Here is a 576,716-nt window from a genome sequence, read left to right as displayed (position 1 = left end):
ATTGCATCTAAGCCCTTTACTCCTTCTAGCACATTAATGCTGTGAAACGTAACAAATTCCTTATGGTCAAAATGCTCAGTTTTCCTTCACTGGATCTTTAGTTAATACGTTTTGTCCTGTTTTGCTCAAACTCAATAGAGTATTGTAGTAGAAAAGTACTTTTTCCCTGATACAGAAAGCAGACAACTAAATACATATTGCATCTGACTCCCTGAAAATTTCCCCGACATGTGGTGAATAAATCCTGTGGTGCCACAGCTAATCTCCCACAACCCTACGGATGGTAGATTGGAAGCCCTGGAGCCCTTCTACTCACTCTTAGACCAGCAGCACCCAGGTTCCTCTATGCCCTGGTCTACACTAGGAGTTGAGGTCGAATTTAGCAGCGTTAAATCAATTTAACCCTGCATCCGTCCACACGACGAAGCCCTTTTTTTTGACTTAAAGGGCTCTTAAACTTGATTTCCTTACTCCACCCCCGACAAGGGGATTAGCGCTGAAATCGGCCTTGCTGGGTCGAATTTGGGGTACTGTGGACACAATTAGATGGTATTGGCCTCCGTGAGCTGTCCCAGAGTGCTCCATTGTGACTGCTCTGGACAGCACTCTCAACTCAGATGCACTGGCCAGGTAGACAGGAAAAGAACCGCGAACTTTTGAATCTCATTTCCTGTTTGGCCAGCGTGGCAAGCTGCAGGTGACCATGCAGAGCTCATCAGCACAGGTGACCATGATGGAGTCCCAGAATCGCAAAAGAGCTCCAGCATAGACCGAACGGGAGGTACGGGATCTGATCGCTGTATGGGGAGAGGAATCCGTGCTATCAGAACTATGTTTTAGTTTTCGAAATGCCAAAACATTTGTCAAAATCTCCCAGGACATGAAGGACAGAGGCCATAACAGGGACCCTAAGCAGTGCTGCGTGAAACTTAAGGAGCTGAGGCAAGCCTACCAGACAACCAGAGAGGCGAACGGCTGCTCTGGGTCCTAGCTCAAAACATGCTGCTTCTATGATGAGCTGCATGCCATTTTAGGGGGTTCAGCCACCACTACCCCAGCCGTGTTGTTTGACTCCTTCAATGGAGACGGAGGCAACACGGAAGCAGGTTTTGGGGATGAGGAAGATGATGATGATGAGGTTGCAGATAGCTCACAGCAAGCAAGCAGAGAAATCCGTTTTCCCGACAGCCAGAAACTGTTTCTCACCCTGGACCTGGAGCCAATACCCCCCGAACCCACCCAAGGCTGCCTCCCGGACCTGCCAGGTGGAGAAGGGACCTCTGGTGAGTGTACCTTTTAAAATACTATACATGGTTTAAAAGCAAGCATGTTTAATGATTAATTTGCCCTGGCATTCGCGGCTCTCCTGGATATACTCTCAAAGCCTTTGCAAAAGGTTTTTGGGGAGGGCAGCCTTATTCCATCCACCATGGTAGGACACTTTACCACTCCAGGCCAGTAGCACATACTCGGGAATCATTGTAGAACAAAGCATTGCAGTGTATGTTTGCTGGTGTTCAAACAACATCCGTTCTTTATCTCTCTGTGTTATCCTCAGGAGAGTGATATCATTCATGATCACCTGGTTGAAATAGGGTGCTTTTCTTAAGGGGACATTCAGAGGTGCCCGTTCCTGCTGGGCGGTTTGCCTGTGGCTGAACAGAAATGTTCCCCGCTGTTAGCCATGGGGAGGGGGAAGGTGCTAGCCATGCGGTCGGGGGAGGCAAAATACGACCTTGGAACGAAAGCACATGTGCTATATATGTAATGTTAACAGCAAGGTTTACTGTGAAAGAGTGTGCCCATTGTTCTAGAAAATGTGTCTTTTTAAATACCACTGTCCCTTTTTTTTTCTCCATCAGCTGCATATGTTTCAAGGATCACAGGATCTTCTCCTTCCCAGAGGCTAGCGAAGATCAGAAGGTGAAAAAAACGTACTCGCGATGAAATGTTCTCTGAGCTTATGCTGTCCTCCCACACTGACAGAGCACAGACGAATGCATGCAGGCAGACAATGTCAGAGCGCAGGAAAACACAAAATAACCGGGAGGAGAGGTGGCGGGCTGAAGAGAGTAAGTGGAGGGCTGAAGAGAGGGCCGAAGCTGAAAGGTGGCAGCAGCGTGATGAGAGGAGGCAGGACTCAGTGCTGAGGCTGCTGGAGGATCAAACTAATATGCTCCAGTGTATGGTTGAGCTGCAGGAAAGGCAGCAGGAGCAACAATGACTTTATTGCCTCTGCAAGTGGTGATCGAAGGGAGGAGAGGAGGGGGATTAGCTTACAGGGAAGTAGAGTGAACCAAGGGGCGGGGGTTTCATCAAGGAGAAACAAACAGAACTTTCACAGCGTAGCCTGGCCAGTCATTTAACTGGTTTTCTAAACTTCTCTGATGCGCACCGCGCCCTCCTGTGCTCTTCTAACCGCCCTGGTGTCTGGCTGCATGTAACCAGCAGCCAGGTGATTTGCCTCAACCTCCCACCCCGCCATAAACGTCTCCCCCTTACTGTCATAGATATTGTGGAGCACACAGCAAGCCGTAATAATAGTGGGAATATTGGTTTCACTGAGGTCTAACCGAGTCCGTAAACTGCGCCAACGCGCTTTTAAATGTCCAAATGCACATTCTACCACCATTCTGCACTTGCTCAGCCTGTAGTTGAACAGCTCCTGACTACTGTCTAGCTGCTTGTGTACAGCTTCATGAGCCACGGCATTAAGGGGTAGGCTGGGTCCCTAAGGATACATATAGGCATTTCAACATCCCCAACAATTATTTTCTGGTCTGGGAATAAAGTCCCTTCCTGCAGCTTTTGAAACAGACCAGAGTTCCTGAAGATGCGAGCATCATGTACCTTTCCCGGCCATCCCACGCTGATGTTGATGAAACGTCCCTTGTGATCCACCAGAGCTTGCAGCACTATTGAAAAGTACCCCTTGCGGTTTATGCACTCGCCGGCTTGGTGCTCCGGTGCCAAGATAGGGATATGGGTTCCGTCTATGGCCCCACCACAGTTAGGAAATCCCATTGCAGCAAAGCCATCCACTATGACTTGCACATTTCCCAGGGTCACTACCTTTGATATCAGCAGATCTTTGATTGCATTGGCTACTTGCATCACAGCAGCCCCCACAGTAGATTTGGCCACTCCAAATTGATTCCCGACTGACCGGCAGCTGTCTGGTGTTGCAAGCTTCCACAGGGCTATTGCCACTCACTTCTCAACTGTGAGGGCTGCTCTCATCTTGGTATTCTTGCGCCTCAGGGCAGGGGAAAGCAAGTCACAAAGTTCCATGAAAGTGCCCTTACGCATGCGAAAGTTTCGCAGCCACTGGGAATCATCCCAGACCCGCAACACTATGCTGTCCCACCAGTCTGTGCTTGTTTCCCGAGCCCAGAATCGGCATTCCACCGCATGAAGCTGCCCATTAGCATCATGATGCCCATGTTGCCAGGGCCCGTGCTTTGAGAGAAGTCTGTGTCCATGTCCTCATCACTCTCGTCACCGTGCTGACATCGCCTACTCACCCGGTTTCGCTTTGCCAGGTTCTGGTGCTGCATATACTGCTGGATAATGCATGTGGCATTTAATGTGCTTCTAATTGCCAAAGTGATCTGAGCGGGCTCCATGCTTGTCATGGTATGGCGTCTGCACAGAAAAAAGGTGCGGAACGATTGTCTGCTGTTGCCCTGATGGAGGGAGGGGTGACTGATGACATTGCTTACAGGGTTGGCTTACAGGGAATTAAAATCAACAAAGGGGGTGGCTTTGCGAGAAACTGAATGGCCCCCTCAAGGATAGAACTCAAAACCTCAAGGACAGAACTCAAAACTGGGTTTAGCAGGTCGTTGATTTCACGGAGGGAGGGAGGAGAAAATGAATACAAAACAAATCTGATCTATTTCTTGTTTTGGGCCACTTCATCTATCTTTATACATCTTGCTGGGAGCAGACTGTGCAGTACGACCGCTAGCCATCGTCATCTCCTGGGTGCTCGGCAGAAGACAGTGCAGTATGACTACTGGTCATCATCTTCTGCTGGCTGCTGATTAAAAGACAGTGCACTGCGGGTAGGACTGAATCACCATGAGACAAAACTTAAAAGGGAAATGACTTGGCTGAGTCACTCCCATGTTTACCCAGGCGCCCCTGACCTCATCGAGGTCGGTTAAAAGAGCACCCAGGAATACGTCGACGACGGCTACCAGTCATACTGCACTGTCTGCTGCCAAAAGGCAATAAACTGCTGCTGTGTAGCAATGCAGTACCGCGTCTGCCAGCACCCAGGAGACATACGGTGACGGTTAGCTGAGCGGGCTCCATGCTTGCCATGGTATGGCGTCTGCACAGGTAACTCAAGAAAAAAGGCGCAAAATGATTGTCTGCCCTTGCTTTCATGGAAGGAGGAAGGGAAGGGGGGCCTGACGATATGTACCCAGAACCACCCGCGACAATGTTTTAGCCCCATCAGGCACTGGGATTTCTACCCAGAATTCAAATGGGCGGGAGAGACTGCGGGAACTGTGGGATAGTCACCCACAGTGCAACGCTCCGGAAGTCGACAGTTGCCTCGGTACTGTGGACACACTCCGGCAACTACATGCACTTAAAGCATTTGTGTGGGGGGACACACAATCAACTGTATAAAAACGCTTTCTACAAAACTGACTTCTATAAATTCAACCTAATTTCGTAGTGTAGACATACCCTTAGGTCTTTCCCTCAGAGGGACACACTGTGGTGTTAGTTTGAGGTTAGGCAAGATTTTGGTGTAGAGACAGCTTAAGGAGAGAGGGAGCTGTGTAAGAAGTAGAGTTTACTCTCTGCCTTGGGATCTGATGAGTATTAATTTCTGAGGCAGAGTTGCTTCTTAGGAACTCAGCATTGGTTTGGGGCTGAGATTCCAGGAAGGAGGGATTGCTCTGCATGCTGGTTTGATTTCTTCTTTTCCAGGACTGGTGTATCTACATGTGTAAATAAAACAAATTCCCATTTTGAATATATCCAGACTCCACATATGCTCCCCTGGGAAGTCAATCTGCAAGGCCCTGGATGGCTGCTGCTGCTAAGCCAAGGGGAAATGCTGATAGGGTTGCCACCTGTCCAGGTTTTTCCAGGATTTTCTTTTTTTAGGTACCTGTCCTGGGAAATCTCTAAGGGTGCTCAGTACACACTGCTAGTGGTCCAGTTTTGTGAGCTCAGGATCATCCCGAATGTCTTGGTTTTTTGTACCTGAGAGTAGGATTGCTAATTTTGTTGGATGTATTCCTGGAAGTTTCATCACATGACATAATCTTTAATTAAAGATTAATTCCTGGAGACTCCAGGACCATCCGGAGGGTTGACAACCTTACCTGAGAGGTGGCAACCCTAGATGCTGGTGTCAGAATGGGTCACTGGTATCAGAAGAAGGGGCAACAATACGATAAAAAAGTAGAGGTAGAAGTCAGCTCTGAAGTTTGGATCTGGATCCAGAATAGTTTAAGCAAATTCAAGTTTTGGTTTGGGCTCATCTCATTCGCTGTCAGCAACCCTCTCACTAAATCTCAAATTTTATTTTCAGTGAAGAGAATTGCTTTTTCCTGCAATTAGTTGGTGACCACATTTGCAAAAGCATTTCCCCCAGTATCTAAAAGAGCTCCAGAAAAAAAAAATCAGTAGTTCTGCAAAATATTTTTGAAGAGCTTCAGTTTAGCCAACTGTGGCCTTGTCTTCATTAGGAAAAAAAAGTGTTATCTGAGACATGGTAACTAATCTGAGGTAAACTCCTGGAAAGACAAGGCAGTTTGTAGTTTTCATGTGTTAGCAGGTTGAGGTAAAGGCTGTGAGGGAGCCACGGGTTTACTTTGACATGTTAATACATGTGAACACTATAAACTATCTTGTCTTTACTAGCATTTTGCCTCATGTTGGTTATCATGTGCTAGCTAAATTGAGCTAAGAAAATACTTTTTTCCTTGTGAAGATCCACTCTGAGGCTTGGAAGGAGAGAGAGAGAGAGACATAGGGCTTGAGACTGTTACACTAAGGTCCGTACATTGTTGCAGTCTAAGTGGCCTTAAAGTTGGTGGAAATGGCCCTCTGAGAACAGTGGCTTTGTAGAACACCCCCACATCCCTGATCAGTATAGAGCAGTTTAAGGGCTCTGTGTCAGCCCTGCTCCAGTCTTACACATAAGGCCATGTGAGGGAATTATGAAGCAAACAGTGGTGTAGGCTGGACACAGTGGAGCTATGAAAACAACTGATTTTTCAGTTCATTGGCTGCACCAATAAATAAATAAAAATTGTTTCTGGTTGACCCAAAATGAATAAAAAAAAAAAGTTCAGCAAACTGGAAAAAAATATTGTTTTGGGTCAAACTAAACATTGTATTTTTCAGCCAAAAAAATGGTGCCCAGCTTTAGGTCACAGTGCATTGCATTGTGACTCTTTAGTGCTTCCTAGTCCTATGGGTAGCCAAGCATATGGGCAGCCCTGGGTTTGCTCTAACTTATAGCCCCCTCTTTCCCTTTCCTCCCATTTCTGCCCTAAGAAAAGGGATGGGGGAAATGAGGCACAGACCCAGCCCCTAAATTATTTATTTAGGGACATAAGCTTCCAAAAAGTATGTATGCTGCTTTATTTTGATCTTTAAAAGAATCTTCACTAAAACACATGCTATTTTTAGGGATGTCTGAGTCTGCTATTTTTGTAGCATTCTGCTTAATTTAAAAGAAAGGGAAGGCCTGCATTTTCCCAACTTTCATGTTAATAGAGAACAGTTGGAAACTTTAAAAAGCCTGAAGTGGAAAAATATGGTTGCTTTGCTTCACCCTATTAATCTGGGTGCCAGCTGGGCTAGAATTCAAGAGAGAGAGAATTAACTCTTTTTGGCCTCACATAAGGCCACTTGTACATTTTCATGCAGATGTTTCCAGGGAGCATCTTTGTAGTGGGAGGGACAGCATTGGAGAAAGCACAAAAGTGATTTTCTGAAAACCCAACAAGTGGGCAATGGAGGCTGACATTCTGAGCTGGTCAGAGGCAAGAGTCGACATCTCAGTAGCAAATGAGGAAATGATTCACGTGGTCAAGTTTCTCAGGGTCACATGACTAGTGAACCATTGACTAGGGAAGATGTTTCCCTATAAAAAGAATGATTTACGGTTCTATTGTTATTATTTTAATTATTCTTCTTTTCGGATGCCGGAGCCTGCCAAGTCAGTTTGCAGCAGTCTCATCAGTGAAGTGCAGAATCCTCGGAACACTACCAAATCTGACCACGAGGCAGTCGTCAGTGATATGACATTGTCTGTCTTTGACCACAGCCACATGTGGGATCATTTTGTTGGTCCCAGGTGTGAAGGCTGGCTGCACATTAACCCTGGCACATTCAAAATTGGTTCAACAGAGCCCATGAGTAGTACAGCAAATCAAAGCCGAGTACACACGTGGTTGGGTCAGTTATAAGAGACTGGTCGTGGGTGTCACCTGCAGACCAACAAATCAATGTTGCAGAGAAATCTGGGCAGGGCAAGTGCACCCACAACAGGTGCCTCGATGACAGGCATGCTCTTGGGTGGTTGAAGAGGTCTGCATATAGCGGTAGGTAGGTTTGCCCTGATCTTCTCAACCATTCTGGTCAAAACATCCCTATGACAGATGTGGGGGGAAGTGATCTTGCTTAATAATGGGTGCAATGGTACTGGAGTGGGTCAAATTGTCCCAGTTATGATGTGCCTGGTTGAATGTAGTTGTGTGTCAATCAACTTGATGCGAGATGAATAGAGCCAGACCGGAACACAGTATCCTGCTGCACAGTATGACAGAGTTAAACCAGCTGATCAAAGGATTTGAGCATTTGCTTTCCATGCAGTGCCAGCCGCTTTGCTTAGAAGGTTGTTATGCATCCTCACCTTAGCCACAGTTTTCCACAGATGGTTAAGATATGTGTGGGATTTATGTAGGGTTCATTTAAGAGAGACTATGGGGTTCATGTTTCAGTTATTAACACCATTGTGCTTTGCAAACAGAAGAAAAGGTGTAGTTCAGCTACAAGTAGTCAGGCTAGACCAAGAAATCACAGGGTGCTCGGACTTGGTGCAGGGAGAAGCCCCGCACGGAGCTACACCAGGAGCAAGGAGAGCATCAAGTCACCTTTGCATATACACCCCTCATGAGCACTTTCTTCCTATCAGCCTGCCCTCAGGGACTGGCCTAGGATTTTTCTCACCTACAATACCAAGTTCTTAGGGCTAGAGTAAGACTTTACTCAGAGCTCTGAGCATGAAGTGATGCCTAGCTCTGCCAGTCCAGGAGTAGCACCAAAAATGAATTGTAACTCAGGCAACTCCGAGTGACAGTTTCCCCTGAGCTCCTGTGTTGCACAAGATGAAAGAGAGGAATTCCGTGCTTTGGCCCATTGCCAGATGCAATATGTACCTTCCCTCATGCCCAGCATGGAGGAGCAGTGGCCTGACTGAGCCTGCTCTTCCCATCCATGCCCCAATTCCTGATCCAGACAACCCCCACACAGCTTTAGGGGAGGATCAGATGGAGTGGGGCTTACTGCTTTTATTTACCTCGTGCCATGTTACAATCAGGCCTATACTTTTTATTTTAAAACCTCCAGTGTACACTGTTTCATTTCAGCCAAACTTTATTTTCATTGATGTTTTTCAAATTTGAATTGTTTACATTTTCATTAAAAATCTACTCAAGCTAAAAAAAAAAATTAATCTTTTGCTTCTTCCAAAGTCCTGCTGTTACTCCCCAGTGTTCATGTCTGACTTAAAGAGTAATTAAATATCAAGTGCTACTGAAATTATTAATAAATTATACAATTTACATTCAATTGTAAGTGGAAGAATGCTTGCACTTCCCTTTTAAAAAAGCAGCATGGTACCAGACGGGAAGGAAGTGTGCTAATTACAGTGCCTTCATGAAGCTTTAGAATTCATGACTGAAAAGTTGATCACAAGATGCAAAGGAGGCAAAGTAAGCATTTACATTTTTTATACCTCAGCATTTCTAATCCCAAAGCTTGCTATTAAAATATATAACAAAATTTGCCTCATGCATTTTCAACATTTTGGTATTTCATTATCTTTTCCATGTAGATGAGTTATAGACATTTAGGGCCAGATTCTGATCTCACAGTTTTCATTGGGATAATTCCATTGACTTTACTGGAGTTACTCCGAATTTATACCGGTTTAACTGAGATCAGGGGTTTTTTTTAAAAAAAATCGTAACATTTAATTGCTTTTTATCCATATCATGTCTTTTTGAACCAATGACTGTGCAACTTGAACACTGGAATTCCAGCCAACAATGATTTGAGCATACAGGACAAAAAGCAGAAGTTTCTTCATAAAATTAAGAGGCAACAGAACCAGAGTATGCTTCTCTCCAGTGATTCTGTCCATTGTTACATCTGAGAGTGAATGTGAAGGTATTCATCCATCTTCTTTTTGTCGGGATGTTGCTACTTAATTTGGAAATTATAGTGTCCTTTAATAAAAGACTGAGAAGAACACCAGTGTAATATATGAAGATATAATTCTTAGCCAGTTTCTGTACAATTTTGCTGTAGCAGATATATTTAACTAGCATATAATTAACTCTTCCAAGGACATGCTTCCTATATGTGTGTAGTTATAGCCAAAAAGCCAGTTCCCCATAGTTGCCCTTGTCTGTCTTGTCCCCCGCCTGCTCCCCAGTTCATACTCCGTTCCTCTCCAGGCTTCGGTCCCCCTGCCCTGTATCTCTTCTCCTCACCCCTATTCCTCACCCATCTGCATTCAAATCAAGCTACTTCCTCCTTCATGCTCCTTTGGCTCCAGCCACAAGAGCACTGAGAGCACAGGTGAGACAGTCTCCCCCCTCTCAGTCTTCGTGCCAAAGTGGCCCCCGGTGGCTGGGAAAACCAATTGCAGTAAAACCCCTGCTCAGCCCTGGAAGCCCTAGGCAGGAGCTTACTCATTCACTCTGCGGTGATGGTGCATTCACAGTTCGGTCAGCACTGGCAGCTGTGAGGGGATGGAGCATGCCCAGTGAGAATGGACTCTTCAGAGAATTTAACAGCAAATTCTAAGAAGTCTTTATTTTGAGGTCCCTGCAATAGAAATAGATTCATATTGTTTATATTTAGTAATAATTTAAATATTTATTATTGTGTGTATTGAGAAAAATGGGAACTGCCCCTGTCTGAATAGGGTGGGGGCACAGTGAGTGAGCTGCACAGTCTAGAGCAGAGATATCAAACGTATGGCCTGCAGGCTGGATCTGTCCCATGAAACACTTTCATTCAGCCTGCAGACTTCTACAAGCTTGTCGGTATGACCCCAGAGTTTGCACTACAGGGGCATGGTTTGCAGAGCATACTGGTGTGTTGCGCTCTAACTCCCCTGTGTAGTCCAGGCTAGCATGCACTGTGGTAGTCCTGTTTCAAGCAGGGCCACATCAATGTGCACTGGGGCATGTTTAGTGTGCGCCTGCAGGGTCCACACAAAGGTAATTCGAGTGCAACTTTGGTGCGCTCTAGTCCAGACTCTGGTGCAGCAATCCGGTGAAACCTCGCATACAGGTGTAGAACCACTTGGTCCTGTTTAAGAGGCACAGGAGAGGCATATGTCTGATGGAAACTGGTGCATGTCCAGATGAGGGGAAATGACACTGGGGAGCACTTGCCCACCAACTGCAGAGTAGATACCCCAACTTGGCAAGTCAAAGAAAACTAGTACTTGTAGCACCTTAGAGACTAACCAATTTATTTGAGCATGAGCTTTCGTGAGCTACAGCTCACTTCATCGGATGCATACCATGGAAACTGCAGCAGACTTTATATACACCCAGAGATCATGAAACAATACCTCCTCCCACCCCACTGTCCTGCTGGTAATAGCTTATCTAAAGTGATCATCAAGTTGGGCCGTTTCCAGCACAAATCCAGGTTTTCTCACCCTCCACACCCCCCACACAGAAACTCACTCTCCTGCTGGTAATAGCCCATCCAAAGTGACAACTCTCTTCACAATGTGTATGATAATCAAGGTGGGCCATTTCCTGCACAAATCCAGGTTCTCTCACCCCCTCACCCCCCTCCAAAAACCACACACACAAACTCACTCTCTTGCTGGTACATTGTAGGGAGAGTGGTCACTTTGGATAAGCTATTACCAGCAGGAGAGTGAGTTTGTGTGTGTGGTTTTTGGAGGGGGGTGAGAGAACTTGGATTTGTGCAGGAAATGGCCCACCTTGATTATCATACGCATTGTGAAGAGAGTTGTCACTTTGGATGGGCTATTACCAGCAGGAGAGTGAGTTTGTGTGTGTGTGGTGGGGGGGGGGGCGGAGGGTGAGAAAACCTGGATTTGTGCTGGAAATGGCCCAACTTGATGATCACTTTAGATAAGCTATTACCAGCAGGACAGTGGGGTGGGAGGAGGTATTGTTTCATATTCTCTGTGTGTATATAAAGTCTGCTGCAGTTTCCACGGTATGCATCCAATGAAGTGAGCTGTAGCTCACGAAAGCTCATGCTCAAATAAATTGGTTAGTCTCTAAGGTGCCACAAGTCCTCCTTTTCTTTTTGCGAATATAGACTAACACGGCTGTTACTCTGAAACCTGTCAAAGAAAACTAAGTTTCAAATAAGTCAAAGGGTGAATGTAAGTAATTACTAATATGGTTTATCTTAATGTAGATTTATTTGAATAATTGTTGCTGACTGTGACCTGTACCAAGTATCAGGGTATCAGATCAAACCTGCTGTATGAAATGAGCTTGACACCCTCGGTCTAGAGTGTTCAGAGTATATGCTACTGCTGCAAGAGGAGGCTAGCCTGTTTCTGTGTCCTGAGGTCTCTGCCTACAAGAAGCTCCTAAAGAAAAAGACTTGAACTCCCAGAATAAACCATGTTCTCTTTGAACAGATGGGTGTTACGACTGAGGGTGTAACATTGACTGAACATGTGCAAACTGTGATTTGTCAAAGGCTAATAGTTTGACCAGGTTTGGGCAGATATCCACAAGGGAGGCAAGAGGCACATTCCTGACACAAACTCCACCATCCTGCTAAATTTCAAATCCCTTCTCCAAAGCATAGTGGCGCTAGAACTTCTCCGTAAAATAGTTATAAGATTTTTTTTTAACATGGGCAAAACAGGGTATTTTTCCCTAATCTTGTTCTCTGAAATGGGTGAACCATTTTAGCTTTAAGTTTCCAAAAATTTCTGAGGCAGACATCAGTATGGACAATGGCAGCCCAAATGTCTGAAGTGCGGCAAAGTTATAAACAACTGAAATGGTTTTATAGTGGTAAATGTCCGGCAATCTCATCTGTAGGTGGTTCTAGCGGCAATCTCATCTGTAGTAACACACAGGAAGAGTTTGAGGCTTTTGTTTGAAGAAAAATTAAAACAATAAAATTTCATTTAATTATAATCAGGGACAAACTAATACAATCCAGAGCCCTATCCATGTCATTACACAACCTCCCTCCCATACAACTCAGGGCTTTGTCTCAGTGGCCTCACGTTGTGCCCCCACCCACTCTTGGAATGGCAGAAGACCCCAGTCCCTCAAGGTGGGGCAATATCAAAGGCCAGCTTTGGGACAGCAGGGGTTTTCTTACATCAGTATCTCCAGGAGGAAGCACAATGAATGTGTCCCATGCTTATCACAGCAGCTAGGGTGGGAGGGCAGGGCCTGCTGCATTCTTCTCTTCCTGTCACACATGCAGTCCTCTGCTGGGATGGTATTGGCATGTGGTCTAGACAGTGGTCTTGGAGTAAACACCTGAGTGAGATTCATGGGGCCGTTCACACTTCCCAGAGCTCGTGTTTCAGGCTGTTTGCAGACTCAAGATACATCACTGCATCGGCTATGCACTCTTCACATATTTGAGCTTTTTTTTTTTTAACAAACATTAGGTCTCAAAAGCTGGGTTTTTTCTTTTCTTTTTTTTTTTTAATGAAAGCTGAGGCATGGACATATAGTTCCTTTGTGGTTATCCAGCCCTGATTATCATTCTTCATTAAGAGTTACATCCTTAATAAAGAGTTCTTATAGCTTATTACACCACATTGTCAGGCTTACAGTTCCATAGAAAACTTTCCCTTTCTTACATGCTCCTACTTGTAAACTTAAAAAACATGAACACTTCCTCAGTGATTCCTGGAAGCAGCTTGTGAATGGGAGCATTCCTAAACTCTCTTGGTTTCTTTTGGAGGTGCATTCACTTTATAGATTATATATCTCTCTTTCCCACTCCTAAATTGCTTAATATTATAGTGCTGTGAGATGCAACCAAAAATATTGTCTTATGAGCAACACAGATATCTATTCAGAAAGAGTATCTGGGATAATGGCCAGTGCTGGATGTTCATGAAGGGCCCCATAATGCACTTAATTGTCCTACATATTAATCTGTTTAGTGCCATGAATCATGAGGTTTTATAACGTTTACTCTTTTGTATTTAGACATGGTTACTAAATGTATTTCTTTTATCTCTCTTTTTACCCCCCGTTAGGCCACTAACAGTTTTTTGAAACATAAAGTATTTTGCTTTTTCTAAATATAAGACAAAATAATCCCTTCCTATATTTTGGAAAATTCAAAGATAAACAGAAGATAAATAGCAAAGCATGTAACCATTTGTGGATATAAATGTTTCTAAGGTTATTAATCTCTATGAAACATTTTCTTCTTTAAACCGTTTTAACTTCAGAAGAGCAAAATTTCTTCTTGTCCAGAAGCAGCAGTCGCGAACTGAGAATACATCTAGACAAATAATCATGTCTGACTTAATATTGTTGGCGCCTACTGTTTATTTTTACCTAGAGGGGCATTAACCTTAGTTCCAAAGAGCTTATCTAAAAGTTTCAGAATTTATATTGAGAGTGGGAGAGGATGTGGAATTTTGAACATTTTTGGAACTTCACTGGTTCTGCATTTAGAACAGATTGACCTTTCTCAGGCTCGGGTTCTGTGCTGAATGTTCACAAGACCATTTAAATGAAGAAAAAAGAAAAAGAAGAAAAAACTCTTCTGCCCTTGACTGAGAATATTTGGCATCCTCATTTTTCATATTGCTAAACTATTCCTGCCAGAAAACGATCATTGCTTTGCTGTTCCTATGGTAAACATCATGAAAAGTGTGTTCTGTTGCTTGACTGTTCTGTGTAGCATATTCATGTGATGGTGCTTGTGAGCCTGTTTTTGAAATCGTTTAAGTGAATTCCACTGTGCCCCTCCATTGTGAAGAAAGGGTTGGAAAGACAATATTTTTCTTATGATTTTTCCTTCCTTTTCTTTGATTTTAAGCTCTTGCTCTAGTTGTGGTGTTACAGATAAGACCCAAGTGAGGCCAAAATGGATGTTATCTCCAACCCTGCAAGTGAGGCCCTTGTTAAGTCAATGTACAGTAATTTAGGACAGCCTTGATTATCCATATATAATGAGGAAATACTCAAATTCTGATAATTCAAAGTTTCTGATGAGTAGATTTTCGAATTTCAGAGTAGCAGCAGTGTTAGTCTATATTCGCAAAAAGAAAAGGAGTACTAGTGGCACCTTAGAGACTAACCAATTTATCTGACCATAAGCTTTCGTGAGCTACAGCTCACTTCATCGGATGCATTCAGTGGAAAATACAGTGAGGAGATTTATATACACACAGAACATGAAAAAATGGGTGTTATCATACACACTGTAAGGAGAGTGATCACTTAAGATGAGCTATTACCAGCAGGAGAGCGGGCGGGGGGGGAGGGGTAGAAAACCTTTTGTAGTGATAATCAAGGTGGGCCATTTCCAGCAGTTAACAGGAACGTCTGAGAAACAGTGGGGGTGTGTGCGAGGGAATAAACATGGGGAAATAGTTTTACTTTGTGTAATGACACATCCACTCCCAGTCTCTATTCAAGCCTAAGTTAATTGTATCCAGTTTGTAAATTAATTCCAATTCAGCAGTCTCTCATTGGAATCTGTTTTTGAAGTCTTTTTGTTGTAATATTGCGACCTTTAGGTCTGTAATAGAGTGACCAGAGAGATTAAAGTGTTCTCCAACTGGTTTATGAATGTTATAATTCTTGACATCTGGTTTGTGTCCTTCCTACCAACACTACAAAAAGAAGGATTCTAGGTGGACTCCTCCTGAAGGTTGAAACAACAGACTGGACCTCTACATAGAGTGCTTCCGCCGATGTGCACGGGCTGAAATTGTGGAAAAGCAGCATCACTTGCCCCATAACATCAGCCATGCAGAACACAATGCCATCCACAGCCTCAGAAACAACTCTGACATCGTAATCAAAAAGGCTGACAAAGGAGGTGCTGTCGTCATCATGAATAGGTTGGAATATGAACAAGAGGCTGCTAGGCAGCTCTCCAACACCACTTTCTACAAGCCATTACCCTCTGATCCCACTGAGGATTACCAAAAGAAACTACAGCATTTGCTCAAGAAACTCCCTGAAAAAGCACAAGAACAAATCCGCACAGACACACCCCTGGAACCCCGACCTGGGGTATTCTATCTGATACCCAAGATCCATAAACACCACCCTATACCGGAAACTTACTGACTGCTATTCCTACCTACATGCCTCCAGCTTTCACCCAGACCACACCACACGATCCATCGTCTACAGCCAACCGCATTTGCTCCAACTGCTCAGACAGAGACAAACACCTACAAGATCTCTATCAAGCATTTTTACAACTACAATACCCACCTGCTGAAGTGAAGAAACAGATTGACAGAGCCAGAAGAGTACCCAGAAGTCACCTACTACAGGACAGGCCCAACAAAGAAAATAACAGAACGCCACTAGCCATCACCTTCAGCCCCCAACTAAAACCTCTCCAATACATTATCAAGGATCTACAACCTATCCTGAAGGATGACCCATCACTCTCACAAATCTTGGGAGACAGGCCAGTCCTTGCCTACAGACAGCCCCCCAACCTGAAGCAAATACTCACCAGCAACCACACACCACACAACAGAACCACTAACCTAGGAACCCATCCTTTCAACAAAGCCAGTTGCCAGCTGTGCCCACATATCTATTCAGGGGACACCATCATAGGGCCTAATCACATCCCACACTATCAGAGGCTCGTTCACCTGCACATCTACGCATGTGATATATGCCATCATGTGCCAGCAATGCCCCTCTGCCATGTACATTGGTCAAACTGGACAGTCTCTATGTAAAAGAATAAATGGACACAAATCAGATGTCAAGAATTATAACATTCATAAACCAGTCGGAGAACACTTCAATCTCTCTGGTCACTCGATTACAGACCTAAAGGTCGCAATATTACAATAAAAAGACTTCAGAAACAGACTCCAATGAGAGTCTGCTGAATTGGAATTAATTTGCAAACTGGATACAATTAACTTAGGCTTGAATAAAGACTGGGAGTGGATGTGTCATTACACAAAGTAAAACTATTTCCCCATGTTTACTCCCTCCCCACCCCCACCCCCACTGTTTCTCAGACGTTCCTGTTAACTGCTGGAAATGGCCCATCTTGATTATCACTAAAAAAGGTTTTCTTCCCCTCCCCCCCACCCCGCCCGCTCTCCTGCTGGTAATAGCTCATCTTAAGTGATCACTCTCCTTACAGTGTGTATGATAACACCCATTTTTTCATGTTCTGTGTGTATATAAATCTCCTCACTGTATCTTCCACTGAATGCATCCGATGAAGTGAGCTGTAGCTCACAAAAGCTTATGGTCAAATAAATTGGTTAGTCTCTAAGGTGCCACTAGTATTCCTTTAGATTTTCAAAGTAATTCATAGAATTTACAGCTAGAAGTGACCACCAGATCATCTAGAATTTTCTTCATATATGTGGTGTACACAGCCCTTTTTAGGATCATTGAGATTTTGATATTAGAAGCTGGACTATATCATGATTCACCCATCCTGGTACATTTGGGATCATTGAATGTTATCTCCCAGTAGGCCCAATTCCACCAAGCCTTAACCATGTGTGCAGTCCCATGGATGAAATAAAATAACAAAGTAAAACATCATTCTTCTGTTTAGTTCATCCATTGACTTAAGATAAAAATGTTCGAAAATGCCTTAGGAGCCTGAGACTCATTTTCAAAAATGTCATAATGCCAAATTTACAAAGGTATTTAGGTGTATAAAGATGCAGATAGGCATCTCTATACCACTGTAAATTTGGCTTTTAGGCAATTAGTATCTTAAATTCCATTGATTTTTTAAAAATGACAGTTATGCTCCTAAGTGAATTAGGTTCTTTGAAAGTTTTATTATTAATGTAAAAAAGCTGCCATCCTGATAGTGTGTTCCAGGCAAGAAACCTGGAGTACAAATTAATGATAATGGACCAAATTGTGCTTTGTGACACTATTATTAATCAGACGTAATTCCACAGGTTTCAGAGGAGCTACTCCCACTTTATGTTGGTGTAGCTGAAAATAAAATTTGGCCTGTATTTAGTATAAAATCACTAAATTCTCAATTATAATGTTATATTAAACTGAAACTGCAATCTAATGCAATACCTGTGTAAGAGATAATCATATAATCTGGTTATAAAAGAACACAGTTATAAATGGTTTATACCTTAAATATTAAATAAACAAAGGAATAATTATCAATCAAGTGAGAAGTCACCATCTTGATGGTCTACTACCATTAACAACAGCACAACAGAGCATTTTGGACTCTATCCAGTAGAGAGTAATGGTGCACATACCCACTATCCTGTTCATTATGCTAAACGAGGGAGAGTGAACTTCTTGCCTCAGTGATGTCAATGACAAACCTACTATTGGTTTCAGTAGGGCCAGTGTTTCCCCTGGCGAGTTTTATATTTTTAAAGTAAAGTCTAATTAATTAGCATATCATCCTGCCCTCTACCTGAAATTCCCAAAGACAGAAATGTCAAATAACCATGGTTATCTTTGAATAAGATAAAATATTCAGTTATTAGTTTGAGAAAAGGCAGTTCTTATTTTTGTGTACTGTGGTGAAATACAGAACTTAAAAGCTTGCAATTCTCCAAAATGCATGATCAGAGCTTGTGGCAATGGATGGAAAAAAAGAGGTGTGTTTAAACAGAAGTAGTTACAAACACAAGCTGAACAGGACTGGTTTTTGGGTTTTTTTTAATGTGTAAGGATTGTGTTGACTCACAGGTTTTTCATCATAAATATGTAGCATTCTTAGTTTAAAAGATACAAATAAACCCTTAACCAAGTTGGTTTTGCCACAACAGAATTTAATATCTATCTCTGTTCAAAAAATTATTCTGCAGGTAATGCTTTAAATAAAGTAGAATATGTAAGTATTTTAATGAGTTTGTGCCCATTCATTTCTCTAATAAAACAGACATATCTTGAGTCCAAAACTTCCCGAACATTGAGAAGTAGAATGGGCATCAGCCACAAAGTGTAGGTCTGGATCTTAATATCAACTCTTTCAAAGTCCACTGATGTTTGGGTCCAGGATTTTGGAAATGTTGATCTGGGTTCAGCATTTTCAAGGGACATTTGGGAACCTATCACTACTTGGAGGTTGTGACAATATCAAAAGTGTGCATCTTTAGTTAATTCACTCCCTACAAGTTTCATCTAACTGATCCCAAGTTCTTTTTTTTTTTTTAAGTCAAACATTCACTACCCAAAGCAGTACATCTCGGCAAATAACCCTTCATTATGTTCACATCTGCTGAACAAATTCCAAGTTCAAAATGAGTTGCAAGAAAACTATTTCCTGGAAAGAAATAAGACTTATGAGAAAACTCTTCCTTAAGAATAAAGGTTTGCTTTCTCATAACAGTTTAAATGGCGTAAGTTATTTCATGTTCTTTTAACCTGGGCTTGTGTATATTTTAAACTGCTTAATAGCACACATTATAATGCCTGAAAGTTGTGAAATCCTTTTTGCACCTTGGTATGAAGAAGCACCATTCAAGATAAGTAATCAAAGCTGTCTGCCAAGCTGACTGGACTGGGAACCATGAATCTGAACATCCCTGAACTTTGGGAAAACTCAGATACAGATCTAGTTCTAAACTAGATGGGCTCACACCTATCACTGCTCGGAAGATAAGGCCACAATTTTCACAACTGGCCACTGATTTTCAAGTGTTTCATTTTTCTGGGTGCCCAACCTGAGACTCAGTGAGGCCTGAGTTTTCAGAACTGTTGTACACTAAAAATTCCAGTTGAAATCAATAGAAACTATAAAAATCAGGCCCGTTCTCAAGTTAGGCATAAAAATGAGACACACAAAATCCGTGGCTGCTTTTGAAAATATTGCCTTAAAATAGCCTGAATTAGGGTTAGCAAAATGGTTCAGTAGAAATAAGAACCAACTGAAGCTTTCCTTAAAACTCAAACCCAAATTTAAACCTTCCTGAATACTGGAAGAAGCTACATTAACTTTATAACACCCTCATTTTGGTTTGGTTTGCATTTTTGGTTCAAAGGCAAAATGCTGAAACACCTTGGGAGAGGCTGCTGTCCTGAGCCCCTGGATTCTACAAACACTTAGGTTTATGCTTAATGAAAGGTCCCATTGGAAGTGAATGCATGCATAAGTGTTTGTAATATAGGAGCTCTAATATTTATGGTCCAGCTGGATGCAAGAATTACTGGAAATCTTATAAGAGCCTGCTCTCTTAGGTCAGATTTTGCCATGCTTACCTCAAGCTGAGTAACATTTTACTTTGTGAGTAACTTTTAGTTAAATTAACCTAAGGTAAGAGTGGCAGAACCTGGCCCATAGATAATCAGTGCAAGTTTGTGGTTGTTTTAAACTGAAAAATTTTGGATCAGCCTGTCAGCTCTTGGGTGTTTACACAGTCCTGCAAATTTCCTGTGGTTTGTCTGTTACTAGTTTCAGTTTTAGGGATCAGACATGAGAATGGTTTTAATTGTAAGTAACTGAGGTGGCTTTACTTTTCCTTAATAAAAGGTAAGAAGCGTGGTCTAGTGGCTAATGCACACAAGTGGGAGTCCAGAGAGGAGTTCTGAGTTCTAGTCTATTCTTTACTATAGACTTACTGCGGGTGTTTGTAGTGCTTTGAGATCCTCAAAGAAAAGGAACTTACAAAAGTGTAAATTAATTGTTATTTTATTATAATGGCACAGGGGCTTCAGAATAGATGAGCATCAATCAAATAATGCTTCATTGAGAGAGCATTTCAAGAGTTTTTTTTTTTTTCTCGCAATTTATCTTTCTGGCTCCCTCTAATTAGTGTTGAAGGGAATCACTGCTATGTATTGAGAGAGAAATATATATCCAGCTTATTGTTTGGAGCATGACCAAACCCCAAACTATAACATACTGTGCTAGATTAATTCCAAAAGCAACAATTCATCCATTAAAGACTTAGAAAAAATCCATCAATCCATGAAAAAATATTTAGAATTCAGGCAGTGAAAGTATTTCCTACCAGAAATGATGTATTGTTTTAAGAATGCATTTTTAAACTACGGGCCTGATTTAGTTCTTGCATACAGCAATTTTACAATGGCGTAATTCCACTGACTTCAGCAGTATTACACTCACGTTGCGATCATGATAAGTGAATGGAGAAGTAGGCCCCATGTATTTAACAGTGGCATGTTACTGAAATCTAGAAAAGCTTTAGTATGTTATTCCTGCATTATGTGATTTAAACTTAGTTGCTAAACTAGCAGAATATGGTGGTACCCTAAAACAATGTGGAAGAAAATATTGACCAGGGATGGTGGTAACAGCATATTAAGTGGGAGTATTAGGAAGGCTGAACTTCAGATTTAATAGGTTTAGCAGCATCCTTTTAAAGGTGATAAAGGGCCTAATTCTGCAATGTAGTGAATGTGAGTTTGCTCAGCACAATACAGAAGCCACTTGGGTTTCTTGCATCAGTTCTGTTGGCACATGCGGTCCATCTTACAGTGTGTGGCTGAAGTTTATTTTTCCTGCAAGTTAGTGTCAAAGGCCACACGATCATTTGACAGCCAGTTGATTAATGTTTTGATAATCACAACCATGTTTTGTTCCAGTTCATCTTCATGACAGTTTAAATTCTTGAAAGCTGCTAGCCGTTCTTTGCTATAGTTTAGGAAAAGAAATAGATACGTCTGCTAGTGTAAATGATTCATATTTCTCTATTTTATTATGTTGGACGTCCTATAGTACAGACATCACCCTATACATTTTCATAAGTATACTAAGCTGAATATGATTAATGCTTATACTACAGCCATGAGTCCTTTTCAAATGCATTGCTCTGCACCAAATTATACGGTGGAAAACTGCTGAGATAGGGAGCAATGGGCCCAGTGTATTTGAGCACTGGCAGACAAGGAGTTAATTCCCTGCTCATGTCTTCTGCAACAAACCCCTCTACAGGTGACTAGGTGCAGTAATTAGGAAGGCTTGGTGGATCATTCAGGAGCTCAAGGTAAAACCAGAGAACTCTGCAGAGATAGTCTGCTAGCAATTACACGGAGGACTTCCTTAACATAGGAGGGTTTTGTATGGCTGGATGTGTTTTTAAAAGATACACAGTAATTCAAACAGAAGTTATGGGCTTGATGCAGAAATTACTGGGTGAGGTTCTATGATCTGTGTTATGCAGGAGGTCAGACTAGAGACTCACAATGCTCCCTTCTGGCCTTAAAATCTATTGATATCTCATAGCTAAGGGATCATATATTCCTGTTGCTGGAGCAAAGCTATTTTTGTGCAGATGTAAAAAACATTTTTTTATGTTTTTGATTTTACAGATGGGCTTAAAGTGGAAGAGTGGATCCACTCTTCCCCAAAGCATAAGGGATCTGTGGGTTTTGCTGTGGCTTATCCCTAATTATTATGGGGGAGAGGCAAGGGGAACAGGCTTTTGGGTTGGATGGGAAAGGTTGTTGTGGTAAAAATCTGTTGCTCTTGAAGTATGATAAGAAAATATTTTATATCTTGTGGGACTGGGTTGGTTTGAACCATGAGCCTTTGTTTAAACAGTTGCAGGAATAATTTTCTGAAATAGCTTGAGTTTAAAGGTTCCCTCAACATTAACTTTTTTGGTGATTTGTACTGGATTTGGCTAATGTGGGTGTTAATGTTATGCTTGTAGATAGGAGAGTTTTTTGAGAGCCAGAAAGTTCACCCTGGGCTTCTCTGGTGATTGTCACAGGTGAAATAGCACTAACAAATTACTCAGTCAATTAACAGGTGGAGGCAGCCTTGGCCTGTTGCATGTACACGTTTACTGTTCTCTCTCTTTTACAGGAAGACTGAGCCCCTGTTGTGAACCAAAGTGGTCTTCCTAATTTGAGGTGACCATTTATTACAGACTTTTTAGTAGAAACCTGCTGCTCCTGAAACATAAGTATCTTAAGTAAAAGGCAACCGAAATTTAATTGCACTTAGCTTTGTAAAATCAAACTTCTTTGAGGTTTTGTGAAAACAAAAATCCTCTCATTTGCCTTGGGTAGAGAGAGGGCGATTTCAGAGCTAGTTGGTGAAAAAAATAGCAAAATAATCTGGTGAAAATATTCAAAGTTGTTTGTCTTACAGGGTTCAATATAGACCTTTTTCTACATCTTAACTGCAGTTTTCATTTACAAAAAGCTTGTGTCTTTTGGTAAGAAAATGCACTTTCTCAGTAAATGAGAGCTTGTGATAACCAAAGTTAAAAATTTTGCAGAAAATGAACATTTTGATGTGGAACTTCAAATGAACGTTTTGTGGAAAAGTTTCAGCTCAGGGCATATTTGCCCCTTTTTAGACCCACCCTCCCACTCACACGCTTTTTTTTTACGTACAGAACTTTGACCAGCTGTACTCGGTTACTGTTTCTGAAGCTGTTGCTTTACGTGTATTTTGACTGGAAACTCTTTGTGTACCCTGGGAAAGCTTCATGCAGAATTGTAGTCTTGGAAACAGCAGTCCTCTTTCAACAGAAACACTACAGCACAGGAAATAGGGATATAAGTTCCCCATCCTGGTATTTTGCTTCATCTCTGACCTTGAGGGACCACCTCCATGGGTGAGAGGGTAAATCATTCTCAAAGACCTGTCAGTCTTCAGCATCATTTGAAAAGAAGGATTCAACTGATTTCAATTGTAAAAGCATTTTAATTTTTTTTTCCCCAGAAAGCATCTACCTGGTAACTGGGAGCTGGGTTTAGACTGACTCTGTGTCATATAGGCCACTAACTAAGGCAGTACATTGTAACGGCTTTAGTGACTGGCAAACCTTTAAATTGTTCATGTTGGATCTTGATAAAGAATCAGAAATTCAGATGGTCATCTGACACAGTTCTGCACAGCTGCCTATGGTCATGTAAAAGCAGACTTCCTCTCAGGACTTTTTCATTTCTGGTTCCAAACCCAACCAGAACAGGGAAGTGTAGTTAGCCAAAGAGGGGGAAAAACTTTTTTTTTTTCAGTGTCTGAGGGTATGTCTACACTACAGAATAAGGTCGAATTTATAGAAGTCGGTTTTTTAGAAATCGGTTTTATATATTCGAGTGTGTGTGTCCCCACAGAAAATGCTCTAAGTGCATTAAGTGCATTAACTCGGCGGAGTGCCTCCACAGTACCGAGGCTAGAGTCGACTTCCGGAGCGTTGCACTGTGGGTAGCTATCCCACAGTTCCCTCAGTCTCCGCTGCCCATTGGAATTCTGGGTTGAGATCCCAATGCCTGATGGGGCTAAAACATTGTCGCGGGTGGTTCTGGGTACATATCGTCAGGCCCCCGTTCCCTCCCTCCCTCCGTGAAAGCAAGGGCAGACAATCGTTTCGCGCCTTTTTTCCTGAGTTACCTGTGCAGACGCCATACCACGGCAAGCATGGAGCCCGCTCAGGTAACCGTCACCCTATGTCTCCTGGGTGCTGGCAGACGCGGTACGGCTTTGCTGCACAGTAGCAGCAACCCATTGCCTTCTGGCAGCAGACGGTGCAATACGACTGGTAGTCGTCCTCGTCGTGTCCGAGGTGCTCCTGGCCACGTCGGCTGCGAGCGCCTGGGCAGACATGGGCGGAGGGACTAAATTTGGAGTGACTTGACCAGGTCATTCTCTTTAGTCCTGCAGTCAGTCCTATTGAACCGTCTTATGGTGAGCGGGCAGGCGATACGGACTGCTAGCAGTCGTACTGTACCATCTTCTGCCAGGCAGGCAAGAGATGAGGATGGCTAGCAGTCGTACTGTACCATCTTCTGCCAGGCAGGCAAGAGATGAGGATGGCTAGCAGTCGTACTGTACCATCTTCTGCCGAGCAGCCATGAGATGTGGATGGCATGCAGTCCTTCTGCACCGTCTGCTGCCAGCCAAAGATGTAAAAGATAGATGGAGTGGGTCAGAACTAGAAATAGACCAGATTTGTTTTGTACTCATTTGCCTCCTCCCCTGTCTAGGGGACTCATTCCTCTAGATCACACTGCAGTCACTCACAGAGAAGGTGCAGCGAGGTAAATCTAGCCATGTATCAATCAGAGGCCAGGCTAACCTCCTTGTTCCAATAAGAACGATAACTTAGGTGCACCATTTCTTATTGGAACCCTCCGTGCAGTCCTGCCTGAAATACTCCTTGATGTACAGGCACCCGCTTTGTTGATTTTAGCTCCCTGAAGCCAACCCTGTAAGCCGTGTCATCAGTCGCCCCTCCCTCCGTCAGAGCAACTGCAGACAATCGTTCCGCACCTTTTTTCTGTGCGGATGCCATACCAAGGCAAGCATGGAGGCCGCTCAGCTCACTTTGGCAATTAGGAGCACATTAAACACCACACGCATTATCCAGCAGTATATGCAGCACCAGAACCTGGCAAAGCGATACCGGGCGAGGAGGCGACGTCAGCGCAGTCATGTGAGTGATCAGGACATGGATACAGATTTCTCTGAAAGCATGGGCCCTGCCAATGCATGCATCATGGTGCTAATGGGGCAGGTTCATGCTGTGGAACGCCGATTCTGGGCTCGGGAAACAAGCACAGACTGGTGGGAACGCATAGTGTTGCAGGTCTGGGACGATTCCCAGTGGCTGCGAAACTTTCGCATGCGTAAGGGCACTTTCATGGAACTTTGTGACTTGCTTTCCCCTGCCCTGAGGCGCATGAATACCAAGATGAGAGCAGACCTCACAGTTGAGAAGCGAGTGGCGATAGCCCTGTGGAAGCTTGCAATGCCAGACAGCTACCAGTCAGTTGGGAATCAATTTGGAGTGGGCAAATCTACTGTGGGGGCTGCTGTGATGCAAGTAGCCCACGCAATCAAAGATCTGCTGATATCAAGGGTAGTGACCCTGGGAAATGTGCAGGTCATAGTGAATGGCTTTGCTGCAATGGGATTCCCTAACTGTGGTGGGGCCATAGACGGAACCCATATCCCTATCTTGGCACCGGAGCACCAAGCCGCCGAGTACATAAACCGCAAGGGGTACTTTTCAATAGTGCTGCAAGCTCTGGTGGATCACAAGGGACGTTTCATCAACATCAGCGTGGGATGGCCGGGAAAGGTGCATGATGCTCGCATCTTCAGGAACTCTGGTCTGTTTCAAAAGCTGCAGGAAGGGACTTTATTCCCAGACCAGAAAATAACTGTTGGGGATGTTGAAATGCCTATATGTATCCTTGGGGACCCAGCCTACCCCTTAATGCCATGGCTCATGAAGCCGTACACAGGCAGTCTGGACAGTAGTCAGGAGCTGTTCAGCTACAGGCTGAGCAAGTGCAGAATGGTGGTAGAATGTGCATTTGGACGTTTAAAGGCGCGCTGGCGCAGTTTACTGACTCGCTTAGACCTCAGCAAAACCAATATTCCCACTGTTATTACTGCTTGCTGTGTGCTCCACAATATCTGTGAGAGTAAGGGGGAGACGTTTATGGCGGGGTGGGAGGTTGAGGCAAATCGCCTGGCTGCTGGTTACGCGCAGCCAGACACCAGGGCGGTTAGAAGAGCACAGGAGGTTGCGGTACGCATCAGAGAAGCTTTGAAAACCAGTTTCACGACTGGCCAGGCTACGGTGTGAAAGTTCTGTTTGTTTCTCCTTGATGAAACCCCCCGCCCCTTTGTTCACTCTACTTCCCTGTAAGCTAACCACCCACCCCTCCTCCCTTCAATCACTGCTTGCAGAGGCAATAAAGTCATTGTTGCTTCACATTCATGCATTCTTTATTCATTCATCACACAAATAGGGGGATGACTACCAAGGTAGCCCAGGAGGGGTGGTGGAGGAGGGAAGGAAAATGCCGCACAGCACTTTAAAAGTTTACAACTTTAAAATTTATTGAATGCCAGCCTTCTTTTTTTTCTGCAATCCTCTGTGGTGGAGTGGCTGGTTGGCTGGAGGCCCTCCCACCACGTTCTTGGGCGTCTGGGTGTGGAGGCTATGGAACTTGGGGAGGAGGGCGGTTGGTTACAGAGGGGCAGCAGTGGCAGTCTGTGCTCCAGCTGCCTTTGCTGCAGCTCAACCATACACTGGAGCATACTGGTTTGGTCCTGCAGCAGCCTCAGCATTGAATCCTGCCTCCTCTCATCACGCTGCTGCCACATTTGAGCTTCAGCCCTCTCTTCAGCCCGCCACCTCTCCTCCCGGTCATTTTGTGCTTTCCTGCACTCTGACATTATTTGCCTCCACGCATTCGTCTGTGCTCTGTCAGTGTTGGAGGACAGCATGAGCTCGGAGAACATTTCATCGTGAGTGCATTTTTTTTCTTTCTAAGCTTCACTAGCCTCTGGGAAGGAGAAGATTCTGTGATCATTGAAACACATGCAGCTGGTGGAGAAAAAAAAAGGGACAGCGGTATTTAAAAAGACACATTTGATAAAACAGTGGCTACACTCTTTCAGGGTAAACCTTGCTGTTAACATTACATACATAGCACATGTGCTTTCGTTACAAGGTCGCATTTTGCCTCCTCCCACCGCGTGACTACCCCCTCAACCTTCCCCCCTCCCTGTGGCTAACAGCGGGGAACATTTCTGTTTAGCCACAGGCAAACAGCCCAGCAGGAATGGGCTCCTCTGAGTGTCCACTGAAGAAAAGCACTCTATTTCAACCAGGTGACCATGAATTATATCTCACTCTCCTGAGGATAACACAGAGAGATAAAGAACGGATGTTGTTTGAATGCCAGCAAACATACACTGCAATGCTTTGTTCTACAATGATTCCCGAGTACGTGTTACTGGCCTGGAGTGGTAAAGTGTCCTACCATGAAGGACGCAATAAGGCTGCCCTCCCCAGAAACCTTTTGCAAAGGCTTTAGGACTACATCTAGGAGAACCGCAAATGCCAGGGCAAAGTAATCCTTTCACATGCTTGCTTTTAAACCATGTATAGTATTTTAAAAGGTACACTCACCAGAGGTCCCTTCTCCGCCTGCTGGGTCCAGGAGGCAGCCTTGGGTGGGTTCGGGGGGTATTGGCTCCAGGTCTAGGGTGAGAAACAGTTCCTGGCTGTTGGGAAAACCGGTTTCTCCGCTTGCTTGCTGTGAGCTATCATCTGCTTCGTTCCCAAAACCTGCTTCCGTATTGCCTCCATCTCCATTGAAGGAGTCAAACAACACGGCTGGGGTAGTGGTGGCTGAACCCCCTAAAATGGCATGCAGCTCATCATAGAAGCGGCATGTTTGTGGCTCTGACCCAGAGCGGCTGTTTGACTCTCTGGTTTTCTGGTAGGCTTGCCTCAGCTCCTTCAGTTTCACGCGGCACTGCTTCGGGTCCCTGTTATGGCCTCTGTCCTTCATGCCCTGGGAGATTTTGACAAAGGTTTTGGCATTTCGAAAACTGGAACGGAGTTCTGATAGCACGGATTCCTCTCCCCAAACAGCGATCAGATCCCGTACCTCCCGTTCGGTCCATGCTGGAGCTCTTTTGCGATTCTGGGACTCCATCATGGTCACCTGTGCTGATGAGCTCTGCATGGTCACCTGCAGCTTGCCACGCTGGCCAAACAGGAAATGAGATTCAAAAGTTCGCGGTTCTTTTCCTGTCTACCTGGCCAGTGCATCTGAGTTGAGAGTGCTGTCCAGAGCGGTCATAATGGAGCACTCTGGGATAGCTCCCGGAGGCCAATACCATCGAATTGTGTCCACAGTACCCCAAATTCGAGCCGGCAACGTCGATTTAAGCGCTAATCCACTTGTCAGGGGTGGAGTAAGGAAATCGATTTTAAGAGCCCTTTAAGTCGAAATAAAGGGCTTCATTGTGTGGACGGGTGCAGGTTTACATCGATTTAACGCTGCTAAATTTGACCTAAAGTCCTAGTGTAGACCAGGGCTTAGTTATCTCAACACTTCCAAACTTATACAGAGATTCCATTTTGAGAAGCTTAGGCAAAATGTAAACTTTTCTATAATGTATTGCCACTCCAACGAATCATGGAGAGCGCTGCAACAAACTTTAATCAAGTGACTAGTAGTATATCTATCATTGCTCTCTACTGTGTGGAATTTGAACTGTACAACAGCCTGTCTTAAATACTACAGCTCTTTCAACTGACGGAGATTACCCTTTAAGCTTCCTTTTTGAAGTGCAAGGGTCTGAGTTCTATCCCTTCTCTCATCAAGAAGTTCCAAGTGGCCATGGTATGCAGCTTAAAGACAACCGTGTACTAATGAGATGTTCCTAGATTTATTACAAAGATCTAGTGACAGGAAAGTCTTGGTCTTTCAGATAAAATATGCATTTTTCTGAATTATGCTACAGTAGAACCTCAGAGTTATGAACACCTCGGGAATGGAGGTTGTTCATAACTTTGAAATGTTCATAACTCTGAACAAAACATTGTGGTTGTTCTTTCAAAAGTTTATAACTGAACATTGACTTAATGCAGCTTTGAAACTTTACTACACAGAAGAAAAATGCTGCTTTTAACCATCTTAATTTAAACAAGGACAGATACAGTTTCCTTGCCTTGTCAACTCTTTTTTTAAACTTTCCCTTTATTTTTTAATAGTTTACGTTTAACACAGTACTGTATTTCAATTTTAAGTAATTTCTGTTGCTTCTTTTTTAATGTTCATTATTCATGGGGGAAAATGCCAACACAAAAGCTCACCGATTGAAATGTCCATTCAAATAGCACTAAGAAAAATGCTGCAGCAAGACTTACCAGCACTAGTCTTTATAATGATCCCCCCTTAACCCCCCCCAAAAAGTATCCAAACTTAACTTTCCTGCTTATGTACTACAGGATAAACTAAGTAGACTTGAAAAAAATCTTTCAGGATTTTAACTTTGCCTTTTCTGTAACCATCACACTGCTTTTGATCTCTCTTATGCAAACCATAGAGGCATTGCATTACCAAAATCAGTGGCAGCAGCTTTGCGTACAATACACCTGCCTTTTTACTGCTCCACTGTCTTTGGCTTCTTTTGCAAAGTGCTTTATTTTTTCCTGGCTTTTCCCAATATCAGTGACAGTTGATTTCTGGATACCATATACTACTGCTATGTTGATGAGGGTAACACCATTGTTGAGGTTTTTAAAATATTTCTAGCTTTGTGTCTATTGAAAGTGTGACACGTGTACACTTCCCATTGCTTGCCATTTTGCTTAATCACACAGTGTTTTGTCTCTGCTGTTGCCTGATTGTGTACTTCCAGTTCCAAATGAGCTGTGGGATTGACCACTTAGTTTGTTACCCTGGTATTTGTATCTCCGAAGTTCTAGTGTATTTAGCATCTTGATTTCTTGGGTCTCGTTTTGAGTCTGTGGCTTGCACCATTTCAGCATGGATGCTCTCCCATCAGGAAGTTATTTTTATTAAACATGGGTCCTATTTATCTTAGTATAAATAGGATAAATCTTCTGATTGCTAATTCTGTCAGTCAGATGAGTACTTTTTCCTATTACTGGCCTATTTTTTTTCAGTATATTTATACTCTTTCCTTCCGACAGGTTTCTATTTCTAACAGTGATTTTTCTCTTCTCTTTGAAAATAATTTGCTTGTTGGCATCTGTAGGATGATATTCTTGCCTAATATACAAAGACCTTGATGAAATGCAATATGGCACATTTCCTTAGCCACTGTTTTCGTAAACAGAAAATGACTATCTCGGGAGTGCGTCAGACTTTTGAACACTGTTAGTTGTGTGTTGGGGGCAAATTCCAAGTTAAACACATTTCTCAAAAGCAGCACTTTTCTCTCCGTGCAGAGGAAAAAATGGATTATGTATGTTTCTGCTTCATATAACACATCTAAACTTGCTGAGTTTACCTTCCATATCCCCAAATCCAAAGGAAATCTGAAGCTGGGTACTGTAACAATTTTTTTCAGCTCATTTTCTTTGAGGATTTTTCTGTTCTTGTGTGTGCAGCTTCCTTTTAGGTTTCCTTTACATTTGAAATGCAAATCAGTCAAACGGACCAGTACAAATAACCTGCCCTCCTAACAGAAACGCTTCTTAAGAGAACCTGACTGGAGGGAGATGGACACTAAAACATCTCTTTTCCTTCAGAGAAAGAAAAAATGGAAGGAGAAGTACAAAGAATAAAAGCAAGAGATATACATTAAGGCTCCAATCTGGCAAAGATATATGTACTTGCTTAAACTTACATATGTGATTGATCCCATTGACTTCAGGAGGACCACGCCTGTGTGTAAAATTAAGTGCACGCATAAGTGTTTGCAGGATTGAACCTATAAATTGCAGGTAACAGAAAGTTGAGAGTTGAAATGTTTAAATAAAAATTAGAACTGGGCAAGAAAAAAAATGAAAATCAAAATTTTTAAAGATCACCTGAGTGTTTCAAAAAATTAGCGTTAGCTGTGCTCATACTTTTCTAGTGTTAGACTTTCATTAACCTCTGAGTGAATTTAAGTGGCACAAATATTCGTGGATAGAAAATTTTAAAGTTGAATATGCAAGTATTCAAGAAAATTAAATTTTGCATTGGTATGCTCACATTTCTGCACTGGCACCATTTGCATGGTAATCTAATCAGGGAGTGGAAACAATACCCTGGTGATTAATCTGACCAGTTGCAACTCAAATATGCAGCTTGAATTCTGGATATCAAATACCTGTGATCAATCAACACAGTTTAGATAATACACTCAGATCACAATCCACTTCACAATATCCTAGGAGCAGAAAGAGGCAAAATTAATCAAATCGTTTTCACTCTGCTCTGTAACACAGGTCTGTTTGTTTTGGGGATAAATGGTCCATTTTGGAAAACTAGTTGGAGATATCCCCTCATTATTTGAAGCAAGCTAAACAGGCTGGTGAAAACTGTGCGTGTTGAAGAGCATTGTGGAAGTGAAAAGACGAGTGAAAAACGGTGTGGGAGGGGAGGGGGATGAGGGAAGCAGGTGAAAAGCAGTAGTAGCTTTCATTATCTTGTCTTGAACCCAGTAAATTCTAGCTGCTGCCCTAGCTGAGCATAATAATTTTTCTTTAGCAAACGTATTTAGATATTGGTTATCTGCATCAGCCAGAATTGTTTATGCCCCATTTTTCCATAACCATGCATAGCCAGTGACTGAGCCAAGCTTCTGAAGCTGAGAAGACAGATTGATTTCATATAGAAGGCAGCTGAGAGAGACCACACACTCTGTACACAAGAGGTGGTTTACATTTTATGTCAATTACTGAACCGCGTATTTGCAGTACTCTACAAGATGTGAATTTCTTCACTCACTTTATTAAAAACATTTTATGCTGCTAAACATAATGTAATAGCTCCTTCACTTAGGACTTCATAGTCCTCACTGTGATGCATGTCATGAGGTTTGGAACATCCTAGCAACAGCAGGGACAGACCCTCTTCTTACAAAAGTTCCTACAACCTGACCTAAAGGAGAGTCTCTGTTAGCAATACAGGTCCTAAGAAGACGTCAAGCAGTTCTTGTTCTGACCAGTAGGGGACAGTGGTGCACACACATTAGTAGCTGTACAATTTTTAATTTTAGAACTGGAAATGATCTCAAATGCTGACTCAGGTTTTTTTACACACACATTTGGAACAGCATTTTACTCCTTTTCACTAATTTAAACATTTTGCCAATTAAATATTTTATATAAAATGTCAATCTGAGTTTTAAGATGTTTTGTTTTTTACATCAACTAAAAATCGGTCATTTTGAAATAAATGAACATATGAAATGCAAGTAAACTACAGCGGTTAGAGGAAGAACAGATAGGATTGTCTTTAAACACAACTGTCAAGGTTCCTCCCCCACTCTGAACTCTAGGGTACAGATGTGGGGACCTGCATGAAAAACCTCCTAAGCTTATCTTTACCAGCTTAGGTCAAAACTTCCCCAAGGTACAAAATATTCCACCCGTTGTCCTTGGACTGGCCGCTACCACCACCAAACTAATACTGGTTACTGGGGAAGAGCTGTTTGGACGCGTCCTTCCCCCCAAAATACTTCCCAAAACCTTGCACCCCACTTCCTGGACAAGGTTTGGTAAAAAGCCTCACCAATTTGCCTAGGTGACTACAGACCCAGACCCTTGGATCTGAGAACAATGAAAAAGCATTCAGTTTTTTACAAGAAGACTTTTAATAAAAAATAGAAGTAAATAGAAATAAAGGAATCCCCCCTGTAAAATCAGGATGGTAGATATCTTACAGGGTAATTAGATTCAAAAACATAGAGAACCCCTCTAGGCAAAACCTTAAGTTACAAAAAAGATACACAGACAGAAATAGTTATTCTATTCAGCACAATTCTTTTCTCAGCCATTTAAAGAAATCATAATCTAACACATACCTAGCTAGATTACTTACTAAAAGTTCTAAGACTCCATTCCTGGTCTATCCCTGGCAGAAACCAGCATATAGACAGACCCAGACCCTTTGTTTCTCTCCCTCCTCCCAGCTTTTGAAAGTATCTTGTCTCCTCATTGGTCATTTTGGTCAGGTGCCAGCGAGGTTACCTTTAGCTTCTTAACCCTTTACAGGTGAGAGGAGCTTTCCCCTGGCCAGGAAGGATTTCAAAGGGGTTTACCCTTCCCTTTATATTTATGACAACAACAATAGTTCTTTGAATCGGCATATGTTTGGATGCTATTTGGTAATGTGGTATTTAAATCAGAACCACTGTAGATCTCATGAGATCCATTACTCGTTAACTTCTGGTTATTCAACATGGGGACGATGACATATCTTCCTTCAAATATTCCTCGATGGGAGGGAGCTTCAGGGGTGCCTGTCTGGGAAAGGGGGCCTAGTACAGAAAAGGTTGAGAACAACTACGTTTACTGACGAGATCCTAGCCCAATTCTGCAGTGCCTGGATCCAGTGTATTTACTCTACCTGTAACTTTTTTTCTCCTTTTGGAAATCCCTAAGTTTTTTCCGTTGCACAGAGGAAGAGTGATGCTTTCTTGTGAGTTTGAGGTGGGTTTTAGAGGTGGAGCGATGATGGGGGACTAGATGGCTCTGAAGGTGATGACATCTGGAGACATTCATCTGTAGATTGCTGTTTTTGACACAGTCCTGAAAGTCACTGCCCTTTGTTAGTTTTTATGTAGCAGTAGCACCTAGTGGCCTCAGCTGGGTACTAGTATTGTATAAATGTATGGTAAATGACAGTCTCTGTCCCAACAAGCTTATAGTTGAAAAGACAAGGCATAACTTGTAGATGAGACTAAAGAATGGGGAGGGGAGGGGAGGGAAGACAGGGTAACAAAGCTAATATCCCCACTGTATTTTCCACTGAATGCGTCTGATGAAGTGGGCTGTAGCTCACGAAAGCTTATGCTCAAATAAATTGATTAGTCTGTAAGGTGCCACAAGTCCTCCTGTTCTTTTTGCGGATACAGACTGACACGGCTGCTACTCTGAAAGCTAATATGATGTTTTAGTATAGACTTAGCCATGTGTGGTGTTCTTAGGCAGCTGGTAGCAATAATCCCAGTTTGCTCAGTAGTCTGAGCAATGGACTGTTCAGTGATGCTAGTCAGTGGTCTGTGTGAAATGAGTTAGTGATCCCATTCCAGTTCCCAGGAGGCAAATATCCAAAACAAAACCAAACTCCTTAGCGCTAATAGTCATCTTGCTGACAGTCTTGCCTCAGAAGCTAAGAAGTAACTGGGCATGGAAACTTGAATTATTATTTCCTCGGTAGAGGAGATTCCTCTTGGTAAAGGTTGAAAGACATGTCTGGAGCAGTTTTCAGAAAGCTTGCGCTGTTGATGCCCGTATAGTATGTCTTTTGTGGGTAAACTTGATCTCTGCAGCCATGAGGCTGGCATTGTTCAGCAGCACTAATCTTATCCAAAATGTTTTTAAAACACTCCAAAAACCACACACACTTCATGGAAAAGTCAGTCCAGCAATATTTCACATGACAAGGTAGCTAAGAAGAAAATCAGCTATGGACTTGGTAAAACACAGGGAAAGAAAAGAGAAGAAAGCATGGAGAAGAGAGGGATAGAAGGGGACTGAATAATGGCTACCCAAAACCCAATTGTGTGCTGCGATCTTACCGTAGTACCAATAAGTGTGAATCTTTTCCTTTTAAGCTTTTGACAATTGGTGTGATGATTTCATCAAACATCAGTATTTTAGAGATGATTATGTGGTCAAGAGGTGAGTTTGGGTAACATTTTGCATGGAGTAGTTTTTTAACAGAAAAAAAACTTTTGCCAAAAAGACTTTCCAAAACAGAAAGATAGAAGTCTGTGTTTCCACAGGAAAAAATTGGGGTATGGTGGGTTTTAGCCATAGTTTGATGTCCAGGGAAGTTATGTTGAATTCTTGGGACCAATTTCTGCCTTACAAAGTGTGTCCAATTAGCTCCAACAAAAGGTGCTGCATGCATGTTCATCGAGGACTGAATTCTGTCTACAGTTATGTCCGTACAATCTCTGCAAAGTCAATAAGAGCTGATCAGATGTAAGCGAGAATAGAATATAGCTGTCAGTATTGACTTAGGTTGCCCTTCTGGGTTAAAAAACAAAAGGCAGACATGGGCCTCAATGGAAACCACAGATCCACATTCAAATTGTTGTCTTGCAGCTAGGGTGATCAGATGTCCTGATTTTATAGGGGCAGTCCTGATATTTGGGGCTTTGTGTTACATAGGTACCTATTACCCCCCACCCCATCCCGTTTTTCCATACTTGCTGTCTGGTCATCCTACTTGCAGCCCCGCTCTGATGCTATAGTGAGCCAAATCCAAACAGCTTGAAATTTGGGAACTTTAGAATTTGGATACAGAGTTTGAACCCTCAGGTCTAAGAGTAATTGAATCAAATTGGCAAGTATGTGTATAACACTGGAGTTTTGGTGGTAGACTGTACAGAGAAATGAAATTTAGATTCAGAGTTGGGCTCCTTTTCAGTGCAAAAAACCCACACATCCCCCAAAACCCTGCTACTAACTGACTAAGCAGGAAACATTAGAGTGGCAATATTTTAGGAAGCTGTGTAAGGATGTGCAAGGAAATTTAGAAACAAATCAAAATGAAAAGTAGCAGTTGGGGTGGAATATGGATCCAAATATTTTCAAAATTTATGAAAGGCTAGGTTTCTGATCAATTTGAACTTGGGTTCATTCTTATTTTTTCCAAACCAATTGGTGTTTTTTCTTGGCCTATGCTTGAAAAGGACATTCATGCAGTCCCAGGACATGTACAACTCCTGAAATGTGAAACAACATTTAAGCATTGAAATGGAAATTAGGAATGTTTTAATCTGGTTGCACAAAATAATACTAATACTTGTAGAGAGTATGTGTTATGAAATGTGAAATTCCTCAATGGCCCTAACTTTTCAAACATTAAGATGATAGCAGTTTATACTGGTAAGCCAACTCTAAGTAGTAGTAATAACAATCATTTTATTTATTGGGTTCCCATCCATCATTAATATCCTGCTAGATGGCTCACCAAAGACATAATTTGAAGTTAATGTCCTGCTAGGTGCCTCATAAAAGAGAGAAACCATTAGGCATATAACTGCCTTTATATTTTATGCTTTTCTCTATTGATGTAGATTACAGTAAAAGGGCCAATTTTGCATCTTCATTGAAGTTAATGGTGTTTCAACCACTTACACCAGGTCTGAAACTGGTCCAAAATGTGTTAACATTTTGTTGTTGTTTTGTTCTGCCAAGTGGTGCTGGAGCATCCATCATTGACTTGAAAGGTGCCCCAACTGGATCAGTTAGGATAGAGAGAATACTATTTTTCCCCTGTCAAATTTCTGCTCCTTGCAAAATCCACTTACTGTAAAATGTCATGTTTTTGGAGGCTTTTTTTTCTCCCTTCTCATCTTTTGACTAAATTGCCAGTTCTCCTGCTCATTCTTTTCATCTTTTATGTCATTCATTAAAATATTACATTTTATGCCCAGTATTGTTCACACTCTACAAGGTTTTTATCACTTAGATAAAAGCAATCTCCTTGATGCACAGCTGGTCTCCAGTATGATCTGATTGCTTTTGTGATAGTTCTCAGATACCTAATGCCATGTAGCACCCTTCTAAGCTTTTTCAAATAACTAAATTAAATTACTTGCAGATGAACTCATTTTATAGCATGTAGCTGAGAAGTTTTCAGTTCATTTAGGGCCAGATTCTGCCATCTTTACTCACATTCAATAGTAGCTTACTCTTAGTTTTGTTGATTACTTGAGAAATAAGGTATTACTCATGAGTAAGGGTAGCTACTTTTTCCACATATATCCTATGTCTTTGACTTATTTTGGGTATGACATCAGCCATGTTTCTGCTCCCCAAAATTTCTGTTTAGGAATGCTTCTGCTTTTTATATGACCATGGGGATAAAGATGGTGGAAAGAGATGATTGGGAATCTCTTGATTCCTTTTAGAAACCCTAAAGGGGTTTGTTTGTTTTTTTGTTTTGTTTTGTTTTTTTTTGGTGGGAGGGGATTTTTAGATGTAACAAATGCAGGAATTCTTTATAAAATAATAGTTTAAAGAACTTTGCTTTCTTTTATGAACAGTTTTAAAAGCGTTCTTAACACAATAATTATTGTAGCATTGTATATAACGCCTTTCCTTCCACAGTGTGTTGAAAGCTATCCAAGAATGGCAGCCAATCACCAAGGAAATATAACTGCCTCTGGGTTGGAAAGTAGCACTTGTTTAACAGAGTGCAGTAATATTAGAGAACACTTTAGGACAGGAAGTAAAAACTGCCATATTCAGGTGCAATTACAGGGGAATTTAAGGCTCTGATTCTGCAAAAACTTAAGCATATGATTGTCTTCAATGGAGTTACTTCCATGCTTAAAGGTAAGTGCTTATGTAAATGTTTGCAGCAGTAGGGCTGTTATTGGAATGGAAAAGGAGGTTCCAAGCAACAAACTCTCTTAAGATGCAGTTTGACACAGTGGAAAATGTGTGACAACCTTTGTTCTATTCTAAATTTCGGCAACAGCCTGATCAGGCTGTGACTCTACTAGATCTTATAGGAAGAGTCAAGTATGCTCAGTACTTAAAGAGGAGGCCTAAAGGAACAAGGAAGAGGTGTGACAGGGTGCTCTTAGCAGCTACAAATAGAGCCCTTTGAAGGCCAGTACCCTGGTCACTTAGATCACCTTGGGCACCAGGAGTGGTTACAGTAGGAGGGAGCTTGATTGGTTTTGGAAGGGTAGAAAGGATCGTTCATACCTGTAGGGAGCCTGATGAACTAATGAAGTAATTAGCTCACCCACTGGTGAACCCAGGGAAGAAAGCAAACCGTATAAAAGGCTGACTCAGGGAGCAGCAAGGATCCTCTGTCCACCTGCAACTATTCTGTGTTGTACCTGGAGCTTAAGGAAGAAACAATAATAAATTTCTGAAGGTGCCCTGGTGGATTGCGTGCGCTGTATAGTTCACCAAAAGGGCTAATCAGCCTGGGTTTGCAGGAGCTGATGGGGACACCCGTTCACAAGAGCTATTAATATTTCTGAAGATTCACTCCTGATTCATGGGGCGGGGGGGAGGGAAATGCCAGCAAAATACTGGGCAACACTGTGATGGGAGGCTAAATTTATGCCCAGTTATAAGCAGGCACAACTTCACTGATTTTTTTTTTCAAAGCATGAAACATATGAGGTCAAACATTCCATGTCTGTTTTTTGTTAGCAGGTTTTCTACTAAGGTGTTTGTACCCACCACTCTTCCATGCATGTCTTTCTTTTAACAGTTATTTCCTCCTCCCCTCACCCCTCCCCCACAGCACACGTTTCTATAGCCTAAATTTATACTAATATAAACACTTTAAGCAGTATTTGCCCCAAAATTCTCTTACCCCGAATGCACACATTGAGACCACTTAGCAGCTTCCCTGCTCCTTTACTAAACTCTTGGATAGAAGCCACCGTATACCTGCTGAAAGAAATCCAATGCCCACCCCCACCCCCCCGCAAAATATAGGCAGACGCTGAATTATTAACTCTTCCTTTCAGTTGACATTAAACAAATAAATAAATAAAATAAAAATCAAATCTACAGGCATGCACCTTTATGGAAGTCCTAATGTAACTATTTGCATCCTGTGCAGATGATATGGAGAAGTACATTTTCCCCCATCTTACCCTCTGTTAGGGCCTTCTATCCTCCTATGGTGCTAGATCTCTGAAACAACTCAGGGCTTTTTGTTTAAGAAATTCTTCTCAAAAGTTACCAGCCTGCTTCCAGATGGCATTATTCATGGGTGGCAGTAGTCAGCTGGCACCAAATAAACCCATCCTCATCCACTCCTACTTATAAATATATTACCCAGCTGGCTCTGGTCCCATTATAAACAAGCAGCCACAAATCCTAGGCTAATAGGCTTCATCAAATCCTAGTTAAAGGCAGTCCTAGTCTGACTGTAGCTGAGCCAAAATCATCAGGTTCTCTGGGACCATGGGAAATATAATTCCATTTAGGATTGATTTATTCTACAGAACTCTTTTATAATCTATATATTATAACCAGAAATGCTTCACCCTATAGGTGATGCTCAGTGGAGAAGAACAAATGGGCTTGGAACTCTTTTATAGAGCCTTTATTTCTCTCTCTCTCTCCAAGTGCTGGCTGACTGTGTCCACTCCTAATTAAAGGCATGTGCTGGTTCAAGGGGATTAGAAAACAGATCTCATGACCAACAGTGGGTTACTCAGGTTAGTTTGTTCATAGTTTATTTCTTAACTTGTCCATGCACTTACATTATGATGTAAAGTGGATCCTAGTATATTAAGCTATAAGATTCTAGCTCTTTTCTATTCAGTCATAAATCAGCCTAATTATTGCGTCCCTGGGTCTCCTGAGGCTTGTCTACACGAGCCTTGTGCTATTGTTAGCATTGGTGCAACTGCACTGTATCGGAAAAAGGGATATGAGATTTTGCAAAGTAGATCGCTGTGGTCCTGTGTGACATGTTTAAGCTTCATTCCAAAGTCTATGCAATTAATTTGTCATTGTAACCCCTGTTCGTTATTGGCGTTGAGGTATCTCCAAGCATTGAATTCTTTGCACTCCACTGTTGACAGAAGACAGGCGCAGATGCTGTCCTTTGTTCCATCCCCCGCTCCCCCCCAAAAAAGTATATGTGCACATGTAAATATTTTTTTCCCTTTCTCTGAAAATAAATATCAGATGACCCTTGAACAGTAGGGAACCCAATTGGAAAACATACTGCTCAACCCTTGGTCCACAATAAAATTCTGTTTACAAAAAAATATAAGAACCTAAGAATGGCCATACTTCATCAGACCAATGGTCCAACTAGCCCAGTAGCCTGTCTTCCAGCAGTGGCTGGTTCCAGATGTTTCAGAGGGAATGAACAGAACAGGGCAATTTGTCGAGTGATCCATCCCCTGCTGTTCAGCTTTGAGCATTCAGAGGTTTAGGGACACCTGGAGTATAGGGTTGTGTTCCTGACCATCTTGGCTAATAGCCATTGATAGACCTATCCTCCCACAAACGTATCTAATTCTCTTTTGAACCCAATTATACTTTTTGGCCTTTACAGCATCCGCTGGCAATGAGTTCCATGAATTTAAACTGAACTCTCTAAAGATGAGTAACAGATAGGTAACCACCCAGCTATTGCCAATAGCATTTGATATTGCACCTTCTGGGGGTTACTATTCTGCTATTTAAATAGACTGATATATAGGGAAGTGTACCTCCCCCTGCGGAAAAGGTAATATTACTGACAATTCTGCTATAACTTTCAGCTTGTTAACATAAAACTCTACTACTAAATCTCTCAGGGTAAACTATGCAGAGATACAAAAGCCCTAAGGTATTAAGTGATTTTGATATAAATTCCAATTTTATTTTATGACCATTTTACAGCTGCTGGTAGATATCTTCTCTCGTAAACTATATTTTTCCAGGTTTTAGGCAAATGTTACTCTTTTTTTTTTCTGTAGGGTTTCAGACAATAAGTTTATTGTGACAAGTTAGCAGCATTTTCTTCACACTGTGCATAAGAAGGAATCTTAATGTGACTAAACTAGCAGAAGACCCATAAAGAAATGTGATTATATTTTAAGTATTCATAAAAAAAGTTACATTCAATTTACACATTTGGATTTTGTCTGTGACAGTCACAAAAAAATAGACTGCAAGAGTGTAAAGCTCTATAAACCAGGACAGTGAAATGGCTACGTTGTGTGGGCTGCTAACCCAGAGCAAGCTTCTCCATGTGAACGGAGAACTTCTTTTTGCTGGTATAAATGGTGAAGAGAACAAAACTAGATAACTTATCCAGTTGGTGTCTAAACTTGCATTCCTTACTCATATGACTGGTGCTGATACCCAGGGTTTTCAGAACCCAAAGCAGTGGTTACTTAACTGTTTCTCACCAGGCAGTGCCAAGAATAAATCGTTGGGGGCACAGCTCATTCATCTGATATATAATTGATACAAACCAGAGTGCTTTCACCTAAAACTACATTTTTAATAGATCTTAAGCGCATGCACATATACACACACACACGCTGTCACAGTAGGTTTAGAACATTTCAAAGCATTTATATTTACCTGAAGTTAAGAAATGTTTTCGAGGGATCAGCAGCCAGACTTCCGGGGGAGCCACCTTCTGTCTAGCCACTGAGGAACTTGGCTGTCAGATCATTGCCCAAAGAAAGCTTCCTCAGATTTCTCAAAAGCAAATTCTTGAACTCTTTCCCCTCCCTTCAGAGGGTTTACATTGGTGTATCTTCAGCTGCAGGCCTGGCCCTCCACACTTAAGTAATCATTGAATCACTGTATATGCTGCTGCTGTCCTATCATATAGAGGCACCCTTTTTTCCATACGTTGCTGGTACTTCAAGCTCCTAAACTTATGTTAGACCTTGTCTTGACAGATACAGAGGAACTAAATTACAAAACTAAAAATTGATGCTAACTTAGGTACAAGTGATCATGACTTGATCACTTTTATATTGTGCAAACTGAATGAAGTCCAGACCAGTGATCTGTAGATGTATATTTGGTGCTTTAAAAGGGTCACTTTCACAAAGCTAAAAACAATTCTGAACCAAATCAGCTGTGAGGAAGTATTTAATAAGGAAAAAATTGATTAATTGGGAATTGTTTAAGAATGTGCCCCAAAAGTCACAATCCCACAATTGCAGAAGAAGGCTGTATTGGTTTTTAAAAAGACCTGGTTTAGAGGGGAAGTGAAGGCAACTACATGTTTTTTTTAAAAACTATACAACAAATGTAAAGAAAAAGGAAGTTGATAGTAATGAATATAAATCAGGAGCTAGGAATTTTAGAAAATTGCTAAGGGCAGCAGAAGAACACAAAGAGAAAGCTATGGCTGGCAGAGTTAGGGACAGTAAGAAGGAGTTTTAATTACATTAAGAACAAAAGAATCTATTACTAGATCAAAATGGTAGAATGATCAATAACAATGCAGAAAAGGAAGAATTGGTCAATAAATATTTCTGTTCTGTAGTCATATTTTTTCATTCCATTTGTATCTCAGGAGGATTTTACACAGCAGCTACTAAAGTTTAAATATTTTTAAATCATCAGATCCAGATACCTCTTGCATCCAAGAGTTTTAAAAGAGCTGGCTGGGGAGCTTGCTGAACTGTTCCTGTTAATTTTCAAAAAGTCTTGGAAAACTGGGGAAGTTCTAGAAGATTGGAAGAAATCTAATGTTGTGCCAATATTTAAAAAGTGTAAACAGTATGACTCAGATAAGTATAGACCTGACAGTCTGATATTGATCCTGGGCAAGAAAATGGAGCGGCTGATATGATTAATAAATAATTAAAGAGGGGTAGTATAATTAATATATTGGATGTATGGAAAATAGATTCTGTCTGACTAACTTGGTATCTTTTTTGATGTGATTACAAGTTTGGTTGATAAAGGGAATAGTGCTGATATAATATTCTTAGACTTGTGTAAGGCATTTGACTTGGTACCACAGAATATTTTGATTAAAAAGCTAAAATTCTATAAAGTTAACGTGGCACTCATTAAATGGATTAAAGGTGGGCTAGCTGATGGAATTGTAAACAGGGACTCATCATCAAATGGGTGTTTTTCCAGTGGGGTCCTGCAGGGAACTGTTTTTATCCCTATGCTGTTTAACGTTTTTATTAATATCCTGGAAGAAAACATAAAATCGTCTCTGGTAAAGTTTGCAGATGACACAAAAATTGGTAAAGTGGTAAGTAATGGAGAGGACAGGATACTTAGACAGAGTGTTCTGGATCACTTGGCAAGCTGGGCTCAAGCAAACAGTATCCATTTCAAAACAGCTAAATGTAAATGTGTACATCTAGGAACAAAGAATGTAGGCCATAGTTACAGGATGGGGGACTCTGTCCTGGGAAGCAGTGACCCTGGAAAAAGATTTGGGGGTCCTGGTGGATAATCAGCTGTACATGAGATCCCCATGTGACACTGTAGTTAAAAGGGCTAATTCAATGGTTAGATGCATGAGTAGGGGAATCTTGAGTAGGAATAGAGAGGTTATTTTATCTCTCTGTTTGGCACTAGTGTGACTGCTGCAGGACTACTGTCTCCAATTCTGGTACCTCTGGCATTGGTCCATAACTAGATGGAAATGATAGAATTCAAGAACAATGTTGATAAATTGGAGAGGGTTTTTAAAAAAGTAATGAGAATGATTAAAGGATTAGAAAACATAGGGGTAGATTTAAAGATCTTGATCTATTTAGCTTAAAGAGAAGACTGAGGTGATTTGATTACAGGCTATAAGTACCTACATGGGGAACTACTATTTAATACTGGGCTCTTCAACATAGCAGAGAAAGATATAACATAGTTCAATGACTGGAAGTGGAAGCTGGAAAAATTCAGATTGAAAATAAGGTGTAGATTTTAAACAAGGATAGTAATTAACCATTGGAACAATTTACCAGGGGTTGCAAAGGATTCTCCATTTTTAAAATTAAGATGGGATGTTTTTTTCTAAAAGATCCAGGACTTATTTTGGGGAAGGTCATCGAGCCTTGGAATCTATGACCTAACAGTGTCTAAAGGGTCTTTTCCCAGGCAATTTTTTCCCTTTTTGTTGAATGGACTGGCCTTATACAGAACAAGTAGATGGCTTCTGCACCTGAGAGAGCTTCCAAACTGGAAGATATAAAAATGGGTTCAATTAATTCTCCATTTAAATTTTGGGCCACTTAGCCGTAAGGTAGTTCAATGTAACTACAATAATGAGTGATATATTTGTATCCAACTTTCGCTCCTCTTCTCCCAAAGAGCTTTTGAGATGGAAAATACAATTTTCCAACCTGGGTATCTGAATCACGAGTATGAGTATCAGTTCCACGTTTGGGCACTTAAACTGACATTTAGTCTTTCAAATATCCACTGAAGTACCCAAGTACCAGTTTGTGTCCACGTCCAGAATTGATTTCCCACAGATTTAGCCATCCCATGTTTGGAACTTGGACTTTGCATACTGGAATTAATTGCTCACAATTGAAATGCAGCCAACTCTAGAATAGAACACTGCAGGTATTCTACGTCACTCACTCTATATAGGTTGTTCCATTGAAAATAGTATTTCAAAAACCTACTTGCAAATTCATGTGATTGTGATGACAAGACTTAGGCTTCCCCACTAACGCATATCATTGGCAATTATCATTGGGATATATATGGGTTCTATCTCAGAGCTGACTAAAAGATGATTTCATGAAAAATCTCAAGTTTGTTTCCATTTTGCGGGTATCTATTCTCCATCTGCCACAAAAAAGTCATCACTCAAAAAAAATTTGACCAGCTGTAGTTACAGCTGATATTTAAACAAATTAAAAATGAAGAATGTTGTTGAAAAGATCATTATTTCATCCCTAGCATAGAGATGAACATTTATCAAGCTGTAAATCCATCTTGTGCCTTTTGTCAGAGTAAGCAGAACAACAGAATAACGTTTCATCACCTTTATGATAAGCCAAATTAAGTGAGGTGTTTTTAATATACTTTATCATAAATAAATTTTGTTTGTAAAAGGGAGAGAAGAAGCTGAAATTGGAGTACAAGTATAGTGTTCTGAATTTCAGCTGTTGTCTACATGCAAATCTATATCAATTTACCTAAAATGGTTTAGTGAAACCACTGCAAACCCAGGTGTAGACACTCTTATTCCAGTCTGAGTGCCTTATTTTGGTTGTAGTTTAAATCTGTTAATAATGGTTTGAGAGAAACTGAAATAAACCACTGTTAAAATGGAATAAGAGTGGCCACATATGGGGTTGCCGTGGTTTAACTAAACTGGTTTAAATTCTCACCTTAATGTTAAACTGGCACAAAACTCCATATGGCTAAACCTGACTATTATTATTATTATTATTTTGTATCTGGATAGCTTCTATTCTGTATTGCTTATCTATTTTCCCTGTGTCCTCCATAATCAAGCAGATATCCTGTATTAACCGTCTCTCTCAGTTCCTAGCAGAACTGACTTTTGTAGCAGGACACCTGGGTTAGGTGCTGTACTCTGACTTGGAATCTGATTCACACGTTCTAGTGCAGCAAGAAAGCTAGAGAAAAGCCCTGTTAAATCTCTATGTTTCTTGCAGCTGTGACTACTGGGGCAAGTAGAAGGTTTGGTGGGATAGCTGATTTGACTTGCTTACTATAGACTGTGGTGAGGGAATAACACTGGTGCCATGTGTTATTCTTTCCTCTTGGTTTATAGTATTACATTTCAGAATGTCATCCTAATTAATTAAAAAGTTACTAAAGAGAAGGGCCTCTTGTTTCCCACTAGGTCACCATGATGGTTGGGGGAAGGTCTAGCCTTCCTAGCCTGAGGGATTGAATAGCATACGCTTTTGCCTCTCCATGAAAGTTGCAGGCATATCAATGACTTGCTGTACTTGTAAATGTGGCTGATCAAACCTTTTATGTTAATTTTGTCATTTTGTTAATTTATAGCATTTCAGTTTACAGGCAATACTTTAATCCCTGCATCCTGAGTGACACACAATTAAATTACCACTTACTCAGTCACGAGTCTCTTAGAAGCATGAAGTGTTTTTTTTTTTTCACCACTTGGCCTTTGATATTATTACAGAACAGGCCTTTGGTTCTCATGCTGGTAGAAAACTATCCTTGTATGAATGAAACATGACTGCTGAATCAAACAAAAAATCATTCTTAAAAATGAAACTTGAGTTGAGGGCATATTGATACTCTCTCATGGAATTCTGTGTATGAAACTTGACTTTCTGGGATTGGATGACTTAGAGTATTGGTTATGTGATAATTTTTTTTCCTCCAAGTTGTCTCTTCTAATCCATATAGGTTCTTATACCACCCTCATCACTGTAGTATCTGAGCACCTTCCAGGGTCAATCAGTATTGACCAAATATCATTACTGTATAGTAACCTTTCTTTGGTTTGTATGAATGTTCTCAGATATAATAATGGTTTCCACATCAGCACAGTCACCACAATTGAGCCTCTTATAACAGTCTCAGCAGAGAGAACAGAGATCCAGGATTCAACCCAGCAAAGCACTCCTTCTAACGTAATTTTTTTCTGTGGATAAACAGAGGGCTTTTGTTCTAGTGGTACAAATATGGCACCTATCCATAGGATTAAAACATCCATGTTATTTTAAAATGAACCTTTTACTTTTATAAAAGGAGGACTTGTGGCACCTTAGAGACCAACCAATTTATTTGAGCATAAGCTTTCGTGAGCTACAGCTCACTTCATCGGATGCATTTTCCACTGAATGCATCCGACGAAGTGAGCTGTAGCTCATGAAAGCTTATGCTCAAATAAATGTGTTAGTCTCTAAGGTGAACAAGTCCTCCTGTTCTTTTTGCGGATACAGACTAACACGGCTGCTGCTCTGAAACTTCACTTTTATGATGATGGAAAAGCAGCAGCTTTAAAGATTTTCACTTACAAGGTTATTCACATCGTGCTACTTTCTATTTTCTCTTAGACCTTAAAGAGAAAAGGCATTTTTTTAAGTTTTGTAAAGGGGTTCATTTAGTCTCCTAAAAGCGACCTCAAACCTATAATCATATAGTGTACATGCATGAAGTATTTTTAAATAAGACCTTTTAACTTTAAAAGGTTCTCATAATGGTAAAAGAGAAAAAATATAGGGTTTATATAATGCCTACCAAGACTAAAAGAGGAATTTAGTACAGATGGACAGAAAATGGTGAATATTTTCTATGAAAGTTTGAGTGGCAAAATTTTCATTCAATTTTTTTTCTTGGAAATTTACTGGTCTTTCAACCAAACCCAACTGAAAAATATTCAGTTTTTCAAAAAGCAAAAAATGTGATTTTCACTGAACTATTGGAACACACAATGAAATGGGAAACACTTTTCATGGTGTTGTTTTTTTTAAATAAGGCCATATTTCATTAAGAAAAAAGCCTTTATGGAGAAATTTTGTCTATCTTTAAAATGGAATGACATACCTGAAAAAGACAGGAGGTAATGATGCACTGAAATATTGAAACAGCTATATCTAAAGATGACAGGAGCATCGTACCGCAGAGGCAAAAGTCTCAGATGAAATGGTAGGTGGTATACTTTCAAAGACACATTCTTAGCTTTATTGTTTGGGGCCCAGACTTTCCATGTAAGTGAACAGAATATTTTTATCAGCTACAATGCCAGGATGCACATGGTCTCTTGTTTCTTGTTTGTTTATAAGTACCAGATCCCAACAGGGGTTTTATTCAGATGCCCCTTGATATGTGAACATTTTTGAATAGGTGGATGTGAGTGACTTGGATTTCCATTACTTCAGTTTTGTGTATTAAACACATTTTACCCCAGACTTAGTTTATTCTTTGGTGCATCTATGGCATCTTGCTGTGGGGAAGGTGAAGGCATCTGCCACTGCCTCACCTTTATTATTTCCTAAAAATGTGATTGTCCTCTGCTCCGTTATAATATATACGGAACCACGATCTGTCTTAAACAATAAGTGTTTACTCGGGAACACACAGTGCTTAATTTGTAATGAAAGAGGTTCTGGGACTCAAGCAATTAGGTGTCGGGGCTCAAGCAAATTTTTTAAATTCATAAATGAAGCAGCAAGCCCAGAGGTGCTAGAGCTATGAACTGCCAAGCCGAATTAAGGACTGGGAACGCAGCAATGAGCTTCTCTTGCTTGTTCCAGATCCATCCTCCATCTTTCTCCATCACCCAGAAGCCACAGCCTTGGTACTTGAATGACATAACTGCAAGCAAATATCATTACAAGCTTCATTCTTGATCTGTGTGCCATCTACAGGTCAGGTTTGGTAGTTCTTTGAGTAAACTGACAGTGGGATCTCAGAAGTCATGTGAATTCATAGGCAGTACCTACTTTGGTTATGATTTTTGTAATTCACTCACCCCTGCTGTAAACCTTTCCAGAGAAGTTTGCAGACAACTAATGTTTGAATCTTGGTGGGTTGTAGGTCAACTCTAGAAACCATTTGTGAATAATGAAGCACTGCTTCTTTGAAATCAGCATGCACATTCTTGAAACCAGCCAACTGAAAATCCAGAGTGGATAATGCTTTCCCATATTATCATCTACAATGTACCTGGTCTTAACCCCAAAGTGAAGCTGAGAAAAAAGCATCATTTCAGACATTTAAAAACTAGACTGGTCAAAGCTTAGAAATTATACAGTAAAGCACCAACCTACACTGGTAGGGAGAATGATAAAATGCCATAAGAGGGCTTTTCCTCCTCTCCTCCTCCCCTTACTTATATGATGCCCTTTGTTTACTTTTTCCACACCAGTCAATTTCGCTTTGTAGTCCACATCACTCTCTAGTTCTCATGTGCTACCATAAAGATGTTGTTTGGGTTACCCAAACTACTAAAGAATACTTACACCGATGTTTTTGGATTTTAAATTATTATTTTCATTCCAATTTTGAATGTGTAACCCCTTTATTTTTCTAAAAAGCTAAAACCTTGTGCCTGATCTACAGGACTTGTGCCAGTAGTGCCTCTTTTTCTTATTACTGTATTCAATTAGCTAATACAGTATACAGCTGTCATTGTAAAATGCTTGAAGTATAACCCCTTGGCCTGTTACTTGAACTACAACACTATCTTGTACCTTGATACAAAGAATGAGCTGTAAAAGATTAACATTACTGTACTGTATTAGGTGACCCTGGTGCAATACCTATGAGACACAATGAACAAGATAAACATGACTGGGTTCATTAATATGTATGGACTAAATATTTGTTAACATTAAGTCTCACTATGATCACGCTTCAAACTAATTGTATAGTTATCAGTTCTTACCAGTACAGATAATACCTAAGGTGCCACAAGTCCTCCTTTTCTTGTTGCGAATACAGCCGTGTTAGTCCGTTACTCTGAAACCAAGTCAGGTTGTTATTTTCAGCCCATCAGAGACAGGACAATGGGAAATAGAAAAGGAAAATTTAAAACTGGATAAGTTTTGCAACTAGCTGACTGTCACTTGGGAACAAATCTGTGTCTGCTTATATAGATGTAGATATTTAATACTGTAGAGAAGGAATAGTTATTTAAATTGATAGTATATGCAATAAAATATCTTGATTTTTTTTTCTTATTATCTTTGTCACAAAATATGGTGAGATGAGATTCACCGTTGGTATAAAATGATGAATTTAGTGCCTTTCTGCAGTTCAGATCAGCTGAGGATCTGGCCCGTGGCGTCTTAATGTCATGTACTGCAACAAATGCACCTATCAAATAGTGGTAATTACTCTTCGTAGAATTTTAATAAATAAATGGCATTTTTTTCATTTTGGTAGAAAAATCTGAAATGTGAATCTTTTAAAAACAATTTCTGACTTTCATTATGGATAGTAAATGTCATAATTGGAGCTAGCCAAAATGTTTCCATCAAAGTTGTTGTTAATGTTAAACTGGGTTTTTTTGATGTCATGCAAATTTCTGCTGAAAGTGTCTGCTTTCCTCAGAAACTTCTGATTCTTTTTTCTTTCTTTGGAAACCCAAAAATGGCTTGTCAAGGTTCTTCCCCCACTCTGAACTCTAGGGTACAGATGTGGGGACCTGCATGAAAACCTCCTAAGCTTACTTTTACCAGCTTAGGTTAAAACTTCCCTAAGGTACAAATTAATTTTATCCTTTGTCCTTGGAATATCCACTGCCACCACCAAACTCTAACTGGGTTTACTGGGAAACGTAGTTTGGACACGTCTTTCCCCCGCAAAATCCTCCCAACCCTTGCACCCCACTTCCTGGGAAAGGTTTGGTAAAAATCCTCACCAATTTGCATAGGTGACCACAGACCCAAACCCTTGGATCTGAGAATAATGAAAAAGCATTCAGTTTTCTTACAAGAAGACTTTTAATAGAAATAGAAGTAAAGGAATCACCTCTGTAAAATCAGGATGTTAGATACCTTACAGGGTAATTAAATTCAAAACATAGAGAATCCCTCTAGGTAAAACCTCAAGTTACAAAAAAGACACACAGACAGAAATAGTCATTCTATTCAGCACAGTTCTTTTCTCAGCCATTTAAAGAAATCATAATCTAAGGCATACCTAGCTAGATTACTTACTAAAAGTTCTAAGACTCCATTCCTGTTCTATCCCTGGCAAAAGCAGCATACCGACAGACACAGACCCTTTGTTTCTCTCCCTCCTCCCAGCTTTTGAAAGTATCTTGTCTCCTCATTGGTCATTTTGGTCAGGTGCCAGCGAGATTACCTTTAGCTTCTTAACCTTTTGCAGGTGAGACTATTTTTCCTCTGGCCAGGAGGGATTTTAATGGGGTTTACCCTTCCCTTTATATTTATGACATGGCTTTATTCAGCTGGATAGTCAAAATTTTTCTGGGGAGAGGGAGCCCATTTTATGACCACTGTAGGCACAATTATGTTAACAGTTTTTTCATATAAATAAAGTGTAGTATCCTAAGAAACTTATTTTATTGATATTGAGTACCCACAGTAGTGAGATAAAGGCTAAAATTACCAGATAAGGACTGGGTGGTTTTGGGAAGCTGCGATGGGATGAAATTTTACACACTGAGACCTACTACTTTGAACCAATCTGAAGTCCATATTGATTTGCATTTGTTCCCATTTGAAGACATTTCAGTGTCCTATCTTAAACGAGAGAATAGTTCTAGCCCAGTTTGATTGACAAGTGTCTACACGCTGTAAGCCACCATTACAAGCTGCATCTATGACAGAGAAGCCAAGACTTCAATGAGTATTAATGAGGATCTCCCCTTTCCCACTAAATCCTCATTTCATGTTAGAACTCAGGTACACTGGTTACACAGTTGCCAACTTTCACACGGTACATAAGCACCCTGATTTTCACAATAAGCCAAAAATCAAGCTAATCCCATTTCCAAACAAAGCCATAACAAACCAATCCCTAAGAACTCCAACACCCTATGTGACTAGATCCTGGCAGCGTCCAGTCTGGGACTATGATGGGCCCACTGTGCACCCCTGACTCTCTTCCCGCCGTTCCCCTGCTTGCGCACCCATGTCCCTGCTTGCTGGGAGCTGATTTAAAAAAAAAGAAGCAACAAGCTACAAGCCAAAAACTAGCCAATGAGCAACTCACAAGCCAATTAAGCCAAAACCAAGCCCAATTTCTGCATTTTTTTTCTGCCGGTTTGGCAGGTCTGATTGGTAGTGCAGTTCACAGAAGCTTGTGTGGTTGCTGTTTTGGTTGTAGTGGTAGTACCCGTTCTGTGCATTTAAAAAAGAATTCACTCTCCAAGACAGTTAGTTCAGCACATTTGCTTAGCACAATATTAATTAAAATTCAAATAAACCGAACCTCTCAGGAAAATTATGTGAACCCATATTGATTTGAAAAACATACATTCTTGATGCAGACAAAAGCCTGTGGAAGCAGAAGGAAATCACTGTTTGTGAATTGTTGAAAAAGCTTATTCCCTTCCATCCCCCATTTTCTTATTGTATATTTTGAGCAACCTACATTCAATTTTCATAATATTGCTTTTTAAGTTGCTGTACTAAAGAAGTAGAAGATGGCATATTCTTCCCATATTGACTGGGAATTAATTTGGTTCACAGCATTGTATTTATACATACACATAGGCACACACACACAGAGTGAAAAAGCAAAAATTGTTGTTTGGCCCCTCCTATTATCCCTTTGATGACTCAGGCCTGCTTTCAGCTAATTGAAATGGTTGCTATTCATCTTTGAAGCTGTTGAGGGATGTGAGCAAGTACAAACTAACAATGTTAAAACTGTGGGGTTTGCCCATTGTTTGAACATGTGAATCACTTAATAGGAGATGTGCTGCTCCAAGGTTGGGTGAAGAGAGAGAAGGTTTTAGAAAGAAAAGAGAAATGGAAAAATGAGGTGCTCTGCTAGTCTAAAGTGTCCTAGAAACTTGTCAAGGAAATTCTTATGTTCTCTTCTGATTAGGATAGAAAATTGTAAGACCTATTTTTAATTCCCAGTCCATAGCAGCGGAATACCGGGTAGTTATTTCTAGCATCTGTTTGTCGTAAAATAGGGTATACCCTGAAGACACACTCCTCATAAACACCGAATGCCGGAAATACTGTTCATATTAAATTGGACCACATGAATAATACAGAAGTCATGAATTTAAATTATTACTGGTATTTGGAGAAAATGGCCATATTTCAGCCATTAAATAACAACTTTGCTTTATTTCTGGAAACAAAGTTATTAAGTTGTAAATCAGATTGATGCCATGCCTCTGAGGTATTCCTGATTCTCAGGCCATTCAAAGGTATCTCATCTGTACTGTACTGCACTAAATTTGTTTCCTCAAAAGTGTTCAGCTTACTTTTGCATGATACTGAGAGAGCTTTTTCTTCGACACCCCCCGCCCCTTTAAACTTTACATTGTTTTACCTCTGTTTAATGAGGCAGGATTGAATCTGTTGGTAGATGATGTATTATGCACCTGAACCAGATAGGTAAGTAGGTCTTTTCATATCCTACAGTTTTTCAGATCCATAATTTAAAGGTAAGAGCCTGTTGTATATTGAGCAGCAGTGACTTGGGGAGAGTTGGAAAAAATAAGAATTTAAGCAGAGATTCTACATCAGTTGAGCACATCATTGCCTGGTATTCTGCTGGAGGGTTTGTGGCTGGAGTTTGGTGGAAGCACAGAGCAGTGGGAGGATGGTGCAGTGGTTTAGGCAGTAGCCTGGGGCTCCAATTCCCTGCTCCAGCACAGATGTCCTGTGAGACCTTGGACAAGTCACTTAGTCTCTCTGGGCCTCTGTTCCTCATCTGTAAATTAGGGGTAACACACTCCTAGAGATATTGTTGAGGATAAATACATTAAAGATTGTAAGCTTCTCTGATACCGTGGTGATGGGGGGCCATATAGGTACCGAAGACAGACAGACAGACAGTAGTCTCCAGCACATAGATATTTGTACCTTAGTAATTTACAGGCACTGGTAGCAATTTTTAGTCTTTCAAAAACACACAAAGGATTTCAAATGGGATTTGTGCTCCTAAATTCCTTAACTTCTTTTTACTCTCCTTAGAATTTTTATTTCAAAAGCCTTTTACAGACATTATCTAATTAATCCTTATGCGCTTGATCCTGCAAAATTCTGGAATACCTTCAGAGAGGTGCTGAGACCTCTCAACTTCCAGTGAAATTTAACAAGTTGTTATTTATAACAAAATGTATTGGGTGAAATCCTGACCTTGTTGAAATCAATGGCTGAACCAACTTTGACTTCAATAGGCTCATACTGTCCCTTGTTATTTCCACCCTTAAAGCTACAGGGATTTCTCCCACAAAATCATTTTGTATTCTATTCTGCCAAAGGCGATGGTTGCAATAGCGACTAAGGCCTTGTCTTCGCTGCTAAGAAAAGGTATGTTTTTAACCTCAGGGTAGCTAATGTGCATGAGCTATATCGAGGTAAAAACACGATGAAGACAAGGCGTGTTAATTTTACCACAAGGAAAATGAGGCATGGTCAGCATTATTCCCTTGCCTGTGGTTCACCTTGCCTAGTTTACTTCATGATAAAATTAAAGTGCCTTGTCTCCGCTGTGTTTTTTACCTCGCTATAGCTCACACACTTTGGTTACCTCCCAGGCAAACCACACCTCTTCTAGCAGTAACATCAAGGCCTGAGAAGATAAAGATTGCAGCAAAAGCATTGTATAAGGCTGCCACCTGGCATTCCTTGAGTACTTCAGAGACGAGGCTTTACATGCTAGCGTGTTGTGCCTTTGGCAGGAGTTGCTGAACACTGCTACTTTCTATAGGTCTTTTCCTGCTGAGTTCAGGAGCCAGTGAGCACTGGGACTTTGTATTGGTCCAGATTATATTACATTGTCCACATGTATACAAGCAGAAAGGAAGAGTTTTTCCCCGCTCTGCCTTCCAAATTATTTTTCTCTGATGGAAATATTTGACAATCTGAAACTCTTTTCAGCACTTTATATGTTGACACCGACATTGACTAGTTGTTAATATTTTATTTAAAGTTTTAGCATATTTTCTACAAATCTGCTATTGCATAAACCTGATTTTTTCCATATGTATGTTTGAAAGTAGAAGAAAAATCCACATGAAGAAAGAGTGGGAGCCAGACTACAAAGGGAGGGAGCTGGGCAGGGAGAAAAAATCTTGGAAGCTTATGATTGTTCACTCTGCCAGACAAAGCTGAATATCAGAGTGGGGAAGCCATAATCCAGTGTGTCTCAGAAACCCAATTTACACACAGCGAATTTCTCAGCGTTTTATAGTATTAATAGTTCCAAAACCTCCGCTTTACCCTTAGCTTTCTTGTGCCACTTTTCAATTCAACTTCCCTTCACAAAAATGAACATTTTAATAAGCGCATACAATAAAATACCAGTTGCTAATGGTAATCATGCAAAGAAAATAGCAATTTTTATCACAGCTGTTATGAAATGATATTTTTAATTATGCAAAATCTCTAATGCCTTCGTAATTTCAGCCTGTATTTCCATTATTTGTTCATGAAAGCCGGCTCTGTATTAGTAATGTTACTAGGAGACGTTACTAGGCTTTAAACATTTATTGTCATGTTAGCAAAGTGCCTTTTCTTTGTGCTTACATCCTAAAAAGGCTGGCAGAGCACTGGCAATCCATGTACTAATGATTTATCTGGGTTTGTGCCAAGAGAACGGTAATAGCCATGTACAGAATAGAGCACCTGAAACCTAATGACCAAATTATCCCTGGTGTAACTTAGCTAAGTGGAGTTGCACTAAAGAATATTTTTCCCCAGTGTCTACACTGTTGCAACCCATTATGTTTTAAAGGTAATTGCATACGCTTTTGGTTAGGACAGTCAGTCATACCGAGTAACACAGGAGATGTAGCTCTTGGGTTCTGTCTTAATGGGCAAAAAGTGTGTATGTTTCTGTTGTGTTAGCTCAATTGACTTTTCTTAATGGGATTGAAAAGTCCTTCCCGCACTAGACTGGAACCCAGGCTACAACTCGGACAGCTAACACAAGCTTCAAACCCTGCAATAAGTGTTTAAAAGGGCTTTTAATCACATTAAGCTCATTCAAATGAACAAACACAATTTTGAAATACACCATGTTGCCTGTGAAGATAGGGCTGTGGTGTGCTTATCCTTCCATATGGCCTCTTGAACTCAAGTCAATGTCATACAGAACCACCACTGCAGAGTTTGGTGTTCATTTGTACAATTATTTAACAAAAATCAAAGGGCTCCATTAATAACACCAAAGACTGGTTTTATCAGTTAATCATACAAACCTGGCTTCCCTTTATGATAGTCACACTTATTTGAGGACACAGTTATTTCTGAGATCTCATTTTCACTCTGAACTATTTGTGGGCCCTGTATCTTATATTTGGTAGACTAAGATGTTTAAAAAGTGAGTGCCTAAAGTTAGATGCCTAAATCCATAACGAGACCCCAGAATAAATGGCCTGATTTCCAAAAGTGCTGAGCACCTACAAGCTCTCATTGACTCCACTGGGATTTACTGGGTGCTCAGCACCTTTGAAAATCAGCACACAAATTTAGATTCCTAAATAAGAATTTTTAAGACCCTAAATGTAGGCACCATTTTTGAAAAATCTTGGCCAAAGGGCCTTTTCTCCTAAAGGGGATCTCAAATCACATGATAAACTATAGATTTAGGGCCAGATTTTCAAAATTGCTCAACACTGAAAACTTCCCATTTAGGCATCTAAATGAAGTGGTCAGACTTTCAAAAGTGCTTGGAAACCGAACAGCTTCCATTGGTCTCAGTGGGAGCTGCTGGGTGCTCAGCACTTTTCGAAATCAGGGCACAAATATTTACCTTGCTGGAGGCAGCTGATAGAGTCGGGCACAGTTTGTATGTTTGGCACAAGAGGCATTCTGGATTAGTAAGGTGGAATTGCTTCCATCAGGCATCCACAATGCACTGCTCCAGTTGCATTGTTACACCTTTAAGCAGAAGAAATTTGCATGGCCCATCTTCTGCTGGCCAGCTCTTTTAACTGATGGAGCATACGCACACACACCTCGCTATGCCTATGTTCTACCAGATTTCATCCCTGTAGCATGCTCCTTACTGTGCTAAGAATATCGCTGCCAAATCACTTTTAAGCATCATAGCAAGATGTCCTCACCTTGCACACACACGTATGGCAAGATATACACATCCCATCCCACATACACATCATAGGTATGTTACACTAAAGTTAAAGAAGCTGTAGGGGTTGTAACTTTGCAAAATTTGACCCCATGTTTCTTCTCTCTCCTCTCCCTCCCCCCCGCCCCCGCCAGTGCTGAGTGCTACTGTTTAGTACATACTGTATGTTGTTTTTAACCTGGTGTCACATATGTTGTTCCTAGCAGACGGAAGTGTTTTGTAGGAAGGATGGTGTGTGGTATTTTATGCTAGCTTATGGATTAAGTCATGCTCGCAGTGGCAATACTTACAAGAGTAAGGATTCACAAGATTTAGCCCACTGTTTGAACCCAACTTTCTAAGCTCCTGTCCTAGGGAAAATATAAATTGCTATTCTACCTCATAGATATATGCCCAGGTGAGCAAAAGACCCAATATAAGTATTGGACATCATATACCCTTTCCCAAGGACAAAATTTGGGGCCAGGATTTTTTAATATCTTTTGAAATCTATCAGGCACTGGGAATAAAATTAGGATTTTTCACATATTAACTTGATTCTAAATTTGTTGACTTCTTTTCTCCCATGCGTCAGACAAATTGTTGTGAAATTAACTTTATCCTTATTCCTGCGAGGTACTCTGAAATTCTGGATGGGTGAAGCTTGTAGAGTTTGATGTTTTACAAAGGTCTTATTCTTTGACAGGTTCACAAAATTAATTTGCGATCACTGGTTACTCTTTCAGCTTAAGTCAATTTTTTCTGAAGAAATGACTGAATTTTTTGTTTAAATGTGTTTTCTAGCTGCTTCTGTGTTTTAGAACTACCAGAATTCCCTCTCCCCTTCCTCCCTTCCCCCACCCCCGAAGCTAGTCTGTGTCCTCTATATAAGGTTGTTTTTTTTCTACTAGAAGCTGTCTCCCATTTCCCTGCATCTTTCCACCATAGTCCTGTCTGAATTTGTTTCTCACTCTGTTCTTATTTTTAACCTTATTTTCATTGTATTACTTTCTTTTTTAAGTCTCTAAGTACAAGACAAAGCCATTAATGTTTAAATCTAAGTCAAGGTTCTGAACCCACTATGTTCAAGTGTGTTCCAGATTAGCTAAAGTAAGTTTGCACATTCCTAGTTGACATACAGTTGTCTTTAACGTGCAAACCTGTGGCTAAGGGGATATATCCTCATTACTGCAACTCAGACATGGCTTGGACTTTAGAATCAAAATAGCTACTGTGACTGTAAAAGGTAAATTGGTCTAGTGAACACTCGCTAGCATTCTTCTGTCTCTCTTTTACCAAAACACTGCCACATCCTCAGCCTTGTGTAAACTGGCATAACTCCATTGGTAGTGGAGCTGACTTGCACCAGCTGAGGATATGACCCACAGACTCTTAAAAAGCTTTTGCAAGACTGCTATTTTTCTGCTGAATAACTGAGAAAGTTTGAAAGTATCTGCCATGCTGTCTTCCACACTTGGAAGAAGAGTTGCATAATGTGTGCACCATACTTTTTTTGTATTATTAGTCTATTCCCCCCTAGAGAATAAATTCCTTGGGCTGATCAGCAGTAGGGGCAGAATTGTTTTCTTTCCCAAAATTTAATCAAAGCGTATGTAATTACATTGGAACCAATAAATGTTTTCTTTAAACAATGACTTTTGCATGACACTTTCCATCTGAAGTAAACTTAATGCTATAAGATTCATTTAGAGCCGGATCCGAAGCTCAGTGTAGTCAACAGGAATCTTTCCATTGACTTCAGTGGATTGTGGAGCAGGCCCAAAGGAAATCCTGCCCAGAGTTACAACCAGCTGGGCTGAGTGCTGGGCACTTCCAAAGGAAAAAATAATTTTCTCCCACGTCATGAAGCTGCCCCAGAGATGCTTCATGACCACAGTAGTAACCTCTGTGGTGGTGGTTCCTTTCTCCCTCATCCACAAGGAGGAATGGCTGGTAAATCTGCATGTGTGTAGATTCACTGAGCACATCCATATCATACGTTCAAATCTCACTCAACAGTGGCATGAAAGAAGTCTTCAGAGGCTTTGGGCTCTTTGGTTAAAAAGGGTGCACATTCATCTTATGGGCTCCAGGCATTCTACCCTAGCTCTCTAAAACAAAATTACATTGGTTATCCAGCAAATATAGGTCTCTCTGTAGCCATGGGTCGGCGTTTGCTGCATAGTGCTTTATAATACCAAAGCAATAGCTTCAGCTTTACTGCTGGTTAATACAGTTTTCCATCCCTCCATTTTTTTCCCAATCCCTCTTTCTGTACACTTGGTCTAGCTCACCTCACAGCTCTTGCCTGTCTTCCTTACCTCTTTGCAGGAAACCCCAATTTACTTTTTTCTACCCTCCCACCCCCCGAGAAAACAACACCAGTTGGTGCACGCATCACCCTATTGCAGCTCCTGCCATACTTGTATATTTCCATTTTAGCTCAAATAGCAGCTGAAAACATGTTCTCCATTGAACAGAATATTTTACAATTTTCTTTCTCCCTCTATTATTTTTATACCTGGGAATCCATACACAAACCCAGATGTACGTATATACACAGGTCTAATTTTTACACAGTCACTGTGGGGTGGAGCAGGCTCCAGTGATGAGAAACACTGATAAAAGGCAGGATCTGGCTTTCCAGGAGGAGAGGTCTGGGAGGAGTTAAACTGAGGAGCAGAGAGGGATGAACAGTTAAGCCTAGGAAGGGCAGAAGTGGACTTTTGTTTGTACATTGTTTGTATTTGGTGGGGGAGGAGATTCCAGGGGAGAGCCCTTTAAATCCTGCCCCTGAAAGAAGGATGAACTTGGAGAGGCTGTGAGAGAGGCCAACTGTGACAGACTGTGGTAGGCAGAAGTCCAGAGAGGCAACAGTAAGGAGTCTTACAGAGCAGACCTTCATTAATGGTTATAGGGTCTCTGGACTCAGTGTAGTGGGAGGGTCTCAATTTCCCTATCAGCGATGGGGAAAGATGGTAGGAGGCCCCTGAGAATGGGATACCGATGCTTGAGAGCCCTGAGAGAAGGGTGTGAGCATCATGAGGCCCAGAGTCAGGTCCAAAGACCTTTCCTAAAGACATAGGCTTGTTGAACTTTCAATTTACCCTGGAAGAGTGGGACTAAAATGTGACCCAATTGTAGGGCTGAATCAGAAGAAGGGAGACCACCACAGAGTCAGAGCAACCATCAACAGGAGGTGCTAGAGAAGAGACAGCTGCTACACTATGCCCAGCCATGAGGGGGCACATCAGTGGTGGGTCAACCCTTCTAGAAGGAGACTTGCCATACTTCTGAAAGAAACCAGTCTGAGTTCCAAGGCAGTGTTGCTTTTTCAAGGTATGATTTTATTTGCCAGAAGTTTTTATTGCAGGCCTTAGACCTGAACATTTTTTTTTCTTTATTTGAGAAATACAGCAACAACAAAAAGTCACTAGAGAGCACAGCATATTTCATTGTACACCAAGCTGAGATGTTAGTTCTCATAAAAACAACAAGTTCTCTAGATGGCTTTACTGTCAGAGGTTTTCACACGTTTGAGAAGTTTTAAGAAGGATGATTAGAAAATGAATAACGAAAGCATTCTTCTTTTATCATTTTAATCGACTCCTCTTGGGTACATCAGTAAGACATTCCAAGGTTCCTCTTTCCCCCACACCCTCAACCTTTCAAATCCATGTGTTCCATACTGACTGGCATAAGTTATTAAGAGTGATACTACAAAGAGACCTAGAAATATATAAAAGTCCCTGTGCCTTCCCTGAATATGTTAAAATAGTCAACAAAAACATGGTAATTTCCACTGTAGTTCATTTGATCTAATATTAAATTAGCTGCTCTTGGGATATCTATATGCAGTCAAAACATATTTGTGTGCTCACATTTTTCTATGGAGCTAATGATGAGTTATGGAATTGAATAATGGGTTTCAAGTAGAGATTGGTCATATCCAGAGTGTTTTACTCAAGCCATCATGTTCTTTGATATTTTTGGACTGATTAGGACCTGGAATGTGTTTTTTGCTTTTTCAGAACAAGAATCACCCTTGGATTCAGTGGTGCATCTATTTTCCCCCAGTAATAGAGAACAAAATAAATCCCACCACTTCCCCATAACTTTGATGGCATGGATAAATTAGAAGCCAAATGCCAAGTTTTCAGTTTTAGAAAACCAAAGTACATCCTCCTTGTTCCATCTCCAGTTTTAAGCAGAACAGAAATCCCTTCTTCTTCCACTCCAGTGAATAAGATGAACCTATTCAAAAGAAACATTTAGAAATTATGGGTAATGGTCATATGTGTATATTTACCTTTTAATTAAGAATAAAGCTTAGATACTGCAAGCTTTGCATGGTCAGATCCCTGGACCCACACAAAGCCTTGCTAAAGGCAATGGGATCTACCCACATGGAAGTGTAAAATCAGAGCCTAAATTTCATATAACAGTTAATCAGGCATATTCTGCTATGGTCCAAAGGAGTTGTTGCCGATGTGTGGGCTAGGGAATAGAATGTATACTGTGGATCCTTTTTTTTTTCCCTCCTATTTTTTTTAAAAAAATCTGATTTTAAAAACAAAACCAAACTCTTGAGTCCATTAACTCCATCCCATGTCATTCTAATAGAAACTGCTTTGGATTAGCTAGCAATTGAGAATCCCATAGGAATGGGTTAGCTCGTATACATGCTACCCAAGATAAAACAAAATTGTCACATATTTTGCTTAAGGTGTGGGAGGAAAAAAATCAAATCAAATAGCATTTTACAAGTGCATGTAATAACTTGAATTTAAAGCAAGTTATGTATTATTCAAGCAATTCTAATCATGGTACAGTAAATTTTTCATGAAGGTTAAGAAAAATCTGACAGAAATATCATTTAAACTGAGTGGTTTTGATGCTGCACTTGAAAGTGGGGATTTAATAGAACTTTTTTTAATATGACGAGCCTCAGATAACATCACATTTGGCAAAGTGCTTTATTGGTTTTTGGATTAGAGTTTTTTCATAGGTTTTTTTCCCCCCTTCAAACTAATAAAATTCATGTAGCTGTCAGCTTGGATTTGATCCCTATTTTGTTTTGCCTCAACAATGTAATCTCAATCAGTTTAACTTATTTTTATGCCCCATTTATAGGGTATAAAGATGACAAATCACTTGTGTCAATGCTGAGATTTTATCAAAAGTCTGAATGAGCATTAGGGCTGGGGATGGTGGGGAAAGTTGAGGGTCAAACCAGGTTAAGAGCAATGAAGTTCTGGGCCGCCACCTCTCATGCCAAATAGTACTTTACTCTGGCAGCATCCCCACTCAAATCAACTGAGCTACTTTCAGAGTAAGTTACTACTTATCCAGAGTAAGAGTGGCAGAATTGGAGAGGGTGAGAAAAAAGGTAGCATGGTGCCCTGGCCTGGGTATCAGGAGACTGGGTTCTATTCCCCACTGTACTGTGAGATGTTTTTCTTATCTTTTCACCTCTCTGTGCCTCTTTCCCTGCTCATGCGTTATATATGTTCTCTGCTTAGATTGTAAGATCTTCAGAGCAGGATCTGTCTCTTATTATGCATATGTACAGTGCCTACAAGGCCCTGATCTTTGTTGGGACCTCTGGGTGTTACTGTGATACAGATAATAATAATAATTCCTAGTAAGTGGACTCTGGTAGCTGAGAAGGACAAAGCTATTTTCCAAGGACCCCTAGCTTTTTCTTTTGAATTTTACATCTAATCTTTTCATTCAAAAATCATCCTGGGGCACTAATGGTATGTTTACACTTCACTAAGACACCTGTGGCTAGCCCAGCACAGCTTACTTGAGCTCATGGGGTTCAGGCTCTGGAGCCATAAAATTGCAGCACAGACATCCGGGCTCAGGCTGGAGCCCAATATCTGGGACCCTCCCAACTGAAGGGGTCTCAAAACCAGGACTCCAGCCTGAGCCCAAACATCTACGTTGCAATTTTACAGCCCGACAGCTCAAGTCACCTGAGCCCAAGTCACCTGACCAGGGCCAGCCACAGGTGTTTTATTGCAGTGTGGACATACCCTAACTTTCTAGTGATATGGCCAGATCCTTTGTACGTCTGAGATTCCTCTGCAATGTAAGAAGACTTGGGGAAAGAGGGTGAGATTAATTAAGTACAAGAGGCCTTTGGCATTATTTGCTGCTGGGGTTGATATTTCTGGAAAAGAAGTTGCAGGCAGTCATTTTGCAACTGCAGTTTCTCAATCCCTAAATTGTGACAAGCAGCCAGGAATGTGTTAGAAGGAGATTCATCCTCTGAAGTTCCACCTCATGCAGCCTTTGAGATGACTAAGGAATTAGAAGGAAGGATTAATGTTAAATTTGAGGCATAAGAACATTTTGTGTCTAAGATGGAGGTTAAGATACCAACCATTGGGGAGGAATTACAAACTGAAAATTGGAATTAAACTGCTCTAAATGTGCAGGTTGAAAGGGCTAAGTATTTGTCTGTAGCTTTGGTAAAAGAGTGATTCTTAACAGAAGACTAGAAGTGATGGCAATTCACATTAAAATGATGAACTTGAGGTTACTTGGCATGAAAGCCAAGGGGTGGATATTATTGAAATGACAGATATAATTTGAAGGTTGCTTGAACTTTAAGTATGATACACTTTAAGTATGATCTGCTATTGATAATGGAAAAAGAGTTTTACTGTATTCTTAAAAAAATCTTTCTCCCCTAAATGGAATATATATGGCAAAGCCCTTGATGAGGTATTCAGAGCAATTACTGTGTTTTATTTCTTCTGGAGATCGTGCAAAAGTGTTGACATAAATGGGGTATATAAGAAAACGAGGCTTCAACATGAGCAGTGAGTATATATAATCTTAAATCTTTCATCCCAAACTCAGATGAGGAGGCAAAATTTAAATGTTTGAAAAGTATAACCATATCTGACCTTTGCTGAAGAAGCTATTTTCATTGAATCATAGAATAGTAGGGCTGGAAGGAACTTCAAGAGGTCTTCTAGTTCAGTCCCCTGCATTCAAGGAAGGACTAAGTATTATCTAGATCTTCCCTGACAGGTGTTTTTATCTAACCTGTTCTTAAAAATCTCCAATGGTGGCGATTCCACAACCTCCCTAAGCAATTTATTCCAGTGCTTAACCACCCTGATAATTAAGTTTTTCCTAATGTCCAACCTAAACCATCCTTGCTGCAATTTAAGCCCATTGCTTCTTGTCCTATCCTCAGAGGTTAACGAGAACAAATTTTCTCTCTTCTCCTCATAACAGCCTTGTATGTACTTGAAAACTGTTATCATGTCCCCTCTTAGTTTTCTCTTCTCCAGATTAAACAAACCCATTTTTTTTTTCAATCTTCCCTCATAGGTCATGTTTTCTACATCTTTAATCCTTTTTCTTGCTCTTTGGATGATCTCCAATTTGTCCACATCTTTCCTGAAATGTGGCTCCCAGAACTGAAAACAATACTCCAACAGAGGCACAATCAGTGCAGAGTAGAGCGGAAAAAATACTTCTTGTGTCTTGCTTACAACACTCCTTCTAATACATCCGAGAACACTTTGCTTTTTTTGCAACAGTATTACACCATTGACTCATATTTACCTTGTGATCCACTATGACCTGCAGATCCCTTTCCGCAGTACTCCTTCCTAGGCAGTCATTACCCATGTTGTATTTGTGCAACTGATTGTTCCTTCTTAAGTGGAGTACTTTCCGTGTGTCCTTATTGAATTTCATCCTATTTACTTCAGACCATTTCTCCAGTTTGTCCAGATCATTTAGAATTTGAATCCTATCCTCCAAAGCACTTGCAACCCCTCCCAGCTTGGTATTGTCCACAAACTTTATAAGTGTACTCTGTATGCCATTATCTAAATTATTGATGAAGATATTGAACAGAACCAGACCCAGGACTGATCTCTATGGGACCCCACTTGATGTGCCCTTCCAGCCTGACTGTGAACCAGTGATAACTACTCTCTGGAAATGTTTCAGAGTAACAGCTGTGTTAGTCTGTATTCGCAAAAAGAAAAGGAGTACTTGTGGCACCTTAGAGACTAACCAATTTATTCAAGCATAAGTGAGCTGTAGCTCACGAAAGCTTATGCTCAAATAAATTGGTTAGTCTCTAAGGTGCCACAAGTACTCCTTTTCTCTCTGGAAATGGTGTACCAACCAGTTATGCACCCACCTTATAGTAGCTCCATCTAGCTTCATCACTGTCTTTCTGGATGGAATTCATTATATATATATATATATATATATATATATAATAAAGCCAAAATAATCTATTTTAAAGAAGATAAAATTTAGCCTGGTTCAATAGCCTAAGGAAGAAGTGAATGCACTTCTGATAGAAAAGACAGTAATATTACTTCTTTGGTGCATTTTGAAGAGTGTATTTTAAAAATTGTGAAGATTTGCCCTACTTTACTCTGAATTTATTTTCTGACGTTTTGGGGGGATTATTTCTCAGACTGACTGAATTAGTTATAGCTTTTAGTTACAGGTTTCATAGTGGTAGCCATGTTAGTCTGTATCAGCAAAAACAATGAGGAGTCCTTGTGGCACCTTAGAGACTAACAAATTTATTTGGGCATAAGCTTTCATAGGCTAAAATCCACTTCATCAGATGCATGGAGTGAAAAATACAGTAACCAGTGTGTGTGTGTGTGTGTGTGTATATATATATATATAATATAGCCAGTGTATATAACCAGTGTATAATAATATATATATATTACAGCACATGAAAAGATGGGAGTTGCCTTACCAAGTGGGGGGTCAGTGCTAATGAGGCTAATTCAATCAAGGTGGGCGCCGCCCATCCCAACAGTTGACAAGAAGGCGTGAGTATCAACAGAGGGAAAATTACTTTTTGTAGTGATGCAGCCACTCCCAGTCTTTATTTTGGCCTAATTTGATGGTGTCCAGTTTGCAAATTAATTCCAGTTCTGCAGTTTCTCTTTGAAGTCTGTTTTTTTTGTTGAAGAATTGCCACTTTTAACTCTGTTATTGAGTGTCCAGGGAGATTGAAGAATGTTACAATTCTTGTTGTCTGATTTGTGTCTATTTATTCTTTTGCATAGAGACTGTCTGGTTTGGCCAATGTACATGGCAGAGAGGCATTGCTGGCCTATGATGGCATATATCACATTGGAAGAGGTGCAGGTGAACGAGACCCTGATGGTGTGGCTGATGTGGTTAGGTCCTATGATGATGTCCCTTGAACAGATATGCGGACAGAGTTGGCAAAGGGGTTTCTTGCAGGGATAAGTTCCTGGGTTAGTGTTTTTATTGTGTGGTGTGTAGTTGCTGGTGAGTATTTGCTTCAGGTTGGGGGGCTGTCTGTAAGCGAGGACTGGCCTGTCTCCCAAGGTCTTTGAGAGTGAGGGATTGTCCTTCAGGATAGGTTGTAGATCCTTGATGAAGCGCTGGAAAGGTTTTAGTTAGGGGCTATATGTGACGGCTAGTGGCATTCTGTTACTTTCTTTGTTGGGCCTGTCCTGTAGAAGGTGACTTCTGGGTACCCTTCTGGCTCTGTCAATCTGTTTCTTAACTTCAGCAGGTGGATACTGTAGTTGTAAGAACGCTTGATAGAGATCCTGTAGGTGTTTGTCTCTGTCTGAGGGATTGGAGCAAATGTGGTTGTATCTTAGAGCTTGGCTGTAGACAACGGATCGTGTGATGTGGTCTGGATGAAAACCGGAGACATGTAGGTAAGTATAGCGGTCAGTAGGTTTCTGGTATATGATGGTGTTTATGTGACCACTGCTTATTTGCACTGTAGTGTCCAGGAAGTGGATCTCTTGTGTGGACTGGTCCAGGCTGAGGTTGATGGTGGGGTGGAAATTGTTGAAATCATGGTGGAATTCCTCAAGGGCCTCCTTCCCATGGGTCCAGATGATGAAGATGTCATCAATGTAGCACAAGTAGAGTAGGGGCGTTAGGGGACGAGAGCTGAGGAAGCGTTGTTCTAAGACAGCCATAAAAATGTTGGCATACTGTGGGGCCATGCGGGTACCCATAGCAGTGCCATTGACTTGAAGGTATATATTGTCCCCAAATCTGAAATAGTTGTGGGTGAGGACAAAGTCATAAAGCTCAGCTGCCAGGTTTGCCGTGACATTATCGGGGATACTGTTCCTAACTGCTTGTAGTCCATCTTTGTGTGGAATGTTGGTGTAGAGAGCTTCTACATCCATGGCATCATCTGGACCCATGGGCAACTCCCATCTTTTCATGTGCTGTAATATATATACTGTTTACTCTTTTTTTCACTCCATGCATCCGATGAAGTGGGTTTTAGCCCACAAAAGCTTATGCCCAAATAAATTTGTTAGTCTCTAAGGTGCCACAAGGACTCCTTGTTGTTTTAGTTAGACATTCAGATATTGGTATCACATCCTCATTCTTTAAAACAAACTCCCTTCTAGAAATCCAATGGTGACCTCTTTCTTGATCCCTGTATCTCAGGACTTGACATTAAGCCCTGGATACAGTGCACTATTTCTTTTCTTTGGATTGCTGGAGTTTGAGATATTTTATATGGGCTCTGTTGTTTACTTTATTTTTTTAAAATGTCCAAAATCTATAAAAGTAATGTTAATTAAGTAACATATTAAGGATTTCTTGCTAATATTACTCACTGAATTCATAAAATTTCTATAGAATTCTAAATATTATTGTGCATTTGTACTAAAGTATCATCCAGAAGCCCTAGTCAGGCCCAGGGGTCAATTATGCTAGAAGCTGGACTTACACAACATTAGGGCTCCATTGTGTTAGGTTCTATACATACACGCCATAAAATGACCCTTGCCCCCAAACAGATTACAAGTTAATTAACAGTTTAGTATCCACTTCGCTTAAGCAATGTTTTCATTAAAACGAGCAGCATAGGTGCTTCAACTAGAGGCCCTTGGGGTGCTGCCGCATCGCCTTGCTTGAAGTAGAAATAACTCGAAGACAAGGTTTCCACCTTCAGCACCCCCACTATAAAAATTGTTCCAGCACCACTGACCAGCAGTGTCCAAAATTTAAGCTAGCATGTGAGCTTATATATATTTTTGAGCCATTTCATATTTCATTTCAGTTCACTGAACATATCTACAAAAAGAAAAGGAGGACTTGTAGCACCTTAGAGACTAGCAAATTTATTTGAGCATAAGCTTTCGTGAGCTACAGCTCACTTCATCAGATGCATTCAGTGGAAAATACAGTGGGGAGATTTATATACACAGAGAACATGAAACAATGGGTGTTACCATACACACTGTAACCAGAGTGATCAGGTAAGGTGAGCTACTACCAGCAGGAGAGTGGGGGGAGGGGGGGCAGAGGGGAACCTTTTGTAGTGATAATCAAGGTGGGCCATTTCCAGCAGTTGACAAGAACGTCTGAGGAACAGCGGGGTGGGGAGGAAATAAACATGGGGAAATAGTTTTACTTGTGTAATGACCCATCCACTCCCAGTCTTTATTCAAGCCTAAGTTAATTGTATCCAGTTTGCAAATTAATTCCAATTCAGCAGCCTCTCATTGGAGTGTGTTTTTTGAAGGTTTTTTTTGTTTTTGTTTTTTTTGAAGAATTGCCACTTTCAGGTCTCTAATTGAGTGACCAGAGAGATTGAAGTGTTCTCCGACTGGTTTTTGAATGTTATAATTCTTGACGTCTGATTTGTGTCCATTTATTCTTTTACGTAGAGACTGTCCAGTTTGGCCAATGTACATGGCAGAGGGGCATTGCTGGCACATGATGGCATAGATCACATTGGTAGATGTGCAGGTGAACGAGCCTCTGATAGTGTGTCTGATGTGATTAGGCCCTATGATGGTGTCTCCTGAATAGATATGTGGACAAGTTGGCAACGGGCTTTGCTGCAAGGTTAGGTTCCTGGGTTAGTGGTTCTGTTGTGTGATGTGTGGTTGCTGGTGAGTATTTGCTTCGGGTTCGGGGCTGTCTCTAAGCGAGGACTGGCCTGTCTCCAGAAGTCCATAGAGCAATATTTTTAGATCTCAAGAAAGCTAACAGAAGAAGAATAAAATAGCCAGGAATAATAATAAATTTCAGGGACCACAAGATGACTTGGGATTCATCCCCAAACATTCCTTGTACAGGAGTTAACAATAATATTTTGTGTCCATGTACGGGGAGATCTTGGCAAACCAGTAAAGTGTCCGAACCACTACTGCTCATTGCTAAAAGCAGTCAAGCTAGCAGGCTGTAAGTGGGCCTATGCAGCAGCCTTAGCATGATGGAGTCAGGAGGGGAGGGGGTTTGGGTGCCACAGAAAGGGCAGCTTGACCTCACATCCTTCCTGACAAGATCTCTGTTCAGATTGCTGAGATATGCTTTTTTAGAAAAACAAGAAGCTTGTCTATATGTGCCCTCAGGAATGTGTCTGTCAGGGCCTCAAGGCATGCAAACGCTGAAAAAACACATCTGGCTAATTGATGATCAGAAGGAAACCTCTTGCATAACCTTTGAAATTGCTTGCTTAACAAGTTTTCTTTGAGTGGAGTGGTGTTGTAATACTAATGAATAAATAAGGGGAAAAAGTTTTGGGTGATTGGATTCTTCAGGGACTCTCCCTCTGGACACATCTTGTGGTCCCTACGGGTAGACGGAAGATTGGCCTTCGGAAGACTGCTGCTCTGCCTCTTGAGAGCCACACACAACTTTGTTAATTATTGAGTGTTGGGGATGTTTTACCAACCTGTTGTGGACGTGTGTAAGTGCTTGAGACTAAGTAAAGTTTATCTTTAAATGAAAGCACTTTTGTGTTGTCCTGTTTCTGCCAGCCATCTATCGGTCGAACGGCCATGTCTCCCTTGATTTATTTCCTGACACCACCTCACACAGAGTAAAATTACCAAGAGCTTTGGGTTGCAAGAACCCCAGGTAATATCAGGGTGGGGGCGAATCAAACATAACATGTAGGAACAGTAGTGAGACCAACCAATTAAGATGAATTAACCAGAATTAAATTATTGTAGTGTAACACTAACACAAATATTTCAGAAGAGTGCAAATATATAATACTGAGTTTGTTTTTCCATAGGTACTTTTTTAGTATCTTGGGGGCAAGGATGTTTTCAAGCCTTAGTATACTAAGTTGACCTCTGGGACTTGCCACATAGCAACCTCCTGTGTGCTAAGCTGGTGCACTGTAGATTCATACCTTGGTTTGCCATACAGTAATATATCATGTAGACAAGCCCCGAGTCCTCACAGTGATCATAATACTTTTGCAAATGAAGAGCTTGGAGAGCTACAGCTTAAAGTTGCAATGTATATGATATTATTTGAAAACACAGGTACATATAATGCAGTTTGGCCAAATAAATCAACCTTTTTTATTCTAGTAACTAGACTTCTGCAAACTCTTCAACTTAAATTGCAAGAGTATGTTAAATTGGCTGTGCTTTGTGTTTGAATTGTAGATAGGACCAAGCTATAAGGATGGCTGGGAAACAGGGTTTCTGTTTTGTGAAAAAGTTCAAGGTTTCAACATTTCTTCCAAGGCTTCAATGCTTCTTTCACTGAGATGCAGAACAAAATCAAGGCATTTTTTATTTTTCGATTGAGAGAGTGAGTGAGTGCGCACCAACCACAGGCCCCAGAATAGCCAATAGCTCAGCAGCACACTTCCCTGGTATGTAAGATACCCAGTTAAGTCACTGCTCTGTCTCCCTTTCTGGTTTTCACCAGAAAATCCATCCTGGACCAGAGAACTTCCAGACAAAGAGTCAGTCAAAACCAATAAGTGTCCAACAAAATAACTTGTTTTGATGAATCAGCATTTTCTGAGTGCACCAAAAAAATAGGGATTTTTGCTGAGAAGTTCCCAGTGAGCTGGATTCAGCCACGACTTGTTCAAATTGTCTTTGTGTCCACAAATAGTCTACGGACTTTCTGGAACATTTTTCCCCCTCCATCTGACAACCCTTAACTTCATCAGACTGCTGTTCATGGTGGTTTAAAGTTTGAGCATGCCAGAAGCTGTTTTCTTTTGTTTTCTCAGAGAGAGAGGGAGAGAGAAGCTTCAGTTTAGTTGTGCACTCCAACCCTACTTGAAAATTCAGGAAAAATAGTTTCTCTTCACTCCTGGGTCAGCTAGACTCTGGTAGGCAGTTATTTGGTACATCATTAACATATGTAGTTCTCATAGTTACTGTAGACTAGCTTGTTTTTGTTTTATATTTTAACTAGAAAATCATATCCTAGTTTTAGAAGAAAAACTATCCCTGAGGTCAGAGCACCCTTATGAGTTAGAAGTAAGGCCTGACCGCTCTCTGCATGTGAGTCTGTGCCAGAAATACAGAGAATGGATCTCCTCGTTTTCGCCCACCCCCGCCCCTTTTGTGAAATCCTCTGAGATAATGGAAACTGTCTCCCTATTTTAAACTTGGGTTCATATTACAATCCAATTTTAAAAGAAGACATTTGGTTCCCTGAACTTTGAGTTCTGTTATTCCAGCTATCCCCTTTCCAGTTCTGGTAGATGAACATCAGACCCATCTTGGATAGGCAGAATGAAATTTGGCCATGGAGAAACCAGACATGAATCTCTCTAACTTTGATGCCTGTGAACTGGATCCCTTTCACAAATCCATGAATCCATTTTGATCTACCTTGCTGGAGATTGGAAGTATTTTAAATTTCACATGAAAGCTCATTCTTATGAGATTTCTAATTCCATTTTGTACAGTCAAGGAGTTCAGACAGTCAAGTAAGTCATCCAAATGTTTTGGTATGTACTTGAACAGAATCTGTTCTCTGAATCTTTGGAAGGGCCAAAGTGGAAACTTTTTTTAATGAAAAATTTCCCAAACTTCAGCAGTTCAGATTAAATGGAGAATGAATTCAAACTATCCTTCATTATAATTCTTACAAATCAAAAAGCCATCTGAGGAAGCTCTGCAAAATCAACCTCCCACCTCTTTGCTCTGTCTGTAGTAACTATTAATAAGTTTAATAGATTCATAGATACTAAGGTCAGAATGGAACATTATGATCATCTAGTCTGACCTCCTGCACAACGCAGGCCACAGAATCTCACCCACCCACTCCTGCGAAAAACCTCACCTAAAGAAACAGACAGAAAGACGTGGAACTTTTAAAGGAATTTGTTTTAAAAATAGCAAGCTAAAATCATGCTTTTGAAAGTTTTAGTGCAATAGTTCATGTAAAGTAATACGAAGGACACCAAAATGTTACAGTAACATCTAGGCAATGTGGTTTGGTGTCTGGGGCACCCATTTGGAGAAATGGGTACTATTCCTAGCTCTGCCAATGATCTGCTGGGTAACCATGGGTACATCACTTACCCTCTCCATGCCTCAGTTTCTCATCTGTAGAACGGGTATAATGATACTGACCTCCTTTGTAAAACACTTTGAGATCTAGTGATGGAAAGTGCTGTGTAAGAGCTCTAGGTAGTAGTATTATTTGGGATCATGGGAAAAGAAAGCAACTTTGAAGCAGATTAAAAGACTGGGTAGTAATTTGTAATCAATAACCAGATTGCATTTTGCAGTGCTTCACCTTCAGAGTCTCCCTCAGTGCTCTTGTTAAAGATGGCATTCTCTTCCTAGAAGCTTACTCAGCAAAGTAGCATAATTTTTTGTCTCCAAAGATGCGAGGCTACTTTTACGTACATATAGCAAAGCAGTGTGGTGTTGTCTGGTGCTTAGGCAGGGGTCTGGATCTGAGGATTCCTAGGTTCTCTTCCAGCATTGCTGCTGCTCTCCTATGTCTCCTTGGACTTATCTAGGAACTGTGAATATTTGCTTACCTCACTGGGTGTAGTGTGTGGTTAAACTAATAATTGTATAGTGCTTTGGATAGTGCTTATCTACTTCTTTTTTTTTATGAAAGATGCTGAGAAGTGTAAAGTGTTATTGTTAAGTGTCCTCATCCTAAATTTTTGTTTAAAAACTACCCTTGAGTTACCAGACTGGTCCTGAAAGAGAAAAAGAGAAGGGAAGGGGGATGCGGGGTTGGTTGTTTTGTTCTGGGGTGTTTTTGTCTTCATACATGAGCCGCTCTTACCTAAAACCCCTGGTTTTAAAATGCACTCATGGTCTTAGAAATCTGTAGGAATTAAAAACAGAGGGGATCTGAGCCACTAAGTTTGGGTCCGGATCCAAAAGTCAACAAAGTTCAAAGACCTTAGATCCAATATTAGGATTTTGGGCCTATCTCTACCTAAAATAAAAATAATAATTTCTTCTCCTGGATGGGTGACCATTTCTTTAAATAGAGAAGGGGTCACCTTAAATGAATGCTTTTATGAATAAAACTATTAAACTGAGTCATTTACTATAGGCATACAAGTTATTGGCCCATTTCATGATTGGACTGGATTTTCTAGTTGGTCCTTTTGTCTCTCGAGGAATATGTTGCTTTTATTTAAAACTTTTACCAGAGCACAGCTCTGCAAAATATATAAGGAGTGTCTTAAACCCTCACATCTCTGTTTGTTTTAATTGTTTTTCAGTAGGAATGGACTAACTGGCTTAAAGAATAACAGCCACCCTCCACTATCCTGCCATTAGCATTCATCCAAAACTTTGAAAGAACATTTTTTGAGGTTCAAAGAAGTTGAGGGCTCTTTACATTTGTACATGTAGCTATATTTCCTGATTCCAGCAGGAGAAGGGAAGTGCTAAAGTACTGCAAGAATGACTAGTCTCATTACAGAAAATGTGGAAAATGGCAGAAGCACGAAATGACTTTTTTGTTTCAGTTTTCACCAAAAAGTTTTAGTAGTGACTGGGCGTCTAACTTAATGAATGCCAGTGAAAATGAGTTAGAATCAGTGGCTAAAAATAACGAAAGAACAAGTTAAATATGAGTCAATGCTGTAACATTGTTGCAAAAAAAGCAATCGTTCTGGAATGTATTAGCAGGAGTGTTGTAAGCAAGACACAAGAAGTAATTCTGCTCAAATTCATGCTGATTGGGCCTCAACTGGAGTATTGTGTCCAGTTCTGGGTGCCACATTTCAGGAAGAATGGGGGCCCTGGTATTTATGTATATTTTTTAGAAAGCTGATCTCTCTTTAATGACTTTGACTCTTATGCATGTTACTGAGGGTAGTATGAGCTCTTTTACACTTGGTCCCCAATCCAGCAGTCCATCACTCTTCATCAAAATACTTAAGATTATACTCAGCTTTAGGAATATGCTTAAGCATTGTTGACATCAGAAGTAATAACAGGGATGTACTTAAACATGTACTTTGTTGAACGGGGCCTGAGTTCTGTTCTACTTCTATTTCACTTGGTTTATTGAGATTTTTTTTTTTAAATTTCTTGTCAGTTTCTTGTGACAGTTGAAAGGGGTAAATGGGAAACAAAGTACAGTATAATTAAAAGCATTAAGGTGCTCTTTAATATAGTTGATTTGAGTTTGTATTTCAAGTTAGGAACTGATATAAAGATTATATTCAGGCCTAATAAACTTAGCCCCTGATCCTGCAAACACTGAAACATGTGTGTAATTTTACTAATGTGAGTATTCCCACTGAAGTCAATGAGACTACCCATGCAAGTAGAGGTTTCAGAGTAGCAGCTGTTGCTCACAAAAGCTTATGCTCAAATTAGTTTGATAGTCTCTAAGGCATGCAAGTAGAGTTTTACTTGAGCTTAAATATTAGCAAAAAGAGGCCCTTATGATTTGTCTTTTTATTTGCATTTTATAATTCAGCTAGTCTTTATGCATTTTAACTGCTGCTCCCTAGTACTGGTCAGTGAAGACAAGTGAGATTTTGTGTACACAAAGCAATAATAATGAATAATAATACAGTATTCTGCACTTATATAACACTTTTCTTGTGTAGTGTTCAGTGTTTAACAAAACTGGTGGGTAAACCTTATTAACATTTCACGAGTTGGGTTCCTTAGTCTCAGAGATATTGAAATGACTTGCTCAAAGCCACACAAATCAATGGCAGAGTTGAGAATAAAATTAGTTTATTCTGGTCCCTCGATCCATGCTCAGTCCACTAGACTAGAGCTGTTGATATAGGTGCACCAAGAGCCTGTTACTGCAGCAGGTTAGATCCTTGCAGTGTTGGTTTCAAAACAGTTTGAGCTGAGGAGCTGCTGCAACTCTTTTCTGTTCATCTCAGCACAGTCCATGGCGTGATGCTTGGTGTGCGTCACCGAAGGTCTGTGAGCAGTCCTGTCTTGTAAAGTTTGAATTTAAAATTGACTCGTCCTTGAGTTGTATTCCCTCCTTCTCTGTGGGTGACAAGTTAGATGACTGGCTTTTCAGTAACTGGTATATTGGGTTTCCTGTTTGGCAGGACTTTTTGTCTGCTGCTTTTCTGATTCACCAGTCTTTTGCCACTAGAAAAATATCCTATCTTTGTTCTGGTCATGTTTTAGCAAACTGCAATTCTGGCATGTGGAAGTTAATTGGACAAATCCTGAACCTTGCACAAAACCCGAGAAAATGGGCTTTGCCCATATGTGTTTTCTGTGGGGACAGTGGAGCACAAGCAGCTTTAGTAATAGCATCCGTGCCTTCTCCTAGTGACAGCCCCTCAGTATCTGGCTTACATAATCCCCTACTGGTCGTGTCTCCAGTATTGCACATCCCTGTCATTTCTCTTCTGCATCCCCCTGTGCAGTGGCAGAGCTAAAGTTGCAAAGCTTCTTTGCAGCTTCCTTGTGGTTGAGGAGCCTCATGCAGCAAACCCATGCCTTTGAGACCTTCCATTACCTCCTACGCTCTCCAGGATTTGGCCCAATGACTGAGCCAGTCTCTTTCAGAACTGAAATATTGGTTTCAGATCAGAGCATCGTCCTTACTTTGTAAACATAAAAGAGATGTTGTTTAGATATTAAACATTGAAGTCTATAGGGTGGTTAAATTGGTATTAAAACAGCATATAAACTAGTTTATTAAAAGTCTCTTACAGTGGATTCCCCCAACTGCCAGTGTCATGAGTCAGCAAGATGGCTGTCACCATCAGGACTCAGGAGACTGAGGGTTAGCAATTATAATGAATAAAAAATGTACAATAGTCATGTTAACACACACACCACTAATTCTCACAGTGATTAATTAACACTGTAAATCCAGTGATCTTTCCCCTCTTCACAGCAAAGATGTAAGAACAAAGTTTTGAAATGAGGACCCTGCTGACTAAGACTTTATTGCTTTTCCAAAACAGCCTTCTGAACATTTAATATAATAGAATATAATATGATAAACCTTGCAATTAAAACTAGATTGTGGGACTAATTGAATGAACTATACTTTATGATGCACTCTCCTCCTTGCTTTTGAATTGTGCTTGCTTTATTTACTCACTAACTCACACTATTAAATAACTTGTAATGGATCTCTAGTCATTAGTGTAAAGTGCTTGGCTGGAGACACTGAAGAAAAGATTTTCAAAAGAGTCCTGGACCAGATTTTCAAGTGATCAGCAGCCACCATTGCAACTGTATTTTCAAAAGGGTCCCATTTTAGGCACCTAAATGAGGGCCACATTTTAAAAAGAGTTTAATACCCCTATAGTGTCATCATCACACTTCTGGCCTGGCTGGTTAATGTAGCGCTTAAATAGGAGCTGAGCTGTTTTGAAAACCTGGCCCTGACTATCCAGAGCTGCACTTGGATTAGTTGATCTGGCCTTTCTGGTTGCATCAATTATGTTCAGTTCTAAGAGTGCGCAGCTGGGTCCTCATAATTGAAAAATAGTTTTAAAAACTCCCTTCTGCCAGTTGTAAAGTGTGGATGTGATAGGTAATAAGGGAGGAAAAATAATAAAGGGAGCCTTGAGGAGGGAAAGGGGGCATTCTGAGACAAAGTAGACTGGTTCAGGAGAAGGCAGTGACAGTTGTAAACTCCTGACCACAAGTGCCAGGCTATTTATTTTTTAAAAGCCACAGCCTTTTTACCAACAAGCTTATTCAGTATACGTTCTTATTAGACCTGGTGAGAAAATGAAATTTCTGTTCCATGGTAAATTCCAACATTTCAGATTTTGTTTTGTTCTCAGTCCGAACCAAAAAGCTAAAATTTAGAAACTTTCCATTAAATGAAAATTCAAAAAAGTTTCTGTCTAACACCATCAAAACATTTTGGTTTCATGATGTCAAATAATTCTGTTTCAATATGATAAAAATGTTTTCCTGTTTTAATATATTAAATAAAATATATTGACTATATTATAAAAATCTAAATAACATGAATCAAAATGAGAAAATCATATAAGATATTTTACTGAAATGAGAAATTAAAAATGATTTTTTTTGACTTTTCCCCCAGAGAAAATTTTATCAAAATAGACAGCTCTAATTCTTACCCATCATCGTGATATCTGGGCACCTATCCCATTATAGGGTGTGCATGAGTAGACTACTGGTGCTCCTCTTGCGTGGCTGAAGAAATGAGGTCCAGCGTTCTCAAGTTTTGCATCAGTAGGCTACTGCTGTGCCCCTTGTTAAAGTTTTATTGCTATATTAGCATGATTCTACTATGTTTTTATAGGCAGTTCAAAGTTTAGACAAATTGGTAGGAGTATTTTGCAGAACGTAAATTTTCAGATTAGTGCATTGAACAAACTCATCTTCTTTTGAATAAAATTGTAACTAGATTACAGAGATGGGTCCAGACCAAAACCTCATCAAATGAAATATCCCTGCACCATGGATGGGAGAAGTTGGGGATCCAAACCCATATCAATCTATAAATTATGTGGATGAAGCCTATTTACTAAGCTGAACCAAACAAAATTTAGAGTGTGAACCAACATCCTGGATCCATATATCATTTGAGTCCACTCCAGCTTTACAGCTGTAGTAATCTTTGTGTTCCCTGTGCAATAATTTAAAACCTCACAAACTGAATAAACAATTTAAATAAGGCCAACTCAAAATCAACACTACCTAGGATGAAATTAACAGGGCCATCTATGTACGTGCTTTAAGGCATAAAACATTCACAATCTTTGGACAATGAGAAATTCCTCTCTGCCTGTATTGCACAGTGTTTGCATGATGAGTGAATTGACAATCTTTGGAAGCATCCAGCATTGGCCAATACTAGAAACAAAGTACCAAACTATATGGACCATTGCCTTGTTTCTTTGTGTCAATTCTTACTTTGTGTCTACAACCATTTCATATCACTAGCTGTGTTGTTTTCACTATATTATTGACTGTCACAGGGTAGCTGGCCCTTCCAAAGGGAGAGAGGTCTCAGCCCACCTGTGACACAGCTGATTTGTCTCCCTCGGTGGAGAGAATGAATCAAGTCAAAAGACAGGTGGTCATATGACCAAACAAGGTATCTGAGGTAGAAGAACGGAGGCCTGTGGACAGCCAAAGAGGGAATTGCAGAGAGAGGCAGAGAGTCTTCTGCAGTGGTCCCTGAAGAAGGCAGTTGGGTCTTGGTTTAGAAAGACTCAGCTGGAAGTTTTGTTTTCCTTTTGTGGAGAAGACAAAGAAGGAACGCCAGCTCATGTTTCTTATCCCAAAGTTTAGAGAACAGAGAAAGACACCCTACTCACAGAGGAAGGTCTGTATCCCATTTAAGGCTAAGGTGGAAGACCTTTTTGAGTAAGTATAACCAGACCCCAAGAAGGGCTGTCATTGGACTTTGGAAAGCTTCTTTTTGAATTATTCAAGAACCAAGAGGGGAAACTAAGGCAGGGTGCTGCATGTAAGATGTGGCTGACCCTGTTACATTGACCTTCTTTCTGATTGGTTAAACATAGGTGCCAGCCATAGTTGTCCTTATAAAGCAAAGCGAAGGTATGAAACAAAAAAAGGTTAAAGGGATAAAAATGCTATGATGCAATCAAAGAGGTAAAGTAAGGTCATCATGAATATTAGAACAATGAGGCAGAAGAGGAAAATTCAGCTAGCCCGGAGAGAGCCTAAAGGCATTGCAAGTCAATTTGTAACGGTTATTCAGAGCACAAACTAGTCTTCAGATTTTTAATTTTCTGGAAATCTGATCCACTAAATACAGGTCCCAAGCCACCATGTAATTGGGAATAAAAGTATCCCCAGAAGTGGAGTAGTCTTTTTCTATTCTGTTACACTGCTCTATCTCCTTTACTTTGCTTAGTCTCTTTCGTATTCCATTTCCATTATGTATAGTTTGCTCTTTGCTATTTTTGTATGTTTTTCTGCTTCTGTGGCATCTTTCTCTCCTCTTTTTTATTCTTTTTTTCTTCCACTATGTCTCTCCCAAGGTTGTCATCTTCTTACTCTCTTTCTTTCTCTGTTCCTCACTTCCTACTTTACTTATTTTCTGTTTTTTCCACTTCTTGTTTCTTTTTCCTTCATCTCTGACTCTCACCCATCCACGCTCTGAGTCACATTTCTTCTCTACTGCCTTTTCTCTTTCCTCTTCCTAGTCTCCTTTTTCTCTTACAACTATGGTAGAAATATTTTGAAAGATCAGCTGTTTCTTAATGTATTTTTAGTAGTAAAGAGATCAAACTACAACATTCAGACTAGTAAAATAAAGTTCTTGGATGGAATTAGACAAATTTTCCAAATGATTCTTCTCTTTGAGTCTGGGACATAAGATATTAAAAATCTTCTAACGCTATCTTGAAAAATGCCTTTCTGGTTGTCATATCAATCTTCATAAGAAAATAAGACCACAATGTCAGTGCCCAAGTCTGCTTTTAAGGATAATATGTTTTGGCAATTTTACTCAAATTATACCAGATTAAGATTATTTATTTCTTTTACGGTAGTAGTCAGAGTTCCCCAAAGAGATTGAGAATTTATTGTACTATGCACTTGTAAAACCAAGTAAAAGAACACTCTGTCCCCAAAGAATTTACAATATAAATAGACAAGACAAAGGGAAGGGAAGGGAAACAGAAGCACAGAGATGGGAAGTGGCTTGTCTAAAGTCACACAGCAGGTCAGTAGCAAAGCAGGGAAGAGAACTTGGGTCTTTGGACTCTGAGTCCAGTGCCCATTGGACTATTCTCCCGCTCTATGAGATGAAACCACCTCTCTTCATATTTAATCCTCTTTCCTCCCCCACTTTGTGCTACTCTCATGCAGTCTTGATCCTCCACTGTTAAAAACAGCACATATAGAATATCACAAAAAGCAATTGCCAGGGATTAGAAAACTACTGTCTTAAGTAGCTTCAAGTGCCTACAAACTTAAAAGGGATACAAAACAGCTTTAGTTTTTACAGAAAGCTTAATCTTTTCTATCAAGAAGAGATTTTAATAAAGAAGATAGCATTGCTTGAGGGCTAACCCCTTCAAAGACATAATATCCTTAAATAACATTATTTTAGAAATATTCTCAGCTATTTCAATCTTGTGATGGAATATCCCACTTTTGATTAGAGCTCCACCTAAAGCTTTACTACCAAGCTCAGCCAGAACAGTGACTAATTTATCCATTAGAGGTTTACATTCTGTGTCATATTTTTCTGCATCAATCTCCCATGTAGGCCTTTGGGGTGAAATCCTGGCCCCACTGAAATCAATGACAAAAAGCCCCCATTCACCCTTAATGTCTGAGAGTCAGTTTTAAGTTCTAAATTCGTCGTATTCTGGAAAATTGAGTTCATATGAATAGCATCTACTACAGACTAGTTACACAATGAGTTTTTGTCTTTTGGCAAGTGGGAAAGCAAGGGCTGTTTAACACCCCTACTCCTCCCCAACTATGGAAAGAATATTATCCTCTTAATTTCTACAGGTCACTTCCATAAGTGACTCCTGTTTTGAGCATCACCAGTCTTTCAACAAGAAGTGATTAGAGGTAAGTCATTTCTTCAGTGCTCCTGCCTCCCACAAATATTTCAGTGACTTATTGTTGAGCTTTCCCAGTGAGTGTTATGTAGAGACAGAAAGAAATTGAGTGGAGTTTGGTAAATCAAAAGAGACAAAGCCCAATAAAAAGAATAACCAGCTCAAGTAAAGAGACCAATGAAGCAAAGCCCTAGAATGAAGGACAATTTCAAGACCAACAATTTTGAACAACTGGCTACTGGTGTAGGCTTCTTATCAATATGGTGACTTGAGCTTTTCTGCTTTCAATTAGGCAAGGCACTGCCTAGGATTCCAACTTTGTTTAGTGTGTGTGTTTTATATTTATATAAAAATTGGTGCATGTTGAGTTTTATCTGGGTGTAATCTGCTCAGTTAGAGGACTGGAGAAAAACAAGTGGTGTGTTTAACAGAAAACAAGCAGAGATTGACAAAACCCTCAGAAACTCAGCTGAACTGCCCCCTTCAGGATATATATAATGGCTCACATACCAGTCCCTAGCTCAGGGAGCTCTTTGGGCATCCCTATGCCCCAGCTATCTCTTGCTGCTGTAATGGCCTATTGGCTACTGTGTCTTGTAACTGGGATCCAGGCTAGTACAGATCATCCTTGACGATCTGGGGGCTAGAAAAGTACCATAAAGAAACATTCAGCCCTCCACATCCCCATGTCATGCCAAGCACAACTCAGTCAGCCAGAGGATCTAAACCTTCTGTACATAAATAAAAATGTGGAGTAGTAAATTTTACACTTCAGTATTACTGTGATCTGAATCTTCCAGTCTAACTTCTATTGAATAGCTATTTTTATACTGAATAGTTTCACAGAGACTGTTTTTAACGTAGTTAATTTCTTATGAAAAGTCCTCATCTGACAGCCCTAAAGAAGGGCCCAAACCAAACCCCCTAAATACTCTGAAGTTTGAATACTCCTAGTCATTGTAGAAGTACAAATCTTGGTCTGGGTTTGGCATTTCAGGGGGCCTATCTCTTCTGGACACTCAAGTGCTTTGTCTACAAAACAAGGACAGCATGGGCAGTTGCAATGCAAGTTTCCCCTATACCTCCCTTGCAATTTGCTTCAACCTTCTTCTGGAAAGACCATGTGACATTTTCAGCAGTTCCTAAGTGACTCTACAAGCTCAAGTCATGGAAAGTCAATGAGAGTTGTGCTCCTAAGTCATGCAGATGCTTTTGAAAATCCCAACCCCTACCTCAGGGAGGATAGTTCAGTCTCTATGCCTGTTCAAATCTTAACCTCACAACTAATATCCCTTGAGAAGAGACATGCCTCTCGGTTTGCTAGGGTTGCACAGCTGAGGCTGCAAAATACATCTGCAATTTCAGTTTATGGCTTTGTGACAGTTTAACCCTACACCCTAGTCTTGAGTTTGGTGTATGTGTTTGCTAGTGCTATGCTTAGGAGTAGCCACTGAACATACACTGGAAAACACTGCAGAAACAACTGTTACTGTATTCCGTTTTTGTTGACTCCAATGAGATCTACACATGCTAATCTTTTCTTGCCATCTCCAACTACACCATCTCACATCCACCACAGATGTGCTGCATGACCAGTTGAAATGCATGCTATTCTACCAAACTATATCCAAAGTAGGAAGCTATGTGTTAGTCCATATTAGGGGCTCTGGTCAAAGAGATGAGAAAAAACCCACTGTCGGCCTGCTGAAAGAGTATCAGGATTTTTTTTTGTGCAGTTTGGAGTGGATATGGAGGTAATAGGGGGCTTGTGTGAAAGAAGGGAGGGAGGAAATGGAAGCTAATTTTTGTGGTTCTTGTCCCTCAATTAAAAATAGTCAGGAGGAGAATTCTCCTCATGAGAGTTCCAAGGGTTAAAGGAATTGCATTGTGCATAGTACTTGTGGTTGTCTCAGTTTAAATGTTAAAGGACAGGTAACAGGAGAGAGACTTGTATGCTTGCCTTATATATTGGAGAAATTGTTCATTCATGTGAAATGTTGACCTCTGTCATCCTGCCAAGCTGACTGAGCCCAAGGGTGAACTACTGCTCAAGCGTTGGTTGCAAAAGTTAATGCTGCCAGGGGAGTACTTTAAAAGGACGCTGTCAAGGTTGGTGTACCCAAAATCTGACCTACCATTTTTTTTCCATCCCCTTACATCTATTTGAAAAGTTCATGTCATTCTTTTCTGAGTCCCTTTTTCTCTAAAAGAAAATGTTTCAATTGCTATCTGATAAGAGGCTAGGAGGAGAGTCTATGAGAATCTAGTATTCAGAGCATGGAAATACAGATGCTATGAAGGGGGAAATTCTGGAATGGTACTTAAAGGAGGTGGATACATTCTGTTTGTTAGTTAATTATTAAAAATGGTTTCATTTCAATTTTAATCTACCATCTATTGGAGCCCACAACTAACTTCCAAAAGAGGTGGTGAAATCACTTATTTTATTTTAATAGCATCATAGCTGTGCATGGTGGGTCTTAGACAGAAATACAAGTATTGGCCTTACTCTCAACAGATCCCTCCCTCTACACTGCAACTTGGCTTGATGACCTCTTATTATAAATTGCTTATTATATTACTATTATTTCTGTACTATTTTGGTACCCAACGATCTCAGTCAGGATCAGAGCCTTGCTATGCTTGGTGCTGTACAAACACACAAGTAGACACAGTCTCTGACCCAAAGAATTTGCAATCCGATTGGAATCTAAATGTGACAGGTAAATGTAATTGGTGAAAGAAGGGGTGGGAGGAAAAGAGTAAAGGAAATAAGATCATATGGTTAGAGAGTTAACTATTGTTTAAGTTGATGATTTCCATTGGCTCCAATCAAAATCTGAAAATGAAAGCCCTGAACTTTCTGAGGATTGCATATCAATGTGTAGAACCCTGCAAAAACTCAGAGGGGTCCCAGAGAAAGTGTTCTGGGATCACGTGGTAGCCTAATGGACACGCTCACAAGGGCCAGATTAAAGTTGCATGGTCAATCTTAACTTTGGCATTTCCAGTTTTTCATACCCTGCATCATCTTTCATGTGGAACTAAGGCACCACAGAGACTTTTAAATCTCCAAAACTAGAGCAAGGACCACAGAGGAGAGCTTTGGAGTAGACAAAGAAAAGGGTAGGGGAAGGACGATTCTTTACCACTCCAGCATATAGTCTGGCTCCTCAGGCTGTGTGCTGGGACTGGGATTGTGAATTAATGTCCTTGAGAGAGTCATCACATTCTAGTAGAGAGCATACTAATGACGTTGCTTGTTAAAAATCATACCCTTAAAAAACAAAAACATTAACAATCTTTTTAGTCTACCTTACAGTTCTCTACCTAGCAATGCTGCTTCATATTCAGCAAAAGAGAATGAGAAATCAAAGCATCACCAAAGAAGTTGTTCTAGTTAACAGACACTCTGCCTGCTGCCAACAAGGATTTAGTGTTTATCTCTATTACAACCGTCTGAAGCTAATTGTATAGTTGTGGTAATAGTGCCCTCCAGAGGAATTTTGAAGGAATTAGTTTGAGTAGCTAACACAAAAGATGGTATAAGTGTTGATGCGAAAACAAAATGGAATACAGTATAAAAGAAAAAATAGTTGACCCTTTGAAAAAAAATGTGCTGTCTCAAAGACTTACAAATCCAACTGTATCCGAGAACCTAGTTATAATAGGTTGCCCCATAACAAGGTTATGAACATGAGGTCTGCATAACTCCAACTGAAATTAAAAATTAGAGTACCACAGTGGAGAATCAAGCTATTGATTCTAATTTGTAGTGAGACTGGATTTAACCATGTTTTGTACCAGGCTGCAGTCTCTGTCTAGGCTGTCTTGACTTACAGGCATGGTTATGCTTGTGAACTTAACCCCTGTCTACAAATGTGAAGAGCAGTAAATGCAAATGTTCACAAAAAATGAAGCTTATTTTGGTGCCAAAGATAAAACCACACTTACTATTTCACTTACGGTATCTCCATATTGTGGTTGCAAATTATTAAACCTTTCGATTTGTTACATGTTTGTAACGACTGTTAGTGCCACTTTAAGATTTTTCATTTGTTAATGAAATCCTATATATTGATACTGGGGCCATGCACATAAGCCATATCATTATCAGCTAGCAAAACAACATCTGTATCTCATGTCATCTGAAGTTTGCTGCTGCCTTTGCTTCCAAAGAAAGTGATGGTTTGTTGTAATGCACTGTGACACTAGCCCTGGAAGGGCACATGTTATTGCAGCACACGTGGTGTCTTATTTTAGATCATATAGGAGATGCACTCAGTGCTTCAATACGATAAGAGGCTTCAAAGCCAGAGTTTCAAACAAACTGTACAATTTCCTTGCTTTGGAGCCTCGGGATGGCTGAATTGGTTTGGTTAAAATTTAGACTCCATCTAAAACTTCACCAAAAATGCAAATCAAATCCAAATTGCATGAGATCATGCGGAACTCTGTATTCATTTATTAGGGGATTGGAGCAAGAAGGATGTGACATTCACAGTGGGTTTCTCTGAAACAGGAGCATAACCCTCAGTCTAAAATTTCTGCAAAGTCCATGTTTCTCAATCTGTGTGCAGCTCTTCTCTTGCAGAGCGGCCCAGGTGAGAAGAGAATAAAACTGGGGACAGGGAAACTACCAAACTCTACATTTTACTAGTGTCCCACTTTCTCCTGCAGCTGTGGGTAAAGCAGTAGGCAGGTCTTTGAACCCCTCCTGTCTTCCCATCCTGCCTTTGAGGCAACCCTTAATACAGCCATCCATGGGAACAGCTGATTGGTACAGGAGTGTAAGTTCAGCCACTCATCTTTGCTCCTCTAGTCCATTGGGCACACAAACAAGAGCAGCATTAATGTATGCCCATATTCTGGTGAGCATAAGCCTTAATATAGCTCCCACTCACATCATTCCTGCCTAGCATAGGAGTAATCTGTGCAGGTGCCCCTGTGGCGGTAGGTAATGTCTGCCCATAAAAATGTAGGCCATTTCCCCTGACTGCTAAATCCCATCACATAATACCCTTCCACAACTTAGAGCCTGTGAAGTAGCCCTTCAGTAAGATTTTGGGGATGCAGAAATTGGGGGTCAATAGCTCCTTCCTGTTGGATGTCATAAGATGTCAGAGGTACAGTGTGATACCTGGGGAAACAGATTCACATCATGGAATTTCTTTTTCTCTCACATTTTCTTTTAGTTTCTTAACCTAAAAGATTTTCCATCCAAAATCTTCTGTTTGGGGAATGTTAAAACTGCATGACCAAGCCCTCAAAATTCAGGAAATAAAAAGCTAAGATTGCAAGTCAAACCTTAACTTGCTCCTTAACTGTGTGTATGACAACAGTCTTTAATTACATGATCACACAGTTTCTGAAATGGGAAGACACAAGTTTTGCTACACTTTGTTTTACATAACAGCTGGTGGTACCAGGTATTACTTTGTTTATTCCAGGCAATCACTCCTTTCATAAACATAAAGGGAAGGGTAAACCCCTTTAAAATCCCTCCTGGCCAGAGGAAAAATCCTCTCACCTGTAAAGGGTTAAGAAGCTAAAGGTAACCTCACTGGCACCTGACCAAAATGACCAATGAGGAGACAAGATACTTTCAAAAGCTGGGAGGAGGGAGAAAAACAAAGGGTCTGTGTCTGTCGGTATGCTGCTTTTGCCGGGGACAGAACAGGAATGGAGTCTTAGAACTTTTAGTAAGTAATCTAGCTAGGTATGTGTTAGATTATGATTTCTTTAAATGGCTGAGAAAAGAATTGTGCTGAATATTGACTATTCTTGTCTGTGTGTCTTTTTTGTAACTTAAGGTTTTGCCTAGAGGGATTCTCTATGTTTTGAATTTAATTACCCTGTAAGGTATCTACCATCCTGATTTTACAGAGGTGATTCCTTTACTTCTGTTAAAAGTCTTCTTGTAAGAAAACTGAATGCTTTTCATTGTTCTAAGATCCAAGGGTTTGGGTCTGTGGTCACCTATGCAAATTGGTGAGGATTTTTACCAAACCTTCCCCAGGAAGTGGGGTGCACGGGTTGGGAGGATTTGGGGGGGAAAGACGTGTCCAAACTTCCGAACTACGTTTCCCAGTAAGCCCAGATAAAGTTTGGTGGTGGCAGTGGAAATCCAAGGGCAAAGGGTAAAATTAATTTGTACCTTGGGGAAGTTTTAACCTAAGCTGGTAAAAGTAAGCTTAGGAGGTTTTCATGCAGGTCCCCACATCTGTACCCTAGAGTTCAGAGTGGGGAAGGAACCTTGACAAATCCCTTAAAGTTTTTCAATTTATTTGAAAAACTGAACAGTAAACCATTCTTGCATCTTATAAAGCAGGTAAAATTTAATAAGAAGTAATTGTGAACAGTTGCTGGCATGAATAGCCTAATCTAAATATGCAGCTAAATTAACTTGTAGTTATATGGCTCAGTTCCTGAATCACACCTAAAGATTTCTGAGGTACTAAATTTTAAAAAAATTGTGTACATGGCTGATGACTAAATTTTTAAATTAAGGGGTATAAAGAGATTTTACAAAAAAACAACTGTAAATTATGTGGGATAATTATGACAATGAAATTAACATAAATATACAAGAATGGATAAATATACAAGAGACTAGATATGTTAGGCTGTAGAAAAAAATTGCATGATTTTGTATTGTATTATGTGGGAAATATGTGATCATGTAACTAAGTGTGAATTCAGAATAGGACAGGGTTAACCATGTGCAAGTAAGCCTAACCGCTAGAAGTAGGAAGCTTTTGATGTTAATGTTGAAAGTTTATTAATATATTTTCTTTGATTAAAAACAATGGAATCAGTTCTCCTCTTCTGGCAGGTTTACATTGGTATTATTTCACTGACTTCAGAGGCGCTGCTCTCTATTTATCTCTGTGCAGCAGAGCAGAATCAGACCCCATATTTTATCAGAAAAGTATGTGTGCACCTTTATGATACTTTTCAATAACTGATCCTGCATGTCAGGTGAACCTAAGCTCCATTTAATGCAGAACCTAATGGGAGGGGTCAAAAGTAGCTTTATGCCACCTTTGCATCTCCCCACTTCTGGAGCCACTCTGGGTGGATCCAAGGCCATGGCACACGATAGAGCACTCTCAAGACTCCCCTAAATTATAACCAAGTGCCTATATCCTAACAGCCTGATCTGGCAGCCGGGAATAACCAAGGGGAGTGGTGCTCTTGCCATGCCCCCTATGTTGGAGGTTGTGAGTGTGGCAGAGAGCTCTACACTATATGGATAATCTCTCTATGCTGGAGAAATTCCTCAGAGACCAGCTTTACCGCCTCTTGCACTAGCAGGTCCAACACAAAGGGATTGTAGGACAAGGATGAAGAGAACCCATTAAGTCTTGCATGGAAAATAGTCTGCAGCAGTTGCTATGGAGCTTCTCTTTACAGTGTGCTGGTATCACAAAATCATGGTTTTGTATTTGTACAGTACACGATAAGAGGAATTTACTGAAGGTCAACAAATCCCATTGAGTACTGTAGAATGGCATAGCTGAATTTCACAGGAAGCCATTGAGCAGACACACTGGAATGAGTCATCTGGAAGGAACAACATAAGAAAACACAGTAGAAAACCACATAAGGTAAAAGAAATGAAAATTAAAGCAGATTGGAATTTGAGATAGACCTGAACCAGAACTCTAGAGCCAAAAATCCCTGAACTTTGGGAATGTTTGACTCTTGATCTGAACCTTGTTGCTTGGGCCCATCTCTTCCTGAAACGTATGATCTTAAATAGTGGATTACTTGCATTTAGTTAAAGCTACGTTTTGGTTCTCTTGCGTGCCACTGTTGTGTTAACTGCATATTTAAGGATGTTTGTGGTCATTTTCTGCTTTGCATTTCAGTGTTTACTTTCTCAACAATCTGATCTTTTAAAGCTGTAGTCATTTTTACCAGAAAAACAACTCTGTATAATAAGAACTACTGTCATAAATATAAAGGGAAGGGTAAACCCCTTTGAAATCCCTCCTGGCCAGGGGAAAACTCCTCTCACCTGTAAAGGGTTAAGAAGCTAAAGGTAACCTCGCTGGCACCTGACCAAAATGACCAATGAGGAGACAAGATACTTTCAAAAGCTGGGAGAAGGGAGAGAAACAAAGGGTCTGTGTGTCTGTCTATATGCTGGTCTTTGTCGGGGATAGACCAGGAATGGAGTCTTAAAACTTTTAGTAAGTAATCTAGCTAGGTATGTGTTAGATTATGATTTCTTTAAATGGCTGAGAAAAGAATTGTGCTGAATAGAATAACTATTTCTGTCTGTGTATCTTTTTTGTAACTTAAGGTTTTGCCTAGAGGGGTTCTCTATGTTTTTTAATCTAATTACCCTGTAAGATATCTACCATCCTGATTTTACAGGGGGGATTTCTTCATTTCTATTTACTTCTATCTTTATTAAAAGTCTTCTTGTAAGAAACTGAATGCTTTTTCATTGTTCTCAGATCCAAGGGTTTGGGTCTGTAGTCACCTAGGCAAATTGGTGAGGCTTTTTACCAAACCTTGACCAGGAAGTGGGGTGCAAGGTTTTGGGAAGTATTTTGGGGGGAAGGACGCGTCCAAACAGCTCTTCCCCAGTAGCCAGTATTAGTTTGGTGGTGGTAGTGGCCAGTCCAAGGACAACGGGTGGAATATTTTGTACCTTGGGGAAGTTTTGACTTAAGCTGGTAAAGATAAGCTTAGGAGGTTTTTCATGCAGGTCCCCACATCTGTACCCTAGAGTTCAGAGTGGGGGAGGAACCTTGACAGCTACTGTCCCTTTTTAAGAGATCAAGGTACATAGATATGCAAAAAAAAGAGATTAAAATCCATTGTTCTTAATATTCAGTCATGACTAATTCAGCAACCTTGTACATGCAGAGTATGCCCTTGATAAGTGTTAGCCGACGGCCAGGGATGTTTGGTGAGGTGCCAGCTATGCCCGTTTATACCATCCGTGACTTTAACCACTAGGACGCACTTTCCCTTCGTGGCAGGCAGCCCGGGCTAGGCTGACGGATGCCCCAAGGTCCTAACCACCCGTGACTTTAACTGCTAGAGCTCAGAGCTCCTTCGCAGCGGGCAGTCAATACTGACTGACAGGTGCCCCAATGGCAGCACTAAGAGCCTCTCCACACCCGTGACTTTAACTGCTAGAGCTCAGAGCTCCTTCGCAGCGGGCAGCCAGGATTGACTGGCAGGTGCCCCAAGAGTTTGCCCCGTGGAGGTGGCACAACCCAACGCTAGGCTCTTAGTGCTCTCACCTAATGGCCAGGCTTTAGAGCCAAAACGGCTGAGGTTCTTTAATTGTGTTGGCTGCTTTACAGTAAACCAGAGAAAACAAGTCAGGCTTATGCACAAATGGTTACCAAAATTTATTAAGCTAGATTCTAATCATGTGGTTACAAAATTGCTAGTGCCTACTTATTTAAATGTAGAGATGTTACACACACAAACAAGTTACAAAACTGAAGCCACAATCCCAAAGAAAGAAAACAAAGTATAGAGCTCTATTTCAAAATATGTGTACACTAAAGATAGGAGATCAGGTGTGGGTGCTTCTTACCCTCCTTGCATCTCTCGACTCCAGCGGTGCCAAGCCAGGATCGGTCACTCAATTCCGCGGAAAGACGAATAAGGGACAAGGCTTAGGGACCCTCTTAGCTGCAGAAGCCTTGGGAGGCTGTCACTTATCTGACCAGCAGATAGATAGTGAAAAGCACTCCAAAATCATGGTGCTGTAGGTCCCCTACTTATACCTCTATACTCCTTTATTCTCTTTCTCCTTTCTTATGCCAAATTGAGGCTGGTCTGTCTGGGTGACGCCAGCTTTCGCAAGAGTAGTTTACACTTGCAAGGGAGAGAAACAATAAGTGTCGACTACTGGACATTTCTTTTATCAGGGTAAATATTTTCCCACCTAGGATGTTGGTGTGTGTGCATCACGCTATTTAGTAGGGGCTAAGAGCCATGTCTGTCACAGGGCCTCTGCCTGCTGTGAGCTTAATCGTTTATCTGTTCCCAGAGGCACATTGTAGCAGCACACCTGTGCTTTTCACAGCTTCAAAGGCTGTGCTGGAATATATGTTAAGTGCCCTGTTCCGGCTTCCTCCTGTGTTTCCAGCAATGCTGGTCTGGGGCGGGGGCTGGCTGTCTGGCTACAATAAGCCATACGGTTCAAAAATAATAGGTGCCTTTGGTGACTTACTTTGTATTTAGGGCTGTGTGTGAAAGAAATATCTGGAACATTTTTCCTCATAAAGTGAAATGTACAAATTCTTGTGGCACCTTAGAGACTAACAAATTTATTTGAGCATAAGGTGCCACAAGTACTCCTTTTCTTTTTGCGAATACAGACTAACACGGCTGCTACTCTGAAACCTGTACAAATTCTGTTTCTTTGCCAGTGCCATGGAAAAATGAAGGTTGTGGCTCTTCACTAGAGTGACTGAGAGTGAAAAGCAGCTCTCGGAAGTCAAAGCTCCCTTTTTCCCCTTCATGCAAAATGCTCTTATTGACTTCAGTGGGTGATGAATCACTCCATCAATGATGCACCATAATATTGTATCTGTTTGTCCTTGCATTTTTCTTGTTGTTAGTTATTTCCAGTAGTGCCCACATTCTTCTAAGCCCTTATCAAACAGTGAAGAAAGCATGATCCCAGCCCTAAGAAGCTCACAATCTAAACAGTCTCTAGAATAGGGGGAAGAGTACAACATAATCAGAGTGATCACGGTGGCAATTGGCCACTTCTTGGTAATATAACTTTGCATGTTCACCAGCAAATAAAACCCCTGTTTTGTCTATGTGAGTTTGCCAATATGTAGTAACTGCCCCACATGCAGTGATACATGCAGTATGTCTACGCTGCAATAGAAAACCAATGGCTGGCCCATGTCAGCTGACGTGGGCTGTGGGGCTATTAAATTGCAGTGTAAATGTCCAGGCTCAGGCTGAAGCTTGCGAGGCGGGAGGGTCCCATACGCCAGGCTCCAGCCCAAGCTCAGATGTCAACACTGCAGTTTTATCACCCTTCAGCCCAAGTGCCACAAGCAAATGTCAGTTGACATGGGCCAGCCATGGGTGTTTTATTGCAATGTAGACATACCCTTAGAAGCACTGATCCAAGAGCAGTGGTATCACATCACTTACAAAGCAGTGTCTCAGCTCTTCCATAAAGGTTGGTCTTCAGACAGGGGACACATCTGAGAAGGACCATGGGACACATGATGGCATTCCTGGTAGCCAAAGGCCCAAATAAAAAATTACCCACTGTATCTGTGATGGTGTTGTCTGGATCATGTTCTTTGCATCAGAGTTTTGAGCCAGTGACAGTAGGTGGCACTAAAGAACAGCAACGTGTATAATCTGTTGCGAAGTGGAGCAGATGTTTGTTCATCAGCTCTGTGTTTAGTTAGATTTCTGGCATCACTGATTGTAGAAATTCTTGAATACACTTCCTCTGTGAACATCTTACACTCAGAGTCCTTTCCGCAGTCTTAATCTATGCAGATGCCCTGCTTTCAGAGAGTGGAAGTTACAGGGGACCTAGCTTTTGGAGAAGCATTACTGAATGGGATAAATTTGAAGAATATGCCTGTATTTAATTTTAGGGGGTAAAAAAAGCATTTATCAGCTCTTCACTTGCAACTGGGATTTTGTCACATTTACAATTAACACCAAATAGGAAAAGCTAAATCAAAGGAATGATTCTGTCTTTGTTTGACTTCTGCTTGTTTCCTGACATCCCAGCTTCGTTTGACTCCTGGTGTCTGACTTGTGATCCCGATCTCTGGTTTGTCTCCTGCCTCTGACCTTTTGGTATCCTGATTTGCGAAGCCTGACTCTGGTTACTGATTTGTAGTTCTGATCTCAAGTTTGTCTCCTGATTCTGATCTCCCGGTAAACTGTCCCAGCCTACTTTTGACTCCCATCCCATGATTATGGACCCCAGCTCTTCACCACTGACCACCGCTCTTGCTGGCCGTGACACACAATGTCAAGTTCTGTGACAACAGCTGTTGGATCATATTAAAGAAGTTCTGTATTAAAATCACAAATGAGTTTGATTCCCCAGAGTTTCAATTCCAGGGTATTACTAATGAAGAGGTCTCTTGGTTTTTGGTGCTGTTTCTCTCCCTCTATGTATGAAACTTGCAAGCTGCTAATTGCGTTAGTACATTCCAAGACAGAGTCTGTTCTCAAAGCAATTCACAGAGAGAGAGACTCAAAGCAATACTCTAACAACAGAAACAGCACCCAGAGACTCCCCGCCCTTTTGTTGTATTAACCATTGTGATTAAAATAGAGATAGAGGATGTATGTGGATGGATGCTTGGTGTGGATAATAAGTGAATGATCAGGGAGGTGCCAGCCTAAGAATCCAGTGTCCATCGGCTGAAGAAGGTGTCAAGTGGAAATAACCAGAGGACCCCACCCGGAGGGCAGACTGGAATCCACCCAACAGCCTCAAGAATGGGAGAACCAAAGAACAAGATAACATCTTGGAGCCGTCAGGAATGTGCTATCTGCTGATTGATTCAGCAACAGCATGATGAAGCAATTCCCATAGACTGGCATAGGAAGAAATTCCTATAAAAATAGACTCTAAAAAGTGAGAACTTTGGGGGTCTGATTCTGCAAACCAACTTCCAGGAGCATCAGATGAGCATCTGACAAGGCCCTGCTCCCTCCTCATGTCCAGGCCACCTGGCCAGTGGCTTGGCATGAGCAACTCTAAGGCTGGTAACTATGATAACAACCTTGCAGAACCTGTGTGTGTGTGTATGTTTGTATGAATGAATGTGAGAATAAATTTGAGATTGAATGGAATGTTATAACTATAACTAACTGCTTACTATGATTCTTTCTGTATTCACAGTAAATGTGGTATTTTGCCTTTTTCCCTTTAATAAGATCCTGCTGGTTTTTATTTTATTGGTACAACACAGCCACCAAAATCCGTGATCTTTCTTTTCTTTAAACACTGGTAATATGTACAACACAAATGCCAGAAATCAGTTTGTGGTATGCATAGGGTAATTCAGGGCTTTGGGAACATATAAGAACTAATATACTACCTACCTCCTAAAGACAAAATTTTGCCCTTCAATAAATTTTTTCAATTCCATTGATTTCAGTGACAGCCTCAAACATAGGGCAGAATTTTCCCCACAATGTTTATCAAATTCTTATTCCATTCAGTTGCTATCAGATATAGGATATCTATAATTAATAACCTTAAGCATTTTATCCTATTGTGTTCAAGGATACTGCACAACTTTTTCTAATTGAAATGTGGTTTAGTTTTTACTAGCACTCTCACCCTCTGCACAGATACTTTTGTGCCTGTAAGAATCATGGAGTTGATTAAGCTCTCGGTTTTATGTGAATTCTGGATTGGCACCTAAACCAAATAGTCTGTACCTTCAAGGCACAGGTCTGCAACACAATGAGTGTGGAGGCATATAGTCGCTCTGGGAACCCCCTGAGGGGAGTAAGGCCCAAACAGCCTCTGATACTCCCTTTTTATGGAGAACAGCCTGGGCTCCCCTGCATGGGGCTGAATATTCTGGCTAGTGTGCAGGGCTGCATATAGGTTGGGTTATGACTCACCTTGTATCTCTTTGAGGAAGCTAGCACCATTGTCAGCACTAGCCTTGAACTGTTCCTGAGTGCAGGGGAATATGTTCGTGATAAACCCACAGTTTATTCTCTCCTCCACTGCAACCCCTTTACAGCAGCTCAGCAAATAATGAGGCTGCAAAGCTCTCGCTTAACCAGTCCTTGGGAAATACCCCAGCAGAGGGGAGGTTCCCCAATTTAGCTCTGCACCCTGGGCAGCAGGACGCCACCTTAGAGAGAGGCTGTGTGCTACCCAGGAATTGTGCTCTTCATGTTATCGCCTCCCAAAATTCTCACAGGCTTCTTCTTGTGCCAAGCAACCTCTCTTCCCTGTGTAGCATTTCAGTGTGTGTAATAACAGGAATGTATATTACCCTAAAAGTTGTGTGTGATCTTACTGAAGGTGGAGAATAGTGAAATTTCTGAATCTTATTTCAGTATAGAAGAACTTCCATTTCCTTTCAGTTTGGAAGGAATTGTCTTCTGTCTATAGTATATTTAACAGTGTAAGTTCATTCACCAGTACTTTTGAAACTAGGGTTGCCTGAATAATGTGAAAGACAACAGACAAAGTGCAACCCATTTCTCCTTATTATCATTTGAAATTTCCCTGGAGGAAGAAATGGGAAAGAGTCATCAACAAACTAAACTTGTTAAACAGGAATGAAAGCTCACGCCTCCTTGAAACTGAAACCATGTAGTTCATCCGAGTATGCCTGTGAATTACAAAGAAATAAGACGTCCTATGTGCTTCCAAACAACTATGCGCTTCAGGTAAGAGGCCATAAAAAATATATAGGTTAGCAAAATGCCTAATATTGCATTCCCCTGTTCAAGCAAAATTAGAGGATTGAGCCCAAAATGCATGAGATTCCAATGTATATAATGATTCTGCCATCAGCTCTTCAGAGTAGGGAAAGTATCTGAATATGTTTGGAAAGTGCTTAGCACATTGTGGACATTACACAGTGCTGCAACTCCTGTGATATTTTTTTTATCACCAATTCCATGATATTTGGTGTGTGTGGGGGGGGGGGGGGGTTTCTTCTTAAAATCCCAGTCGCTGGAGCAAGGCAATTATGTGAGAACCTCAGCTTTCATCTTAAAAGAAAAAGGAAGTGTCTTATCCTCCTGATTGCACAGCTTAAAAAACATGAACCATAGAAACTCAAAAAACATAAGGGGAATAAAATGAATGCCAAACTTCTTTCTTTTAAAAAATCTTGTTTCTTGAACATTTGGCATTGTCAGTGCTGTTACTATAATACAAATTATTGCAACAATAATAAAGGACATGCCCTACTTATTGTTAGGGGACTTATTCCTTCACCCACCTACTTCCCTGGTCCTTCTCTCATGAACAGAGAGCAAAAATACCCGAAGTCCAAATGTGCAAACAATTAGATGTTTATTGGGGTGAACTTCCAGCAAGCATGATTCCAGTTTCCTTCTTTAGTGTCCCCCTGCCCAGCTCTGACACCACAGAGCCTTACCTGTGTCCCTGTTCCCATTTCCCCCCTTAGCAAAACTTGATTCCAATTTCCCCACCCCCATTCCCTGTTCCCATTTCCCCCTCTTTACTTCCTGATTGACAGCAGACTACATAGTAAAACTTGAGTTCAGTTTAGCTATACCTTAACCAATCATTTTCCTGAAATTTAACTAACCAAACCTAACATATTGTAACATGATTATTTAACCAATTTTATCCCACCACCTTAATTAGTTTACACCCAGCAAAATTAGTTATACAGCAGACGGAAACAATCACAGAACCAGACAGAGATTATACAGACAAACAAGAGGGAAATGGGGACTACAATGATAGAACAACACAGAAATGAGGATTTCACATCCCAGCTATTGATAAGTGAGTTCTTGCCAGACAGGATGCTATCAAACTAAGTTTCCTTTTACATTTTTTAGGCACTTCCTTTTCTCTGGAGGTGATAGGCATTATCAGGACAGGTCTGTATTCCTAACAGCCCAATAGCATCTTATTTCAATGTGACTAGATTGGAATGTGAGGATGTGACCGCTCACTTCCCAGCTTATGGCTGCCTCTGCTGCTTAGCCAAAGATCTTAGCCTAAGAACAGGGCCTCAGACTGTCACAGTAAGAGAAGGCCCTTACACCAGCAGACATTGATTTTTATTCTTTCTTGTATACCTCTATAACTATCTAAGTGATAAGAATACACCTAAATTCATAGAGATAAGGCCTTTACAGACAGGCTTGAATATCTATATCCTAACACTTATCAATGGAACTTTTGACAAGGATTTGAGTGAGAGTAGGTGTAGGCCAAATACTGAGCCTGACCCTCCCAGAAACTGAGCACCTCCTGAAAGGCACAGCGAGGACTTGAATAGGACCCAAGATATGGAAAGCTGAAATTCCAGTCTAAATGGCTAGTTATAACTACTTGTCTACAGTTGTCTACTCTATCAATACGTAGTATGTATATATACAGCATCTATACCTAATGTGTTAACACACAGTGATTCAGGTCCTGTGCTGTAGCCAGGAACTGCTTGTTGCAGGAGAGTTGGGGTCTGTCAGGTAGTTGATTCCCTACCTGATTTGTCAGCCTCCCTAGTGCAGGGTTTCTCAGGCTCCGTCATCCTCATGTTGGCTCTAACTTAAATAAGATTGCAACGATCCCAAGGGGACTGTCTGCCCAATGAGAACAGCAGGAATGCAGAAGTGGCTACGCCCTCTCCAAACTCTAGCACAATGCTTAGACTGGTTCCAACACTGCAGAATGTGTTAGTATTACACCTTCTGAGCTGCACAAAAAGGCTAAAATGAGGAAATATTTATATAGATAAATAAATTTATAAATCTATCTATATCTGTGTATGAGAGGGAGGATACAGGATGCAGTGGGATGGCTATAAAACCTTTATTGCATGGGTTATGGGTAGCTACATTGTGCTTGAGAGACAAAGCCATGAAGGAGTTATGCAGATCATTGCAAGGATATGCCATTAAACATTTATGCCGCAGTGCATCATCATTTACATTGTTCGAACTGCAGAGAAAAAAACTGAAATGTTTGAGAGCTTAAAAAAAAGTATTTGTAGTATTTTTTTCCCTTAGTAGACTACAAAGTAACTATATGGGGGTGGGGAATGGAAAAACTGTGAAATTATATTTAATCTACAATTTTCCATTCAATTTTCTGATTGAAAAAAATCAAAATGAAAAATTTCAATTTTGGGGGACATTATTTTGATCTTAACATTTATTTCCCTTTCTCTTTTCCTTTCTCTCTCCCCCACCCCTTCAAAAAAGCAGAGGGAAGGAGGTTTGTAAAATGAAAAGAGGAGGGAAAGACTTTTTTCCATTAGAAAAAGGTGGATTTAAAAAGAAGTGGCTTCCCCTCCCCCACAACTTCAAAGGGTTTTTTATCAAAAAATTCAACCAGCTCTGTCACAGAGATCACTTTCCCATGGTAACTGCTTTATTGCTCAGTAACAGGTTTGATAAAATTTGTACAGGTAATTCAATTGTCAAATCCTAATCAGGCTACAAATTAAATTCTAGTGAATAAGAGGTATAAGATACATGTATAATTAATGAATATCCTTTGTCTATTTGATTTGGTTACTGTTTGTTTACTAGCTTGATGTCTGCTATATGGGTGCAAAGAAGTAACTCAATCCTGTGTGTAGGTTGCACATCTGCAGGAACCTAAAGTCAATGGCTCTAGACAGTCTCAATCACAGGTTCTTAACTGAAAATACAGGTGTCAAGGCCTTTTCTTGTTTTGTTTCTGTCCAGGGGGAGCGGGAGTTAGGGAGGGGCACAAACAACCCCCGGTTTAGGACTGAGCCAGGGCCCTTCAGGTGAGAAATCTTTAAACAAATAACTTGGAAACTGTCAAAATCCTCAACCCTGATGCAGGGATAAGGTCTGAAGGGAAACAGGCTGTAACATGTTCCCCAAGAGGACTGTGGAGATACTATCAGGGATGAATCAGGCATATCTAAGCCTATCATTCCTCTCAAGACATAGGGTATGTCTACACTACAATCTTAAATTGACCTATGTTGGGTCAACTTGCGGCCACAGCAGTAATTACAGTGATGTCCACACTACCCTCCTTCTGTCGGTGGTGCGTGTCCTCACCAGAAGCACCCCACTGACTGAAGAGGGGCAGTGTAAAGGGCTGAGATCCAGGGTTCTCAGCTCCACGCAGTTCCCTGATGGGAGCCCAGCTGCCCCCTGGGGCTTCTCACCTCCAGTGGCAAGATCCACTCCTAGAGTCCGGTCAGCTGCTGTGCTCCTGGCAGGAAGCTGGAAGCCAGGAGTCTGGAGAGGAGCAGGGCTCCCAGTGAGGAGCCCAGACAACAGCTGATGTAAGAAACTAAACGTCTACACAGGTTTCAGAGAAGCAGCCATGTTAGTCTGTATCCGCAAAAAGAAAAGGAGTACTTATGGCACCTTAGAGACCAACAAATTTATTTGAGCATAAGCTTTCATGAGCTACAGCTAAATACACCAACAGAAACTCTACGCTTCTCATGGAGGTGGAGTTATTATGCTGGTGTAGTAAGGCTATACTTACATCGACAGGAGCAAGGCTATACACATTGACATGGTTAGGTCAACATAAGCTGCCTTATGTCATCCTAACTTTGTAAGGTACATCAAGCCTTAAGTAAGACAATATGCATGTAGGTCTTTTTGTTATGTTTATCCCTTTCTTTCTGATTGCTATAATCAGATAGACACTTTTTTTTGAAGAAGCTGTTTGGTGTTCTTGCATTTACCTACTGTGCACAGCTCCTGAAGAGAAATCTATAGCAGGGGCCAAGTCCAGTTGGACCTGCTGTGGAAACATGATTGCTAAATGGGTGCTGTAGCCGAGAGACCCACTCTAAAAATGGGGGTGACTTCCAGGATTTCAGTCTGAGAGAAGTGCATATGCTGGTCCTGTCCCTTGAAAGGGGTGCCGAAGGAAAGACTGAGGGTCAAAGGTACAGCTAACCCTAGACAGCACGTCTTAGAGATTTTCATATCAAACAATCCAATTTTCATCCTCCCTGTTCCTTCTGATTATGGGTGAGTAGTCTGAGTCAAGATAGAGTTTCATCAAAATAATAATTAAAAATGTTATGTTGAATACCCGATAAAGTGAGCTGTAGCTCACGAAAGCTTATGCTCAAATAAATTGGTTAGTCTCTAAGGTGCCACAAGTACTCCTTTTCTTTTTGCGAATACAGACTAACACGGCTGCTGCTCTGAAACCTACTATAATATAGATTTTCAGTGCACAGCATTATTAGCTAAGCTAATACATTATAGATTTTAGCAGCATATTGAAAAAATTATTTGTGGTTTTCAGCCTCAGCAATTTACAAGGGATCTTTTCATTTCAATAGTATTTCTGTTCTGAAAGGAAGAGTATAAATAGTCATTACATTCTTAAATCAAATGGGTTTTATTTCTATTTGAAAAAGTAGGGAACACAATTGTGTATGGCTTGTGGTGGCTGCTATTCCCTGCCATTTGCACTCTGAAGTTTTGAAGACACACTGCTTTTGCCGTTGTGCCCCCTCCATACTTATAAGTCAATATATGTTTACTGGTCTTGTTTCCAATCTCATTCTAATAATATGTCATATGGGGGGGGGCGGGGGAAAGGCTAAATTGGCTCACTGATATTTGCCTTGATTGATATGATAAACTCCAAATTGACCAAGTCACTTAACCTCTTTATGCCTCAAAATACACCTCTATGAAATGGACATTATAAGGGAAGGTTTTCAAAGACACAAAAGAGAATTAGACCACCAACTCTCTTTTGAACCTTTGAAAATTTTTTTCCCCCATATTGACCAGCCTCACAGGGGTATTGTGAAAGAGCTTTGAGATTCTTGGATAAAATGTGCTATTCAACTGTAAAAATGATAAGGAATTTAAAATAACTTATTTGGAGACTGCAGAAATGAGCATCTTTGGTTCTAATGACCACAAATATTATTCAACAGTCCAGAAACCAAGGACCATTCTACATCTGTTTCATATGGTGGGTTTCATTCCAGGTACAAGATAAGAGAGTGGATCTTATTCCCTGTAGAGAGAACTCTAAAATGAATGTCATTTACGTGTACAGCTTACAACACATTAAATTCATTTTAACTAGTTTTATTTTGTTTTGTTCCAGTGAATATACAGCTCAAATTCTGCAGTGTTACTCATTGTGACTTTGAAACTGTGGCAACTCTCCCCTGAGTGTTGTTAAGATTCATGGGATGAAGAAGCATGGCGTACTTTTGGAAAATGCCTTTGACACAAGATGAGTTACACGAAGGACAATCTGAGGACCAAGCGTCTTCCTTTATGTATCATTTTAATCCTGATAGCCAGGTCAGTCTAGGACTTGACCAAATAGTTGGTGAAGGCAGCAGTGAAATACCCTTTTATGGCCCAGCATATACACATGACCTTGAAGAAAAGGAGTTTTTCTCAGATGCAGCAGAAGAACATTTATACGGAGTAAATCCACCTCAAATTCCTCATAGGGACCTTTACTTTGGAAGCTCCACCTCTCACTGGCAGCAAGTCAGGGTGCCACCAACAATTGGCTTCAGACCTTCTTTGCTATCCGGATGTAGTGACCTCTCCGTAGAGAATTCCTACCCCACATACCCCATTGGAACACTTTATGACTATGATCCATATGGAAGAAATAACTTGAGTCCAACTACAGATGAATTTGGGTCAGATGTGGAGAAAGAGAATAAAAATCTGAATTTCTATATAGGCTTTGAACATATAGACTATCAACATCCCGTTTTCTCAGATGACAATGCAAGTGGACAAGGAATGAAAGATAAAAGGAGAAATGACAGTAAAACTTGCCTTGTGAGCTCTGGGGAAACATACTTAACAAACCCTCCTAGAGAATTGACCACAGGACCTGTCTGGCCCAGCATTTCTGCAAACAGCTCTGCAGAAAGCACAGAGGTATGTGCCAAATTTGAATGGTTGAAAGACTTAAAGATCTTGGTTTTGACTGTCCTCTGCCTTGCATCTTGTGTACTCACCCACACCTATGTGAAGTGCGTGAGAAATGGCTCTCATTCTGCACATGTTAGTGGGCTTTAGATCAGGCCCACTGAAGTCAATTGAAAGAATTGCAGTGATTTTAATGGGCTTTTGGATCAGGTCTTAAATAACAACACATGATGTGAGGCAGTGGATAATCAGGCAGGAATATTATTTTTCTTGGCACTCAGTTTTTCCTGTAATGCTTTTATATGTTAAAGAGGAAGCTACCTTTATAAACAAACAGTCCATTGACTCTTCTTGATGATTAGTTGGGAGGAAAACTTCTAAATTTTACTTCCTTGTAGAATCTCCTCGTATAAAATAATCTGTCTTTTCAGTCAGAAGAGAACCGAGCAGCCCATAAGAAATCACTTTAGAAGGGAAAGGAGACTGCTTAGTCTAACTAATAAGAATTTTATGTTGGCCAGATCTGTCCCACATCTTACTTGTGGCTTCCCGAACTTATACTTAAATGTGTGGACTTATCTCTCCCATCTGCCCATTAAAAAAAGCTGGTTCATTTTTTAAGCTAACGGAACCAGTTTCTCTACTGATGTAATTGGTTTAACTCCATTGATTCTAATAGGACTAGGCTAATTTGGACTAGTTGAGGATCTGGTTTGTGGTCCAAAATACTCCAATGCTGTTTATTATAGTAGTGCGCTTTTGGACCATTAGATTGTTTGGATCATTGGACCATTACTACTGTAGAGCAAAGTATTGTAAGGTGGGCTCCCCCCAGCTTTTTTACAGAGGTAACAAAAAATCTGTAACAGCAGGGAATTATGCTGAATCTGTTTTGCTGTGTAGCCAAATTTACTATCTCTATCCCTGTTCAAAATGACTTGTCCTAATTCTGAGATTTGGCACAATGACTAATTTGACCTCACTCTGCTTGCTTTTATGTATGTATATTTTTGAAATAAATATCTTTTACTGTAACTGAACAGGTCTTCAGAAATCAGATCTCTTGATGATACTCTCTGGCTCTTGCTGTCTTTTTGAACCAAGTTTTTTCTCTTTCTTTTCCCTTCTTTCAAGCGTTCAGTGCTCCATTCAAGAATATTTGGGGGGGATGAGGGAGGGGCGTTAATTTCCTTGTTTTCCAGGTCTCCATTTCCCTCTCTGATGTTGTCCCTCCTCACCCTCTTCTCTTCACCCTTTCCTTTCCATAACTTGACATTTTTCCCTTCCTCATAATGGTGACCCCCACCCACCTCTTGGTCAGCATTCTGAAATATTTCGGGAATCGTGAAGTATCCAGATACATGTGGGGAGAAGTATGTCAAATCACTCTACAGTGACCCTTTTCAGATAGCTAGGGCACGATGCGGCAAAGTGCTGAGCATCTCTTGACCTTACTCAAAGCAGAACATGCTGAACACCTTGCAGGATCAGACCTTGGGGAGTAAAGTTGACTTTTATTATAGACCTCTGTCAAGACACCAGTTCAGACCACTTCGCAAAAGGTGAGAATCACACCAAGGTCTGGAGTTTGTGGTTTGTGCCTCTCTCTGGTGTTTACAGGCTGGAGAAAAATCTATTCCTCCTCAGATAGTAAGACTGTGGTTGACTGCACAGAGATGTGATTGTGGTTTTTAAAAGGGTGAAATAACAATTTCTAATTTATTTGGTGCCTTTCCTCCTGGAGGTCCACAAAGCAGATTACAAATGGTAGCTGCAGCTAGGAGCAGTGATTACTAGGAAAGTCTATCTTTTCCCTTGCATACTCAGAGTGGAACATGCTCATTCACTCTGTGAGAACAGTGCAGATGCATTCTGGTCACATGTAGGTGGTATGAGGGGACAGAGCATTCTCATTGGGGATGGAATCTTCAGAGATAACAGCTGTTGAATTCTGCACTCAGCATCTGCAAACAGATTTTTCTAAGGCTTCTAACTTGGCCAAATGTGAGCAGATTTCATGGGAACAACAAAAGATCATCTCCCTGCCACATTTCAAGTCTCTGCTCCAAAGCATGCAGTCGGACGAGCTTCTTCAAGAAACAGTCTTGAGAAATTTTTAACATGGACAAAATGTATTTTTCCCCAATTCATTCTTGGAAACAACTGAACCATTTTGGCTGGAACTCTTTTGGGGAAAAATCAGAGTGAGGCACAAAGATGGCATGGAAAATTTCAGCCTCAATTTTAAAAGTCTGACAAAGTTATGTATGATGCAAACCTGCAGCCAGACCAGGGCTGGACACACAGCTGCCATGACTCCCCCTTCCAACAGAGCCTGCAGTAACTCATGGTTCAGGGACGTTGCAGCAACTCAGCTACAGTGATTTATCCCCTAAGCAGAGCTTACAGTGAGTCAGCACTCAGGTTTGCTGTAGCGGCATATACCCGGTCAGGGCCCAGGTCATATGACCCCCAGGCACAAGTATTTCACTGACCCCACCAGAGCTTCAAGTTAGTCTGTGCAACAGCAGTACTCAGCCAGGCACCTTTATGCTTCTGCACAGTATTTGACTTCCTCGGCTTCCAGCTTTCCCTTGATCCAGTTGTTGTTCCTGCTCCAGCCTTGTCCTAGACTTGTTCATGGCTGTTTCAGCCTTGTCCGTGCCCTACTCCAACCATACTCCAGCCCTACACCTGCCTCCTGGTCCCCCAGACTCTGACTTCCAGCTGGCTTCGACCTTTGGCCTGCATCTGGACTCTAATTAGGATCCTATTTGGCTTGTCTACAGACTCTGACCTCAGTTCTGACCCACAGCCGGTCCCTAGCCCTTGGTTTCGGCTCTGCCCTCAGCTCGGTCTTGATTTGACCCTTGTACCTGTTCTGGACTATGGCTCTAATCACCAGTTCTGACTGCCTCGAACCCAGAGCCTGACAAGCTGTAGTCACTGACCCTAGAGAAACATTTAAAACATTGATGTTCCATACAGAAGACTACAAATCCATAATATTTTACAAATAGAAACAAAAATTAAATTACGGACTGCTGAGGATCAGAGTGCATTGTATTTGCTGAGTTACCAATGAAATCTTTTGATACTTCAGTGGAATCCAGTGGGTGATTTATGCTCACTGGAGACCCATCTAAGTAAGTGAAATTGTGCTGAGGTATGAGGATTTAGCCCTCATGAAATCTATTGCAAGATGATGTTGCTGAACTCACTAGATGATTCAGTTTTCCTTAGGTAAATAAAGTGAGCTTTATTTCTTCTGGTTTAATTTTGGTATTTTTAGCTTGCAGATTGGTCTATCCAGCTGGTTGAAGCGGATCAAGGGAGTAATGAAAGTATTGCCTCCTTCTGCAATGGAGTGAAGAAGTAAGTAATGAAAAAACTTTATTCAACCAACTATGACATTTATCTCGCTAATATTAATTGGATGATTATTTCTGAACAATGCCATAATTTCAATGTCTTTTAAATAAGGAAAAACTCTTAATTTTGGTTTAGAGATGAATATGAACGAGGAAGTGTGGTAGAAAAAATATTTTCTCTCCGTACCTCCCTTTTTGTTACTAAGAAGTAAATTGACCTCTTCAAAATTGATGTTTTTCAGTGTATTGAACATAAAAGATGTTTCATGCCACCTTTTTGACCAGCTCTAGTGCTTCTGGGGTTTGCAGCCAGAAATTGAAAGTTGGCTGGGAGATGATCCTGGTACTGGAGAAGTGTTTTTTGTTGTTCTCATGAAAACTGTGTTTTGGCCAAGTTTTAAAGTTTTGGATAATTACCATCTGCACATGTATAGTAGAGCAGAATTGGCACTTGTCCCTTCAATTTTCTAAACAGTTCATCTGCACTGCATATATTGCCACGCCTGAAGTTAACTGCCTGCCTGCTCACTCATTTTCCTTCAGCAAAATACCCTCTGGCCTAAGTAAAGGTGCACTGGGCTGGGAGCCTGAATATCATGAGTTCAAATTTCATCTGTTCCATTGATAAACCCTGATTATTGAGCACAAGCTGTTCATTAATGTCCAAGCACTCCTCTCCCAAAGCCGGGGATAGAACCTCAGAATCTTGATACCTAACATTCCACTTTTGTCTAGAAAACAACAGTGTAACCCACTGACAAACTGTGTTACATTCCACTCCAGTGGCTGTTCCACTTAGAGGATAATAGGCTATTATTGCTACCAGGTACTACCTTAGTGTTCCAACCCTGCTGAGTTGGATAGAGTTGGGCTGTTACAGTCCCATATGGTAAAATTAATTTTCTTCTTTCTTTCAGTTTTCTTTTTAAAAAATTAGAAATTTCATTTTTTTAAAACCAAGAACATTAAGAAATATAAGATTGAAGGTTGCCCATACAACCTCAGTTGAGTCCCAGTATTTGTATTTATTATGATAGTCTTTAGTAACATGGTCACATACTATTTTTCCCCCAACGACCCATTTTAGGTATTTAAATATATATAATCCATTTAAATTTAGATATTGAGTCAGTTTTTTGCAAGGTCTGTCAAGACCTGTCTTCATAAAAATGTTTTCTAATTCATGTTAATGGCTCTCAAATTAGCTGAATATATTTTTAGCTCCGTGAGGGGGTTGTCCATCCCCCAAATATGCTGCATCAGAGATTTCTCTGTTTCCCTTTTTTCATAGTGCATCAGTCTGACTCCAGACCCCATTCTAATAGCATCAGATTCATGAAGGCCTATTCCACATGACATACTTTCCTGTCAGATACTCAGATTGTTCTGTCCAAACATACATTTAACTTTTTACTCCACTTACAGGAAAAGCCTCCTATTGATTTTCTGAATTAATGAGTTTATTTACAGCGTTAGGAAGATTAATTTCTATTAATCTGTTTCTACTTGGTCATAGCTTGTTTTGTGTGTGACGGTGGCAAACCCTTTCTTTTTGTTTTATCAAAATAAGAAAGCATCCTGAGGAGATAATGTCACACTAAGGAAAAGACCAAGAAAAATCTCAATTAGATTTGCACACAACTAACCCATTCAGTCTTACTGAGCTTCCCCCAAGTCCCTAAAAAATCTTAGTAACTATCAGGTTTTATAAATCAGAGGCAAGATATATAATTCAAACTCTACATCATGCAAACTTACAGCTCCAGCTAGTAACTCAAATAGAAACCCATTATATTTTTCTCCAGGTAATATTTGTACAGGTGGCAACCCATAATTGAAATGTTTCATTGTATACATATCAACTTTAAAGCAGTTTCCATAATCTCTTTACCAGGTTTCTTGGTACAATTATGGAAAAGGCTTTAGCAAATGTTCTTCCATGGATAGTTTCAGAATCCTTTTTCAAATGAATTTGACACTGGTGAAAAATGCCAAATTGACAGTCTCAAGGTTCACTGCTATGAGGTGTTGGATTTCTTCAACTCCTACTGATTTCATCAGGAGCAGTATTCTTGCCAGGGCAAGTTAAAGAAGTATGGATTGGATGAATGGACTATAAGGTGGATAGAAAGCTGGCTAGATTGTCGGGCTCAATGGGTAGTCATCAATGGCTCCATGTCTAGTTGGCAGCCGGTATCAAGCAGAGTGCCTGGGACCAGTTTTGTTCAGAGTGAACTAAACAAATTGGAGGATGGGCCAAAAGAAATTTGGTGTGGTTCAACAAGGACAAGTGCAGAGTCCTGCACTTAGGAAGGAAGAATCCCATGAACTGCTATAGGCTGGGGTCCGAATGGCTAAGCAGCAGTTCTGAGGACCTGGGGATTACAGTGGACGAGAAGCTGGGTATGAGTCAGCAGTGTGCCCTTGTTACCAAGAAGGCCAACAGCATATTGGGCTGCCTTAGTAGGAGCATTGCCAGCAGACCGATGGAAGTGATGATTCCCCTCTATTCAGCACTGGTGAGGCTACACCTGGAGTATTGTGTCCAGCTTTTGTCCCTCCACTACAGAAGGAATGTGGACAAATTGGAAAGGGTCCAGCAGAGGGCAACAAAAATTATTAGGGGGCTGGGGCACATGACTTATGAGGAGAGGCTGAGGCAACTGGGGTTATTTAGTCTTCGGAAGAGAAGAGTGAGGGGGGATTTGATAGCCGCCTTCAACTACCTGAAGGGTGGTTCCAAAGAGGATGGGTCTAGGCTGTTCTCAGTGATGGCAAATGACAGAACAAGAAGCAATGGTCTCATGTTGCAATCGGGAGGTCTAGGTTGGATATTAGGAAATACTATTTCACTAGGGGGGTGGTGAAGCCCTGGAATGGGTTACCTAGGGAAGTGGTGGAATCTCCATCCTTATTCGTTTTTAAGGCCTGGCTTTACAAAGCCCTGGCTGGGATGATTTAGTTGGTGTTGTCCTGCTTTGAGCAGGGGATTGGACTAGATGACCTCCTGAGATCTCTTCCAACCCTAATATTCTGTGATTCTATGAAATAACCTTCTAATGAAGAGAATTATACAGAGAACTATGCCACAAAATGTACTGTAATCAGAGACCATATAAAATGCTGCCAACTCAACATACAGTATGCTGCTTGAGCACAAAAGAAAGCAAAGTGCTTACTAAAGAATATTTTATTTTAGCTACTAAAAATGCAGGTCAATTAGTGAAATGTAAAGCCTCAATTGGTAGGATATGTACTCCTATCTGATGCAGTAGAGTGTATTTGCAAGTTCAATCCCAGCTGAGAATCATGGTGTCTCTAACTTTCAATGACACACCAAAGGGGACTTGAAATCGACCTCTGGTAATTGGAAGGAGAGGCAGTATATAATTCACTTATGTAGTCTCAGATTTCCCTTTAGTGGCTTGACTTAGTGACTAGAACAGTTTACCTATAAACATCTACAGGAGTTTCCTTAAATTTAAATAGGAGAAGCCTATATTTCTGCTGATGAATGTTCCAGGTTTGATCCTAGAGCTGGTTGAAAACAGATACAATTTTTTGTGTGTCAGATTTTGCACAGAAAATGTGCCCTTGCTTGTTGAAGAATTTTGAAATGTTTTGACTCGCTGTATTCAATCTTTGCTGAGGCCTTAGTATCTGTAAGTTTATGTGCCCAAAGCTAGTTACACTATCTTCTTAGAAATCTGTCATTAAGAACATTGCTTTAATAGAACAAGATGAGAGTGAATATATAAGAGCAAAATCTATGGAACTTGGAAATTGTAAAGAGAATAATAACACACAATTCTGTTTACAGCGGTCAGGCTTCTTACCAAAAGGTTTACCCTGTGATCAAACCTAATAAAAGATCATGACGGCAGAGTTCTCACTAAGGGTGATATTAAATGCAGGTGGAGAGATTATGGTGCCAATCTATATGCCTCCCCAGAACCACCTATGGTACAGGACAACAGAAAAGAGAGAATGAGACATTAACCCTGTGAGAGTAAGTGGTGTGTGCTATTATGAAAATGAAGACTGAGAAACACCAAAGGTAGACAACATGCCTGAAGAATTGTTAAAAAATGATTGGCAAATGCAGTGCTGATTATATATGGAAAACATATAATTATGTACGGATGACTGGAAATTGGCCAGGAGAATGGACAAAGGGAATTTCTATGCCCTTACCAAAGAAGGGAGGCATAATAGAGTGTAATAACTATCGTACATCTCCTTGATGTTGCATGCAGGCGAAATTCTGCTCTATATGATCCAGGATCACATGCAACAAACAATAGAAACAGGAATACCACCAGAAAAAGCTGGTTTCTGAAAGGGCCAAGTCACACATGATCAAACTGAGGATATCCATAGTCTCATTGAAAAATGCAGAGAGTACAAGCACACATTGAGTATGTGCTTAATTGGCTACTCAGAAGTATTTTACACCATCCAGCATGACAGTTTGTATCTTTGAAGGATACTGGCAGACAAAGCATCTAATTGAATTTATTACAAGTCTCTAGCAGACCACAGTGCAGACAGCAATAGGCAATGGTGAGTGGTTTTCCACTGGGCAAGGTGTGAGGCAACCATGTATTTAGTCTCCAAGACTCTGCACTACAAGGTGGGTAGAAAGCTGGCTAGATTGTCGGGCTCAACGGGTAGTGATCAATGGCTCCATATCTAGTTGGCAGCCGGTATCAAGTGGAGTACCCCAGGGGTCGGTCCTGGGGCTGGTTTTGTTCAATATCTTCATAAATGATCTGGAGGATGGTGTGGATTGCACTCTCAGCAAATTTGCGGATGATACTAAACTGGGAGGAGTGGTAGATACGCTGGAGGGGAGGGATAGGATACAGAAAGACCTAGACAAATTGGAGGATTGGGCCAAAAGAAATCTGATGAGGTTCAATAAGGATAAGTGCAGGGTCCTGCACTTAGGACGGAAGAACCCAATGCACTGCTACAGACTAGGGACTGAACGGCTAGGCAGAAGTTCTGCGGAAAAGGACCTAGGGGTGACAGTGGACGAGAAGCTGGATATGAGTCAGCAGTGTGCCCTTGTTGCCAAGAAGGCCAATGGCATTTTGGGATGTATAAGTAGGGGCATAGCGAGCAGATCGAGGGACGTGATCGTCCCCCTCTATTCGACATTGGTGAGGCCTCATCTGGAGTACTGTGTCCAGTTTTGGGCCCCACACTTCAAGAAGGATGTGGATAAATTGGAGAGAGTCCAGCAAAGGGCAACAAAAATGATTAGGGGACTGGAACACATGAGTTATGAGGAGAGGCTGAGGGAGCTGGGATTGTTTAGCCTGCAGAAGAGACGAATGAGGGGGGATTTGATAGCTGCTTTCAACTACCTGAAAGGGGGTTCCAAAGAGGATGGCTCTAGACTGTTCTCAATGGTAGCAGATGACAGAACGAGGAGTAATGGTCTCAAGTTGCAGTGGGGGAGGTTTAGATTGGATATTAGGAAAAACTTTTTCACTAAGAGGGTGGTGAAACACTGGAATGCGTTACCTAGGGAGGTGGTAGAATCTCCTTCCTTAGAGGTTTTTAAGGTCAGGCTTGACAAAGCCCTGGCTGGGATGATTTAACTGGGAATTGGTCCTGCTTTGAGCAGGGGGTTGGACTAGATGACCTTCTGGGGTCCCTTCCAACCCTGATATTCTATGATTCTATGAGCCTTGAATGGTTTTGACAAAGTGAAAGGAGCTGGGATTTCCATTAGTGAACATCTCTTAGCTAACCTAAGGTATGTTGACATGACGCTCTTTTCTACAACCACCAATGCAATACATGTTGGAGTCTATGAAAATAGTTTGTGTGGAATATGGACTATTCCTGTATGCGATGTAAACAAAGTGCTTGTACCTTGACATGATTAACAAAAATGAGATGCAAGTGGGCATCAGGATTAACAGACAAACTGTAGTGGCAGTAGATGAATTTAATTATCTGGGATCATATATATCCAACTAAGGATGCTGTTCTAAGGAAATTGGTAAAAGACTAGGGATGGCTTACTCAGTTATGGTCTCCCTTAAGAAACTGGAAAAACCATGGCATCTCAAAATGTATGAAGGCGTGACTCATAAAAAGCCTCATTTTTTTCCATAGTGATTTATAGATGTGAAGCTTGGGAAGTTAATGCTGCTGACAAGAAGAAAATTGCAGCTTTTGAAATGTGGTGCTGGTGAAGACTCTCTTGCATATCCTGCAGATAGGCATTCATCTTTTTTTCTATGTTAGAAATATTGTTGGAGAGAAGCAGACCCTGATGTCAGAAATCAGTCGCAAATGTATGTATTTTGGTCCCATTAGGTACAGAGATGGAAGCGGGGGAGGGAATCATAGTAGACAGCAACCAGTGAGGAGATGGATGAATGGTGTGTGGCAAATCACTGGAAGATCACCTTACTGAGTGCTTGAAATTCAGCAATGGATTGAGAAGGCTTCCAAAAATTCTGCTATGATGTCACCATTATTCGGACATGACTAAATGGGTTTACTTAGTTTAACAGAATACACTCGTTGCACCATGGTGAAATTATTTTGATCACAGTACAGTGACGTCTCTGGCTAAACTCCTTTTGACTTTAGTGGGATTAGGATCAGACCCACACAGTGATTCTGTTCATAATATTGCATACTGTAATCAATGGAGATTTTACCAGTGGTTCTCTTATTTAATAAAACATGAAATAGGCAACAGTTATCTCACCGAGGTGTCTGACAGAAGTAGATTTGTTCATAGCATCAATGTACCCTTCATCATCATGTATTTTTTCCCTAATATCTAACTATACTGTTGTTTTTGGCATATTGGGGTAGTTTTGTCTTAAGTGACAGGAGAGACAAATCTATAAATATATCATATGTTCTCTCCAGAATCAGAGACGCATATCCTGCTTTTGATTTGAAGACAAATACTGGGAAGATTTGGAGTGTCACAACAACGTTATCAGATGAGATCCTTTGTAAATCAAAATTCAAAGTTAGCATTTTGACAAACTGTTCATCTCCTCCACTGCATCTTACACCATGTGGTAAGTGCTTTGGGTTTCTTTAGCCTTCCAGAATTCAGTTCTTCAGTTCTACTAAAATACACAAACATCTTGTGAGGTACTTGGTACCATTCCATTTTAAGGTTGTTATTGTTTTTTTGGAGGGAGGGTGTGGGGTGGGGGGAGCAGATTGAAAGTGCCAATTTTTTTTTCATGAGAAATACAAGAGAAAATATCAATTTTGCATGAAAAACAATCAGCATTGATTGGCCTGATCTAAATGTAAGTAGCTTAAATATTTTTGGTCCAGATTCACCAATATGATCTGGCTTCTTTGTGCTACTTTAGTTTAATGGGTTGGTTAAGCCAGGCTCACAGCTGCCTTGTGTCACTAAGGCAGTACAAAGCAGCCAGTGCATAAATGTGAATCTGGCCACTTTTATTTTTAAGGCCTTCAGTTTGATTGTGAGCATTTAATTTTTCTGTCTGCTCTCCAAGAGATCACTAAAACACAAATGGTTTTAACACCTTAAACTTTAAAATTAACCTTTAAAATGAACATTTTAATTTTTTTTTTAGCAGTAAGGAAATAGCATGAATGAAGAATTGAAATGAAAATCAACCTCTGCTTTGGTGATTCGGATTGTTAGCTTTGGGCAATCAGATTGTCACAGAAGTTTGGAAGGAATTATTTTCCCTGTGTGCTGCATTGCACAATTGACTAGGTATATTGTGGGAGATCTTTGCCTTCATTCTGAAGAATCAGATGCTGGCCATTGTTAGAGGGAGTGTATCAGACTTGAGACACCAATAATCTAGTCTGGTAGGGCAAGTTCTTTATGCCTATAATGGCAAATTTAGTTACTTATATTGTGATTTGCTTCCCAGAATTCACAATCCAACTATACATACATCTTTTCTGATTTTGGATCAGATACTCAAAAATGGGGGGGGGGGGGGGAGAAAATCTCTGAAATGGAAAGTGACCTAAAAATTTGGAGCGGGGTTATGGAAGAATGTAACTACTAGAGTAGATTTATCATGGGCTGATTGCACAAATCTTTGTATCATTGCTGTGCCCATTGCGTATGGCTACATGAAATGGATGTGGCTGGTTGCAGTGACAAACAAATCTCTGGCATATCCTTGGGTCTTCTGCAGGCGCAGAGCCTTCATCATGCCCTCTTTTTTTGCATTAGGTTGTATTCACTTTTGAGAATAGTACACACAATTTCAAGAGGAGAAAACTGAGTTTATAGATTTCAGTGGGAATAACTAGTTTTTTGGTTCTGCCATCTCTGATTCAGAATTGATAAGTTTATAATTCTAGATTCCTGACAGACTTTCCTGTTTCTTTCAAAACCGGGGTGAGGTCAGTGACTTGCTAGGATTGTATGAATGACAACTCAATCTTCCTCAGAGTGTGTAAAGCCAGAAAAAAATTATTAAATAAGGTGTGGTTCATTCTAATTCCTCTAGGTGGAGCTATACTGCAGCAAAAGTTAGCAGTCACATTATGACTTCCATTTTCTCTGCTCAACGATATAGCCTGCAGCTCTCTACCAAGCTGCTATTAATTTTTTCTTCTTCTCTTTGTTTACAGCTAGCTGTATTGTCCGCAACTTAATTGTAGAGATTCTCCATTGTACAAATCAATATCCAGCCCAGGAAGAGTGTTTTCTAAGTGTTTATGGGTGTGATGAATTTTTGCAAAAGTAAGTATCTCATTAAGAGATGGTATTGATTACGTATTCGATCATTTAAGCTATGCACCTGAATACTGATGTACTACATTTGTAAACAAAACAGATCCAAAGGGAAAGATGCAAAAGCAATGGTCACATCACTAATCTTAGATCCCACCTTCCTCGAGCCTCGGAAGGTATTGAACCATGGAGTTTGGTTCATGCCTATCTCAAATTGTGCTTATACTGTAGGGTACTGAGAAGGGAATGTGGTCTAGAGAAATAAGCATGAGACAGGGAGCTAGTACTCCTGAACTTGAATCTCAGCTCTTCTATTTACTCCCCCCGTGGCCTTGTACAAGTTATTTCATCTCCCTGTCTGCCTCAGTTTCTTCATCAGCATCTCTTTTTTTTCTAATGCCAAGGTTGCATTGGGCTGAGCTGTCTGTTTCTCCATCCATAAAATGGGGATAACATTGCCAACTTCTTACTGCAGGGATGAGTTATGAGGATGAGTTAATTAATGTTTGTGCAGCTCTTCAAAGATGTACACCACTTAATACATGGGGAAGTATGATTATGAAACGTTGCCTACTGGGACAGCGTTTCTTTCCATCAGTGTAGAGAAAGTGAAGACACCCAGTTGTCGCTGAATGTCCGGTTGTGAAGAGAGAACATACATGGCAGAAAGAGGCCTTTCTGGGTATCATTAGCCAGGAACTTTTGAACTTAGAAACTACTTGAAGTTGGATGATGATATACACATGTACTAGTTGTAACTTTTTATAGGTTTCTCCCTCACTAGTAACTGATTTCACATGTCTGTGATGAATTATATTTTGCAACTCAGGGTGTAGGGTTTGGTCATTTAGACCTCACTGTGCGTGATTCTCCAAGTGCTTACACCTGCATAAACAAGACAGTATTGTTACGCTGGTGTAAAACTGGAACAAATGACAGGCAATTCAAGCACCTTACCTCCATTACTTGATCACACTGTTGCATAAGAGAGACTGGGTTTGTTTAGAAGGGGGGGAAAAAGCTCTTTCTCATTTCAAACTAATTGCTAACGAAAAAATAACAAGTAATTGTACTTAGGATGAGCTCACTGTGTCTCAGTACAGTGTACAGTACGTTCTGAACAGTTTATTTTCACTTTTGGAAGAACTCATCAATAGGGAACTGCTAAATTCCTGCACTTGCAGAATCTCTGCATGTCTCATTAGCAGCAAAACAAGGTCAATAATGTTCTCAGCTGCTTGCTTTGCTCCTTCAGTGTAGTGCAAAAGGCATTGAGCTGCAGTTCTGGCCTCAACTGTTGTAATTCTATGCTATGCTGTGCTTTCATCTTCCCCTTTTTCCTGCCTCTTCCTGATCATCCTCAGCGTACTCTAAAAGAGATCTTGAAACCCTAGGCCAAACTCATCCCCAGGGCAACTTAATGTGAAGCCTGAAGGATTACTTGAAGGATCAATTTGGCCCTGTATCTGAGATGTCTATGAATGTGAGCTGCTCTTTCCCCACTCCCTTGTTGTTAATATAGATGTAAAATCAGAAGTGCTCATGCAAAATTCTTCTTGGAATACGTCAGTGCTAAATTCCAGAATAAGCTCTCCAAATCATGTTTGCAGTGCTCTCTGTAGCTGTGTTAGTCCCAGGATATTGGAGAAACAAAGTGCGTCAGGGAATATCTTTTATTGGACCAACTTCTGTTTGTGAAAGAAGCAAGCTGTTGAGCTACACCAGTGGTTTTCAACCTTTTTTTTTTTTTTCATTTGTGGATCCCTAAAAGATTTTGAGTGGAGAAACGGACCCCTTTGTAAATCTTAGACATAGTCTGCCGACCCCCAGGGATCCATGAACCACAGGTTGAAAACCACTGAGCTGCACAGAACTCTTCTTCAGGTCTGGGAAAGGTACTTAAAGTGTCACAGCTAAATACAAGGCAGAGCAGATTGTATGGCAAAAGTAGTTAACACATACTCTTAAGAGACCATTCAAGTGGCCCATTAACTGATCTACACAAAAAGAAAAGAAGAAAAGGGAAGAGGGGGTTTAGTGGGCTACAGATTGTGTAATAAGCTATAAATAGAGTATCTTTATTAAGATCATGCTTTTTAGGGTCTACCAAAGTTGTGAATTTAAGCTCCCATGTCTGTCTTTTGAAGGTCTTGTGCAGGTGGTAGGTGTTGTTTTTTTGTCTTTATTTTTCTGTGCGAGTTCATTCGAGAGTGTAGTAATTGTCTCATTTCACTCACATAGTTGTTATTGGGGCATTTAGTGCACTGGATGAGGTACACCTTGTGTTGATAGGCATGTGTAGGATCCATGGATCTTGAAAGGTGTGTTGTGGGGGGTATTGAACATTATAGCAGTGGAGATATGCTTGCAGGGTTAGCAGCTATTGTTATGGCAGAGTCTAGTGCTACTTTGATGTGTCCTGGTCCATGGGGAGCTTGATTCTGATGATGAACTTGGTAAGATTTTTGAAGACCAGAAAGGGGGGGGGGGAGGGGGAAAGAGCAGGAAAGATTTATTTCAGAAAGTGGTTCCCGCAAAGTACGAGTAGTAATTGTTTGATGCCACCCTACACTGCAACCCATATGGGGTATCAAGTGACAAATAGGAGTATGTGATTGGAGGGGTTTTTTCCTGTATTGAAACAAGATCTCTCAAGGTATTTCTCTCAAGCCATGTTTTGTAGGTGACAAATCTGAGGAATTGTCACAGATTGAAGGTTTTTGAATTAATTGAGAAACTTAACAGTGTCAAGTCACGGGGACCAGATGGCATTCACCCAAGAGTTCTGAAAGAACTCAAATGTGAAATTGTGGAACTATTAACTATGGTTTGTAACCTGTCCTTTAAATCCGCTTCTGTACCCAATGACTGAAAGATAGCTAATGTAACGCCAATATTTTAAAAGGGCTCTAGAGGTGATCCCGGCAATTACAGACTGGTAAGTGTAACATCAGTTCCGAGCAAATTAGTTGAAACAATAGTAAAGAATAAAATTGTCAGACACATAGAAGAACATAAACTGTTGGCCAAAAGTCAACATGGTTTCTGTAAAGGGAGATCATGTCTTACTAATCTATTAGAGTTCTTCAAAGGGGTCAACAAACATGTGGACAAGGGGGATCCAGTGGACATAGTGTACTTAGATTTCCAGAAAACCTTTGACAAGGTCCCTCACCAAAGGCTCTTATGTAAATTAAGTTGTCATGGGATAAGAGGGAAGATTCTTTCATGGATTGAGAAATGGTTAAAAGACAGGGAACAAAGGGTAGGAATGAATGGTCAATTTTCAGAATGGAGAGGTTGAACTTGTGGTGTTCCCCAAGGGTCAGTCCTAGGACCAATCCTATTCAACTTATTCATAAATGATCTGGAGAAAGGGGTAAATGGTGAGGTGGCGAAGTTTGCAGAGGATACTAAACTGCTCAAGATAGTTAAGACCAAAGCAGACTGAAGAACTTCAAAAAGATCTCACAAACCTAAGTGAAATATCAAATGAAATTTAATGTGGATAAATGTAAAGTAATGCATATTGGAAAAAATAACCCCAACTATACATACAATATGATGGGGGGGGGCTAATTTAGCTACAACTAATCAGGAAAGAGATCTTGGAGTCATTGTGGATAGTTCTCTGAAGACGTCCATGCAGTGTGCAGCGGTAGTCAAAAAAGCAAACGGGATGTTCGGAATCATTAAAAAAGGGTTAGAGAATATCTTATTGCCCTTATATAAATCTACGGTATGCCCACATCTTGAATACTGTGTACAGATGTGGTGGTCTCATCTCAAAAAAGATATACTGGCATTGGAAAAGGTTCAGAGAAGGGCAACTAAAATGATTAGGGGTTTGGAATGGGTCCCATATGAGGAGAGATTAAAGAGGCTAGGACTTTTCAGCTTGGAAAAGAGGAGACTAAGGAGGGATATGATAGAGGTATATAAAATAAATGAGTGGTGTGGAGAAAGTGAATAAGGAAAAGTTATGTTCCCATAATATAAGAACTAGGGGCCACCAAATGAAATTAATGGGCAGCAGTTTTAAATAAAAGGAAGTTCTTCTTCATTCAGCGCACAGTCAACCTGTGGAACTCCTTGCCTGAGGAGGTTGTGAAGGCTAGGACTATAACGGGGTTTAAAAGAGAACTGGATAAATTCATGGAGGTTAAGTTCATGAATGGCTATTAGCCAGGATGGGTAAGGAACGGTGTCCCTAGCCTCTGTTTGTCAGAGGGTGGAGATGGATGGCAGGAGAGAGATCACTAGATCATTACCTGTTAGGTTCATTCCCTCTGGGGCACCTGGCATTGGCCACTGTCGGTAGACAGGATACTGGTCTGGATGGACCTTTGGTCTGACCCAGTATGGCCATTCTTATGTTCTTATTTGGGTGGCCCATTCAATCATGCTATCTACTTCTCTGGTGGAGTGTCCTAGTTTGGTGAAGGAGGTTTTAAGTATGCTAAGGTGTATATCCTGGATTTTCCTCTTGGAGCATACTCTGTGATATCTGAGTGCCTGGCTGTAGATAACAGATTTCTTTGTGTGTTTGGGGTGGTTACTGGACCTGTGAAGGTAGGTGTGGTGATCTGTGGGTTTCTTGGATACAGTTGTCTATAGCATTCCTTTGATGAAGCTGATGTCTGGAAATTTGATGCTGGCACAGAAGTGTCCTAGAGAAAGTTTGATTGATGGGTGGTGGTGGTTGTTGAAGTAGTGGTGGAAAGATATAAGGGTGTTTAGGTCATCTGACCAGAGGCTGAAAATATCATTGATGTATCTTGGGTATATATATATATATATATATATATATATATATTTTGTGGTGCCCTCATCCAAAAATTCTTCCTTGATGTGGCCTGTGAAGAGGTTGGCATGTTGGGAAGCCATCTTAGTACTCGTGACTGTTCCCATGGTTTGAGCAAAGTGTTTGCTTGTTGTTGAATGTAAAATAGCTATGGGTGAGGACGTGAAAAGGATGTTTGGGGTGGGTATCTGAGTGTTGTCTTGTAGATATTTGAGGTGGATAGCTATGCCATCATTGTGAGGAATGTTGGTGAATAGGGAGGTGAAATGGATGGTATTCTGAGGGGCATTGTTAAAGTTGCTGAGTTTCTGCAGGATGTCAGTTGTGTCCTGGAGGAAGCAAGCTCTTTGTGTGGGATGTGGCCTTTTAAGGATGGTTCTTATGAGTCCTGGTATTCCTTCAGTAAGAGTTCCAAGGCCAGATATGATAAGTCTACCTGGGTTCCCTTGTTTGTGTTTCTTGGGAAGCAAGTAGAAGGTCCCTGAGTGGGTTCATGGGAGAATGAGGTTGTAGAGTTTCTCTTGGAGTTGTTTGAGGAAGGATTTGACAATGCACTTAAATTCCTGGGTGAATTGTGATGTGGAGTCTTGTTTGAGTTTTCTATACTAGGTGGTGTCAGAGGGTTGTCAGTTGACCTCATTAACATAGTCATCACGGAAACCTTGTAGCAGTAACAAGAATTGTGTGCTGCTGTTTCTTTGTCATTATAGTTCAGAAGAACCTGAACATAAAGCCAAACCACAAAAGAGTTCATATAATGCACTTGCCTTACACCATGGTGTTAGTGAGCCAGATGGCATCATGAAGTTCTATAAGAGGCTTCCATTTGTTATCAGACTGAACTGTATTATAGAGCAGTTAATTCCCCCTGTAGCAGAATCTGAAATACTTGATGATGGAATCAATTAGCTTTAAGTGAATGGAAGTGTTTGGGGAAAAGAGAGAATACATACTAGTGTGTTAGCTAGGAATAGCATGACACATGGCATTGCCAAGTAAATTAAGATGTAACAATTTATTATTCCCCCCTCCTTTGTGTGTGTCCATTATCTTCTGATGTTCCCCTTGGCTTTTTCTTATGAACCACAGTGGAAACCTGGATTTCAAACATCCCCAAAAGTTCAGGGAATTTTATACTGAGGATTTTGCTTCATCCCATAGGTAATTGGTGAAATTCTGAGTTGGAACCATGCTCCATTTCTGGTCTTTACCTTAGATCTCCCTAGGTCAGAAATTGTGAGTTGTCACAGGCTATTCCATTTTTTTTCCTTTTTACATTTCTCTTGCCAACAAATTTGTCTTGCACCATCTCTAAAGCATTGTTAGGATTAATCCTTAGTTTGTCCCTGCCTCTTCTCTCATCTTTAGTTATGTCTTTCCCTCAGCCCATCTTGATGTACTGCAATTTCCTCTTCTATGATCTTAATGTGTTTCTATATATCTAGGTGTGGGTGCTCTGGGGCTGGAGCACCCCCGGGGAAAAAAATGGTGAGTGCCGATGGACTTGCCGATCAGCTCACCTGTAGATATACCATAAGTCTCCTAGCTACCTGTTCAATTCATTCTATCAAACCTGACCTCTTCTTTGTTTCTATCTTTTTATTTCTTGCCCTGTCCATCTCTGCTAGCTGAAGATCTTCCCTGTCCAAACCACCTGTATTATGCTATTTGTTTAAATCTTCCCTTCAGACTGTCCTTTGCTTTTTTCCTTTTTAGCTTGTGAATGGATGCATCAGCAAAGTGGTTTTATGATGTCCTTTATGAAAGATGCCATATAAAAATAAATTATATTGGGGGTTAAGCAGCTTGTGTTGAATAATTTATGACTCCCACTGCTAGCAGCAAACCCAAAGAAGCTCTTGTTATGTGCCAGTAATGAATCAATCTTCCTTGCAAACTTTTTGCCTCTAGAGCTACAGGCCACTTGCTCAGAGCATTCCAAAGTGCCTAGTAAAACATACCATATTGCTATATAAAAAGATGTTAGTTTATTTTTGTTTCATTTTGTTTATTGATCTGGCTGTTGTTAGTAAGAAGAACTGATTGCAGTGCACAACAAGCAAATGAACATAGTCCAGCACACAGCCAGCAAATGAACACAGTCCAGCAGTTTTTATAAAGTTTAAAGTTTCCTGTTGTTTGAAGGCAGGAAGGAGGGTTTTAGTTTGCCTTTAGTATATTGCTGAATTCCCTCTTCATTCTCCTGTAGTGTATTTTTGTGTAATTATCTTGCGCCTAAATTCAGCAGTCACAGTAAACAGAAATGTAGACTAGAAATGAGCATCTCCAGTCTACAATTTACACTCTCACGCTTGCTTGTGACCTTACTGGTGACACTTTTTTTTTTCCTTATTAATTCCAGTCTTTGAGAATCAAGGCCTGAATAGAAACTGGTTTTTCCTTCAAGTGAAGTTTAAACTATTAATTATAGAAAGGACAGAGGTATATTTGTGTAGACTGGGATCATTAGAAGCCTGCATTTTGGGGTGAATATGTTCTCCATAAAAATAAGCCTCCATTTTCTCTTGTCACTGCAAATTAACCTTCTCATACGTGATGCTGCTCCAGTGAGGTGTTTTTTAATAAAATTTAAGAGCCTGCCTAAGGATTCAGAAGTAACGCAGAAAGAATTTTATATGGTTGGAAATTAATGGTGTTGCTGGGGACACTGAATTGGGAGTCAGGAGACCTGGAGTCTATTTCTGGCAGCCATTGACCTGCTCTGTCACCTTGGGCAAGTCACTTCACTTGTTTGTGACTCTCTTTCCTCTCTGTCTCTGTCTTGCCTGTTTAGACTGTAAGCTGTTAAGGGCTTGGGCTGTGTCTCATTATATGTTTATACAATGCCTAGCACAATCCCAGCTGAAGTCTGTAAGTGGTATTGTATTGTACTGTAGGTATTTGTAATACAAATAAGGCGAAAGGGAATTTTCCAGAATGTGTCATGTTTATAATAATGTTGTGCTTCTTATATCGTTGAAAGCACTGTAAAAATACTAACTAATCCACATGACACCCCTTTAAAATGACTGTTTAATTTTTATGTCCATTTTATAGTGGGGTAACAGATGCAAAGAGGGCCAGGTTTTGTGGGGTGCTGCAGCCCTTTTATACTGCTCCAGGATTGGGCCATTGATAGAGTCTGTCAGTCCATGATAAACTTGTGACAAATAGGAGCTGAATACTACTACATCTATTTTATGGACCGCTCCATCTGTTTTTTCTTATGACCTAGATTTCTGACTGGATTATGTTTTCCTCAAAAGTCGTTAACCTGCTCCATCTACTCATTCATGCCCCACTATCTGCATGAATAAAAGGCTCTTCTCCAAACATTTGTGCAAAACAAAGTCCACTCACACTAATATTTGCAGAAAGGAAAACTAGAAAATTATAGGAACATGGTCAAGAGATTTAAGATTCATAAATATGTTACGTATAATTTCCCGATTGCTCCACTAGTTGTAATATAGCGTGAGGGTAAGGCAAGAGGGGAGGTGCAGAAATCAATGGTGAAAAGCGGCCTATAGGAAAAGGACTGTCATTACAGACTTGGGGTTGGTAAAGGGATAATGAAGACAAGAGTAGATGGTGGCAAGGGAGCAGTGAGGCAAGACGCATGGGCAGAGCCATAGGCGCCAACTTTTCCCGGCACTGGTGGATGCCTGACCCCGCCCCGACTCCACTCCTGCCCCATCCCCTCCTGCCCCTGCACTGCCCCCATTCCAACTCCTTCCCCAAAGTCCCTGCCCCAACTCCGCCCCTCCCTGCCCCATTGGACTCCTTCCCCAAATCCCCATGCTGGCCCCACCACTCCCCCAGCTGTTTCGTGGTCGCAAGCGCTGGGAGCTAGGGGGAGAAGCAGGGGCGTAGCGCACTCAAGGAGGGAGGCGGAGCAGAGGTGAGCTGGGGCGGGGAGCTGCAGGTGGGTGCAGAGCACCCACCAATTTTTCCCCATGGGTGCTCCAGCCCCGGAGCACCCACAGAGTCAGAGCCTATGGGCAGAGCATCAGAGCTTGATGGGAAGTGACAGGAGAGATGTAGAAGCAGGTACAGCCATGCAGATCCCCAATGGTGAGGATGAGGAATTTGAACACTGTGTAGAAAGAGAGAGGGAGGCAGTAAAGAGACTGGGTGGTGGGGGGCTGATGACAGCAGTACAGATATTTTTTTATTTCAATGTGGTAGCTAGTGCTTTTGCACTCTAACTTTTTCTTACTTCTAAATCTGTACTGTATGCCTTTAACATTAAGAAATCTTGCAAATGTACAGAAGCACTGTCAAAGGACCTTGCCCTAGGTATTTATTTCATCAGATGGAAATAGGTTTCTCCTTCTGTGACCTTCAATGTGTCTGTCACAAAATGCCACTTCTGCAATTTTGCCTTTTGTACCTTCAAAATGGGGAGCTTGTGTTTTTCCTAATTACACTGTGGGATAGGTGTAGAGCATTTGCTCATAGAAGTCAGAAATCCCCAGAACTTTGAATCCTTTGTAATTATCTGACAGCCATGTGCTGTGCTAGTTAATGATTTAAAATTAACCTTTTTTTTCCTGTTAGACACCCCGATGTGAGACGCAATAGTTCCTAGTCTGCTACGTGCACATTCTATAAGCCCCTATTTCTGTCATAGGTTCATAGAGCCAGAAAAGGACCAGAAAAGAACCTTGTCATGGACTGGCTGGCCTTTTGAGGCAAGCTAGGCTTAGCCTTGTTCATGGTTTAGCAGCTACTCCTTAGCCTCACTGATGAGCTGACAACATAGGGCTAATTAGTGACCCCAGCTGTGTGTAATAGGGGCTGAATTAGAAAGACTAACCCCAGCTGTGGTGGTGAAACAGGCAGAGCACTCCTTAAACAGAGCTGGGAACTCAGCAGAAGGGGGAAGAGTTTGGAGGGAAGAAGAAGGGGAGTGCCCCTCTGGGAAGAGGCTGAGGTACTCACTAGGATTAGGGTACCTCCTGGGTAGGAAAGCTTGGAGTTAGGGCCTGCAACAAGAGAAAGAGACCCACAAGGAATAGAGTAAACTCCTGTTGGGGAGGCCTGAGATAGGGGCAGGAGGATCTCCAGAAGTAAGCTGCTGAAGTCCACGGTGAAAGGAAGCAATAGGAGAATCCTGCTGGGAAGAAGTAAGATGAGAGAAGCTCTGCAGGGGCCAGGAAGCAGTGAAGTTTGAGAGGGGCAGGAGAACTAGTGATTTAGATGTTTGATTTAGATGTTTGATTTAGAATTTAAGTTGGACTTTTTGTTATTTTGGATGGGGAGTGAATTGTTATATGACTTAGCTGGAGGGCCAAGCCACAGAAAATCCAGAGCGGGAGTGGGGAGAAGATGATGGGCAGGGACTAACCATCGCAGCCAAGGAAGTGGCCACCAGGGGCAGACAAGAGGCAAAGTCCTCTGTAATGGTCTGTCCAGGCATGAGAGGGCACTCCAGAAGTTGTGATGTGCACTACAAACCTGTTTCTCCTACTTGGACCAGGGACAGAGGTGCAAGGAAGCCAGTACGCCCTCGTATGGCATAACGGCAAGAGCCAGTGCGCTGTACTGGGGTGGACTGGCTTCCCCAGGCGGCAATTCATAGGGCCTGGGGCTCCCAGCAGCGGCTGGAGCCCCGGGCCCTTTAAATTTCCACCAGAGCCCCGCTGCCGGAGCCCTGGGGTAGCGGCGGTGGGGCTCCAGCAGCTATTTAAAGGCCCCACGCTCGGAAGGGGCCCTGGCCGCTTTTCTCCACCCCCCACGCTCTCTCCTATGGGGGCAGAAGCTTGGTGTTGCCTTCTCCCGGGGCTCTGTCCTGCTGCTGCAGGGCAGGCTCTGCTGGCAGCCCAGCTCCCCCCTCCCCTGCCTCTTCCCCCAGTGTGCTGCGTTCCCCCGCCCCCTCTCACTTTCTCTCCCTGCTGCCGATCAGCTGTTTGCTGGCATGAGGAAGCAGAAAAGAGGTGGGGGCAGGGCCTTGGGGAAGGGGGTGGAATCAGGGCATACCCCCTTTAGCCCCCTGCCATGAGCCGCTCAGGGCAGGGAGCTGGGAGCGACCCCAGCCCACACCCCCAGCCCTCTGCCCTGACTCCTGCACCCCCCCACACACATCCCCACCCCCACCCTGAGCACCAAACGGGAGCTCCTGCACCCTCCCCCACCCCACATACCCACCTGCACCCCTTGCACCGAATGGGAGCTGCCCTGGGTAAGGGCTCCACACCCCAACCTCCTGCCCCAACCCTGAGCCTCCTCCCTTATTCTAGCTCCTGGACAGACCCTGCACCCCAGCCCCCAGCCTGCTCCTGCACCCTAACACCCTCCCAGACCCTGCATCCCCAGCCCTGTTCTCAGTGCACCTCCACCCTCAGCTTGGTGCAGAGAGAGACAAAGAGAATGGGCTAGAACCAGGGAGAAGATAGGTACCCGCTCTATGTGGGCAGGGGTGTGTGTGTGGGAGATCCTGTTTACCCCCTCCCCAGCCCTGCTGCCCTTGCAGTTTACCCCCAGTTCCTCCCTTGCTCCAAAGACCAACCCTAGCTCCTGCCCCACTGTGTTTTTGCCCCCAGCCCCTGCCTTGCTCCAGTCAGCAGGGACTAATTCTCCCCCCATGCGTCACTGTGCTCATCTTGTCCCAGCCCCTGCCTCGCTCCAGCTGGGGACCAATCCTTCCCCCCCCCACCACCACCACGCCCCACTGTGCTCTTGCCCCTGACCTCTTCTTTCCCCAGAAGGGCTCTCAAGTATGTTTGGCGTCAGGCTCACAAAAAGTTAATCCAGCCCGGGCCCTTTAAATTGTCCCTGGAGCCTTGTTGCCAGAGCCCTGGGGTAGCGGCACCAGGGCTCTGGTGGCAAGTTAAAGGGCTGGGACGGTAGTGGTGGTCCCAGGCCCTTTAAATAGCCGCCTTTAAATCACCCCCAAACCCCAGGGCTCTCAGTTGCCTCTGCAGCTGGGAGCTCGGGGTGATTTAAAGGGCCCGGGGCTCCTAGCTGCTGCTCCCACAGCCCTAGCCCCAGGCCCTTTAAATCCTGATTTAAAGTGCCTGGGGATTTAAAGGCCCCACCTCTTCTGGTTGAGGCCCCGCCCCCTCATCAGGACTCCAGAGTACTGATAAGTTCTTTAAGGTACTTTCACCCCTGTCCAGGGAGCTCTGGAACAACTTGCCATGCTGAAAAGCAATATAAATATGGATCAATCCTTCTTGCTCTCATGTCCAGGAGCCTGAATGAGGCAACATGAACCTGTCAGAACATGCACTGGAGATGTAGCTGATGGTGCATGTGAACGTGTTCCAATAATAAATCTGTCATGGCAGAAAATCAATGCCATTAAACCCTAAAGTTTTTCAATTTGAACAAATGTTCTGGCTTTTAACTGAGAATTAGTGGTGCATTATTTCACCTGATTTTTTTTAAAAATGCTAGCCAATGGAACAATGTTAACTTCCACATAAAATTAGAAATACCAGGCCAGACCCTCAGCCCCGGGGAAGTCTCCTTTGCATTGATCCAACAGTGCTAAAAGGACTGAAAGCTGCTCTAAAGAAGCACAGGGGGGTTGGCGATTCTCATGACAAGGGAATTCCCCTGCTAGTATGAATATTATTGGAGCACTCTAGGTGAAGCCAGAGTACTCTGCAATCTGGACAGACCAGTCCCTAGTGAACCATTCCAGTTGATGTAAGGTAGAATAGCCCTGTGGCTGCTTGGGCCCCCGGGTGGCCCTATGATTAGAGGAGATCAAAAACTGACTTATAAGCACTTTTGCCTTCTCCTTGTCCACTGCACAATTTGAGCTCTGGAACTTGAGAATCAGGCCCCATGCTCATTTACGTCGATTTGCAAATATAGATTATCTGTTCCACCCAGCCTCTAAATACCAACTAAATACAGCTACACTTTTTTCATCCAGGATGTTCTATTTAGCTATGTATCAAGATATAGAAATAATACAAATTATCTGCTGTCTATGATGCTGGCTAATATGGTCTCATTTTTTTCCTCATAACCCCCTTTACTGTCTGTTACCATCTGTTGTCCTAGATTGTAAACATCTTGGGGTAGGAGCCATTTTTAATTCTATTTGTACAGTGCCTAGCACAATGGGATCCTGATCCATTACTAGGGCTTCTAGGCACTATTATAAATAAATAATAATAATACGTTATGTCCTAGGTGCTTTGAATATAATCCATAGTAATTTGAGGTTTAAGTACAAACAGGCTCTAAAGAGAAAGTATGGCTTTGAGTGTGGAAAGATCTTTTTATTTCCATCTTTCTTCATTGTCATTCCTTTACAGAACTTGCATGTTTTAAATCAGAGCTTCAACCCTACTGATGATTCTATTAATCTTTTTCCATCCAGCTCTTAAAAACAAGTCATGGTCAAAACCTCACAATCCTTTATAGATCCAATACACTGTATTTGTGTAATACAACAATGTTTTGGATGCTTAGCATGAGTTGCTGGAGCCTGGTGGAAAGTGTGTGGGAGAAAAATAGGAGCTGGGGAGTAATGATGATTTTGTTTGTTCTTTCTCCCCCTCCTTCCCTACCACCTTCCAAATTGCAGTGATCATGCTTTGGGCAGTCATGAGAGTCTTCGCAAGGCAACCACCTCCATTCAGCTTCGTCTACAGAAAGACACCAGCTATCAGCAAAGTTTGGCTCGATCGGTGCGTCATTTTTTTCTTGTTTCTTTCAATATGCCTGAGGAAATGAAATCTTTCCGATCCTCTCATGTAACCATCTGCATTAATAATCAGAAAGGGCTTGTTTGCTCTCTTGAGTGTACATTCAAATGTAGTTCATCATTAATGTAACGTATTCTGAGTCTTTCTGCTTCTCTCCTCTAGTTAGGCTTCCTTTATCCTTTTGGTAATCCTAGAGAATATCTGAATATGAGAAGAGCAAATGTTACCTTTGTTAGAAGAATTCAACTTTATTGGAGTTGAACTATACGCATGATATCAGTTTGTCTTTTTTTTTTTTTTCTGGCTGGTCCTTGTACATTTTTGAAACATATTAAGGGCAAACATCCATAAAGTTCTACACAAGATAAATCAGATCCAGATCCTGGTTACTGAAATTCTAAGTATTTGATTGTGTGTGCATGAGAGAGAATGTATTTCTGCTGAAGACATAGTCTTATCGCACTTTAAATCTGAAGAGATTCTCATTCAGATTATTTGTGATTCAACTACCTAGGAATGGATTATTGAGCTTTAATGATACTGATCATGCTGCTAGATATGAATTTTATTCCCTGTGGGCAATCTTGAATTTCTTCCAAACCAAACTTCACACTACAAAGGAGACCTTGATGTTTTTGGTGATTTTGACTGGAGATGGGTTGCCTTTATCCACAGATAGGATATCTGCCTAAAGGAGGTAATTGGAACTACTAGCCTGAGTCTGTGAAAATTTGGATCAGATAACAGATTTCTAATATAAAAAATAGGGTTTCTTTTCTTTCCAGTTCTGGTATGTATCTTCCTAAGAATTGTCAGGTTCGGTGTAATTCATCTGTTGCAATGTTGTTGGTTTTTTTTTTAAAAAAAAAAGGCGGTTGTGAGACCAAATAAGATATTTTAAAACATACTGTATCTTTTGACTTCTTTACCTTTTAACTGATAAAAGCAGAGGTGCTATCATGTACAGCAGTGGTTCAAATTATTTGCACTTTGCATTACCAGGGTATGCAAAAGTTGTTGAGTTCTTTTTGTTGTTGGTGGTGGTTTTTTGCAAGCAATTGAAAATATCTGTAATTGAGATTCCATTAGTAGCAGAAGGACTGATGGTTCAGGAGACAGCAAATATATGACAGAGAGGCTTTCATCACCAAGTCACCATTTCAAATTTGGCTCAGATCAGTGGTGACCAAAGGTAATTACCATCTCACTGATGTCCGGTGATCTGTAGAAAATTGATGGTTTGTGGAGCTTTTATGGAGTGGAGTAAGCAGCTCTCTCTCTCTCTCTCTCACACACACACACACACACACACACACTACCCCTTTTGCTGTGCTGTAGCAGATGTCGGGGTCTTGCAGTTTGGCTTGCTGTTGTAGGAGAAATCAGTGACACTGAGTCAGGGTATATTATTAGAGCAAATTGCTTTATTTATACCTACACACCAGTTCTGGGACAGAGGTGGTCACAAATATCATGCAGACAGTTCCTTCTTTCAGAGATCTCAGCCGAATCACCAATGCCTGGCTCCCACGAAGATACCCTGCCCCAAGAACTGACTCAGTTTAAAAAGATTAAAACATAGAGCAAACTTCCTGGTGCTAACCACAGTTCCCCAAGAGAATCTGCTTTACAAACCTAACAATATGATAGTTTCTTCCAAGGCTAAAAACATGCTTGCACACTAATAAAAAGAAAAACGTGTAAGACTCTATGTATGAGCGCCATCTAGTGCTCTTGCTATAACAATAGTTATCTATTGCACAGAAGATTTGAGACTTAATTAACTTTTCTAAAGTGCTCTGGGATTCTCAAGTATGGTGAGCTGCCTGGAAAGAGGTAGGCATGGAAAGTTTTATCTGTCATTTTAAAGCCACTAGGTAATTAAATATTGTCCTCTGAAATAAATAGTAGCATAGTCATGGAGTTGCGGAAGTGAAGGTTGTGGGTAATCTGACGCAAGTTATTCAGAAATACACTGCATGTGCGACTCTTATTGCTTAATTACAAAACTAGCAATCATAAAAATGAAATTGTTGACTAAAAATTCCAAATCATTCTGGTGAAAAATCCACTGGCCTTCCCACCTTGATTCATTTAAATGTCAACAGAAAGGGAAATGGTTCCAGAGGACATCTTCCTTAGGAAAATACAAAGAAGGGTTATAGTGTTTCTTATAGATATGGGATAACACTAGGACAGCATGACCACTTGCCCACTACTGCTTACATACAGGTAGGCATATATCAATATCAAATATGTCCTCAGCCACCAAATACCTATTCATTTCCAACTGAAATATAAATCTAAATGAAGAATTGTACTTACAGCTTATATTATGGCTCATAAATTTATTTCTTGAGGGCTACATTTCCTATGGTGATGGGCAGATTCTTCTTCTCATTTGTCAGGTCCTTAACTCATTCCTAGGTGCCCAAGCCTAGATGCCCGGCTGAGTTAGTGAGCATATTGTGTGTACAGCAGGTTGCCTTTGAGAGGTGATGGGAACAGTGCACTGCAAATAGGAGGGGGCAAGAGATCCAGCATTGTGTGTTCATATTTCACATTGTTAGCTAATCATTTGCAATCCGGAGACGTAGCGACATTAGACTCCTGAGACCAAATTCACAGCTAATATAAGTGCATGCAACTCCAGGGATAAATTTGCTCTATTTTGTTTACCTTGCAACAAATAGGTACTCTGATATCCCATAATTTTAGTAGTAACCACTACTTGAGGGAAAGAGTTTAGATTCATATTGAGGCCTGTGTCATAACACAGGAAGAAGCTCCTTCTACCCACTTCCTGAAGATTTGTGCATCTGGTGAAGAGCTCTTAAAAATCAGATTTTTCCCCCCTAAAACTTTATCATGTGTATTTAAGTGAAATGAAGCCAATCAGACACAGACACACACACACACACACACACACACACACACACACAAAAGCCGGAAATCTTAAGTAAGAGCAGCAAACAGAGGAAAAGGAAAGTTTTGTTTAACAATGAGAAGTGAGTATGCATGAGTGTGATCAAGGATGGTGTTATCCCTCAGAGGGCCAGTAATAATATTCAAAATTGTTTAGTAAATTCAGCCAAAGACTTTTTTTTGTAAAGGTACATTTTTTTCCTTGCATAGGAAGCTGGTATTCTATTATGATGTATTCAGAAGGAAAGAGGAAATTGTCTTGAGCCAAGGAGTGAAAAAGCAAGAAATCTGGCCTCAGATTTTCACTTGAAATCATAGGTTTTTTTCAGCCAGTGGATTTAATTTGGTTTTGTATGTTGAGAGATGAGTTTTACCAAGCACAACTCTCTTGAATAAAAGCTTTTAGTACTTGAATTTTCCAGATGTTAGATTCTCATTAGACCTCCAAATAAAGCCTGTGTAGAGACCACAGAGTTAACGGTTATGCTGTAAAAATATTGAGGCCCACTTATATTGCCTCATGGGACAAAAGTTCCCATTGACATCAGTGATCACTTCAAGATCTTGAGAATGGCAAATATTTTATGTGGGTGGGGGAAGATACAGTAGTTTCCTCACAAAATGATGAACCAATTTCGAATAGTGGTAAAATACTCCAGGGAATGGGGACGCTGTATTTGTTCTTTGATCTTGTGTTTCACAACTGCCATATTATAAGTATACAACTTAGGATATTAAAAAGTATTGTTTGAGCAGAGCCTCCAAAATGCATCCACGTAAGCTGTAATGGCTCAAAAACTTACCCCTTGTTGGGGTTTGGTTTTAGTCCATGTACAGACTTTCAAATGAGACAGCACAAAATCTAGTCCAAGCCTCCATCACAAGTTTAGCTGCCTTCAGAGTTCCTCTCTGAGGAGTGCTCAGCCCACACCTGCTATTCCCTCTCTCTAGCAAGTTTAGCTGCCTTCAGAGTTCCTCTCTGAGGAGTGCTCAGCCCACACCTGCTATTCCCTCTCTCTAGCAAGACCTTCCCATGTACCTAGTATCTGGGGGGGTATGAATCTCCAGCAGGACTGAATCCTCACCTGCTATAAAGGGATTTTCAGGCAAATGTTGGAACCCTGGAGATCATTTTTGCTTAAGTGGAATGTACCAGTATTAATGGTGATAACATTGTAGTAGAAGTGTTATGTTAATGCATGTGTATTTACGATAAAAATGTTAACAAATTGAGAAAAATGAAGTCATTGGTTACCCGATGGTAAGAGATGCATTTTTTGTTTCCTAAAATAATTTTTGCATGTTTAAGGAACTCTTAGTGACATAATGATATGGAAGTATTTTCCTATGTTGAATCATCCCTCATCCTGCAACAGAACAAAAATCGTTGTCCTATTAATATGCAAAAGCCTGCTCCTTCGCTGTTCTAATTCAACAGGTCTAAATTAGGCTTAATATACTGCAATGCACTACGTAGACCAAGAACAGAGTAAGTGCAGCTCTTGGCATTTAATTCTCCTGAAATAGTTACAACTACTAGGTAGAATTATTACTAACAAAGTAATCTTTAAGCTTTGATATTTTAAGCAGTTAATAACAGTCTTCGAAGATAAATTAGCAGTTTTCAGGATGTTAGAAAACATTTGTTGTCTCAAGGAATTCGCTAAACTATCAATAATGTACAGTAGGGATTCAGCAGGGATGGTGACTTTTTATGATACATTCAAGTAAATTATTGATCAGCCCTTGGTGATAACTGACATGAATGTGAGAGCTCCAGGCCTCAGTTGCTAATAGCAGCTGAAAACATTAACAGTTGTAGAGCTAGCATAAGTCACAGAACCAAAGGTCTCCTCCAGCCCTAGGGAATCCTTGCAACAATGGACTCACATGAGAAAAGAAAGGGTTCTGCTTGCAGACAGAAATGTTAACCAGTGCAGCAGGCCCAGAGGGAGCTATAATTAAACAGACACAGGCTGTACTGTATTGCATGCTATTAAGCTTCCTCTCGTACAACCCAATCCGGTGGTGAGTTGGGCCCTTCCTCAGACTTACTGCATGCCCTCATATCTAGGGCCCCACCAAATTCATGGCACGCTTTGGTCAATTTCACGGTCATAGGATTTTAAAAATCATAAATTTCATTATTTCAGCTATTTAACCCTTAATTTTGACAGTGTTGTAATTGTAGAGGTCTTGATCCAAAAAGGAGCGAGGTGGGGTGGGGGGGGGATTGCAAGGTTATTGTATGTGTGGGAGGGGAGGGGGGTTGCGGCGCTGCTACCCTTACTTCTGCACTGCTGCTGGCGGCGACGCTGCCTTCGGAGCTGGGCGGCTGGAGAGTGGCAGCTGCAGGCCGGGAGCTCAGCTCTAAAGGCAGCACCGCCGCCAGCAGCAGGGCAGAAGTGAGGATGGCAGGGTATGGTATTGCCACCTTTGCGTCTGCCCTGCTGCCTGCAGAGCTGGGCGGCTGGAGAGGGGCGGCTGCTGACTGACGGCCCAGCTCTGCCGGGCGCAGCGCAGAAGTAAGGGTGGAAATACCAGACCAGGCCATCCCTACTTCTGCGCTGCTGCTGCTGGTGGCTCTGCCTTTAGAGCTGAGCTCCCGGCCTGCAGCTGCCGCTCTCCAGCTCTGAAGGCAGTGTTGCCGCCAGCAGCAGTGCAGAAGTAAGGGTAGCTGTACTGCACCCCACACACCCCCCTACAATAACCTTGCAACTCCCCCACAGCTCCTTTTTGGGACAGGACCCCTACAATTACCACACCAACCCTCCAGCACCACGCCACTCAATTTCAGAAACCTGTACCAGTACAGAAGTGGGTAGCTATTGTCCTTTGGAAGCTGGCAACACCTGACCGCTATCGATCAGTTGCCAACCAGTTTGGGGTTGGGAAGTCAATTGATGGGGAGGTGGTTGTACAGGTTTACCAGGCTATTAGAACTGAGATCCATCCACAGCTGGGTGCCATTACCTAAGTCCTTGAAATTATATTGGGTTTTCAGAGGGGTTTTCTGAACTGTGTGGGGGTCATCAATGGAACACACTTCCCTAAACTTTGCCCTCTGAAAGGGGCTGGTAAATGCATGAACCACAAAGGCTATTCACTGTTTCTCCAAGGCTTAGAGGACCATAGGGGTCAGTTCATGAACACAAATGTTAGGCAGACAAGAAAGGTCCATGATGTCAGAGTGCTCAGGAGATCAAGGTTGTTGCTGCAGAGGGAAACAAGGGAATTTATTCCCCCCAAATGAGGTAAGACTATACACTTTTTTTGTTTCATGTTAACTGCTCTGTTTCGGGTTGATTTGTTGCGGGGGAAGGAGGGGGAGCTTTAAGCATTGTTACAGTAGCTATACAGGTTTGGGGAGGGACTTGCACATTCCTTCCTTACCATGCTGTCTGATACCATGTCTCCGAGCTCTTATCAAGTGATATGCTTGATTGCTCCCGTGGCCTGACTACTCCCATGGTTGCCAGTGATAACTGTTTGGTTGGGGAGCCATTAAAGCACTGGGTGTCAGGTATCTTCACTGTTACTTTTGTTTCCTTTGTGTTCTCGCTTAATTATCATCAAAGACATAAAGATGTTTCAGTTAACTTGCCTCCTAATTTTCATTGTGGTGCTGTGGACAGCAACAGTTATTTCACAACATACTTCAGGGCCCTATAGTCAGCAGAGATCTGGACTCAGCAGTGAGTCAGAGCTGCCTGTGCAGAACACAGGCGATGGCTGCTTGCTGGCTGCATGCTGGAAACTACCTTGCTTGAAAGGCGGAGGTTCAAGAATTCAAGCATCAAAGGAAGGTGGGAGGCCATTCATGGGTAGGATGACCAGATGTCCCGATTTTATAGGGACAGTCCCGATATTTGGGGCTTTGTCTTATGTAGGGGCTATTACCCACTCCCGTCCCATCCCGATTTTTCATACTTGCTCTCTGGTCACCCTATTCATGGGGCTGGAAGAAAGAGTACCTCTGATTGGGGGTGGTGTCCAGGTAAAGATGGTGGAGAAAAAATGTGTGTGTCTCTGTCTCTGTCTCTGTCTCTCTCTCTCTCTCTCTCTCTAAGGAGGTTGCAAAAGTATGGTAGATTTTGACTCTGTTTATCAGTAAATGTGGCTCCCATTCCACTGTCACCCATATGACTCTGATCCCCAATGTACTCCCTAAAAAGAGGAGGAAGCAGATGGACTGTGTGTGTGTGTGTGTGTGTGTGTGTAATGTCTACTTGGTGTAGCATGCAGGTATGTCTTCTCCCTATACTGCTAGTTGAGGATAAGGGCTGGGATTTTTCCTCTGTCAAAAAGACAAGAACCTGGAGAAAACAAAATATAATTTTAATGTGAAAGATAGACACCAAACACAATCTCAGATGGAAATACCCTGAAGTTTGGGTGTGCTTGAACTATAAGACCAGCTAGGAATTTTTTCAAGTGGCTCCTATTTTTTTCCCTCATGCAAGAAACCATAACCCTGACCAAAACTCTTCCTCAGTCTGGGGATGTTAAAAATCCAGGACTGGATTGGACTGTTCTGGCCTCAGCCCTTCTCTACTTGCAATCAAGTCTATTTGAAAATGCTCAAAAGTGATGAGGATTTTACTTAAGATGAGCTTCTTACTTTACAAAGTCAGGTTGGTGGTGTGACCAGCTTCAAAAGTTTATGTAAGGGCTCAAGAACATATAGGCAAAGAGAGGAAGGTGTTAATCAGTCTTCAGTATTGGACCAAAAATAATGAAAGAACATACTGACATTATGAAGCACCAAACAAATTTGTACCACTTAGATACTTCATACCAGCAATTATATAACTCTTTATATATTCCTTTCTCTACAGCATGAAGATGACCAAAGTCAGTTTAATGTGAACCAGCTGCTACAATATACATATATTTGGAAGGTGTCCAGGTAAGAATGTTAGTAGTTGGAATAGCTGCACTTAATAACTGTATATATTTGCTGTCAGCACCTACATGCCCTGGGGCTGTGATTTCATCAACACTTATAGGCTAAGCAGAGCCAGGCTTGTACATGGATAGGAGAACTACCAAGACAACACAGGGTGCAGCATGAACCATTGCTGACCTTTCAATAAATGCCACTTCTTCCAGTGAGTCAGTATTGAGCCAATGTTGCATCACTGTGTTAGTGGTCATGGTACAATTGGAGGTGCTTCTGACAGTAATTAGTGAAGTCAGTAGATACTGATCTTTGTCATGTGACAGAAACCCTGAGCCAGGCCATGTGACTGGACCAGCAATTAAAGCATTTCTGTGCATCAGATTCTTATCACAGTACTGTCTTTGAGATGAAAAGCAAAGCTGATGTCTTGTGCTCTTGTATTCATAAGAAGTCATGCAGAGCCAGATTCTTTTAACCCTTGTGCTCTGGCTAAATTCTGGCTGGGGATGGAGATGGCAGCAAGCAAAATAAAATGAGCTCAGTGGTTTTTTTTCCTTCTGTCCTCACTGGTTGGTTGGCAGAACAGTCTGTTTTATTGAACTATATTTTCTCCCTGTCCTCTTCCTTTCACCCTTGATGTTGAGAATGTACGTGACATTTTCATTATAGATTATATCATAAATAAAAGAAAAATTGTATTTTCTCCAGTTTGCAACAAAATGGCTTTCTGTGTACCTTATATTTTCAGTATAGTTGGCTATAGTGCTCTCTGCCTCTATAGCATTTTTTACAAGTACAATGAGTGTTAACTGTGTAGTTAAACCCTGTTTATAACAAGCCTTGTTAAAATAGCAACTCACTACAAATCCATGAGAATGGTGTTATGTAGAGAGAAACTATCATCATACGGCATTTATAGCAGTGTTTGACTCTTAAAATTCTCTTTATGAACAGGAGAACTTAAAAATTACAGCTGGGAGAAAAACATTTCCATCCGTCTCCCCGTCTCCCCACCACCACCACCACCACACAGACACACTTCTCCAAAGTTCCCTGGATTGAAGGAGCTATAATTTTCTCGTGCTGCTGCTCATAAAGAGAATTTTCAGAGCCAAATACCAATATAAATACTGTGATAATGGCTTCATTCTTCATAACACAGTCTTTGTAACCAGGTGCTATTTTAACAAGGGTAGTTATAACAGGGTTCGATATAGCTCTAGGGCTGATGTGTCAAGGACACTCAGATCTCTCATAGAAGATTAGGGTTGGAAAAGACCCCAGGAGGTCATCTAGTCCAACCCCCAGTTCACACAACGACCAACCTCAACTAAATCTTCCCAGCCAGGGCTTTGTCAAGCCGGCTCTTAAAAACTTCTAAGGAGGGAGATTCCAACGCCACCCTAGGTAACCCATTCCAGTGCTTCACCACCCTCCTAGTGAAATAGCTTTTCCTAATATCGAACCTAGACCTCCCCCCACTGCAACTTGAGACTATTACTCCTTGTTCTGTCATCTGCCCCCACTGAAAACAGCCTAGCTCCGTCCACTTTGGAACCGCCCTTCAGGTATTTGAAGGCTGCTATCAAATCCCCCCTCACTCTTCTCTTCTGAAGACTAAATAAGCCCAGTTCCCTCAGCTTCTCCTCATAAGTCATATGCCCCAGCTCCCTAATCATTTTCATTGCCCTCTGCTGGACTCTCCAATTTGTTCACATCCTTTCTGTAGTGGGGGGACAAAAACTGGATGCAGTACTCCAGATGTGGCCTCATCAGTGCCAAAGAGAAGGGAATAATCAATTCCCTCAATCTGCTGGCAATGCTCCAACTAATGCAGCCCAATGTGCCGTTAGCCTTCTTGGCAACAAGGGCACACTGTTGACTCATATCCAGCTTTTCAACCACTGTAACCCGCAGATCCTTTTCTGCAGAAGTGCCGCTTAACCAGCTGGTCCCAAGCCTGTAGCAGTGCATGGGATTCTTCCTTCCTAAGTGCAGGACTCTGCCCTTGTCCTTGTTGAACCTCATCAGATTTCTTTTGGTCCGATCCTCCAATTTGTCTAGGTCACTCTGCACCCTATCCCTACCCTCCAGCATATCTACCTCTCCCCCTAGCTTAGTGTCATCCGTGAACTTGCTGAGGGTGCAATCCATCCCATCACCCGTTAATGAAGATGTTGAACAAAACCGGCCCCAGGACCAACTCCTGGGACACTCCGCTTGATACCAGCTGCCAACTAGACATGGAGCCATTGATCACTACCCGTTGAGCCCGATGATCTAGCCAGCTTCCTATCCACCTTATAGTCCATTCATCCAATCCATACTTTTTTAACTTGCTGGCAAGAATACTGTGGGAGACTATATCAAATGCTTTTTAAAGTCAAGCTAGATCACGTCCACCGCTTTCCCCATATCAGCAGAGCTAGCTCTCCCTCAACTTTCACTGAGCAACTTTTGAAGGAGTGAGGAATATTTAGCTTTTATATAATTGACTCTGATAGTGTGTTTCATCCATATATCTCAAAGTGCTTTATAAAGGAAGATAAACATCACATTTCCCATTTTACAGATGGGAAAATAAGGCACAGAGAGGTGAGGTGACTTGCTCAAGGTCACCTTGAACTATATGGGATATTTTCAAAGGATCTGTTTAGTTTCTTTCAAACATCAATCACTTCATAAAAAAACAAAATGCTTATTTACTGTCTGCTTCTCTTTCCCCTCCTGTATTTTTCCTGGACTGGCTCTTAACCCACTTATTAATAAACAAAGGTTTCCTTTCCTGCTACCTATGCCAGAAGGAGATTTATCAGTGACCTTTTTAGGCTATGTCTTCACTGCAGAATTAATTGGAGTGTAGCTAACTCCTCCTGAGTTAACTAAGCTCATGTGTGAGTGGCCACGCTGCAAGCATACGATCTGCAGTAATTGTGTCAGTAGCTGAGGTGTTGCACTTATTCAGCATGTAGCCTCTACTACTTCTAAAGCCATCCAACTCAAATTGAAAGCACTAACAGAATTGAGTTAAAGGGTTTTGTGTGTGGATGGGACTTGTATCACTGGAGGTAACTCTGCAGAGAAGACTTATCTTGTAATGTGATTTATTTCCAGGATGCCCTACATTGCTATTCTTAATAGCAATTTTTGTGTGGGCAGCCCCCTCATAATGAAATGCCACAGTGTGATATTTGTGTCAGGATATGGCAGAATGAAATAACATTTTTGTCCCAGGAGCCAAATTGGTTAAGATGGTCACCCTCTACTAGGTCTCATGGAGAATAATGAATCCATGACTTCTTTAGTTGCTATCAGCTGGCCTGGGAAGAAGTGAAGAGAATGAGCTGATATCTTACCCTTGCAAATCAGCAGGTTGCTCTTATAGGCAAGTGGGTAGCTAATGAATCAAATCAGTATATCCACCGGTAGGTGCTACGCCTCCATCCCTCACTATAATGAGCACCCAGAGTGAAATTCAAACTTGGTGTAAATCCCTGGACATCAGTGGAATTGTATTCATTTACACCAGGGCTAATTTTGGCCCATATTCCTCAACATCAAGATGCTGTTAAATACAACATGCTGGCTAACCTGATGGGAGTAGTTAAATATAGTTTTTTTTATCAGCATATTAATAAATGGCCTTTTGGAAAGGAAACCTGGCAGCACTCCACAAGAAGTACAGCTATCAGGAAATTAAAAAATTGAATGTTGTAGTCTGTGTAGTATATTACTCTGCATTATCATGTTGAAGTTTGAGTAGAAATCAACATTTGAGAGTGGTTCTCACATTTTGCTGCCTTATGTTGCAAAACTGTTGTTCTATATTACCTGATCTGCTAATGTCATTGGATCCCTGGATATGCGTTGGTTCTACTATGATACATACACGAGCAAAACAAATTGCAGGATTGAGGCAGGAGCAGACTCAGGGGATAGAGATCTACACTAGGTTTATGTGGGTTATATCAGTTTCCCAAGTCCAGACTGAATGGAGTAGAACAGTAAAGCCACAGCTTAAATGTTAGAAAGTAAGGGCAATCATTCAAACTGAAAGAATTTGAAAAAACTAAATGTGTAAATATTAGAAATATAAGTAATTATTTAAATGTATTATTATTTCAACACTGTCCCTTTTTAAAAATGTACTTTTCTACACTGGTGATCTGGTTCAGAGTTTATAAAATTCAGAATTATTTCCAGTTGTTTTGCAGATGTAGGGCTTGATTAGCCATAGATTTCCACCCTATTTTGTGACCCTAGGCAGCAAAGCACTTAAGTCCATCTCTATTTAAAAAAGCATTTAAGGACACTGTCATAAATATAAAGGGAAGGGTAAACCCCTTTGAAATCCCTCCTGGCCAGGGGAAAGCTCCTCTCACCTGTAAAGGGTTAAGAAGCTAAAGGTAACCTCGCTGGCACCTGACCAAAATGACCAATGAGGAGACAAGATACTTTCAAAAGCTGGGAGGAGAGAGAGAAACAAAGGGTTTGTGTGTCTGTCTGTAGTCGTCTTGGCCGGGGACAGAACAGGAATGGAGTCTTAGAACTTTTAGTAAGTAATCTAGCTAGGTATGTGTTAGATTATGATTTCTTTAAATGGCTGAGAAAAGAATTGTGCTGAATAGAATAACTATTTCTGACTGTGTATCTTTTTTGTAACTTAAGGTTTTGCCTAGAGGGGTTCTCTATGTTTTTGAATCTAATTACCCTGTAAGATATCTACCATCCTGATTTTACAGGGGGGATTTCTTTATTTCTATTTACTTCTATTTTTTATTAAAAGTCTTCTTGTAAAACACTGAATGCTTTTTCATTGTTCTCAGATCCAAGGGTTTGGGTCTGTGGTCACCTATGCAAATTGGTGAGGCTTTTTATCCAACATTTCCCAGGAAAGGGGGGGTGCAAGTGTTGGGAGGATTGTTCATTGTTCTTAAGATCCAAGGGTCTGGGTCTGTAGTCACCTAGGCAAATTGGTGAGGCTTTTTACCAAACCTTGTCCAGGAAGTGGGGTGCAAGGTTTTGGGAAGTATTTTGGGGGGAAGGACGCGTCCAAACAGCTCTTCCCCAGTAACCAGTATTAGTTTGGTGGTGGTAGCGGCCATTCCAAGGATAACGGGGGTAATATTTTGTACCTTGGGGAAGTTTTGACCTAAGCTGGTAAAGATAAGCTTAGGAGGTTTTTCATGCAGGTCCCCACATCTGTACCCTAGAGTTCAGAGTGGGGGAGGAACCTTGACAGAAACGCTTAAGTTTAAACACGCACAGTCAATGGGATTTAAGCATATGCTTAGCTTTAGGCAGTTGCTTAAGTGGTTTGCTAAATTGGGGCCTTAAGTTTGTAAAAAGTAGGTATAAAATGCCACCAGGTTGGAGAAGTAGCACTTTAAACCTACTTTGTGCAAGGGTAAGTGACTACAAAAGGGTAGTGAAGTGTCATGTCCAATATTCCTTGAAATCTACATAAGCACTTGTTTTGATTCTGAATTCATATTTACATCAATGTAAAATCACCGTGGCCACTGAAGTTATTCCTGATTTATAATGTGAGGTAAAAATAATGCCCACTTTCTTTTTCTACCTACCATTAACTGAATGTTGATTTTATTTTTTTAATTTCCAGGAAGAACCTTGTTACATTTATTATGAAATATGGAGGTCAAGTGGAATATCTATTGCAAAATGAGGTATTTGTTCTCAGCCTGTTTTGCCAGAAAAGCATTAGCTTACTTGTGAAAAGTCTCTAATTATTAGATTAATCTGCCTCAAAGTGAATTAAAGAGGACTCTTAATAAAAGCTGTTTAACCTGTTTTGGAAAGGGTGTGGAAATTCTTAACTAAAATTAATGACATCTAAATTATGATAAATGCTACAAGATTAAAACATTCATGGTAACTATTTCCTAGTGTTAGGGAATAATAAAAGGATCCACGGCTCATTTTCAGTTAGCACCCAAATATTTGGATCTAGTTTTATTGTAATCACTTGAGTCTGCATAATTTGCCCCTCCCCCCACTTCTGCAAACACTTAAACATGTATTTCAGTGGTACTATCACATGCATAAAGTCAGACATGAGTTTGAGTTTTTCAGGATCAGGTTTAAACATAAAACTTGAGGGGGTTCCAATTCAACTGTAAACGCCACCAGAAAAGCTTAATTTTAGCCAGTCCCAACTGTAGGCAGAATCTAACCCCAAAATGAAGATACATGTTTCAATGACAGATAATTTGGGAGAGAATGAAGAAGACAAATAATAGGTTCAGCTGAGTTTCTGGAGGTGGTGCAGACTCATCTTATTTTTGGTTGAACTAGTTCTTCCTTTTTTCATTTATGATTTGGGAAATGAAAGAAAGCACAAGACCTTGTTAGATCACAGAATATACTCCTGCAGCAACTTGAAGCTATTACAGTTTGATGCAGTAGAGTTTAACTAGTTGTGTTAAAGTAAGGAATTCTCTTGCAAAATGTTACGCGCCAGAAAACAAAACAAAACAAAACACACACCACCAAAAATCTCCATTCTGTTTTAGGGTACTAATCCCTCGCCGCCCCAGTTTTCACTTTTTCAAGATATTTTTGTGCAGTGGATATTTCCATTCTGAATTATGAAAAATTACCAATAATTCCTGCAAAAAATTACCTTTGTGTGAAAATCCTTGAGACTTTTCTTTTGCAGGATCCCATCATCTGTTCAATTGCAGCCTGGGCTGTGTTCTAGTGCAAGGGGATATGTGCAATGCAGCCCCATAATGGCGTTCATAGATCAGCAATTCAGGACCGAAACTACACAGCAATTTCAAACTAAGGCCCTGATCCGGAAAACACATAGGCATTTGCTTAATTTAACACACATGAGCAGTGTTCCTTTGAACTCAGTGGAAGTACTTATGTTTGTGAAGTTAGGCACGTGTCTAAGTGTTTACGGGACTATGCTCTGAGACCCCAGTACTGCAGCCTCTTAGACTTTTATTTATGTGAGAAGTTCCATTAAGTTCAGTTATACATGTGTGCTTGCGGGATTAGCACCAAAGCAAAAAGGGTTCTAAATTGGAAAGGAGCTATGCACAACATTAATCACACAATTAACTGCACTCCAATCTCCATATCCTGCAATATATACTGTGTAGGCAGACCTCTGCACCTATATAAAATCCCTGGGGCATCCCTTCTCGTAAGATTTTTACCTGGAGTTCCTAGCCATCAAAGGCTAAACAAACCTGAAGACTAGACACCACGACACTGGACACCACGCAATCATTTGTTGCAGTCTACAAATATTTGTAGTTTACCCTAGCGTAAACTCATGATACTTAAATTTTAGCATGAGTTAGTTAACAGATGTTAAAAACAGTGTTTTTGCAGTGTTGATATGGCCACAGTTTACCTCAGGATCAGGGCCTAAATTTGTGCCTTGTTGAGTTCACAATCCTTACCTGAAACTACAGTTGTGTTGTCTTTATTCTTCACTGTGTTACACCAGTTTTAGGCGAGTTGTAACTCCATTGTAACACAGCAGAGAATTGGGCTGTGTATGTGAAATTTTCCATGCACATAAAAACTACTATTATTAGAATTAATTGTTATGGTAGCTGGCCTGAAAAAGTTATGAAGTGGTCATGGAATCTGCCTGTTTAGCTTGCAGCAGTGCAGGAAGTTAGGAGGGTAAGTCCATCCCTATTCAGTAGAGCACTTAACTTTAAGCCAGTGGGACTTAGGTACTTGCTTAACATTAAACATGTGGTTAAGTGCTTTGCTGAACTCAGACCTTAGTCTGGCCTCCAGCTCTGGTTTTAAGGTGGCAGATCTCCAGGTCCTCAGTAAATTTGTTTCAGTCATTTTACATACCCACATCTTCAAATCCCGTAAGTCATGAGTATTTGTTGAAAAACTCCAAAGTTGTGGAATCCATAAGTGAGATCCATGGCAAAACTGTAGTCCTTGCTATTATTAATGTACAGTAAATGCCCTGCAAGCTAGATGCTGCTATTACAAAATGAAAATCAGAAAGATAGAAGTATGGAATATTTGGCACAAGAGATGCAGTTTGACCAAACATGTATGGAGCATTTCCACAGAATTAATGCCCTAAACATTAGCCATTCTGATCGCCCAAATCATCTCTTGTAATTTTGAATAAAATTCCAGTTAGCCTGTAAAGAAACTTTTTGTTTAACTTTTGATAAAGGGGATGTTCCACAGTGGGATGGTGTTTTAATTATAGAAATTATTTAAGCATCAAAATATCCTCCAAAAGTTATATTATTAAATAGTAAAAAGAAAAGGAGTACTTGTGGCATCTTAGAGACTAACCAATTTATATGAGCATAAGCTTTTGTGAGCTACAGCTCACTTCATCGGATGCATAAAGTGGAAAGTACAGTGAGGAGATTTTATATGTACACACAGACCATGAAAAAATATACATTGTAAGTGATCACTCTCCTTACAATGTATATTTTTTCATGGTCTGTATGTACATATAAAATCTCCTCACTGTACTTTCCACTTTATGCATCTGATGAAGTGAGCTGTAGCTCACGAAAGCTTATGCTCAAATAAATTGGTTAGTCTCTAAGGTGCCACAAGTCCTCCTTTTCTTTTTGCGAATACAGACTAACGCGGCTGCTACTCTGAAACCTATTAAATAGTAGTATTTAAATATTTTCAGTAAAATAAAACATGTACATTATGTTGACTTTAATTCCTCCTGAATTTTAGGACATTTAGAACAAAAGCCTCCCATAATATCTACAGAAAAATGAGTGTCTCTGTGTTAAGTCCATTAAGGCGAAATCAATGTGATATATCTATATATGGAAAGGGAAGACTCTCCAGGTATTAAATGTCTGTCTGGAAAGAGAGATGATGAGAGAAAAATCTATCATCAGTCATTTCTAGTTTAAAATATTTTTCATATCTTTGTCCCTTAAGGCAATAAGACCTATGCCTTGGGAGTACCAAGTCCATAAACCATACCTATTTATAAAATGTCTTGCTTCACACTTAACGGCACATTATATCATGGAAATGCAAACACTCTTCAAAACTTTCCAACGTGCTTTTTATAGGAATCCACAATGTATTCTGAAAATGTTAAACAAGATAGTTTTCCTCCAGAGGAAGTACAGCCATCACCCTATTCATGGATTAGCCTTGTGTGTCTGCAGTGATAATGTATTACTCTGAAAACTCCTGTGTGTCCGTGTGTCTGTAGAGATAAAGTCCCCTGTGTTACAAATTCATATCCACATGTGGAAAAGAAAAATAGTAATATTCTCCAGGTCCGTACAATAAAAAAACCCACATAATCCTCTGGTTTTGTCATTGTTAAGGTGGTGACAAAGCTGTCCCATTTTAGCAGCTCCCGCCAGTATGGTTATGTGTACTCTGTACATACAGAGAGGAAAATCTGCAAGCATTTAATTTAAAAATCAACATGATGGGGGGAGGGGAAAGGAGGAAGAAAGGAAAATGCAATAATTAAAAAGGGACAGGTTAGAAAGTGATGAATCAATTTAAGGCTGAAGGAAGCTCCAAAGTTTGTTAGCGAACACAAACAACCATAAGCAATTTCCTTCCCCTTCAATCCTAAGGCCATATTTTCTTTTAAACAGTGTGTTCATTTTATTTTTCAAAATTCTGTGAGAGAGTGTGCCCAATATATCCCTGCTCTAATTAAGTCAGGGGAGTTAGACCAGTGATAGTTATTCCATGTATTTATTTATTTGCATTAATGATAGATATTAACCTTCTTGTTACAGTTCAGTTACAGGCCTTCAGCTTAGAAATAAAAAAGTTTATTTTAGGGGCAATTTTTCCCTTTCGGCCATAGAAATGGATGAGTTACAAAAGTAATTTTATCAGCACATAAACACACTGTAGCTCACTGAAAGGAATGTTATCAGTACAGAGACATAGAGAATATTTTAGGAGGAGAGTTTTTGCTTGCTCGGGGAATGTATTTCTGTCTTTAAGGCGGTCAGTAGTACAAATAAAGAAGGAATCCATGTTAATTATTTTAAATATTCTCCCCAATATAGAGTATGTAGTATTTACAGAGATCCCCTTTTAGATTCCTGGAGTCATAGAGTTTAAGGCCAGAAGGGACAACCAGATCATCTAATCTGAATATCACAGGCCACCAAAACCACCCAGCACCCACGCCCTAAAGCCAACAACCTATATTAGACCACCGTATTTCAGCCTGCAGGACACTAGACTGTTGTGTGCCACAGACAGAGAGTAGGAAGGAGCACCAATGCCTGAAGCCCCCGCAATGGCAAGGAAATGACTACCTGAAATATACCCAGGTAATCCTGGCAAATGACCCGCACCACAAACAGCAGAGGAAGGCAAAATAAACACCTAAGGTCACTGCCTATCTGATCTGGTGGAAAATTCCTTCCCAACCCCACATATGGTGATGAGTTAGATCCATAGCATGTGAGCAAGAAGTAGGCAATCAAGCTCCTGAGGAAGAGACTGATGGCACCCCACCCCAGAGCCCTGCCCCCCACTCCAGTGCCCCATCTCCAGCCATGGCCATCCCTGATGCTTCAGAGGTAGGACATAAAACAAAAAAATGAGAATAAACTGGGAGAGGGGAAGTTGCTTCCTGACTCCTGCAGGGGGCTGGCTGAAACCGTGAACAATGAGCTTTTAGGAACAAAACATGTTAACTTGAAGTGAGCCCCAGGGCTGCTGCTGAGCCCTGTGCCTCACCATTACAAGCAACCCTGTCGTACAGTCATACGCATACATTTGTCTAGTGCTCTCCTAAAGTTGTTTTGCCCTCCCACCTCCTATTGGGAGGCTGTTCCTGAATCTCACCCCTCTGATGGTTAGAAACATTCTTCAATTTCCAGCCAGAATTTGTTCATGACCTGTTTGTATTCATCAGTTCTTGTGCCATCATTGTCTCTTAGCTTAAATAGCTCTTCGCCATCCTTGATATTTACCCTGGATGTATTTGTATAGAGCAACTATATCCCCTCTGTCTTCTTTTTGCAATACTAAACAAGCCAAGCTCTTCCAGTCTCCTGTTAAACTGGTTCCTCCATTCCCTGGATCATCCTAAGAGCTCTTCGCTGTACCTGTTCTAGTTTAAATTCATCTTTCTTGAACATGGGTGACCAGACTTGCACACAGTATTCGAAATGAGGTCTTACCAATGCCTTGTAAAATGGCATTAATATTTTTCTCTCTCTCCTGGAAACGACTTGCCTGGCTCTTCGTAGGATCACCTTTGTCTTTTTCACAGCCTCATCACAGAGGTGGTTCATTGTAATCCTGTGATCAACCCACACACCCTGGTCTCTATCCTCTGCCATTTCCAGCCCCCAGCTTGTCGAAGAAATTCATATTATTAGACCCTAAATGAATGACTTTGCACTTTATACTATTGAATTTCATCCCATTTCTGTCACTCCCATCTTCAACATTATCCAGATCTTCCTGCATAATATTCTGATCTTCCTCTGTAATGACGATGCCTCCCAACTTTGTATCATCTGCAAATTTTAATAGCGTACTCCTAGTTTTTGTGTCAAGATCATTAATAAAAAATTGAATAATACTGTTCCCAAGACCAATGCTTGAGGAACTCCAGTAGTAAGTTTCCCTCCAGTCTGATAATTCACCTTTTCGCACAACCCACTGCCTTCTCCCCTTTAGCCAGTTCTTTACCCACTTTACTTTTCTTGTATTTGGAAAATACAGTCTGCTCAAATTTAACTAATAATTTCCCATGTGGTACTGTGTCAATTGTTTAATGAAGTCCAAGGATATTAGATCTACTACATTTCCATTAGCTAAAAAAATCAGCTATCTTCTCAAAGAGAGAGAAAAGGTGAGTTTGGCACAATCTAACTTCAGTAAACCCTCATTGCATTATGTCCCTTTTTGTTTATCCCATTAATTTAATTATTGTTTCCTTCATAATTTGTTCTAAAGCCTTGCATACGACTGAGGTTTAGACTAACAAGTTTTTAATTGCCCAAATCACTTTTTCCCTTTCTTAAGTATAGGTTCAACATTAGCTATTCTCCAGTCATATGGTATTAATACGTCTGAATATACAGCTGTATTAAAAATCCTTATTACCAGACCAGCAATTTCATGTGTTCATTCTTTCAGTATTCTGGGATGTAAATTATCCCTTCATCCTGATTTGAGTGTATTAAACTCTTTAAGTTTTTGTTTCACCTCAGATGAAATAAGTTTTATTTCTAGACACTCATTCCCATGAGCCTTATTGCCTTCCTGCACATGTTCTATATTATTATCCTTATTGAAAACAGAGGCAATTTATTTATTTAGTTTTTGTGCCATACCTAGATTATCTTTAATCTTCTTCCCATTCACACTGCATAGTGGTCCAACCTCATCCTTCTTTATTGTCTATTTATGAAACTAATAAACCTCTTATTATTTATTTTAATTTCCTTGGCAAGATCTGTTTCTTCTTGACTTTTTGCAGTTCTCATTTTATTCCTACGTTTTCTAATCTCCACAATGTAGTTTTCTTTGCTGATCAGTCCCCTTTTCCATTCCCTCTAGGCTCTCTGCTTACTCCTAATAACCTTTTTGAGGAGGGTATTCATCTACCTGTGTATGGAGTCTTTACCTACAAGTTTTTTCCCCTTGCTTGTGATGCAAATTTTCAGTTTTTGCACTGTTGATTTGAAGAAATTGCAAGCCTCCTCCACATGTAAGTTCTTGAGCTCTTTAGTGCAGTTGATTTGGGAAATTCCTTTAATTTCCCAAAATCTGCCCCTTTGAAGTAAAAAGTCGTAGTTAATGACCTGGTTTTGATTATCCTTCCATTTAATTTAAACTGAATCAACTCATCATCACTTGATCCAAGATTATTTCCTATGACCTTCTATGATGTCTTCACTACTTACCAAAACCAAGTCTAAAATAAACTACATCACTTCTTATTGATACAGTGACAATTTTGAAGGGAACTGACATCTATCACTTCCAGGAATAAATGGGACCTACCATAATTAGTAGCATTTATTTCTCAATCCATATCCAATATGTTTGTCTCCCATTATGACACAATTTCCAATAGTACTTATCTTTCTAATCATATTTGAAGAGATCTCTATCCATATGAGTGTGACCCTAGGGGTCTATAGCAACCCCCTAACATTATCCTGATTCAACCTCTTTTACAATTGTTGCCTAAAGTGATTTTGACCCAAACAAATTTTCACTGATGTACAACACTATCCTATCCTATCTGTCCTAAGCAGCACATACCCTTCAGTACCTGTATTCAAGTTATGAGTGCTTTTCACCAGGTTTCTGTAATCCCTGTAATACCTGGTTTGACCTCCTTGTAGACTTTAAGGTCAGAAGGGACCATCATCATCATCTAGTCTGACCTCCTGCACTTTGCACATCACAAAACCTTACCCACCCACTGCTGTAATAGACCCCTAATCTCTAGCTGATTTACTGAAGTCCTCAAATCCTGGTTTAAAGACTTCTAGTTACAGAGAATTCACCATTTACACTAGTTTAAACCTGCAAGTAACCTATGCCCCATGCTGCAGAGGAAGGTGAAAAATCCCCAGGGTCTCTTCCAGTCTGACCCAGGGGGAAATTCCTTCCCAACCCAAAATATGGTGATCAGTTATATCCTGAGCATGTGGCCAAGATCCTGCCCCAGTAGTTCCAGTTCCTCCATTTTATTTACACTCCTCACATTAGTGTACAAATATTTCCATTGTTTCTCTAGGACCTCACCCAGTTTTCTATCTGGATTAGAGATAATACTTTCACTAACTGTAACAACTACTTGTCTACCACTCCACTCAATATTTGTAATTTTTTTCTCTGTGGTGTTGATACTCTTACTTTGTGATGTTCCATTATCCTTTACTATATCTTCATTTAGCCGATTTTCCTCCTCCTGTGTATTGAAGTCCAGTCGTGGAGATTTCATGAGTCTCTCCCAACCTTCTCCTCTCATCTCCTAGTTAAAAGCCTTCTTATCAATCATGCCAGCCTTGGTCCCAAAACTTTAATACTCATGTGAAGTCCATCAGTTGAGAAGAGTCTCTTCTTTCTCTGAATATCTTCCAATGGTCAGTCATCCCAAAGCCTTCCTCATAGAACCAATCCTTGAGCCATCTGTTGATTATCATTATCTTGTCATGTCTTCAACCTTCTTCTCTAGGGACCAGAAGAATTCAGCTGAAAATCACCCAAGTTTCCTCTTCTTTAAGCACCTTACCCAGCCAAGTATACTCATCCTTGAGACATTCTAGTGGAAATCGAGCAATGTCATTCATCCCAACATGCAGCACAATCAGTGGATTCATCTATGCTCCCATCCGGATCCTCATCAGCTTCATGTCCACACCTCGTATCCTTGCTGCTGGCAGACAGCATGCTCTCCTCTGTATCTGGTCTGGTGAGAGACCTGATGATTCTTCTGAGTATGGAGTCCCCAACCACATAGATCTGTCTCATCCTGGTGTTGGAATGAATCTGTCTTTTGTTCTGTGTCGTAGTCCCCGATACATCATCCTCACTTTTCTTTAAACTCCAGTTTCTGGTTTTCTCTGTCATCTCTCTCTCTCTCCTGTAGGGACTGGCTTCCCTTCTTTTCTTCCTTGCCATTGTATCTTCTACTTGTCTCCTCCTCATTCCACAAATCTTGAGTTGTCTGTACCACCTCCTCTCTCCTGTCCTGCATTATGCCTTCAAATTCCCAATTGAATTCCATCATTATCTCCAGCTGCATCTCTAATTTCTGCCATGAGTTCTATCAGGTGACATTTCATGCCTGAGTAGCTTCCATCGGATACCCACTCAAGGATAATATACTCTTTTGGGTCACAAATTCTTAAATACACATCATATATCTGGAACAACTCAGTTTGTGTAAAAGACCATGTAATTTGGCCAATGGGCTTGTAAAATACAATATTTTAAAGGTCTGGACTTTATCTTCATGAACATTTAATAGATTGGAAATTATACATTTTTTGCAGAAAAACAGGTTGCAAAATACTCAGTTTCCTTTCCGTGTGTCAGAGGTAATTACTTGAAGGAGTCCGTACTTCTAGGAAGGAGGAACTTGGCTCTGCAGAATGGCTCATTGGTATGAGTAGGAGACAAAAAGTGACATTAACTCTGAGGGTTCGTGAAAAGCTTTTGAAGTTTCCAATTCATCCAGTTGAAGTTTCCAAGTCATCCGGTTCAAGTTTCCACAGAATTTGTTTGTTCAGAATTTGTGTTGTTTTTTTTTTAATGAAACCCAGCTAAACCACCATGTTTTGCTTTAAAAATCAATCTTAGAGGCTAAGTTTGTCACAGTTTTCAATCAAAACAAGGAATTAGTCCGAGAAGCTTAGCTTAGCTTAGATATGCCAAAAGGTTCTTGGACCTCCACAAAACCTTTGGTGAAACTGGCCTGACTCTTTCAGGTATGTAACCAAACACCGAAGCAGGTGATGCCTGGCTTGTTAAAGATTTCATTAGGAAAGTTTCACCCTGCTCTATAGGAATCATGTAAGGCATATAGAGTTTCGCACCTGCTATCTTGAAGACTTTGCTACTCCTCAGTGGTCTGCAAAGTTCCTGGGTTTATGTATGGTGTCTTGTCTTTTGTGCCAGACTTATTTTTGGATGCACCCACAGGCTTCAGTTTAACTTAGTGATAAGGTTTTTGTGAGGTTTTTCTATTAAATGGGGTTTTTCTCCTTGCCGTCAACAGCATAAAGTGGATAAAGTAATTGAAGAAGCTAAAGCAATCTGCAGCTTTCTCTGTTCTGTGGAAACCAGGGCTATTACTGATGCAGTCAAGAAACTCCGTTCAGTGCCACTGGGAAAAACACAGGTAAAGGATGCACTGAAACCTTTACAAGGTTGGCCTGAAGTGCTGATGTCCTATTCCCTCTTGGACACCATAACTTAAGTAGGTATCATTCATTTCTTCATTGATCAAGATGATGAGTCGAGATACTGCCTTGCTACTTATTTTCTCAGAGGTGAATGTTAGGAAGAGGCAGCTTAAAAAGAGAAAAGGTTGTGAGCAATGAAACGTATGACTAGAAAGCAATGAAAGGTCGGTCTTGTGGGTAAGGTACTGAACTTGGACATAGGATAGTTGGATTGTGTTCCCAGCTCTGCCATAAAATTTCTTGTGTGACCTTGAGCAAGTCATGTAGGATTAGGTTAGCAGAGGTTCTGAGCACTCAAAGCTCCATTTTAAGTCAGTATCTGGGGAATGCAGGTACTCCGCACTACTGAAAATGAGGCCATTAATCACTGTGGGTTAGTCGTGCTAATGGTTTCTCACATTAATGAAATTTGTACTTCAGCACAACTTTATGGAGGGCCGGGTAGGGAAGGCTGTGCCTCCCCAAACAGCCTGGCCCCCGCCCCCTATCCGCCCCCTATCCGCCCCCTCCCACTTCCTGCCCCCTGACTGCCTCCCTCAGAACTCCCGACCCATCCCATCCCATCTCCCCCTGCTCCTTGACCCCTAACCGCCCCCCCCAGGACCCCACCCCTACCCAACCCCCCCATCCCCTGACTGTTCCAACCCCTATCCACACCCCCGCCCCCTAACAGCCCCCCCAGGATCTTACTGCCTATCCAACCCCATGCTCCAGGTCCCTGTCCCCTGACTGCCATGACCCCATCCACATCCCCGCCCCTAACCGCTCCCCGTGACCCCACCCCTACCCAACCCCCCCGTCCCCTGACTGCCCCAACCCCTATCCACACCCCCGCCCCCTAACAGCCCCCCCAGGATCTTACTGCCTATCCAACCCCATGCTCCAGGTCCCTGTCCCCTGACTGCCATGACCCCATCCACATCCCCGCCCCTAACCGCTCCCCGTGACCCCATCCCTACCCAACCACCCCGTCCCCTGACTGCCCCAACCCCTATCCACACCCCCGCCCCCTAACAGCCCCCCCAGTATCTTACTGCCTATCCAACCCCATGCTCCAGGTCCCTGTCCCCTGACTGCCATGACCCCATCCACATCCCCGCCCCTAACCGCTCCCCGTGACCCCACCCCCTATCCAACTCCCCCTGCTCCCCATTCCCTGACTTGCCCCCCCTCCGAACCTCCACCCCATCCAACCGCCCTCTGCTCCCTGTCCCCTGACTGCCCCTCGGGACTGCCTGCCCCTTGTCCAACCCCCGCGCTCCCCGCCCTCTTACCATGTTGGAGCCAGCCACGCCGCCATGCTGCCCGACAGGAGTGGCGGGCCAGAGTGCTGCCCACATGGTGGCGTGGCTGCGGGGGAGGGGAGACAGCGGGGGAGGGGTCGGGGGCTAGCCTCCCTGACCGGGAGCTCAGGGGCCAGGCAGGACCGGGCCACAGTTTGCCCACCTCTGTCCTAGACTATGCCAGAAGAGTGGATAGCTCAATTTTCTCACGGTAAGTCAGACCAATTGGTTTCCTTTAATTTCTTCCCTAGCATTCCTTCTGGTTCATTGTTCATTGTTGTTAAGTCTAGTTTATATAGCACTCTGAATACGTTTGGTGCTTCACTGATAAGTGTATAAATCACTGTCATGCGTAGCTTCCAATCTAAACAGGTCTGTCAAATACCACACATCCTCTGGTGTGGTGTTAATTTAAATACAAATATTCACAAGAATAGTCTTCTGGTATTTCAGGTGACAAATGCAGTAGAGAAATAATAAAAAAAACTACAGCAGTTTATGACAAGGTGTATTGACTCTCATCTGTAGAATCCATCTACCATTTCTGGGGACAGAGATAAAAATCTTCCTCCTGAACACAGTATTTTCTTCAGTGCCATGCACTTAATAAACAGATGGCCGAGGAACCCAGTTCTTTGGGATGGGGAAAGGGCTAATTGTGGGATAATTGGTCTTTTAGAAATGAACTAAAGAGTATAAAAAGGAAAGAGGCTGAAACTGATTTTTTCAAATTGGTACTGAATTGGGAAATGGATTCCTCCCCAGACGAAGGGAGATTCTGGTTATGAAAGCCACTTTCCCTTTATTTCATCAGCACTCTTGAACCCAAATCCTAAGAAGCAACCTACATCCAGTTTGGGTCAGGCTTGCCTAACTTGTCAGAATCAGTTTTCAGATATTCCATTTGAAACCAGAGACAGAAATATCCAAATCATGGCCTGCCTTGGATACTTCTAATCGGAAAACTGCATCCTAAACGCAGCAATGAACTGGGGAGAAGGGGGGAAGAGCTATGATTGCAGGTCTTTTTGCATGAGTCTTAAGTTTCTGTTAGTGAATGAAATCCATTGAAAGCTTGGGCTCTGCATTTCTTCGGGGTTAGTTCCAGGTCCTGTAAAACTGTAAACTGGATTGGTTGGCAATTCAGCACTTAGGTGAGAGAACCCAAAGCATAAACTATTCTGTAGCGAGAACTCTAGTTCACATGTCCCTGTGATGGGTTTCTCTTGTACTCCCAGCACTGGCTCAGTTCACTGCTCTGCCAGAGACATCCTCTGTAATGTTAACCAGGTAACACAGTCTCTCTGTGCTCAAGTTTGCCATACTGGAAATGGGCACAGTCATAATAATCCTTTTTCCTGTCTCGTCTCATTAAATCATGAGTTCTTCAGGGCAAGAGCTGCCTCTTATTATCTGCATGCACGGCACCTATCCCAGTGGAAACCCGGTCTCAGCTCGGATCTCTAAGTGCCGCTGTAAAGCAAGTAATAAATTGGTGGTGGTGGTGTTTACTCATCTGTTATGGTCCAGTCTGAACATTAGAAAGACGGTATTCTTTTCTGTGGCTTCTTTTCTGATAAAATACTTTCTCCCTAGCCCTGAATAGAACATCTAGATTGATACAAACTTTGCAAAAAAGTAGTTTCATGCTGATGAGATTTCTCTTCTGTCAACAGATCCTTTCCGGCTCGGTCAGCTGGCCTGGCTCGCTGTCCTTCCCGTGAATTAATCAAACGTATTAGATAGGTAAGTGGTCCATAGATCCCGAAGAATTAAGGGGAAAAAATGTGTCACCGGTGGCCAAAAACCACTGCATCGTATTTTTATGGGGCCAAAACTCCTACTTAGGACTTCAATGCACTAGCTAATTAGACTTGGGCGGCCCCTCAAACGTTCAGGGTTGCTGCAAAAGGAGCTGCTTCTCATCCAGGGGCAGCTGAATTATACATGAAATAAAAGCAGACAGACATTTTGTTGCACGTATAGCAACTCAAGTTCAACTCAGTTTTCTAGTATAATTTCCTATATATATATGTATAATATGTGTACAGATGCAGGTGTGGATAAATGATGAGCCAGATCTTCAGGAGGTATAACTTAGCTCATCATATCTATCTCTATATTTAGATGTGTTACCTGAATCAGTATTCAGCAGTTTGATATTTGATGATGGGCCAACTCCTCCAGTCCTTATTCAAGCAAAACTCACATTGAAGTCCTAAGTAGGAGTTTTGGCCCCATAAAAATACGGTGCAGTGTTTTTTGGCTACCGGTGACACATTTTTTCCCCTTGATTCTTCGGGATCTATGGACCACTTACCTATCTAATATGTCTGATTTAGGTGTTTCTGTAGTACCCATCAACATAGCAGCCAAAGTAGTGTAGCTTTCCTGTCGGGTTCTGTGGGTATAAGTCCCTATCTATTGAAAGCCTGAAATCAGGATGTGTAACTGGTTCAAGGATCATCCTTTTTCCAATTTTGGTGCCATTACTCAAATGAAATTTGCATAGCTACTTGCTGCATTCCTTGTGCTGCAGGATTATACACCAGGAAATAGAGAGATGCCAGAAGAACATTTCTATTTCCTTTCTCACATGGTTTCCTGGTTTTTAGAATACTGTGTATTGTGGTTTTGTTTGAAATACTTTTTACACATCCAATTGGCGGGTTGCCTGCACACACTAACCCCCAGGGAAACTGCTGCCTGCTCCTTCCAAGGTAAATTACATATGGTAATGTATTTTTGCATATCTTGCTGTGCTTCTATCTATGCCATCAACATTTATTTATAATAGTGCCTACATTTCTTCCAACCCTGTGTCTTTATTTAAATCACCCTCATTGCCATGAAAGCTCCCGTACTGTGGTTGGGAGATTATGAAAGAAGCTGGCATCCGTGATAGTTTCTGCATGAACTGACAGTGTCTCTCTCTAAAAGATTCATCCAGTCTTCCAGACATCCTGACCCTGGGAATTTTTAAAATCTATTCAAGGAAAATTCTGGGCCTGCTGTACAATTAATGTTTTTTATCCCTCTCTCACGCTCTCTTTTACTGTGATTCACAAAACGTCTTAGGAGACCAAATCCTGCCAGAACAGGCACTAATCCATTATATATTAAATGGGCTACAGTATGTTGAAATTATCAGAGCTGTTCCAGAAAGATTATTTACTTTACAAAATGCAAGAGAATAAAACAAAGGTCTCTGTTCTCATTTGTTTCACTGTGTAAAGATTGTGAGAAAACATCTCAAACCAGTACGCTTTTTCTTCCCTCAAGTAAGCATTGGACTTCCATGCATACTAACCAGCTGAGCGCTGCCTAACTAGCTGGGTACTACTACTGCTTGTATATGTCAGCTTTGAATGAATTAGAGCATTTAAAAGGATCCTGCTGAATTCATGGACAACTAAAGTGTGGTCTCCCTGATCAACAGCAAAGGGATTAATGAGTATAAGGGAATAATTGACTCTTCAGTGGGGTGAGGGTTCCAACAGGGTGCTGTTAAGAAACAAACCAATGCCATACTGCAGTATTAACTTTATATAGGCATTTGTCTATGTTTCAGCTTTATATTTCAGCATTTATAGCATCTTGGTAAATATTAACTTATGAATGGTGCTTATGGCAAATGAGGACTTGGTGGCACAGCTGGTTAAAATTAAATTTTAAAGAATCGTCTATTAAATTATCTATGCACATAAATAATTGGTCTGATCTTTCAGAGGTTCTGAGCACCAGGCACCTCCCAGTGAAGGAAGTGGGAGATGATGTCTGCTCAGCACTTGTAGAAAATCAAGCTTCCGATTTAGCTATCTAGCTAGGAATTGGGAGCCTAACTTTTAGGCACCCCATTTGGAAAAGTTAATGCGGCTCTGTGTGGGTTGTGACATCTGTCTACATAGAATAACTTATAGAAATAGACAAGACATGCAAAGGGTGGGGGAGAGAAGATATTGTGATCCCCTCGGCTTCAGAGCCCAACCTCCAGCCTGAGCCACAGCGGCTACACAGCTATTGTTGTGCAAGCCCCAGAAGGCTGAATCTGTCCCCTCAGGCTCTGAGACTCATTGCTGTGGGCTGTGTAGATTTACCCTCAGTGACTTGCCTAAGATCATACAGGAAGCTTGTGATACAAACAGAAACCAAACCCTGATCTCCTGAGTCAAAATCCAGTAGGTTCCTCTCATGATCTATGCTTCTCCCTTTTGCCCCAACTCCACGCAGTTCCCATAGGAAATCTCCATGCCTGACCAATACCATTTCCCACATCAATTAAAGCTGATGTTCAGTCTTTTCTGTATTATAAATACTCATGATTTTTTTCTTGTCTTTTTAGAATTCACTTCAAAATGTAGAAACTCCAGTCAGAGGTAAAGATGTTTCTTTTAGACATTAATACAAAAAATAAAAATCAGCAAAATACGCATTCTTCTTCCATTTGAATTAATGTTAAAGAATTCATTTCTTAATTTATAGCATAAGACAGTTGCTGTAAGTAAAGCAAATGCAAGTGTTTCAAAGTCTATATAGATCATTATATTGTCTCCAATTCATCTTAGAGATAAAATAGTCATTATTTTTTTCACAGATTAGAAAATATAGTCCGTTATAGTGGGCATTTTAAAAGGCAAAGTGGATTGAGCTCCTTTTAGAGGTTGTCCTTAATCTCCCTCTCCTGCTGAAAAAAAGAAAGAAAGCACCACAGTGAAGCTGCAAATTTAGGTTTGTCTGTAACATTTCTGACCCTCTTTAATAAACTCTGGTGCTGCTATGTTAATGATATAATTTAAGGGATTTAGTAAAATGGTAATGGGGGCAAACAACCATCCATCTTTAGTCCCCCTAGTTCAAATCAGACCAGACTAGTAGTGACTGAAAATTGCTACTGCCTGATTGGTGTTTGATGTCTTATGTGATTTAACTAAATGGTCTCCGTTTATTTGCTCAGACTGATGTTCATATTGCAAAATAAAATTTAAAATTTTTTTGTATGTATCTCTCTTCATTGCAGTATGATCTGAGTTTCTGAGAACTGAATGGATGTTAAGAATGTAGAAGCCCTTCATGCTTTTCATGCTTAGGGTTTGTCTATACATGACAGTTGATCCAGAATAAGGTAAACTGCAAATTTAAAGCCGATTGACTATTCCAGATTAGCTCAGTGTATCTTATTCCAAATTAGCTCAATCTGCTTCCAAAGTGAATTTAAGATAATTCAAAATAAGGCACTCTAACTCCAGGGGTGGACACTCTGGTTCCTGAATAAATCAAGAATAGCTATTCTGGAAAAGTTTTCTGTATAGACAAGTTTTTTTAGAGATGGTTCTGGTCAGGTCTAGGGTATGGTGACCAGATCAATGCCAGGATAGTTTATAGCTGCTAACCAATTGTACTTGTATTCTGGATAAACCTAGGATTTTAGACATCAGGCTGGTCATTCCAGCATTTTTCAAATTCATTACAAATAAATAAATTAAATAATAACTCAATTGTATAAAGAGCACCTACATCCTCAGCTGCAGGAAAGAGCAAAGTATCTTTGTGCATAGCAGAGAGGTGAGCATGCAAGTGCCATGAGCAGGAGGCACCTATGGTCTGTGGAATTCCTCCCCCTTGGAAGAAGTTGTTTATCCCATGAGCTCTGTTCAGCTCTAGTTATGGCAACAATTTGCTAAACATGAAAGAAATTAATAGTTGCTAATTCCAATCTATCCCTCATACACCTTATGCATCTTCCGCGCGCTCTTGAAAACACCCTCATGGTACGAATTTGAACCATTCCTCTGTTGTCAAGGTTCCTCCCCCACTCTGAACTCTAGGGTACAGATGTGGGGACCTGCATGAAAAACCTCCTAAGCTTATCTTTACCAGCTTAGGTCAAAACTTCCCCAAGGTACAAAGTATTACCCCCGTTATCCTTGGAATGGCCGCTACCACCACCAAACTAATACTGGTTACTGGGGAAGAGCTGTTTGGACGCGTCCTTCCCCCCAAAATACTTCCCAAAACCTTGCACCCCACTTCCTGGACAAGGTTTGGTAAAAAGCCTCACCAATTTGCCTAGGTGACTACAGACCCAGACCCTTGGATCTTAAGAACAATGAACAATCCTCCCAACACTTGCACCCCCCCTTTCCTGGGAAATGTTGGATAAAAAGCCTCACCAATTTGCATAGGTGACCACAGACCCAAACCCTTGGATCTGAGAACAATGAAAAAGCATTCAGTGTTTTACAAGAAGACTTTTAATAAAAAATAGAAGTAAATAGAAATAAAGAAATCCCCCCTGTAAAATCAGGATGGTATATATCTTACAGGGTAATTAGATTCAAAAACATAGAGAACCCCTCTAGGCAAAACCTTAAGTTACAAAAAAGATACACAGACAGAAATAGTTATTCTATTCAGCACAATTCTTTTCTCAGCCATTTAAAGAAATCATAATCTAACACATACCTAGCTAGATTACTTACTAAAAGTTCTAAGACTCCATTCCTGTTCTGTCCCCGGCCAAGACGACTACAGACAGACACAGACCCTTTGTTTCTCTCCCTCCTCCCAGCTTTTGAAAGTATCTTGTCTCCTCATTGGTCATTTTGGTCAGGTGCCAGCGAGGTTACCTTTAGCTTCTTAACCCTTTACAGGTGAGAGGAGCTTTCCCCTGGCCAGGAGGGATTTCAAAGGGGTTTACCCTTCCCTTTATATTTATGACATCTGTATAAGGCTATTTGCAAGCTTGGGCTTTACTGAATCAGAATTTTCCTCAAAGAAAATCTGTTTGAGGTATTGAGGAGCATTATAGATCTCTAAGAGATTTTTGCCTATCTGCTTGTCTACACCCTTTTATTTATGCCAGAAAAGTGTCAGTCTTTTTCAGTTGAAGGCTTTTGTATTTGTTCTGGCTACACCCTTAATTTCATAAGCACTGCAGAATCCATTCTGTAATGTACCCTTCGGAAATGCACCTTACTGATTTTAGTGAGGTCCTGTCAGAACTTGTTGGCATCTTAGTATTCAAACAGGTTAAATCCTGGTGATGCTGTTTGTATTGTCTTTTTAAGTTATTTTTATTAAACTTTTTTCTGTTATTAATTGTAACTTGTGATGGGGAAAGATGATCATTTCTAGACTTCCCACCTGTCTGCACAACAGCATGTTCCCATAAAATAGAGAATATAATTATTCAAGTCAATAAAGATTTGACATTGTGGGTTTATTGTGATCCAGGTTATAGACAGACAGAAGCAAGTTTACACAAAACTCAGCCTGTTTGTCTTCTGTGAAGCCGTAATGGATTAATGGTTTGTACAGTATTAGAGTATGCAGCCTTCTGATGAAATTACTACCTGAGATCATATCTGTCAGAATAAGCAGCCTTAATATTTGGTCAGTACTTGGTCAGAGGCATTCACGAAGACTGTGGGTGCACCGTAAAGAGGAATTTTTCAAGTGACAGTATCTTTCCTCTGTGCTGCTAGAGATGCCATCTTTTGGAGGGAATGTAAAATAGATATCCTCACTGCTTGAGGGCTAGTGATGGTCTCCTGGCACTGCTAAAGATGTAAAGTTTGACACATTCATTTTGGAATTTGACAATTATTTCTAGAACTGATCAGAAAATTGTAAGTATTTTCCATAAACATTTTTAAAAGAAACAAAACATTTGCTTTATTCAAATTTTCTGTGGAAATTTTCCCTCCTTTTTTTTTTCTTTTAATGAAAAACTGAAAAAAACTTTTTCTACCCCACCAATTTTTGCCTATTTTTTTTTCCTGGTTGAACAAAGTTGAGAAAACATATTTTGGATTGAACAATACATTTTGTTTTGATTTAGAGCTTTTTTCACATTGTTGCATTTTTAATAAAATTGAAGGCCATTTCTAAACAAAAAGTCACTTTGATCCAAACAATCAAGTTCATGTAGTAACTGGATGGAATGTGAATACAGGAGTACAGAGGGCATATTCAACATGTATTGAGCTGACATAATCTACAACAACAACAACAAAATACTCACCCTGACAGAAGGCCGAAGACTAAAAGAATACATAAAAATATAATACTGGATCAGGAAGAAAGAAAGAAAGCAATGTGATACATGCTAACTTATTTTATTCTTTGTTTTCCAAAGTCTAGAAAGTATATGCTGCAGGTGTAAAAATCAACACTTTCAGTTACTAAATTGCTTACTTAATTTTGCTTACTGGAGGAGGAATTCTCTCTGCATGTGCAAGGATTAATGAGTTTTGTGGAGAGCATTGCAGAAGCTGAATTTCATCATGCATGGTCTCAGTCCATTTCCCAGTGGACGTGTCCACATCACAGTGGCTGAGATCTTAAACTAAATAATTTCAGACTAGAAATCGGGTGCAGATTTTTAACGGTGCAGGTAATTAACCATTTAAACAATTTACCTAGGTATGAAGTGGTTTCCACCATCATTTCAAGTCTTTAAATCAAGAATGGATGTCGACTTTAGACCAGACAGAAGTTATGAATATGCAGGAATTACTGGGTCACGTTTTACAGCCTGTCTTATGCACATGTTAAAACTAGCTGATCATAATGGTCTTTTCTGGTATTAAAATCCATGAATCACAAAAAACAACTGAAATTCTTGGCTTCAGGAACAAATAGTGTACATGGTACACCAAATCCTATGTAACAGCTGACTATGTAAGAAAGATTTTGCCCAGCCATTGTGAGTAATGGATGCTTACAAATCTGCCAAGATATTTTTGTCTCTAGTTTTGTTAACTGAGGTCCTGCTTAATGAATGAAGAGTGGAAAGAAACAGCTATATTGGTCTTCGAAGCTGAAAGGGATTTTAAATGGAGGTCACACAGTAGTAAATAAATCAGAGATCAGTGGGTTTGGCAGTGCTGTAACTAGCCATTTTAGCTCCCAGGACGAGCAAGCACATTTGCACCCCCTACCATTTTTTTCCTGCCCCATTTTTCCACTCCCGCAGCTTTGCACCCCACTTGTCCCTCTCTGGTTACAACCCTGGGCTTTGGTGTCAAGAAAAAAGTGTACCGGCTACTTTCAGGAGTTAAAAATGAACATCCATCTATTTATACGCTGGACTGAATATTACTTTAGGAAGATTCTTGCCCTTTACCTCAAAATATACTAAAACATTAAGTAATCACAGTAGAAGATACACCAGGGCCCCTTCTTTTATTTGTTTAGAGCACTCTGCATTCAGTTTAATCTGTAAAGGGATTTATCAGATCTACTCTTCTGCAAAATTATGTTAGTGCACAGTATAATCTGGTCTATAATAGCCTTGTGAAGTTCTATTCATCAGCTTGTTTGGTGTGGGTAATTTTTCTGTCATGTAAAATATCAATTTTTTTCACATTCATCACCGCAGTCATTGTAAGAATGCATTTTGTGCTTGTACTAGTAAGTTTTCATTGTGCTATAGCAAGGCTAGTGTATGTATACATATTGTTCCAGCGATGTGACATATTTTAGCTCCAAAGTACTAAGTCTGATCCATTGTCATTCCTTCCACTGCCACAATATACCTAAGAATATAAATGGAGAATTCCATTATATGGAAGCTCATCCATGTTTCTTCTGATTCTTGTCATTTAAAAAAAGCTTTCCTACTCTGGTTTGGTTAACGTATTTTCTTATTCTCTTCTTCTGTACATATAATCTGAAACATTGTCCTACAGCTTTCAACATATGATTATGTAAGAAACATTGGAGGCCAAGGGCATGTTTCAGCAAACTGAGGGTTGTAGTTGGCATTTTAAAATGCTTCTGAGCTATGTTTCGCTGTGTTTTACAAAGAGTTGAGAAAAACCTTCTGCAAATTGTAGTTATTATCGGCTTTATCTTGCAGCCATGGACCTCAGTGGGACAGCCTGCAGATAGGAAGGGACTGTCTGTACACACATTCCACTTTGGACAAATGAAAAGCCCTGGACTTCACTAAATAATTGCCTCCAGACAGCTGTTGACTGTATGTTCACAAATTCTCACTCAAATTAATCCATTTTGGATCAGATGGGTTTATGTATACTATTTTGGCACAAGAGAGCTATCTCCTTCATATAGTAGAACACCTTCTTTGTATTTGTAAATATGCCCCTTTCTCATCAAACCTGTTTTGGAGCTCCTAGGACATGTAGATGTGGTTGAATGTAATTCTGTGGCGCACAGAAGAACACAATGAAAGGCTTAGTATGGAAATTACAAAATTGTTTACAGGAGTTACAGGGACATACGAGTGGCATTGAGGATAGGAAAAGGGCCAAGTAAAAGATGCGGGTAATACAAAAGGAGGATAGATGGAGAAAAGGAACAGTAAAATGAATGAATAGGAAAATGGTGAGAGAAAGAACAGAGGAGAGAGGTATAAACAAAAATAGATTGAAGAGGATTGTGAGAGAGTTTTGTTAGCCTATCAAACTATAAATGTACTCGTTATTCAGATCCAGAAGAGGCGTCACAACACTATAAGAGGCAGTGTTGTAGCCATTCTTTTCTGGAGATATGATGTGGAGGCATATTTCCAGGAATGAAAGGCAAAACAAGTTGGCACCTCCCACATGTAGACAATACATAGGTCCCAGTTCAGCTTAGCACTGGCTCATTAACTTCAGTGGGACTTAAACAGCTGCTTAAAATCAGGCACCTGCTTAAGTGCTTTGTTGAATCAGGACCATAGATGGGAACATACACTCTAACCCCGTCACCCGTGCACACTTGTGTTTGGACAAGCATTGAGATTAATAGAAAATAATGAAAAAGTACTTAAACTATATCCTCTTGTTTCGATTTATGGGTAGTCTGAGACAAGAAGGGTGCAATAATTTTGGAGGTACCGCACCTGTGAATAAAAGAATTTAGTATATTTTGTATGATATTTATGGATATTTTAGGGTTGATTGCATCTTTCTTCCTTGCTATTCATATCGGGTCTTCGCGATCCATTTTGCAACTCTCATACAAAAACATGAATTATACATTTATTTTAGAGACACCATCTATGTAATTTTCAGGTCCTACATGAGCAGATGGTCACAGTTATGCTAAGATAAGATCACAGTGGCATGCTTTTAAAATATAGTCAGATAAATTACTGCAGCTGAAATGAGATTGGGAAATATAACAATTCCCCTAAAAATTTCCAAATGTCAAACTCTTAATCGGATAGGGAAAGAATCAAATATTACTTATAGTATGCAGCATGTTTATCCTATTAAGATTTTTTTAAATCTTACAAAAATTACAGAAAGGTTTAGAAATGTATATGAATCTGAATAATACTTGCACTTACACTAGCTATAATAAAACTGGAAGGGATATTGATCCTCTCACTTCAAGGAAGAAAATTAACTTGGGTCAAGCAGACATTTCCCCTGTGCTACAGTATTAAGCAAATAGATACATTATGGATGCTTGGGTCTTCCTCTGCAGCATCCACTATTGGCCACTCCTAGAGACAAGTATAACAATAGGTGGACTAGCTGTTATTCTTGGTTACCCATAGATTAATAAATTACTGTACATGTCCTACAATACACAATGCAATAATCACATAGTATTAACATTTAACTTGCACTAGTTCTCAACTCTTCTTAACTATGTTGCCAGGTCCCCTGAACTAAATAGTTGCTTAGCTGCAGAAAACATGATAAACGTCCTCACAGAGTGGGAATTAAGAGACTGAAATGACATAGCTGAAGCACATTGACTTTACAGTGGTTTAGAAAGTCTTCCTTTGTAAATGCCAAGATATTGTAATAAAGGACTGTTGATATACCAGAAAATGAGCTAAGATGGTTTTCAGGAGCACAGATGGCTAATTGGCTTCACTTGCTAGATTGTCATTTTAATTAAATTTTAATAGGAGGAATTTCAAAGCCATAATTGATGTCTTATGATAAATATGCTTCTTTACCAATGACCTATTGCTAACCTTTATTTCCCCCCTAGTCTTGATAGAGAATGCTGTGGCAGAGCTATCTACAGCCATCTCCCATCTCATCCATGTTTTCAGCAGCAGCTTCTACACAGATTTTCGGCCTGCAAAAATACTTAGAAGCCCTTCATGTGCAGATGTCGACCTAGATCCCCACTTTAGCTTCACTGTTTATGCAGCCCACAACATCCCAGCAGCCTGGCTGAAAAGGTAAGAGGTGCCAGTCGTTCTCTTTAGAAGGGCTTCTTTCCCTCATGTATATTACAGCTAGCTGCAGTGCATGGCTGCTGCCTGTTTTATGTTGCTGTTATGAAAACACAGATCAGATTCAGATCTAGTGTAAGCAGAGGCAGCTGTATTATTTTCCAGGAAGCTGCACCCACTTACACCGAAGAGAGGTCCTTTTTGGAGCATTCTAGGTAGGGGAGCATAGGTGGAGGACTCAGGAGGCAACCTGAGACAAGTGTGGGAGGACAGTGGCAGGGTGGGTAGCTGCCCTGGCAGGAGTGTGTTAGCAAGAGACCTGCCAAGAGAGAGGGTTGTGGATGAAGGGGGAGAGGGGTTTCCTACCTGCCCATGGAGAGGGGTGTGGCAGGGTGCATGTGGGCCCTGCATAATGAGTGGTGCATGGTTTGAGGCCATCTTGCTGAGTCAGTGGAGCTGCACCTGCTTACAGCAGGTCTGAATTTGACCTGAGCAATGGCATTCATGGTAGATGTATTTAAACCATGATTACCAGGCTACACCTATGCTGTGACAATTTTTGTTTACAGATGATGGTTAAAAACGTTTGTAGTTTTATCGGCCTGAGTGTATCTGGTACATTAAGCACCTCGGAGAAAAACAGAGGGAGACCACTTTAATAAAAGAAAAAAACGAATAAAAATAATCTATGCCACATTATTTATTTGTTCAATTAGTGTCTCTTCAAATGGCTGGTTTTCCTACTTTACTGTAAAGTGAACACTTTCTCCTCACCACACCAAGGCAATCAAGAGAGGGTCAGATGACTGCAGTCTGGCAGCATTATTGTTGCAGGGGGACATGCGGTTTTCTAGATTTTTATTAATGTTTTTCCCATGCACTCACTTTTCCTTGAATTGCAGATGACTAATTAAAACACAATGGGATCATTTGCATTAGAACATTAGCAAAGGAATGTTCTATATAGCATTTAGCTATAATTAGCAGTTTAATAAAAATTTCAGAAAATTTGCATTACTGAAGATAATAGATACAGAAGCATAATCACCGCTTTGGTTCTGCAGATGGTTGTACTGTTCCCAGTGTATTTTATTTTAAGGTTTTACCACTAACAGGTGAAATTACATGTGGCCTAGAGGCCGCTGATCACTTGAGCACCATCTCAATATACAGACATATGAGAAAATGAGAATAATTTTTCTTTCTAAATCTCCCTCTCCGATCTTTCCAACATTCAGTAGCTAAAATAGTCTTCCTTTCCTACCACTGCAGCTCTGTAACCTACCTTTCTGCCTTTACTGGCTCCCTGCCTCTTTTCACATTCAAATTTCTCATTCTTACTTCTGAGGCACTGCACAATTCTGGCCCTCACATCTAAGCTCTTGTTTCAGCCTGTTCACAATTTTGTACAATTATGCTCCTGCTGTTCTTCTCATCTTGTTGCTTCCTTTGTCTGCCTGTCCCATGTCTTCCACCCTTCCAGCTGCTCCCTCCTGCCCCCCACTTCCTACTACACCCAGAACAACTTTCCCTGTTCTAGTAAAGAAGAAGCCTCATCTCTGTCCTTCTCCTTAAAACTCACTTCTGCTGCCTGGATTCCTGTCACTGGCTTTCCCCTCTGTGCCATGGATTCCTCATTCCTAGCCTTACTTTCTTCTTAAAATAGATAATGTACAGAACCTTACAAGTTACAGAACAATATAATGATACAAATTATATCTGTGTTTTCCATGTTGTCTACCTAATTTAAACCCTGATCCTGCAAAGACTTTAGCATGTGCTAAACTTCGTGCACTGTAAGCGATGCTATTGACTTAAATTAAACTATTCACAACATTTAAAGTTAGGAATACATCTTTCCAAGAAGGAGGCCTTAGAGCTTAAGTTCTTTGGGATAGGGACTGCATTTATAAAGCATTCTTACAGTGTTCTATTGCAATTTAAATAATAAAATCCAGGACTCTGTCTTGTCAGTGTTTATCTTTTGTTTCATAACTTTAATTTATTAATTGTAGGATAAAAGTATAAATGTCATTGTTGTCATATTTAAGACCAGATTCAATTCCTATTAGTTATAATTAAGTATTGCATCCTTTTTCTTCATTGAGTTCTCCCTGCTGATTCCTCATCTTTGTCCCCTCAGCTGAATAGAAACATATATAATATAATAAATAATATTCTTGGAAAAAATCAACACGGACTCATTTATAAAGAAGGCAAAAATAGGAACCTCGAGTTGCCAAACCCCTTCAGATTTGCTGTTCAAATTGACTCCCTAGCTCTACACTATGCCTATAGTTCTTGTTCAGAATCCCGGAAGGAGACAATGTTTTGCAAGAAGGGGGAACCCTTTCAAGAAGAGCAGATATTCTAATATTTCACCATTTGGGGCTGATATTGCATATGATTTCAATGATGTAGAATCTGAAACCAAACCACAGCCCTGAAATTGTTTTGAACCCAAAACTTCAACCATAATCTAAACCGAACCAGGTGAGTGTCCAACACTGTCACTGACCAGCATAATAATAAATCCACATACAGTAATAATTACACATCTCTGTAAGCATTATAGTCTCTTTACAGATGTGGAACCTGGGGCACAAAGAGGTTTACTGTTGCCCAGTGTTACACAATGGAAACCTAATCCTATGCACCTTAAAGTCACTGGTAAAACTCCCATTGATTACAGTGGTAACGGGTCAGGCTTAGTCAGTAACATAGCTGGGAACAGAAACCAACACTCCTCTACTCTAACAATCAAATAATAATATGCTTTTATTAAAACACTAGCATAAGCCTGACTATTTCACTTCTGTCTATAAGGATGAGCTTTTCAGCATTCTGACTAGCTAACTCCAAATTTAATCTATAAGGTATGTTTAATTGTAATTAATCTTTTATGTTTTTTTCTTTGTAGCTACAAGCTCTTCTCCTTTTCCTGTTCTTTAACCTATGCTGGGAAGAAAATATGTCAAGAGATGAACTGCAAAAATATGCCAGTTAAAAAGTCTTTTTTTTTCCTGGCAAACTGGAATGAGAAGTAAGTTTTAATCTTCATTTGAAGGATGCTAGTCTGCCTCATTTTACACAATCAATATTAGATTCTAAAAAATGGAGGGGAAAAGGTGTCTTCTAGAGATGTCTTCCCTCAACCCACCTAGCAATATTGTTAACCTATCCAACTATACTCTCAGCCCAGCAGAAGCAGCTGTCCTATCTCGGGGCCTTGTTGTACCAATAAAATAAAAACCAGCAGGATCTTATTAAAGGGAAAAAGGCAAAATACCACATTTATTGTGAATACAGAAAGGATCATAGTAAGCAGTTAGTTATAGTTATAACATTCCATTCAATCTCAAATTTATTCTCACATTCATTCATTCATACAAACACACACACACACACACACACACACACACACAGGTTCTGCAAGGTTGTTATCATAGTTACCAGCCTTAGAGTTGCTCATGCCAAGTCACTGGCCAGGTGGCCTGGACATGAGGAGGGAGCAGGGCCTTGTCAGATGCTCATCTGATGCTCCTGGAAGTTGGTTTGCAGAATCAGACCCCAAAGTTCTCACTTTTTAGAGTCTATTTTTATAGGAATTTCTTCCTATGCCAGTCTATGGGAATTGCTTCATCATGCTGTTGCTGAATCAATCAGCAGATAGCACATTCCTGACGGCTCCAAGATGTTATCTTGTTCTTTGGTTCTCCCATTCTTGAGGCTGTTGGGTGGATTCCAGTCTGCCCTCCGGGTGGGGTCCTCTGGTTATTTCCACTTGACACCTTCTTCAGCCGATGGACACTGGATTCTTAGGCTGGCACCTCCCTGATCATTCACTTATTATCCACACCAAGCATCCATCCACATACATCCTCTATCTCTATTTTAATCACAATGGTTAATACAACAAAAGGGTGGGGAGTCTCTGGGTGCTGTTTCTGTTGTTAGAGTATTGCTTTGAGTCTCTCTCTCTTGTGAATTGCTTTGAGAACAGACTCTGTCTTAGAATGTACTAACACAGTTAGCAGCTTGCAAGTTTCACACATAGAGGGAGAGAAACAGTACCAAAAACCAAGAGACCTCTTAATTAGTAATACCCTGGAATTTAAACTCTGGGGAATCAAACTCATTTGTGATTTTAATACAGAACTTCTTTAATATGATCCAACATAATCCCCCTTTTGACACTAAGATTTATAATCGTCAGTGTCACTTTCTATGTAGCCTATTCAAGAGAAAGTACTGTGAGGCAATTTGAGTTTGTGATTCCAATTCATGCCACATACATGATCCTGGTGATGTATCTTTACTACAAGGTTCTGGGGCAACAGGCAAGGTGAGACACACCCACTTTTGAGGAGTCCATTCGGTACAACCTCTAGTGTCCAATAGCTTCCCTCCCTCCCCAGCCCACCGGCTCAAGGTCCAGGGTAGCCAAAAGGATCCCATGTGTAATATGGGGAGTGGGTTAACCTTCAATACCTTTGCCTCCAGGGACTGTTGGTGTGCAATTTTGACAACAATTTCTCCCATTAACAAGTCTGGTTTACAATAGTGGAAACATATTGCATCCATTCATATTGATAAGTGTCAAACAATGATCTCTTTCTTTTTTAACAAATGCATCAAACCCTTAATATTTCCCAATATGACCCAGAACATTTTGTGTTCCAAAGTAGCTAGTGCAAGTATCTGCATTTCAGTGCATCCCATAGCTATGGCTGTGTAGTTTCCTATTTCTAATATTTTTTTTTCTTATGGATAAGCCATGTGGTAGTATTAAGCCATTACTAAAGATTCCATTGGCCTTTTAGGTTACCCAGACCAATTTGGACCAAGTCTACATTGGCATGTACTTGTTTTTGTATCAGGCTGTCCTGTAGCTGGGACAGAAAGCTTAATTTATTTTTAAGTTCCTGCAGGTCTTCAGTATTTTTTTTTAAACACACAACAGTGCTAGCAACAACACAAAACACAAGACAAAACATAGAACACAGAACACAATTTCTATTGTGACAGTAGATTCATGGTATTGGGTTGCTTTTCAGCTGGCAGCTTTTCCTGATTTTCTGAAAGACAAAAAGAACATGTTTCTACCCCTTTTGGGGTGGCAGATTATTGCTTAAAATATTTCTTTTACAAATACCCTTGCTGATTGCAGGCAAAACAGAGAAATTGCCCCCATATTTTCCTGTTTTTGTTCTATAGGCAGGCCAGGTTTCAATGGCTTTTATCTTTTAAGGGTTATGGGGAAATTATCCAACTGTTTAGTCATTAAATCCCTGAGTTTTCCTTCTTATACAGCAGACCAAGTTTATAATGTTTTTCCTGCTGTGTTAAGCTTTAAGTTGTATTTACAGGTAATAACTGAGAAGCATCATTACCATACGACCTTAAAGGATTTTTCCAAAAATCATACACACTATACGTTGTTACAGGGATACTTATTATCATTAAATTTATTAAAATTATCTTGTTATCCCATGCCTTTTATTTAGACAATTTGTTTGCTGACCAGGTATGTCCTTTATCTGCAGCTCCTTTGTGCTGCTAGTTCTTTCCTTCCTTTATCATTTAGGTCATTTGCATTTTCACAGAAACTTCCTGCTTTTGGATTTAAAGCCATCAGCAGCTCAGAGACTCTATCTTAAAAGGGACACAATCAACTTTCACCAGAGTTTTGATTACTTTTAACTTCTGCTTCCAAAACACACAGCAATCTGAAAAAGAAAACCCAACCTATTGTGGCTCCCTTTGGAGCCCTAATAGCATTTTAATTAAGTAGCATGGTATGTTTGCATTTCTTTTGCCCCTTCTACAATATACCCTGCACATGTTCTGGGGCAAATGCACATTCCTTCCATAGTTTAACTTCTATAACATTATCCAGATCCATTTTTACATAAGGTGTCACTATTTCTTTTTTTGCTTACAGAGTTTTCATGTACCTTTATCAAAGTGACAGTCTGATTACTCAGAGCCATTTTAAGACTCAGTGTTTCTAACATTGCTCCTTTTTGTTTTGTGCACCTCACCCCTGCTGTTGCTTCAGAGAGGCACTGTCTTTTTTAATTTTTTTTTTTACTACAACTCTCATCTGCTATTTTGTTACAAAAACAAACAAACAAAAAACAAACAAAAAGAATCCAAAAAATTTTTTTTTTATATTCTCCTGATTTTGACTGCCCTGCTGCAGCCACAACTTAAAAACATTTTAAATTTTGTAAAGCATTGAGTTACCTTTTAAGGGTTAAATGCCAAATCCCAAAGCCAAACAACACTAATTACCTGTGTCTAGCAAAAAGGTCTGTCAGTTTTGCAACTTTGAATTAAAGAGTCAAATGGATTTTTAGTGGCATTATTTAAAAAAAAACAAAACTAACTGGTCCTTAGAACTTTACATATTTACACACACACAGACAGATACATACACATTTTCTTTTCCTTAACATCCCTTCCACACTGCTCTGTTTTTTACATCTTACATTCCCTTTATACATTTGAGGCAGTTAAGTTCCAATAGAACCCTCTTATGTTCTTTTAGCAAATTTGACTAAATTGTCCAGTCAAATGATTTTAATCAGATAGTTAACTGGTCCTTAGAACTTTACATATTTACACACACACAGACAGATACATACACATTTTCTTTTCCTTAACATCCCTTCCACACTGCTCTGTTTTTTACATCTTACATTCCCTTTATACATTTGAGGCAGTTAAGTTCCAATAGAACCCTCTTATGTTCTTTTAGCAAATTTGACTAAATTGTCCAGTCAAATGATTTTAATCAGATAGTTTATTTTTGCCTGGCTAATTTACAGACATTCCTTTGGAAAAGGGCCCATTTTTCTTTCAGAATGGCTGCAAAGAAACCAAGAATGCTCTAACACTTTTCCTTTTTAACATTTTCGATTAAAAGTTGTTTGGGTGAAATACAAAGTTTAACTGCTTAATTCCCTCCAGCCTCTGCAGAGTTAACTTTTTTTTTTTTTTTTACACTCTTTTCTCTTTGTAATTATGCCTGGGGGTGCCGTACATAGGACCTTCTCCCCCTTTACCTGCCTCCCTCCAGCCTCTGCAGAGTTAACTTTTTCACTCTTTTTGTATTCCTGGAGTGCCTCTTTCACTATTTTCAGCTGGCTTTGGATATTTGTAGCCAGCACCTTCCAATTGTCTGCTCCCTTTTCCATTTGTGCCTTTTCCTCTTTACATGAAGACAAGCGGAGGGAAGAATCCTTACATGCCTCCCACAACAACCAAATTGCTGCTGCATCTCTTTTGGCAGCACTAGAAGGTTTGTATATGAGGATATACTGAGCCAATCTATCCTCTAGGTCCGAAATAGTGCAGACATCAGCTAGGCCTTGTTTAGTCCAAGGACTGTGCCCAAATTTTTGAAGGATTTGTTTAAAAGGTGTAATTTCTTTAACAAAAGGTGAGGTTGGAGTTCCTTCTGACTCCATTCCTCCCTCTAGTACTGGCTTACCCTGTTTTCTTTTAAACATCTTAACATGGATATTTCAATCTCTTTGTCACTGCTGGTATTACTTAGCAAGTGACACAGCCTAGATTCTGAAATCATAGCTTAATCTATGCGTTTTTCCCCTGCTACCTTCCCGGAGGCCAGCAGGTCCCCTGCTACCTTCCCAGAGGCCAGCAGGTCCAGTTAACCTATTTCTCCCTGCTACCTTCTCGGAGGCCAGCAGGTCTGGTTAACCTGTTTCTCCCTGCTACCTTCTCGGAGGCCAGCAGGTCTAGTTTAATCTGTTTTCCCTGCTACCTTCTCGGAGGCCAGCAGGTCCCCTGCTATCTTCTCGGAGGCCAGCAGGTCTGGTTTAATCTGTTTTTCCTGCTACCTTCTCGGAGGCCAGCAGGTCCCCTGCTACCTTCTCGGAGGCCAGCAGGTCTGGTTTAATCTGTTTTCCCTACTACCTTCTCGGAGGCCAACAGGTCCCCTGCTACCTTCTCGGAGGCCAGCAGGTCTGGTTTAATCTGTTTTTCCTGCTACCTTCTCGGAGGCCAGCAGGTCCCCTGCTACCTTCTCGGAGGCCAGCAGGTCTCCTGCTACCTTCTCGGAGGCCAGCAGGTCTGGTTTAATCTGTTTTCCCTACTACCTTCTCGGAGGCCAGCAGGTCACCTGCTACCTTCTCGGAGGCCAGCAGGTCTGGTTTAATCTGTTTTTCCTGCTACCTTCTCGGAGGCCAGCAGGTCCCCTGCTACCTTCTCGGAGGCCAGCAGGTCTGGTTTAATCTGTTTTTCCTGCTACCTTCTCGGAGGCCAGCAGGTCCCCTGCTACCTTCTCGGAGGCCAGCAGGTCTGGTTTAATCTGTTTTTCCTGCTACCTTCTCGGAGGCCAGCAGGTCGCCTGCTACCTTCTCGGAGGCCAGCAGGTCTGGTTAACCTAATAGAAATGCCTAGCTCACTAGAGCTGGCGGTGTGCACACCAATATTTACAATAACTGAGGTTTTTTACCAATATTCCCCCTTTCGCAATTCTCCACCAAAATGTTGTACCAATAAAATAAAAACCAGCAGGATCTTATTAAAGGGAAAAAGGCAAAATACCACATTTATTGTGAATACAGAAAGGATCATAGTAAGCAGTTAGTTATAGTTATAACATTCCATTCAATCTCAAATTTATTCTCACATTCATTCATTCATACAAACATACACACACACACACACACACAGGTTCTGCAAGGTTGTTATCATAGTTACCAGCCTTAGAGTTGCTCATGCCAAGTCACTGGCCAGGTGGCCTGGACATGAGGAGGGAGCAGGGCCTTGTCAGATGCTCATCTGATGCTCCTGGAAGTTGGTTTGCAGAATCAGACCCCAAAGTTCTCACTTTTTAGAGTCTATTTTTATAGGAATTTCTTCCTATGCCAGTCTATGGGAATTGCTTCATCATGCTGTTGCTGAATCAATCAGCAGATAGCACATTCCTGACGGCTCCAAGATGTTATCTTGTTCTTTGGTTCTCCCATTCTTGAGGCTGTTGGGTGGATTCCAGTCTGCCCTCCGGGTGGGGTCCTCTGGTTATTTCCACTTGACACCTTCTTCAGCCGATGGACACTGGATTCTTAGGCTGGCACCTCCCTGATCATTCACTTATTATCCACACCAAGCATCCATCCACATACATCCTCTATCTCTATTTTAATCACAATGGTTAATACAACAAAAGGGTGGGGAGTCTCTGGGTGCTGTTTCTGTTGTTAGAGTATTGCTTTGAGTCTCTCTCTCTTGTGAATTGCTTTGAGAACAGACTCTGTCTTAGAATGTACTAACACAGTTAGCAGCTTGCAAGTTTCACACATAGAGGGAGAGAAACAGTACCAAAAACCAAGAGACCTCTTAATTAGTAATACCCTGGAATTTAAACTCTGGGGAATCAAACTCATTTGTGATTTTAATACAGAACTTCTTTAATATGATCCAACAGCCTCTTCTTCTGCCCCTCCACCCCCACAAACATGATACAGTTCTGTGGTGACCTAGAATCCTATTTTCAACGTCTCCGACTCAAGGAATATTTCCAAAATACCTCCTAACAACATACTAATCCACAGAGGCCTCCCTACCAACACTACAAAAAGAAGGATTCTAGGTGGACTCCTCCTGAAGGTCGAAACAGCAGACTGGACTTCTACATAGAGTGCTTCCGCCGACATGCACGGGCTGAAATTGTGGAAAAGTAGCATCACTTGCCCCATAACCTCAGCCATGCGGAATGCAATGCCATCCACAGCCTCAGAGGCATCCGATGAAGTGAGCTGTAGCTCACGAAAGCTCATGCTCAAATAAATTGGTTAGTCTCTAAGGTGACACAAGTACTCCTTTTCTTTTTGCGAATACAGACTAACACGGCTGTTACTCTGAAACCTTCTAGAGATGGTATCGGCTCATTTCACGGGTAGTAATAATGTTCTAAATACACCAGCATGGTAATATAAAGCTAAGTGCAATGGATAAAAGTTGGTACCTGGGCATACGCTCTAATCTGTCATTATCCTGCGTTTAGGGCACCAGTTGTGGGCCAAAAGGACACTCTGTGCACGGATGTTCCTTTTTATGCAAATAGAATCCCCACAGATTGTAGTGATCGGTAAGTGAAGGGGTGGGGAGCAATGAGTGGACAAGCCAGGAGAAGGAGGGCGATGGATCAGGCTGAGAGCCTGGCTTCTGGGGACACACGTTATCCTTCTGGGACTGAGCACAAACTGAAGGGAAATGTAAATGCAGCCCCAGGCTGTATTTGTGGTCGTCAGTAATCCCTCTGTATCGAAGATGCTTGAAAGAGATGCTTTTTATTCAGTGAGTCAGTTTCCAACTGCCTCTGCCTATGAGAGCATGGGTCTCTGCCTTGCTCCTCCCCCAGATTTCCTGCCTGGAAAGCTAAACCACTTAAAGATACAGTTCCCAATACTACAAATGTCACTTTCCAGCACAGGGCCGTCCATGCTGGGGAGCCACCTTTAAAGGGGCAGGTGGGGTGGGAAGGGCTTTGGAACAAAAGTCAGCTGGGAGTCCTTGGTAACACAGATTCAAGGGATCTGCACTGCAAGGGAGCAGGGAGTGAGCTTGAGTCTTGCGCAGAAACATAAGGCCTCTGCAATGATGTCCCTTCCCCACCCCCCGCCCAGAGGATCCATGGGGTTTGCAAACTGGACCCTCAGTTTCTTCAGTGGGTGGGAAGAAACACCCGTCTCTGCAATGGAAGAAAGAAGGACATTCAGGGAGTTTCCTGGTTGCTTTGTAAGTGTGTTCGCACAGGGACACATTCTGGCCCAAGTTTTCGCTAGCGTCTGCCTTCTGATAATCACGTGCAGATCTCATTGAAGCTGACGGACAGCTTTTAACTTCTTGACCTGAAAAATTAAACATGACTTTGTCATTAAATCATTTTTTTAAATCATTCCCTCCTGTTCAACCTTTTCTCTTTATTATTACACCTCTCTGTGTACAATGATAGCTATTAAAAAGTCAACAGTTACCTTACTGTGGTATGTGAGAGAATGTGGTTTGATAGGGTTAAGTCCAAGTTTCTGCCTCCCCTTGTGTGGGTGCTCAGGTGAAAGTAATGATGCTGGGCACTACAGGCTAATCAGGCTCCCCAGCAGAAAAGCATAAACCCTGTAGAAGTAGTTGTTTTGGAAGGCAGAAGGGGAAGTTATTTGGAGCAACACAGATTCCACTCACCCTTACTATAGGGCTGAGAGTAGGTTTTTTCTTCATATTTCTCACAACGTCAGGCCCTCTTGTTTTGTTGCTGTAATTATCCTATCAGATAACAAAATCTTTAGTAGGAGTGTGGGCAGCCTGACTGGTTTACATTCTGCATTTTATATCAGCTAAACCTTTTCAGCAGTTTACATCCTGTTATTACCTATTCAAAAAAATGACTAAGACACTACCATATAGCAAATGTTAACAAATGTTGACTCTTCAGTGGTGACCACTGAAGTTATACATTTAAGTAAAGTTTGGTTTGACAAATGCAATCATCTGACATGGGGTAATGTAATTACAATTGTGTTGTATGATTTTTTTCTCTTGCTTGATTTTTGATGTTGAGTATTTTATTGTCATTCAGGGCTAAAGGAGAGAACTACAGTGCTCACTGTTTGAATCTTTACAAATGCTGGTTAACATAGGCAATTGTTCTCTTTATGTGTACAATTCTTCTTCTGTATTTATTTTCAATTGTTATCACCATTTGCGTACCGTTTTCTTTTTAAGATCATTGCTTATCTGGAATACAAAGGAAACAATCTGCTGATGTGAGTTTAAGTCTAAGGATCAGATACATCAGCAAGGAAGAAAAGAATAAAATAGAGTTGTTCTTTTATTAAAAGAAAGTTGATTCTGATTTGCATTGTGGCCTGCCAGAGATTTCTGATAAGCAGCAGTTCATCTTCAGTCAGTTCAAAAAAGTAAGGAGGAAAGTACTGCTAGGGAAGTATCAGAGGAATATGTCTCTTGTGGATATTCTTGGCTGCCTAAGAAGTGGTCACCTTTCTAATATGCATCCCAGGAAATCTGTATTTATAGGAGAAGATTTTTTTTCAGGAGTCGGAGACCCATCTGATATAGTAAGAAACTCCTCAGCAAAAAAACAAACAAAGAAGTCTGACTTCTGATTCTACCTGAACACAGAAGTTAGGAAATCATATAATTAAAGAGTCATGGGTTCTGTTATCAGCTCTGCAGCTGAAGTGCAATATTAAGGGGTTACAATTCCACTCACTGAGGTCCTTTTTAAAAAAAAAAGAAAAGAAAAAGATATTTCTGTATACATGTGTGGTGGTTTGAGAACTGTGTTAAAATTGTGAGCTCTCACTTGAAATTCCCTGCGGGTTCCCTGGTCCTGCTTGCAGAATAGGGAGTTCTGTAGGGAAGTATGTAATCTGCGTCTTTCAGGGTACACAGCAATAGACTGACTCTGAGGCTATGTCTATACAGCAAAAAAAACAACAACAACAAAAAAGCCCATGGCTGGCCAGGCCACCTGGCTCAGGCTCACAAGGCTCAGACTGCGGAGCTGTATCACTGCTGTTTGGACGTCTGGACTCGAGCTGCAGCCCAAGCTCTATGACCCTGTAAGGTGGGAGGGTCCAGAGCTTAGTCTCCAGCCTGAGCTTGGAAGTCTATACAGCAGTTAGACAGCTCCACAACCCAAGCCCTGCAAGCCTGAGTCAGCTGGCCTGGGCCAGCTGTGAGTTTGTCGTTGATGTGTAGACATATGCTTAGGGCACGTCTACACTGGCAAAGTTACAGCACCGTTCAGAAAGCGCTGAAGGGAAACCGCTGTTGTGTATTCACACTGTCAGCTGCCTGCGCAATAGTGTGTTCACACTTGTGGCACTTGCAGCGGTATTCGGAGCGGTGCACTCTGGGCAGTTATCCCACAGAGAACCTCTTCCTCTTCTGCTGCTAAGACTTGTGGGAAGGCAGAGGAGATTGCATGGCATCTGGGTCCTGTCCCAATGACCCATGATGCATTGCTTCACAGAAATCCCTGTGCTACTGTCTGCATTTGGTGCCATCTTTCAATGGTTTGTGTATTGCGTGCCCTGCCTCTTCGGGCTGCAGGAATGGATCCCGAACTGCTGACCAGTATGCTGCTTGCTCTGACCAACACATCACGAGTGGCAGTGGAGTTATTCCTTAAACTACAAAGGCAAAAGGAGTGTGACATTGATCTCGCCACGCGTAGTAGCTATGACACGAGATCGCTTGTGGCATTCACGGAGGTGGTGACCTCAGTGGAACACCGTTTCTGGGCTCGGGAAATAAGCACTGAGTGGTGGAATCACATAGTGATGCATGTCTGGGATGATGAGCAGTGGCTGCAGAACTTTCGGATGAGGAAAGCCACATTCATGGGACTGTGTGATAAGCGCACTCCAGCCCTGTGGTGCAAGGACATGAGAATGAGAGCTGCCCTGCCCTTGGAGAAGTATGTGGCGATTGCACTGTGGAAGCTGGCTACTCCAGACTGCTACCGATTGGTCACTAACCAGTTCAGAGTGGGAAAGTCGACTGTTGGACTCGTGGTGATGGAAGTGTGCAGGGCCATTAATTGCATCCTGCTCCGAAAGACCATGATTCTGAGCAATATGCATGACATTGTAAATGGCTGTGCTCAAATGGCTTTCCCTAACCGTGGAGGGGAGATAGATGGCATGCATATTCCAATTCTGGCACCAGCCCACCTAGCTACCAAGTAGATTAATCTCAAGCGATATTTCTCAATGGTTCTCTGGCACTTGTGGATCACCATGGCCATTTCACAGACATTAGCACAGGCTGGTCTGGAAAGGTGCATGCATCTTTCGGAACACTGGCTTATTTAAGAAGCTGCAAGCAGGGTCTTTCTTCCCGGTCCAGAAGATCACCGTAGGGGAAGTCAAAATGCCCATTGTGATCCTGGGAGACCCCACCTACCCCTTAATGCTGTGGCTTATGAAGCCATACACGGGGCAACTTGACAGCAGCAAGGAGTTGTTCAACAGCAGGCTGAGAAAGTGCAGAATGACTGTTGAGTGTGCTTTTGGCTGTTTAAAAGCTCGCTGGTGATTCCTCTATGGGAAGCTGGACCTGGCCGATGACAATATTCTTATGCTTATAGCTGCATGCTGTATGCTCCATAATATTTGTGAAGAGAAGGGTGAAAGCTTCACTCAGGGCTGGTATATATGAACTCTAGCCAGAATAAATTAAGCCATACAATATCCTTCTGAAGTATTATTTGTTTTACAGACAAGTCACCAAATGGTGACATGTCTTATCAAAGACCACAGAAGAAATCTGTGGCAGAGCAATATTACAGTTAAGTTCTCCTAGCTCTTGGCCTTGTGCTATTGCTTTAGAAGTGTCTCTCCACTCAGTCGAAGATGAAGAGAAATTGTTCTATAGAATAGCTTATGAAGTTATATAGAATAGAATAGCTCATGAAAGAGGTAGTGAACCATTCACTTTTTGTTGGGATATATTTCTTTTGCCGTCTTCTATGTAGAGCTAATTTCACTCTCTTATTTATGCACTAGTTTTTAATTGGTCCTTTCTTTTTAAAAGGAGACATGAGTGACAACAGGGCCATTAGGAAGAGATGCTAAAGGGTCATCTGGATTTATGTCCAGCAACAGCTCAATCAGCTGATGGAGGAATTTTGTGCTGGCAGCTAATTGGATATAGCTGAGAAAAGTGAGGCTCATTAATTTAGATTAGAAAGGATTGAGTTATCAATATAGGCAAGAGAGAGAGAAATGGAGGGGAAGATTTTGCTGAGTAGAAGCCCAGACAAGGAGTTCCTAAGGAAGATATATATATTTATATGGTTTCTATTTTGGCGTACTCTAACCATAGGGAGGGGAGGCAGCTCAAGACTTTGTCAAGTGTCTAATATTTTGGCTAAACCAGAAACCCTAACAGAGGTTTTTTGTGTTTGAAACTAAGCTTCTTGTGAATTCTCACTTTCTTTGCTTCTCACTTGCTCTTTCCCACCTTTTGTCTGGAATGCCTGTTCAGATTTTAGTTTTGTTGGGGCAAAACCTAATATAATAGAGCTCCGGTTTTCATTATGGTCTTTGGGTGCTACTGTTGTATACATTTTAATTATCCTGTGCACTGAATGAGACAGGGATCCTGTTTTTAAAAAAATAGTATGTGATCATGTAATTAGAGAGGTTTCAGAGTAGCAGCCACGTTAGTCTGTATTCACAAAAAGAAAAGGAGTACTTGTGGCACCTTAGAGACAAACAAATTTATTTGAGCATAAGCTTTCGTGAGCTACAGCTCACTTCATCGGATGCATTCAGTGGAAAATACAGTGGGGAGTTTTATATACATAGAGAACATGAAACAATGGGTGTTACCATACACACTGTAGAGGAGACTGATCACTTAAGGAGAGCTATTACCAGCAGGAGAGCAGGGGGAAAAAACCTTTTGTAGTGATAATGCAGGTAGGCCATTTCCAGCAGTTGACAAGAACTTCTGAGGAACAGTGTGGTGGGGTGGGGGAATAAACATGGGGAAATAGTTTTACTTTGTGTAATGACCCATCCACTCCCAGTCTCTATTCAATTCCAAATTAATTGTATCCAGTTGGCAAATTAATTCCAATTCAGCAGTCTCTCGTTGAAGTCTGTTTTTGAAGTTTTTTTGTTGAAGAATTGCAACTTTTAGGTCTGTAATCGAGTGACCAGAGAGATTGAAGTGTTCTCCAACTGGTTTTTGAATGTTATAATTCTTGACGTCTGATTTGTGTCCATTTATTCTTTTATGAAGAGACTGTCCAGTTTGGCCAATGTACATGGCAGAGGGGCATTGCTGACACATGATGGCATATATCACATTGGTAGATGTGCAGGTGAACGAGCCTCTGATAGTGTGACTGATGTGATTAGGCCCTATGAGAGTGTCTCCTGAATAGATATGTGGACATAGTTGGCAATGGGCTTTGTTGCAAGGATAGGTTCCTGGGTTAGTGGTTCTGTTGTGTGGTTGCTGGTGAGTATTTGACTCAGGTTGGGGGGCTGTCTGTAAGCAAGGACTGGCCTGTCTCCCAAGATCTGTGAGAGTGATGGGTCATCCTTCAGGATAGGTTGTTGGATCATATTAAAGAAGTTCTGTATTAAAATCACAAATGAGTTTGATTCCCCAGAGTTTAAATTCCAGGGTATTACTAATTAAGAGGTCTCTTGGTTTTTGGTACTGTTTCTCTCCCTCTATGTGTGAAACTTGCAAGCTGCTAACTGTGTTAGTACATTCTAAGACAGAGTCTATTCTCAAAGCAATTCACAGAGAGAGAGACTCAAAGCAATACTCTAACAACAGAAACAGCACCCAGAGACTCCCCACCCTTTTGTTGTATTAACCATTGTGATTAAAATAGAGATAGAGGATGTATGTGGATGGATGCTTGGTGTGGATAATAAGTGAATGATCAGGGAGGTGCCAGCCTAAGAATCCAGTGTCCATCGGCTGAAGAAGGTGTCAAGTGGAAATAACCAGAGGACCCCACCCGGAGGGCAGACTGGAATCCACCCAACAGCCTCAAGAATGGGAGAACCAAAGAACAAGATAACATCTTGGAGCCGTCAGGAATGTGCTATCTGCTGATTGATTCAGCAACAGCATGATGAAGCAATTCCCATAGACTGGCATAGGAAGAAATTCCTATAAAAATAGACTCTAAAAAGTGAGAACTTTGGGGTCTGATTCTGCAAACCAACTTCCAGGAGCATCAGATGAGCATCTGACAAGGCCCTGCTCCCTCCTCATGTCCAGGCCACCTGGCCAGTGACTTGGCATGAGCAACTCTAAGGCTGGTAACTATGATAACAACCTTGCAGAACCTGTGTGTGTGTGTGTTTGTATGAATGAATGTGTGACTAAATATGAGATTGAATGGAATGTTATAACTATAACTAACTGCTTACTATGATTCTTTCTGTATTCACAATAAATGTGGTATTTTGCCTTTTTCCCTTTAATAAGATCCTGCTGGTTTTTATTTTATTGGTACAACAAGGTTGTAGATCCTTGATGATGCGTTGGAGAGGTTTTAGTTGGGGGCTGAAGGTGATGGCTAGTGGCGTTCTGTTATTTTCTTTGTTGGGCCTGTCCTGTAGTAGGTGACTTCTGGGTACTCTTCTGGCTCTGTCAATCTGTTTCTTCATTTCAGCAGGTGGGTATTGTAGTTGTAAGAATGCTTGATAGAGATCTTGTAGATGTTTGTCTCTGTCTGAGGGGTTGGAGCAAATGCGGTTGTATCATAGAGCTTGGCTGTAGACAATGGATCGCCATGATGAATGTACACAGGCAAACTTCATTCTGGCATTTCCTATTTTTTGAGTGATTGCCTTAACAACCTTAATAATGTTTGCAGTGTTGTTTTGGCAGTGTGGATAAGGAAATATATTTTACTCAACCACATAGAGCTGTTTTTTGGATCTTCAGTGTAAGCTTGAAAGCTTCTCTCTTTCACCAACAGGAGTTGGTTCAGTAAAAGATTGTATCACCCACCTTCAACCTTAATAATGTTCTTTTAATTTAGCTTTTTTTGTTTAACTTCGTAGGTTTTTAAAAAAACAAACTAAATAAAAATAATTTCATCATGTTGATACTCACATGAATTATAAGCAGCACTGGACCTCTGCACTTAATGGCATTACTGATAGCTATAGTAGGTTGTCATCCTTTATATGGATTAGCATTATACGGCGATGAGACATACTTTGCCACTGGGTTTCACAGATATTTGCTGACACCAGAGGAATGGTGAGGCTCTGAAATCTTGATTTCCACTCCAGGCTCTGGAGGAGTGCATCCTCTAGTGGGCACAGACTCTTCTGCTTGTTTTCCCCTTCTGTCCCATCTCCTCCAACCTGTCCCTGTCAGTCCTGTCTCATTGCCCTAGCCTACTTGCCCAGGCAGTCCTAATCACCCTTTGCACTGCAGCTCCTTGTCAGATCTGTCTCTTTTCCTTCTCTGCCCCAATTCTTCCACCACGATCACCACTGGTTGCTAATCTTAGTCTTCGTCCAGCCAGTCCTAATTTCCTCCCCTTCCCACAGCTCCTTATTTGATCTCATTGTTCCCACCAGCTAATTGTCTCCCACTTCCATTTCTCTCACTGGCTCTCCGTCTTCTCACTGAGCTTGTAGTCCTAGTACTCTTGTCCAACCATTCCCAGATCCCCTTTATCTCCCATTCCCATTTTCTCTCCCTGCATCTGGTCCCAGTCCACCAGATTCCTTGTCCCAGTCTGCTCTTTTCCCTGCCCCTGATCTCCATTTGACTCAGACAGTTTCTTTCTCCATGTTGCCCGAGTGCCACCCAGATGATCACTGAGAGGACAGATGAAACACAGTGAGAGCAGCTATTACAGAGAGAGTCATTCTGGGCCTATATAGCCCTGGACTGGGCTTAGACCATGATTCTGCAACCTGATGATGTGAATGGAATCCATTGAAGTCAGGATCTAAGGTCTTGGACTGTAAATTCTTCATATGGCCTTGTGATCTGCTTGCACAGTTCATCTGTTTTATGGTGGTTTATGTATGTGAGCAACAAGATGCAATCTACTCCTAGACAGTGTGAATTGAACGTAATATCAAATGTCACATTTCCTCTTAGGTCTAAAATAAGGCTTTGCATTTGGCCTATACCTTCTAAAGTTTGAGCTATCACCTCAAAGAGTCAGAGTTGAACTCCTTTCAAATTACTAGCAGCTGAAGGTTGCAGCATGTCATGGTTACAGGGCAAGCTGTGACTTGAGCCCTTTTACAGTCCCTCTCAAGTGCACCTCTCAGATGGCAGGCTTTGCTTTCTTCATCTCTCTCAAGGGTAGAGCCCTGCAGTTCAAACACTCTTAGACTGTATCTCTGGATTTCAGAACTGCCACCACTCCCCCTGCCCCTTTCCCAACCGTGTTAACACAACAGGCCCAACTGCATTTGGCATCTGCAAGAAACTTTTCTCCAGGAGGCTGTGACAAACAGCTGACTGAAGTGACTCAAAACAGCTTCTTCAAAACAAATGTATTGTTTGTTCACTCAAAGGTACATTGCAATCAGAGAGTAGGGTTAAAACCACAAAAGTCCTACATTTCCCTGGCAGCTTGGGCAAGCCTCACTTACATGGACCCATCCCACAGGGTCTGTGTTTCAGTTCCTCTGAGTGTCCCCTCAAGCAGTGGCTGATGACTGAATTCCCTCTCCCTCTCGAGAGGAAGTTTTTAACTGTTCAGTGTTCCAGTGATCTTAGACTCTGAACCTTGGCAAACCAGCTGTATAATTTGCATGGAGTCTGGAAATAGCATCTTCCTAATTAATAACCCACCCATTGTTCTCTTAACACCCTGGAAGTTGTTTATGCAGAGGTGATTTATCTCTGACCATTGTTTTGTTTCCTATTTGCTGCTGTTAATAGTCCCTTTTTATTTAATCCACATCATCAGACAGAATAATATCAAGCAGGTAAACTGAGGTACACAGAATATTTATAAGTAATACAGTTATCTCCCATGGTCTGTACACACTCTATATCACTCGAAATTTTCCTGATAGGCAATAAGGTCTTGGATTTGATCTATGGCCTCAGTCTCATGATGATCTGGCCATTCTAAAAGTTGTCTTTTAATATAGCTCTTTTTTAAATGCCTACTTTTAGTAGTGCTATGTATTTTGCCATGACAAAGTCCAAGTGAAGCCTCCAGCAAAAGCGAAGTAGAGAATCTGTGTCTTGTAATATGAAGGATATATTTTCCACTTGGTTACAAGACTAATGAGGCTTCCTGGCATTCCTGGCGAAAATGTTTGCCCGGTTTATGAGTAATCTTTTATCTCCTGTATAATAAAGTGGAGGGCTTTTTTCTCCCCTTGCATCAGATCTTTTAAGATGTTTAAGGTTGAGTACTCATGTTTTAGGGTCCCTTTGTTCAGGATGAATGGAATTGATGGGCTGTAAATGAAAAGACAGGAAATAACTGATTTGGAGATGTGTGAAACAGACTGCTTTCCCAATCACTTTTTGAAATTCACTAAGCTTTGGAAGAAAGAACAAAAAATAGTACACCCGTCATTGCCTGAAACCTGTAAATAGGGACATTTGGGGAGGCAGGGGAATGCATCTTAATTTCTTTGGCATGAGACTGCTCTTTAAACTGAATGAGTGGAATATAGATGTTATGCTTTATTAAAGAAAGGGGTCGGGGGAGGGTCAGTTGTTCAAGGATGCCTTCAGTCAAGGTATGCCAGATTTATAACAATCTACCTGACAGTGGAATTTTACCCTAGGTGTAAATTCCACATAACCCCTCCACCTTACTCCTGCTAGTTTTAATCTTAATGTTTTCCAGATTGTTAAATTATTTCAGTGGTGCTTCCTAGATTTGTTTGCAGAATGACAATACACATGTTTGAGAACACCTACAACTACATCATTTCATTAAACCATCTAGAATGCTGAAAATTTTCACACTGTTTAATTTAGATTTATATCCTAAGTTTTTATTGTTGAAGCTGGTTCAGATCTTCATTTTCTAAAATGCTTGTATTACCTCTGCAAAATAGTTCTTTCAGCCCTGGATTCTGAACATTGATTTTGTTTGCATAGAAAATGAAATTAATCTCAATATCTGTTTGCCAAACCTGGCTTTGCACAAAATGTTCTCAGTGAAAATAAAAGACGTGCTTTTGAATATGAACTTTTACTTCAGAAAAAATAAAGTAATACTTTGTAGGTCTCTGAACGAATGACTCAGATGTTTTTACACAGGTCTGAAAAAGTGTCAATTATTAGGATTTGTGCAAATTAAAACTGTAGACCAGTTTATAAAACCTATATAACTAATTTAATCGACTTGTTAATGGGCAATACAAATCTGAAATGGACACTAGTTTCTACAACTTTACTTGCTTAAAAAATTGACATACATTAGGTTTAAAACCGCATCAGCCTTTAAACTGTGTTTGAAAAAAAATTACACCTTGATTATACATGCATAAATTAGAGAATGGCATCCTACCCTGACAAATTCTAAGATAGATACAGGTTTCAGAGTAGCAGCTGTGTTAGTCTGTATCCACAAAAAGAAAAGGAGTACGTGTGGCACCTTAGAGACTAACAAATTTATTTGAGCATAAGCTTTCGTGAGCTACAGCTCACTTCATAGAATCATAGAATATCAGGGTTGGAAGGGACCCCAGAAGGTCATCTAGTCCAACCCCCTGCTCGAAGCAGGACCAATTCCCAGTTAAATCATCCCAGCCAGGGCTTTGTCAAGTCTGACCTTAAAAACCTCTAAGGAAGGAGATTCTACCACCTCCCTAGGTAACGCATTCCAGTGTTTCACCACCCTCTTAGTGAAAAAGTTTTTCCTAATATCCAATCTAAACCTCCCCCACTGCAACTTGAGACCATTACTCCTCGTTCTGTCATCTGCTACCATTGAGAACAGTCTAGAGCCATCCTCTTTGGAACCCCCTTTCAGGTAGTTGAAAGCAGCTATCAAATCCCCCCTCATTCTTCTCTTCTGCAGGCTAAACAATCCCAGCTCCCTCAGCCTCTCCTCATAACTCATGTGTTCCAGTCCCCTAATCATTTTTGTTGCCCTTTGCTGGACTCTCTCCAATTTATCCACATCCTTCTTGAAGCGTGGGGCCCAAAACTGGACACAGTACTCCAGATGAGGCCTCACCAATGTCGAATAGAGGGGAACGATCACGTCCCTCGACCTGCTCGCTATGCCCCTACTTATACATCCCAAAATGCCATTGGCCTTCTTGGCAACAAGGGCACACTGCTGACTCATATCCAGCTTCTCGTCCACTGTCACCCCTAGGTCCTTTTCTGCAGAACTGCTGCCTAGCCATTCGGTCCCTAGTCTGTAGCTGTGCATTGGGTTCTTCCGTCCTAAGTGCAGGACCCTGCACTTATCCTTATTGAACCTCATCAGATTCCTTTTGGCCCAATCTTCCAATTGGTCTAGGTCCTTCTGTATCCTATCCCTCCCCTCCAGCGTATCTACCACTCCTCCCAGTTTAGTATCATCCGCAAATTTGCTGAGAGTGCAATCCACACCATCCTCCAGATCATTTATGAAGATATTGAATAAAACCGGCCCCAGGACCGACCCTTGGGGCACTCCACTTGATACCGGCTGCCAACTAGACATGGAGCCATTGATCACTACCCGTTGAGCCCGACAATTTAGCCAGCTTTCTACCCACCTTATACTGCATTCATCCAGCCCATACTTCCTTAACTTGCTGACAAGAATACTATGGGAGACCGTGTCAAAAGCTTTGCTAAAGTCAAGAAACAATACATCCACTGCTTTCCCTTCATCCACAGAACCAGTAATCTCATCATAAAAGGCGATTAGATTAGTCAGGCATGACCTTCCCTTGGTGAATCCATGCTGGCTGTTCCTGATCACTTTCCTCTCATGCAAGTGCTTCAGGATTGATTCTTTGAGGACCTGCTCCATGATTTTTCCAGGGACTGAGGTGAGGCTGACTGGCCTGTAGTTCCCAGGATCTTCCTTCTTCCCTTTTTTAAAGATTGGCACTACATTAGCCTTTTTCCAGTCATCCGGGACTTCCCCGGTTCGCCACGAGTTTTCAAAGATAACATCCAATGCATCCAATGAAGTGAGCTGTAGCTCACGAAAGCTTATGTTCAAATAAATCCGTTAGTCTCTAAGGTGCCACAAGTACTCCTTTTCTTTTTGAAGATAGATACTCACTCACTCACTCTCCCATTGACTTCAACAGGATTTGTGCATATATGCCTGAGGGGAGAATTTAGCCCATTACCACTAGTTTATAATCCATTTTTCATTCAGTGTTTATTCTAATGTACTTTCTTATTAACGGGATGGCCTTTGCTTGCAACAACCAAGCTAGTCCTGCCCTTGTCTTCTCTAGTGTTTGATCATTTGGATGGACAAGATTTTATATGCCTTTTCTCATGTAATGTGACCTCAGGTTAACTGTTGGCAATGCTTATAGTAGATCTGTCAGTTGCATTTTCCCTCAAGGAATTGCTACCTTGCAGTTTATTGCTTAGTTAGGTGTGTGGTGGGATACAGTAAAACTTGAAAAGCAGTAACTGCAAATAACAATGTTAAAGAATGTTAGATTTCTTAAAATTGTGATTTTTCTTTCAGAATCAACTTTCCTCTACAAATAAAATATCTTCCTAATGAAACAATATTGACATTAAAACTATTTGGAGTAAACTGTGTATCTAAAAATACAGAAATACTGGCTTGGACGTGTTCCCCCTTGTATCAAAAACAGTAAGTACATTTTTGTATGATAGGGGTTTTTTAAATAGTGTTCTTTAATTAAGTGCTATACTCTGCATGAAAGGGAGGCCTGGAAGGAATATACAAACAAATGAACACAAATTTGAGCAGCTAAACAGAACTTTATTGCAATAAGGTATGAAACAGTCACTTTCAATAATTGTTCCTCCTTTCCATACAGAGCTCTTTCAAGTCCTGATTTTCCTGAACCCCTTTGGATTGGGCTTCTCTGACTGTCCACCAGGTTACCCTAGAAAATTCCCCAGTCATGTTGAAGGGCCTTGTTGCCTTCCCATACCCTCACTAAACTACCCTCTCGTTCAGACTACTTTTTTTCTGGGTCTGCTTTCCTGTTTCCTTGCCCCCGACCCTTTCCACACACTCACTTCTCATACTTCCCAGAATGGTGCTGCTAGTTGGGACTACACTGAACAGTTTCTCTGTTCCCTCCCCATAGTTTAGAAACTTCCCTCATATTTTAACTTTCCCTTTTTCCCCAACACTCAGTTTAACATTATTTTAGAGCTGCTTGTAGGTTATGAATTCCTCTGTAACTCTAAAGAAATACCTAGGGTGAAATATTCAAAAGTGACTAAGTTGCATTTTATCTTTGACTTGGGCTAAGGCCGGATTTTTAACTATATTTATACTCATAGACTTTAAGGCCAGAAGGGACCATCATGATCATCTAGTCCAGGGGTTTGCAAACTGGGGGTCTTGACCCCTCAGGGAATCACGAGGCTATTACCTGGGGGGGGGGGGGTTGAGAGCTGTCAGCCTCCACCCCAAACGCCGCTTTGCCTCCAGCATTTATAATGCTGTTAAATATATAAAAATGTGTTTTTAATTTATAAAGGGGGTTGCACTCAGAGGCTTAGAATGTGAAAGGGGTCACCAGTAAAAAAGTTTTGAGAACCACTGATCTAGTCTGAGCTCCTGCACTTTGCAGGCCATAGAATCTCACCCACCCACTCCTATAATAGACCCCTAATCTCTAGTTGAGTTACTGAAGTCCTCAAACCATGGGTGCAGTATTGTAAACCCCCCTCTCACACACAATAACCTTGTGACTCCTCCACAGCTCCTTTTTGGGTCAGAACCCCTACAATTACAACACCGTGAAATTTCAAATTTAAATAGCTGAAATCAGAAAATTTACTATTTTTAAAATCCTATGACTTTGAAATTAACTGAAATGGACCATGAATTTGGTCAGGCCCCACCAGTATACATAAGTAAGAAAATACAAGAATACTTCCCATTACAGCTATTTCAGTATTTTATAGGTCCTAGCTCAAATGACCCATCAAAGGAGAAATTAAAGCTCGGTGTAAGAGAAGGAATACTTTAGAATCTGTGTGTTCTACATTCACAGATCTGTTAGCTATGTCATTCACAATTAAGAGAAACTACTAGAATAGAGAAGCATAGGTGCTTTCCCTCCTTTAGCCAACCACAGCTCCACAAAATTGGTTACTTACCATGATTTGAATTGATAGACCAATTTAAAAACAAAAGCACCCCTGAAATTCAGTCACAAAAGTGAAACTTGAAAATATCTAAACACTCAGTCAGTCTGCTTTACTATTCCATTAGAGCCATACCTGAATATTTTGTAGTTGGAACAAAATACAGTCTCTGAAACGTGAAATACCTACAAAGTAACAGAAATAAGATTTTGGGGAATTCTGCCACTTTGACACAGATGATTCTGACAAAGGAATCTGATTGGCTAATCGGAAGGGTTCCAGTCCAGGAAATTAAGGGACAATAACTGCAGTGTGTGGAGCTCCTCCTTCTTACTATTTTTCTCCATTCAAAACATCAATCATTTAATCTTTAATTTTTGTTCACAAATTTTATGCAGAAAATTTTAACAGTCCTGTAATACAGAAATGATAAGCAAGAATAGTGATAAACTCTGGGCTAAATTCTACTCTCATCTTCACCGATGTGACTCTACAGTGACGCTAATGATTTCAGTGGAATAATTTTTGACTCACAGTGGTGTAAATGAGAACTTAGACAGAAACACACACTAGTGATGCATTGTCCCAGGTTACTGGGAGTGTCTCATATGAATGCAATGAGACTAGATATTAAAGAATTCTAATGAACGTTTCATGGTATTGCTACAGTGCAAAATTAAGATTGTCTGGGTGCCCTGACCGTGCATTTCTATACCTTAACATGTTTGGATTTCTTTTTATGTTTAATGTCAACTATGAATTTCTTGGATTTATAATAGATTCTTTGGGGATAATTGCAGTATTTCTGTCACATATTTTATCTTTAACCATTGATATGTCCTTTCAACCTAACTCCATTTTAACATAGTTTTCATCTGGAAATATAAATAATAAAACTGCTAATCATGGCCCCTGACTTTTCTAACCAATAACCCTAATATTCATGCTGCTTGCCCTTATATGCCAACTGGTCGTATATAGAATGTAATTACCAAAAGGGACCTACATGGTGGAGTTTAGCAGGAGCACTTGTTAAACTCGAGAAGCTGTTCAGTAAGTATTGTGTTTGCAATGACAGTGCCAAGTCTCTTCCTTGCACATCAAGAAAATCTCTTTGTCTCTTGGGCTAAATAGTTTAGAGTTCCAAACCTAATTAAGACATCAGAAATCCATCATTTTGGGCAATTTCGGAGAGGTAATGTCTCCCACAGTGCTCATTGCTCTGAGTTCACCGCTTCTAACAACACAGCTTATTTTGAAGTTGTATTTCCAAATCAGAGAGAGCAGGCAACATAATTTTCTTTTGCTGGTCTCAGCAAGCGAAGTCCCCATGTGACTTCAGGGCACAAGGTTGAACTTGTAACTTAATGTGGCTTGAGCTGTCCTTAAACCTCTGTCTTGTCTTGTAACGTAATGAGCCTGGGACTTTACTTTAGCTCCTGTTATAAACAAGAGTAGGAAATCTGTGTAGTTGAAGGTGTTCTCACTTGTCATTGGTCTGTGGAAATAAATAAATAGTATTAGAGATATAGCACAGTTTGTTCACAATCCATATTTTATTGTTAAAGGAACTTTGTCATACAGATAGTGAGACAATAGAGAGACCATGTTAGTGAAGTTGTTGGCCCTTTTCTTTTCAGAATCATCCCATCACGCTATAGCACCTGCTCTTCCTGCCAGTTGCATCACTCTTCTGTGCATAAAGAAATGCCCAGTTATTGCCATCCTGTCTCCAGACTTGGTTCTAGAGACCTGCAATCCATGTTACTGCACCATAATTCTGTGGGGGCTCCAGTGGAAACTGGGCTTTAAATGATGTGTAGTTTCTGTATTCTTGTGGAGCCCTCTTCCCCTGGTTACAGGGTGTCTCATATGACTTTAGGCTTGTCCTTCTTTAAAGAGTTTGACTTAGTGATGTAAACACACTGATAAAGTAATACAGTAATTTGTGTCATTCATTTGTGTGTGTGTGTGTGTACACACACGAATGAATGAATGAATGACACAAATTACCGTAATACTTTATTTGGTTGCACTGAATCAGTGTGTTTATATCACTAAGTTTATATATAGTGTGCATGTGTGTCATAAGTACTACATATTTATCCAACCACATATACTGGTTCCTTTTTTTCCAATTCTACACTATTCAAGCAGCCTTGCTGCTCTATGTATTTTAATCACTATCTCCTGATCAAACATAAATATCTCCTCCTCTGCTTTCTCTCTACTTTATGCTTCTGTTATTCTGCTTTGTGTTCATCCTACCTTGCTGACCAGTTCTTTAGCTTCTCATTTGGTACCATATCATCCTTTCTTACCTCCCATTCTTCTCCCCAACACACCCACATCTGGCAAAATTCACTATTTGCTCTACAGATAAGTCAGGACCAGAAAGTTCTGATTTAGATTCCAATCTTAGCTCCACAGGCCCATCTCCGTTCTTTCCTTGATCCACTCTTCTCCTTCCGTACTCTCTCTGGGTGATTTTGATTGACTCCCATGGTTTTAACTACCTCTTATAAGCAGGTGATTCCTAGATATTTAACCTTGAACTCTGCCTTCTTTACAATGTCACATCTTCCACTGTGTCTGAGAAATCTTCTTCTGGATGCCCCGTGCTATCTCATAATCAGCCATTCCAAATCAAAACTACTACGTTTCTTCTCTGTGGGCTGGTCATGTTTTGTAATCTCCCCTTCTTTTATCCCTTCACTGGCTTCCTGGCTTCTTACTCCATCAAATTCAAGCTCCTTGTCCCTTCCTTCAGCACCAGGTATAAATTTGCCCTCCTTATTCTGCTCTTACTTCCTCCTGTTCACCTTCATGTTGCTCTCAGTTTTCTCCTTACTGCTCTACCTTCTGATTTCCTCTGCTGCCCCCGGCATTTAAAACAGTCCTCTAGCTCTCATTCGTCAGGCTCCTGCATGCTCATTCTTCAAAAAGTCTCCTTAAAAAAACATTTTTTTATCAAATCTTTCCTACCTTGTTGCCCCATCCTCGTTTGCCCTGACAGTTGCCCCGTTCTTGCCTTATCTCTCTCAGAGGTTTCCAGGTCAGGAACCACAGCTCTATGGATTTTTTTAAAGTACCACATACATTTGTAGTGCAATATAAATGATTAGTAATAATAAAAGGGGGTGAGGTTAGTTTAGCCTCCATGTCCATTCAACCCTTGGCTGCTCAGCTGAGACTGCTAAGAATAGTACCAATGAACGCTGATTATGGTGAGTTGTTGTGATCTGAACACCTGCCCTCTAGGAAACAGCTGAAGAGCAGCAACTCATTTCATAAAGTTCACCCAAATAAACATCAGCTGAAACACTTTTCAGTCACTATTGATCTGGTTCAAATTCAAACTAGTGGCCTAAAGGTGAACGGCTTCATATTTCATGACTAGTTTCCCCCAATATCTTGTTCACATCAGTATTCTTTGTTCCCCATACAACTACAGCTGCAAAACAAACTTTTGAAAATCACTTGTCTTTGATCCTCCTGAATTTTGCTCTCTCAGTGAAATAGTGTTTGCACTAACAACACCAATATCTTCAGAAGTAAAAAACAAACTGTACTTTTACTCTGAATGGTGGCTGCAAAGATGATATTGCAGGGTTCCCATGTTTCTTGTCTCAATGACTCTAAAGCAATTTAGTTCAGTTTGCAATTCAGCATATTCCTTTTTTGTCAGTGCTGCAAACTCATGCTGGGATCAGAAAACCCACCTGTGTTCTTATATCCTCACCACTGCTAAAGATTCTGTGTTCTGAACTCATTTATCCATTTTGTTGATGCTCTAGTAGGCAGAAAGGAATTTAGTTCATTCTCCCACAGCTGTATTGATTGTGCAGTGCTACACAGTAGTAAAAAATTGCCTGTCACTAAAAATAATTATTTAGGAATAGAAAAAATGTTGAATGTGCCCTTTTATACATAATTTTGATTTCTGATCTTAACCCGACCAGCCGTCAAGATATGAGTAAATTAAAAGGCAAAACAGATACACTGTATCTTAATCCAAGTGAGCGGATTCATTATGATTAGGACTTGTACCTATGTCTTTCCAAATGTATTCAAGCACTGTTGAATGAATTATATTGACCTGCAATTTTCTTATATGAAGACAGTGTGCATGCATGTTTCTGATCAGACTTTTGTTTGTGAATGTAGTGCTCAGACAAGTGCTAGAGGCTATACTCTTCTCTTTATCCACTGAACAGATAGTGCAAGCTTCCCCACTTGATTTCCTTCCTCCTAGAGCAGGGGTCTCAGACATGCGGCCTGCGGCCCTCCAAGCAGCCCGCCCCCGGCCTACCTCCAGGGTTGGAATGGGGGCAGGGAAGGGGTGGAAAGAGGCAGGGCAGGGCCTCATGGAAGAGATGGAGTGGGGGGACGGGGCCAGGAGCAGCAAGGGGTGGTGTTAGTGATGCGGCCCTCTGGCCAAGGCACTAGTCCTTATGTGGCCCTCGTGGTCATTTGAGTTTGAGATCCCTGTCCTAGAGGGACCATTTCTATGGGTGCTTCAGTCTCATACCCCTTGAGTCCTCCAAACTGATACTACTAAATCATGATGGTCTAGTCTAGCCTCCTGTGTAACATGTGTCATAAAACTTCCCCAAAGTAATTCCTAGAGAGCATACCAGGTTTAAAAATTGTCAGTGATGGAGAATCCACCATGACCGTTGGTAAATTGTTCCGGTGATTTAATTACTCTCACTATTAAAAATGTGTGCCTTTTTTCCAGTCTGAATTTTTCTAGTTTGAACGTCCAGCTGTTGAATTGTGTTACACTCCTTTCTGATAGATTGGAGAGCCCGTTATTAAATATTTGTTACTCATGTAGATACTTTTTTCCTGAGCCATTGGTTTCAATGTTTCTGATATAATTTCAATCAAGCCTGTCTGGTTTATCTCCGGTACTAATGCAGTATTTTATCTACATATATTGATATTTGCAGAAAGTTCAATCATGGAACCATGCTGCTTAGCATGGCATTGCACAGTGAGCCTCCAACAACGATGATAGCGCCGGGTATTTGTGACACTAGCCTGCCAGCACTAGTAACACTGCAGGTAAGGACTGCTTTTTGAGAAAGCAAAGCAAGGACATTTTATCAGACAACTTGCAGTAAATGATTGATTACATGGTTCTTCCTGATCCCACAGTTTAGAAATCACAAGAGACCTCTGCTTGTATGCTATCAGCCTTTTTAATTGTGGGGGAGTAAAATTCTACATAACAGCAATTATACACCATACTCACTAAATCAGATGCAGGCTGTGGGTTTAAGGCACTGAGTAGATTACTTTTTCTTCTATGACACAAATTGCTGACCTGGTACCTGACTCTCAGCTCCGTTTTTATCCCACTTGTATCCCGTGTACCACTGAATTATCTGCCATTATACACATTGCAGGCAGCTAACAATTATCTGAGTCTGCAGAAATGTCTGTGGGGAAGGAGCTACAAAGTGCATCTGTATTTATATCACTCTTAATCCATGACCAAATGCCAGGCTGCCATTGATGTCACTGTGAGCTCTGCGTGTAGACCAAGGGCAGTATCTGGCCTCCAAATATTGAAAAGACATTTTGTCTGTCCCCAGTGTTGTCCTGTTCCCAGATTGAACTGGTCATTTTAAAGGCACAGCCAATTGCTTTTCATATTCAAAAACCAAATGATCGTTATTAGCAAATGAAGCACAAAGGCAAGCAATGTCAATAAATGAGGCTGGGCTAAAAATGCCCTATTTTTTAGCAAGTTTCTAGTTGGAATAATACAGTCAAAGAGGGCTCCTTAAAATAGCTTTCTCTGTATTAATAATAAAAGGAAGGTGAGGCAGTAGAGGGCTGCTAATTTAAAATCTGTCTTTCAGCTCTAAGAAACAGCAGAGAAGAATCTCCCACTCCCGTCCCCTCCCTTCCCATACTCAGTTATGCCTGTAAATATGACAGTTGGAGACACTGTGAAAATACAGGAAAAGCTGCCTTAAAAAAACCCAGCTCTTTTGATGTGACTGCTGTGTGCTATAATTCCTAGGAGTACTGTATTCTGGGAACCAGTTTGTTGGTCGTGTTTTTTTGGTTAATGGTTTGTGAGATTGAGTATGTACATATATATTGGTTAGAGAGGCTGCTTTTCTGGTCCTGCTGTGAATGTCTCTTAATACATTATAATGTAAATTCTATGATACGCAAATTGAACTGGATTAAAAAACTGAATTTTCATCTAACCTGCCACTCAAACCTAAAACACGTTAGAGCTTTGAAAAAGTTTGGTTAGCAGCTTTCCCCCCATTTTATTACATTACTTAATGAAACTTTGCACTTCCCAGACCAAGCTGGAAGTGAAAATGATGAAAACTCATGAGAGGCTGTTCTTGTGCCTTTAACAGGCCAGTCAGAAACAAGAAATTACCAAAAACAGCCTGCTTTACTGTATTTTCCAGCCTACTCTTGCAAAACCAAGAACTTAGAGCCATAACAAAACTTGGGGATGCTGTTGATTCAAATTGAAAAGAACCTTAAAAAAACCCACATTTTTGAGTTTTTTCCCATAATTCGATGAAGCTAAAAATGGGCCTGTGCCAACCCCTGTCTCCTTACCTCAGTATGAAGACCTCCCAACTTTGGGGAAATTAATATCCAGATCTGAACTTTGCAGCTTGGTCCCTGTCTTTTACAATCCAAATCAATATGCAGACTCTGAACCCCTCCTCCCCCACACTGTTCTGGAGAAGTACTGATCTGGGTTGAAACTTTGAAGCTCAGGCCCATCTCTAGTTAAAAGTAGGGAGGGAGAAGCCTTTAACCTGGAGTCCCATGCAGACCTAATGAGGTTGAGATACAATGGGTAAAATCCTGGCTCCATTAAATTTAGAGGCAAAACTCTTCTTGACTTCAATGGGGCCAGGATCGTCACCCAATAGTTCTGAGTAAAATTCATTCATACAATAAACACTCCTTTTGCAATTATCCTGTCTCCCTTTCCCCCTTTTTTTTCACATTTTCTCTACATATTTAGGATGCCATTCACTAACAATCATACTCAGATATCTGAGAACCCTTTTATGCAAATTTCTACACAAGACATCACCATTTTTTTTTTTAGATTGACTTTCCAGAAACTAATTTGGAGTTTATTAAACCTGAGCCTGAAGAAAAAAGAGATGACCTTGAAGAGCCAGCTAAAGAGTGCTTGAAGCATATAGCAAGACTTTCACAGAAACATTCTCTCTTGCTGTAAGTGCATCCAAGTCTTCCTGCTTACATCTGGTATGCTGTGCATAACGCCATCAATCACTCTTAAATGTGTTCAATTCTTGAAAAGCTAAATTTCCCACCTGATTTCATTCATTTGATGAAGTAATACTTCTAGACGAGAGGAAAAGGTGGCAATGAAGCTAAAACAAGTCCCAGAAGGTGACAATGCCTTTCTGTAGCTTAGAACACTTTGTCTCTATTCTGTTATCTTTTCTGGCTATCTTGGCACTAGAAGCAAACTGCTGATTTGAAGCACAAATATTTGTCTCGAGCTATATAATTTTCAATAATAATAGTATTAGCAATTTTAAAAATTGGGCTGGATTAAAAACCAGATTAATTCCAGTTCTGCTGTTTCTCGTTGGAGTCTGTTTTTGAAGTTTTTTTGTTGTAATATTGCGACTTTTAGGTCTGTAATTGAGTGTCTGGGAAGGCTGAAGTGATCTCCAACTGGTTTTTGAATGTTGTAATTCTTGATGTCTGATTTGTGTCCATTTATTCTTTTGCATAGAGACTGTCCGGTTTGGCCAATGTACATGGCAGAGGGGCATTGCTGGCACATGATGGCATATATCACATTGGTGGATGTGCAGGTGAAAGAGCCTCTGATAGTGTGGCTGATGTGATTAGGTCCTATAATGGTGTCCCTTGAATAGATATGTGGACACAGTTGGCAACGGGCTTTGTTGCAAGGATAGCTTCCTGGGTTAGTGTTTTTGTTGTGTGGTTCCTGGTGAGTATTTGCTTCAGACTGGGGGGCTGTCTGTAAGCGAGGACTGGCCTGTCTCCCAAGATCTGTGAGAGTGAGGGATCGTCCTTCAGGATAGGTTGTAGATCCTTGATGAGGAATCAGAAGGGTCATTTTAAATGGTCCATTTCTCCCTCTCTTTCTCTTTCATGCACACATCTTATAGCTTCATTTGTATTTTTTTTTAAACCTGTATTCCTTTTTTAAAAGCTTTAACTGTTTTTCTCTTTTGGTTCCATTAATAAAAGTTCAAAGTTGTTGTTTTTTTACGGTGGTTGTTGCAATCAGAGTAAGCCAGACTACACTTAACTGCTTAATGTTATAATAATGAAGAAGGGTTTGTTAACATCTTATCTCTTGTTGGGCCCAAGAAATCTCCTTATCAGCACAACAATCCTCGGATGCTATATATGTGCAAAGTATTATTGTCACCTAGAGTGAACATCTTTTTAGACATAAACTTTTACTATGACAGATAAACCTAAAACCTTTACCCTGATCAAATCTTTAAAGACAGCCGTTAAACAAGACAGTAACTCAGCAAAACAAGATAGGAAAGAGAAGACTGCCCCGTCGTTGTAGAGGAATGGGGTAGATACAAGAAAGCATTGGTCTTTTATCTAACCATTTTTAATCTTTAGCTGATTTAATCTGAACAGACTGTCATGTTCAGGAGATGCTGTTGGGAAAGTAGAAAATCTCTAACGTCAACATGCAAGAGGTGTCCTCTAATTGCAATGTCTCACTGAATGCTGTTGGAGTGTAAAGGAACACATGACTGACCATCAAAAAGTTAAAGCTTTATCTCCTCTACAGTGTGTGGCACACACACACCCCCTCCATACAAACACAAGGATTGCTGGCTGCTGCTATTGTGAGCACTCTGTGAATTGTTGAGCTACACAAAGGAGATCATGGATCATGCTGCCACTATTTGTATCTAAAGTTTAAAATATATTTTGTTTATTATAAAAAGAAAAGGAGTACTTGTGGCACCTTAGAGACTAACCAATTTATTTGAGCATAAGCTTTCGTGAGCTACAGCTCACTTCATCGGATGCATACTGTGGAAAGTGTAGAAGATCTTTTTATATACACACAAAGCATGAAAAAATACCTCCTCCCACCCCACTCTCCTGCTGGTAATAGCTTATCTAAAGTGATCACTCTCCTTACAATGTGTATGATAATCAAGGTGGGCCATTTCCAGCACAAATCCAGGGTTTAACAAGAACCTCTGAGGAGGGGAGGGGGGTAGGAAAAAACAAGAGGAAATAGGTTAGCTTGCATAATGACTTAGCCACTCCCAGTCTCTATTCAAGCCTAAGTTAATTGTATCTTATTCAATTTGCAAATGAATTCCAATTCAACAGTTTCTCACTGGAGTCTGGATTTGAAGTTTTTTTGTTGTAATATCGCAACTTTCATGTCTGTAATCGCGTGACCAGAGAGATTGAAGTGTTCTCCGACTGGTTTATGAATGTTATAATTCTTGACATCTGATTTGTGTCCATTTAGTCTTTTACGTAGAGACTGTCCAGTTTGACCAATGTACATGGCAGAGGGGCATTGCTGGCACATGATGGCATATATCACATTGGTGGATGTGCAGGTGAACGAGCCTCTGATAGTGTGGCTGATGTTATTAGGCCATGTGATGATGTCCCCTGAATAGATATGTGGGCACAGTTGGCAACGGCCTTTGTTGCAAGGATAGGTTCCTGGGTTAGTGGTTCTGTTGTGTGGTATGTGCTTGCTGGTGAGTATTTGCTTCAGGTTCGGGGGCTGTCTGTAGGCAAGGACTGGCCTGTCTCCCTAGATTTGTGGTCAGGGTGAAAGCTAGAGGCATGTAGGTAGGAATAGCGGTCAGTAGGTTTCCGGTATAGGGTGGTGATTATGTGACCATCATTTATTAGCACTGTAGTGTCCAGGAAGTGGATCTCTTGTGTGGACTGGACCAGGCTGAGGTTGATGGTGGGATGGAAATTGTTGAAATCATGGTGGAATTCCTCAAGGGCTCCTTTTCCATGGGTCCAGATGATGAAGATGTCATCAATATAGCGCAAGTAGAGTAGGGGCATTAGGGGACGAGAGCTGAGGAAGCGTTGTTCTAAGTCAGCCATAAAAATGTTGGCATATTGTGGGGCCATGCGGGTACCCATAGCAGTGCCGCTGATCTGATCCTACCTACATGCCTCCAGCTTTCACCCTGACCACACCTCACGATCCATCGTCTACAGCCAAGCTCTGCGATACAACCGCATTTGCTCCAACCCCTCAGACAGAGACAAACACCTACAAGATCTCTATCAAGCATTCTTACAACTACAATACCCACCTGCGGAAGTGAAGAAACTGATTGATAGAGCCAGAAGAGTTCCCAGAAGTCACCTACTACGGGACAAGCCTAACAAAGAAAATAACAGAACGCCACTAGCCGTCACCTTCAGCCCCCAACTAAAACTCCTCCAACACATTATTAAGGATCTACAACCTATCCTGAAGGATGACCCAACACTCTCACAAATCTAAGGAGACAGGCCAGTCCTTGCCTACAGACAGCCCCCCAACCTGAAGCAAATACTCACCAGCAACCACATACCACACAACAGAACCACTAACCCAGGAACCTAACCTTGCAACAAAGCCTGTTGCCAACTGTGCCCACATATCTATTCAGGGGACACCATCACAGGGCCTAATAACATCAGCCACACTATCAGAGGCTCGTTCACCTGCACATCCACCAATGTGATATATGCCATCATGTGCCAGCAATGCCCCTCTGCCATGTACATTGGTCAAACTGGACAGTCTCTACGTAAAAGACTAAATGGACACAAATCAGATGTCAAGAATTATAACATTCATAAACCAGTCGGAGAACACTTCAATCTCTCTGGTCACGCGATTACAGACATGAAAGTTGCGATATTACAACAAAAAAACTTCAAATCCAGACTCCAGTGAGAAACTGTTGAATTGGAATTCATTTGCAAATTGAATAAGATACAATTAACTTAGGCTTGAATAGAGACTGGGAGTGGCTAAGTCATTATGCAAGCTAACCTATTTCCTCTTGTTTTTTCCTACCCCCCTCCCCTCCTCAGAGGTTCTTGTTAAACCCTGGATTTGTGCTGGAAATGGCCCACCTTGATTATCATACACATTGTAAGGAGAGTGATCACTTTAGATAAGCTATTACCAGCAGGAGAGTGGGGTGGGAGGAGGTATTTTTTCATGCTTTGTGTGTATATAAAAAGATCTTCTACACTTTCCACAGTATGCATCCGATGAAGTGAGCTGTAGCTCACGAAAGCTTATGCTCAAATAAATTGGTTAGTCTCTAAGGTGCCACAAGTACTCCTTTTCTTTTTGCGAATACAGACTAACACGGCTGTTACTCTGAAACCTTTGTTTATTATAGTAATTTGCTTAAAACTACTACTACTAGAAAATGACACTAGGTAAAATGTCTCTTATGTGGCCCCTGTCACTATCATATCTGAACAGCTCACACAATTATGAATTTATTCTCCTCACATCCCTCTGAGCCAAGGAAAGCAAATTGTCTTTCCTCGCAACACTGTACCTCATGTTTATTGTTTGTACTGCCAATACCCATTCCAAATGCTTGGCAAATTCAAAATTGATTGAAGGAAACCTTTTTTCACATAACGCACAATTAATCTGTGGAACCCATTGCCATGAGATATTACCAAAGCCAAAAACTTAGCAGGATTCAGAAAGGGATAAACTATTTATTTGGCCTAAGACAAAGTTGGTGTTATAGCAGATCATGGTGGGAAGTGTTTAGAAGTGGATGCAAGCATTCACGTTTCAGAGCTTGATTCAACTTCCAACTATTGGGAGTTAGGAGAAAATTTTCCTGAAGGCAGGTTATCCCATTACTACCCACAGCAGGGATTTTTGAAGCTTCCTCTGATGCTGGTTACTGTCCAGGATGGGATGTTGGACAAGATAGATAGGTCTGATCTAGTGTGGCAACTCCTATGTTCTTTCAGAGCCTTAATGATATTTATAATGTTAATTCTGAATTTTGTCTATTTGTAATTTATTGTACATTTTTAAGGCTTGTTTTAAGTGCTTGAGTTTCAGCTAGGATTGCCTGTTTACATTAGCAATTTTATCTTGATGAAGTTTTTGTTTGTTTCTTTGTTTGTGATGATACCAAACCCTAAGATTTAATGAGGCTATTTGTTTTATGGACCAAGAAAATGCATATGAATTGTTGGCGCATTTAAGGACATATGGTACATATTAACCTGATGTTCTTTTCATTGGCTTACTGATTTTTGCAATATTGGGGGATGCCAAAGCATTTTATTAATATGACATTCGCCCTCTCTGTGGGGTAGGTGGCACTACACCCATTCTGCAGATGAGTAAAGTGAGGCATAGCAGGCCAGACTGGTTTTTTGAAAGAGGTTTGCCTGACAAGTTTGCTATTTTCCAGGATAATGAAAAGCATATTCCATTCTATATGATAGATTCATTCAGTTTCTAGTAACAAGTGATCAGTCAGATACTTAGTACTTATACCTCTTTGCACACCCTGTGCAAGGACCAAGAACAATCATGGGGTGTGTGTGTGAGAAAGAGAGAGAGAGAACACATCGCCTTTTTAAAAGTCTTGTATCCTAGAATGTATATGAATGCTGTCACCTGAGTTGATCGGTGGTGGAGAGCGGAGGAGTGAAAGTTGACTACCTGTGTTATAATCAGTAGTTGTCACCACAGTTAATTAGAGATGCTATAGAATAGGCAGTGGACATCACAGTAATTTCTCTGGCCAAAACTGCACACACTAAAAAACGACTGTGGAGAAAAAGAGAGAGCGAGCGCGACCTTGGCAATGTGAAATATCTGTATGTGCATCTCTTTTGAGAGTTCATCTTTATATGTCCCAAGGCTGACAGATCCAGATTATAAATATCACTTCTTCATAAGAGCTGGTGTGCAGAAAATGATATCCCATTCCAAGGAGAAGAAGTAGCTAGAAAGCAGTACCCTCTCTTTACAATAGTTTGCTGCTACAAACTAGGCTCTAGGTGGTTTTAATTTCAAACTGAATTTCTAATCTTCTCTTCCAGGTTGTCAGAGCAAGAGAGAAGATTTTTATGGTTTTATCGTTCCTACTGCAATAATGAAAACTGTTCTCTTCCTTTGGTACTGGGCAGTGCCCCCAGTTGGGATCGAAAGAGCATATCAGAAATGTATACTGTGTTGAGGGAATGGATCTTTTCTAACCCTTTGGAGGCACTTGGGCTTCTGACTTTCAGGTAAGAGAAAATTAACAAAGTCAGAAAATGACAATAAACAGACTCCTAGTCTTCTGATTAATTCAGCACTTTGAGTTGCTTAGTATAATACCAAGCTTTGGTTCATTGACTGTCTGCTTTCAGCTTTCCCTCTGTATCAAAATGAAGATGTAATTGGAACTCTTGAGCTGACCTTCAGTTGAATGCGCTGGCCCTGCCTTCTTGCCTGAGAAATTTGCTATTTTGCAGGATAATGAAAAGCATATTTCATTCTATATGATGGATTCATTCAGTTTCTAGTAACAGGTGATCAGTCAGATACTTAGCACTTATACAACACTTTGCATCTTAACGCTGCTGTACAGACACAAAGTGAGTAATGGAGATGGGGCTGAACCATGCTCCTAGATCAAGATGCTACCTCAAAGTGTGTATCTGGAAATGACCTTTGCCACTGGCCCTTCTTTCTGTAATAGAAACATCCCAAACTTTGGGAAAATTGAGAACTGGCTTCTAATGTTGCACTCTCATTGACTTTCAGAGAGAGCTGGGTGTCTTTTGTGCATCAGAAAGTGTCTCTGCTGTGGAGGGTACCTTTTAACCTGTGACATACATGATCTGCAGCAAAATGAACCTGTGTCAGCAAACGTATTTTCTCAGGTTATTTTGGGGGAGGGGAGGCTTGTTTTAAGAAATCTGCCTGTGAAAATGTCACACAATTGGACAAAATGAGGGTGCAAATGATGCACTGTCAAGCCCTTGCTTGTCTGGGTGTTGAGCTTTCTACGATTAAAGCTGCAAATCCTGCTTTGCAAACTGATTTACTAGCTACAAACCATGTCTTTAGAAAAGAAATAAAAAGGAGAGGTTTTGGAGACTTCATCTAATCCTTTTGCCCAGTGAGTAAGGACTTCATACCCTCATTACTCATTTACAAAAACAGATACTTAAATATATATATTTAAAAATAACCACAGATAATTGTTACTTTCCAGCATTATTCTTATCCCCCTTCTCTGGTTTAGGTTTGAATCCAAAGTATTAAGCTTCCCCACATACATACGAACATCTCCTATTGGAATGTAATGGGAGTTCTGCATGCAAAGATCTTGAAGGATTAGGTCCGTAGTGCATGGAAAGCCCTTTGGAACATTTGTGATTGTGCTCAAGCAGTGTATGTGTGCATACCATGTTTGCCATCATTGCAATATTTCTGTGCTTTCATGACTTACCAGAGCACCCTTTTATTTCATGTTGGAACAAATACAAGGACAAGCACCACAATTGATGTTCTCTCTCCAGACCGGCAAAAGTCTTAATGGTGATTTAGGGAACACGCCAAAACAGAACCTGTTAACTGGTTACACCTACAGTTGGCATTTCTGGAGACAAAGGGCTCAATTATTCCTTGAAGATCCAGCTCTACATTGGGTGTGGTATGCAGTTTTATAGCCCCATCCAAAAGGCATTGTGACTCACATTGGCCTGAAAGCCTTTCACAGAGCACAGTTGCTATGCTACATTTTTATGATGTGTCTTCACTGAAGTCCGAAAGTATGGTTGCAGCAAATGTAGGCACACCTGAGCTAACTTTGATCTAGCTAGATGAAAGCTAGCTTGAGTAACAATAATAGTTTAGCTGTTGCAGCATGGTTGGCAGTACAATCTATCCTCCTGAGTACAATCCCACCCAGAACCCTGGGTACATATTCGATCATGTCATAGCCACTGCTGCTGTGACTACTTTGTTGTTGTTACTCAAGCTAGCTTTTGTATAGCTAGATCAAAGCTAGTTCAAGTAAACCTACAGGAGTCACAACAGCACCTTCCAACTGCAGCACACCCTTATAAGATGCAATGTACACACCACTCTGAGTCTGTCCAGCTCTGCAAGTTGGCATGGCAGGGTGGGCTGAGGTCATAACTCTGACTCCTCCAATGCAGTCTGCGGAATGGCTGGCCAAGAGTAAATACTTGTGATTTGAGAGGGAAGGTTCCCCTAATTACATACCCTCACAGGAGATGTGCGCACCCTGGTTTATATTTTACAAACATGTTAACAAAAGAGGCCAGGGATCTCAATAGAAGTTGTCTTTTCTTTAGATATTCTGACTAGAAATATTTAATGTCCCTGGCAAGTTGCATGTGTGTTTAAGACGAACTGGGAAGCTGTCTTTGGGGATTAGGGGTAGTACACTGCTCACTAAATGTCCATTTTTAAAGGACCAGTTTCACAGATGGCTGAACTGCTAGAGGGGGGTGGGGGTTCAGCTGGCTGGGATTGTGGTGTCTTGTTTTGAACCTATTAAATAATTATCAGTTAAGTAGTAGCAGTGGCTGTATTGCTAACTTGGCTTCACATTCCCACTCTGACCTTCAATCAGTTTGGACTGCAGGTGCATTGACTAAGCTGTTTGGGAAGGCTTGCTCTACTCTGGTCTGAATTATGCTTGGCTCTGGCAGCTTTTGCCCTCTGCTCCTGATTTCTCAGAGCAACGAAATGTCCTCCTAATTTCTTTTGACTATGGATTAACCTACAAAAGGATGTCATATGCAAACAAAAGGTGGGGTGTGTCTAACAGAAATGCTTCTTATCTCAGCGTGTGTTTTCTCATGTGATCCAATAATGAGTATTCTCCATTTAATTAAAGAGTTGTTTCATGAGGACTGGAAGGCTCAGGGCTTGATAATGGGATCTTTGATCTCTGGGTTGCTAGTTCAAATGTAGTCCAATGTGATGGTAACCAGAAGTCATTACCATCTGATGATTGTTCAGTGGCTTGTGTACATGAAATAAGTTGGCTGGTCTCTGGATAAATTTCTACATCACAGAAGTTGCCATGGCATCTGTCACCATTTGGCATGTTTATTATCAGTCTCATCCATGAAACTATGGGTCAAGATTTTCAGAAGTGACTGGTAATTTTGGGTGCTTCGGTTTTTGGTTGCTGCAGTTTTGGATTGCTTTATTTGAGACATCTTAAGGGACCTGATTTTCTGAGGGTGGGTGCTCAGCACTTTCTGAAACACAGGCTAGGTGCCCAAAAATCTCTAGTCACTTTTGAAAGCTTTGGGCTAAAGAGACTAAATTACATGACCTTCTCAAAGCAAGGTTAAAGGACATTTCCTGAGCACTAAGCTCACTTTTGCAAAGGGTAAGAGGAAAGAAAAGAAGTCACAGGAGACAACATTCAATTGTCTTGATCGCAAGAAGTCAGTACATCCCATGCAATTTAGTAAGAGTTGCAGATGCTTGGTGCCACTCGGGATCAAGCCCCAATGTTCAGAGCACATAATACAGCTCTCTCTGCAATATAGTGTAGGTTTAAAATTTTTAGTTGCTCACAAGCCTGTTAAGTGTAATAGATGCATCTCATTCTTCTGGCATATCTCCCCTTTTGCTGACTATCTTCTCTACTTTACAAGCACTACTCTAGGCAGACTAATAATAAGCTAGTCATTTATGCACTAGAAAAGGAGAACTTTCCTAAACTGGAAACACATTCATGCTACGTTTCACAGATAAATTTAGTAGCATTCTTGCATCCAATACATGCATCATGCATGGATTCTTAGGGCCTCCCAGGAGCCAGTCCTTAAAAAACAATTTAAAAAACATTGAAGAGCTCTTTAATGAAGGAAGGAGAGTAGAGGGCAGAATAAGATTTTACACTCATAGTTTTACCTCTAATTTCAGGGAAGGCTGATTACAAACTACAGTCTGAAAAATATAAATTTTCCCAAGGCAAAGGGTAGAAAGCTGGTCCCTCCTCCCCTGCACTGCTGGCTGCTGTCCTGTGCATCTCCATTTTCATCATTGGCTTCCCTTACTTACCTTCCTTGGGAGAAAGCCAAGATTTTAGTTCAACTCTCACTTCTCTGTGTGGCACACCAGCCAGGGAAATGATACAGGCACAGTTATTGTGGTGATGGAAAAAAGCCAAATGCAGTGTTATAAATGCCATCATATACATGGCGGGCACACTTATACCCTATATACATGTAGGGCAGGTGCACCTAAAAATTGTCAGGCTATTTTGCTTTTCAGATTACATACTGTGTTCTTTTATATTTGGTATTTATGAACAGATTAGCTAACCTGAAGAACAAAGTAACTAGATAACAATTTTGAGTGTACATGAAATATCAGAGCTTCACAGCACTCAGCAACAGCTCCCCACAAAAGACAGATAGTACCAACCCGCTTTTTACCACATACAAGAGAGAGAAACAAATTTTCCTGCAAACTGTGGGTTGGACTCGGGCTGCACAACTACAAGGACCTAGGGACTAGAACCCAGGTTGGCAGAGCCTCGGGTGGCTGAGATTCCCACAGTGCCACCAAGAACCATGCAGAGGTGCAGCCAGGGAGCATCATCGTGGAGAGTAGGCACTGCAGGAAGTACCGCCCACGAGACCTAGAGTGATAGTACCCTGTGGCCCTGTGATTGGCCAAGTGCCCCTACTTCACCCCTTTGGTTGGCCCAGGAAGTTTTCTAGGTAACTACACAGACCTTGGACTGCTGCAGTGCTAGACTTTGCCTTGTCTCCTGATCTCTGACTTCAACCGCAACTACTGTCCCTCGATTCTAACCCAGTACTGCCTCTGATATCTGGACTTTGACCCCAGCCTGACTCTGATTCTGACTCTTGTTTATGGGACCTGGCCCTGCGATTCCTCCAGCTCCTGCCTGGTGATTCCTGTTCCTGGTGGAGAGACCTCCGCTAAGCTGTGACCACTAGGCCAGACCACCTACACCCCACGCACTTACAACAGGAGAGTAAGGAGGAGTAAGAACCCCTCTTATATCCCACTGCATGCTAAGAGGATCTTCACTTCAGGCATATGGGATAAGAAGGTTTGTGCCTGCTTGAGCCATTCCCAGAATAGGTGGACAGAGAGGTGTGGGAAATGGACAGTCCTCACTCCATCCCCCTACTTGTTGACCAGAGTTGCTAAGCGAGCCCTTTTTCTAGACCGGAAGTAAATTGTTACCACCCAGGCTCCAAGAGGAAGCAGGATTAGAACTGATAGGGTTTTGAGTCTTCTCTACTAGGCTTTATGGGTCCCTGCAGAGTAAGCTGCCAGGCATAGAGTTTTAATCTCCAGCTTCTTGAGGAAAGAGGGTCTGGTTGCTCTCAAAAAGATCCTCAGGCTAGTGTGGTTGCAGTGCCTCAACGATAACAGATGGAAGAGAGGCCGGCCAGTTTCCTTCAGATACTAAAGGAGGTAGCATGTGGGGTAGAATGTCATTGGAAGGCTTGAAGATAGCAGTGCTGGATAAGGGCCCCCAGTGTTTGGTCGGGCGGTGGGGGTGGGGGTAAGAAAGCAAGAGTGTTTGGGATTAGATCAGTCTCTGGAGGTTTGAATTCCTGAACTTGAACATCCAAATGAACATTAAGAAGTCAGTTTGTGGACAGCCGCTCTCCTTCTCTGCTGCTGGATTTATTTTGTGAATACCATAGTTATATGGACCCTACAAAATGCTGGAATCCCTAGTTTTTGCCCCTGTGACTATATGAGATTATCCTTGTAAAGAGTATAAGGGGAGATGTTAACACGAGTGTACTGGCAAAATAACAATATCCTTAAACTTCCCTGCTTCTCTTCTTAGTCAGAATACCCTTCTTCACCTCCTGATCTGAACCTGATGTCAGTGTTCATTACTTTACTAGGTATAGTGGCTAATGTGTCCCATCCCAAATGTGGCTGCACTATAGAGCTGGGTAATGTTAAGTGTAGTCTAATTTGTAAAAGTGTGGTGAGACATCTGAAAGTCACTTCACAAATAATAGTAAAAATACCTGGTGATTTGGGGCTAAATTCTGTTCTATTACTCCAGTGCAAATCCGGATTGACTTCAGTGAAGTTGCTTCAAATTGCTCCTGATGTAATTAGGAGTAGAATTTGGCCGGTTTCCTCCACATCAATAGCAGAATGCCAATAAAATAATTGAGTAAGAAGCAGTTAGATTATATCTTGTCTGTTGAATCTCTTTGATTCTGAAAGTTATTGTATATGTATGTACAGAGTAGAGTAAACACAGGCTTATCTGCCATGTAAACAGGGATGTTACTACACATCATTTGGTAGTTGTATTTAGATTTACAGGACAGACAAACTGTAAAGTCATGAAACTGCTATGTATTAATGTTGTAATAGACGACACTGCAATAAGTGGCAGATCATTACTAAGGCATTCAATAGCCTTTTCAGTATCTTTAACTTTGATTAAATCTTTTGCTGGCAAGCACACATAGTTAAAATGGATACATATTCTGGGTGACTTGCAGTGTTTGTGCACAGATATGCAAAGGTAGGCAGAAAGCTAAACACCTAAGGACCACCTGAAGGTTGTGTAAGTAAGATGAGGAGGACATTTGTTGTCCTCTGGAAAAATATAAGATCCTAGCCCATGGATGATTTCAAATGGAAAAGCCTTATTAGAAAATTTATTCCTACCCCTCCTCCTCTATCAATCATAGAAATGCAGTGCTGTAAGGGATCTTGAGAGGTCATCTAGTCCATCCCCTGGCACTGAGCCAGAACCAAGTATAACTACGCTATCCCTGGCAAATGTTTATCTAACCTGCTTTTGAAAACATCCAAACTTCCACTGCCTCCCATGGAAGCCTGTTCCAGAGTTTAACTGTCCTTACAGTTAGAAAGTTTTTCCTAATATCTAACTGAAATCTCTCTTGCTGCAAATTAAGCTATTTTCTTCTTGTCCTACCTTCAGTGGTCCTGGAGAACAATTGATCACCATCCTCTTTATGACAGCCCTTAACAGGTCCACTCTCGGTCTTCTTGTCTGAAAACTATGCATGCCCAGTTTTTTTAACCTTTCCTCATAGGTCAGGTTTCTCAACTTTTTACCATTTGTGTTGCTCTCCTATGGACTCTCTCCAGTTTGTCCATGTTCTTATTAAAATGTGGTGCCCAGAACTGGACACAATACTCCAGCTGAGACCTCACCAGTGTCAAGCAGAACGGGACACAGGACCTCCCATGTCTTACATATGAAACTCCTGGTAATTCACCCCAAAATGATATTAACCCTTTTTCAGCTGCATCATGTTGTTGGTTCATATTCAATTTGTGATCCACTATAACCCCCCCAGATCCTTTTCAGCCTAGCCAGTTATTCCCCATTTTGTTGTTTTGCATTTGCTATTTTTCTGAAGTGTAGTACTTCTCACTTGTGTTTACTCCATCTCATCTTGATGATTTCAGACCAATTCTCCAGTTTTCAAGGTCATTTTGAATTCTAATCCTATCCTCCAAAGTGTTTGCAGTCTCTCCCATCTTGGTGTCATCTGCAAATTTTCTTCACTCCATTATCTAAGTCATTAATGAAAATATTGAATAGTAGTAGACCCAGGACAGACCCCTGCAGGATCCCACTAGATATGTCCCCCAGTTTGACAGTAAACCATTGATAAATACTTTTCAGTATTGTATTTCAATCAGTTTTGCACCACATTATAGTAGTTATACCAAGACCACATTTTCCCAGTTTGCTTATGAGAATGTCATGGAGGTATGTTTCAAAAGCATTTACTAAAATCAAGATATATCACATCTACAGCTCCCCCCCCCCCCCGCAGTAGGCCAGTAACCCGATCAAAGAAGGAAATTAGGTTGTGTGACAAAGTTCCTCCTCTGCCTTGGTGGGTCCTGCGCTTATTGGCAGATTTGCTCGCCTCAGAGGTTCACGGCAGCCCTCAGTTTGGCCACTTTCATGGCTCAAATCTGCCGGTCACTCAGTTAGCCTCATCACTGGCCAGCATGGGGAAATGGAAGAAGAACAATCCCTGCAGTCTCTGCTGATCCACCTAGTGGATCGGGAACAGGCCAGAGACCTTCCCCTCTGGTGGAACCCACAGTCCAGGTCAACTCCTCCGGTATCAAGTAGGGAGTTGGGGGGATGGAGGGATGGGGGGAACCCGGGCCCACCCTCTACTCCGGGTTCCAGCCCAGGGCCCTGTGGATTGCAGCTGTTACAAGAGCCAGCTACAACTCCCTGGGCTACTTCCCCATGGCCTCATCCCAACAGCTTCTTTATTCTCACCACAGGACCTTCCTCCTGATGTCTGATAATACTTGTACTTCTCAGTATTCCAGTAATACGCCTGCTCACTCTCAGCTTCTTGTGCCTCTTGCTCCTTGCAAGTGCACCAGAAACTGAAGTGAGCTTCTTTTTAAACCCAGGTGCCCTGATTAGCCTGCTTGTCTTAAATGATTCTGGCAGCTTCTTGATTGGCTGCAGGTGTTCTAATCAGCCTATCTGCCTTAATTGTTTCCAGAAAGTTCCTGATTGTTCTGGAACCTTCCCTATTACCTTACCCAGGGAAAAGGGACCTACTTAACCTGGGGCTAATATATCTGCCTTCTATCACTCTCCTCTAGCCATCTGGCCTGACCCTGTCACAGTTGATTTGGCATGACTTATTCTTCACAAATCCATGTTGACTATTCCTTATAACTCTATTGTTGTCTAGGTGCATACAAATTGATTGTTTAGTAATTTTTCCAGTGTCTTCCCAGGTGTCAAATTCAAGCTGATTGGTCTATAATTTCCTCGGTTCTTCTTTGTTCCCCTTTTTATAGATAGGTACTATGTTTTTTTCTCCTCCAGTCTTCTTCTCCAGTCATCCTGGCACTCCATGATTGTGAGGCATATCATAACCAAGTGGCTAATGATGTCAAATTTGGCTTAACCAGGGGTGACTTGAAGCCAGCATTCCGCACCATTCGCAACCTCAACAGACAAGAAGTAGTCACTACAAATGGCATCCTGAATGACAGCCAAGGCCATCCATGTAAATCGGATGATGACATTCTCTCATACTGAGTGGAATATTATCACAGTGTCCTGAACCATCCTCCAGCTGCCTCTTGTTCAGAGCTGGATGATCTGGCAGTCACTGCGGTTCTGGATCCAGATGCACCAACACTGGATGAAGTGAAGTGTGCCATCTCTAAACTGCGCAGCTGGTGCTGATGGCATCCCCTCAGAGCTACTAAAATGTGCTATTGATACTGTAGCAGAATCACTTCTGGTCATCTTTCATCTGGTGTGGAGAACTGGAACCCTGCCAACTGCCTGAAAGGACGGTATTGTGATCTTACTCTATAAGGGCAAGGGACCATGCACAGAATGTAAGAGCTATGGGCCGATCACCTTGCTCTCCATTCCAGGGAAGGTATTTGTGCATGTTTTGCTGGCATGCCTGGAGCCTTTGCTACATCCGAAGCATTGTCCCCAACAGTCAGGCTTTACAAGGAACAGGTCCACATTAGATGCCATTTGGCCCTTCGCTTGTTGTCAGAGATACATCGTGAGTTCAGGAAGCCTCTGCACATAGCATATGTTGATCTTAAGGCTGCATTTGATTCAGTAGACCATGTCGCATTATGGAAGGCCTTAAAGGGCATAGGTGTCCTTACCACTCTGCTGGACTTGATTAGAGAGCTGCACAATGGAACTGCTGCTCGTGTTCATCTGAGGAACTAGATGTCAGTGCCTTAAATGACTGTCTGGTGTTAGGCAGGGTTGTGTTTTGGCCCCTGCACTCTTTTGTTGGGCAATGGATTTCATAATGCAACATTCCGTCCGGTCCATAGGCCTTGAGATCGGTGATCTCTCAGTCACAACTTGACTACGCTCATGACGTTGTTCTTTTAGTACAGAGCCCTGACTGATTTCGTGAGGCACTCCAGCATATGGAGGAGTCATCAGCTAAGATTGGTCTCCATGTTTCATGGTCAAAGACAAAACTGCAAAATCTAGAACCAGGTCCACCCGGGACTCCAATCTCTTTGAACAACAAAACTGTCAAATCAGTTTCCAGCTTTTGTTATCTGGGCTCTATACTTGCCAGCTCCTCCAATTCTCACATGGAAGTTCTTCATCGGATTGGCATCGCAGCATCTGCCATGGACCGTTTACAATGGATATGGAATCAACACCATCTTAGTATGACAACCAAGTTCAGGATTTATTCAAGCTGCATCCTTCCCATTACTGTTATACAGCTGCCAGACATGGACACTACAGTGCTCAGACTGGACAAAGCTGGAGGCTTTACACACAAAATGTCGACATTGTATATTGGGCATAAAGTGGAATTACTTCATTTGTAATGCAGATGTTTTTGGTCGGTTGGGTGTACAGACTACTGGGGCCATTGTCCGCAGGCAGCACCTTACGTTTTTCTGACATGTTGCAAGAATGCCAGAAGATGTTCCAGCGGATGCTGTTCTCTGGGTGGCTTGTAACATTCGGGATAAAATTCCACCAACTGAGGGGTGGAGGCAGCTCAGAGGCAGACCCCCTATTACATGGGTTCATCAAGTCTGTTCCAATGTGGGGCTCTCAGACCGTCAAGCCTTTGCGGTTGCACAGGAACGGACCAAATGGCAAACGATCACTATGGCTGACTGTCTGGCTAAGCCTTGAAGAAGAAGCAGTAGTCTTCTGGGATCTCACTCATCACCATGAGTTCTGAAAGATATGCTAATGGTTCCAACATTGTTTCAGCTAATTCCTTAGATACCCTAAGATGCATTTCATCAGGTCCTGCCGACATGAATACATCTAACTTACCTAAATATTCTTTCACCTGTTTTTTCCATATTTTGGCTTGTGTTCTTTCCCCCTTGTTAATATTAATTGTGTTAAGTATCTGGTCATCATTAACCTTTTTAATGCGTATTTTACTTCAATCTTCACTAAACACCTCAGCCTTCTTGATGTTGTCCATTATTAGCTCTCCTTCCCCGCTAAGTAGAAGACCTATGCTTTCCTTCATCTTTCTCTTATTCCTAATGTATTTATAGAACCTAATCTTATTTGCTTTTTATGTTCCTTGCTAGGTATAACTCATTTTGTGCCTTAGCCTTTCTGATTTTGTTCCTACATGTGTGTGCTATTCTTTTGTACTCATCCTTAGCAATCTGTCCATGCTTCCAGTTTTCGTAGGATTGTAATAATTTTCAGGTCACTGAAGAGGTCTGGATGGGACCATACTGACCTCTTACTATTCTTCCTGTCTTTTCATCACATTGGAATAGTTTGCTATTGTCCCTTTAATATTGTCCCTTGGAGAAACTGTCAGCTTTTTTGTCCCTTGGAGAAATTGAACTCCTTTTTCCCTTATGTTTTCTTCCCATGGACTTTACCTAATAGTTCTCTGAGTTTGTTAAAGTCTGTTTGGGGGGGGGGGTGTTAAGTCCATTATCCTGATTCCGCTGCTCTCACTCCATCTGTTCCTTAGAATCCAAAAATCATCATTTCATGATGATTTTCACTCACATGCCTTCCACCTTCCCTGTTAGTCAGAATCAAGTCTAAAATGGCTGTCCATCTAGTTACTTCCTCCACCTACTGAAACATAAAATTGTCCCCAAAACATTCCAAGAACTTATTGGACATATTGTATTTTGCTATATTACTTTTCAATGCAGGATATAGTTTCCAGTAGTGGAAATATCATATATTTAAACTGATGTATACTTGATCTTAGGATATGTCTACACTAGGAGCACTTTATTAGAAAAGAAATATTGGCATACTATATCAGCAAAGCACTCCTAGTGTGGATGCAGCAACACCAGCACGGATGCATTTGTACCAGTGTAGTAAAACCATGCCCTATGAATGAAACAAGCTATTCAATAAAAGGCCAGCTTCACCAATATAATTGTGTTTATGCTAGAGACTTCTGCCAGCACAGCTATGTCATTCGGGGATCACAACTCTTCACACCCCTGACTGACGTATCAAAGCTGGCAAAAGTCTGTAGTATGGACATAACCTTAGTCAAAAGGCCACAAAAATATGTAAAAAAAAATAAAGTACAAATGCAATGACTAAATTCTGCCCTTTTAAAGATCTATGGGCCAAATTAATACCTATGTAACTCAATAGTGAATTTAGCCCCAGGAGCCCAACTTGAAAACGTTGGGTCATGTGTATCTCTCAATCTGTGGGAGCTGCATATGCAGTATGAGGGTCAGTATTAGGGTTGTCTAGCTGATCTCTATGCAGAGCTTGGAAACAGCCAGTATGCATCCATATACTATAAGTGGTGCTTTTTTAAAACTACTGTAATGTTTTCTAGAATTTCAGATTTTGGGGGCTTTTTTTTCAAAGCAAGTCCCAAACTGTTAAGGGAAACTGGGACTGGGCATTGAGGTTGGGGAAGCCTGGGAAAGGAGACGGGGACTGGGTGCCCTGGGGACAAGGGGCAGCTGAAATCAGATGAGGGTCTCGGGGAGGAGACAGTGACTGGCAGAAGAAGGGAGTGCAGGATGAGGGGAGATAGATCTGACATAGAGCTGGGTGAGAACTGGTACTGGTGGGGCAAAGTTAGGACAAAAAGCAAGAGATACAGTGTGGGAAGATTGAGATTAGACGAGGAGTCTGGTACTGAAAGCCAGTGTGGATGGGAAACATGGGGAAGAAAGATGACTGGAAGGCACCATGGTGGATGGGGATGAGGACCCTTGAGAGAAGAAACTGGGACTGGTTGGGCACGATGTTTGGGGACCACATGAGGGAAACTGTGAATGGCTGGACAGGGAGATGGAGAGCCACTGGAAGAAGACTGAATGATTGGGGTGGGAGATTAGAACAAGAGCTGGTTGGGAACTTTTCAACAATTTATTTTTTTAGGTTGGAAAATGACAGTTTGTTGAAACTGCAACTTATTGTGAGAAAATACCAGTTTCAATGAAACATCTGGCCACAGATCAAGAGAGAGACCAACCCCAGAACTGATCAAGTGGCAGAGGTCTGGATTTAGAAGTTCCAATCCTTTTGATGAACTGTGTGGATGTCGAGATGATACCATGTGATGGAATTTGTTTTTTCAGTTTTCTTTTTATAAAAATCTAAGAAATTACACCCAAAACGTACATTATTCTGGTTGCAAAGTCAAGCATTCAAAATGTTGAAATGTCAGAGTTAAGGTTGACTGTTTCACCTTAATTTGACACCGTTGTGTAAGTGCATTGTGATAAACTCTTTAATTACATGACCACATACTATTATTCCACAGGATTTTGGGGCCACACAAAGAAAAACGAGGAAAAAACAAAATATTGAATAGCTGCTCATTAAGTGAGCACTGTCCATCCTGTGCACTGAATAAGGCAGGGATTCTGTGGAAACAATAGTATGTGATTACATAATTAAAGAATATCCGTGTGTACACACAGGTTACGTAGGCATCCTTAATTCTGGCATTTCCTAACTTTTGAGTGTTTGACTTTGCAACACACACACGAGAGAGGATATCCCTTTAGATTATTACAACTGAAATAATAGTGAAAAATCAAACGTCCCTTTCACCGTTTATACTGCTTGCTTACTTTCTGTACTGCATTCAGTCTAGATAATGAAGTTACACTGGTCAGTTTCATTTTCTAATTTTCATGAATTAGCACAAAGCTGCTTCAATATTTTGCTTACAGACCTGCAGAGGAATGTTGAAATGATAATATTTTAAAAAACAACTAGTTTTCATTGTAAAACAAAAAAAAATCTAAAATAGTGGGAAAAAATTCTGTTCTTGTTAAGTTCTGTAAATCTCCAGTCTCAATCTATTTATAAATATAAAAAAGCACAACAATAAAGCTTAATTTTGTAACCTAAATCTTAGTTCCGTATCCATTTAAGTATTCATTGACACTTCTGTCTGCCTTCGTAGGCATTTATAAAGCACCCAGCAACATGGTATCCTACGCTTCTTGGAGTTCTGAGGCTCTAGGAATCAATGTATCGATTATACTGGTCTGGAAGTGTAGCTGTCTACATTTCTGACAAATATTATATCCTTCATTTCACGGCTCAGATTTGCAATACCATGTGGGACAACACAGCAGAATGTAAACTGTTTATACAAAATGAGAGCAGGGCTTACAGCACTGCATGGCATACGGTAAACTTCTCATAGGTGGCATGTGCCAGAAAGGCGGCATGTGAGATACCTTTCTCTACTAAAAGGAGCATTGCACGCTATAAAATACTCCAACCTCTACAGTAAAATATTTCCATCCTATCTACCTAACAAATATGTATGAGTTCTCCAACATATTGTTGTTTGAGATCATACATTAAAATTAAGACTATTTTATCTGTTACAAATGAAAACTATAGATATGCATTAATTGTAGTAATTGATTCTTAGATCTAAAAGTCTCTAGGGAATGTCACAAATTCACATGAAGTCTCAGCAGTGCTAGGTTTTTTATTTGGATCTGATTTAGCTGAACGATGTAGCTCAAAACACGTTTCCTTTCTGGATACCCATATGAAGAGAATCAAGAACAGTTGTTCTTACTTCCAAAGCAAATTGCAATTTGCTTACTCAGCTCAGAATCCTGTTTCAGCTGTCAGTGTAAAGTCTGAAAGGAGATACAACTACATTAAGGGAAGTTATAAACAGGAAGGTGGTCAATTATTTTCAGTAGTTAGTCAGGAAAGATTAAAACATCATGCATTTAAAGCAGTGGTAAGGACATTTAGGGGAAACACTAGGGGAAATACTCCAAGAAACAGTACAAGCTACCAAGGAAAGATTGTTGGAGTCCCCGATGCTGCAAAATGTTGTTAGACTAGATTTGACATTGTGTTTTATGTATTACCCTTTACCAGTAGCACCACCTATATGCATTCCCAGTACAAATATATGGAAAGGCAGAGTCCTTGCCATGAAGTACACAGTACCTGAAAAGATAATGAAGAAATAGAACAAAAGTAGGAGAAAGGAGTATATCATGCAAGTAAGATGGTCAAGGTGATTGGAGGATCAGGAATAATTTAGGGATGACTGAAATCAGTCCTGACACAATGCCTGAAGATTCACTAGATGACTCCGCACTTATCTACGTAGCAAGTTACTGCACAGTAAGCCTGACTGTGAATCTGCAGCATATGAGCTTGCCATGTAGTAATTCACCATGTCAACAAGTCCTTACTAAAGGACCCCTCTCACCTAAATGGTTTACATGGCTAGAAGAAGCTGGAATTTCTAGTAATGCAAAGGATAGGTTTATAAAATCATGACTGGCATGGAGAAAGTAAATAAGGCAGTGTTATTTACTCCTTCTCATAACACAAGAACTAGGGGTCACCAAATGACATTAATAGGTAGCAGATTTAAAACAAAAGGAAGTATTTTTTTCAACAACGCACAGTCAACCTGTGGAACTCCTTGCCAGAGGATGTTGTGATGGCCAAGACTATAACAGGGTTCAAAAAAGAACTAGATAAGTTCATGGAGGATAGGTCCATCAATGGCTATTTGCCAGGATGAACAGGGATGGATCACTTGATGATTACCTGTTCTGTTCGTTCCCTCTATGGCACTTGGCATTGGCCCCTGTTGGAAGACAGGATACTGGGCAAGATGGATCCCTGATCTGACCCAGTATGGCTGTTCTTATGTTCTTAAGTTTCTGATTCACATAGGGTTTCTGAACCAAATCGTAATAGTTTTTAAGAAGTAGAATGTAAGAATGCTACTTTGGCATGGCAGAATACTGACTGAATTTTACATTGTGGAGCTAATATTTCTAAGGATGTTCAATGTTCATCCTAACCAAAATAATCCTGAAATACAGATAAATAGAAAAAGAATCAGCACCACTAAATGCTCTCTCTGTGGCCCCAAACAGCCCAAAAATTCAAGAGCAGGGATGGTGGTTACTGTTTGGATTGAACAAGTTGTCACTTGGTTAACACAATTGGTCTATTACTCATTCCCTTGGAAGGGTTCTGCTTGACCTCAAACTGACCTTCACATATACAAGCTGAACGAAACCGTTTAGTAACTGAGAGCAATACAGAATCTCATCCAAAAACAGAGTGGCAAGAGCCATGTTTGCTGAAGCAAGCTCTAGATTTTTACTTCAGTGTGTACACCTTTCAGTGCATTGTGACACTAAACAGATCTCTTTAAAATAATTTAGAAACATAGACACATTTCACACTACAGGTCTTAGCAAATTAGTTTTAAGGAATCAAACCATTAGCAGTTGGATTTTCTGGAACGGTTCAAATAAGAAGGTTTCTCATTCTTCGTCTGGTTGGGGAGAAAACAGAATTTTGTCATTGTAACATTTCACATCTTCGAGCATTGACTGCTCCCAAGGACAAGCAGTAACTGAGTAATAACATTTTCTGCTTGACTTGGTGCCTGTATAGAATATATTTCACTCTCCAGTAACCTGTTGAACCAGGAGAGAGGGGAAAGGGAGGTACTGATTCCCATACTATCAGCGCAAGTTTAGCTCACAACCCTTTGGAGAAATTACCTAGTTTGATGATAAGATAATAAGGGGATTCGGGTTTTTTTTTAATTTGTGATCTTCATTCAAATACATTTTGTTCTAAATAACTATGTAAAAATTAAAGTAGCAGCTTCAAATTCATAGTATGTTGCCTGACATTACAAAATAATTAACTCTTGTAAAATAGACCAATTTGGGACTAAAATGATCATTTATTTATAAAACACCCCACACACACACACGGTACTCTGAGCACTACACAAACAATTAGACAATATTAAAAACATCATCAAATATGCACCATAAAGATAAACAAAATATTAAAGAGACAAACACAGTGGCATCATTAAAAAAGAGTTTGGAAGGGATGTGCTATGGATGGGCTATGAATGCAGTGCAGAACCTGGAGCTTTCTAACAGGTCCAAAATATAGTCATTCCATTTTTTAAAACTATTTGAACACGCACAGCAATTTGATTATCAAAGTGTGTAGGGTTTTCTGGTTTGTTTTTTAAATTTGATTATACTTAAAAGTACCTCACTAGAATTCCAGGGTACCCAGACACTTCTGCACAAAACTGCCTACACAAGTTCTTCAGTCTCTCTCAATTGTGGAAACTTTATTACTCTGCTGGTGACCATTGCTTCTATTTTGTTGTTGTCTTTCATATTTTAGTTTTCATTTATTTTCAAGTGAATTGAATGCCCTGACTGATGACTTGGAAGAGTGAAGTCTTCTGTTAATTTACAGAACAGACATCGCATGGGCATCAGCAATGCCAGCTTCCAGACTGCCTCTGCTAATGTGCAGCTGGCCTGACCTGAAAGGAATCCCCTTTGGATTCAATGACAGCTCAGTTTTCAGTCCCCTGTCAGCCCTTGTCATCCATATCTAGAGCATCAAATAGACGAGACTGTTCCTGAGATTTTTTCAAAGGAGCCTAAAGGAGTTAGGCTCTGAAGTCGGACTGAAATCCAGTGAAAGTTGCGCACCAGATGTCCTTAAACTCCCAGTGATAGTGTCTGTTTAGAAGTGGTGGGGTTTTGTTTTCTGTGATGCAGATGCTTGACCTGAAGGGACTGGATTGAGCCTATCAACCCATTTCAGTGTGTCCCCTGAACATACGATGGTAATGATGCTAATGACTTCGGACAGAGTTGAGCAAATTCTCTGGAGGTGAAAAGCTGCATAGCCCATTACTAATTTGCTGAGTAGAGCTTGTCAAAAATTACAATTACTTTTTGCAGAATATTTCAAATGATTTTTTTTAAATTCTCTGAGAATTTTTCAGTTTTTGAAAGTGAAAGCTGAATTCTTTTACTGATTTTTTTCCCTCAATTTCTGGTTTATTAATGAAAAACTGAAAAATGTTTTGCTAAAATTTTTGGTTTGGGTCAAAAAGCCATATTTCACCAGAACATTTTTTTAATGAAGACTTTCTGACCAGCTGTACTCCTGAGCCATGAAGTTTTGTCCTTAATATAGAGCTAGTTGAAAATTTTCCAGTGGAACATTTTTCCACTGGAAAATGATGTTTCATCAAAATCTAAACTTTCCAAGGCAATGTGTTAATTTCCATGAAATTTCATTTTGGAAAAAAAATTTTAAAAAGCATTTTGATTTTTCATTTTGAAATGATTGTTTCCACACTCTATATTGTATTATAAATAAATTATAATATATAATAAAAGTCAAAATCAAAATGAATCGACAATTATTTTCTAAAAAATATTCCAATGGAAATTTCAAAAGTTTATCTTTTAATTCTGATTCAGAACAAAAACAAATGTTGAAATGTTGGAATTTCCCATGCAATGGAAATTCTGAGTGTCAGCCAGTTCTGAAAAAGAGCTGCAGAAAGCTCATACTTTGCTTCATATACTAGTGTGTAACTATGGGACTGAATTGGTAATTATAGCTCAACCGAAAAGAGGTACATGGAGATCAGTGTAATGTTTTTTTGTTGTAAGGTATAGTAAAAATCTATGCAATTTAAGTTATCAGTCATATGTGTTTGACTCCTATTACTGTAAAACTGATTGATCTTCTTCTCCCATTTCTTTAGCATTTTGTATTGCTGAGAGTCATGAGAATTGTAATGTATCAGCAGCAGCTCAGTAATACCTAATGACCTCTATTTGTTTTGCGCTAGTTTTCCAGATCAAGACATTCGCAGAACTGCAGTCCAACAAATGGAAAATCTGTCAAATGATGAATTGTTGGAATACCTCCCACAGCTGGTTCAGGTAATGAAAAAATTGATAGCTAAGGAAGTTCTCTAGTCAGATCAATGACTTCATTAAACACTTTTAATTCTTTCAGTCTGATTGATACATTAGTGGAAGAATAAGCAAGAAAGTAAGATCAGCTGATGCAATGATTGAGTTAACTACAGGGCTGAACTATAGATTGTGCTCTACTCAAGAGAATGTGGTTTGCTTCTCAACGTTGCTGATTGGATTTCTGTGTGTTCTTCCTCTGGAAAAAAAAATAGCATCTGAAAAAAAAAAGAAAAGGAGTTACGACCAATAGCACACACCATCAAATCAATGGCTGGTAGTGGCAGGGCTTCTCTGCAAGAAAAGTAGTGTTTGGAATCACAGTGAGTTATTTACTTTTAGATATCTACGCAAAATAGCCAAATACAGTTGATGTAAGGATGGGAGAAAGATGCCACCAATGTGGATGGAAGAGAGCAATTTGCGTGCTGAATAATCTTTCATTATATACGTTGTCTTTCTTCATAAATGATCCCAAAACACTTTATAAGATGTAGGACAGAATGTCCCAACTGTTTTCTCAAGCGTTTGCAACCATGGCTCAGTGGATATTTTCTTGGGGTCCAGGAAGAGATGACTGTCCCCAAAATATTGTCTTTCCTCCATACAGTCTTTTATAAATGTTTCTCCTACAGCTCCTGTGGGGTCAGAACCCTTCAGATTATGCTGGGGTGTGTGCTTGTGGGAGGGCATTGGGGGGGGGGGGAAACCCAGGAAGAAACCACTTTCAATGGCATGTAATAATTAAGTTAATAGAGGACTGAACTATAGATTGTGAAAGAGTCATAATCCTAGAATTTAAGGTCAGAAGGGACCACCAGAATGTCTAGTCTGACCTCCTGGATAGCACAGGCCACCAACACCACCCAGCACCTGCACACTAAACTCAACAACTTAAATTAGACCAAAGTAGTACAGTCCACAAGAGACTAAACTACTACATGCCACAGACAAAGAATAGGTGGGACAGAGATGCACCAGTGGCTGAGGCCCCTGTAATGGCAGGGAAATGTTTAAGTGAGAGAGACCCAGATAATCCTGACAAGTGACCCATATCCTGTGCTTCAGAGAAAATCTTTGTCGGCAAGTCTTTCCATTTGCACCCTGTATCTGTCTTGTCTATTTAGACTTTATGCTCTTTGGGTCAGAGAATGTCTCTTACAATATATCTGAGCAGTACCTAGCACAAGTTCTAATCTCAGTTTGGGCCTCTAGGTGCTACAGTATTGTTTTAGATAGATATAGATATATAGTATAATTTTTTTAAATTATTTGTTTTTAATTCCAGGGAATCATTTAGGAATTTGAATCTATTTTTAATTTTCAGAGGGACTGGTGTGTCTCCAAGCACATCTCACAGGATCAGATTGAATTTAGTCTCTGCACCTGTACTGTCCTCACAAAAAAAGGTTGATGCTAAAGTCCTGACTTGTCTACGCCCACGGCGTTTTTGGGGATGTTCTGCATCTATTGGGTTGTCACATTTAAAATAAATTAAATACATAAATAAATAAAATCTTTGTCAGGCCATTTTGTTTTAAAGTTAACACAACAGAAACAGCATGTAAGTGAATGTGGTTTCTCTATCTGTTAAGGTTATCAAGTTTGAGTGGAGTCTCGAAAGCCCCCTTGTGAAACTCCTGCTGTGTCGCTCTCTACAGAGCATCCAATTAACTCATCGACTTTACTGGTAAGATCGTCTAATATACCAGATTGTCCATTTCATTGATTGTTAATGAGCTTTGTCCACTATGTTTACAGCACACTCTCACTATATTCAAGATCAAGTAAATTAGGAAAATAGTTTTACTTTCCTAATACTCGTTTCAGCACTGGGTCTGAGTGAACCAATTTAAATAAAAGAACCACCTACCTGAACCTGCATCCAGGCCCTTAACAAGGGTTTTATTTTTAAATCTTTAGTTCACTTTCCACAATCTTGAACTTTCTAGTTTCAGCCAGAAATGGTAGTACTGAAATATTGCCCAAAAATACTTCCAAGCACACTGAGAGCAGGACATATTGGCTATTTCATGAAGAAACTTGTTCTTGAGAGCTTACCAACCTGACCTCAAAAATTCAAACTTTTGGATGCATATCAAAGCCAAATCACTAAACACTTTCCCATTACTAATCACCATACATTATTGTAGGCTAGATCCAAAAAGTTCACACTACATAGAAAATTCTTTGCTTCATATACTCTCCTACCTTTCTCCTGCATGTTGACTAGATTTTCAAAGTGATTTTTGCATCATGGGTTGGATTGAGTCCATCCAGCATTGGAACCTGTCAACCTACCCAAACCACTAGGCTCAGAAAAATCCCTCCCACAGGACCAGCAAGAGCCAGACTTTGCTTAAAACTCTCCTCATCCCTTCTCCAATTCACCTGATTGTTCCTTCTCCAGGCTCAGAGATCTGTCATCTCTCCATGGAACATCAGGTAGTGGCTCGTAAACACAGTTTGAGAACCTCTGCCATAGCGACTTAACAGTATCTGTTGCAGAGCCAACAACTGGTGCATTATTGACCGAGGCTTAGCTTTCCCAGCCCCTAATACCAACTAGCTCTGTTTGGTGGTATTGTAGTAACCCCAAACCTGCCAGCCAGAACATGAATCCTTGTGTTTTACATACAGTAACTGAGAAGGGAAAAAAAATTCTGTATCAAGCATTAACTAGGTAGGGGATTTTTGACTAATTTCCTATTAAGCTGATCTATAACCATGCAACACGCTCATGTGTGTAGTAGTGTGAGAGCTTCTATCCTCTGTTGTGGGCAGCCACTGGAAGGCCACATTATCATACATGTACAGGTCTGACATGCCATCCAGTAGAGGACAAATATATATGAACAGACAGCCAATCACAGTGTCTGGGATATTTGTCATCGGCGCATGGTTAGGCCTTTGCCCTGGAGGAGGTTCTCATATATAGGCCAATCTGATAAGTTATGTGGCTGTGGATCAGGGGAAAGAGCTGCTGTAAGTGGTGGTGTACATTACAGAGACTAATAATAGTGTTTTAGAACCAGTTACTAGGTTATGAGCTGGAAATAACCATAACTTGATATCCTCTAATGTACTTCCTGAAGTTAAATGTTTGTATTAATCTACGTGCATATAATAAGAAACAGGGTGTCCAACCGTTATTATTCATTATGGAGATGTAATACATCATATTGTGACTGCAGCTGTCTTTTGCTGGCTGGACATTCTGTGTAAAAGCCATTGCAAGTTTATCTCATGTGATAGTTTATCTCAGCCACTGTTTGCCAGAAGCTGGGAATGAGCAACAGGGGATGATTTAGTTTGATGATTACCAGTTCTGTTCATTCCCTCTGGGGCACCTGGCACCGGCCACTGTCGGAAGACAGGATACTGGGCTAGATGGATCTTTGGTCTGACCCAGTAGGACCATTCGTATATTCTTATGTGATGATTATTCTACACACTAGATTTGTCAGTTCAGTGGTTTCTAATTAAAAGGATGGTCTTTCCATCAGCTCTGCAAATCCTGGGGTCTGAAAGTCAAACTGGGTTCTTTTTGCCTGCACAGTAATTCCATTGAATTACACACCTCCAGGCAAAGACTGTACAACTGAAATGTAATAATTCTGTTGATGATGTGCAAGATAGAGAATTTAGCTCTTTTTCACACCTTTATGAGCTCAGCAAGTACTAATATATGAATAAAAGATTGTGAACAAGCAGCTATGGATAAGAATACACAGAGAGAAGATCCATTAAATAAGGAGATGCTTTTTTTCAGTAGTCATCTTTCTGATCATACATGCAGTTTAACTGAGAGTTTTGCCATTGCATCTTATAACTTAGCTACACTAGAGGGAAGTTCACTTAAATAATGATATACAATGAATCTGTAAGTTGGCCCAATAAATCAACGGCAGCTCTGGAGGTCTGGATTTGTACATTGACAAGCCTCCCAAGCATAGTGAGGCAGATCATCAGCTGGTGTAAATTGTCATAGCTCCACTGAAGTCAGCAGAGCTTTAATATTTTATACTAGCTGATGATCTTCGCCAGTATAGCCTTGCTACTGAATTTTTCACTTTGTAATGTAGATCTATGAAGTGCCTTTTCTGTTCCTGTCTTCTGCAAACTTTTTGTACACAACCAAATCATCTTCAACTCTTACATAATCTACAGGAGATAATCTTCCTTGTGTGCAGCAGCTAATCAATCCATGATAATGGTGCAGTGCAGAATCCCTGTCTGGGAGAAGGGAGTTCTATGTAGTCGGATTTAAAATGGAAAAAAAAAAACTAAACAAAAACCACAGCAACTTGAAGATTTTTGAATTATCATGGTTCTCCCTGTATTCCAACCAGTAGCAGCAGCCTGTTCATGTCATCAAACAATTTGATTGCTTCTCAAGGACTTTTTACCTATCTCTGGGTGTTAGTAATTAGAGATATCATCAACCACAGAGTTACTCTCTTTAAATGTTTTGATTATCCAGTCATGCGCTGGTTGCAGATGTGAGGTACAGTTCACCAATAGCCTTTTTAATTTTCACTTTTGAAAGATTCACATGAGTCTGTGGTAACTTCTCATAAGGAGTAAGCCATGAGTTGCCATTTATCCAATATTAACAGCTGTGTCCGAGGATGACGTATGCCACTGTAAAAATATCCTCTGAGCTAAAACATTGCATGCAACTTCCTAAGGAGGGGGGATTCTTAACCAATTTTTAAAATTAAAATAAAGTTAGTATGCTTATTCAAGTAACCAAAAAAAGAGGCTTACATTTTGCTTTATGCTGTTACAATACCAAAATGTAGATTCTCTAGTATTTTTGGATTGATTAATTTTCAGTAAAGTCTCATCACTTTGCAATTCATAGAAGTGCCTTCCTCTCTGGATGCATTATCTTTTTAGAGGGGGTTTTACATCTCTCTGAAACATCTGGTACTTGCAATTGTCAGAGACAGAATGCTGCACTGGAGTGATCATTTGTCTGCCAATTCTCATTTTTCTGTCTTAATGGAGATCTAAAAACAGACAACTATATAAAATCAGTTCAGAGTCTATACTGGCTGCTGTCAGGGTGCACTATGATGAGTGCCCCAGTGTTGAAAAGTCTTCTGGTGATGGAGATTACAGCTCGCCAAAGAGGCCCTCCAGAAGCCAGTATTGCCTCAGAAGTGGGCAGTGCTTGCTGAACTTGGCAGGGCTTCAGGTTCATTTATCTAGTGGAAATTAAAAATTCACCCATTACATTAGGAGGTTCTCCTATTGTCTACATGCAACAGGCAGAGTTGGAAGTGTAATGTTACTGAGCATTTGAGATTTTTCAGCTTTCCCATTTAGCAGCTTAGTAACTCCAATCAAAGTGTGTGTACCCCAGCATGTGACCTGCTTTCTTTCTCTGGCAGCTTGATGAACTCCTGAGTCCTGCTGCCAATGATTTGTCAGCCAAGGATGATGTCACGCAGAGAGGAGAGATCCTCTTGTGGCTAAAGTCTGGGACTCTTGGCCACAAGACATCATTGCCAGCTCTGCCACAGAGTTCATGTTTGACCTTGGACAAATAATTTAATTTCTCTGCTCCCCAGTTTTCCCATCTGCCAAACAGGTATAATAGCCCTTATTACTATTCTTGTCTACTTCAATTGTAAACTCTCCAGGCAGGGACTCTTTCTCAGTATGTGTATGTATGAATCCCACTGTGCTGGACATTGATCTTGATTGGGACTTCCAGATGGTACTGTAATACGAACCACAATAATGGCCACCTGTATAGCATTAATTTCAGTTCTTGCTGTTCAGACCTGCATTAAGCTCAGCTGTACTGAGTTGTAGATGGAAAACATGTTGTGTAAAGCCTGTGCTCTTTGCCTTTATTCCTTCCCTGCCTTAACACACCCTTCCTCACCCACAGAGATTCCACCTAAGAGTATTACTCTTTAGGTTTCTGCAGGTTTGATGGGAGTATGCCTTTAGCTATTGATCATTTCAAAAATGGATGCCTAATTTTGGACTCCCAAGTACATATTTAGCTGCCTAAACAAATTGTCTAATTTTCAAAGGTCATGAGCACCTAGCAGCTCATGTTGACTTTAGTGGGAGTAGCACTTCTGAAGATTAGGTTTCTAACTCAGCCACCTAACTGTGGACCTAGGACCCTACCTTTAGGCACCATATCTGAAAACCTTACTCCTTGCTTCCCCAACTGCTACCCCTTCTGCATAAATCACACCAATTCCATCTGCTTTTCCTCTGTTCTGGACACATTGGTGGAGATGTTCATTCTGCTTCATATGAAAAAAAAGTCCTACTTCCATTTTCACTAGTAAAATACTTCTATATGACATTTTACATTACTATAAAATCTTTCTCTTCTAGAATGAAAAACTATGAGTAGTTTTCCAGGTAATAAGTTCTGTGCAGAAGTTATGCTTTGTATTAATAATGGCTTTTCTCTCCTTTACAAATGAATTCCAGTGCCACTAAAAGTAATTAAAAACAAAGTTATTCTTCCATTTAGCTCTACATTTTAAAGAAAATAGATAATCTTATTGTCTAAATGTTTAATTCTGGTTCTTTGAGTTGATTTCCAAATTAGCAATCAAGTAATGTCTTAGAAGCAAGTACTGATAAAAGCAAACTTTATGAGAAAGAAATCTATCTTTTATCATAATAATAATTGGCATTCTTCTGTTAAATATTCCAATATACTTCACAATACATTCTTCCAGAATATTTTTTAAAGGAGATTTTAAGAAAACCCAGAAATCCAGTGATGCTGTTTCATGACCTAAGTGGAGAATTCAGCTGAACAAATCTTCCATGTTTCACAAATCTCTTCCAAGTCCAAACACTTGTTCCTGCAGCTGGGTCACTGATAATGCTACTAACTTCTTTTAATGGCAAACTAAACAAAACATCGCTCAGTCATATGGCTTTTTTTAACAACAGTTGAGCGACGAAAAATAAAATTGACATCATTTCGCTGCACCCTTCCCCCAAAGTAAGACGAAGAGGCTTCCCAATAATAATGGGCCAACTTGTCATCTGTTAATATTAATGCTGGATAGTAAATCATAGGACTTTCTTTTTCATAAAAGTGTATTAGCAGCTTATCTGACCATTTAAAAAGAAAGTTCTGGAATAATAATTGGCAAAAGGTGACAAATGTGCGAACACTTTGCTGCCATGTTGGTTTTAAGATTATTGGGCCAAGTGCTCAGCTGGTGTAAATCACTATAGCTCAGTTGACTGTGCCATGCCAACTTACACTGGCTGTGGCTCCTTAACTCCACCAGTTGGCATGAGGGGGTAATTTGCTCTCCCTCTGCCACTTTTTCTAAAAATGAATGAATGATTTTGCCCATTTTTTTCAGGAATCAGCTCATGAATGTTGTCAGTTACCACACCCCTAAATATTTAAACTTCTCACTTTTCTATTTTAAAGGAATCCTTTTCATGGAGCATAAAAATTGCCCTTGAGCAGAGGCACTGTCCAGATGCTACTTAAGTCCCACATAAACCCTATTTTGAGGCCTTAAGGCTTGTCTACATGGGGACACTCAGGAAAATTAATCTGAATTAATTAAAGGTGTGAATTTAAAGTGGATTGATTAAACTGCATTAAAACCCTGTGTGGACAGTTTCATTCAGAATTAAAGTGATCTTAATTGTGGTTCACTTAGTTCCCTTGGCCGGAGGAAAGGCCAGGCCAAATTTGAATGAGTGGCATTGCGATCTGGCACCTCGGGTCTCAGTGCCATTCAGATTTAACCCAGTCACCCCTTGGTCATGAGAAGGAGGCGGTGAGGGAGAGCTGGGCCAAATGTGAGTAAGTGGTGTTGTGACCTGGAGCATAGAGTTGCAACACCACTTGAAATTTGCTTGTCTGCCCCCCTGTCATGACAGAGGAATAGCTAGGCCAAATTTACAGTTCCAATCAGGGGCTGGAGGGTGGGGGACTGGGCCCCCTGGGAAACAAACTCCTCGTTTCCTCCCCAATTCAGTATGATCAAATGATTTCCTGCATGAAATGAAACTGTCACACAGTGCATGCCTTATTAATTTAACCTTTAGTTACACAGTAAAAGATGAAAAAAATCCAGGTATATCCCTTGCATTAACCTCCTGAGACTGATTTCCATGCATTAAATTTGGAAGTAATACTTCTAGTCTCTTCACCAGTACTTTAAGCTATAATTTAAAGTCATTACTGAATAAAGAAGTAGATTGATAAGATTTAAGATTCTATGGATTTTACCCTTGTTAGAGAAGAATTGAAATTCTAGCTTCTCTGTAGGACATATGCAGTTTACTTCTCCAGTGCCTCTGCATGAAACTTCAGCATAAAAAGAATTCATTTAGTATTAAACAACTTTACAAATTCTACTTGGACACCATCTGGGTCCAGACTTTTTCCTCACTTCAGTTCAGAAACTGTATCTAAATTTTTGCTTTCTCAATGTGGCTGATTCAAAAGAAAGAAATCTTGGACAATTCTTATTAAAAATCAGCAGATGGGATTCAGATTTCAAAATTGGCCTTAGCAATTTCTGCCAAATAAGACTTTACAAGGTTCTGAATTCTCCCTTCCATTATCATTAAGTTCCAAGTGGTTTTGACCATACACCAGATTGATAGCTGGGAAGCTTCATGCTTGCCACTGATTTCTACAATGTCTTGTTCTTCTGTCAACTGTAATTGTCTCTGCATCGAAAATCAAACTCTTACTGATTAAAAAGGTATTGTGACAAGCATATGAAGTGAGGGCCTCAGGGCATCCTTGCCCCATCCAACATCTTTTAAACTTTCTTGGTGGTTTGAGGCTTATTTAGTAGTATGAGCCTCTGGGAGGCAAGACCAATGGAGTGAGCTGTGCTGGCTCCTGGAGCTGTGTTGGGAAGAGGGGATGCTTGGTTAGCTCCTGCAGGGTGCAAGAAGCAGAGTGGTCCATAGCAACTGCCTCTAAGAGTAGAAAGAAGCTGAGTGAGCCCTGATAGACCCTGCTGCCTCCAGAAAATTATTCTCTTTATATTCCTGCTACTCTTATGTGTGTCATTTTCACACAGGACTTTTATCCACCTTTCACTCAGCACTTTGCATTTGGAGGTTTTATCTACCCTTTGTCTAGCAACCTGCTGATCAGTTTCCTACTTGTATGGAGCATCTTTGCTGCTTTCACAGGTGCCAATTGTACCACACAATTGCAGCAGTTGGCTGGGTCAGCATGTGGCTAGAAACATGTTTCTACAGATCATTGCTTTCCACAGTGGAATTGAATATTTGGAAGAAATGTTGTAGCCAATAGGGGTACTTCTACACTGCAAAGAAAAACCTGGGGCTGACCGATGCCAGCTGACTCGGGTTCCCAGGTCTCAGGCTGCAGAGCTGTTTAATTGCAGGGTAGACTTCTGGGCAGTGTGACCTCTGAGACCCTCCTACCTTGGGCTCCAGCCCAAGCCCAGAAGTCTACACTGCAATTAAACAGCCCCTTAACCTGAGCCGTGTGAACCCAATTCAGCTGGCACAGGCCAGACACGGATGTCTAATTGCAGTGTAGACATACCCTGAGATTGGTAACTGTTGCTTGGAGGTAAGCTATATGAACAGGTTTCATTGTAGTGGAATATTATGAATGTTTATAAACTTTGCTAAAGTGCAAGATTATTGTATTCTTAAAACAAAGAAAGAAAAGTCCTCCTGAAGGCTGAATGTACTTTTGTGGCTTGCTATCTATCCTGAATTTTATTTCATGTAATCAAATAAGTTGCTGAAACTTTATAGAATTTTCTGGCTTGTAACATTCTTCAACTAGACAGTGACTCTGGGCATGAAAAGAGGAGAGTGTCACCATTCTCTTGCATGTACCCTCTAGTTAGAGGCACAGGACTATATGAGTAAAAGAGGAATTTGGGGTACAATCCTGCCACAATGAAGCCAAAGGGAATATAATAGAACCTCAGAGTTACAAACACCAGAGTTACAACCTGAACAGTCAACCACACACCTCATTTGGAACTGGAAGTATGCAATCAGGCAGCAGCAGAGACACCCACCCCCAGCCCCGCAAAAGAAAAAGAAAAAGCTAGTACAGTACAGTACTGTGTTAAATGTAAACTACTAAAAAAATAAAGGGAAAGCAGCATTTTTCTTCTGCATAGTAAAGTTTCAAAGCTGTATTAAATCCACGTTCAGTTGTAAACTTTTGAAATAACAACCATAATGTTTTGTTCAGAGTTATGAGGTTCTTTGTAACTCTGAGGTTCTACTGTAATGCCATTGACTTCAGCGGGGTTAGAATTTCACTCTCTGCCTCCAGTTTTTATATTAAGGAAATTTCTGTTGTGGAAGTAAAGAGCAGTGTATCTAAAGTGTTACCAAAGTATAACAGAGCCTTGTGGAACAGAATCAGTAGGAATTTTTTTTAAGACTGTTGGCTAAATTCTCTAGCAGCAGGGAAGTTGGCCCTCAATTCTTTACTTTTCAAAATCATTAGCTTGCTGTTTAATTCACCTCTTTAAATTTGGGATGAAATATATGATAGATTGCTTCATATTTTGTCAAGGGAAATATATTTTTCACTGTCACTTAGTATTGACCTACACTCATCATATTTTACTTCCAGTATTCTCAGGAAGGAATAAATCAAGCAGAGTCGTTTTTCTGTAATGTCCCCAAACTATTTAAACACTAAGCACACCTTTCCCACTCACTCACTTTCTCCCTCCCACAAACACTCTCACACAGCCAATCAAAGGCTGCCAAGTGTGCTAATTTTTAGCCAACTTTTAAGTATCCTCTCTGTAAAAGGCAGAGGCAGCCTGAGCCATAGAACCTGCATTAATTTTGCATGAATTAAATTGATATTAATGACCCCAATCCAGCATTGAACTTAAGCATGTACCTAACCTTAAGCATAGGACTAATCCCTTAAAATTATGCATGTGCTTAATAGCTTTGTTGGATTAGGGCCAGTATAAGAGTTGTACCAAAAAGACAGTATTGGACTCTAGATCCAGGTTAGGTTTAGGCTGAAATTCACATTCAAGGTCTAATCAAAATTACTGCTCAAATTCAGGCTTGGATTTGATGGTGCCAAAATCTAATGAGCCAGTCTTATAAGACATCCGATTCATCTGAATTGGGGACCCTTGAAGTAACCCTCTTCCTGATTCGGATGTGACCCAGATCCAAAATTTTAGGGGCAAATTCAGACCCAGATCAAAGCATTTGAATATGAACCTCTCAACCACCATCACCTCTTAAATCCAAGCAATTTGGATTTGGTTATGGTTGATCTCTAATTATATTAGCAATAATGTCATTAGCCCACTGTTGTTTTGAGGCAGTAATCAGATTACCTCATTGTGAATCTGTTTCTCATTATTATCCACTCAGTTTGGATTATTGCCTTGGAAAATAGAGGGATAATTATATTATTACTTAATTAATGGGTTATCAATCTTCTCAGACTCCTGTTTTACTAAGAGTAAACATCAACCAAAACAAAGACATTTACTGTGAATGCAAAAGGGTCGTCCACCTTCTGAGTCCCCCATCATGGCCAGAGGTTACTCTGCCTCCGTTTCCCCATGTCAGGGATTTTTTAAACAATATCCACACCTCCAGTCCAAAGGTAATTTAAATCCCTTCTGGGGTCCAATTTATTCTGTCCAATGGGTACACCAAGCCCCATCCACAGTTCAGTGTCTCTCTCTCCCTTAGATAGGGAGTCTGCAGCCCTTCTTCCTGGAGCTGGACAATCAGTGTCTATCTCCCCTTCAATAGGGAGTCATCCAGCACTCCTTCCTAGATCTGGGTCCCAGCTTTACCTAGCGGAGTCTTTCTTCAGCCTGTAGTCTTTACCACAGCTTCCTGAGCTGCCTTCTCACTCCTGTATCTTCCTGCTGTACTTATAGGGGACACCTGTCCTCCACCAGGCCCCTCAGGGTTGTTAATGAGGTACAGGTGAGCTGGAGCCATTCTGTCTTTAAAAGGCCCATTTCATCCTGCAACAGTGAGGAATATTCTTTGTGTACTAATTCTGTTTGATCCTGTCTTTTGGTAGCCAAAATATGACTGGGCACTTAGTTCACCTATGTCTCAAAGTTATAACTTGAAAGAATGCAATACACTAACATAGAAATGTAAAAAAAATTAAGTGCCTCCCTCTATCTCTCTGAGCTTTATTTCTGTCTGGGCTTTCTTTCTTTCAGGTTTGAAGAAAGAGATGGGAAAACTGGCTGTATTGCTCCTGGGGGAGTTCTATGCCAAAAAATTATGTGCACAATATTTTAAAATTCTGCATATTTATTTGTCAAAATAACACAATATAATCACATCAGTTTCAGTTATTTTGGTAATTTATTACAAAATACCTGTCAGCAAATATGTCTGTAACAATACAGACAACAAAAAAGATCCAGGAAATGTTTGTTGACAAACAGATTCCTTACTAGCCATATTAATACAGAACCTTGAGTAATAATTCATTTAAACTACAATATAGAAATGTATTTCCCACACCCTTCAGAAGCAGTGCAAAGGCGTGGGGGAGTCAGATAAAGGAGGAGCTGTGGGAGAGGGAAGTAACTGATGGGAAGGAGCCTGGCTGTGAACTTAGAGGGTTGTTGAGTGTGGATGGGGGAGAAGTATGGAACAGGGTTTGGGGTGGGGGGGAAGGGATTGTTAGGGAGGCTCCCCCATGCAGACCCTGGCTGACCCATAGCCTCTCTCATTCAGTCAGGCACATCTGCATCTGCCCCCATGTGTCCCTGATCCCCCATTCAGCCATCTCCTTCCCCCTGTATGCCTGCATTTCCTGTTCCCTTGTGTCCATGCACCCCCCTCCCCATGTGATCCTGCACCCCCACTCAGCCACCCCCTGTCCCTGTGTCCCTGCACCCCACTCCCATTCAGCCCCCACCTCGGTCTGTCTCCCCACTACCTTCTGAACCCCAGTCCATGGCCCCCCCAGCAGCCCCATGTGTCCCATGCTGTCCGTTCACCCATATCCCATGCCTTCTGACCTGGAACCACGAGCAGCTGTGAGGAGCACAGCCTCTTCTCTTCCTTATCTGCAGCTGGGGCTGCTCCTGCCCAGGAGTAGCCGCTCTCTGTTTTTGGTACCACAGCAGCTTCTGGTGGGTGAAAGGCATAACTGCAGCACCTCTCCGGAAGAGATTTTTCTGCAGAGAAAAAAAAATCTGCTCTGGACATGAATTCTGTGTGTGTGCCATGGTGCAGAGTTCCCGTAGGAGTACTGCATGGCTGTATCTATGGATTGATAACAGGATATATAACATTTCACCTTTAGATGAAGGGTTTGAGTCCAGCATATGTTGACAGCAACTGAAAGTAATTACCAACTAACTGACTGGCCTCTGTGTAATGAATTGGTGCTTTTGGTCTGCTTCCATATAAAAATATCAATATAGTTGGAATTAACCAGCAGTCTTACTGGGACTCTGGGACAGCAGAGAATTGAAGGACTGAATGGCCTCCTTCACCCCCTCGAGATAGTCCTTTGAAGTCTGGTTTGAGGCAAATAATTGAGTATTCCACAGCAGCATAAAATAACTTGTACTACTCTTGTCTATACTGTTCCAGGAGTGTAGGACTAAGGACCTCTTTGAAGTCAGTGGAAGACTTTCCAGTGACTTCACTAGACTTTGAATGGAGGCTTTAATTTCTGGAGCTCAAAGTGTTACAATTTCACCAACACTACATTCACTTTTTTAATTTAAAGAGTTTTGAACAGAACATTCATTGATTCAAGAACAAACCTTTACAGGTACTGCATTCTTCTCTTTTCAAATAAAACTTTTCCAATGGGGGAAAACCCAACTTTATATCTTCTTGAAAGCTAAGTTGGAATTGGAAAAGAAATTGATACAATATTACAAAGAAACAGTAACAAAAATAAAATACTAACTATAAAGAGGTCCCAAAAAACCCAAGACATTTTGACAAAGACACCTTCAAAATCCCATGTTGACATCTTTATTTCTAATAGTTCCTGCTTTTGGTGCCATTAATTCCAGGTTTGGCACACAGATTGTCTCAGTTGTGATTGTCAAATAATGTGTGTGTCTTAGGCCCAAAGAAAATTTCACACTGTAGTCTAGTTAAAATTTACTTGTAGGTTGCCTCCTGGAAACCTAAAATCTGTGGTAAATCAAATGATTTTCTATGGTATATAATGATTGCTTATTATAGCTCCAAGAATGCTGTCATGCAGACAAATATAATGAGTGGTAACTTTTCTTTTACTTAAGAAGCAGATGGTTGTATGGTTACAGTGTTCTTTGTGCTAAAGAACATCTGCTAACTCAAGGCTGGTCTCAAAGGGATACTTTTATGGCTTTGCTTTCTCATAGATAGGTTTAGTGCGTTGTTTTGAAAGTGAAAAGTGTTTTTAAATTGATGTAAAAGGAGAATAAAACTCATAATAGATGGTTTCAATGTACCTTCATAGATGTTATTTCAAGCTAACTGTGAACTAGTCACCAACATACATGGCCCTAGCAGTGTGGTTTAAATTGTATGTAGAGCTCATAATGATGCCTATACATAAGGTTGTACAAACATTTCCAGTGAAAGGGGTCATTTTTGTTTACATGTAACTTTGCCATTTTTTTATCTATCTAGCTGAAATACAAAAGTTTTTAGTCAGTCCAGGAGATTTTTTTTTCTGGAAAACTTTGCATCAAAAGAGTTGAAGCTTTTCAAGGATGAAAGGGGGAAATTCACTTTTTCCACTAAAAATTATAACTTCTTTTAAAGAGCTCTACACGTCAGTGGTAAAAAGTCCCTGACTTAGAGAGTATCAGGGGGTAGCCATGTTAGTCTGTATCCACAAAAACAACAAGGAGTCCGGTGGCACCTTAATGACTAACAGATTTATTTGAGCATAAGCTTTCGTGGGCTAGAACCCACTTCTTCGGATACATGCAGTGAAAATTACAGATGCAGGCATTATTATACTACTAATAATATACTAGTATAATAATGCCTGCATCTGTAATTTGTATACTAATTATTAATAATGCCTGCATCTATAATTTTCACTCCATGCATCCAATTAAGTAGGTTCTAGCACATGAAAGTTTATGCCCAAATAAATCTGTTAGTCTTTAAGGTGCCACCAGACTCCTAGTTGTTTTTGAGTTAGAGAGATATCTTGTGGTGTTGTAGTCAACACTGATTGTAATTTGTCAAAAATTTAAATAAAGTATTTTGTGTATGCACATTGGCTCATAACAGTCTATCAACATTCTGTTGGCTCTGTCCATTTTTGCATAGTTTAGGAAAGTTGTGAGTAGTGCTGTGTGTTTCTACTCTTAGGGAAAATGTGAGAGGAAGGAAGTAGGGTTCCAAGCACTCCTCCTTGTGTATGATAATATGAGGAAGTGTGAATGGAATAAAGCCAGGGCTTTTGTTTCATGGATAAAATGTATTGCACATTACAAAGTTTTCTGTTGTGGCTGAGCATATTGTTGAACGTGATGGAAATTCTTTATTTCTTCATTTTACTGTTTTTTCAAAATGTAGGCAATGCCATATCAAAAACCAGAATTAAGAGTGTTAACGTTACAAAGTGAAGCACTCAAAAGTCAGGAAGTGACAAAAGTTATCACTGTGAGTTTATGCAATAAAAGACTATGTCATAATACATACTCACAAGGGGACAGAATTAAAGTTAAGAATATAATCTGTAAAATGATCTGAAAAGAAATACATTAAAAATTGGGGAGTTGTGTGTGTATATAAAGTAATTCTGGGGAGATGGTTTTCAAAATATTGTTTTTTGTTTTTGACATTAAGAATATTGGGAATGGCAAATCTCCTTTTTCCATGGTTTTGCTGGAAGATATTGGAATAGTTTCAAGACTTACCTATTATGAGTTCTCATACTTTAACTGAATAGAGGGGCATTGACTCTTTTGATGTTCTTAATGCAAAATATTAAAGTTAATTTAACTTACTCTTCTGTGTCACTGGTGGTCAGTACTTACGTCTCTGATACTGGGATTTCAGTCTGGATTGATTAGCTGATTCACTGTGTGGAACAGCTCTGAGAACCAGGATTTTTCAGCTGTGATAGCAGAAGAGTAATGGGTTCCCCAGCTTCTGTTGTTGTGGTGGCAGAGTTCAATAGAAAATGTTGGTGCTTTTAGGAGATGGTTTCAGAGAGGGGTTTGTGCAATCACAATTCTAGTCTTCCTCCTACACACGACTGACAAAGTTTGTGAGTGAACAGAACCATGGAGATATTCTGGGTCACTGTAGGGGAAAAGGGTCAGCATGAGTCCAGGATATCAGTGACAATCATGAGTAAATGATCACACCATTTGCCAGCTCATCTGCACTTTCTTTGGTTCCCTGCTAAATTGGAAGGAAGCCATCCCTGTTTCAAAATCCTAACATACTTTTTAAACAGCTAGAAATATATGCTTAGTTAATATTTCCTTTCCATGAGAATACTTCCTGCATTTGCTGCAGGCTTTGATTGGCAGAGGGAGTATCTACAAACCCATATCTCTGCTGAGATTTGTTCCACCCATGTTAAACACCTGGAATTGTTTATTTGCTATATGGGTGTAGTATTGAAGAAGAGAACGTAAAACGAATGCAGTTGTAAGCCGTTAAACTTTGATTACACTGGCACCCTCTATCATTCCTTTTTACTGCAGGAATAGTGCATGGGTTCAGTCTGTTTTAGCAGTGGGACTCCCCACCTGTGGGTAACAACACATAAATATACAAACTTGGACAGTTGTGGATGCGTGTACCCTGAGTTGCCTTCATTTGGAATAAAGACACCCCAATGTAGTAAAGCTGCTCAGATTTAAAAAAAAAAATTGTTTATAAGAAGACAATGTAAAGGTTAATTAAGATGCCTCATAAAACTAAACATGATCTTATCATTACAGTAATACAGCCAAGATTGTGCAAACAAAAGTAATCGTTTCAAACATACGATTTCTTCAGTACCAAAACGGGGACAGGCCACCAATTCTGAGCATTTAAAACATGCACCACTGATCTGGCATTTATTTCACCATATCATCCTAAGCTAAATAAGCAGCAAGTGCCCAGTTCTTTGAGTAGGCTGGTATCTTTCTCCTTGTGGTTATCTTCTGCAATTAGTAAAAGCAGGCCTGGGAACACGGCAGAGATCTTCACCTGCCCTCTGATATGGCTGTCTCCCTTTGGGTCTGGCTGAACTAACTGAAGAGTTTGGTTCCTTTTTTTTTTTCTTTCATATACTTGGGAGTGGAATTAGCTCCCACTCTTGGAGATGTCCAACTGAACATGGTCCAAGGGTTTGTGATTTTTTTTTCTGTGAGTCCCAGACTAGCTAAAGTCAGGGGACAGCTGCTCTACCCTTCTGGTAAGAAAAAAAAACCCCCACAACCCTCTGACTACTACTTTATTTGAAAGTTTAAAGGAACAGCGACAAAAGGATGGGTTTCACAATGTCCATGAAGGGGCTTTCTATTTTTTTGGTTTTTATGCCACTTTTCATTGGCATGATTTAATGCTTTTTTTTTTATGGGCAAGTGTCTGAGGACCCTTTCCTCCTCATTTTGCTGATAGATAGTCTGTGATTTCCTAGCTAGAGGGCCAGTCCTCTAAAGGGGCTCAGCAGCTCTTAAAAAGGGGCTGAGCATTGTAACCTGCCATTAGGAGTTGAAGCAGTCAGCACCTCAAGGAGGAACTCAGCACCTGGTAGGATTGATCTGTCTTACTGAATATCCAATATCGAAGGAAACTTGCTCTCTAACTCCTTTTCTCATACAACTACTTTTTTGTTGCTTCCCATAAAAACAAAACCTAGTGCCTAACTTATACCCCATGCAAACTCCATTCATTCCAGTGGGGGTGTTTGTGGTGTAAATCAGGGTAGATTTGAGTCCTGAAAAGTTCCCATAGAATATTCATCTTGTTCTATCACTTTGATTGCACTGTGTTCAAAGATGGATTTAATAGAATATGTAATGTTTTAATTTTGCGTGAGAGACATTGGTGGAAAGTGATGAGTGAGCATAGTCCAAGCAACTGCTTCTTTGTGTTGAAATCTGCTTACTACACCCATTGGACTTGATAGGCATGTAGCTTATCTGCCATCTTAATCATTTGAGCCTCAGAAACCTGAAATTAAGTTAGCTAAAAACTAATGGTGATGTCAGCTTCATTTCTGAAACTAGGCCATATGGTCCAGGGGAACGAAAACCTAAGCAGGAGAACTAACAACATGAAAAATCTCCTGAGATCCCATAATTTTTAAGGATCTTCAGCCTACCAGATAGTGCTGAATTTCACTGGTTAAATAGTACATCTTGGATTATTTATCCAGCTAAGTTGAGAATGATCTACCAAGGGCAGTGTTTAATTTGTAATGAAAGAGGTGCCAGAGCTCAAGCAATTTTTTTACGTTCATGTAGCAAGCCCAGAGGTGCCGGGGCTATAAACTGCCAAACCTGGAGATGCCGGGGCTCACCCCTGGCAAGCCGTGGCACAAATTAAGCACTGACCAAGGGGCTATGTTTCTAATGAAAGATCATGATGCTGCTAAACAAATTTTGCATGCTAGAATTTTAGTGACAACAGGCTATCAACACAAATTAGGTCTTGAATTTGTGGATATTTCATTTAAGGCTATTGCTGGAGGAGCTGTTCTTTTAAACCCATGAGACACCATGTCTAAAGGTTTTATATTGCTGTTAATGTTTTATATTGCCTATGAAGCCATTTTTTTTTACTTTGGCTACTGTTGGAAATTATTTTGCCATTATATCTTTTGCATGATACTGTTACTCATAACTTACAATTATTTTACATAAAGTGACACATTAATGTTCTCAGTTATTTTATGTTCATATTACATCATAAAAACATGTTACTTGAGAGTAGGGATTGCTCTGTGACTGGGCTTTATTTTCTAAGACTTGTTTATCATGTTTTGTTTGAACTATTTGTTATGGGTAAAAATCTATATGAATTTACCCTCGAGAATTGTTGTCAAACTGATTCTAATTTTCTTTGAATGCATTCTTGTAAGTAGTCACAGAATAGTTTGAACAAATATATTGCTGATTCTGAGTTTATCATATGCTACAGGCTGAGACTATTCACTAGTAGTTTGCTGGGTGGTTGGTCATCTAAGTCTCACAGGCCTCAGTTTAGGAAAGCATCCCAATTTAGGACCACACTTAAGTGCATGCTTAAAGTTAAGAGTAAATAGTGGTAAACTTAAATGCATGTCTAATTGCTCTCAAATCAGGGCCAACATATGATTTCAGACCTTTTGCTTGATGACTAACACATTTGAAGCAGGGGACTAGTGAGAGCTGGTTGAAAATATTCCATTGACACATTTTTAGACAGTAAGTTACTTTTCAACTAACTGGGAATTTTTGGGAATTTTTTGGGGGGGAATTTTTTTTAGTTTTTTTGAAACCCTAAAACAGTTTCAGGTTATAAGTTTTCAATGAAAACCTGAAAAATCCCAACATTTTATTTTACTTTTATTTTATTTATTTATTTTAAGGTGGGAGGGATGCTGGAAGGCAGGGGAAAGAGCAACATTCTACCTAGCTCTAAAGTTGGTAGAATAACAAAGTAATGTTCTTAGGAATTTTCAGATAAGAGTCTCATGATAAAATTCACAAAACTCTTGGTATTTGGACACATTTTCTTGAATACCAGGAGTTTTCTGAATGCTCACCAATACTAACAGATACAGTAAAACCTCAGAGTTAAAAACACCAGAGCTACGAACTGACTGGTCAAACACACACCTCATTGTTAACCGGAAGTGCGCAATCAGGCAGCAGCAGAGAGACCCCCCGTCCCCACCGTCACACTCCTCCCCCCGCCCCAAAAAAAGCAAATGCAGTACAGTACTGTGTTAAACATAAACTACTAAAAAAAAGAAGGGAAAGTTTTACAAAAATTTGACAAGGTAAGGAAACTGTGATTGTTTCATTTAAATTAAGATGGGCAAAAGCAGCATTTTCCTTCTGCATAGTAAAGTTTCAAAGCTGTATTAAGTCAATGTTCAGTTGTAAACTTTTGAAAGAACCACCATAACGGTTTGTTCAGAGTTATGAACAGCCTCCATTCCCAAGATGCTCGTAGTTCGGAGGTTCTACTGTATCTCACCCAATACGCGTAGTGAACCAAACTCGCCACTTTTATTTGTGGGAAAAAAACCTCTAAAAATCAGCATTGAAGAGTGAGAGAAAACTGTTTGGTGATTTGTTTGTTTTGCTATTTGAACAGCGCTAACTGTTAAATGAGCAATGTGTTGTACTTAATTATTTTTTAAGCATGCAAATTATGCCAGATGCAATGTCTCACCTAAGTTGCGTACAATATTTGCTTTGCAAAGAAAAGCATGATTAAAGCTGTTTTTCTTCCGGGTTTGAATTTAAGAACAAAAATTGACCAAAAAGAGACAGAGATTTAAAATGATTGAAACTCTGTCCAAAAGCTGGTGACTGATGCATCTGATGGTTAAACGAGATACAAGAGAAATACGTTCATCATTTTCTAGGTTCTGTAGGATTATATATAAAGAATACAGTATATTCTCTTGCAGTATGAGGCCTTTTTACCTCTTTCAAGCTGTTCAGAAAGAAATTCAGATAAGGCCACAAATCTTTTTTTCCCCTGAAAGGTGAGACTGATTTTTCCTATGAAGAGATACTCAAAGGGGTATCCTTTGTTATCACGATATTATAGCCAAAGTGGTAGTTATGCTGAAATAATTATACATTTTGAGACCTTCTGCAGAAGGATTAAGGTAAAGGTTATTGCAAGAGACCCTCACAGTACTGAATGAGTTGGGCTTAATGATCCAATAAATGAGGCAAGAATCTAAACAATCCTTACCACATTGTCTCATTCAAAAGCAGAGTTTTTTTTAAATGTGAGAGGTGGCAAAGGCACTTGTGACAGATGGAGCTAGGCACCTCTGCATGCTTTTTGAGTCACAGCCCAAGCACACATTGTAACAAAGGGACTTCAGTGTGTATGGAGTGAAGTTAAGTTAAGACACACGAGAATTACACAGCAGCTGGTGACCATTTATGTGTGAGAAGTGGAGTGGTTGGAAGTTTGAACGCATCTTCTGGGCTGGAGTTCCTAATGTTGGTACCTCATCGGTGTAAGCTTTGTCTGTTTTTTACTGTTTTGCTCATCCTTTTTCAAAGCATTAATAGAGACTGCCTGTATACAGTATATTAAAAAGTGATGTGGGGGGAGAATAACCTTTATCTGCCTCCACTCGGTCTAGTCCTTTAGCAGACAGAGATCCACATCACTGAAGCCACCATCATCTGACATGCTAGTTGTTAGTCTCATCAGAGTAAACACAAGGACTGAGTCTCCCCTCTAACTGTGGGGGGGTAAGTCTTTCCAAGAGAGGGCTCAGATATACAGGCAAGGCAGCAGAGAGGCCATGTTGTACCTGTTGTGTGGAAAAATAGAGGTTTCTGGGGAAGTAAATCCAGCATCCTTCACCAGTGAATTTTTAACAACAAGGGGAGGTGTGATGGTTCTGTAAACTTCCCAAGGGATTCTGTCACTTGGGCATATTTAAAATGTCACTGTATAGCCCAATTCTATACAGACAGAAGGGTGAACTGGATAACTACAGGGTTTATCTGCACTAACGCCTCTGATTCTGTAAATATTTTAACCAGCCAGGAAGAAAAGAAAGTACAGTAAAATCCCCTATGCTAAAATTAAAAAAAAAAAAAAGCTGAGGTACTTTCACAATCACCTATCTCTGTTGGAACAGAAATGCATAGTTTGCTTGAGGTGAAAAGCCATGGCTTATATATAAGTGGATCATCTTTCGAAGTTGGGGTTGTCCCTCCTTCCCAAACTAAGCTTTCCCCTATCATCTCCTCCAGTAAATGACTTAATGAGTTAAAATCCCAGGAGATAAATGGTGACTCATAGTATTTTGCTGTAAACAACAAAGGGGCCTTGACATCTTCCTTCAATAAAATCCTGTTTTATGTTTCCTGTGCTCCATTTGTCTAGCTTATGTTGCTGGGCTTATATCCAAGCAGATAAAAATCTTTCTTCTGTTCACATAAGTGCTTATTTTATATGTTTGGCTTCCCTCCGCTCTTGTTCAGTCTCTGTCATCCAGTGGAGTTGTAATAAAAGTTCCCTCGAGGCCACCTTCCTCTCCATCCCACTGCTTCCTCACGTGGATGTAGTAGACTTTTTACATTCACACACACGTTTGTTTGTGTGTGTGTGTGTGTGTGTGTGTGTGTGTATGGACACAATGTAGATGATAATCTTTTAACCTTTATGATGCTGGCGTATTCCCTGGTGTTTAACTTTTTGGAAACTGGTGAGTTCCTAAAATACTTACTAGTGAATCAATAGCAGGTGTGCTATGCTGTGAGAAAAGTGTTTATAGGCAGCTGAGAGATGGGGCTGAATTGGGATAGTCTAACTGGCTCCATCTCTCCTCAGCCAGCACTCTCAACATTCCCACCTCCCTTGCTGCTGGATCCTGCCTCCATTTTTAGGTCCAGAAGTAGGAGGAGGCTGGGTTTATCAGTTGACCAGGCTGAGAGTGGGGTGGAATTGGCACAGTGCTGGCAGTGCTAGAGAGCGGAGTGAGCTGGGACCAGGTTGAGGTAGTGGTTTGGTATTGAGAGGGTTTTGATCTACCAAGATGGGAAGAAGAGCTTTTTTGGTGGTTATTGAGAGAGCTTGGAGAGGGATAGTTCCCTACCGTGTTTGTTAGAGGGGAGACTGCTGAGAAAATGGGATGAGAGAAGAGGTAAGTAGCAGAAGCGCAGGTCATAGGCCTTCAGAATTAATTGATACCAGATATGAATTTCAGATATGAACATAAGAAAGGCCATACTGGGTCAGAGCAAAGGCCCATCTAGCCAAGTATCCTGCCTTGTAACAGTGGCCAATGCCAGGTGCCCCAGGGGGAATGAACAGAACAGGTAATCATCAAATGATCCATGCCCTGTCACCCATTTCCATCTTCTGGCAAACAGAGGCTAGGGACACCATCCCTGCCCAGCCTGGCTAATAGTTCTTGAGGGACCTATCTTCCATGAATTTATCTAGTTAATTTTTGAACCCTGTTTATAGTCTTGGCCTTCACAACAGCTTCTGAAAAAGAGTTCCACAGGTTGACTGTGTGTTGTATGAAGAAATACTTCCTTTTGTTTTCTTTAAACCTGCTGCCTATTAATTTCATTTGATGACCCCTAGTTCTTGTGTTCTGAGGAGTAAATAACATTTCCTTATTTAGTTTCTCCATACCAGTCATGATTTTATAGACTTCTACCATATCCCCCTTCAGTCATCTCTTTTCCAAGCTGAAAAGTTCCAGTTTTATTAATCTCTCCTTCTTAAGTTGTTCCATACCCTTAATCATTTTGTTGCCCTTTTCTGAACCTTTTCCAATTCCAATATATCTTTTTTGAGATGGGGCGACGATATCTGCACTCAGTATTCAAGATGTGGGCATACCATGGATTCATATAGATATTTTCTGTCTTCTTATCTATCCCTTTCTTAAGGATTCCCAAAATTCTATTCACTTTTTTGACTGCCTCTGCACATTGAGTGGGTGATTTCAGAGAACTATCCACAATGACTCCAAGATCTCTTTCTTGAGTGGTAACAGCTAATTTGGTCCCCATTATTTTATATGTATAGTTGGGATTATGTTTTCCAATGTGCATTGCTTTGCATTTATTAACATTGAATTTCATCAGCCATTTTGTTGCCCAGTCACCCAGTTTTGTGAGATCCTTGTAACTCTTCGCAATTAGCTTTGGATTTATCTATCTTGAGTAGTTTTGTATCATCACATGGGTGCAAATTTCCACACAGAACTTGGAAACTTGATGCCATCTCCAGATGAAAGGTACTTTCAGGGTTAGACCCTTGGGTGTCACTATTCCCTGGAAATAGTGCTGACTTTACTGGGTCACTTCTGGATTGTCATCAATAAAGCAATTGCATATGCCACTACATGCTCCTTTGTGTGTCCTTGTTCCAGCATGTGCAATCACACTTCACTTCTCTCTGTCAGTCCAGTTTACAATTCCAGAAGAAGTGCCCACAATTTTTCCTCTCAAATAAGGAATTAGGGAGCTTCTATGTTCTCTCTTCAAGCTAACAAATATTCCAAAAACTCCTTGACTGAGCTGCTCTTCTCTGACTATTGTTGTTGATGCCTTGAAAAGGGCTGGAAGATGGAGGGCTGAAGTGTGACACATTTAAAAAGGGCTCTTTATTTAGTTGGGGCTTATTTTTGTACATGATGAATATGGAGGGGAATGTATTCAAAGCACTGGCAGGAGCATGACTTAAAGTGCATCACTTTGTAACCTGTGTCAAAACAAGCTATGGATGAACTGGTTTAGATAAAGTAGGTAAAAGGTCAGGTGAATTCTTATTCACCCACAATGAATTTGTACCAAATGTTTGGTGAATTGTGAGGAAGAGAGGTTGTTTATTTTTCCTCCTGAGCTTTGTGGTTTTCTACTGGGCTGTAACTGGAAGTACCAAAACACTTGAATAGAGTCTGCTGTTATGATATCTTTGTCCTGATCAGAAATGCCTACAGGATATTAGCTCTTGGATGAAGAGCAACTGGCTCAAGCTGAACCCAGACAAGATTTAAGCATTGCTGGCTGGAAATGAGAGCTGGCCAAGAGTTTGAAGAGCTGGCCAAGAGTTTGTCACTATCTTCCATCAAAGACATCCATCAAAGTGGCAGATGCCTCAGGTTCCTGTTTGACTCGTCACTAAGCCTGAATTGCCAGATAGCACAAGTTTCCAAAAATGCCTTCTTTCACCTCCATCTTGCTAGGGAACTTCATCCTTTGCTCCTGGATGAGGATCTGGCCACTTGTCATCTCCAAGCTTGATTACTGTAACTCGCTGTATCTAAAACTGAATGTGAATATGATGCACAGGGTCCAGCTGGTACAGAATACAGTGCACACCTTCTCCATGGTTCAGACTAGTATGAGTCTTTATTGCCTGTGCTTAAGTCCCTGCACTGGCTCCCAGTCAGTTTCTGATGCCAGTTTAAGTCTTGGTCCCAATTTTCAAAGCAATAGATGAAATCCCTGCTACACCAAAGACCAGATTTTGATCTATGAACTGCCCCAACAACTCTGCTTTTTTGGATAATGCAGATCCTAAGGCCCAGGATGAAGCATATGAGAGCTGGAGACAACATATTCTCTGTCAAGGGAATCAAGCTATAGAATGATTGTCCAGAAGCTATCAGGCGAATCTGGAGTCTGCCTATCTTTGGGAAACTTTGCAAAGCCTTCCTTTTGAGGGATCCCTTTCCACTGCAAGTGACACAATTTGAGCACCCTTTTATTCCTTAACTCTCACCCACACCAAAAAACCCTACCCAAAGCAGAGTTCTGACCCTATAAAAAGAGAAGAGCCAGAAACTCCATGAAGTCATCTAGGTACTTTGTTATTGCTATTGATTTTATGTGGAAGGCGCTCATATAATATGGTGATGAGTGGCAATATAAAACCCTAAGACTGATAGAAATGGAAGGTATCAGAAGATGCCTGTTCATGAAATGTCCAGAGATGTTTGCAGATCTAAGTGGTTCAAATAGCATCCAGACTGCTAAGTATCTGTGAACTAAGCCTCTAAACTTTTGAAGGATTGATTGTCACTAGTCCAAGCCAATATAATCAGCTAGAGGCAGTGGCTTCATTAGATCTCTGTGGCCATATAGAACCCTTCTCTTCTTATGACTCCACACCATATTCCTAGATTGCCATCAGGAGCACCACTGTTCCTTCCGCATCTGTGGGCCACTGTCACTGCAGTGTCCATAAGTTGTAACAGAGGCTGAATTCTATTACTGCCTTTGCCTATTCCCTGTTTTCAGTTCTACTTCCTGGAAACCATCAGAGAGGTCCTCAGAGACCACAGAGTTTCACAAGTACAGGAAGATAAATGCTATAACTTTAGCAAGGATTAAGCTGAATGGGAGGGTGTCATGGGTAAGCTGAGGCGGAGGAGCTGTTTGATAGAGCCTCATGTTTAACTTTCTATAGTGTTCCATGCCACCTAAGGACCAGGCATGGCTGGATGAGACTATCCTGCTGAAAATTGTACAGCTGTGTCCTCAGAGCCGAGAGCAGTCATAGACGTCAAGCAATGTGTCTGACTGAAATGCATGCCACTTACAGTAATTAACGCCAATGATGGACTTCTTGCACACATGGGTATGGTGAAAAGTACTCCATGTCTCTTGACGGTTCCTGGATGCAGCCAAAGTTCTAACACATCTGTCAAGGTTCCTTCCCCACTCTGAACTCTGGGGTACAGATGACCCACATGAAAGACCCCCAAGCTTGTTTTTACCAGCTTAAGTAAAAAACTTTCCCAAGGCACAAACTTTGCCTTGTCCTTGAACAGTATGCTGCCACCACCAAGTTAAATCGACAAAGGACAGGGAAAGGACCACTTGGAGTTCCTATTTCCCCAAAATATCCCCCCAAGCCCTTACACCCCCTTTCCTGGGGAGGCTTGAGAATAAAGAAGATGAGCACAAACCAGCCTTGGATTTTCAAGACCCAAAAAACCCAATCAGATTCTTAAAAATCAGAACTTTATTAGAAGAACAAAAAAGGATAAGAGAACAACTCTGTAAGATCAGAATGGAAAATAATCTTACAGGCAGTCAGATTCAAAACATAGAGAATCCCTCTAGGCAAAACCTTGAATTACAAAAAGACACATAAACAGGAATACACATTTCTTCCAGCATAGCAAATTTACAAGCCAAAACAAAGAAAACCTAATGCATTTTCTAGCTATATTACTTACTAACTTTACAGGAGTTGAAGGGCTTGCATCCTTGATCTGTTCCTGGCAAAGGTATCACACGGACAGACAAAAGCCTTTCCCCCCCCTCCAGATTTGAAAGTATGTTGTCCCCTCATTGATCATTTTGGGTCAGGTGCCAGTGAGGTTACCTTAGCTTCTTAACCTTTTACAGGTGAAAGGATTTTGCCTCTGGCCAGGAGGGATTTTATAGCACTGTATACAGAAAGGTGGTTACCCTTCCCTTTATATTTATGACAACATCTGTAGCCAAGAGGGATTTTGTTTCCAAAATCAGAATGAGAGTAAATGGCTACGTTATCTGCAGAGCCTCTGCAAATAACACTGTAATACGGATATAAATTTTTAGTTGTCAATAGAAACCTAGAAATAACTACAGGATGAAATCCAACGGAAGCACACTTGAATTTTTCTCCTTTAATATGATGCAAGTAAAGGGGCTACGGTCAACCCTGATTAATTGAACAGCAATCAATTTTTTCACATTATCTGGGATTTTTAAAAAATATGATCCCTAAACCAGAAGAAAATTAAATCACCAAAATGGAGGCTTTTAAAAAGAAATTTCTTGAATGTTCCATTCTGCCCATATCATCATTTTACATGGTTGTACATAAAAAATGCAACTAGACTGAAAACATAAAATTTGATGATGAGATTATTTGAATAAATCAAAAGCTGCTTTCACTGTAAAGTAACATACATTGTAAATGACACTAAATGCTGTTTCAAATGTTAAATGGGGAATTCTTTAATGTCAATTGATATTTAATGGGTACAGTTGCACTGAGGTAGTACAAAATTGTTTGATGCACTGAAAACAAATTCCATTAAGTGAACTTGTGTTAAACACTCAACCATGTTGGTGTGACAGCTGCTATTTTGGCCAGTGAGGCAGGGTTTCGAACAAGGACTTCCAGAGCCAAATCCATAAGTGTCTACAAATCACAATATTGTGTGTGTTTGTGTGTATTGAAAGAGTGCAATTTCTGGCTCAGAAATGAGATCCTACTAATTAAATTTGATCTTTTCCAAATGTACTATGAGACAGACTCTCAATGACTCGTGTAACCAACAATTATCCTGCACGCTCTTCTATTGATGGGTCAGTCCGTCAGAAAGATTGAAAGCAGTCTTCATGGTAAATATTCTCTCATTTTGCCAGTGTTTTGTACTATACATCACCCATTTGGTGCTTTGTCACATGATGGTGATATGCAAATGCAAAAACAAGCCATAGCTTAGCAAAAGCACACATCGGTTTCTTTTCCTGGGTCTGCTTTCAGTTCACATACAAAAGGTGTACAACTACAGGCTTGCTTTATGGCCAGGAGTGTGTGAAACAGCAGCTCAGTGGTGGCGACTCACTCCAAACAGCTTTGCTATGCTGCCTCATAAATGCAACCATTTCTACACTGCCACATTTCAGTTGTTAGGGAAGGATGATCTGATGCTATCTGTATTAACTTCTGATGCTCCAGACAGTTGCTCGCTTAGCTGAGTACAGCATCTAAGGAGAAATGGAAAGAGTACAGTTGAGCTTGAGGTGAAACTAGGGCTATTTTCCACCCTTCTGTCCATCATGGATTCAGTAGGAGCACAGAGAGGACAAGATGCTCTGGCTGTTCTACACTACAGGGAGGGGGATCGATCTAAGTTACTCAACTTCAGCTACGTGAATAGCATAGCTGAAGTCAACGTACTTAGATCTACTTACCATGGTCTCTTCACTGAGGTGTGTCGATGGGAGACGCTCTCCCCTCGATTCCCCTTGCGCTTCTCGTTGAGGTGGAGTACCAGAGTTGACAGTAAAACGATCAGCTGCCGATTTATCATGTCTATACTAGACATGATAAATCAAGCCCCACTGGATCGATCGCTGCCCATCCATCCGGCCAGTAGTGTAGACAAGATCTCACAATGTGAGAGGAGGGCCTCTAGTGCTGCTGGCAGGTCTCTGTCCCAGAGGGAGTATATCTGGCCAAAGTGGAAGCAGCATGGCAAGTGGCTGCTCAGGAGGTGGGGGAGGGCACACTCCACTTGTCTACTGATGCATTACTTGCCACAGGAGAGCACGTTCCATCCCTTCACTTATCTCATTACGCATGGAAAAAAATACTACACCTGCTTCTGCCCTAATGCTTTCTCAACATCCCCAAATGTGACTTTGAATCTGAGATTCAGATCTGAGTCCGTTTGTCACAAGAACAAATTTTAATGTCTCTCCTCTCTAGTACCCTGAGCTGCTGCTTTCCCCTGTATGATACACAGGTACTGGCTGTATGGATGTAGCTCGGGGGGAGGGCAGTAATCTTATTTTATTAACTTATAGCTGTTGCTATTGTATTCACCTTTATAGTATCAGAGCACCTCACAAGCAACAATGAAGTAAGTTTCTTAACACCCCTATGAGCTAGAAAAGTATTTTCTCAATTTTTCAGATGGGGAAACAGGCACAGAGTGGTTTAAGGACTTTTCCAAACTCACACAGCAAGTCAGCAGCAAAAACAGGACCACAGCTCATCTCTCCCGACTCAGGGCACATAATCATGGTCTCTCCTGGTCTTAAAATCTATGAAGCTATGAATTTTAACCACAAGATCATCTTTCCTCTCCTGAGTAGAGCTGGGCAATATGTGGCTTACAAAACTCACCAGTAAGTGTTGCTTTTTTGATATGGATTTTATTAAGAATTCTCAAACTCAGCCCAGGTTAGTCAAAAATTTAGTCAAACTTGTTCCCGCTCCTGAACAAACCCCAGCCAAGTTGCAATTGTCCTACAAACCCAGATGAAACTTAATGTTTCCGACTAAGTTTCAAATCCCCAGAACACAAACCAAAACTTGAAAGTGTGCAGTCCACATGAAATGGGACACTTGTTTGCATGAACCCCTGCAAACCAAAGCTGCAGAGTTTCACATATGCCTAAAATTCCTGCAGTGAGAACTTGTGAGGCTAAGCCTATCATCCTTTGGCCTTGGTATGAGAGGCTAAGCCCTTGGTAAGGAGAGGCAGAGTCTGACCATGAAAATAGCTATGGGCCATTTAAAAACAGCAACAAACAGTTCTCTTACAGGATTTTAAGACAAGTCTCTGTTGTTTCAATTTAGTTACCCTCTTCTCTTTAGCAAAGCAAGTTTTTGGTGTGGTGAAGATGGAATGAGGTGAAAGCCAGGATATTATCAAAGAAAATAAATAAATAAATAAAATACAATGCTAAAAAAGTATCGGAACACAAGAAGGAAAGAACAAAAGGGGGAGGAAAGAGGAAGAAAAACAAAACTAAAAGGGAGAAAGGAGAAACAGAACTAGGGAGAAGGCGTATGAAGGTAACAGAAACAGGGCTCTGTACTGTGTAAATTCTGTTCTTATAATCTGCCCCTGACAGACATGCAAAGCACAGACGTGAGCTGACAAGGGCTGGCTTTCATAAACTCCCCTGTTTAATTAGAAGAGAGGAGAGATAGCGTCTTTTCTGACGAGAGCTACACAGTAAGGAGAGCTGCAGTCTGAAGAGATTTCTCCCTTCGAAGAGTTGGAATCATGGAGGGAAGAAACAGTGTTACTGGGACTGTAGAGACTCCCTTATTGAAATATCTGACTCACTCACTCTGCTACTCCCTGCAAGCAAATGAGCTTTGCTAGCTACCTGTACATTGTAAAGAACCTTCATGCCCTCCTTTATGTAATTTTCTTTATGGGATGAAATGTCTCCCAAAATTAGATTATTGGCAATCCTGGTCTCTCACTGACCTCTAGTTCACAGTTTTCTATGGCTTGACTGTCTGGACCTCCATGTCTTTAGTAGGTTGTACGGCTTTAGGTCTTATTAGTGTAGCTGTACCAAGGCTTTTGCACATGAGCAGAAGAGTAGCAAAGACCTAGAAAAAGAGAATCAGTATATCACTGAAAGGGTTGCAACAGATTAGCTGGAAGTGTCAAACACTGTCACCATGACTCAGGATCTGTTCCTGCTTCCACTCTTCATGTGTGCTGCACGCCTGAGGAAAAGTCTGAGAGGTCCCTAATGCGCTGCAGGAGACAGATTGTCAAAGGGACTAATAGTGCCCAGGTACATAACTTCAGGGTGCAGAGGAGTTCCTGCTATGCTTCCACCAGGGATATGAAATGACTACTTAGAACAGGGGACTTTTCAGTACTACTGTAAGGATAGTAAGATACCATGATTACTACAGTACCTATGGCAGTGAATGCTGAAGATTCGTTTTACCGCTTTGTGATGGGGTATACAAATCCCACACTGGGCAACAAGAAGTTAAGGAGCTGCTCTGGGCTCAAGCAGCTCCACCCCATCACATCTGCAAGGCATGCACAGATTGGATGAGGAGCTTAAAAGGGAAGCAGAGCTCATTTTTGGCAGACCAGGGAAGAGAACAGACCTTCAGCTCATGAAGAAAGAGCTGACTGAAGGCAGGAGCTTCCCAGACGACCACTGCCCAGTGATCCCTCCCTGAGGGAAGGGAAGGCCAGGCCAGATTCTGATATACCTTAAGAGGGAATCATTCCCCTCTATTTCTATTAACTCAATTTATTTGTGTTAATTTCCCTTGCTTTTTGTTCATGGACTACCCTGGGGGGGAGAGACTTTGAAGTGACCTGGCTGGAATGCCAGGTTGCAGGAAGAGGCAGACCATGCAGAGACAGAATGACCATCGGCAGGAGACACCCAGTGGGAGGAGAGCTGCTATGCCATGCCTAGCCTCAAGGAGGGGTCAGCACTGCAGTCCATTCACACTCTTTCATGCTCTGTAGACTGTGATCTGATTAGACATCTCTGCCCAATCTCCCTTTTCTATAAGTTGATAGAAGAAGGTTGGGAGGGCCAGGACAGGATGTGGGCAAGCAATTGATCTCATCTCCCATGGGCTCCAGGGATGCAGTGTATCAATAAGATCTCTGGATACATGCAGAAACAGCTGGTATCTTTCTCTCCATGCACTAGGGATTGTGTACTAGTGACAGGAGAGAGCTAGTAACATGGTTAAGCAGATGGTGCAGTCTCCTAATGCTTCAGAGGGATGGTGGAAGTAGAGAGCATACCACATGGGGAAGTAGCTACGGGGATGGGCTCCTGGTGTGCAGGGTTGTGCTAGACCCCTTGCTTTCTTGTGTAAATCCCTCGGTCACCCACACTTAGAAAATGAGGTCCCCGAAAATAAACAGTCTATCTGGACATTTCCTGCTCTGAAGTGTGAATTCCTTTGAATAACATTTGAACTCATGGTTTCAACCCCCTCAAAACAAACACACACAAACTAACAAAAACACACAGGATGGATCAAACTCTAGGATTGTAAATGACTTTACAGGGTCTTGTTCTGGTTGTATGACTGAAATCTGGTGCTGCCCCTCAGATGAGTGACCCAAGGCCATAATGGCCATCTAGAAAGTTAATTTTACTTTTTTTTTTTTTAAACGGAAGCTTATTCTGTTTTAATGTCAAAAAGTACAGTGTCTTAAAGGAAAGTTAACCAGAGTCCTTTAGTATAAATCAGGTTTAATTCTGTGTCGTTTTTCTGTAAATCCTGATTGTCCTATGCATACAGAACTGTTTAGAATCAGCTCTGTCTCATACATTTTGTTTTATAATGTCATAAAGGATTTTTTGTTCCAGCTGTGAAGCTAATAGAAAGTTACAGAAGCTATCCAAAGCCATTTTAGTAGACATGAACTACACAGACAATGGGAGGGGAGAAGTGTTCCACTAAGCACTCTTCCTCTCGGTGGATTACAGTGATGACTGTGGCCCAGATTCAGACACTGTGTAAAGCAGCGCAACCCCATTGGCCTCAGTGGAACTACACAGACTTGCACTAGCATTGAGTTTAGCCTGTTATTTATATGGCTTCAGAGTAGCCACAACCACTCTATGGGTCAAATTCACTGCTAACATATGCAGGCCTCACTCCACCAACGTTGCTGGTGCTGGGTCTGCATATTCTACTGGTGAACTTAGCACCCCCACACATACACTCTCATTCATTACAAGCCTACAGTGCAATTGTACATGAGGAGAAGAGAGTCCTTTCAGATATACCTGGAATGACTGCCTCGTTTCACTACTAATGGTGACCTTTTACAGTGATATGTGGCTTTAGCTCTCAAGCTTACCTGAGTGAGGCATTGCATGACAGTTTGACAATAATGTGGCATTTGCCTCAAGGAGAATGTCCATTTGAAACAAGCACAGAGGCCCGGTCTGGCACTTATATGTTAAGATGTGGGTGGCAATGACATAGTTAGAACCGTTTCTCAGTGAACTCAAAACAATTTTGCTCCATTCATAACCTGTATTCAGCCCTTAAGATGTTAAATGTAACAAACTTGCTATGCACTTTTTTGTATTTTGGGTACATTTTGTGCTTTTGTGACGACTCCTGGTTCTGTGGATGAGGAATTGGTTCTTTAGCTTTTAAAGGCTGAGGCCACTCTGCATTTGGAAATGAGCTTGAGTTTCAGAATTCATATTTGGATTGCAGACACCCCATTGTTTAGGAGTGTTATCCCTGGAGTTTTGTCCTGGCACTCTATTAAGATGGGGCCATTAGTGAAATTCGAATCCTGATTCAGCTTCTGAACTCCCACAAAATTCAGCAGTGCTTGTATGCAGAGTTTGGTTTGGGATAAGTATTGGCTTATTAGTGCAACAATGGTTTGCTGAGATGCTAATTCTGTTCTGTCTGTTTTACTGAGGATTGGTGAAAGGTAACCATTCTCTTGACTGCCAAATAAACTTTGTGTGCCTCAAGCTTAACTATCACATCCAATACCTATTGTGCAACAATGCTACACTGTTAAAAAGTCATTGACGTCTAGGCATCTGTTCTAGGTTATATTTTAAAAGAAATTAGCTTACTATGAATAGAAATGTCATGACAATTTTAAAGCAAAATTTCAGTGGAAACCGATGTATTTTGTTGGTTAAATATTCAAGATCAATGTTTTGAAACCCAGACAAAAGAGTGCTGAAAACCAGCAAGTGAAACTGACTGCAGTTTCATCGTCTCAGCTGTGTGAAGTACCAAAAGTGTACTGTTGCTGTGCACTGTTAAGCATGTTTCATATTCCACCCCACATGATTTGTCTAAAACATTAAAAAAATTAAATATTAAATAAAATTTAAACATTTAAAACATCGAATACATCTGCATTTAGTAGGCAGTTAGCCAAATAGTCTCAACAAGTCACCATTAATTCTCTCCTTTCTCTGTAAAAAGAGGGATGAGGTCTAAAATGAGCCAGACAACCTAGAACACTTTTATGTCACTTCTACTATGGGTAGAAAGCTGGCTAGATTGTCGGGCTCAACGGGTAGTGATCAATGGCTCCATGTCTAGTTGGCAGCCGGTATCAAGTGGAGTGCCCCAAGGGTCGGTCCTGGGGCCGGTTTTATTCAATATCTTCATAAATGATCTGGAGGATGGTGTGGATTGCACTCTCAGCAAATTTGCGGATGATACTAAACTGGGAGGAGTGGTAGATACGCTGGAGGGGAGGGATAGGATACAGAAGGACCTAGACCAATTGGAAGATTGGGCCAAAAGGAATCTGATGAGGTTCAATAAGGATAAGTGCAGGGTCCTGCACTTAGGACGGAAGAACCCAATGCACAGCTACAGACTAGGGACCGAATGGCTAGGCAGCAGTTCTGCGGAAAAGGACCTAGGGGTGACAGTGGACGAGAAGCTGGATATGAGTCAGCAGTGTGCCCTTGTTGCCAAGAAGGCCAATGGCATTTTGGGATGTATAAGTAGGGGCATAGCGAGCAGATCGAGGGACGTGATCATTCCCCTCTATTCGACATTGGTGAGGCCTCATCTGGAGTACTGTGTCCAGTTTTGGGCCCCACACTTCAAGAAGGATGTGGATAAATTGGAGAGAGTCCAGCGAAGGGCAACAAAAATGATTAGGGGACTGGAACACATGAGTTATGAGGAGAGGCTGAGGGAGCTGGGATTGTTTAGCCTGCAGAAGAGAAGAATGAGGGGGGATTTGATAGCTGCTTTCAACTACCTGAAAGGGGGTTCCAAAGAGGATGGCTCTAGACTGTTCTCAATGGTAGCAGATGACAGAACGAGGAGTAATGGTCTCAAGTTGCAGTGGGGGAGGTTTAGATTGGATATTAGGAAAAACTTTTTCACTAAGAGGGTGGTGAAACACTGGAATGAGTTACCTAGGGAGGTGGTAGAATCTCCTTCCTTAGAGGTTTTTAAGGTCAGGCTTGACAAAGCCCTGGCTGGGATGATTTAACTGGGAATTGGTCCTGCTTTGAGCAGGGGGTTGGACTAGATGACCTTCTGGGGTCCCTTCCAACCCTGATATTCTATGATTCTATGATTCTTGTGAGTCCATCAGTTTGTGGATGGTTTAAGTTCTCATTTGAAGCCAAAGAGTTTGTTTTTGAATAACTTTTCAGACATGGAATGGTGCACTGGTGTTTTCCTAAATCTACAGATAATGCCTGATACAGTAGCTCTGAAAGAGAGGAGCTGACCATCTCAGCTGACTCTGAAGCCTAAGGAAAACAAAATACATGCCAATATAAACTTTCATTTCTGGTCACTTTATCAGGAACATCCTGCCTACTTGAGGTAGATAATACAGAAGTTAGAGATGAAAAAAATAGGGATCATATAGTCAATTCACAGTGCATGATGTTCCCCAATGTGTTAGATGTTATATGGATCTCAGTGGTATAGACTGTTTATTTTTGTCTTTCTCCTCTGTTGCTCAGCTGGCTACTACATTTCAGTAGCTGTATACAGAATGGTGGAGGGCCACTCTGAGGAGAAGCCACTTTAGTCTCATCTGTTAACTGGTCTTCTCATGGCCTTGTCTTCTACTAATCCAGAATTTTCCTCCCTGTGTGTGTGGTCCCCCCGCCCCTCCCCAATTTATCTTTTCCAGTGTTTTTCCACTTCTGGAAGCATTGCCTAGGAGGTTGGACACCAAACTGTTTTAAGGGGCAGGGGCAAGTCCACAGAGAGAAAAATTTTTATATCCCTGCCTTCCAAAACAAGTGGGTATGGCTCCCCTTTCCTTCTCTCTGAATTGGCAAAGGGCCACCCCATGAGAAGACCAATTAAAAAGTGAGACAAATTTGGCCTGTTCTAGGCCCATTCTGTATGTCTAGAGATACACATATAGATATGTAGGCAGAGGGGTGTGTTTGTAAAGATTTTCAAGAGTCTTTAGAATCTGTAGTTTCTATATAACGTATGCTATGTTGATACCATTATCAAAGGGATTATTCCTGTTATCTTTAGCAGGGTGTGCAGGATTGTAATTAGCTGGAAAGGAACCTTGTGGAATCCAGCCTTCCTTCAGGAGAGAAAAAGGAAAAACTAATAGTATAATCTTAAATATTTTATTTGCAACTGGGTAATTAGTAGTAGTGATTTGCCCACTCTTCCTCACTGCCCTTCACAGATGTGCTGCAGGTATTACATTTCTGTGACTTATTTGTCACATCTCTGATTCTAACGTCTATGAGCAACCTGCAATGGGATTTAACAATACCATATTTAGACCTTGAGCTCGTCCCCACTGCTCAACCCCACCCCACGTCCTGACTCTCCTCCGTGCCTCCTAGCAGCCTAAAATATTTTCTCCTGGGTTCTCATTAAAATTCAGATTGCTCTTTCTTTTCTTATGTTTTGTGCATGTGCATATGCCATAGCTTGATGCATTTTGAGAACATCAAAGATATCCCAGGGTTGTGAGTTCAATCCTTGAGGGGGCCATTTAGGGATCTGGGGCAAAAATTGGGGATTGGTCCTGCTTTGAGCAGGGGGTTGGACTAGATGACCTCCTGAAGTCCCTTCCAACCCTGATATTCTATGATTCTATGATATCTTGAGAGTGTTGCAGGACATACCTGTATATACCAAGGTGCGTGCCTCCCTTAGACACAGGGCCCATACCCCTCTGGAGAAACATCCATTTTCCATGCTAACCTATTGACAAATACTGGGGACTGTGTGATGACATCATTTAAAAGCATTCATTGCTATACTAAGCCTTGGAGTCCTGCAGTAATGTCCTTTCCTTCTCTGACTCTGCCTGCTTCCAGCTGAATAAAACAAAGGATTAGAGAAACAGGAGTAATCTGTATATTTACAACAAAACATGAATAATACCTTGGTCAAAATATTCAAAAGTGACTAGTGATGTTGGGTGCCTTGGTTTTCAAGTGCCCAATCTGGAGCACTTTAAAGGGTTTTCAGAGTATGAGTGCACTCAGGTCTTTTTAAGTTCTCGTCAACTGAGACACCCAAAATCACTCATCACTTTTGAAAATGGAAGTGTTTATCATGTTTTATTGCATATGCATAGAGTATGTGCTGGTATATACAGTGGATATATGGGTAAATACACCAAACCAGCTTATTAAATAGAAACATTAATTTTTCCTTATCACTGCCTAGGGCTCTTAGAAGTTTTACCAACCCTGCCTCACTTATGAACTTCAGGCAAATTGTGTCTCTCTTGTCCCTTATATCCGTTAAGGGCCTGCAACCCCATAGTAGGCTATTTGGGAATTCTTACTCTCTTTACCACATCATTGAACTTCAAGTCAGTGTCCTTCTTCTCTTAGCCTTTTTGTGATATTCCCCAGCCTGTGATCTATTGACAGAGAGTCTAAAACCACCTGTCTTGCTCTGGTCAAAGTCAAGTATCAAAGTAAGAGATCTGGAGATTGGAGAAGAGCCCATCCATAGAAGGAGAGCTTCATCTGTTTTCCTATTGCTGGTCCACAAGACCCCTATGTTCCAGGATTGCAGGCCTGGAATATAAGCAAGATTCCAGGGTTAGTTCTAATATGCAGCATTCTGTAGCAAACGTCAGAGGCTAAATGTGTTTCCTTGCTTCACAATTCCTGACTTTGAGTCATTCTAATTATAGTGCATTCCTATTGGGACAACAGTTATTAGTGTCCAGTTGTGTCTTGGAAGTGTCATTCGTGTCTTGATGATTATATTCATCCTGTGATTTCACAGGGCACAGCTGCTCCTATCTCTGCCTGGTTCTCAGACTGCAGTGGATGTGTGAGGATGTGTGGGCCTGGTGACAGTGAAGACAGAATTGCAATTGCTTATTTGTTCAGTTGCAGAGTAAACACTACAGCAAAACCCAGAATGAGTCATTACATTAAAGGCTGACCTTTGAGATCCACCTTGTTTTGTTTTTATACAATGAAGATGAAAGTCAAATGTAGTTAATTCCAATCATTTTGAAAATTAAGGTCAATACAGTGGCTTTTAAAAGCACATCTGTGAGGAGTGAGTGGTAGGGAGTTGCATTGCTTGAGCTGCAGTTCCTGGATGTATTTCGTCAGCAGAGCACTGAGGTGAACAGAATCTCTCTGAAGAGATACGGTAAAGAGGGGCAGACTCCATTTCTGCAACTGCCATGTGCTGAAACTGTGCAGCATGTGTTCTCCTCCAGTACTGGCCTCCAGCTGTTGCAGAAGTGGAGGGAATGATCATGACAGCTGCTCCACCTTCCTGCCCAGCTTGGGCTCACAAAACACAAGTATCAAAATTTTGTCTCTTCCCCTCTCCTCTGTGTTCCTCCCCTCACCTCCGGCCTGTGCATGAGCAGCTGGAATCTGGTCCTAAATCCTTTTTCAACTTAAAAGAAAACATTTGTCAAGTGTGTGCGTGTGCTAAGATTATTAGAGTTTAGTTCTCCTGGAGCTTGGCCTTAATGAGAAACTAAAAATGGATCAAATTGGTTGATCTTTCCTATACAGGAAGTCTCTCTATTTAAGATAGAAAAAGTTGCTTTTCCTGGTTCTAATGAATTCAAAACCACGGATTCGTTAAAGGAAAGGTATCTCAGTGCTGTGTATTTAAGAAGAACAAAGGTCACTGAATCCCAAAAGGAATATTTCATACAGGAGAAGCCTTCATAGTTTCTTTAAATTGATACCATAAGAAAAAGGGACAGCTGAATTCATATGATTTATGCTCTCAGGGCTAAATTCAGAAACAAGTGTAAATGGGTATAAATAATTCTAAAATGGTATAAGTTATAGTGCTCCAGACCATTCAGCATGCAGATTACACTAATTTAGATACCCTTAGACTCCCTCACATACTATATTTTTCCACATGGCCCCTGCCTCCTTCAGTACCCAGGATGGACCGTGCTCAGGGAATGCGTCAAGGGTGTGTGTATTAAAAGAAGGACCCTTCCTCGTTTGTCGCATTAGTTGGATTGTGTGTACTAGCTGTTGTACTGGGGCAGGGGACTGCAAAGAGATGCCAATCTCATAGTTAAGGCAGTTGAATGTTGAGAACAGGATTCTACCTCTGCTGTGGAGTTCCTATGGGACGCTGGGCAAGTTACTAAAACCGGGGTGAAAGTAAGTCAGGACACTTACCAGTATGGGGCTGGGGTGGCTCTGGTCCCCAGAAGGGGCAGGGCCTCAGGTGGAAGGGGCGGGGCTGGGGAGGGGGTCAGCATCCCCCAGCCAGCCCTTTCAGGCCATCTGGCCCACATGGCCAGGGGCTCCCGTGTTGGTTTAAAGGCCCTGGGGCTCTGGATGCCACTGCTGCGGCAGCGGTGTCCAGAGCCCCCGGCCCTTTTAAATTGCTGGCCCCAGGACAGCTGCTCCCTTTGCCTCCCCCCCACACACCCGTCAGTGGCTGGGTGGGGGCAAAATGGGCAGGGACATTAAAGCACTCCAGGGTCCTTTGCCACGGCAGGGCTTTAACACTGCTGCTCCCACCCCCACCCCCTTCCATCGGTGGCCCTGCTGGTACAGACCCTACCAACAGGGCCCCCGACAGGGGAGGCAAAAGGGGCAGGAACATTAAAGAGGCAGCACTTTAATGTGGGCTGGGTATGGGCCGGGGCCGGTTCTGACCAGTATGCAGTACCAGCTGGTACTGGCTCACTTTCACCTGTTTCTCGTTTTCTGGGTGCTTGACTCGAGACACGTGATTTGAGATTTGCAAAAGTGTTGAGCATTCATAATTGCAACTGAAGTCAATGGGAGCTGTGCTCTGAACAAATAAAGTGCTATAAAATGCAAATTTCTCTGAAAAATCAGGCCTTAGGCATCTCAAATAGGACTTTCGAAATTATCAGACACTTTGGAAATTAATGCCTCTCAGCCTCTGTTCCCAGTTGGTAAAATGGGAATAGAAATACCACCTTACCTCACAGGCATTTTGAAAGATAAATTAATTAATGTTTGTGAAGCACTTACATACTATAGTGATGAGCACCAGAGAAAAACCTCTGAGGAAATAATAATTCTGTCTTACAGAGCAGGATTTGAATAGTGTGCAGTAAATAAGGCCTTTCAACAATGAGGAAAAAACAAAACATTACATGATGATCAGTGAACGAACACTTATTCTCCTGTGCACTGAATGAAGCAGGTGTCAGGGGCCTGAGCTGAAATGCAGATCTGTTGGCTCCTTGTATCCAATCTTGTGGGCCAGTCAGTCAAGTGATTCTGCAGCCACCCAGCTGGGCTTATTAATCAGGCTAAGGGCTGAGCTGGCTAGCCCCAGGCTGAGTTAAGGGAACTAAAGCCCACAGTTCCTGACAGCAGTTGTTCCGTAGGAAAAAAATAGTATATAATGATGTAACTAAAGACTGTATCATAGAATCATAGAATATCAGGGTTGGAAGGGACCTCAGGAGATCATCTAGTCCAACCCCCCTGCTCAAAGCAGGACCAATCCCCAGTTTTTGCCCCAGATCCCTAAATGGCCCCCTCAAGGATTGAACTCACAACCCTGGGTTTAGCAGGCCAATGCTCAAACCACTGAGCTATCCCTCCCCCACCCCCCCAATACATATGAGAATGCATATGCACGAGGGAGCCGAAATTAAAGGTTGAACAGCCATCCTTAATGCTGGCATTTCCTAACTTTTAACTGTATATACCTGCAGGAGTATATAATACCCTGCTTCAGCCCAGTATTGTTACTCACACAAAAGTGATTTACTCTGGTTTTGTGGAAAGGGTGAATTTCACCTCCTGTGAGTTAGGTAAGCTAGAAATGACATGTTTGCTTCTTTACATTGCTCTAGTTGAGTCAGGTTGAGTCTGCACAACAGCTTGAATTGCGCCAGCAACAGTCATGTTCAAAAAACAGTGATCAAGAACAGTTCTGCTAGAACTGGGCTAGAATGGTTTCGCTGTTCAGCACGGACAGTGATTTTTAAGAAATATCTGTTCCGGTTACAACTGTGCTAAGTCACACTATGGAGTCTAAGGCATAGGTTTTGAACCTCAGCAACTCTAGCTGGCATCGGTCATAATGCACGAGCTGTTAGAGTGAGTGAGGATTGGAACGGAAGCTCTGCCACTAAGAGTGTGGAGTCCGTCTGTATGCTGGAATTCATCTCCCACAAGACAGTGAACTGACAATTCATATTCTCATTCAACCCAGGATATAATTATTTGTTTGCAATAGACTGTACTAAGAAGTGTCATTTCCAACTTCCGGGGGGAGAGAAGATGACAAACTTACTTCTCGTATCTCCTCTCTTACGTATCTAGGCATTACTAGCAGAACACTACAGGTAGTTTCAGTGTTTTCAATGCTTACAAACCTGTAAAAATTCAGATTTTTTTATGCTATTGGGAAGGTTTGTCAGAAACCAGCAAGTGATATTATTCTGTATTGAATTGTCACTTTCTCTTGGTGGCAGAGGAAGCTCCAGGGGAGCAATTGTCTTCATAAAAGGCAACAAAGAGAACAAAAAAAGTCAGCAGGGAAAAATACATGAAATTCTTACACTCTACTTTTATTCAGTTAAATCTGAACACAGATTTCAGGCACAACATATATAAATGCTTGGCTGTAGTAGCTTTATTGTAGTACAGTGACAAAAAGGGGCAGAGTTAAGGTGCATTGGGGAGCCCCAATTTATGTTCTGCCATCTGTGCAGTAAAATCTTTTCTCTGCTAATGTGTGTCCTATTAATATGTGTATGCATGTTGTTTCCTTTAACCCTTAAACTTGCTAGGTTTCAGGTGGACAACCTTAGATAACTAAAGCTGTTCTTAGGGTTCAGTGGCCAGGTCAGCTGGGGAAGTTATTTTGGGGATCAGGCAGGATTACTGGCAGAATGGGATGTTTTGGGGGTGGGGTTGTGGGAGGATCATGAGGCTGGGAGTGGTCTAATGCTGCTTATAGAGGGGTAGAAGAACAAACCAGGAGATGGGCAGAAAGCTGATGACAAATGAGCTCTATATCTACACAGGCTGACAAAAAGAAGACTTTTTTTTTCAGTTGAACTAGCGTACACCAAGACCAGCTCAAATGATCTTAAAGGTGTTGAACTGTCTCTACTTGGATGTTAAAGGTGAAGGGGCATGGGGGTTTCCAATTGAGTTAAATAAATTCAATTGCAAAAAGCATATTTTTCCCCATGTGGACAGGGCTGTGGATGAAGGAGAAAATTGGATGAGGCTCAAAAGATTAATATACCTGTTACGCTACCCCACCCCCTAGTCAAGACATGTTGATGATGACTCGTCATAAAACTTCCCCAAAGTTCGTCAGAATCAGAACTGGGTTTTTAGTCTGGATCCACCTCTGACAAAGAAGAGATGGATGCAGTGGATGCACTTAAAAAGTTAACTCAGGGTTTAGAGGTTTTATGGATTTCAGAAATATTCCTGCACTTAAAAATGGTGAATACAGCTGAAGCTGGTAGCACCTTTAAGACCAGTATGAACTTTTAAAATGTATCCGCTGTATGCAAAGTCTGTTTGTGCACATGTGAAGTTGCTGGGGTGGGTATTGTGTGTGTATATGTATAAAACTGAACAAAAGAAAGTAGAAAATACATTCTTCTGACAAATGTTTCTTTTAGAAATAAGAAGCAAGTGCAGGAACTGCTCTGTGGATGGCAATAAGAAATAGCAGGTTCCTATCGATTTTACACTCTTGGAATCTCATTAGTTATCAGATGAAACTTGACTACTGCCAACAAATAAACAACATTTTTTCCATTCTCTCCTGTTAAACTGCCCAAAGCCACCAAATACAGATTAGTCTGGAGTATGTTCATTGTTCTTGTTAGAGGTGGTATAAAAAAACATCAGTTTTAGGTACACAACTTTTTTCTCCCTCCTCCCTTCAGGCTTTTAAAGGATGCACAGAATGAAGCTCATTTCAAAAGCTGGTATCAGAAACTACTAGCTGCTGTCCAATTCTGCGCAGGAAAAACCTTAAATGATGAGTTTTCTAAGGAGAGGAAACTTATCAAAATTCTGGGAGATGTTGCTGAAAAAGTCAAGGCTTCCAGCGACCCCAAAAAACAGGTTTGTTAAGACTTTCTTTTTCCTTTGCCTCTGTTTTGTACAAATAACTTTTAATTTTGAAGCAATAGCATCTATCTCCTAAATTGCCCTTTGTTATAGTAAATAGCTCCATATTTTGAATAAAAAGTCCCCCAAAGTTTGTGCTATTCTGCACTCATGTACACATTTATTGGTTTGTTTCTTTTTGTGGGAGGAATGTAAACTCTGCCCCCTAATTAGTAAATCCCAAGTAAATATGCGTAAATCCCAAGGCTAAGCTTCTTAATCGTATACAGTGGGTACCATTCCAATCTTCCAGTTTGCCTTGGCAAAGCAGATAAACACCTCAGCATTTGTGGTAGTCTATATACTTAGCATAGTGGTCACCAAGAATCCTATAATAATGTAAAAAGAAAAGACCATGAAACAATACCTCCTCCCACCCCACTCTCCTGCTGGTAATAGCTTATCTAAAGTGATCACTCTCCTTACAATGTGTATGACAACCAAGTTGGGCCATTTCCAGCACAAATCCAGGTTTTCTCACCCTCCGCCCCCCCCCCCACACAAACTCACTCTCCTGCTGGTAATAGCCCATCCAAAGTGAGGACTCTCTTTACAATGTGTATGATAATCAAGGTGGGCCATTTCCAGCACAAATCCAGGTTTTCTCACCCCCCTCCCCCTTTCCAAAAACCACACACACAAACTCACTCTCCTGCTGGTTTGAGTTTGTGTGTGTGGTTTTTGGGAAAAAAAAGGGGGGGGTGAGAAAACCTGGATTTGTGCTGGAAATGGCCCACCTTGATTATCATACACATTGTAAGGAGAGTGATCACTTTAGATAAGCTATTACCAGCAGGAGAGTGGGGTGGGAGGAGGTATTGTTTCATGGTCTCTGTGTGTATATAATGTCTTCTGCAGTTTCCACAGTATGCATCCAATGAAGTGAGCTGTAGCTCACGAAAGCTCATGCTCAAATAAATTGGTTAGTCTCTAAGGTGCCACAAGTACTCCTTTTCTTTTTGCGGATACAGACTAACACGGCTGCTACTCTGAAACCTGTCATAATGTAAGTATTTGTAAAGGCACAGCCACAACTGTAAACTATTTTTAATGAGCTGTAATACCTGAGCCACAGTTAATGTCTTTGGCCCATATTCATATCAAAATATCCATAACCTTTTGAGCCACATCACTAAATGTGGCCAAGGATGATGTCTCCAACATCCATCAATCTATTAACCAAGATAAAGCCCAAACCTCTTCTGAAAATGTTTACCTTTTGAACTTAGTTTGCTTATAGCAGGGAGATCTCAAGACTCTAGTGCAGCAGTTCTCAAACTTTAGCAACCCAAGGACTCCCGTTTTGATGTAAAATTTTCAGCCCCTCCCCCCACCAAACCTCCCCACTCAGGCCTTGCCCTGCCCCTTCTCCAAGGCCCCACCCCCTGATCACTCCATCTACCCTCCCTCCGTCGCTCGCTCTCCCCCCGCACCCTTACACACTTTCACCAGGCTGGGGCACAGGGTTGAGATTCAGAAGAGGGTGTGGGCTCTGGGAGAGTTTGGGTGCAGGAGGGGGTGCAGGCTCTGAGAGGAAGTTTGGGTGCAGGCCCTGGGAGGGAGTTTGGGTGTGGGAGGAGGTGAGGGTGATGAGTTCTGGGAGGGAGTTTGGGTGCGGGCTCTGGACTGGGGCAGCGGGTAGCAGTGTGGGAGTGGGTGAGAGCTCCAGCTGGGCTGTGCTTACCTCTGGCTGCTCCCAAATGAGACTGAGGGGAACAGGGGGTCTCTGTGCACTGCCTCTGCCCGCAGGCACCACCCCTGCAGCTCCGATTGGCTGCAGTTTCTGGAGTCAGCACTCACGATGGGGGCAGTGTGCAAAGACCCCTTGTTCCCCAGGGCCTCAGGGACATGCTGGCAGCTTCTGGGAGCGGCACAGAGCCAGGGCAGGTAGGAAGCCTGCCTTAGCCCCACTGCACTGCCAGACGTCTAGCTTGCAGGAGGCACTGGGCGGGAGAGGGAGGAGTTGAGGGGGAGGAGTTGATCAGCAGGGCCTGCAGACCCCCTTGGAAACCCTCAGGGGCTTGCGGACCCCAGTTTGAGACACGCTCCTCTAGTATTTAGTGTCTCTTTAAAAGTTTAATGTTAGATTTCTGGGAGATGCTAAGTGCTTCCTTTGAGATGCTGAGCATTCTCAATTCTCAACAAAGCCAATGGGAGTGGAGAGTATTTAACATCTCAAAGAAGGCACTGCCCACCTCCCACATCACACCTATTAATAGATAGAAGATGTATCCCCTGTTCCAAAGGGCTTGGAGACTTCTCCTCCAACATATGCAGTTTGCATGAAGCTCAGGCACATTCTAACTTTAGCCCACGTGGTTACTGAAGTAGCCGTTATCATTACTTAGCTGACGGCCAAACTCTTTCTTGCTGAGATCTCAACTAGACAGACCAGAGAGCCAAATAAAGTTAAGACCTATCACTGCATGTTGTCAGAGTCTGGACTCTGTTTTGCCTCTACTAAGGACTCAAGGATTTTAAAAAGAGAGAGAGAAAACTTAGAGTCATAGATTTTGAGATCAGAAAGGACCATCGTGATCATCTAGTCTGAGCTCCTGCACAGTGCAGGCCACAGAACTTCACCCACCCACTCCTATAATAGACCGCAACCTCTGGCTGAGTTACTGAAGTCCTCAAATCATGGTTTAAAGACATCAAGTTACAGAGAATTCACCATTTACTCTAATTTAAACCTGCAAGGGACTCATGCCCTGGACTGCAGAGGAAGGTTAAAAAAAATATCCCAGGGCTTCTGCTAATCTGATCTGCAGGAAAATTCCTTTCCAACCCCAGATATGCTGATCAGTTAGACCCTGAGCATGTGGGCAAGACCCACCAGCTAGACACCTGGGAAAGAATTCTCTGTTGTAACTCAGAGCCTTCCCCATCTAGTGTCCCATCACCGGCCATTGGAGATATTTGCTGCTAGCAGTTGCAGATCAGTTACATGTCATTGTAGGCAGTCTCATCATACCATCCCCTCCATACATTTATCAAGATCAGTCTTGAAGCCAGTTTTTGCCCCCACTGCTCCTAGGGATGCTGCTCCAGAACTTCACTCCTCTATCTTCGTCTAATTTCAAGCCTAAACTTGCTGATGGCCAGTTTATATCCTCTGTCTTCACTAACAAGGTCAGCTCCCAGACTGCTGTGCTGGGCATCACAAAATGGGGAGGAGATGGCCAGCCCTCTGTGGAGATAGAGGTGGTTAGGGACTATTTAGAAAAGCTGGACGTGCACAAGTCCATGGGACCGGACGAGTTGCATCCGAGAGTGCTGAAGGAATTGGCGGCTGTGATTGCAGAGCCATTGGCCATTATCTTTGAAAACTTGTGGCGAACCGGGGAAGTCCCGGATGACTGGAAAAAGGCTAATGTAGTGCCAATCTTTAAAAAAGGGAAGAAGGAGGATCCTGGGAACTACAGGCCAGTCAGCCTCACCTCAGTCCCTGGAAAAATCATGGAGCAGGTCCTCAAAGAATCAATCCTGAAGCACTTGCATGAGAGGAAAGTGATCAGGAACAGCCAGCATGGATTCACCAAGGGAAGGTCATGCCTGACTAATCTAATCGCCTTTTATGATGAGATTACTGGTTCTGTGGATGAAGGGAAAGCAGTGGATGTATTGTTTCTTGACTTTAGCAAAGCTTTTGACATGGTCTCCCACAGTATTCTTGTCAGCAAGTTAAGGAAGTATGGGCTGGATGAATGCACTATAAGGTGGGTAGAAAGCTGGCTAGATTGTCGGGCTCAACAGGTAGTGATCAATGGCTCCATGTCTAGTTGGCAGCCGGTATCAAGTGGAGTGCCCCAAGGGTCGGTCCTGGGGCCGGTTTTGTTCAATATCTTCATAAATGATCTGGAGGATGGTGTGGATTGCACTCTCAGCAAATTTGCGGATGATACTAAACTGGGAGGAGTGGTAGATACGCTGGAGGGGAGGGATAGGATACAGAAGGACCTAGACAAATTGGAGGATTGGGCCAAAAGAAATCTGATGAGGTTCAATAAGGATAAGTGCAGGGTCCTGCACTTAGGACGGAAGAACCCAATGCACAGCTACAGACTAGGGACCAAATGGCTAGGCAACAGTTCTGCGGAAAAGGACCTAGGGGTGACAGTGGACGAGAAGCTGGATATGAGTCAGCAGTGTGCCCTTGTTGCCAAGAAGGCCAATGGCATTTTGGGATGTATAAGTAGGGGCATAGCGAGCAGATCGAGGGACGTGATCGTTCCCCTCTATTCGACATTGGTGAGGCCTCATCTGGAGTACTGTGTCCAGTTTTGGGCCCCACACTACAAGAAGGATGTGGATAAATTGGAGAGAGTCCAGCGAAGGGCAACAAAAATGATTAGGGATCTGGAACACATGACTTATGAGGAGAGGCTGAGGGAGCTGGGATTGTTTAGCCTGCAGAAGAGAAGAATGAGGGGGGATTTGATAGCTGCTTTCAACTACCTGAAAGGGGGTTCCAAAGAGGATGGCTCTAGACTGTTCTCAATGGTAGCAGATGACAGAACGAGGAGTAATGGTCTCAAGTTGCAGTGGGGGAGGTTTAGATTGGATATTAGGAAAAACTTTTTCACTAAGAGGGTGGTGAAACACTGGAATGCGTTACCTAGGGAGGTGGCAGAATCTCCTTCCTTAGAGGTTTTTAAGGTCAGGCTTGACAAAGCCCTGGCTGGGATGATTTAACTGGGAATTGGTCCTGCTTCAAGCAGGGGGTTGGACTAGATGACCTTCTGGGGTCCCTTCCAACCCTGATATTCTATGATTCTATGATTTGTTCTTGTGTCTACATTGGCGCTTAACTTCAGTAATTTCTCTCCCTCCCTGGTATTTATCCCTCTGATGTATTTATAGAGAGCAATCCTATCTCCTCTTAGCCTTCTTTTGGTTATGCTAAACAAGCCAAGCTCTTTGAGTCTCCTCTCATAAGATTGGTATTCAATTGCTCGGATCATCCTAGTAGCCCTTCTCCGCACCTGTTCCATCTTTCTTCAATTTGGAAGACCAGAACAGCATACAATGTTCCAGATGAGGTCTCACCAGTACTTTGAATAATGGTACTAACATTTCCCTAACTCTACCGGAAATACCTCGCCTGATGCATCCTAGGACTGCATTAGCCGTTTTTCACAGACTTTTTCACAGCCGTTTCACATTGTCATCTTGTGATCAACCAATACACCCAGGTCTTTCTTCTCCTCTGTCACTTCCCACTGATATGTCCCCACCTTATAGCAAAAATTCTTGTTGTTCGTCCCTAAAAGCATGATCTTGCACTATTAAATTTCATCCCATTTCTGTTACTCCAGTTTTGAGATCATCTTATCTGATATTCCAGGTCTTGTCTGTATTGGCAATTCCTCCCAACTTTGTGTCAACCTCAGTTTTATTAGCACACTCCCACTTTTTGTGCCAAGGTTATTAATAAAATGTTAAATAAGATTAGTTCCAAGACCAGTCCCTGAGGAGCTCAACTAGTAACTTCCCTCCAGCATGTCAGTTCACCTTTCAGTGTGACCCATTATTGTTTCTGCTTTAACTGGTTCCTTATACACCTTTCAATTCTTATATTAATCCCCATCTTCTCCAATTTAACTAATAATTTCCCATGTGGAACTGTAGCAAATGCCTTACTGAAATCCAGGTAGATTAGATCTACTGCATTTCCTTTGTCTAAATAAATCAGTTATCTTCTCAAAGGAGGAGGTCAGGTTGGTCTGGCACAATCTATCTTTTGTAAAACCATTTTGTATTTTATCCCAATTCCTGTTTACCTCTATGTCCTTAACTACTTTCTCTTTCTAAATTTGTTCCAAGACCTTGCATGCTATTGAGGTCAAACTAGCCAGGCCTATAGTTTCCCAGATCTATTTTTTTTTCCTTTTCTTAAAAATAGGAACTATATTAGCAGTTCTCCAGTCATAGGATATGACCCCCAAGTATACAGATTCATTAAAAATCCTTGCTATTGGTCTTGCAATTTCATGTGCCAGTTCCTTTAATATGTTTGGATGGAGATTTTCCAGGCCCACCAATGTAGTCTGATTAAGCTGTTTGAGTTTGAATTCCACCTCGGCTGTGGTAATTTCTACTTCCGTATCCTCATTGCCATGAGGCACCCTGCCACTACCCCTAAACTCTTCAGTAGCCTCATTAAAAACTGAGACAAGGTATTTGTTTAGGTTTTGGGCCATCCCTAGGTAATCTTTAATCTCCACTCTATCCTCCGTGCTTAGTGGTCCCACTTCTTCTTTCCTTCTTATTTATATGGTTACAGAACCTTTTACTATTGGTTTTAATTCCCTTTGTAAGATCCAACTCTGCTTGGCTTTTGCTAGTTCTCACTTTATCCCTACACTTTCTGACCTCCAAGAGGTAGCTTTCCTTGCTGATCCTTCCCATCTTCCATTCCTTGTAGGCTTTCTGCTTTCTCTTAATCACCTATTTGAGATGCTTGCTCATCCAGCTTGGTCTGCAACCCTTCCCTAAGTATTGTTTCCCCTTGCTTGGGATGCAGGCTTCAGACAGCTTCGGCAGCTTTTACTTAAAGTAATTTCAAGCCTCCTCCACATTCAGATCCAGGCCACTTCCCTAACTAATTGCCTTAATTTTTAAAGCTAACCCTTTTGAAATCAAGGACCCTACTTGCACATCTATTTTTTGTTTATCCTTCCATTTAGTTTAAAATGTATTAGCTTATGATCACTCGAACCAAGTTTGTCCCCTACAACCAGTTCTTCTATGAGGTCCTCACTACTCACCAAAACCAAATCTAAAATGGAATCATCTCCTGTTGGTTCAGCAACTATTTGGGGAAGAAATCTGTCAGCTATCATATTCAGGAAAATCTGGGCCCTACTATTAGTAGTAGCACTTGTCCTCCAATCTACATGTGGAAAGTTAAAGTGTCATATAATCACACAATTCCCAGTAGTATTTATTTAATTTAAAACATTAGAGGTCTCTTTCCATATCCAAATCAGATCCTGGGAATCTGTAGCACACCCCAAGCGCTATCCTAAGAGAACCACTAGTAGCTTTCTTCCCCAAAGTGATTTTGGCCCAAACAGACACTGTCTTATCAATTCTATCACTTCCAAATTCTTTACAGTCTACCTCGTCATTGATATACAAGGCTACCCCACCACCTTTGCCTTTTTCTGTCTTTCCTAAACAGCACATACCCTTCAATACCTGTACTCCTGTCATGACTACTATTCCACCACGTTTCTGTTAGCCCCATAATATCTGGTTTCAGTTCTTACACCAGTAGCTCTAGTTCCTCCATTTTCTTACCCAGGCTCCTTACATTGGTGTACAAACATCTTAATTGTTGCTGCTTTGCTTCACCCACGTTCCTTGCCCAATTGGGTACAGTCATTCTACTGCCAGTGTCACCTATTTGACTGGTTTCCGCACTGTCCTTCCTCTTAATGTCCATTCTCCATTACTGTTTCCTTTCTCACTTGATTTTCCTCCCTTTCAATGTTAGAATCACGCATGGAGATTACATGAGCATTTCCCAACCATCTCCCCTGAACTCCTACTTTAAAGCTCCTTTAGTCAGTTGTGCCAGTCTCCATCCCAGAAGTCTATTTCCCTCCCTACTCAGGTGGATTCCATCCCATTAATGCCTCCCAGTGGTCAGACATCCCAAAGTCCTCCTTATAGCACCACTGCCTGAGTCATCTGTTGATCATCATAATCTTGTCCTGCCTTCATTCTCCTCCTCTAGGGACAGGCAGAATCCCACTGAAGATGACCTGAGCCTTCATTTCCTTAAGTGTCTTCCCCAGCCTGGGGATTCTCCCTTGATATGTTCCAGCTAGAATCTAACAGTATCATTTGTTCCCACATGAAGGACTATCAGTGGATTCTTTCCTGCTCCCATTAGGATCCTCTTCAGCCTCAGGTCCACATCCTGTATCTAAGCTCCTGGAAGACAGCACACCCTTCTGTTCTCTGGATCAGCTCTGGTGACAGGCCTGTCTGTTTTTCTTAGCTGGGAGTCACCAGTCACGTAGGCCTGCCTTTTCCTTGTGATGGTGTGATTCTCCAGCGTTTCTCCTGTTCTTTCTGGCTGAGAGTCCTTTTGTCTTTTATTTTCCCTTGCAATCTTCTGCGAGTCTTCCTGTATCCTCCTGGGACTCTGAACTCTGGGTATCTCCATTGGCTCTTCCCCTCTTCCTGTAGGACTAGCTGCTCTTCTTTCTTCCTTGTCCTCCCTCCTTCAGTTACAGCCTGCTCTGCCCCTTCTTCTTTTTCCAACTCAGCAAACCTGTTCCCTTTAACTAGCCAGTCTTTTCCTCAGCTTGATTCTCGTAGCCACATGCTTCCACTGGCCACTTTCCTCAGCCAGAAGTCTTCCCCACCGAGTTCTTCAGTCCAGCTTTCATTTTCCCTTCAGCCTCCATTTTCCTTTGTTCCATCATTTGCTCAAATCCCCTTTGAAACTCAACCATAGTTTTCACCTGCATCTCCAAGCCTTGGATCTTCTCATCCATCAGTACTATCAGGCAGCACTTCATAGAAATGAAGCACTTTTCAGGTACCTTGCTCCAGGATCATGTACATTCTGTAGCTTCCACATCCCTGGTCATCTTCATTGTCTCTTCCAGTGCTTGGGTCACTGCCACTGCTGCCTCTGTGTCTGTCTTAGCCTTCCCACCTAAAATCCTGCCAAGGAAAAAGAAAACAAAAACAAAAAACAAAAACAAAAACCCAAACCAAAACAAAACCAGAATGCCCCACTTAAACAAACTTCGAAGAAAAAGACACAATGATTTGGCAGAGCGAAAGAGAGTGTGTGCCATTGTAAGAAGAAAGCAGTAGATGTGTGTGACACTTTTTTGGTACATCAGCTAGACCTCAGAGACCAATCAAGAGGCTGTAAAGCCAGAAAAACCCAAACCTTGTAATTGGCATACCCACACTTAGCAAGGGGAGGCAAGGCAACAGTCCTGAAGCAATAAACCACCCATTGTGAACTTGGTTAGAGAAAAATGTCATAAGAAAAAAATGCTATTCAGAACAACAGGTGCGTAGCTAAAAAGCCCCCAAGGAGGACACTGTAGACAACAAGGACACAGATGCAGACCATGATCACAATTCTTAGTCTCAGTTACTGCACACTGGTGCCATCCCATTAACTCTTATGAGGCTGCATTGATATTACTAAGACCAGAAATTTGATTCACTATCTTATTAAAATATAGCAAGAGAGTTGGCAATTAAAAAACTGCTGTGATGTTGTTTCAAGTTGTCATAATGATTGATCTCTCACAGGAGGTGCTAAAGATAGAAATCAACAAACTTAAGCAGTTCTTCCATGAGGTAAATGTTTGCCGGCTTCCCCTGAATCCTGCACTTGTTGTACGAGGCATAGATGCAGATGTAAGTCCATTTTACTCTATAGAGTATTTTATTTTTAAAGTAATGAGTACTAGTGAATGAACTGTTGTATGAACTAGGTCATGATCCTGCAAATCTTTACTTATGAGTATCCCCTTTAACGGTCGGCATTAGACAGGGGTCACATAGGCAGCCATTCACAGGACTGATATTTTTAGCGATGCCTTCAGCCCAGCTAGGGGGAGAGGTGGTATTTGCCGATTTAAGTGTCTCTCTCTCCCCTTACAACATCAGCGTGGCAACAGAGACTCCAAATTGTGACTAGCATGGTTCCAGCCCAGCTTTTCTCAAAGCAGCTTTTGAGGGGAATGGGGTATCTGCTTCTTTAAAAGTGACCCCTGAAGCAACAGCTGGTTGGTGCCACACCAGTGCAGATTCTTGCTGGCAGCTTTTCCTCCCTGAACCTGACAGCTTTCGGAGATGAGGGGTGCTTAGCTGTAGCACTGGCCCTCCTCCCATTGAACCTGTGAGATTTTGCATGGTAAATGTTTGCAGACTCAGCTGCCTGTGCTTACCTGTGCAAGTTATCCTTATTAAAAACTACTGCTGAATGGAGGAAACTTGTGTATTGTTTCATATGTTGGACTTCATTGACCAGACTGCCAGGACTGTGTCATTCATGTTTTATCAACATTATGACATACAAATGTTACACCAGAGGATTCAGTGTTGTTGGGGGAAGATGTACCCAGCCACAAGGAAAATATAATATGTACAGGTCTGAGGGGCTTTTAAAGTTATAGCTCTATAATTACAGCACTTTGCGCTGTAATTTTGCTCTGTGGCCCATAACCCACAATGGACCTGATCTTGAGAGGAGCCGAGCCCTTCAACCTTCTTTGACCTGTGGCTCTCCCAGTAATGGCTCTTCAGACTTGATGAGAACTGAAGCTTCTTAGAACCCTGCTGGACTGGGCCAATTGTGGAAGACTTAAAATCAGAAGAATTCCTTTCTCACTGCTTTCAGATTTTCTGGGAATAATGACTATTGGGGAGGTCTCTAACTATCCAACTAAGCTATGGATACCACACCAGATTGGTTTGACTAACATTAAATCTTGATTGATGTATGTGTATGTATTCATTTTCTTATATCAGTTGTTCTTTGTCTGCAGCCACTAGACTGAAATGCATGTTATATTTCATGAACTCTAACATTTTTAGAATACTCCTAATAATCAAACCATAATTCATTTCAGCATTGTCTACTGATTAAACTAAGAGTCAAGCCTCCAGGATCCTTTTCCAGCTCGACCACTGGTGCATTATCGTACATTAACCGGTGGCAAAATCTTTCAGTCACTCTGAGTGAAATCCTTGCCCCACTGAAGAAAAACTCCTGTTGATTTCAGTGCAGTTAGGATTTCACCATCTGTGCCTCAAATGTATTCATCTGTTACATAGTATAATATATAGTTCTCAAACTTCACATGCGTGTACAGAGGCTTAAGTAATGTTTCTAATATACTTTGAGATCCCTGGATGAAAGGCAATATATAGCTGTCTATATTATAATTTTTCTTCAAATTTTCCACCCTTGCATACACCCAGTGCTGATTTTAATGGGAGCTGTGGGGTGCTTATTATTTCTGAAAAGCAGGCCATTGCTTTGTCTTTCTCAGTTTTTCTCTTTTTATAGTGGTGGTGATAATACTCACCTAACTCACAGGGGTTTTCAAAGCTTAGTTCATTAATGGTTTTAAAAGCCTTTTGAGGTCTTCAGGTGGAAGGCGCTATATGATGCCAACAGTTAAGGTTTAAGATAGGCTCCAAATAATGTAGATTATGATGATTGGAATTTGCTGCACTCCTCACCCAGGCTTAGAGACCCATTAAAATTAATGGGTGATTTGCCTCCATAAGGATTGCAGGATCAGGCTACCCACTGACAAAATAAGACCAAAAAAAAAATCTTTAGATCGCAGTGTTCACAAATGCATTGCAGCTTTTGATTGGGTCTGCCTTGCATCACTTTGGTCTTTCCAGTCCCAGCCAAAATGTAGCACTGAATGACCTGGGGAAAATAAAAAATAAGTTTGAACATGATGGTAGAGATGGGCAAAGTGTCAAAGGAAGCAGAGATTCTTCTTTTCTGAAAAAAGAAAAGGAGGACTTGTGGCACCTTAGAGACTAACCAATTTATTAGAGCATAAGCTTTCGTGAGCTACAGCTCACTTCATCAGATGCATATCGTGGAAACTGCAGCAGACTTTATATATACACAGAGAATATGAAACAATACCTCCTCCCATCCCACTGTCCTGCTGGTAATAGCTTATCACTTTAGATAAGGACAGTGGGGTGGGAGGAGGTATTGTTTCATATTCTCTGTGTATATATAAAGTCTGCTGCAGTTTCCACGGTATGCATCTGATGAAGTGAGCTGTAGCTCATGAAAGCTCATGCTCTAATAAATTGGTTAGTCTCTAAGGTGCCACAAGTACTCCTCTTCTTTTTGCGAATACAGACTAACACGGCTGTTACTCTGAAACCTGTTCTTTTCTGAACCAGTTCAACAATCTCTAATATCAAGGACAATTATTTTTGTTACCTGTGCTGCTGATAAATATTTCAAGACGTCACATCTTCTCAGGGAAATGTTCTACTGCTTTTAGCTTATAATACACTATATTTAATTTTATGTCTGTATTGTTTTTTTCTAAAGGCATGTTCATATTTCACGTCCAATGCTTTTCCATTGAAAATCTCCTTCATCAATACAGATACACTTAGTAGAAACATCAATGTTATTTTTAAGGTAGGTTATTCATACAACTAACCCCCAGTTCATTTTGTATACAAAATGTTAATTTAATACTCATTGAAAAAGAAACCTTCAGATCTTGTGCCTGAGGTGTTTGATTTGGCTGTGCTGCTCAGTTTTCATAATCCTATTTGATGCTAGATGTTTAAATACAATATATTAAGGAAATATATTAAAGCATCCAAAGTTTTGATTGGTAGAAAATCAAATGCATTCTAGGAAAACAATGTGTGCTTTTAACTCAGTGGAGCCCACCAGGCTAAACAATAAAGGATAACATAGTGTATTTACCTTCTTGAGATCTAAGGACAAAGTCCAGAGAAATGACTGTTCAAGGAAAGGACTTTATTGTACAGTAGCCCTGTCTAGCAGATAAAATACTACCGTTCTAAAGGTTACATTCGGCACAAAACATATAGGACTCAATTCTGGCTCTCCAAGTCAGAGTCAATGTGATGGAGTAGAGGTGCCAAGTGATCAGCCCATTCCCATCATGTGGCATGGCCCCTTAAGATTTGGAAAGGTCTGACGTATATACAACAACTCAGGAGATAGTTAGAGAGAGGAACCAGTCCTGGGAATGAGTGGTGCTTGGGAGGAAATCCTGTCCCTGTGTCTTTAAAGGCCGGGGGCCAGGAGCCTTGCAAAGAGTCAAGAGAGAGGCTCCCTTCTCACCCAACCAACTGGGTTTTAGGAAAGGGACTGGCACAAAAGCTACCCCCTCCCTCATGTTATAGCAGGGCTACCACTAGCAGGAGAAGGCAGCCTGCTGAACACGCTGCACCTGATGACTAACTGGGGGGAAAGGGCCAGCTGAGGGAGAAGCTGGCTAAGGGTGGTAGTGGGGGAGTGCAGGGAGCCTAGCCCTTCCCCCCTGCCCTTAGCCCCTGACCAAAGCTGGGTGGCATAACAGCACACCCCCTTCCCTGCTGGCATGATGAGGGGTGGCTGGGCCAAATTTTAATGGCCTTGCAACTCTGTGTGCCTGCTTGGGCCCTCTGCTGTCTCAGTCCTTCTGGCACCCATGGATGTCAGGCCCTCTCAGTCCCCAGGGAAAAACAGAGTAGGGCTGCGTACAAGAGGGATATCTCAGAGCTGGGGACAGATCAATGTGGGGGGAAGAGCACTGGGCTGGGTGTGGGGAGCAGAGTTGTTCAGGAGCTGGATGTAAGAGGGAGAGCACGGATCTGGGTGCCAAGGCAGCATGAGACTGCTCAGGACTGAGTATTGGGAAGCGGCAGGGGAGAGTTCAGGGGTGGAGGCGAGGTGTGGGACTGGATTCAGGGCAGTGGAGGGAGAGCTCTGGATTCCCGCCTTAGGAAAATTCTGGTTTCATCCCTGAGAGAGAGGGAGTACATGTTTTGAACCAATCTAGTCAAGGTAATTGATTGAAAGAACCTTGAATGGTTGCTAAGTGCAACGTACCTGTAGGACCATGAGCGGCCACAAGGGCCGTGCTGGAGAGCTCTGCCCCATGACAATCATGTTGTGGAATGATAGAGGAGGTACACCACCTCAATAATGGGATGGATTCATCGCTGGAGTAACTCCATTGTTGTATTTGGAATTAAGCCGAGGATGGTCGTGTTTCCATACACAAAGAGAAAAAACATATGCCTTCAGTCTAAAATTACTTCTGTTTCAGATTAAGAGAAACAACAATGCATCCAATGAAGTGAGCTGTAGCTCACGAAAGCTTATGCTCAAATAAATTGGTTAGTCTCTAAGGTGCCACAAATCCTCCTTTTCTTTTTGCGAATACAGACTAACACGGCTGCTACTCTGAAACAATAGGAAAGCCTCCTTGAGAAAGCATGATATGTGTGTGTGTGAGAGCTCTCTGTATAGACCACAGCAACCTGAAGAGCACAAAATGGTTGCTGCCTCCAGAGATTTAAGGGGTGGTTCTTAGAAGTTAGAAGGTGCCGTAGTTAGAAAACAGAAGCCTACAAATTTCATGCTACAGACCCCACCTGGGTGAAATTTGCATTTTATGCACATATGGCCCAGGAACAGGAATATCATTTCTGGCCACACTGGAGGAAGCACACTCATCTTCCTTTGTTACCTTTTAAAAAGGTGTGTACCTGGCATTACTTACATAACAAACCAGGGGCTTAAAGTGGAAGGAGAGGCAGATGCCTCGTCATCCCACCCAATGTTCACCTCTGGGGCAATGAACACTGACAGCGATGCCAATAGTGTTGTGAAGTTCCCTGCACTTTCTCCCATCCAGCATACCTGTGTAGCAGCAGCCATAATTTGGCTCATAATATGCTTCATTATTTGTAATAGATAATGCTTAAATAAAATTGTAACCGTTGTTTCGAACAGTGGTGAGCAACCACAGGAAGAATTCTCTTCAGGTCTGGCTGCCGAGCATAATTAATTGGAATCAAGATAAGCTGTAAACAAAAGGGAAATGGATTTTTTTAAAAAATAGGGGGAAATTGATGACCTCTCGTTAAATGCATGTAGAATAGGATGCTTCTGTAAAAGGAACATCATAAAGGAACAAATCATTGTAATGTAACTAAAAGCTAGCAATTTATGAAAGATTTTCCTGATGAAGGCTTGAAAATACCAGTGAAATCCAGCTGCAATTTGGACATTGAGGGGGTGGGGATGAATAGCAGAGCTTTTGTTTTACGGGCTATTTACCCAGCTACGGTAGAAAATAATCCCTTCATTAATTACAAGACGCAAAGTAAGATTTCTCTAAGATTGTTGATCAACAGACTCCATGTGGGGAGCAGTCACCAACACAATGCTGTTTGAAACTGGATCTGAATCATGTCAGGGAAACCATTTGTACGTGTAATAAGGTTGCCCTGTAGTCCGCTACAAATACCGAGTTGTGATGTGTAGTGTCAGGCCAAATACTTGTACTCTCATTCCTGAAAAGGGATCTGCTATTGGATGGATTTTGAAATGTCACTTAACAAAGATCCAAGCTCCCAATTGCGTTTGAAACACCAGTAATTTCCATGTGAGTAATAAACTGAAAGGTTGCAGCAAGAAAAAGGGCATATGGTACCTTTAGTGTGGTTGCCAAAACACTTCTTGTCTGTATAAATCATCCCATTCTTTCTTCCTTCTGATACAGTATGAACACTTTGAGCAAAACTACAGGGGTTTACTGTAAAATGAAAGTAGCTGGGGTTTTTGGCCTGGAAAAAATCCAAAAGAGATAGAAAAGTGTCTCTCTTTGGGATTCAAGGAGAAACACAAATTTCACATGCCCTTTTCACAGGTTGGAGATGATCTACGTCAGGATATGCTGGTTCTGCAGATTATTCGCGTGATGGACAGAATTTGGCTTCAGGAGGGACTCGATATGCAAATGATCATTTATAAGTGTTTATCTACAGGAAAAGGCCAAGGTCAGTACAGATTAGAAAGGATGCATATCTCATGTAAACCAGTAATACACAGCACTCCTCCCTTTAGTATTTCTCTTTGCAGGTGTCTTTTTCTTTTTCTCCTTTGAGGGAAAAGAGTGCTCAGAACCTCCCTCAGTTGGGTCCTAAACATCTTTGTAGATTTAGGGAGTAACTTCTTCTTTTTTTCCCTTCAGAAGAAATACAACCCAAGTTAATGAGGTTTTGTAGCAACCCAGGCCTGAATATAAAGCCTCGGCATCCACAACTGGTCTTAGACTCTCAAAAAAACCTCCCACTTAGGCACCAAATAAGAACTTTTGAAAACCTGATCAGAAGTGTTGCAGTGGGAATTACTGGGTGCTGAGCTCCTTTGCAAATCTGGCCCTTTTTTACGTGCCAGCTATAGACTAATAAAGTTCCAGAAACCCCCCAGTGTTGTTTGAAATACCACCCTTGCTGTTCACGCTGCTTAAGGCAAGCTTGACTCTCATGAAAGCTTTATTTATAACTTTCTTTTATGGTTGTTGTAACAAAGCCATAGCAAGGATGCCAATTACTTGCTAAAGAAATTTACTGATGGCAATAGACTTTTTTTTTTTACTGACTCTCTAAACCGTTTTTTACTGAAAATAATTCTAGCACAATAAAGAGCTGAAGTATCCAGATTACCTACAGTACAGAAATGAAAAATACAGCATTTGCGGCTTTTTGAGCCACACTGCAGAGAAAGCTTGGGGAATGGGAGGCCTGCAGGAGCCATGGCGGAGTCAGGGATGTGGCAGGTGGTTGATGGGAACTGAAAAGGGGTCCTCTTCATCCTTTCTTTCCATGAACAAGGCAGAACCAGAAGGATTCCCCTTCAAAAAATAACCATAAAATATTATATCTGGAGAATGAAGATGCTATAATTATGGTCCCTCCATTACACTAACTCTCAATTTGATATTTTTTAAAGGCTACAGGGAGGGCATGAGAATAAACCCTGGATGTCTGTCTATCTCAGGTACTTCTGTGACCAGAGTATCTGAGCACCTCACAATCTTTTTCCACACAACATTTTGAATCTTGCTAAATTCTTGGACTCCATGATGTCATGTGGCAGTGAACTCCACAGTCTAGTTGTGCATTGTGTGGAAAAGCATTTCCATTGATCCGTTTTTAATTTGTGACCTTTAATTTCATTGAATAGCCCTTTGTTCTTGTTTTATGAGGCAGGGAGAAGAGAAACTCCCAATCTTCCTTTTTCTATATCATCCAATACCGTGTACACTTTTAAGGTTAATTGAAATGTGTGTATAATTCTCTCCAGGGGGTGATATGATACAGTGTGATGCAGATTAATAAACACTCTGCCCCCCCTTTTAAAATTGTGAGTTTTTCATGTGGACTCCTTCTCTCTGATTAGGACTTGTGCAGATGGTGTCAGATGCTACAACTCTAGCCAAGATCCACAGGGAGTCTGGATTGATAGGACCATTGAAGGAAAACACAATTAAAAAATGGTTCAGTCATCATCATCCTTTGGAATCAAGTTACCAAGAGGTATATTAAAATGGAACATTGCATAAATTGTTTATTTTACAAATGAAAAAGCAAATGGTGATATGCACAATCTCCTGGAGTCAGGGAAAACAGATCACACATACCATCAAATCTTCTTAAAAGGCACATCCATTTCTTTGGCTAGATTGCTAGGGACCAGATTCAGTGTAGTGTTTTTTCAATAACAATAAGAAAAGTCAGGAAAATACCACACTTGGAGATTCAATGGTGAGGTAAGAAGTTGAAGATAAAATTAAGTAAATAGATACTGAACCTAGAGGGTTTTTTTTATCCAGATAGTGAGATGTGGTGTTTTATATATAATCACACACAGAGTATCTTTTCTGTGCTTGAAAATGTCACACTTTTAGAAAACTGTATTTCATTGAATTCCTCTAGTAATATGATACATCAGGTCATGTTTGTCCTTCTACATTATGGGATCCTGTGTAAAGCATCTGGCTTTATGCAAACTGGTGTTATGCATCAGGTTATATATCATCTAGGAAATTGGGGAAACTGCAGAAGCAGAGGTTTCCCTCTTAAAAGAAAGAAGCCATGAAGTCACTTTTGCACATTCTTCTTAGACGGGGCATGTCCTGAGGTTCACAAAAAGACTTCGAAATGTTTTGCATCCTGGGGAATTTTTGAACCTGCATCCCCGTACCTGCAGTAGATTAGTAGCCAAATTTTTTGCCCAATTTAAGGAGAGATCCAGGTGCTGAGCTCCTCTGAAAATGAGACATCTAATTTGATGCCTAATTGTAGGCATCAACTTAAACATTTTTTTGCCGGAATGTGGTGGTGGGTGGATGGTTGTGTATTTATTTTTCAAAATTTTCAACCTAAACTTTTAGAAGCAGCTTTAATGTAATAATTATTATACATTTACAGTAAAGGTGATGCTGACATTTTGATTGACAATTGAGACAGCTATCCGTTATCAGTCAAAAATCCAATTTTGTTGGCTTTTTTTAGTAAGTCAAATAACATGGAATGTTCTTAAAAAAAAAATTTGCTACGCATTACGTTCATTTTTTTGAAACAAGTGAAATAGTCATTTCTGATTGCGCAGGATGTCTGTATAATTGTTTGTATCCTGCTCTCACCATTTCTCTTCTCTTGCTATTAACACTGAGTAAGCTTTATTATCCTCATCTTACAGTTGGGCAAACAAAGCACAGAAAAGTGACATGACGTCTCCAAAGTCACCTAGCGACTAAGTGGCATGGTCAGGTATACACCCCAGGTATACTGAGTTCTTGTGCTGTGGTCTAATCACTCCACAGTGCTACCATCAAAATCAGTCACTAGATTTAGCTCCATAATACTACAGTAATATCATCAGGACTCAAACAATTATTTATATTGGATAGTATAGTATAAAGATGGTACAGTACTGTATGCACTGAGGTTTCGACCAAGAACTTAATAATTGTGAATTCGGTTTTATAGAGTCTGCATATAAATGGCTCACATTATTATTGAGACAAATAGCTTAATAAGATTCCCAGGCAGTTCTGACCCTCATAAATAAGAATGCTATCTGTGGTTGTTACACTGCAGTAGCTAAGATAAAACCTGCATGGGCTATAGTTCCTCATGATTTATATAAATCTGATCACTATCTAGAGCTAGGAACAATTCTCTTCTCACTCTCCTCTTATCTGTGATATGGCATTGGGCAGGTGGGATGGGTTGGACAGGTTCATTTGAGGGAGATTTTTTATCTTCTTCTGAAGCATAGAAGGACTGGTACAATGCCCACTGAAGTCAGTGGAAAGCTTTGGATCAGTACATAAGGCTATGTATACACTACACGCCAATTTCGGTGGTGTATACAGTACATGGAGCTACACATGACAGTGTGGCCTTTCCCTGCTGCCTCCCCCTTGCCGGAGTCTTTCCCGGTGGTGGGGAAGGGCTTTAGCCAGCAGGGAGATGCCGGAGCCTTTCCTTGTTGCCACTCTTCCCTTTTACCACCACCACCCCACACACACACTGAGCTTTTCCCCATTGCTGGTGCCTTTCCCAGCTGCTAGAGTCTTTTCCTGCGGTGGGGAAAGGCTCCAACAGCTGGGAAGCAACAGGCCTCTACATGGTTTGGGCTAGTAGAGAGCCATGTATAGTATGTACTCGGGTACCCTTCAGATGTGTCTTCACTCTAGTTGTCTAAACTGTGCCTCACAGTCTACACTGAGACTTAACCCATGCTGGGTGCTACCTGAGTACATACTCTACATGCTGCCAAAAGAAGCATGCAGTATAGACAGAGCGTTTGTGAGTATCTGGTGGTTAGAGCAGGGGTTTAGGAATCAGGACTCCTTGTCATATATTCCTAGGTCTGCCACTGAATCTCTGATACTTTCGGTAGTTCACTTAACCTTACTATATTTGAGTTTACCTCTCTATAAAATGGAGGTTGGATGCCTTGCCCAGGCTTCATTAATTAGTGTTTGTAAAGTTCATTGAGTTCTTGGGTGAAAGGTTCCACCTAAATGCAAAAGAACTATCCAAAATAAGTCAATGCTGGAGATAGAACTGACTAGATGAACCATTGGTCTGTTGTACTATGGCAGTTCCCATGTTGTTAATTTAGGTCCCAAACCTGCAAACATTTAGGCCTGTATTTAGCTTTAAGCATGTGCACAAGAGCTTGTAGGACTTGGTATTTATGTTAGTATAACAAAAAATACATTACTGTATATTTCTTCTTTGTGTTTTTGTTTTGATTAATTAGGCATTAAAGAATTTCTTTTATTCCTGTGCTGGTTGGTGCGTTGTTACCTTCATTCTGGGAGTCTGTGACCGACACAATGACAACATCATGCTGACAAACACTGGCCACATGTTCCATATAGATTTTGGAAAGATTTTAGGTCATGCACAAAAATTTGGAAGCATAAAAAGGTTGGTACCTACAATAAGATTAAAGTTTAAACAGTGTTTTGATAAAACTTCAGTATTCTAAAACATACATGAAAATTGTAAATGAGTCCTTGCTTTTTCTCCCATAATCTCTAGAGGTGGTATACATACCGTGTTATAGCATTCTTAAAATCTTATCAGGAGAGGGCTGAAAGAATTAATAATAGGATATGGAGATTTTCTCTTTTAGGTCAGTAGTCTGAGTCTGATCCAGTTCAGCAGTGGCCAGAAGTAGTTACCATCTGATGGCTGGCCTATGAGAAAAGAGTTCCTGGTCTCATTTCTTTTTCTAGTGGGCAGGTGGTCTATAGCACAAAATCAATCCCATAGCTGGATGTCATTGACATCCTTCTTGTCACTTTTAGCATAGAGACCAAACAGTGACTGGGCATGCAGGATCAACTACACTCCCACCCATAGGGTGAAATCCTGGCCCCGGGGATGTCAATGGGGCCCATGATTTACACCCAAGTATTGATCCCAACTAGTCAGAGTTGAGTTATTGTGTGGAAGCTCTCACATCCAGGCTGTACATATTCTGTGGATAAGTAAGTACTTGCCATACCTATTCTAGTTCCCTTCTTGACTATGAAATTATGAAGGAATGAATTAGGATGAAATTATGATAACTAGAAGTGCATAGACATTTCAGTACACCCCAAACCTGACACAAACTGTTTAGCAGTATATATGATGGATAAAAATATCTCCCTGGCATTGACAATCTAATTGATGTGTGGAGTCCTTCCTTCACTTGTCCTCAAAATCACCTGACCCATCCCAGAATGAATCCACTTGAGTTAATCATTCCTTTTTTTTTCTTGTCTTCCAGCATATTAGACAGAAATAAGTGTGGGCGTACTGATATGAAGGAAGCTGATGGGGCTAATTAGTTCTGAACCACCCAGACAAAAGATTTATTTGCAGTGTTCAAAATCATTGTCAGTCATTCAAGGGGCTCCCTTAATTTTACCAATTTGCTGTGGAAAGAATAACACACAGTAGAGTCACAAAGAGACATACATATACACCCTGAGTCAAGTGCTGCATCCGTTTCTCAGCCAAAGCTGCCACTAGAGTCTATCTGGAGCTTACTTGAATGGTACTTTTGCCTGAGGGCAAAATGATTCAGGAGGGAAAGATTTGGCCCCTGGAGTTCAGCATTAGGCTCAACACCCAAAGTTTAGACAGGAATGCTATAGCTATTATTTTTATTATATAATGTAGTGATATTATACAGCTTTGTTAAATCTAGAAGTACCATTTAAAATAAGTCATTTATTTAAATAGCAACTGTTGTGTTCCTTTTCATCCATGCAAATATTTTGCTCTATTTTCAATAGATTCTAAAGCTGTACAACTTGTAACTCATTCATGCATCCTTAGTAGGAATAGGACTTATATTTTCTATAGGCTGTAGCCACTAGGGAGCGATATTATTATTCCTTGCCCTCTCGCACACTGAGTAGGTCTGAGAAAGATGGCTGTAATACACATGAGCATTGTGTGTTCTTCATCAAATGTACTGTCTGACAGATAATAGTGACACAAGGGTATCAGACTTTCATCACCCACAAAGTGAATACTTCATGCTATTTGCATCTATCCATCTATCCATTCCTTTTCCACACCCAGACCTGAAGCAGTTGACTTGTTAGCCCCATGTTTGAGTAACCTTTTAGTAAATTTTTAGCTCAGTACTCCAAAAGTTATCTGCCTTTTGACCATGCCCCAAATCAGTAATTCACCTAAGTTGAATCCCTAAAGTGATGCCCACAAAAACAACAGCAAACTTTTTTAAAATCCTCAGTACTATATTTGTGCTGACTCTCTTCTTATACTTTGTTGTTTAATACAATTTATATGCATTGTAGTGAGGTAGCTTAGGCAACTTTAAAGATCAGCAGCATCTGATCTTACAAATCCTTACATCACACTGTGGTCACATTTTTCTTCAATGCTCTTATAGCAAAGGCTTGCAGGAAAAGGAGTCCCCACTCTATAGTGATTACCATACTCTGGTCTTTCTTTTCTTAGAAAAATAACTTGATTGGTTACCACAGATATAAATGCCCATTGTGTATTCTCAATAAATGTGTGTGGCGGAGGGTGGGGGTGAGATTAGCAAACTCTTGTCCTTCAGAGCATCATAAGCAGTTGCCTTCCACAGTCTTCTGCAAGTAAGAGTACTCTTTTTACTGTAAATAAACTGAAAGATTTATAGTAGCCTGAAAAATTATGTAACATGCTATGCAGGGCAAAGTCTCCTTCCATTCAGTCCACTCTCGACTCTGAAAATAATCCTTTGAAAATAATATGATTCAGACAGACATGAGAATTTTCAGGAAAACATTTCTGTTGAAAATATAGCAAACAGAATTTGGCAATGGAAAAGGATCAATAACTGCCCAAGTCCAGTATCCTCCTAATTAAATGTTCTGTCCCGAGTCTCTCCATTTACAGCCCAACCCTGCACCCATCGAAATCAGTAGAAAAAGTCCCATTGCCTTCAGTGGGATTTAGAGAACATTCCTGCCTTAAAGAGCTTATCGTCTGTCTATCTGATCTTTAAAGTGCCATGCACACCGATTATGCAGCAGAAGTATTAAATAATAGACACCGCTAGTGGCAAAGATATTAGCAACTAGTGCTTCAGAAGGGTCGGAGGGGAGACTAATACTGTATCTAGCCAATAGTATAATGCTGTGCTCCAAAGGAACATTACTTTTTGAGTCCCATAGGAGATTTACAGGCCAAAACATGAGATTTCATTATCTTTTATTTTATCTTACAAAGCTACACATTTTGTTAGTGGTAATACAATTACACACCTTTCTTTAATCTAGCCACAAGGCAGTGAATTCCACAGAATTCAAACAGTGTGAAGAAGTAATTACCCTTTATTTGTTCAAAAATTCCTGTAGTTTAACAGTATTGACTATCCTGTGTTCTCATTTTGAGGGAGGTCTGTACTCCCTGCCCCTGTTGAGGTCACTAGGGGTGTTCTCTAAGAATAAGTCTACACTGCAGTGTGTACCCACATAGTGGCTTGTGCACATGTGATTTCATGTTAGCCACGCCTGCCTCCAAGAGTCCATACTACAGACCCACACATGTCCCAGTATACCCACATCTATTCTGACACAGCAGCTGCATGTGTTTAGTGCTAGAATTAATGAGGGTACATATATCCCAGGGCTCTTAGTCCTGCACCAACAGGAACCATTCTAGCAATTGGTGTATTGTGGGAGGACTTGTTTGTCCTTCCTGGATCCCTGTGCAGATGTGGTTTTAGCTGAGGCACACAGGACAGTGTAAGAGGAAGGGGTTGATTTTTTTTATTTTTCCGGTTCTAACCAATTGCTCTTGAACTCTTCTGCTTTGGAGGATTAGGTAATAAAGGGTTTATTTAAATCCTGTGCTAGCTGATACAGTCCTAGATTTAGCAGTCTTACACTTCTCCAGCCATTTTCAGCACCTTTCTTTGTACTTTTACAATCACTGCTATTGATTAGGTGGCCATCTCAAATGAGAGGAGGTAATCCAGGTTATACTATATTTTTTGTCATGGCATAGTAATGTATGTGTAATTTTCCATCCTTTTTCAATGCACACAGTTGTCCTGTTTAATTGCTGCCAGGCACTGCCTATGTGCCTTCACCGATCTCCTCAAAGACCCCTATGTCTTTCCCATATATTAAATTTTGCTCTTCCTGTTGTGTGTTGTTTTTTGTTTTGTTTTTTGACAATGTTTATTACTAGAGCTGGCTGAACATAAGAATGGCCATATTGGGTCAGACAAAAGGTCCATCTAGCCCAGTATCCTGTCTTCTAACAGTGGCCAAAGTCAGGTGCTTCAGAGGGAATGAACAGAACCGATAATCATCAAGTGTCGCCCCTTCCCAGCTTCTGGCAAACAGAGGCTAGGGATATCATCCCTGCCCATCCTGGCTAATAGCCATTGATGGATCTATCCTCCATATACTTATCTAGTTCTTTTTTTGAACCCTGTTATAGTCTTGGCCTTCACAACATCCTCTGGCAAAGAGTTCCACAGATTGATTCTGTGTTGTGTGAAGAATCCCTTTTAGAATGTTCCCATTGAGAAATTCTAATTTTCCATCAAAAATATGGGAAAGTGGGTTTTTCCCCACCCTTTTTACTGTTTTTCTGCTTTTTCCAGTTTGAGAAGAATAAGAAAGTGGGGGGAAATGCCACTTTTCATTTATAAGAATAACACTTTGGCTTTAGTGTTAACGCTTCAAAATGAAAGAGTTTCTTTATCATTAAAAGTGTTGCTTTAAAACAGAAAGAACCCTTTCAATGCTTTCTGACTGCTTTTGAATTAGACAGTCAGAAAATAGGGGGAAACACAATTTCAAATGAAAAAAATGAAAATTCTAAAAGTTCAGTTATTTCTTGAATATTTTTATTTGGGAAATGTTTCAACAGAGGGGATCTAAAACTTTCATTTTGAAAAAATTTTAGACTGAAAAAATTTGTCAAATATTCAAAATGGTCTGTGAAACATTTTGTTTTAAATGCAAACCTATTTACTGATAGAAAACCTTTCTTTGGAAATTTTTTGGCCAACTCTGTTTATTACCTTACCTTTATCTAAGTTAAATTCTATCCTATATGACACTGCCAATCCCCCACTTTATGTAGATCTGGAGTTACAGTTCTTAGTTTTCATTAACCTGAAGAGTTTCAAGTCATCAGTCAGCTTCTGCCACTTGCTATACCTGTCCTCCTCCAGAAAACAAAGGCCAAAAACTTGCAAAGACTTCATATTCTTAAATTTAAGTGCTTGAGTGGTTTCACTGAAGTTAATGAGGCTACTCAGGTGCTTAAAGTTAAGCATAAGATATGTCTTCGCAGAAGTGGAGTCTACATTTTCAAAAATGATTTTGGGCTGTTTCAGCTTTTTGGATAGGCCAACTTGAGACACCTTAAAGGGGCCCAAATTTCAGAGGATGGGTGCTCAGCACTTCTGAAAATCAGCCCTTTGTAGGTGTTTCAAGTTAGGCATTCAAAAGCACTAGTCACTTTTGGAAATTTAGGCCTCATATACTGAGAAATATGAGTCCCAATACTGGCTTTAGGACACACTTATCTTTCTCCACTTTGAAGACTAGTTATTTATTGTTACTGTGTTGTCTATGCATCACCCAGTTATTAATCCTGCATAATACTTTACCCTTGGTTATTTATTTTCTTTCATAGTCTCTTATGGAGGGAACTCATCAAATGCTTTTTGAAATCAGAGGAAATTTATGTCCACTAGTCCCTATGTATCTATGATTTAATTTATTATTCCTGTGAAGTACCCTAACAGTTTAGAGAGGCACATATTTTCCTTTACAGAAGCTGTGCTGGTTTGTCCCTATCTCTTTTTATTATCCAAGTGTAATGTTCTGCTTTCTCCTTAATTACACGCTCAATTGAGTTCCCTGGAACTGAGGTGAAGCTCACTGGTCTGTAATTCCCAGTATCCCGCGTGGGTCTGATTTGAAGCTGAAGCACTGCATTAACTACTTTCCAGTCTTCAGGAACAGTTTGCTGTTTTGAGGAGGTTATTGTATAATCTCATTAGTAATTATCTGGGCTAGAGTGTGTTGTTATTTATCGCCTTTGGAACCACCAGTGGAATTCCTTCCAGTTCTGGTCCAGCGGAATTCCTTCCAGTCTGGTGTTGTACTGCATGTGAGTTTGAGTGGCTCCATATCTTCCTCTTTGGAGACTTCTCTCTTTTTTTTTTAAGACCATCCTGTGAATTCTTATCTAAATGCCTTTGGAACCAGGAAGTTCCACATCACAATCAACAGTAAATAAGTGATGGAAAAAATATTGACCCATCTTCTGTGCTATATCATCATTGCTTTTAATTGCAAGCCGCCCTTCCACCACTTTATCCCATGTACTACTTGGGTATCTGTGATGGGGTGTGCTCCCCACACTGGCCCTACAAGAGCTGAATTATGCTGTTAAGGAGGGAGGAGGGTAGGCTGGAGACAGCTAATTAGAGAGAAGCTCACCTATGCTGGATTAGTGGGGCTTCTCCAAAAGACAGGAAATTGAAAGCAGAAGGGGATGCAGGGAGAAGGCTTCAGTCACTTCCTGGGAGAAGGGAGGAGTGCTTTAGGGCTACAGTGATAAGTTGCCTAAAGTTACTCCCTGGGAGGAGGGAGTGAAGAGATTGTCAAACTCAGAGGAGTGGCGAGGGCCAGGAGATATGGAAGTGACTCAGGTAAAGGCAGCAAGGTGCAGGAAATTGGCCTTGCTGCTGTGTAGAGGGTCCCTGAGCCAGAACCTGGATAGAGGGTGGGCCCAGATTCCCCTGCCAGTCACTGTGGGAGTGGCACTGTGAGGCAGTGAAGCAGAAGACTGCCTGAGATTGCTAAAGAGAAGAATCTTGATGTGCTTTCCCTCTGGAAGAATAGTGACCTGGATATAGGGCTGAGTCACGAAGAGGACAGCTGCAGTTCCCGAGAGTGAGAGAAGAGCTGCAGAGGAGAAACTGAAAGGGTCTAACCACTGGAAGGGGTGTTGGCCTGACTGAGCTAATCCCCAGAATCACCAGGAGGCGGTGCTATCCAGCAGGGAATAGAGCAGCCTGTCACAGTATTCTAGAGGGGCTATACTCTCTTACATACTCTAGTGCAGTGTTTCTCAATGACCAGACCAGCCTCCTTGCCAATCCCTGAGAGTTTCCTAACACAGAATATTAATATTTAAAATGTAAAGGTTTTTGTGTATTTGCATTTTACATCACAGCATTCATTCAATTATTTTTGAACATTTTAAATAAATCGACTGGGTTGGCATTGGTGCCCGTGATACTGATCTGCAAATCACATTTGCATTCATTTGTTGGAAGGAAGTAGTTAACAGAAAGCAACAAGAAAAATTGAAGTCCTAATAAAAATTTTACTTAGCGAAACTAGACAGTGTCACTGTCAAAGCAATTACCTCTGGATCTATTTTTCAGAACTAACAAAAGTTCAGAAAAACATAACAGAGATGCGAGTGACTCCGAATATGATCAGGAAGAAGTGTTAGAAAAGGAAATGTTCAGCTATCAAAAATACGATTAGTCTTACATTTAAGTATGGGTTTGTTGCAAGTGAGGATGTAAAATGCCCAAAACCTCTCTATGTTATATGTGGCACAACTCTGAGCAATGATGCTATGAAACCTTCAAAAATGATTTGACACCTTGAAACTAAACATCTGAATTTAAAAGAAAAGGCAGTGGAATTCTTCCAACAGAAGCAAGATGAAGTGAAGGGGCAAAAGAAACTACTGTACAACACCATAACATCAAATAAAGGTCTGATATAAAGGCATCATAGCTGCTATCTCTATGAATAGCTAAATGCAAATTGCCATTTACAATTGGTGAAGAATTAATCATGCCTTCTGTAATAGATCCCTATCGTGAAGTCTTGGGCGACAGAGCTGTCAAAAAAGTGAATAGCATTCCACTGACAAATGATACAGTCATGTTGAATCACTGATATTGCAGAGATCATCGAATCATAGGACTGGAAGGGACCTCAGGAGGTCATCTAGTCCAGTCCCCTCCACTAATGGCAGGACTAAGTATTATCTAGACCATCCCTGACAGGTGTTTGGAGATTTTTAAGAGCAGGTTAGACAATGAGGGAGATTCCACAACTTCCCTGGGCAGTTTATTCCAGTGCTTAACCACCAGGGCTGTTAGGAAGTTTTTGCTAATGTCCAATTTAAACTGCCCTTGCTGCAATTTAAGCCTATTGCTTCTTGCCCTATTCTCAGAGGTTAATAGAACAATTTTTCTCCCTACTCCTCATAACAACCATTTATGTACTTGAAAACCTGTTAACATGTCCACTCTGTCGTCTCTTCTCCAGACTAAACAAACCCATTTTTTTCAATCTTCCCTGATAGGTCATGTTTTCTAGACCTTTAATCATTTCTATTGCTCTCCTCTGGACTTTCTCCAATTTGTCCACATCTTTCCTGAAATGTGGCATCCAGAACTGGCAGAATACTCCAGTTGAGACCTAATCACCATAGAGTAGAGCAGAAGAATTACTTCTCATGTCTTGCTTACAACACTCCTGCTAATACATCCCAGAATGAAGTTCGCTTTTTTTTGCAACAGTGTTACCCTGTTGACTCATATTTAGCTTGTGATCCACTATGACCCCCAGATCTCTTTCTGCAGTACTCCTTCCTAGGCAGTCATTTCCCATTTTGTATGTGTGCAACTGATTGTTCCTTCCTAAGTGGAGTATTTTGCATTTGACCTTATTGAATTTCATCCAGTTTACTTCAGATCATTTCTCCAGTTTGTCCAGATCATTTAGAATTTTAATCCTATCCTCCAAAGCACTTGCAACCCCTCCCAGCTTGGTATTGTCCACAAACTTTATAAGTGTACTCTCTATGTCATTATCTAAATCATTGATGAAGCTACTGAACAGACCTAGACCCAGAACCGATCCCTGCGGGACCTCCTCGATATGTCCTTCCAGCTTGACTATGATCCACTGATAACTGATCTCTGGGAACAGTTTCCAAACCAGTTATGTACCCGCCTTATAGTATCTCCATCTAAGTTTGTTTGTTTATGAGAAGGTCATGTGAGACAGTATCAAAAGCCTTACTAAAGTCAAGCTATACCACTTCTACCGATATCAAAGCTCAGTTGATAGAAAGCCGGTTTACAATTCAGTTGAATGAATCAACAGACATTTCTATCGCAGCAGTTCTTGTTGTTTATGTGTACCTATGATATGCCTATGATGGTGCATTTCACAAAGATCTACTCTGCTGAGAAGAACTGCCACAAAACACAACAGGTGCTGAAATCTTTTGTGTCCTAGATGAGTATGTGACAGAACATGGACTTCAGTAGGATCGCGGCATTGGAATTTGCACTGACGGAGCGGCCACAATTCAGTTGTAGTGGCGAGAGTGATGGAAGTTGCACCGACTGCTCAAGCAGCACACTGCTTCATTTATCAAAAGGTCTTGGCAGCCGAGAAATTTATGTCCTTGGTATAGTTGTTAAAATTGTGAATTTTGTGAAAGCAAATGGACTCAATTCTCACATCTTTGCTACAATGTGTGAAGAAATGGGGTCTGAACACCACCACTTACTCTCACATGCTTAAGTGTGGTGGTTATCCCATGGCAAAGTATTAAACCGAGTGTATGTGAACTTGAAGCCTTTCTGTTTCCTCTGGCAGCATACTTTCAGGATTTACAATGGCTCGCCAAACTTGTATATTTGGCAGTGTATGTCAAGTGTCTTTGTATTGGCTGACAAGATCATGGCCTTTTTTAAAAAAAAAAAAAAAAAAGCTCAAGTCTGGAAAGAGAAAGTCGAGTGCAACTATTATGACATGTTCCCATTTTTTGCATTTCTGGCTATTGATGATAGTAAAGGTTTGGATCTGCTTCTCCTACCTAAAATATTGCATCCCATCTAAAATCAACTCTCCAAACATTTGAGGACTATTTCCCATCAGACTCTGATCCACAAAAAGGAAAGCAATGGGTTCATGATCCATGTTCCTCTCTAGAAACTGAGACCTCTCTGTCACTATCATTGGAGGAAAAAGAAAAGGAGTACTTGTGGCACCTTAGAGACTAACCAATTTTGAGCATAAGCTTTCATGAGCTACAGCTCACTTCATCGGATGCATCCGATGAAGTGAGCTGTAGCTCACAAAAGCTTATGCTCAAATAAATTGGTTAGTCTCTAAGGTGCCACAAGTACTCCTTTTCTTTTTGCGGATACAGACTAACACGGCTGCTACTCTGAAACCTATCATTGGAGGATAAGTTGCTGGAACTGTCAAGTGATGAGGGTCTGAAGTTACCGTTTCATTAAGTGACTCTACCTGTTTTCTGGATCAAAGTCAGAAGTGAATACCCACAACTCGATAATTCACTGTCAAAACTTTCCTCCCGTTCCATTCCACATACCCTGGCAAAATTGGATTTTCAGTGATGACTGCAACGAAAACAAAATACTGCAACCAGCTGAGCATTGGAAAGATGCTCCAAGTGTCCGTGTCAAACATTCATCCCCAGATCGAAAGACTTGCATCTACAAGACAGGCACAAACATGTCGTTAACAGTAGGGTGAGTGAATGCATCTGACTTTTTAAATTTTTTTAAACTAAATTAACTGAATTGTCTCTAATGTACAAAATGAGGTATACAAAATTTGTAGCCAAAATTATTGGTAGCCTTCATTTGAAACAATGTTTAAAAATCAGGTTAACATTTTCATATCACATAACTTTTTGAACTGGATAGGTGCTGGAACTCCGGGTGGCTTGAAGTGGTTTCCATTATATACAGGGTTTACAGTTTGGTTCAGTGGCTCTCAGCACCCCCACTATCCAAATTGTTCCAGCGCCCCTACTGAACTGGACTTTATTTTAACAAATAGAACTGAAGTAGTGGCCCTGTGTTGATAAGCAAGTAAGTAATGCCTTACACGCGATAGTACAAAAAAGAAAAGCCTGGCAAGAAATACCAGTGAAGCCCTGTTCATTTTTTTTCTCTCAAGCGGTCCATGACAGTTTAGTAAGGTAGCAAGCCTTGGTCCCTGGTGTCAAAATGGTTGAGAAACACTGGTCTAGTGCATTTAAAGAATTCCATATGGCTTGATCTCGGTAACATTGTTTCTGCTTCATTCTGATTTTGCCCATTATCCTTATCTGGAAAATGTGCTGCAGTCTATTATAGATAGATGGATGAGACATGTCATTTTGCAGAATTTCCATCTATGCCCTAAGGAATTCCTGTACATTGCCATTTAATCATCATGGGTTTAGTCTCATCTTTTTTTGCTTAATGATACACAGATATCCTATACCTCTGATATCGTGTTTTTTGAACAGACTTCTGTTATTGAATAGTCCATTGGCTGAGACCCAAGTGTTTTGTTTGTTTTTTTCCCTACTATTCAGTTTATTTTAAAACCATTTTCCTAATAGCTTTAAAGTTTGCCTTTTGAAAGTTCATCGGTGCTATTATCCATGGGGAAGTCACCCTTACAGAATATCTAGGTCATTTGTGTAGTGATCACTGTTAGCCAGCTGAACCCCCTCACTCACCTCTACATGTTACATCAGACACAGCTGGTAATAAACTCCTTGCCACCTGCAAAATGAGATGCTTTTAGAAAACCATTATTTATGGTTTCAAGAAAACTGTGGCTGACATTTTAAAACATGGGTGTCCAAAAGTTACGTATTTAAATCTGTATTAAAGCACTCAAATAAATGGTCTGATAGCTCGTTGCCAGCTCCTCAAAAATTGAGACCACTTAGTCGGGTGCCTAAATATGGAGTTATGGTCCTAGCTTTAGGCACCTAAGCTTGTCTAAACCAGACTCTGATGGTGCCATTTGATCAGTCTACATAAGAAATGGGTCTGTGCCACAAAATAGTAAAAGAGACAATGATTGAAAAACATTCTAGACTTCTAAATCTTTAGATCACAGTGCATGTTTTATGAGGTGTGGTCCTTTTTTTAAGGCTTGGTCCCTATTTGATGTGCAAGTGGATGAACCCTCTGAGAGAACTGAATTTCTTGTTCAAATTTTGCGGTCAGATAACAGCATAGATGAGGGATTGTGGCTAGCAAAATGTCAATACATCCAACTGAAAAACCATTCACACATCTCTCATGCGTTGGCATGTCCATTGCCAGCTTCCTTACTAGGAAAGATCATTCCAGATGAGTCCCTAACAAGAAAGATACCACAATGGCTTGGTTTATGCTATGAAATGTAATGCTGTATAAACAGTTGTCGGCAATTGTGTTAGCTGTATTGGGTCTTAGCACAGTTTAACCAAGTGTATACAAGGATTTATAACATGTTCTGCATCATGTCAGCTAACCATGATTAAATCCCGATACAACGAGCATGATTGTTGACCGCCATGTTCAGACATGGTTACATCTTGTACCATGGGCCAGTCCAATGAGATAAATACTTCCCTGAATATTGGCCAGGACAGAGAGTATATACAATGTGGTGATCGCACAGGGAAATGTAATTTAAGGACATGTCTACCATATCTATATCTATCTATATATATATAGGCTTTGAAGTACTAGATCTATATTAGTAAATGGTTGATTTCACTGTACACATGCAAACTGATGAAAAAATATTTCCATCTATAATAATCTAAATTAACAGATAAGTAAAGTAGGAAAAATGCAGCTTGAGAACTTATAACAGTTTGATATAAGGCTATTTACTTGGTTTATTTTTACATGTGATGTTGTTAGAAGTCTTTAACTTTTCAAATTTTAACATCTACTGCCATTAAATAATTATTGTCTGACCCCATCTAATTTCCCTCCAGTGAACATTTAAATAGATAAAAAATATGCTTAAAAATAAACATTTATGAAAAATAAATATCAACTTCTGCCAAGCCTAGGTATATATGTGTCAACTATTTTTTTTAAAAAGGAAGAAAATATCTTGAATACCTTGAAGAACTTGCTCAATAATTACAGAAGAATATGAGAAACTACTGTTCTTAATCAAGAGCAATTTGCCTCTTGAACAAGGTATATAATGCTGGCTGGAAATCAGATCCAGTCTGGAACATATATTGTGAGTACTTCCAAGCTCAGTGGGATAGTTGCCATTGCTTTCAATAGCAGTAGGTTGGGATCCATATCTATAAGTCAATCAGGGTGGGATTTTCCAAAGCACTGATGTGACTTAGAAGCACAATTCCCATAAAAGTCAATGATACCTTTGAAAATCCTGTGCTCGGAAAACTACTGTCATGGATGCTAATATAACAACTTATATGAGTGAAACTAGGATCAAAAAGAGATTTCAGTGTAAAGGGCAACTTTTTTCCCCTGTCTGTATCTCCAGAAGCAGGAGAAATAGTAGGAAATGGCCAGTGTTAAAACCAAGTTTTCTGGCAGACTGGGTACAAGCCTGATTGATGGCCCCTGCTCAGTTGAGGACTGTGCATCAAAACATAACACTCCTAATCTGAAGGGCCATTTCCACAATTTCTCCAGGCTCAGAACTTTCAGCCCCAGATCCACAAAAGTACTTAGGCGCCTAACCTCCAGATTTAAGTGCCTAAGTTCCATTTTTAGGCACCACTATGATCCACAAAAACCTCATTTGGCTGCTGCCTAACCCTGTAGGCACCAAAACTCTTTCAGCACCTGAGGTTTTGCAGTGAATATTTCCCTAGGTATCTATGTTTCTGGCCCTTGGTATGCACACTGCTGCCTGCCTTTAGGCACCTGGGAGCCTTTCCCTCACCTAAGCCCCAGAGCGATTCATGAACCGGAGGAAGATAGGGTGTCCTCCCTCTCGGTTGTGTATGGGGCCTGATCATGCTCACTGGCGGCCCAACTCCACACAAAACAGTATGGGGAAAAAAGCTCCCTTTACCCAAGTGCTAACGGCACTCACCTGGGATGTGGGAGAGCCCTGCTTCCAGTCCCCCCTCAACTTGATGAGCAGAAATTTGAACAGGGATCTGCCACCTCTCAAATTAGTGCTTTAACCACTGGGCTATGGGATATTCTGATAGGAGAGATTGAGGGAGACCCCTATTCACGTTGTTCCACTGTTAATTACATTATTGAACAATTAACTATTTATTGGGCCAGAAAAAGAGGGAGAATCATTTCATGTCCCAGTGGCTAAGGCACCTCTCCGAGAGATGGCAGATCTCTGTTCAGCTCCACCCTTCTCATCAGGCTGAGGGGGAACTTGAACCAGGGATCTCACACATCCCAATGAGCTCCTTAACCACTGAGCAAAAGATGATAAGGGAGTGTCTCTTCCTTCGCCCTGCTGTTCTGTGTGGCATTTGGTGGCCTCTGAACAAGCCTACTGGATCATGCCCTCATGAGAGTAAGGTGGAGGTACACCTATCTTCCTCCAGTTCGCATGGCACTAGTGGGGATAGGTACCTCTGTGCAGCCTGGACTTAGGTGCCTATCTCCCTGAGAGGGGTAGGGGTTAGGACACATCCCCTCATGAGCATCTCCCATTGGCTAGCTTAGGCGGGGAGCCACCTAGCTTGCTGGCTTTTGTAGATCCCATTCTAAGGTTCCTATCTCTCCCCATTCATTGTATACAGAGCCTAGGTGCCTCACTCAGGCTTTGTGGATCCCATTGTTGTCCCAGTGATTTTGTAGGCACCTAAAAGTTAGCTGTTGTGACAATGGGTGTCACAACGCTTATGTCCCTTTGTGGATCCTCAGGCCTCACTGACCTCAAAAAGCACTTCACCGTGAGTTCTCTGTTTGGAAGCCTCCCAACTGTCTGTTGCAATAAATAAAGGTTTAAAAGACAAAAACAAAAGCTGGGAGAAATCCCTCTAGAGAAATACATTCTGGTTAACTTTAGGTGACAGACTGTTCAAAACTCACTCAATCTCTTCTAATGGGTTTTAATGTGCAATTGCTATTTGGGATACAGACTATTCTCTTTACACATATAGAGATATGTATATAAACCCTGGATAGTTGGAAGAATAGAGGTCTCAACAAGGTACGGGCCTGCTTTTTATTTCGCAAGAGTTTGCAATAAATAAATAGAAACTTGGAGCTGTCTGGAAGTTCTACACTTCTGTATTGTCTGCTTTAGTAAACAGAAGACTCAACTGAATATAGATTTACAATGAGCCAGAGACAATGTAACTGGCAGCTTTGGGGCTGATCCTGCTCCCATTGAAGACAACGGCAAAAATGTTGTTCACTTTGGTGGGAGCAGGAGTAGCTTTTGGCTAATCTACTAGCAAAATATAGAATGGAATGTTCAATCGTTTTGAAGGTTTACACAGAGTTTGGGGGGAAATGTGCACTTTATTGAACTGTGTTGCACAGATCTTAGTTATTGTATAGATTTTAAGTATATATTTTAAAGCTTTAAGAGATCAAATGCATTAAAATAACATAAAGGATATGACCATGACTTTGTCTGTGACACACACATTCACTGAGCTCGCTGTACACCCGGGCACCAGCCCAAGTATACAGTGCATAGTTCTGAGGTGCCATGCACTCAAACTTGCACAGTATAGAGACTCCCCAAAGAAATGTCACTTTACACTGCCCTAGTGCTGTGTGGGGTTCGACAGTGGTTGGGACAGCTTACAGTGCTGCAAATTTCCCTCTGGCCTTGCTTAAGTTTTCACTGACCCATGCCTACTTTTTCACTGATCCACATGAGGCATGCACTAGTGATGCTCACATTTTTCCCTAAGCAAATAGGGCAACCCACTTTTTATTCTTGCTTGGTGACTCCTTACAAAGAACTTGATAAGGCCTAAAGTAGTCAGTGGGAGTTTCTCTATTGAATTCAATAGACTTTGGATCAGAACCTAAATCCTCTGTGCTTCTGAACACATCCTGTAAACTTCTTGTATTTGATTGTTACTTTACAGGCTCCAACAGCCTGGATTATATTTGAACTGATGTAGATTTAAGAATAAAAACCATAGTAACATTGAATATTTTGGTTATAAAAATGCTTTTTCATTTTAACTTTTGATCAGTGGGTGATCTGGTTCATTAATTCTATACCTAGTTAAGGAATTATGGAGTATTTGGATAATTCTTTGTATTTTAGACATGGCTCAGAGCTGCTGTTCACCCATGAGATCACTCAAAAATATTTTTATGCCACCCATTATATAAATACCCTTGTATATCAGGCTACTGTTCTTAGTCTATCGCCTGTCTTATTCCCCCATATTAACCTCAAGCTTACTAAATACTGTATCGCTCTCCTAAAGTAGGAGATCACCTTTGTTATAGAGCTGATTTTGTTCACCTTTTTAAGTGGTTGCTTAAGGCAGATTTTACTGTATAGTAGTTCACAGCCTGTTTCTATAGTGTATGCAAAGTTTGTCCTTCCTTGCCAAACCTACAGAGCTAAGCACCTAAATTAAAAAATAATGCGGTGCATTATTTAAATAAGCTTTTAGCTTTGCAGAAGAATAAAAGATATCCACATTCAAACAGGTTTCAGAGTAGCAGCCGTGTTAAGTCTGTATTCGCAAAAAGAAAAGGAGGACTTGTGGCACCTTAGAGACTAACCAATTTATTTGAGCATTAACTGAAACCTTTGCTTTTTGACTGGTTGCATCTGAGTTCCAGTCATTCCTGCTGAGTGCTACTACTTATTCACAATTCAGCCTTGATGATTTTAGAAAACCCAGTGTGTGGCTGGGTGGATGGAGCAACTGATTTTAAACTAGTAAAAGTTCTGAGTGGTTTCTCACGCTCTCTCTCTCCTGTGTTCATATGAGCAATTGAACTGTATCTAAAGTTAAACTGTTTTGATCTTTGACATCTTCTCATTACATCTCTTGTGGTGTGACTAGAACAAACTTTCCCCTAACAACACAATGGGAAATTTAGATTGAATCAGGGAAAAGGTCAATTGTTGTTTGTCTCATGTGCTCCAGTTACTAAATAAAGGAGGAAGTTGAGACATCTTTCTCACTGGAAACAACATGTTCCATACTGTGGGATTCAGAGTAGGGAAAGCTGGAATCTTTGCTGACCTTATAAACTTCATTATCAGCTTATTTCAGATGTTTCATCCCAGTGGTCAGTAAACCCTAGGGATCTTGCTGTTCTGCAACTCTAGGGATGTAGCAAGTTTCCAGCCAATGGTAAGGTCCTGGTAAATATTCTCCTTATCCCTAATTCGTTTGTTGTTATGCCTGCTGAGCTATCCAATAACTTGAGGCTTGGTTCCTTCCCTGCTTCCCATGTCATATCATCCAAACATTCTTAGCCTCCGGAGGGACACTAAAAACCATTCCCATGAACATTTGGAAGATCTGACAGCAATCTACAGTGACATTCATCACTGGGCTTGCTTTTCCTTGGATTAATTTAATAAACCTTAGGTCACAGCTATAGCAAAATGTAACCCCTGAAATCCCAGTACTGTATAAAAGCCTGTTTGCCCTAAGTGTGTGCATTCCCTTGTTTGTTGAAATACTTCCACTGTAAAGAACTAGAGGATCCATTCATCCCATCTGGGGCACAGCTTTCATTGAAGACAGGAGGCCTGATAATGCACTTTCATTGATTTTGCTTATATGCTGCAGGTACATGGTCAAGGCCAAGTTACACCAGCTCTTCGCAAAATCACTTTTACACTAAAAAATATGCTCCCCCCATGCGCCCATTGTAAGATAGAGGGCATAATATGGTGAAAAAAAGCTTGTGAGGCCTTCCAAAATGGAGACATAGTAAAGGCCAAATCTCCTACTTCTTATTTTGCTGCACAAATGCAGCACGAAAACAGAAAATAAAAAGTGAACACTCTGCATGTTGGGGGCTGGAAATCTTCTCTGTTATATACATGCAACCCCACTGATTTAATTGAAGATACACGGGTTTAATGGAGATCTGCATTTTGGCCCATGGGGCCTCATTCGTGCACATATTGGTGATGATATGGAATCCTTGCTCTTTCGGCCCCCATAGTGGTGATATACTATATGACTTATTTATGATCTGTGTGACAAATATTGAAACCCCGTGAAATATCTTTGGAGGAGCATATTGTATTAAGGTTATGAATGGTTTATGTATCACTGTGGGCCAGGAATTGTATGCAGCTGTGCGGGAGGGTTGCTTTTAGCTTCTCCAGGAACTAAAAACAATGGATGATGATTTAAGGTGAATCACTCAAGTTGTAAACACGTTTGGAGAAGTACCACCCCCTGGGGTCGTTTGCATATGCATGTTCACACTGGGTTTTCCAGAGACCTACAGACAAAGAAAGGGCTTCTGTCGTAAAAAGGATGCATTTAAACTGACTAGGGATCTTCTTTCTGGTCCAGCAAATGATAGGACCTTCTGTCCAAGGGAGACTCCAACTCTTGTAGAAGGTTTGGAAAGACTCTAGCCTACTAGGGTCCCATGGGGGCTGATGAGTAACTCATGATATTTTTGTGTGTGTTTTAAATCTGTCTATTGTTTTCTCTGTAATGCTTTTACCTTAAGAATAAAGGTGCTTCTTTAGAAGGAGCTGTGCAGTAACTTGTAACTGCTGGCAATATACTGTTCATAGCCCTTGGAGAGAAAGCAACACACAGAGGCTGGCCATTAGGCAAACTGGCTTGCCGTGGATATCACAGTGTAAGGCAGGGAACTGTGCCGCCTTAAAGCCCCTGTCAGGCGGGAGAGAGATGTGAGTCTCATCCAAGAGATGTGACATCTGGGAGCCAGAAACTTTAAATGGGGGACCACAGAAGGTAAAAACAGATCCAATTACCCTGAAACTGTGACAATCTGGATGTCATACTAACAGTAGCATGTGTTAGGACCTGGGGTGAACTGGAAAATGTACCATTTCATGTTCAGGCCTGTGTAGTTGAATGCATAGAAACACCATCCCTAGCAGATTTATATCCAAATGGGCCATATATCTGTTATAGGTATTATTCCTGTGCCTTCTAATGAGCTGCTGATTTTTTTGATTGAATGTCACTATGTACTGAGTTTCAGGCAGTGCACATCAAGGAAGAAAGAGCTGCCAGGCAAACAAACATATACTTATGTACAGTAGCATTAGACAGTGTATGCACACAGATAAGCCTCTTCTCATGCCTCCTCTGTTTCATTGGCTGCTATGTGTTTATATATGTTCGGAGAAAGAGGCATAACTGAGGGCGATTTTTCAGCTCTGGAACAGACGTTACCTCTTCCATATATAGACTGAAACGGCAGTCACCATTTATTTCTGATGGTATAAACTTGAACATGTATGATGGGTTGACAAAGTGCAGTTTACACTTTGCAGTCCAGGAGTCATTTATGGGGCATCTTTTTCCCCTCCATGCTTTTTATATTTCAAACAGGGCTTCTGAAAAGTAGCAGGCAGAAAGGGACACATGCAGAAATTCACCCTTGTAGATGTATTTTACACAGCCTTTAAAAGCCTGTTGTCACTGAAAATTAGTTTTTAAAGATATCTCAATTAAGAGGTCCTCTGTTTCCCATATTGATGATTCTTGTTTCCTCTCCTATGTTATACTTTTCATGTTGCTATTTTTTTTTAATTGGGAGGTGCTCCCTTTGTGAGCTTTTAGCTGGATTAAATACTTGCAGCCCTGGAGTTTTAGTATCTGGTTACCATGGAAGAGAGAGACTGTGACATCAGAAGAGCTTGAGCAAAACCAGGCTTAAATGTTCCAGAGGAAATCAATTTTCTACATCATATTTTTCAGATGAATATGAGGAAAGGTCCAGCACCTTAGAAGGGAGACTTGAAGGAAATTGAGAAATTTAAGAACCTTGTAAACTGTTTCAAAACTTCTTACAACATAGCTAATGCTGCAAAACATACAAGAGCTGTCAAATACCAGTTACATGCTCAATAAAACCTACAAAAATTGCTTAATGCTAGTAGCCACTGTGCCATATGAAAGTCGTGCTGTACCCCAAATTGCGTCTTCCACTAGAAAACTCTGTTACTCGAAGTTTCTGATTTCAGCTCAAATAACCATGTTGCTGATTTAACATGAGAGATTTGACCTTGCTTTAGAATAACTGTGCTTTCACAGAATATCTTATTTCTCTGTGTAGATGGATGCAAATCTCAGAATTCAGACATGGATTTCAAACATCACAGAGCACAGTGGTGCTTCATATCTGGAGATGTGACTAGGCCCCTTATAAAGAGAGGACCCTGCCGCAAATCTGAGATTGAGGTTTGGTTTTTAAACACCACCAAAAATGGAGGAGCTTTAAAATCCAGGGTTTGGGGTTGGACCCATCTCCTATATTAGGTGAAAATGATCAGTTTTGCAGGCTTGGCTCTGTGACTATCTCCCAGGCTGACTTGAGTGAATGTCCTCGGTTCAAATCTCCATCAGTAATGATATAGGAATATTTAGAGGTTAATGTCAAAGAGAAGTAGCTGTGTTAAGCAGGGGATGGAAATAACTTCTGTCTCTAAGGCCACGTCTACACTACCCGCCGGATCGGTGGGTAGTGATCGATCTATCAGGTATCAATTTATCGCATCTAGTGTAGACGCAATAAATCGATCCCCGATCGCTCTGCTGTTGACTCCGGAACTCCACCAGGGCGAGAGGCGGAAGCGGAGTCGACAGGGGAGCGGCAGCGGTCGATCCCGTACCGTGAGGATGCGAAGTAAGTGATTCTAAGTCGATCTAAGATACGTCGACTTCAGCTACGCTATTCTCGTAGCTGAAGTTGCGTATCTTAGATTGATCCCCTTCTCCCCCCACCTATGTGTGGATAGTTTTTAAAGGCAGAGAGAGGGTGGGTGGGAGGCTTTAATCCAGACACTGTGGGAAAGGGGAGGTATTCAGAGCAATAAGAATCCAAGGAAAGCTGCCAGTTTTGCCTGGGGTGAATTTCCAAGCCCCACAATGAGCATCCAATGCAACTCAGCTTAATCACTGCAACCATACAAAGAGCATGTGTCTGCAGGAGATTAAGGAGACTGGTAATGAGCTGGGGGATGCTGAGATGGAAATCGTTTGTAGGGAAGTTGTTCAGGTTTCTTGTGGGGAAGAATCAGCAACTGGAATGGGGTCAGACCCCTCTTGAGTGAATTTTTAACTAGAGAAGGGCCCCAAACTGTAAAAAATGTGTCTGGAGTTCAAATCTCCCAAAGATTTGGGAATATTTAGATTTTGGAGGTTGGCTCAGGCTCACCTCTAGCTCAGGGTTAAATCTAATCCACTGTGTATATTTCCTGGGTTATAGCTCTCTGATCTGTTTACATATATCTGTATACACAGTTATGAGGAATAAAATCCTGCAGTAGTTCTCTCTGTGCTGGGGTAAAACAGTATATCAGGCTATGTTAAAGCTGAAGCTCTCAAAAGGGAGAATTTTTAGCAAAAGCCTGGCTAATTCATTTTCTTTTGCAATACCATAGCATAGTTACAAAATCCACAAGTTATTAAAAAAGCAAGCCATGGGCCCAGATTCTGCTAGTAATTTATATCCGTCTAAATCCAGAGTAACTGGATAAAAGTCAGTGTTTATCTGGATTTATTCTGGTGCAGCTGAGATAAGAACCAACCCTTCACAGTTGTGTGCTCAAAAGCAGAAAAGCACCCTAGCTTTGGGGGGATTTTGTTTGTTTTAAATACACTTCTTGCCTGGTAGGGAGTTATATTTATATCCCACTCTGTTCAAGTACAGCATTTAAATATTTCAGTATCAGGGGAGAATATGATTCATCATCAAGACCATTTTTCTGAGGCAGGGAGTCGGAAACTGAAGCAGTGAGAGTTAAAAATGCATTTTAAAAAATCGTGTTCAGTTGTTGGCTTCCCCAAATTGCTCCCAACCATTTGCACTAAGAAGATCTCACCTAGAGACCTGTGTCTGCCACAATTAGTCAGCATCACTGGGTGTTCTGGCCTGGAGTTATCCACCCTGGAGGAAGGGAGGGAAGAAATAATGAGAAGGGAAAGATTGGGAAAACAAATATTATCAAGGAGTTAAAAAGATCAGCCATCTGAGAGATTTTGCCATTTTTCATTGTATCTTGTTTTTCCAAGGGACCGAGCACCTTTTATCTTCACTTCAGAGATGGAGTATTTCATCACAGAAGGTGGAAAAAACCCACAGCGCTTCCAAGAGTTTGTGGAGCTTTGCTGTCGAGCTTATAATATAGTCAGGAAACACAGCCAATTGCTCTTGAACCTGCTGGAGATGGTAAGAATGTCAGGGATGTAACCAAAAAAACCCCAATCCCTCTTGTTTTCTTTTTCCCCTGTAGCTAGGCTTAGAAGAATTCGATTTTTATCGGTAAATGTCAATTTCATTGTACACCCCCAAACCAATTAATATATATATTTTTACCACTAATAAACTAAATTTACATTAAGGAAAAGTAAGAAAAATGCTGCTTGAGAAGTTACTAGCATTTGACTTAAGGGTCTTTACTTTGTATATTTTGACATGTGATGTGTACAATTTGTTAACCGTTCTAAAGGTTTAACTTTGAATCTCAGTGTCTACTGTCATTAAATAATTTCATGCAGTTGTGAAAATGTAAATCGATAAAACTTGAAAAAATGCTTAAATTTAGGAATCGATGTTATCACTCAAAGTTGTAAAATAATCAAATTCTGCCAAGTCTCTAGTACTGTGATTTAGAGCATTGCCACATTTCCAGGAATTCTTTTTCCCATGCAAATGTTAGTAACTTTATTTAGAGTGCCACCTTTGTGCCTGCAAAACATCATTCTGCCCTCTCTTTTGTGTGAAAGCTAATTATATTGTTGCTGATATTAAAGTTTCACCCTTTTTTTTTTTCAAAATTGAAACATTTTTGTAAGATTTCAACCAATTGCAGAGCAACTCAAATTAAAAGGTTTTCTTTGGTGAATATTTCACCCGGTCCTAATTCCAGGTTTTCAAATAGCCATTTCCTAACTCTGTTTGGAATTAAAGAAGAGAACTAATTAAACTAACCGTACAGAATGTATTATGTTACAATACGCTATGGTGATTGATCTAGGACACTGCAGCCATTACAGTGTTTCGGGAGCCATTATTGTAGAATCCTGTCATGCTTTGTTACTGGGATAAATACAATAAAGAAAGAAGGCTACATAAGGACTTCAAAGAAGAACCAGTTGTAGAGGGCAGCCTTGGTTCGAGTGATAATGAGCTAATTCAGTTTAGAGTAAATGGAAGGATAAACAAAAAATAGATCTGCAACTTGGATCCTTGATTTCAAAAGAACCTACTTAAAAACATTAAGGGAATTAGTTAGGGAAGTGGACTGGCCTGAAGAATTCAAGGATCCGAATGTGGAGGAGGCTTGGAATTAGTTTCTGCAACTTTGATTTAAAGTACCTGAAGCCTGCATCCCAACCAAGGAGAAAAAATTTGTAGGGAAGGGTTGCAGACAAAACTGGATGAGCAGGCATCTGAAACAGGTGATTAAGAGAAAGCAGAAAGCCTACAAGGAATGGAAGATGGGAGGGATCAGCAAGGAAAGCTACCTGTTAGAAGTCAGAAAGTGAAGGGGATAAAGTGAGAACTGCCAAAAGCCAAGCAGAGTTGGACCTTACAAAGGGAATTAATACCAATAATAAAAGATTTTATAGCCATATAAATAAGAGGAAAACAAGGAAAGAAGAAGTGGAACCACTAAGCACTGAGGATGGGGTGGAGATTAAAGATAATCTAGGCATGGCCAAAACCTAAATGAATAGTTTGCCTCAGTCTTTAATGAGGCTAATGAAGAGTTTAGGGGTAGTGGCAAGGTGGCTAATGGCAATGAGGATATGGAGGTAGAAATTACCACATCCAAGGTGGAAGTCAAACTGAAACAGCTTAATGGGACTAAATCAGGGAGTGGGGGGACAGATAATCTCCTTCCAAGAATATTAAAGGAACTGGCATGTGAAATTGCAAGGCCAATAGCAAAGGTTTTTAATGAATCTGTAAAATCAGGGGTTGTGCCCTGTGACTGGAGAATTGCTAATATAGTTCCTGTTTATAAGAAAGGGGGGGAAAGTGATCCAAGAAACTACAGGCCTGTTATTTTTACCTCCGTGGTATGCGAGTTCTTGGAACAAATTTTGAAAGAGAAAGTAGTTAAAGACATAGAGGTGAATGGGAATTGGGGTAAAATACATGGTTTTACAAAAGGTAGATCGTGCCAAACCAACCTGATCTCCTTCTTCGGGAATATAACTGATTTTTTAGACAAAGGAAATGCAGTAGATCTAATCTACCTGGATTTCAGTAAGGCATTTGATAAATCATTACTTACATTGGAGAAGATGGGGATTAATATGAGAGTTAAAAGGTGGATAAGGAACTGGTTAAAGTGGAGACTAAAACAGGTCATGCTGAAAGGTGAGCTGTCAGGCTGGAGGGAGGTTACTAGTGGAGTTCCTCAGGGATTGGTCTTGGGACCAGAATATCAGACAAGAATGATCTTGTAAACTGGAGTAATAGAAATGGGGTAAAATTTAATAATGCAAAGTGCAAGATCTTAGGGACAAACAACAAGAATTTTTGCTATAAGCTGGGGAAGTATCAGTAGGAAATGACAAAGGAGTTGAAAGACCTGAGTGTATTGGTTGATTGCAGCCAATTGTGATGCAGCCGTGAAAAAGGCTCATGCAGTCCTAGAATGCACCGGGTAAGGTATTTCCAGTAGAGACAGGGGTGTGTTATCAGAGGCTTGTATAATGGTACTGAGGCTGAGAGGGGTAATCTGAGACTTTTATTGATTAATGTTTGTAAAGCACTTTCAGCTCTGCGGATGAGACATTACTCAGTAAAGCCCAAATCAAAGGCCCAGTGCAAACAGCAAGAAGCTGGACTGTGCATTGCAGGGCTTCTCTAGGGGAGGAGCAATGGAATCCCCGACTAAGCCTGTGGAATGGTCATATATCGGCTACACAACTGCTACTAAATCCGTAGGGCTCTGCATCACGTGTACCCCTCATACGCAGGAGAGGAGAAATGATAGGTATGGCGGTGAGTGGATCTGCTGTCTTCTCCGCATATTCTTGTTGTGTGGTGGCATGCCAGGAGACTTCACAATGCTGTACTGCATGGCACTAAGGATCGTTTGTGCCCAGCACAGGATCCCCAAATCTTACCTCTCTGAGCACCCTCTGATGTGCAGCAAAACTGTACTCCTATGGCCAAAATGAAAATTATACATTGCAAAATATGCCATGTGTCTCCCATCTTAAAGCAATTTTGAAGCTAGAACTGGGGCATGCAATGGGATGCCCAGTATGGAGTACAGAGATCATAGACAATCGTATGACTGGAAGGGCTCTTGAGAAGTCATCTAGTCCAGTCCCGTGCACTCCTGGCAGGACTAAGTATTATCTAGACCATCCCTGACAGGTGTTTGTCTAACCTGCTCTTAAAAATCTCCAAGGACAGAGATTCCACAACCTCTCTGGGCAAATTATTCCAGTGCTTAACCACCCTGACAGTTAGGGAGTTTTCCTAATGTCCAACCTAAACCGCCCTTGCTGGAATTTAAGCCCATTGCTTCTTGTCCTATCCTCAGAGTTGAGAGAGAAAAAAATTTCTCCCTCCTCCTTGTAACAACCTTTTATGTGGTTAAAAACTGTTATAATGTCCCCTCTCAGTCTTCTCTTCTATAGATTAAACAAACCCATTTTTTTTAATATTTCCTCCTTTGTCATATTTTCTAGACCTTTAATCATTTTTGTTGCTCTTCCTTGGACTTTGTCCACATCTTTTCTGAAATGTGGCACCCAGAACTGGACACAGTACTCCAATTGAGGCCTAATCAGCATGGAGTAGAGTGGAAGAATTACGTCTAGTGTCTTGCTTACAACACTCCTGCTAATACATCCCAGAATGATGTTTGCTTTTTTTTTTTTTTTTGCAACAGTGTTACACTGTTGACTCATATTTAGCTTGTGATCCACTATGACCCCCAGATCTCTTTCCACAGTACTCCTTCCTTGGCAGTTATTTCCCATTTTGTATGTGTGCAACAGATTGTTCCTTCCTAAGTGGTGTACTTTGCGTTTGTCCTTATTGAATTTCTTCCTCTTTTCTTCAGACCATTTTTCCAGTTTGTCCAGATCATTTTGAATTGTAATCCTATCCTCCAAAGCACTTGCAACCCCTCCCAGCTTGGTATCATTTGCAAACTTTATAGGTGTATTCTCTATTCCATTATTTAAACCATTGATGAAGATATTGTACACAACTGGAGCCAGAACTGATCCCTGTGGGAGCCCATTTGATAGCTTGACTGTGAACATGGACATCTGTGCTCAATGATTCATGCTGGTTACCTGAGAGCTTCTGGATAGATTTTTAAAGTTGTGGTTTTAACCCATAAAGCTCTAAATTGCCTAGTACCAGGTCCCCCTGTGAGACCGCCTCTTTCCCTTTAATACAGTGTGATGGTTGCAGTTAGCAGAGGTGTTGATGCTAGAGCCCCTTTCATATAACAGAGAAGGTGATGCTGGGAGAGTGTTCTGCACAAGGGCCACAGAGCTCTGGAATGCCTCCCGCCCCAGGTCTCTCATAGTTTGGATCAGTTGGCATTCAGGGCACATTGCTGGTTCCATTTGTTTCACATGGCCTTTGAAAAGAAGTATTGGATTGAGCTACAGGCCAGCATACAGCGGTGTGTTAGCGCTTGATTATAAGGTGCAGCTTGGTGGAAGGATGAGTTTGATGGTATTGCACTCTGGTTTGGTGACTGTAAATAACTGACAGGGGAACTCAGCGCCTGTGGATGAGTGTTCTTATTTCTTCTAAGTGAAAGGAAATAAAACAAACATAGGAAGTTGAGTGTGATGGGGTGTATCGTTTGAGGACTCCGGCTAGAGGCCCAGCAATCCTACCACACACACACACCCTGGGAAGGAGCAGTGAAGGTGAGTCTAGGATGACCAGATGCCCTGATATTATCAGGACCATCCCAATATTAGGGACTTTTTCTTATATAGATAACTAATTCCCACCCTGTCCTGATTTTTCACACTGGCTATCTGGTCACCCTAGATGGAGCTTCCAGGCCTGCCTAGAGAGGCCTTGTGGAAGCAGCCAATTAGAGCCCAGTAGACTCCGATAAAAAGAGCTGCAAGGCCTAAGCGGGTCAGTCCCTGGCTGGGACAAGAAGGGTGAGGATGGGTTCTCTGCTCTGACCAGAGGAGCTCAATGGGCTGATCTACTGGCCCTAGGAAGGAGAAGACTTGACAACTATAACCCTGAGGTAAGGATGAAGAGAAAGGGGCTACATGGGAAAAGGCCCAGGGAAATAGCAGCAGCAAACTGGAGGCAGTGATGCGTGTTTAAAGGGTCCCTGGGTTGGGACCCAGAATAGTGGGTGGGCTCCCCACCAGTCTACTAGCAAAGTGGCCAAAGCCCTGAGAAGGGGACAAGGCTCTGCTGGGAAGCCCAAGTGAAGGATAGGACTTAGAGGGTCCCAGAGATGGGGCTGAGGGCAGACAGTGTGTCAAACACTTTGCTACCCTGGAAGCCATTCATCCATTTTACACTGAGTGACTTGGCCGGAGGGCTGAGCAACTGAAGACCTACAAAGCAAGGTCGACAACCTACAGGGGATGCCTGAGGCAGGAAAGACTGCAGTACCGTCCCCAGCCACTGGGGAGCACTCAAGAGATGAGTGCCTCATCACATTGAGGAAGCCCCCGCTCGTCTCACTGAGGTTTGAAGGGGGAATTTGGCTCCCCCCATGACACAAGCAGCCAGTCAAAACTAAAAGAATCTAAGTGCCATAGTGTGGTGGCATGAAGGTCACTCCAGTACACCACCTTTCTGTCAGGCGTGGTGTCACAAGTTGGTCTCATTAACCAGAGCCATAAATAAGAGCTTACTCAGCTACACCCAGGGACACTTGTCTCTCCCACTCAGTCCAACAAGCAGTTTCTGGCTCCTTCCTTCAGGAGATACATCTTTCCTGCATCTGTAAATAATCTCTGATTCTGGAACCCATTTTGGTTCCTTCTCTGGGTTACTCCTTTCAGCCCTTCCTTAATCAGGAGTCTCCTTTGCAAATGGGCTGCATTAGTTAGTCCCTGGTTGTTCTCCTTAATCAGGAGTCCCCCCACCTCTCCTCCCTGGAGCTGAGTTCTCTTAATCACTTTCTCTGGTCCTGAAGTAAGAGCTGTCCTCTCCTGAGCTGAGCTATGGGTTAGCCAGCCATAAGGCCTTTGCCAGCTTCTCCCTCAGCTGGTGCCTTTCCCTTAGCCTTTAGGCTTCAGACTGCTCAGCAAGCTAGTATTTCCCTGTTAGTATTCCTGGTGCTTGCCCTGCTAGGAGAGAGGAGGCAGCCTTTATTCTGGTCCCCTTCTCCCAGCTCATTCCCAGCTGGCTGGGGAGAAGGAGGAGGGAGGGGACCCTTGCCTTGCCCTCTCTGCAAGGGTCCTGGCCCTTAAAGAAGCAGTAACAGTATTTCCTCCAGAATACTTCTTATTCCTGGGACTGCTTCCTTTCTCCTAATATCTCCCAGGTCCTTGTATATACAGTTGGGCCTTTCAAACTCTTAAAGGGCCATGCCACATGGGCTGACCATTACGCCCCACTACTCTTAAGGGCAGACTACTCCATCACATATAGTAAAAAGGGTAATTTATAGACAATTAAATAGACAATGGGGTAAGATCTACTTTTGGCTCACTAGTGCAAAATACCAGATGGTAGCAGGAAAGGAAAGATAAACTAACCATCTCATATTTATTTTATGCAGAAAAAGCAGTCTCAAGTTTCCATGATGGAATGTTCTGTGCATATCTGAACATCTGCATCTTGTCTGCATCTCGTTGTCTGAGTTCTGCTTTCTGAGATGTCTATATAAAGTTGTTTTTTTGTTTGTTTTTAAAGTCAAATCTGAAGTTGTATAAGGCCAGTTTCAAAATGTGCAGTGCTTGATTGGAGTTGTAAACTCTATCTGCTTTGAATGGTGAGTAACTGCTAGTGGCGTCCAGCAAATTGTGATTATGAACCACAATATTTTCTGGCCCAGTGTGGAGTTAATTCTTTATTCTCTTGGTGATGAGCAGCATGTTTCCAGATATCAGCAGTACCAGTATATGCTCCAGGGAGTGAAGGAAGAAATAAGCCATGAAGTTCCCATCACTCTGAAAAGCAGAAACATCTGTGGGAGGCCCAAGAGCCTCGCTGGAAGAGTTCAGCTACAAAGCCTGTAGTTTATCAGCTTTCTTCTCATTAAAGAATCAATGTGAACTATAGCAGAGGGTTTCTGGGGGCCATGAGCAGCATTCAACTAGTTAAAAAAATCATGTGAAATCCAGGATTTTCCAGATAGAAATTTCTATATAGACAGGTCTATATAGTTGATTCTCCAAGGAAGCCTAACAAATCAGCTCTCTGCTAAAATGTGAGTAAGAAATAGACAGTCATTACTGAGAGATACAAGATATAGATTCACTGACACTAAGTCACTCTGTGTCCTTGGGCAAATCACTCCATTTTGCCACACCTCGGAAATACCATTTGTAAAATAGAGATAATGAAACTTGCCCATCTTGGTGAAGGGCTTTGAGGTCTGTGTGAAAAGTGCTGTATCAGTACTAGTATAATTAATTGTTTCATGTAGAGATGGGCCTGTCCCACAACTCTGGATCTGAATGCCAATACCCTTGGAGATGTTTGCCATCCAAACTTGGGTCCACCCTTACAGCTGGCCCTTCACTTCCTTTTCACTATGAGCAGATCCAAACATTACCATACTTTGGGGGATTAGAAATCCAGATCCAAATGTTTGTGGCTCAGGCTTATATATAGTTACATCAGATAACTAAAATACCTGTGATGGTCAAGTATTGTAGCCCAAGCCAGCTGGTGCCCAAACATATGTGCACTTGGGACAACCAGTTGGAAAACACCCAAAGTCTTGTCTGATCAATCTCCAGCATCACTGTGTTGGGAACCGTCCTTGTCCCATATGATACAAGAGGAAAGAAACTACACAAAGCAAGAATGATGGAGGGGCTGGATGATCCTCAAGGAACCATGCTGCCAGTGGGAACGGTAGCCAACAGAGCAATGCAGAGAAGCCAGTCCTACCCACACAACCTTCTGCTTCCCTAGCACTTGGGCTCGTCTTTCCCATATCCCCAGGGTAGGGAGTCCAAGCCATGCCACTTGCCTCTGGTGTAAGGTAGTTAGGGCACCAAACTGGAAACTAGAAGAGACATGGATTCTTTTCCCACCTCAACACATAGCATGACATTGGGCAAGACACTTTACCTCTCTGCACCATAGTTGTCCCAGCTATAAAATGGGGATATTTGTACTTTTGTAAACTGCTTGAAGATGTATGGATAAATAATATTATGTGTTTGTAACTGCAAAATATTATTATTGTGCCTTGCCCATTGTCAAGAAAGGTGAACTCTAACTGGAACAGGTGCAGAGAAGGGCTCCTAGGATGATCAGGGGAATGGAGGGGCCTACGTTATACCTGGAAACTGGAAGAGTTTGGCTTGTTTAACCCAGCAAAACAAAGATTGTGAGGGGACATGATTGCTCTCTAGAAATATGTCAGGGGGTAAACACCAAAAAGGAAGAAGAGCTATTTAAGCTAAAGGACAATGTTTGCATAAGAACAAATGGACAGAAACTGGTCAGGAATAAATTTAGGCTAGAAGTTAGAAGAAGGTCTTATAACCATAAGAGGAGAGAGGTTCTGGAACAGCATCCCAATAGCAGTAGAAGAGGCAAACTAGTGTTAAAATTGATTTTGTTAAATTATTACCAGGATTATCTGATAGGGTTGCGTGTGATAGCAGGGGACAGAACTCGATGACCCAGAAGGTCCCTTCCAGTCCTGTGCTCCTGTGCCCATTTTGTATTTGACAGAGCCCTCCCAACGGAGGGGAGGATTCTCTTGGAAATTAAACCATTTGAATTCACCTCAGTGATTTTTCAGTCTCCTCTGCGTAATCAGTGTTCAAGCTGTCACAGTTCCAGAAGCAGTCCAGACAGAGCCTGAGACATTAGGCAACATCTCAACCATGGTGCTGAGGAGAAAAGAACCCAAAATATAACCACATTGATTTTAAAAGACAGAAAGAAATAAGGAAAACAAATATCCCTCTTCTCTCCCCCTTTCATTTTACAACAAAAGCTATGTCTCCCTTTTATTTGGTTTAGTCTTCTGAGATCAGTGGGCACTTCTGTCTGCACTGGAAATATATTTCACTGCAGAATGTACATGCTCAAGCAGCAATGGTAAAGTTATATTTGTATTCTTTCTGAGAAATGGGTGGGAAAGATTTTCTCTCTATTACACACAGTCCATCATCTCAACTCGGTGTGGGGAATATGCAAAGTCAGTGGGTTTAAAACATTTATTCGAAACTTTTCTCTTCTTTTTTTAACATTTTAAAGAAGAGACAGGTGTGCTGGACACACTGAACATGTCTAGTTGTCCACTTCTCATTGCACTGCACTGACAATGTTGTTAACTCTCGTTACTATACAAATAAGATTGGAAGGAAGTAAGACTTTGCACTTAGGAAGTGTCGTTCATCCAATAATAATACATAGGACATATTCAAGCCATTTTACAACATATTCTAGCCTACTAATACTTCTGTAGAGGCAAGCAACTACTATTATACCTTTCTTTTGGACTGGGAAACTGAGGCACAGAGAGGCTAAAGGTAACTGGTATGTTGCAACTAAAACTGGGTACATTAACAAAACCAGTTTCTTACAGGTAGGTGTATGTACCTAATTACATGCATTTGAAATAGTGTGACATTGGGGTGTAATGTTTTTATAGGTATCCCTTTAGGTGTAAGGAGTTCATAGAGTAAGGGGAGACATCCATTCTGGTTTAGTGTTGTTTGGTTGGTGGGGAGGAGGTTATCACTGCTGAAGGCGGTGTTTGCAGCCTGCCCTGGAGATCTGTAGGTAGATGCCCTTTGCTGCCTTAAGGAGGCAGAGAGGGAAAAATAATGTTCCTGTGTATACTGAGGTGGTGGACTCCTCATAGAGGGATCAGTTGCAAGGAATTCAATTCATGAGGTCCTGAATCCATTTGAATACACCGTCTTCTGGTGTATCAATGTGAAGAGGTTAAGAATGCATTTCATTCTCCTAATCCGCTCTCTGCATGTTATACCCAGAGTCACACATTGCCCAAATTAGGAGAGGTTTGTAAATATAAATGGGGAGAGTTCTTTCTCTGTAACTCCATTTTTTTTCTAGTTAGCCCGGTCTCATTTAAATTATTTTCAGTGCATTTATTGGATCAATCCTGTTTATTCAAAGATGCTGCATGCAGGGTTGCCTGAGCTGAACAGCATCCAGGATCTGAAGTATGTGTATGATAACCTTCGTCCACAGGACTCAGACCTCCAAGCCACGAGCCACTTTACCAGGTAAAAAACAGACAAGAATTCAGAAAGTATGCCCTCTTTTAGGCTTAAAGAGACGCTGCCAAATTACAAATCATAGGCTTAATTGATCTAGGGAGTTAGTCAACTGAAATCAATAAATTACACAAAAGATTAACTTGTCTCCAAACACAAACACACAAATAAACCCTCTCTTTATGCACATCACTAATAACTCCTTAGATTATTAAAAGAGTTGTTCATACCTAACTTATGTTGCTTACGTTTTTTGCTCAGCTTGCATATTGTAACTACCCTGGTATATTTCTTGTCGACTTCGCTCTAATGCACTGTGACTATGCTGCAGGGTTTGGACTGCAAGCACTTCCAGTGAATGCTTGAATCTTCTAGTTCAAAACGCTTCTTCTTTGAGTTCCGTGAAGAATGTGCTTTTTTGTATTGGTTTTTGTAAAATGTTTGAAAAAGCTTTAGGGAGCAACGTGGCCTTGTTGCTAGAGCACTGGGCCAAGACTCAGGAGATCTCGGTTCGATTCCTGGCTCTGCTGGGTGACCTTAGGCAAGTCACTTCACCTCTCTGTGCCTCGGTTTCTCCATCTGTAAAATGGGGATAATGATATTTTCTTCTTCTTAAGCACTTTGAAATCTACAGATGAAAAGCACTGAATAAGAGCTAGGTATTATTAATAATCGCTTTGCAGCTTGATTGGTATTAGCATAATATGAAGCTTTTAATCTCGGATTCAGCTCGGCTTGGTCAGGACTGAAGGTTAATGGCAGTTTAGCAGTCTGTATGAAACAAGTTTGATCTCAGTTCTGGTTTTTGTGGACAAGCGTTCACCACACAGAAATCCCCACCACAATTGGTGCCTTTGTCTCAATAGATAGGCCAAGCACTGAATGGGCTTGTAAGCTGAATGGGCCACAAGTGTTGAGGCCCAGCATAGGGAAAGCTCACATTGTCACAGCTTGTACTGTACTTCCTCTTGGGAAAGAGGACCCCAGAGTATTGCCCAGCACCTTTGAATACAACCAAAGGCAATATTAACATTTTAATACATGAGAGAAGGGCCTGAACCCAAACAATTGAATCAATGCATTGCTCCTCTTAAACTCTCTCTGGAATTATCTAGATCTGCACCTTGATGTCAGTTTGAACTGTGTTGCTCAGGCTTGTCTTTATGATGTGTCAATAACTTTTTAGAACACAGCAGAATCCCCAAGTCCTCATTTTAACCCCCTAGATTTTCCTTATTTCCCCATTGCCCTTTGATTACAGTTTCATTTGTTTTTAATTTCAGCATGACATTTAAGATCAATGTTGATCCCATCTCCTCTAATCCCTACTCGCTCCCATCTCCTCACAATTTAAAGTATTGTCAAGCTGCAGCCTTGTGTACTGCAAGCACAGCGTAAAAACAAGTCCTGTTAATAGTAATGATAAGTAACATCCATGCATCAAACAGGGAATAGATTCCTTAATGATTTCCTCGGAGTATAACTGTATGCTTGCAGTGACTTGAAACAAAGGTCTGATTGTTAGAATTATTGTCAGACAAGATCTTAAAACCCTGGAGAAATGTACAATTTTGCTAGAGTGAATGTTTTTTTCTCTTTTAATGTAAATGAGGTTTGTTTGCACTGTCTGTGTGTGTTACTCCAAGAAAATCCTCTCATTTCATCAATTTAAATAAGCTTCATGGAACCAGTTAACTAATTGTCAGTTTGTCCCTATTTTAAATTTCTAATCATGGTTTAGCACATGTTAATGAACAAGTTTTAACTAACATGTTTGTAAATTTTAATGTGGACAGGATGCCAAGACCTGTTGCTAGTCATCCTTAAACTTATGACAGCCTCACTCTTCCTGTGGGGTGCTGTGCAACCCAGAATCCCTGTAGTGCTGAGTGCACTCAGCATGGTCCCTTGTGCCCTCAGCATGCCTCCTATTCTCTGGGTTATGACAGCAGGCAACGCAGTGCTGATTACGCTGGTCCTACACTGCTCCTTCACCAACATGTTTCTTCCACAGCCCTTTACTGCCCTTGTATGAAAGTGCAGAATGGGGATGAGAATCCAACTATAGAAACTTCTACTTCTATAGTTTGGTAGCGCTCTATATTATTATTTGTAGTCATTGTATATAATAATAATGCTTTAAACAATGCTCTCAAAGTACTTCACTAACTTTATTTTTTTCACGACATCCTGTGCAGCTGGTGATGAGCCCTCAGTGAAACTTAGATGGAGAGAATGGTAGATAAGTATTATTATAACCTTTTTTCACATGGGTCAAGTGATTTGTCCAGGATCACATAGCAAGCCAGAGGTAGAGATCCTCGCTCTCTGAGGGCATGTCCATAGTGCAATCATGGGTTGTATACCTAATCTCGGATACCATGCATCAGCATGGGCTTCAGTGTGGGCTGTATAAACCCACCCAGAAAATTGGGTAATTACTTGGATGGGGCACCGAAATCAGTGCTGCTGCAGCTTCAATGCTCCAGTGCCCAAGCTAGATAGATTAAAGCTAGTTTGCGTATGTGTACATGAGCTGCAATCACATTCCATAAATGCAGTGTAAACATACTCTGTCTCCTAGTCTATCTAACTGGAACCCCTTGACTCCATATGTTACTTTGTCTTTATTTTCTTAACTATTTGAATAAACCCGTTCATTATTTTTAAAAAGTCCCTGTCATGGGATTGCTGGCCCCTTTAAGAGAAATCTGGGTTAAAGCTGTCCTAAAAGATCTAATTTAAAGGAACTGAGCTTACCTAGGCACTTAACTGAATAACAAACACCTGAGCCTGATAAAAGGTCGCTGGGCTCAATTGCAGAGAGTTGCTCACAGAGAGAAGCTCTCATAAGGGAGAGGAGCTCCCAGAGACTAAGGAGGAGGCAGTGCAACCCATGCGCCAAAGGGAAGAGACTTCATTTCCATTTAATAAAAAAGAACCCCATCAGGGGAGTTTTCTTACACCCCTTCAGATTGTGTAGAATTTTTAAGGGGCCCTGAGAGAAGGGAAAGTGAGATAGATAGTGCCTGCAGCACTAGCTCAGCAAAGAGGTGCTACAGGGCAGGCACAGATTGTGACTAGTGGTACCAGCAGTGGGATTCTGAGATCCTCTCCCATCCAGGAGGGATGACCAAGCGCCACAGTGCAGACACCTTCCTTGGCTGTGAAATTTTTATCCTCCCATGTCAGCATATGGAGGGGCAGCCACAGCTGTTGGAGTTCAGCTCCATTTGGGGGGGAGGAGGAATGTCTGAGCAGCCTCAGAGGGCTGTGAAGGAGGTTCCACAATGGTAAAGAGTCAATTGTCATCGACACCGAAAGGGAAGGCAATGATTGTAAAGCTGGCCTGGTTGCACTGAGCACCAGAGGAACGGGGGAGAGCCAGGATGCCAAAGACACCCTGCCAGAAACTGCTGGCTATTATGAAGTCTGAACAAAAGACCGTGGGGATCTACTTTTGGGGCAAGAAAGTGTGATGACCCATGGACAGTCTGTCTTGGTTGTGGGAAGAATGATCACATAGAAAGATGTTGCCCTAAGGTAGATGCAGTTTAATTATGAGAAAGATAGAGCCTACAAGACTAGGTGAATATGGAGTAGTCCAGGAAATCAGTCTGAGCATGTAAAATTAAAGGTAGGCAGATGGCTATGGGTTTCAAGCTTCCCATTGGTTAGGGTAGATACCTTCACGCTACTCTCAGCCCTAGAGATGAGAGTTTGGGGATCTTGAATTATTTGGTAAAGGAACCAGGTCATACTGAGGAACCAGAATGGGTTCCACTCAAAAGAAGGGTTCAACCAGCTAACCTCGAGGACAACAGGATTATGGGGTTGAGCAAGCCAGAAAAAAGACTCCAGGGATCTGAAGGTCCAGGGAAATGCTGGGAACAAGAGCTATGATGTGACTGTAAAACAAATCTAAAAGCTGCAGGCCTCGATGGAAGCTTTCTATCAGGATTTGGATGACTGGGCAAAAATTCATGAGGCCCAAATCACAGAAACTAGGTGGAAATATCCCAGGCTTTGGAGAGTCTAGCTACACAGCTGGAATGAACCAAGCAAATAGAAGCAGACCTTGAAAGGGCAAAGCAAGCATGGGAGAGTGAATGTGAAAGGCTGACCAATGAGATTAAGATGCCTCTACCTGGTAAAAGAAATACTTTGTACTCATGGAAGGAAGTGACAGAACCACAAGTCAGCTTGAAAAGTGTCTCAGGACAGCAAAATCAATTAGAGAACAAGTCATTTAAGCCAGAAGATAAATTGGCAGACCTGGGAGCCCACATGCAGATGACACAAGAGTCACTGCAGGAAGAGACCACCAGAAACCGAGTCTCATTACCCAGCTGGAAGAGTTAGAGGATGAAAAGAAGTACTTAAAGGAACAGATGTGTGTAGGAGCCAAGTTAAATCTTGAGAAAGAAGTCTCCAAACTAAAAGATAGACTTTTTCTCTTGAGACCAAGCAGTTACTCCAATTCCTCTTGTCTATCACAGGGACAAATGAGAAGAACTGAAATAGAAGTGAAAGAGAGAGAGACTTTTCACCAACCCCCTCTTCTTGAGCAGAGCAATGGAGAAGTTGGGGCTAGAGAATGTCAAGTCTGCCTTGGAGCAGCAAGTTACCCAGATGGAAAAAGAGCTGGAGACTAAGCTCCAGGAACTGATCATTCAGGGACTAGCTCTATGCACCCTGGCAAAAGAAGCTGGTTTGGGTAGGGGGGTGGAAACTGGCCCAGGAGTGCAGGACCAGGGTGTTGAACCTGTGTAGAGAGAGGTGATAAGATGGTAAGTACAGAAATGAATTACTGGGGGGCTTGTAAAGATACAAAGACCTGCCAGGCCTCCAGAAAGACCTTCTAAGAGGAACAGTTGGTTATTTTACAAAGGTCTGGGTAACCTGTGGCACAAACACTAAGGGTATATCTACACTGCGTGTAAGACCAGGGTTTGAACTTGGGCTCAGACCTAGTTCCCCTTCCGTCTAAACACAAATTTCTCTAACCCAGGGCTTGGACCCAGGATCCCATAAGACTGAACAGTCTGAGCCTGAATCAAGCCAGGACCCAGGGTTCAAGCCCTATTGCTTCGCCATGTAGACACAGCCCCACTGGACTTGTGCTCAGGGAGTCCACCAAAAATATCCCACAATCCCATGCGCCAATTTTCTTTGTTCTTTGGACAGTCAAGTTTGGTGGACAGTCAAGTTTTCCCACATTGCACCACAAACTAAGGGCTAGAGCGGCCAAATTTTGGGAGGGCGCTAGGAAGTCCGGGATATGGGTGGTTGGACTCAGCCCCACATAATGCAGTCTAGATGCTGGAGCACCAGGCTGGGACCCAGGGTTCAATAATTCCTAACGTGGGATTACAAATAAGTGTAGACACTTGAGTCCTAGATTAACAAACCCAGGGTCTGCTAACTTGAGTTCTTCTAACCCTAGGCTTCCATTGCAGTGTAGACATACCCTAAGATCACATGAATGACAGAAGCTACAATAATGGCAGTAGCTACACAGCAGTTCTCTAGAGTAGTGGACTGCAGTGAACTGGAGGAAAAGGCTGCTACTGCTGATAGGAACCAGGCTGAAATCCTGGAACTGCAGAGGCAGGTGACTGAGGACCATAGTGGCACCCAAGTCCTGGTCACATCATATTTTACTTAGGAAGACAAGAACATTGCCAGAGATATAGTGGATTTCCTGGTTGCAGCTGAACAGGAAGTTCCCACCTGACTGGAGAACATGACCAAACATTAGCCATTGTGAAGCCTACCTTTTGGTACAGAGTGGCACTGGGGGGATGAGGAAGGTATGTCACCTGGTGGCTGGTCCTTTTAAGGGGAGTCTGGGCCCAGGTTACCCATGACAAGCTAATTTAAGGGAGCACATGAAATAGCTGCCTATAGTGTATCCCTGCCCTAAACTCAGTTTGAGCCTTGAAACTCAGTTTGATCTCCTCCCCTTTCCCATCCCTTCTCTACCCCCAGAAAACATTTTATCCACAGAACAGGAAACCCTTCCTACTCCTGGAAAGAGATCTCCAAGTTTGATTAACAGCAAAGTGCTATCTCCCTCAAATGTCCCCATGATGTGTGACATTTTAAAAAGTGTTCTTAAAATGATTTATAATTATTTTAAATAGATTAAAATTGGTTCCATGCTATGACTGAAGCGTTTGAATTCATTGCAGTACACAAGCAACCCCACTGCTCCTGCCCATGAATGAGAGCTGCACAGTGGATCTGAAGATTACCAGAAAATTAGCAATTCACATCTTTGAAAGCTTGACAGCAGGGGAGATGCTAAAGAGGTGTTATCTGTTTACTTTATTTATTAATGGAATAATTTATTATGTACCCATCGCTGCACAGGTCATGCGTGTAGATTCCAAACCACAATACCAAGGACTGCAAAACTAGACCACCCTCATAACACAAATCCTCTGCCAGTCAGACGAATGCCATTCCCCAGCTGGCAGCATATCCCTCGGCAATCCATGCCCCAGCTAGCTAAAACACCAGTGGAGGTTGATGACATCTGAAAGGGCAGAGACAAAACTACCATCTCAAAGTGTGCTCGCAGATGATTCACAGCAGCAAGCAATAATCACAGTGTGTGCATCGCAAAGGAACAAAGGCAAACTTCTTATTCTCCCCTGCCAAGCAGCCTCCACTGTAAAACGACAGGCTGAATAGATGTATCCCGCACTGCATTCTAGGGAAGGCCAGGAGATGGGGAATCTTCAATATAATATATATAACCTGGATTTGTGCTGGAAATGGCCCAACTTAATGATCACTTTAGATAAGCTATTACCAGCAGGAGAGTGAGTTTGTGTGTGTATGAGGGTGGGGGGGGGGTGAGAAAACCTGGATTTGTGCTGGAAATGGCCCACCTTGATTATCATACACATTGTGAAGAGAGTGGTCACTTTGGATGGGCTATTACCAGCAGGAGAGTGAGTTTGGGGAGTGGGGGGGGACGGAGGGTGAGAAAACCTGGATTTGTGCTGGAAATGGCCCAACTTGATGATCACTTTAGATAAGCTATTACCAGCAGGACAGTGGGGTGGGAGGGGGTATTGTTTCATGGTCTCTGTGTGTATATAATGTCTTCTGCAGTTTCCACGGTATGCATCCGATGAAGTGAGCTGTAGCTCACGAAAGCTCATGCTCAAATAAATTGGTTAGTCTCTAAGGTGCCACAAGTACTCCTTTTCTTTTTGCAAAGACAGACTAACACGGCTGTTACTCTGAAACCTTCAATATATTGGTATTCACTGCTCTACAACAGGCCCCAGACAGCAGGATGATTATTGCCCTAAATGGATTTCTGACTAAGATCCTATATACTCTCTGTGGAAAACAGACCAACTCATTTTTTCTTTCTCGTGGGCTCTACTGAAATTGAGTCAGTTTCAGTCCCATGGTTACATATTAGTAAGAGGCTAAGCTGGCTCTGCACCTGGCAAGCTGATTCTTAACAGTCAGGGTCAGGGTAAGGAAGAGGTGTGTGAAGCAGTAAAATTGACAGGATGGGCGGAGTCGCTGAGCTGGGTTGGGAGAACTTGCAAATGAGTTTTCATGCTCATGTACATCCTTCCCTTTTCTCTTCCACTCACAGGGCCTATTAGGCTTACTGAAGCCCTAGACTTGTAGGGATGACTGCAGCATTGCTGTCAGGTGTTGAGAGAAAAGTCAGGATAAGGTTTTTGATATGGCTTAGCAATTCAGACTTACTTGATACATTTGCGGGATGTTGGGGATCCAGGTTGTGTGTGTGTGTTTCTCTCCATAACGCTTGATTGCCCTTGAAGGTAAATCTTCAAAATGAGTTGTTCTGTCACAGGGCGTGTGACCTCTTTCAGGTCCTCTACAGAGGCCCAACCATCATTCCTCCATAGAGTCCAGGAGGAACTTCATGTGTGCAGTAACTCACAGATGTCCTCCTCAAGGGAGTCATGATTGTGTGTTTGGGGGTGCCTAGCAGCTACTGCCGCAATTTGCAAAAGAGCCTTTGAACACCTCAGCCTGCATGGCAGACTCTCCAGAGGCTTTCTTATGAGGAATTTCACTTCATCATACCTGATGATGCCATGAGACAGTCTTGCTGATCCTACTGTACGGTGGCAGGTCCTGTCCCAGCTGGAAATAAAAAGCTTTCCTGGAACATTTCAAAACTTCAATAATGGGTTCAGGTTTAACACTAAAATTAGGCTGAAGTCTGGGGCAAAGGATTCTTACTTTATATATAAGGCCAAGATTTGCATTTGTGGCTGGAGATTTTGAGTGCCTCTGTTGTGAGATCCCATGAAGAGGGCCTGGTTTGCAGAAAGCACTGGGCACCCACCTTTCCCCAATTGGTCACCCAAAAATTGAGCACCCCAAATCACTGGCTACTTGGGGAGATGTAGGCCAAACTTTATTTGCCCATCCCCACTTCAGAGAACAGCCGTCTAAGTCTCTGCACACCCTGACTTGTGTAGGAGTTTAACAGTTCCTTAGGAATGCTGAGAACCACACATGAAATCCAAATTTAACTCGGCCATTAGGAGGCATAAAATTGGTATATGTGAATTACACTGAAAACACAACTCACTTTTCTGAAAAGCAGGCCAGAAACTAACCTGACTCCTAAAGGGATACTGTTAAGAGGAAAATTAAAATTTTGCCTGAAAATTGTGTGCCAGCTACAGTTACAAGATTACTAGAAATAAAATCAGCCCTCTGTTTTTTTCATTTTTATTTGCACATTTGTTAGCACTTTATGTATAGTCAGTGTCACTCTTTCCCTATATAGTCCAGTATATGGATCTGTACTGGAAGTGCCTGGCAACCCCGTGGAGCATCTATTGACTACGTGTGGGTGAAGGGGTCCCCAGCACAGAACCAATTGCCTGATCAGAGCCCAAGCTTGTTTGCCTGTTGCAGAGAAGACACAAACATCAACAGAAGAGCAAAAAAGACCTTCCAGCACATCGTTTTTAATGTGTTAAATGAGTTGCTGCATTTTTTCTATATATGTATAATTTTTTCAAAAATGTAGTTGGTAGCATCCTTTTTAAGTATTTAATAAAGTAAATATTTTTTCAAGTATAAAGTAAAGGTTTGTGATTAGCAGTCTACAGGTTAAAATCATTTGAAAGGTTTAATGGGCCCATAGAAAGAACAACAAGCCATTAAAGAGACGAATTGCCTGAATTATGGTCCTCTGATATCAGCTGCTCTGCAATAGTGATATTGTCTGAATATCAGGTTGGTTGTACACTGTAAGCAAAGGCATGTGTCATACAAGTTAGATTAAACTGAATAGTGTTTAGCTGTAAAATTAACATTATTCTCTTCCAGTAATACTCTGATTTTTCTGGCTGCTTTTCTATATTATAGTAGAACTACAGATTCCACAACCCAAATCACATGCCCGTGATTTATCAAGTGATTAAACTACACTTTAAATATAATACTCTTTTCCTTAGGAACTAAAGAAAGAAAAGTTTTACAACCTTGGATGTGGCCCAATTAATCAGCACTGTATTGATTTTCCAATAATATCCTAAATTAAGATTTATTTTCTTGTTTTGCATGAGACTCCTAAATTGTTGCGTTTATAAAATGGGCTGTGTTTGCCTCTTTGAAGAAAGCTTATTAAGTTGATAATTACATTGCCTTATTGGAAGATTATTTTCCTCATATTACATTAAGAAAAAATATGTATCTTCAACTTCCACCCTTACTCAGTTTAATGTGGCTAATCTCTACATGATAAATTGCACAACATTTGAGTTAATTCTGCATCTGAGTCTCTTCTTTGAGGTATGACTGCATTTGTGAAAGATACCAGAGTCTTCAGCCTGAATGTCAGAGGTCATGCAAACTTAGGTCTCAGTTCAGAAAAATCGGGTCTCAATTCAGAAAAGTCTTGCTTTTCCCAGTATAGCCCAAGTACATACTTAACTTTAAGCATGTGCTGAAGTCCTAAGTGAATGGGACTTAAACAGGTGGTTAAAAGTTAAGCATGTGCTTAAGTGCACTTCTGACTAGCAATAGATTTAAACATGTATTTGAGTCCCAATTAAGACCCAACATTGGGAAACCTCTGGGACTCTTACGGTTTTTTTGGGGGGCTGTGTAGTTAAGTCTAAATGGCTGGCCCTCCACAATATCAACAACTATACTGGATTTCCCAGAAATCTGACCCCAAAGCCTATGTAAATAGAGGAAGAGAGAGGAAACTTAACAGCACAGTGAAAATAGATTCAAATGGCAACTGGATTAAACAGGGCAACTGGATTTTAGGGGCAGTTCCTCTCCCCCTTCAAGGACTACTTGTGATATAATTTTGCAAGTGCCATTCTCCAAACAGAATTCACATTTGATCTGAAGAAGTGGTCATGCTTATTTGCATATAGTGCCTTTCATCCTGAAGGATCCCAAAGCTCTGGGAAGTGAGAACTGTGTTCTGGCTTATCTTGCATGGGAATTAAATGGGGAAAGATGGTGTAGGGAGGTCTTTCTTTCTTATGTAGCTACACAAAGGGCAAATAGGATCATGGGTTGAGATTTTTAAAGTCCACTCAGGGATTTAGCAACACAGACTCCAATAAGTGAATCACTGAATCAGCTTTGAGAGTCTCAACTTTAGTGCTGATTCTCCCTGTGGCAATTGCTGCTTCTTGACATGCATGGAGGCATTGTGTGTGCCTCTTTTCTCCAAAGCAGGGGTGGGGTGGGTCCAGGTAATCAGGAATAAGAGCCACTGAGATAAGTCAGGTGGGTTACCTAGGTTGTTAGCCTAGTGAGTGTATTTTTTACTTTCCTGATAACACACCCAGCCCAATGTGGTGTTTAGATGTTGCTTGTAATTATTAGAATTGGGAGCACTGGCTGTTGGGAGTCTGAAAGGACAGGAAACAGGAAGGAGTGGGGAGGAGTTGAGAGGCTGGGAGAAAACTACAGAGGGTGCAGCAGCAGCAGCAGCTTGGTGAAGAGGTTTCCACTTTGAAAATAAAGTCCTCTTGAAGCTTGTTAGTACCTTGCCTGGTTGATACAACACCCGAGTCCTTTGGAGATTGGTGGAATAATTTATCCAAACTGGGCTCAATTGCTGCGTAAATTGAACTGCTGCAAACAAATGGTGACGAGAGAGAGTGTGTGTGCATGCGTGTTGTGTGTGTTTGATTTTTAGTTGCTGTCATGGCAGCAGGCACCAGGAAATGGAAGCAAAGGGAAATATACGCATGAAGATAAGCGTTTACATTTGATCTTCTTTTTGTTTTGTTTTCTCAGGAAAATAAAGGAAAGTTTAGAGTGCTTCCCTGTCAAACTCAATAACCTGATCCATACGCTTGCACAAATGTTAGCCACAGGCTTTGCCAAGTCTACAGCTTCACAGAATGTTCCTCAGGAATCCAACCTGCTGGATGCAGAGAGGTCAATTGCCCGAGCAACCATTTTAGGGTTCAGCAAAAAGCCTGACTCTGTATGTATTTCGCTCTCCACTTGCCCTCCTTTCGCTTGATCTTTAACTACTCTTCCTTTAGCTTACACGCTCTCCTGCCTCGGTTATATAAAATGTTACAAAGAAAGGATCATAGAATGAGCAGCAGTGCCATAAGCAATGAGATTCTGGAGGGAAATAAAACCAGGCAAAGAGCTATTAGCGGGGAGCCATTAAGGAGGACAGTTCCTGCCCTGTAGTGAAAAATAAATCAAGAGCTAATTATAGCACCCATAAGGAAAGCACAGCACAAAATTAGGAAGCCTGATAGAACTTGCTGTACGCTGCTTCAATGGAGCATTATTAGTTTTCGCACTCAGTGGTGATATTTCAGTGTTTGAACTGCATCCCATCCAGATAAATTCCTTTTTATACAACTACGCCTATAAATTACAAATTGCATTTTCAGGCACGTGTAGCTACATTACAGAAAAGTTTTTCTTTGTTGAAATTTCCTTGTAGTCCTGCATGTGCCTTTTTGGCATCAGCCTCTCTCTAATCATTTCTGTTTTTTCCCCAATGCAGCTATATTTAGTCCAGGTGGTGCAAACCTGCCAGGTGGTCACCTTTGTGGAAAAATCATTTGAACAATTTTCAAAACTTCACAGCCATCTACAGAAGCAATTTCCATCACACGCCCTCCCGGAGTAAGACAGCACATTAGTCCTCATTATTCTGCCATTAAATGGTTCTCGCTACGTAAGCAAAAATGTGAAGAATATGTGGTGGTTATATTTGCTAGCAACACAAATTCAGCCTATAAGGCCCTCGAATCTTTCACGTCTGTCATAGGATCTAGGGGAAACTGATCATAGTCTGTTGTGGCAGCCTAACTTTGCTATATTCTAGTTGTCCACAGCCACCTGTGAGGTATACTTTTTTCACTCATTATTTTCAAGGCAGATTTATTTCTGGGAGTGGGATGATTTAACAACAAACGACTGAGCCTTTCTTTCTGGAGGATGCGTGTGCATGTGGGAGGAGAAGAGGGGTTAGGGCCTGTTCCTTTTTTTTTTCTTAAGTGAAAGGCAGAACTGTCATTGACTTCATTGGGGGCATGATTGGGCCTTAAATCAGGTTTAATTTACTTAAGTCATTCAGTTTTTCACTAGATGAGAATGTCATTTGCCTGCATAGACTTTCACAACCAGCTGGTCTGCAGAGCTAGCCAGTGTTCCTCTGTACAGCTGCAAACTACAACTCAATGTGTTGTAATCTAGCTGGCCTTTTAAAAGCTAGTGGCAGCTTTTCACTGAGCTCTGGAATTGGGCACAGCCTGTTCAAAGTAAGGATCTGACCAGCAGGCTCTCAAAAAGTCTGTTCAAGTGTCATTTCACTGTGTTGAACGGCTGGCTGGCTCTCTACTCATCTGAAGCTTTCAAGTGTCTCCTGAGAGGATAAACAGGGTTATACCAGAAAAAGGAGAATGTAAATGAGTCACTGTTAAATGCCTGGAGTGGTGATGAGAAACTTAATACAATCAAATTGAAACGTCCACTGTTGTAAATCATGTAGATGAGAGGATGCAAAGTATAATATTCGTTTAACAATCTCATTTTAATATTAGTAATCCATATCTCAAAACCTTCACATGCAATTTAGCTCAGGTAGCTCTTCTGAGACGCACAATACATTCCCTCATTTTGAGAGAGAAATAGTCCTTCCAGTTCAAGGTTAATGTAATCCAATAAGGTGCACTGTTAGAAAGCTAACCTTCTGGCTGATCGAGCCATGCTTTGGAATTTACTGCTTTTATAGCTTTTATAACACACTTAAGTGAAAAAATATTTAAAACATTAGGTATCTTCAACAGCTGTAAAATTTGAAGTTGGCACAGGACCCATGATGTAGAAAAATACTAGAGAAATATTTTTTTAATTATTAAACCAAAGTAAAATTAATGTTGTTAAAATCCAATCAAAGAGCATTATTATCTATTATTATTGTGTTTCCATATATGACTTGCTTTGTGGTAGCACCTTCAGGCCACAGTAGGGATCAGGGATCCATTGTGATAGGCCCTGTACAAACACCCAATACAAGATACAACCTTTTCTGAAGAGCTTACAATCTAAATAGACAGAAGAAATGGGGGTTGGAGGCAAGGGAGGAAGCAAAGCTGTACTGATGAGAGGCTGCAAGATTTCGTTAATACTTTTTTGTCATTCATTATTATTAGAAATAGTAGAATTTTATTACAGTTGGCCTAGAGCCAAAAGCTGACATCAGTGCTAGGTACTATACAAGCACAAAGACCGTCTTTTCCCTGAAGCACTTAGCGCCAGACTTTTAAAGGAATATAAGCATCTAAAGATGCAGATAGGTGCTTATTAGGTGCCCTAAATACCTTTAAAAATCTGGCCTTTACAATGCAATAGACAGACAAAGGGTGGGATGGGAAGGGAGACACAAAGCTGAAGCATCTTGCCTAAGGTCACGCAAGAAGTTATTAACAGAACAAGGAATAGAACCTCTGTCTCAGGAGTCAACCTCTAGTGCCCTATCCTCTAGACCACAGTCCCTCTTCTTAAATAAAAATAATAATTAAGACAAAATCTTAAAGATGTCCTGCTATTCTTATGTACCATAGAGTAAATAATATCATATTTTTTCAGGAGAAATAAAATGTCTACATGTTCTCTGTTTCAGGTTTCCCCACTGGTGGCATTTACCTTTTACAGATCTTGAACACAAAAGAATGAAAGACTTAAATCTCTATGTGAAGCAGTTATTGAATGGATTCAACAACCTATCTAATGTACGTGATCGTTTTCCATATAATAGCTTATATTGTTTTTAGCAGCTTTCTGCCAAACAGATCCCAAAGCTTTCTACAGCCCATATAAAATGACAACTCCAGACACTGCTGTGCCCACTTCTGAGGTGGAACAATTATAGCATTTAACAGGACTAATCACCCACAGGCAACAAAGAGATTGGAAAAATAATTTATTAGAGCTGGCTGGGAATTTTTTGACAGGATATGTTTTCCATCAAAAATGGTGATTCAGGGAAACCAAATCTTTTTAGATTGGTTTCAACAATTGCCTAATTTCAGAATTATTTTTCAGGGAAAAAAAGTTTTGAAATTGTGAAAACATCCAGTTTCAACATTTTCTAAACAAAAGGTTCTGTTTTTTGGTTCAAAATGACTTTTCATTTAGAATTTTAAGTTAAGTAATAGTAAACAAAAAAAAAGAATTTTAAAAGGTCAAAATCAAAACAGAATGTTTCAAAACTATCAAAATGAAACACTGAAATTACCTACCTGAAATATTTTTCTGATTTTAGGGTCACAACATTTTTGAGATTTTTGACTTTTCATCTGATTTGGGATGGACATTTTTTTAAATCTTGAAAATTTTTGCTGGACAGGAAAACTCACCCAGCACAATAATTTATGAAGCTGTGACCACACCGTAGAAATGTAAGAGGAAAGGGAAATTATCCAGGTGAAATAACAATCAGAGCTTGTTTTCTTTTTAATAATAATGCATAATCCTGGATTGAAGATCAGCAGTCAATAGGAAATGTCAGTAGATTTCCAAAGATAGCGAACATCCACATGATAAAGCAACACTCAGGCTTGGAGAGGAGACTTCAGACTCCAGGCCAGTTCAGTCCTTGGCCTCTCTACTGAGATTGCCAGTAAAAATTCAGAGTTTTTGCGTTAGCTTTTATGTGCTATATAGACCCTGCCCTACAGTGAAGTGGGACTAAGACCACCAGTTTTTCACATAAGCTCTTTTTGATCATTAGTGATCTTAGGCTGTTTCAGGCTAGTGACTTAGAAGTGAAAGGCTCTGTGTCTTAATTGTGCCCTAGGCCTGCCTTCAATAGACTGGCTTTCATTTGGGCCAGGCACTACAATGCAGAAACTATAACCTGGTCTACACTAGGGAAATTAAACTGATAGAAGCCCCTTGAATATTTGCAGAGACGACCTGTACCTGCCAATAGTGGCGGGAGGGGGATAGGAGGGAAGGGAGGGAGGGAAAGGGCAGAGGGAGGGCAGAAGCTTCAGCGGATGTTAGTGAGCATGCTTAGTACAAGCCAAGCAGCTGCATGCCCTCCCCCGCAAACACATCACCTCTGAATATTTGTAAAATCCTTTGTGTCTGCACACAAAAAAACCCCTAGAAATGGTCTAATGGCCAGTTAGAACACATTACCACTCATCTTGTTTAATAATTCATCTAATCCTCCCATTACCATCCCACAGAGCACTAGTGGCCTTGAGTCTGCTCCCAGACTGCTGGGAGCTGAGTGGGAATTGCGGGGTAGGTAACCAGAGGACTCTGTAAATTAAACTGTTTAGAACAGTGCTCTTGTGGATAGAGGGCAAAACTTAAACCACTCCAACATGGGTAGTGTGGATGTACAATACAACCAGTTCATTTACCAGTGGCTCAGTTGATACAGAGTTCAGTTCCAGTGCAGACAAGAACTGTGAGCCAAGGAGATGAGAGTTTAGGGACAACTATTAAAATGATGACAGAGAAACTAATCTTTTACAGTAGAATATGTGCTGTAGTTAATGGTGTACAAGATCAGTGGACCATATTAATGGAAGGAATAATAGGTGGATAGTTTTCATCTGTAAAATGTTACCGTATGCTGTACATTGTCTTCCTACCCATTATGTATCTAACTAGTAATTCTAGGGATCATCTTAATATAGTCAATGGCGTTCCAAAATCACTGAATTGTGATGTTTTACTTTAATGTTGCTCTCCTGCCAGGGGATGTTAGATATTCTGAACATACTGATATATTTAGATCAAGGAGACTGGTTCAGTGGGTCATTTTCTTTATATTAATGGCTGAGAGATCCTTGTTTTTTAAATAGTATCAACTTTCCCTTTCCCCATAGTGGATGTTTGGTTAAGTTCCAAGCGGAAAGTATTCGTTAGGAGATTTTCTTGATAAAAAAATTATTGTATTTACTTGCTTCTGTCTGTCTTCTCATCTCAGACAACTTTCTAGTCAAATCTGTCCTTTTTCTCATGCGACTAGAAAGCATAGCCTAAGCCATATCTAATGATAGTTCTCTGTTCAAGAGTTACTTGTATTTTTACTATGCATTAGTAAAAATGGGTAGTAATAAATAATTAAGGAGTTTGTGAAGAATAAATGTTTGGTGTGTCTTGAAAGTGCAGATGCCTATAGCATGAAACTCTTTGTCTTTTACATCTATTAACCTGATAATTTTTGTCCTGCTGAATTGTGTTTTAGCCAAGTTGAGGCCTAGGGTGTGGGCTCAGGCTGTGGAAACCCAAAAAGTGGAAGAGATTTTAATTATAAATTCCTCTGTCTATCATTTCTAAACTGATTATCCTGATTTCATAGACATAAATTGTCACTTTGTGCAACTATGAAAACTCTTGCTCTGCTTTTGCAGGAGGTACTGCAAACTCAGACTTATCGTTATGTAGCTAAAAATTCTAGAATTAAAGAGAATTGGACTACACTCCGATTTCTCACTGACTCATGTGAGTGTGCATACTCTTCAGACCAAATTAAGTGCTTATTACTGAAACAGTGTTATGTTTAAGACTGGCCTTTTCTGTTAAATGATTTAACATAGCGGGGGAAGGGACTATCTACCTTATTGTTTATATTGTAATTCTGATGGAGTCAAATCCTTATTTAAAACATTTAAAATACCAATACAATGTATTTTAAAGAATAGAAAATTTGAATTATCCACACATACCAATGTCCATACTGTGACAGGGTCTATAAACCCCTTCTTTTGAAGGGGTTAAGGAGCAGTTGTTGGCCCAGGTGACTACACCCCCGCCCCCTACACCTGCAGAGCCTGATCCGACTGGAAGATCAGTTTAAAAGGGAGCCAGACAGTTCAGATGGGAGGGCGAACATACCTACCCTGAGAGCTCCTGAGCATGGGTGCAGGAAAACAAGAATTCAGTTTCTTGTAAAAATGTTGAGGTTTCAGCATTTAGTTTATTCTGCATCAGGACAAAACCAAGACCTTTCAAAATTTTTGAGAAATACCCTCCCTGGTGGGCTAACCAAGTTCAAGTCCCTGCCCTGAATTCAGCAGAACTGGGACCTGCACCTCAATCTCCAATATCCCAGGTGACTGCTCTACCCACAATGTTATGGTTTATTTCCAAGTAGGTTTCTCTCTCTCTCTCTCTCTCTCGCTTCCTCTGGTTTTGACCTGAGAAATATTCCCAATGAAAGTTCCATCAAAACTGATATGTTTTCACAGAAAGTTGTCTGAGTGAATTTTCTTTTGTAAAACATTGCAGTTAATATCCATCTGGCTACAAACAGGAATTAAAACAGCAAATTTCTAGTATGCATGCATCTTTATTTTGATATTAAGTAGAGTAGCTTAAGTCAATGATTAAGGACAAATGTCAGCACGTTTTTTTAGTTTAATTTTATTTCCATGAAATCAATTGTATTACATGTGTGGTAGAAAAATATTGTAATTTTGCACCGATTATATCATGGTTGGTTGATTAGTTGCATATACTGGGGCAATAATCATGGATAAACATGAGAACATGTTCAGAAATATTTGGACTCTTGCAGTTTTGCCTCATTAAATAATAGCAGCCAAGTGGTGTCTTATTGTGGGAGAACAATCCAGAAACTAGTTGAAACATCAAGACACAATAAATTGGAGGTTTGAAACATGGGAACAACAAAATTACACATTATCTCAGTGTAAATCAAATCTGTGACATTCACAGACAGACTTTTTTTTTTTATGCCCACTGCTAACTCTAGCTGAGTGATAGGCTAAATAGAAATTGCAGGTCCATAACAACCCAAAAGCCATAATATATAAAATAAATTAGGGCTATCACAGTTGCTCATCATTTTAATGCCATGCTCTAGGAGACTGTCCACTCCCTAAGGAGTCAAAACCAAATTAAGGCACTATTAATTGAGTCAGCTCTTGGGTCCTGTGTCAAGCAGCAACATGTCAGTTGTTGACTAAGGTGATTTTTTTTCTGCGTAGTTTGAAGGGGAAGTTGCAGCTGGCCTTGGCGTACAAAAAGCTTAACTTCAATCATGGAACTGAATATTAAGTAATGTTAATTTTTCAGCCCTCAATATTTTCTATAAATAGGAAACTAGCAATCTATGTACCTGAATGTGTGTGAGGGGTTGCTGTTTAGAATTCATCAACTTACTCAGGTGGGCATGGATTATTTTCTCATCTCTTTTTGTTTAAAAAATGTGTGGTGTTTGTTTTGGTTTCAATATATTGGATTTACAGTGTGCTCATGCAGCTCACAAATTTTAGATGTCAGTTCCTATTCTACCAAAATGCATGTGCTTAATTAAACGTACCTGAATTGTCCCACTGAGTTCATACATAAAGGTTTTTGGTTTGTTTTGGGGCGCGCGTGGGTTGGGTTTTTGAAAATTTCAGAGAAAGCTCAATTAGCAAAACTACACTACATTAACTGTGGGGAAGGTGAAGTTTATTGTTTTTTTTCCTGTGTGCAGTTGTTTTTACTTATCCACAAGATACTTCTAAAAACATTGGGCCAAATTCAGTATTAGTGTAAGCACATAAAAGTCCATGGATGTTATTGAAATTTTACTGCTAACATCAGATGTGATTCTAGCACATTGAAACATACAGGGCCTGATTTTTACCTATACTGAAGTCTTTTTATACCACTATGACAATGTAAAGAAGCTTTAAAGTGGGTGTAAATTGAAATAGCTGTAAATTACATAAGTACACACTTTAAGACCTTAGTATAAATGAGAATCAGGCGATAATTTTGCACCTTTTGCTAGTCTAACTAATGCTTTGCAAAAAAGTAATTAAGGTTGAAAAGGGGCATATCTGTATTTTAAATTTTTTTCACATCTTTCTTTTATTTGAGCAAAGAAATCCCTCATAAATATGGTGGAATGTTGTATAACCTGCAGGGCCAAATTCTCTCCTCATGTACATAGTGGTGTAAATCCAAAATAACCCAGTGATGTCACTGGAGCTACTCTGGATTTACACCAATGCAAGTGAAATCAGAAAATGGCTCCAGTGTTCATTTCATGGCGTCGCTCTAATGTGATAGAAATAATGAGGGTCTGAAGTGTGTGGCTCCCTTGAATTTTCACTTTTCATGTATACACTGCAATCAAGCAGAGCCAAAATGCACAGGGCTTGAAGTCTCCTATCTTCCCCTATCACTTCCTGAAGATGTCATAGATGCAGCAGGGTCAGCTTTTTCTGATTTATTTCTTTCCTGCTGCTTCTCTGGCCTGTTGAACTATAACAGAAGCATGGGATAGGCAGACAGCTGAAAAAAACAGATCAGGTTGATTCTTTTTCTACTGGAATTATTGCTGTCTAGAAATCTGACTATGATTAATTTATTTGCCCAAGTATTAAGATAATTTTTACTTAGGCTCCTGTAGAGATACCTGGCCAAAGTCTAGTGTGTTACACTAATGTAAGTTCAGAATATACATACCAAAGTCAGTAGATTTAAGAGTTCTATATTTGTACCAGCGTACCTGAGAGCAGAAATTTGGTCCTTTCAATTTTAACAGCTGAGCATATTGATGAATTCTGAACAGAGAGACACCCACAGCTCAGGTACGTAGATTCCCCTAATGGAATATTTGACTTTTTGATTCAACCAGGTGAACATCAACCATTAAACTTTACAGATTATATTTTTATTAGATAAAAATAAGACCAATGATGGGAGATTTGCCTAAAATTCCTAATACAGGCATTGCTTTAAGGAACTTAAACTAAAATTACTGACCTGGGGAGAACATTTCTCTCTGTGAAAGAGTAGTTGAATGTTCATGGTCAATTCACTCCTTGGCTTATGCTGAAATTGACAACACAGGGGTCAGTTACTGCCTCTCATGGTGATGTGTCTTTGTAACATGGATACCTATTCACTTGGAAATGTACTGAGGCCACCAAAACTATTTGACCAATACCAAACACTTCTGATCACTAGCATTTAATCCTTAATGGAATGTAGGCACTCAGCCATTTACAAAACATACAATTTGTGTTCATTTAACACGTGCTGTCTCAGGCTCTAATACATCAGTCTGTCTATGTTCAGCAAAGCACTTAAGCACATGCTTAAGTCCCATTGGCATTGACTGCAATTGGACTTAAGCACAAGCCTAAAGTTAAACATGTATTTGTCTCTTGCTGAATAGGGGTGAACCTAAGCATGCGTTTAAATTATTTGCTGAAGTGGCTTCTAAACGAGCATGTCCTGTACTATGCAGACGTACTCCCGATACTTAAGATCCCAGCCTCCACACAATTTGCCGAGCAGTTGCTGTCTCTCAAGCAGTTATGGATGCCTATTACAACAAACACTTTGAAGATCTTTTCCTTGGCCTTGGCAGTGTTTTCACATGCCCTCTGTGGGCTGGCCAATCTGCCCGTTGGTCCTGGGCTGTCTGAGGCAGTTTTTTTTTTTCCTTTTCACTTGCCAACACTAACCTTTCTTGTCTCCCTATGTGTGTTGTTACCATGCTGGGTACGTCATTGTTCTCAATCTCTCTCTCTCTCTCTCTCTCTCTCTCTCTCTCTCTCACACACACACACACACACACAGAGCAAAATTCATGCCTTGAAATCAATAGTGAGGCACCAGGGATGAATGGTGTCCATTATGTGTATGCCTGTCATGAGATTTTGCACCATTTGCCATGTGCTCTTCAATGATGCTGTAGGTACTGATGAAAATGAGAACTTGCACTTATGGTAACCTGAAATAACCCTCTGCTCTTCCCACTCAGTAATCTCCCTGTGTCACCAATATAAACCTACCTATCTAGTGTTGAAAGAGCAAGCAAGAGGAAGTAGAAAGACAGGATGCTCAGTGAAGAATTTTTATTTCCCTTTCAAATGTGTTAAAATATTCTTCCTTCTGCCTCCTCATACCTGTCCTCTCGAGTTTATGAAGGTAGCATGACTACTTACATTTATCTGCTTTCTTTTCATACTATTAAATAAGGGCTGAGCTGCCAAAAATATACTCCTTCAAATGCTGAGTCTCCCTACACTTGCCTGTAGAGACTTATGCTGAAAAAGCAAATAAGGGTCCCACAAGGAATAAGCCTATTGTTTAATAAATGTTCAAGATGACACTACTACCTGAAGCAGTATATGTGTTCACATATGAGATATCCCCAGAAGATTAAAGTTACCTTGTATTTGTCAGCTCTCGGCGTTATCTGGAGTACTGGCACTTTCTTGCTAATCACTTCTTCTCCTATTTGAATCAAGGAAAAGTGACATTTTTAGAAGCATTTTGGAGGTTTTATTTTTCAAACAAAAAAATAAAAAGCAAAAACAAATGTCAAAATAAATCCAAATTGTTAAATCATATCTGAATGCTGAGCATATGTTTCTTTTTCTTTTGCTAATCCCAGATGTTAATTGCTCTAGGAGCTACATTTATCATTAAGCTCCTCTTTTTCGTTTTTTGTCTCTTGCTGCATTTTGTCAAACTGAAGCAGGACATGCTGTTGATAAGAGACATCTTATTTCTCTTAGCCCTGTAAAACGCTGATGACATTTGAATGCTGGAATCTGAAAAGGCTCTTGTGCAGCATCCAGTTCATTATAGTGTCAATCCCGGTAACACTGATATAAATGTGGCTAGTCTAACCACATTAAAGCATGGACAATCTGACATGCTGCTTTATGAAAAAGCTAATAAAATGCAATTACTGTCCAGCTTTGATTCAGAACTCTTATAACTGTTCATTTTGAAATTCACATTTTTAGTGCACTGCACAATATTTGAGACCAGGGGATTTGGTTTATTACTTTACTGCTCTAAAGCTGAATTCAACTACCTTTTACATCTGTTTACTAGAGCACTGTGGGTCAGTTAACACAAATAAAATCTCTAATCTAGCACAAGAGGTGAGGCCTCTTTAAACAATGTGGTGAAAAATGATCCTCTTCTTCCTATTTGCATGTCTGAGCTCTGTCAGAAAGTTAACTCTTTATTAGCCTTGTTAGAATGGAAGGGTACAGAGAGCCAACAGAAGACGTTTGCACCACTTAAGTTATGTGGCACTGCAGGCCGTACACTGGTCCAGTGAATGGGGTGAATTTCACCCTGCATGCAGGGGACCAATGCAAGACCTTCTGCACCACTTCCTCTCCACAGAAGGGCTGCACAGGGGGTGGGGTTGAAATATTTTGCAGCATATTTACCAACTAGAAACACTAATCTGAGACCACGTTTTGGCCTTGCTGTCGTGTGGCATGCTGACCGGAAGAAGCAAAGACATAGTGTCCCTGAGTCATCCAGCTAGTACAGAGCAGGATGGCTCATGGGGCCAAGGTACAACTCCCTCAGGTGTGCTTCTTTCCTGCTTCCCCAAAAAGGGGCAGGATGCACCCTTGTTAGTGCCTGCTGTCAAACCCAGTTTTTGCACAGATGGTCGGGGCTGTGATTACACCCCACTCGGGTGTGCATCTGGATTCATAGAGCAACATCCAAGGGAGTACTAGGGCCCTATCCTGCCATGCGGCCCTGCAATGGGAGGGAAGAGGCTCCCCTTTCCTGCTTATTCCTCTAGTGCATGTGCAAGAGACAAACCAGTCCGTTGCCCTTTGGGACCAGTGTTGGAAAATGGAGCACATCCCCTACCCATTCATAGCATGTAATATTTCTGTTGTTTTTTTTATTTGATTTCAGAATGAGCACGTCCTCAGCTTTTTCCTCGATGGGTCCAAAACCGACTGGCCGGAAGAATCTGCACTTGTTAGCCTAGGCATGTACATTATTAATTTTGATCACTTTAAGAGGGAATAGGTCTTGGTAACATTAAATGCTGCAATGCAGAGGTGGGTGTAACCGAACCCACTGGTAAACGTGTTGTTTGTTTGTTAATGTGAGTATAATAACCAGTAAGTAATTCAGTTCACTTTTTATTTCCTGACTCGTAGAGGTTAATACAAATATTTTTTGAATACAATCTGCAGCCCCAATTGGCTTTGACATCCCTTCCCCTACTAGTTGTATTATTTCTAGCTATACTTACGTCATAATTAAAGCAAATATATATTTATACTTGAAACAAACTAGGCCAGGAACCCTTTTTTTCTTAAAACCCCTCTTCAAATAACAATCTTAAGAAGGAGGATTTGAGGTATGACAAAGTATCATGCATGTGTTGAGACAGGGAAAGAATAATGTATGCTAGCAATGACCTGTCAATGAGAGTATTTCACAATGAGTGGGGCATGTACATAACAGAATATGTGGTTAATCTTGCCTAAGTATGCATTACTTATAGAAATAGCACTACTATATACTGCTCCTCAGTAATTAATAATACTCTGCACATTGTTTCCTTAACATGTCTAAATTCCTAACCATCTCCCTCTTCTGTCCTGAAGCCCCACCAATGAGCTATCTTGTTGGCTTTGTTGTTACCGAATGCTGACTCTTGCATATTAGCTCATCTTCTGCAGTCAACTTTGGGGGTGGGGGAAATAAAACCTAATGCCGAAGGCCACGGTTCTACTCTGATTGCACCAAAACAGTTCAGCCATTTGCTGTATATTCCAAGCGATAAGAAAGCTCCAGGATACCCAGCTATCCACATTTCATAACTGAGTGGCTGTTAACAATGCCACATCCCTTCCATGTCCAATGTGCTTGTTCCTCTTCTTTATAGACTGCGCCCCTGCTCCTTGGCTATACCACTCTAGTGACACAAAGCAATTCTAATTCTGGTTTAACCAACCACTGGAGGATTCCCCTTGTGTAGAGAGATCCTCTGTTGGTGTAGAATTGCTATAGTGGCTCCTACGGCCCCTCTCCCTGCAGCACAAGAGCCATGGCCAAGACATCTCTGTACCCCATCAATTCCCTTAGGGCCATTGGAAACTGCTTATGGTTGCTCTGATGATACCCAGATGGCCCAGGATTGGGAAGATGCAAAGCGCTGACAAGAGAAGAGTTTTGTTGCAAAAATTCAAGCCAGACCTTAAATACAGCTTGTAGCCTGGGTTCATGGGCTATGTTCTATATGACTTCTTTTACTGTAGTATCTAAGTACCTCGCAGTTTTCAATGTATTATCTTTCACACCCCTGAGAGATCAGGAACTACTGTTAACCCCCTTTTACAGATGAGGGACTGAGACACTGATGTCACATGATGAGTCTGCAGAAGAGCAGGGAATTGAACCCGGTGGACCATCCATATAAGTATTATGTAGCCAATGGTACACTGGTTAAAGAAGAAAACCTCTCACTCTGTGAACTGGACCATCATTTATTTTCTGAGTATTTAGTGAGCTACCAAGCTATCATATCAATAACCCAACCTGTTGGTTAACTCTTTACATTTTTATGGTGATGTGGGGGCTCCGTAAGACTAGCCAGAGAGAGGGGGATACAGCAGATGTACAAGTTAAGATCAGTAGGCCTTGAATAATCAGAGATAGGGATGTAGGAAGCTGTTTGCCTGCAGGGTAACTTGGCTTTCAAAAGTCTGGGAAATGCTTTAAATAAGCAAAGCATCTGTGTCTTACAGGAATATTCATCTCCAGTTACCCTAGAAAACACTAATTGTTAAAGATTTTGAGAGTAAGACAATCACATAGATTTTTCAGATTGAAGCAGTTAATGCCCTTTCTCTTTGTTCTAATGTTCAAATCCTGAGGTCTTTGCATGGCTACGGAGGGGAATTTCCCGTTATTCAAACGTTATTTTTGTTTGTATCTGAGTAGCAGTCATAGATCAGGGCTCCATTATGCTTGGCACTGTACCAGCACAGAACACAAAGAAGGCCCTACATTGCATAAAGAGAGTAGCCACCTCCAGAGCACTGTTCCCTCAACTTCCTTTGGACAGTGGGAAATGATGTGTGTTGGGTCTAGGAGCCCCCTGTCAGCCCCCTTCAACTCTAAAGGAGTCGAAGGGGGCTGGCAGTTCCTGAAAGATGTAATACTAGAGGCTCAACATAATGCTATTCCGATGCAGTGGAAAGATAAGAAGAGCCACAGGAGACCAATGTGGCTGTACAAGGAGCTTTTTAGCTATCTAAAACCCAAAAGGGGTACATACAGGAAATGGAAGGACTTGCATGTCAGTAAGGATGTATACGTGGGAATAGCACAAGTATGTAGGGACAAAGTCAGGAAAGCCAAGGCAAGGAATGAGTTACAACTGACAAGAAGTGTTAGAGAAAACAAGCAGGGTTTCTACAAATATGTCAGACAAAAATGAAAGATCAGGGATGGCATGTGCCCACTGCTCAATGGAGAAGATGAGCCGGTAACAGAAGATGATAAGAAGGCGGAACTGCTCAGTGCCTACTTTGCTTCACTCTTCATACAAAAAATAGCATGACCAGAGAAGTTGTTATAGAAAATAAAGGGAAATAAATGCAGATCAGGAAAAGTAAAGAACACAGCAGAGTTCTTTTGACTAATTTGAATGAATCAAGTCAGCAGGGCCTGTTGCCATTTATCCTAGGGTTCTGAAGAAATCTCAGAGCCATTGGTGATATTTGCAAGCTTATGGATGATAGGAGAGGTACTGGAAGACTGGAGAAGGGCTAATGTAGCGCCCATCTTTAAAATGGGGGGGAAGGAGGAGCCGGGGAACTATAGACCAGTCGGTTTGACCTTGATACCTAGGAAGCTACTAGAGCAATGTATAAAACATTCCATTTGCAAATACCTGGAGCATAAAGCGGTGATCACTGAGAGCCAGCATGGATTTACCAAGAACAGATCATGCCAAACCAGCTTGATTTCCTTCTTTGACAAGGTAACTGGTTTGGTGGAGAAGGGGAATGCGATGGACATAATATACTTGGACTTTAGCAAGACTTTAGACGCAATCCCACATAACATTCTCATAAGTAAGCTAGAGAAATACAGGCTCGGTAGAACTACCATTAAGTGGATGCATAATTGGTTAAACAACTGGAAACAGAGTAGCTATTAATGGAATGATGACAGATTGGAAGGAGGTCTCAAGTGGGGTTCCACATGGATCTTTTCTGGGTGTTGTGTTATTTAGCATGTTTATTAATGACCTGGATGTAGGAATAGAGAGCATGCTGATCAAATTTGTAGGTGACACAAATCTAGGGAGGACTGCAAATACTTTGGAGGATAGAATTAAAATTCAAAGGAGGCTGGATAGCTGCAACAAATCCTGCATCTTGGCAAGGGTGGGGGGTAGACTAAATAACCCTGGTGGTCCCTGCTAACCATATGGTTCTATAATTCTATGGGGACAGGAACAATGCATTGCCCTGTGTGGCCCCAGTTCCCATAGAAGGCCTGGGATCTTCCTGGCTTGAAGGTGGGTCCTAAGCATATTCTCAAGGAGTGAAGCCCATCCCTTTAGTGGAGTGATGGTGCAGAAGGCAGGGAATTCTGTGTGGAGACACCTTCCCCCTTCCCTTTCCCCGCTCAGAGGTTTTACTCCTTTTTTCTATATATGGGATGATTCAGGCCTCCATTTTTACTGTCTCTCTGCTCTGGCAAAACTCCACTTGGCTTTAATAAGAGTTTTGCCTGAATGAGAACTTGGTGATTTGTCCTTCAGCCCTGTCTCTTAGTTAGAAAGAATGCCCCATAACAAGCAGATTATGAATTTTGATTGACATCATCCTTCACTTACACCACTTTAATTTTCAAAGATTGTAGGTAATTACATTTATTAAAGAGAGTACAATAAAAATTAAAATGTATGAATTTATACTATACTCCTAGCAATGAAGAGATTAAAACTCAGTGCCAAATTTACTTTGTTGTGAATACAGATGCAGTATTCCCACTGGGATGCATTCTGAAATATACTCAATATTGTATGCATCCTGGTACTCTTAGCCTACCATGGGGGGAACAAGTATAAAAAATGATTTTGCCTAAGGTGTTTCATGATGACCAAAAAAAATGTTATTTTGTGGGAAAATATCCATCAAAACAATTTTGATATTCAGTGATGATGATTATTTTTCTGTTACTGAATAACGTCTACTGGAAGTATTAAAATTCCAGACCATTCAGCTATACACTGTGAAGAAATGAAATGGTTGCTGTCATTTCTAATGGTTCACATATAGGACAAGGTCTGTGTTGGCACAATTAGGTGATGTCAGTAGAGTTGAGCCCATTTATACCAGCAGAGAAATAGGACCTATCCTCTTTTAAAACAAAAGCCAAGCTCATTGAAGGGGGGAGATGTGCATTACACTTCCCTGTGCAGGCTTTACTCCCTGTGCTTAGTGTGGGTGTCACCCCTAGAGAGACCAGACTGTTGTACTAATCCTTGTGATACATGACAACTCTCTCTGCTGCACTTGCTTATATGTGCTTCTTGATGTGTTCTTAGTATTTCATCTTTTGCAGGCCATCAGTATTTCATGATGTCTTACGAGGCCAAATCTAGGAAAGAGATTGTTAGGAGCTAATCTTTCAACAGTTGATGACAGGAGGATTATAATTCTCTACCAAACTGTCAGTAGAGCAGTTGGTCATTTTTGCAGTATTCTACCCCAATCCACTCAAACTGAACTGGTTCCATCAGCCTTTGATGGTAGATCATTAAAACAGGTCTTGAGAGGAAAGGTGTGAGACAAATCAAGGGATGTAGAAGATAGAATAAGATTTACTTACCTTCAAGGTGTGCTGAGAAACTTGTTTAGTTAGTGTTTACACAGCACTTTGCAATCCTTTGATGCATAAAAGCAAAACATTCTTCCAGGGTAGTTTCCCTCAAGGAAATTTGATCAATTTCTCTGTATCTGTTGCCTTACTTCCTTAATTTCTCATACAACATGGCAACTACAGTGAATGGTTTGTTTAAAAATGATGATTCCAGAAACATTGGAGAGCATAAAGTAGGGCTGTAATTTGCTTTAAAAAATGGCCATCCAAATAAATAAGGGGAACACAAACCTGGCAACACTGCAAATCATTCAGCCTGAAGTTGCAATTAATTTCCAAATAAATTAGCTGGCTTGGTTTGTAATCATAAAAAATAAATAAACCCACGGCTGACTCAAGCCTTACCCTGGAGTCCCAAGTAAGGAGCATCCAGAAGTCATATTAAAAGAACTTGTGAACTCTATTTAGCCCTGGGGCCATGCTTCGGGCACTCATGGGAGCTTTTCCGTTGACTTCGGTGAGCGTCAGATCAATCCTTAGAAGTCAAATCTCGATTCGATTGAAGTCAATGGGAGCTCTGACTGTGTCTTCCATTAGACAAATGTTTGGCTCTAGTTTATAAGAGAGAACAGACAGAGCACACCACCTTTTAACAATGCAGAGCCCAAGCATGCGGGTCCGCCAGCTGCTCTGTATCCAGATTGGGCATCAGAGCAGGTGTGCTCCATTATAGTTTAGGTCGAAATTCTGGTCTCAAAAGAAAATGGCAAAACGCCCATCGACTTCAATGAGACCACAATTAGGCACTGAATGCAGGAGTTTCTAAACTGTTACCTGATGGCTAAAAACAGCCTGATGGCATCTGGCTGCTATTGTTGATGGTAGCTGATGGAAGCTGAAAGTGGTTAATGCCTCAGAGGAGCCCACTCAGTGCCTTGCTGAATCAGACTCCTTGTGTTCTTTTTTTTTTTTCCTTTTTCTTCCTTGTGTTCAGTTCATTTTATCTTTGTTGTTAAAGCCATTTCATATATACATTGGAAAAAGGCAAAAAAAAAATTAAAATAGCCATGCTCATACCTATGGTGTCTTTTTCAGACCTCAGATTTTCATGTGATTAAAATATGTATTTCCCCAATGTATGGCACTGTCCTCAACCTAGTTAAACAATTCATACATTTATTTCTTGTATATAAAAACACCGATTGCAAGTGAAGAATTCCTCAATTGGATGGAAAGTTTCACTTTCTAAAACATTAATAGAACAGATAAAAAAGGGGTGGGGCAGGACATGATGCTCAACTGAATTCTAACACTGTAATTTACACTCTGAGATCTGATGCACTTTCTAAACTGCTGAAGTTGACCTCTTGCAATTCACAGTATCAACAGAACCCCCAAGAGAATTGTACCTTTATGTTCAAACAAACTCCCTGTTTCATACTCAAGTATGCTATGCTCTGTATTGTTACAACTGCTTTAGCACAATTCTTATGGCTATTTATTTAACCAATTTCCATGTGCTTCTAATTACCCAAGAAAAACACTGAACCTATGAAGTTGTGCAATTCATTGGATTTTTTTCCTTCCCCTCCTGTCACTGTTTAAGTGATTCCTAATGATGCTCATCTAGTCACTATGCAATATCAGAAGGGGGGTGGGAGTAGATTGTTATAACAAAATCATTCTAGCATTGAAATTAGGGCTGTTGCACACTTAAAAAAATGAATCACGTGCAATTAATCTCACTGTTAAACAATAATGGAATACCATTTATTTAATTTCTTTGGTGTTTTCTACATTTTCAGATATATTGATTTCAATTAACACAGAATACAAAGTGTACAGTGCTCACTTCATATTTATTTTTATTACAAATATTTGCACTGTAAAAAAACAAAATAAATGGTATTTTTCAATTCACCTAAAACAAGTACTGCAGTGTAATCTCTTTATCATGAAAGTTGAACTTACAAATGTAGAATTATGTACAAAAAAACTGCATTCAAAAATAAAACAATGTAAAACTTTAGAGCCTACAAGTCCAATCAGTCCTACTTCTTGTTCAGCCAATCGCTCAGACAAACAAGTTTGTTTACATTTGCAGAAGGTAATGCTGCCTGCTTCTTGTTTACAGTGTCACCTGAAAGTGAGAATAGGCGTTCGCATGGCACTGGTGTAGCTGGCGTCATGTCAGATGCACTAAAGATTCATATGTTCCTTGATGCTTCAACCACCATTCCAGAGGACATGAATCCATGCTGATGACAATCCAAAGTGGTGCGGAACAACGCATATTCATTTTTATCATCTGAGTCAGATGCCACCAGCAGAAGGTTAATTTTCTTTTTTGGTGGTTTGGACTCTGTAGTTTCCGCATCAGAATGTTGCTCTTTTAAGTCTTCTGAAAGCATTCTCCACTCCTCACCTCTCTCAGATTTTCAAAGGCACTTCAGATTCTTAAATCTTGGGTCAAGTGCTATAGCTATCTTTAGCAATTTCACATTGGTATCTTCTTTGCATTTTGTCAAATTTGCAGTGAAAGTGTTCTTAAAACAAATAAGTGCTGGGTCATTATCCAAAACTGCTATACGGCAGAATGCTGGTAAAACAGAGCAGGAAACATACAATTCTCCCCCAAGGAGTTCGGTCACAAATTTAATAATGCATTATTTTTTAATGAGTGTTATCAGCATGGAAACATGTCTTCTGGAAAAGTGGATGAAGCATAAAGAGGCATATGAATCTTTAGCGCATCTGGCACATAAATATCTTGTGACACCAGCTACAACAGTGCCCTGTGACTGCCTGATCTCACTTTCGGGTGACATTGTAATTAAGAAGTGGGCAGCATTATGTCTGGTAAATGTAAACAAACTTGTTTCTCTTTGCGATTGGCTAAACAAGAAGCAGGACTGAGTGGACTTGTAGGCTCTAAAGTTTTACATTGTGTTGTTTTTGAGTGCAATTATGTAACAAAAAAAACCCCTACATTTATAAGTTGCACTTTCACGATAAAGAGATTGCACTACAGTACTTGTATAAGGTGAATTGAAAAATACTATTTCTTTTGTTTATCATTTTTACAGTGCAAATATTTGTAATAAAAAAAATAAAGTGAGCACTGTACTCTTTATATTCTGTTGTAACTGAAATCAATATACTTGACAATGTAGAAAAACATCCACAAATATTTAATAAATTTCAATTGGTATTCTATTAACAGTGTGATTAATCATGATTAATTTTTTTAAATGCGATTAATTTTTTTTTAGTTAATCACATGAGTGAACTGCGATTAATTGACAGCCCTAACTGAAATAAATGTGGCCAGTTTACAAAAATATTTTTGAAAAGGATAGGTATGCAAATTATTACAGCAGGAGGACAGCAGCATCTCTGCTTTCTAGTTAGGCAGGTTTTACCTCTTCTGTTCAGTTTTCTGTTCATGAGAACTTAGTAAAGATTTTCCTTGCATTGCATGGTGGCATAGGCCATGTCAGAGACGCATGTCTTTCTGTTTAAACAGCACCCTTTTTTTGGCGGTGGAGGGGGAATCAAAAAATATCACTTGAGTTCAGGACTTGCCGTTCTGGGTTTGGGGCTCTCTGTAAAGATAGGGAATAGTTATGAAGTTCAGATTTTGATCTGAACTTTCCCAAAGTTTTGGGAGTATTTGGATTATCTAATTAATTTTTGAGCTGCTATCATGATAATGTCTGAGTACCTCCCAAGTATCTGTGTATTTATTCTCCAAATCTTTTGTAAAATAATTTGATGCCTGTTGCACAAATGGGGAATTGAGGCTCAGAGAGACTAAGGCCCAGATTTTTGAAGATATTTAGGCATTCTGCACAGCGTCACAATGCCCAACTCATTTAGAAGCCTAAATCTCATGTTCAAAAGTGACCTAGGCTCCAACACCTCACTGAAAGTCAATGGGACAAAGGCTCCTGAGTGCCTAAATCACTTTTGAAAATGGGATGGGATTAAAGTAGGTTTGTCACAGAGTGGCAGATTCCAACATGCTGCGTGGCAGACTCAGCACTCTTTTCCTGATGCTTTTGTTGATAATGATGTAAGCAGAACAGAACCTCATTCATACTTGCATAACTGTACTGGCATGATGGGGTTAACGTCAGCTGCAGTGGAGGAGGGGATAAAATGGTGTCCACCCCTCTCCCAGCACCCCTCCAGAATTGTCCAGCAGAGACCCTGCCACAGTCTGGGTGCACTGGGATCTAGGTGATCCCCCGGGCCACGTAGGGGGTGGGGGTGTGAAATCTGCAGAGAAGAGCCAGCCACAGATTGGTAGCAACAGATGAAGCCAAAGCAAGGATTGCTACCCTTGTGGGGAGAGTGCGTAAAGTGGAGCCCACCTGGGGTCATCCCTCCCATCAACATCTTCTTAGTCCGGTGGCACAAGGACCCAGATGGTGCCTTCACTCCCACCCCATGGCATGATGGAGAGCAGTAGAGAGCAGCCAACCAGAGACTCCAGCCGGTAGGAACAGGAGCAGCCAAATCTGGGACCTCTCGACATTCCAGTCAAAACAGTTCAAAGTGCTCTGACTTTCTCTGCCCTCTGCTGATTGGCCGTTTGCTCCAGCCCTCCCTTCCTCCCTGCCTTCCCCCTTCCTCAGGCTCTTCATCTCAGCTTCACTCCACAACTGCCTTGCCTTACCCTCTTCTCCTCTGCCCTGTCCCTCTCACCCTCCTTGCCCTCACTTTTTCTTTTCATTTAGCCTATCCCCTCCCAAGTATCACCCCATCCCCCAAAATGGTGGACCTAACATAACAGTTGCCGCCATCCCATTGTTCACTCTGCTTGTGCGTTCTACCCCTTCCCCACCCTGTGTCTATCTTGTCTTATTAGACAATATTGTTTCATTGTGTGCGCTCCCCCATCTACCTCTATCCAGCTGTTGACTCTTGGCTTATACTTAGATTGCAAGCTTTTGGGGCAGGAACTGTCTTTTTCTTGTGCGTTTTTACAGCACCCAGCATGGTGGAATCCTGGTCTATGACTGGAGCTCCTAGGCACTACAGTAAAACAAATAAATGATAACAGGAGCAAACTCTCACTTTTTTGTTAGTCTAGTAAATGGATATAATGGGCCAAATTCAGTCTTAGTGTCAGTAAAATGAAACCCTACTTGTTTCAGTAAAGTTAGAGTAGTTTACATCGAGGTTGAGAGTATTTTTTTACAGCAGGATAAATAACGAGGGTTAGCTATCTCTCTACAAAAATCCTAGTGGAGACAAGAGACTGTCATTTTTACTTCAAGCAACGTGAGGTCAACCACAGGTGGGAGGTAAAATGTTGACCTTGACCTAACTACATCACGGTAAAAGCTACATGTGCCTCTCCACTAGGATTCTACAGCAAGACCAGCTAACCTGCATTCGTTATCCCACAGTTTTTAAAAAAACACAACTTTTTGGTGAAGACATTTGGCTCAATGCCTCTAAAAATACTAATAGGAAATACTGAGTCAGTGTTCAGATTATAAACCTGACTGGGCTTGCATTCAAGGTAATGGAATTTTTGCCACTGGTTTCCGTGTGAACAGGATCAGATTGTAACTGCATATTAATACGAATCTGTGCAAAGTATCAGGGCCATGGGATCAGGCTTGCAATCAGGGGTGAAAGTAAGGCGGTACGGGCAGGTACGGCGAACTGGTAAAAAGTGGCCCCCAGTACCGGCCCATACTCAGCTGACGTTAAAGCGCTGCCATCGCAGCGCTTTAACGTCGTCCGTCATCCCCCCTTTTGCCTCCTTCCTCCCCCACTGTCCCCCCCCGGGCCACTGCCGAGGGTGGAAAAAGGGGCACCTTCTTCTTGGCCTGCACCGCCCAGGGCTCCGGGGCTGCTATTTAAAAGGGCCTGGGGCTCTGGCCACCACTGCTGCTACCACAGCAGTGACCAGCACCCCGGGCCCTTTACATCGCCGCCGGAGCCCTGGGCGGTGCAGGCCAAGCAGTGCGGATGGGCTGGCTGGGGGACGCTGACCCTCCCAGCCCCGCACCTTCCGCCTGAGGCCCCGCCCCTTCCAGGGGCCGGAGCTAGCCTCCGTACCGGTAAGTATGGAATGTTACTTTCACCCATGCCTGCAATTGGCAAAAATACAGTAATCTTTTCCTTTTCTTTACACCTAGTATCTTTAGGTCTCATAAATCTACAGTTGTTTTGGGACCTTTTTGCGAACTCTTGTGTCTATAAATGTAAGCCAAATTCTGCACTGATTTACATGCCTTGCCTCCTATACAAGTAAGAGCTTCTTTTCCCCCACTGCAAACTGGAAGAAATTGAAACCCCATGTAAGATTTTTTTTTAATGTATAGGAAAAATCACAAACAACAGTTCAATTATGTTCATTTTTCTAAAATATACCCTTAGGGTATAGATAATTAGGTCTTAACATTCCAGCTGAAATTCAGACTGACAACAAATGAAAATGTAAAATCTCTCTTAATGGCCTAATATTTATAACAAGCTCATCTTTAGTGTTTTCTAATTCCAGACCTTCCTTAAGCAGGCAATATTTTGTTATACATGTTATTTAAAATAGTATTTCAATGCTTTAGCTATGCATTCCCATTAATATTTTCACTGACTGGAAATTCACACTTTCAATAACTGGAAATTAATTTCTTTTGCTTATTTCAGGTCCAAAATCTACTGAACAGAAACCTGGAGTGCAGTTAGTCATATCCTATGAGTGCACCCACCTGACAATATTGTTGAAACATATGAGGAATATTGTAAGTCCTTTGATTATAATTGAGCTCTAGCATAAGATTTTATATTAGCAGAGTGCTGTGCTAACATTAATCCTCACAATGTCCTTTGCAGATAAATATATTTTACAGAAGGTTGTGTGACAGTGCTTTTCATTTAACATATCTGATCTCTTTCAACAAGGTTTGAAGCCAGGGTGTGGTACAGAAACTAGTATCTTTAGTTTCATGGCCAGTGATGATCTCCTACTGGCAATGCACAAAAGATTAGGTGTCCATAATGGCTCTGTGAGCTGCTTTAGCTATTACTGATTCCGAGTTGTTGTTGACTCCTGCCAGGAATGGATGGAGTCACATGTCAATGGCTCTGTCCCTTTCTTGGTAAGGTCCTAGCTGGAGAGTACTTACTTATCTACTCCAGCGTTCTTTCATGTGGGATTGTACAGATATGTCAGCTCTCCTGCTCAACACATACATGAAGTTCAGAAACATCATTTGCTATTGGACAAGGAGGCATAGTGCCCCTGGGACTTTTCATAAGTCTATGTGCTCCATTCCCCTCATCCCCCAAATTATAAGCACATACAACATTCTATATGCTGACAAAACTCTCCCCTCCGCCTCCCTCCGCCATTTTTTCTGAAGTGATTCCCTGGTGAAGTTGCTAGAGGAAATACTGAGGTGGGTTAGGCTGCAGTGTCGTCGATAGGATGACAATGCTCAGCTCCACTCTCAGCAGACCTAGATGGCAAAATTATCTGCTTTCCGGTAGTGTGGCTGTGATAGGACTGGCAAGGCTCAGTTCAGACAAGACTCAGATGATGCTGGTTGGCTTAGGGGATCTTGTGAGGGCAGTATGCATTACCTCGGCTAAAGTGGTATGTCTGCTCTTTGATATTAACAGCCTCTACAGGCTTTGGAATCCCCAACTGCTCTTTTCAGTGTCAGGCAATGGCAGTGGCCAGAAGACCTTTTCATTACCTTTGTTTAACTAGGAGATTGTGACATTTCTTCCATGCCATGGATTCCACTGTGTTCATTCATGCCTTTTACACCTCCAGACTAGATTACAATCACTTGCTCTACATTGGACTCAGCCAAGCATCAGCCAACACAAAATGAGACTGGCTGGTTGGCTGTATCAGTCATGTGAAGCCTACATATCCCCAACTATTCTCTGTAGACTCCCCAGGCTTCTGATTTGCAATTCAGTGTATTCATTTTGATCGATAAAGTCCTAAAAGATTTGGGTCCTGAGAGACTGTCTCTCTTTCCATGCACCATCCTGAGAGTTGAGATTGCACGGGATACATCTGCTGATGAGTCCTATTTATATGAACATCCTAGACTGTAGAAGATGCTATTCAGATAGAGCCCATGGTTTTTACCTTCGGGGTACAGTATAAGGCCTTTTGGGGAGGGGAGCATCTTCTTCAGGCTGAGTAGCTGGTGAAGCTTGTGGAGGGAATTTTGGTTAGAACATTATGCTCTTAGTGTTACTGTGTGTATTGTATTTTTTCCACTGTACTTATGCTGAGAGTCTCCATGATATATGTGTGTGTGTTATAAATCTGTGGTTGGTTAGGTTGTACATCTTATAAATCTGTGGTTGTGTAGGATGCATATTTGTATGTGTCAGATGTGGGAAAGTATAGTGGTAGTATGCGGTTTATAAGTGTAAGTTTTTCTGGTGAATTTGCATGGATGGTTTGCAGATGTACAGGGGCAGCTTTAAGACTATGAGAGGTAGCTTAACTCTGTGTGTCCATACTTTCAAATGCTTAGGATTTTTAATGTATAATTAACTTAAAATGTCCTGGCCCTTGTAACTGTACAAAGTTCTGTTTAAATTAGACCTTAGATGGGCCTGAGCAGCCATACTCAAGTGTTCCTGGACCAAGGGTTTGGTTCAGTCCATTGCCCATAAGTGTGTCAACTGTGGTCAAGATTTTTCAAAGTAGGTGGCTAAAGTTGAGCTCCTGAATCCATTTTTTGGTATCTGAATAAGTAAGCTTATACAAGTACAAAGCACCCACTTCAGTGGGAGCTGCTGGTTGCTCAGCATGGTCAAAAACTAGACACCCACTATAGATTTCAGAGACAAACTTTAGGCAACTATTTTTGGAAATCTTGGCCTTTTTTTCTTTCTTTTTTTTTAATGTGAACGCTTGTGTTCATCATACTCATTTAATGTAAATTACCAAACAGTTGTGACATGGTAACTACTTTGGAACACCACTATTCTGGGCTGACTTCAGACTAGTGACCGAGAAGAAGTTCTTTATCCTGTTAGTAATCTCTTCAGCCATCCAATCCCCTAGATCAATCTGTCTGCCTGCCTCTTTTGGGGTTGAACAAGGATTAAAAAGTATTCCAAGTTTATATTTTATTCAACACGTATTAAATCCATTTCAGGTCTATTCAGTCTTTTTCAGTGTCTTACTAATTACAATATTTTTAGTGGTTCATCTGTACAGAAAATTAATTTGCCACCTTGTTTATTTCAAAATTTATAGTAAATACTTTTTTACTGGTTTCCCCCATCCCCCTTTATTTTATCCTTTAAAATAGTGTATGTGATGCTTTTGAATGTTTAAATAACTGTATTGGGCCAAATTTATTCTTGGTGTAACTTCATTGAACTCACTGGAGTTTGTTGATGAATTTGAATTACTGAAGGAAACGTTAATTATTATTTGTATTGTGGTAGATCCTAGACGCTTCATTCAGGGATCAGGGCCACATTGTGCTAGATCCTGTACACACACAAAATAAACAAGGGAGTCCTGCCCCAAAGAGCTTATAGTCTAACTATATGATGAGAGACAACAGGAGGAGGAAAACAAACGGGTTGTGGAAGAACAAGGTACCTGTGAAACTACTGTGTTTATAGCCATTGTCAAGTGTTGTGTAGGCTTCATGGCAGAGGTGGGATTTAAGGAGGACAATGTAGTAGCTTTGCAGATTTTTACAAGGAGCTTCTCCGAGGCATATGGGGTGGCACAGGAGAAAGCAAAGAAGTGTTTTCAGGTGCAGTTAGTCTAGTTTGTGGAAGGCTGGCTTTGTTAGCAGAGGTTGGGCTCAACAGCTCTATAACTATATAATTTCAGTCCATGGTGCATTATTTACCCACTGTTTGTAATACCTAGAAAGAAGGTTGGAGAAATAAAAGCATGTATCTGATGTCTAATCTCTGATCTTAGGTCTTCTTCAAGAATCACCTGTTTCTCCCTAAAACAGGAAATATTTCAATCATCAGTGAAAGAAGTTCTTACAGTCCTGCCTGAAAACAGTCTATTGAAATATACTTTGAAGAATAAGTACTGCGTGAACTTGCTTAATAGATTTTAAGGTTAGAAGGGAACATTAATCTCTGCTAACCTCCTGCTTTATCCAGGCCATAGTTTCACCAAGGGGATTCCTGCATCTTCCCCAACAACTTGACTAATAAGACAATTTGAGTATCAATGCATGCAGACAGTGGTAGAATTAGTTGCGAAGGCTTGTGCACATTTCAGATTAAATACTATGGGTAAACAAAGAGAGAGAAGTTCTGTTAAAGTAGTGTTGAATGACGTATTTAACAGCACTACCAACTCTCATGATTTTATTGAAAGTCTCATGATCAGTAGTGTTTTTCTTGAATCCCTAGTATCATGTGAATACACCAGATTCTCAGCTTTCATTAATTAAAAAAATAAGTTTATAGCCCTCATGGTAGCCAAGAAAAGCTTGAAAACAAGACCCCTAAGGGTGTGAAAGCCAGAAGACCCATGAAGAGTCAAAATATTTTATTTTTGAAATCTCATGATTTTGTAAACCAATGATGATTTTTTGGGCCCTGACTCGTGATATTTGAATGCTTAGACTAGGTGATACCATATTAGTGCAGAGATGCAGTGAAGTTGGAAGGCTATAAACAAAGATGTAAACCTTGGCAGAGGGAAGAAAACTAGAGAAGGGGATTGGAGAGTAGTGGGGTTCAGAGTGAGGGAGAAAGATAGAGATTGCCTCAGAGAGAGGGTAGGGCAGCAGAGACAGAGGGGCAGCATGGCAACAACTGACAGAGTCCCTGACACTGGAGAGGGAGACATAGGGCTTGTCTCCACTTACCGGTGGATCAACGTTGCAACGATCAATCCACCAGGGGTCAATTTAGCGGGTCTACTGAAGACCCGCTAAATCAACCGCAGATGACTCTCCCGTCAACTCCGGTACTCCACCGGAACGAGAAGAGTAAGGGGAGTTGACAGGAGAGAGTCTCCCGTCGACATCGCATAGTGTGGACCCTGCGGTAAGTAGATCTAAGCTATGTCAACTTGAGTTACGCTACTAGCGTAACTCAAATTGCGTAGCTTATATCGACTTTCCCCCATAGTGTAGACCTCCCCATAGAGTTCAGGGAGAGGAAAGTTTGGTCTGGCATCTGAAAGGACTTGCCAGCAAAGGGCAGGAACTTATCTGCTAAGGGAGCAGAATAAATAGAAACCTGGCAGCCACTGTGTGGAGGAAGAAAGAAACAAGACTCAGAAAGCCAAGAGAGGGACCTGGGCCACTATAAGGGGGTGTGGGATAGGGAGAAAGTATGGAGAGAAAGGGTGCTCTGTAAACACTGAAACACAGACCTGGCACTGGGGAGGGGGAAGAATCTTTAAAGCCCAGCACATACAGTTGTAGCTGTGTAACTGTTATTAATACTCAGAGGGACAAGGTGGGTAAGATAATGCTAAGGGAAGTTTTCATGGCTAAATTAATCTAAACATTATCATGAAAATGCACCAAATTGGACTCTGGAAACTGACACCGAAGTGGAAAGGAATCAAATGTCCAGTGTGGGGATTTGACTAAGTTTCCCAGGTAAGTCAGGCTGCACCTCTCTATCTGGCAGTCCTGTGCTAACAACCCTGCCTGCTGTTGGAAGAGACCTCCATGCAAGTGCAGGGAGCTCCAGCAGCTGCAAATACATTAATGCTGCTGCCCTGTGCATTTGCCCCATGACAACTAAACCAGATGCACATGTAGGCTACTGGATGCACTTCCCAACCAGACATGAGGGAGAGTGGGGAAAGCTTCTCAGACTTTTCTCCAGGCTCCAACTAGCAAAAGACACCATCCATCCTTAGTTCGCTCCAGAACTTCCTTCCATCCTTAGTTTATTCTAGACATTGGTGGGGAAGAGTCCCTGCCTGCCAAACTCCCTTCCCACCATTTACCTGTCTGTCTTAAAACATAAATGAAAACAAAATTGTCCCCAGGTAGATTGTGAACATGAAAAGTTTACGTCAATGCTAATAAATCCATATCCAGGCAGAGAGGGATTTCTCGAATTTCTGCCCCAGAACAGATCTTACATGTAAGGGAAGACAGTAAGTCCTGAAGCATGGATTTGCACAGAGCTGGTGGGATAGCCAGGAACCAGGAATTAACCTAACAACTGCCTCATTGCTCTACCTGTACATGTGCAGAGATTTGTGCCAGCTGAACCAACCCATTTCAGAAGTTCAGAAAAGATTTGTTTGGTATTTTCCTTCCCCCTTTCCCCCCCATGAACAGAGTATCCTAGCATGATATGGAAGCATTAGCTCAGTGGTGATTCACAGAAAAGAATGCTGCCTATTGACCGGCACTTCTTCCAGATATGCCCTGGTTTTCCCAGGGACAATAGTCTAATAAGCAGCTAGACTTGAGTCCTTATTTGACTTTGGCTTTTCCACTGCCAATGATTAATGGTGCTGTGAAGCGTGATGTGTGGGTTGACAGATTAGAAATCAATTTAGGCTCACCTGGACATCCTCTTTGCACTCCTGCCCTATACCATCCATACCCAGAGCAATCACTGCAAGAGAAGGGTAGGAGAAATGATGGATGAACTGGTTTAGGAAGGAAGGAGAGCACTAAACCTTCCTTAAACCACAATTATATGCAATTTAAACCATGTAAAAGTTCCCAGGTGCAGTGCAGTAAGGACCTGATCTAAAAGCCCACTGAAGTCAATGAGGGGGCACTAAATGGATATGTGGGCAGGGGGTGAAAATTCCGTCTTGTCTGTCCCATCGCAGTCAGCTCTTATCCTTTACCTCCCTGTCATTTTGATGTTCACACTTTATTAATAATAATATAATAAGTGGCAGGACCAAAAGAAAAATACAGTTCTTGTCTCTGAAGGGGTTATAGTCTGAGCCCCAATCCTGCATGGATGGAGCTGATTACAGGATTGGGGCCTAAAAGATAGAAACAAAAGATGGCATGCACAGTAGAAACTAGAGAGAATGACTTAATGGTCAGGGGAATTTTGGGGTTCATTTTTACTTTTCTTTCCACCTTTTTTCCAAACTATCTACTCACTTCTTCCGGATCTCCTGGGAGAGAGGTTGTCATGGTTCTTGGTTTGCTGGACCTTTGGCCCCTAACTCAGGCTTTCAAGGGACAGGGCAGCACCTATAAATCTCTCCAAGTGGAATCCTGACACTTCAAATGGGTCGCTAGGTTACAGTCCCCAGTTTACCAACCATGCTTCCTCATCACGAGCCTGTAACTAACTTACTGATAAACAAAACTAGAAGACCAAGAAGATGGATTGAAGGTCTACTGCTATAGACTTCCCTTCAGGAGCTGCGAACGTTTCTCTACAGAGCCTGCCTCTCTCTCTTCCCTGGGCTTCAGAGACAGTGTCTTTAAAACCAGGCAAGCCTCTTTGTTCTCTGTGTCCAGATGATGCTCCCCTTGCCATGGGGGGGGGGGGTGATCTGCCCAGTTTGTACAGAGACAAAACGTCAAAGGCCTTGACACTTGTATTGTTTGTTAAGCACCAGTGATTAGGATAGCTAAACCATTTTAGTTCTTGCAGACTGTCACAGGGTCACTCACCACACTGGCACCGCCTGCTGGCTGTTTCGGGAATTAGCTCTGGTCAGCAGGTGCACCCTCCAGTGCTGTTGGCTCTCCCATCCTCCTCTCCACCTGCAGACCCACTGCAGTTCCAGTCTCACTGCCTCTGCTTCGTGGCACAGCCCTCTGGACATGTCGCAATTTGGGTTCCCCGCTTCTCGGGAGACTCCTTCTGCAACAGTCTAGCAGCTCCTCGCAGCATCTTGGCAGTCCACAGCCTGGCCGCTTCTTCAGAGGCGAGTGGTGGGGAACCCAGGCCCAGCCACTACTCTGGGTCCCAGCCCAGGGATCCTGTAAACAACAGCTTCCCGCTTCCCCTCCTTTCTTTCTCCTCCAGTCTGTCTCAATTCCCTGGGCCACTTCCCTGCAGCCCCAGCACCTTCGGTTCCTGCCTCTGGCTCCTTCACCCTCTTCCCAGGGCCTCGGATCTGCAAGTCCTCACAGCCCTGTTCCCGGTGCTAGTCTCTGCAGCCCTCTAGGAAGCCAGTCCCCTCCCTTGGGCTTCCTGCAGCAAACTCCCCTGCTCTAGCCACTCTATTGGCTGCAGCCACTGCCCTAATTGGCCGTTTCCTTGCAGCCCTTCAGGCTGGGTTTTAACCCTTTCAGGGCCAGTGTGGGGTAGACGCCCCGTCACACAGACCCAAGCCGCCAAAGACGGATTTCAACCGTAGTTATTCTTTAACAAGAAACCCAGCAACAAGCAAGCAAGCAGAGGGTCACCTATCTATAATATTTTATGCCTATTATCTCCCATTTTTCATCACAGAGGCACTTGAATGAAAATAATGTGGTGGATTGGCCAACTGGAATAGGGGAGGGAGTACCATGTATAGGAGGCAGAATGGTAAAATGCCCAAAGAAATGAGTGGGGGGAGGGAAATTTTAGAGCTGAACAAAAGCCTTGTAGAGAGATAAGTGTTGGTGGCAGAATGAGACCAGTAGTTTGGAAGGAGGAGATACAATAGTTCCAACTGTGGTTTTCTCAAGATTGCCAGTGTAACATAGGACAAAAGCCAAGACACATGAAAATAATATTCCTGCTCTGGTGCACATTTACAGAGAAATTGACTTTTTTCAGAATGGTGGGTTAGAGGATGCTTTCACTTTAAAATGAGCTTGGATAAGAGCACTTTTCTTTGGACTGAAAATTGGCTGAAGGGCTATCAACAAAGGAAAATGCTGATCAGCAATGTTTCAAGTTGAGGAGAAGGTCATCTATTGTGGCACCTCAGAGGTTGGTGTTAGGTCCCAATTTATTTAATAGAGCTGGTCAGAGGTATTGACAAATGTATCATTCAGTTAATTGTACTGTTATTGACAAATGTCTTATCAAATATTTCGGGCAGTATGGGCCTAGCTTTATTATTTGAATGCTATTTTGAATAAATCATTCACTGAATAACATTTGTTGAATAACGTATTCAATGAGTTCCACTTAATATTATTGATCATTGTGCAGAGGAGAGAAAAGACCCTGAGATGAAATTTGCAGTTGGTACTAAATTAGAAAAACAAAAGTATTAGTATAGACTGAACAGTAATACCGAGATATCTAAAGCTATCTAGACAGAAACTCATGCAAGCAGTTGGACAAACGATTACTTTCCCATTACTACACATGGGAAATATTGATCCCAAGCACACACATTAATGGGATGCAGAAATATTGATAACAATATAACTTGGAACTCTTTTGTAATGAACTCAAGTGTCAAACTGTTTTATTTAGAAAAGAAGATGTTTCGATCAGTACTAAGTAGAAGCTGCCCTTAAATATTTAAAAAGGTAAAGTATATAATAAAATAAAAAATAGAATGTTTTGACGGTATCATAGGACTGGAAGGGACCTCGAGAGGTCATCTAGTCTAGTCCTCTGCACTCATGGCAGGACTAAGTATTATCTAGACCATCCCAGACAGGTGTTTTTTCTAACCTGCTCTTAAAAATTTCCAATGATGGAGATTCCACAACCTCCCTAGGCAATTTATTCCAGTGCTTAACCACTCTGACAGTTAGGAATTTTTTCCTAATGTCCACCCTAAACCTCCCTTCCTGCAATTTAAGCCCATTGCTTCTTGTCCTATCCTCACAGGTTACCAAGAACATTTTTTCTCCCTCCTCCTCCTAACAACTTTTTATGTAGTTGAAAACTGTTATCATGTCCCCTTTCAGTCTTCTCTTTTCCAGACTAAACAAACCCAATTTTTCCTATGCAGTGGGATAATTTGCTCTTGTGCCCTTAATAATGTCTCTTGGGAAATCTGCCAACTATCTTCAATTGTTTTTCCCCTTAGACTTGCTTCCCATGGGTTCTTACCTACCAACTCCCTGAGTTTTCCAACGTCTGCCTTCTTGAAATCCATTGTCTTTATTTTGCTGTTCTCCTTCCTACCATTCCTTAGAATCGTGAAGTCTACCATTTCATGATCACTTTCACCTTTATAGTGAAAGTGCCTTCCACTTTCAAATTCTGAACCAGTTCCTCCCTATTTGTCAAACTCAAATCTAGAACAGCATATCCTCTAGTTGCTTTCTCCACCTTCTGAAATAAAAAATTGTCTCCAATACATTCCAAGAACTTGTTGAATAATTTGTGCCTGATGTGTTATTTTCACAACAGATGTCTGTAGTTGAAGTCCCACATCTCACCAAGTCCTGTGCTTTAGATGATTTTGTTAATGGTGTTAAAAAAAGCCTCATCCCCCTCTTCTTCCTGGTTAGGTGGTCTGTAGTAGACCCTTACCATGACATCACCCATGTTTTTTACCCCTTTTATCCTTACCCAGAGACTTTCAACAAGTCTGTCTCCTATTTTCATCTCAACCTCAGTCCAAATATATTCATTTTTTTCATCTGACATGATTTGTCATGAAATAATATAAAAATAAAACTCCATAAAATTCAAAACAGAAACTTGAAATTTGGAAATCCAAAACATTTTTTTTTCAAAAATCAATTTTTTCATTTACAAATATTTTTCCTGGCAATTTTTGTTGAAATGCACTTGTTTTTAAATATTGTCTCTTGAGAAAACATTTGGACAATTTTTTTTTCCAATTAGCTCTAGATCTAAGTACTACATTAGCAGAAAGATGCTGAAAAACTGGAGGGAATTCAAAGTCAATGATCAGTAGGCCTACAGGGACTGATTTATGAGGAGTGATTATAGTAGCTAAATTTTGCTTGGTTAAAAATTGACAAATGGACACAAAAGTTTGCAAATACTTTGAAGGCAGCAAACAGTCGGGATTGAGAGGAATTATTCAGGGTGTTAAATAGGGCATAACTAGCAGTGGTCAGATGTAATTATAGAAAAGAAACTTTGGGCCTCATCTCACAGAATGCTTACTCATAGTGAGTGGTATCAGGTTGTGGAGCAGACTATCAAACAAAGTGAAGTAATCCCCATAGTTTGAGACATTTAAAACTAGTTTGGACAAGGTAGCTATGGACTGATGTACTAATTTATTAATTAACACAACTAGAAGGTCGGTTAAAGGCTCAAATAAAGCTCCTGCTGCTGCTTCTTGTGTTGTGTTTTTACATGCATTTTCCATCTGTGCTCAGACATGGGGAAAAAAAGAATATCTATGTGACCAAAAGAAAGAAATAAAACAGTAGCATTTGTAAGTGTTTTCTGTTCTCAGAAACTGATTTTCTCTTACTACATCTGATGGTCAGTGACAGTGTAAATCTTCTGTGAGCTGAAAAGAAATGTGAAACAGCATTGTTTTCTTTGATGTTTTTTCTTTCATTATGTTCTGTTCAAGGAAGAGGGAATAATAGAATCTGTAGGTGTGTGCACGCTCACACATGTACATACTGTAGACTAATACTCCAATCTAGACAAAATCTACCTCAATGAGCCTCATAGACTCTCGAGCTCTGGAAACTGGACACTGTTCTGAGTGGTAAATGAATATCGCACTGCATAACAATAATACATGGTTTGGGGAAAAGCAGATTACCTTCTTCACAGGCTTCTAAAACAAAAATTTTAGAGAACTGTCCACGAAACCCTTGAGTCTTCACCCTCATCCTACTCCCCACATCAAGACCAAGGATTAGGATCTTCCCTTCTGATAAAGTCATCAGTTCATCCCATTAACCCATTAAGAACATAAGAACAGCCACACTGGGTCAGACCAAAGGTCCATCTAGCCCAGTATCCTGTCTTCCAACAGTGGCCAATGCCAGGTGCCCCAGAGAGAATGAACAGAAAGGTAATCATGAAGTGATCTGTCCCCTGTCACCCATTCCCAGCTTCTGGCAAAGAGAGGCTAGGACCACCATCCCTGCCCATCCTGGCTAATAGCCATTGATGGACCAATCTTCCATAAACATATCTAATTCTTTTTTGAACCCTGTTATAGTCTTTGCCTTCACAACATCCTCTGGCAAGGAGTTCCACAGGTTGACTGTGCGTTGTGTGAAAAAAATACTTTTGTTTGTTTTAAATCTGTTGCCTAACAATTTAATTCAGTGACCCCTAGTTCTTGTGTTATGAGAAGGAGTAAATAACACTTCCTTATTTACTTTATCCACACGAGTCATGATTTTATAAACCTCTATCATATCTCCCCTTAGTCGTCTCTTTTCCAAGCTGAAAAGTCCCAGTCTTATTAATCTCTGCTCTTACAGCAGCCGTTCCATATCCCTAATCATTTTTGTTGCCCTTTTCTGAACCATTTCCAATTCCAATATATCTTTTTTGAGATGGAGTGACCACATCTGCCTGCAGTATTCAAGATATGGGCATACCATGGATTTATATACAGGCAATATGATATTTTCTGTCTTATTATGTATCCCTTTCTTAATGATTCCCAACATTCTGTTCGCTTTTTTGACTGCCGCTGCACATTGAGTGGATGTTTTCAGAGAACTATCCACAATGACTCCAAGAGCTCTTTCTTGAGTGGTAACAGCAAATTTAGACCCCATCATTTTATATGTATAGTTAGGATTATGTTTTCCAATGTACATTACTTTGCATTTATCAACATTGAATTTCATCTGGCATTTTGTTACAGTCACCCAGTTCTGAGAGATCCTTTTGTAGCTCTTTGCAGTCTGCCTGGGACTTAACTATCTTGAGTAGTTTTGTATCATCTGCAAATTTTGCCATCTCACTGTTTACCCCTTTTCCAGATCATTTATGAATATGTTGAATAGGACTGGGCTCAGTACAGACCCCTGGGGGACACCACTATTTACCTCTCTCCATTCTGAAAACTGACCATTTATTCCTACTCTTTGTTTCCTATCTTTTAATCAGTTACCAATCCATGAGAGGACCTTCCCTCTTATCCCATGACAGCTTACTTTGCTTAAGAGCCTTTGGTGAGGGACCTAGTCAAAGGCTTTTTGAAAATCTAAGTACACTATATCCACGGGATCCCTCTTGCCCACATGCTTTAAGACCCCCCTCAAAGAATTCTAGTGGATTGGTGAGTAGTGAGTAGATCCCTTTACAGAAACCATGTTGACTCTTCCCAAACAAATTATGTTCATCTATGTGTCTGACAATTTTGTTCTTTACTATAGTTTCAACCAGTTTGCCCGGTACTGAAGTCAGGCTTACCAGCCTGTAATTGCCAGGATCACCTCTGGAGTCATTTTTTAAAACCGGTGTTGCATTAGCTATCCTCCAGTCATTTGGTACAGAAGCTGATTTAAATGATAGGTTATAGACTACAATTAGTAGTTCTGCAATTTCTCATTTGAGTTCCTTCAGAACTCTTGGGTGAATACCATTTGGTCCTGGTGACTTATTACTGTTTTGTTTATCATTTTTTTTCCAAAACCACCTCTAATGACACCTCAGTCTGGGACAGTTCTTCAGATTTGTCAGCAAAAAAAAATGGCTCAGGTTTGGGAATCTCCCTCACATCCTCAGCCATGAAGACCGATGCACAGAATTCCTGTAGTTTCTCTGCAATGGCCTTATCATCTTTGAGAGCTCCTTTAGCGTCTTGATCGTCCAGTGGCCCCACTGGTTGTTTAGCAGGCTTCCTGCTTCTGATGTGCTTTAAAAAAATTGCTATTACTTTTTGAGTCTTTGGCTAGCTGTTCTTCACATTCTTTTTTGGCCTTCCTAATTATATTTTTCTATTTCATTTGCCAGAGTTTATGCTCCTTTCTATTTTCCTCGCGAGGGTTTAACTTCCGCTTTTTAAAGGATGCTTTTTTGCCTCTCATTGCTTCTATTACTTTGTTGTTTAGCCACAGTGGCACTTTTTTGGTTGTCTTACTGTGTTTTTTTAATTTGGGGTATACATTTAAGTTGAGCCTCTATTATGGTGTCTTTAAAAATTTCCATGCAGCTTGCAGAGATTTCACTTCTTGTGCTGTACCTTTTAATTTCTGTTTAACTAGCTTCCTCATTTTTGTGTAGTTCCCCGTTCTGAAATTAAATGCTACAGTGTTGGGCTGCTGTGGTGTTTTCCCCACCACAGGGATGTTAAATGTAATTATATTGTGGTCACTATTACCAAGTGGTCCAGCTATATTCACCTCTTGGACCAGATGCTGTGCTCCACTTAGGACTAAATCAAGAATTGCCTCTCCTCTTGTGGGTTCCAGGACTAGCCGCTCCAAGATGAAGCCATTTAAGGTGTCAAGGAACTTTATTCTTCATCCTGTCCTGAAGTGACATACCCAGTCAGTATGTGGATAGTTGAAATCCCCCATTATTATTGAGTTTTTTATTTTAATAGCTTCTCTAATCTCCCTGAGCATTTCACAGTCTCTGTCACCATCCTTGGGTTGGAATACAAAGGCAACAGGAGTTTTGCTCTCCCACCACCATCCCAACCACCAATTTTCCAAAGAAGAATGTATATCTGCTAAGAGAATTGCTTTCAGAATTCCAATGCTGAATCAAGCCAGCCCTCATCTCTCAGTCATGCAACCCCAAAACAACAGTGATATCATAGTTTTCCTGCTCTCCTTTGGGACTCACATTCCCTGCTCCCTGTGCTACTCAAGCAAGTGAAAATGCCTGTGCCACTGACCTCCATCACCGTGGGTGCCTTCTCTTTTTATTCATGAAAGGGGAAAAAAGCAATTAAGTTGCTAGTAATCACTAGGAGGAGGGAAAGAAATTTACAGGCAGAAAAGAAAACAAAAGGGTTAAATGATCTTGGGGAACAAAGAGAATACAGTGACGTGTTTAAAGTTTTATAGAAGAAAGAAGCAGTTAGTGAGAAAATACTTCATTTTGTGCAGTCAGCAACCATTGTTTTGGTTAGTACCTTAACAAATGTTTACTTTATGCTCTAAGATCCACCATGAAAATATAATGGATTATTATTCTAATTATCCTTTACTATAGTAGTTACTTTAAAGGTGATTTGCTTTCAAATATTTCAATTATATAATTTGAAATGATTTTATCATTTATTTTGCTAAGTGTATTTACTGTACCATGATTTTAAATTCACAGGAAAAGAGAAAATTTAGTGGCAGAGAGGAGAGGGAGGCACATAGTGCACTGAGATGTACAAATCTGAAAAAATAATCATATCATGGGCCTGGAGGATCCTTATTAAATAAGAACACAACTTCTAGTTTGCGCAGCTCTGGTATCATTTTATCCTCCTGGTCTATAAGCCTTATTAATCCATTTCTTGAAGGAACTTCTTGATTTTTTAATACCGCTGTTGAGGTACTGATTTTTTTTTTTAGGGCTCTAAATTTAGAATTATCTCAGACGATGCTATCTTTTCAAAAGTGAAGGAATATTTGTTGTTAAGCTGCATTTTATGGAGGCAGGCTTTAACTTTTCCCAGGAACACTAAGTTAAGTTGCATATAAACTGTGCTTTGTTACTAAGTATGTCTCCACTACGAAATTAGGTCGAATTTATAGAAGTCGTTTTTTTAGAAATCGTTTTTATATATTTGAGTGTGTGTCCCCCCACAGAAAATGCTCTAAATGCATTAAGTGCATTAACTCGGCGGAGTGCTTCCACAGTACCGAGGCAAGCGTCGACTTCTGGAGTGTTGCACTGTGGGTAGCTATCCCACAGTTCCCGCAGTCTCCGCTGCCCATTGGAATTCTGGGTTGAGATCCCAATGCCTGATGGGGCTAAAACATTGTCTTGGGTGGTTCTGGGTACATATCGTCAGGCCCCCGTTCCCTCCCTCCCTCCGTGAAAGCAGCAGCAGACAATCGTTTCGCACCTTTTTTCTTGAGGAAATGAGATTCAAAAGTTCGCGGCTCTTTTCCTGTCTACCTGGCCAGTGCATCTGAGTTGAGAGTGCTGTCCAGAGCAGTCACAATGGAGCACTCTGGGATAGCTCCCAGAGGCCAATACCATCAAATTGTGTCCACAGTACCCCAAATTCGACCCGGCAAGGCCGATTTAAGCGCTAATCCACTTGTCAGGGGTGTAGTAAGGAAATTGATTTTAAGGGTCCTTTAAGTCGAAAAAAAGGGCTTCATCGTGTGGACGGGTGCAGGTTTATATTGATTTAACGCTGCTAAATTCGACCTAAAGTTCTAGTGTAGACCAGGGCTAAGAAAAATGAAATGGCCTGTGTATTTAATTCTTTTGATGGAGCCTCTGCATTTATCACTAGGATTTAATTTAATCAGGATTCAGATACTATTTTTTCTGATGACTTGGGTGTTGTGACTGATTTCCTCAGTGGATTTTCCTTTTCCTCTGTTCATGGGTTATAATCAAGTCTCTTTCATGTCTGCATTTAGAATACAACTATGTTGTTACGGGGCTGTGAAAACTTTGTGTATCTATTAGCCATAATTTTATTTTAACATGCTTAATATTTAGTTGTCATTCTTTCATTATTAAAAATTTTAATGCTCAGGAGAGGAAGGGGAGTGTGTGTCTCTGTGGGAAAATGTGAAGATGAACCACAGGTGGGAGTGGGGTCTGCTGGGGAGTTTTGTCTGAGAGTGGTAGAAGGCAGTAGCTGGAAGTGGGAGACAGGAGGAGCCATAAGGATCTTTCATTTATGAAGGGAAGAAGGCAGTTGAGACTTGAAGATGTCCAGATATTTTTACCAGGGATGGAAAGCAGAAGAAAGGAAGTTATTTATAGAGGAGGGAAGGCAGTGGTTGTGAATGGAAGTTATCTGTTATTTTTTTTAAAGATTGAAAAATGCGAGATGGAGCCTTTTCTGGAAAAAGAACAGCAGATAAACCCAGACAAAGTTCAGGAGCTACCAGAGTGTTTCATCCAGGGATGGAAGGCATCAGGAATGCCAGGAGCTGGAGCATCAGCAGCTTTTAGGCCAGGGCCAAAAAAGTGAAAGAGAGTGAGCTTTGAGGAATGACTGCCAGAAGGAAATATTTCATTTGGGAAGAGGTGCTAACAAAGATAAAATTTCCGCAAAATATCTAACTGTTACTTTCAAAACATTTCCCTTCAGACTCCCATGCTAAAGAGACTCGGGAGTCATGCTGTCAGGCTGAATTTCAGTGCTTTAAATATGCCAGATTTAGAAGTAACCCTTTTGGCTTTCTTAGTGTCAAAGAAAATTCCATCATAAAGGAGAGTCAGGTAGTCAGGAAGGGGACATGAGCGGCTAACAAAATGTAATTTTTGTAGAAAATTTCATTTCTTCTCTCTTTTCCCAAAATATAACTAGTGTATTTAATATTGAATTACACAAATCCATAACCTGTCTAGGTGGATTTCTAAAAGTACATATCAAATACCACTTTCGGTTTTGGAAATCTAACGTGGAATGAATTATGGAACTTTGCTACAGAGGGTATATTCTGTGAGCCACATTTTTAATACTAAATTAGGGATATGAAAAGAAGTGCGTCTTTCCATTGACTGGCACCCAGAGTTTACCAACTTTCTCTGCACAAAACTTGAATGTTCTTGCAATTCTGAATCTTAGATGGTTCATTACCTTGTATGGTAATGTTTCTTACACTGTTGCTCCATTATCATCTTCCCTATCAGCAACTTTGCACCAGTGCATGTCATTTTAGCAACTGCTATGAAGACACACAACATTAAAAATCAAACTGGAAGTGTTTGGTGCCTATGAAGGCTTCAGTGGATTAGGAGTAGTGGATCCAGAATGTTGTTTACTATCCCTTTATAACATTTCCATCATCCCCTTTGTGGTTTTAGGAAATACTGACATATCAAAATGGTGACTATTTTCAGGATTCTGCTTATTTTAGAGCTTCCTGTGATATATAAACTAGTTGGAATTTTTTCAGTGTATGCAGAACTTTTTGGTCAATTTCTTCAGTACATTGGCCATCTCAGGGTCAGTCAGGTCACTTTGTCACATAACTGAATAATAGTAGTTTATCTGTATGAAGAAGGAAGCACAAGAAGTCAGCTTTTAAATCCAGCACTAAACTTTGGCTATTAGCAGATCAAAATGCCTGGTTTCTGTTCATAGTCCAGGCTATGAAAATAGCAATAGCATATATGTTGGGAATTTAGTTCCATATATTAACCAGTCTTTGAGCTTTTGAATTTTTCTGTAAGCAAACACAACAGAAAACCCAAGGCTTTGGTCCACATTTTGATCTAATTTAAAACTGGAGTAACTTTTAGTTACTCCAGTGGAGTAACTGGAGTAACAGATAACATTTTCAAAAGTACCTAAGGCCCATTTTCAAAAGAGACCTGTGAACTATCATTGAAAGTTAGGCTCCTAAATGCCTAAGTCATGTCTGAAAATGGGTTAATGAAGTTACTCCAGATTTAAACTGGAGCCGAATTTGGCCCAAAGCCATGGTTTTTGTGTTGTGCTTTCTTGCAAAGTCAAGCTATGAAGACTGCACCAAACAGTTAATATGTGGAACCAAATATCCCGCAGGCATACTGTAGCTCTTTCCACAGCCTGGACTCTGGACAGAAACCAGGCATTTTGATCTGCTAATAGCAAAAGCTTTACAGCAGAATTTCCAAGCTGACGACTTGTGCTTCTTTCCTCAGACAGATAAGCTACTACTGCTCAGTTATTTGACACAGAGATCAGACTGTTTGACTGTGAGATGGGCAATGTGTTGAAGAAATTGACCCAAAATGTCTACATACATCAAAAAATTCCAGCTAGTTTATACATCACAGCAAGTTCCAAAATAAGCAGAATCCTGAAAATAGCCACCAACCTTCTTTTGATATGTCAGTTTCTCCTAAAACAACAAAAAGGATGATGGAAATGTTATAAAGGGTAAATGACATTCTGGATCCACTATTCCTAATCCAGGTTTCAGAGTAACAGATGAAGTGAGCTGTAACTCACGAAAGCTTATGCTCAGATAAATTTGTTACTCTCTAAGGTGCAACAAGTCCTCCTTTTCTTTATTCCTAATCCAGTGCGACCTCCATAAAACACATCCAATTGTATTCCTTGTGCTTTTGAAAATCTTATCCCATGTTTATACTAGATTTTCACAACAGATGTACATAGGAGTAACTGAGACCAGCAATGACATTCCTCTCATTTACTTGAACTTTATGTAACACCAGTGATGAAGTTACACTGCTGTATCCTGAATCAGGACAAAGTCAGAGGAGAATCAGACTGTTTGTCACTCGATGCAATGTCATGAAAGCTAGCAGTGGAGAGCATCATTCTTAGGAAAGTAATATTTCCTTGTGTGTTCTCCTTTTTTCCCTTATTCAGATAAGTGCTCAATTTAGCCAAGACAGTCACTTCACAAAGATTTCTTGATAGTTCTGCTGTGTTAATCCCACCCTTGGTTTCACACTGAGATTCCCAAATTGACAAAATTTCCCAGTTGTTCCTGGGATGGTGTGTCTGACAATAATGCTTTTGAATGAAGAAACTAAAGCCTCTTTTGTGGCCTCATCAGGTCTGATTGCATGCCTTGTCTCAGGAAATCCCCCAGTGAAACGGGTTCTTCACAAGGCAATGCTGAGCTTCTGTGCAAATTGAGAAAAGCCGTCCCAAATACCTCATGCAACAGAGATTTTATAAGGATTCACCAATTAGGTACAAAATGAATATTGAGATCTTGTCTCAAATGTGTTAGCATTAGTTTTGACCTGTTTGTCATTCAGGGTTGTCTGTTCTTCAGATTCATGCTTCTGTAGTAAGTTATGTGTTTCCTAAATAAACTCATGTCTGAATATCATATTTTTCAAAGGCAACTACAGTAAATTATGTGGACCAGTCACTCCTAAATATAGCTGTTTGGGGATGTTAAAGTTGCCTATCCTGATTACTGTTGTTCATTGCTCCATCAAAACTCCAACGCAGCTTACCCCTACCAACCCGCTCTTGTGTACGTGAGTCCCTTTCAAAGGCCCCGGCATAATCTGCGTCCAGATTGTACTGCTACATTGTGGGCCAGGTTGCCCCCACCAGCTGGAGATCTGCCTGGTGATTAAGGTGTTCACCTGGGAGGTGGCAGATGTGAATTCAAATCCCTCCTCTGAATCAGGCAGAGAGAAGAAATGAATTCACATCTCCTACCACACAGGTGACTTCCTTAATCAATAGACTATAGATCATTCTCTCTTTGGCCCAATGAATATTTAAGTACATTCAAGAGGAAAGATTTGAGAGCAGTATAACCTATACTTCGTGGAACTGTTTCAACAGTGAGATTAATAGCCTACAGCCTGGTGGTTAGGGCACTTATTTGGTACTGGGGAGGTTTCCATTCAAGTCTCTTCTCCTGAGTGGGGATTTGAATCTGGGTCTTGCATATTCCAGGCACATGCCCTAACCACTGGGCTAAGAGTTGTAAAAAGGGAATGCTTTCTCTTTCTCACACCAAGTATTTTCCCTGACTTTTCAGTTTGTAGGCTGAACCAAAAACTCAGTTATTCACCCAATTCTACTTATATCAACTCAGCAGCTGAAGCTACTGCAGAACATGATACCTCACTTACTGACTACGGAGTTTTTCTCCATGAACATGTGACACGTGCGCTCTATGAATGCTGACTCTGGGTGGGATAGAAGATGCTGCTTTTGACTTGAGCTGGACCCCCTCTTCCCAGTTGAAAAGAGAGGGAGCTGCGGTCAGAGCATTCTCCATGAGGGACCCTGAATTTTGGAATCCACTCTCCCTTTTGGTCTGAACTATGTTGACCCTTCAGGGCATGCTGAAAAGCTCATCTCTTTTTCCTAGCAGAGGAAAGGGGCTGGTGAAGGGGAGGATCTGTGCACCTTGGACTGATGTTTAAGGCTAGATTGGTTTATTCCTGTACAGTTTGGGGGAGACTGCTGAGTTTACTTTTGCAGGTGCTAGTATGATTGGACTTTTAATATATGATGACAGGTCCAAATAGGGTGACCAGACAGCAAATGTGAAAAATCAGGACGGGGTGGGGGATAATGGGAGCCTATATAAGAAAAAGACTGTCCCTATAAAATCAGGACATCTGGTCACTCTAGGTCCAAAAGCCTTGGAGAGGAGCTTTTCAATGGATTGTATGACTCCTAATACTATGTTAATTTAATAATGCAGTGCTGTGTCCTATAAAATTGTCTGTTTGCCTCAATGCCCTAGTAAAGTTCCTATTTGCATAATTTGCATCCGCCTATCTAAATTCCTTATGTATTTAAAATTGACTATAGTCTTTTTCACTTCTGCCCTAAACTCTTGGTGGGGAAAGAAGGAGAGGGGGAGGAGCTGTAGATGATTTGTATAATGCCATCAGTGTGCTATGTAAGCAGTAATAACATTAGTCATAGTCACATTAAGCTGTATGGTTGGACCAAATCGTATACTGTGAGAGATCACTTCAAGTAACAAAAAAAAGAAGTCTTTGTGCCATCCGCTAATTGTTATATCAACACACTCACACATGCATCTATGCATCTTCTCTTCCACACAGATGTTAGTTATTGCTGGGATGCCTGTAGCATCTCCAGTTCAAAGATATGTTGTTCCTGCAGGAAAAGCTAACATTTCTGGTCCCATACTGTGAATTATCCAAATCTGAGCAACTGCTTTGTCGTGGGTCAAGTGAGGCTGAAGTGAGGAATATAGATATGATTGTGCAGCCAAAATAACACGCGGAGCCCATCCACTCAGAAAATTCTTTTATTTGTTAGTTTACATGGAGTTTCACTTCACTTTCTGTCCATGAATGCCCACTTCCTTCTGGTGCTTGCAAACTGGCCAGTACGCTTTCTTTCTAAAAGCCTAAAAACACCTTCAAGATTGCTGACATTTTGTAAAACATCTATGATGGTATGTTACATGTTGTGCTGTCTAATTGCATGTTGTGTTGTCAGCATTTTGATGGCCCCTGGTTTGGGAGATCCTTAGTGAGGAATACAGGCACTGCTATGCACAAGCATAAGCCAACACTAACTGACTCAGAAGAAACTTCCTCCTATTCCACAATTGCTCACTTATGGATTGTTTCCATCTTCCTGTAAAACATCCAGTAGGGGCATCAGAGACAGAATACTGAGCTAGATGGATCACTGACCTGATTTGGTTCCTACATTCATAGGTCACTGAGAACAAGTATATTCATCTCTTCTCACAACTAATGATCCCTACACAGACCCTCTCCCAGATAACTAACCATAACTCTCTGCAATCTCCATCTCCTTTTCTAAGGGCCAAATTTCTGGCTGTCTCTATCCACATATCAAGAAGGAAACTACTGGTGGATCTCCACAGCCATTCCCTCTCATTTGGCCTTTTTTCTTCCTGTCCTTGCTGATTCCTGGCCCAATAGTCAATATGTGTAGTGTTAATGGGGGGAATAAAGAGAGTTCCCAGCTGTGTGGAGGTGGGGCATGGGACAGACTTTATATAAGTATCCCTTCCTGCCCGTATTGTAGCTGAAAATGCTCCTGGATCTTCTGTGCTAGCATCCTCTATGAAACACCCTTAAAAACAATCAATTGTCCCCATATCAACATTGGAACTGGCTCATTTTTTATGGGTTAAAGTCAATAGGAGATGTCTGGCTAAACTCCAGTTTCTGTGCACTGCTTTGAAGAATGTAAGGGCTCCATTGCATACCAGTTTCACACAAGTTAAAGTGGATTGATGCTTAAGGATTCTTCCACTAAAAGTATTAAATCTGGAAAAATTTATTTTGTTTTTATTTTTTCGTTTACTTTCCCCAACACAATATGTGGTTGAATTCTATGTATTTCTCTTTACAGTGGTTAGTACTCCATTTTATACCAATAAAACTTTGTCAGTGTAATAAGTCTCCTCATGTCTGCTTTAAGTCGAGATTTAATTTGGTCCCTCTCTGTTTTCCTTGCTAGAAACACAGACATTCATATTTATAACCCTTTTGTTCTACAGCATCTCCCAGATGGCTCTGTCCCAACTGCACATGCTGAATTTTATCTTTTACCAGATCCTGATGAAGTCAGCAGAAGGAAAACGAAAGCAGTTCCAAAAAGCGCTGACCCTACTTACAATGAAATTGTGAGTGTTACATTTTTCTTCCAGCATTTCTTGTCCAAATCCTTTCCTGAAATAGCAATAGAGCTCTGAGAGCTGCAATAACTGGTACAATCAAGAAATGGGGACATATCCAAAGGTGAAGTGTAAACACTGATGGTCTTCCATTTTGCTTCCAGTTCTCAGTGATACAACAGTTTCCTTATGTCTCTCTCATTAGGAAAATAGTTGGCTAACTAAAACTGTTCAATCTTCTACTTTAATTATAGTTCCATGTTAGACTACTAAAGCCCATTATCTATTGTTTAATGCTTTATTCACATTTGTACCTGACACTTTAAACAATACAATATTAATGAATTGAATAATTCTAACATACCTAAACAAAACAGACACTGAACTAGCTTTCACTATACTAAATAACAGGATGGATGGAGTCTTGCATTGGTATTGATCTACGAGGGTTCCGTGAACACAATAAATGAACACACACATGTGAGATCAGACTGATGCAAGAATGGCAAGCATGACTGCATGTGGGACAGACAAGATTGTGCAAGACCATTGCAGGCTGTTTTGTCCTTGCTTTTTGCTGTTTGTATTTTTCACGTAAGGTGTTGATGTGCCTTGTTTCAAAGCGGTTAACGGCAACATGGCAAATCTGCTGCCACCTTGCTCTGTCATGGACTGTTGCTTCCCAGTTACTGGGGTAGGCCTGACACGCTTTCAAGTGTGACTTTGGTTTATCTTTACACCATTTGGACTGGTCACCATGAGAGCAGGTGTCTTGCTTTAACTGACCCTAACGTATAGCCTTGGGTATTCTTGAGTCAGCAATACAATCAAGTTGCCTAGACCAATGCAGCTGAGTTATTATAAGCATTCTTTGAAAGCCAGATGTCCAACAACAAATAAGCATTTCAGTATTAGGAATCTTGTCCTAGCATTTGACTCTGCAAACAGATTAAAGACAGCACATATGATCATGTTTTCTGATATCGGGTGATATGTTGTCCATGTCTCTCAAACTCAGTTCTGGGTCACTTTCCCAGGGGCAGTATCATGGGCCGCCAAGGGCATCCACAGGTCGTAAGTAGTGGAATGCCCTCCAGATATAGATGGTAGCTGCAATATAAGCAGGGACAATAAGCACTCGTGGACAATCTAATGGCAGTACCAACAGGGCATGGTGGTACTGCTGCCCCTACAAAATGTCAAAAGATGCACAAAGATGGTACTGGACTAAATAATTACATAAATAATAAATGACTTAGCCTCTTTTTAAGCCAAATTATTGGCAATTTACAGACCTGTGTAATCACTTCATTCACCTTTGAAATACAGCCACCTCTGGGGTGAAAAGAAGCAACCATACAGCTGCCCAGAGCAGCACTACAGGACAGGAAGTGACATACACTAGACTCTGTTGAAACTGAAGGGGGAATTCAAACAGTTAACGTATTTAAGGAAGCAATGGGCTTTAGGGCCTTGGTAGTGATACTTAGCATGTTACACACACTACTTGATTAAGCTTCAAAACACCCTTGTTAGGCATGGTACCCTGCCCCTTTGTACAGATAAGGAAAATGAGGCATGACAAAGTTAAATTGATTTGCGCACAGACACAAGGCAAGTTAGGTAGCTGGGATTAGAACCCCTGCTTTCCGATTTCCCAATCCTGTGGTTTTTAATTTTAGACAATGCTACATAGTAATTGTCTATTAAGTATCTCCAATTGGTCTGTTCCTTAAGTTAGTTACACTGTACATTTTCAATTCATATTGTAAGCAGGCTTCAGCAAATGGTATTTATGCTCATGGCTGAAACAGCTAGAAGTTGGCGCCCTAGAGCACCAACAGCAGGAATTAAATGAAATTAGACTTTATGTATCTGTTGTGTTTATATCTATCCTTTTAGCAATTAAAGTTACAGTGGAATGGAGTTGCTTGGGGGGCAGGAAATGTCACACACACACACGCTCCCTTTCTGCCTGGACACTCACCAAGCTCTACCTCATTAGGCACATGTGCATTGAGCCTCCTGAGTCTGAACAGAATCCAGACACTGTGCCCGGGTGGGGTTTCTATACACACTCTTGTCGTACAGATCCTCTGTAGCAACCTCTCCAGACAGCTGGGACTCCTCAGTCCAACTGTCTCACCTCTGGGATTAGTGCTGACCCCTCAAAGTCTGTCTGTAGCCTAAACACACCATCTCCCAGAACTCAAGCCATGTGGCTGTTCTAGGTTTACAGTTTGACCCTTCAGGGACACATGACATTGAAAGGAAACAGATACGCAAGTTTTTCACAGGAATCTAAGCACGATTTACTCTTTACTTAGCAGCATGAGAAATATACATATCTAGACAAAATAATAAACACACCTATGTGCATTTCCATGATCAGTTTCCTCAACACTCTGGGGAATGCTTTGAGCTTTGGCAAAGTCCAGTGTTGTATCCAGGATCCTGCTCCTGAAGCCCACAGCTTCTCTTCAGAATCAGAGTCTCTCTCCCCTCTCTAGGCCAGTCAGCTTTCTCTGATCTTGTCTGCTCCTATAGTTAAACAGGACTCCCCTACTACAAAACATGCCCCGCTCTCCTGCCCAACGCTTCCTGTGTCTATCTGACTTACTTGAATTTATGTTTCTCTGCCAACACCTGGTTTATTTGTTCTGCTGATGATGATTTTCCACTCTCCAATTCACCAGCCCTCTGGGGAGCAACTTGGTCAAACTGTTTTCCCCATTCAGGCAATTATCTTTGCAAACCCATTGTTCAGTCACAGCACAGTTTATAACTCTCTGTTGTTTCTGGTCTGGCAGAGACGAGGGACAACAGAGCTACAGTCCCTGTCAGCAAATGGTGGACTCTACTACCACATAACAGGCATTCAATGATACAACAATTTCATAACTTCGTAACATCAGTTTATAAGGTGTACATAGACAAATTCCCCAAATCATCACACTGAGATTTTTTCTCTAAATTAAAACCGTCTTACATATATTTAACACCCATCATCATGAAAGATTTCCCAAATATTCTATACACCATATACCTCCAGTACCACTAAAATGCTGCCATATTTGTGAGAGAGAGCAGCAAGCCACCAGTACTCAGTGGGAGGAGTGTTAATTTTGGCCAAGGACACTGGAGAAAACTTCTGGTTTCAAGAAAAGTGTCATGGAAACTTTAACATCAACTGAGACAAGACCTCCAGATTTTAAGATCTCATCTGAAAGACCTATATGCTCAGTGAAGCACATGGTACTCAGTCTAGTTCACAAAGAAGAATTGAGTTGACCCCAATGGGAAGCTATGTAAGCTGAAGTTCCTTACACAGTTGAGCAATCCCTGTGATTATACCACCCCATGTGATGCCAGGCTGCATGCATTTTCCATGTCTGTAGGTAATGGACAGAGGCAAAAGCAGGGATTATAGTTTTGTGAGCCTCAGGGAACTGGAAAAAACAACTAAAAACACAAGTCAGCCTTCTATTAAGTTAGTTACTGTCCAGGAAGCTGAATAAAGTAATATAGTAGCTCTTTTTGTAAGAATTCACAAGCTTTTATTTAAGCCAAAGGGCTGGAAGGAAATTGTATTTTTGCTCTGTGTTGGAGGCGGAGAAAATTCTGAAATGTGGCTCTCCTGGGTATATTTGATTTTAGTTTTGCACTTTGTGTGACTGCCTGCAGAAAATTATAAGCCTTATTTTTGTTTTGTTTTTTATTCATGTATGAGACTGAAAATATGAAGGTCTGGAAGGTACGTGACACTAAGTAAAACAGACTGCCTGTTTTGGAGTCACTGTTAGCAGGCACAGGTTTTTTGCTGCTGCTTTTGCATTTTGTACTTTTTTGCATTAAAAACAACATAATCTTGGTTTAGAAAGGTGCTTTAAAGAGAGGATGAGGACAAAGAATATGGAGAAAACAGATGTACAGTAAGAAGAATAGGCTGATGAAACAGGGAAAGGAATAAAGAGGTATCATTCAAAAAAGTCCCAGTCTCCTCGTCTATGTAAAGAGCTGCAAGAGGTAGCTAAGGGGTCAAAAGGGATTAAGCCTGAAGAACTTAGATTTCCCAGTAGGGATGGCTCAACGCTCTCACATCCAAAAAGTGAAAAGGAGCAGGACCTGCTGCATTAGTTCCCCTTCAAGGTCCTAAGACTATATTGAAACATTTGCAGTATCAGCTATGTAACATGTTATGGGCTCATGTTTCCCTCAATTTATCTTTTTTCTTCCAAAAACAGGTGAAAATGCAGTTTGGCCAGTTGACAGAAAATCTAGAAACTGTGCCATTGCTAAGGAAAGAGAAACAACTGTCCCTTCTTGGAGATTAAAATTTCATTAGACACCTCATATGTCAGCCACACTTAAGTCTTTGGAGTCAGGACTACCTGAATTTTCGAACAGCTCTCCCACTGATTTGCTGTGTTGCCTTGAGCACTTCACTTCTGTTTAATTTGAATGTATAAGTGGCAAGAACTATTATGAAACAGTGATTTGAGAATTGGCCTGGATTACATGTGAGATATTGGCAGTTGATAGCTTTAGCCCCATACTGTGTATCCACCCCAAATCTTTCAAACTTTTCTTCCGCCCATACACCCTAATTACATATTCCTGGTTTCGTCTGAATTTGCAATGCCTTCTTAGAGCCAGCTCATAGGGAGTGATTGAAAGCCCTGTAGACTTTGCTCTGTCCCTGTAAATTGTCATTCCTCAATGCCTACAGCTTCTCGTGGCCCAAGGAATGAGAGTTCTCGCCCTCCCAACACTTTCATGTACAGATCCTCAGTAATGAAAAGATTCCTTAGCTAGGCAGCTTGCAAATTAAAATTCTTCAGTGATTTTAAATGAAAAATAAGATGGTAATTTTTATATTTTGGCCAAGAACATGATACATTAGTACTGTCACATTAATACGGCATCATTAATCAAATCATATTTGTATTAAATTACATGACCTCTTACTGTTTCTGTCCTTGCGTTTATTCTGTCTAAAAAATGTTTCTTCATTTTTTAAAAATTCATCTACAACTCAGTGAAAGGGACACGGTAAAAATTATGGATTACATGGCAACTGGCATCTGCTTAGCTATGCATGTAAAAGGAACAGGTGCAAGAAGCTCTCTCTCCTTGGGGCCCTTCCTCACTCCCATGCAGGAGCTGGTCAAAACAGCAGCCTCTGAAGTCTGCTGAACAAAAGAACTGCTCCCTGTTAAAGCCACCTCAAGGGGGGCAAGGAGGGCCCATCCTTCCCTCCCATGCCAGTGAGCAGAGCTGGTTAACCACTTGAAAGTCTATCGTACTGAGTGACCTTGTCCTTAGTACTTGGGAGCTTAAGGAGGCATTAATGACGCATATGTAGAAGTTAGTAAGCAACTGTAATGCTTTTGGTCCAAGGTGTTTGAGGAATTCCAGCAAGATATTATCATAGCCCACCGCTGTGTCTGGCTTGATGAAGTTAAGGGCCTTATCTAGCTCATTGACCATGAATGTCTCTGGTTACTCCACATTCTGATGTCGAAGTTGGCACCATTCGTCGTGTACTTTTCATTTGAATGGCTTCTCCAATGGGACCTTTGCTACCCACATTAGATAGCTTGGAACCTCACTGGGCTTAACCAGTGCATGATTTTGACATGAAGGTTGTTGAGTAGCACCCAGCCGGCAGATCAAGTTCCAGCACTTCCGCTGCAATAAGTTAAGTCAAAGCTTCTCTGTGGATTCCTTCCACTGAGTGAGCATGGCAGCATTCAGAGACTCAGTCAAGTGGTCAGCGATGTCCAGGTCACTAGATAATTGGAATTTCCTGAGCAAGGAATAGCTGAGTTGGTATAACTGAGCATGTGGCTTTGTAAATAGCTCCTTGGAACTGGTGGTAGTCGTCTTTGACTGGGTTGGGATACAATGCAATGGAATGGTAACCACACTGCGTTCCTGTATGGCACAGAACTTTTCCCAGTCTGTATTCTGGAAATTCCACCAACACTTGATTGAGCTTCAAATGATGTGTGCTGGAGCCCGATGTGAATGAGTGATGGTCTATGTTGGCTATGGGGGAAGTTACCAGGTACTACACGGCTCAGGGCTTGTGAACAGCCATCTAGTGAACTGACCCAGCAAAGTTTGGGAGAGTGGTCTTTCAACCATCTGGCTGAAAGAAATGTGCCATGTCGTTTTGCATTGTGAATCAACACAAAGTCATCGTTAGTTGCCCAATCCATCAATCGTTCAACAGCGTCATCCGAATCAGTGAACCCCCACTCAGAGTGGTGGCTGTTAAAATCATCAACAAAGATTGGTAGATGATCAAGTATTGGAAGGACCTGCTGGTTCCAGTGCACACTCAGCGGCTTATATACATTGGCAATCCTGGATCGCATTGTAAAACCTGGAGGAGGAAAGTGGAACAACATCAAATATGTCAGAGCACATGTATATTGCACGGCCATATTTGACATTTGGGGTGAGTGAAATGAGGCCAAAGCCATTGATACCATAACATCTTGCTACACTAATTGCAACACGAGTTTCTTGCAAACAGATCACGTCAATGCTGCGACAAGTAGCTAAGGTACTAATGATGCTGCGTTTGGCTGCTGACAGGTCCTCAATGTTTAGCTGAAGAATTCAAAGGGCTGGTCCAATGGCTTGAAAGTCGAAGGATGGTGATACATTGGGCTCACAGTCAGATAGCACGTGACCAAGATTCATTGCTGAATTTGGTCCATTGGTTGAATCATTAGCTTCCCTGGCCTGGGCCAGGCAGTGATGGGTAGCACGATGTGAATGCTGATCCATTACCCCCCAGTTTTCTCAGAAAAGTTGCCAGTTCAAGCTGGGGTATGAGCACCCGAACCCTTAGAACATCAGCCCCTGCCCTCTGCTATTCAACAGCAGAGTACTGCGCTTCGGTCTGGTGTCGCTTGTCTCACACTAGGCTAGTCAATGCAGAGCTTAACAAAGCCATGCGTATTGCTACCAGGTCTTTACGTGCAACTCCATTGCCATGGTTGCCAATACTTAGTAACATAGCACCGCCCCATATTTGCTATGAGAAGGCCTCTATGTTGCTGGCCAAGATCCACGAGAACAGCGACCTGCCTTTGTATGCAGACCTCTTCCACCACCCACCAGCTCACCTGTCTTCTAGACACCCTTTATGGTCATTTATGCTACCACAGAGCATGACTGTGGAATCTGCTTGGTACAACGAGTGGTCAGTGACAACAGTTGCTAATTACATTCTTATCACTGACCCAACCATCTGTCCACCAGGTTTTGTTCTGTGAAGACACTTGTGATCATCTCTGAACCAGTTTCAAACAGGACAAGGCAACTGTGCAGCTGATCTCTTCAAATGGCGTTTTTCTAATGACCCACGATGCAGCTGCGGTCAACTTCAGACTATGCCACAAATCCATGACAAGTGCCGACTGCCTTATTTTGACGGTGGGCTCCGGCTCTCCACCTGGTTGATGATGACACCATCCAATGGCTGGACACATTGCGCATATGCTGAGAGAAGGAGGCATTGTGCCTCACAGAGGCACCATGTTGCCCAGTGTTCTGCAACAGAAAGGAGGGGTTGCTGTGAGCCAGTGCAGCTCCCTGATCAACACAAGGAGCTGTAATAACTTGTGTCACTGGTGTAACGTCCCACAGGGACCCTTCTCTAGATTATGCCATCCATGTCCTGCCCCAGAACACTCTCTTTCTCCCTTATGCTGGGAGTTATGAATGCAGCTGGTGCTTTCCAGTAGCAGAGTACAGTGCAGGCAAATGCTCTATTGGCCACATGGCCATTTTAAGGTCACTAGTTGCCTTAGCAAAGTGGAGAATCTTACCAATGATGATGAGAGCTGGACGAATTTTGAAAGTCTGATTGTCTTTTCATTATTCACTTTATTGCACTTCATTCAGCGTGCACAGTCAAACTGGAGAGGTGGTTTCACTTTTGCTGAGCCAGGTTCGCTCTCTAATTCTCATGCACTGGCACAATGCTGTTGTGTTTGTGTTTTACAAACTGTGCAGAAGAAGGTATACATTTAAAATGATTTTCACTTGAGACAAAACATAAAAACCCATGGAAACATGTATACACAGATATTGATTGTATACTAATATACAGTCTTTTAAACAAACCCTAGATTTAAAGCCCAAACCTACATGACAGTGTCCTTTTAAATATTACAAACCAATTTACTATTCCTGAAGCATTTTCTTATTAATGAGAGACAGAGAGACTGGAACATAGGAATTGATTACGAATGCAGCTCGTTTCTTGTTAGGCTGTCGCTCTCCAGATTTTTTAATTCAAGAATACAATGTTCACATTTCATAATTAACCCCAGTGTGTTCTCACAGTATCAAGGTAACTTCAAGGGTAAGTGTAAAACTGGAAGCCCTTGTATTTTTCTAAAGGGATGTAAGGCAAGCTTTCTCACTTATTTTGAAGAGCTACAACAGCATCCTAACAGTGGTGATACCAACTAATTTATAAATTCCACTACCTCAATTTGGGCCCAATCCCACACTTATTCTACATTTGCAACTTGTACTGGGTTGCCTTTGTATTGTGTTTATTACATGAGGATCCTATTAAAATATCTCAGTTACTGTACCGAATGCACATTTCAACACTGCTAACAAGAACTTTCCAGGCTCTCACTGTAGGGCCTTGTCTACACAAACATTTAGCTTGTGGCAAGGTGGGGTGTGAATCTGCCGTGCAGTAGCCTGTGGCAGACTAACTGTCCTTGGGGATGCTGCTGACACGTACTAACAGTTTGTTAGTGAACTTTGATCTAGTCCTCTTTGAGACAGGCCTAGATCAAAGGTCACTAACTAACTGTCAGTCAGCAGGGTCTATGGCAGGCTAGTTTGGGGGATATGCACACCCCAGTTTGCTGCAAACTACATGGTCATGTAGAGAACTCCTAAGGATTTGTGTATCCCAAGAGCAGAATTTATACAGGCAGTTTTCAAAGGAAAGTTACCATCTCTCTATTGTGTGGGTTTTTTAGATGGTTGGGTTTGGTTTGGTTGGTTGATTAGTTTTGGGGGGTTTTTTATTTGGTGGTTTTTTGTCTTGAACTGTTATGAAATCTTTTGGAAGTACCACTGAGAAGAAGATTAGACAGTTTTAAATAAATCCTTATATAATATCTGTCTATCTTAGGGGTTTATACGGCTGCCAATTACCATATTATCGGAGTGCCTTCCAAAGAAAATCAATAGCAAAGTGCCTGGTAGACTTCATGGAGTTTCTGGCATTTCTCCTTGTTTGGGATCAAAACTCTGCTTGGGGTAGGGTTTGGGGGAGGGATTATTTTTTGGTTGGTTTAGGGGTAGAAGTGGGTTTCAGTGTTGACACTGTCATTCTGATGGGAAAGCTTTTATGAACAGGAAGGTTTTTCTAAAGAACGGTCAAATGTTGGATTCCTCTCATTTCATCTAGACGTTTGTTCCATAGGCAGATCCCTCCACAGAGAATACTTTGTCCCCAGCTCTCACGTGCTTTCTCATGGTCTTTGGGATCTGTATTGTCCGAGAGGAATGCAACTGTCCCAGTGGATCATATATAAAGATTTGGTCTTTTCATGTAGCGCGGGCTTGCCCCATTAATAGCTTTGAAATTTAGGACTCAGGCCTTAAACTGGTATCAGAAACTGACTGGGTTTAAGTGAAGGGATTTGAGTTTGGGCTTGATGTACTCATGGCAGCCTAAGCTAGGGAGAGCACAGGCAACTGCCTTCTTTGCCAGCTGGAGTCTGTGTATCTTCTTGTCGTAGCCCTGGTCAAGCTCCCTCTCGTGGACGCTCTCTAGGCTGCTGTGTTTGGATTCCACATGGTGGATCTGTGTGCTTTTAAGCTTCCTTTTGTCTGGGTAGGCTCTGGCCTCTCTGGCATACTTCCTGGGCACAGACTCTGTTACCCTTTCATGGAAGTGGGACCTTATGTTCTAGTTGGCCCAGGCCCCAGCACCACCGCTGATCCCCCAAGATACCACAGTTGTTTAAGCACCTCCTTTCTCTGAGCTCCAACCATGTGGCCATTCTGGATTACCATTTATCTCTCCATGGAAACAGAGACACAGGCTTTGCAAAAGGTTTTGTACACAGTTACTCTTTACTATTGATAGCCCAAGAAATGTACAACTCTGGGAAAAAAAACAATAGAACATCTGTATGCATTCCCTACTTCAGTTTCCTCATTACTCTTCATTATTCTCTGTATTTAGCTCAGAGTCATTTATGGAGTCTAGGATCCTTCCCCCCTGCTTTAGGCTTCTACTCTGGAACATGGAGTCTCCTCTCCCTGCTCCAGCCAGCTTTCTGCTTCAGCCTCTGGTCTCATCTTCCTTTCTCTCTCATTCTCAGATGACCAGGGAAAGACCATTGTTCTTATAACCCTGAGTCTCCTTTGTCAGGTGACCCCCCTGAACAGCCTCATCAGGTGAATAAAGTCCCTCACCAGGTGATTCATTGTTTAGTTACCTCCCCCGTGAAGATAAGCCTTGAAAAACTTGTTTACCTTCATGTTAGCCATCTCTTTGTCCAAGAGTTTTCCATTTGAATGGGTGATCACCAAAATTCAATACACCTCCATTGTTAGCCCAGAGTCTCCACCATTTGGACTTTGAGTCCAACATGGAGGTAAAAAGGCAACAGAGAAGACCAACAAGTCCCACATTCAAAATGGAGTTTGCAGTCTGACATAGATATGCATAGCGAGTCCCCAATATTAGTCAAAAAGCATAAGCTATAAATAGCCAGATTCCCCAAATCATCACAGGAAGAGCCTCTCCTCTATGTGAAAGGGATGCAGTTTCCTAGCAAGCTGGAGATGAAAAAAAGGCATTTTTAGATACTGATGCATTCAGACTTAGTGAGAAGTTAAACAGGCCCCTGAGGCTTCATACCATTTTGATAAATGGGGTCTGTATGCCTTCAGTAGAAGGTAGAGATAAATGTCTGAGACAGTTCTTCAAAGCATTTCTCCCTTCCAGTCAGCATTACTTTAATCTAGCCTAGGTTTGTCTTGAGCCAGTTTACTTTCCTTCTAGAGCTAATTTCATGTTGGCATTTTGACATGTTAGTAGTGTTGGTTGTTGCATCAATTGAGAAAGAGATACATACTTGAGTATCATCAGCATACTGTTGGCATCTAAACCTATGGCATCTCACTGTCTCTCCCAGTGGTCTCATGTAGATCTTTGTAGAGAAGAGAGGATGCTATGAATCCCTGCAGGTCTTTGCAGGTGAGGATCTTTGGAGAGGAGGAACAGAGTTACTCATTACAACCCTGTAACTTCTGCTGGAGATGAACTAGAGCTAGGCTGTCTATTCCTGCTATGTCATGTCGGCATGTTAGTAGTATCACTGTGTCAAAGGCTACAGAAGGTCCAGCAATATAAGCATGGAGATCTTTCCTGTGTCTAGGGCCATAAGAAGGCCATCCTTTAATACCACTAGAGCATTCTTTGTTTTGTGTCATGGTCTGAACACTGATTTTGTGGCATCCAGGATAGGGGATGGTACATATGTTGCCAGAGCTTGCTGATAATTATGTTTTCAGTTATTTTGCCCAGGATTGGGAGGTTGGGGATAAGACAGCACTTGGAGGGATCTTCAAGGCCAAGTACTGGCTTTTGGGGTATTGGGTGAAAACGTATTTTTCAAGGAGTTTGATAAGTGTGTTCTACTGAAGAAGGCATTGACTATTTCCAGTATAGGAAGTATAACCATTCTTCACTGGCTTTTACCAGCTATGAAGAGCATGGATCAATTTCACAAGTTGGCTGTAATATTTTTGAGAAACTCTTTATTGCACAGTATGCAAACAGAGTATACTTTCTAACAATGCTCGTGTTTTCACCAGTGATAGCTGTTTATTATGTATGATGTGCAACAATTACATGTTCTGGAAACTTCATTTTATTTTTAGTGAAAAGGGCTTCTTGAACAAGTGAACTCAAAAAATGAGAACTATAAAAGAGAGTATAGTGCTTTCTGGAAATAATCAGCACTCTAATTTTATTTTAAACGAAAGCAATTAATTTCTAACATACTTGCTTGTTTCCTTGATGGTGGCTGGCATGTTATTTCTGTTGTTTTTTCCTGTTCCATGTTTTTAAGCAAAGGTTCTCTTTAGAGTTGCTTCAGAATATGTCATCAGCATAGTGTTAAGTTATTTTGGCTCATCATCAATACCATTTTAAAATATTAAAATAATCCTAGTAATTTTAGTGTCTGTGCTCTTATATGTACTCTTATATTATGATGAACAAAATAATTATTAATCGGGAACCAACCATGTTTTACAGGTAATGATTACCAGTCCGTCGAATTCCATATAGTTATTACTATAATTAATTAATTAATTAGGTGCCACCTCTGTCTGAGAGGCAAGTAAAAACACAAAGTCAGCTTAGGGCAAGAGGTCCCAATTTTTACTAACATAATAAACAGGTGTCTTGGACTGACAGCATACAGTATCTAAAGTTCCAGCAGTTTCCCCCTAATTACTATGCTAACAGGCCCAACACATTGTGATGAGGAGGACACTAATGTGTGACAATTAAAATTGGGCAAAGAACTGATTTTTCCATCAGTTGGCAGTTCTGTAAAAATAAAATTAATTTCAGGACAAACCAAAAACGGAATTTTTTTCAGAATTTTCAGCTAATCAAAAAAATCAGAAACATTTCAATTTTATTTTGGGTATTTTTTAATGAAGGCAAAGGAAATGAAGGGCTAGATTCACAAAAACAGAGGAAGGGTGGTGCTTTCCTCTTTATACCCAATGTCCTCGTGGTTTGGGCACTCATTTGTCATGTGAAATATACCCAGTTTAAATCCCTACTCTGGAGCAGGAACTTGAAGCCAGCAATTCTCCTCGTCCCATGTAAGTGCTCTAACCCCAAAACTATAGCCTAATTTTGGAGGGAGGTGGGTTTCAATCTCTCCCATTGAACTGCTTTACATAAAATACTCCTAGTTATGAGCCAGTATAAAACAGTGAGAATGACTCGTAGCCAAGTAGCCAGGCCATTCACTTTCAAGGAGGGAGACCTAGGTTCAAGTCCCTGTTCCAGAGTCTGGATTTAAACCAGGTATCCCATATGCCAAGTGAGTGCCCAAACCACTGAGATATGCGGTATAAGGGGGATATCACCACCCTACCTTTATTTTTGTGACTCTTGTCCTTCATTTCCAGCTGTGGGTTCTAACCACTTGGGAAGGGGGGTCCTCCTTGTAAGATTTTGTGAGTGGTGCTTAACTCCCCCTCTAGCTCAAAAAAACAAAAGATTTCAATCTGATTATTTGAAAGTTGTTTAACATTTGTGAGATTTTTTCTTTTGTTTTTTTAATTCAACCAAAACAGTTATTTAAAATCTACATGAATTTGCTCAATGTTTTGGTAAATCCAAATCTGAAATAAATTTTCAGAAAAAAAAAAGTTTCAGTCAAAAAATTTTGCCCAGTTCTAGTTCCAGTTCATTGTGGTTTGAAAATTTGGTCCTGACTTGACTAAAACTACATAGCAAGTCACCAAGTCAGGAATAGACCCCCCAGAATAAGGAATTCTGTTTCTCACTGCCGTGATCTAACCCTGAGACAAACAAACTGCTTTATAAATATTTACCTTAAACTTTCTTTGCCACAACTTAACTCCATTCCTACTAGTCCATTCCTCTCTCAGTGGTAATTATAACTAATTCTTGTTGTCTTTATATAATCCTTTCACATGTATGTTACCCCTAAGGGATTTTTGTATATGGAATAAGCCTTCTCTTAATCACTCCACAATGGACCTCACCTGTATTTCCTAAACTTGTTAAAATATTTTTTGTTGCAGTCTTCTGAATTCTCTCATTTCTTTTTCAGAATATGGTGTCAAAAACTGAATGTAGTATTCCAAGTGAAACCTATCCCTGAACTGAGTAGGTCTAGCCTTGTGTCCATGTGATACTTCTGTTGTTAATAATAATTTATAAAATGCATCCAGTTCTTTGATGATCATGAAATGATAAATTTCATGACTCTAAGGAAAGGGAAGACTGAGGATGTATTTTAAAAAAAACAGACATTAACAAATTCAGAGAACTGAAAGGTAAGATGCCATGGGAAGAAAATCTAATGGAAAAAGGCGGTCAGGAGAGCTGGCAGTTTTTCAAGTAGAGAATATTAAAGTCACGACTGAAAAATATCCCCACTCAAAAGAAAGACAGAAAGTATAGCAAGAGACCAATATGCTCCATCAGGCACCCTTTAATTACCTGAAATTCTAAAAGGAATCCTACAAAAAGTAGAAACATGGACGAGTTGCTAAGGAGGAGTACACATTAAGAGAAAGTCCCAAGCATGTATAGATAAAATCAGAAAGGCTAAGGCACAAAATGAGTTACACCTACCCAGGGACATAACCGGCAATATGCAGATGTTCTTTAAATACCTTAGGATCAAGAGAAAGACGAAGGAAAGTGTAGGTCCTCTAACTTAGTGGGGAAGGAGACCTAATAACTGTTAACATCAAGAAGGCTATGGTGCCCACTTTGCTTCTGTCTTTATTAATGGTGATCAGGTACTCAAGGAGGAAGGAACACAAGCCAAAATAGGGAAAGAACAGGTTAAAGAATATTTAGATAAATTAAATGTATTCAAGGTGGCAGGACCTGATGAATTTCATTCCAGGATATATAAGGAACAAGCTGGATCAATCATGGAACCACTAGCAATTATCTTAAGAGAATTCAAAGAGAACAATTGAGGTCCCAGAGGACTGGAGAAGGGCAAACATAGTACCCATCTTAAAAAAGAGAACAAAAAGGAACTGGGAAATTAATTATAGACCAGTCAGCCTAACTTTGATATCTGGAAAGATACTGGAACAAATTATTAAGCACTCAGTTCATAAGTACCTAGAAGATAATAGGGTTATAAGTAGTAGCCAACATGGTTTGTCATGAACAAATCATGACAAACCAACTTAATTTCCTCCTGTGATGAGGTAACCAGTCTAGTGGAGAGGGACAAAGCAGCACACATGATGATAAGGCTTTTTTTTTATAGTCCCACATTACAGTCTCATAAGCAAACTAGAGAAATGTAGCCTACATGAAATTACTATAAAGTGGTTGTATAACTGATTGCAAGACCATACGCAGGAGTAGTAATCAATGGTTCACTGACAAACTGGGAAGGTGTCTGTATTGGGGTTCCGCAGGCGTTAGTCCTGGGGCCAGTACGATTCAGTATTTCCATTAATGACTTGGATAATGAGGTGAAGAGTACGCTTATACAATTTACAGATGACACCAAGACAGGAAGGCACTTTGGAGGAAAGGATTAGAATTCAAAACAACCTTGACAAATTGGAGATTTGATCTGAAATCAACAAGAGGACATTCAATAAAGACAAATGCAAAGTACTACTCTTAGGAAGGAAGTATCAAATGCAAAATTACAATATGGATAGGTGCTGGTACTGCTGAAAAAGATTTGGGGTTTATAGTGGATCACAATTTGAATATGAGTCAACAATGTGAAGCAATTGTGAAAAAAGCTTTCATTCTGAGGTGTATTAACAGGAGGGTCATATGTAAGACATGGATGGTAATTCTCCTGCCCTACTCAGCACTGGTGAGGCCTCATCTGGAGTACTGTGTCCATTTGCGGTGTGGTGTTTGCGGGCACCACTCTTTAGAAACTATATGAATAAACTGGAGAGATTTCAGTGGAAAGCAACAAAAATGACCACTGAAGGTAGGACAAGAAGTGATGGTCTTAATCAGCAGCAAGTGAGATTTAGGTTAGATATTAGGAAAACTTTCTAACTATAAGTGCAGTGAAGCACTGGAACAAGTTACCGAGGGAGGCTGTGGAATCCCTGTCACTGGAGGTTTTTAAGAACAAGTTGGACAAGCTTCTGTAAGGGAAGGTCAAGGTTTATTGGGTCCTGTCTCAGCGCAGGAGGCTGGACTTGATGACCTCTCAAAGTCCCTTCTGGCCCCTATATTTCTGTGATGGTACAGAAAAAAGGTGCTATATAAGTGCATACATAACAGAAGACTTGCAACACCCCAGTGCTATAAATTAGCCTTTTGAGAGTGCAGGATGTATTATAGTCTGCACCAGGACTGCCAGGATCATCTTTTTTAAAATGAGATGATATAGGTAAAAAGCATCACACAGATACACATAGCCTTACTGAACCTAAATTTTCAAAATGGATGGTGTTTTAGCCATGTCATCCCCACTCATTTTTATCACTCTGAGAACTAATACATTCATCTTGAGCTCTTAATCCCACCTCACCTTCCCTGCTCAAAATAGAAAGAACTCCTTCCTACTTTCCTAACTCTCCTGTTTTATCTCCCTCCACCTTACAATGGAGTTTTCTCTCCAGTCACCTCCCAAACAATCCTTTCTTCACTGGTCTCCTATTCAGAACTGCTGGATATTTTGCTATGTGGTGTGAAAGAACGGTGACACTGGAGGTAGTGGAATGGTAAACTGTATATATGGTAAGATAAAATATTTCAACGGTGAACAGAGATAGGAGATTAATGAACCAGCTATTAAATAGGGGAACCCCGTGTTCTGATGTCAAACTGAGCAACACATGAAGAACAAACCTTTTAAAAGCTAGAGGGCATTCTAAATGTACCTAATACTTAGTAATTTGCATAGTTATTAATTTTACTAGTTGAATTCATGGTGGAGTTAAAACTCTGGTTTTAAACTTCCTTGCAAATGCTCAGTCTTTAAACTTTACTAGCCTAAGCCAGCAGAAGCTTTTTTTTATTTTGAATACATAAGGCTAAATTTGTTCTTGGTGTAATTCCATTGATTTGAGCATGGGTCATGTCTTGGAACTTGAGACTCTTGCTGGCAGTTTGTCAGTTACTTTAAGCATTAGTAGTAATCTTTAGGTATAAGTGACACAAAAAAAAATAAGTGCTTTTGGTATCAAAAATATTCAGTTTTCTTATACTTTATCTGCTTTCCCATATATGATTGCAGGTAGTATATGACGCAGTCACCGAGCTCCAAGGACGTGTGTTACAGCTTATTGTGAAAAGCAAAGGAACATTTGTGGGAGCTATCAACATTCAACTGAACAGTGTCCCATTAAATGAAGAAAAGTGGTACCCATTGGGGAACAGTATAATTTGAACATTGCCTTAGATAACTGAAATATTCATTCATTATTTCTCTTTCCTTTTTCTCATGGGCCATTTTGGCACATTAGCCGAAATATTTGCCTTTGAGAATATAACATGCAGTAAACCGCTAACCATATATACATTGAACTACTAATCACACAGAAATTCTCTCTTTTTCATGATCCATTGCCATTTAGCTATCTTCACAGAATTACTACCTTTACCTGCAACAAGTTCCCATTAGCCTGGGTGTAAAAAGGCTTGCAGCATGCAATTTCAATTATCTTGGATAACATTTCTTATGGCAACAAGCAAGATATTTGTTCCTGCTGATCACTGTTATTTGTATACAGCTAGATGTGTTTTATGTATCCCTAAACCTGTGATGCTGGAGCCTTAGCCAAAGCCCATTTAAGTCAATGGTAATCTCCCACTGACTTTAGTGGGCTTTGGATCAGACCAATAATGAGCTTATTGGGCTGAATTCACTCTACTTGATGTCTGTGTAGTTATATCAGTTTTAAATATGGCCCAGTTAGTATGATAGCACGTTCACCTGAGAGATCATAGTAGAATGACAGCCAGTTTGTATTTAAAACTTCTTGCTCATTTCACATTTAAAGTGTAACTATATGTGCAGAATTTAAAATCTGAACATTTAAAAGAATTTAAAACTATACTGTCCTTTAGTTTTAGTGTATACCTTATATTTTTAAGTTTTAACTTGCTGATGTAACATGTGACTTTGTAACTTTCAGACCTGGGGAAAGATGTTTCATCTCACTGGGTTTATTCTGGGAAAATATTTGGAAATAAATAAATTCTGGCAAAATATCTGATAATAGATAAATGTTATAAATTAGAGTTTGAAAAATATTTATATCCAACGATCCCCATAGACTTTTAAACATTTCCGAAAATCCCATGTAAATGACCAATGTATTAGAACCATCACACAGTAAGTAAAGGGGACATACAATAAATAGTTACTCTGCTGAAAGGTTAAATTAAGTAAAATCATATTATAAGAAATCTTTGTTCATTAGTAAAAAAGAAAAGGAGTACTTGTGGCACCTTAGAGACTAACCAATTTATTTGAGCATAAGCTTTTGTGAGCTACAGCTCACTTCATCAGATACAAAAGCTTATGCTCAAATAAATTGGTTAGTCTCTAAGGTGCCACAAGTACTCCTTTTCTTTTTGCGAATACAGACTAATACGGCTGTTACTCTGAAACCTTGTTCATTAGTGTTACCCCATTGCATGTTCATGCTGCATTTGGGAACTAGACAATACATACACAGGCTCCAGTCCTGTAAAGCCTTATACATATGCTTAACTTCCTGCCCGTGAGTATCCCATTGAGTTCAGTGGGACTGGTTCATGAACTCAGTCCTTGAAGGTGCTTTTACCCAAATCCAGTGAAACACGTAAGCATGCTTTTTACTTCCCATTAGACTCACTGAATTCCATTAACATCAGTTGCACACATGAGCCCCATGTGCATAAAGTTAGGCACTTACATATGTCTTCCCAGAATCAGGGTCACAGGATAGTAAAAAGAAAAAGTACTGATTCATGATGTGATCCAAGGTAAACATTAATATGATAACAAGATTTATCCTGCAAGTTGAAAAAGTGGCTGGCAGTGGGAATAATGCCCAGAGCTGTAGGGGATTCCTTTTTTCCACCCAAAGCACAATAGTTTTAAGACACACAAATCAGGCTTAAGCAGCTTATGATATATAAACCTGTTGAAGTTGCGGTGTGAGTGTCATTTAAGAATATCATGAATCCAACAAACCTGCATTCTTCTCGGCTGCAAACAGATTGGTTATGTCAGCTCTTGGAACAGAGCCACTATATTGCCCGGGGAAATTAAACTTCTCAGTGAGGACTGAGAACCTGTTTGAGTAAAAACATGAACATGCCTACTCAGTGCTGAAGAAAACCATAAAATTTTTACCCTATGAAAAAGATATTGTCTATGATACAAATATAAACAGTACAAGGATCGACAAGGCCAAAATTTTAGATTATAGGTATTCTAAGATAAAGGCGCAAGTGACTTCCCTCTCAAAAAATGCAGAAGACACATCATATCCATCTTTTAGTTATCAAATTACCTGACCCTAAAGTTCAATATTGATTTCAGATTCTTCTCAGTTTTCTTTAGTTTGCTTTTAATGTAAATAAATGTTGGCAGTTTCCCAGTAGTGTTATTTCCTGTAACATTTTCAAATCTTTGCCTGTGGTATGTACAGGAGAGTATAATTTTCCATATTCGAGAGAGACACATTTTGTGCATAGGGGATATATTAATAAAAATACCATTTAAAATGACAATAAAAATAAAATCAAACTATAAAGATAAGCATTGATCTCAGTATCTTAAGTAAGAAATGTGCCATCATAATACAGCTTGGTAAGTTATTGAGGCTTGGACCCGAAACCTGCAATGAATTCTGTACATGGAGATCCCTGTGTGCATATGGAGCTCATTGCACAATAGCAATTTATAAGAAAGGTGGGAGAACACTGTCTCTTGATGGGAGGGCAAGGGCTATGCTGACAGGGAAGGTGCAGACAGCAGTATCTGGCAGGCGGTTAGTGTTCTGAGATCCTGGTATCAGCAAAATTGAATATTGTCCAGGTTACCACTCTTGAACTTTTATCATTTTTACAATGGGCATTGATGAGCTACAGCTCAATCAGAAATTGACTCATTATGGATTTAAAGGGTAAATTATGTTATAATTGTGTGTATGGGCATGTATGTTTCCTGTTTTTCTTTTTTTCTTGAACAGATTAATATACAGTAGGAAAAAGTTTCTCAATACAAATGAAAAAGCCCACTCAATTTTGCCCATAATTTTGGTGCCTTTGGAAGTCTTAGACCATAAATATCAAAATGCTACTTCCTTATTATTTAATAATTCATTACTATTTTGCTATTAGTTGCAAATAACCATGTCTTAAAATATTGACTGGATTCAAGAAAACATACCGCAAAAGTCAACCATGTATGATTTCTTCTAAATTACTTCAGGGCCCAATTCTACAGCCTTTATACATGTTAAATAGCATTTAACCACACAAATATTTCCACTGATTTCAGTGGAAATTGCAAGTGCTCAGCACCTCTGAAAATCAGGCCACACACTAAACTGTTGTTTGCAAGCTACATGATGGTTGCTTTATTGAGGAATATGCCACTTCAGGAGTACTGCTAATGTCATCATTAATAGTACCAAATATACACAAAGAGTGATGCAGGATCAAGTCTGTCACCAAGTTTGGAAAACAGAGGAACATGACGATAACCTGTAAATGTAATAACAGTAAATTAATTTATTGAATACAAAAGTAGAATTGATGGTGGGTTAAGTGATGAAACAGAAGTGGCCGTATTTACTGTACAAATGAAGCATAATTTATAGTTATCTAAATAAACCCTTTAATTAAAGTAAACCAAAATGATCCATAGAGGAACACCCATTACTACAGTAGTTCTCTAACATTTCTAGCATTTTAATTCTCCTGGCATTCAGTGGTGATAAACACAGATAATGTTAGTATAGCGTCAAAGCCTCCACTGATACATAAGTTGTGATTTACACTATCCTGCAGACTTCTGCTACAGGACTGGCAAGGATTTAGAAAGGATACTCTTGGTATCCAGAAGTCTATGCTGCACATATTGTGTTTAGGACACCTCCTATTGATTAACCGGTGAAGGAAGAGTGACAATGTTCTTGTAAAAGAAACTATGCTGCAATGGTAGTGAGCTAACAAAAGAGAGGTGGGAGGCAGAAGAAGGTTTCCTACCTTCCCTGGCCACTTAAACCCTTGGGCTTTTGGGCAATCTGGAAATTTCTACAAAGAATGATGTTTGACAACCCTGTCTAAGCTCCAATGTTTATTTGACTGCATTTTCTATACACAAAGCAAATTTAGAACTGGTTTCTTGCAGTTTCGCAGAATAATATGTACATTCCAACAGAAGAGAGAGAGAGACAAAGAAATAGGTGTGCAGATTTAGCTAGTAGAATGGTAAGTATTCTGTAATAACAATGTCTGTTTTGCTCATATCTCCTTTTTTCCCAGCCCATGAAAAGAATCAATAAACATCTTTATAACTTACTACCCAGGAGGAAGAAAGTGGGGGGAGGAGAGGAGAGCTGTTAGGACTGATATAAAAGCAACAAGTAGCCCACTGCCAGCTCAGTGTTTTTCAGCCTTACACAGTCCAGGTAACATTTTTAAGAGTGCCTAAGTCACAATTTCAAAAGTCCTATGATTTAGGGCTTGTCTACACTGCTGCTTATGTCAATGTAACTTATGTTGCTCAGGGGTGTGAAAAGCCCCCCACTCTGAATGATGCAAGATACATTGACTTAAAGCGGTATCCACACCATACTATGTCTATGGGAGAGGTGGAATAATTATGCCGACAGGAAAGCACTCTCCCATTGGCATAGCGTGTCTTCACCAGACACACTACAACAGCACAGCTGCATAGGTGCAGCTGTGCCAAAGTAGTTCAGTAGTGTAGACTAGCCCTTAGACTCAGAAGTGCCTAAGTCACTTTTGAAAATGAATCCTCGGTTCTTGAGTAACTAAAGCACTTTTACCTCTTTCTCTCTTTTCCAAAAAGAGGGCTGAGATCACCTGATAATCTTGAGATATGAATTGTCCCTAACTTCAGAACTTACTCTCAAAGCTCAAGCTTTTTCTTCAGAGAGAACTGCAAGGCTTATTGTTTTGGCCAAGTTAATGGTGATATAAAGCACGGTCTTTTCTGTTTTGTTCACTTTTCTGTTTATGTTGATTTTTTCCCAGATGTCATGGAACTGGGCAGGCTCCACATGTAAACGAATAAAGTTAATGAGCATATTGAATTGCCTACTTTTGCCCTGAACTCTGTCTGCTACCAAGAAAATGACTCTATGTTCTTCATGTTTAAAGCTATGCTGACATTTTATCTGTTCTAGTAGAAGGATTTCTGGCAACTAGAAGTTCTCTGTGAGGTTTTTATAGTCACGAAAAGTTTAAATCCCGTAAACAATTATATCTGTTCGGCTAGGAGACTGTATTAAGCTGGGTTCTCAAAGGCCCTATAGCTCCTTCCTATGTTCCTCAAAGATCATTTAACAAGAGGGATTACTGCATCTTCAAGAGAGTATTGAGACACTGGAGGATGACATCTGTAGGGAAGCGAAGGGCAGTAGGTGAATCTATACACCTTTATTCACCAGTACAAGTTGGTTCTGTGTGCTTGTCAGAAGTTATTTTGAAAATCAAATACAGTAAGCAGCCAGTTTAGAGTAAGCCACCCTCCTCCTGGCATAGTGGCGTCTACATCAGCTATTCATTTGAATTCTATTCATCGGATAGGAATCAAGGAGAGGTACTAGTAAAACAAGGGGAAATTATCAGTTATTACGCTTTTTTTATTTCCCCCATTTTATTTCCATCTTTGTGCATTGTCAAAAAATTGCAGAAAGAGCTCACTTGATTCTTTATCTTTATTGCCTACCTCTCTTTTGTTTTTTCAGGTTCTGGACTGAATAAAACATGGGCAATCTGGTGCCTTTATACTGGTCTTGACTGACTGTTTTTTTCACCCTCTTGCTTCCTAACTGCTGGAGCTATAACACTCTCTGAATGGATTCTGTTTACAATGTGAGTGGAGTAATACTGCAATAAATACAGCTACCAATAAGTAATATTTCCTTCAGTACTGTAGGTTGGCAGTCACATAGAATCTAATCATCATCGCTAACGATGACCCAAAAATGTGATGAATGCCACTCTGCATCTGTTGCACCTATTACAAAGTTTATGGTGTGTAATAAACCTAAAGAGAACAACAGGCTAATAGTAAAAGCTTATGCTTTTGTAGATTTTTACTCGGTGGTATGTAGTTTGCTTTTGGAGGAAGTACTACCTTTATTCATGCACAGCAGTGGTAAAGTGTATTGGCCCAGGAACTCATTTGCAGCTAGCGATATCTGATCTTCCACAACGAAGCGTACTAATGCCAGTTCTGGAACTTGAACATTAAAAGTAAAAGTTTCATTCCACCTAGGGCACAAAGCTGGGGTGGGGGTGCAGAGAGAGAGAGAGAGAGAGAGAGAAAACAATTGTAATACAAACAGCATTCTGAACAAACACATCAATGGATTGAAAAATAATGAGAACTTCTTTCCTGGCAATTAATTTATGAGCTATGCTTTCTACAAGTGAGGACAGTGCAGCACCTCCTTTTGTGCCTGACTCTGTGCCCGTTTAACTCAGTAACAAAACTCCTACTGACTGCACTAGTGCAGGCTCAGAACTTTTATGTGGATTCAGGAGTAAAGATGACCAAAAAGTAGTTCTCATTTTTTGCACTCTTCAGTCAGCATAGATAAGCCCCTCTCTACAAGTGGAGTGAGCTTTAAGCATGACAGAACTAGGCACTTTATAAACATTTGTCATGCATTACCTACACACTGAGTAATTCAAACCACAAGACTGAGCAACTCTTTTTGAAGAGAACAAAAAGGGATTATGACTGACGCAGAGGTTGTGGTCAAATAAAATTTGTTATAGACCTGGAAATCTCAAGATTGTGCCAGCATGCCTCTTTTACTGCTTTGGGATTGAGGCAGATGCAAGATAAACTAAGGTAGAAAGCAGATAAACAGGAGCATAGAATGAGGTCCGCCTTGTTTATAGGGAGAAACAGAAATTAAAGTGGTCATTTACCCCACTATTCTTACATATGGTTACTAAGAAAGCTGCCTTCTAAAAAAAAAAGAGGTAAAGGGAAATGAAATGCAGAGGTTCAAAAGAAAGGGGACCACAGAGAACCTTTAGACTGAGACACCAAGGGAGAGGACCTGCAATGACACAGGTAGGAGAATGCTTGAAGAAAATGAGAAATTATTTCCCCCAAAATGGCACTTGGACCCTCAAGCAGTTAAGGGAATGGCTCTTACTGAAACCTTCCTAAGTTAAGGATGGAATGGATTGATGATTCTTTCACATAAATGCCTTTATCTATCCACTAATCAGTAAAGACCACCAATACCTCGTAGTATGTGATGAAGGTTCTTTTCTTAATGGAGGAGGGAAGGACTTTCTTGACCACCTAGGAAATTCCATGCTTCCTTAACATGATATTCTGCTCAAGCTGACCGAGGCTTAGATAAAGAAATTGTCTTTGTGACAGAATATCTTTTATGAAAGAAAAAAGAATTTTTCACTCTCTGAATGGTCTCCGCTTATCATGATACCATGGTCTACTGAACCAGGCCAGAGCAATGAGCATGACTATCACTGATCTTGACTTATTTTCTTTGGTATCATACACAACAGTGGAAGAGGAGGCAAGGTGTCTGAAAAACTGAAGTGCTAGGGGTAATAAGAAGGAAACACTAATTCATATATGTCCTGGGTCTCCTGTGGATTCATTTTGGCTCCCCCACTTAATCCTTCAAACTTTTTCATCTGCATCAGAACACATGCACACAAACACAGACATGTTGTAGAGACAGGCCAGGATGGAAGATGGTCAATGGAGTTGCGCTGATCTACACCAATCGATGAATTGTCCCAAGAAAACCAGGGTGATCCTGCCAAGGTGACCTGAATCTGATCTGATATTTCACCACAGATGGTGAAGGTGGACTTTTGGTCTTTCCTTTTCTTATCCTTTGACACAGGTTTGCTCACTTTGTCTTCTCAGTTGAAAGAGATGGTTGGTATGAAAGAGAAATCAACTAAGGTTGATGGAAAAACAAACCAGAAATGTCAGAGGCTGTCTTTGCTACCTCTCTGTAATGAGCCAGAAAGATTTTTCACAGGAGTGGGGAGAAAGGGAGGGAAAGAGGAGAGAAAGAAGTGTTCTGGCTGAAGGGTAAAAAATGGTAAAATCATGTCCTGTAATTCAGCTTCTCTGAAGAGATAATTTGACTGGGTTCCTACTATGAAGAGCCACATGCCTTCAGAGTGTTGATTCGTATGCTGAAAGGGGGGATATCCTATAAGCAGAAGCATGCTGCTTTACCCATGAGACATTGAGGCATTGATCTTTACCTGGCTTAAAGCCTTCTGAGTTTCAGCAATCTAATTCTATGGGGAACATCTGTGTCAAAAGACTACCGTACTAAGACTTTGTCTTGCATGGTTCAAGGCTTTAAGGAGCCATTCTGATTACCTCTTAAAACAACAATGCATTGAAGCTACTCACTTCACTCTAGAGTCGAAAGAATCAGTGGCTCCCAGAAAAAAGTTCTTCACTGATATTCAACACAGAGCATACCACAATAGATTAAGAAGAGTAGATAAGGTCCAGCTTTGTTAGAACATTCTGCACCAACATCACATATTAATGTGCTTTAACATCCCAGTGTTATGGTGCATGAAGAATGGATGCTGCTTCTAACAAAGGACCTGTAGTAAACGAACAAACCCTGGTTTTCAGGTCTCCCTTGATGGCACCTGCCTTGTGCTGATCAACAAGGACCATTTCTGCACCAAGACAAGGTTGCATAAGCTTTGCCAGATGATGTCTGCAGCACACTGACACTGGGTTTTGTGGTGACACTCCTTGCTGATCCGACCCCTATTGAGCTCCCAAGCGTTGCTGTGATATGCACCAAGGAACTGATAGGCACTGGCCTCTGAATATAGAGTCTGAATTGCCAGGTTGGTCATCTAATGCAGTCCTGTACCAGTGCTGCTTACCTTGATTCAATGCCTGCCTGCATTGAGGAACTACTCTCATGGGTTGAGGTGGTCCCTCCATGTCAGGTCAGGTTGAGGCACAATGGTGAGAGAGGGCAAGGGAAGCTGCCCATGTTTTACCTGTTGTATATGTAAACAAATGCTTTCAGTCTCTACGACGGACAATCCATCATTTTTCATACAAGCATGATGGTAACAAAGAACGTTTTTTTTTTAAAAATGAAAAAAATCTAGTTTCAAATTCTTCAGCTTTAGTTTACTGTCTTCAGACTAATCTTGTTGGAACACAGCTTGTTATGCGGTTGTTTTTGTTGATCAGTCTTTACACCTAGTGCCCACTTTTGCTATTAATCTGTGCAGCACAGCTTTTTGCTATGGAGTAAATTACTGGAGAAACACCTTCTATCTGATATTAAGTTATTCTGTGTGAAACAGTATTGAAATCATGTACAGTGAAAAGACTATGTTCTACTTACCATTGCTTTTTATGACACAAGTCTGTTGTTTTACTTGATCTTCTGGCACACCATGAATTTCTATCTGGACTAAAGGATCAGCTTTATTGGTCCTGGAGAGGTTACTAGGTGGTAACTGATAACCACTAATAAGCTGCATAAATGAAAATGATACATAAGACCTCACTTGGGCTTGAAAATGTAATTTATTATAGCAATTTTAACATTAAACTGTACATTCAACAATTGCTCAGTGCAGTCTAGCATATAAAGTTGAAGCTACATAAGAAACTTTTCCAAAGAGTATATACCAACTGAAATGTAATTGAGACTACCGTGCTTCAAACGTAATTCTATCTCCGGCTAATGTGATTCTCAGTTTAATTATCTTAAAACCTTTGCAGCTAAATAATAATTTTGGAAAAGAACATGCTTCTGTCTCTTGGTTTTTACCAGAGTATGACCACTTTAAGGAGATTTTATTCAATCACTAGCTACAGAAAGTTGCTGTTTAATTAACGAAGGAAGGCCCATGTGAATTCCCTCTTGTGGGTTTCCCACTTCCTGTCATCAAATTCATGGAACCACTACCCAGGATGTGTCCATTGGGGCTGCACAAGTGTCCCCTAGTGACATCAGCCTCTAAGGGAGAGTAGCCCCTAACCACTTCAGTTCCTTCGCCTCTGCAATGAAGTGTTAGTAACCTCTGTGTGTTTTGTCTGCTTTGAGACACCAGGTCCCTACTGTTGATTATAGACTCATAGACTTTAAAGCCACTTTAAAGCCAGAAGTGACCATCACGATCATCAAGTCTGAACTCCTGCATATCACAGGCTACAGAATCTCACTCACCAACCCTGTAATAGACCCATAACCTCTGGCTGAGTTGTTGGAGTCCTCAAATCATGATTTAAAGACTTCAAGTTACAGAGAATCCACCATTTATTCTAGTTCAAATCAGAAAATGACTCGTACTCCATGCTTCAGAGGCAGGGCCGGCTCTACCATTGTTGCCACCCCAAACAGCGCGCCGAATTGCCGCCGCCGCAAGCAGCTGAACATAGAAGCCGCCGCCGATTTACCGCCACGGATGGCTGAAGAGAGAGGCTGCCACCACGGAAACACCCTAACGGCACACGGACTGCCGCCCCTTGCAGATTGCCGCCCCTGGAACGCTGGTGCCTGGAGCCGGCCCTGTTCAGAGGACTGAAAAAAGAATCCCAGGGCCTCTGCCTGTCTGACCTGGGGGAACCATCCTTCCCAACCACAAATATGGCAATCAGACCTTGAGCATATGGGTGAGACCCACCAGCCAGACACCTGGGAAAGACTTCGCTGTAGAAATTCAGAACCCTCCCCATCTAGCATCTCATATCCAGCCACTGGAGATATTTGCTAATAGCAGTCACAGATGAGCCATATACTATATTGTAGGCAACCTCATCATAACATCCCATCCATAAACTTATCCAGTTCAGTCTTGAAACAACTTAGGGTTTTTTACCCCCACTACTCCTCTTGTAAGGCTGTTCCAGAACTCCACTCCTCTGGTGGTTAAAAACCTTTCTCTAATTTCAAGCCTAATCTTGTTGATGGTGATTGTAATCTTGTAATCTTGCCACTGGCCTCGGTAGCCCCCAGCAGCTGGTGCCACTAGTCCTTGCCCAAGCTAAGATTTAGTCAAGTATTTATAGTACAAATCATGGACAGGTCATGGACTGTGAATTTTTGTTTATTGGCCATGACCTATACATGACTTGTACTAAAAATACCCATGACTTAATTGAAGCCTTAATAATAAGCACCATTTTAAACATTAGCTTGAAGCTTCTGATAATTTCACTGTAGACTTGAGGAGAGTAGAAATGTACACTTGAGAGAAAAATACATGATATGCTACAGAAAATGGTGTCCCTAAAATGTCCCTTAAAATAAAGAGGCATTATCGTTCATGTTGTTGTCCCTTATTTCCATCCAACAAAGGTGGTCACCCTACTTTCCAGCTCCAGAGGACTAGCCTGACCAACTTCATTTGATGATTCTAAGTTCAGGAGCTCTGAACCAGGGCCCTAAGGTAAAGCCCTTATGAACTTTGTTAAGACTGCTCCTTCCCTCATGTGCCATGATCAGCTGAACTGGCATCAGAGGATCCATGTTCCCTACAAGGCAAGTTATGGAAGGGACACCAGGAAAACAGGGAATGCAGGGAGTTAGGGTGGAAGCAACTCAGCCACATGGACAGAGCAATGCGCAGGGTTTAGTAAAGTTCCACCTATTCAAATTAACCTGCCTTCAGCTTCACTCTTGGCTAATGAAACACTTGAGAAACACCTTCTTAAAGGGGACATCGTTTCTTTAGTTGTTTTGCCTTCCCCTTGCTTGTGTCCTGTACAAATAGCAAACTAGTTTCCCCCATTCATGAGCCTGGTAATTAATTCATTCTCTTCTTTATTGTGAACTGTTTTCTCTTTGACGCTTGTCTCTGAATTTTCTTTCTCTAACCACCATCTCTCCTGTCCTTCCATGTTGCCTGATCCCCCTCCCTTTAACATCATTACTCTTATGTTCTGAGGCCTCCATTCCATCAGTCCCTGAAATGTCATTGCTGCCTTGGCCTTCCCGCTACCTAGCCTGCACATTCTTCAACTCTGTTAACCTAAAATTCTGCTCGCACACTCTCTCTCTCTACTGTACACAATCACTTCATTTTTGTTACTAATCCTAATTAACCCCTAGACCACAAGCTGGGTTTTCTCCTCATCTCTTCCAGCTCTATATAAATAATGAATAATATAATTGATGTATATGCATGAGAGCTTGAAAACATTAAATCACGTCCATCATGTAATCCGTGTGCTCACTATTAGGGTAGTATGATGTGCTGAATAAGGCACACACATTGTGTAATCCTTATACAATCCCTATTTAATTAATGTCTTATTCCTGCAATTTATTTCACTGACAGCAATGAAACAATAATTATACATTAATTCTATGCTAATTAAATAGCATTTAAATAAGTGGTATACAGTATGATCAGCAATAACATTTCATTGTGAAACTAGTTTTCTAATGATAGAGAATTTGGAACTTTTCTTTTTGGAGATGAAAAGGAGAATTTTTTTTTTTTAAATAAGATCCATTGTAAGGGATTTTTAAAACTAAACCAGGGTTTGTATGACAGTAAAGCACAGAGGATGCCATCCAAATTTTTACAATTCTGTCTTTTACCAAATTAATTATATCATAGTATATATGCTATGCCTAATATTTAATGAAGAAAAATGACAAATTAGAGCTTATAGAGCTTGATCCTGCTCCCATTGTGACCGTACACGTTTTCCTTTACCAGATATAACACGGACGATCATGTAACTGAGATTAACCACGTTTGCTCTTTTACTTCACCAGTTTTTAGCTCAGTATAAGTTTATAAATTATAGTTGAAGGAAGACCCAGATTCCTTAATATAAATGTAGACAATGTTGGCCGCATATTGTCTATTTGTAGCGGTTGGCAGCGGACCAAACCCTTCAGGTTACTCCAGAGAATCTGAACAGCCTAGCAAAATTCTCCATCTCACTCCTAAGGTTTAGGCCTGCCACTTGGCTTTCCGTTTTGTGTCTTCAGAGGGGTTGCTGGTCTGCCTATCTTCTCTCAGTTCTCCAGGAGGTGCCAGGGTGGTCACTTCCCAATTCTACCACCATGATCGTCAGATGTGGCACCTAGTATAAGCCAGTTTTACCCCACCCAAGCCATAGAAAGTCATCTGGATTTTGGGGTTGGGACAAAAAGCATTCATCATAGGGTATAAAGATTAGGAATACACCGTGCTGTCAGGTACCACACAACTGAGCTGACTGCAGAAAAACCTCATTATCTTTACTGTATAAAATATGCCAAAAGATGATGAGGTTTTCCTGCAATCAGCCAGTAAGAAAACTTCAGGGGTTCCCCAAGTAACTGTGCACTAAGGATTATAGGGCTCCTCATATTTGGTATGGGCCCCTCCTATATTGGAAAGGACATAGTAGTGGACTGTCCCACACTGGACAGCTGCCATAAAACCCTGCTTGAGGGAGTGGCCACTCTGTGCCCCTAAAAAATGTGAGGCAGTCCATTGCCCTCCCCCGCCCCCATGCAATGATTAGAACAAAATGCAACGTGATGGGACGAGAAGGGTTGGGGAAGGGGGCAGAGAGGGAAACCCTGTGTAGAGAGAGTGGAAGGTTATGAAGGTCATGCAAGTAATGATACCCACCCAAATTCCAGTTGAGTTCTGTGCAAATCTTTTTTTATATCCTTAGTGTCTAACAACAGCACTGTATACAAAAGATGTAAGCATAGTTTTACCCTGTTGCAGCTCATACATCTCATAAGATAATTAGATATCTACCTCAGTACAAGCCATATTTATATTTTTAGACACCATTTTGTACAAGTTACTTGTTTCCTCAAACATCAAGGGAAAGGAGTGTCTTTAAGCAAAATGATGTGAAATGAAACTAAGAAACCATACAAGCAATATCGAATATACTATGTTGGCACAATGATATCAAGGCACTTTATAGTTCTAAGTTATCCAACCAGCTTAAGGCACAATGAGCTTTTGAAGAAAAAGAAAAGGTACCAGTAATAAATACTTATGAGAGGCAGTTAATATAGTTCAGCTAATTCAACGAGAGATATTTCCATAAATTATAAATGAGATTGTCAATAAACCACTCTTACCCTTATTGAAAGAGTTATTGGATTATGGTTTCCTGTTACATTATATGGATTAAACTGTGTAGCAGAATCTCTCATGAATTCTGGTTTTAGAAGATAGCCACAACCACCGTTGTCCATAAATTTTCCATTTTGCAGTTCCATCTGTAGTCCAGGTGTCTGGAAATTTAAGGCCACTGTAAGAAAAATAATGTCATCTGAATACTGCAGATGACAACGCTTCAGAATTAACCTAACCCTAGTTGTAGTTTAAACAGATATGAAAATGAAATAATAATAGACTGTCACCTGCAGGATGCCATTGTCTTCACATGCAGGACGCTGCTATCTTTTCAATTTGGTAGTAGGCACCAAGGCTCTGTTCTGCACTGAAAGGCCTGTGAGCCAGTGGCAGCTCCCATGGACCCTAAGTGCAGCTCACTAAATTCCCTCTAAGCTGCATGGCCGCACGGCCGTGCAGCAGGCTATAAATAGCTGTGCAGCAGCTCTAAAGGGCCATGCAGTGGGGACCTGGAGAGGAGAGAGGTAGGGGGTGGGCGGGAACTCGGGAAGGGAGCAAGTTGGGGCTTGCAGGGCTGCTGTGGGCCTCTCCCCCGGCTCTGGAGCTCCCTGCTGCTGGAGGGGAGAGAGGGCCCCTTCCCCTGGAGCTCCATGTTGCCTGCCAGCAGGTGGGAGAGAGAGGTCCCTTCCCCAGAGCTAGCTGCTGCTGGCAGGGAGAGGGCTGGGGGGACTCCTCTGGCCCCAGTCCTGGGGCAGCCTGCCTGCAACCCCAAACGCCTCATCTCCAGCCCCAACCCAGAGCCTGCACCCCCAGCCAGAGCCCTCACACCCCCACACCCCGCATCCCAACCCTCTACCGCAGCCTTAAGCCCCCTCCTGCACCCTGAACCCCTCGTCCCTGGCCCCACCCTGCAGCCCTCACCCCCGCACCCCAACCCTCTGCCCCAGTCTTGAGCCCCTGGGCTTTATGCATCCGATGAAGTGAGCTGTAGCTCACGAAAGCTTATCCTCAAATAAATTGGTTAGTCTCTAAGGTGCCACTAGGACTCCTTTTCTTTTTTGCGAATACAGACTAACACGGCTGCTACTCTGAAAACTGACCAACGAATATTTGGACTGCCTTACTGGGATTGCAATGACAGATTCCAAATACACCTCTACCCTGATATAACACACATTCGGATATAAAGTGGTAAAGCAGCGCTTGGGGCGGGCGGGGCTGCGCGCTTCAGCAGCTCAGCGCATCAGCGTGTCTGGCTGCCAACATGCTGCTCTGAGCGGCGTGTTAAGGGTGCTGGGCTGGGGGGCGAGGGGTTGGATAAGGGGCAGAGGGTCTCGGGGGGCGATCAGGGGCAGGGCCTCCCCCTCCCCCCAGGGTCATGGAGGCAGGAGCTGTGGGGGGGGGCACTTTTGGAGGCCCCACAGGCCCAGAGTGGCCCAGGTGATTAGCGAGGGGCCGGGAGCAGCCCGCTCCGCTTCCCTCGCCCAGGTCCCAGCCGTGTCGCTCAGGGGAGGGGGCTTGGGGCAAGTTCTCTGCTGTTGCACTGTATACTGTTCTTTCCAGAAACTTTACAAATGCAACCCTTGGGAAACACTTCAGCATGTTTTTTTCTAACTTCTGCACAGCATCTCTAAATGGACCCTGGCTCAGTGAAGTTCTACTGTGGAAAGGGAAGAGGCAGGTTACTGTGAGCTAACATATGGCAATTGTACTGATTTAATCAAAAATGGGTGTCACTTTTGGCAAGATGGCCGGAAAGACCAAGAAGTTTCAAGTTTAATTAAAAATGTTCATTGCAAACATGTTTATGTATGGTGAGAAATGATTGTGTACACTTTTTAATTGCTATGTGACCCAAATACTTCCTCAGCGCTTAAGATGCTGGTTTTTATCAGTTCACACCTGTCAAATTTTCCTTTTCCCAGCAGCTCAGAACATTTTCTGTTTGCTGCAGCTGCAATGTGGAAATAAAACAGCGCACTTCTTAGCAAGATATTATAATTCATGAGATAAAGCCAACACTGCATGAGAGCCACTTAACAAAATTTTCTCCGTTCCAGCATCTTGGAGTTTCTTGTTCACATTCATCATGGAAAATTCACACGGAACTAATATGACATGTATTAAACAGCATGATGATAAAAAGGTATTTACTCGTTGTCCTGGCAGGTTAAAAAAATGAGGCCTTTAAGTACTACAAGTCACTGCTAATAATTCAGGAAGAGAGCCTTATTCTGTGTTCCATGAGATGCTCCTGAGGACATTCTGCGCCAAAATTAAAAATTCTATGCACAATATTTTACAAAATTCTGCAAATTTTATTTGTCAATAAATAAATGCAGAGGCTCCAGCATGGCAGTGGGGAGCACAGGCCTCTGGCTGCACGAAAGTGGAAGATCACCCTGCAGCCCCCCAGACACAGTCTCAGAGATGAGGCTGCACCCAACCCTGACACAGCACAAGGCCTGGGCCTGCCCCAGAAACACCCTGGGGCCCTGCCCCTCTGTATCGGGTGCACTGAGTGTGGGGCAGAATCTAGATGTGGAGGAGCTCAGGTGTGGAGGTGAGAGGATTCTGTGTGGGACAATCTGGGTGCAGGCAGCTCAGTGCAGGGTGTAGGTGTGAGGGGATTTGGATGCACAGAGGCTCGTTGGGAGGGTTCCAGATGTAGGGGCAATCAGACTCTGCAGAGGCTTCTAGGTGAAGGTTGTTGGAGCTCAGAGGGGTTTGGGTGTGGGGGGTTTCAGCAGGGGGGCTCAGGGTGCTGGAGGAGTGGGGCTTGGTGGGGTGGGGGTCTGGCTGCAGCTAGTTGGCAGTCTATGGTGTGGGGGTCTGGATCTGGGGACTCAGGGTGGTGCAGGGGGTGGGGTATCAGGGTGGGGGTTTTAGTGCAGGGAGTTCAGTAGAGGGTGGTCTGGGTGCAGGGGGGCTCCAGATGCAGGGATTGAGGTTCAGTGGGGTGGGGTTTGGGTATGGAGGACTATGGGGGTTCTGGATATACTGGGTGAGGCTTGGCAGGAATGTCTGGGTATGGGAGGTCCAGATGCACAGGGGTTGGGTGGATGGGGGAGCAGCTCCCCATCCAGTGACCCCCTCCCCCCACAGCTGAGGAGTGATGGGGGCAGGAAGCAGGAGAGGATGCTGAGCTTCCTGCAGTGGGGGGAGGTTCTGGGAATGGGGCTGACACAGCACCAGGAACTCCTTGCAGGGGAAGAGGAAGTCCCATCCTCTCCTGCCTCTAGGCCAGCCAGGACTAGCAGCTGATCCCAGCTCAGTTAGGAGCTACTGGCTCGGGGGTCCCCAGCCCCACGGTGATCTACCTCTAGACGGCTGCTCTCGATGTCTGAAATGTTGTACCTGTGCTACTAGTGAGTGGGGCATGACTGCTCTTGCAGCTTTTCTTTGCTTCCCTGTCAGAAAGTAATTTTTCTGTGGGGAAGCAAAGAAATCTGACATGAATTCACATTCCCCTAGGAGTAATGAGAGAATACAATCTACTAAATCAATATGTAGCAAATTTCAAAATTCTTTGTTTCAAGGAGAAAATGCAAGAAGTTTGGATCCTTCTTCCTTACAAAAACTTCTTCACCATTTAACCAATTCACTTTTTATTTCTGTAGTGATATTTATAAAGCATCCAATTGTTTGTGATTCATACTGCAAGAAACCTGGAGTTCATTTAATCCTTTCATGTGTGATTCAGATTTTAAAAGCAAGATGCCAGTACAAGCAATGAATGCACTGGAACTTTTACTACCAAGGAATTATAACATAAAGTAGGTCAGCATGTCTTTTGCGATGGTATAGTTTAAAGTGTGCAGCTGAAGTGAATCAAGACAAAAACAAAACAGAGATGGCTTCAAATAGCAGTGAAAAAATTGTATGTTTTTGTAACTTCTGCATGATGAAATAAACTGCATGATAGTACATAATGAGACTGCTGCTAACTTTGCCAAACTTCAGAAGCTGCTAAACAGAAAAACCTGATTTAACAAGCATAACAAGCAATGGGGAATAGTTGATGGTGTCTTGTATTAGGTAACACGCTACTGTGGTACAAACATAGAGCAATACTATTGTGACTTAATACACCAGAACATCAGCACTGTATTTTGACTTAATTTTTTGCCTCAAATTAGAAATTAAAAATGTACTGAGGATAAGATTCTTAATTTAGCCATTAAAGTCAATATGGCTACACACGTGTAACAGAGATAAGATTTCAGTTGAAGATTTTTGTTTTACTATATACGCATATGCTCAGCTTTTATTTCCTAAGAATTCAGTGAAAATATCAGCAACATGACTGGCCAACTTGGCCTGTCCTGGCATGTCTATTATTCGACTGTGCCTGTCTGTGAACAGTTGCTGAAAAATTCCCATTCTGACTGACTGGATTAACGAAAGAATACAAGTTTCTAGTGTCATCCCGGGTTCTTAACTTTCTTTTCTAAATGGACCATAACAAGACAGATGCCCCTGCAATACTGAAATGAAACCAACAGTTGTCAAGGGGAGCAAGAACAGATGAATTTGATTCCACTCCCTTTCTCTAATCCTCTGTTGAACCAAATTTGTGCAGTCACCTTTAATCAGTTCTCAAGTACAAAGGTAAACAGACCTGCATGAACTATTGCAGCAACTGCTGAAGCCCTACAGGAAATGGTGCAAAGGATTCTGGGGCACATCTGAGGAGGGCAGGATGTGAAAGGAAGACTGTGGCATCAAAATATGAAAAGGATTGAGAAATCTTGCCTTAAACGAATATTTTCAAGTAGTTACATGTAATTGCCATAAAGATCTGCTCATGGAATAGCAGCAAGATCTGAACATTACTAAGTCAGTCTTCTCCCCTTGGTACACACTTTAAACATTTGTAGACCATTAGTATGCTCCCTCTCAAGTCAGTCCCTCCAGCCTCCCAATCATTTTCATTACTCTTTTCTGAACTTTCTTCAGATCATCAACATCTTTGTAGATAAGTACGGAAAAGGCATGAATCTCCCTAAGACTTGAGAACACAGAGACTTCAAGGTCCACTGAGTTTGTTTCATGTGGAGATATACCATGGATATTAAAAAACTATATTGCAGCCATCAGGCCTTGTAATGGGGTATACAAACCCCACACAAGTGGAGACGGGGTTAAGCAGCTGCTTTGGACCCAGGCAGCTCCACCTGCAAAGCACTCGTGGCTTGGAGGAAGAGCTCCGAAGGAAAGCAGTTCAGCTCAGGAAGGCAACAGAGAGTGGAGGTGACCTGACCTGCATTCTGAACCCCTCAGAAGGAGCTCCAACTATCTGACATGTGGCTGTAATAAAGTTGCCAAACTCAAAGGGAAGAGACTTGTGAGTCTCAGAAGGTCTGAGACTTTATCTTTGATTCCAGGGATTTAATGCCTTTACTTTACTTGTTGAGAAAGAGGGATCTGGTAGGGAGTGATTGGGGGAGGCAGCAGTATAGCACTTTGGTGGTACAGGACATAGCTGCTTATACTGGGCCCTGGATTGGAACCTGGCAGACAGGGTGAGCTTGGATTCCCCTACCAACACATAGGGGGTGCCAAAGATAGAAGCTGACCCCCAAAACAAAGAGTCGAAGGAAAAGAAGCATCTGAGGACAGAAGGGTTAAGACGCTGAAACCTGAAGCCAGGGGAAGACCTGGAGCCCCTGCACCTAGTCCAGAGGGCTGCCCCATTGCTGGACTTTTTATATACCCCAAAAGGGGATGGCATAAAACATGTGGTCCTGGCCAGAGGACTGAATCATGGAAGGGGCAGACCATCTCAGGACCAGAGTGGCTGCCAACAGGGAGGTGCCGGGAAAGAATAGAACCTGCCACACCCTGCTCAACCATGGGGTGGCCACTGTGGTGAGTGATCCCCTTCACAGGCCCTACGTCAACATCATCCTTGCAGATACCTGCCAGCTCTGGCAAATCCTAACATGACCTGAATCCTAACTAGAGTTCAATTAAGAGAAGGCTTTGAATTAAGTCATATCTGTCAGGACTCCAGTGTATTCCAACTGTCTTTTCAGCTAAATCTGTGACTTTGAATAGTTTATCAGGGACCTAGCACACCAAAGGTGGCATAATATATCCATGGATTCCTTCCAGCATGCTGCCTATGATCAGCCAGTTGTCCATCTGTATAGTTATGAGATAACTCCCACTAAGCACTTTGTGAATACATGTGGCAGCAGCTCCAGCCCAAAGTAAATACAAAGAATTGTAGCAGTGTTCATATATGACAAATCTGAAATACATCATGTGCTTAAGAAGTCTATCCCATACTACAGGTGTTTTGCGTGGTTCATAGCCCATTGCTGTAATCTAGAACAGTGGTTTTCAATGTTTTTTCATTTGCAGAGCCCTAAAAAATTTCAAATGGCGGTATGGACCCCTTTAGAAATTCAACCTGTGGTCCATGGACCCCTACTGTACAAGTCTTTGACTGAAAACTGACTGAACAGCATTTAACTATAAATGTTGCACGTGCTCGGCATGGGATTTGACACAGCATGAGAAAGGGCACTAAACTGTGGGTTTCTATGGTAAGAACAGCACTTCTGGGTTTTGACCTGTAGGTGGGGATATTCACATACTTTTCTTGATCAGAAAAACAGAATACCTTTTCTGGGATCTGAAACTTTATTTTCATAGTCACCTTTCTGTGGACTCCTTAGATGTAGTCTGCAGACTCTTAGGGGTCCGTGGACCACAGATTGAAAACCACTGGTCTAGAAGAAGTATGATAGGGTATATGTAGATATGCAATTTTGAATTTTCTTTTTACCATATAAAATTGTAGGTCTTAGATGTCAGGGAATTGGGCAGTACCTAGATTAAAAACCTATGTCCTCTTTTGCTCAGTGTCTTGATGAGCTTCTTTGCCAGGAGAGATTGAACTTTGTGCAATCTCACTTCCTGATTTTGCTGAGCTTGAAGGTGGAACTTTGAAAGCATTTCTCTGTAATGTGCTTTGTAGCCCCGCCAAATTGACTATTTATTTTGGCTGTTTCTAAAGCCTTGGGGATTTTTACTGTTGTGTGGCTTTGAACTTCTGACATATGCTGGAAAGGAACCCAAACATGCTCAGTCTGGGACTATCTCTACAGTAGGACATTTTAGGAAAAGATTCCCATTGGCGCTACCATGCTACCACCAGAGAGTTTGAGTGCAGGAAAGACTCCAGCAGCTTCCAGTGTTTTTACTACTATGTCAATTAAACTTGTTCCTTAGCTCTCCCATTCAGCACCAAAAGCCCCTTGGTATTGGCACCCACACCAAAGCCACAGAGGAGTTTGCTTCAGATGGACTCATTATTGACTCAGAGGATGATATCAGCACAGAATCCTTCACATTGGCCACTGAAGTGGATTACGGAGATTAAAGTTGGTCTTTTCTGAGTCTGCATAGAATCAGAAGACTGAATCTCAGGCAGCTCAGAGGATTTCACCTTCAAGACATAAGCCTGAAAGCTGTACTGGTTTTCCCTGGCAGTCTGGGATGTCCAGGACTTTATATACCAAACACTAGCTAGGGGATTGGCCTTCCCCCTAAGAGGACAAAGCAGTGAGTTACAGCGTCTGGATCTAGGAAAATAGAGACTGCACTGTAACCTAAGGCTGGGTCCACCATATCACCAGCACCAAGCCAAAGTCAGTCCAGCAACTAACTCCATAACTATGAAGAAAGTTCAAAAACTAACTTAAAAACTAAGAAAATTACTCAAAGATGACACACTTAACTAACACTAAAATTCTAAAGTAATGATTTACGAAGGGATTTTTAGAGAAAAAGTGAGATTTCTGAAAACCAAACTGAGCTCTGGGGTTTCTTGGTTCACAGGCAGCTGTGGTTGGAAGGCAATCAGGGGTGCTGTATGTCCCATATATAACCTTGGTCTATGAACATTTGGTCTGCAAGACACTCATATGGCACACAGTGGGCACTGCTTCTAGAAAGTTCCAGTGGTCCCGCATCACCAGCGTGCATCCTATTGGTGGCAATCAACGGAGGCCACCCTGAATAAGAGTAGCTTAGTATATGATTTTTTGTGTTGTAATAAATATACAGGATAAATAATCCAGCTAAACAAATATTTCCATTAGGATCTTTACGTTGGCCTTTTCTAAAAAAACTTTCTGTGATTTTTAGCTTTAACACGGTTGTTTGCTTTTGGCTTTTTTTGTATTGCTATACATAATGGCAAAGGGGAAGACTCCAGCTATAAAAATGAGAGTTTGGTGACCTCCAATGAAAGTAGAGCACCTAAGTGTCTTTTGAACCTTTAAAATCCCTCCCAAAGATGCATCCGATGAAGTGAGCTGTAGATCACGAAAGCTTATGCTCAAATAAATTTGTTAGTCTCTAAGATGCCAGAAGTCCTCCTTTTCTTTTTGCAGATACAGACTAACACGGCTGCTATTCTGAAACCAAGCAATATCTTGAGTCTCCTAGATCGTAATATGTATGGATAAATTTCTTAGTTTGTTGGTTTATTATAAGCATATGAAAATATATTTAAACAAAGCTTACTGAAGCTGCTGTGATCATGGTGCACTGTGGTACAGTTCTGTTCCCAAAAGACTGCCATCTGGAAGAATTGCTCCCAGATGCTAAGGCATATAAAATGGGTAAGGTTGGACCTAAGAGATGTCAGGACAAGTTCATGGGTAGTAAAAAACATTATTTTTTATTAAAAGTTTTTAGTGGATAGTAAGTATACAATTATGTGTCAGGAACTCAGATGGCTCCAGGCATTGTCACCAGGCAACCTGAGTAGCTGGGGTGGGCCCGGTAAATGCTCACTAAGTGATTGTGCTCCCTGATTGGACAGGAAAGCTTGTAGATCATCATTTAGCCTTGTATTATCCATAGCAGCACAGCGGCACTCAATGCATTCTGTGCCGGCAGCTGCAACAGACATGCTTCCTGTACCAATCCTTGCTCTAATTTGCTCCTGTTCCCACTCCAATCCTAGTCTCTACCTCCCTTTGGACACCCCACTCCTGACTCCTGGCTCTGACCTCCAGCCTGACTCCTGACCACAATTCCCATTCTGTCCTGATTCCTGGCTCTGACCATCGACCTGTCTTCTAACCACAATGCCGGTTCCGCCATCCGGCTCCACTCCAGCCACTAGGCCTGACTCCTGTTTTAACCACAAGGTTGCACCGCCTACACCCTGGAGTGTTACATTATTCAATCAATCCAAAGAAGAGGGGAGGCGACTATCCCCTAAAAAAGGAACAAATTGAGAAGAGAAGGAAGAAACAAAGAAGTGGAGAGGTCATCTACAAGGTGTTGGAGAACAAAAAGCATTTGAAGTGGTAAAATGACAGAGAGTTTTACAGTGTATAACAATGGAGCATTGATTATACATCTCAAGAAAAACAAATATAGGTCTGATCTAGGGCTGTCAAGCAATTAAAAAAAATTGTGATTAATTGCGTGATTAATCACACTGTTAAACAATAATAGAATACCATTTATTTAAATATTTTTGAATGTTTTCTACATTTTCAAATATGTTGATTTCAATTACAACACAGAATACAAAGTGTATAGTGCTCACTTTATATTTATGTTTGATTACAAGTATTTGCACTGTAAAAAAACAAAAGAAATAGTATTTTTCAGTTCACCTAATACAAATACTGTAGTGCAATTTCTTTATCATGAAAGTTGAACTTACAAATGTAGACTTACGTATAAAAAAATTGCATTCAAAAATAAAACAATGTAAATTTTTAGAGCCTGTAAGTCCACTCAGTCCTACTTCTTGTTAGACCAATAGCTCAGACAAACAAGTTTGTTATATTTGCAGGAGATAATGCTGCCCATTTCTTGTTTACAATGTCACCTGAAAGTGAGAACAGGCATTCACATGGCACTGTTGTAACCCCCGTCTCGAGATTTTTAGGTGCCAGATGCGCTAAAGATTCATATGTCCCTTCATGCTTCAACCACCATTCCAGGGGACATGGGTCCATGCTGACTACAGGTTCTGCTCGATAACAATCCAAAGCAGTGCAGACCAGTGCATGTTCATTTTCATTATCTGACTCAGATGCCACCAACAGAAGGTTGCTTTTCTTTTTCGGTGGTTTGGGTTCTGTAGTTTCCACATCTGAGTGTTGCTCTTTTAAGATTTCTGAAACCATGCTCTATGTCTTGTCCCTCTCGGATTTTCGAAGGCACTTCAGATTCTTAAACTTTGGGTCGAGTGCTGTAGCTATCTTTAGAAACCTCACATTAGTACCTTCTTTGCATTTTGTCAACTCTGCAGTGAAAGTGTTCTTAAAATGAACAATATGTGCTGGGTCATCATTTGAGACTGCTATAACATGAAATATATGGCAGAATGCGGGTAGAACAGACCAGGCAGCATACAATTCTCCTCCAAGGAGTTCAGTCACAAATTTAATTAACGCATTTTTTTAATGAGTATCATCAGTATGGAAGCATGTCCTCTGGAATGGTGGCCAAAGCATGAAGGGGCATATGAATGTTTAGCATATCTGGCATGTAAATATCTTGAGACACCGGCTACAACAGTGCCGTGAGAACACCTGTTCTCACTTTCAGGTGACATTGTAAACAAGAAGCGGGCAGCATTATCTCCTGCAAATGTAAACAAACTTGTTTGTCTTAGAGATTGGCTGAACAAGAAGTAGGACTGAGTGGACTTGTAGACTCTGAAGTTTTACATTGCTTTGTTTTGAGAGCAGTTATGTAACAAAAAAATCTACATTTGTAAATTGCACTTTCACGACAAAGAGATTACACTACAGTACTTACATGAGGTGAATTGAAAAAAAACTATTTTTTTTCTTTATCATTGTTATAGTGCAAATATTTTTAATCAAAAATAATATACACTTTGATTTAAATTACAACACAGAATACAATATATATGAAAATGTAGAAAAACATCCAAAATATTTAATGCATTTCAATGGGTATTCTGTTCTTTAACAAACTGTGATTAATCATGATTAATTTTTTTAATCACAATTAATTTTTCTGAGTTAATCACATGAGTTAACTGCAACTAATCAACAGCCCTAGTCTGATCCTCAATGATCCCTTTACCCTACCAGAGTGGTATAATGGGAGTCTCGGTGTAAATGGGTATCACACCCAATCTTTTCAAATTGTTCACATGTTAGTTCCTTCCCAGACTGCGAAATCACAGTTCATATGACCAGTCCTCCACATAGAAAGATATTGAAGTTTCCCATCTCTGCAGCCATAGTTTCTTAGTCACTAGGGAGTCACACAGAAGCCAGTACTCTTATTAATCACAAAGATCCAGAGACCTTGGAATTGCCTCCCATATAAATACCTGTGGCATGCTTGGGATCATCTATTGGAGGATGTGAGGAATACAGTGTATTCACCGTATACGATGTAACAGCATAGCTTCCAGAGCCTTATAGTACCAACAGACATCACTGGCCTTTATCCCAGCTTATATATCCTTGTAGGAGACCAATGGAACTTAATTATATAGCAATAGTAACCATTGTAAAAGGGCTGCATACACATATAAGAAGACTTGGTCCCTGCTCCAGAGTGCATGTACACTTATTTAAGATGAGTCACACAAGTGAGTATGGAAAAGGATAGGTGGTGATGAGGAAGTAGTCAGGTTATATGACAATGTGGTTATATAGACAAGCTATGTGCAAACATGATATTTCCAAATAACTTTAAAAATGGAAGGTTTTAGGGTGGGTTGGGATGTGGGAGTTGCTACTGATCTATCCACTATTGTTAGTTGACTGATTTCTTGTAGGCATCACAGCAATTGTAGGTTCTGAGGAGGAACATGAAGGAGAAAAGCCTTTTAGACTAGTTTAGAGTGAGTGAGACATGGAAGGGAGATATGGAAGAAAGCACCAAGATGAAGACACTAGCAACAGACATGGACAAAGAGTCAGATGAGATTACCATCACAGTCAGATAGGGGAAAGAGAGAAGAGAAAAGCAATGAAGAAGATCGGTGCAGAATTGTGATGGCCTTGAAAGTGAGGTCAAGAAATGTGAACTTGTTGCAGGGGAAAAGAAGGAACCAGTAGCAGGATTCAAGTGGGGATGACAAGCATAGAGTGCTGGTCAAGGACAATTAACATGCTCACTGAATAGTAGAAAGACATGAACCAGTCATTTAAGTAATCTCATGAGGGTAGGATAATGGATGACTTTAAAACATTAAGTGGCACATGGTATACTAAGCTGGCAGGCAGGTTCACTTGACTGATAACAAGAAAAGACTTGAGAGACTTCAAATTTGAGTAGACCGTTCAAATTAGATTAAATAGGGATGGAGCATGGAGACAGATTGTAATTAGCTATCCATAAAAAAAAAAAACTTCCATTTTGGGAATAACATTTTAACACAGAAGGTTTCCTGTCCTGCAGCAAGATTGTGTCATCATCATCATCCACACAAATCCCAAAGGGATGTAACCTCCTTGCAGATTGAGTACCACCTGGATCGATCTCTAGCTAGATCATTAAAATGGGCTGGCTGTTTAATCTGTCCATTGTTGGCAATCGTATCATGCCACAGAAGCTTTTCTAAACTACGTGATTGCTGACTGTGCGGTAGCATTCCTTGGTGAATATGTTTAATAATTTGTTGGTTTTCTATCCTAATAATATCTATATACCAAGAAAGATGCCAGAACTGAACCAGTGCTAATGGAGCTGGTTGGTGGGTTCAGCTCTGAATATCCCTCATTGCTGATCTTGCCCTGCCACTTAATATGGAACTGCAGAAAAGACAACATGAATCAAAAATGTCAATCCACCACTCTTTGGCCTTCCTCAGCACCCATGTTTGACTGCTGTACAATAACGGTATAACCATTAAGAGCAAGATTCATTGCAAATGCTTGATCCAGAAGTAATCAATGTCCCATTACATGAAAGTGACTCTGGATCGGAATTCAGGATGAGACCTTCCTGTGTCAGTAGGGATATTGGTAGATAACAAAGGGGCTCTCTTGAGAGATCTAAAAGAGTTTTGTACCAATGTTGCTTAGCCCAGGCTAGAGCTCCCAAAATGATCCAGACCTGAGCTTATGTTCACTTTCTGAAAATGTGAAAATCTAAAGGAGCAACGGAAGCTACAGAAAAGCATGTCTTTTAGCAGATTTCCTGTCCATCCTGAATCAAAAAGGAGGACATTTTGCATTGTTGCTCAGGGAACAAGGTGGTCCAATACAGATTGCTTCAAAGACCATCATTCACACTGTTCTTGTGTTCTATGAATTAACTTGAGAGACAAGATGGGACCAGTACAGCTACAACTACAGTGAATTAACTTCTCAGTCAATACATTTTCTTTGCCAGCTCGCTGAAGGGGAAAATGATGCATCTGATAAGCCAAACAGCAGGCTCAAAGGGCTCTGTGACTTCCTGACAATTTCTTGGAGCAAGCACCTCCCTGCTGAGGTCAAACATTGTTGCTTTGTCCATTAGCACTTACACTATATGGTCCTTAAGTATAGCCAAAAAAAATTTCACAGCCCAGCTGATGACCTGTAGCTCTAGAATGTGTATGGCATTTTACTTCCCATAGTTACAATGACCCCAAACAACCTGTTCTTAGAAAAAGGGCCCTTCATCCAAGATCAGAGGTATCTCTAATGACTACTATTGAAGAATGGAGGAGGTACCATTCAGTACACTGTCTAGTAATTTCAGTAAGTTGAAACTGGAGGACTTTGTAGGGGGGAATGTTTTGGCAAAGAAAAGCCAATGTTTGGATTATAAAGTTATTGCTTCTTTGGAAAACAACCAGAATGTGAAGGAGAATTATTTTTAATGTCTACTCAGTCCTTAACAGATGTCATAAAATATGTCTCATAATGATGTGAAACTCCATTTAAACTGGTTTTTAAAGTGTGGAAGACATAAAGAGAGCTTTCAGAGTAGCAGCCGTGTTATGCTGTATCCGCAAAAAGAACAGGAGTACTTGTGGCACCTTAGAGACTAATAGTCTACATGGCTCTTGTATATTATTTGCAATCTTTTCAAATACAGTAGTGTTATTAGGTCAATATTGAGTATGTATTATGGGCTGTGTAAAGATTTTAAATATTTGTTATTGATATAAGGATTTTCTGTGAAACCACGGTACTGATTTTTAGTTTAATGTCTGATTGAATTTAAGGAAAGTGACAAAGGGAACTCCTGTTTATGTGCTTTGGTATTTTTTAAAGTGATTTCTTCATGAGAAGGAGAGAATGTGCAAAATATAACAAAGGCAAGAATAAATTAAAATAAAGATATAGGTAATTGGAGCTACTATTATAAGATCTCATTCTTCATATCTTTTGTGTACTCAAAACTTGAAATTGAAATCAATAGGAGACTGAGATTGAAAGCAGGGTCAAGTTTATAGTGATCTCTCTTATTCTCAGTTACTCTTATAGGTTTGCGGTAATATTTTCAAAAGCGCCTAAGTAACTTAACTTCTATTTTCAAAAATTACTTAGGTGCTTTTTGAAATTTTTACATCTCATCTTATTAAATGTCATGCTAATTGATAATATGTAGGAGTTGGCCTGGTCCAGAAAACCAGTAGACCACATTTTACATGAGGAGTAGAAACTTCCAGATGTGAAATTATTTTTAAACCATCTAAAAACATCTGAAACTGAAAATTAGGACAAACCACTTCAAGGTGACTGAATATTTTTGGTAAATAAATATTTTATGTACCAAGGAGTGTGCATTCACTTAACAGAAACAGCCTTCAAAGGCATTGGAGGATCCATATCAGTAGTAAATAAATGTTATCCAAAATAAAATATGATAGTAATCTTTCTCCCTTGCACCATAAGGACAAGTAAAATAATATAATAATACTCTTTACACTTACATAGCACTGTACAAATATTAACTAACAGAACTCTCAGCCTAGGCCAATAGGGGCTATGGTGGTTTTAGCCTACATTAGCAAGCCACCTGATCCTGCGTTGCTCTAGGGGCTGCAGAGTCTCATATCTAAGTCCCTAGGGCTATCTGAATTGTGTTAAGTTATGGCAGCCTCCCCAGGCTATCCTATGGGCCATGGTTGCCCCCAAGGAATGCTGTTGCTCCATCCCTGACATGCCCCTCCTTTTACCATTCCCATCCCCCGCCAGCATAGCCCCTATGCCAGGGTTTGGTGGGGGATCCTCAGAAGGCAAGCTTATCGCTGTCTTCCACTAGGCCTGCACCAGAGGTTTTGATGACCATGTAAGAGCCCCCTTTACATTGCTCCTATCCTTATACTTGATGTAAGCAGGCAAGGGCATGGGTGAAGATCTCACCAAAGGTTATAAATGATAACTTAAGTGCTTACTATCAGAAGGGGGCACCTGTTAAGATATATTGTGATTCATTTCCTTGTAATTCCTGGTTGGCTTGATTAATGAGTACATAGCTTGATGAAGCTTGATATGCAATCAATCCATTCCTATTTGTTCTAACTTGTCTTCTTGCTGCATGCAAAGACTATTGCCATATTGTATTATTCACCTTTGGACCTCAATTTCACTAGAGAGTAGAGTAAACTCTACTCTGTCACTATCTATCTCTGCTGTCTGTGCTCACCACTGAAGCATTTCAAAACAAAGGACCTCATCCTGCCAATAGTTAGCTTATGAGAAATGCTTAATTTGAGCCAGGGATTGCCACGGCTGAGCCCCAGTATCTCTAGCCTTGGCAGTTCGTAGCCCCGGCACCTGTAGGCTTGAGTTCTGCCACCTAACTGCTTGAGCTTCGACACCTCTTTCATTACAAATTAAGCACTGCTTATGAGTAACTTTTACAGACATGTGTTGTCCTACTGAAGTTAATGGGATTACTCCCACAAGAAGTTACACACATACAGAAGTGTTTGTAGGATCTGGGTCAAAGTGTAGGAACAGTCAGTGTCTGAAGAGCATTTGGACCGATTACATTTTATAGCTATAAAGACATTTTTATCAGAAAAATTAAAGAACTCGTCATTTTACTTTTTCTAATTACTGTCATTTTTTCTTAATTACAAGTGTGAGTAACTCTACTGCAAAAATGTTTAATTATTATAAATCATTCATTGTCCATTACCCAATTGGATTTGAAAACTGGTTTCCATGAGGATCCTTTTTCTATGGAGAAGAGTATTTCATGAGAAGAATAAACAAGCATTTCTGATAAACTGTTAAAACTAAAATCTAAGTTGCTGTTTAAGTTAATTATGGGAACATGTCAATTTGAAAATTACACTTCTGTCTAAAATTAATTTACCTGCTATAGTTTCTTGTAACACCTAATTTTATTGTACTTGAGAGGCTGGAGAAAAAATGTTTCTCATTGTTTCAATTACTTTGTGTTTTTGACAGCATGTTGTCTATAGTCAAAAGAAAAGGAGTATTGTGGCACCTTCGAGACTAACCAATTTATTTGAGCATAAGCTTTCTTAAGCTACAGCTCACTTCATCGTGGCATCTGATGAAGTGAGCTGTAGCTCACAAAAGCTTATGCTCAAATAAATTGGTTAGTCTCGAAGGTGCCACAAGTACTCCTTTTCTTTTTGAGGATACAGACTAACACAGCTGCTACTCTGAAACCTGTCTATAGTCAGTTTCATTATGCCCCTCTTTTTTGTGAGGGTACCTAATACAGCAATTAGGAAAATGAGATGATAATCCACAAAAATTAGCAGGGTGATTCAGGGCCAGCAGTAGCCACTGACACTGTTATCACTATCTTGCTTTTTTTAAAATTTGAGTAGACTACAAGTTCACAGTGTCTTTTTAATTGCCTGCAGACACAGATTTAGTGAATTTAGTAAGGAATAATGATTTTGATGATCATAAAAAAAAAACCTTGATGAAATGAAGATTCTGTTAACGTGGCTTCTTGGCTAAAATCCATCATAGATTAAATTGGTAAATATTCTAGCAGGAGATAATGTGCTTCATGGTAATCAGGCTGCTTTGTGCTGCACAGTCATAAACCTGGCAGATGTGGGCACTTACGATTTTCTTTTGTAAGGAGAATCTACACAACAATCCCCGGATTGTGGGCAGCCCGGAGGTGAGGGATGACAAGATCCAAGGCAACAGAGAACCAGGCTCAAATTTCTTACTGGGTTCCATATTTTGTTAAAATTATACATGCAATTCTAATTTTCAGCATATTTTTTCCAAATGTATATAATTGTTTGTACTGCAATCTAGCGGCTTATTGACAGCATAGTGTTACCTTCCACTTAAGGTGGACAGAGCACTCAGTAGTATTTAGTTACATAGTGCTTGAAGGCTGGCCTTGCCCTAGGAACCCTGATTGGCTGGGGATGGGCAGATAAGAGAAGCTGGCCTCTCCTTCCCCACCTCACCCATCCAGAAAGCTCTCAGGAAATCCTGCTTCTGCTGCCGACTCTCCTCTGGAGCAGGGAGTTGCCTTTCTGTGGTTCAAGAACCCACACAAGCTGCAGGAAAAGGCATGTGCTGCCAAGGCAAACCTGAACTGCCCTGAGCTCAGGGCTGGTGGATAGGCCCAGTGAACAGCCTGTGTGCGTGTCCTGTGAGTCTGCACTAAGTGGAAGAATAAGCCACGGCCCAAAGGGAAAGAGGTGCCTTAATCTGAGAATAAGGAGCCAGTGCTGAGAGTGGAGGGGCAGCCAGCACTGTATTTAGCTGGAATTATAATTCCTTTTAGGCAGCTTGGTTTTATGTCATATTCCCAATGACTGCACTTTTCAATGACACTGGTGTTCTGCACACGCTCATCAATGTATGAGGCGTGTATTCGGAGTGATTCCTGGGTGAATTCCTGCCTCACCAAAAGTTCTAAAAATCTGAAAAAAACCTAGCAATGAGGGGAACCCCCACCAAGCCAGGATGAAGTATTTTTAATGTGTTTATGTTTTAATGTTTGTTCCACGTCACCACTATGGGTTAGAGTTCCGTCATCTCCGAGATTTCTAGGATGCTGATCTTGGATCACTCAATAAAAATAACTCGAGGAGGGAGTAAACACAGGGGAGTGGGTGACCCTATCAGTGAGCTCACTGCAACACCACATGTCTGGGACTCAGGAGAAGCACAATTTTTCCCTCTCTACTTCCAATCCCATCCAGGGTCTTTTCTAGCCATCAATACATGTGAGGCAGTTAATAACACAATCAGAGACCTACCTCTAAAAATACTGAAACAGGGCACTCTTTAAGTTTCACTGGCAACAATTACAAAATGCTACAATCTAAACTTGATTCATGTGAATCAAAGTTGGATTCAGTTTTCTCAAAGATGTCAGATTGGGAACAAAGAATCTCCAGTGTTGGGGGGAAAGGGTGACAGAAAGAAGAGAATTCTTGAAGAAAGAATTCACTTGGCACTTGTGCCTTATTAGAAGATTAAATCTCCAGCATGGAGTTTAATACAAGATAACATTTTTCCACACTGGCTAATTGAGTTTATAGAAAACTTATTGAAATCAATTAATATAAGAAAATTAAGTATCCAAAATCTTTGTAAAATGGGAGAAATTATCTCAGTTTCCTGTTTATAAAATTCCCTTACCTAATTTGACTTTTCATTGCTTAGTCTGTATGTCGTTCTAATTTCTCCCAATTAAATCACTGTCTGCTTTATCTATCTCAACAAAAACAAACAGTTAAGCTGACTCTGTTATCACCAAAAAGAAAAGGAGGACTTGTGGCACCTTAGAGACTAACCAATTTATTTGAGCATAAGCTTTCGTGAGCTACAGCATTCAACCAGTTTCACATTATGAGTACAGTTGGAGAAATGAGTGTAATAAAGAATTTACAAATAAAAGATCACTAGTTAAAATTGTAGAAGAAAATTATGGGAACTATGTTTTGAATGTCTGTCACAAGGCTTTCCAGTTTCTGTGCTGTTTGGGGCTAAATTGCAGTTTATAAAATAATAACAATACTCTATTTATTTATTTATTTATTTATTTACTGCAATGACACTAACGTCTTATTAACACATTTAGACCAAAACGAAGCTCACCTACCTGAAGAAAATGAGGTATGGTCTGATAAGGATATTTTAGATAAATATTTATTACTAGACCATAAATAACTGAAATATTTGATTGTAAACTGATTTCTTGTGTATCTATTATGCCAAAATGCATAATGAGAGTAGCCTTTTGAATAGTTAAGGTTTGGGGGGGGTTCTTTTCTTTTTTGCATTTAACTTGTTTTACTGGACTTCTGGACACGTTTGTTTGTTAAACTTTTTGTTACTATGAACAGCTCAGAACACTTACCTGTTTTCCTTTAGTATCGTTACAACTATAATTTTATTTACAGACTGAATAAAAACTTCACATAGTTTTAAAAAATTCCTGAGTATGACGTCGTTTGCTATTGAGCAGATCTGACAGATTAAGACTCCTAAGCTTTTTCTGCTCAAACAGGAAAATATCATTTTATGGACTTTTGCCTTTTTGGTGTGACAAATTAACTAGTGCATTGCATTCATACAATCCTATATTTTTTTAAATAGTTTCATACATTTCTCTTGTCCTGTGTACTATTTATAAGTTTAATAAACTTCTGATTGGAGGCCCCTTTGTTCTATGGATTCCTTTCATTTTAATGGGTAGGGGAAAGGGAGGATCCTGGCAGCAGTGGCTGGCAGGAGAAGGAAGTCCTATCAGCACAACTCCACTAGCTTCTGACAGGTAGAGAAACAGGGATGCTGGAAGTAATGCAAAGATACAGGTTCTTCAGATTCCTTGCCCACTCCACAAGGATGGAATGTGGGGGCAGGGGCTTTGATCTCCTACCATGACGAATCAGAGAGAACTAATGGGAACTTCAAAGAATTTTCCTTTCCAATGGCCCAATTGCACAAGTTTATGAGGTATCTAATTTTGCCCTCGGTGAAAACCTGAAGACAATATTCCCACATTATTACAACAGCAAATGAAGAACTTCTCTTTACTTTGGTAGTTCCAAGTGTATGTGGTCAAAACAAGCCCTCTTTTGGAGATACACACATATGTGTATATGATAGTGTACTTAACGATATATTTGCTGTGACAGAGTGGAATTTCTACATAAAATAAACAAAAAGACTGAATACAGACCATCATTCACTTAACTTAAAAAAAAACCCAGATACCTGGCATGGATCTGATGGTAAATGTAGCCCTAATTGCAAAATATGGTAATATTCTACTCTTTGAAATGTTGCAGTAGTCAACTACTGGAGTGATTTAACTGTATAACTACTCTTTAGTGATTACAGTTTTGTATATATTTATATCATAAGCTTTTTTTTTTTGGCAAGAAACATTTGTTTGTTCTGTATTTGTATACAGACAATTACAATGGGGTCCTGGTCCATGACTGGGATTCTAGGTGCTACCGCAGTAAAAATAGTAATAATAAGAAGACGAATACACTATACTATCAGATAATATCATGCCCCACAATATACCTCGAATAGTATGGAGAGCACTAAAGAAACTCACTGGCAGTGTGGCAGCCTAGAATTCATCCTTCCTGGTGGGATGAAATGGGGAGAAAGTAAAGCACCTCCCCTCACTGAAAACAATAACTAGAAAATGGGGGGGGTGAAAAAGGAAGATAGAAAAGGAAAATTACCTCCCACAGGAACAAGAAGTAGCAGGGGAATAAATGCAAGACCTCACCCACCCATTCCCCAGAAGGTAGGAAAAGGTGGGAAATAGAGGAACTTACCTCGTTATCAGCCACCATAAAGGAGGCAAACAGAATGGGTGGAAAGAGCTTGTTCCAAACAATAGCAGGAAGAATGAAAACAGCAACAAACACTGCATTATAATGTCAGGTTATTACCCCATTGTATTTCTGTGCAAAGTCGTTTGATGATGAAGTGGCATTTTGGCTCTTAAAGAGTGAGGACAGCTAGAGTAGACCTCTTACTGTGGAACTACCTGGTTTTTTTAGATTGCTCCACTTTAACTGTGTGAGAGTTTCATTCTTAGGTTACGTTAGTAAGACGATCAGAGTCTCTGTTTCAATCGCAAGTTCTTTGGTTATTTTAGATTTCAGCACTTTATAATAAGCATACACATAGCCCATAAAGAGTACGTCTTCATATTAGGGGATTCAGTCACAGACCAGCTATGCTAGAATTGCTAAGGGTCATTTCAGGCTTGTAAGCCAAAACAAACTGTTCAAAATAAATTTCATAACACAAATTGTGGTGCTCTCAGGGCAGCATATAGATCTAGATCAGTGCTCCTAAGTATATCAATAAACATATTTTTGGTTCTTCTAAACTAAAATTCTGCACCTGGTATGCCATGCTGTCATTACACAAATAATGGTAAATTCTGGTCATTCTTTTAGCTTGTTATTGTATATTTTATATTGATATCTGTTTATTTAAATAACTGCACTGAGTTTTCTTCCACTGCATAAACATTTGCATTCCATTTTATTTAATAAATAAAAAAGAAGAAGATATGGATGTGCAAAAGTAGTTCTTTCTATAACTACACTAATTGTATAGGGGAAGCATACTAATTTTAGCTGACAACAGGAAGTTGCTGCGGTGCTTTTCGTCTTTGTAAAAGTCTAGCTTCACAAAGCCCATTTTGATCTTTTAAGGTCTGTATTTTTAATAAATGCCCCATTCTAGGGTTAATGTTTTTAATGGAATGGGCATAAGCACCCAGTCAAACTAAGAAAATATCACTTGAGGCAGGTAACGGAAAATACTTTCTGTTGACTGCTGATTTTTTAAGTTATTCATTGTGATAAATCATCACTCTCAGGTCCATTCCTCTCACCATGGCCACGGGCCTGGTCCAGTGCCCACTGAAATCAATATCAACAACTTGTTTTCCGGGCAGAAAGCTCTTGCTGCAAATAGTAAAATATTGCCCCAATAAATGGGTAGCGGGCTAAGGTGGATTTTTTCTCTAGGTTTATCCTCTGTGACACAGAGGCTCATTTGTGGTTCACTACTCTGCGTCAGCAGCTCTTGTCAGGCGTGAGATAGATACTCACTAAAACTAACATACTGTTGTCATAATCTGTATCTAAAATGTGCCATGTACGATATCACTGGAAAACAAATAACTCAATAACCATTAATATTCTTGAATGATGTATGGACCAGATGTGTACAAAAAGTTATAAACAGTTGCTAGAATTATGTTTTTAAACTGTTTGGCAAGCAATGCATCAGCCCAGTATTCCCAAGAAAAAGGAATATGTAATTGTTTGTCTGACCAGCCTGGTTGTCAAGCAGAGACAATGCTTACCTTACATATAATGTAAACAAAGCTATCAAACTAGGGGAGAAGATGGCATGACATCTATACCCCAGCAGAAGACAGAAACTTTATCTGGGCTATAAAGTAATTGAAACAACTGATGATACACACAGTATTACTGTATTATAAAAGTGTATCCAGTAAGGTATTTTCTGAAAGCCAATGACCCACTGGTGATTAATATAATTGTGAAATGTATGTATTAACAGTATATGAGGAAACATGGATACTTAATGCTATTGTACTTTAAAGTGTGTGATCAAACACAGAGAGAAAGGGAAGGCAGCTATCTACCATCTCCAATGAAATTAAGCAAGGTGCAACCAAAAACAATGGAAAGCTCATTTAATACAAATGAGTAGGGGGTTGGGAAGTCCACAGGAAGGGAAGAACAGCATGAGGTTATCATGTGTCTGGGGACAAAACAGTAAATCTGGGAAGATATAATGAGAGAGGAGACGTCATATTTGCATCCATCACTAGATGGGTGCAAAGGGCCAGAGCTCAAGAAAGATGGGTCCTTCAACCAAGGGGTTGCAGTCTCTGGGAATGGAAGATTGATACGGACCTTGAACAAAGATTGTAGCTTGTTAAGTTAGGTCCTAGCCATTAGAAAGTGTATTTTTACTTTTGTTTGTTTATAACCATTTCTAACTTTATTCCTTCTACTTGGCATTGCTTACTCTCTGTCCTTTTGTTAATAAACTTGTTTTATTTTTACAATAAATCAACTTAATGTGATGTTTGAAGGGAAGGGTGTATTTACCCCCGTTAAATTAATAAGCTTTTATATCTTTACAGGACAGGAATGGACACTTCAGGGCAAACAATTTTGGGTAAATTCAGGACTGAGAGCGTGTTAAGTAGTAACCAAGGCTGGTGGAAGCCAGGGTGGGGCTTTTGTGCTGTAGGCAGGCTCCTGGAGTCAGAGATGCCGATGCAGGGATGTACAGCACACAGACACTCAGGGTGTGACCTGCGTGCTTGTCTGCTGGTGCACAGGATGTGAGCCACAGCATCAGAGCATTTAAGGCACCCAGGATTACAAGGCAAACAGTGACACAACCCCTCACTGGTCGAGATTGAAACCCAGAACATGACATCCTCAACCCCAAATTCTGAAATAGAGACCAAACTTACCTGAAAGGAAGGATTACTGAGATGAGTTTGCTCTGATGAATCAATCATTAGATAAGGGAAGAGGTGGATGTATTCTCTGAAATATGCAGCTATTAGTACTAAGCATAAACACCCAAAGAATTGTAGACAGATGCAAAGGGAGCATGTGTATGCAGAGTAGTTGTTTCCCACATAAATGTTCAGACCTTTATGTAGGGAGGTCTAATAAAAATGAATAGAACATGAATACTTTAGACTGAGAGCTAAGAACAGGTCTTCACTGAAAAAGGAAGGGATACAAGGATTACTGATGCCCATGTCAAAAGAAATGAAACTGAAGCCATTGTGAGGGCTGGCATCAGAAGAAGTAAAAGAAGTGTGATTTGTTCATAGAAGTTCTACAGGTTTATTGAGATCTTCTTTGCTGTCTTCCTTAGAGTCAGACTGAGAGACACCCATCTTTTATATTAGTCAAACATGGTGAAGGCTCTCTAAGAAGAAAGACTACAGCTGATTTTCCAAGCCAGTTAGTGATGGAAAATGTCAGAAACCACAGACTATTGTGGTGATCTCATGGCAGGCATGTCCCATTAATTCGAAGGACAAGATGCCTGCTGCCATAACTGACAAATCGATGTGCCATCATACTATATGGACTGTCTGGATAAGAGACCTGCATGACCTGTGAATATGCTGCACAGCTTAGTCAAAAATCAAAGAAGGCCTCAAATTCTTAGAAGCCTCAACACATGAGAACTCACTGTGTAACCCGCACACCTCCTGGGTGTGCTGTTCTGTCCCATCTAGTGGTACCAAGACCACTTAGAGCAATGATGGGCAACCGTCAGGGTAAATCACTGGCGGGCCGCGAGACAGTTTCTTTACATTGATGATCTGCAGGCACGGTCGCCCGCAGCTTCCAGTAGCCGCAGTTCGCCATTCCTGGTGCAGGCCGCAAGGATGTGCTGGCTGCTGCTTCCCACAGCTCCCATAGGCCAGGAATGGCGAACGGGGGCCACTGGGAGCTGCGAGCAGACATGCCTGCGGATGGTCAATGTAAACAAATTGTTTCCCGGCCTGCCAGCAGATTACCCTGACAGGCCGCGTGCAACCCATGGGCCACAGGTTGCCCACCACTGACTTAGAGAGATTAATGAGTCTGCTCTACACCCTTAGCTAGGGGCCATATCCAGGGCCATCCTTAGGCATACGCAGCATACACGGCTGCATAGGGACCTGAAAATTTGGGACATCCCTGGGTCTTAGTGTCCACCCTCCCACCTCTTCCTGTCTCTGTTCTGACCCTTCCTGCAGGCTCCCACCACAGCTGGCTGCTGCAGCCTGTGAGTCTTCCTCCAGAGGGGATCTAGTACTTAAAAGTGAACAAGCCTTCCAGCCTGTCAAACCTATTAGCACAACACTGAAACTGTTAAAGAGCCAATCAAGTGGTAATGACAGGTTTCAGAGTAACAGCCGTGTTAGTCTGTATTCGCAAAAAGAAAAGGAGTACTTGTGGCACCTTAGAGACTAACCAATTTATTTGAGCATAAGCTTTCGTGAGCTACAGCTCACTTCATCGGATGCATACTGTGGAAAGTACAGAAGATCTTTTTATACAAATCAGGGAAAGGGGACAGTAAAAATGACTATATAGAAAACAGGGTCAAATGCACAATGCAGGATGCAAAGTCTATTGAAGTCAACGGGCATCTTTCTGTAGATTGAGATAGGCTTTGGATCCCATGACCAAAGTAAACAAACTGGAAAAAGAGAAAAAAAATGGCCCACCTTGATTATCATACACATTTTAAAGAGAGTGGTCACTTTGGATGGGCTATTACCTACAGGAGAGTGAGTTTGTGGTGGTGGGGGGTGGAGGGTGAGAAAACCTGGATTTGTGCTGGAAATGGCTCAACTTGATGATCACTTTAGATAAGCTATCACCAGCAGGAGAGTGGGGTGGGAGGAGGTATTGTTTCATGGTCTCTGTGTATATAATGTCTTCTGCAGTTTCCACAGGATGCATCCGATGAAGTGAGCTGTAGCTCACGAAAGCTCATGCTCAAATAAATTGGTTAGTCTCTAAGGTGCCACAAGTAATCCTTTTCTTTTTTCTCTTTTTCCAGTTTGTTTACTTTGGTCATGGGATCCAAAGCCTATCTCAATCTACAGAAAGATGCCCGTTGACTTCAATAGACTTTGCATCCTGCATTGTGCATTTGACCCTGTTTTCTATATAGTCATTTTTACTGTCCCCTTTCCCTGATTTGTATAAAAAGATCTTCTGTACTTTCCACAGTATGCATCCGATGAAGTGAGCTGTAGCTCACGAAAGCTTATGCTCAAATAAATTGGTTAGTCTCTAAGGTGCCACAAGTACTCCTTTTCTGTTCAAGTGGTAATGAAGCCATTTAACTGGCATTTGCCAACCCCCAGGTATATACAGTCTGTTTCTAAATTTACTGACAAAAACAGTTGTGCATTACCCGTCATATTAACTCTGAACATGTTAGTCTACAGGACCTTAGTTTAAAATTTGCTTTAAAAATATTTCATTCGTGTGTTGCTGACGATTATAAAATCATATCTCTAAAAAATCCTTGCATAGATTTTTCGATGCTCAGTCTGAGTATTCATCTTTAGCCTTAACTGCTTGGATCTTCAGACATATAGTTTTTGAAATAAATCCTTCAAAAGACCACCCTTATCTAAAATACAAATGCAAGCCTGGGCTGCCGCCAGGCACAGGAACACCAGTTTAATAATACTGCATAGGGCCCCATTAAATCCTAAGGACGGCCCTGGGCATATGGCTTTTAGCTCATGCACTAAACTCCAGAGATCTCAGGTTCAATCCCACCCATCAATGACCATCTTCTGTCAGTGTTATAACTGCACTAGAGTTGCCACCTTTTTAATGGCTGGTAACTGGACCCCCATTGCCCCACCCCTGTCTCTCACTGGATCATCTCCATGCCCCACTTCCCCTTCCAGCTGGGCTCCCTCTGCTCTGGGGCTGGGATGAGAGCTGCTGCAGCCTGACAAGGAACCTGCCTGCAGGTAGACAGCCGCCCCGGATGAGCAGGAGCTGATGCAGGTTAATGATCCTGAACTTCCCTGCACCCCACAGTAACTGGACTTTTGGTGTCTGGTCAGTACACCGGACACTGCCAATTCCCCTTTTCGACCAGACTTTCCCGTAAAAAACTGGGCACCTGGCAACCCTACACTACACTTGAAGAGGAAGTTTTGTCAAAGGCCTCTTGTACGTAGGAGTTCCCAGGATGAAACTCAGGCCATAGTGCTGGTAAAGCCAAGGAAGAAAAAGGGACAGTTGGGGAAGATCTACTGAATGGAGCTTTGATAATTGAGCCTTGGAATTCAGTCATGTTTGGTGAAATCAACCTAATTAAATCAGTAGCTCAGGGTATCTACTTGGGTCTTAAAGGTTTGGAACCCACATATACAAAAACTACCAACCTGTTCCCATATTTACTGCACTTTACAATGCTTCTTCAAAGGCAGATTCAAATGATAGCAAGAAGGGGACTGAGCCAATCTCTTCTTCCTTTTATTTTTAATACTTCTATCAAGGAGCCTGTGATGTGGTATACAAACCCCAAACTGGGACAGAAGGGGTTAAAGGACGATACTGGGCCCAGCTAGCCCCGCCCCTCCAACCCTGCTGAGCATGCTCCAACTGGAGACAGGGTAGAAAAAGGAGCAATCCAGCTCACAAGACTGAGAGTTGCACAGACCTACCCTGCAGGCCACTGCCAAAAGGGGCTAGAGACACCTCCCTGAAATACCAGGGCTGTTTGCTGAGCCCAGTTGGTGCTGGCAATTTGGTTTCCTTTTTATTTTTTCTTATCTGGGATCAGAAGCGGATGTAGCAGTGCTAGGAAGCAACCCAGAGAGGGTAACTCAGAGGGTCCACCTCCAACCCCGGGGTCAATGCTACTGACTCTCCCAGGGCCCTGGGTCAGAGCCCAGTGAGTGTGCAGGCCTGGGCTCCCCTATCACTACCCCACAACCGAGTGGATGCTAACCACTAGGCCACCCAGCCTACCAAAGACCCTACTATAGAGCCCAAAGCCTCCATATATAAGGTATGAACCTTTGGGATCCAAGCCTTTAGAGGAATGACTCAGAAATAAAAATCTACAGAACAAAGAGCCTAGTTAGAAAGGTTGGAATAATTTAGAGCTGAGTGAGGTTCAGATCCAACATATGGACCTATCCCACAGAAAGTGCTGATTGAGATATAACTGCCTTCTCAATGAGAAGCAAATAAAATCAATGAATGTCAGGCAAGATGGACCTGAGAGGTGAACTCAGTGCACAACTGACCACCTTCTTGCCAAATGCCCTTCAACCAGCTACTTAAGAAATAAACCAACTGGTCTGTAATGGTAATGAATATGCAGGTTATACAAAAAGTGTATCAATCAGTTACAATCTCAGGTATATCAACCCCCAACAGAGTGGCAAGACTCCAATGAGAAACAAGCACTGAGATGGAACCTTAGCAAACGACTTTGAGATGGAACTGGAAACACTGCCAATGCACCTTCAGCAACAATTCATCTGAGGACAAAATCAATATCATAAACAGGCCTATATGATGGCATGGACCAAAAACAAGTATACTAATGTTAAATATATATGTGTGTGTCAATTGTTACGTTTACTATTAACATCAAACCTAACTAACTAAACTTATATAAAACATAAACAAGCAGCTAAGACAGCAATGGGGAAGAAGAGCAAATGTTTCCAAATCTCACAATCTGTGGCAACAAAAATGGTACTAAGGGATTTGGGGGCTGTGAGTCCTTTTATTGCCAACCAGGCAGAGCTGTGTGGAGGAATATAAGCAATCCCAACAGCCACTACTTTCTAGATCACTCCAAGCTTTTGGAATTAACAGTATGCATGTCTCAAGAGTGGCAAACTGCAGAATCAGAAATTTAAGCTTGAGGCATTCCTGTTTTGGTTGCATTCAGGCTCCCAGCACCAGGAATAGGGATCTATCAGAACTGAAGCTTTGTTCACAGTGCTCCTTTTTAAGTTCTGTATTTATAATACACTGAGAAAGTAACTGGGAAAAATACAGACTATTAGAAGTTTAAATGATAACTTAAAAATTGGTTCTGAGAAGGTGACTGCCTCTTTAAATTGAGTGCACTTTGAAAACTGAGTTTAGAGACAGCAAAAGGAAATCAGCACATAGGAAAGTCAAGCAGTGCAGAGTTAGAATAAGAGAAAACATAGCTGTGGAAAGGATTACTCAATTTCTCGCTTTTAGATAATGTCGAAGAAAGTAACAGAGTAATTTAGAAAATGATTTTATTACTGGGTGTTTTTAAACACACAAAAAAAGAGAAAAAATAGAGAAATGAAAGTTAACAAAACCATTAAAAAGGGGGGGAAATTGTTAACAGTTGAGAGCCCCTCCAAAGCATAGTCAGTGGAAAAGTCATGTTTACTTGTAACTATTGCAAATTAGAAACTAATTTGAGTGGAGGAGAAAATGATAAAACTATCAAAACCAACTTTACACGGAAAATAAGCAAGTCAAACATAGATGAGAAGATCCTCAACCTCATTTCACCTAATTAGCACCACAAAACAGTGGGAAATACACCTGATGGCCCAGATCCACAAAGTGATTTAGGCATCACAACAGAGTGTCACAATCCCTAACTTTTATGCACCTAGAAAATCAGTGAAACAACAATGTGATGCACAAAGACTGAATTAAGTGCCTAAGCTCCCTGTGCAACGATTGAAGAGGGATACAGGCATCTTAGAATGTGATCCAGCACATTAGGTGGGAAGCTGACTATGCTAGCCAATGGCGGATGCCAACAAGAGGGGTGTGGCCCGAAGGCCTGCCATCTAAGGAGTTAGATGCTTAAGCCTGGGCACTGGGTAGTCACCTACCTTTGCTTGTGATCCACAGCCAGAACCCATCTCCTGAAGTCAGGCAGTTTAGGTGAATAAGCCATTTCTTGCAAGAATGAGTTAGTCACCTGCCTAACTAGACACAAAACAGCAGGAGGAAGAGGAGGTTTCCCCCTTTTAACTTTTAGGCTAGTGCACTCATCTGGTATGTGGGAGACCTGGATTCATTTCTCCCCACCGCTTGAGGAGGAGAGAGGATTTGAATAACGTCTCCTACTTCACAGGTGGGTGCTCTAACCACTGAGCTATGGGATATAGTGATTGGGACTCTCTCAATCAGTCCTGTTGAAGCTGTTCTACTTTGTATAAATCAGTGTTTCCCAATCTGTGTGCTGTCAAGCCTGAACAGGTGAGCTTCAGAATTTTTTGAAAAAGTACATGTGAGAACAAGCGGAAGAAAGCTGCCTTCTGGCTGGCCATCTGCCTCACTGCCCCGCCTCCTCCAGGGGTGAAGCAATCAATCAGAGCTCAATCTCCCTCTCTTCCCCCCTCCCATCCTGCTTGAGCAACAGCTTGGCTCCTCTGCCCCTTCCCTTCCCTCCTTCAGCCACCAGCTGGGGGTGGGGGAAAGAGTCCCTGGAGCTGGAGGTGTGCTGTGGCAGAGAAAAGGTTGGGAACCATTGGTATAAATAATTAAATAGTCACTGAGCAAGAGAGAGATAATGAATGACTCTTTAACCTGGTGGTTAGGACACCCACTATGAGGTAGGAAACCCTGGGTACAGTCCTCTTGCTCCAGTGACTACTTAATTATTTATTTAGCTATCTCTTCCAGGGCCTAGGTTAAAGGCCATTCTCAGGAGAAGGCAGGTATAGCTGAAGTATATCTGCATTCCAGCAATTCTCAGCTGCCCTTGGGGAGTTGGGCAGCAGAGTGTAATTTAGAACAGTTTTGAGACTCTTATCAGTTACACTGAGAATAAGGACAGACCTCAGCAAGTCTCAGGATCAGGAAGTTGGCAAAATGGCTAACGTTACCTTTCCACTTTTCTCCTCCCTCAGCTGCACCAAACATAGCTTGGTCACAGCCGACAATCTGGTGTGGAAGTTGTGAGGTTCAATGAACATAAAATGTGTAAGGATATAATTCATTCAATTTTTTAAATGAATATTGAAAATTATCCTGATTATGAATACTGTGTTTATTGTACAGTACACTCACTGTTTTTTCAAGGGCTGAGGTAACATAGTTAACATAATCTTAGCCCCAGAAGGCAGGGAGTAAATCTCAGACGATCTCAGAGAAATAATTGAGCTATATTGATTAAAAATATATCCCAAATTTAAAACAATAAAGACACTTGACCAGAAAGGAGGTATAGCATTTTAAATTTTCTAATTAACTTCTGAATTCTGTTTATATCCAAGTTTTCGCTGCAGTTTTGTATAGGATTTTTTATTTGTAAGTGATTCTTTAACTTTAGGAACTGGTGCAGAGAGTACTATAAACATTGAATTTCTGGTCTGATGAGAGGAGGAGTACAGACAGTATTGTTTTTAGTATCCACTAGCAGTCATCAAAAATGGCATAGCAGTCTAAAAGGCGAGTTAAAGATCTATTGCTATATTACAACTGCAATAATTATGAGATGTTTGGAGTGAGATAACAGCCATTAAGATACATTAATTGAAAAAGTATTACTGTAGTCAGACCAATCTATGTTCTAAGTCCTTAATAATGGGAGATGAGGCCACCATTGTATATTGACCTTAACATAATGATGAGAGCAAGAAAACTCATGTCATAATACTTAGGATTATGGAGAAAATATCTACCTAAATATTATGTGATATGCAATAATTCAGCAAACAATTTTGAAAAGCTTATATCCAAAGAGTCTGTGCCGGACTCTAAAATAGCACACACTGGATGGTAGAACATACCCATCTGACATCCTACGTTCCAGAATTCTTGAGGATTATAATTAGAAGAGGTCGCTCTAGTCCCTTTGGGATAAATTCTTGTAATAAAGTTGGCAGTATGCAAAACAAATTCATTAGCTGAAAAGAGAATAAAAAAATTTTAAGACAGGCATTACTAAAAAATACATATAAACAGATCTTGTTTCAAATAAATATTCAGATGATGTGATTTTTAGTCCTGATACAATTAACAGAGTAGTGATGTTCGTATTTCTTTAAAATATTTCCCTGTATCTAATGTTACCTAAGTATGTGCACTACTTTAAAAAAAGAAGACTAAATTCATAGTTAAAATCCATATAATTTGGTAACAATTAGTAACAGTAACTAAGGATGCAGTAACTAAGTTTCAATGAAGTCACACAAATGAGGGTCATTCTTGTCAGTTGCCAGCTTGTGCAGATCAAGGAGTGACTGGTTCACATTCTTTTCCAGCTATTTTCTTCTGGAAAATATTTCACTATTTTTGTTGGTGGTGGTTTGTGTTAATGTGTATGTTTCACACTAAAAATAAGCATAGTCTTTTAGGGAATGGGGAGGACTGGAAATAAGAAATGTGCTATAAAACCATTTACTACTACAAGTGCTCAGTAGGTAAATTCTAGCCCTGGCTGGTATTAGCTAAAAGTTGTGCACTCTTGATTGCTGTCTCGTGACCTACATACAATGAATTACTAATTTGGCCCAGTGAAGAGGTTTCTATAACACAAAACTCACAACATTTAGTTGATAACCTTGTTCAGTCTTTGGAGAGAGGCCAGCTATTCAATGGGCATGGAGATTGACCTTCTCACTTCTAGAAGTATTCACGTCTTGAACAGGTCTGAAGCACGCTGGCAGGGAGGAGCTAGTTTTACTGTTACCAGTACTATTTAATCAGAGAACTTCAAGTCTTCAGCATCGTGAAGCTGACAGCTTAAGGGCATAACCTGGGTTGCATAAGGGCAGCTTGGCACCACTTTTCCAGTGGCACCAGCTATGACATTATCTGATTAAAATATTACCGTATAGATCATTGTTGCAACCGCTGTTATATAATTGCAACAAATCTTGTACAAAATGTTGCATGTAAGATGCCTACGGAATGTTATGATTCGCTGAATATGATTATGCTATTCGTGTGCACGTATCATCTTTATATTTGAAGTTATGAGTATTGGCTCTATACCTGTATTTCAGATGTTTGCTCCTGGGGTGACGACCACAAGGTAGTTAGCCAGCACATCTTGGAGGGACTATTCAAATTGAGTGGCCCACCAAAAGAACATTTAACTGACAATGAACCATGGGAGATGCCCATGTACACTTAATAGAATTTCCTGCTATGACTAAGAGGAATCAAGCATCACATGTGATTTGCCTGTGTGACACCAAACACCATCTTGCTACCTGTAATTTTCCAGAGAGCTTTGTTTGAAACAGTGAATTCCCTCCGCATGGCAGAAGCTATAAAAGGCCTTGGAAACACCTCCATTTTGCCTCTTTCCTGCTCAAACCTCTGGACTTATACTAATGGGAGCATTCTAACCAAGGGACTGAGGTCCTTCCAATGATTTGAAAGCAACCAAAGACTTATCAAGCCAGCAGTTTATTCCATCACTGCTACAAGCCTGAACCAAAAACTTTTCAATTACTGTATGTATTTGATTCCCTAAACCAATTTTAACTCTCACCTTTCTTTCTTTCTTTTTATAAATAAACCTTTAGATTTTAGATACTAAAGGATTGGCATCAGCATGATTTTTGGGTAAGATCTGAGTGTGTGGCTGGTTCTTTGGGATCAGAAGAACCTTTTGTTTGATCAGACTAGTTTTAAAGAACCACTTATCTTTAAATCCAGTGTTTTTGGTGGTGATACAAAGACTGGCATGCCTAAGTAAACTGCTTTTCTGACTTCTTGTTAGCCAGTGTGGTGAAACAGAAGTTTACTTTTGTTGCTTGTTTGGTATATCTTATGGAAGAATAACCACCAGTTTGGGGTGTGTCTGCCCTATTTCTCAACAGTTTGTCCAGAATTTGGTATTCTCAGTTGTGACTAGGGTGACTAGATGTCCCGATTTTATAGGGACAGTCCCAATATTTGGAGCTTTTTCTTATATACGTGCCAATTACCCCCTGCCCTGTCCCAATTTTTCACACTTTACTATCTGGTCACCCTAGTTGTGACCCACAAAGGCATGGTTACACCAGCCACTGAAGGATCTGCACTGTGCAGGAGGATTCTCAGGTGGCATAGAATTGCCAGAGAAGCTTCTATGTCAAACTTCTTCCTTGTGAACAGTGATATCGAACTGTCTTAACATTCCCACAGGTCTTTTGGCAGCTGGCTCAAGTTAAAGTGGCCTGAGGTTGCCCAAAATGCTGCTTGGGGACCAGAGTGGTGCAGACCAGGCCAGAATAGTAATTCTACATAATTCAACTTGGCTGTGAGGGCAAACTACATGCTTTGGGGGTTATTCTCCCTTCAATCTGCACATGCAATTGCCATTAAGGCAAATGGGAGTGCATATACACATCAAAGAATAAAGCCCATTATATGGTAAAAATGTGTTCCATATATGTTCAAGTACAGACTGTAAGATTACTCAGAACTATTTGATACAAACACACCGATAATTCTCTGCAACAAAACGTAACATATTCATATGGTTCCTTTACTATGCAATGTTTGTTTTTATGAGACAATGTGAATTAAAAACAATACTGAACAAAATATTTTATTTAGAAAAAATATTTCATTTTGCAAATATTTCATGATGCAACAAATGCAAATCTGCAACCCTATTGCCAGAATATTTCTAAAACTGCATTATAAAACAAACCAATAAATTGGAGATTGTATGTTTCATAACGTTTATTGACTCTTCTGACAGCTAAGCAATGAACTGTGGCAACATTATAACTTTTATCTGATTAAACCAAAAGAAATTACCTGTCTGTTTGGCAAGTTTTCGTGCTCGAACTTCTCCAAGTGAATTCATTTCATAGAACTTCTGATTAGCTCTTGAATGCTCAAAGCTTTTAAATTTTTCAGCTTTAGTATAAATCACAAGTTCTGAGAGCTCCATGGCCAGTTTTATCTTCTTAGTCTATAAATATAACATGAGATAATTAAAGAATATACATTTTAATATTTTCATGTATTTAATTACTGTTACTGCCAATCCAGAAAATAACTTTCAATGATTTATGCATGAAGGTGCTAAAATGAGAAAAGCCACATGAAGCTCTAGATGCTCTAGGCCAGAGTAGTCAGTGCGTTATATTGTATTTAGTACATACAAAATACCAGATACATACAAATAATGTCTATAAATGTACAGAACTATGAAAAACATTAGTTTACTTACCAAGCACAGAAACAGGGAAATAATAACCCTTTCCCATGTGGCTCTGTGCAAGTGAAACTGCATCTGCCTATCTATAACTTAATGTTCATCCACCATCCCTCACTGTGGTATCTGAGAACCTTATGAATTTTAAACAAGAAAACTGGAAGTTTGCTGATCATGAGCCTACCCTGCTACCCAAGTTCTATCCAATCGTGTCAGTTATAATCTTGGGGGGGGAGGGTTAACATTTTTATTCTTGTGGGAAACTATGATGAATTGATGGGTCCTGGATTGCCAACCCTAAATGTTCAAAAATCATGAGTCAGGCCCCCAGAAATCATGATATTGGCTTTAAAATCATGAGCTTTTAAAAATAAAATATTTGGAGTTCTTTTTATTTGCCTTCTGGCTTTGCACTTTTTCAGTTCAGATTTTCCAGCATTTCTCTGCAACCAGGAGGATTAGCATCTTAGCTTTCTTTTTTAAAAATGAAAGCTGAGATTGTGATGTATTCACATATCTCCTGGTTTTAAGAAAAAAGCAATTATCATAAGACTCATGATAAAAACCACAAAAGCTGGATATTATATGTTGTGACTTCTGAGGTCATTCTGATCTTAAAAAAGAAAGGAATTCTATAGACCAATAAAAGTCTATCGCCATCAGTCTCAAGCCTTTCTCTGGTTGTCCGCTAAACTACTCCTCAGTAATGCTGATAGCATAGCATGTTCTGGTCACAGAGAGAGAAAGAAGTTTTTCAGGCAGCACAGATCTAACCCATTAAGACCTTTTAAGAGTAGGACCATCACCTTGTACTGCACCAGTATTCAATGGGGAGTCAATGTGGTGACTGACAATGTGTGCTTGACATTTCTTAGGAGGCATGCTGCTGTTTTCTGAACCAGTTAGAGATTTTCTGAGTTTGTAAACTATGTCAGACTTATAAAACACTGCAATAATTCAACCAGGAAGTCACAAAATCATGGATAACTATAGCCTAGTCCATATCTGTGAGTACTGGGTACAGTCTTCTGGTCAGCAGAAGTGGATGAAACCCTTTCTTCTGGCCATCAGTATTTGGGTCTCAAATATCAGCAAGAAATCCATAAAGACCCTAAGGTTACACACTCTTTAGATAATTTGATCAATAGAGGATGACAGTAATACAGCCAGCTAACTCTTTGAAATGCATTTCTTTTCTCATCAGCAGTACCTCTGTCTTTCCAAGTTTCAGTATGATCCAGCTGTGCTTGATCCATGCAATAATTTCACATAGGTGTTAGGTCACAAGGTGATAATAGTATTCTTGGCACCTGATGTAAGGGAGCTATACAATTTTATGTTGTGCTTCAACTGAACCCTTAAGACCATTGTGTCTCAAATCATTCCTCAGTGATTTTACACCAATGTTCAATAAGAAGGAGAGGACAGTGTCCTTTTCAACTCCTTAAAAGAGAATTTGAGGCAGAGATACAATGGACCATCACCAATCTATGGCTTCAACCTGAGACAAAGGACAGGTGCCATCTCAGTGGGCTGCGTCTTAGCTCCACAAGTTCTCTAAGTTAGTTCAGCAGCATCTCACCTAAACAGAGGTATTATACTCTCATCCAGTAGTGCACTTCCTAATCTGCATGGATACTGGGTCTTCTCTCTTTTCAAGGGAAAAAATTAAACCTCTTGGGGGTAAAGCTATTTTTGATTGATTGGTTGATTTGTACGTTTAGTTGCAAGTCATTGCTTATTTATATGGGGACAGGGAAAGAGGGATGGTGGAAGGAGGTAAGAGTCCTGAATGTCATTCTCATGGTCAATTAAATCACATGCTACACATCAAAACAGGAATACAAATATGGATAATACCAGTCAGTCTATTGCATGGTTCTGGGAATGTGATAGGTTCCCCTGTTTGAAGGGAAAGAATGGTTACTCACCTTCTCGTAACTGTTGTTCTTCAAGATGTGTTGTTCATGTCCATTCCAATCAGGTGTGTGCACGCGTACATGCATGGTAGCCAGAAGATTTTTCCCTAGCAGCATCCGTTGGGTCAGCCTGGGCACACCCTGGAGTCGCACCTTCATGGCTCTCAATATAGAGCCCTGCTGACCCTTCTTGCCGGCTACTCTGACAGAGAAATGGGAGGGTGGGTATTGGAATGGACATGAACAACACATCTCGAAGAACAATAGTTACGAGAAGGTGAGTAACCATTTTTTCTTCTTCGAGTGCTTGTTCATGTCCATTCCAATCAGGTGACTCACAAGCCTGAGTTCAGGAGGTGGGGTCAGAGTCTTCCACTGATTGGAGAACTGCTCGTCTGAAGGCCGCACCAGGAATGTTGTGGATGAAGCCAGTGCCCTGGTAGAGTGCACAGTAACTGGGGGTGCTGGCAGGGGCAGCTCTACCAATTTTGCCCCCCCAAGCAGTCGCCACCGAATTGCTGCCGCTGCTACAGGGGCAGAGCTGCCGCCGAATTACCGCTGCCCCCCGGAAGAGCGGCGGAGCTGCCGCTGAATTGCCGCCACGGGACACGGACTGCCCCATTCTGATTGCCGCCCCATTCTGATTGCCGCCCCAAGCACCTGTTTGGAAAGCTGGTGCCTGGAGCTGGCCCTGGGTGCAGGAAGCCCTGCCAGGTTGTAGCACTCACGAAGGCAGGACATAATCCATAATGACATGCATTGTGACGACACAAGCAGACCTTTTGATCTGTCCGTCACTGCCACAAATAACTGGACCGATTTTCTGAACGGCTTCGTTTTCTCAATGTAAAAGGCTAGTGCCCTGCAGACATCCAGAAAATGAAATCTCTGCTCCTTGCCAGTGGAGTGCAGCTGAGGGTAGAACACCGGGTGGAAGATGTCCTGGTTGATGTGAAACTGCGACACAACCTTCGGAGGAAAGCAGGGTGAGGCCTGAGCTGAACCTTGTCCTTATAGAACACAGTGTAAGGGGGCTCTGATGGTAGGGCTCTGAGCTCAGACACCCTCCTGGCCAAGGTTATCACTACTAGGAACACCACCTGGCAGCATGTTGCCAACAGTTTAAAGGGGAGTCCCATGAGCCTAGAAAGGACCGGATTGAGGTCCCTCGCAGGGACAGGCTGATGGACATTAGGGTATAGCCTGTCGAGCCCTTTCAAAAAATCAGCTGACTATAGGGTTAGCAAACACTGAGCAGGCCCTCACGCCCAGATGGAAAGCTGATACGGTGGCTAAGTGCACTCTTATTGAAGACAATGAAAGCCCCTTCTGCTTCAGATGGAGGAGGTAGTCCAGAATGAGCGACACTGAAGCGCGTGTCAGGCATGAATGCTGCTGTGCTGACCAGACTGAAAATCTCATCCACTTGGCAAGGTAGGTGGCTCTCGTAGAGGGTTTCCTGTTGCCAAGGAGGACTAGTCAAACCTGTTCTGAACAGGAAAGCTCCACTGGGCTCAACCATGGAGCTTCCATGCCATGAGGTGAAGCAACACAAGGTTTGGATGTTGAAGATGACCTTGATCTTGCATCAGAAGGTCCGGGAAGAGTGGAAGGGTGACCGGGGCTTCCACAGACATGTCTAGGAGAGATGTGTACCAGTGCGGACAGAGCCAGGCTGGTGCTATCAATATGACCCGAGCTCGTTCCCTCCAGATCTTGAGAAGTACCTTGTGAACGAGCAGTATGGGCATAAAGGCATAAAGGAGATGGCCTCCCCATGGAAGAAGGAATGCATCCACTCTGGAGCCTGGGCTGTGAGTCTGGAAGGAGCAGAACTGCTTGCACTTCCTGTTTTGTCACATGGCAGATAGGTCTATCTGGGGAAAGCCTCACTTCTGGAAGATTGAAAATGCGACGTCCAGGTGAAGGGACTGCTCGTGGACTTGAAATGACCTGCTGAGGTGGTCCGCCAGCTCATTTTGTACCCCAGGGAGGTATGACGCAAGAAAGGGTATTGAATGTTCCACACAGAAGTCCCACAGGATGAGGGCTTCTTGGCAGAGGGGAGAGGAGTATGCGCCCCCCTGTTTGTTGATATAGAACATTGCTGTTGTATTGTCCATCAAAACAGATACACAATGTCTCGTTAAGTGTGCATGAAAGGTCTGGCATGCTAGGCGCACTGCTCTCAGCTCTCTGATGTTGATGTGAAGAGCCAGGTCTGCATCAGACCAGAGACCATGGGTCCTGCAGGCTCCCAGATGAGCTCCCCAGCCCAAGTCTGATGTGTCCGTCACTAGCAACAGAGATGGCTGCAAGTGGCAAAGGGGACCCCTGAGCACACCTCCTGAGAGTCAAGCCACCACAGGAGGGAGTCGAGGACCGGGCGAGGCAGGGTCACGATTCTGTCCAAGCTGTCCCAGACTGGGCGATACACTGACGTGAGCCACAACTGAAAAGGTCGAAGCTTGGGTCTGGCATGCTGCACCACGTAGGTACAGGCAGCCATGTGTCCCAGACTCTTCAGGCAGTTCTTGCTGTGGTGGTGGGAAACTATCTGAGGCCTCAAATGATGTTGGTGAAGGCCTGAAAACTTGCTTCTGGCAGATATGCTCTCGATTGAGTCAAGTCCAGTACTGCCCCTATAAACTCCATCCTCTGTGCAGGGGACAGAGTCCATTTTGCTTCATTTAGAAGTAGATCCAGGCTGTTGAAGGTGGCTGTGATGAATCTGACCTGAGCTTCCACTTGGGACCTGGAGCGGCCTCTGATCAGCCAGTCATCAAGGTACAGAAACACCTGTACCTGGTGCCTGTGCAAGAATGTGACGATGACTGCCATGCATTTGGTGAAGACTCAAGGTACTGCTGACAGGCCAAACGGAAGGATTGTGAATTGGTAGGGGGTATTGTTCACCACAAACCTGAGGTACCGTCTGCAGGACTGAGTAATTGTGATATGAAAAATGCATCCTTCAAGTCGACGGTGGCATACCAGTCTGCTGGATCCAGAGAGGGGATGATGCAGGCCAAAGAGACCATGTGGAACTTGAGTTTCTTTATGAACTTGTTGAGTTCTCACAGGTCCACGATGGGCTTGAGGCCGCCTTTGGCTTTCAGTATTAGGAAATATTGGGAACAGAAGCCCTTGCCCGTCTGCTCCTGAGGAACCTCTTCCACTGCCCTTAGTGATAGGAGCGAGTGCACCTCCTGTATGAGGAGTTGCTCGTGAGAGAAGTCCCTGAAGAGGGACGGGGAAGGGGAGTGGAAGGGCAGAAGGGCACAGAATTGGATGGAGTATCCCCTCTCTACCATGTGGAGCACCCAGCGGTTCAAAGTGATACGGTACCATGCACAGTAGAAAGAGGATATGACGAAACTGGTGGCCCTTCCTTGACCGCACCTTCAAAAGGCTGGTTTGGTCCCTGAAGGCGGCTTGCATTGTCCTGAGCCCTGGCCAGAGGGTTGACGAAGCCTTCTCCTGCTGCTCCGATTTCTCCTTCTGGAGCCATCTTGGTGGTTCTGATGACCAAACCAGAAGTGTCTCCACTGCGTTGAAGGCGAATAGAGGCGCAAGGACCCGAAGGTGGCTCTGGAGTCTTTAAGGCTATTAAGCCTTTTGTCGGTCTTTTCTGAAAAGAGCGTCTCACCCTCAAAAAGCAGGTCCTGAATGATTTTCTGTAACTCATAGGGGAGGCCAGAAACCTGGAGCCATGAGCCCCTTCTCATAGCCACTCCTGTGGCCATAACCCTGGTGGCCACATCTGCCCCGTCAAGCGCTGCCTGAAGGACACCATTGAGATAAGTCTCCCTTCCTCAACCAATACCAAAAACTTGGGGAGTCCAAGGGAGTAGCTCCATGGATTTGGCCATCACTGAGCAGTTGTTGGAGGAGTACCTGCTGACGATGGCCTGGTGATTGGATATGCAGAGCTGCAAGCTCCCAGTGGAGTAGACCTTTCTTCCATAAAGGTCAAGCCTTTTCACCTCCCGATTCTTCAAGGAGGGTCCCTGGAAGCCCTGACATTCACGTTGGTTAGCAGCATCAATCACAAGAGAGTCAGGTGTGGGATGAGTGTACAAATGCTCATAACCCTTTGATGGCACAGAGTAGCATCTTTCATTGTGCTTAGCCATAGGGAGCAACGAGGCTGGGGTCTGCCACAGAGTTCTCGTGGTGTCAGAGATGGTCTTTATGAGGGGCAGGGCAATATGAGCAGTCCAGGGGGGCAAGGATGTCCACCATTGGATCTGTATCCTCCACTACCTCCTTTGCCTGAATGCCCAGGCCCTGAGCAACCCTCCGCAGCAAATGCTGCAGAACCCTGTTGTCCTCCAAGGCCAGGGCTGTCACCATGCCTGCCAACACCTCATCTGGCGAGGATGAAGAAGAGACCTCCATGAGAGGTGGCTGCTCCCTTCCTTCCACCCCCAAGGGGTCCCGCAGCACCTGGGTTTCTTGGGCCAGTGTCGACCCAGATGGTATCGTACTCCTCAGTGTAGGGGCTGCATACACCAATGCAGACACCACAGGTGCTGAAAGTGTCTTAAGTGCCGATGTCATTCTTAATGTCATAATCGCCGTTGGCACTGGAATCCGCCAGTGCCACCAGGACCTCTGGGCCTGGTGCTGGCTATGTCAGAGGCGCCAAAATGGTAGTGCAGGGTGATAATGGGCCTATACCCGACCCTGCCGGTGCCAGCGGTGCTGGTGGGGGAAGAAATGGGGCTGAGGTCACCGAAGTTGCCCTGGAATTTCAAGTCACCTTGGCTGTGACCTTGGCTTTGATGAAAAGCCCAGGAAGTCCAAAAGGGACATTGCGCCAGGGGCTGCCATTCGGCAGGCCACTGTGCCGGGTAAGGGTGCCGGTCTTGAGTTGACGTGGACCATCTGCTCCTACTCCTCTGGGACCGATAGAAGCCCGACTCCGAGGTGTCTGAAAACAATGACTACAGGGGAGCGGTATTTCAAGGCACCATGCTTTCGCGCCAAGGGCTTGGGGATTGTGTGGGTAAGTGTCCTCCGGTGCTGAGGAATGGTGCGGCGGGGTCAGAGATTGGCGGGCTATCATAGCAGGCTTTACCTTTGAAGGAACCCGGGGAGCAACCGGTACCGGTGACTTATCCCATCTGGGCAGAGAGAACAGTTCCATGAGGTGAAGCAGTTCTTCAGCTGCCTCAAATGCCTCTGGAGTTGAAGGGAGATGCAGCTCATGGCTCGGCCTTAGCTGCCCCTCTACATGGGCAGGAGTCGGTGCAACCGTCACAGGCGGAGCAGCACTAGTGTGGCCCGACTCAGATCTAACGGTGGTAGGCTCTTTAGGTCTACAGCGGGGAGTGACCCCTCTACCACCTCTTCTTCTTTTGCAACACCGGTGATAGTGAACGATGCCTGTGTGTGGCATGTGAGCCGCGAGTGGAGCTGGGACGGTGCCATGAGTCCTTATCCTTACCTGGCACCAGTGCCCATGCTGACAGTGCCAGAGCGCTCCACACCGAGGAGGAGGTACTTGGCGCAGGGTCCGTCGAGCCAGGGTCGGACTCGGGGCGCAGTGCTGCCTCCATCAACAGGTCCGTCAGGTGCTGCTCTGTATCTTTTAAAGTCCGTGGCCAAAAGGTCTTACAAATGGCACAACGATCCTTCTGATGGCCTTCTCCTAAGCACCTTAGACATGAGGTGTGAGGATCGCTTCTGGACATACACTTTCCACAGGCTTTGCAGGTTTTGAAGCCCGGAGACCCCGGCATGCCCTGGCATCAGGAGAGCGTAGGAGGGGATTCACCCCCAAAAGGAAACTTATCTAACACTAACAAATGACTAACTACTGACTATTAATGAACAATGGAGAACTAATGGAGAACAATATAAGAACACTGCTGAATGTGCTTGTTGAGACAAGAGCACAGGGAAGTTCCAGCTAACCATCACTGGTGGTAAGAAGGAACTGACGGGGTGGCGGGTCAGCTGGGCTCTATATTGAGCACCATGACGGTGCGACTCCAGGGGGCACCCAGGCCGACCCGACAGATGCTGCTAGGGAAAAATCTTCCGGCTACTGTGCACTTGCGTGCACACACACCTGCTTGGAATTGACATGAAGAAGCACTCGAAGAAGAACTATGAGTTCTGTAATTAGAGGGCAGAAGAGACATTAATTTCCCTCAGTATACAATAAGAGCTTTCATTAGTCTAGAATGACCAGACAGCAAATGTGAAAAATTGAGACAGGGAGTGGAGGGTAATAGGTGCCTATATAAGAAAAAGACCCAAAAATCGGGACAGTCCCTATAAAATCAGAACATCTGGTCACCCTACATTATTCACATGTTGTAGTATTGACGTTTTATAGTGCTGCTTGATTGAAGAGTCTGAATTCTTTGAGAGAGGGAAAGTCATTATGGATCACATACATGCTGACAGGCCATCTTGCATTCAGGTGATCTTTTTTATTACTTAGGTTGATAGTCCTCTTCAAAGTGAGAAGTGCAAGGTTTTCATATTACATGAAAGCATTGTGGGTTAAATATGTTTATGGTTCAGATTAGTTTTGGTGGCTGTAATTTTGCAACCACTGTGGTGCAGAAGAGGAAAGATCCATTGTTCTTTTCTATAGCTATGGATGTGCTTTAGTTCATGGTTGCTAAGATTCCTTCCTTCAGATACTTGAAACAACCAAATTCACCAAGAATATCACATTCAGTTCTGACCATCTGAACTAGAAGTATTTTGACAAAATGGAGCAAGCTCAGAACACAGGAAGAAAAGTTATCAATGGGCTGAAAAGCAACTTACCTGGGAAATGTTATAAGAGCTTAATATCTATAATGACAGGTTTCAGAGTAGCAACCATGTTAGTCTGTATTCGCAAAAAGAAAAGGAGGACTTGTGGCACCTTAGAGACTAACAAATTTATTTGAGCATAAGCTTTCGTGAGCTGTAGCTCATGAAAGCTTATGCTCATATAGATTTGTTAATATCTATAAGTTATAGTTTATATAAGTTATATATAATATGTATATGTTAGAGCTTAGGCAAACAATAACAAAGTGGTTATCATGATAGCAGTCTACAATACTTGAAAGATGTACAAAGCGATAAGTGAAAGCAATAGTTTAGGGTGGCACAGTGTGGTAGGAGTAATGTGATACAGTTAAGAAAGGAAAATTTAGGTGCGATAGAATGAAAAACTATGTGGCAATATATTATACTAGTCTATGGCAGGGGTTCTCAACCATTTTCTTTCTGAACTCCCCACCCCTCAACATGCTATAAAAACTCCAGGACCCAACAGGGCTCCATCCGTTTGGTGGGGGCAGGGGCCTTGGGCATAGGCATAGTTTGACTTCTATTTGTGGGGGGCAGGGCCCAGCAGGGCTCGGGTCAGCTCTTCATGGTGCGGCCAAGGGAGGGAGCACCACCTCCACCTCCTGACTCAGCTCAGCAGGCCACCCAGCCTGTCTGAGTTGGGGGTGGGGGGTGGGGAGGGGACACAACCAAAAATTATAACTCAAAGTGGGGGTGGAGCTCAGCTCAAAAATTTGAAAACCACTCAGGGTGCAAGCAAGGGGTAGCTAGGAGCTGTGTGCAGGCAGGGAGTAGCTCAGGGTGCAGGGAGGGAGTAGCTAGGGGCTGTGTGCAGGTGGGGTGTAGCTCAGGGTGCAGGGAGGGAGTAACTCAGGGTGCAAAGAGGGAGCAGCTAGGGCCTGTGTGCAGGCAGGGGGTGGTTCAGGGTGCAGGCAGGGGGTAGCTCACTGTGTAGGGAGGGAGTTGCTAGGGGCTGTGTGCTGGCAGGGGTGTAGCTCAGGGTGCAGGGACAGGGGTAGCAAGGGGCTGTGTGCTGGGAGGCTCCTGACAGTCACAAGTCCCCAAGGGCTCTGCCTGCCCCAAAGCCAGGTCCCCTATCCCTGCGGCTCTTACCGGCTGCACAAGCAGTCAAAGGGGTCTGGGAGCTGAGAAGCAGCTGCAACCCCGGCCAACAGCAGGAGCACAAGGAGACTGGGGAGTGCCAGAGCTGCCCGCTCCATGGCACCAACCAGAGCAGCAGCCACCCCACACTGCCTCCATCCTGGCCAGGGAGCAGGGCTGGCGGGCGGGGGGGACGAGCTGGGAGAGAGAAGGAGGTGGGGGTGTGTGGAGCTGCCTGGGGACTCCTCTGCTGTGGGTCAGGCACTGCAATTTGTAGGTGCAACACCCTCTGTATCCTCCCAACTCTGCCCACAGGGGCATAGGGGCTCACAGCTCCAGCTTTAACCCCACTGGGGGCACAGGGCTTGTGCTTTGGGCTTTATCCGCACAGTTGCCAGTTTTAACTCTGCTGGGGGCACAGGGCTTGTGGCTCCTGAGTTCAGCCCCACTGCTCCTGGCTTCAGCCCCGCAGGGACACCACTGCTCAGGGCTTCAGCTCCACAGGGGCAACTGGGGCTTGGGACTTCAGCCCCACGGCTTCTGAGTTCAGCCTCACATCTCACAGCTTCAGCCCTGCAGGGGCACCACGGCTCGGGGCTCCAGTTCCGTGGGGGTAGCCGGGGCTCAGGGCTTCAGCCCCGTGTCCTCATCCTCCGCCCACCGAGGCAGCTGGGACTCGGGGCTTCAACCCCATGGCTCCCAACTTCAGCCCCATAGTGGTACCAGAACTCGTGGCTCCCAGCTTCAGCCCTGCAGCTCCTGGCTTCAGGCCCATGGGGGGCACCAGCTCAGGGCTTCAGGCTTCAGCCACAGACATCACAGCCCCCCTGAAATGGCTTGCAGACCCCCAGGGGGCCACGGACCCCCCTGTTGAGAACCGCTGGGTCTATGGAATAGTGTCTTAAGGGAAAGGAGGAGTATGCCTTGTCACTTGGGATATTTCAAACTAACCTGGATAAAACACTAGAAAACATATTGTAGGGAATGAGTCTGCATTGATGAGCCAATAAACAAGATGATCTCATCTTGGTTTCACCTCTAACTCCTTTGAAATAGAAAAGCATACTAAAAATAAAATCCTATTGCTGAGCGTTTCACAGCATCTTTTGTAGAATGTTTGGGTGCAATTCTTCTCTTCTAAGTTTTATGCTGCTGTAGCTCACTGATTTCAGTGAAGTTCCTTCTAATTTACACCAGTGTGAGAGATTAATCACATCCAATCTATTTAAAATACTTTCATATGTGCATAAAAAAGTAACAAGTAGAATAATGTTATGTTTCTTTTGGAAACAGACAATAGTGCCAAAGTGATAAAAAAAAATAAAAATAATAATCCACTATTTTTTAAAAAATCATCCTCTGAGTTCATAACAGATTATCACATGGAATATTAGATTTTACATTGCAAAATTGAAGAAAAAGAGAACAGAAAACAATACAGCATTGTATCTTACTCCATGATTAATGGACCCCTGAGACAAAGATCTGACTTTTGATAGGAAGCTTAAAAAGTCAAGGTTCTAACACTGATGGATACAATCTGGGGCACTTAAGACTGCGCTCTCCCTATCCAATTTTATTTTCCTAAGTAAGTGAGGCACTGGAGGGAGCAGTATATAGTAGGATGTCACTGCAGCACAGGGAGAATAAAACAACAGCCCTAACCCAGCTGCAAAACCCTGGTGGATCAGCATATTTTACTGTGCAGCCATGTCCATCGTAGGCATGTTCTGGGGGCTCTGGCTGGGCTGGAACACTCCACACCTAGAGACCACTCTGGTAGATCCTGTGTGTGACTGAGTCACTTCGCCTGTCAATTGAGGACTCCAAGTATAAGTTTTGCTTTGATGCAAGATAAATTCTGCTCCTGTTAATCTAAATGCTCCTTCTTTAGTCAAGAATTTGGTCTTGTTAGTCCTTGCTTGCTGTACTGTCAGAATGAACTAAAACTGGCTTTCTTTGGCTGTGACCCTGAAGCTTTAGAAGGGTCTTAAGGCTAAGAATTGGAGGCAGCTGATATATGCTCTCTTCACTTGTTCTGACCAGGAATCCTGGGCTGATCAGTGCTAAAGTGTGGTGCCTCAGCAGAGAGCAAAGCCCTTGCCGGAACATTCTCTTAAGGACTAGCTGGGGGTGTGTTACGAGGCTAGAGGAATCCCTAGCTGTCTTCAGAGTCCTCCCCCGAAGACCCACTCCCTGGCTGGCAGAGACCAAGCTGAAGGGAGAGAAAGAAGGTGACAAAAAATCTGATTAAAAGAGCATTCAGAGAGAGAGAGAGCTGCCAAGGAAACCTCTGCCTCTGAGCACAGCACCTAGAAACCTGAGAGGTAATCTCAGTGCAGCTCAGTAGGTGCTGACAGGCAGAAATCTGTGGGGAGCAGATACCTCTTGCCTCCCTCTGAGACCTGGAAACAGGAGAAACCAGCAGTTCCATACCTCATGAAGCAGCAGATTTCCATGACAAAGAATCATCAAGACTGAGCTTGATAAGTTTACAGAGATGATGGTATGATGAGACTGCCTACAATGGCATGTGACCCATCTGCAATGGCTAGTAGCAAATATATCCAGTGACCAGAGATGGGACACTAGATGGGGAGAGCTGAGTTACTACAGAGAATTGTTTCCCAGGTGTCTGGCTGGTGGGTCTTGCCAACATGCTCATGGTCTAACTGATCACCATATTTCCCCCAGGTCAGATTGGCAGAGAACCGGGGGGGCTTCTTTTTTTTTTTTTTCCTTCCTCTGCAGCATGGGGCCTGGGCCTGTAACTTGATGTTTTTAAATCATGATTTGAGGACTTCAGTAGCTCAGCCAGAGGTTATGGGTTTACTACAAGAGTGGGTGGATGAGATTCTATGGCCTGCAGGAAGTCAGACAAGACGATTGCAATGGTCTCTTCTGGCCTTAAAGTCTATGAGTCTATGTATCTATCTCTTTAGTTAATTGAGCACACTTAACATGGAAATCAGTGGACATAAACATGGAACTACATGCCATTTTTATAGCGTCACCTTTAAGAACAGAGGCTCGTTTAACAATCTCTTCAGTATCTTGATAAATGAGAAAGCAACACTCCTGCCTAGCTAAAGCACTGGAAATGCTTTTTATTGTAGCCCCAAGCCTACCTAGTCCTGTGCATAAAAATAGAAGACAGAAAATTAGGTGAATGATGTTCTTTAAAGCTTTTTGGACAAACTGTTTAGTATGACTGGGAATGGTGAGGGAGTTGCAGACAGGAGGGACATCAGAGGAACTCTCCCTCTTCCTGCTCTCATCAGAAGGCCCACAAAACCCCACTTCTCCTCATGGGCAGTCCCATAAGGAGAATGAGCATAAGCAGTGCAATGTGAAGAGCATTGCATCTTGTCTGTAGGAGCCCTTAGCTGGTGAGGGCAGTGGACAGGCTAAGCACAAGGTTAGAATGGAAAAGTTCAGGGAAAGTACAATTTGGCATGAAGGAATTGAGGACTGCACTTGAAATATGCTGCATCTTGACTGGATGCAATATCTGAGTGAGAAACGAAGGGAGCCATGAGATGAAAAATACTATGTTTAGATATTTTGCTTTAACGTGAATTTGTAATTTTAAAGCCTACCGTTTAAATTTTGTTTATGATATATGATAAGCTACTTTTAAAAAAAAATCAACCAAACAAAGAAAACAACCCCTCTGTTCACCTTCTAACTTCCTATCAGACAGCATACTTTTACCTTTAGCTTTTTTCGAGGGAGTGGTGGAGATCTCCGAATTGCATTTCTTCTTTTTAACTGAGGAGATTTTGGTGGTAAGAGAGTGCTTTCTTCAGTTTCATCATCTTCAGATTGCTCTACCTCTTCTAAAAATTCCCCTATCTCACCATGGCTATCAAGACCTCTCCTGAGAACAGTTTCTTCGAGTGTTCCAACTTTCTTATTTTTTATCAATATTTTGAATTTTAATAACTGTGGAAACAGGTAAAACAGTAGAAAGCATAATAATGCATTTAGTAATACATTTTCATATCAAAATATTGCGACACCTATTCTCAAAATGTATTTTATAGATGTAATTTGTTTTAAAATTACAGGGGCTGAAGTAGGTGGGGTGATGGTCACAAACAAGTACTCTACAGTAATAGACAATCAAATATCTTACCAACCAAATTACCTTTCATGACAATGTAAGTATTAGAGAACAAAAAAATATCAGCATAATAGACTACTCCATACAAAAAGCAGAAGAAAGGTAACAATACAAATTTGTATTAAATGAAAGATGGAATTTTGGCAAGGGCACTAGGGTTTTCCCGAGAGTCCTTTCTTTATATTTGGCTTCTTTTCCTAGTAAAAGTTCATTAGCTGAGTGAAGAATGCAGTATTATGTTGCTAATATGATCACAGTTTACATAATAGATACAAAGTACTTATGAAATTACATTTAGGGACAGATTTTCAAAAGCGCTCAGCTCCACAACTGGAGCCAGAATTTCCAAATAACTTGGCTCCCATTTATGCACTGAAATGAACTTCTCTGATTTTCAAAAGTGCTTAGCACCCAGAGGCTCCCACTCAGTACAGAAATCACAAGCCATCCCATCCCATCCCTGCTCTCTAGCAGGCAGTCTTCAGAGGGGAATATTGCAGCTCATGGGTCATGTGGCAAACAAGAAAAGAAGAAGTGGTACTGCTAAGCACTGAGAATGGGGTGAAGATCAAAGATAACCTAGGCATGACCCAACACCTAAATAAATACTTTGCCTCAGTTTTTAATAAGGGTAAAGAGGAGCTTAGTGGTAGTGGCAGAGTGGTTAATAGAAATGAGGATATGGAAGTAGTAATTGCCACATCCAAGGTAGAAGTCAAACAGTTTAATTGGACTAAATTGGGGGACCCGTATAGTCTCCATCCAAGAATATGAAAGGAACTGGTACATGAAATTGCAAAGATTTTTAATTAATCTGTAAAGTGAAGGGTAGTACATGCAACTGGCGAATTGTTAATATAGTACCTATTTTTAAGAAAGGGAAAATATAATCTGCGAACCTACAGGTCTGTAATTTGACCTCAATTCTGTGCAAGGTTGTAGATCTCATTTTGAAAGAGAAAGTAGTTAAGGACATAGAAGTAAATGGTAATTGGGATAAAATACAATGTGGTTTTACAAAAGGTAGATCATACTGATTACTTTCTTTGAGAAGATAACAGATTTGTTTTAGACAAAGGAAATTCAGTAGATCTAATCTACCCAGATTTTGGTAAGGCATTTATTACAGTTCCACATGGGAAATTATTGGAGAAGATGGGGATTAATATGAGAATTGAAAGTTGGATAAGGAGCTAGTTAAAGGGGAGAGTACAATAGGTCATGCTGAAAGGTGAACCGTCAGGCTGGAGGGCAGTTACAGTGGAGTTCCTCAGGGATTGGTTTTGGGACGAATCTTCTTTAACCTTTTTTATTAATGATGTTGGCACAAAAAGTGGGAGTGTGCTAATAAAATTTGCGGATGACACAAAGTTGGATGAGAACCGGAATATCAAACAAGAAGATCTGGATAACACTGAAAACTGGAGTAATAGATATGGGCTGAAATGTAATAGTGCAAATTCACGCACAAGGACTAACAACAATTTTTGTGATAACATGGGGATATGTCAGTTGAAAGTCACAGAAGAGGAGAAAGACCAGGGTGTATTGGTTGATTACAGGATGACTATGAGCTGTCAAGAAAAGGGCTAATCCTGGGATGCACGAGGCGAGGTACTTCCAGATGAGATAGGGAAGTGTTAGCATCGTTATATCCGGCATGGGTGAGATCTCATCTGGAATACTGTGTGCAGTTCTGATCTCCCATGTTTAAGAAAGATGAACTCAAATTGGAACAGATGCAAAGAAGGGCTACTAGAATGATGAGAGGAATGGAAAATCTACCTTATGAGAGGAGACTCAAAGAGCTTAGCTTGTTTAGCCTAAATAATTGACAGCTGATGGGAGGTATGATAGCTCTCTGTAAATGCATCAGAGGAATGAATACCAGGGAGGGGGAGGAGTTGTTTAGGTCCAGTGCCAATGTTGACGTGAACAGATGGATATAAACTGGCCCTCAACAAGTTTAGACTTGAAATCAGACAAAGGTTTCTAACCATCAAAGGAGGGAAGTTGTAGAACAGCCTTTCGAGGTGATCAGTGGGAGCAAAAAAACCTAACTGGCTTCAGGACTGAACATGATAAGCTTATAGAGAGGATGTTTGACAGGACTGTCTACAATGGGTTGTAGCCATTCTGTGACTGTAGATAGCAAATATCCCCAATGGCCGGTGATGGGACACTAGATGACAAGGGCTCTGAGTTACTACAGAAAGACTCCATAAGTTTTCTCACATCAGCACCACAGAGCCTAATCTTCATTTAAGGCCATGTCTACATTAGTGAGCTCACAGCGGCAAAGCTGCACCAGTGTAGCTGCGCTGCTATAAGATGGCTCATGTAGCCACTCTCCTGTCGACATAATAAAGCCACCTAAACAAATGGCTCTATGTCGGCAGGAGAAACTTATGTCATTCAGGGGGTGTTTTTTCACACCCCTGAGTGACATAAGTGGTAGTGTAGAGACGTCCTTAGAGATAACATCCGTATAATCTCTACAGTAAAATGGTCATCTTATAACAGTTATTATCTTTATCTCTGTATATAGTGAATTTACACAGAGCAACAGGATTTAATTAACCTCTTGGACCATGAGAGTCACATAACTACATCATGTGTTTCACAGGAGGTAGCAAAGAATTCAGGGTTTATATTAATATTAGTCTTGGAAGGTTGTGAAAACATACAAATACGTACATGTTACATAACAGATAATTGAATTTACCTGTGATTCAAATAGTGTGTTATTAAGATACCCATTAAGAAATACAAAGTGTGCGTAAAAAGAAACATCGTTTACACAAAATGTAGCATTTATGGTAGCAAATACTACAGTTATAATTAAGGTGGAAACGGGCATTCCATTTTAAATTCCAACTTTCAGTTGTTGACACTTTCCTTTTCAGCAGGGGCCTTTTGTTTGTAGGATCAAATTGTCAGATTGGCAGTGGAAGAGATAGCACATTCTTAATGACAGGTTTCAGAGTAGCAGCCGTGTTAGTCTGTATTCGCAAAAAGAAAAGGAGTACTTGCTCACTTCATCGGATGCTGTAGCTCACGAAAGCCTATGCTCAAATAATTTTTTTAGTCTCTAAGGTGCCACAAGTACTCCTTTGCTTTTTGCACATTCTTAATGTTTACCATCCATGCTCTAGTGTAAGGATTGATACAGTCTTTACAGCGGTAACTCAGAATACAGATGAATTTTAACACTGCCTAAATCATTAATGGATGATCCTTGTCTCTTGTAAATACCTTATTTTTTTAGCAGAATTTGCATGTGCATAGTGTTGCTGATATTTCTGCAGAGTTCTGAATTTTTTACCATATATTAGTATTTCTAGATATTTCAAAACAGTTGTATGCGCTTTTGGTCATCTGTTTGTTTGTTGTTTGTAAAAGGGATTTCACTTCATAGATCCAAAAGGGAATAGTCATGCTTGTATTTATTGATATTGTACTAGTTTACTGCACCTTGTATATAACCTTGCTTTAAGTAGAAAAAATGAACCCAAACTTAAACTTTGGTGTTGCAACTAGTGGCTTCATAATAACAGAGGGTCATATTGTGCCATCACATTTTAAGGAGAAGGCAATAGAAGTTTGTTTATAGACTGATGGCACAATATGACCCAGAATTAAGAAGCTCTTTTCCATAGGCACACATACTCTGAAATATCTTGTTAGGATGACAGTTTAATCTTATCAAAGAGAAATGATAACATTCATATTGGTTTCAGATAGAGTTACAGAAGGTCTGTGGGGCCAAAAAGAGATTTTGGTACAGTATTTTGCAAGACCACCACAAACTACTAAAACCAGAATCATCAATTGCAAAAGATATGACCTTTTAAATCTAAGTTTCATGTCAAGTCTTCATACTGGGGGAAAAGGAACAACAAATACAAAGAAGTGGAAAAATGGAGTAATGTATATGTAGTTTGAGTACTTTATTGAGATTATCATTACATAAATACTTTATGTGCAGACCTTCAGTTTCATGTTTGAAACTACACAATGAGATTATCTACTATGTTTTAAATATTTTAAAAGTATAAAATTTACGACAATAATGATACAGGCTGTGAAATAGGGATACCAGTACTAATTTAGAAATCCTTGGTCAATAAATATGTATTTAAAGCCCCACTTTTCTGCCAGGATGTTACCTTGTATAAAATTAATATGGCTAATATAATGTTATGGAGGTTAAACTATGGAAGGAATGTGCATTTTCCCAGGATGTGTGCAATGTATATTGAAGAAGGGGTAAAACAAATGCAAACAAAACATGGAACTTAATTAAAATCCTATTAGGGCTCCAAAAAGAGCCACTATAGGTTGTGCTTTCTTTTTCAGATCTGTGTGTGTTTTGGAGCAGGAAATGAAAGTGGAAAGTAATCAGAACTCTCATGGAAGTGGAATGTGTCCCTTTTAAGACAGTCTCTGAGCTGCTAATAGCTTTGAATCCAAAAGCAAGCCAGAAAGCCTCTGTGTGGATGCAAATTACCTAGCTGATGGGGGAAGGAGAGAATTGCCCATAAGTGGCAGCACAAAGGAGCTGCAAATAATAAATACATCTGGTCAGCAAACAAGCTGCCAGAAGACTCAGATTATAGCCCTCTAGGAAAGGGAGGTGAAAAAAAAAGTCAAGCCTGAAAATAAGGGGAACAGGCTAACCCTAAGGGGTGTGTGTGTGTGTGTGTGTGTGTACAGTGCTGAAATCTGAAGCTGTCTCTCAGCTATTACCTGAGAATAAAGCTTAAAGCTTGTGGAAATGCAACCGATGAAGTGAGCTGTAGCTCACGAAACCTTATGCTCAGATAAATTGGTTAGTCTCTAAGGTGCCACAAGTACTCCTTTTCCATTTCCCTATTGTTTCTCTGTATAATCTCTGTCTGGTTCTGTGATTGTTTCTCTCTGCTGTATAATTAACTTTGCTGGGTGTAAACTAATTAAGGTGGTACAATATGTTAGGATTGGTTAGTTAAATTTCAGTAAAATGATTGGTTAAGGTATAGCTAAGCAGAACTCAAGTTTTAGTATATAGTCTGGAGTCAATCAGGAAGTAAGGGGGGGATTGGAACAGGGAATGGGGGTGGGGGAATTGGAATTATGTTTCACTAAGGGGGGGAATGGGAACAGAGAATGGGAACAGGGACACAGGCAAGGTTCTGTGGTGTCAGAGCTGGGAGGGGGAACACTAAGGAAGGAAATTGGAATCATTCCTGGCTGGAAGTTCACCCCAATAAACATTGTATTTTTGCACTTTTTGACTTTGGGTATTGTTGCTCTCTGTTCATACGAAAAGGACCAGGGAAGTGAGCAGGTGAAGAAATAAGCCCTCTAACACAGGATATGTGCCATTAATTCTGTGCACATTAAACAAAAAGCCAGTTGACACTACTTTTCTGCAATTTACTCCATAATACTTAGCATTCATCAACAAGATTATTTGCCACACAACAAAATTCTTGCCTATTATGTGCTGGAGGGATGTTGAGACTAGCACTAATTTAAATCTCCAAACACAATAGATTAGAACACATTATTTAAATAACTAAATCAGCAAAAATAGCTCCTGTCAGTAAAATGTACTTTAATTCAGGTGATGTTGGGCCCAAAGTATGATGCATGCCAGAACAACTAAAGTACCACAAGACTCAGCACAAATTCCCAGGCACGCTGGTAAAGATAAGATACTGCCTTCCTGATTGTCACAGTTTCAGAAAGGTCAAAAGTCAGATCACAGAAAGATGGAAGACAAATCCTGGAGCTGTAAAAGAGGACTGAGAGGAGGGGAAGGAGGAATGTGAATATTTCTTTGGTTTTGAAAATCTTCTTGCATATCCCTAGATTTTTAACCTAGTATACTGCCTTTTGTTTAAAAAAAGAGAAGAAATCCTCTGCTTCCAAGGGATCTTTACAATACAATCAATCAATAAACCAATCAAGAGACACCTTGGGAAAGGAAGACAAAAGATTCCCTGTTCTCACTGTGAAATAGAAAATAAACAGAGAGGGTCTGTTTGCCAGTGGACTGGCAACCCTCGTTACCCAGGGTTTTCAGAACCCAAAGCAATGCTAACTTAACTGGTTTCTCTCAAGGCAGTCTCAGGGATAAATTAATGGGGCCACAGCTCCTCTGTCTAATAAGTGATTGGCACAAACAAGTGTGCTTTTACCTAAAACCGCTTTTTTTATTAGGTCTTAAGCACACACACACATATGCTGTATCAGTAGGATTACAGCAATCCAAACATGTATATTTACCTAAAGTCTGAAATGATTTTGAGGAATCAGCAACCAGCCTTCCAGGGGCCCCTCTTCTGTCCAGCTGCTGGGAAGTTTAGGTGCCAGGTCCTTGCTCCCAAAAAAAGCTTCTTTGGACTGCTCCAAAGCACATTTTCTAACTAAACTCTATAGATTTTCTCCGGACAAAGCATTTTACTCATAATAGCCCCTAATAGGCTAACAATTTCCCTAGCAAGACCCAATAACGATTCATTATTCTCCTTATCGGCAAAGCAGCTTCATCAAAAAAAACTTACAAACACAGACAACCAGAATCAAGGTCAGTTTTCCACATTTCCCCTCCTCATGAATCTGTCCGTTCACTTTATCTATCCCAGTCAGTAGAACTGCAGCTTGCAGTTGTTTTTGTTCTGTCTGCCAAGGCAAGGCCAAATTATTCCTATGTGGTGTCCTCGCTTCCAGCTTATGGGGGGCTAAGTGCACAAGATGGCTGCGAGTTATGTCAAATCCAGTTCTCTTACAACACCCTCCTCCTCCTCAAAGGAAAAGGGGTGATGCAGCATCTCCTTTCCAGGCTGTGGAAGAGGGATGGAAAACCACTACCCAACCCCATCCAGGAAACACCAGAAGGAAGGACTTTCGATATTAAGGTTTTGTGTTTGAGATCACTTTATTCTGAAAGATGTTTGTGGTCAGTTCAACTGGAGCTGGACCAGCGAAATGTTAAGAGATTGCTGAGAAAGAAAGGGAGACTGCTCAGGGCAGTAACCTTTTCACAATCCGTATATCTTTATTATGAAGCAGATTTCCATAATAATAGGGGGAAATGGTTAAGATCTCCATGTATCTTTTAGCTAATGTCTTTGTTAGAATGCACAGGAGATAAACTATGGAAGGTTTTTTCAGGAGATTATATCAGACATATTCCCAGTGGTACCATTTTTAATTGTACTTATGTACCAACTGGAACTGGAGAAAGAGAGAGAGAGAGAGAGACTTATTTTAATCAAAGCTCCTGGGAAACAGTGCCATGATTTTTATCTTGTTTTTACCATACTTGTATCTAGATTTCAAGGAGGAAAGGACACACATATGAATATACTGGAAACATTCTCTGCAAATTTACTTTTACTGCATTTGTAGAGTTCTAAAAAATCAAGGAAAATAAGCCTACTGTGAATGTTCCTACTTCTAGCATTTTGTTCCTATTGCAAGGTTGGTCAGCAGTGGCAAACTCATTCCTGAGTGGCTGCTGCCATGGCAACAGGCAATGACTATGCTCCTCCTTCTCCTCATTCTGTGCCTGACATTCAAGTCCCAACCTCAGCTAGATACTAGGAAAGATGAATTGGCATATCTTTCTGGGTCAATGAAATAAAGGTGTACAGCTGAGTATTGTTGCAATATGGCTGATATTGTAGCCAAAAACATCTTACTATCTCCTAAAATGCCGAATATACTAAGGTTTTTTTGGGGGGAAGGCAGAGGAGGTAGTAAGAACAGATTGCAGTAGTACCCAGCAGTAGAGAGTTGTTGAAATAGATGAACATTCCCTAGTTCTACTCTCTAGGTCAGTGGTTCCCAAACTTGTTCCGCCGCTTGTGCAGGGAAAGCCCCTGGCGGGTCGGGCTGGTTTGTTTACCTGCTGCATCCACAGGTTCGGCCCATCGCGGCTGCCAGTGGCTGCAGTTCACTGCTCCAGTCCAGTGGGAGCTGCTGGAAGCAGCGGCCAGTACGTTCCTCAGTCCGTGCCGTTTCCAGCAGCTCCCATTGGCCTGGAGCAGTGAACCACGGCCACTGGGAGCCGCGATCGGCCGAACCTGCGGATGCGGCAGGTAAACAAACCGGCCCGGCCCGCCAGGGGCTTTCCCTGCACAAGTGGCAGAACAAGTTTGGGAACCACTGCTCTAGGCCATCTCCAGGAGAAGAATAGAGCCAATCTAATATTACTCAGTCTGCCCTTGCTAGGGTCTGTAAAGATGTCAATAACAACTATTGCCTGCTGAGTGATCTACACAAAATCAGCATGGATGCTTAATATTTCCATCACTAAAAGATTTCCATCAACCATTAAGTCTTCATACCATACTCTGATCTAAAATCAAAACAACAGGGATCAAAAAAGAGTGACATCTCCGGATATTATCAGAGGTATTTCTGTACAATCTTTCCATTAATGTTTCCTAAAAAAGGATATTAGAGCCAAGGCAATGATCAACAAAATTACCACAGTTTAATAGACATCTTCTTGAGCCAGGGACTAGTCATTGCTCCTCAAAAAGCTCCCAGCACTCCGCCCTCTCAATATGAGCAGATGGGAATAATGGTTCTAATAAAAACTGAAGTGTCATCTAGTATCTGTGTAAATTAAATAAGACACAAAACATTAAATGCTTTTTTCATTCTCTCTTTTCCAAACTCAATTACAATCATCATTTGCCAATTCATAAACAGTTGTTCTTCTGTATCAATAACACCAAAGAGAAACATATGTAATAGAAGAGAGCTCTACCACACAAGAGCCTGCTGTTAACTTTGCTTTGGGTCTGTATACTGATTTTTAAACATTGGAACTCTCTTCATCAACAATGAAATCAAGCCCCGCACAGTGGAGTAAGGCAGGCTAACTATTCAGTCTGACCACAATGGCGGGGCCTAAACAGTGTTTGGGAAGTCTTATTTTTCTATTTACAATCTCAGAAATAAGAAAATGCAAATCACTGCATGCAATCTTCTTCTAAATTTCCTGCATGCTTGCTTAAACTCCAACTGAGGTCTTTCCCATGCAACTAGCATGCTGCAATGTGTCATCCTTGGGTGTGGAGTCAGGCGGAGGAAGCATCAGTAGGCTGCCTCAGTGTCTTGACAGTAGGAAGGTAAAGATGACAAAATGAAAGAGGGTGGGGGTCAAAGGTTTTATGGGCGCTACTGTGGAAGTATTTGGAAGCAGAGGAAGGCTACGTAAGCCACTCCAGGACACTATGTCCAAACAATCCCCAACACTCCAGATTTCCATTCTCCTCCCCAATAACTGCCCCTCTCATGCTCATCCAGTCACTGAAACATACCAAAGTAAGGCTATTGTAATTTACATACAGTAACTCCTCACTTAACATCATCCCGGTTAACGTTTTTTTGTTACGTTGCCGATCAATTAGGGAACATGCTCGTTTAGAGTTGTGCAGCGCTCCCTTATAATGTTGTTTGGCAGCCGCCTGCTTTGTCCACAGCTTGCAGGAAGAGCAGCAGGTTGGAGCCAGTTGATGGGGGCTTGGAACCAGGGTGGACCGGCAGCCCGACTATCAGCTCTCCGCTCCCCTAAGTTCCCTGTGCAGCAGCAGCCCAGCAGGCTACCAATTGCCGGCAGTTCAGGTGTTCCTCCCTCCACTGCCATGTGCTGCTCCTGCCCTCTGCCTTGGAGCTGCTCTCGGGAGCCTCCTGCTTGCTACTGTGCAGGCGGGCGGAAGTGGGGGGGCTAATGTCAGAGTGCCCCCTCCCCTCCGCTCCTTTACCCCATCTCCACGGGAAGGGGGGGGCATGACAGGGCTCAGGATGGAGGGAGCTTGCTGGCAGCAGCTGTTGTCTCAACTTGCTCATCTACTTTAAAAGGCAGTGTACTTAGAGTGGGGTCAGTGTACTTAAAGGGGCAATGTGCGTCTCTCTCACACACACACAGGGTGTTGTGTGTGGGTGTCTCTCTCTCTCACACACATACACGGTGTGTATCTCTGTCTCTTTCACACACACACACACACACACACACACACACACACACACGGTGTGTGTCTCTGTCTCTCTCTGCCATGCTGTCTCCCCTCCCTCCATTCATGCTGCCTTGTAGGCTACATTAACAACAATGTGTTAACCCTTGAGGGCTCAGGTGAGTGCTAGTTCATCATTTAGCAGTAAGGCATCCCCTGAGAAATATCCCACCCTCTTCCACCCTCTGACTTCACCACCTCAACAACGCTTCACAATCATCATTGCTGTGTACAGTATTAAATTGTTTGTTTAAAATGTATACCGTGTATATGTATGTGTGTGTGTATATATACACATCTATCTATCTATGTATCTATCCACACTTTTGTGTGCAAAAAAAAATTTCCTTGGAACCTAAGCCCCCCTATTTACATCAATTCTTATGGGGAAATTGGATTCATTTAACATCATTTCATTTAAAGTAGCATTTTTCAGGAACATAACTACAACATTAAGCGAGGAATTATTGTATTTTTATATTGTAGTATTTCATTAATAGTTGATGTAAATGAATAGTGTCTCTAGCACACATGGAAGTGGGAACCCAGCTCATTTAGTTTGACAGAAATAGACAAAAAGTCTGAGAATCACTGGAATAAGGCACAGTTTTTAATCAATATCTAGAAAAGAATTTGAGAAACTACATAATATGTGAAGTGCTAACGGAGGAAGGAAGATAGCTAACACTTTAGATGAAATAAATGTATATTGATGTATTGACCTTGCTGATTAGAACTTTAGAAATCTTAAGACCCTGTAACCTGATCAAACTAAACCATCATAACTGTTTCCTTGCAAACAACATTACTCTTCTTGACAGTTTTCTCTTTTTTTCACAAAATATTAAATGAAAAAGGAAAGTTTACATATTAATATAGATGGGTTATTCAGAGTATTTACAAGAAAGGGGATGGAACTCAAAGCATCCAATCCATACGGTATGTAAATAAAACTATAAAGATAACTACATTCACACATGTGTTCTGAATTTAACAATTAATATTTCTAAACTGTACTAGTAACTGAAAAGTATTCTGAAAGGAAAGGAGTGAGTACCCATTTGATGGGGGAGTGGGAACCTTTAGAAAACATTTCAAACTTAATTGTCAAGTATATTGGACGGAACTCATCACCAGTATAAGTCCAATGACTCCAACTAAGCCATTTCAAGGATGATTTTTTCCCATTGTGTTTAGTCCAGTATTCATATCAAAGCAGTTATTACAAATTTTAATTATCCCTACATTTTAAACAATTAATTTAAAATAAATATTTTATACCTTAGAAAATGAAAGACTGTAATGGTAGAAAAAAAGTACCTTTGCTCAATCATCCAAATTAACAACTCTTGTCCAAGTTCTCTCCTTTACCATGATAACCCTCTAAGTTATAACAGCTGGCTATGGATTCCTAAGGATCAGACATCAGGTGAGAGCTGGAATAATGGAACAGAGCTCTGCTCCAGTCCTCCAGCTAGTTCCCCAACACACCTAGACAGGGGAGTGGGTAAGGAGTTGGGGTAGGAACCAGCTACATTGCTTTACCCCAGTTGAGGTAATTCTCCACTGAGGTAATTTGAAATTGAGGGGTTGTGGTCAGATCACATCCCCAGCTGGAGCTGAGAATCTGGCCCACTTACATTATACTGCATTTATATTGCTTGTTGGAGCCTGGATAAGTAGTTTCAAAGCCTTAAAGAATATGATTCAATGTCTATTGAAGCCAATGGAAAGGCTTTTGAACAGGCCCAAAGGGTAGTTCCAGTTTCAAAAGAAACTGTCTAAAAATGCAGTTTATTATTCAGCAGATTTGCTCCCTGTCCATATTCAGAGCCATAGCTAATGAGTTTCGTGACAAAATAACTTTTTACTGCTTTTTACACTTAATTCCACTGAACCAACCCAGCTAAATGAGAATGAGCTGATTTTACTCCTACGTGTTCACCAGTACATCAGAATTATGTACTATGTTCCATCTGTGTGAACCAATTACAGGCATTGGAATTGCTCAGGTGTCACTGAGGACAGAATTTGAAGAAAATGGGATTACAAAGGAGAAACTTGGGGCCTAATTTGACATGAAATTTTTTTACTACTTTTGATGATGGACAGAAAAGAAAGAACTCAGGTTGACTCTTAAATCAAAGGTTGAGTCTGCAAATTCTAGCATTTTGGGGAGGGAGGGAATCTTTTTATCTGGAAACTGAGATAGCTGATAAGGAAACACTTGAGAAAATAAATGTGGAACCCCATCATGTCATATTTAGAGAGTAGCTTTGTAGAGTTGGAAAAATAAAGAAAACTCCCTACAACACAAGGTAATCAGTCTATGGAGGGCACTCAATATAGACTTCTTTATTTTACAGACCCTTTTAATTAGGGTGACCAGGTGTCCCGTTTTAAAAGGGACAGTCCCTTTTTTGGGGGACTTTTTCTTATATAGGCACCTATTACCCCCCACCCCAGTCCCATTTTTTCACAGTTGCTATCTGGTCACCAGACCTTTAATTGATTCAATTTTTGCTGCAGAGGACATAGAATTCTTAGACACCACCAAGACTGATAAATGCAGCTTGTTCATAGAGAGACTCTGAGGCAGCCCAGATCACCCCATGTAAATTGTGCTTTTTTCCTATGGCATGATTTTCAAAGGTTCAAAATCAAATGCAGACAAGATTAGTATGATGGTAAGCCTGCAGCAAATACTAAGGTCAAATCTATAAACATTTTGGCTTATTTATTAATTGTTTTACATTTATTGAATAAATACCTACCATAACATTGTTTATAAAAGCATATATAATATCTATGTTCTTTCTTTTTGGAAAACCTTTGCAAACTATTTTGCAACCAAAAATTGCTTTCTCTGTGGCAATCTTTTTTTTTTTATCCTTTAGGACAGTGATTCTCAACCTTTTCAGGTAGGTGACCCACTATTTAAAGTAAAAAGTAACAAAATTATACCACACGCTTACATTTCCTATAAAAATAAGAGTAAAAAACATAAATTATAAGCCTATATAATTTATTTGTGTGTTTCTGTTTCAAGAGATTAGCAGATAATACTTGATCTCAAATGGCAAGGGTGCGCAGGGAGTAGAGGAGCAAGAAAGTCTGTGCTTGAGAGCACAATAAAATTTTCAGTGCCTTGTGACCCTTCCTCCTCCCCCCAGTTGTGTTTTGTGACCCACCCTAGATGTCACAATCCACCAGTTGACAAACATTGCCGGAGGTCAAGCACACTGAGAATGGTTTTGTGGTTAAGGCACTGGGCTCAGAGTCAAGAGGTATTCAGTTCCTGGCTGTAGCACAGATTTCTCGTATAAATTTGGACAAATCACTTAATCTCTCTGTGCATATATTCCCAATATGTAAAACGGGCATAGTAACACTCCCTTTCTCTCATTGTCTGCCTTGTCTATTTAGATTGTAAACTCTTCAGGGAAGGGACTGTTTCTTACTATGGGCCAGATTGTCATATCCTTACTCATATTGAATTGTAATTTACTTAACAAGAAGTCTCATTGATTTCAGTGGAAATACTCATGATATATCAATGTGAGTATGGGCTTCACAATCTGGCCCTATGTGTTTTATACAGCGCCTAGCACAATAGGGCCTTGATCTTGGCTAGCACCTGTAGGTGCTTCCATAATACAAGTAATGATAATAATGCGGCACATTACGGCAGCTGCCTGTCATGTCTGAATTTTTAAAACAAACTGTTAGCAACAAGTTTTAACTATCTACATTTGCATATAAAATAAAAGACTGAATGTGTTCAAAGCCTAAGGAAAATGTTAAATCATGATTTTATGAACCGGAAGATCCAAGACTTTGCAAAATACTGGATTACTATGCTTTTCCATCTATACATTTCAAGTTGTTATATGAAACACCATTTTCCTAACAAGCGCATATCAACCTGCATGATTTGGTTTCTATTTATTTTATTTTTTATTATTTCTATGATGCGTAATTAATTCTGTTTTACCATCTGAAGCACAAAGATGTTTTAAACACTAAATGTGATAGTTTCAAAAATGCCTCAGGAGGTTATCACAACAACTGCAGAAAACTAGAATTTTTTTCTAATCTTTCACAGAGAGAAAATTAATGTTGTTACCTCAGGGGAAGGTAGATCTGTAGGAAACGTATCACCAATTATTGTAGTAAGAAGTTTGTCACCTAGAATAGTTTCTAAATAGTCTGCCATTACTTCCTGTTGCTTAGGGCTGCAGTGATTCTCCAAAGACAGTACAACAGGATAGTCAGACACCTAAAAATACAATTTCAAGGCCATAATAATTAATAATTAAAAACAGAACTACTAGATGCACAATATATCTTACAAAAAAGCATATGGGTATTTGTACTTTCATTAATTTTAAAATATTCAAAATAATATTATTAGTTATTCCAGATTAATAACACAGCATCATCGAGCTCAGTAATATTTATGGAAGAGGAAAAGTAAAACTGGAATCTAGAAGAGTAATTTTCAAGTTCAAAGTTAATATCAGAAACAAAATCCAAAAACATAAGGACCATTAGAAATGGGGATAGCTTTAAATGTAGACATAAACAGAAGAAAGACTTTGACAAGGGAAGCCAAATAAAGATCAGTTAACCTGGTCACAGTACTTTAACTGGGAAATCTTGAATGTCTATGCTCTGATCTTGGAAAACAGGGCATACTGAAGTTTATTTCTCCAGTGGTTAGTAGCCGACAACCAAGTTTACCAGAGTTTTATTATATGCCTATTAATGCTGGGTGTGGAGCAAGAAAAGAGAAAAGAGCTATTAAATCAACTAAGAATCTAAGAGATGGTAGGTGCAGGAAACAATATTCACCACACATATAATGGCAAAGAAATTCAGCCAAATAAATTCAGGAGCTGCCAAAACAGCAACACACTGGCTACTGCCTGTCGCTGCCACAGAGCCTCTCAACAGATTAGAATATTGAGAAGCAAATAGTGATGATGTGAACCAGAAAAAAAAAATACCCAAGAAATATACTAAAGCATGGAAAATTATTTAGGTTAAATTCAGCAGAGGTTTTAAAAGCTGCTGACATCTAAAAACATCAACATTCAATTTAGACATCAGTTTATTTCAGTGCTATATTTTCTATACAACTTATTCCTTCATTCCAGCATATTTTGTAGAAAAATATTCTTCATTTCTTTAGGGCTAATAGTCACTACCCACCTAAAAATCATTCTCTTGTGACCGGCAAGTAATATCACAAGTTGCTCTGGGAATTATTAGGGCATGCTGGTAGATAATTATTACTTAAAGTGAAGAGGAATGGATGAATTGCTTAGAACTAATGATCCTGTTTGGATGCAAATAGTCTTAGTAATGAGAAACAAGGGAAAAGAAATACAAGGAAAACATCATAAACTGCTATTTCCAGGTCCCTGCAGTCTAAAAAGAATCTTAATCTGGCCCAATCATTGGTATCTGACATCTTTTAATCATAGCTATTATCTTTTAAAGAAATAAAAATCATATTCTGTTTGAAAAAAATTAAACAAATGATGTTAAATGTAACACCTATGGTTACTATAACTGAAAGAGACTAGAGTAAAAAATATTTCTCTATTTGTTCAGTTTTTCTTTCTTTATTTGACATCATTTTGTGTTTAATCAGTTTCCCACTTTGATTGTGTGGGTTTTTTACAAACCAAGGAGGAAGAGAAAAATATTGTTAAAAAATGGGAAACTGCGATCAGAACCACAATAATTGACATGAGGACGCAGGAGAAGGTGTGGTTCAAGACATTACTTTTAACTTATGTTTTTTTAAACTGTCTAGATTTCAAGTTGAAACTGTCGGTTAAATATTGTCAGATGGCATTGCATTCTGATAATCTGATTATGGGCTGACATTTTATGTACTGCAGAGTTTTCAGTCCTGTTATACTGCCCACTGCAGCACTTTTTACTCATTCCTTACTCATCAGAAAGCTCAGACACAAGCAAGGCAGAATGATAAATCTGCTGAAATTGATGGACAGCATCATAACAAAGATCACCACATGGAATGCAGAAACCATTCTCTCATCTGATGGCAACTAACTTGCTCCTATTAAGTGAGATCTACTTTCATAGAATCATAGAATATCAGGGTTGGAAGGGACCTCAGGAGGTCATCTTGTCCAACCCCCTCCTCAAAGCAGGACCAATCCCCAACTAAATCATCCCAGCCAGAGATTTGTCAAGCCTACATCTTAAAAACTTCTAAGGAAGGAGATTCCACCATCTCCCTAGGTAACTCATTCCAGTGTTTCACCACCCTCCTAGTGAAAAAGTTTTTCGTAATATCCAACCTAAACCTCCCCCACTGCAACTTGAGACCATTACTCCTTGTTCTGTCATCTGCTACCACTGAGAACAGTCTAGATACATCCTCTTTGGAACCCCTTTTCAGGTAGTTGAAAGCAGCTATCAAATCCCCCCTCATTCTTCTCTTCCGCAGACTAAACAATCCCAGTTCCCTCAGCCTCTCCTCATAAGTCATGTGTTCCAGTCCCCTAATCATTTTTGTTGCCCTCCGGTGGACTCTCTCCAATTTTTCCACATCTTTCTTGTAGTGTGGGGCCCCAAACTGGACACAGTACTCCAGATGAAGCCTCATCAATGTTGAATAGAGGGGAACAATCACGTCCCTCGATCTGCTGGCTATGCCCCTACTTATACATCCCAAAATGCCATTGGCCTTCTTGGCAACAAGGGCACACTGCTGACTCATATCTAGCTTCTCGTCCACTGTAACCCCTAGGTCCTTTTCTGGAGAATTGCTGCCTAGCTGTTCAGTCCCTAATCTATAGCGGTGCATGGGATTCTTCCATCCTAAGTGCAGGACTCTGCACTTGTCCTTGTTGAACCTCATCAGATTTCTTTTGGCCCAATCCTCTAATTTGTCTAGTGCCCTCTGTATCCTATCCCTACCCTCCAATGTACCTACCTCTCCTCCCAGTTTAGTGTCATCTGCAAACTTGCTGAGGGTGCAATCCTCCAGATCATTAATGAAGATATTGAACAAAACCGGCCCGAGGACCAACCCTTGGGGCACTCCACTTGATACCAGCTGCCAGCTAGACATGAAGCCATTGATCACAACCCGTTGAGCCAGCTTTGTATCCACCTTATAGACCATTCATCCAGCCCATACTTCTTTAACTTGCTGGCAAGAATACTGTGGGAGACCATGTCAAAAGCTTTGCTAAAGTCAAGAAACAATACATCCACTGCTTTCCCCTCATCCACAGAGACAGTTATCTCATCATAGAAGGCAATTAGATTAGTCAGGCATGACTTGCCCTTGGTGAATCCATGCTGACTGTTCCTGATCACTTTCCTCTCCTCTAAGTGCTTCAGAATTAATTCCTTGAGGACCTGCTCCATGATTCTTCCAGGGACTGAGGTGAGGCTGACTGGCCTGTAGTTCCCAGGATCCTCCTTCTTCGCTTTTTTAAAGATGGGCACTACATTAGCCTTTTTCCAGTCGTCCGGGACCTCCCCCGATCGCCATGAGTTTTCAAAGATAATGGCCAATGGCTCTGCAATCATATCCGCCAACTCCTTTAGCACTCTCGGATGCAGCGCATCCGGCCCCATGGACTTGTGCTCGTCCAGCTTTTCTAAATAGTCCCGAACCACTTCTTTCTCCACAGAGGGCTGGTCACCTCCTCCCCATGCTGTGCTGCCCAGTGCAGTAGTCTGGGAGCTGACCTTGTTTGTGAAGACAGAGGCAAAAAAGTACAATCGCTTTTTCCACATCCTCTGTCACTAGATTGCCTCCCTCTTTCAGTAAGCGGCCCACATTTTCCTTGACTTTCTTCTTGTTGCTAATATACCTGAAGAAACCCTTCTTGCTACTCTTAACGTCTCTTGCTAGCTGCAATTCCAGGTGTGATTTGGCCTTCCTGATTTCACTCCTGCATGCCCGAACAATATTTTTATACTCTTCCCTGGTCATTTGTCCAATCTTCCATTTCTTGTAAGCGTCTTTTTTGTGATTAAGATCAGCAAGGATTTGACTGTTAAGCCAAGCTGGTCTCCTGCCATATTTACTATTCTTTCTACACATTGGGATGGTTTGTCCCTGTAACCTCAATAAGGATTCTTTAAAATACAGCCAGCTCTCCTGGACTCCCTTCCCCCTCATGTTATTCTCCCAGGGGATCCTGCCCATCAGTTCCCTGTACATCCTGGCCTGTAGTTCCCAGGATCCTCCTTCTTCGCTTTTTTAAAGATGGGCACTACATTAGCCTTTTTCCAGTCGTCCGGGACCTCCTCTGATCGCCATGAGTTTTCAAAGATAATGGCCAATGTCAAAGTCTGCTTTTCTGAAGTCCAGGGTCCAGGGTCCGTATTCTGCTGCTCTCCTTTCTTCCCTGTGTCAGGATCCTGAACTCGACCATCTCATGGTCCCTGCCTCCCAGGTTCCCATCCACGTTTGCTTCCCCCTACTAATTCTTCCCAGTTTCTGAGCAGCAGGTCAAGAAGAGCTCTGCCCCTAGTTGGTTCCTCCAGCACTTGCACCAGGAAATTGTCCCCTACACTTTCCAAAAACTTCCTGGATTGTCTGTGCACCGCTATATTACTCTCCCAGCAGATATCAGGGTGATTGAAGTCTCCCATGAGAACCAGGGCCTGCAATCTAGTAACTTCCATTAGTTGCCGGAAGGAAGCTTCATCCACCACATCCCCCTGGTCCGGTGGTCTACAGCAGACTCCCACCACGACATCACCCTTGTTGCTCACACTTCTAAACTTAATCCAAAGACTCTCAGGTTTTTCTGCAGTTTCATACCAGAGCTCTGAACAGTCCTACTGCTCCCTTGCCTACAATGCAACTCCCCCACCTTTTCTGCCCTGCCTGTCCTTCCTGAACAGTTTATATCCATCCATGACAGTACTCCAGTCATGTGAGTTATCCCACCAAGTCTCTGTTATTCCAATCACATCATAATTCCTTGACTGTGCCAGGACTTCCAGTTCTCCCTGCTTGTTTCCCAGGCTTCGTGCATTTGTGTATAGGCACTTGAGATAACTTGCTGTGTGTCCTGCTTTCTTAGTATGAGGCAGGAGCCCTCCCCTCTCGCGCTCGCCTGCTCGTGCTTCCTCCCAGTATCCCACATCCCCACTTACCTTAGGGCTTTGGTCTCCTTCCCCCAGTGAACCTAGTTTAAAGCCCTCCTCACTAGGTTAGCCAGCCTGCTTGTGAAGATGCTCTTCCCTCTCTTCGTTAGGTGGAGCACTCCTCCTTCTTGGAACACCATCCCATGGTCAAAGAATCCAAAGCCTTCTCTCCGACACCACCTGCGTAGCCATTCGTTGACTTCCACGATTCAACGGTCTCTACCCAGGCCTTTTCCTTCCAGGGGGAGGATGGAGGAGAACACCACTTGTGCCTCAAACTCCTTTATCCTTCTTCCCAGAGCCACGTAGTCTGCAGTGATCCGCTCAGGGTCATTCTTGGCAGTATCATAGGTGCCCACGTGGAGAAGCAGGAAGGGATAGCAATCCAAGGGCTTGATGAGTCTCGGCAGTCTCTCTGTCACATCGTGAATCCTAGCTCCTGGCAAGCAGCAGACTTCTTGGTTTTCCTGGTTGGGGCGGCAGATAGATGCTTTGCAGTAATATATAAGCTTCTGTATTTTGGCAAAAATTAAACAACTCATAAAATATGTATAGCAGTGAAAGGACATAATTTTGTATTAAACACATTTTAAAAATCAGAGACCTACTAAGTTCTTTACGGACATTAGTCCAGTTAGCTTTGAAAAGGCAATAGGTGTGGGTGTGTATGTATACACACCCAAACTAACATGCTTGGAGTTAGGTCAGTTTGGATTATATTTATTTTCAGTGTGTATGTATATTCTGTAGGTATACACACACACACACACATACACAGAGAATAAATATAATCCAAACTGACCTAACTCAAAGATTTGTCATAAAGGGCCCTTACTTGACTTCACTGGGAATTTTGCCATGCAGCAATATAGAAGAATGGGTTAGTACCAAAAGAACTTTAACTTCCACTTGTTCTGCTACAGATAGGCAGAAGGGACAACATTTTAATGGGTCAACTGACTGATAAGAAATGATAACTTTTTTCAGAGCTCGTTTTAAAACTGGCGGGAAATTATCAGAATTAAGAGGAAATTAAAATACAATAAGACTCAAACAACGTTCCAGTGTAATACTTTTGTTCCCTCCATATTTTAAGCTTCAACACCACAGAAGATAGATTTTTTTCCATAGAAGTCTGAGCAAAGACATAAAAACACACACAAAAAGAGAGGAAACTTTACTGCATCAGATCTTGAAATCCTTACTCAGTATATATTCAGTCCTTGCTCAAGCTAAGTTCTCAATGACTTCAAATAAGAATTTTGCCTAAATATGCTGAGGAAGGTCTTCCGGATTCAGTCCACAAAGTTTAAATTACATTGAATTATCAACCAAATGAGACTGCCTTTCATTTAAAATGCTACAGAGTTAAGATCAGATACTGTAGAATTCTTTTATCTACAGTACCCATCACCCCAAGCACTATTCCATCTTATTTTTTCCAGAGCACCCTAAATTACAAGTGTGTTAACACTTATGTGTATTAACATTCATCACTTTTCAACAAATATATGTACATACCGCAAACGCATACTTATCTATCACCTCGATGACAGTTCTAAATGTAATTTTGCTTGTTAAAGTGTGACCATGATACACAATGGGCTCATTTTGCGGTCCATCCCAGCAATCAATTTCCAAACAACGACATCCTTTCATCAGAGCACTTTAAAAACAAGAAGAAAAAAATAACAATCTAAAAAGGAGATACCATGTTCAAAAGCATTTTTCTTGCATTTCTGATTACAAATAGCATAATCTGAGTAACTACAAAAATATTAACATACCTAAACTGTCATAAAAGAAAATTCCTACAGAATGATATGGATATAAAGTTGATGTATATTTTCTCTTATCTACCTTGGGCTTATAATAAGCCTTATCAGAGCCTCTTGGGGAAAAAATAGATTCTATGAATATGAACCCTTAACAGATAAAAATATAGCCAATGTTTTAGTTTAAGTGAAATATTTTCTTGAACAATGGCTATCTGCCTAAAATTGGAAATGTTTGAAGTTCTATTTATGTTAGGATTTTATATTTGAATAAACTCCAGCTAAGTTATTAACTCAAAGTATAAAAACATCACTAATAAAGCTTACAATGGGCCAGAATATGTCTAGTCTTTACACAGATGAGGAGGGCATAAGGAGGCCTTCCCCTACCTCTGTGCAAAGCGCCAGGCAGTGTTACAGTACCTGCATGCTGAGGAGTTCAGAGACTGCTTCCTCCCAACTTTCCCAAGGATGCACAGCACACCACAAAGGGAAGAGAGGCAGGACCATAGTCTATAGCATGCCATGCAATAACCATATGATTCTGATTAAGGCATTTTAGATTCTGCGGTCTAGATTAGATTAAACTAATTTGTAAACACATCAGATTTTTGTCCCTTCATAGTTTTACTGCAACGGAGAGTAAAGGTTGTTTGGGTGCCCTAAATGTGCATTTCCATATCTTAATATGTCTGGATTTCTTTTAAGTTTAACCATAAATCTGAATTTCTTTGGTTTATAATCTTTGATTTGGGGATAATCATACCATCCATGTAATGTATTTTACTGTAAAGTACTGACAAGTCTTCTCAAACTTAACTCCATCTTAATGTGATTTTTGTCTAGGAATTTCCTTATTTAATTTAAATAAAAATTCATACATGAACACAAGGTAAGAAACTGAAAGAAAATGCTGTCATGTGATATTTCTAATGATTTGAAGTTATGTAGCTTAAATAGTTTTTTAACATTTAACTTTTAGATCCAGAATCACAGGTATGTTCTGATTGCTTACCCCATTCTGGAGCTGTGCAAAGCAGCCCAAGAAAATTGGTCAGCTAAGTTATGTTTACAGCAGCTTTGTTTCACCAGAGCAGTGCAAAGAAACTGGAGTGTTGGACTCCTGTCTTCCAAATTCCTGTCTCCCTACATTCTGCTTTACAACCCCCAATTTCCCCCTTCCTTCTCTTCTCCTCATTCCAGTTTTCTCTTCTTTCTGAACCCACCGCATTCCCCTGCACAATTACAAAACAAATTCCAGCTTCTTCCTTCCTCCACACTCCCTGTGCTCATTCACCCCATATTTTCCTTCCTCCTGCATCTCCCACATTCCCCAGCATACCCTCTCAACCTAAATCTCTCCACTCCTCTCCTCTCCTCTCCTCTCCATTCCCCCGCATGTGCATATATTTTCCCTACTTTACTGTGCCCACTACATTCCCTTTCATAAGCACACATGCATGCATGCATACTCACATACACCCACACTGGGCATGCTGGAGTCCCCAGCCAATGTACCTGGCTTCTGCACTCCCATCCAGACTCCAGCTTGGGAGATGGTGAGGAGGCATGGTCAGAGCATCCTGTCAATCTCTAGCTGGTGAATGGCTCATTTGGGTACCATAACCAGCTGGTGTAGATTAGAACTGTTCTTCCTGTGTACACCAAGACGTAGACCAGCATAGAGATGGTCCACTCACCACCTCAGCTGCATCCAGAATTTGATCGCATATTTGTTTGAATTAATGGAAGATTAATTATATATTTTCACTGATGTGGAGATTAAACACTGCAATGTAGTAACATACAGAACAATGTCCTGCAGATGTCTTTATTTGCTGCAAGGGACAGTAGTATATGTGAAGCCAATGAAAAACTTTGGTTTGGATAGTTTTTAGAGTGTAGACAGAGGGGGTGGCAAATATACCAAAATGTGTACACACCAAATAAAATTTCACTCGGTCAAATTCAAATCATATTATTCTAGTTTTCATCATTGTTTTAAATAGAATCTTTTATTCCTTATTACTAAACACACATTTGTGAAAGACTCAATAAATTGTAGTTTAGCCACTTTGTAAAGTAATTTGATTACAATTCAAAAAAAGCATTTCAATACCTTGAATAACCCCAAAGGTGACTTGGCCCTATTAGTTGGTCAGATATGAGGTAGGTGTTATGCGAAGACGAAATAAAATAATCACGTAATGGGTAGCTCATATTTTGGTAAACAATTGTGTGGTCTCTTTTAAATATCAAACAGTCTTTTGAGTTCATGTATCTTAAAAATCCTTCAAATGACATCTGTTTTTTTCTCTGCACTAAAAGTAAAAATAAAGAGAGCAAAAAAATTACATTTGCAGTCGTCAATTTAAATAACATTTCTACCTATCTATTTTTCATGGTATTAATTTTTTTTTAAAATGGTTTGCTCTGAAGAAGTTAACCGTCATACCCCACAACTATTTGTTTCAGTTTTTAAATTAATCAGATATAATATAAAGACGGTCAACAAATGCTTGCAGTCCTGGAGTCAATGAAGCTCTAAATGATGAGAGAATGATTTGAATGAGATCTGATGTTATAATTCTTCTATGAACATCAAGAACCAAAGCTATGTAATATTCTCACTTTTCACATTTTTAAAAAACTGTACTTCAGTAGAAAGAAAAATTTTACTGTTAATTTATTTTTGGTGGGTAATATGTTCACCAATCCATAACAAGAGATTAATGTCCTTGTCTGTGAAGAGCTCAGGAACAGTTCTGCAAAGTGTCAGTTAGAGATGAAAGATAGTACTGCATCCTAGAATTCCCACTAGAAGACTGCTCTTCCTAAACTGTGAAAAGAGAAATTAGTAAACTATGATGAAACATTACAATACAGGGAAATGGATTAATATTCTCTTCATCAAACAATCTCAAATCATAACAATGTTAAAGATGACCTCTAAATCATGTTTACAAAATTCCCTCAATTGTTGCAAAATGCGCTAACTGCTCCCCAATACCTAGTTTAACAAGGGCATTCAACACATTATTTAAAACTGATTTCATGACAGGCAGTCTCATTAGAATGTCAACTTGTGCTCCAATGTAACACCTCAGCATATTTTATGCTGGTGGCAAGTGATATCACTGCAAACCCAGAAGACCACTAGAACAGTGTTTCTCAACGACCAGCCTGTGGACTGGTGCCAGTCCCTGAGATCTCCCTAACACAGTTTAGGAAGGCAGAAAGTCAGTCTGTGATATCAAAAAGGTAGAGAAAAACTGTCACTAGACTATTAAATGAAGTCTATTTTCAACTAGTCTGTGATTTTGCAAACTTCTGATTGTAACCTACCTGTGTTTTCATAGGACAAACTTGACTAACAACGTAATAGGATGATGAAAATATTTTAAAGTGGTGAACCGATATACACCCAACTGCAAAAAAAGCATTTACCTGATCTCTTCAGGTTAGTTCGAGGACCAGGAATAAAGAATCACCAGTATATTACTTCTTAGGGAAGCAATTCTCACACTGTAATATGAATGTTGATTAAAAGTATTCTATCAGAATAAGAATTCACTGTAATTACACGGATTAAAGCTACAAAAATGGAACACAGAGTATTTTTCAGTTGTAGGGCTTGTCTAGACTGGAAAGATGAGTAGTGTTTTAAAACGTTTTTACACTTTGTAAATACTACTCAGTACTTTACATAGATTAAGAGACACGTACATAGGTGCTGGAACTAGAGGTGTGGGCGGTGCTACCCCATCCCCTGGCTTGAAGTGGTTTCTATTATATACAGGGTCTAAAGTTTGGTTCAATGGCTCTCAGCACCCCCACTATAAAACCTGTTGCAGCGCCCCTACAGCATAAAATGTGTAAAATGATATTGCTCAGGCCTAGGATCTGTCAGATGTTCCGGGGTTACACAGGCCACTGAATGAGGTGTATTAGCTCTTTGAGTATGAGAACCTTTGAGGAAGGGCTTCAAGTAGTAGAAGTTGATGATCTGAGTAGGGCTGGACAATGTAGAACCTAAGGAAAAAATTTTATTTTAAACTAAAAAGGCACTGAACTGCTTCTCTCTAGAACAGTTATTGCAGATGATTTTACACGATTTTTACAGTTCAGGGAATTTTGTAAAAATAATTAGTTCCCTTTTAAGCAAAAAATAAATTAGAAGGCAAATCACAAAAATCCATCAATCTGTAATGACAGCTAATTTCTAGAAATTAATTAAGAGAAAGACAAATCCAAAGTATTTGAAATAATTGTATATATTATACCAGTAGAAAGATACCACAGAACAGATTTTTTTCTCTAAGTGCTGTGTCTGATGAAACTTGATGGACAGACTAAGAGTGCTCTGTCAAAGTGTTCTGCTTAAGTACTATCATATGCCAATTTTGTTTGAGGAGCTAATTATGCCCTGCCAAGTGCTGGGCATCCTTAACTTTCATTAAAATCAGTGGCAATTGTAGACACTCAGCACATCAGTCAATTGGACTTTATATTGCCCAAGACATTATTAAGAGGTAGTTTGTGAAGTAAGTATTTATTTTGCCAGGTGGAGATTTAGCTAAAGCCTTTCACATCTCTAATATAAAAGTTGTAATATTGTGAAGTCTCTTCTGATAAGTTTTTGTCATGCTTTCTCTTTAATATTTTTATGTTATGGGAAACATCCCAATTTCACTGGGGTCTCCTATAAGGGATATCAAATTTATTTGTAACCATTATTATGGCAGAACCATGATACAGTTACTATCTCTCAGCACTGACATCTTGGTCCTATTCAATGTGTATGCCTTATATCTTCCAGGAGCATCCTACTAGTGCTAGCCCTCCTGAATAGAGAGAAGTGAGACACATACAGACACAAACTGGTTACTGGTATGCTTGAACCAGCTCCTACACATGGGCAGGGAGACATTACAACCCCCTGAACTGGCTCCAATATCCCTTGGAAACCAACTCCGACACATTAAAACATTAATTAAAATAAGTAAAATGGTAAAATGCAAAAATAATTAATGCAATATGCTGCATGTGTTATTTTAACATTCGGATCCCTAATGTAGAATTTTAAAAATAAGGGACACCATGACACACTGTCCCCATACAGGAAGGAGGGAAGGGGCTGGCTGGAACCCAGGAGACAGTTCTACTCTAAGATCGGATGTAATATGGCACTAACATTTTCCCTGTTGGCTACTCTAGTTCCTTCATACCCCTTCCCACGGTGGTTGCCAATGTAGTTCCAATGTTTTAAAAGGGTAAAAGGGAAGATCTAGAGAACTGTAGACCAGTTAGCTTAATGTGGATCCCAGGTAATATAGTGGAATGGTTTATTTGGGACTCTATCAATAAATAATTAGAGGCTAAAATATAATTAATGCTAGTCAGCATGGTTTCATGGAGGGTAGCTTTTGTCAAGCAAACTTGTTGTCTTTTTTTGACAGGATTAAAAGCTTGGTTGATAAAAGTAGCTGTGTTGTTATAGTGTACTTGGATTTCTCCATGGCATTTGACCTAGTACCACATGACATTTTTATTAAAAAACTTGCATTGTATGGAATTAACAGACACACACACATTGACTGGATTACGAACTGGTTTAAATACAGATCTTGATATGTAGTTGTTAACGGGGTGATATACATTTCTAGTAGTGTCCCCAGGGATCAGCTCTTGATCCACTGCTATTTAATATTTGTATTAACAATCCAGACAATGTTATGAAACCTTTGGTTAAGTCTGGAGATGACACAAAGACTGGTGGGGCAGTAAATAATGAGGATGACAGGTTATTGTTACAGATTGATCTAATCACCTCATTAAATGTCCAATAAAAGTTGTTGTAATGCAGACAAATGCAAGATAATACATCTGGGAATAAATAATGTAGGTTAACCCTACAGGATGGGAGGCTGTGTCTTGGAAAGCAGTGACTCAGAAAAAGGGCTTGTCATAAATATAAAGGGAAGGGTAAACCCCTTTGAAATCCTTCCTGGCCAGGGGAAAGCTCCTCTCACCTGTAAAGGGTTAAGAAGCTAAAGGTAACCTCGCTGGCACCTGACCAAAATGACCAATGAGGAGACAAGATACTTTCAAAAGCTGGGAGGAGGGAGAGAAACAAAGGGTCTGTGTGTCTGTCTATATTCTGTCTTTGTCGGGGATAGACCAGGAATGGAGTCTTAGAACTTTTAGTAAGTAATCTAGCTAGGTATGTGTTAGATTATGATTTCTTTAAATGGCTGAGAAAAGAATTGTGCTGAATAGAATAACTATTTCTGTCTGTGTATCTTTTTTGTAACTTAAGGTTTTGCCTAGAGGGGTTCTCTATGTTTTTGAATCTAATTACCCTGTAAGATATCTACCATCCTGATTTTACAGGGGGGATTTCTTTATTTCTGTTTACTTCTATTTTTTATTAAAGGTCTTCTTGTAAGAAAACTGAATGCTTTTTCATTGTTCTCAGATCCAAGGGTTTGGGTCTGTGGTCACCTATGCAAATTGGTGAGGCTTTTTATCCAACATTTCCCAGGAAAGGGGGGGTGCAAGTGTTGGGAGGATTGTTCATTGTTCTTAAGATCCAAGGGTCTGGGTCTGGGTCTGTAGTCACCTAGGCAAATTGGTGAGGCTTTTTACCAAATCTTGTCCAGGAAGTGGGGTGCAAGGTTTTGGGAAGTATTTGGGGGGGAAAGACGCATCCAAACAGCTCTTCCCCAGTAACCAGTATTAGTCTGGTGGTGGTAGCGGCCAGTCCAAGGACAACGGGTGGAATATTTTGTACCTTGGGGAAGTTTTGACCTAAGCTGGTAAAGATAAGCTTAGGAGGTTTTTCATGCAGGTCCCCACATCTATATCCTAGAGTTCAGAGTGGGGGAGGAACCTTGACATAAATAATGAGGATGACAGGTTATTGTTACAGATTGATCTAATCACCTCGTTAAATGGTCACAATCCAATAAAATTTGTTGTAATGCAGACAAATGCAAGATAATACATCTGGGAATAAATAATGTAGGTTAACCCTACAGGATGGGAGGCTGTGTCTTGGAAAGCAGTGACTCAGAAAAAGGGCTCATAATGATAATTGCTTCTACATGAGCTCTCAGTGCAATGCTGTCGCAGTAAGAGCAAATGCAATCTTTAGACGTTCAAAAAGAGGAATGTCAAGTAGATGTAAGGAAGTGATCTTGCCTATGAACACAGCATTGGTAAGACCAGTACAAGAACAGTGTGTCCAGTTCTGGTGTCCACACTTCAGGGAGGATATGAAAATACTGGAGAGAGTTCAAAGGATGGCCAATGTCTGGAAAACAAGCCTTATGATGTGAGGCTTAAGTAGTTCAATTTATTCAAAAAAGGAGGTTGAGAGGTGACTTGATCATTGTGCATAGGTGCATACAAGTGGACAAGATATCTGATAGTAAGGGGTCTTTTCAATCTTGCCAACAAAGACATTCCAATGGGATGGAAGTTGAAGTTGAAAAAATTCAACCTTGAAAAATTATGAGGATGATTAAACATTGGAACAGTTTAAAGGGAAGGTGGTAGACTCATCATCACATGGGGTCTCTAAAACAAGATTGGATACTTTTCTAATTATAAATTATAATTTTCTGAAAGATATGCTTTAATCCATTCTGTGGGAGAGGTTCTATGGCCTGTGTATGCAAGGAGTCAGTTGGATGCTCAAGGTAGTCCCATCTGGCCCCGGGGTCTGTGAATCTATGGTTCCCCCTTTTAATTCCCTTCTTCCATGGGCTTTGGGAAGAATGGGATTGCCTATGTTGCCCTCCACCTGCTCATAAAACTTGTAGTTCTGCATTATTAGAGTGACTATAATCTAATCTCATTCTTCATGGCTTAAAATGGATGTCTGTAGGGGTCAGGATGATTTTTTATTCTTGATGCACATTTGTAATCTGGCAGGTGGGAGAGGGTCACCTTCCTCTGAAGCATCAGAAATCAGACACAGCTAGAGATGGGATACTGGTTGGGGTGGACTGAGGTTCAGAGGTGGTACAGAGAATCCTGTTTTAGATACCTGGCTGATGTGTTCTGCTTAGGGCTGTTGATTAATCACAGTTAACTCATGAGATTAACTCCAAAAAATTTATTGCAATTAAAAAATTAATCATGATTAATCACAGTTTTAATTACACTGTTAAACAATAGAATACCAACTGAAATGTATTACATATTTTGTTTTTCTACATTTTCAAATACATTGACTTCAGCTGCAACACGGAGTACAAACTGTATTGTGCTCACCTTATACTATAATTTTTATTAAAAATATTAGCACTGTAAAAATGATAAACAGCACAGTAACTCCTCACTTAACATCGTAGTTATGTTCCTGAAAAATGTGACTTTAAGTGAAACAATGTTAAGCGAATCCAATTTCCCCATAAGAATTAATGTAAATAGTGGGGGTTAGGTTCCAGGGAAATTTTAAACAATTTTAAATAAGCAATGAAATACAGGTATAAGTTTTAAACAATTTTAAACAAATAATTTAATACTACAATCATCATTGCTGAGTATGACGCAATGGGAATATCATTGCTGAGTATGAATGAAGGGCCAAAATCCATGTGCTGCTGATATAGGTTATGTCAGCTCTTTTTACAGGCCCAAAGTCCAGAGTTTGGTCAGGATGCTGAGAGGACCAGCAGTGAACAATATTAGCTAAAAGAAGCAGAATAAACAAGAGACAACCTTGCTTTTTACTAAGATAAGCATGGTAAGCAAAATTCCAGTTGGGGAGCAGTAATTGGCACTCTTATCTGAAGCTGCAAACAGACCAAAGGAATGAAAGAGGCCTTATGTCTGCGTCTGTGTATACTCCTCTGCAAGATGAGGTAGCCATGCTCTCCCCACACACCAACTTTGAGTTTATGGAAGAGGTTTCCTTTCCCAGATACCAGTGCCTGCCTTTAGAAACACAAATGGGCAACTTAAAAGACAATTTTTATTGCCATATACTTTTCAATGTCTTTTGTTTTAATCCCCAGGTATGTACCTGTTGGAGAATCAGAGGAGCTACTTCATTCCTGTGGACCCCAAATCAGAATTCAACATATATATTTTATACTTATACACTTTATACATTGTTTAAAGAAAAACACCTGTGTACTAATTGTATGTTACTTGTTAACCTGAAACCATGGGTGGAGACATTATGTAATCTTTGACTATTGGCTACTGTGCTTATCTTGTCTTGCTGCTCAACCTATCCAGGGGCTTGGGACCACCTACCCCGTCATTTCCCTCTGCCCATGGAAAATCCATATAATCCACTGTAATCAATTGTTTGGCAGTGTCTTTGAGCCTAATAAGCAAGTCAGTGCTGTATGTAATAAACCCACATGCTTGATTCTACGCGGTGTCCATTTTGTTCCTTCAATGAAGCAATGGGAGGTGCCCCCGCCTTACCCCACACAAGCACAGCCCACTGGCACTGCAGACAATGAGGCAGGCAAGGAGGCTGAAAGTGCCGTAGGCTAGGAGAAGCACGTTGCGCAGCAGCAGTGGCAGCTCCCCCTACTGTGCAAGCACCAGGGGCGGGGAGGGCTCAACCCTCGGCCCGCCCACTCCACCCCGTCCCCCAAGCTCCCACCCTTAATCCGCCTCTTCTCCCCACCACCACCACCTTCTCCCCCTTTACTCTGTATGCCATGTCCTTGCAGGCTCCCCCTCCCTCCCCTGCCTCCTGAACGTCGCAAACCAGCTGATTGCCATGGGCAGGATGCAGGGAAAGCAGGGGGAAGGCACTGCTCTGCGGGGTCCGCCAGCAGGTGGGAGGTGCTGGGGCAGGGTAGGGGAGCTGATGGGGTGCTACCAGCTGTGGACAAAGCAGGCAGCCAAACAATGTTATAGCAGAGCACTGCACAACTTTAAACTAGCATGTTCTGTAATGGAGCAGGGACGTAAGATCGAAACTACGTTAAGCAAGAGGACGTTAAGTGTGGAGTTACTGTATTTTTCAATTCACCTTATACAAGTACTGTAGTGCAATCTCTTCATCATGAAAGTGCACTTTACAAATGTAGATTTTTTTTTACATAACTGAACTCAAAAACAAAACAATGTAAAACGTTAGCACCTACAAGTCCACTCAGTCCTACTTCTTGTTCAGCCACTCACTAAGACAAACAAGATAATACTGCCTGCTTCCTAATTACAATGTCACATGAAAGTGAGAACAGGTGTTCGCATGGCACTTTTGCAGCCAGCATTGCAAGGTATTTATGTGCCAGATATGCTAAACATTCATATGCCCCTTCATGTTTCAGCTACCATTCAAGAGGACATGCTTCCATGCTGATGATGCTTGTTAAAAAAATAATGCATTAATTAAATTTGTGACTGAACTCCTTGGGGGAGAATTGTATGTCTCCTGTTCTGTTTTACCCACATTTTGCCATATATTTCATGTTACAGCAGTCTCGGATGATGACCCAGCACATGTTGTTCATTTTAAGAATACTTTCACTGGAGTTTTGACAAAACGCAAAGACGGTACCAATGTGAGATTTCTAAAGATAGCTACAACACTAAACCCGGGGTTTAAAAATCTGAACTGGCTTCCAAAATCTGAGAAGGTTGAGGTGTGGAGCATGCTTTTAGAAGTCTTAATAGAGCAAAACTCTGATGCGGAAACTACAGAACCAGAACCACCAAAAAGGAAAATCAGCCTCCGGCTGGTGTCATCTGACTCACATGATGAAAGTAAACATGTGTTGGTCTGCACTTCTTTGGATCATTATTGAGCAGAGCCCGTCTTCAGCATGGACGCATTTTTGGTAGCAGTGCCTGGTTGGGACGTGCATGAGCAGTAGCCGTCTCACAGTGCCGTTGGTGATTCAACCAGCGCTCGCATGTCCCAACCTGCTCAGTTCCTTCTCTACCATAGAGTCCTTACTGCGAACTCTGAAGTAGAGGGGAGGAGGGTGGGTAGTGGAGCACCCAGAGGGACACACATCTTGAAGAACCTCAGTTATTGCACAAAGTGAGTAACCTTCTCTTCTTCTTCCAGTGCTCCACTGTGGGTGCTCCACTTCAGGTGAATATAAAGCAGTGCCCTCATGAAGATGGAAAGAACTGGAGTTCATTGCTGAGGCTAGTACAATGACACCTACTCATGTGTCCAAAATGGAATTGAGAGTTATTGCATAACGGTTCGTGAATGTGTGTTCAGAATCCCAGGTGGCTGCCCTGCCGATGTCTAGAATGAGAACATTGTGAAGAAATGCTATGGAGGTAGCTAAAGCTCTTGTCAAGTCGGCTCTGATGCCCGGAGGGGCTTCAGTGTTATGTAGAGAATAGGATGTATGTATATAGCTGGATATCCATTTGAATAAACTTTGAGTCAATATGGCAGAGCCTTTTCATCTTTCTGTTGTTGACACAAAGAGTCTTTTCCATTTTTGGAGGTAGACAGTGTGTGTCCTCTGTTTCCTGCTGTTAATACTTGTTTTACCTGTTGTGAGCAGGTTAATTTGTCAGGGCGGAGCCATGAAGGAGCCATGCCTTCAGGTGAAGTCTCTCTGGGTACAGATGGAGGACTTCGCTGTCGTCCTGAGAGAGAAGATTCCGTAGGCAAGGGAGAGTGAACAGTTTACAGATCGCCAGGCGTGACAGGTAAGGGAACCAAGTCTGTCTGGGCCATGTCAGTACTATCAGTATTATTTTGGCATTGCCTGTTCATATTTTGTGTATCACTCCGGAGATCAGAGTTATCAATGGGAATGCATATAGGAGAGGAGCATTCAATTTGATGAGGAAAGCGTCCCCCAGGAATCGTGCTCCGAGTCGTGCTCATGAGCAAAACTTTGGGCATTTCTTGTCTACTGATGTGGCTAACAGATCTATGTGTGGTGATCCCCACATGTGAAATATGTGTTGTTCAGTTCCCATTTGTGCTCTCAGGAAAACGGTCCGCTTAAAGTGTCTGCCATCATGTTCCGTCAGCCTGAGAGGTAAGCTGCTGTAACAGAGATGTTGTGTTTTATGCACCAGTTCCATAACTTTAAGGCCTCCGTACATAAAGAGTGGGAACGTGCACCACCCTGGTGGTTTATATAGAACATACACACAATGTTGTCCATCAGGATCCTTATCATTTTGCCTCGTATAATGGGGAGCAAATGTAGGCATGCATTGCGAACCATGCATAATTCGAGCAGGTTGAAGTGTGAGGGTGTTTCCATGGGGGAACACTTGCCTTGGGTTCTTTGTTGGTTTAGGTGAACTCCCAACCGATCAGTGAGGCATCTATTGTATTTGTATTGAGAATCCTGCTGAAATGGGATGCCTGAGCACACGTTTATTGGGTTTGTCCACCATCGCGGTGAATGTAGGATGTCTGGGGTCAGTTTGAGTCTTTTTTCTAGGCTGTGATTTCGTGGAATATATACCAAATTCAGCCAGCCTTGAAAGCAGAGCTGGTGTAATTTGCGAAAGTGTTGGCCACCATATGTCCCAGGAGCTGTAGGCAGGTGCATGCATACCCCCACGGGCTGTCTGAGATCACCAATATGAGGGAGGTCAGTACTGTGAATCGGGGCATCAGTAGCGATGCTTTGGCCTCTACTGAGTCCAGGTGCACTCCTAGAAGTCCAGTTATTGTACTGGAGTTAGGGTAGATTTCTTTTCATTGATTTGTAGCCCATGGGAGTGCATTGAATGATGATTTGTCAAGTGATGTGTAGTGCTTCCGTCCTGGTAGGACCTTTTAGTAGGCAATTGTCTAAGTTTGGGAATATCAGTATTCCCTGTCTGTGTAGATGAGCAGCTACCACCGCTAGGGTTTTGGTAAAGACCCGTGGAGCTGCCAACAGTCTGAATGGCAATACTCTGTATTGGAAGTGATCTTGTCCCACTGTGAATCATATGAATGATCTGTGCAGGATGGATGGTAATGTGAAAGTAAGTATCTTGTAGGTCAAGGGCTGAGAACCAGTCCCGCTCTTCCAGAGCTGGGATGATCGAGTTCAGTATGACCATTTTGAATCTGTGGTTGTGGACAAATTTGTTGAGTTTTCTGAAATCTAGCATCGGTCTCTAACCTCTGTTTTTCTTTTGAGTCAGGAAATAATGGGAGTAAAACCCTTTGCCTCTGTGTTGTGTTGGAACTTGTTCCACACCCCTAATTGTAGCAGGTGATCTACTTCTTGTCTCAATAGGTGCTTGTGAGAAGAGTCCCTGAAGAGGAACAGGGTAGGTGAGATGGAGGTAAAGGGGATGGTATAACCCGTTCGAATGATCTCCAAAACCCAGTGGTCCGTCGTGATGGTGGCCCACATATGGTCAAATGGTCGGAGTCAATGACCAAAAACTTGGATTATTGGTTCTATTGGCACTGGTAGTTGGGGAGCTTGGTCAGACCCTCGACCAATGCTTCAAAATTGTGTCTTGTTTGAAGGTGCTTGGGACGTTGCAGTCTGGGGTTGGGTAGGGCGATGTCTCTGTGGTCTGTGCCTTTGGTTATCAAAAGACCTCTGTTGTTGCTGTCCAATTGTGTCTCTATTGCACTGGTAAGGATGGATCTCCTACATCTGTTAGGGTTGTATAGATGCCCAGGGTTTGGAGCGTCGTTTGAGAGTCCTTCATTGACTGTAGGACTTCATCTGTTTTTGCAGAGAATAGTTTTTCCCTATCAAAGGGGAGGTCCTCGAATTTAGTCTGGAGGTCCTTTGGAATTCCAGAGGATTGTAGCCAGGAAGGCCTCCTCATGACTACTGCCATAGCTGCTGTGTGAGTGGCTATGTCCACAACATCAAGGGATGCTCGTAAAGCTTTCCTCGCCACGAGCTGACCTTCAGTTATGGTGGATTGAAATTGCTCCCTTTCATCTTCTGAGATGACTGCTAGGAATTTGCTGAGTTTTAGTTTTTGGCAATTATCACGGTCATATTTCACTAGTACTGCTGTGTAGTTGGACATGCAAAATTGAAGGGTCACCGATGAGTAGATTTTTCAGCCAAACAAATCCAATAACTTTGAGTCCTTGTCCTGTGGGATGAATTTATAATGGGGTTGTTTCCCCTGTCAGTTCACCACCTCCACCACCAAGGAGTTTGGCTCAGGGTATGAAAATAGGAAGTCCATACCCTTGTTGGGCACATAATACTTCCTGTCTGCCCTTTTGAATGTAGGAGGTATGGTTGCTGCTGTTTGCCATACTAATTCTACTGGTTCTATTGGGGTGCTATTAATTATAGTGCAATATTAGTCAAGGGTGCTGGGTGTAGTATTTTGAGGAGCTAATGTTGGTTTTCAGTCACCTCTTCCAGCTGGATGTTCTGGCTTTATGCCACCCGTTTGAATAACTCCTGAAATTGTTTTGAGTCACCTGCAATGGTGGGTGGGAGTGGCATGACCACCTCATCCAGAGATAAAGAAGAATTGTGAGTTAGTGATTGTTCTTGGTTGTTGGAATCATCCATTTCCTCTACAGAGTCTTCCTGTGTCTCCAAGGGCTCATTTGCAGTAGCTGTAGCAGGGCATATCTGTCACCTCTGTGGGGCCTTTGGGGTCTGAGCTTGGTAAACTGCCCCCGGGTCCCACTGTGCCCATTGTATTGGGAATGGCAAGGGGGGCACATCCACAGGTTAGTCAGCCATGGGGGCATGTCACTGTATAGGCATTCCCTGGCACTTGTGTGCAATGGTGGTGGTTCAGTGCCCAATGGAGAGGAGTATTCGGAGTAGAAGATTGTCTCATCCATATCAGCTTTCTCGTCACTTAAGAATCTGGAGGCATTTGGTGATTCCGGTTGCACCGGTGCCATCGGCACTGGAGAACCATCGATGCCAAGTATCAGTGATCCTGAAGTAGAGCACCTACAGAGACAGCACTCAAAGAAGAACTGATTTATCTGGAGATGAGGAGATTGTTGGGAGGAGGAGAGACCTCTTCATCAGTTCCAGCTTCCTGCTCCTCAGAGGTTTCTTCCTGAAGTTCAGGTCTCCTAGAGACGGAAAGTGATGAAGGCTGTCTATCTCTGTGACACATGGTGCTCAAAGCCTTGGAGAACTGCTGGTAATATGCCGCCCAAGAGCTCCAGTATGGCCGAGGAGGTGCTGCATAAGGCATAGGAGGGGGCACCCATGGATACTCATACCAGCGAGATAGTGGCTAAGACAGTGCATCACAAGTCGTAATAGCTCCTTCAGAAACTTCTGGAAAGGGGCCTCTACACCCATGAGGCAGAGAGCCCTGTACCAATATTTGGGAGACCGAGGCAAATTATTATATTTATTATAATATAATAATAATTTTTTATTTATTTATTTATTATAATCTTCTTCCTCCAATTCATTGTGAAAAGGTAGAGCCCAAGGAGAAACTGGAAGTGAAGCAGTCAGTATTGGGCAAATTTCAGAAGATCCCAATGGCCTTGGTACCAAAAACATGTTGGAACCATGCAGCAGTGAGTCGGGTGTCTCAGATACAGCCACATCTTGGGGAAACTGAAACTCATGCAGTATGGATTAAAAACTCATAAAGTCCATGGCCTACACCAAAGTGATAGTGGCTGAGTGAGCGGATGGCCACCCCAAGGAAAGTGCAGTCAGAGTGCGAGTGGGCTTCTTCAGCACTGAGTGAGCACAGGAAGAGCTCTTCTTGCTGCCTTGGTCCATGGCCTGAGACTTTTGGTTTTTCGGTGCCCTTGGTACCTGAGGAACCAACAGCTTCATGAGTACCAGATTGAAGAGAAGATGCTACTGAAGTCATTAGAGTAATTGGAGACTGCAATTTTTTGGAGGTAGATTCCCTTCCTGGAGAACTCAAGGGACAATCTTTGGAAGTTTTATGACAGGAATCTTGAGTCTTCCTCTTAGATGCCCTTGAGGAGTGTGGCTCGGAGACAGTAGAAGCAGCAGACTTACTCAGAGACAAGGGGGTCGCTAGGTGAGAAGCAGGCACAGAAATTACACTTCTGGGAAATATGAGATTCCCTAAGGCACCCCATGCACTGGGAGTGTCCACTGCTCACCAGGACTGCCACTTGGCATGACAGATAACATTTTGAGAGCAGGAGAACTGGGTATAACCTCCCAGGGAACTAGGACTATTTTATCTAATCTATCTATCTATCTGTGATGGGATCCATACCCCCACACAGGATCTGATAGGGTTAATGTAGGTCCGAGGCGTCAGTTAGGTTATCTGGCTGTACAGGTCCCACTGAGGAATCACTTCATTCACCAGTGGAAAGAGATGAATGACCCATTTCAGAAACCTGACTACTATGGCATTCAAAAAAACAGATGTCCCTTGCACTGGAACATGAACCACTTAAATTACTGCCAAGTGGACCCTCGGTGAACTGAGAGACAGACCAGATGACTGAAGGTATAACAGATACTCCAGGATGTCCTGAATGCAGGATTGTATCAGTTGAATCCCCCAGGCTAGGGACTAAATTGAAAAATATTTCCACTTACCCAAATAGGTAGCCCTAAATAGAAGGCTTTATACTGTTAAGTAGAACCTGTGAAACAGCTTCAGAAAAGTGCTCCTCTTCCTTATCTAACCATATAGAATCCATGCTGTGAGGTGCAAACTGCTCAGTGCTGGATGAGAAATCTGACCGCAGAACTGAGATGTTTCAGAGTAACAGCCGTGTTAGTCTGTATTCGCAAAAAGAAAAGGAGTACTTGTGGCACCTTAGAGACTAACCAATTTATTTGAGCATAAGCTTTCTTGAGCTACAGCTCACATCATCGGATGCATACTGTGGGAAGTGTAGAAGATCTTTTATACACACAAAGCATGAAAAAATACCTCCTCCCACCCCACTCTCCTGCTGGCAATAGCTTATCTAAAGTGATCACTCTCCTTACAATGCATATGATAATCAAGGTGGGCCATTTCCAGCACAAATCCAGGGTTTAACAAGAACGTCTGGGGGGCGAGGTTAGGAAAAAACAAGGGGAAATAGGTTACCTTGCATAATGACTTAGCCACTCCCAGTCTCTTTTCAAGCCTAAGTTGATTGTATCCAATTTGCAAATGAATTCCAATTCAACAGTTTCTTGCTGCAGTCTGGATTTGAAGTTTTTTTGTTGAAGAATTGTAACTTTCATGTCTGTAATCGTGTGACCAGAGAGATTGAAGTGTTCTCCGACTGGTTTATGAATGTTATAATTCTTGACATCTGATTTGTGTCCATTTATTCTTTTACGTAGAGACTGTCCAGTTTGACCAATGTACATGGCAGACGGGCATTGCTGGCACATGATGGCATATATCACATTGGTGGATGTGCAGGTGAACGAGCCTCTGATAGTGTGGCTGATGTTATTAGGCCCTGTGATGGTGTCCCCTGAATAGATATGTGGGCACAGTTGGCAACGGGCTTTGTTGCAAGGATAGGTTCCTGGGTTAGTGGTTCTGTTGTGTGGTATGTGGTTGCTGGTGAGTATTTGCTTCAGGTTGGGGGCCTGTCTGTAGGCAAGGACTGGCCTGTCTCCCAGGATTTGTGAGAGTGTTGGGTCATCCTTCAGGATAGGTTGTATAGATCCTTAATAATGCGTTGAAGGGGTTTTAGTTGGGGGCTGAAGGTGACGGCTAGTGGCGTTCTGTTATTTTCTTTGTTAGGCCTGTCCTGTAGTAGGTGACTTCTGGGAACTCTTCTGGCTCTATCAATCTGTTTCTTCACTTCCACAGGTGGGTTTTGTAGTTGTAAGAATGCTTGATAGAGATCTTGTAGGTGTTTGTTTCCGTCTGAGGGGTTGAAGCAAATGCGGTTGTATCGCAGAGCTTGGCTGTAAACGATGGATCGTGTGGTGTGGTCAGGGTGAAAGCTGGAGGCATGTAGGTAGGAATAGCGGTCAGTAGGTTTCCGGTATAGGGTGGTGTTTATGTGACCATCTTTTATTAGTACTGTAGTGTCCAGGAAGTCGATCTCTTGTGTGGACTGGACCAGGCTGAGGTTGATGTGGGATGGAAATTGTTGAAATCATGGTGGAATTCCTCAAGGGCTTCTTTTCCATGGGTCCAGATGATGAAGATGTCATCAATACAGCGCAAGTAGAGTAGGGGCGTTAGGGGACGAGAGCTGAGGAAGCGTTGTTCTAAGTCAGCCATAAAAATGTTGGCAAACTGTGGGGCCATGAGGGTACCCATAGCAGTGCCGCTGATCTGAAGGTATACATTGTCCCCAAATGTAAAATAGTTATGGGTAAGGACAAAGTCACAAAGTTCAGCCACCAGGTTAGCTGTGACATTATCAGGGATAGTGTTCCTGACGGCTTGTAGTCCATCTTTGTGTGGAATGTTGGTGTAGAGGGCTTCTACATCCATAGTGGCCAGGATGGTGTTATCAGGAAGATCACCGATGGATTGTAGTTTCCTCAGGAAGTCAGTGGTGTCTCGAAGGTAGCTGGGAGTGCTGGTAGCGTAGGGCCTAAGGAGGGAGTCTACATAGCCAGACAATCCTGCTCTCAGGGTGCCAGTGCCTGAGATGATGGGGCATCCAGGATTTCCAGGTTTATGGATCTTGGGTAGTAGATAGAATATCCCAGGTCGGGGTTCCAGGGGTTTGTCTGTGCAGATTTGATCTTGTGCTTTTTCAGGGAGTTTCTTGAGCAAATGCTGTAGTTTCTTTTGGTAACTCTCAGTGGGATCAGAGGGTAATGGCTTGTAGAAAGTGGTGCTGGAAAGCTGCCGAGCAGCCTCTTGTTCATATTCATTCCTATTCATGATGACAACAGCGCCTCCTTTGTCAGCCTTTTTGATTATGATGTCAGAGTTTTTTCTGAGGCTGTGGATGGCATTGTGTTCCGCATGGCTGAGGTTATGGGGCAAGTGATGCTGCTTTTCCACAATTTCAGCCCTTGCACGTTGGTGGAAGCACTCTATGTAGAAGTCCAGTCTGCTGTTTCAACCTTCAGGAGGAGTCCACCTAGAATCCTTGTTTTTGTAGTGTTGGTAGGGAGGTCTCTGTGGATTAGTATGTTGTTCAGAGGTATGTTGGAAATATTCCTTGAGTCGGAGACATCGAAAATAGGATTCTAGGTCACCACAGAACTGTATCGTGTTTGTGGTGGTGGAGGGGCAGAAGGAGAGGCCCCGAGATAGGACAGCTGCTTCTTCTGGGCTGAGAGTATAGTTGGATAGGTTAACAATATTGCTGGGTGGTTGAAGGAACCATTGCTGTGGCCCCTTGTGGCATGTAGTAGTTTAGAAAGTTTAGTGTCCTTTTTCTTTTGTAGAGAAGCAAAGTGTGTGTTGTAAATGGCAGTATATAGGGACAGCATATAGGGACAACAAGAAATAGGAATATATGCAAACAGACTGAGGAGGTCAGAAAACCAACGTTGTCTCAGTCAAGCTGGTGTGATGATAATAAGTCTGGCATGATCAAACCTCAGCTTGAGGATGACCTGAAAAATTAGTGGGATCGGGGAGAAGGCATACAATAGTTCCAATCCCCATTTCAGAGGAAAGGCTTTGGATAAGGAACTTGGTCTGAGATCTGCTCAAAAGTAAAATTGATGGCACTTCTTATTGTCCTTTGTTGCAAACATTTTCAATAGCAGGAATGCCCCATTCTCTGAATATGGACTTCTGCACACTGATCTTCAAAAAGCACTTGTGATCCTGGGAGAAATTCCTGCCGAGATAATCAGCCAAATGATTCTGGGTCCCTGGTAAATGAGCAGCTGTGGGAATGATGTTCTCTTGGATTCATAATACCAGAACTTTATTTCCTCTTGACAAAGCTGATTAGAGTGGACTCCTGCTTGTTTGTTCATATAGTACATTGCAGTGGTCTTGTCAGCGAGTATGTGAACCCCTGCACCCTTGATCTGCACTCTTACGTGCATTGCATATGGCCCGAAGCTCCAGAACATTGATATGAAGAAATGCTTCCTGATCCATCCACAAATTTTGTACCTTCAGTTCCCCCAGATGTGCTCCCCCAATTGTGGAGGAATCCATAACGATGGTCTTGTCTGGTGTGAAACAAGCAAAGATAAGACCCTGGCATACATTGCTCTGAACTGTCCACCACTGAAGGGAGTCCAGAATCACTGGAGCCTTTCAAATGCCTGACAATTGGGGCAGTAGACCAACTTAAACCAGTCTTGAAGAAGAAGGAGGTGCAATCTTCAATTCTGGACCACATAAGTGTGTGGCCATATGACCTAACAACTTCAGGCATGCTCAGATTGTAGCAGATGAGTGAAAGTGGAGAGATAGACACAGGTGACAAATTGCCTGAAATCACATGTTCAGTAGGAATGCCCTCAAGCCCTAGAATGTAGTAGGCTCCAATGAACTAATGTTTTTTAGTTAGTATTAATGTCAACTTCCCCTTGTTGAAGATCAGATCCAGGTGATCAAAAAGGCATAGTGTGAACTGAACATGCAAGAGGACTGGTTCTCTTGAATTACCTCTCACTGATCAATCATCCATGTATAAGACATGAACTCCTCTTTTCCTGAGAATTCAGTCACTACCACCAAGCATTTGGTAAAAACACAAGGCGCCAAGGACAGGCCACAGAGAAGCACAGTGCTAATGATGACCTGCCACAACAAATCTCAGAAACTTCCTGTGACTCGGGAAAATTGCCATGTGGAAGTAAGAATCCTGAAGATACAGGGCAGCAAACCCAGTCATTGTGATTTAATGCGGGAAGAATTGTTACTTGAGCAACCATACAGAATCTCATGAATTTTATGTATTTGTTGAGACCCCAGAGTTTCAGAATAGGTCTCATCCCTCCTTTGGATTTCGGGCCAGGAAATACTGGCAATAGAATCCTTTTCCCAGATGCTGCTGGAATACCTCCTCCATAGCTCCCAAAGCACACAAAGTCTGGACTTGCTGAAGGAGCAGTGGCTCACAAGAAGGATCCCTGTAGAGGGACAGGGTAGGGGGTTGTGCATTGATTTAGATGGAATATAGAGGCCCAAAAACATTAACATAACCCAGTCACTGTCCAACATTCAACAGTGTTAAACAGGGTCTGAGGTTTAGTGTACAGAAACGTAGGCCTACCATGGCAAACACATCATTAAACATTCTTTTAGCCTTTTATTAAAGATAAAGAAAAGAAAGAAAAACAGCATTTGAAAGAAAGAAAGAAAAACTGTATAAGCATTTGAAATGTAAAGTATTAAATAAGGCTTTCATTTTAATAACATCGCTTTCCCTTTAGCTGGGGAGATTTTTTACATTCTCTTAGATAGTACCAGAGATGGTGATAACTGTCCTTTTGGGGAAATTAGACTGTGACGGGTTCCCCCCTGGGTGCCACCTGGAAATGGGGTACCACAGAGGCCCCTGACCCCCCCAGCCTGGGCTCCCTCTGACACTGTACTGCCGTGACAAGTTGCAAAGCCCTCCAGCCTACACTTTCACCAGCATTTATACAGGTAGGGACACACCCAGCTGCACTTACACGCAGGCTCTCTAACCACCAGCCTCCCAGTCTGGGACCCCACAGCAGTATCATCCTGCCATTGTCAACTCTGGCCAGTATATGGCTTTAATACATGATCTGCCTCTCCCACAATGTGAAGAGGACAATGTACACTTGTGGTAACCAAGCAGAGATTTTCCCCAAGCACTCCAGTCAAAGCTCATTGGTTTAGATTAAAACATAAAATAAGTTTATTAACTTCAAAAGGATAGATTTTAAGTGATTATAAATGATAGCGAACAGATCAAAGCAGATTACCTAGTAAATAAACAAAACCACAAACTGAATTTAACATACTAGATAGGTAGTATATGAATTAGAAAATTCTCACCATGAGTGATAAACAGGCTGGCAGATTCTTAAGACACAAGCTGCCTTGGCTTTGCAGCTTGGGTTTCCCAGGTTTTCATATACAGGCTAGAAATCCCTTTACCTGGGACCATCACTTCCTCCCCAGCTCAGGCTTTGTTCCTCAGGGATTTCCAGGTATGTCATTGTAGGAAGAATGAGGTACCATCATGATGTCATTTTCCCCCTTTTATATCATCTTCCCACTTGCTGGAAAGCTCTTTTGCTGTGATGTCGGTCAAACAGTTCCCATTGTGTAGTGCTATCTTCTCTGAAAGGTTTCTGTTGTACACAATTCCTGGGGTAATCCTTGTGCTTGCATGCATTTCCTCAATAAACCATTAACATTGTCTGGCTTTTTTACTGTTGTACCTGAAAGGCTGCTTGTGGGTGTTTTCAACCTCACAACATGTTTCAATAACACATACATAGCCAAACTTCATAACTTTACATACGACGATAACACATACAATCCAAAGAGATTTTAATGTCTAGCAGATCAAGACTTTTAGAATGATACCTTAGAAGGCATACTTTGTACAAAACATACCCTAATTACATGACAGTGATGAATATTGGGGTGCCAGGGTGTCACACTAAGTTAATTGAGATGGGCTAGAGCTGTTGTTGTTGCTGTTACAGTCCGATCCTATTTCAACTCAGGTGGTGTTTCAGATTCAGCTGGAACTGGCAGAGGTGGTAATGTTATCCAGGCTCCTCTTTCTAGCCTGGTTTCATCAGGACATCTCTCAGGATTAGCATGATGAAGCTCTGGGGTCCCAGGAAATGGTGGGGTTGTTATGAGAGAACTGGATTTAACATAACTGGCAACCATCTTGTGCACTTAACCCCATAAGATGTAAGCAAAGACCCCATATAGGAATAATTTGGCCTTGCTTAGGCAGACAAAACAACAGCAGCATGTTATTAACAAGGACAGATTCATGAGAAGGAGGGGAGGGGCAATTTGAATAGGTGACCTTGGGTCTGAGTGCCTATATTTGTTAAGTTTCTTGCTGGAAGAGACTTTGCTGACAAGCTAAGAAACTGACCCCTAACTCCCCAGTGGCTAAGAGCAACGCTGACCACCAGAACCCTGCTGCTGAATCACTCAATACCACCTCAGACTTTGGGTAACTATATCTATCTGGGGTGCTTCTAGACTATTGATAGGTTTTGATGTGTGCTTTAGACTCAATAAAAACAAGACTTTTGGGGTGAAAGCACTCTTGTGTGTACCAAACATTTATCAGACGGAGATGCTGTGTCCCACACTGATTTATTTCCTGACACCGCTTGGAAAACAGAGACTAGTTACCAGAGCTTTGGTTTCAGATAACTCTGGGTAACAGAGTTATGTGCTCGTGGAATTGGTGGAGAGGAAGGGGACGATTGGTACACACACAGTTAGCTACAACAGGGACTAGAGGACAGTGGGACAGGGTAGCAATCTGTAATTCCCATGTCGTAGTCTGCGAGTCAATTTATGGATACATTCTGTTACTGGGACTCAGGCTGGTAGCTTGGTCAAGTAACAAAACGTGTCAGAAGAAAAGGTTATATCTGGAAAGATGGAAATGGTTTTGGGTAACAGCTTAATGGATTTTGTTCAGGAATATGGTAATGGTCTTTGGAAACCTGAAGCCTTCACCAGCCCCTGGGCTTTCCTGCAGCTCGGTAAGCAGATGGTAGTAATGGTAATACATTTTAAAAAATCAGTTAAAGGCAAGAGTGGAGGAATTAGAGAAATATAAGTTGAGAAAGAAAAGGAAGCAGCTCCCCTGACGTCTGAGTCAGACATCTTCTGGGCTATAACTCTGACTCAAGCAGCACAGATAGTGGCAATGCAGAAGCAAGTGTGTGACAGTGACAGAGTGAGTGAGAAGCTGGAGCAGGAAGTCTTCAAGTTGAAAATGCAGGCAGAAGAAAGTAAGACAGTGTCGGAGGGGCCCAGTGATTTTCAATTTTAGATGTGGCCAATGCTTTCTTTGCTATCTCTTTACATGGGGATAGTTATGATAAGTTTGTTTTTATTTTTAAGGGAATTACCCCAGCCAGTCCTCGTAAATCAGAGCTGATAAATTTGCTGAGCCCTAAGTGGATGCTCAAAGCCCAAGAGCCCCCAGCTTGGTGAGAAATGACTTGGACTAAGTAACTGCAGTTAAAATTTAGTTTAGATGTGTAATAGTGCCTCTCGCTATATAGCGAGGGGAAAGTTTTGTTCTGTATTTTAGATTATTAACAGCGTGGATGTTGGAAGATACTGGAGACGATGCACTCCTGTGTGCAGCTTTTGCTGGTATCTGGATAGCAAGCCTACTCCTCTGGTGATGTGCATTGAGAACCTGTTGTGTTCAAGGCATGGCGAAACTTCCTGTGGATGACAGTAGAGTGTAAAGCAAGGGGCTCCACAACAGACATCATTGTGGGACTTCAAAAAATCTCTGTGAAAACTGAGTGTGTCATATAGTGGGCCAACGAGAATGTGGAAAGGAAATACCAGTTTGAATGCCTGCCACACAACAATATTGCCTCCAGCCAGCGACTTCCACCCCCAGCACAAAACCAAAATATTAACATGAAAGTCATTATTTGGAAGAATCCCACCTAGACCGAGAAAGATCTGCACAGTAATGGAACCCAGGGATTATAGAGTATAAGTAATAAAAGATGCCCAGGAATGAAAAATAGTAGAACTGAGAGCCTGCTTAGAGGAACCTGGAATTAGAAAGGAATGCAATAAAAATGCCTTGCAGCCATAGGATGTGTGTTTAGAAATAATAGATGGAAAATGCCATTATGCTATTAACCCATTTGCAAGTGGGTAATAATTGTGTATGTTTTAGAAGCTGGTGCCCTATGCTCAGTGGCCAGTAGGTATTAGGCCAGGGCCCCATCCCTACTGAGGGAATGGTGCCAATCTCAGTAGTGATCGTGATCTTAGGATCTTCTGAGAAAAGCGTTTTGAAGGCGAGGGAAAAGAGGAAGATGTCCTCGCACTCAATCTCAATGAGCCCTAGAAGTCGTCTGGTGGTAGCAGAAGAGCCACCCTGACAAGGCAATCAAACAACCAGCCTCATCTGAAAAACAATACGGAGATGGCAAATGTACCAAGGACGAATGAGCAGTTGGTGCTTCGGTACCAAAAGAGACATCGCAGTTCCACTTGGTACCGGAGTCAACAATGATCCCGGAGCGAAGGTCAGTACTGATTCCGAAGATGAGGGCTGAAGCAAAGACAACATCAGTGCCAAAGACAGCACCTGATGGTACCAAAGATGGGCCCCTTGGTACCAAAAAGGATGTTGACCACCACTCTGACTCTTAGGCAGAGAGGAATACGGTGACAATGAACAAGACAACTCTGCAAGTAGTCCAGATAGTGCTGAGGGCACTGCAGAAGAAGAAGAAACTGAATGCTCCTGAATTATTGGGGAATCAGAAACAGAGGGGCAGAGCAGGTCTGATGCCACATGGCATGCCAGTGGCATAAAGACAGTCAGTACCAATGCTGATGTTGTCAGTACCACAGACGACAGTACAGTGTCCAACTGATCTTGGCGCAGTAGCAGGAAGTGGTTAAATGGCCCATCATACATACCGGAGAAATCATGGTGTCAGTCAGCACTGCTCTTAGGAGACAAAGAGGAATCTCTCTGAGTCCTGGAATGGTCTTGGTCCATTTTGTGGTATCTCTTCCTTGGAGGGCCAGAGGAAGGAGAATGATCGCTCTACCTCACTGGGGAAGCACCAGACCTCATGCTGGGAGCAACATCCTGCATTGGCTCTGAAGGACACTGCAGGGCTCGAGGATCTGTAGAGGTCTCTGGTGCCAATGTGGGCCTCCTGACCTGCTCTTGAAGATGCTGTTTCACATGCAAGTCCCTCACTACCTGCAGTCTCTTTCTAAACTTGCAGATGAAGCAAGTTTCTTTAATGTGCCTTCTCCCAGGCACAACAAACAGCACACGTGGGGATCGCTATTGGGAATAGACACCCCACATGATGGACAATTTTTAAACCCTGGTGAAAACATCACCCAGGGTGACTATCTATCCATCCTCACTAACTACTATAAACTACAGCTAAGGGAGTACTAAACTATACTAATTATATACAACAAAGTCCCCCAAGAAACTAAGATAAACAAGTGTGAGATAAACTACAGCACCGAATGCTCCGACTCCAGCTGCAGGCAGTGAGAAGAAACTGAGGGGCGGGGGCCAGAGGGGATGAATGCCACTCCTACAGGTACTGCTAGGCAAAACTCTCCAGCTTTGGTACGCTCGGCACATGTACACTTGAGTGGAACACTCATTTCCAACTACTTGAAGAACATTATGGTTTTGTTTGTTTTTTTAGAAACCACAAAACATTATAAATATAAGATCTTTTCTGGTTCTGAGTCATATGTGTCTCTTCCACCCTAAGAGGCAAGCATTTACTGCTTCCTTGAAATTGTTTTCATCTGAATAAGATACCAGACACTGGATATGAATGGAAGGGAAGACTTTGTTTCCAGGAATAATCTGATTTCTATTATGTTCCTGAGCCCTCCTGTCATGTACAGATTTTTTCCACTCTTATGTTAGAAGAAAGTAATGTTAATACGTTTTAGACTATCTCTGATGGTATGGCAGATATTGCTTTAGTATCCTTGTAGTAGTAGAGCTTTTGTTATATCTGAATTTTCATCCTGTGAAAACCAGTATCTCTCTTCTGAAATTCTGTCTAGGAATAAGGGGAAAAGAAATCACTTCCAAATCTATGCTGTTTTAAATTCCTCTGGAGTTTTGAGGATGGAAAAGTATGCTTTTCTCCCTTAGCTGCTTCACCAAGTCTTATTCAAAAGTCTCCCAAATAACACTTTGCCTATAAATGTTGCAGAAGACAGGAACTGTGATGGTTAGCTAGATGTCCTCTACTATCTCAGCAATATTTTTCTCCCTGTTGACTGTATTGAAGGTCACAGTCCTTTAAAGAAAATCTGGGCATATCAATAGATGCAACTGGCAGAAAGGAAAATGTGTAATTTGTATTTTGTTCACTATTAATTGTAATGATTTATCCTTTGCAGTGGGAATGCTCTGATATCATTGCTCTATAAATGAACATGTTTAGAAGGTTGTCACCAAGGCCTCAGAGTTCCTCCTTGAGGAAAGCCTCAATCTTTTTCTCCCCTCGGATCCTTGTAAAAATAGCTAGCATGGCCACCAATCTATTTGCATTACAGATAGATATTTAGGGATGTGTGTGTGTGTGGGGGGGTACTTTCTCTTGAAATTTTGTAAATTTTCATACATTATTCCTAGGTCTGCCCTTACTGGAATGTTTCTATTCAACAATATCATCTTGTTTCTTCCAAGAAGGCAATAAGATGTCCAAATCACTTCTGTCAAAAAAAAAATTATTATTTTTCTTTTCCTCCCTCCTAATCAATGTAAAAAGCAAGAATGTTAACTGTTCTCTCTATCATAGATTGACATGTCTAAGGGGAATATTTTGTCCTGACTTTCCAGATTTTATTATGTGTTTCCCTCATTTGACAGTTTGGAAGACTCTGATGATAACATTATATCTATGCCTTTTTGGTTTTGTTTCCTTGTGCTTCTTTGCTGTGATTTGTTTTTTTTTTTTGAGGGGAGGTGGCTTGGTTAGTTGGTTGAGTTGAGCGTTATTTTTGTTTATTTAGTTCTTGAGAGCATTTTTGTTTCCTTGAAACTAAGACAGTTTTCAAAAGGAAGGAGTTTGGAAAATGATCCTAGGGGGCTCTTTTATCATGGAGAATCATTTAGCCTGTGGTGTATGTTTATTCCCCTTGCTTGAGACAGAAAAAGTGGAATAGTTGCCTTCTGTGCACAGGGCAGAGAGTAGTCATCTCATAATCTCCAGAGAAAAAGCTGGCACTATAATCCTTACACCTGCGTACATGAACTGACTTTTTTCTCTTCCTTACAGCGGGTTGGTAGATCAGCACTGTTAACATCACGTTCTGAGTTAGGGAAGTGTTTGTTTTGTTTTTTGCATTCCAGATATGTTTCTCTGACTGAAAAAAGTGCACAGCACTGTGGTATCTCTCAGAACTTTTTCTATCAAATTGCATTAAAAGTATTGTTAACCAACATTAGCTAGACTGACATATTTTTCTGGCTCTCTGTAGCCAGCAACTTCAGAAGTTCATCACTTAAAATTGGGAGTGTGCCAAAACTGCCATTCATCTGGATGGAGTAGCTTTCGTTAGGAATTCTAGGTGGACTACAAATACTTCAAAGAATCCTTTCAATCTCTTTAAAGAGAAGGATGTTACCCTCTCCACTATGCTAATCCATAAGAAGCAGATTTTAAATAATTACTGAAAGTAAAAACTAATATTCGAAAGATTAAAATACTAAAATAGAACTCTAGAGAATTAAATTTGTTGGCACAATGACAAATTACAACTTGTATTCTAAAAGCAAAGTATAATACTTGTTTCCACCACTCCAGTAAGAAAATAGTTTTTACTTTCTTTGTTGTTGTTTTGCTGTAATAAAAGCATTACCAACAAGTAATAATTCCTAACTTCTAAGGGTTCTATTTTGCAATCGATACACATATAACTCCTACTAATGCCTTTTGGAAAAAGAACAGACTTCCTAAGGATAAACTAATGGTGAACTTCCACCTGCAGATAAACACTGTGGATAGCTGCAATTCTGCATAACTTGTTAGATGCTAAAATATATAGGTGCTAGGTTTCTGCTATCACCTACAAAATATGAATTTGCAAGGTCTTCAAGGCAGGGATTGTATTTTCCAAAGTTTTTGTGTAATTCTTAACACAGTAGGCTCCCAAACTTGGACTTTTGCAAGCTACCACATGACAAATAGTAACAATAAGCCACTGTACTTCACTACAAGGCCCGCAAGCTAGTGATGGCTCCAATGGACCCTAAATGCAGCTCTCGGTTGATCACACTCTCCAGCAGCGCAGTGGGGCTGCAGCTAAGGCAGGCTCCCTGCCTGACCCGGCCCCACGCTGCTCCCGGAAGTGGCCAGCATGCCCCCAAGACCCAAGGGGATAAGGGCCGGGAACAGGGAACTGTGGCCAATGGGAGTTGCAGGGGCAGTGCCTGCAGAGAGGGGCAGCATGCAGAGCCACGTGCGCCCCCAGGGGCTGCAGGGGCACGTTGGCCCCTTCCAGGAGCAGTGTGGGGCCGGGCCGGGGCTGTCCAAAGTAAGTGCCGCCCCCTCCAGTGGGCAGGTTCTGAATAGCTCTTCCACCACCCAACCACCAGCCTCCCAGAGCCAGCCTTCCATGGCCCCTCCTGCACCCCAAGTCCCTGCCCCAGCCTTGAGCCCCCTCCCAGACTCCCTCCTGCAGCCCAAGCAATATTACCGATAACGGTAATATTACCATATCAACCAACAAAGAACTTGGGAGTGTTCACCTGTCTGTGTCGGGTTGATGTGCCTCTCACATTGAAGGTTTTTTGCAAAGTGGCCCCCACTTCAAAAATAGTGAAGAGGAATTATAGAATATCAGGGTTGGAAGGGACCTCAGGAGGTCATCTAGTCCAAACCCCTGCCCAAAGCAGGACCGATCCCCAATTAAATCATCCCAGCCAGGACCGCAATAAGCATTCATAGCAGTTTCCAACTTTCACATGGTAAATAAGCACCCCGACTTTCACAATAAGCCAAAAATCAAGCTAATCCCATTTCAAAACAAGGCCAAAACAAGCCAATCCCTAAGAACCCCAACACTCTTGACTAGATCCCCCCAGGGTGTAGTCTGGGACTGTGGTGGGCCCACTGTGCACCCATGACTCTCTCCCCCCCTTTGCCCCTGCTTGCCCCGGCTTGCTGGGAGCCGATCAAAAAAAAAAGAAGTAACAAGCTACAAGCCAAAAAAGCAACTCACAAGCCAATTAAGCCAAAAACAAACCCAATTTCTGCGGGGATTTTTTTTTTTTTGGTAGGTTTGGCATGTCTGATTCATAGATCTACATCTTATCCCTCAAATCCCATCCAAGCAAATGCTGGAGAAAGGATCATACAAGAAAAATACAGAGCTTAAAGGTATATAGAACTCATTAATTTAGTATTAAAGATGTTTTCTTTAATCTCACTTTATGATTCAAGACTTCTGATTTAAATTTATAACAATAAATGAGAGATAACAGAAGGCTTGTATAGGATAGAGGTCAAATTTGAAAGTTAAATAAGGGACAGCTGTCAGGTATGAGTCTCACATTCATGATGGAGCACTTCCCAAAACTGGGAAGCTTTAGCACACCATATAACTTATTCATACAGTATTTTTATGTCTGAAATTTGAATTGTGAAAGCAAATTTGAGAACTTTCCACACTGTTAATGGAATAAACACACATATAAGCTCCCTCATACGATTAGCAAATTTATAGTTATCTGGTTTCATACGTTTAAAAAGTCTCTTACCTTCACAGATATTAACATTCATAGATATTTTTATGTAGCGTACATATATAAAGCCTGGTCACTATTCGCTGTTTTCACCTTAACATATCAATGCTATCAAGCTTATCAGAAAATGGCTATTACTAATCGTGAACCAGTCAATCAAGTGTCAAAATCTGCACTCTTCACTTACTTACTGCAATATATAAGGTTAGGTTGACACAGGATTTCAATAGGTCAACCTGATTAAGAATATTCTATACACAATTCAGAATGACAGTTGTACAAAATGGACTAATAATATACTACATATGAGTGAGCTATCATGTCAATCATGTTTGAAATTTTCCAATAAATAATTCTGAGTGGGATTATCTGTTGATTAACAGAAGCATGAGCCACAGTGGTGTTCACTGAATATTATTATTTCCAATTATTAAGACAATTTCCTCACAGATGAACAAACAAGTATTTGGTTTAGTATTTAAAATTAAAACTAAAACTAGACATTACAAGGATAAACACAAGGTTCTTGGGTAGTCAGACCAGACTATTATTAATACTTTTTACCATATTATTCAGTAAAAATAGTTTTACAAAAATAATAAAACATTTTTGTGCAGTTTTACTTAATATAGTATTAACACATCTCAGAAAATGTAAGGTGACTAACTTCAATATAAGATTTCTATCTTGAAATAAAACCTCAGAAGGGCATTGGCTGCATGCCAAGCTTTTACAGCTCTGATTGGACAGTGAGAAATGTTTAATAAAGCATCAAAAATCCCTCCGTTTTTTGTATTCTCAGGAAGGCCAACAGGGGGTTCTATGCCAAGACCATGAGAATAGAGTCAAGCTCTATATTGCCCCAGCTGGAAATATTCTCTCCCCTCTGGAGCTTTGATTTTCCTCAGCTTGCTGTCAGCAGTGCCTCAGGCTGGGAAGCAACAGCTCAGAGAACCTACAGTAGATGGAACAGGGGCAGAACCAATACAGAGCCTAGAGTTGCTCCAATTTGAAAAGGCCAGCTGGCCCATAAGCAAAGGAAGTCACGCAAGAAGGGTGCAGGACTCTTGGAGGGTGAAAGAGAGCTCTCTCAACAGTTCTGGAAAGTGCTCTGGGACTATAGGTCATATGTAGTATATAAACTGCACTCAGCTCATAAGTTTCATTCTTGTAATACAAGAATAAAGTTCTGATGCACACTCTAGCAGCTCTGTCCTTTCGAAAATGAAGCTGCCAAGATATCTTAATGTGGAAAAACAAATGAAATTTTAATGTTGTTATAATAGGACAACTACTTCATTTTGAGGGACCTGTGTTCTGTGACTTCTTGCTTTATATTTGTTAATGGTGTGCAGGTTCCAATCCTGGATCACTGTGACAGACAGACTGCCCTTCAGGCTGGGAGATCTATCACCTAACATATGGCAGCCCACCCATGTTAATTTCAAGAGGTATGTCTGAACTTCAGCTCCCAAAAAGAGCTATAATTAGCCCTCGTGTTGCTTCTTCTCAGCTAAGTTGCAAATTTTGCCTCTTGTCACACAGAGCAATGAAGCTCAGCAGAGAAGCTACATCACTTAAGGCAGCCTTCACTTTCTAAACTGTAGCAGAAGTAGTTGGGCTATTACACGCAAAACAAATCCATGGTCTTCCCAGACACTATACCCAGGGCAGTGAGGTAGCAGTCAGAAAGGGAGATCAGGGACCCCTGAAGATCTTCCATCTCCACATAAGCACTTCATTTATCTCTTAGCAAGTTGAGAGCCAGTGGGAAGAGCCAATGGGATATATGATCCTTAACAATTCTCTTTTCCCTTTATTTCCAGTGGATGGATCAAACTGGAGCGGAAGAGAAACTGGGTAGAGGAGAATGCCAAGGAACAGGGGACATACAGAAAATAATAGGAAAAACAAAAACAAAATGGAATTAAGAAAAGAATGAAATCAGGACATAGAAGAAGAAGAAAAGGGAATGGAAAAAAGTAATATAAGACGACAACTTTTAGGCTAGTACATTTATTTTTAATATTTTTGTAGTATACCTATATATAATTTTTCATAAATTAAAAACCCACCAAGTAATAAAAAAGGATCTGTCCCTGAGTAAAACTACCCCCAAACCTTAGTCCAACCACTCCTTGATAGCCTAAGAGACAAGAAAAGAATTATGAAATCATACAGAACATAGGTATAATTGAAAATAATTTCACACCATAGCAATTAAAGTGGAAGAGCCTTTATATTGTAGTTTATATTCCACAAGAGATCAATTCTCTTCCAGAAAGAGATGGGAGATGTTCAGCTAACTGAACAATCCAACTGGTTAAGCATTCTTGGGTGCTTTTAAAATTAAATTGGTTGAGAATGTTGATGGTGTCCCTAGCCTCCGTTTGTCATAAGCTGGGAGTGGGCAACAGGGGATGGATCACAGGATGATTACCTGTTCTGTTCATTCCTTCTGGGGCACCTGGCACTGGCCACTGTCAGAGGACAGGATACTGAGCTAAATGGAACTTTGGTCTGACCCAGTATGGCCGTTCTTATGTTCTTATGATCCATTTTGCACTCAGAATACTGAGCAATCAAAAACACTAGATAGAGAATACTAGCAATTCTCCTAATGGAATGTCCCATAAGGAGAATCCAAATAGGTGTATTATCAACATTTGTTTGTACTTACACACAAATTTAATACAATGCAGACAATGTAATTAATTAACTAATTTTTATTGTTGGGGCTATGTTTTATAGCAAAAGTGGGTTATATTCAGGGCTGCGTGTTTTCCATGGCCATAGTATTTGCAGTGGAATTCCCCTTCCCCCAGAATTATGCTTCAGAATCTAAGCTTTGATTTTTCTTTTTTAATTAATACATATATTTCTAGTTGTCATGGTTGCAAAGTAACTCTTGAAAATGTGAACTAAGTATACACCAATGCTGTATTATTTTACTGAGTTTGCACACAGTCTGGACCCTTAATGCAGAATTTAGATTCAGCTTGTTGCACAGTATACAGGGTCTTGATTGTATCAATTTTTGCTTAGTTCCCAACAGCACTCAACTCAACTTTGTGAGTCTTATGTGTAAGTACCCACTCCAAAAGTATGACTGTCACTACTTGAAAGAAACGTAGATACTTATTAGTATTTTAAAAACACACATTCAGACTTGAATAATGACATGGTTGAAGTAATGTATCAAAAGCTAGTACTATTCGGAGACATGTAAGCTATGTCCTATCTTGTACTGAACTGATAACAATATACTAACAAAAACCGACTTACAAATAACATAACAAAATCAAACTCTTTTATTAAGGAGCTCACAAAAAATTATCTTCATTTTAATGTGGTTGTGAAACAGATCTTTTAAGCTAAAGTAAGTTACATATAATTTAGTTCTGATACGATTTATTCTTGTTTTAATAATTATTGTCCTTAGTCTTCAAGTTTCAACAAGACAAATTAAAAAAAGGTCTCTAGCTACAAAATAAGTAATGATTCAAAACTTCATTTTACTTTTGCACATTTAAAATACATTTTTAATGTATTTATTCTTCTATTGTAAGCTAATGTTGAAGAGCAATATCATATGATGGAGAGGATATTTGGCTAAGGACATACAGTTTTCATTTTTCATCTCTTTAGCGCGTGATTCAAATTCATCTTGATTAATAAAACAAAATGAGTTTTGATAGACTAGTTCAATCAACAAGAAGTGTCAGACAGTTTTACAGCCCAGCACAGCAAGAGCCATTTCACATTTCTCATGGGCCTAACAAAATATTCAGGGCTAGCCATATTTTTCCATGATCTTACATAAAATGCTTCTACACAGGAGACCCTATACAACTTTTGGACCGGTCTGGGGTACAAAACTGGAATTTGAATCACCTACCTATAGGAAATTGTGTGTCCTACATTTGAGCCATATCCTGTATAAATTTATGGTGAATGTATTAAAGATTTCTTGTGATAATATATCCATTGTAGTTTAAGGATCTGAATTTGAAAAACAACTAATATTCTGTCCACGTGCTTACTAACAAATCTCAAATTCTCTCTTACTTTATTTAGGAAAGCAGATACTTATCTTACACAGTTTACAGATTTTTCATACATTTCATAATATTTTTATAGTCAGTTAAGTATTCAAAAATAAATATACATACATACATAAATAGTAACACAGTAAAATAAAATCTGAAAATCCAACATTTGTGTTATGTTAAAGATATAGTGTACCTTCTTCAATGGGTTCATACTTTGCAATGAGTTCAGAGGCAATTGCTTCATCAGCATCAATTACAAATTGTTCTTTTCTGAGAAACTCAATCAGGTTTGTTTCAGGTAGAATTTTGCGGTTTGGAGAATAACTGAAGAAAAGTTCATGTATTTCACTTCTGTGTGCAAGGGCTCGATAAATTGCCCTGAATTCTTCGATAGTAATAGTTCCAGTCTTCCGCTGATTACTTGTTTTCTGAAAACAAAAATGATTGAGTACAAACATACATTAAAATCACTGCATTAAAATGTAAAAATGTAACAGAGCCATTATATCAGTTAAAACATTGAGCCATAATGTTTCTTCAGTACATGGTCATGATCCAATACTATTTTGTTCTAACAGGTGATGCAGATAGTAAATCTTAGAATTTGGCCTTGGTTCTTAAAAATGTCTATTATTTTAAGTAATTAAGTTTAAATTGTATTGCATAACAACGCTGCATACTGTCAATTACAAAATATTTGTGTATATTTTATATTATCAGATTAGAATGCATGAATTCAAAACAAAATCTTGTACTGAAACATGTATTTAAATTTCATAAAACTGTATCACAAAGAACGATTATCATGATAGTGAAATAGTAAATATATTCTTACACATCAACAGTTACTATTTTAAATAATTTTGTAAATACTGTAAGGCTCTATTTTAAAATTAGGAAGAGTACACATTCCTCAAACAAGTGAATTAAGAATGATCAAATTATCATAAGATCAAAGTCCTATGGCAGGTCACATCTAAGATGTTTTTTTCAAGTTTAAAGATATGACTTTGCTCCACTTTTAAGAGACTAAGATCAGTTAAGCTCTGACCAACTATTCATACACTTAGAATTCCTAAATTATACATATGTTTTTTGTAAATGGGGCTTTTAAAATGTTAGAATATGGATTCATTTCAATGTTTGATTATCAAAAGCCACTAGAAAATAAGAACGGTGAAAAAAGAGGTAGAAATAAATTAGAATGAGGGTAACTGAGTATCTCTGGCATACACATTTTTCAAAGACTCACCAAAATAATTTATCTTTTAAAATCATCTAAATAATATATGGAATTCAGTTTTCCCAGTGTACATTTTTTCTCTTTAATTTTTTTAAATTATTGTTCATAAAAGGGGCCATAATGTGCTAGCCCTTGTGACTGAACAAGCTCTGTTTATTTGCAAAACAAACACAGCACAGGAAATTTAAATAAAAACTTCATTGCACTACCCTCTACCAATGTGCTTCAACTCTCTTCTACAAAGATCACCACTGTAGTTGAGAGAAATTTAGTATTATTCAGTTCTTAAGCCCTGAGACTACCATGGAGGATAGTAATTAGTGCCTTATATTATGTCAGCCATGGTGGCTAGTGCCTAGTAAAAACTGGCCTGACAAGGAAAATGACCAACTATCATTTGATAAAGATTTTTGTTCACTACCAATCTAGGATGGATTTGAAACAATGTCCTAGAGATGAAAGATTCAATATTACATTACTAGTTCCCTCCTGAGCAATCTAGTCATTAGTGAAATAGATTTCTAAATGTGTAAACTGGCGTAAAACTAAAAATTGTATTAAGTAACCAAAATCAATGCAACAGAAAAGTATTTGGGGGGCTTCTAACAATAATCTATTAATTCCTTTCCAAACTAGTATCTTATTACTGATTGCTTGAACGAAGCTAGTAATAAATGTTTAGTACTGACTGAGAAATTGCAACTTCCCAGCTCCACGGAAGCATTTGGAAACTACAGTAATGGGGACTATATAAGTATCTAGATAGAAAGATTACTACAGATTTATATTAGAGACACAAGGTGGGTGAGGTAACATCTTTTACTGGATCAATTTCTGTTGGTGAAAGAGACACAAGCTATCAAGCTTACAAAGAGCTCTTCTTCAGGTCTGTGTAAGCTCAAAAGCTTGTCTCTTTCACCAACAAAAGTTGGTCCAATAAAAGATATTACCTCACCCAACATATCTCTCTAATATCCTGGGACCAACATGGCTACAATAGCACTGCAATCTATAGATTTCTCTGTGTCTCTAGTTCCTTATCATATCTTTAGTTTCATTAATGCACCTCAACTCTTTGCTATACAGAAAATGTAGTAAGTTTAACAAAAGGCTTTCCTGTTTAAATGAAAGCTTCAGAAAATGTATTATTCTTTAACAAATCTTAATCTCCCCATTTCTTCTGATTTTACCTAAAGTAATATGCCAGAAAAAGATATTTACATTTTAAAAAAGGAAAGAAAAAGAAAAGCAGTACATTGGTAAAACACCTGCATATGTGTCTCTCATACAGAATGAACTGTTTAGTCATAGCCCTTCAACTCTCTCTTAAAGAGCAATGAATTTGTAATAGTACTGTATCCAATCAGATCATTCCTATTCAACACAGGCCACTCCTTCAAGTAATTATTCTTTTTTCAGTCTACAGTCATTTACCTAAAATTTCTCCCCAAAAAAAACATAACAGAAAGCCCATAAAAGCAATAAACTCAAAATTTGCTAACTCTCAAGAGCGTCCAAAGGGTCAGCACACTCAGGCTTTGTAAGACTGCTACAGGAAGTAAATTCCAGAGTTGAGGGTCCTCCATCAAAAATGCTCTGTCATCAGCCTCGGTGTTTAAATTTGGAGAGCATTATCTTGAAACACCTTAGTTAACCTGAACTGTCATGGTGGTGTTATGATTTGAGAAGTCATTCTTCAGGTAGCCAGAATCCAAGCCACATATGGCCTCATACAACAAAGTCAACACCTTCAAGTAAATGAAATGAATGCAACTGCAAAAGTGTCTCATAAACACAAAGTTACCATAAGGGTACACCAATATTGCCATGAATTTTCTGTTCCACAAAATATCCACTTCATAAAAATAAATGGTCACATTATTTCTAGAAAATTTTTCATAGAGTAGGAAAGCATAGGAATAGGAAGAGATTTCTTTTCAATACAATAGTTTCAATGTTGAACATCCTACAATAGAATCAAGTCAACATTTTTGGAAGTTGATATTATCTACCATTCTACAAAGAAATCTACCTGCCAGGTTTGCAGTGCTAATTTAAAACTAGAGACTTGTAAATGTTATTTTAAAACTATGCACATTCCATTTCAAATCATTATTATTCTTGTAATAACAATTAACACAAATTTGATCAATAGTTGTCAAATTTGACTCTTTGAGATCCTATTGGTTAATTATCTTTTTGACAATTATTAGTGTGTTTGAAATCCAAACACTGCAGTAAACCCTTTGCCAACTGGTGGTTGACTAGTGGCTTTTGTTAAATTAATTTTGTAGTTAATTCAATTCCTTATAGTAAGATGTAAACATCATCAATTCTAATGAAACTAAAAAGGGTATTGGTTTTGTGGAGACTGAATTCTCCTCCTATCACCTAGGGATGATCCCAGAACATGTTGGGGAGGCAGTAAGAAAGAGATTGTATTGATGCTGCCTATGCCATGCTACAGATAAATACAAGGCTTTTGTCCACTCAGCCGTTAATTTGGCACATTTATTTAACAAAAATATTAAAAAAAAAAAAAACACCCAAAAAACCCAACCAAACAGTCCCTTAGGTGTCTGGTCATTCTGAATATACTTACATCAATACATGGCTATTTTCTCACCTTAAAAACATATTTTACATGAACGTAATCAAAAGGGATGTTTAACTTAACAAGTAATTTCAACGTCTTGTCTAAATTAATCTTTCCGTTTCTAAACTCATCCTGAATGATGGACAAAAACCATGTAAGGAAAAACAGGTTAAGGAAATGTGTAATGCATTTAATTGTTTTGTTTTTTTTTGGGGGGGGGAAATGCATTTGATTCTTAAGCCAAACATATTAGCGATTTTTCTACTATTATACTTTCTCCGTCTCTGGTTCCAAATAATTAACTGAAAAATATTTCTGTTATTTATTCTGTTACAATGCTGAGCTAAAGGGTGCTGGAGGAGGAAGAGCAGCCTATGGGGAAGAAAGGCAAAAAGGGATAAGAAAGATGAAATGGCATAGACAATAAATGGAAACAGATGCGTTAAGACATCCAATGGTAGTAAACGTGAAAAGGAATAAGGTTTAATGCGGGTAAAGAGTGAAGGGGGTGGGGGATTCACAGATTAAAGAAAATAGGGTAGTGGAGGAAAGCAATAAAAAGGGTAGAAGAGGTGCAGGAGCGTGAAAGCAATGGGGAGCCAGGTGTGAACAGGCTAATGTGGACAGGGAGCTCACAAGGTTGAGTGACAATGAAGAAGATTTCGGTTGTTAATGGGGGTGGCTAGAAGAGCTTAACGGGGTTTCAAAACAGCGTCAGAGGAGGGAGGGGTGTTGGGGGGGAGGTCTGGGGGAAGGTGGGCTGGCCTTGCACTGGGGACTCTTTTTTTCTTCGGGGGGGGGGGTGTCTCCCTACTGTGGGGTCGGGGAGACCTGGCGGGGGCGGGGTCTTCTCTCTTAGGGACGTGCCCAGTGCACGGGGGAGGGGGGGACAAGGGAGGGGGAGTCTGTCCCGCCCTGTTCGCGCGGCGGGGGCGGGGTCTTCTCTCTTAGGGACGTGCCCAGTGCACGGGGGAGGGGGAGTCTGTCCCGCCCTGTTCGCGCGGCGGGGGCGGGGTCGATGATAAGGATATTTGGCCTCCATGGTGGACTCCGCATCGCCCTGCGCCTCTCCGGGGTCTGGTCACTCCGATGGTGTCAGCAGCGGCTCCCAGCGCGGCATCACCCCGGCCCGGCTCCTCTCAGGACCCCTCCTCCCCGCCTCCCCCACCGCGCGGGGATCCCGCCCCTCCCCGGCCAACCGCCCTCGCCGCTGCCCAGAGGGAAGAGAGAACCCGTCGCCGCCGGAGCGCCGGCCGGCACGCGGGGGGCCTGTGACGCCACAAACGGCCCGGCCACGTGGGACGCCCCCCGCCCCTCCTCGCTCTCCCCAGGCCACGCGACTAGACCCGCTTCCTCCGGCCCCCTCGCCGCGCGTGGCCGGCGAGGAGACCCGCTCCCGGGCGGCAGGTGATTTACCTGTTCCCGCGCTCACACGGTACCCTGGCAACGCGGCACAAAAGCTGGGCCAATTCCGCTGCCGTAGTCGGATCCCGCCAGAGAGGCGGGTTGCATCCCGTGTTGCCTTGTGTCCGCCTGGCCTTCCGAACCTGCCCAGCAGGGCCCTTCCTCCCTTTGCCCCAGGGCTAGATCGTGCAGTGCCCGCCTCATCCCACCCTCCAGAAGCCCCAGGCTCGCCCTGGGGATTTATCCCCCTGCCCATTTATCCCACTTCTTAGCCCCACTGAACCCGCGGGATAGTCCCAGGGTCATTTGCAGCCCTTACCTCCTCCAGCGTTCAAGTGCCTGGCAAACTCACTGTTGCTTTTCGCCCTTCATATGCCCTAAATCAGGGGTTTCCGAAGTGTGGCACATGATCCGGGGGCCAGGGCTAGTGTGTGCGCTTGATGTTCCATGTGCTCATGTCGCAACAGTTCTCTAAGAAGGTGGTAGGTGAACTAATAAAAGCTTTGGGAACTGCTCTAGATCTATCCAGAACTCTTTCCACCTGTTCTCGCTTCAGCTGCTTTAGATTTTTTAGGGCCATTTCAGAAAACCGTTACATCATCAACAGTTCTTGAGCTTTCCAGGGTGGTGATTTTTATTGTTACTATGTCTATTATTTTCCAGTCTTTTTATTTCATTGTTGCTTTATCAAAAGCATTGCATCTTCTGAGTATGTTTCTGGTTCTCTAAAACATTCATGTTGAAGCTCTCCATAGTTGAGTTTTCATTCTGGTATCCTAATTTGTGGATCCCTAGCCAACCGTCTTCCATATGACAACATAAACATGGCCATAGCTTAGGAGAATTAGTTTTTCATGTGCTGCCAGTAAATATTTTCCACTGTGACAATTTTTCCAAAAGCTCTAGCTCTGTTTAATCATTTTCTTTTGATCTCACTAATATTTCTAGATCTTTCCAGGTACAGCTTTAGAGCACACACAAAAGTTCTGGATGTTACCAAGAAACGTTTTTGCTGTGACATCCTCAGGTGTTTTAAAATATTTTTAATAACAATTTTCACATTAGCAAATTGTTCATGCTTTCATTTCAGGTTCACCACCACAGAAATATACCACAATGTCCAACAAATGTGATTTGTCTAAGGAAGAGAAAGAGTGGGTCATATGCCATCTGCTGTATCAGGCACCTCCAGGCGAATTCTGCCGTGTTTTTGAAGATCTCTGTATTCTGGTCCAGGACGATGACCTGATGAGGCAAGAGGCTGCCCAGGTCTGTGCCCATCACAATAAGAACAATTTCACCTTAGTCCGAATAAAAGGAACCAATGTGCTGGTGACTCGCTACAATGACGTAGGAGGAAATAGCTTTTTTGACCCTAAAAATAAATTTTCTTTCAAATTTGATCACTTGAGTGGAATATCAAACAAATTTCAGCTCCATAGGGTAGCATGGGATGAGACAGAGCTATGGAGAACAGCCCTAAATAGTGCTTTAAAGGCATATGTGAATAGTCACTTTCCTTCAGGGGACTGCAGTGTGTTTAGAAAAAAATTGAAAAACAGGCAGATAATTGTGGTCTGTATTGTGGGTCATCAGTACAAACAGCTGGGTTTCTGGAATTGTCCTTGGAAAGGTGAATGGACTTTTTCCCAGATTCCAGTTATTACTCAGGTTACAGGGGCCATTCATATGCAAGTACACTACTTTAAAGATGCTAATCTCCACATGACAATCTGCAAGACTGTTGAAGAGACCTTGCATGTAATTGACCCAGCCCAGTTGGCCATAGATTTTGTGAAACTCATAAAAACTGAAGACAACAAATTTCACATTGCCATGCTGGAAAACTTCCAAGCTTTGACAAATGAAATCTGGAGAAAAATTCTACAAAGGCAGCTCCCAGTCACTCGCACTGTCATTAACTGGAATAAACTGCTGACCAATCAGAGCATGAAAGCCAATATTTCCAGTTGTGAGGTGCCACTGAGTGTCCTGAAGTGCACTGTTTGAGTAAAATATAGCCCAAATAAAACTAACGATCACTATGGAAAGTGGATTTATTTTATTCATTTGACTTTTTTCTGGCTATGGGGAATATAAAGCCTTTTACCACAAGGTTGCCATTTTGAATCTAATCCAGTTCAGTAATATCTAAAAGTTATTACTGGTTGATGTTTTTCTTAATGCAAGGATTTTCCCGTCTTTTTCTGATTCAGCTGGCACTGACCACTGTCAGAGATAGGATAGTATCAGAGGAGTAGCCATTTTAGTCTGTATCCACAAAAACAACAAGAAGTTTGATGGCACCTAAAAGACTAACAGATTTATTTGGGCATAAGCTTTCGTGGGTAAAAAACCCCACTTCTTCAGATGCATGGAGTGAAAATTACAAATGCAAGCATAAGTATACTGACGCATGAAGAGAAGGGAGTTACCTTACAAGTGGAGAATCAGAATTGGCCTTGTTAACAGTGGTTCTGCACTTGTAAGGTAACTCCCTTCTCTTCATGTGTCAGTATATTTATGCCTGCATCTGTAATTTTCACTCCATGCATCTGAAAAGGTGGGGTTTTTTACCCACAAAAGCTTATGCCCAAATAAATCGGTTAGTCTTTAAGGTGCCTGAGATAGGATACTGTCTAGATGGACCACTTGTCTGATCCAATATGGAAAGTCATATTTCTATGTATTTTTCACCAGTTTTAAATTGACTTACATTTTTAAATAAAAATAATTGAATTTAATCTCACATTTTATGTTAACTTTCATTTTGGGGCAGATGGTAATGCTTGTTTAATAAGGATATTAAGGGACAAATATGAGATTATCAGAATAGCATTGAAACCCAAGAAGCTCAACCTCCAAGTTTTGTTCACATATATCAATATTTATCTCGAGGAAAGATATAATGCAGTCACATAAACTAAGGGAAACATGGAAACAGGAGGCATAAATCTATTACAGCCAGGGTTGGAACTATGCCAGGTCCCACCAGGGATGTGTCCTAGTAGTTCAAGAAGAAACTTTAATTCATGTATTCTGCTATCCCATAATGACAGGTAACTGGGCCACCTCCTCTCTCAGTTTTGACAATTGAATTATAACTAGGGCTGTCATATGATTAAAAATATTAATCACGATTAATTTCACGGTTAAAAAAATAATTGTGATTAATCACACTGTTAATAATAAAATGCCATTTATTTAAATATTTTTTGATGTTTTCTACATTTTCAGATATATTGATTTCAATTACAATACAGAATACAAAATATACAGTGTTCAATTTATATTTATTTTTGATTACAAATATTTGCACTGTAAAAAACAAAAGAAATAGTATTTTTCAGTTCACCTAATACAAGAACTGTAGTGCAACCTCTTTATCATGAAAGTTGAACTTACAAATGTAGAACTATGTCCAAAAATAAACTGCATTCAAAAATAAAACAATGTAAAACTTTAGAGCCTACAAGTCCACTCAGTCCTACTTCAGCCAATTGCTCAGACAAACAAGTTTGGTTGTAATTTGCAGGAGGTAATGTTGCCTGCTTCTTGCTTACAATGTCACCTGAAAGTGAGAACAGGCATTCGCATGGCACGGTTGTAGCTGGCATCATAAGATATTTATGTGCCAGATGCAGTAAAGATTCGTATGTCCCTTCGTGCTTCAACCACCCTAATGATGGATTCTGCTTGATAACGATCCAAAGGAGAGCAGACTGACGCATGTTCATTTTCATCATCTGAGTCAGATGCTGGAGAAGGTTGATTTTCTTTTTTGATGGTTCGGGTTATTAGTTTCTGCATCTGAGTGTTGCTCTTTTAAAACTTCTGAAAGCATGCTCCACAACTCATCCCTCTCAGATTTTGGACAGCACTTCAGATTCTTAAACCTTGGGTCGAGTGCTGTAGCTATTTTTGCAAATCTCACATTGGTACCTTTTTTGCGTTTTGTCAAATCTGCCGTGAAAGTGTTCTTAAAACGAACATGTGCTGGGTCATCATCCACTGCTATAACCTGAATTATATGGCAAAATGTGGGTAAAACAGAACAGGAGACATACAATTCTCCCCCAAGGAGTTCAGTCACAAATTTAATTAATGCATTATTTTTTTAACAAGCATCATCAGCATGGAAGCATGTCCTCTTGAATGGTAGCTGAAGCATGAAGGGGCATATGAATGTTTAGCATATCTGGCACATAAATATCTTGCAACGCCGGCTACAAAAGTGCCATGCGGACACCTGTTTTCACTGTCAGGTGATGTAAATAAGAAGCAGGCAGCAGTATCTCCCGTAAATGTAAACAAACTTGTTTGACTTAGCGATTTGCTGAACAAAAAGTAGGACTAAGTGGACTTGTAGGCTCTAAAGTTTTACATTGTTTTGTTTTTGAGTGAAGTTATTTAACAAAAAAATTTACATTTGTAAGTTACACTTTCAGGGTAAAGAGATTGCATTACAGTACTTGTATGAGGTTAACTGAAAAATACCATTTCTTTTATCATTTTTACAGTGCAAATATTTGTAATAAAAATAATAATATAAAGTGAGCACTGTACACTTTGTATTCTGCGTTGTAATAGAAATCAATATATTTGAAAATGTAGAAAAACATCCAAAATATTTAATACATGTCAGTTGGTATTCTATTGTTTAACAGTGCGATTAATCACAATTACTTTTTTTGAGTTAATCGCGTGAGTTAACTGCGATTAATCGACAGTCCTAATTATAACTGATTACTAAAAATAATGATTGACTTATCCACATCTGATTTCATACGAGCTGTGGGCAGCTTACCATCATCAGAGGGTATGGTCCCACCAACACCAAGGCTAACAATGCTGGTGCAGATAATTTACCAGCAACTGCAGTCAATCTTTAATAAAACTCTGAGAAGAGATGTCATTGTGATTGTGGGCAACTTTAAAGTGCAGGCAGGAAATTTGCAGCTGCCAATGACCTGGTGATCGTTGACCTTCTCTTTTGTCACCCAAAGATTCATAAGCAGACCTGTTATAGCCCAGATGGTTTCACCAGCACTGTTATTGATCATGTCCTTATTAACAGTCATTGGCAGTCATGGATGTGCGAGTTCACAGAAATGCTGAACTTCACACTGACCGTTGGCTTCTGCTGACAAAAGTGTGCTTCCGACTTCAAAGAAGAGACAACCAGTTAATGTGCTGGAATTAGTCCAGTTCAATGAAAAGATCTTAATACAACAAACTATCAGATGGCTTTCTGTTCTGAACTGTGTAAGGCCATCAAAGCACGAAAGAATGAAATGTCACTCCTTCTGTCATCTGATGGGGAATGGTACTGTTTCAAGTAATCAGTGCTGACTACTGCCAGCTCAGTGCTGGAGCCTCAGCCCTTCAGACATTATCCAGGGATCAGTGAGGAGACACTGGTGTTACAAGGTTTTTAACCCCCTTCCTGCTTCTATCATCGGGGCTTGACAGGAAAACCGACACACAGGTAAGGTGTAAACACAAACAATTCATTAAAAACAAGGACCCCCAAAACACTAAGCATATAAACAAACCACTCGGTCATCAAACCAACAAGGGCCTTAAGCCTGGAACCCAAAAGGTATACAATGGGGTAAAGATACAACAAAGATTAACTACATCACCATAGGATAGCACGGAGGCAGGAATCGAGAACACAGGATACACTAGGATGGGTCTTCAGATGGAATACAAGTAAGTTGATCGTCAGGTAGGCTGATCTTCTACCAGGTTTTCCAATGCTTTACGTCGTCCTGTGTGGGTGTATGCGGACACAGTTCTGACGATGTAATGTCAGTTGCATGGGAGCAATGAAGATAGACACTGGACTGTCACAGCAATGACTTGGCTACCTCTAGGGCAGACAGCACCTGAGGGGCGTGCTGCTCAGCCGTAAATAAGTTCCTGTTGCCAGGCAGATTCTTTTCCGCCTTTGCAAGAAAAGGTGACAAACTAGGTAACAAGGAGGACACTAAATATGGAGGAACAACAACAACTCCATGAATCCAAAAATTCCCTACACTGGAGCTAAGAAAAAAGCAAGGCTACAATTTGAGGATTCAATGACATGTTTGTTGAGAGCTGTCACGGTTCCCTCCCCACTCTGAACTCTAGGGTACAGATGTGGGGACCCACGTGAAAGATCCCCTAAACTTATTCTTACCAGTTTAGGTTAAAACCTTCCCCAAGGTACAAACTTTGCCTTGTCCTTGAACAGTATGCTGCCACCACCAAGCATTTTAAACAAAGAACAGGGAAAGAGACCACTTGGAGACGTCTTCCCCCCAAAATATCCCTCCAAGCCCTACACACCCCCTTTCCTGGCGAGGCTTGAGAATAATATCCTAACCAATTGGATACAAAATCATCAAAGACCCAACCCCTAGATCTTGGAACAATGGAAAAATCAGTCAGGTTCTTAAAAGAAGGGTTTTATTAAAAAAAAGAAAGGTAAAAATCATCTCTGTAAAATCAGGATGGAAAATACAGGGTATTCAGAGTCAAAACACAGAGGATCCCCCTCTGGGCAAAACCTTAAAGTTACAGAAAACAGGAATAAATCTCCCTCTTAACACAGAGAAAATTAACATAAAAAAAAAGATAAACTAATCCACCTTGCCTGTCTTACCTATACTGGTTGCAATATTGGAGACTTGGATTAGGATGGGTTGGAGAAGATGGATTTCTGTCTGGCCTCTCTCAGTCCCAAGAGAGAACAACCAAGTAAACAAAGAGCACAAAACAAAAGCCTTCCTCCCCCCAAGATTTGAAAGTATCTTGTCCCCTTATTGGTCCTTTGGGTCAGGTGCCAGCCAGGTTAGCTGAGCTTCTTAACCCTTTACAGGTAACAAGGATGTTGCCTCTGGCCAAGAGGGATTTTATAGCACTGTATACAGAAAGGTGGTTACCCTTCCCTTTATATTTATTACAAGAGCAAAGGAAAAGCTGAATGGGTTTGAGTTCAGTATGTCATCAAGTCATTGTGTGAGAAAGATAAGTAATCTTAATGTTTGTCTCAGGCAGTGAGTTTAGAAAGGCTGCTGCCTAGCACGATTGCTGCACCCTCTATTCAGTTTTGTGATGTTTGTACGGGAAGGTGGCATCAGGTTGTCCAGTAAAGAATTAGGATGGCAGTGTAGCAAGGCGGAGAGGCCTCCCTCTGATGCTGACAGAGATGAACCACTCCCCGCCCCTTGGTGAGTGAAGCCAGGCCAGGCCTAGCACTCATGTCAGAAGCAGAGGGATGGATCAAGAAGTATAAGAGGCGGGGCCTCCAGCTCAGTTGAGAGGGAGCCAGGGAAGGAATCAAATGCTGGTGCCTTGCTGCTGGCCCCTGAACCAGGGACCAAGCTGTGTCAACCCCTGCCTCCTCAGGAATACTTGGAGGAGCTGCTGCCAGGTGAATACCCCGAGGAACTGCTGGCTGCCAAGTACCCAGAGGAGTCTGAGGGTCCATGAGCAACAAAGCCTTATGAACAGGTAGGGGTAGGAAGTAGCCCAGGGAAACCAGACGCTACTCCCGTTGTGTTGCTGAAACCATGATCAACATGTTTCGGCAGGATCCCCACTGACCCAGTGGCAGGATTCCCAGCCACTGTTAGGGCCCCGCGCTGGAACACAGTGGAGTAGGGTGGGCCTGTGTCCCCTTCTGCCAACCCCCAGCAGCCTACACACCTTAGACCAGATGGCCTGAGCTTGCCTGCCTTTGCGCTGCCCCGGCCAGGGAGCCAGGCCATAGACTGTTTGCTGTCCGGGCCGCAGCCTGCCTTAGCTGTCTGTCACAGCCAGGAAACCTGAGCCTGACTGTTACTGGTTCTATCTACTGTTGATCAGCTCTCAGCCGCTTGGTGACGTAGCGAGGTGGAGTGGCCTCCCTCCGATGCTAACTGGGAGGAACCACTCCAAGCCACTACACGCAGCATCAGCCAACGTCTGCAAGTTTGGAAGTCTGCAAGTTTGGAAGATCATTTCAAGATAGTCCTCAATTGTCCATCACCTGCAGTTCTCCTTCCATTTGAAGAGGGGCAGGAAGTTTTGGTAAAACCACCTTCCTTCAAGCAAGAAGAGATCCAGATCACAGTCCATAAACAGAAGTCTGAGGAGGCTCCAGGAGTTTGTAACATTACTCTTGAGTTCCTGAAGACAGGTAAGAGTATTGTTGTACTGTGGCTGCCAGGCTGTCCCAGACCATCTGGAGTATCAGCTCTGATGACTGGAAGAAGGGGTTATTTTGCCTCTTGTCAAAAGACTGAATGTAGCAACTATAGAGGTATTATGCTATTGTCGGTTCCTGGGAAAGTCTTCACTTCCATGGTAGTGTTTCAAATCAATGATGCATTTCATGGCAAAAGCCAGGATTCTCAGTGTGTCTTTAGACCTAGTCATTCCACAATCAATCAGCTCTTTACCTTGAGAGAGATTTTTGAGAAGTTGGCTGAATTTCATAATCATGTGAGCACTTTTCATAGATTTCCATCCGGCTTTTGAGTCAGTGCATCAAGCAAGTTTATGGGATCTGATGCTGCATCTTGGCATCTCGGAAAGATAGTGTCATTGATAAAAGAGCCCTATGGAAAGGAAAGCAGTGTTGGATTCAATGGCAGATACACAACCTCATTTCCGATCTCCATGGGAGTTTGACACAGGCTGTCACCAGCACTGTTCAATATTGGCATTGACTGTTTGATAGATAAGCTTGGGGAAGGATCTGTTGATGGCATTGAACTGAACACCATTTTGCTTCAACATTTTGAATTCACAGATGTCTTATTGCCTCAGTTTGGTGAATTGCTGCAGCTGATGGCTGATCTGGTTAGGCAATGAGCAGCATACATAGTACTGTTTATTAATCCAGGTAAAACTAGGTCCCTGGCCATTATCGTCAATCTCCAGCTCCAGATTACAACCAGTTCAATATTAACCGGTATGGATGGGACATTGAGGAGCCGCCAGATATTTGGGCAGCATCATAGACATTGCTGGAGGATTCCTGCTGTCATGTTTCAGGTCATTCAGCCTGACGACATGGGGATGTCCTGACATGAAGCTGGCTACCAAGCTGTGGATGTATAGAACCACCATTATACCAGCTCTGTCACATGGAAGTGAAAAGTATGCATTGAGGAAAGGTGAGGAACACTGAATTGACTTTATCATATCAAATAGCAGGACAAGATCAGAAACTAAGATATTCTAACTGAATCCAGCAACTTTCTCCATCAGCACTGGTTTGGTTTCAGCAGTTTTCTTAGTATGAACATATTATAAGAATGGAAGGCAATGAATTTTGAAGCATGTGTGCCAAGAAATGCAGCTACATGGCTGGTGGTCACAGGGGTACCTTAAGCTTTGGTGGTATGACCAGATTGCCAGAGATAGATATTAACTGAATGTACAATCAGAACATCTTAGGCACTTTGCCAGAAAATGATCTGGGTGGCTCTTGATTTGCAAAGAGGCCATGTCTCTTTGGCATTTGCGATGATGATGAATAAAATAAAATGCAGTAAAATGACAGAGGAACAGAGTTTAATCACAGATAAATGATGTGCAAATAGACGAGAGAATTTGTTGTTATGTACTAATGTCATTACTGCAATAGCATCCAGATATGTTAGTGAAGACCATTATGTGATAGGCATTGTAAAGACATAAAATAAAATCGAGTCCCTGCTCCAGGGACCTTACAGTCATAATAGGGGAAAGATGTGACAAGTGGGTAATGGTCACAATTGACAAGGCAGAGGAGGAATAGAATACAAGGATGATTAAATGGAACCCAAGGTTGCATAGTCTTATATTGGCCCCGTATTCTAGCAATAAGAATATTTACCTTTTTTGTCTTGTTTATTTTTAAATATAGCTATTCTATTCCAACACTTTTAATTACTCTAAATTAGATTCCTACCTCATTAGCTATTCCTTTTATTTAAACATCTCTCTTGAATTAGAGTTTTAATGGAAATAGAAAGCTAAATTTGTAGTACTGTTTAGTACTGCATTAAATCTAGTAAAAATCTTGATGTAAGTATAAAAATATAATACACAACTGGAAGATTTGTTATTTTAAAATACATATATATATATTTGTTAATATTTATTGTAAGCACCAATACAGTGGATTTTGGCTTCACTGATCCCAGCTTGTAGTGATCATGTAGCAATGTGGATTAACTCTTACTTTCCAAAGCCATTTTCTGTTGGTACTGATGTGTTTGCCCCTCTCTTATACCAATCAATGGGGTTTTCAATTGCAAGGATCATATTTGACACAATTACTTTAATTTTATATGATGTTTTAAAACATAGAAAGGACTTTGCACCCTTTTGAGTGCCACTTAGCCACAGGAAAGATTGTTACAGTTTCTGGAAGCACATGTTAGAACCAATTATAATTTGACTGTGCTGTCATAGTACTCAGATGCGCCCTAGAACTTACCATGTCATTACAAAAATAAAGATTTTGCTTCTACACACATGCCTGTTTGGGGAAAATTTCTTATTTTATGTATCTGAATAGAGTGATCATGCAGATATAACAGTAATAAGTGGGTGCTTATCAAATGGATATGAACAACATGATAATTCTACAGCAAAATTGTTGTTATAATACAATGTTAAATATATATTTGTTCATTTCTTTAGATTCATAGGGCCATAAGGTGTGCATATTTTTGTACATTAGGTACAATTAGTTAAAAGTATGGTTAACATGATGCAAAGGATTGTAAAAGACAGAAATGGAAAGATTCTTGGTACAGAAGAAGAACAAAGGAAAAGATGAACATAACATTTTCAAACTACTAGATATACATGGTGAAGACCTACCACCAGAGATTGATACTGGTTTAGTAGATACTAACTACAATAAAAGAAGTTGGAAAAGCCATCTGTAAGCTAAAAAATTGGAAAGCAGCTAGAGGGGATAACATTACTGGAGAGATGCTTAAAGCAAATGACAAAACAGCTCTCCAGACTTTGCTTGTCTTTTTGGACAGAATATGAATGAATGAAGAATCCAATCCACTGGAAGAGAGACCTGATAGTAAAATTGCCAAAGAAGGGTGAGCTTATCAGTTGCAATAACTGGAAAGGAATCACATTTCTCTCAATGCCTGAGAAAATCATAGGCAACATCATTTGGGAATGTATCAAGAAACAAATAGCTCTCCAAATTAGAGAGGAACAAGCAGGTTTTAGACCATTGAGAATTTGTGCAGTACATATTGTTGTTCTGAGATATATTACAGAACAAAATGTGGAAGGTGAGACACGTGTGATAAATTCTATAGATTTCAAGAAGGATTTTGATAGCCTACACAGAAATAATCTTTGGAAAATTATGGCATATTATGGAATACTGGCATATTAGGTATAATAATTAGAATCATCACGGATCTTCAAGATAATGCTGAATGTGCAGTCAGAGATGGTGGCATCATCATCTGATGGTTTGCAGTGACAACTGGAGTAAAGCAAGGTTGTATTATGTCTCCACTATTGTGTGTACTGGTCATTGATTTTATCATGAGGAAAATAGCTGCAGAAAGCAACTGAGGAATTTTATGCACAAATGATAAAGCACAATTGAATGACCTCACTTTTGTTGATGATGTTGTCCTGCTCAGTTCAACACATCACTTAGAAGCAAAAACCCATATTTTACAGACACAGCAAAACAAGTTGATTTGTTTGTCAACAAAGGGAAGATAAAATGTACAGCTATCAGTGTCCCAAAGCAACCATCAGATTAGATAGAGAAACACTAGAAGAAGTAAGTCATTTTTACCTATCTAGGGAATGAGGTATGCAGTGATGGTGACACCATGCTAGATATCAAATGAATACCCCAAAGCAGCAAACAACTTTCATAAACTTGAAAATAATTTGGAAAAGTTGCATGATTGGCACTGATACAGAAAAAAAAAGGATTTTTTAGCACTGGTATCATGTCTGTCCTCCTTTATGGAGCAGAGTCATCACTTTTATTGTAGGATTTCCATAACAAGATCAATGAATTCCAAAGTAAATGTCTGTGAAAGATCTTCAGAGTTCATTGGAAAGCGTTTCTTCCAACATCAGAAATTCTAAGTAGAGTAAACCAACCTAAAGCATCAAACATGGTAAGAAGATGACAGTGGACCTATTTAGGACATGCTTTAAGAATACCAACATGACTTCCACGTCAAGTGATAATATGGACAACACTTGGAAAGAGAAAATTAAGATGACCTGGATAAACACTACTCAGAACAAGAGAGAAAGAAGCCAAATCCACCAACATGACACTCAGAAGTCTGAACAGACTAGCACAAGACTGAAATAAATAGTGGAAACTGGTGCACACACATGGCAGCTGAGAGTGTAGGAGGATAAAGAAGAAGAAAGGATTGTATAATGTTACAAAAATATTCCAATATAGCTGTAAATAAATTAAATATTTAAACAGATATGTACTGCACACTTTTTATTTTCTATTTGCATTGATTAGGATACACTTTTCAGTTCCATTTTAACATCTTCTCTGTAGTCACACCCATAGGCGCTGACTCCGTGGGTGCTCCGAGACTTGAGCAACTGCAGAAAAAAATTAGTGGGTGCTCAGCACCCACTGGCAGCTCCCCCAATCAGCTCCTCCCCCTCCCTCCCAGCACCTCCCACCCACCATGGATCAGCTGTTCAGTGGCGTTCAGGAGGCACTTAGGGAGAGGGTGAGGGAGCAGAACAGGGCAGGGGAGGGAAGAGGCAGTGTGGGGGTGGGGGCTTGGGGAAAGGGGTTGAGTGGGGGCGGGGCCTGGGGCAGAGCGGGGGTCAAATACCCCCACGACTCAGAAAGACGGCACCTATGGTCACACTTCTAAGGATGAAGGGTCTGATTGTTTTATGCAGATCTCTCCATGTGGAGCTCCCATTCCATAAGGAGGAGTCTCTTGTGGCAGTGGCCCTTGATGATGCCCTGTAAAAATGCCTCTCCACTGGAGATCTGATTAGACAGCACCATGGGCTTCATGAAGGCACGGAGATGAGGCAGGGAGAGCATTCCCTGCTGTGCCTGTATTACTGATGGGTCAACCACCCTTTATCCCCCTGGCTGCTATTGAGACCCAGCCTTTATGAGTGTGGCTCTTTTAAGGGCTGTACTGCTGGAGGGAGCACAGTCGGCAAAGTAGCAGCTGGCTTTGCAGGATATTTATTTAAATATGTGATCATTGCATTATCGTTAATAATAATTTAATTAAAATTGATGTGTCCTAGGACTCCATCCCTGGTTATGCACTGCACCCAGAAGTATACATACATTCTGAAATTGGTGATGGAATATGTTGCATAATTTTACATGGCATCAGACAGTGATATCAAAAATAAAGAAATCTGATCTTGCATTGTGAAAACGGTGCACTTATTGAAACACAAATATTGAATATGAATTATCATAAAAGGAATCACAAAAAATGACTATGCAGCTACATTACAATATATATGTTCATTTTTCATATTTCCTCCATCATGAAAGTCACTCTGAGACAAAAATGTACGAAATTTTACAATATCTATTCTTCTGTACTCTCCTAATTAGAGTACAATTTCTCTTTTTGGCAAGAACACAATAAAAATACCTAATAATTTTAGGGCCATACAATGCACTCCAGATCACATCTAGATCTCATCTTTCCTCTGCAATCTCCCTTCCTTTTGTTGCTCTACAGCAGGCCTTTCAGGAGGTCAGGATCTGCCTGAAAGGAGAGTACAGGTTTTGGTTAGGGGGGAATGGAGACCTTGTGTTGTGTGGAGTTGGTGACAGAACAAAATGCATGTTCTTCCTTCCTTCTCCAGACATGGAAAAGGTAAATACAAGTTGGACTTTATTACCTTCCCACAGTGTGTCCTGCATGATGGAAATCTCTCTCTAAACGAAACTTTGATGAGCTGTGGCCAGGAGAAGTGCCTGGTAGAACAGCTCCATTGAACATCTGTTTGTATGGCTCTGTCTTCCTGTGACTCTGCCAATATCTTTCAGGTTTAGTAGTGGAGCCCCTGGTTCATTTCACAGGGGAACAAAGCTACCCCCGGCCCCACTCAGTAGAGGGCATCATTATGGAGTTTTCTTCCCCCTTTGCCTGCTCTAGAGGGTTTTTGTCACATGAGGGATGCAGTCCAACTAATAGTACCTTTACTCCTAAAGGCTCCAAAGCTCTTTTAAGACGACTGATAAGCATACACAGACTCCCATCACTTCTTTCACCGTTGAAATGCAGTCATCTCTGATGTGCCGTGCTTGTAAGTATTCTGTATCAGCATCACTAACCTGTTTTTAAGAGGGGAAAGGGAGAATAAGGCAACTGAAACTACAGAAGAGATTTACGTAGCAAACTATAAGTTGGGGTAAAGTCAGCACGCACATTTTTACGTAAGAAAAGTGCCAGGGGATCTTTTAATGACCACAGGTGGTCAGGTTCTCATTTTCATATTTCATTCAAATTATGTCCCTTTCAGCAGCACTGTGCTCCATAACATGATGTTGGAATATTGGTTCAGTGATGGCTCTGAGAGAAAGTGACATTTACTGAACCTCCATCACCACCTCTGGCAGCATGCAGAGTTTTCTTGAAGATCTCACATGCAATAGCTTAAACTTTATAACAATGTCTTTTGAAGAGCTGAAGACTCAGAAAATTTTCTTTCAAATGTTGGATTTATGTTATGGATGTACCTAACTAGTTCAAGAATGAGTTTCAGTATTTCTTATGCTGGGAGGGTAGCAGATATTAAGCTGGGCCACTTTGGATCTGGAAGCTAAGGTCAATTAGTCATCTCTTCAGCTACCATCTGAACAAAAGCACCTTTAAGAAGCTGTCCAATGTTTGCCTTATTCTCTGCAGATATGGGAAATGAGGGTGTTCATGCATGCTAGCTGTTACATATCAAAGTAATTTCTCTCCTCAGATTCCAAACTTGCTTTCTTATGAAGATTAAAGGGGACGACTATAAGTTGAGGTTTTTTTCTCATGCCTATTTTATTTTTTGAAAGCAGTGTTTTCCCACTATGTTGATTACATCTTGAGAAACAAATCCAGATGACTTGTGTGTACAAGACATTTTACTGAAACTTGAATCATTGTTTATATTTAAGAAGTCATGGTTAGCCTGAGGAGGCTTGGACTTAATTCATGCATCCAACAACAGCAGTTCAAGAGAGGTAAAATAGCACACAATACCCCTTAGTTTATCACCAAGCATATCTTTGGGCTATTGAAGAACTATTTTGTGCCTGTAAGGATACAGTCATATTCAAGCATCTTCCTATATGATACTTCCATGAACTGCTTTTTCCTTTCCATTCTCTTTGATTGTTACTCTGTGAGTATTCACCTCAAAGGAAAACAACACTGATCAGTGTTCTGAATATTTACATGGTGAGAAGCAATTCCCACCACTTTTAAAATGTGAAATGCATTTAAACTTAAAGGCCTAATTTTTCTCCTCTAATGCTTACAAGTCAGAAGGGTTGCACAAATATAACTGCCTGACAGATTTGGCCCAGATCTTTTATGGTTGTTAGTAACTATGCATCTACTGTTGCTTGGCACCAGCCTGGTGAAAAATACCATTTTTTACGACACCAAAAACATTGCAGCTCAGTTTGAGACTAGTTATATAGTTTCCAACCTGAATTAATATTGGAAGAATATCAACATTTAATTGAAACATATTTCACAGCTTTGGCTTTCAGATTGCTGTGCTGAACAAAATAAGTGCAGCTTTCTTTTTAATTTCAGAATGGGTAGATGAGCTTTTTAAAGGAAACAGAGAGTGAAGTTATCTGAGGGCATGATATACTGTGGCAATGGGGATGCTGTAAGTACCTAAGGTAAATAGGGAGCAACCAGAAGGGAGCAGGGCTTCTTCATAACATCTCATCTCTAGCCCCATCTGAAAGTTAATGCATGGTCAATACAAGTTGACCCCACAGGAGGAATTAAAAATGGGAAAATATCTGTTAGCTTGTAATTTAGGGCTGTTAAGTCTGATGAAATTTGCACTTGGGTGCCCATACCTCATGCCAACAAGGGACAGAAGGGGTTATTGGATGTCACAGTAGAGCCCAATCCTGCTCACTGGATGAAGTCTGTTGTGATTGGATCCAACCCTGAATCCCTTGTGCTTCTAAGTCCTCTGAGCCTGGATAGTGACTGTTCACTGTTCCTAGATCTGGGTCTCTCAAGCACGTTCCCTTGTGTAGATCCCATGTTTGACATACTTCTTGGGCAATGGGACTCTGAAATTCAGCTGCCTAGACTCCAGAACCAGTGCCACAGCCCTACGAAGCCCCATGTTGCTTAGACACATTTCCCCAAAATATACCTGGCTGTGGGAGCTCTGATATTCTAGTTACACCCTTCAGGGACAATGCAGCAGTAATGCAAGGAATACAAACTGGTCAATGAAATCTTTTAACCACAGATACTTTGCTCTTAAAAAAAACATAAGAGGATTACAGATCTAGGGAAAAGAACAAAGTCTTGAGCATAATACCCTTCAATCTGATTTTATCACCCCTGTTGTTTGGTCCAAGTCCTTTGGGCAGGCAGCTCTTTCTGTGTGCTTGGCCTGGACTTCTGGCATTTGTTGGCCTGTCTTGCTTAGAGAGGCACCTCTTAAATCATATTCTAATCCCCTGTTCCCTCTGTGGTATAATCTAGAGGAAAATCCAGTCTCCAGTCCCTTCTCCCTCTGCCCAGTAGTTCAGTATAAAAAAAATCAAACCGGTCAAAAACCCATTATTCCAGTAGGGAAGAGTCATTAAATGTTGATGGCCCTTGAGTGCTCTGTAACAATTGCTCAAACATAGTCTATTCATCAGGTGTCAAATATCTGCTAGAAAATGGAAGCTGATCTACACTGAAGGTTACATTCAAAATTGAGGTTGTAATACAACAGAGTATTCACCAAACAAAATGGAGTGTATGTTTATATCTAAACATACCCCTGGTCCGCCACACTGACCTTCCCTGAACCTGAGGAAGACTATTTACCTGGCCCAAAGGGTGGGCATAAATTCTTTGTCTTTGAGGGAGGGGCTGACATCTGGGACTCAATAGACAGGAGGTCTTTCATAGGACATTTGGTTTGTGGGTAGGGTCCTTGGTTTCAAGTAGGAACAAATTCTACATGGACTGAGGGGGCCTCTGCTTACAGACCTGAGGTGCATGCAGGGTTAGATGATCTGAATTTACTTTGGACTCTAGAGACAGTTAGTACTTTATCCCCAGGTGAGCTAACCACTTCTAGGAATCAGGAATAAAAACCCTGTTTTATGCCCTATAGCCGCCGTGTCTTGCTGCATGAATCCTGAAGTTGGCTAGACTCCAGTGACCTTGCAGGGGTTGCCACAGATCACTTTAAAGATCATAAAAAGAAGAAACTTCAAGAGCTATGTGGTATCAAAAAGATGACAAGGTATAGTCACCTCGCTTAACGGAATAATCTTAATTATAAATACATTTTGTCATAAATTCTCCCACTCTCTTTCTTGTTTTATAGCATTTATAGGTGAGGGAAGAAATGTTTTTGTCTCTTTAATAATGTATATAAGCTACTAGTAGAATGTCCTTCACTAGCCCCTCTGATTATGGAATTATACAAAGGGAAAGAAAACACATTGTTAAAATATTTTTGTCACTTGGCTTTAAATAGTATTAATCTTACTTATGAACTTTATTTCATAAAAGACCTTAAATTCCCATCCTTAATTTCATTATATTCTCAGTTGAGAGCTAATATGAAAAGCACAGTTTATTTCAAGTATTATTTATACCTGTACTGTTAATGAGTTAATGCCTGAAGTCCATCTGTACAAACGTCTCCATCTTGTTCATCATTTTTGCATGCCCATAAAAAATGTGATAGCTTAAGGTGCTACATACAGTCAGTGTCATTGCTTTCCTTATATAACATCTGCATGCAAATGTATTCTGTTGTTCTTTCTTAAATAATTAACTTTATCTGCTAATATATTCTTACCCAATCCAATTCCTTTAGAAATTATAATTGTGTGTGCAGTACATATTCATCTGAGCATCTATACTTCCCTATTTTCCTCTCTCTCTCTCAAAAGGTCAGTTTGGAGACATTAACAAAATGGTTCTTACAATCTGTAAATCCTGTAAAGGACAAGCTGTTATTTCAGCCTCTGGGCTGTCGTCCCATATGCCTAAATCCATTACAAAATATAGAGTTAGCAGAACCCAATGAAGAGTGTAATCAACTTTTTGATATTCTATGTATAAGAATTTTTTCCATTACCAAATTTAAATAGCCAGTAGACTGGTGATATAGACACTGACTAACATGCAGGATTTTTTCTTAACAAATTAATTTATTTGGGCTCTGTTTCTGTACTTAGCAAAATAGAACATATTTGCGGGGCGGAGGGGTGAGATTTAAAACGTGTAGGCTCCTCATCTGCCTTCAGTTGTTCACAGGTTCCCCTACTTAAACCCCCACTCAAGGAAAGCATTTAATTATACACTTAATTTTAAGGATGTGAGTACAGTATTCCCATTGCATGTAGGGGGAGGGATAGCTCAGTGGTTTGAACATTGGCCTGCTAAACCCAGGGTTATGAGTTCAATCTTTGAGGGGGCCATTTAGAAATCTGGGGCAAAAATTGGGGATTGGTCCTGCTTTGAGCAGGGGGTTAGACTAGATGACCTCCTGAGGTCCCTTCCAACCCTGATATTCTATGAGTCTAGTCCTATGAGATTATAATACTACAGGTGTGTAAACTGATACCTACCTAGACTAAGGCCTGATCCAAAGTCGATTAAAGTCACCAGAAAGAATCTCATTGATTACAATGGGCTTTGGATCAAGCCCTGAGTAGGGTTAATGGGAATCTACCAGTCCCCTGCTCTAACCCTTCCCATCAGTTAATTAATTTGAAATATCACATTGCATTTTGTCAGTTTTATTCATATAATCTATTAAACATGCTAAATTCTATGCAATGTGATACTTTTCTTCTAAGTTATATTGCATCTTAATTCTGTACAATGTTCTGTAATATTAAGTTTTTCACTCATATCCTGGGTTTGGGGGATTTTTGTTTATTTTTATAATGAATATTTTGATAATGCTTAAATTAATTTTTAATGTATTAGAATTCACTTATCAACATGATAAATGGCATATCCACTCAACTGAGATAATTGCCAAGGAACTGATTCAGTGTGATACATTTAGAGTTCTCTAATTGATGGATCAATGGTATAACAATCCTGTTTAAAAGTATACCTCGTCTATGCCGTTTGTGGACTGCTCAACAGGTAGATATTAATTTTGAAAGCACAAATTAGGCAGTCCTACATTATTATGGTTTTAAATGTTTCACTGTTTGATATTATGCTTATTTTAAAAGTAACTAATGAAACAGTATCTACCAGACAGCGTATCCCTGCGAGACTCTGGTAATTGGGACAAATGTTGCATTGTTATACTTCTTTTTCCACTATGGAATGCAAATTAAACTTGATCTGCAAAGATTTTATAAAATCCAGAACAAACAATTTAAGACTATAATGAATGTCCCTAAATAACAAAGGACCCTGCTTCACATTAACAGCCGAGATCCTAATCCTGCAACGGTTCCACTGAAGAGCTCCAATTTCAATGGGATCTTCCTGCACACAACTGTTGCAGGCTTGGGCCCTTAATAGGCAAGCAGCAGACACCACAGATTTGGTTGACTTACTGTACCCTCTCTACACACATGCACATCATACACAATTTGAAAGCTTATTATGTATACTTTAAAATAAGTTATGAGGCGGAGCTGTCATGTGGTGCCATTACCATAGAAACAGAGATAAACATTGATACACTCAACATATGAAATGACCACTTTGAAATGTATTAGTTTAATGACTCTTGTATTATTTCAAGACATAAAACTGGATTTTTTTGTGACCTCAGAGTGACCACAGTCTTCATTGCCTTGGTACATACAGAGTTCTGTGCAGAGGAGATTGTTCTGACTACAGACACAGTTGATTATGCAGTGACCGCTACTGGTACAAACATAACTAGGTCATGTAGAATCTCCGATGTCATTGGGCCCTTAAAGAATACAAGAAGTAGTTCATCATCCACATTTCTTAATCCATGTTGCAATGGTGATCCAATAACTGGTTTACCTCTGTGTGAAGATATTCAAATCTTTGTTTGTAAAGAAGCTCTTTTGATATGCTCTCCAAAACTGTCCTCACATGATGGAGCTTTGGCCAGTGACTTGTCCTTTGTAATGACTGGACTGAGGCACAAGCAATTCAGGTCTATGTAGATCTCCTTTTCTTTCTCGCTCTGGTCATACATCACTACTACCAATTTCCTTGCTGCAGAAATTGCAGATTGTCCATTACTCTCTTCTTCCAGTTTGCCAGTAACTCTGAATTGGTAAACTCCCTTTGTTTTGACAACATTAAACACAGATTTTTCTTCAATACCAAATAAGGATGGCACTGTCATATCCTGTTAATGCTGTTACAGCAGAAAGTATACTACAGAAGTCTGGAGTAAGTGAATCACAAATTGCATGCACAGGTATGAAGTGACGCTTGTCAGTTGTGCTGGTCATGGTACCTGTTTCAATCTACATGTTATCTGTATGTTCCATTACTGGAAAGAAGCCAACAACAAGGACCAAAACATCTGTATCAGGTGTGGCAAAATACCTTGTTCGCCTCAGAAGACTCAGTCCTTTTAGCCTTGGAGACTCAGGTTTGGGGCAAGGCAAATCCTTATAGGTGGCACAGGGTCCTGCTACTCCTCTCCTCAGTCAGTCCCTTGTGCTTATTTTCCTTCCCTTCTGGGGAGCGAGTGCAGCCTCCCAACTGGGAAGGTCTGGTGTCTTGCTGCAAACAAGCTACTGGCAACTTCCCTGCTCCTCTCACTCCCTCACTTTCCCCCTCCTTCCAGGCAGGGGAGGGTTTAAAAAGGTCCCAAGTACTTGGAGTCAGCTGAACCTAATTGGTTCCCTAGCAACCCCTTTTCCAGCTGAACCTTATTGCCCCATGATTCTCTCTCCTCAGTGGATAGGGCGGGGCCTTTTAAACCCCTGGACTAATTACAACCTCCCTTTTGTAGCTGTTTGTCCTGGGTTTATCACACAGGGGACATAATTACTATGGTTCCTTGGACACCAAGAGACCCAAAAGCCTTATCGGAACACACAGCATATAGAAGCAACCCTCTTCTTCAATACTGTACAAATCTGGGGCTTCTTCCATACTTCTACTAATGATAGCATTGGAAAAGCCTGCAGCAAGAAGAAGTATTTGTGTTGGGTGTGCACCTACACTCTCAGGTGTATTTTGAACCATATATTCACAGAGGAATTTTATAAGTTACTGCTTGTTGGATGCCATGCATAGGCAGTGGGTATAATAGGTCAGGGGAGGCCGCCATGCCGCTGAAAGCCTGGGCCGTGGTGACCCTGCCTGTGCTCCACCTCTTACTGTCACTGCTCCACCCCTTCACGGAGGCCCACACTGCCTGCCGCTGCCTGGTGTGTCCCTCCTCTACTCCACTCCATTCCCCATCTCTGGAGGCCTCCACTGCCCTGCATCTCTCCTTTCCTCCACCCCATCCTGTGCAAGGTCCCCACCACTCGCCGCATCCCTCCTCTCCTTCACCCCCCTCCCCCACGAGGCCCCATTGCTTGCCACTCGCCATGTCCTTGTGCGCAGTGGGGGCCTTTCAGGGGAAGGATGGGTGTAGAGGAGAGAAGGGATGTGGAGAGCACAAGCAGCAGGGGCCTCACAGCGGAGTGGGAGTGAAGGAGAGGAGGGACACGGGGAGCGGCAGGCGGTGGGGGCCTCACAGGGGAGGAGGGTGGAGGAGAGGAGGGCCACAGGGAGCAGCAGGCAGTAGGAGCCTCACAGGGGAGAGAGGAAGAAAGGAAGAATGCGGTGAGTGGCAGCAGAGAGGACAAGCAGGGAAGGAGACAAGCGGGACCTGGAGCAAAGCAGGGATTGGGACTGGGGCAGAGCAGGGTGGAATGTGAGCAGGGCCGTGGGCGAAAGAGGAGGCACAGGGAGCAAGCCTCCAATGGGGAAGCTTCACCTGCCGCCCATCGTGCCACGTTTAGAAACTTTTTCTATGGAGGCAAAGGTTATCCACAAATCATCGGGTATTTCTTGCATCCAACTGTAGATCCTGTGTGCCATTATCCTTCTGCAGTTTTCACAGAGTTACTGTTGTGATATCTGTCAAAGTCTTCGATTAGCTTTGTCAAGTCTTTTTAGGACCTGCCTCAAGTACTCAGCAGCCAATTCACTGAATGTGTGAAATTTATCTCCAACAGTCATTTGTGTTGACAGTCTTGGCATCTCTGATGTACACTACAGTTTCTTTTTTGTATGTTCTTAGCTCATGCATTCTTTCATCTTGAGCCTCCAGCTGATGTCCTATTTTAGTTTTGTCTGTTCATTTCATTGTTCCATCAGCATGGATGAAGGTCATAGGCAGAGGTCATATTGGGTGACTAAGGAACAATTACCATTGAATCATCATCTCCGCATCATTCTATAGAAAATAATTTCTGGACTGATAGCTGTTGATTGTCTCTCTCTTGTCAGACTTAAATTTGGTATTTTTGGTCATGTCAGCAAATGTTTTGCTTGACTGGGCTGAGAAAGCTACATGTCCCATCAAAATATACCTCTATATCTATCAACAAAAGGACAAACTCCTGCACCAGTAGGGGCTGATCTCTGAAAACTACAATAACCTGACTTTGGATAATATTCTGAGGTTTTCATTTTGGCTGTTTCTGACTGAAAGATTGAAGCAGCATTGTATAAAACTACTTATTCATTTGAAAGTGGTTCATCAGGCTCACTTGCCAGAAGAACATCCACAAAACGTTTGGATGACTTGAATTCCTGCTTCAGATTACTAGCAGCTTGGCTAACAGCAGCTAATGTTATTGTCCTGCACAGAATAAAGGTAGACTTGCCTTGTCCGTGCTGTGCATAGAATAAAATTGCAGAACCATAGTGTTTTTCTAATCTTGCCTGTAATGTGCTACTGGAATAACATGCAGTTTCTACATCGGAGGGAAGTAGGGCTTTATATCTTTGTAGTAACTTGGAGAGGAGAAGAGCTTTCTTGTACATAAGATCATTGTCTGTCACTTCAATCAGCTGATAAAAGGCGGTGTCATTAAGTGACTATATTGTTGCAATGTACCTAGGTGGTTTTGCTATAAGATTGATTTTACTCAAGTAGAAAAAAAGGCATGTTGAGTGATAAACTGCATCCTTAGCAATCAAGTCTTCCACAGATGTTCTGCACAACATCATCATCTCCTTTTTGAAGTGCTGCCTCCCTTAAAGGGGTTGCTCTCTCAAAGCGTTTCTTTTTTATGAAGTTTCTTGTCTTGTGTGTATTTTTTCCTCAAGCAACCAATGCTACAAGGCCAATTGCTAGAGGATATGTTTGCTCTGGTGGCGATAGACGCAGGTGAACATGATGTTCTCTAATCAGATTCAAAGTCTGTTTTCTTTCCTGGGTTCAGTGCAACTGTGACATGTGCCAAATTGGACTTGCTTGTGTATATTTCTGAAAGTAACCCCTGTGACAGAGAATAAGCTCTAGGTCTAGAAAACTCATCCAGCTGCCAATACAGTACAATTAATCGCTCCTGGCTTCTGCTGCCAGCATCACAGAATTCTGTCCAGCACTGGTGGTTTTTGACAGTTTTGCATTCTTTTGATTTTCTTGAAAAATAACACATTTTTCAAAGTTTGTAGAGAGTCTTTTTCTCTTTCATACAAGTTTTATGGGGCTTGAATGTTCTATGTCTTCATATACCCTATTGAGGTGAAATTCCCAAAGTATTTTGTTAGCATTACTACCACCATCACCACCATTTTTCATTTTATACAAGTATACAGACTTGTGCTACATTAGATATAAATTAGATCTATATGTCAGTATGAAAATTGCCATTTTTATTTAGTGAGCACTTTGACTGAAGCCCAAAATGAAGCTGTGTATTGTCATCTCTAACACTAATCATGACCTGTGCATAAGAGTTGCTGAATTAAAAAGCGAGTTTCTAGAATATTTCAAAGGCTAGTGCTGCATGCACAGGCAATTACAAATTAAAACCTTCTACCAGACAGACTAGATGCTACATTGTATGTTTAAAATTTTACAAATGGAGAAGCATTACATTAGGAATTCACGTATGTTTATATCTACCCACTGTGTAGTTTAAACTGTGGTCATGCAATCTGCTGTTATTAGTTCACAGCCTTTAGTGTTAGACTGGTCTTGGTCTTCAAATTTCAACTGAAAATATAGAAAACTGGTAAAATAATTTGTGAGATACTTTGACAATTAAGAATATGCAATGGTGAAAACATTTCATGTTAATATATTGCAAAGTGATATTTGCCATTTTTGCTACAGCTTCATCATTTCTGGAAAGAAAAAAAAAGATTTGCCCATGCAAAACTGATAAAAACCTTTTAATACATTGTTTTTGGTTGGTAGCTTTGACCAATGAACACCACTTTAAAGTGTTAAAATTAACTTAAACAGTAAAAACTAGTCAGTTATATTGCAGCGTTTCTGAAACTGTGCAAAAAATGACACTTTCTCATTTTGGATACCATTGTTTCACCTCACTTACAGGCATACAGCACCATTTGCAGCTCCGTAGCATACCTCATCTAAATGTATATAATATAAGCTTTCAGGTGATATATGATGTGGGGGTGTGTAAGGTGGGTACAGTAAACTACAAAGATATGGCCCTTTTTGAAGAATTGTTGCATGCCTATAATATTTATTCTCCGGGCAGACTCACCTGATCACGCCATATGAGAAACTAATATGTGCTGTGCTATGACTTTGTAGCCTAATCTTAAGGTTAGAAAAACTCCTATCATACACTCCCTGAAACAAGTTCATAACCTGCCTGAGAAACCCTTCATCACCTGAGCTAGGTAAACCAAGCAATTTAATCTCTGTGGCTCTTTTGAATATGTTCTTTAAAACCAAGGCCCTGGGTGATCATTTAGGGCTATCTTATGGCATTTAGTCACAGTGCTAAGGGAGGGTGTGGAGCTGTACCCCGTCAGTGGAACCACATAGTTTGCTTCAAGGAGGTACAATATTTTCTAGAGCAGAAGTTCTCAACTTTTTTCTTTCTGAGCCCCCCCCATGCTATCAGAACTCCTTGGCCCACCTGTGCCACAACAATTGTTTTTCTCCATATAAAAGCTGGCATTAAGGGGGAGGAAGCAGGGCAATTGCCCAGGGGCCCACGCCACAAGGGGCACCGTGAAACTAAGTTGCTCAGTCTTCAGCTTCAGCCCCAGATGCTGGAGCTCAGGGCCCCACGCTGCAGTCCTGCATGGCGGTCTTCAGCTTTCTGCCCTGGGCCCTAGCGAGTCTAATGCCAGCCATGCTTGCTAGACCTGCTGAAACCAGCTCGCGGCCTCCCAGGGGGCCCCAGACCCTTGATTGAGAACTACTAATCTAGAGCTCTAGGGAGCCCTGTGGGAGTGCAGAGGGATGGTGCAGCATGCTATCCTCTCTACAGCTAGCCAGCTCTGTGAGCTGGTGCAGAGGGAGGGAAGTTCATGGCATAGCTCCTCCCCATCCACTTTGGGGCAATTTGAGCCCCAGGATCACACAGAAGGAGCAGAGCCCTCTTGCCCCCAACACTTGCAAGGACCAACTCCTGTTCCCTGGACAGGAGAAAATAGATTAGAAAAAACCTTCAAGATCCCATTTGTCTCCCAGCCCAACATATAAAAGGCATGCCAGAAGCAGAGAATTTATGCAGATGGAGGATTCATACACAATCATCTGAAGGGTTGTGGAGATTTTTTCTAATAGTGTTTAATATTGTTTTTAAAATGGCATTGAACTGACCATGAACAGTTCCAGCCTGCAGCAGTGTGTGTGACATCACAATGTAGTGCATGTGAGGGAAAGGACATCATATGCAGCAGGTGGAAGTCAGATTGGTTGTAGGGACCCCTAAAAAAAGGGGGGGGGGGAAGCTACATTGTTGACTGCCCTCTTAAACAGAGCCATGCAAATAACTAATTTTTTTTTGGTTTGCTGGTCATATCGAGAAAAAAAATCATTTCAGGTTGAACTAAATGCTTTGTTCAACCTGAAATGAAATATTTTGTCTTCTTTTCAAGCTTTTAAAAACTTTTTTAAAAATTACAATAAAATTGAAGTGAATTTCAAAATGAAAAGTCATTTTGAATGGAAAAATCAAAATGTTTCATTTAAAAAATGACAGAAAAACACAATTTTTAAATTTGTGTAGGGTTTTTTTAACCCTGAAATAGTTAGATCCCCTTTAAGAAAATCCTATGGGCACTTTTATAAATAAAGAAATTAGCATAAATGCCAAAATCACTTAGGACGATATCCCAAAAGGTGCTGAGCACCTGCAACTTGACCCCTCTATTTTAGGTAAGGTCTACATAGTATGGTATAACTAAGGATATGCCTGTCCCATTTCAAGATCTAACTTCTTTTTGATGTTGATGAAATAGTTGTATAAACAAGAGAGTCTGAGAAGAAATAAAAAGAACTCAAAATGTCTATGATGAAAATTCAGTGTTCAAAAGTCACTTGGATTTGTTTTCCCTGTTTTATTAAAAATCCTTTTTACAACAGAATCCTTGGTTTTACCTTCCATGTAGCAGTTCCTGTATTTCATATTCTTACATAAAGACCAAATTAATAATAATATCATGCTATAAAAAAAATCTCATCTGAAGACATCATGATGAGTTCAGTAGAAAGGAAATTGCTGGGAACTATAAGCTCTAGGTCAAAGGACAGTAGCTTGTAGCTTATTAGTATGATGAAGTGAAGTTTGAAATTATATTAAATGTTTGTTCAAGGCATAATTAGTAGGGAGTCTGTGCATTTTCAAATACTTCATACAGAGCTGTAGAATCTGTTACCTCATATTATCAGCAGTGGAAAAGTTTCCTCTGCTACAGATTTTCCCTCCCCCACAGGTAGGCAAACAATATAAAAGCAGGTCTATGATTGGGCATTTTTTTCTCCTTCTTTATTCTGGTTGCTGTGGAACACTGTCAGTGGTAGATCAGAATTTGTAAATAAATTTGGGCCCAAACTAGTTTGCTTTTCAAGACATCCCAGACTTTGGGAATTCAGAAAAACAAAACCTGAACTGACCTCACTGATTTTGGCTCCTGTATAGTCTACAGTCAGCACTTTTATGTAGGGGCCCCATTAATGCTGCTAGAAGTCAGACTCTGAGCATGTGTATGAGAAGGAGTGATTGGCAATCTGCTTGCTGTGCCTGGACCTATAAGTAAGAGCATCAGATCAAAGGGATCCAGTGACACTGGAGCCCTTTAGCTACTGCTCCAAGTGCTCCCTCCTTGACACATTTTACCCTTGCCAGATGGAGACAAAAAGAGAATGACCCCAGTCTCTTCTTTAGAGAAAAAAGGGGAGACAGTCATGGTCCTTATAGGCAAGTGAAAGAGAAAGAAGTCCCTGTCACCCTTCCCACTGTGTAAAGAGAGAATCAGAGACAAAAGGAGAGGAAAAGATCCTTTGCTGCAAAGAAAGAGTGCAGATGCATTTTCAGTGTTTTCACCTTCCTCTGAATCATCAGCTAACGTAAATCTTCATAGCTCTATTGGGTTCATTGAAGCTACTCTAATTTGCACCAGGCGAGGATATGGGCCCAGGTATTTACCAGTACTAGAGGAAGGGCACTGGCCTTGATGTTCTTTGGAAGTCCTGTGGACAATGTGTGATGGAAACACAGGGTTGTGTTGATTTTGGGTGGAGTTGGGATAGTACTTTATTGTGCAGAGGCAAAAAAAGCATCTCCTACCCATTGGTATTAAAACCATCTAATATTGTAGAAAATTAAGACTATGCATATTTATATGCTTTAATGAAGAAATTGAGCCAAGAAAATTGGTAGAGCAACTAATTATAAATTTACTAAAGGCTTTAATTCACAGGCAGGATGCAGGTTTTTCCTGCTTTTTCATTCAACTTCTAATGCTGTATCATCAGAGATTTATCACATGCTGGTTTCAAATAATCCTTATGAAGAACAAAGATGGAGTAAAAAAACATATTTTGAGGATTATTAAAAAATGAATGTGTCAAAGTAAGATGAAGCACATGTACACATTTCGGCATAATCAAACATTTCCTTTGACAGAAAATTTAATAATCCAATAATAATTTACTGATGGCAATTTTTTTCCTGGCGCCAGAGAGATGTGCAAATACTCAGAGAAACTGATTTGCTACTGTGTCTAATATAATTATAGAACACTGAAATCCTCTTAAGCACTGTTTGTTGGACATGTGCAGTGGTGAACTGGAACCGGTTCGCACCGGTTCACTAGAACCAGTTGTTAAATTTAGAAGCCCTTTTAGAACCGGTTGTTCCACGAGGGACAACCAGTTCTAAAAGGGCTTCTAAATTTAACCGGCCAAAAGTGGCGCCTTAGGCGCCGACTCCGTGAGTGCTCCAGCCCTGGAGCACCCAAGGAGAAAATTTGGTGGGTGCAGAGCACCCACCGGCAGCTCCCCCCCACTCCCAGCCGCAGCTCACCTCCAGTCCACCTCCGCCTCCTCCCCTGAACGCACCACCCCGCTCTGCTTCTCCACGCCCCCCCCCCAGGCTTCCCACAAATCAGCTGTTCACGCGGGAAGCTGGGGCAGGCTGAGAAGCAGGCCGCGGTTTCCTGCTCAGGCCTAGGGAGGCAGAGGTGAGCTGGGACGGGGGGAGGGGCGAGGAGGGCCGCCCACGCTGCAGCAGGTAACCGGGGGTGGGGCCGCGCAGGGGAACCGCTCCCCGCCCCAGCTCACCTCCGCCTCCCTCGGCCTGAGTGTGAAGCTGCGGCCTGCTTCTCAGCCCTCCCAGGCTTCCCGCTGAAGAGCTGATTCGTGGGAAGGGGGGGGCGAGAAGCAGAGCAGGACAGCGTGTTCAGCAGAGGAGGTGGAGCAGAGGTGAGGTTATCTGGGGCCAGGCGCGGGGTGGGGAGCTGCCGGTGGGTGCTCTGTACCCACCAAATTTTCCCTGTGGGTGCTCCAGCCCCGGAGCACCCAGGGACTCGGCACCTAAGGTGCCACTTTTGATGTGATCAGTGGGGGAAGTGGCCGCCTCCCCCCCCAAACTATACTCCCCCACCCCTAGGAGCCAGAGGGACCTGCCAGATGCTTCCTGGGAGGTGCCTCAGGTAGGCACCTCCGGGACTCCCCACCTTGCCCCCCAGCAGGTTCCTCTGGCTCTTAGGGGTGTGGTGGGCACCCACTATGGTGGCCCACGAGACCCTCCTGCCCGGTTCGGGGGGCAGTCAGGGAACAGGGGAGGGGGGTGGATGGGGCAGGGGTCCTGGGGGGGCATCAAGGAACGCAGGGGGTTGGATGGGGCAGGAGTCCCGGGGGGCGGGGTTGGGCAATGACCCCCTCGTGGGGTGAGGAGGGAACCCATTGTTAAGATTTTGGCAGCTCATCAGTGGACACGTGCATTTTTGCAAAACAAAAGTAACAGAATAGGTACTGTATTCTGAAAAAATAGCAAAACTATTGAAAATACTATCTGACTTCTAAAAACACTGGACCAGTTTCTGATGTCACTTACCGTGGTGTAAATCTATCTAAATCAACAGAGTTACTCTGCATATACATCTTTGTATTTTGTGACAAGAATTTAGTCCACAATTAATATGTTGGTTTTGCATACAATTTCCTGATCTATACAGTTGTACTTTTATACCAGTAAGAATCAGATGAAAATTTTGGAACTAGAAATCAAGTTGTGTAAAAAGCAGCTTTATAAATTGAGTACTTATATTTCATTTGCCTGTTTTCAATTTTGGTTTTATTATCCTTATTATTTACATTTAGGTTTGGGAGGATTAGATTTTTAACAGTAAATTTCAGGAAACAGTTTCACTGTACACACACAAACTGCCTAAAATATATATATCCATCAATAATAATCTAAATTTACTGATAGGCAAAGTAAGAAGTATGCAGCTTGAGAATTTATTAGAGTTGGATTTAAGGATATTTACTTTGCATGTTTTGACATGGGATGTTGACAATTTGTTGTTTAACAATTATAAAGCTTTAACTTTTTGAATCTCACACTGTGATTAAATAATTACTATCTGACCCCTCCATAATTTCCTGGAACTGTGAAAATTTAGATCAATAAAAATAGAAAAAATGCTTTAAAAAAATCCATATCAGTATTAGTAGTCAAAATTATTTAAAAAAAAAAAAATCTGCCAAGCCTATTTATATCAAAGCACATTCAGAAGCCTTTAATCAAAATGAAGGTGAGAGCCAAATCATATTATATGCTGTACATATTTGTAAGTAAGAGGCAGTCCCTGTCCCAAAGAATTTACATTCCAAGGGCTTGTTTACATACAGATTTTGTACCTCTATAATGATATCCATTTAGAAACCTATGTAAATTGAAGCAATACAAACCCCTTGTATGGCCATAGTTATACCAGTGATGCTTATACTTGAATAGTTTATTCCCATACATGTCCAGAAATTGTATCAGTACAAGCACCTTTATACCAGTATAATTGGGTCTATGTTAGGGATCCACTTTAACTGTATGGGTATAAAATCACATCCCTAATCAAAATAGTTAAATCTGTACAAAACAGAGTGTAGACCAGGCTTAAATAGACAAAACAGACAACGTGAAGAAGAAAAGACGTATTATCTCCATTTTACAGATTAGGAATTGAGACCAAGAGATTGTCACATAAAGTTTCTTAGAAGCCAGGAACTGGACCTAAATCCCATAAATTCTAGTCCAGTGCCTCAACACCAAGACCATCCACCCTTGTTTCAGCGCCATTTGCTCTTCTCATTTAGGTTACTTATTATTTTGTTTGTTGGTTCACGTCAGTTGTGCTCCCTCCGCCTTTCCTATATAGGCTGAGAATAAAAGTGTGTCATTGTAGATGTTCCTTCTGAGACCTTGTGCTGGGACGGAAGTTAAAAGACTATACTGCATGCTCCAACTGGAGACAGGATTGAAAAGGCAGCAACCTAGCTGAGAAGGGGGAGGCTGGGGAGGAGTGCAGACCTACCCTGCAGGCTCCTGCAAAAGGAGTCTGAGATGTACTCCTTTTCTTTCTGCTCCCTGAGACTGTTACTGAGCCCAGTTGAGGCTGATGATTCCGTTTCCGTTTTATATTTTCTTTCTCCTCATCTAGCACTGGAAGCGGAGAGAGTAGGGGTAGGAAGTGACCCAGGGAGGGTAATGCAGAGGGTCCACAACCCTCCCAAGGTGTCAATGCTGCTGACCCTCTAGGGCCCTGGGTTAGAGCCTGGTGGAGTGGGTGGGCCCAGACTCCCCTACCACTTCCCTCCTCCGGGCTAAGCGTACGCTAACCAGTAAGCTACTTAGCCCACTGAGGACCCTACTACAGATCTGTTCCAGTCCCTGGAGTGCACCTCTTTGAGGTGACAGGTCAGTGCCTCCACTTCTCTTTGAGTGGGACTCTGCAATCCAGCCTCTCTGCAGCTAGGTCTCCAGATTAAACCCCATTGGTTACCAGCCATGGTATTTAGTAGGCCAAATGAGCTTGGCATTTGCATGGGTTTCCCTTTGAGAGGCTGTGGACAGTAATAGTACTCAGTGGCAAAGAAGCAGTTTCTTCAGAAAAAAGCATAATTTATTTGCCAGAAGATACACAACACTGAGAGAGGTGGATTTCAGACAACAGAGACTTGTATGCCTACTGTCTTACCTATGCTTGTCATTCCCTCAAGACCTTACGTAGACATGATTTAGCTTTGGTGTCTCTTATTGTCTTGGGGTCAAGGTATAGCCAACTTGCAATAGACAGGTTTCAGAGTAACAGCCGTGTTAGTCTGTATTCGCAAAAAGAAAAGGAGTACTTGTGGCACCTTAGAGACTAACCAATTTATTTGAGCATGAGCTTCCGATGAAGTGAGCTGTAGCTCACGAAAGCTCATGCTCAAATAAATTGGTTAGTCTCTAAGGTGCCACAAGTACTCCTTTTCTTTTTGCAATAGACACTGACTCTCCCTCAGTCTGTGTCAGCCTGCAGCAGCTGATAATTTTCTCCCTTCCTTTCTTCAGGGCAGATCTTTTAACTGTTCAGGGTCTTTGTGATTTCCAGATTCTCAGCTTTTGCAAAACAGCTGTGTAAACAAGGTTGGGGCTGAGGAGTCACCTCTTCACAGCTATTAACCTAGCTATTGTGTTTGAGTGTTTGTTGGGATGCTTCTTAGCTGCCATTTTGTTGCTTTTCCTGCTTGATTCCCCTGACAGGCTTATTTGAGCTAACTCCAAAGCAAGTAAGCCATCAGCAACAATCACACAGAGGTATGCATCATGGTCATAAAAATAATAAAAATATTTCCCAGTTCTCTGCACCTGAAGTTTGATGATGAAAACATTTTCTTTGTTTTTGATTCAACTTTGTTCACATCCCACGTTTCACTTTGAATTCCAAGTACTAAATTGACCCAAACTATTTTAAAGTGGAACAGTCTCAACTGCACATCCAACATCCTTGCACATCCAACTGTTCAATTCAAACCATAAAATTATTCAAAATTAACCTTGCTTGAAGTTCAAACTGCAACTATATCCCTTCAGTGGTTTGCTTAAATCTTTTATATGTGATTTTTAAAAATTTTTCCCATGGTATTAAACTCCAAAAATTACTAATACTTTCTGTCATGTTAGTTCTTGTGCAACAATAGTTTCAATAATGAAGAGAACCTCCTAGCCTTTTTAGGACAAGAAGCAATATACTGTGGTAGAACATCCCACACAGACATCTCAAAACACTTCACAAATCAGAACAAATTATGCAAAGATCAAATCAAACTATATCTTTAACTTGGTTTTAAATTCTTGCAAGGACTAATAGTATCTAAACATCATAAAAATAGGAGTATTGCTTGCAATAGATCTTTCTTCTTTTTGATAAAAGAAAAGGAGGACTTGTGGCACCTTAGAGACTAACAAGTTTATTTGAGCATAAGCTTTCGTGAGCTACAGCTCACTTCATCGGATGCATTTATGGACAACAGGCACTTGGAACTAGAACAAACACTGTCCCGAGAGAGAGGCTACACTGTGGCTGACATTAAAATATGCCTGTACAAGGTGGTTAGTTTTATGACTAACACATTGTACTGGGACTCAAAAGATCTAAAATATATTTTTAGCTCTACAACAGACTTCCTGTATGATCTTTGGCAAGTCACTTAATCTCATCCTCAAAGGTACTTATGGTCCTAACTTCCACTGAAATCTATGCGCCCCTTTCAGGATCTGGACCCCCTATGCCTTATCTCAGGTTTTCCATCTGTAAAATGGGGGATCATAATATTTCCTGCCTCACAGGAGTGTTGTGAAGCTAAAGAAGATCATATTTTAACTGTAAAGCACCTTGAGATCTTTCAATGGAAAGCATGACAGGAGTATTACTATTTATGTAAAATATCAACTTTTAACAACTGTTACTGGAAAGCAGTATCTTAGATAACAAATTTCAGAGTAGCAGCCGTGTTAGTCTGTATCCACAAAAAGAACAGGAGTACTTGTGGCACCTTAGAGACGAACAAATTTACTTGTTATTAGATAGCAATTTTTTTTTCATGTTCTCATAGTAAACAGAGCTGGTGATGACACCTGGAGTTAAGGTTGCCCTATATTTCCCATTTTGAGAAGAGCCTGTTTTCAGTTTCTTAGAAATTTACCAAAATTTAACTGTTTGGGTATCTTCCTTTGGCTGGATATTTTATATGCGGTGGGGGGGCATAGGGGAAGAGGGATTCAGGCAATAACAGTTCAGCTCTTTCTGAGAAAAAGATTAGGGGAACATATGGGTTGCGTTTTGTGGTGTGGTGTTTTGTGGGGGGGTTTCTCCCATGTTAAAAAAATTCTTATAACCATTTAGTTGACAAGCTCTAGTACCTCCATGCTTTGGAACAGTATTTTAAATTTGACTGAGGGTTTGTCATGGATGTGCCTATTGCTGTCCATGTGAAAATCTGCCCAAATTTAGCAGGAGTTATAAGCTTTTGAAAATCTCAGTTTGCACATTCTTTTTAGACACTTGTTTAGAGTTTGGCAGCTACATTCTCCAAAGATTTCTGCTCTGACTATGCTGCAGTCTGATACAGGAACTGATCAGGACTTTCTGTACAATTTTTCCTCTTGGTACTGCTGTTGAGCCAGGCACAGTAACTGAAAGGAGGGAGACTGTATAACCTCTGTTCTCAATGTTCTTACTGCCAAGACCCAGGCAGTGTGAACAAGTAGGAAGCAGCCAGAGTAGAATACAGAAGGGTAAGGAACTGAGGGTGCAGTGAACAGTGGGAATTAGATTGGAACAAGGAGATTGGAAGAGGAACTAAGGGTTATGGGGAAAGAGAGGGATCGGAGACTCAGGGCTAGGAGGAGACTGGGATAGGAGCCTGGGTGGCTAGGGGGGACGAGTACTAGGACAAGGAGACAGAAAGAGGGGGAATGGGACTGGGATGAGGACAGGCTGGCTGGGCCAGGGCAGGAGGGGGTCAGGGTTCAGGGGAACAGGAGCAGAAGGATCTGTAACCACAAGAGCACATTCCGTTTAAAACTTGGACTAGAACAATTCCTTTGCTGTCAGCAAAAACCTGCGAAACCCACTGGCAAAATATGGGCAGTATGTAAAGCACACTAGGGAACATTCAGCGTACAGCAGCATGGTCCATGAGGACAGTAATTGCTTGTCATGCTGGAGCACTGTAGATTTACACCCCCAGTTTGCCACGCACTAATTGTTCATCTGCACAAGCCCTAAGGCTGAAAAGTCAAGCCCTCAAAAGTTAGAAAATACAAAAATTAATGTTGCCCGTGAAACTTTAATTTGCTTCCTCTTCCTTGTGCCTGTGCATTAAGATATCATCTTTAACTACATGATCACATACTATTTTTTCCACAGGACTCCTTCATTTTTTGCTTCTTTCCATTGGAGGGAAATGATTTTTAAATAGCGAAAGAAATCATTCATTCTTTTAACGTAAAAATTTGGTGAAAGTGAAAGGCTACCAGTTTTCCAGTGGGTGGGGAAGGGGAAGGATTTCTCCACAGCTAAACCAGGTTGAGGCTGAGCAGAAGCTACATCTGTGGAAAGTCAAAAAGTAGAAGGTACAATTTAGTACCACTCTCTTCAGCTGTAAACTATCAGTGCCGATTTGCTAGGCATAAATACTCATCTTATACTTTTGCAAAATGCTCTCGTTTTGCTTTTGCATGAGTTTCTGCAAACTCAGTGATCATAATTTAACTATATTGCTATATATATAACCAACAGCTTGTCTACACTTGCGATTTGTTAAGAATATTTAAGAGACCCACTAACCAAGTATACCTAAATTTATTGTCTAAAGACAAAGCAGTACAATACAGGAACAAAAGAGTTAATGTTACCAATCCTCCTGGGAAGCAGTTCAAACAGCATTCAGTTTACCTTACTTAGAAGGTGTGCTCCAAAATATGCATTCAAAACCAACCATATTTATAGCATGCAATATGTCACCCAAGACTAAAATGTACCTGTTTGCTTTTTATCTTGTTTTTATGGTACCATGGTGTACCTTTCCTTATCTCTGTTTTGGATACTACATTCCAAACCAGTTGCCCATGAGGGTACCTCCCAATCTTGTACGAGGCAGAATATTCATGTATCTTTTCTTTGACAGGTTTCATATTTTTCCGTGCCAGAGATGCCATTTGCTTTGCAAAGTGTTATGGGATACTTAGCAAAGGGTGAACAAAATTGTAGGAAAAGCATAATACATTCAGTTAACATAACTTCCCAACACTTATATATATAATATATTAATACTGTGCAAATTGTGTGTGTATGTGTGTGTGTGTCTGTGTGTAACATTTTCATGTTGGCTAACTACTAAACTTTCTGGAATCAAAGTGGACCAGGATTAATCTTCAGTTCCTGGTTGGCACATGCTTTCAGCTCCTCCGCACCTGGATGCTTGTTCCCAATTTCAAGAAGAAGAACTAAGTTCCAGGAAATAAACTGTATTCCCATTTAAGTCAAAGGCCCCTGTTTCTGCAGAATACCCTGCTCATTCCTCAGAAAGACTCTTTACAAAACATTCAGAAATTCACAAGATGCCCTGTAAATTTCAATTCCCGGAAGGAAAACTACAGTTTAAGGCCTTAGGCTTGCAGTAGGGCCTGCTAGTATGAACCCTTGCACTAGTGACTAGCAGATCTGCTTACGAGATCAGCACCTAACTGTGAAGAGGCTACTTTCATGTTACTGTGGCTGCAGTTTTAGTTAAACCAGAAAAATTCACGTTTCATCTGGTAGTTAAAATCAAAAGCACATTGAGAATGAAATGTTTAATCAATGATTGTGAAGTTTTGTATATATTGTGTGCAGTGTTATCTGCATGAATATTTATAAAAATAAATAAATAAAATGTCCCCATCTCCTTCTTGAATTTACTCCTTTCATTACTTCTCCAGGAAGACAAAAGCTTTCTAGTTACTAGGGATATAATTTCTGAAAAAAATTCAGGGTAGAGGGGCACGAATGAGATCTTTAATCTTCTGATTTAAACAGGTTATTAGAGCAAAAGGAGGCCATCACTCTTCCTCCTATGCTTGTTATAAATTCCAAATCTGCACATCTGAGCAAAATTAAGAAATATATATAGCTTATGCAGAGCACATTAAACACTGTGTAGGAGCCAGTGCAGGATAGCACACTCCCCAGGAGACACTGGAAGAAATTATGCCTTAGGGTATGTCTACACTACGGAATAAGGTCGAATTTATAGAAGTCGGTTTTTTAGAAATCGGTTTTATATATTCGAGTGTGTGTGTCCCCACAGAAAATGCTCTAAGTGCATTAAGTGCATTAACTCGGCGGAGCGCTTCCACAGTACCGAGGCTAGAGTCGACTTCCGGAGCGTTGCACTGTGGGTAGCTATCCCACAGTTCCCGCAGTCTCCGCTGCCCATTGGAATTCTGGGTTGAGATCCCAATGCCTGATGGGGCTAAAACATTGTCGTGGGTGGTTCTGGGTACGTATCGTCAGGCCCCCTTTCTCTCCCTCCCTCCGTGAAAGCAAGGGCAGACAATCATTTCACGCCTTTTTTCCTGAGTTACCTGTGCAGACGCCATACCACGGCAAGCATGGAGCCTGCTCAGGTAACCGTCACCCTTTGTCTCCTGGGTGCTGGCAGACGCGGTACGGCATTGCTACACAGTAGCAGCAACCCCTTGCCTTGTGGCAGCAGACGGTACAGTACGACTGGTAGCCGTCATCGTCATGTCCGAGGTGCTCCTGGCCACGTCGGCTGGGAGCGCCTGGGCAGACATGGGCGCAGGGACTAAATTTGGAGTGACTTGACCAGGTCATTCTCTTTAGTCCTGCAGTCAGTCCTATTGAACCGTCTTATGGTGAGCGGGCAGGCGATACGGACTGCTAGCAGTCGTACTGTACCATCTTCTGCTGAGCAGCCATGAGATGTGGATGGCATGCAGTCCTTCTGCACCGTCTGCTGCCAGCCAAAGATCTAAAAGATAGATGGAGTGGATCAAAACAAGAAATAGACCAGATTTGTTTTGTACTCATTTGCTTCCCCCCACTCCCGTCTAGGGGACTCATTCTTCTAGGTCACACTGCAGTCACTCACAGAGAAGGTGCAGCGAGGTAAATCTAGCCATGTATCAATCAGAGGCCAGGCTAACCTTCTTGTTCCAATAAGGACAATAATTTAGGTGCACCATTTCTTATTGGAACCCTCCGTGAAGTCCTGCCTGAAATACTCCTTGATGTAAAGCCACCCCCTTTGTTGATTTTAGCTCCCTGAAGCCAACCCTGTCAGCCGTGTCCTCAGTCGCCCCTCCCGGCGTCAGAGCAACGGCAAACAATCGGGCATCTGAGAGTGCTGTCCAGAGCACTCACAATGGAGCACTCTGATGGGGCTAAAACATTGTCGCGGGTGGTTCTGGGTACGTATCGTCAGGCCCCCTTTCTCTCCCTCCCTCCGTGAAAGCAAGGGCAGACAATCATTTTGCGCCTTTTTTCCTGAGTTACCTGTGCAGACGCCATACCACGGCAAGCATGGAGCCCGCTCAGGTAACCGTCACCCTATGTCTCCTCGGTGCTGGCAGACGCGGTACGGCTTTGCTGCACAGTAGCAGCAACCCATTGCCTTCTGGCAGCAGACGGTGCAATACGACTGATAGTCGTCCTCGTTGTGTACGAGGTGCTCCTGGCCACGTTGGCTGGGAGCGCCTGGGCAGACATGGGCGCAGGGACTAAATCTGGAGTGACTTGACCAGGTCATTCTCTTTAGTCCTGCAGTCAGTCCTATTGAACCGTCTTATGGTGAGCGGGCAGGCGATACGGACTGCTAGCAGTCGTACTGTACCATCTTCTGCCAGGCAGGCAAGAGATGAGGATGGCTAGCAGTCGTACTGTACCATCTTCTGCCGAGCAGCCATGAGATGTGGATGGCATGCAGTCCTTCTGCACCGTCTGCTGCCAGCCAAAGATGTAAAAGATAGATGGAGTGGGTCAGAACAAGAAATAGACCAGATTTGTTTTGTACTCATTTGCCTCCTCCCCTGTCTAGGGGACTCATTCCTCTAGGTCACACTGCAGTCACTCACAGAGAAGGTGCAGCGAGGTAAATCTAGCCATGTATCAATCAGAGGCCAGGCTAACCTCCTTGTTCCAATAAGAACGATAACTTAGGTGCACCATTTCTTATTGGAACCCTCCGTGAAGTCCTGCCTGAAATACTCCGTGATGTAAAGCCACCCCCTTTGTTGATTTTAGCTCCCTGAAGCCAACCCTGTAAGCCGTGTCGTCAGTCGCCCCTCCCTCTGTCAGAGCAACGGCAGACAATCGTTCCGCGCCTTTTTTCTGTGCGGACGCCATACCAAGGCAAGCATGGAGGCCACTCAGCTCACTTTGGCAATTAGGAGCGCATTAAACACCACACGCATTATCCAGCAGTATATGCAACACCACAACCTGGCAAAGCGATACCGGGTGAGGAGTGACGTCAGCGCGGTCACGTGAGTGATCAGGACATGGACACAGATTTCTCTGAAAGCATGGGCCCTGCCAATGCATGCATCATGGTGCTAATGGGGCAGGTTCATGCTGTGGGAACGCCGATTCTGGGCTCGGGAAACAAGCACAGACTGGTGGGATCGCATAGTGTTGCAGGTCTGGGACGATTCCCAGTGGCTGCGAAACTTTCGCATGCGTAAGGGCACTTTCATGGAACTTTGTGACTTGCTTTCCCCTGCCCTGAGGCGCATGAATACCAAGATGAGAGCAGCCCTCACAGTTGAGAAGCGAGTGACGATAGCCCTGTGGAAGCTTGCAACGCCAGACAGCTACCGGTCAGTTGGGAATCAATTTGGAGTGGGCAAATCTACTGTGGGGGCTGCTGTGATGCAAGTAGCCCACGCAATCAAACATCTGCTGATATCAAGGGTAGTGACCCTGGGAAATGTGCAGGTCATAGTGGATGGCTTTGCTGCAATGGGATTCCCTAACTGTGGTGGGGCTATAGACGGAACCCATATCCCTATCTTGGCACCGGAGCACCAAGCCGCCGAGTACATAAACCGCAAGGGGTACTTTTCGATAGTGCTGCAAGCTCTGGTGGATCACAAGGGATGTTTCACCAACATCAACGTGGGATGGCCGGGAAAGGTGCATGATGCTCGCATCTTCAGGAACTCTGGTCTGTTTCAAAAGCTGCAGGAAGGGACTTTATTCCCAGACCAGAAAATAACTGTTGGGGATGTTGAAATGCCTATATGTATCCTTGGGGACCCAGCCTACCCCTTAATGCCATGGCTCATGAAGCCGTAGACAGGCAGCCTGGACAGTAGTCAGGAGCTGTTCAACTACAGGCTGAGCAAGTGCAGAATGGTGGTAGAATGTGAATTTGGACGTTTAAAGGCACGCTGGCGCAGTTTACTGACTCGCTTAGACCTCAGCGAAACCAATATTCCCACTGTTATTACTGCTTGCTGTGTGCTCCACAATATCTGTGAGAGTAAGAGGGAGACGTTTATGGCGGGGTGGGAGGTTGAGGCAAATTGCCTGGCTGCTGGTTACGCGCAGCCAGACACCAGGGCGGTTAGAAGAGCACAGGAGGGCGCGGTACGCATCAGAGAAGCTTTGAAAACCAGTTTCATGACTGGCCAGGCTATGGTGTGAAAGTTCTGTTTGTTTCTCCTTGATGAAACCCCCCGCCCCTTGGTTCACTCTACTTCCCTGTAAGCTAACCACCCGCCCCTCCTCCCTTCAATCACCGCTTGCAGAGGCAATAAAGTCATTGTTGCTTCACATTCATGCATTCTTTATTCATTCATCACACAAATAGGGGGATGACTACCAAGGTAGCCCAGGAGGGGTGGTGGAGGAGGGAAGGAAAATGCCACACAGCACTTTAAGCACAGCACTTTAAAAGTTTACAACTTTAAAATTTATTGAATGACAGCCTTCTTTTTTTGGGGCAATCCTCTGTGGTGGAGTGGCTGGTTGGCCGGAGGCCCCCCCCCACCGCGTTCTTGGGCATCTGGGTGTGGAGGCTATGGAACTTGGGGAGGAGGGCGGTTGGTTACAGAGGGGCTGCAGTGGCAGTCTGTGCTCCAGCTGCCTTTGCTGCAGCTCAACCATACACTGGAGCATACTGGTTTGGTCCTGCAGCAGCCTCAGCATTGAATCCTGCCTCCTCTCATCATGCTGCCGCCACATTTGAGCTTCAGCCCTGTCTTCAGCCCGCCACTTACTCTCTTCAGCCCGCCACCTCTCCTCCCGGTCATTTTGTGCTTTCCTGCACTCTGACATTATTTGCCTCCACGCATTCGTCTGTGCTCTGTCAGTGTGGGAGGACAGCATGAGCTCGGAGAACATTTCAGCGCGAGTGCGTTTTTTTTTCTTTCTAAGCTTCACTAGCCTCTGGGAAGGAGAAGATCCTGTGATCATTGAAACACATGCAGCTGGTGGAGAAAAAAAAGGGACAGCGGTATTTAAAAAGACACATTTTATAAAACAGTGGCTACACTCTTTCAGGGTAAACCTTGCTGTTAACATTACATACATAGCACATGTGCTTTCGTTACAAGGTCGCATTTTGCCTCCTCCCACCGCGTGACTACCCCTCAACCTTCCCCCCTCCCTGTGGCTAACAGCGGGGAACATTTCTGTTTAGCCACAGGTAAACAGCCCAGCAGGAATGGGCTCCTCTGAGTGTCCCCTGAAGAAAAGCACTCTATTTCAACCAGGTGACCATGAATTATATCTCACTCTCCTGAGGATAACACAGAGAAATTAAGAACGGATGTTGTTTGAATGCCAGCAAACATACACTGCAATGCTTTGTTGTACAATGATTCCCGAGTACGTGTTACTGGCCTGGAGTGGTAAAGTGTCCTACCATGAAGGACGAAATAAGGCTGCCCTCCCCAGAAACCTTTTGCAAAGGCTTTAGGACTACATATAGGAGAACCGCAAATGCCAGGGCAAAGTAATCCTTTCACATGCTTGCTTTTAAACCATGTATAGTATTTTAAAAGGTACACTCACCAGAGGTTCCTTCTCCGCCTGCTGGGTCCAGGAGGCAGCCTTGGGTGGGTTCGGGGGGTACTGGCTCCAGGTCTAGGGTGAGAAACAGTTCCTGGCTGTCGGGAAAACCGGTTTCTCCGCTTGCTTGCTGTGAGCTATCATCTTCTTCGTTCCCAAAACCTGCTTCCGTATTGCCTCCATCTCCATTGAAGGAGTCAAACAACACGGCTGGGGTAGTGGTGGCTGAACCCCCTAAAATGGCATGCAGCTCATCATAGAAGCGGCATGTTTGGGGCTCTGACCCAGAGCGGCTGTTCGACTCTCTGGTTTTCTGGTAGGCTTGCCTCAGCTCCTTCAGTTTCACGCGGCACTGCTTCGGGTCCCTGTTATGGCCTCTGTCCTTCATGCCCTGGGAGATTTTGACAAAGGTTTTGGCATTTTGAAAACTGGAACGGAGTTCTGATAGCACGGATTCCTCTCCCCAAACAGTGATCAGATCCCGTACCTCCCATGCTGGAGCTCTTTTGCGATTCTGGGACTCCATCATGGTCACCTGTGCTGATGAGCTCTGCATGGTCACCTGCAGCTTGCCACACTGGCCAAACAGGAAATGAGATTCAAAAGTTCGCGGTTCTTTTCCTGTCTACCTGGCCAGTGCATCTGAGTTGAGAGTGCTGTCCAGAGCGGTCATAATGGAGCACTCTGGGATAGCTCCCGGAGGCCAATACCATCGAATTGTGTCCACAGTACCCCAAATTCGAGCCGGCAACGTCGATTTAAGTGCTAATCCACTTGTCAGGGGTGGAGTAAGGAAATCGATTTTAAGAGCCCTTTAAGTCGAAATAAAGGGCTTCATTGTGTGGACGGGTGCAGGTTTACATCAATTTAACACTACTAAATTCGACCTAAAGTCCTAGTGTAGACCAGGGCCTAGGGTAGAGTCACACTTACTGCTGCTCAATGCAGAGAGCTGGAGCATACTCTATCCATTAGGCATGAACACGTTATTTCCCTGGTGCACCAGCCCCACTCTGCAGGCTGGTGAGCAGGGGGAGGCAGGAACATGACTAGCTCCTATTTAACCGAAACAACTTCTTCTAAGACTATTGCTCCCCAGAGAGAGCAAAGAGTCCCTTCTCATAGGAAGTGCTAAGGTAGTTGGCTGCAGTGTAGTGCTTTGTAATTAAGTAGAGAATTCATATGTGCCTGAACAAGGCCCTGTCACAATCCAGCCCTGAGAATTTAAGGTAATCACAACTTGTAACTAACTATCGACAGTTCTATGCTACCTTTACAGCCTGAAAACATGTTAACTGATTTTATTTGTTCTTTCTGTATTGAGGATCACTTGAGGTTTTGGTTGATTGGTTGTTCCAACAGAGTCCTTACTACTGTTTCTACATAATGTAAGGCAGATGTTTGTAACAGTGTGACTGACAGCCATAATTAATTCTCATGTTCCCTCTGGGCTAAAATATTGAAATTAAGTTCACTCATTCACTGTGGGCCACAGAATACAGGTTGCAGGAGTGGGCTATTACATATGTGAACTTTGGTCACTGAAAGGTCATCACGATATTTTTGTAAAGGGCTTGTAACAATCCCAATGTAATTTTGAACTACAGTCTTGAAATTTGGTACACTCATTCACTGTGGGACGCAGTTAGGTGAAAGAGGGAATCCCAGGGTTGACCTTTCCATCAGATGTCACCCCAAATCTCTCTTTCTGGATTTAATCATTCAAGTGCCCCTTTGAGCTACAACCTTCAAAATGGGGAACAATCATTCATTATGGACTGCTGCTTACAAAATAGTAATAATAAATTGAATTTTCCCTTCGGTCACCAAATGGTCAGTCTAACAGTTTATTAATTTCTTCCATGGAGCATTCATGTTTGGTATTAGGCCTTCAATTTAGAGAAATTAGGGATATTTTAGGGGATCAGTTGAATTTAGCAAATTTTAACCAAGAACATTGTTGAAGGTGAGTAAGCTTTGCAAAGGGTAGACTGCTGTCAACTAGCGGTTTTGTATTTTCTCTGGCCAAATTGCCTTTCTGGATTTCACAGTTATACAAAAGCTGGGTGAAACTCAGAAGTTTTGTTTTGCAAGTGTTGAAAGTGAGAACTTTTTCTTTGCTTTTGACCCACAGTAGTTTATGTCCCTGAGCTTCACTTTGAGTTCCAAGTTCAAAAGAAACCAAAATGTTTTCAAAGTGAAACAATCAAAACTAGTTATGTTTGAATTGTTTGACTAAAATCACAAAAGTACTCAGAATCATCCCTTTTTAAATGATAGAACTGCATTTATGATCCACCAGTTAATCACTGAAATTTTGGTTAAGTGAAAAGCTTTATCTTTTCCCCTCCCTCCATTGAGTGATCATCAGATGTTGTCAGACTGCTGTTTGTGATGCATTCCACGTCTGAGCCTGGTTTGTTGTGATAAGTTAGCAGGAAAAACTCAGGTTTCAGAGTAGCAGCCATGTTAGTCTGTATCCGCAAAAAGACAAGGAGGACTTGTGGCACCTTAGAGACTAACAAATTTATTTGAGCATAAGGCTTTTGTGAGCTACAGCTCACTTCATCGGATGCATGCAGTGGAAAATACAGTGTGGAGATTTATATACACAGAGAACATGAAACAATGGGTGTTACCATACACACTGTAACAAGAGTGATCAGGTAAGGTGAGCTATTACCAGCAGGAGAGCGGGGGGGGAAGGAACCTTTTGTAGTGATAATCAAGGTGGGCATTTTCCAGCAGTTGACAAGAACGTGTGAGGAACAGTGGGGGGAGGGGGGCGAATAAACATGGGGAAATAGTTTTACTTTGTGTAATGTTAGTCTGTATCCGCAAAAAGAAAAGGAGTACTAGTCATTACACAAAGTAAAGCTATTTCCCCATGTTTATCCCCCACCCCCCACTGTTCCTCACACGTTCTTGTCAACTGCTGGAAATGGCCCACCTTGATTATCAAAAGGTACCTCTCCCCCCTCCCGGCTCTCCTGCTGGTAATAGCTCACCTTACTCATCACTCTTGTTACAGTATGTATGATAACATCCATTGTTTCATGTTCTCTGTGTATATAAGTCTCCCCACTGTATTTTCCACTGCATGCATCCGATGAAGTGAGCTATAGCTCACGAAAGCTTATGCTCAAATAAATTGGTTAGTCTCGACGGTGCCACAAGTACTCCTTTTCTTTTTGAGGAAAAACTCACATGTTGGAAGTCATATTTTTTGTTTCTCCTGTATCCCTGACTAGTTGAGCATAAGTCACATGATCAGAAGGACCAGACCAACTCAACAGAAGCTGTTGTCATATGTTATTTCAGAGGTAAGTTGAATTTCTGTTGAGCTACCTGATCCAGCTGGGAAAATATAGGGGAAAAATTTCTTCTAATTATACTCCCTGTGTCTGTCTGACTCTGGCAGACAATGTCCTCGTACATTTATTGCTGTCTGTAATATATTTGGAAACTATCTTAGACCTGATATAAGTTTATCTTGATTTTACAGGAGTAAACTTATTGGTTTCACTGACTGAGTTCTCTGTATCAGCCTGAGGCCTATAGCATCTTGTTATTGAACAAAGGCATTCAGACTGTCTTCTTCTCTAGCTCCCCAATTTGTGGGATGTTATCTTAGCATTTTTGTTATTGAATTGTCTCCCTGTTTTACACCAGGAATTCTCCCTCAGATCTGAATTGTGTTGTGCCCCAGGAATGAAGAGTAGGATATAAGTATGTTAAAGAGAGATTGTGGGGAGGGTTTGGGGCAGAACACATTTTAACAGCTATCTTGTCAGTTCCCATATCAGGTCTGTCTCTTTCACATTTCTTGATCTTTTTATGTAGCTGAACAGAAGTTGTATTTGGCAGCTACTTCATATATAAAAAAATCATCTTACCATTAGTGGGAGAGAGTGATCCTATTTATCCTTCGTTGCCAAACAGAGGCTGTGTATAGAAAAGCTTTTTGCTCTGCAGTAGTTGTAGTATAAGAATGTGTGTATTCTTAGAACTAAAATTGCATCTAGGTAGCAATAAGTGTCTCAGACAGACAGGAAATTTTGTAAAAAGAAAAGGAGGACTTGTGGCACCTTAGAGACTAACCAATTTATTAGAGCATAAGCTTTCGTGAGCTACAGCTCACTTCCTCAGATGCATATCGTGGAAACTGCAGCAGGCTTTATATATACACAGAGAATATGAAACAATACCTATTCCCACGGACAGTGGGGTGGGAATAGGTATTGTTTCATATTCTCTGTGTATATATAAAGCCTGCTGCAGTTTCCACGATATGCATCTGAGGAAGTGAGCTGTAGCTCACGAAAGCTTATGCTCTAATAAATTGGTTAGTCTCTAAGGTGCCACAAGTCCTCCTTTTCTTTTTGCGAATACAGACTAACACGGCTGCTACTCAGGAAATTTTGTGTTATGGTTAAATGAGTGTGCTGGATAATACTTTTCCACTTCCTGACCATTGTGTGTTGGCCCAGTATTTATGTTTTACTGATGTTAATACTGCATATGTTGAAAATTGTCAATGGAAAGTGTAGATTCTGGATAGCTCTATATTTGCAATCACAAAAATAATGTTGTGCCATATAGTTATCGGGTATCATTATTTATTATGATATATGAGTAAAGTGTCTGGTGCTTAACAGAGCTTGATGGCTAAAGATAAATATCTTGACCCTTTATGGGGGTTTTTAAAGTCATTGGCAGTTAGTTTTTGCCAAAGTTGGGAGAATGCAACTGGCAACATCACCTGTATAATAAATATCTGCATGACTAAAAAATTCACTGCTCATTTGTTACCAATATAGATTTATTTGTTATTTTTAAAAGCCAGTGTTTTTACTTAGTTTTTGGTTTTTTATAAGACTCTGACTCGTTTTGTACTGCTGGAAACTCAAGAAATCTATATACTCTGTCTCCAAAACTGTGCTCACTTCTGTTGATGTTGTTTCCTGCATTTAGCCGTATGGAGTGGAAATCTACCAGCTGCATGAAAAAACTTGTAGATACAGAAAGACATCATCTTCCTTTCCAAATGCAAACAGATGGACATCGTACCAAAAGGACTGAAGGTAAAAAATCCATTACAATCTACATACCACACAGACTATGCTGACAGCTTGTGCCACACGCTCTCAAAGAAACTGCGGAACCACCTGATCAACATCCTCCACAGCAAACAGGGAAAGATAAAGAATGAGCTCTCAAAAATGGATACTCTCATAAAAAACCAACCTTCCACACAAACTTCTCGTGGCTGGACTTTACTAAGACTAGACAAGCCATTTACAACACACACTTTGCTTCTCTACAAAAGAAAAAGGACACTAAACTTTCTAAACTACTACATGCCACAAGGGGCCACAGCAATGGTTCCCTCAACCACCCAGCAATATTGTTAACCTATCCAACTATACTCTTAGCCCAGCAGAAGCAGCTGTCCTATCTCAGGGCCTCTCCTTCTGCCCCTCCAGCCCCACGAACATGATACAGTTCTGTGATGCCCTAGAATCCTATTTTCGACATCTCCGACTCAAGGAATATTTCCAACACACCTCTGAACAACATACTAATCCACAGAGACCTCCCTACCAACACTACAAAAAGAAGGATTCTAGGTGGACTCCTCCTGAAGGTCGAGACAGCAGACTGGACTTCTACATAGAGTGCTTCCGCTGACGTGCACGGGCTGAAATTGTGGAAAAGCAGCATCACTTGCCCCATAACCTCAGCCGTGCGGAACACAATGCCATCCACAGCCTCAGAAACAACTCTGACATCATAATCAGAAAGGCTGACAAAGGAGGTGCTGTTGTCATCATGAATAGGTCGGAATATGAACAAGAGGCTGCTCGGCAGCTCTCCAACACCACTTTCTACAAGCCATTACCCTCTGATCCCACTGAGAGTTACCAAAAGAAACTACAGCATTTGCTCAAGAAACTGCCTGAAAAAGCACAAGATCAAATCTGCACAGACACACCCCTGGAACCCCGACCTGGGATATTCTATCTACTACCCAAGATCCATAAACCTGGAAATCCTGGATGCCCCATCATCTCAGGCATCAGCACCCTGACAGCAGGATTGTCTGGCTATGTAGACTCCCTCCTTAGGCCCTACGCTACCAGCACTCCCAGCTACCTTCGAGACACCACTGACTTCCTGAGGAAACTACAGTCCATCGGTGATCTTCATGATAACACCATCCTGGCCACTATGGATGTAGAAGCCCTCTACACCAACATTCCACACAAAGATGGACTACAAGCCGTCAGGAACACTATCCCCGATAATGTCACAGCTAACCTGGTGGCTGAACTTTGTGACTTTGTCCTTACCCATAACTATTTTACATTTGGGGACAATGTATACTTTCAAATCAGCGGCACTGCTATGGGTACCCGCATGGCCCCACAGTATGCCAACATTTTTATGGCTGACTTAGAACAACGCTTCCTCAGCTCTCGTCCCCTAACGCCCCTACTCTACTTGCGCTGTATTGATGACATCTTCATCATCTGGACCCATGGAAAAGAAGCCTTTGAGGAATTCCACCATGATTTCAACAATTTCCATCCCACATCAACCTCAGCCTGGTACAGTCCACACAAGAGATCGACTTCCTGGACACTACAGTACTAATAAAAGATGGTCACATAAACACCACCCTATACCGGAAACCTACTGACCGCTATTCCTACCTACATGCCTCCAGCTTTCACCCTGACCACACCACACGATCCATCGTTTACAGCCAAGCTCTGCTATACAACCGCATTTGCTCCAACCCCTCAGACAGAGACAAACACCTACAAGATCTCTATCAAGCATTCTTACAACTACAAAACCCACCTGTGGAAGTGAAGAAACAGATTGATAGAGCCAGAAGAGTTCCCAGAAGTCATCTACTACAGGACAGGCCTAACAAAGAAAATAACAGAACGCCACTAGCCGTCACCTTCAGCCCCCAACTAAAACCCCTTCAACGCATTATTAAGGATCTATACAACCTATCCTGAAGGATGACCCAACACTCTCACAAATCTTGGGAGACAGGCCAGTCCTTGCCTACAGACAGGCCCCCAACCTGAAGCAAATACTCACCAGCAACCACATACCACACAACAGAACCACTAACCCAGGAACCTATCCTGGCAACAAAGCCCGTTGCCAACTGTGCCCACATATCTATTCAGGGGACACCATCACAGGGCCTAATAACATCAGCCACACTATCAGAGGCTCGTTCACCTGCACATCCACCAATGTGATATATGCCATCATGTGCCAGCAATGCCCCTCTGCCATGTACATTGGTCAAACTGGACAGTCTCTACGTAAAAGGATAATGGACACAAATCAGATGTCAAGAATTATAACATTCATAAACCAGTCGGAGAACACTTCAATCTCTCTGGTCACGCGATTACAGACATGAAAGTTGTGATATTACAACAAAAAAACTTCAAAACCAGACTCCAGCGAGAGACTGTTGAATTGGAATTCATTTGCAAATTGCATACAATTAACTTAGGCTTGAATAGAGACTGTGAGTGGCTAAGTCATTATGCAAGCTAACCTATTTCCTCTTGTTTTTTCCTCCCCCTCCTCCCCCCCGATGTTCTTGTTAAACCCTGGATTTGTGCTGGAAATGGCCCAACTTGATTATCATACACATTGTAAGGAGAGTGATCACTTTAGATAAGCTATTACCAGCAGGAGAGTGGGGTGGGGGGAGAGAAAACCTTTTGTAGTGGTAAACACCCATTTTTTCATGCTTTGTGTGTATAAAAAGATCTTCTATACTTTCCACAGTATGCATCCGATGAACTGAGCTGTAGCTCACGAAAGCTTACGCTCAAATAAATTGGTTAGTCTCTAAGGTGCCACAAGTACTCCTTTTCTTTTTGCGAATACAGACTAACACGGCTGTTACTCTGAAACCTGTCCCTTATTTTTGGTCATCAAAATCATCAAAATCAAAATTCAGATAAAATTTTCAAAAGTTTGGTTATCCCATTTTTTGGATGCTAAACCCTAAACAACAATAGCTTCCAGTGACTTCAGTTTGAGTTGTGGGAGAACTGGTCAGATTCTGCTATTAGCTATACTTTTATAAATCCGGAATAACTTCATTGACTTCAGCAGAGTGAATGAGATCAGAATCCAGCCTTAAGCCAAACACACAAAGTTAAACAGGTTACATTAGGTGTATTGTATTACATTAGAAAACAGAGGGTGGGAGGGGGGAGGTAAAAAATGGTTCCTCACTCTTCGCTCCCTGACAACACTGCAGTATTTGTCATAGCAATATATATAGCTATACATGCACAGTAAATACCAAAAATGCTAGTAATTTATATCCATGGGGTTTCACTTTGACTTGCCTACCAATTGCTACAACTGAGTTCTATTTTTTTTTTTTTTTGGTCTTTTGGTTGGCTGAAGCTCCTTACAGCTGAGAGATCCCTCAGCCTTATATCACCTGTTGAAATCTCAGGGATGATTCAACACATTCCATGCATGACACAAATTATTCATTTTCAGTAGGTCTGACTGTGAAGGCTATAATAATATTTATCAGTTCAGTCACATCTAAAAACACTCTCAGACCTTGATTTAAACTACATTCTGTTTCAGAGATGGCCACAGTTCAGTAGTAGGCGAGTATTGCTTCAATGGGGCCTGATCCTGGCAGAACTGAGCAACCTCAACTCTCACTAGAGTTGAGGGTGGTCAGCACTGTGTCACTGCACCCTGTATTCTTCACGGTGATGTTATTATGATATGATTATAACATAGTTATGATGTATTTTATGCAAGATAAGTCATGTGAGATGTCATTGGAAAGGTTATGATTTGTATGCATGGATCATTTTTGTATCCAAAGTTATGAATATTGACCATGTATTTATTTCACATATAGCTATTCCTGGGCAACACCCACTAGACAAAAGGCTCTCAGTCTAGATGGCTAGCTGGGAAGGGCCCATTCAAATTAATGAGCCATTAGAGAGAAAAATAGGCCTTAGGAGAGCCTGGGGGGGCCTTCCTGAGGACGCTACAGACGGCCTCCAAGTAATGGCTGCTCTAACCCTACAGGGACGGGTCACCTGGTGCTGGACTCCTTCTTGGGATGTATTTGAAACAAAGGGTTCCTTCCATATCCAGAAGCTGTATAAGGCAGGGGAGTGACATCATTGTGGTTCTTCACTGACTCCCCTACCCAAGAAGACTCCTGGAAACACCTAAGGAAAAAAGACTGAACTGGAGGAAGTGCTGGACCCAGGCTAAAGGGAAATTTAGCCTGTGAATGGAACATCTGGGGATTCCAAGATGTAAGCAAGTGCAGCTTGCCCCTTAATTATCTGCAGCTTGCTTGTATCATCACTTAAGGTGAAAATTTGCTATTCATATCTAATCTATGTAGTATATTAAGGTTAGTTTGAATTATTTTGTTTATTTGCTGGGTAATCTGCTTTGATCTGTTTGCTATCCCTTATAATCACTTAAAATCTATCTTTTGTAGTTAATAAACTTGGTTTTGCTTTATCTACAACCAGTGTGTGGGAGTGCTCAGGGTGGGTTAAGTGATTAGGTGGGAGTGCAGGGCTTTTTTTTAAATTCTGAGACACGGAGAGATTTTGTTCTGCAGTGTTTTCCAACTTGACTCATTGTTTTATGTGAGTGGGGTTTGCTTCTGTTTTCTTTTTTATTGTTATGAACTGTGTTTCTGATGATGGCAGAGCACCTGAAGCCTGAGAATAGGCTTGTTTTATTTTGTTTTAGTTTAAGTACCTAGAAGTAAATAATTCCCAATTATGGAATTCCCTTCACTCTAAATAGCTGAGTCTTTATGATTTACTTAATAACTATGACTATTTCTCAATAACCATACAGCATTCAAATACCTATATTTTATCTGAGGGCCATTAAAATCAACTCAAAGCAAAGGGATTCGTATACTCTTTTTTCTGTGCTGTGATGAAGTGCTGGGCTCCATACAACCAAAACAAACTTTGCTGCTTTAACTTCCAACTCCCTCTCACCAGTGGTTTTTCAACCAGAGGTACGCATACCCCTTGGGGTACGCAGAGGTCTTCCAGGGGATACATCAACTCATCTAGATATTTACCTAGTGTTACAACAGGCTACATAAAAAGCACCAGCAAATTCAGTACAAACTAACGTTTCATATAGACAAAATGAGAAAGTAAGTAATTTTTCAGTAATAGTGTGCTGTGACACTTTTGTATTTTTATGTCTGATTTTGTAAGCAAGTAGTTTTTAAGTGAGGTGAAAGTAGGGGTACACAAGACACATCTATCTGACTCTTGAAAGGGGTACAGGAGTCTGGAAAGGTTGAAAACCACTGCTCTAAAGCCTTTCACTCTGCCTAGCACTAGATACTGTTGCACCTCGGCTGAGTTGTAGCCAATTTTGGCACTTTGCAGCAAGTAATTTGCCATTCTTGGAGAGAAATTGAGTCAGGTTACCATGTGATTTGTTTGCTTATACTATGTACAATGTCTTATCTACACTCTATAAATGAGCCATGTTACTCCCCAACAAAGATAAACCCAACAGCACGCAGGCAACTTGATAAATCCCAGCTCAGTCACCAGGAACAGCTGCCCTTATACTCTTCAAACACCATGGAACCTTCCTTTCCTGGATGCCCTCTCACTCACCAGTCAAGAACAGAAGAGCAGCAGCAGATTCACCATACTGCCCCTGCTGACCTATTATCACTCAGTGGATTCACTGCAATGTTAAATACTATTTAATTACAAACCTTCTCTTAGCTGCAGGAGGGGTCTTCCCCCAGGGAATCAATAAGGGGAAAGTCTTGTGATTCAGACAACTTAGAATGGCATTCATGAGATCTGAGTTCAATTCCTTGCTCCATCACAGACTTCCTATGTGACCTGAGGAAAAATTGCTCAGTCTCCCTGTGCCTGAGCTTCCTATCTGTAAAATAGGGGTATTTTTATTTATTTAGAAATATTCTCTTTCTTTCTCCCTTTGTAGGTCTTGTTTATTTAGATGGTAAAGGAAAGGAACTCTCCCTTACTATGCGTATGTACAGCACACAAGCGGAAAGGGGTCACAATCTCAGCGGGGACATCTAGGCACTTACTCATACAAACAATTCATAAAAAAGGGTCGGGAAGAGCAGGAGGAGATATTGAGAAGGCTGGGGTTAGGTTGGTGACAAGGTGGGGAAACTGTCAGAGGCTGAGGAAGCTATCTTTGTTGTGGCATAAAGACGGGGATTTCTGGAAGCTGTAGTCATTCAGAGAAAAGGGATTTATAGCAGCTAGTTTTACCAAAGGGATTAGAGGAGGAGGAGCCCATTTCAGTTTAATTTTAACTCTCTGTTATAATATACTGGTAATCATCACACCTTGGGTTAGTGAACTTTTTGGATATCAGCATTGAATTTTATTTAGCTGAGGCTATGGTTAGCAACTCAAACTCAGGTTATTATTTAGGTATATTGTAGTTATAATCCTAAAACAGGAATGATTTTAGCATTGCTCTTTTGTTTCATGCACTCAGACCATCCACTTTGTGTCACTACTTTATTTCCTATTGTAAGTGCTGACATCTGGAGTGTGTAGATCACCAGCAAGGCTAGTTTTAAAACTTAGACAGACTGCTTTGCAGCACAATGCAAAGATGCCAGAAAACACACCCTCACATCTTGGGGAAATATATAAAAGCTAGAAACCAACTTAGGATGTGATTCACTTCAATGGCGGATAAAAGTGCTCAGTACAAGCAGTTCTGTTTTGTTTATTTTTAAATTTTGGTCCTGATTCTGCTACCTTTGTCACACTGAATAGAGCCTTACTCAGCAAATAGTCCCACTGAAATATGACTATCCATGCATGGAGCAAGGTATGACCCAGGGTGGGTAAGGGTGGAAGAATGTAGACATTTATTAATTGATACGGTACCAAAGGCAAAAAAAAAAAAAGTTAAATAAACTAGTACCAGTAGGCAACGCTTGAAAAAAACCAAAGCTAAATAGGCTCAAAACCCCGCAAAAATCTAGAAAGAAAGAAGCTGTTCAAACTGGGGGAGAAATTGGCTAGGGAGGAACTAACCCAAATAGGCACAGAGCCTAGATGACAGCAACTGAGGGACTCTTGTGACAAGGCTAATTCTTAATCACAATCAATACTGGCAGATGCTTAGGCCCTGTATTCCGTGCCAACTCTGCAATTTACAGGCTAGACCTGCCTCCCTCTCTGGTCCCGGGACAAGAGCGGAAGGCAACTTATGGCCAGATTCCCCCTCTTCTGGAAACTTGAGGTTCTGCTTTTACATGGTGCCGTGTAAATCATTGTCCACTCTAGCGAACATACTAGGGCAAGTTGTTCCCTACTTTTAAAGCTTACAGGTTTAAAATGGACAGTGGAATTTTACATCCTGCCACCACCAGCCAAATAAAAAAAAAGTCATTTTTGAAAATTATTTCTTACCAACAAATTTACTTCCAATAGTTTGTAGTAGTCAAGCAACCAAAAGTTATGAAAATAAGTAACATTTAATATTTATTGCTTTGGCCATTAAGTAAAATATTGTCATTGCAACCATAATTTTAGAAGACAATTTATCAAAACCCTAATAGATTTTTCATGTGTGTTTTATGTCTTCCAGCTTTGGGAAGTGCAGTTTGACAGCAAAAATATTTGGCTTCAGATTCTCACAAAAACTTCCTTTCAACAGGGAATGGCATAAAAACTGTAAGTAAAATATTTTAATTAGAGATATGTGGATTATAAAATAATCTAACTATACTACTAGCATAAGTACTTTGTAAACACCCTCAAATACCCTTAATTCAGACTGGGTTGGTTTTCTCAGTTTTTCTGCTGTCCAGCCCTAAATTCATGAGGTGTAAATTAAAAAGACTCAGCAATTATCTGCAGCTGCATCATAACATCTCATTTTAACAGGTGTATAAAGACATAAGATTAAAATAATAATAATACACAGCATTTATATAGCACTTTACTTCTAGGAAGTGCTGTGCAAACATTAATTCATACAAACAACACCCTTGTGACAAAGGCAAATATATTACTATCCCTTTTCTGCAGATTTGAAAGCAGAAATAGAGAGAGAATAAAGCCAAATTTTTAAAACTTTGAGTGACCAAGGTTATGCAGCCAAATAAGTGGCCCAATTTTCTGAGGTAATGAATATACACAGGTGTCCATTGACTTTAGTAGGAGTGGCGGGTGCTTAGCATCTTGGAAAATCAGATCACTTATTTTTGGTAGCTAAGTATGTATTTAAATGCCTCTCCACAGATACCCTCATTTGAAAATGTTCATTTAAGTGACTTGCCTAGCATGTAAGGCAGTGTCAGGGATTTGGATTAGAACTCTGCAATTCTTTGCTTTTAGGCCTCTGTACAGTCTATTAGACAACATTACTCTCTCAAACAATTCTGAGGTGGACTTGCTGGATGTAACGTAGCAGTGTGAAAATAATTATAATTCTTACTTACTATATACTTTCACCTTTTCATCTGAGGATTTCAAAGTGCCTTACAAACATGAATTAATTCTCATTGGTCCATTACATCATAAGTAAGTATTATGATCCGTATTTTACAGATAGCAAAACTGAGACAGAAAATGAAGTGATTTACCTCAAGTCACACAGTAATCCAATAGCAGAGGCAGGAATAGAACCAGAAGTTCTGACTATTAGTTCCTGCTTTACTGCTTAGAAACTTAGAACTATTAGTTCTGCTAGAACTATTAGTTAGAACTATTAGTTCTGCTTTACTGCTTAGAAACTTAGAACTATTAGTTCCTGCTTTACTGTTAGAACACACTTAATTCTTTCACAACTGTAGCTCAAGCAAAACCAATGATGCTGACATAAAATAGTTTAGTCTGCTGAAGACTGTAATACTTTAGTCTAATTCTGGTTGTTGCTAGGTGGTGTTTAGTGGCCTGTGATATGCAGAAGGTCAGACTGGATGATCTGATGATCCCTTCTGGCCTTGTATTGTATGGCTCTATGTTGGAATTGTGTGAGAGCCTGCTGGATATGAGCCCCAGGGGTAAGTAAAATAAGTCCAATAATTTGAAAAAACAGTCTACCATGGAATCTTTATACAGGATCCCTCCCAAAAATATTGCCCACTCTCTCACTGACGTGCCTACATGTTGTGCCAAAGCAGCTCTGAAGAAGTCAACACCCTCTGTAAATAAGCGAGGAGGAAAAACTGTACTGAGTCCATTTACAGAACTTCCTCGTTAACTGTACTGAAGTACTCTGTCCAGTTGAATGTCATTGTTGAGGTATAGTAGTGAGATATAAAATGAGAGAGAACAGAATTGATGGAACATAAATAGAACAACTAGGGAAAAGAGAGACAAAGGGAAACATGACACTGGGATGGTAGAGGAGAGACACAAAAGGAGGGCATATTCCTTGATATTTAGTGTTTGCATTTATCTCCCCCAACACACACTTCACAGAAGAACCACACCATGTTGCTTGGGACAAAGGCCTTGTATACATAAAGGGCTACGCAAATCTACATAAGTTAAAAATACATCCAGTTTCCTCTCTAGACTACAAAACTGCAGCAAAACAGTCTGCATAAGCTTCAGTCAAACAAAACACTTGTTTAATTTTAAACACGAGTAGTCCTACTCACAGCAAGTCACGTACTTAAGTGATTTGCTGAACTGGTGCTAAAGCTGGGCATAAGTAGTGCTGAATCTGGTCTACAAGAATGCAGTCCCTTAGTTTTGATAGTCAGCACATTTTTATACAAATCTATCATGTAGAGCAGTTCACCTACCTCAAATACATGATTAGTGGTAAAAATACCATTTTCCCTTCATGACATTTTTACAATAGCATGAAACATTTTTTAAAAGTCATACTTGTTGAATGTCTGAAAAGATTTACCATTAAGTGCCAGATTTGTACGTGGGAAGTACAGAAGCATTCAGTATTGTTTCTACGTAATGCAACACAAAATTAAAATTAAACAGAATTGGCCAGAACCAGCAGAAAAGCAACAAGAATTTATAAATGTTGTATAGAGTCAGGAATAAAATGATCACCCTCTTCTTAATCACACAACAAGCCTGAATACAGAGGTGATAGTCCTTTGGTCCTAGAAAATAGGAAGAAACCAGTCTATTATGCAGTGACAATATAATAGTGAATTTATAATCCATACTAGAGATTATTTTTGTAATCCAGAGAACAAAATAACCCACTCCAGAGCTCTGGATAGGCTGAGAGTTCAGACTATAAGCAACCAGGACAGCAGTGGTTTTGTAGGTTCTTCGTAGAAGTTTAATTATCACCTCAGCTACTGTCTTATTTCATTTGTAAAAAAAAGGGAACCCTATAGCCATAATGGAAAAATATAATTAGATACACATTTTCAGAATGGTACGTGGGCGTTTAGATGTGCTCTATTCACTGATTTGAGGGGCGGGTTTCACATCTAAAACCCAATGTATGACTTAGAAATATGACCCTTTAGTGTTTAATATGGAGTGCATTTTAAGCAGTAGTTAACAGGAACATTTATTAGGCTAAGGTATAGCCACTACTAACTGAATGAGCTTCTATACTATTGGCCTGATTACTCAACTTGTAATTCATGCAGTGTTTCCATGTAAAGGTCAATATCTGATAGCATATACCACACGGTCACCACAATTATTTCCTATTCTAAGGGGATTAGGTACCTGGATAGGTAGATAGGGTGGATAGGAAACTGTGGTATGTGTTGGAAAATACTGATATCTTAATGGTAATTGGAGAAGTCAAAGTAAGTTTTAAAAAGGAAAATAATCACTGTTAAACAAAATAGAAAATAAGTTAAAGATAAGGAGGGAAGGCAGAGGCAATGTCAGAATTCAGATCAAAAGGGAAGCATAACAATTTTGAAGCCCTTCAGAGACTAATGAACAAATGCTCCTGAGAAAAATACTCTGTCAGAGAGTGTAGGGATCACAGACAGCAGCCTGTTCAAGTAACCACTGCTTCCAAGAAAACTACAATTATCATAGTAAATACTGATCCTTATTCGAACCTGGCTTTGTTAAGTTAGAATTTGGCTCAGGAGTTATGATGAATACTTCAGTGGGTCCTTTGCAGCAGGCATCCTGAAGAGCAATCAGATAAAAATTATTCCCTCTCAGACCTTTCTGGGGCTGAGGAAAAACACCTGATCTTTAGTAGCTGACTCAATCAGGCCAGGAGACTTCATTACTTTAAAATAAGCCTATTTAAGGGTAATCATACAAGAAGGTCTCCAATTAGAAAGGGCTATAGAAGAAGATGGGAGGGAGAGGCTGCCTAGTTCATTGTTGTAGGATGTGTATTAGGGAGACTACTATCTAGAATCCAAAAATGTGGTGTTTATGCTATTTTCATTAGAGGCACTAGAAAAGTGACATACCAGTCCCAGGGAGGGTCTCTTTCTTTCACTCATTGTGTCTGTTCTCCGGTGCTGCCCCATGTTTTCCTCAAGTTGGGAAGAAAAAGTATATGTCCTCTTAATCCTTCAATATCCAGGTATTATATATGGCCATATAAATTATATAGAATAAGAAACACATATTTATTTTTATTTAGTTAATGTAAATACCCACCAAAGATAATCCCTGTGATTGATACTTGAACCAATTCTTTGCTGTTGCTGAGTTGTAGATGGGGGGGAAAAATAGCTCCCCAGTTTTGTTCAAGACCTCAGCTATCTCCTATTCCTTGTTCTCCTTTCAGGCGTTGCTCTCCACTCTAATTTACTTTTAAAGATAAACATACTTATTATGTCCTAAATCAGTGGTGACAGGCTACTTTGATTTCCAAATTCTGAACTAGACTTTAATAATTCAATGCCTAGTAAATTCTTTCAACACTGTCGGTGTTCATTTTCAGGGATGTTAGCTGTTCCACATCAGCTGTGGTCTTTGTTTAGGAACAATGATAATGCTGGTTATGAAACTCTTTATGATGGCTGATAAGCAGCTCAGGAATACAAAACTGAGCTTTACCAGGTGAGGCCACTGTCTTCTCTTCAGCTTCCAAAAGGCCAGTAAGCTCTGGCTGGGGCCAATTTCAGAGTGACAAGCGAAGTGTTCCTGGATCACTTCACTGGGTGAGTAGTAGCAACCTAGCAGATGAATTAACACTCTACAGGATACTAAGTCTGACAACTGCATGTTTTACCTTTTAGCTAGGAAGAGAAGGTGCCAGATCAGTAGTAGCTGGTATAAAAGATGTGGCTTGTGAGGCAGCTAAAGAGAGGGGCTGTCAGCACCTCAGGCAGTGTGATGGCTCGATTAACAGAGGACTAGTTTGTTTTCCCTACTGCAGATAATGGCAGTATGTCACAAAGTTTTTGTAACCAGGCTATCTTCCTACTGTTCAGTGTACACCCCAGAGAAAGGATGCGCTCAATGTTGTATTTAAAGTATGGGTCGACTAAAGTTGCCTGTTCCAAAATCTTTTATAGCTATCCATTCTCTGCTAGCCTAACATTATTATTATCAATGGGCTCTTCAAATGGTCTCTTGCTACCATCAAAATAATTGCATAGAAATCTAATCAGAATGCCTCTGGGACTAGACTTTGCACTTACTGATGTTGTGTGTGACAATTTCAAAGATTTCCAGTAAGATGATTATTATGCTTATTTAGATTTCAGCTACTAGAAATTAACAATAATTTGCCAGTCTGATATTGTGTATATAATAGTCATTTCCAGCTTTATTTTTAAATGTGTATATATATTTTGCCTGTCCAGAATTTAAAAATATAATTCTAGGATTTTCAAGCATTGTTTATGGCCTAATAAATTGCATGGCCACTGTGACCTTTTTAGATATTTTTAGGCTTTTACTGGGTAGCTTCAGAGCTGATTAATATTGTATGTCAGAACTACTGTTTTTACAGACTATGAGGAGTCCTTGTGGCACCTTAGAGACTAACAAATATATTTGGGCATAAGCTTTTGTGGGCTAAAACCCACTTGATCAGATGCATGGAGTGAAAAATACAGTAAGCAGTATATATATATGAAAAGATGGGAGTTGCCTTATCTAATGAGGGGTCAGTGCTAACGAGGCCAATTCAATGAAGGTGGAAATGGCCTATTCTCAACAGCTGATTACTTTTGTAGGGCTAATGAGGCCAATGAAATCAAGGTGGACATCGCCCATTTCCAACAGTTGACAAGAAGCTGTGAGTATCAGCAGAGGGAAAATTACATTTTGTAGTGACCCAGCCACTCCCAGTCTTTATTCAGGCCTAATTTGATGGTGTCCAGTTTGCAAATTAATTCCAGTTCTGCAGTTTCTCATTGAAGTCTGGTTTTTAATTTTTTTTGTTGAAGAATTGTATGCATCTTAATTTTGTCACAGGATATAAAGGGACAGTTTCACAGAGAGATGAAACATGATGACATTTGCTATCCTTGATAGGTTTTGACTAAAAAAATTATTGCAAACTGGGAAAAAACAACAGTTTGTGCTGGAGTAATAGTAATGGCTATAAAATATTGGCTGCTTTGTAATCAGCATGGTGTACAAAATATTCTGCTCCCTATACTCCTTAACATTAGGCAAGAGCTACACCCATGTGCTCTGTAGAGTCTTGAAGATCCAGGTTTCTTTATATATAGGGCTCAATCTCCATTTAGCAGTTGGATCCAGTTTACATTAAGTGTAGAATCAACAGGGAACAATTGGTCCTCTTGAGAGGACCTCAAAAATAAGTTAATTTAGGGTGACCAGATGTCCCAATTCTATGGGGACAGTCCTGATATTCTGGGCTTTGTCTTATATTACTCTCTTCCCCCCCACCCCTTCCTGATTTTTCACACTTGCTGTCTGGTCACCCTAGGCTAGTGGTTCCCAAACTTGTTCCGCCACTTGTGCAGGGAAAGTCCCTGGCGGGCTGTGCCAGTTTGTTCACCTGCCACGTCTGCAGGTTTGGCCGATCGTGGCTCCCAGTGGCGGCGGTTCGCTCCTCCAGGCCAATGGGAGCTGCTGGAAGCGGAGGCCAGTACATCCCTTGGCGGAGGCGGCAGGTAAACAAACTGGTGCGGCCCGCCAGGGGCTTTCCCTGCACAAACAGCAGAACAAGTTGGGGAACCACTGCCCTAGGCTAACCAATAGTTAACCACTATAAATGAGAGAGCTTTCAGTTGCACACAGTTAATGGAGGGCTTCAAATACTCATTTTAGAGAAGAGAAATAGATTATATTTATATTTGACTTGTATTACAGTAGTGCCTAGAGAGACCAACTGAGATCAGCCCCCATTGTGGCAGTTGCTATACAAACACAATCTAAAACAGCCTCTGCCTACCTTATACTCAAAATAGACAAGATGGAAGAATGGAGGGAAAAAGAATATAGCAGATTAAGTGACACTGAAGGTCACAAAGAAAACCTAATGCAGAGTAAGGAATTGTTCCCAGATCTCTTGAGTCCTAGTCCAGTGCCTCAGCCACGTAACTATCCATCCTTTCTAGCAACACTGCTACAAAGATTTTCTAGGGTACAGCATTTACTAGCTCTATGCACAGAGAATCAGGTTTCTTTTTCCTCCCTTTCATTTCTCTATCTAAAGAAAATATTTTGGGGTAGGTCTTAGGGAGTTGGAAATAACTAAGGGGCAGCATTCTGGGCTTGTTAATATTTCTTTGTTCAAGCCCTGAAGCCCCTAGAGAGCTCACTGTTGACACCTGTTGCTGAAAAGGGGTTAAGAGAGGCCCTGAGCTCCTTGAGGTCTTAAGACAGAAGTTCCATAGGGTAGGGAGCTGTCTGCAGGCATCTGCGGGAGAGCAAGAGGAAATAAATGAATGGGTCAAGCCTCATTTGCATTTCTGTTTTGTGAGACAAAGCAGGTGAGGTAATATCTTTTATTACACCAATGTTTGCTGGTGAGAGTGACATACATACAACAATGGAAGATATCAATTTTTTCTGTTTTGTGACCGTTTGAGATATTTTGGTAAAATTTGAGTTCAATTTTACATTTAGGGGTGAGGAAACTTTTATTTCTGTTGGGGAACTAAATGACCAGTGAACTGCGCTAAATGTGCCTGGGTTGAGGGGTCACCTTGACCAAACCACAGTCTGACACATTTGGATAAGAGAACCTAGATAAGGCGAGAGGGATTTTTACCTTCTGCTAGGAGTGCCTTTCTAGTGGCAAGGGCTCTGTTAGAGGTTTTGCACGTCATTAATTCCTCTCTAAAGATTTAGCACAGAGGTGAGGCAGCTTTGAGGTGGTGGATGGTACAGATGTGACTTTGAGGTCACAGACAGGATGGAGGCAGCACTAAGATGGTGAGAATTGAAGTTGCAGAGAACAGCAGCCTCGCTGAAGGAACTCTGGTGAGGCCTGCCCTACCCAGCATGAAAGTTATAATCACTTCAACTGGGGCTGGTGGAAGAGCCCCTCAAGCAGATGAGGCAGTACTTCCCTTAGAGGCTGGACATGGATTTGCCCAAATTTTGGATTCTGTCAACCCTGCATAACAAACTGAGTGGGGAGCAGGGAAGCGGCTAACACTAGAACACATTGCCTTTTGAGCCGCTCACAAACAAGAGAGGAGGACTGAGGTTAAGACTATTGCTGAGACAATCTGGGTGGTGTGGGAGACTCACCTAATATTTCTGATTTTATTCATTGCTGGCTTTTCCCGTGTTTATTTTGTGTCACCTTCTTCTCTCCCCACCACTGCCTTAGAGCTGTCTTGGTTTTAAACCCTTGGACTCAGTGGTTGTGAGGTGGGAAGTATTGCCTATCCAGTGTGATTCTGGAACTTCATGTTAAGAGCGTTAAAAATGATCTTGTCAGTAAGATATTTTGTCTTGCAAGCTCTCACGTCATTGCAAAACTGTATTTAAGTACTGTATTAATCAGTCCCCAATGCCTTGGTAAAATCTGCAAGTGAAGACCACCTGTCAGTCATCTACTTTGACAGAAAGACTATATCAAGCTCCGTCAAACACATCAACCCCCGTCAAACACATCAACCCAGTAATGTGCTTTTAATGAGAAGTTTGAAGCAAAGAAAACTGAACATGTCCTCGTTGCATGTACATATCACAGGTTAAGCTGCCAATTTCATAATGTATATTTCTGCCATATTTTCTGTACTATCCACAACTTTGTTTAAAACTTTTGCATAGCCTGGAAGTATTGACCATGAGTCTAATCCAACTCCCACTGCAGGCAGTAGGAATCTTGCCATTGACTTTAATGGAAGTGGGATCAGGGCCTAACTCTGCCCTCTACAAGCTTTTATAGGGATTCAGTGGTACAACTGTTCATTGGAATGAACAACTTGAGTTCAGATAGGCCTCCTGTCAAACTCTCTGTGGCAAGTACATATTTATATACATAATGATGAATATACAACTAAGTTTGTCCACATGAATACCCTGGAATTTGCTCTCACTTGTGGTCTGCCCAAACTTGATTTTTGCAACTCCAGGACATAGTCCGAGAGAGCTGTTTTCTCTGTGTTTAGTTGGCAAAGGACCTGCTGTTAGCAGGAAAGGATGGAGAACACTTCAATTTTGTGGCCAAATCTTCTGGTCATTGTTTTTGTTAGTATTTTTTTAAACTGATATATGTGACCAGATACCATGATAAATATTCATTATTCATGCAATAAATCAATACAGTATGTAAGTTAAAAATAAACAGTTCTCTGTATCTTGCAGTGAATTTTTAGATTTCAAAAATTATCCTCAGTTAATTTCTTGTGATTGCCAGGGTAGTGACTGGTGACTGTCAATCTATCAGGATGTCTTACACTAGAGCTGGACTGGGACACACAAACCCACCCACCCACCCCCCAGTTGGAAGCAGGTACCTGTGCTCAATTGAATTGTGCACTCAAAATGTGGGAAATTTAAGAAGTAGGAGGAGGATGGCCTATATTTGCATTATTATATCAATCCCAGTATTCTAATATGGGCTGAAGGAAATGGATCATGTTACATTATCAGTTTTGGTGACCCTAGGTCACTTTTATTATGAGAAGAGCCCATCTGTTCACTGTCTTAGAAAGCTAAAGAATGTTCTGACAGAACTTCCATGAAATGGATTATTTACTTCGGCAAGTCGTACTATTGTTTCTTTCTAAGTATTAAAGATTCCCATTTTTGGCATTCAAATGTTAGTATTTCACTTTTTTGACATCATGTAAGCACTGTGCTATTATCTGTGTGCATTTAAATGGGACTTTTTATTAGTGGACAATCAGAGAAGCCCCAATACGGAAGTAATATTCCATCCAGCAACTTATATGTAGCACAGTTTGTTCAGCATTCTGATAGCAAGTAAAGCAAACAGTTGCAAAGCAAATCTCTTTCCCATTTTTTTCTCTTTAAAGCAAATATTTTGGAACTAATCTTTTTGGTTCAAATACTGATGTACAAATATATCAGAACTGCTGGAAGAGAGTGCTGTAGGGTATGTGATTTAAAGAGGCTCTTGATGCATTTATGTACTTATTAAAAATAGAAACTTTATAAGCATGATGAGTATGCTTTGCCACTCTTGTCATACTAGCTCAGAGATCTAGTTGAACTTTTCCCCTTTCATGGCTTTTTTCTTCTGCAATATCTGTG

The 576,716-nt window shown here is 41.3% G+C and overlaps 3 protein-coding genes across 5 annotated transcripts; 2 read left to right on the top strand and 1 right to left on the bottom strand.

Moving 5' to 3' along the window:
- Positions 1 to 99,665: 99,665 nt before the first annotated feature.
- On the top strand, positions 99,666 to 390,170 carry PIK3C2G (phosphatidylinositol-4-phosphate 3-kinase catalytic subunit type 2 gamma; the record flags this gene model as incomplete). The annotated part of the gene is made up of 32 exons (XM_084630371.1): positions 99,666 to 100,370; positions 103,654 to 103,736; positions 110,636 to 110,793; positions 112,355 to 112,466; positions 125,810 to 125,912; positions 133,694 to 133,764; positions 139,382 to 139,445; positions 149,498 to 149,620; positions 155,310 to 155,343; positions 162,929 to 163,124; positions 166,039 to 166,161; positions 186,319 to 186,450; positions 192,884 to 192,998; positions 195,037 to 195,167; positions 201,051 to 201,239; positions 219,672 to 219,765; positions 221,394 to 221,488; positions 262,829 to 263,009; positions 272,349 to 272,456; positions 275,140 to 275,232; positions 278,492 to 278,621; positions 280,027 to 280,163; positions 282,904 to 283,073; positions 304,677 to 304,833; positions 314,917 to 315,026; positions 326,307 to 326,499; positions 327,043 to 327,164; positions 329,167 to 329,275; positions 338,217 to 338,292; positions 349,827 to 349,921; positions 372,047 to 372,172; positions 389,194 to 390,170. 32 exons carry the CDS (start codon positions 99,666 to 99,668, stop codon positions 389,344 to 389,346), a joined length of 4,488 nt encoding a protein of 1,495 aa, XP_084486497.1. The 3' UTR covers positions 389,347 to 390,170.
- A 2,225-nt stretch (positions 390,171 to 392,395) lies between these two features.
- On the bottom strand, positions 392,396 to 512,059 carry PLCZ1 (phospholipase C zeta 1). Its single transcript, XM_084617412.1, has 13 exons — positions 511,954 to 512,059; positions 510,953 to 511,076; positions 507,277 to 507,511; positions 474,919 to 475,120; positions 472,546 to 472,690; positions 465,995 to 466,147; positions 451,441 to 451,671; positions 437,500 to 437,656; positions 434,529 to 434,645; positions 403,259 to 403,431; positions 398,549 to 398,681; positions 395,287 to 395,436; positions 392,396 to 392,660 (listed from the first exon to the last, which is right to left on the bottom strand). Exons 1-13 carry the CDS (start codon positions 511,962 to 511,964, stop codon positions 392,578 to 392,580), a joined length of 1,914 nt encoding a protein of 637 aa, XP_084473538.1. The 5' UTR covers positions 511,965 to 512,059; the 3' UTR covers positions 392,396 to 392,577.
- Positions 512,060 to 512,119: 60 nt separating this feature from the next.
- Positions 512,120 to 514,667, top strand: CAPZA3 (capping actin protein of muscle Z-line subunit alpha 3). Of its 3 annotated transcripts, XM_084617410.1 has the most exons (3): positions 512,120 to 512,329; positions 512,713 to 512,808; positions 513,417 to 514,667. In XM_084617410.1, exon 3 carries the CDS (start codon positions 513,443 to 513,445, stop codon positions 514,334 to 514,336), a length of 894 nt encoding a protein of 297 aa, XP_084473536.1. In that variant the 5' UTR covers positions 512,120 to 512,329; positions 512,713 to 512,808; positions 513,417 to 513,442; the 3' UTR covers positions 514,337 to 514,667. The 3 variants fall into 3 exon arrangements, with proteins under 3 accessions (XP_084473536.1, XP_084473535.1, XP_084473534.1); XM_084617409.1 differs by lacking the exon at positions 512,713 to 512,808; XM_084617408.1 differs by having other exon boundaries at positions 512,120 to 512,808.
- The last annotated feature ends 62,049 nt before the right edge of the window (positions 514,668 to 576,716 follow it).

This window comes from Lepidochelys olivacea (genome assembly GCF_965140295.1).
Source record: "Lepidochelys olivacea isolate rLepOli2 genome assembly, chromosome: 1".
Lineage (NCBI taxonomy): Eukaryota > Metazoa > Chordata > Testudines > Cheloniidae > Lepidochelys > Lepidochelys olivacea.
This window is presented reverse-complemented; position numbering and strand designations above follow the sequence as displayed.

Bases quoted from the DNA above. Each gene is read 5' to 3' on its own strand.
- PLCZ1 (XM_084617412.1), bottom strand. The intron at 507,512-510,952 runs GTGAGAAAATAG...TTTTGTTTTCAG, and splicing joins ATGTAAAATATGTTTTTAAG to AAAACAAGTAATCAGCGGAA. The intron at 392,661-395,286 runs GTAGTACTTCCT...TTACATTTACAG, and splicing joins ACTGCTGTGCATGAATAAAG to GTTATCGTCATGTTCCTCTG.
- CAPZA3 (XM_084617409.1), top strand. From the start codon at position 513,443: ATGTCCAACAAATGTGATTTGTCTAAGGAAGAGAAAGAGTGGGTCATA.